Below are 576,716 nucleotides of genomic sequence, written 5' to 3'. Positions count from 1 at the left end.
TTGGTTTGACATCGGTCAGTTTGTATGGCAGCTATACGCTATAGTGGTCCGATCTGAACAATATGTTCGCAGATTGTAGCCTTGCTTTAGAAAATAATATGTGTCAAGTTTCGTGAAGATATCTTGTCAAAGAAAAAAGTTTTTCAAACAAGCTCTAGATTCCGATCGTTCAGTTTGTATGAAAGCTATATGTTATAATTGTCTCATATTGGCTATTCCGACAAATCACCGACTTTTTAAGGAGAAAAGAACGTATGCAAAATTTTAGAACGATATCTCAAATATTGAGAGACTACTCCCAACTTAAATATCCGGTTCAGGGTATAAATATGATACAAGCACAAGATACTGTATATACATATGTATGTATGCATGTAAATGTGTGGCATAATGTTGATGGCGAAAATAAAATAAAATTTTAAAAGTAAGCTTTATGTGGCCAAGCGGTGAGCACACACCAAAACTCACTCAAATATATAAACACACATTTGCCTATAAGCACTTACACATAAGAAAAAATTACTTTAAATTAATTTCGTTTGTGGCAGATGACTTTTGACTGCTTTTTTATTTTTGCTGATATTTTATGTTTCTTCTGCTTCTTCTACTCACTTCTCACCTTCTGCTTCATTTTTATATGCAAGTACATTTATTGTATTGTGTTGATTTTGTTATTGTTTTGGTTGTTGTTGCAGCCTGCTGTCGGCGTGTTTGCGATTCGTTAGGAATAAGTGAATTTGAGCGCTGCCCGCAAGTTATGTTGCCTTTCAATGTGAGTGATTTCGCAGTGGTTTTGCCCAGGCACCCACACATACGTATGTATATGGATTTGCATATGTATGTATGTGTGTGTGTGTGGGGATGAAAAAGATTGCGTGGGTGTTAAAAATGTCAAGAATGCCATAGAGGCAAAATAAACACGCTCAAATTGCTTGGCAGGTCAGTTGGCGCTGCTGATTTGGTATAAGGAAGCTTGGAAGGTTTGGCAGTTTACAAAGACATATTTATGTGTACATACATACATACATATGTATGCATGGTATGTACGAATATGATAATACATGCATCATTTGATTACAGCTTGGTGCGAAATTGTGGAAGGCACAATTTGTTTGTTGATTATTGCTCAGTTTAATACAATACTCGTAGTTTTATAATTTTGGCACTTCCAGATTTTGGTAGCAAAAATTTTGAATTTCGGGATCCCGAAATTTTTCGGGATTAAATGCAATTTTAATTGTGATCGTTTATAATTTTGGCTCTTCCAGATTTTGGTAACAAAAATTTTGAATTTCGGGATCCCGAAATTTTTCGGGATTAAATGCAATTTTAATTGTGATCGTTTATAATTTTGGCTCTTCCAGATTTTGGTAACAAAAATTTTAAATTTCGGGATCCCGAAATTTTTTCGGGATAAGTTGGAATTTTAATTGTGATCGTTTCCATATATCATTTTTAACGTTTTTATATTTCGGGATTCAAAATATAGAATTTCGGGATCCCGGAAAAATTTGCAGATCAAATTTTAAATTTTTTTCAATTTTGATGGAAAAATTGTAATTTCAAATTCGATTTCCTTTGATATTATGGTATTGAAAATTCAGAATTTCGGGATCCCGAAAAATTTTGTAGATCGAAATGTCAATATATAAAAATATATTTTTTTAAAACTTATCTTTACGGTATTTAGAATTCCGGGATCCCGAAAATTTTTAGAGGAATTTCGACTTCCCTCGTATTTTTGAGTTAAATGTCGCTTAGTTTCACACCAGCTGCAATAATTTTACACAACAGTGTACGATTTTACATAAAATAATTGCTTTGCTACTTTTATTTCGCCATGAATTCGTAATGACAAATTGTGTACTTTTTTAATCAACGCAGGAAAGTTGATTGCCGACAAATAAATTCGGTATTTCATTGTGTTTAATTACTAAAAAATGCAAAAATTTCTTTATTACATCATAAATATTTTTAATACAATTTAAAGCAGTATCCTCAGGTGGACTGCGCTCAATAGACAGTAAACACTGAGGTGCTCCCAGTCCATTTAACTTCAGCCCATGGCTAGGCAACAGGGAAGCTGGAGGCAGTCAGAGAGATTTTCGCAGTGACTTCGGAAAATATTTAATCTTTATATTTTGAGTCATAAATGGGTCCATGATACCAGCACGTGGAAACAATGGACGGTTCAAGTTTAGCAATAGTTTAACTTTTGTCGAGGTGACAAAAAGGTTGGCGGTCTTTGAAGCAGAAACTGTCGTTTCTTCTTTTCGCAATTTGATGCCTAGTCGAGATACCAAACGCAGTCAGGTCCTTCTCTACCTGATCTCTCCAACAGAGTGGAGATCTTCCTCTTCTTCCCCCGACGGGTACTGCGTCGAATACTTTCAGAGCTGGAGCGTTATCATCCTTTCGGACGAGATGACCTGGCCAGCATAGCCACTGTCTCCTAACTCGATGACCTATGTCAATGCCTTCGTATAACTCATACAACTCATCGTTCTATCGAATGCGATATTCGCCGTTCTATTGATAAGGATAGGTTAGTTTAGTTTATAAACTTAATCCTAGTAGGGATTTTACTTGGACAGCTTAGAACACTGATCCTAAAATTTCTATGTAATATGTCATAAGGTCCTTACAAATCGACAAAGCGCTTTAAGCCTGTCACAAATTTATTGAGGCGGCTAATATCAGTTTTAGTTATGTATTCAAGTTCGCCGAAGGTAAGACTACCAGTTTGTTCCGCCTTAGTCTTGCAAAGGCTGGATAATGGAGCTAGACATTTTCTAGTGAGAACCGCTACTATTGCGGCAAGATGAACTTTAAGGGCAAGGTCTCCTTCGTTCTACTCTGCATTCTACTCGCAGTCGCACAGCAGCTGGTCGCCAACCAAGGCCTGCAAAGTATACACGAGATCCATTGGTGCAATGCTAGAACTCAATATGCCAATGGAGATCCAATCTGGTCCCTCTCCAATGTAAGCGAGGCAAGGATTCCCCTCTGGCTAACAAATCGGCTGATGATTAAGTTGCATGATGCTATTTCTGGTGGAGACAGAAACTCTTTAACCTCTCCGTACTTCCACCAATCGGTGAAAAAGCTCACTGCACCGCTTCTCCTCCGACTCCTTCCTACTCATATGGTTATCTCTCGTTGGTATGTGAGCAGAAAAATGCCTCCACAATATTACATATGAACTTTCGATACCTGAGCAGAAAAAAATCCATTTTTTGAAATTCACAAGTGGATACAACCCCCCGAAGGAAGAGGCTTTAGAGAAGTATTAGAAAGTTACGACTGTTAATATTACGAGAGATTTTAGATGGTTGCGTCTATATTAAACTCTCAAAAATTACACTTCATAAAATTACCGAATATTATGTCGGAACCCACACTCACATAACGACATCTCCGAAGAACACACACGCAGCTCGCAAACTGCTAAGCTTACCTTTTAATACGCATTTTAATTATTAATCTCGTAATACAGGTATTTATAAATTAACCAAGCTGCTAGTTCAGTAACCGGAATGTAACCGCAAAGGGACACACACACACACCCATGTATACACATGAGAACAGGGAACTCTCCATCTTGTGAGGCACTTAAAAGTTGAGGACGGACGCATGGCAGTTTGGCTGACTGTTTGGTCTAGTTTGACAAACGCATGTGTGTCTTTAATAATTTCTACATACATACATATGTATGTATCCGTGTGTGTGGGTAAGTCCGACTGCTCTCGCTTTTGAAAGATTTTCTAGGAAATCCTTGCGTTCGTGTTTGTTTGCATGTAATTTGTCGGCATTTATGTAAATATGTTTGTATAAACATTAAACATATAAGAACCCACATTAGATATTCGCCACAATATGCCTGACTTAATAATAATCAAATTTATATGCATCGTTATGTCTTTTAAAGGATACTATAAACGCAGACAGACAAGATGACGAGACGCACGCTCGCTGCCATTGAATAAAATGCATTATAGCATGACAGTAAAGATATAAAAGAGTTAAAAATAAACAAAATGTTTGGAAATGTGTGTAGATTCGGCTTTGAAGCGAAATAAGGAGAAGTGACTTTCGGGATCCCGAAAATACGGGACTGCATTTTCGGGATTCCATCTGCTTGGTGTGTAGTTTTGTTTTTAAGCAAAATTACGATAATTGGCTCATTTTGGTTCGGGATCCCGAAAATACGGTACTATATTTTTGAGATTCCACTATTTAGAGATTATTAAAAAAAATACATTTTAGTAAAAAAATATAAAGTTAAAAATAATAAAATGTACAAAAAGATGTATAGTACGATTCTCAAGCAAAGTTATGACAACTGGTTTCGGTTTCGGAAAGTATGGGACTATATTTTCGGGATTCCGCTATATACAAACATGGTTTGTGGTTTCTAAACAAAATTACGCCTATTGGGTTTCGGGATCCCGAAAATACGGGACTACATTTTCGGGATTCCACTATTTAGAGATTATTATATAAAGATAATACATTTTAGTAAAAAAGTAAAAAAATTAAAAATAAGAAAAAAGTAGTATGATTTTCAAGCAAAATTACGACAATTGGTTTTCGGGATCCCGAAAGTACGGGGCTATATTTTCGAGACTCGACTATAAATAAACATGGTTTAGGTTTCAAGCAAAACTACGACAATTGGCTTTCGAGATCCCGAAAATATGGCTCCACTGTGTAAACACATTGTCATCCGTTTTCAAGCAAAATTATGACAGTTAGTTTTCGGGATCCCGAAAATGCGGGGCTATATTCTCTGAATTCCACTATTTACATACATATATTATTTTAGTTTTCAGGCAAAATTATGAACACTGGCTTTCGGGATCCCGAAAATACGGGACTACATTTTCGGTATTGCACATGTACACACATGACGACTTTGGTTTTGAAGCAAAATTGTGATAACTAACTTTCGGAATCCCGAAAAACGGGACTAAACTTTCGGGATTTCGATACTTTGTATTTGTTTTCATCATCTATCACACATTATTCCTTAAATTTTACTACAAATTTCACCTAAATTTCATAAAACCACAAAAATTTCTATTTTCACTTTAACAACTTCAACACACATACATATGTACATACAAATAATTAAAAGTGAATGTATTGACATTTGTTGCTTGGATTTTAAGATTCTCCCCAGTCACACAGCTCTCCAACCGCCTCGACAGGCTAATTTCGAACATTGCTACTCTCAGTTGATGTTTTCTAGTTTGTGGGCGTGTGTGTTTTGTGTGCGGTCGGCGGACACATTAAAAAGCCAAAGGTTACTCTCTGGGGAAATATTTTAAACTCCAGCAGCAGCAGGAGCGCAAATAGTCAAGCAAATGTGCTATACATCCACATAAATAAATCTAAATATGTATGAAACGCATATGGCTTGTAGGGAGTGTAGGTGTGTGCACATGCACACTTACATATATGCCATTTATTTGTAACTGTTACTTATGCGGCAGACACGTACTCACTACTGTCATTATAGTAGTTAGCTGCTGATGGCTTGTCAGCCGAGAAACCCTGTCACTCAGTCTATTACTCATACTGCTTTGCATGTTTGTATGTATGTATTTCTGTGTGTAGGAAAATTTTGTGTCACAAAGCCGAAAATGAATCAAAATTTTGCCAAAAATAATTAATCTTATATGCAGAAGTATGTGTATTTATTTTAAGGATCATCCGTTAATGCATTCCACTTTATCACTTAGTTTCCTCTCATAAATGAGTTTATAGTTGGTAATTACATATGTACATATATGTAAGTGCTTACTCTTATGCAGATAATTATGTTAAAAACTCTTCTTCTCAGTTACTAATTTTATTTTCCAACAAAATTACTAAAAGGATCTATTAATTTCATTTGCTTTTGTTGAAGGCTTTGAGTAGTTGGATGAAGATCTTACTTTTCATATGAAAATGATACCATATGAGCTCCCTGCGAGAGTATACCTCCAAGTAGTACTCTCCCGAGCGACAGATATGAAACTCTTAATTACAATAATCTTGAACAAACAAGTACCTTGGACTTTTGTCTCACCAAAAACGTGACATTCAATAGAGACTCCATAATCCTACTGGAGCTCATTTCAGACCACTCTGCGTTCTACCTAAAGCACACAAATCGCTCCATAGTTTCTCTTCGGTTTGACACCTAAATCGACTTCCTACATTTAAAGTTATTTCTAGAAACTCACTTCCATCCCAAACCAACTCCGTAGCTAATATTGATATGACTGTCGCTGTCTGACTGAGGAAATCCAAAGTCCGGTCAGATTCGCGACCTCCTTCAAAGAAGCTACCTCTTGACCAAACATCCTTTTATCCGTGCATCATCGAGCACAGACATCCCCAACTACATACGTCAAGCCTTAAATTACATCGAAAGGAAAACGAGCACTCTTCACCATTTATCGTTATGTCAACCCAACCTACGGAAAATTATCACGGACCAAAACGCGGCTGATATTGGTTTTGTGTACGCCACCCTTTCTATTAACTACAGCATATTTGCCCTCAGCAAATTGATCCCTACCACCCTGGTAGATACTGGTTATACAGACTCGTCATCAAATCAGAGGCAATCTTATTTTTCCCGACGAGTTGTTTTTAAATATGTAGGTTCCCCATCAACTGGAGCCGTTCCGCGAAATACGAGTACCTCGGAGTTGTCTTTGACAGGCGGCTGACCTAGAGAAAGTAAATCGCCGCAGGCAAAGCCAACGACGCCTTCAGCTCATCTTTTTCGCCAACCCACGAGTTTCCACAAGCACCAAAAACGTGCATTCAATGTCATCATCAAAAGCATATGCTTTCACGCATTCGTATTTGGAGCTCTGCATCGCCTCGACAAATGTCGAAGCTTTCTGGCACATACATTCATCTATTAAGATCAGCACTAAACTTCCCTTGGTACTTATGTTAGAAATTCGCGGTTTCTTGTAGAAATACATCTCGCCTCCATCCAATCGGCAGCATCCTCCTACACTGCTAATTTTCGTGGGGTCAAACCCTTCAGACTATGTGAAACAAAACCAACGGAGTCCATTAATAGAAGCCAAAAAATCCGACTGTAATTCTGATAATCTCTTGCAAGCGCTGAAAGGACTTGCATTTGGTGTTGAGGGCTCAAGACACCTAATAGAAGATCAAATCGAAATCCGCTCTCATGGATGTTAAATTAAACTTTTTTATACCGTTCACTATCTCAATCACCTGGAAGCTGATCTGTAAGCATTGCTTAGAAAACCAGCTCATTAAGTGCTTAACACATTAGACCACCTCTGACTTTACCTTTCAGGAAAAGGTTGGTGACAGCCATAGCTATCGTCAGAAAGTGATAAATGACTTTTCTTCTTCTTTACTGGCGTAGACACCGCTTACGCGATTATAGCCGAGTCAACAACAGCCCGAGGCTGTTTGTTGGTTTTCATTGGGGGTGTTTTTTTACGTGGCGGGTCCCAAACCCAGCGCACAACCATAAGTAGGGGATATTTCGCCTTCTCACTTTAGCTCGCCTTCAAACGGATGTTCTTAGGCTACCCAGAGGATACTTGGTCAAGGACCGGAAGTCGTGAGCTGCTTGAATCATATGTAAAAGAATCGTTTCTGGCCACTCCCAAGTGAATGGCGATCAGAGAACCTTCCTCACTTGCGTGAACTTCTACACATGACTCCATCCTCCTAAATAAATGACTCTTGGTGCAAGGGAAATAACTCGGACCTATCAGGTAAACCTACAAAACAACTACAGTACCGTCTTAGCAGTTTCAAGTTGTCGACTAACTTTCGGAATTGTACCAAAAATTAAAAATTAATTGTAAGGCCGCAGTTCGAGAGGCTTGAAACTGTAACTGTAACCCTGTAACTATCTCATTTTGTGTCGTATGCTCTTTTTAAGAAAATCCACCAGTTCAAAAGGCATTCAACATCATCAGCTTGAATACTCGTATCAGGTAGAAATATGTAAATTGTCGCGAGCCAATCTCCAATTTCAATCAATCAAGTAAACCCATTGAACCACACCGTACGTCTACCAATTTCTTTTAGCTTCAACACATAACGCGTACCGCCAAATCTATGCAGCAACGTCTAGCAACACCAAGACTCGGCTTATCCTTAGCAAGCCTTTAAATCGAATGCAAATGTCATTGGAAATTAACATTATTTTTGAGTGTCAAATTCAATTTGTGGAAACTTACATTTCAAAATTGGGGCGACAACGGGCACAACCACTGCGATTGCCAAATTCGGCAGCCGCCAAGTTTCGTGCAACAAAAAGCCACACCATCGAAATTTGTATACTCGTACTCGCTACAGGTGCAGACCATAGTTCAAGGTATGTGCCGATATGTATGCGGCATCAAAGGAACTCTCCAGCGGTTGGACGGGGTTAACTATGATTTGAATGACTGCTTGGCATTTCGCTTGTTTGTTACCCTTTCAACGCGCATTTTCAGCAATTCAACAGCACTTTTCAGCAGGTGCGAAACCCTGCCTAAGCGCTATTGCTTTCATTATTTGACGCGCCATTTTCGCCTACGTCACGTGTCATGTCACTCTTCAGAAGCTGCGTTGAAAATTTAAATTACACGCTTTCGCTGCGCCTAAACCACAACGATTTCAAATGCGACGCTGTGCGATAAAGTACTCGTCGGTGGAAACGGCGGCTGAGGGAGTTGCGACGGGTTAAGCTGATGGCTGTGTTGACGAAACTAGCATGAGATTGGAGTTTTGTACGACAACGAAGGTGTCGGTATTCCCATTTTGATGTTTGCGGCTAAGTAGCGCGCGTTAACGAGTTACTGACAGCGACGACGACGGCGACGAGCACGACGGCGGTGGATTTAAGGAATTTAGTACAAATCGAAAGTGCTAAGTACCCAATGATATCTTATCTGCGGCGTCAAAAGGAACTCGTGCCTGGAAGTCTTAAACAGCGGCATGTGACGAGCGCGGCAGCGTGGAGAGGCGGTGAAGCCATTGGAGCACAGCTCAACGAACGAAAGAAGGTGGAGCAGCAGGATTTTTATTAATATTTTTTGTGCTTCACAAGTTGGAAACTTGAAAGACAAATGTGTCAAGTGTGAAAAAATAATAAATAAATGAGCGAAAGAAGTAAAAATAATACAGAGTTATACGAGGTCGGTGGAAGCGTCGGGCGGTGTTGGAAAAAACTGTGCAAAAGGGAAGTAAACTGTCATTGTTTACACATTTGTTGTGTTGTCAGCGAGTGTTAAAGCGTTGCGAAAGAATTTTTCCCATTAATCAGACGCATAATTTTCGTTGACTTCGCAACAAATGCTCGTTTACACATTTACTCCGTAGAAGCTTGCACATTTTTCGAGTCGTCACGCGCACTGTGGGTCGTTTTGTTAAGACTTGGGAAGAGAGTTCATTTCATGACTCTAAAGAAGTTCGGTCAGAAGACTAAAATGAACGCGGAAGAAACTGCGAGGTAATTTAGAGAGAAGGAGGTCAGCCTTTCCTCAATTTACTCCCATTGGAGTTGAGTCGAGTTTTTTACGTGGCGGGTCCCAAACTCAGCGTACAATCCTGACTAGGGATGGTTCGCCTTTTCACTTTGGTTCATCTTCAAACGGATTTTCTTGGGTACCCAGAGGATACTTGGCTTAATACCGAAAATAGTGAGCTAATTGAGCCATATGTCAAAGAATCGCTTCTGACCACTACCAAGTGAATGACGCAGAATCAGAAAACTTTCCTCACTTGTGTGAACTTCTACACATGACTCCATTCTCCAACTGACTTCCATCAGCATCCAAAAATTGACACACAGTGTGCGGTTTATTGAGCCTCTCACTGATTGTTACTTAAAGATTTTTAGCTTTTTAATATTTTGCTTTCTTTTATTTATTTGCCACGAATGATATTTGACCATATTTAGTCGCGACGACTGGTGTTTGACAACCGATCGATTCATCTAGATTGGACCGCGCCAAAGACGTTCAAGACGCGAGGAGAACAAATCTAAGAACGTGCATTGGACCAACAGCAGGCGCAGCCACAGCCAGCAAGTGACGAGACTTACAACCGCCAGCTATGGAGTCTGCAACCTGTAGCTTCCCGTCGCCTGTTGCAGTCAGCGCCGCCTTCGCCACCGCCAATCGTTAACCAGTTTTAGTTATGATATTTACTTTGCTGCCATCAACATGGTTTGAGCCAAACGTTAATTATGCCAGACACGTGCAACTTGCGACTGCGACTCCAATAAAGTGATTTATTTTTTTCATTACCTCATTCGCTTGATTCGCTCAACTACACAGGAGTATTAAGCGAACCGCTCCGTTGGTTCGTTGGTCAGTTCGGCCGTGGGCTTGTGGTCCGTTTGTGTGCACTTCCAATCTGCGTCCGCTTTAGGTAGTGCACTGGTGCCATGTAGACATAGAGACATTTAATGAATATGGCGTTGCTGAGCTACGTGTGTTGTTAGTACAAATCTTTCTCAGTTTATTTGTTGTAAAAATTTGTTAGAATCGTACTAATTAGACTTAGTGGATATAGTGTAAAGTTTATGGGCAACTTTCGAAATGGCAGTGGCTTTGGTGACATACATACATATACGCTTATATGAGGTTTTATGTGGGTAGTGTTGTTTATATTATTCAACATATAAAAGTTCTACGTTGAATTTTAAAAAGTACGGGTAAAAATTATATAACTAACGAGAATTCTGAATACTGGTTGGAAATTATAAGTTCTTTCTTGTATAAGAATCACTTCTGACTGAGCTCAGGCCACCAAGGGCTACAGTTTGGCGAACTGTAGATGGCTTAAGTAAATAGGTTAGCTGTGAATATCCAATAAACAACCAATAACCAAGGGTGACAGGCAAGGAGGGTTCGGCTTTGAAGATCTGAAACATTCTATGAATCTCCGGTGAGGAGGTTAATAGGTGCTACCTCGAAATAATCGTTAATAACCTCTAAGGAGCAATCATTACATAAAATTGCCAATTGCTAAGCTCAGCCGAGGTCACATTTGGCAGATAGTGATCATAACCTACAAATTCGTATATTAGCTGTGAATGACAAATAAGCAGTCCCCACCAAGGGCACAACACAAACGGCGAACCATGGAAGCAAGCTACAAAGTAGGACCATGGTTTTGACAAACGATTTGGGGGCGTAAATACAGGGTAGGCCATTTAAAGTTGACCCATTTGTTTCTAAAAAAAAAGAACAAAAGAAAACAATGTTTTTTGTTCATTTCAAAAATAATTTATTTTGGTCCAAGGGGATTTGTTTCAGCTAATATTTAAAAATTAGATCGCGATGCACTCTTTTTTCGACATTTTCCATGACTTTGACCAATGTTTCGGATGATATGGCGGCTGTTTCACGTCGAATGTTGGCTTTCAGTTGAGCTAAGGTCTTTGGCTTATTAGCGTATACCTTGGATTTCAAATAACCCCACAAATAAAAGTCTGGTGGCGTCAAATCTGGTGATCTCGGTGGCCAGTCAACATCACCATTTTTCGATATCAATCGCCCGGGGAAAAATGGTCGCAATAAATTGATTGTTGGTCGAGCTGTATGGCATGTAGCCCCGTCCTGTTGAAACCAGAAGTTATCCATGTCATTTTCGCGAATAATGGGTATCACAAAATCCGTTATCATGGCTCGATAACGCTCACCATTGACTGTTGTCGTGGCTCCATCATCGTCTTCGAAAAAATACGGTCCGATGATCATATTCGCGCAAACACCGCACCAAACTGTTACTTTTTGGTCGTAAAGAGGCTGTTCTTCAATTAATTGAGGATTTTCGGTGGCATAAAATCGGCAATTTTGCTTGTTTACGCCTCCATTCAACGAGAAATGTGCCTCGTCTGACATGATGAGTTTTCGCCAAAAGTCAAGTTCGTTTTCAGCCATATTTTGAATATAAAGCTGAACAATTTCAGCGCGTTCTTTTGGAGTGTACTGTTCCATGGTATAAATTGTCTTCGAATGACGCTTCTAACGCGGTATGACATTAGCCGATTTGTCAGCGCTGTTAAAAGTTACAGCGTTGCCAGATGGGTCAACTTTAAATGGCCTACCCTGTATAAGTTGACGGCTCCGGTATTTTGGTACCTCGGTATACAAGTGACATCTTGTAGAAGTGGCCTGCAGGGTGATGTCATAAGCACCGCTGTCCCGTAAAAACCTCTGGCATGTCTTGAGGTACGTTTGGTGCTACGTCGCTATCAGGTTGGAGATAAAGGCTCAGTTGATTAAATCCTGGTTAGTGCAATGGTTCTGGCTCTAAACACGAATTTCCATAAGGTTTCGTGTCAAGGATCATGTGGCCTCCCTGCAAATACACAGATAATCACAAAGACCAAAAATACAACTGCACGTTCGAACGAAGATAGCGGGTTGAAGTCGGAAAGGAAACGAGAAAGCAATGTAAACTGTTTGTACGGAAAAAATCGTTTTCTCTATGCCAGAATCGACGGATACGAACAGACAAACAATAAATAGAACTCCAGCTACCGAACGAATCGCGTGAAACGGACACAACTCCCATGAGCTCTGTGACATTACCGCTAACCTGTGGCGGAGCTAAGCAAAGGCAAAAGGAGACAGTAGGAGCATGTACCGAAACACTGCATATTGATGTTTAGGCGCTAGTAAAAGCCCTTTCTAAATGGACTGTACCTAGCTCAGTAGAGCCGGAGTCAAAAAAGGAGTCCAGGATCCAGTAATACTACATACATCCCTCTGAATCTACCACTGACATATGTATATCATGTTGTAAGAAGGAAACAGGAAACAAAATGCAGAGCGAACTCTAGACAACACCCCGACGTACAAAACGACGACAAAAGATGAGCTTCAGAAGCAAAAACGCGCCAACAGAGCCGAAGTACGGCCAGCTGCAGTGCTAATTCAACCCGGCAGAATGTCGTGGTTATGCTAAGGTACCTCTAAATATACGACAACGCGTCATGGCGGACACTAGAGAACTTACAGACTTTCAATAGCTTTCAAGAAAGCTTAAACACTTTACCTCATCAATATTGACACATTGTCTTCCTAAACGATGTTAACTTAAAAATTGAGACTCAATGGAAACTGGAAAATTTTCATGTATCTTTTGGATCATACAGAAAATAACTGTCAGGTTTGATATACAATCATTTCGAATTATTTTGTGCCCGAAACAAGAAAAAACATTAACTTCGGCTGCACCGAAGCTATAATACCCTTCAGAGTTTTTGAGATATTGATTTGAAATTTTTCAGGCATCCTTTTCTCCCCAAGAAGCTGCTCAGTAGTCAGAAGCGCCGATCTCGGACCACTACAGGATATAGCTGTCATACAAACTGAACGATCGGATTCAAATGCTTGTATGGAAAACTATTTCTTTTGACGAGCTATCTTCAAGAAATTTTGCATGGGCTATTATGTAAAGTAGTAGTGTAAACTCCGAAGAAATTGTTCAGATCGGACCACTATAGCGTACAGCTGCCATACAAACTGACCGATCGAAATCAAGTTCTGGTATGGGAAAATTTTTCATTTGAAGAGATATCTTCAAGAAATTTGATACAGATTATTGTCCATAACTAGACTACGTTCTCCGAAAATATTGTTCAGATTGGATCATTAAAGCATATAGCTGCCATACAAACTGAGCGATCAAGATCAAGATAAAGCCCTTTTTGTCCTACTTTATAGTTTAAGAAAGCCACCTGTGAAGAATATTACAGCTTCGATCCAGCCAGCACTTTCTCAATAACTCATGCTTCCAAAACCTCCCTTTAAACTAAGTACTCCAACAAATTTTAATCTAATTTGTATTAAACATACCCTAAATCACTCTAAAATGTCAGTCGCCGTAGATGAATGTCTCATTCGATGGCGCTTATGCCGAGTTAAATATACAAATAAATTATACACTAATTTATATGTTAAGCCATTAATAATGGAGAGCGTCCGCGTGCCATCAACACATGCATATGCAAGTATGCTTAATCCTCGAGGAATTCAATTGGCTCATTGTCGGCATGCGTGAGTGTGTCCAAGCATTCCCGAATATATTAGCATTAAGTGCTCGCATTTTTATGCCTCCCCGCCGTTGAGCCGGAGCTTGTTAGCCGCTGGAGACATACAAAAAGGCGCGCGTGAAGTAAACGCGTCGAATGGCAGCGCGGCGACATGGTTGCGACACCGTGTCCCCGTGCCTCGGCGTGACGTGTTGTTGCCACAGTGTCACATTAATAACACATTTACTAAATTAATTAGATCTTTTATAGCGAACAATGTTCGTGTTAATTTCAACGAATTAAATGATAACATCTTATGGCTCACACATCGGCGAATTCGTAGCGAGTGGACAGCAGTGAGGCGCTAACGTGCGTAACTAAATGGACGTACCTGCGGCGCTAATAAGCCGAGGTGAAGTTTTGGTCTGGGACACAGTGCGCCTTTAGGGTATTATTACTAAGTCTAAGTAACGGTTGTTTTTTATAAGAATATTTGAGAGAACCGACATTATTTTAGTAAATTTCTAGAAAAAGTGTCTTTGAGAGAAGTCAACTAGTCTAAAGTTTTTTCAGCAATTTGTTTTTCTCGAACCAAGCCTTCGAGAAAAATCCGTTAGCGGTAAACAACTTCTCAAATTTATAAGTAAATTATTCATAAACAAGATCTAACTCTGAAAGATGGCTCCAACCTTCTAGAGCTCTTTGGTCCTATAAATATAATGACGAGCTGAATCGATTCAGCCATATCCGTCTGTCCGATCGTCTCGGAATGACTGGATTTCCGATAATGATGTGGAGAGGGTGGGATATCTAGGGTTCAGGAGGCTTCTAGATGATAGGGTCAGGTGTTCTAACGGTCGAGTGATTTATGAGTATATTCGGGACGTTGGGTTTATTGGAGGACAGGATACATGTAATTGAATGCCTGATCTTGGTGGATCTTAATGGTATGGAGATGGACGTTTAGATGTTAGCGGTGTGATCTCTACTAGTCGAACAGTTAGGATCGTTTGCGCATGAATTGTTTAGGCGGCGAAGGCGTTTAATTGAGAATTATAAGTACCTTCTTGTGTGAATAAAGTGTGCGTGTCCAGGTCAACAGTCCAGTCCAGCAGTATGTGAGCTCAACTGATAGTAGTTTCGGCAGAGACTTAATTCTGGTACCACACAGAGCAGGAGCCCTTAGAATTTAATACAACCTGTTCATGCGAACTGTACTTTGGGATTATTATAGTGGTTGTGGTTAAAACCCGAAAGCCGGAAGAACTGACAATCAGACTTGTCTGTTGAGTGTAGAGTTGCATTGCAACCGGGTGTCGGACTTAAAGTACGGCAGAGGTTTTAGATGGTCCTCGAACCCTACCAAGGTGGTTAGTGTGTCCATTCCATACCGCCAGTTGGTACTGAAAATGCCAAGCAATTTCAGAGCGCTGATCAAAGCGTTGTTTTCATCCACTGTGCTTTTGAGTGCTGTGGGGTAAGGCTATCGTCAGCAGGTACCCACGTTAAATACACCTGACGTTGTCCGATCGCATATCCGATCCGTTATCTGTTTATCCGTTTGTATATCAGCGAACTACTCGTGCATCCTTCAATTTTCAGATATTGTTAACGAAGTTTTTTTGCTTCAAATTTTTTAGCCTTCTTTGGCTTATAAGAACTCTCCGGCCTCTCTCCGCCATTGACGAAGGAAGGCTTCAGTCTATTATAACGCTCTCTAAACTTCTTTAATCACTTAAGATCCGGTTCCGCTTTGAAGTACGACGAGCTGAATCGATTTAGACATATCCGTCTGACCGACCGTGAGCTCTCCGGCCTCTTTCTACGATAGACGAAGGTAGGCTTCAGTCCCTCTAAACTTCTTAGGTCCCATAAAATCCGGTTCCGCCTGCCATTAAGCGCCACCTTACCTATTTACTTTCTTTCCGCCCATTCATCAGCTGGAGAATGAATTGTTTTCCTTAGAGCTGTTGACATAATAGGCGCTGATGTGTTTTTGTATTTTTATATTTGGTATTCAACGACTGTTTTGTGACTTTTTTACAGTCACTTATAAAAGTTGTTGCATTTGTTGTTTTTATGCGGCATGGTCGAGCACTTCAACAGCGTGTTGTTGTATTTGCGCTCATCACTTGAACGAATTAGTTTGACACCTTGGCGCATAGCGCGATACTACGAGTACAACGGCGCTAGCGACATAACAGTTACATAAATTACTAACTTTCATTTGCATAATTTCAATGCAATGCAACGCTGCATATGTACAAGCATTTATTTTGAGTTTTTTTTTTTCTCAACCATGTGCAGCAACAAACAGACGGCGGACACATCTTTATCGGCGGTGAGCGGTGAAACGCTTGATTATAAACCGAACTTATAACACTCGCTCGCGTACACGCCCTGCTCATTTAGCGCCAACACCCAGTTAACACACACACTTACACATGTTTATATGTATGTATGTATGTATGTATATCCATAGTGGCGAGTCGGTCGCATATCGAGCGTTTATCAGCGCTTCTCTAAATGTTGCATATATTTCAACTTTCGCTCCTGCCTTGTCACTCTTTTAACTACTGTTATTGTTGTTGTCCTCTCAAATCTTGCCTCATTATTTGAACAGTTGTTCCTTTAGTGTTGGTAATTTATTTCATTTGTCCTTTTTTCGCCCCTCTTCTTCGTTAGATGTCGTAATTTTACTCGTTTGCAACCCCTCGCGTTATAAACGAACGACAAAAAGGGTTAAAGCGGGACCCCTTCACAGTGTTGGCTATGTGTAATAAATGCCGTTAAGGTCCAACTGCAAGTGTTTTTTTTCATTATTTTTCTGTTTTAAAATATTAATTTGTAAGAAGGTGGTCATATGTGTTGTTTGTTGCCATTATTTTACAACAAACCCCTTGATTTTATGACGTTTACGTGTATAAATATTAGATGAGGCAAAGTAGAGAGCGCCTCACTGGGATGAAGGGGTTTATGACATGTATATTTTCATGTATGGAGAAGAACATTTAAAGGCACTTACAATTTTGTTGTTTTTTTCTAATAAATTATTATTTTTTAAACCAAATATGTGTTGTCTTCAGCAGAGTCCTAAGCAAGGTTTCTCGAAACTCCAAGCGTTTATAATAACTCAGTCCTCTTACGAAAATTAACTTCGTTTCTCTCGATCAGTTTCACAAAATATCTTTAAAAACTAATACCTCTCGTTCTGCGGACTAAAAGCAAACACAGTTGCTTTGACGGCACAAATTTGAAACTACAACGGCGACTTTGTACTCCCTTCATGCAGAGAATCGAGCACCCAGGCACTTCAAGCTTCGGATGGACCCCTCGCAGTCTTTTCCCATTGAGTAGGCAGAAATTTAGAGGTTGAAGAGCTTAAATTGGACCAGCAAGCGTCATTATATGTATTTTCTTAGAGTTTCTCGCGTCTCGCTTCCCTCTTCAAATCTCGGTAACTATCACATCCCGCACGTGTTGTGATCGATCGTAACGTTGCGAGGTAGGCAGTCTGTTTTCTCTCCACTGCGGTACGGCACTCCTCATCGTACCAGCTGTTCTTTTGCCTTTCTCGAAAACCAATGGTTTCGTTTGCAGCTGTACGTAAGGCGCTTAAAATACCGGCATAGAGCAGGAGTGCAAGTCGAGTAGAAAATCGTTCGGCTGTCGGCAGCTTTTCGAAGTCGTATCATCCTTGTGTTTATTGACGTGCTTTTTTGTTACACAGAGGCGAGTGCGTATTTTGGCTGCAACAGGATAGAGGCCCGAGTCGATGTTACGACCTCGGAGCGTACGCATGTATAAAAGACTGAAGACGTGTCTTCCGTCACAACATGATCGATCTGGTTGGTGGCTTTTCGATCCGGAGACAGTCAGGTAACTTGATTAATTTTCTTATACTGAAATCTAGTAGATAACCATATTTCGGGCCTCGGCGAAGTCAATCAGCTTCAACCCATTTGGGGATGTTTCCTCGTGGAGGCTGAATGTATCGAGCGTTGTGCCAAGATACCTTCTTTGCCCACACTGGAGTTAAAGTCGCTAAGCACTATTTTGACATCGTGACGGGGGCAGATCTTCAAGTGCTCATACAAGGCATTAATGGTTACATCGTCCTTTTCTTCCGTCGGGGCGTGGATTAACTTCGCCTTGATGTGAATTGTGGCTAGACGTTTATCCACCGGGGTCAATGCCAGAACTCGGACACGGAGTCTTTCTCTCACCACGAATCCCACCCCGAATTTGCGTTCATTTATATGGCCACTGTAATAAATGCCACAAGGGCCTATTCGCCTCAGTCCTTGCCCATTCATCGCATTTTTTGGACGGCGGTGACGTCAGTATTCGCTCTAACAAGGGCATCAACCAGCTGGACAACGGTACCTTCCTAATTAAGGAACCGCACATTCCAGGTACATGCCTTCAAACATAATCCTTAACACGTTTGCGGGGTCACTTTTACGAGGCTGTTGCTTTCTTTTCATTGGGTATGTCCCAAACTCAGCGCACAACCCAGAGCAGGTGATACTTCGCCTTATCACTTTAGCTCGCCTTCAAGCTGATGTTCTTTTTTGGCTACCCAGAGGTTACTTGCTCTAAGACCGGAAGTCGTGAGCTTCTTGAGGCATATGTGAAAGAATCGTTTCAGGCCACCCCAAGTGAATAGCAGTTAGAGAACTTTCGTGAACTTCTACACATGGTTCCATCCTGTTTGAGTTCACTGGAGGTCGAAAGGTCCACTGTCAGAACGCAAGAAGGTATCAGAAAACCGACTCGCTCACGGATTATGATCGTATCGAAGGCTATAAGAAGTTTAAAACTTACCAATGCAAAGTGAAGACTTCGTTGAAACGAAAATAAAGAAGTTCACACAAAAAAATAATAATAAAACTCACCTAAATGGGCAAATAAGATAATTAATTTTATCATTTGTGGCCGAAGCTTGCAGAAAAAACACAAAGGAGCTTACATTTTAGGTTACTCGACACATACCAATACATATCAATTTCATAAATGCCTACACCTCACCAAAAACGTATGCATTTATTTAAGTATTTATTTATATCTATCGGCTGGAGAGCATCACCATCACCAACAGCAGCAGCAGCAACACCGGCGTTGCATCATTACAGTACGAAATCATCATTGTCACCTCCATATCGGCACGAATGCGAGTACTCGCACATACTCGTGCAATGTTGCCGTTTATGTTGTGAGTATGTTGTTGGCATGTCGCAAGTAATGTTTACAGGTATGTTGCACTTCGTTTTTTTTTGTTCTTATTGGTGCTTACTTCGACTTACACTTTAACAACAAGTCGTTCATCATTCGCGGATGACAAGTGATCAGTATTGGACGGCCGAAGCACAAATGGATGGAAAGTGTTTGGGAGACCGGGCGGATGGTGGCTGAACGGTTGGAGGTGGATGGTAAGCCAACTGAAGAATGGCAGGACGGAGGACGGAAGGACGGTATGAGGTTGGACGGACCAACAGACGGAAGGTGGATGGTCGGCCGGAGGGGGATAGTTGGACGGAAGGTGGTTGGGTGACTGGTGTTGGATAGACGGGCGGAAGGTGGTTGTGTGACTGGAGTTGGGACACTGGAGTTAGATGGACGAACGAACTGAGGTAGAGAGTCCAAAAACTTGTGGGAAAGACGGTTGAAAGGTGGAAATAGTGTTGATGTGAGAACGGACGGATGGTTTGTGTAGATATCGTCGGTCGGACGTTCACTAGTTTAACACCAGCTGTGACGTGTTCGCCTTCCATGCTTCCAAACAAGCTTCCGTGCGCTTTTAACACGATGTCTTGCTTCGATAACGACACTTTTTATGCACTACAATCACTTCTTTTCGCAGTTGTGGTTCGGTCCAACAAATAACTTTACTCATATCTGATCATGATTGTGTTCCACACAGTACAAGATGTGCGAGGCAGTGAGAGGCAAGCAAGCAAAGTGGCGAGTAAGTAACTAAGATCCCCCTCTTCCGTCTCACGTCATGTCTTCGCGCGAAGTATGAAATGATAGTGCTGATGGTGTCTCATTGTTGTGGCATGTGTTGTTGTTGGCGTCGTGTCAGCTTCTTCACTCCTTAATTTCATTTATCGTCACGTCAGCTCATCAGTTATTTCACATTTCATTTCAATTCGCTTCTTTTTGTTTTTGTAGCGCAGGCACTTTAGCAATCTGATCAATATTTATTAGTAATTATAAATGCTTCTTACATTATCGGCTACAAATTAAGATTTTCACAATTGATAAGCAAACTGGAGGTGAAATTCTGTTACCAATACGAGTGAAAATGTCTAGCGGCCAACATACCGACGTATCGTAGTTGGATGGGATGTGGATGTGTGAAGTCTTGTGACAGCTTTGTGAGGTTATGAGTGTACAATTTTATTTGTTTGTCAGTTTTGTGCTGTTTTTATTTGACACATGTGATATTGGTGATAAGCAGTATGGCACGCAGTTGGAATTTGAACTAATCTTGATCGCTAATAGTTGAAATTTTTGAGGAAGAAGTATCGGTGTGACTTGATATTGAGATTTTGGGAACTCATAGTCGATAGGCATTCTATTTTATAGAAAAAAAGCATTGGCGTTACTTGGAATTTTTCTAGAAATTTCTCCGATCTGCTATTGAGCATTTTGTAATGGCCTCAGGGATAGCTCCTCAAGTCTTACTATGTACTATACCGGCGCTCGTAGAGCCATAAACTCGTATCCACAGAACATCCGTTGTTCAAAACTTAATCAAGCATCTTATTCGACACATGATGTTAGTGTTGATAGATATTGAAAGACGCTCGAGAGTGGAAAAATCAAAGCAGGCATAATTCGTAAAAATCGGGAGACTGACCTCAGAGGAATAGGCAGTACTATAGTGTTGATAAATACTGAGAGACTCTGGAAAATGAACGAATTAAATGAACCTTAGCTAATTCTGAAAAATCGGTAGACTGGCCTCAAAGAAATCGCCCCATTATAGGTAAAATTAATCAGTTAAAACCTATACCTCAAAAATGAGTGAAGGCGCAGTTTTCGCAGGGACGAAACTTGCTACCTATTCTCGTCTATAACGCCAATAAACTAAACCAAGCTAAAAGGAACTTCAGGTTTTTGATATATACTAAGTTATCACTATTTGAAGACAAGGTGTGATGTGTGATATATAAAAATCAAGCTTTCTAACTCTTAAACCGAATGACTCTCAGAGTCTTTCGAGCAAATTTATAAATCTTCGGGGAGTTTGGCTAACCACCTATGCAGCAAACAAAAGCTATCAACTAGTCATCCTGGAAGATGTTGTTACTCCAAAGACATTTTTGTTAACCTTTTTTTGAGATCAATGGCGCTTATGGTTACATTTAGTCAATTCCACAACCTTTATTTATATTTAGCGAAGTAAACAACCTTTTTGTTCATTTTATGGGGTCAATGACCCCTTTATTTACATTTTATTGGAACCAATAACTTTTTATTTTCATTATGAAGTCAATGAGCCTCATATTTTACCGAGATCAATGACCAATGGCCACTGTGTTTAGCCCTTCCCGGAACGTACCCGGATTTTCAGCCGCCCAAGTACTATCATACCGGTAGCATTCCCCAAAATTACTTCAGGAATGTTTTCTGTCGCTACAACAACACATCTTTGTTTACTTTTTTACGGTCAATGACACTTTTGTTTACATTTAGCCAAGTCTACAACCTCTGATTTCATTTTATGGGGTCAATGACACGTTTGTATATTGTTCAGATTCTGCTGCTATAGTTTATAGTTTTTCTATTGTTCAGATTCTACTACTATAGTTTATATATGCCATATAATCTGCTCAGATCGGATCACAGTTTGTATGCCAGCTTTATAGTATTGTGGTACTATATGGGCGATTCGACAAATAAGCAGCTTCCTGAGGAGAAAAAGAGATTTGGAAGATTTCGTATCGATATCTCAGAGACTGAGGAACTAATTTGTGTGTATACAGACATGGCTAAATCGACTCAACGCGTCATGGAGATCGTTTATATATTATATATATATTTTATGGGGTCTCCGACGTCTCTTCTAGCTGATCTGGGAAAAATGAAGGATCCAAAAAACCAGATTTTATAGAATTTCCGTTTACAGCTATATATGTATGTCTATATAGTATAGTATTCATACATATGCATATACTTATAATCATTTTAGTACATACATACATACAAGTGCGGATGATCCTTCATTTTCCATGAGTTCTTCAAATATTTTGATGTCAAATAATTTACGCCAATCAAATTTTTATACAAAAGCAAAATATTTATATTGTTATTAATTCATTGTATGAAAATATATTTTTGTATGCGTCTATATGGGGAAAAAGCAAAAACAAATGCGAATTATAAGCTAAAACTATTGGGAGTAGAATCCCCGAAGGGCATAAGTAATAAAAGGCTGCACAGTTCAAAGGAATCAAGGCTGGTGGTCGAACATAATTAGATTTTGACATTCGCTCAGTGCCAGAGATGGAAAATACACATGTAAATACATAAATAAAAGATGACAAATATTCAAACTAAAGAAAATATGAAAGTGTTTAGTCATGCGTTCGAAATATTTGTGGAAATATTATGAGAAAAATATTAGAATAACAGAAAAGATGCTAACCTACGCTGCACTAGAGCTATAATACCCTACACGGGTGAAATTTTTGTAGCGTAAAAGGGAATAAAAAGATCCTGAGACCCATTCTGATGAGAAAGGTAACAGGAGACGTAAAGTGAATGAAATACGATAATAATGTGCCAAAAAGATCATGTTCCATGGTCCGTGGTGAAGCTCAACAAATGGTCGCAAAGCCAGGATTGACACCTCGAAAGGTTAGGCTGAGTGTTTGGTGGGATTGGATAGGAATCAGTCACTATGAGCAGCTCCAGCCTGGTCAAGTGATTGATTCTACATTTTACTGTCAATAACTAAAGAGATTGAAACAAGCAATCGAAAAAAACGGTTAGAACTGATCAACAGGAAGGTCTTCCATCAGATCAACGCTAGACCACACACATCTTTGATGACTCGACGGAAACTGGTAGAGCTTGGCTGGAAAGTTGTGATGCATACACCATAGAGCCCTGATCTTGCACCAACGGACTACCATTTGTGTCGGTCAAAGCAGAACTCCCTTAATGGAGTAAAGTTGGTTTTAAGAGAAGCCAGTGAAAATTACTTGTCGCAGTTTTTCACTGAGAACCCAGAAAAGTTTTACCCTGATGGAATAATGTCTCTAGCGAAAAAGTGGCAAAAAGTTATACATATTTGATTCATTAAAAAATTTATTTTGAATATAAAAAAAATAAGTTGAAGTTTGATTAGAAATACGAAAAAACTTTTTCGACTACCCAATATTTGTCTAAGAATGTAAGTACTTATATTAAACCTTCTTGCTCTTCTCGTAATCACTGAAAGAGCCGACCATACCCGATTTAGAACTCTCAACCAAAAACAAAAACAAAAAAAAAACACTGAATATTCATTTCAAAACTGTCATAATACTAGTAGCTGAGCAAACTGCTTTTTTCGCCTTAATTTTTTTCGATCTTTGTTGCTGCTGCTATTGTTGTTGTTGCTGCAATTGTTCGCGCAAGCCTCAAAGCGCAATTATTATTGCATTTATTGATTAATGACTGCGCCGTTGATGCTTGACGTTTGACATTTGTCGTTGTTTGTAGTTTTTCCAATGAAAAACAGAGAGAAGAGTGAGCACAGAAACAATAGCAATAACAACAAAAGAGCAGAAAATCAAAGAAAAAACTAGAAAACGGTAGTTTTTCTAACAACAACTATAAACTGCTGTATTTGTCATGATAATGGCAGACACACACATACATGTACACTGGTAGAGCATTTGTTTGTTGTTGATAGTGTATTTGTTGTTTTTGTTGCTGTAAATTGTGGAAATGACTCTTTGTTTGTGACAAAAGTAAAAATTGCAAGCGACTAAGCGGAATATGCTGTCGTAAAGCACACACATACATATATAAATGCTTGAGTGTGTGTATGAATGTATGTGTGTGTGGACATATAAACATTGAATTAAATAGTGTGGCAACACAACAATGCCGCACAATTTGTAATTTGCTACCAATACAGCATGTCTGCTATACGATATATGACACATGTACTTACATACATATGTATGTATGTACGTATTTTTGTTTGTATGTATGTGTGTATTAGTTACCGCTACACTTTGCAACATCTGTGGCAACAATAATTTCTAATTCGTTGCATTGTTTGCAGCACTGCATAATGACTATGGCTTGATGGCTGGTTAACAAGTGTGTTATTACACGTACAACAACAACCAAATACAACAACCAATGAAGAGGTGTTACAGCAACCACCCCCAAGCAACACTGCTAACTATACACATACATATATGAACATAAGTACATTCAACCAAAATTCTTTACGCGTAATCCTACACCCGTTCGCCTTAGCAGGTCCCGTTATATGCCTACTGCAGTTAACGGTTTAGTTTTCAAATGAGCACTTGAATATTTTTTAATTGTTTGGGTGGCGACTGATGCGCGGTAGCATTGGTTGCGCGCATAGCACACGTGACACCCTTGAGCTTGTTGTTGTATACATTGTTGTTGCATAATTTTTGTTTATTTAGTACGAGTTCTTTTCGCCTCGCAGGCGGTTGATGTTACTTCTGTTGCTTTGGTTGCGCCACCAAATTCACTTGCTTGTGGCCTTCAATGCGCTGATTTTTCTCAGCATCAATGCATGCAGAGTTGCAATTTACACAAAAAGAGAGTAAATATCGTTTAATTTAATTATCCGCAACACGTGTTGCCGCTGGCTAGAAACAGTAAATCCTTTACAGCCAACGCTGTGGGAACAATGAGCAACTTGCTGCTACAAAAACTATTTGTACAAAATCCGGCATACACTTGCTTTTGTTGTTATTAGATTGTTTGAAAATTGCAATTGAAAGCGTGTGTAAGTGCATAAGTGAAACGTTTAAAGTTTCAAGTTAATCGGCTTATACGAAAGTTTGAACAAAATCACTTGGTCTGGCTGACCATGGCCGGTTTGGATAGTAGCGAAAACGTGGGAATGAAATATTTTATATAAATAGTTATCTAAATTTTAGCGAATGAAGTGCTTCCGATGTAAATTACAATTTTTTAAAATCCCGAAATTTCGGGATTATAATTTCGGGATCCCGAAATGAACACATAAAAATTACTTTAGGTAAGTCTTGTTTTAAAATTATTTAAAATTTTTATTTTCGACTTCGAATTTTCGGGATCCCGAAACTCGAAACCCCAAAATTTTTAATTTTATTGGTAGATTTATAATGTTTAAAGAAAAATAAATTTTTCAAAGTAAATTAAAAATTTTTCAAATCCCGAAATTTCGGTATTATGCATTCGTCATGTCGAAATTTTAAATTTGATTTTAAATAAGTTTTTTAGTATAAAAAAAATTATGCAAATTACAAAACGTTAAAAATGAAAAAATATTTTCAGTTTCCTCAAATGTTAGAGTTTTTAATTATTTAATCTAGTGTTTAGTTGTTTGGTCAAAAACCACTCAGAATTAATTTCGAAACCACAAAATTTTTAAATTCCATACCTATATAAAATTTGGAAAATAATAGATCTTCCGATGTAAATTACAATTTTTTAAAATCCCGAAATTTCGGGATTATAATTTCGGGATCCCGAAATAAAAAATTTAAAAATTAAATTTAAATAAGTCTTGATTAAAAATGATTAAAAATACTTATTTTCGATTTCAAGTATTAGGAATCCCGAAAATTTTGTCAATTCCTTCAACGCTAAACAATTTAATTACATTTGTCCAAAATTTAATTTGAAAGAATACATATGTTTCAACGTTAGTACATATGTATTAAGCATTTATTCAAAGTTTTTTTTGACAGAAAGATTTGAAACTCAGTTCGAAACACCGAAATTTGAAAATTAAATGTTCTCAAATTTAGCGAATAAAGTTCCTTTATTGCAAACTACAAATTTTTAAAATCCCGAAATTTCGGGATTATGTATTCGGAACCCCGAAATCTAATTAAAATTGGTTCTAGAATTGATTTCAAAAACTCTTACTTTATTGGCATGAAAAATATTTGTTTCCTACTTCGGGTTTTCGGGATCTCGAAGTTCGAAACCACGGTATTATAAAATTTTATATCTACATACATATGTATATGTAATTTTAAAAATAATAAATGTTTCAATACATGTTACAAGTTTTTAAAATCCCGAAATTTCGGGATTATGTTTTCGGGATCCCGAGATTAAAACACAAAAATTATTTCAAATACGTTTTTTTTTATTGGCTAAAAACATTTTTTCTACTTCACGTTTTTTGTGATTTCGAAATTTTTGTCACATATTTTCAAGAGTAAAAAAACTCTTGGAACCCCAGTGACGATATATGTATGTAGCTTCACTGACACTGCCCTCTCTAGAGTAGATTGATCATCGTTATAAAAATATATTATATTCTAACCTATGTATGAACACTCAACCCATTCCCACAGCAATCGCATCTACTTTCTCTCTCCCACACCGCTTCTCTCTTCATTCTCCCTTCAAATTACTTCTTTATAGGTATGTATGTATGTATGTAGCTCAACTTGCTTGCTTAATCGCGAAATAACGGTAATTCCTGTTTAAAGTAGCGCCTAATTAATTTATGACTACCCAGCATTAGTAACTACTCAATATGCATAATTAAACACAAATTACAAATTCAAAATCGCTTTTCATAACCGCTCACGGTTTACAGTGTTGACATCGATTCGCCTGCTAACTGTAATTAGATTGAATTTTTAATTTTTATAGCTCTGCGGCTAACCGCAAGCACTCAAGGCGATGTCCTTTCAAAAGCCTTATTATTTTAATGTTCACATTTAGAAGCCGTCAAAGTGGCCACTGGGAATACTAACTCCTTCTATGCTCCTTTCGTCCACCTCGAACTCCGAAAATTATGCTATCTTATGCTGATTTCGCCGAAATGTATGCTTTTCTTCAGAGCGGGTTTTTCTTTCTCAGCTTGTTTTTTGCATATTTTTATCTGTATATTCCCCAAAGCCTCATTTACTTGCTTCAAGGTTATTTCCTTATTAGTTAAACATTAATTGCAACAAGTGCCAAAAAGTATTTCGCTTCAACCCTTCAACGACATATTATTTTACGCATTCAACGCATAATTAAGGAGATTAGAAATGGTACTTTAAATACAATGGAACGGGACTGTTGCTTGGATGACTAGGCGAATGAACCGAAGGTGTCATTTTAATGCCATTTGAGGTGAAGAAATATGAAAATAAAAGGCGTTTGCGGAACTATGGCGGATTAAGAGTGAAAGAGAGAATTTGGGAGTTTGCAGGAGATGTGGACTGAGAATACTTAACCTAAGGGAACTGATTAAACGAAGTTTCACAAAAACCTGTATCCGGTATTTTATAAGAATCTTAGTTAGAACGCCGCTTCGGAGCTCTTTTAAACTCACATTTTTACAGCCTGCCTTATAAAGGAACATTTTGGACTAGCTACAGACACCTATAGTTCTATGGATTTTTTCAGATCATCTGTGGTGCTTTCGAGTTCTGGACCTTAAGAAATAAGTACTATCACTAAGAATGGAACTCAGAGGGTTCAAAAATCTTTATTATGCCCAGTTATAAATACCCAATCAGCATTGTGACACAAGGTTTCGAAGCTGTATCCGAGACCTTTGAACTAGTTGAAATCCATTTCTAGCTGACTCCAGAGAGTAGTAAAAAAACAAAACGAATACAAAATACCTCTGACCTGACATATGCTTCCAATCGGATGAATTGAGTCTTCAAGTATAATTTGTAAGACGCTTGAAGCTATTCCAAATGAGGTCATGTACTTCTTGACAAGTTTTAAGCGCACAGTTAGCGAACTCAGAGCCATTATAGCCGCTTGGCTATCGGAGTAAATGCACACTTCTCTAAAGAAAGCTGCACTTCGAAGCATTACATCCACTAGTACCTCGATGGCAGTCCGGCAGAAGATTCCATTACCTACTTTCCATCTTAACTTCGATATATCTATGAAAAAGCTCACTGCACCCCTTCTCCAAAGGCTTCGCCCGCCCACAAGTCCTTCGCATGTCTGTTAACTGAGAAAGAACCTTCATGAGAAGGTTCTGCGATGCTGTGATCTAAATTTTCGAATTATTATTCGATAAACATACATCTAATGGAAAACAGTTTTTTCTCGAAAGGTGGCAACTCTGTCAGTTCATCAGCATCGCTTTGGATAATATTTAAAATTATAAAATAAAAATAATATTTATTAGGGGACCATATTGTAATATTTCTAGTAGTAGTATAGTAATTTTGAACTTAAGAATATCAAAAATTTTAAATTTTCAAAAAAGCGGCAGCACGGCTGATTTGATTTTTTCTCGTTCAATAAACAAACTAAATTTAATATGATTTAAGAATAATTTTCAACAACTTTTTGGCATTTGAATAATTTTTCAAAAAGGTGGCAACACTAATATAATTTTTCTTTTACTAATTTTAAATGTTCAAACATTTTAATAATTTAATTTAATTTAATTTTAATTTAATAATTAATAATTTAAATATACCAATTATAAGCTAATTTTCAACTCATGAACTTAAGAAATTTAAATTTTCAAAAAAGTGGCAGCACGGTTGAATTAATATTTCAGTTCAACAGACTAACTGAATAAATGTTTATGTTGTTAGAATAATTTTCAACCACTTTTTGACAATTTAATTTAAAAAATTTCAAAAAGGTGGCAACACTAATATACCTTTCGTGTTTTTTTATATTAAAAAATCTGCAGCGTTTTTAAAACACAAGTTTCAAGAATAATTTTCAACGTTTTTTGCCATTTTAATTAAATATTTTTCGAAAAGGTGGCATCACCAATATATGTTTTATGTTTTTTTAAGTCTATAGCCAGTTTTCAGAATAATTTTCAATGACTTTTGGCAACAAAACAGCTCCAACTCTAAGCTTTATGACTTTAGTACACTGTTATGCAAATTTTAGATATATTTTGTAGACTTTTTTTCTCTCGCAGAAGCTGCTATCAATTGCTCTGATGTTTCGAATTATTTATTTAATTTTTTTTTTGCCATTATAACACGAACTTTTTTCCCTTGGACGAGCTATTATCTTTAAAACTTGTCGAAGAAGATACATAGCCGAAGAGCATTAAAATTAACATATAAATAGGCAAGTTGTGTGGCACAAATCCGAAGAGGTTTCTCAGTCAAACCATCAACTAAAGCGCGCGGTACACAGCCAACTCACACACTCCCTCGCCTCAGCCCCCACTTCACTCACATGACTGCAATGAGAACCCGCATTCAAAACACCCACGGGTGCAATAAAAGCTCATACAAGAACAGTTCCATTTCCACACACACACACACACCGCACCCGCATATGTTTAATACATCCTACATGCAGCCATACTGCCATTATAACGGCAAGTGAAATTTATTTAGAATTGGCAATGCATTAAATACCGTTACTCTTGTCGGAAGTACCGTTGTTTACAACAACATCCGATTAAAAATTATGCAATCGCATTAAGAAACACACACACGCATACAGCCGAGCGCCGAGAAGGTAGAGAAGTGGTGTGTTACGCTAGAAAATCTGAGGTCGGGCTTATGGAAAATGAGTGTGGAGATAACTACCGGAATGGCGTTGCGTAATAAGTGAATGCTCATCAACACTTAATATTTGGTTGCCAAATGGGCGTATGAGTATGAGAGGCGTGGGCGGAGTGGGAAGCGTATACAGCAAAAGTGTTTTGGAGTGAGAGTTAGCGGGGTCAGAAGTCATGTTGTCTATTGTTGGTAATTTTGCAACCCCGTTATAAATTGGCAATTTTCCATTGACACACAGCGTTGCTTCTCAGTTGACGTGGCAGATAACGGCGGTTGTGGGTCATAGTCTTGATGTTGAGCGGTAGACGGCAGTCTGTATTTAAATTGAAGCTCGGTGGCGGTGCTTGGTGCCTGGTGAGCGATTAAGCTTGTTACGTTGATGTTTTACTTGGCAATCGCAGGCGGCTGGAGATTTACTTAAGCAACGGGAATACACGCCTTCTTACTTAAGTACATATACATAAATATTTAAATTTAAGATTGCTAACAAGACGTTGAGAAATTTCTCAATTAAATATTGCTTTATATGCTTCTTGCACTTGCTTAAGTAAAATAATCCACGAGCTGTAGAAGTGAGGCTCAGCTCAATGATCTAACATACGAGTTTACGACTTCAGTTTATTTTGGTTTTCTGGAGCTGTATAAGTATGTTGGTGAAGGAACATTGCCTGAAATGCAAGAAATCGTCGTCTCTGCGCGAAGCTCCTTTGCTGGTTAGGACTTTAGCCACCATCTTCCTCAAATTTCATACGAGTATGAATATTTTCGGCTAGAAAAGTTCATGTTGGAGAAGGACCATCTTTTGGATGTCAAAAATAATCGTCTCTGCGCGAAGTTCATTTGGTGGTTGAGACTTAAGCTACCATCTTCCACAAATTCCAAACAAGCACGAATATTTTCGGCTGGAAAAGCTGAAGTTGGCGAAGGAACGTCACCGGGAATGCCAGAAATCGTCGTCTTCGCACAAAGCCCGCTTGGTGGTTGAGACCTTGGGCACCATCTTCCGTAAATTCCATAACAGTATGATTATTTTCGGCTGAAAAAGCTCATGTTGGAGAAGGAACATCATTTGGAATGCCGGATGTCGTCGTCTCTGCGCGAAGCTCGTTTACCGGTTGAGACTTTAGGCATCATGTTCCACAAATTCCATACGAGTAGGAATATTTTTGGCTGGAATAGTCTATCTGAGTGGATTTCGGGCACATCCTTCCAATACTCAAAGTGCTTGCTTTTCTTAGTAGCTAACACAGAAAGCAATTTCTATACCCCTTTCTCTGCTCCTAAGCTCATCTCTATTTATATTCTCTTCTATTGTTGGATTCTGTTTTCTTTCTGAACTGTCAATTTGCATTTATGCTTTACTTTGTGGCAATGGTTTTGGAGTTGCTCGGTTTATATGCCGAAGTGTCCATTTTAAATTAACATTTGGTCATTGCAAATGCAACAGTGACTGACTGACTGACCGAATGCAACGTTAGATGTTTTATGTTGTAGTGATGTGATATGGTGTAGGCATTTTAAAATTTGTTTTGAATGCAAGTACATATATGAATATGTACTCGTATGTGTATCTGAGGACGATGTACATAGCTTGCTGGTGGAAGGAAAGTTCCTGAACACCATTTACGAGCTGACCCCGGGGTATCCAAATCTGGTTACCAAGTGGGCAGAGATAAATGGAGTAGTTATAAATCCAAAGAAAACTGAGCTATACTTACCAGAATATAGAAAATCTCTGAGGTTATTCAGCCCTCCTTGGGAGGCTCTTTTCTTTACTTACTTGGGGCTTATCCTTAATAGGATGCTGTCATGAAAGTCAAATGTCGAAAAGAGAGTGAAAAATAAGTATATCGGTCGCTTTATAAATTATTATATTGTAGAGGGTCAATTTGGAATAGATGGGGTCTCTCACCAGAAGTAGTGTTCTGGCTCTATAAAATCGGTGTGAACCAATAATGTTTTCTGAGGTGGTTGTCTAGTGGAAAGAGCTCAGAAAAACTACTCCAGCTAAGCAACTGTAGCGTGTTCAAAGAACGGTCCTCATTAGCATCTGTGGTACATTAAGAACAACCTCAACAATGGCACTTAAAGCCATTCTACACATTGCACCTTTAGACATAGCTGGTTTATGCTCGGTGGTGATGACTACTATTAGACTAGCTAGAGGAAGCTGGATATATGAGGGGCCCCGGGCAACACCTCACTGAAATTCTTTACAACCTAGATCACAGCATCGCAAAACCTTGTCCTGGAGGTTCTTTTTCAGCTCACAGACATGCGAGGGACTTGTGGGCAGGCGAAGAATTTGAAAAAAGAGGTGCAGTGCGGTATTTCATAGATGGATCGAAATTAAGCGGGAAAGTATGAGGTGGAGTCTTCTGTCGGAAGCTCACTATCAACTCTACCTTTAGACTGCCAGACCAAGACTTGTGGGCGGTGGAAGGGTTAAAGTAGGAGGAGGTAAGGAGTTAAGATTGAAAGTAGGAGGCGGATTTTTCTGTCGGGAGCTCCATCAACTCCAGCTTCAGACTGCCAGACCACTGCAGTGACTTCAAATCGGAGGTGACTGTCATCGATGTACTGTTCCGAACTACAGCTTTTTTCAGAGAGATGTGCTTTCACTCCGATAGCTGAACGCCTTTATTGGCTCTGAGTTCGCTGACTGTGCGTTCAACAGTAGTCAAGAAGTGCATGACTTCTTTAGCAGAGCAGAGTTATAGCGGAATCGCCAGAAACTGCAAAGCCGATGAGCTTGCTGAGGACGCACCCCTTCCCCAATTTCATCTTCTTGAGAGCGAGTTGGTTTTTCGATGGCTTCTTACATTCTGGAGTTGAATCTATGGACCTTCCGTGGGCTCAGCAAGCGCTGGTCAACAACCAGAACTTGTGCTACTGAGAGATCCTTCTGGCTTAGATGGAACCGTTAGAGGTCCCACGAAATCCTGGCTGTTACCAAAGCTAATCTCATTGCGGCTTATTATTCCGTCGGACGCTCCTTGCCAAGCTGTATGGAGGAAATCTTGTCTCTTCCGCCTCTATTGTCCGGGTTTTGCTAAACTTAGACGAACAATTTTCGGTATACACACCTTTGGCGAACCGAGCAAAGTCTTTGGGATTAAAATTAACAGGCTTAAAAAATTTGTGGTAACCTCAAGAGGTTTATCCGATCTATGAAAATCTGGCGATCCACTTTTAGGAGTTTATGAGTAACACTAAGAACAAATATCAGTCCAAGTGCGATCCATCGATTTTGGATCAACCCCACGAACTAACTTAACCTAATCACTTTTTCAAGTAACGATAATTTTTATACTTTCAAAAATTAATTATTAAAATCTACGAAATGGCAACTCTCTGGCTACATCAACCCTTACTAATTTGAGTCGTGTAACCCAATTATCAGCACAAATTACTCGCACTTTAACCCTTTATTGACGGCACGCATATCAATAAGTAATAATTTCTATATTCAGAAAAGGTATGGGTAAGTGTATAGAATGTACATATGTATATATAAAAGTATGTATGAGTATATGAAACTGAGTATATTATGTCTGTAATTATGTATATATGTGTGCGAACACCAACAAACATACAGCAAATATGCGGTGCAAGGTCTGTGTGAGTAACAATTTAAGTGAACAAGTGTCTCTGCAGTGTTGCTGTTGCAATTGCTCTTGTTGTTGTTGTTGCACGATGCATTAGGCAAATATCTGCGACATGCCAAACTCTGTCTAACAGCCGCCTGCGAAATGCATTTCGTATTCTGACATCCTGACTGCAGAATGCCAAATCAAAAAGACGCATACAAACATACAATGGTGAATGAAAGAGTGAGAGAGAGAGAGAGAGCTAACAAGCATTTGTGTGTGTGTGTGTGTGCGTTTTGATGCAATTGCTTCATTGTGCGGCAGTGAGAAACCATCATGACGTATTTTGCATAATTGATGACAAATTGAAATCGTGTTTATCTGTATTGCCTAATGCCCAACGCCCGGGCATCTCTCTCTCGCTCTCCCTACAGTGTTTCCCCCTACAGCAATGCAATCAAGCACTCAAAGTGGCAGCAATGCAGTCAGTTTGCAATTGCTCCAACTTCTTGTACATTCTGCACCATACACCGGGGGCTTGCTGTAATCGTTTAGTTGGAGTAGCACAGACTCCACCACAGTAACAACAATAACAAGCAGTGGCTGTAAACAATTTGAACTAATGCAAATTGACTTGACTGCTCGAAGTCGACCATTGAATGCGAGTATATGCTATAAATACATTTTAATAAGTGTGAATTTGAATCGAATGCAACGAAATTGTGTTACGTAACAAAATACCGTCACGATTGATGTTACCATAGTCTTATCATAATTTAGCTGCAGATGTTTAAATATGTTCTTTAGATTTCTAAGTTTGGATTTTTAAAAGAATAAAATGTATAGTGTTGCCACCTATTTAAAAAAAATTTATTTTGTGTTAAGTAAAAAATATAAGTTAAGCAATATATGAGTTTTAAACTGAAAAAGATTAAAAATGTTTTTATTTTATAATGTTTTTTTTATGAGGGATTGCCACCTGTTTAAATTATAATTTTTGTCAAGTACAAAATAAGCTAAACAATATATGGGTGCAAAACTGATAGGATTTGGAAATGCTTTTTTTTAATATGTTTTTCAACGTTGCCACGTGTTTAAAACTTTAACTTTTTTTTAGTTAAAAAAATTATAAGCTAAAAATATGTAAATATATGGGAATAAAACTGAAAAGTTTAAAAATGCTTTTATTTTGAAATATTTATTTTGCTAAGTTGCCACATGTTTACAAATTTTATTTTTTTAAGTAAAAACAAAAGTATAAGATAAACAAAATTTTCCCATTAAACTGGTAAGTGTTAATAATGTTTACAAAATTTTTTTTTGTGCGGAGTTGCCACATGTTTACAAATTTTATTTTTTTTATAAAATGTGTAACAAAAAATATTTATTATAATGTATTTATAAAATTAAAGAAGTTAAAAATAACATTTATTGAAAACATTTTTGGGAAAGATTGCCACCTGTTTAAAATTACTTAACCCATTAAATAAATAAAATTTTTGAAAATTTGTAAAATTGGCAATAAAAAAAAACAACTTAAGAGAATTTCTCTCGTATAACTATTTTTAATGAGGTTGCCGCCTGTTTAAAAATTGTAATTTTGAATTAATAAATTCAGTTCTAACGATATTTGAGATATACTATACCTACATATTTTGTACATTGAAATATTTTTAATATCATAAGCAGTTTATAGTCTTTCGTTTCATTTCTCATGTCCTCATTTATTTTTTCTTCCACTCTCCCGTTCTCACCTCAATACGTCTACTTCTCATTTTCCACTCATTCGAACGCTTTCGATTGATTACCATTTAATGCGCATTAATTTACGCCCAGCGGTGGCATGTGATTTGCTGCCATCATATGGATTTAGTCTACACACACTTTTTGGTGTATCGTAAATCAGGCTCCGACATCATAAATTCACCAGTTGACCACAAATGAGTACTGAGCTAATTCAACTCTAAATTGTAGATACACTCGTCTCATTGGTTTAAAGATTTGTGGCCGCTAATTTCAATTGATCCCTTGGGTCTTTAAAGTGATCGGAAATCAAAATTAGACGGTATGGGTCTAACATTATTGAAGTAAAGTGAGTAATTGCCGGCTGTTTTTGTATATGTAATACATAAACGAGAAAAGAGTAATCGACTTTAGGAGAATGTTAGCAGAATCGAGCTTCGAAAACCACTTTAACATAATACTAAAAGATAGGTGGGCTTAACTAGTCCATGTGGAAAATTATTAGAAATATTACCAATGATCAGAATGATGAACTGAATCGATTTGGCTATATCCGTCTGTCTTCCCGTCTATTTGTTTGTAAACACACGAACTAGACCCTCAGTTTTTGAGGTATTGATCTGAAATTTTGCATACGTGCTTCTCTTCTAAAGAAGCTGCTCGTTCGATGAAACTGCCAAGTCCTTTGACGGAAAACTCTTTTTATTTGACGGCGACACAACTAACATCAAACCAACTTGGTGGATTTTGAGTGGCAAAACTCAACTTTTTTAGATATTGACGAATTTGTTTAAAACTTGTTACTCGAGTTTGGGATCGCTTCTCGAAATCCATTGCAGGATAACTCTTGCCAACAGTTCCTACTTTGGACTGAGTAGGCAATTGAGAAGTAAAGTCCTCTCTCTACGAACAAAGACAGAGGCATGGACGATGACATCAGAATGAGTCGGCGTTACGAGTTTTCGAGAGAAAGTTCTTTTGCGCTTTGCAATGATTCGCCATTTGTAAGGACCTTATGACCTATTATATAGAAATTTTAGGATCAGTGTTCTAAGCTGTCCAAGTAAAATCCCTAGATCAAGTTTTTAAACTAAACTAACCTATCCTTATCAATAGAACGGCGAATATCGCATTCGATGGAACGATGGGCTGTACGTGTTATACGAAGACATTGACATAGTTCAGCGAATTAAGAGACAGCGGCTATGCTGGCTAGATCATGTTGTCCGAATGGATGAAAACACTCCAGCTCTGAGAGTACATACACAGAGAAAGAGGAAGCCCTTAGTTACACTAGGAATCTTCAACAGAGATTTTGAAAAGCCAAAATTCGAATATGATGGACGGAAAATTAAAAATTTTTTGGCTTAGCTTGAAGTTTTCAACGCGGGGTTTTCGGAGTCATTGACTATTGTTTTAAGTGACGAAGAGAACTGACAGAAAATAGACTCGTATGTAGAATAGGTACTACGAATAAAAAAAAGAGGCGAGGTGCACGCAGAATCTCATACCACAGAGAATTCGAGTCAATATAAGTTGAGCTAAATAGCTTAATACTAGCACCAAGTCGTAGACATCCGCGCACGCAGGGAGAGTAAAAACTGGCCTGCAATAGGTCCATTTTGGAAACCTTGCGCTGAAGTACAGCGAAAGCGGTCCCGGGACAAGAGAAAAACCCATAGTAGAAGATGGAAGTTTTTAGTGGGTACACCCCTTACGTCGGAAGACGATTCCTTTATGGTGCAAAGACATTTTAAACCCTCCTTACGGTCTAAAACTAAAAAAAAAACAAATGATATATGCTAGTAGAAATGCTTCCGAAAAGAAGGAAGAAGCCAACAAAAGGAAGTCGTAGGCCGAAGAATGCGCCGATATGGGCTTCGATCTCTTCGAGTAAACAGCACAACTCTAAAGTGGATTATAACTTCAATGCATATTTCCTGCCTACTTACATGTGGTTGGCCGAATTCTTGTATTTTTTTTTTTATTTTTTTCATAAATATTTGAAAAGGTCACCCGCTGCGGCTGTGCCACGGTGTCCCACAAAAGTCACACCCACTTAGTCGCTAGTCAAGTACATTTGAGTGTGTGTGTGTCATACTTCAGTGACAACTATTAAGCAGGACTCGGCTTCTTTGGCTACTTGCGCCTTAGCACGCCCCTGGGAAATCAGACGCTGACAAAATGATGCTTTCGTACCACATTTTATTTTATTTTTTTTGTTTTTGCTTTTGTTGTTTTTTTATGCCCGATGACTTGCTGTCGGCTTTTGAGTGCGCGCCTACAAAGTTGTTGCTTAATTAGTTGATTGTTTGTCCTTTTTATAGACTTTATTGGTAGTTGGAACCGCGTGGGTGCCCTGTGCCTCTGTGTGGGTGTGTGTGTTGAATATGCAAATTGTTGACGAAAGCGCGTAAATATTTTAAATATTTACGAGCATTGTGTGACGTTATGAATGCTTTTGTGTTGCTATTGTTGTTGTACGGTTTTAAATTTTTTATCTTCTTTTTTTGTTGTAGATTTTTTATTATTTTTAATATTTCAACACTCAATGGCAAGTTTTTTGCTTCATTGATTTTTTTGCTGTTTTTTCAATATTTTTGGTTTTGTTGTTTTTTGTTGTTGTTTTTAACTTTTTTGTCGTTTTACACTTTTTTGTTGTTGTTTTTTTGGTGTTTTTGTTGTTGTTTTTAACTTTTTTGTCGTTTTACACTTTTTTGTTGTTGTTTTTTTTATTTATTTTTTGTTGTTATTTATATTTATGCTCTTACTTTGCATGAATTCGTTTTAAACTTTTTATTTGTTTACTTAAATGTGATTTTCCCTTGCGCCTAGGCTCATATGCATGTGCGTGTGTGTGTGTGCGTTCGCTCACTTTTGAACATAACAGATTTCTTAATTTAATTAACCCGACAACACCAACGCCCAGGCAGCAAGTTGCCACAGCGCAGGACACTCGTCGCTGAATATGAATATTTATGCATGTGTGTATGAGTTGTTGTTGTTGTGACTGCATGTTCTCTGCCAGATTAAAAACATGTTCAGGCCAGCTGTGCTAAATGAGCTCCAGCCGAAATTCGTAGCTACATAAGTATGTATGGAGGAATAAATTCTCGATGCCTGCTACCAAATTGCGATTTGGTATAAATTTTTGGGTTTTTAGCATTTTTTGGAGCCTTTTTTTTGTTTACCCTGAATAGGGGTCTGATGGTATATAGACGAACTAGTCGAGACAGTTTTTGAGATATCGATCTGAAATTTTGTACTTATTATTTTCTCCTTAAGAAGCTGCTCATTTGTCGGAACCGTCGATATCGGATCACTATAGCATATAGCTGCCATACAAACTGAACGATCAGAATCAAGTGCTTGTATGGAAAACTTTTTTACTAGACAAGATATCTTCAGGAAATTTTTCACAGAGGATGACTCAGAGAAAAACTACAATCTCTGGTTATAATATTTTAAATCGGAATACTATAGCATATAGCTGCCATACAAACTAACTAATCCAAATCCAGTTCTTGTACGAAAAAAATTTTTATTTGACAAGATATCTTCACCAAATTTGGCATGAAATATTTTCCAAAGAGAGGCTACAAACTCCGAAGAAATCGTTCAGATCGAGCCGCTATAACATATAGCTGCCCTACAAATTGAATGAACAAAATCAAATAAAGATATTTTTATACCATTTATGCTATAAGAAATAGGGTATTATATACACATTGCAACCAAAGTTAACGGTTTTTATTGTTTATTTTGTCAAATTTTCTTCCGTACGAGCCGAAGCCTCGAACCATAGAGTTTATTCAATGCCTGCAAGTGCCTGAGTATGTGAAGCCAGTTATGATATGTGTGTGTTTTTGTTGTTGTTGTTGCAAGTGTTCGTGCGTAATGCATTTGCAGGCTTAATCGGCATGAATTATGCCGCCAGGCACATGAACCAGCACTGACCGGTCGCTGTTTGCCGTATTTAAGTGAATATATGTACATATATTTCTACATACCTGTGTATGTGTGTGTGAAAATTTGACTTACATGGCAAAAGTTCTGTCGTAAAATGCAAAAATTTTCGCACAAAATTTAATTGACCCAACGGACGACGAGCGAGCAAGCGGACGCAGGACGGTAAAATGGACGGAGAACAGGAGATTAAGGCGATGCATATGTGTGTATGTATGTGTATGTATATGATACACTTATGTACCATACTATATATGTATATAACTATGACAAAATCGTCCTACATATTTGTGTGTATGTACATATGTATGTGTGCGTGCCGCCCATTTGGGGCGCCACCAGCAGCGCGCAAATTTATGAAAGATGCGGTAAGCCAGCGAACGACCCACGAACAGGTGAATAGTGGCGCCACACACACTCACACACATACGCTCTCACTCACTTATTTATTTTTATGCATTCACTCACCTGCATTTCGGCGCGTCGCCATGACACATTTGCAATTCCTTGTTGTTATTGTTGCTGTTGTTTTTGTTGTTGTTGCAGCTGCCTCTTGTGGCGCTCATTGCAGGCTTTTAAGCTTTTACGCTGCCATTTCAGTTGAATTTTATGCATTTTTATTTCAACTCTTCTGCGTTTGCCCTGCCACTACTTTTCGTTGTTGTTCATGTGTGTGTGTGCGTGCGTTGGTTTTTTGCTGTTTTTGCACTTTGTTTTCCCCATTTTATTTGCTGTTTACTCACCTGGGACGCCGCATTAAATAATTACCACAAATGGGTTTGGCGATAATTTTGTCACACAAATTAATAATTGCAAGCGGCATAACGGCTGATACGACTGCACGCACACATGCGCACGCGCACACACATACACAAAAACAGACTGGCAATGCCTGCAAATAGTAAAAGTGGTAAATGAAATGCATATCTGCATCATTTATCGGAATTTTTCATTACATTTCACCGTTATTGATATCGTGTGTAACTGTTGTTGTAGGCGCATAGAAGCGCGCCTCACTGACTTACTGTGGTTAAGCTTTATGTTTTTACTTGGCTACCTCATTAAGTGCATGAAAATGCAATGCGTTTATTATTAAAGTGTGCGCGATGGCAAGATTTAATGAAATTAATTGCTTTTAAATGGTTTAAAGGCGATTTTACAACGACCGTAGGCATACGAGAGCTAAGAGTAGAATTGATAAATTATGAATTTTTTGAATTTTCACAGCAAAATTTTAAGTGTTTAATTCTTTAAAGTCACTGAATCAGTTACTTTGTATGGCAGCTATGTGATATAGTAATCCGATCTAAAAACTATATTGGGAGATTATTTCTTTGCTTACAGCAAAAATATGTGCCAAATTTTATGAAAATATCTTGTCAAATAAAAAGGTTTTCCATACAAGGACTTGATTTTGATCGGTTACTTTGTATGACAGCTATATGCTATAGTGATCCGATCCGAAAAATATACTCGGATATTAATGAGCTGTCTTTAAAATTAATCCGTGCCAAATTTGGAGAAGAAAAACGTTCAAATAAAAAAGTTTTCCTTACAAGGCCTTGAATTGAATCAGTTGCTTTGTATGGCAGCTATAAGATATAGTGGTCCGATCTAAAAATTATATTGGGGGATTATTTTTTTGCCTGTAACAAAAATATGTGCCAAATTTGGTGAAGATATCGTGTCAAATAAAAAAGTTTTTCATACAAAGACTTGATTTGGATCGGTTACTTTGTATGACAGCTATATGCTATAGTGATCTGATCCAAAAAATGTACTCGGATATTAATGAGTTGTCTTTAAAAATAATCCGTACAAAATTTGGGGAAGAAACACGTTGAAATGAAAAAGTTTTCCATACAAGAACTTGTTTTTGATATACCAGTTTCTAAGGCAGCTATATGCTATAGTCAACCTATCTGAACAATATCTTCTAAGATTATGGGGTTGACTGAGGCAATAAACTAAACCAAATTTCACTAAGATATCTTGTCAAATAAAAAAGTTTGCTTACAAGGACTACAATTTAGCCGAAGAATTTGTACGGCAGCTTTATGCTAACTGGTCTAAAAAGTTACCGAAGTGAGCAGGTGGCAAATGCTTCAAGACAAACAAAGAAAAAGCGAATATTTGCATATCAAAAGTGTAATCAACACCTTTAACAACACAACAGCAACAACAATAAGCACAGCAAATGTCCAAAACAAATGAGTTTATTATGCCACACATGGCAATAACAACAAGAAGAACAACAGATAAGCAAACAAACTGACCCCACTGACAATAAGAGCAATAACAACAACACAAAAGCGCAAATGGAGCAAACGAGCAGGCGAGCGACATCCATTTGCTTACCGTCATGCAGGCAGTGTTGTTTGCATTACATGTATATACTATATACATACATATGTGTGTGTGTATACATATGCAAATGTTGTAAAACTCGTTCGACCGGTTGGCCGGCCATTTGGCGCTATTGAAAGCCTCATTAGACATCACTCATACGCATGCATGGCAATACGTGGCATGTTTATGCATGTATATGTATGTGTGTGAGAGATATTTGCATATGAGCGCCAATATAATGTACTCCAGCCATTGCGCCAAAAAGAGCGAGAAAAAAATAAAGCCTTTGTGGCACACACCTCATTTTCATGGACAAGCTGGCGGCAACTGGCGTGGTGGCGGTTGCCATTTTTAGTGAGTTACCTTCATTATGCCGTTATGCCGTTGAAAAGTCACAAAAAAGGGTTATGCCTAAATTCAACGCCATCATAATCAGCTATGAGGTCAACTAAGCAACCCAACCTGCTGGTTACAAACACTAACTGTTTATCCGGCACACACACACACAAACATTAGTTATGCCGTGTTGTTGTTGTTGTTGGGCCAGCTAACACACCGTGAGCTAAGTAGTGTGTAAATCTTTTGGGATGGTTTTATACATTTTAATGCCAGAAGGCGTGAAAATTTTTCATTTGGGTTAATTTGCCATGCAAATTGTTGAGTGTGTGTGTGTGTGTGGGTCACATATACTTACTTTATATACAAGATAATATTTATGTGAGCATATGCGTTTGTTATGCCACATATATGGCGTTAGCCATTAAAATGGTAGCCATCATTCAAACACATGCACACATATTTATGGTGTGCTTTTAGGCGCTTTGACGTTGCTCATTAGTATTCGTTAACCAGAAATGGGTGTAGCCATAATTTAATGCACTGCGAGTTAAATATTACTGTGTGTAAGCATATTAGGAGTTGTTGCGCAGACTGTGCATACAAGTTTAAGCTTCCCACATTTAATTAAGATGGAAGAGCAGCTAATGGTGTTAATTTCGATGTGATAAATTTAAGAAAATTTAACAGGTTTGTGCTAAATGTTTTTTCTAATGCCAATTAAGGAATGTTTAAGCTGATATAAATCACAAAAATTATTTAAAATAAGGTATAAATATATGTTAATTACTGCATTTACAATTTTTAGTTAGGAAAAGTGTTCTATTGGACCAAGGTAGAGAATTTTTGAAAAAAAAATAAACATTGTAAATTGAAATTTATCGGAAACGAAAGATAAAACAACAAACAGTAAAGGAAAAATTACTAACGGACGTGCTGAGATCGAGAAAAGGCAGGAGGGAAGGGCTTGGCGGCACTTTTAAGCATTAAAAATGGTTTAACTCGTTTTCCGGCAACCCTACGAACCCTATAGAAAAAAGTTATATGGCAACATTATAGGTAATGAAAAGATCTTTAACTCTTGCTTATATACTTTTTTCACATAACCTCAAAATGTATGACAAAAATGCAAATAAACAAATTTTTGGGCTTTTATTTTTGACTTATATAAAGAAAAAATTTTTGTTTCCAGAAATTTGGTAGACTCTTATCTTTGAAATGTCGAAACTCAAAAGGATTTCAAATTTTTTTACCGCTAAAAATCAAATATTCTGCAATTAAATGTTCCGATTAAGCAAAAGATAATAGCACTTGACTGATGCCGTGTTGATTCGCCAAATATTTTATTTTATAGGAAGTTTGGTGACAACTGACAGCCGACAAGTGATAGTGTGAAATAATATTTTTTAAACACTCTATATAATTATGTATGAAAATCAGCTTACACTCCTAAGAAAAGTCAGTTAAAAAGTTATGAATTTTTAATTTTTATAGTTTTTGACAAATGACAGCTGACCGACAAATGACAAGGACCGCTTGAAAATCAAATATTCTACAAATATTTCGATTAAGCCACTAATAACACTTAACTGATGCCGCGTTGATTTGCCAAATATTTTATTTTATAGGAAGTTTGTTGACAACTGACAGCTGACAAGTGACAGTGTGAAATTTTATTATAGTATACTCAACATGATTATACATGAAAATCATTCTGTTGTACTAAGAAATAAGAGTTAAAAATTTATGTATTTTATTTTTTAGATTTTATGACAAATGACAGCTGACAAGTGACAGTTTAGAAAATTAAATGGTCTACAAAAATTTTGATAAACATTTAGTTAAGCAAACACTATGTTGTACAAGTTTTGAGGTAAAGTAACCTTTAGTTAAAGTGATATTTAGCTAACTAAAAGTTTTTATTATTTACCTGATAAAATACAATGAGTGAGAGTATAATAATCAATTTCTTAAGGAAATTGTAAAGTCACCTTTAGTTAAAGCGGTCTGTAGCTAACTGGAAGATTTATTTATTTTCCCATAAAATAAAATGAGTAAGAGTATAAAAAACTATTTCTCAACTGAAAAGTAAAGTGACATTTAATTAAAGTGATCTTTAGTTAAAGTGATCTTTAGCTTACTGCAAGATTTTTTTATTTATATGATAAAATAAAATAAATAGACGTGTAAAAAACAATTTCTCTACAGTAAGGTAAAGTGATCTTTAGTTAAAGTTAACTTTAGTTAAACTGGCCTTTAGTTAATCGGAAGATTTGTTTAAAGTTACCTCCAACTTTTTTTTTCGAATGTGCCCCCAATCCATTGGCTCCTCTGTAAAAACTCCCGTGCTTCAAATGATGTTCATCAGTAAGTAAAGTTTTATCTGTGCAATCTCCGAGACGTCGTCAAGAAACCAACGCCCGATGTGATTGTCTACTTATATGGGCTCTACATAGAAGTTGGTTAATAGTCTCCTCTTCTTCGAGCTCCTGACAGCTTCTGCAATAGTCGCTATGTATATGGAGTTCCTAGTCTACTGGCATGTCTACCCATTAGACAGTTAGTTAGTACTACTACTAGAGTTCCATATCACTCCATAACAATTTTAGTGGACGGCATGTGCGGCTCATATTCCATTCCCGCCACTTTTGTCTGCTTGCTGAGCAAATCAGGGTTTGCTTCCACTGAGACTCAGCCATATTTGTAATATATTTGTCGATTAAATCTCTGCAAGTAGCCAAAGGCATATAAATTCCCTCTTTTTCAGAGTTTAATTGTGGGGATTTGCCTCGCGGGAGGGTGATCATTTCATTAAACCTTGCCAGGTTGTACCCAAACCCCAGAAGTAGCTTAGCATAGCGCATTTCTCCTGCCTGCTGCCAATGCCGTTCACTCCCCACTCTGTTCTCCGAACGGAGCTATTAATCTATAGTGTGGGACCCCATCGCAATGCATGGTTCCGGCTCTATCTTCCTGGACGCTGCAGTGCGTTATAGTTCGTTGGCCAGCTCATTGCCCGCTACCCTTTTATGCCCCAGCACGCAGATTAGGTGTAAACCGCTGCATGCTGATAGGCGTTTCAGCCCTCCTATACACTCGCCAGCTCCATAAGTGACAATATGCCTTACGAACCCAAGCAGAATATTTTCGATTTTGGTATATTTTTCAAGTTACTTAACCTATTAAGAATGCTAATCTCATTTCCGTTAGTGATTTCTGTTAATAAAATTGTTTTGTAGAATTGCTCTATGCTTTGCGGACAAAGGAAAAAATACTAACTCGTTTCTTTGAGATTACCTCAACCATTTAAAGAGCATTTCTGCCAAAATTAAGGGGCTCAAATCAAAAAAAAAGTATGACAAGACTGTTACTAAATATTAATTTTAATCTTAAAAATAATATTTGTATAAAAACTTTTAAAGTAAAAGTAAAACTTTTCTTCAACTTAACAATTGTCTCCTTTATATATATTTTTAAATAAAAACTCCTCTTCCACAACTTAAATAGATTCATGCCACATTCGCAAATGAAAATAGTGATTACAAAACTTTAATCGTCCAACTATTGCCAAAAGCAGCGGATTCACACAGCCCACAAACCCTCACTCAACCTACCAACCAAACCTGTCAGCTTGTCTCCTAGCGCTACACCAGCGAAACACAATGGAATGGAACACCCAGTCCAGCGCACTTTGCTTGCAACATACAACTTCCAGTTCGCAAGTCCGCGCACCAACAACGAACTCCCCAAAGGCTCCACCCAACTGGCAGACGCCTCACAGCGCGGCCATTGCGCAGCTGCAAACTCCAACGAGTGAGTATGTGTGGCGCTGTGTGTCTGTGTCAGCCAGTTAGGCTGCCACCCACCGCACGAAGGCGGAGCCACACTAAGTGAGCCCGACAGCAAGTGGATGCTTGCTTCTCTTTTTCGTCCAGCGACGAAGTGTGTTGGCCGTTTTCCTTGGACCGCACATACAAACAGATATTTCGCCTATAAGAAGTCGCCTACCAACTACAAAGTGGCTGCAACTAAAACTACGTGTGGCGCTTAAGCACCTCAGCTTGTGTTTGTGTGTGGCGAGTGTTTGCCGTGTGACCTCACTCACTGGTGTATGCTCCAAGAAATTGTGCAAAAAAGTGGAATAAAGCAAATATGGCGTTTCCATTGAATTAATTTCTTTTCGAATTACTTTTTGAAAATTTTTATTGCATTGCGTTTTAATGTTTATTTCACTGTCATTCGCTTAATTGCGCTGTGCCATAAGAAACTTTTCATACATAAAATATTATTTCGTTCATACATTTGTAGTCTTAATGATTATACATACTCGACGTATGTATACCGTTATGGTCATTAGTTGTAAGAGATTGTAGGAGCAACTTTTTGCCTTAATAAATAATTAAGTGAGTTTTTGTATTGATAACTCCGCATAATAATTAAAATTTTTTTTGTTGGGTCGTTTACTATATAATTTAAACATTGTGTAAAATATTTTATGAAAATATAAAGGGACCATTTCGAGGTTCCCTCGAACACAGAAACTTCAAAATTAATGTGAAATGTTTATTAGCATTCGAAAGAACACTCTTTGGGATTTATTTTTTGAAGCGACTATGTCACAGATGGTTTATCCGTTGAGTCCAATTTTCGATGTCTCGTTCAAGCATTTTGACAGGTACGAGGGCTGCTATATATATTTTTGGCCTAATAATGAAAATAGGAATATTTATCAACGAAAATGATTTTATGGTTTTTCAAAATATTCTCCATCACGATTTATACACTTTTGTATGCGCTCAAACCAATTTTAGAAGCACTCTTTCCACTCCGATTGAGACACCTCCAAAACATGGTTTTTGAATGCTTCAACAGCATCTTCTGGCGACGAAAATCGTTGACCACGCATTATTTTCTTGATGTGTGGGAATAAAAAGAAGTCATTGGGTGCCAAGTCAGGGCTGTACGGCGGATGACCCATCAATTCGACGTTTTGGCCGGCAAAAAGGCGCTGGTTTGAGCCGATGTATGAGAGCTCGCATTGTCATGGTGCACAATGATTCGTCTTCTCTTGTTCGTTTTTCGAATTTCTCCGAAGACTTCAGGCAAACAAATCGTGGTGTACCACTCAGAATTGACTGTCCTACGTTGCTCAAGCGGAACAGTCGCCACATAACCAGTTTTGCCGAAGAAACAGGCGACCATTTGCTTCGAAGTGGTTCTTCCACGAACAACTTTCGTTGGATTTGGCTCGTCTTGGAAGACCCACACGGTCGATTGCTGTTTTGTTTCGGGCTCATAGGCATAGATCCATGATTCGTCACCCGTGACGATCTTATAAACGTCTTTTGAAGCACCGCGATTTCTTACATCAATCCACTCGAGCCTTTTTTTGAGCGATTGTCAAATTGTGAGGTATCCAACGAGAACAAACCTTTTTTACGGCCACAGGTGTTCATGCAATATCGAATGTATGCTGGTGGGAGACATGCAGAGGCATGCCTCTATCTGAAGGTATGTTACAGGACATTTCACGTACGGCATCGATGTTTTCTGGCACAACGGCTGTTTTTGGACGACCTTCACGGAATTCGTCTTTGAGCGAGCGTCGGCCACGATTGAATTCGTTGTACCAGTTTTTCACAGTGCTATAGGATGGTGCTTCATAGCCATACAAAGATTTCAGTTCATCGATGCACTCTTGTCGTGATAATCCACGTCGAAAGTTGTGAAAAATGATCGCACGAAAATGTTCACGAGTTAATTCCACTTTTTGGCCGAGATGAATTTTTTAATTCCCTGTAAATAAAACAATTCACGATTAAATGACAAAACGTTCTGAGTGATGTTATGCTAAAAAATGTCAAACTTTCCAATGGAAATGTCAGATTGCACCTGGCAACACTTAGTGTTGCCTAGGCCAGAAATATATATAGCAGCCCTCGACGATATGCATCGTTCAATGACTTTATTTTCTCCATATCGACTTCAAAAGATCTTCCAGGACGTGGTATATCCTCAAGATAGAAATTGCCGGGATGAAATTTTGCAAACCAATTTTGGCATTGGCGTTCGGTCAACACATCTTCTCCGTAGACATCTTCTTACGCTTTTGAAATATGACAAAAATTCTGTTTTCCACCTTCTATAAGGCACTGAACAGAAAGTAATCCAATTAAATGCTTCAATTTCCCATCTTTCTGTCCTCGAGCTTTACGTTGAATGTTTTCAGTACCGAAGGATTTCATGAAATATTCTCCAGATTGTTCAAAAATTACCATTTGAAACGCCTTCATGAAACTTATTGTCCATTCCTCGGAGTTAATATTTGATTTTCGGAAACCAAGTCTGTTAAATAGTAAAGCAAGCCGACATTGGTTCGAATCACTCGCATATTCTCTTGTTTAAAGGATAGGTTCGATTCAGTGGCGGTTCCTCAAGATAAAAATATCACTTCTAATAAACTTACACAGTCCTTTGTGAAACTATAAAAAAAGCTCATGTAATCAGATGTAATAAGTCGTCAAAGTGTTTTGAAGCCAATACAAATCGTTAAGGAACATTATTTCTAGTTTTACCATCTCAACGGAATATCTAAAAGTGTGAACTCCCAAGTTTTTAAGTTTCAATTTTCCAAAAGCGGGTCAGTCAAAAAGGAATAATTGTTTTTATCTCATCTTTCTCTTTGGAAAAAGAATGCATCGGCTTGCAGCAAGATTGGATACTGATAGGTCAATAACCAGTAAAAACCCCTATAACAACGAAATGCCTTGCTTTACTGAGAACGCAAAGCTCAGTGCACTCATTCTGTCATCTTATAGCCGGTTTAGCGTTTGAGAGTGATTCTTAGATCCCTATCATTTACATATATAGAATTTCGGAAAAAAACTCTATTCAGCATTAGGAAGTATTCTCATTTTATTGATAATGATAGAGGAATAAAATTCATGGATTAAGACAGGTAAATAGGCTGTTCTTCATGAGGCCATGAATAAGGCTGCTTGGACTGCTAGAGATGTTGTTTGTGAGTCCCAGAACACCTAACCACGGATCAAAAAGACGGTGCGGCTATTATCTACACCAATAATATCTACTCCAGCCGATTCGCCGGGTTCGTAAAAAGTATGACAACCAAGATCGTTCAACGTTATTCCAGCAAGAGCTCATTGAGGGTTCCCCTCAGAACACCCTCCTGTAACCTTCGCCTTGAAAAAGCGCACTGCGGCTCTTCTCCAGCGTCTCCGGTAGCTTCCTCGGCACAGAACAAAAATGCTTCTATTTAAAAAACAAAAAGCATTTGAAAAGCGAATGAGCCTAGATACGAGTATATGGCGTTGGCAAAAAAAAATTAAATTACCTTTCTGACTACATTAATAAAAAGAATTCTTCTATATTCGTACATTGTGATTAAATTTAATGCACCCGTTAGCAATCCAATTTGCACTTTATATAAAACTGACATTTGCTAAAACATAAATGACGCAATCATTTTTAAAGGGTACAACACGACAAGCGAGCCAGCGGAAGCAGACAGAGCTCCAATATATTTGCACCTAGCCACGCATGTGAGAAAGGATAAACTTGTCACTGACCTTAACTTACTACACATGGGTTACAAATAGGTTTGGTTCGCATATGGATTGGATATATAATCCACACAATCCACCAACTTCGAGGTAAAAGGAATTGAGTGCTTGCAAGACGAAAACCATTATTTTAAAAATTAATATTCGCACACAAACTGTTTGGCACATTACGAAAACATGAAGTGTTCTCAAGACAACTCAACTGTCGACTGTCAAAGGAATGTGGCATACAACCAACAGCACATACAAACGAGTACCAGTCGAGACCTATGTACGTATGGCAGCATATAGAATCACAGAGGCCGTTCGTGGCCATAACTGAACTTGTACTACCAATGGCCGTCCGCCGCCAGGCGCCAGCCGTAAACAGGACATGTGTAAGCGCTGTCTGTGTGTGGGTAGTTAATGGCGGGTGGTGAGGTCATAAAAAGTGTCACTTTGGCAGCGGTCGCACAAACTTAACGGTGCAATTGGGGGTCGAGCAAAAGCGCCGCACAAAATAAAAATACCAACAACAACGAAGCGAAGATATGGCATAACTTAATCGGAAGTCAGTCGTCTAAAGAAGTCAAATGTTGTGACGGCCGCTTCCTGCGGCTGCTTCTACTCGTGTTAAGCACGCTTTGTAGCGACATCGACTAGGCGATTAAATATTAATGCCAAGGTGTGTTGACTCCGTCCTCACAGCCGCCGTCAGGCTTAAATAATTTTGTGGCTATGAATTTTTAACTTCAAATGTTGTGGGCACAGGCAGACGCTGTGACACTAGTGCGGCCGTGTAACCCACACTGGTGTGCCTTCAACATTTGTGTGTGGACCGTGACTTTGCGCTAAACATCATTTTTTATCCGCCGTCGCCTTTTCGAAACCGATTGAAATTGAAGTGCATAAAAGCGGCTAAAATTTGGTGTTTATGCCTTTTGAACAGCCGTTGTGGCGATGGCGTTATCAAGGCGGCTGGAGGCAGGAGCTTGCCTTAAAGTCCTTTTGAAGTTTAAAGCTTGCAGTTCATCAATTGGCTTGAATTTATATTGAAAATCCACGAAAGATGTTTAAAGCCTAAATGGTTCCTCGAAATCTCCAACTTCCACGTCTTCAGAGCTTCGTTTTTTTATTCGACACGTATGCGCTACTTGTTGTCTACCGAATGCTACCGAATCTTGCGTCAAATAAATTGAGGAAATCACCTTTAAGTTCGCAAAATATCACTACTCTCAAGATAACCTTCAGGAAGGAAGACGGTCAATCAATGTTTTTCGTCCATTTAAAGTCCTCCTTCCTCGGAAGCCAGTTTCTTCGTTTAATTTTTAAGTTCGCAAACTGTTCCTACTATCAATATAATCTTCGAGGAGGAAGTCGGTCAATCAATGCTTTATGTCGGTGCAGAGTTCATTTTTTTTCGGAATCCGGTTTCATCGTGGGTAGACCCATAGAAGTTGCGTAATCACCTTAAGTTCACAAAATGTCTCTACTACAATATAACCTTCAGGGAGGAAGGTGGTCAGTCGATTCTTTATGTCGATACAGAGCTCATTCTTCTTCGACAGCCAGTTTCATCATGGGTAGATTCGTAGAACTAGCGAAATCATCTTTAAGTTCTCAAAATGTCAAGATAACATTCAAGGTTTCCTTAGTTCTGGAACTAAAAAGTAAACTATGTTAGTTGGTCCTCCATTCTGGAGATTCATCGTGTCTTTAATTTATTCAGTTCTCTAAACTTTTAAATTTAGTCTTGGGTTCTATGCTTCTTCTTCCTTATCTGTATCTTTAATTTATTCTGTATAGGAACGCTTGGCTCTCGATACTTGACCACTGTGTTCAAATTGATGTTCAACGCTATCAAAGATCTGAGCTTTCCAAACCATTATTGACGTTCAACGCTTTCATAGGTCAGAGCTTTTCGGTTCTTTACTCAGAACCGTCTTTCATCTGATGTGGTTCCAGGCCCTCTTACGCAGATGTCGCTAGAAAACTTTTTATAAGTAGGTCCGCTCAACTACATTCATGAACTTCTGTTTGGACTGCCAATTATTGATTCATCTTCCGCACACCCTGACGGATTTTGAAAACTCTAACCAGAAAGATCTTTACTCAGAACTGACTTATATCGGATGTGGTTACGGATCTTCTTACGCGGATTCCGATAGAAAACTTCTAATAAGTAAATCTACTTAACCACATATAGTACATGACCTTCTGTGTAGACTGCCAACTATTGAACCATCGTCTGACGGCTGTCACGGCTTTTGAAAACTCAAGCCACTTCAGTTAACCATTAGAAAAGTTGGACCTAAGTCTTAGACGGATACCTGAGGAGTCTTCCACGTTGTGTCAGTATCAGCTGTAAAGCATATTAAAGCCTTCACTTCATTTTGCCGCAAATTTAAGAGCAGAGCCTTTTGCTTAAACCAACCATATCATTTTCGGCCAGCTGTCACGTTTGACATTTCTACACACAAACAGGGAAAAAGGCAAAACACGAAACAACAAACAAACTTAATTTCAAGCATCAATTGGACATTTGGCAAATTTGACGATCAATAGTCATTCCGACACAACTCTGATTAGATGCCTTTCGAACCCTTTCGGCTTGGCGTGGCCATAAATGTGATTGTAAATGTGGACACCTCTGGGTGTTTGCTAACGCCAATCACCTATAAAACCGTTTTGGACAGCTTGCGGACTGGCCGATGCGATTGCCTACCGGAGTTTGTGCGGAGTAGCGCACTTCGTACAAACCAATTCAATTACGAAATTGGAAATAACGGTCATAACAGAGTAAATAAAAATGGCAGAACAGCAAATAAAATCTGTACGAAATGTCAGGTGGGAGTGGAGAACGGAATTTGAACGGAATTTCCGGCGTTTATCGCTTGACATTTGGTCACAGTGTGTCGCTGGCAGGTGCGTATGTATGGGAAGGGTGGCGAGTGGTTGGAGCGCTTGTGGTCAACACACCGTTAGGTGGTAAAATGTGCGTTCTGAGGTGAGCGGAAGGGTTGTTGGCGCTTGTTGCGGTCAATTTTATTGGGTTTTGGTGTGTTGAGTGTGTGTGTGTGTGGGTTCATTTATTTGGACGCGGATATGTTTATCTTTGGTGATATGTTTGATTAAGAACCACAAATTGGCACACTTTCTAACCAATAGACAGCCAATCAAGCGTTGCGAAAAATTTGTTTTTATTTGCGCTTTTATGTTGGGCAATTTTAACGGTATATGTGACTCATTACATGGGATGAATGCAGTAAAAGTAAGGGCATTAAAGTGTTGCATGAAATTAAGAGGGATAAAACTATTTTGTGGAAATTTTGAATATTTTATAGAAATATAATACATACATACATATGTATGTTGCAAAAATTAGTTGGAAAATACATACATAATATGTAGTTTGAATGTAAAATATTTTATTTTATTGAATTTTAACTCAAAAACTTTAAAAAATATTTTTTGATTTCATTTAAAAATATATTGAAATGAGTACAGTTCATTATCATGAAAAATTTTCTGCATACGAAAAAAATTTAAATATTGCCTACATTTAGGCGCATTGTTAAACATTTTTTGAAATTTGTTTCAACTTTTACTTCCAGCTTTTCGAAAAAGTATACTTTATTACCATGAGAAAAATTTGGCATATGAGAACAAATATTTCCAATCATAGCCCACATTTAGGCGCTTTGCTAATAAAATTTGAAATTTGTGTCTATTTTTACTTACAGCTTTTCGAGAAAGTATAGTTCATTTACTTGAGAAAAATTTTGTTTACCGAAAAAATATTGCCAAGCATTGCCTACATTTCAGCGCATTTTGAAATTTGTTTCGACTCTTAGTTTCAGCGTTTTGAAAAAGTATAGTTAATTACTAAAAAAATTTATTTCCTTTACTCCCATTTTGGAAAAGGGGGGAAAATTGCGTTGACTGAAAAAAAGAGTCAAGCATTGCCTACATTTAGGCGCTTTGATAAAAAATTTTGGCAAGTTGTAACTTTTTTTACTCTACCTTTCAGCATTTCGAGCAAATATAGTTCATTTACTTCGGAAAAAATTTGAATACCGAAAATATATTGCCAATGATTGCCTACATTTAAGGGCCTCATTAAAAATTGTTTGGAATTTGTATCTCTTTTTGCTCCCAGCGAGCAAGTATAGTTTAGTTACTTGGGGAAAATTTTGTAAATTGAAAAAAAAAAAATGTCAAACAATGCCTACATTTTGGCGCATACTGAACAAATTATATGAAAGTTTTTCCGCCTCTCAAATGTTTTCAGTAGGGAAAATAAGAGTCTGAGGAGCCTGAAATCTTTGGCCGCGACGTGGGAACCCTTACTGGCCTTTAGAATCAACATAACTATGACTCGCTTCCAGGCCCCTATATTATAGCCCAGTCTTATGCTGTATGAAAGCATTTCAACACTGCATTCTTGACTGTTCTGCGTTTGCCAGATCAAGGTTTAAACACTTGGGAGCTCATAATTTCTGACATCCCACTGAACTGGTGGGAATAAAAACAAAACAGTTGACACTGCATCAAAAAAATCAACCTTCAAAGATTCGTATGCTAAGTTCAGAGTACCAAAGACGGTGAACGCAATGAACACTCAACAGAGGTTGTTATCGACGAAAATATCAAGAAAGTTCACAAAAAAACTTTTGGATGACCATAAAGTCAAGTTGCTCAGGATGCCAGGCACTCTAAAGATATCAACTGAATGTCTATATCATATTATTCACGTGTATTTAGGTATGAGAAAGCTTTGTGCAAAGTGGGTATCGCGCGAGCGTACTTTTGACCAGAAGCAACGACGAGTTGATGATTCGGTGCAACTTTTGGAGATGTTTCCGCGTAATGAAAGCGAGTTTTTGCCTCGATATGTGACAATAGGTGACACATGACTCCATTTTTTCAATTCGTAATCCAGTGGACAGTCCTCCGAGTGGACTGCAGACGATGAACCCGTTCCAAAGCGTGGAAAAACTCAACACACGGCTTAGGTAAGGTTATTGGGTCTGTACTTTGGAATGCGCATGAAATAATTGTTGTTGACTACCTTCAAACAGGAAGCACAATCAACAACGACTATTACATTACATTATTATAGTCGTTTAAAGGACGAAATCGACGAAAAACTGCCACACTTGGAGAAAAAGAAAGTGCTGTTTCACCAAGGCAATGGAAAAAAAAACATGAGTGTGGTTTCGAATTGCTTCTGCATACACCGTTTTTTTCATACCAAGCTCCCAGTGACTATTTTCTGTTCTCAGATCTCAAAAGAATGCTCGCTGGAAAAAACTGTTCGTCGATTGAATAGGTGATCGCTGAAACTGAGGCCAATTTTGAAGGAAGGGACAAATCTTACTACAAGAATTGGTATCGAAAAGTGAGAAGTTCGCTATAATCAGTGTATGACCCTTAAAAGGTATAGTATGTTGAATAAAACAACGAATATTGCCAAAAAAAAATTATATTTTATTATGGTAGGCCGAGGGCTTTTCAATTGACCTGTTAGTACACCGAGAAAGTCAAACAAAACTTATAGAATTCAAAAATATTAGTATGCCAACAAAGGATTAGGCTAATCAATACACCAAACAAACATGTTCGAAATGTAAATATGTGTATATATAAGAAGCTGTGTGTGTAGGTAATTTCAAAAAAAGCTGTTGTTTACCTTTTGTTTTAACTGAGTTATGTGTTTTACTCAATTTCGAAGTTAATCTATGGAAAATATTTCGGTGTACCGCTGTGCTTTTGTTGTACAACCATTTTTTTTTTTTGTTTTTGGAAAATTTTGCACACCTCAATGGGTTTGCGTAAACAATAAAAGTGGAATGAAGCGAGGACGCCAGCAGCCAGCATCCAGCATTGCCTAAAATACACATACACACATATACGTATGTATGCATATATGTGTACAATAAAGTACACTCAATATCAATCCGCATAATTGACTTTGACACACTGAAATGAAATATAATGAAGTGAAATAAATTGGAATGGCATGAAAATGAAATGATGATGCTTAGTTGCACTTGCCACACATATATATACATATTCATATATATATATATACATACACACATATGTGTATATAGTCATCTAGAAATTCATAAGGAATAATGAAAATCATTCAATTTTAATTACAAACCGCAAAGGCGAGCAAAAAATCAAATCAACTTGTAATTAACGTTGCTGGCGGAAGGAAGAAGTTGAGCCGAAACGAGCAGACGGTTGATTGTGCTGCGTAGGCGGAGGCGGAGAAGGAGGAGGCGGAGTATATGAAGACCGAGATTACAATAATGATTGTTTGGCAGCAAAATGATTGCTACTCTCGCCTTTGCAGCGGTGTGTGGGGAGTGTCGATGCGGCTGCTGGATTGCCGTGGAGGTATCATAACAATTTTCACGCTTATAGAAATTGTGCTCGTAGTGTAATTTCGCAGAAAACTTTTTCGCCACGGTTAGGTTTGTAAGTGTGCTAAAATAAAGAGTCAGAGATTCATGCACACATTCACACGCATAAGACCCAGTTGGGAAGTTGTTAGTTTGGGGAGTTAAATACATTAATTGACCACACCAAACTAGATTTTTAATGCAAATAAGTTTTTGTTTTAATTTAAAAATACGTGATTTTTTCCAAGATTACAATTTATTTTTTTACTTTGCAATTTTAAATAGATGGCAACTCTGTTTTAAAATATGTCTACATTAACTTTTTACTTCTCGCTTAACTTTTATCAACAGTTGCCAGCTCTAATACAAAATATGTCAAAATAACATTTCAAAAAGTTGGCAACTCTGTTTAAAAATGTGCATAAATTAAAATTTTACTTTTATGAAATGTGGCAAATGTCTGTTACGAAATATGTCTAAATTAACTTTTAATTTCCTGTTTTACTTTTATGAATATATGGCAGCTCTGTTAAAAAATATGGCTACATCTACTTCTTCTCACTTAACTTTTATCAACAGTTGGCAGCTCTAATACAAAATATGTCAAAATAACATTTCAAAAAGTTGGCAACTCTGTTTAAAAATGTGCCAAAATTAAAATTTTGCTTCTGTGAAATGTGGCAAATGTCTGTTACGAAATATGTCTAAATTAACTTTTAATTTCCTGTTTTACTTTTATGAATATATGGCAGCTCTGTTAAAAAATATGGCTAAATTGACTTTTAACTTTATTAGTAGCTGGCAACTCTGTTTCAAAATATGTCTACATTAACTTTTTACTTCTTACTTTACTTTTATGAATATGTGGCAGCTCTGTTGCAAAATATGTAGTAATTAGCATTTTACTTTACTTTTCTGAATGTGTGGGAACTCTGCTTCAAAATTTTTCCAAATTAACTTGTTACTTTACTTGTATCAATAGTTGGCAATTCTGTTTCAAAATATGTTTAAATTAAGATTTTACTTTACTTTTTCCAAAAGATGGCAACTCTGTTTCGAAATATGACAAAATTAACCCTTTACTTTTATGAGTTGCCATACTCTGTTTCATAAAACGTCTAAATTAAAATTTCACTTCACATTTTAATTGTCTGAAAATGTGGCAACTATGTTAAAAAAATTCCAAATTAACTTTTTTTACTTTATTTAAATCACTGGCAACTCTGATGGCCAAATTATGGGAATTTTTAATTTTTTTTCATTTAATATCTCATGAGTTACATTTAGATCTGTATCCCAAGCAACGCTTTCAAAACAAGACATAACCTTAAAAATTCTTCTCTTCTGCTCCAAAAACAAGAGTGTGGCGCTAATACAATGTACACTCAGAAAAAAACAGATTTGCGTTAGATGCTCAGTAAAGACCAACCTGTTACTCCTTGCTTCTCATTGAAACCACGCTAAACAAGTCTATAAACTTCCTAAACCTGGTGAGGTCATGTCATTCTAGAAAGAAAATTGTCTGAGTCATACATACACATTTAATAATATTAGAAACTTTCGACACTCCACCCTCTAAACATCCGTACACCGTCTAGCCAGAGAGGTGATGAAATCGGATACAATTTTCCCATAGTAGAAACATCTGACACTCCAACCTCAAGAGAACAGAATACCGAATAGCTGTCTATAAAAAATTAAATAAATGGTTAGACGACATGAGAACGTAATCCAATGAACGAGAGTTGAGGTGAGATTCGATACAATTCCTGTCGGGTCCGGAGCTTCCCAGTTGGGCCGTTGCTCTGCATCAATGCATATAATATCAATAAATTGTTGGATCGGAGAGCTCCTAACCTTTCCAGATACCGTTTTTCTCTCTACAGCCCTCGTCTAATCTCTTGTCTCCTTATTTGCTCATCCGAAAACTCTATGACATAACAGTAGTATTATTTTGAGATTTTTTGAGATCTATAAACTATATTGTAAAAATGTTGTTCCAGATACTGAAGCCATACTAAAACATTAGTTGTCTGATGTTATCATGATGTCAGTTTAATCAACTAAAGGCAGAGGCTGTCAGGAAAATTTAGGAAATAAAGCATTTAGGAAAGGGTAACAAGGTCAATGAAAAGTCTTTGTCAGCAGCTTAGAAAGTCATGCGAAGATGAAAGCTGATCCTCAGCTTTAAATCAAAGAGAGTTCATCGAGCCAACCTAAGCGACGCAAACTTGGTACCTTTCGAAATGAGCTTGGCACTTGACTCGACTGTCAACGTTCAATCTGAGGAAACTGAATCTAAGTTTGATTAGAAGACACTAAGAGAACTTGAGTCTTATTAAGTTGCTTCAGTTTTCAAGCCACGACCAACATAACACTTTCTTCTACACAAATTTTTCTTGACGGATTCCATGCACAAGCTTTTCGTGGAGAAATATTCCGAATTGAAATGAATATTTCCCACAGGGTCACAGTTTGCCGCGTGTGTGCAAGTTACTCCTTAGTGTTTGCACTCTTTCGCACTTTTCTAGTTGTTCATTTGTTCGGCAATACGCCGTGTCTCCCGCCCCTCACCCCGATTGGCTGCTTACTGCCACTGCTGCTTATTAAAAGAAACGACTCTGACTATGCGAAGAAATAATAAACTCAAACCGCTATTATTATTACACGAGCCGCACTGATACCAACCACATCCATACACACATCCATGTACCAGGCACATTAGTGTTATATGAGCGCGATTGGAATTGGTATGGAAAGTGTATACGTGTGTGTGGCTGAAAGAAATTTCCCCAAGGAACCAGAGACGTCTTTTATTGTGGCAAGAATATAGATGTACCAAATAGAAATTGGAAGCGTCGCAATGCAGTGTTGCAAGGTGTCGGTTGGCAGTGGGTGGCGGGTGGCGAACTGAGATGCTATGTGCTTGCTGGCATCATAAACTTGGCTTAACCTCGTAGTGCTGTTGAATTATAGCAAGTTTAGTTGGAGCAAAATTTATGCTAAGAAAAATGCCAAAAATAATTGCTCTTTGCGGCAAAGGCAATTGGGGGAAGACTTAACCGAATGATGAATTAATCATGCAGCCAACAATAAAAACCTAAAAACCCTTTTTTCGACTTCGTCAAAGCCGACCACGTACCGGAATTATGCCAGACAAATGCTAAACAAATTGAATTAAAACTTTTACACGCTGACAACTTTTGGACAAGCCGCGCTGCGTTCAGCAAAAAGTGCGTTAGGTGTGGGTGTACGTGTTCTTTTCTTGACTCGCTAAGTTGGCCGAGGTAAGAAAAGTGTTGTGAAAAGCATAATAATGCAATAAAATCGGCGAAAGTGCCTTTGCCAGAGCCAAGCAATTTTCACGCATTTTCCACTTTTTCTCACTTTTAAAATTTTAAAATTTTTTTTTTTGATTTTTTAAATTTTTTGTCGGTTTTTTCCGACTTATTTCTCTCCTTCCTTTTTTTATTTTATTTCATTTAGCACATCTTTTGCTTGTTATTAAATTATTTACTGCCCTTCGTAGTAAAATTACAATCTGTACGACAAGTCAACAAAATTATGAACACGCAGTGTTGCTTTTGCGTTTTTTCTCTTTCTTTTTTTTCTGTCGCTCTCGGCAGCTTGGCCAATCCGTCGCGTTTTGTGTGTAAATAAAATGTGCATAAGACAAAGTTTTTTCGGCGGCGCCAAGTTGGACCGCACGCAGTTGAAACGGCAAAAATTAACTAATAAAAAAATAAAAAAAATAATAAAAAAAAGTAAAAATAAAAAAAATTGTTGTGGCATCCATCTCGTGGGAAATGTGAAACAGTAAATGAAAATAAATGAAATTTTGTAAGTTGGAATTTTTTCGGTTTGATTCTCTTCGCACATAAACTCGTGTATTTACGCTTTGATTCGCCAAACAGTCGCCAGCTCGTTAATACTCGCAAGCAATCGCCCATATTTTGCCGACCGCTTGGCCACCACGTTCTTCGGCTGACGTTCAAGGTTAGCTTTAATTGAAGAAGCATTTAAAAAAGGTTTTCTTACAATGCTAACGAAAATCGGTGGAAAACACTTGCTTTAATTGAAAAAGGCGTGGAATTAGATTTTGAATTGGGGTAGAATATTCAAATCTCGCTTTAACTAATTTAACTAAATGCTCAGAAATGATTTTTAACAGCTAACGTTGGCTGTCAGGCTCTCAAACGAAGGTGCAAGCCACAAAGAGCTGTTCTCAGGGGGAGTTGGGGAGTTTTTGAGACCAGTTTGGGTACTAGGACAGAAGCGGAATCGCAAGCTGATGAGTTGGAAAGAAAGTACACCTCAGTGTTACTATCGTTTAGGTGGCAGGCGAACAGCTGTTCCCAAGAGAAGTTTGGAAGTTTTTGAGACTAGTTTGGGTACCAGACATAGCGGAATCGCAAACTTATGAGTTTTCAAGAAAGAAGCCCTTAGTCTGACAGGTGGATTGTTGTTTTTGTATCGAATTCATCTTTAGGTACGCCCAGAAAACGGTCTATTTCGACGGGGTAGGATCATAGAGATAGGAGTGTTAGATGAGTAGGCTTCGTTGGGCATGCAACGAGATGATTAGTATCATGCGAGGTCTTATTACATGCTGAGCATATATTTGGTATATTGTGTACCATTCTGGATATGTAAAACCTGCTACAGTATCCAAAACAAAATAGCGTAAGGATCACACTAGCTTCACGTGGCATCTTTTCGTCTAGAATGTTTGACTTCAAGTACGTCATTCACTGAGAGCGAGTCGGTGAAGAGTTAATGGCTTAACTGTGAATGGCGAGCAGTGCGTGTTTGCGGTCAGAAAACGGGTTATCGCACCACTGCCCTCTTGAAGGTTACTATTAGATAGCTCGGCCTGCCAAAGGCTTGGTGAACACTGGTAAACTATACGTACCTTGGCGGTCGGCAGATCTTTCTGAGCTAAAGTAAATCCCAAGGGAACCAGCGCGCACTTCGCCCTCAGCAAGACCAAACTTTCCCAATTATAGGTTTTATAACTGGATATTATTCAATTGGTGTCCACGCGGTAAGATAATTGATCTTACAGGATGCCGGTTAGATGGAGGGGGATTGAAACGTCTCAATACATTCTGCTTGATTTCCCGTGATTTAAGATATCAAAGGCAAAACAACTTGAATGAGTTGTACCAGGGGCTTCATCCACACTTAAAATCCAATTATTTTCGTACATCTCCAGAAAGGACTGATCATAATCATAATCAGTCCATATGCGATCAGGCGATAAAGCCTGTTACCGAACCTAATCGTTTGCAAGAGATGAAACTGAAAGCCTAAAGAATGGTTAAGGTTGCGTCTGTAGCAAAAGGGGGTAAAGAGCTCTCATGTCGGTCCCACGAATTTCAAGCCCATTACCCTATCCTCTTATCTGTTGAAAAAATTGGAGAAACTCATGGATCTGTACAGTAGGAGTAGAATACCAAGGGGTATACTGTTAATGCCTCAGCATGCCTACATCAAAAGCAGGTCGGTCGACACTGCTTTGATAAATGCAGTGTCATGGCTGGATGGAGCCCTTATCCACAAAAAATTTTCTGTAGGCACCTTTCTCGACATCGAGCGCCCCTTCAACGATGTGCGGCCGAAGAAATGATTCAAAACCTCAAAAAATTTGAGGTGTAATCGAACCCGAAGCATCTCATATATAGTCTTCTTTGCGACAGAACGATTGTAGCGGACTGGGGTAGTGCTAAGACGTCCCGAAAGGTTAATAGAGGAACTACGCGGGGTGTGATTCTTTACCCATTGCTTTGGATTTTGATGATTAACGACCTACTTAAAGAACTCGAGGAACGAGACTGTTGGGTGATAGCCTATGGTGATCATGTTGTTTTTATGGGTAATGGAAAATTCCTAAACCGAGCTAATCGAAGGATTCCTTAACGTGGTATCCAACTAGACGAATTCCTAGGTGATATAAGATCTCAAACGGCCAAGCTACTTCTTCATCAGACGCGTTTAGGTGCCTTGAGCAAAGTTCATTTTGTTGCAGTCGTAGGAGTTCTTAGTGGACACAGTCCAATCAGCATTCATGCGGTAAAGCTAAGAATCTTGGCAGATGCTGATTGTCAAAATTGTGTGGAGGAAGGTGTGGTTGAAACTTCATTTACCTATGATAAGCCCGAAGACGTAGAAGATACTGGCATTAGTCGTCTCAACAAATTTTAACCGGCTCAAGCCGCTTTGTCGATTTGTAAAGATCTTATGGACCAGTATATAGGAGATTTTGGGTACTACAACGGACCAGAGTTCTAAGTTGTCTAAATGAGATCGCTGTTGGTATCGACAACGTATCCTAATCTAACCTAACCTACCAAGAGATGAGATGAGGCTTCGTCCTATGTGCTATTCGGACTATAATTACTTCTTCTCTTGTTTCTATTACTTCTTTGACTACATCAGTTCTACTAAAACATCGCCGGATGCAAGACTCGAAACTATACGATCCACCTTAAAATATTCTCACCATATTCTATAACTACAATCCAATTGACTACTTAAGTAAAACAATGTCTTTAAACTCTCAGAAAATCTCACCACTCCTCAAACATTATGTACTTAAAAACTCTACTCAACCTCAATTGTAATCATTCATATCAATTTCAAGCTGGTTTGCACGAAATCCGTCGACAAACCGACAAAGAACCGCTAAACGACAAGGACATTGGTATTTACTCAAACGAGTTGCTTTCACCCCCACTCCGCGCCACAGCAAGTAAGCGGAAACCCAAGCCGTCATTTTTAATAAATTCCAATTTTTATGGATTACATAATTTGTAACCGAAGTCAGAACTCAAAAAAAAAAAAAAAAAAAAAAAACATAAGACAAGCCCGAACAGCAGCGGAAGCATTTGCGGCACTGCTGTGATTGAAAGCTTTTGAATAGCTCGGCGGCGTTGCTCAATGAAGGCAATAAAATTGAGTGCTTACTTAAGTAGCGCCCGAGAAGAAAGAAACCGAAAAGTACGCATAAAATAACCGAACAATAAGATGAATGCCACAAATAACCAAGGAATGGCATTTGAATGGATTTAACCCACTCTCTCTCACTCCTGCCTCAAGCTGCCTCGCACTCACCACCAGCACTTTTGATGCCGGCCCACAGGTACCGGCGCTCCATCTTCATCTTCATTCGCATTTACATTATCATCATTATCCACTATTATTGAAAGTATCAATAATGTGGCAACTGTGACAATGCAACAACACAAACACACACACAAGAGCGCACAACAAAGACTCTGTTTGCCCAACCAAGCAAAGCTGTAAATTTATCGAAGCTTCTTCAATCAGTTGACAATGCAGTATTTTATTCCTAGCTCAAGCAGTAGAAAGCGGAGTCGAAGAAATAGACGCGGGCCGCAGTTGGGGGGTAAGCACGAGTGTTTGCCTCAAATGGAATGCAAAGTGTTATGCCTGCGCGAGCTTCGCTCTAAAGCATATTGACAAAGTGTTATGGGAATTCAAATCATCTCAACAGGGTTTAGCTCTTAAACCTTTTCTTCGTCGCCGCACACACTGTGAAGGCTTACGAGTGCTCATTTGAAGTGAATTGGCAGCTAAAAACGGAATTTCTGTTTGAAAATTGAAAAATGCGACAAAATGGAATTTTTGGTGAAATTCACAAATTTACGAATTTAAACTCAACCAGTTGGGGGTGAGGCATTGTGGGGGTGGCGCTAAGTAGCTGCCGCAAATGAGGTGGTAATGATGGTAATCTTTCATATTTTCCGTTTTAGGAATAAGTATGTAAAAATTATATTTTTTGATAAAAAAAAATCAGTAAAAGATTTGTGAATCAAACAATCAAAGAGAAGGACAGAAAGCCGTTGCCACGACAGTCGGATCTACGTAACCGGAACATAACCGAAATGTAACCGAAACTTAATTGAAACATAACCGGCTTATATCGGGTTTTTATCCTGTTAACTCGGCAGCATTCTTCTAAATTACTTCAGGGATGCACATGGGTTTCGAGTCGAAGCAACTTTTCGCTGGCGCATCATCTTCCATGCGGACGACATGGCTTAACCAACGCATTCGTTGGATTTGTTTTGCGGTTAACTATATCCTTGTCGCCGTAGAGCTCATTCAGTTTCTTATTCAATCTGCATCGATATTCAGCGCTCACGCGGATGCCTCCAAAGATCTTGAGAAGAAGAGTTCTCTCGAATGCTTTAAGTGCTTTCTGTTGGTCATCTTCCATGTTTCTGTGTCCTATTATGGGATGGTAATAATGAGAGACTTATGGGGCGTAATTTTTGTTCGTTGAGAGAGAGATCTGCTTCTCAGGAGTCTGGCGATCCCGAAATTGCACCTCTTTTCAAGATTTTATCTGCACTTGATCTCTAGGCTTACATTATTGGAGGAATTTATGCTAGTTCCGAGATATACCCGTAAAATGTCCTTAACTTTTTCAACATCAAAGCGGTCAATAGTGACGTAGATTAACAGACACAAGGAATCCTTGTGTGTGGTCTCTTTCGCTTCGTTTTCCAAACAGAAAAAGGCTGCGCCGGTGGCTCTATTTTTAAGGGCTACGACGTGAATATAATTCTCGCCCGGTACCAAACGATTTGGAGATCTCCTTCCTGATTTTTACGGTGTACAACATCATTCTGCATAATACCAAATTTAATTATGGCATCCAATAGCCAGCTTCTCTCAGTGCTGTTGAAAGGGTTCTCAAATCGTCAAAAAGGTCATGGGTATAGATCCATTTGTCCAAGATCTTATTCAGGATTTGACGTATTCTGAAAATCTGGTCTGTGGAGGATTTGCCAGGTCTAAAGCCACACTGATAAGGTTCAATTAATTTAGTTACAATCGACTTAAGTCTTCCACACAATACTGGCGAAAGAAACTTATACGCAATGTCAAGAAGCCTGATTCCGCGCTAATTATCAGATTGTGGGATTTCCCTTTTTGCGGATACTGCAGAGTATACTCATATTGTAATCATTGGACACGTATTCATCAGACGGTCGCCGGCTCAGCCAGTAATACATCGGCGTCTAGGTCTTTGTTGTTCTTAAGTCGCCAGAGCTCTCTTTTCACCTCGACGTGGTCGATTGGCGGCACTAAAATGTTGTCGCGGTAGACTATTGGTGCGGTTTCTTCTTCATACGTAGATGTTTTCGCTTTTTAGCTCTTTCGAGGAGTGTTCCTTCGAAATATCGAATGTACTCTGGGTATCTGTTATCAGATTTCCATTCTTTACATGAAACTATTTGTATGCTGCCTTAACTACTGACGAAATTTTCAGGCCGAATTCCTGTTAGCCGGCAACTCAAACTCTTTGCGATGACGTCTTTAGGGCTCTCTCTTCTATTTGCTGAAAATACATATATTTCCCCTCTTTTTTATCAGAAAAAATGTTTATTTAAATTAAATTTTGAAATTTCCACACATGCACATACATATGTTCACAGCAGCTTGTTTCTGATGATGCATTTTCCTCGCAAAACTGTCAGCTTTCACCCAAAAAAGCTAATTTATTTATGGCAGCCTTTTAGGGACTCACGCATTTAAGTATAAAGTGCACAGGCAGATATGTAAACATATGTGTGTGTATCTACGCTTATGTATTGGTGACAATAATTTGGGGAAGCTGCAAGTGTCTCCTGCGAATGCCCAACTCAAGCCACTCAACGGCAGTGTGACTTTGTTTTAAAATGCTATCGCGAAAGGACATCTTCCCGAGTACAGCCAAAAATGACCTTATTGAGTGACCTTTTTTTGGTCAACTCTTGGTCTATTTATAAAAGTTAAACAAACATTATCTTGCCGTTGGAAGCGGAGCTGCAAGCGAACAAGTTGAATGCAAACAAATATGCCACTGAGAATGTGTTTGAGTGTGTGTGTTTTCATGTGTCGTAACCCTTTTTGCCTTCTAAAATACACATATGTATATCTACTTATATGCGCTTAAGTCAGCCCCTGCACTCACGAGCACACACATACATACATGTCTACCATACACACACACACAGAAACACTTGCTTGCAGCCTCTTTGTCACATATGTCCTTTTTTAGCTCATTGCCCCACCCGCCAACCCTCATTTGGTTTTTAATGTGTTTATTTTTTATTAGTTTCGTTGTTGTTTTTGTTGCTATTGTTGTGTGGTTTGGGTTTTTGTACTCGGTGACCGCAAGATAACACCAGTCCAAGTGACAGCGCACAGAAGACGGTTGCACAAATAAAAATAAACAAAAGCTCACCAAACAAGCCAGGATATCTATATAAATATGCATGTGCGTGTGTGCATAAGTATATATGTATGTGCATATGTGTGTGTTTGCTCTTTATAATGTTGCTGACCAACAGGTTTGGCTCTACCGCACCCACAAGCTTGGTCAGATTTTGGTAACTAATAAATTACGTATTAGCGGCAAGGATCATGATAATTTACGACAGGACTAAAGGTAAAGATACACATTATTTTCCTGTTATTTTTTTTTTTTGGTATTTGTTTTGAAAAACAAAAGCAAAATATTAAAAACGGGTAATGAAGGACACTTTTATGTACACACATATGCTTTAATACAAACGAAATGGTTTTAAATGAGTGGCATCCTGCTGTAAGGACTACCTACTGATATACTTACATATTTATGTGTAATGATTTTATGTGAATTTTAATTGCAAATAAAAGATTTTATTGCGTTTTTCTAACTAAGAAACCCGAAAATTTTGTTTAACTGTATTGACATCGTCGACCTTAACAATACAGCCGTCAGCGCAGCCTTTTCCATTCTAAAAAAGGAAGGTTGGTCTTGCGGTGAACGAGGGCAGAACGAAATTCCTGGAGGCCATATGCAAAGGTTCCTCATGTCTTGGGAACTACGTCACTGTTGGGAGCTATACATTTGAAAAACTTATGGACTTAATGGATCTCAAGCGCAGAATAACTCTTGTCACAGCTGCTATTTTGGGTTCGGCAGACTACTGAGAAGCAGATGCCGTTATGATCTCGCTGAAGGACTCTCTTTAAGTCTCTCACTATTCCCGTTCTGTTATTTGGCCCAGAAACAGAGACGATGATGACCCGAGATGACAAAGCACTTGAAGCATTCGGGAGAACTGTTCTTCTCAAGATCTTTGGAGCGGTCCGCGTAAGCGATGAATATCAAAGAAGACGAAACCGCGAACTGTATGAGCCCGCGAACTATATGAGCGAAATGGATATGATTAAGCGCATAAAAATACAACAAAAGAGCTGGTTGGCTCAGATCCAACTGCTGTGCTATCAATGCCATTGAATTTATCGAACTTTTGACCCAAAAGTATAAAATTTTAAACCATTCGTCTGCAATATTCAACTCAAGAATGATCAGCAGCTACGAAAATATTCGCTCAAATAATAATTTTCCATTCTCTTTGACTTTTAGTTTAACGAAATAAAATGTCTAACTTCGTGTAAGTACACTTAAGCGCTTTAAACATTAAAATGTAATGTATTACAAGCCACTCACAAACGATTTCCATGTAAAAAAACAGTTACCCACGCCGTTATTCGCCATTTGTGCGTTTAAGAGGCAGAAAAATCCATAATTTATTCATAAAGAAATTATCGCTAATTCAATCGCAGCGAGCGATATTAGATATGAAAGCATTGTGTAGCATACATTTAGGGGCAGGTGCATGCATATGGACATACTGTTATGTGTATTATATTCAAAAAAGCAGCCTTACTCTATTGCGCATTCATAACTGATGGAATTTGCATATGTTTGTTGTTGATTTTTGCTTATTGCAGTAATGGCTGTGATATTCCTGCACACACACACATGCATACATACCATACACCATGTCACCCACATATGCAGATATATTCATTTAAAAGCGCTCACGTTTGTATTTAATGCCATTTTCGCTGTACTCCAGCACTTTCACAGGTACTTAGTACTTTAGCTGGCATTCTCAAGAGGCCACACCGTCCTTCCCGCCAACGACGCCACCGCCGCTGCCACCAAAGCCAGCAACAGAGCAAACATTTATCTTACTTTCGTGCATTTACATGTGAGACGCGCTGTTTAAATAGGCATTAAGCAAAGCTAAAACTAAAATGAACGAAAAAAACGACGACAACAACAAAGAAGAAATGAAAGCGGCGGCATTTTGAATTTTCAAATACATGGCGAGTGGAAAAAAATTGAAAAAAATGTGCCGTTACCCCTCATAAGGCACTTCCGGACGCACGCATTGCAGCTTCAAGCTCAGCAGGTGGAGTGGAAGTGAAACAAAACCAGCAAATATATAAATCGTTGTTAAACATAGTAAATGACAAAGGCGCGCTTGTAAATTTGCGCTGAGCATAAAGCAAGAAAGCAACAACAGCAACAAAAAACTAAGAGCCGCACATACATGAATACAGTTCGCGAAAAATGTGATATAAATGAAAGGCATTAGTGGCTGAAGGTTGTGATGTAATGCAATAATGCGCTTTACATTTCGGAATTGTGGATTTTAAAATTTCGGGATTGTGAAATTTTTCGGTACCTAAAAATATATAATTTTTTTAAACTTAAACTTTGAACTTTTTTCGGGATCCGTATGTTCCAATTTCGGGATCCCGAAAAATATTTTTTTTTTAATATTTTTATTTTTTTTTTATTTTTTTATAAAACTTTACAAAAAATCGTGAGTGTTTGTTGTGCAGCACAATTATGGATTTTAAATTATCGGGATCATGAATTTGAAATTTTCAACATTGTGAAATTTTTCAGAACATTAGAAAAATCACCTTTTTGTAATATTGATATAAACAAATATTTGAAAAAAATATCTTAGTGCAGCGCAAAAATAGATTTTAAATTTTCGGGATTATGTATTTAAGTTTTCGGGATTGGAAAATTTTTTTGCACGTTTGAAAAAATCAACTTTTTGCAATATTTATATAATCAAACATTTGTTAATAAAATGGAGCCAAAAACAGCCAATTGCAATAATACAGTAATTACTAAAATCGTAGAATTTGGAAGAATAAGAATCCCGAACGAAAACTAGTACCACTAGTTAGTTATATATAGTTATATCACAGAAATGCTATTTTAAATTAAAATTGTTTCCGGGATTCGTAATTTGAAGTGTAAGTTGAGATTTCGGGATCCCGAAAAATTTCTATAGTCTAAAACCAAATAAAATCTTGAATTAGGGTATATTTATCTAACATAATGTTTAGTAGAATAAAATAAATCCAAATAATACACGAAAATTTAGGCATAAATGAAATTTCGGGATCCCGAAAAACAGGGGTACCCACGATTTCTGAACATTATCTAACTATCAACTTGAAACTAGGAAGGTAATTTTTATGTAAAAATTTATAAGAAAATTAAAAATTAGCTTTACAATCAATAAATATGAAAATTCTTAACTTTAGTTTCCAAAAAAAAAAATTACGCAGTCACGAAATTCGGGATCCCGAATGCCAAAACTTTATGCTTAACACATTTTACATGCAAATAATATAAACAATTCAAAGCTACGTTTACGAAAAAAATTTGTACTCAGTCCCGAAACTCGGGATCCCGAATACTTAAACTCGATTATCTACATACTTGAAAACCTGTAAATACTGAAACTTCACGCCCACTTTACGTTCAACTGAACTCCTCAAACACATACACACCAACACATAAACTGACAAACTCTCTTGCTGCCCTGACATTTTAGCTGGGATTTCGGCAAAGTCAACAATTTATAATAATAAAAAAACAAATTCAATCGTAAACAATGCAATCAAAAATTCATTCAAACGTAGCATTAACGCTTTGCACCCGCGTAAATTTGCCAATGCGACTACAAGCACGCAAATTGTGCGAAGTGCCTGTCAGAAGTTGTGAGTGGAGTGGGGGACAGAACTGCGGGCGGAGGCACAAGCATAGCGGTTTTGTAACGAAGTGGGCGGAGGCTATGCTACACCTGTTTGTAGATGGCATTGTTTTGCGGCATCAGGCACGCGTACACATGCACAAACATGCCTAAACACGCACACACACACACACAAATAAAGACATATCGCAGGCAGCACGTACCGCAGAATGTGAATTTTTAATTTTCAATATTTCTCGGTTAATTTTTTTTACCGCCGCTACTCAACCACACACCTCTCGTCTAACGTGAGAAACTCATGGCAATTCATAAAAAGTGCAAGTGCCACTTCCACGCGCTCACTTATTCAATGAGCTATCATTTTTTATAGAGACACAACGTGACACACATACACACACTAATATAGTGGCATATAGAAGTATGTAGACAATTCGTTTGTAGAATAAATTTTGATGCACCCTCATATCCTTAGCTTTTTCTTACTCTCACACACATCTTTTCCACGTGTGTTGGCGCGCGCGGAGCTTAAAATAAATGCGCCCGCCAAAGCGTTTCGCTGTAATGCAATAAATTTAATTTGCACAACAAAATAATAGCAACAAAGTCATTATTTACTTACTCTTTGTCAGGTAAGTCAGGCTCCCAGCGCCGAAGATTGCAAGGCGGAGCGACCAACGAAGCATGAGCGCAGACACTTTGACTGCTGTAAAATTGAAGGCGATACAATTCAGAGCGCACACAAAATGAACTCTGCAAAGATTTATGCTTGGGGTAGATATAAAGTCACAACAATTCATAAGAGATTCAGAAAAGAAGGAGAGCGAAATCTAATGCTAAGCTCAATACTTCGTATTTCCGGTTACCCACCTTTTAAAACGAACTTAAACGAGAATATTTCCGGATTTTCGAAAAGATGCTTCGCTTGTTACAGTTCATTGAGTACGGATCAGAGAAAAAATTTTAGAAAGGGGGCCTAACAATTCCCTTAAGTCGAAAATGGGTTAGTTAGATGGCTGATCTCTCAACTTTACAGAGACCTTTGAGAAGCCATACTAAAAACTCCTGTAGTTGGATATTAGCTATCGGCAAAGCCCCCTGAACCTATCACAAATTTACTACAGTATTTTATATATATTTTTGCTATTTCACTTGGTTGTCTAAGAGCATGAGATCTAAGTTGTTTTTTTTTCTTTGTTCTGTCAAAAGCGGAATATTCGAGGAGAAAGTGTTGAGATGTTTCTATCTCATCTTCTTCCAAACAACTTTCATCCGGTAATAGGTTGAATTTTACTGCATGAATGCCGATGGGACAGTAACCACTGCACCTTTTCCGTTTTACCTCGGGCCAGAAGGATCGTGCGACTACACAGCCGATAGTTGTTGACCGACGCTTGCTGACTTGCTGAAATCCAGCGGTCCAGTAACAAACTATATGCAGCCAATGGAACTTCTGTCCGTTTCCATTCCGCAGTTATTGAGACTGTGCTAGCAAACTCATCAGTCATACAGTTTCCTGCAATACCGCTTTGGCCAGACCCCCAAACTAATCTAATCGCCAGACATTCATTCACTAACCTTGAGTGGCCAGTCAGCGTACTCAAGACTAATATTGCTGTGCCACTATCGTAGCAAATTTTTTTGAAAATCCATCATACTCCTTTCTTAAATCGTTTATACGGTAGGCCGGAAAGAGCTCTCATGTCAATGCCTAGGATTTCACTAGCCTATCAGCCAATCCTTGTTTCTTTTAAAAACGTCCGAGAGACTCATGGATCCATACATTAGAAGCAGTGTACGGAGGGATAAACTGTTAAGGGCTCAGTATGCCTACATTAATGTTAGGTCGGTCGAGACTGCTTTGCGAGATCGAGTGTCGTGGCTTGAGGGAGCCCTTATGCACAATGAATTTGCTGTAGGAACCTTTCTTGACATCAAAGGGTCCTTCAATATTGTGCGGTCGGAGTCGGTGGTTACAGTAACCTGTCTCTGTAATTCGTCAGCTTCACTACTTAATTGTATATGAAAGGTCCTATGATGTTGATTATCAGGGTACAATAGGAATCTGAAAACCAAGCCAAGATCACATCTTGGTTAAAACTAACTACTTTAAGTTCAACTGCGTGCAAAAATATATGAATTGCAATATAGAACTTTTCGAACCTAAAACTGCCAACCAAGAATTAATTCGACAATAATGCTATGAAACTTGGATAATACTGCTTAGCACCGTAAACTTCAAAAGATATACCTATGTACACTATTTCAATAGTCCAAAAAAATTTCATAAGCTATGAGATAAGAATGCTTCTTCGTGAATTTTAGAATGATATTTTTGGACCTCTTGTAGGTTAACAGGCTGTGGAAAAAGAATAAAAAAGAAGGATTCCTAAGTAATTCTAATTTCAAGATGAAATCTTTGGAACACTCAAAGGTTAACAAGGCGTCGTAGAAGAAGAAAAACAAAGTTCATATTTCCAAGTATCCTTCTTCGGCTAAGTTTAAGATGACATCTTTGAACACTCGATGGTTAACAAGGAGTCTAAAAAGAACGAGGGAAAAGTTTAGTTCCCTAAGTTTCCTTCTATGCTTAGTTTTAAGATGATATTTTTGGACCTTTCGAAGGTTACCACGAAGCTCTAATGGGTGATGTGATATGTGTGGCCGAACTTTAGCAAAAATTCAAGCTTCTCGGCTCAGAATTGATTGATTTTTTTGAGATTCCTACACTAGACTAAGTGGCGTCCAGCCTTTATATATACAATACTTGAATATTTCTGTCATTTTATTCTCCACGCGTCTTTCCGCCCACGTCAACATTTCTAGACACTTTTATAATTTATTTATTTTTTGTTATTTTTTGCTTAAGACTTTGCTTTGAGTGATGCGTTGATTTTTGCCCTCACCCACTAATCCCGTGGGACTAATTCAGCAGCTCATACGTGTACGTCATATGTATATCTATGAATATTTCATTTATTTATTTTTTATACATTTTTATCTGTCTTGCACAAACTCCACCCACTGACCACCGAACCACACAGTTGATTATCCTGCAAATTATTGTTGTGAAAGCACAAATACGAGTATTATGTACACTCGCTCGCATTTTGCAAAAATAAACACGCTTTGATTATGTGTGTGTTAGTGAGCTTATTTAAATTAGGATTGACATGTGGGGCATTTGTATTTGAACTCGTATCTCAGCATCGGCAGGACACACTTAAGTTGCCGGATATGTGAGGATGCGAGTAGATTAGCAGACTTCGTGCGGCCACTTTGCATTCTTACGCTAGACGGCAAAGCGAGAGAGCGGCAGAATGTGTGTGATATTGTTTTGGTCGGCAAGGAAAAAGGACCTTTTTGAAAATATTAATTTTCTGCTCCCTTGCACATGTCTTTTGCTTTGTATACGCGTAGAGTAGTATGCAGATTGCCACATTTCGAATTGGACATTATGGCCAAGCAATTATAGATTGCTTATGTTCTGTAGAGCGTAGAGTAGTGTGGGTCAAAGGAGCACATTAGATTCACTTCTGTTCTCCGACAAATCTTCTGAAAGCTACATCCAACGCTTTTCATGTATTTATTTTTGATTAACTCTAACGCTGCGAGCTCTTGCAAGGAAAAAGGCGAGTAATTATGTCTACATTTTGGAGTCTTTAAGTATTGGCAAAGAATTCGGTTGCTGAGTAAGCCAGCGTTATACTTGTACACAGAAAATACCAACACACCAACACTGCGCTCAGCTAAAGAGCAACTCTTGGCTCTCTTCCTTGTGTAAAAATGTTCCCTTGAGCCGTGCTACTACATCTTAGAAAGAAGTGTCGACCGGCATGTTTTTGATGTGAGCACACCGGGCTCTTAATAGTGTAGTCCTCGGTATTCTAGTTCTAATGTACAGATCCATGAGTCTCTCCGACGTTTTCAAAAGAAACGAGGATTAGCTGATAGGCTAGCGAAATTTTTGGCAACGACATGAGAAGCCTACGAAACACTGCCTAATCTAAAGATCTTTAAAAATAATAACTATTTCTGGGCAGCTGGCGGCCGGCAACTGTAAGACACCTTGACTAACTGCAGCAGTTGCGCTGGTCTGATGACATCAGGGCCTGATGATTTGAAATATTTAAAGAAGAAGGTTGGTAGACTTTCAAAAAATCTGGTATGATAGTAGGATATCAATATTAGCCTTGAGTACGCTGACTGTGCACTCAATACTTGTGAAGGAGTGTCTGGTGATTAAACTGTTTTGGGTGTCTGACCACAGCCATATTGTGGGAAATTGTAAGACTAATGATGGGAAAGGGTGAAACCCCATTGGTTTCATAAAGTTTGCTACAGGACCACTGGATTTCAGCTGACTACCCGCAATCAAACATTCGACAATATTCTCTTAACACAAAATAAAATCATCTCTGAAGAAGCATGAAAGAGAGGCTAATAATTCAGATATTCGAGAAAATCACTCAAATGAGCACCTTTAAACCCATTTATAACAACAAAATTGCAGACTATAAAAGAATATCTCGATAGAGTTTGGTTAAGAGTTAGTACCACCGTTTAGAAGATGCTAATAAAAGCTCTCACGAACACAATGGAATAATCAAATGCAGTAAGATCAGCTAATGATGCTCAAATACAACTCAAAATCTTCCCAGAAGAGCTTCGGATATATCTTAAAGATACCTATTTTCGCCATTTCAGCTACTCTCTCTTGTCCTACAATATTCTTAAGACCCTAAACCACAGTTTAGAAAGTTGAAGGGAAGATACAACGACTAACGTTGTTAGTACTCATGAGAATGCTATCATACTTGGCTCTGTTAATGAACTTGGGCTAAATCGGCAATAAGACCGTGGAAAGGAGACCCATGAGGAAGTAAACACAACGTTTTGATTCCTCTTTAGAGAAAAATTAACAAATGGCTCTGTGGTCGAGAGTTCCAACAACGAAATCAGAAGCGGTTTCCTTCTGTAGCAATCCATGCTTCAAACTGAATGATTACAATTCAGTATTTCAGACAGAAATTGTACACATAACACAAGGTGGCTCTGCCCTAACCAACAAGTCCATAAGCATTCTAGTGGATAGCCAGGCGACAGTTAAGGCTATCCGTAGTGCCAATACCAAGTCTCCCTCCGCTAGGTTAAGCAAGCAAGCAATAACGAAATTGTCAGTGAGTAGCTCAGTTAACAACATCTGGATCCCCGGTCATATAGGAATAGAAGAAAATGGAAAGGCAGATGAAGACACAACTCCTCTATACTGCGCCAGGCCTTTCACCTCCTTCAAGTGTTATTTGAAGCGATGGAACCTAGAGGAACATCCCAGGTTTTGCAACACAAGCAACTTAAAGTTACTTTAGAGTAGTGTTGATGGTGGACAGACCAGAAAAATCCTACTTCTCTGCAAAAGCGAGCTTAGTATTTTTGTAGGAGTCAACACAGAGCACCTACCCTTGAGATCCCACCTTTACAGAATGGGAAAAGTGGAGTCCTCAGAGTTGAGAGCATCTATGCGAATGTCCAGTCTTCAGCCGTGTGAGACAAGACAAATTATCAATTTTTTTCGGTCAAGGACTGTCAACTGGGCAGAATTCTGCCGCTACAACAGCAACACACATATTTCACAGCTCCCAATGCTCTTACTTAAGAAACTTAAGGGCAGCTGGGGTGGAAAAAATCAGGTTTTCTGGACCAGTACTATACTCTTGTACAACCCCCAAAGGTGTTGAAGTGACCCATGCCCTGAGCATACTTAAATTATAGAGAGAACACTTCTTCAGCCTGCTGAATGGCAGTGAAATCCTAACACCAGGAGATAGTGAACTCGATTCTCCAATCGATAACTATGGAGCAGCAGTTCCATTACCCGACCATGCAAAAGTTTAAATATCAATTACACGTCTGAGGAACAACAAAGCGGAGCCGATGGATTGCCGGTCGAGCTATTCAAATATGGCGGCGAAGAAGTGATAAAGAGGAACGATAACAAGGAAATAGATTTCAGACAGGGCGACTACCTTTCCTGTGGCTTCTTCAATCTACTCTTGGAGAAAAAAATTTGAGCTGCAGAACTAGAAAAGGTACCATCTTCCATAAGAGTATACAGCTGTTGATATTGATATCATTGGCCCCAACCGCGCCGTTAGTTCCGCTTTCTCTAGAAGTGATAAGGGAGCGAAGCAAATGGGTCTGGTAGTGAACGAGGGCAAGACGAAATATCCCCTATCGTCAACCAAACAGTCGTCGTTTTGGCTACCACTTCACTGTTGACAGTCATAGCTTTGAAGTCGTAGATAATTTCGTCCATCTTGGAACCAGTATTATCACCAATAACAATGTCAGCCCAGAAATTCAACGAAGTATAACTCTTGCCAACAGGTGATACCTCGGACTGAGTAGGCAATTGAGAAGTAGAGTCCTCCTGTCTTGCATTAACGCTTCAAGCAAAATCTACCGTGTTCGCTCGCCAAAAATTACCTTTTTTGTGTTGCACTTTTTTTCTCTTTCCTTTTTTATCTGCCCTTTTTGCAAAGTTCATAAACAAATAACATTAAAACTTCAACGCGTCTATCACACACACCCACACACCTAATAACTGAGCGCTTTATTACTCCTTTAGAGCGCACTTGAAGCCGTTTGACTGCATTTAAAAATCCCCAAATGGCGAAACGTGCGACCATTACCATAATTTTTAATGCGAATATATGTCTTCATTTGGCGGCTATTGGCGACAAGCGAATAGACATTTTCGCAAATAAAAACATATAAAGTGAAAAAAAATTCATAAATTTCCAGAAAAAAACACACACAGTTTCTTGCAGAAAGCACTTTGGGCGCAAGGAAAAGTGTTAAAAGGGGTTTCATAACAACAACAACAACCGAAACAAAATAAAAATAAAATATTATATTTGTACTTTATAATGGCTTTCGGTCCTTGCGCCACCCACAAGCCGATCCACAAACACACACACACACTCGCTCACTGCAAGGAAGGAAGGCAGGAAGCAACAGGAAGTCAAAGCGCAAAACAACATTTCCGCTTGATATTATTGAAAATACTTTGTTGTAGTTGTAATTCAATATTTCTTGTATATCGTCTCCCGCAAAATTATAGAAATAACAAAAAATACCCCGATTCGTGTATGCCTTACTATAATCGAATGATAATTCAATATAAGCAATGAAGTTATTGTTTCTTCGGCAAAAAGCATTATAAGACAACAACAAAGCAAAGTTATGCTAAGGAGTTACGCCGCCGCTAACTCCGCATCTTTGGCAGAGGGTAGTCTACTTTACGGCTACAATGCTTGCTGCGACCCGCATGTATAGCATACATTCGTATGTGGAAATGCATGCATAATCATAACAAATGTTTGTCCTGGGATTTGTAATCATGCATTTGTTAGCATGTAGTTTCAATCTCTTGTTCTTTCACATCTACTGCTTCTTCTTCACCGGCTACCTCTTTCCCTGCAGCTTCCAGCGCGCCACCGTTATTGCTTGCGGAGTTACCTGTAGTTCTTGCTTGCGGCCGTGTCCTTTGGCCATACACCGGCCTTTCGCCACCTCTGCACTGCATTCCACTGACGGTCATGGATTCACAGTGTGCTTGAATCGCTTTTACCGCTACCATTTGTTGGTTCTGCTTTGCGCGTCTTAAAATATTTAAATGTTTGTACTGCTTTTAGCGGGTTCAGAAGGGTAAATGAGTTGTATTGAGGGTGTACATTGTAAAAATTGTAACAAAGACATGAAAAACGTCAACTTCGGTTACAATGAAATTATATATGAACTTTCTTCGGAGATTGTACGTTGGTTGGTTGGTTGAAAAGAGGGGCGCGTAAGCACAAGACTGCAGGTGGAAGCACTTAAGCCATCGTTAGTCCATTGTACTCCCGGTAGGTAACCCAATCAAGCTTTATCCAGCAACTCAGTGGATTTCGTAAAAAAACCTTATACTTTTCCAAACCAGCTGTCTAATGTCTCTTATCCTCGAGCATTGAGAGCCGTGAAATATGTCCTACGCCTGAAAGCTGGGCATTCGCCTCGATGTTCCAGCGTTTCATTCGTCCGTCCAATTCTTCTTAACTTCGAGCATTGAAAGCCGTGAGTTTGTCCCGTATCATACGTCTAAAAGCTAGGCATTCGCATAAATATTGTTCCAGCGTCTAGTCATCCTCCGCGCATGCACTGCATTCCGCCGAATCTACATCTCCTATTTTCTGAAAGTGGAATCTTAAGAGTAGGTGCCCTGTGATGATCCTTGCAATGTTACTAAGCTCCCTTTTGCTTAAAAGTAGGAACTCTTTGGTCTGTCCACAACTAACACTACCCCAAAGTGACTTTATGTTATGACAACGTAGGGCATATTGCTTGTGTTCCAAGACTTGAGGTGTTCCTTCAGGAAGCATTGCTTTAAATAAACATTCAATCAGCTGAATGATCTGAGGCAGTTTAGGAGAGTTGTTTCTCCAGCTTTCCGAACGGATTATTTCCTTACGTTCCTATAAGATCGATAACCCAGATGATATTTACCTACATAGAGTCTGCTAGATTTCGTAATTTAAGTGGTACATTTTCGATAATGCCATCCACCATACATTAGTATGGGACGGATGACACTTACATGTAGAGCCAACAGACCATATGGGGTCGTAAACCTCACTTTGGGACAATTTCTCTTCTGACTGGAGTTCTAGATTCAAAGTGCCTTGGAAGCCGGGTTCGTTTTGGACCAGCTTAAAGGTTTTTCGTAGTTTTAAATCCAGGTTTAAATTCGTTTCAGCTCATTAGAATGAGGTAATAGAATATTATTACAGACGGTCATAAAGTTAAAGTCTTCTCGACAAGCAGAAAGGATGTTAAGCGATAGTTGAAAGGAACCCAGGGACCCAGATGCTAAGTTTACTTATATTAAAATAAATCGTGAGGCTTTCTAGTTCAATAAATATCTATTGCTTAAGATAATCTCAGTTAAAATGCAGACTGGTCAGTAGTATACATATATAAAAAAGATTTGACCCTGTTGGAATATTCAAATTGCGGCTCCTTAGGTTACGAAAGTCCTGTTAAAAGAAACAAATTATTAAACGTTTAAGTACCTTGACGCTAGCCTTAAGTGGAAAATGGGATTTGGGACTATTTGCTTTCCTAAGCATTCGTCCAGAGATTGAGAAGCTTGAGCTGAGTTCCAGTCCATTAGATGGAACACTATACCTACCACTACAGTTGTATCAAATAACAAATTCAGAAAAAAAGTATTTTTCAAAATCCTAACTAACGAACGCGGTTGTTTATCCGGCCAAGGACTGTCAGCTCGGCAGCAGTTTACTTCAAATTTACTTCAGGAATGTTTTCTGCCGCTACAACGACAACAACAATGTCCAAGCAACCGGGGAAAACACTCGGATTATTAACTTATCAAAACCTTCACTTCAGTAACTCTAAAAACCTTCCAAAGCTCAATTTTGTCTCTCCTGCACTCGCTACTTCAAGTTTTTCAGATAAAAGTAAGTCCCATCTCAATTTTTTCCAGTGTATCCACATGCAATATGCAACAATTTCGCATTTATATTTATGAACAGTCACATGTATATGTCTGTACGTGTGCATATGGCATATATGTGGCGCACTAATTCAATTTGCATAAGTGCATAAATAATTCAGACCTCTCTACATTGCTACAACAAAGGCAAACAGCGGCGTTGATGCTGTCAATTATGCAAGACAACCGCTTGCGAAGCTGCGCACAAACGCATATAGCTGTATTTAGTAGTGTTTGCAATTCTATATACCGTTAGAAGTGCTTAATAAGTGACCTTAAGCAATGCTAATGCGTTCGATTGCTACATTGCGCCTATAAGTAGGCTAGAAGTTGAAGAGGTTGCTCATAAATGCATTGTGCACACGGCTTAAAGCATCACTTGCGTTATTTTGTTGTATTTTGTTGTGCAGATTTACTAATAAAGCCATGTGCTGCTCATTTGGCTGATTAGAAACGTGTTCGGGAAGCAAAATCACGACGTTTTATCTTTTTCTGCTGCTGGAGTACACACTTATGCGGAACGGAAGTGAAAATCAGCGCAACCCACACACTAGTGCATGAGTGTGTGTGTGTAAAGAATAATTAGGTGAGTTGTTGTTGGTAGTTTGTTTTTGTTGTTTGCTAGTTTTTTTTGTTGTTGTGTTGTACTGTGATTTTTTTTTTGCGCCGCAACTCGCAGATTAATTACGCTTTCAGCATAAAATTGGGCAAAGCGCCGAGCAGCAAATTAAATGTGGCCCACACGAAGCGCATAAAAACCAACAAGAGCTACAACAACAACTAACCTCAGCTCGTAATCAACTAAATTAATAGTGAAAGCAGACGTTGAATCTACATAACCTGAACTCTTAGTAGTTAAAATGAAAGGATAACGGTATTTTGCATGCAGTTGAGTGGCAACATTGCCGCCAACAAGAAATATGTGTTTAACGGTGAAAAGTTGGCGACTTTAGCCAACAAGTTCAAAGCGTTTAATTATAATAATTAAAACTTTCCTGACAGGCGTAGGCGAAATGTCACGTTCACAAGACGCCTTAAAGTATGCTATGAAAAGTAAGCGTATAAGCTGTTTGCAGTGGATTTTGCAAGATTTGCTTGTGAAATGTAAATAAATTCATATAGAGACTAACAAATGCAAAGTAGACTTCAGCGAGATCCATGATAACGGTCACAAGCACACACACGTATATATAAATTTCATATATATGTGAAAGCAAAGCACACTGACTTGGAATATATGGCGCTTGCTTAGCTTTACCGCATAAATATGTTGGCTTTACACTTGCCTGACACATTGCTTCCAGCGGCATCTTCATTTTTGACCCGTCTCATGCGTAGCTACACAAATACATACTTACATATTAAAAATAATATGCAAAGTGCGGGAACCTGTTGAGATTTTATCAATTCCCTAAGCAAATAACATATTCACATATTGTTGCGTAGTTGTTGTTAATATTATTGTTGTTGCTGTTACCCAACTAACGGATGAGCGCTCTAACACACACATACACACACGCACACATCGAAGTTGGCCCTTCACACCACTTAGTGCGAGTAACGGAAATGCGGTGTGGGCAGCAAACCAAAACCAACCAAACCGCTTCTCACCGCTCCGAATTTGAGGCTGCAACATCTTATGATTTATTATCGCCACAGCCAAAGTCATTTGTTGTTTCACCAAATAAAATAACAGAAATTATATATGAAAGCTACGAGCGTATGGGTAGGCAGCTTTTGTGGGAAATCGGGGAAGCGGACGTGGTAGCTGACGCTGGTGGTAATAAAAGTGGCTGCCTTATGAATTGTTGAAATTAAGTCGAGCATGCTTTATAACCACAGGCAGTTGCAACAAAAATATTGGTTTAGCTACTTTACAGTTACTTATTCAGACTGAAACCGATATGTGTGTGTGTGTGTGTTTCTTGTTTTTGTAAAACATTTCAATTTCCATATCCATTAATTAAGTGGGACAAGCGAACATAGGCAGAGTCACATAGTTATTAAAAAGATACAATAAATATAACAGTACAAAAAAATATTTTTTCTCGTTATATAAACGAGCAAATACGTTAACTGCGGCTGTACCGCTGAGTTGCACCCTTTAAAGTTGAAGTTATTATAACAAAAAATAATATAAAACCATCTTCAGCTCGATTTCGATCGTTCAGTTTGTATGCCAGCTATATGCTATAGTAGTCCGGTCTGTACAATTTCTTCGGAGTATGTACCGTTGCCTTTGAGAGCGTTTAACGGGCTGCGGTCACCAGCATGTGAGCTGCACTAAAATCCACTCCAACCATGGCACTTAACGTCATCATACGCATATTGCCCGTAGACATCGTCAGAAGGTGCATGCCTTCTATCACACTCAGAGGATCTGGGTTCCTAAAATACCACGTGTTTGAACACTCAAGAATCCGCACTCACATTGACTTCTGGCAACAGAATTCTGGCGGTTCCTTCTTTGCCCATATATCGGCGAGGGAGTTGTGGGTGGTCAGAAGCCGTCAGAGGAGAGGGGCAGTGAGCTTCTTTACGGATGGGTCAAAGCTGGTGAAGGGGTTTGTCGTCAGAAGCTATCTATCAACTCCAGCATCAGACTTCCTGGCTTTTGCAGTGTTTTCCAGACTGAGGTGGCAGCAATTAAGAAAGAAGATTTACTACACCGGAGTGCAGCCTCCTTCAGAGAAATGACCATCCACTAGCCTAGAACCGCTCCCATATACTCCTATGTTCTACTACTAGATATCTGGACTTCGCGATAGCTTGATCAGCGCTAGACCACACCACCATCGGTACATGCGCTGTCGCAAAAGTCTTTTGGCCCTTGATCGATCGCGAGAGATGTAGTGATCTTTTTATCTTCAGTAAGGCTAGCATCTACCTAGTTGTGGGGCTTTTAACAAGCCATTGCCCAATTGGCGTTCAAGATATAACCAACACATTCGTTATATCTAAATCCATGCCCTTGTTGAGTTCATACAGTTCGTGGTTTCAAAGATCTTAAGAAGAACAGTTCCCTCGTATGTTCCAAGTGCTTTGTCATCTATGGTCATCATCGTCTCTGTTTCGGCGCAGTATAAAAGAACGGGAATAATGAAAAACATAAAGAGCGCAATTTTCGTTCGACGAGAAATGAATCTGCTAGTCAGTAGTCCTCCAGTCCCAAAACATCAAAAGCTGTTATGCCCTATAATCTTAGATTTTATGCTGAGATTTTGTGAAATGTATAGCTGCCAACAATTACGTAGTTCCCAAGATACGAGGAACCTTTGCATATAGTCTCCAGGTATTTTGTCTTATTCTCGTACACCACTAGACCAACCTCTTTCGCTTCCTTTTCTAGATTGGAAAGAACTGCGCTGAAGGCTTTGTTGTTAAGGTTTACGATATCAATATCATCTTCGAACCCTAATAGCATTGTACTTTTAGATCATACAGTGTCACTGCCGTTCGGCAGTTACCAACATTGTACTGTAAAAGATGAGAGTGTCTGCCTGCCCCTGTCTAAAACCTCATCCGGCTCGGGGAGGTCTTTCCCGATTCTGAGGGAGCTGATTGTTGTACTCAACTATCTGTCATCTCCCTGCTCCCTAACTAACACACCATTTTCGGTATAGCGGCACAAATTTCTGAATTTTTATGGGACCATAAAAGACGTGGATGTAAATCAGGGCGACAACAAAGTTTAAACTGTATAAAGAGAACTTTTTTTCTGGCAAATAGACTCCTTCGAGCTTCAAGAACCGCAAACCCTCAACACTCCATTTTTTCTCCTCAAATCTATTTACTCACTTGCAATGGCAATGTGTGCAACCAGTAGCTGGCAGGACACGCCCAGTTTTTGCCACCTCAATGCTCTCGCCTAATTGTGTTGATCCATTTGTGGTATTGAGCGTGTTGCTCTTATTGTTTTTGCTCAACGCTGAAGATTAAGACTGTGGTTTGGTGCACGGTGGAATAAATATGGAAATTAAGTTAAGAAAATACATGGAAGAGATTTCTTTGTGGAATTTTTCAATCAACAACGCGCTGAGTTATTTTAAGGATTATTTTAGGCATATATTTGAGACAATGTGCGGAAGTTATAGAACAAAAACAGGCGGTTATGTTGAAAACATGTGTTTTATACAAATTTTTTTCTCACTTTCGGCTTGGAGCTCTCAGTTTTAGAACTTTGGGTTTCTTAAATAAGGAAAAAAAGTTGTACCAATTTAATTATGATCAACTTTTATGCGAAAAAGCGCGATTGCTTGAAAATTTATCACTGTGTTTGTACCACCGACCCACTGTGGCACTGTCTGCATGAATTTCCAACATGAACTCCAAAGCTTTTTAGATAATTAAAAGATGAATAAACCTGACACAACGCGACAGAAGCAATCTTTTAGAAATGTAACGCGACGAACGCGGTCAGGCGTACAAACAGTGTTTCATGCATATAAAGTAGGATGAAAGAAGTGAGCCGAATAAAAGTGCAACCACATTTAACACTTTTGCCATTTTATTTATGCTTTTATATATGAAAAAATTGTACAAAAGTCATATATAAGAGATGTGCTTTTTGTGAAAAATATGTATGTATATATGTCTACAATACTTCTTCTAGCGCAGATAAGTCGGAGAAAGTCTGACAAAATACGAAAATTTGAAAAAGCTTGAGGGAAATAAATCTAAAATGTAGGAACTATATATTTTCTCTTTTACGAAAAATTTCTACACAAAAGCGGTTATTTACGCCTCGATATTCAATTTGTAGATTCCACCTGTCATCTCTACACAACGCTCATCATTTTTAGTTATTACACGCATTAATAATTGCAATCACTGAATTGTTGCAAGGACAACGCTGGACGAAACACAGCTGAGTTCGGGTAATTAAAGTACGTGCAGAGCTTACTAAATACACACACACACACACACACATTTGTCAGAGTAAACCCTTTAGCCTGAGTCACATTTTTGCCATACATCATTATGAGTTACTTAAATTGTAGTAGCTAGTGATTAGGGAGGCTGAAGACACGTGCAGTCCTTAGCGCCTGGTCTCAACAGCTGAACAGTCTAATTTGTACTTGTTGGCGCTGCGACTTGCTAACTCTTCATTCACTTGCGTAAATCTACAAATGTTTATGGGCATATAAAGGAAAACTCACCAGCTGGGTTGAGTTGGAGCAAACTCGTGTTATGGGGTATGCTGCTAGTGTTGCCAAAACTGACATACATACAGTGACGAGGCAAGCCAATTGTGAACAGATTGTGTAGCTAACACTCGAACCGCCACTAGTAATTAACAAGATTGTCCCAATGGGATTACACAATGAACAACAATGAGTGAAGAGTACAGAGCGTGAAAACTTGGAAGGAGTTCAAGCAGTCGGTGCTTTTATGACCGATAAATGTTAGAGAAAATAAGTTTGTTAAAGAATAGCTACATGTTATGAAAGAATACTAAACTTTTACATTTTTTCATAACAAGTTGGATCTTCACTCATTAAATAACTAATAGCTTTGTAAATTTAGCAAACAATTGAGGTTAGAAAACAAATAACAAGAAATTATAAGAAAAAATTACCAGAAATTAAAAAAAAAAAAACAATTATTATAAACATTTTTTTTAACATAAAAATATTAAAAAAACACTCACCAGCTTTGCTCACATTATCTGCAAAATTAAAAACATTGATTAAAAAATTTTTTGAATATGAATAAAAGAACACTCACCACTCATTTATAAGTATTTGAAATCAAGTAGCTTAATCACTCCGATGGCCAAAGAAAAATTCATTATTTTGCAAACGGGCATTTTCAAAACACAATACTTATATAATAATTTACATCACTTCTCCCCACCCACGTCCACTTTTTTTTGTAAAAGCATTGCAAATATAACATGTGTACATTTTATATTAATAGCGGTAAGCGTAAACTACATTATTCCTAGGAAATCTTGACATGTATACAAATATCTTAGCAATATGACCGCAACTTCATTAACAAAATGTAAATAATTTTAAACTGCCGGAATTTAATTTGTTGCTTATATTTCGAAGAAAATATTATTCAGTATAGAAATATGAAACAATATGCCCAATAAATGCATTCTTTCATAACAAAATCTACTATTTTATGTAAACATAAGCGCTCATATTGGTTGTCGTTTGTCTTAAGTTTCCTTAAAACAATATCTTTGCAATATTTAACTAACGGAGCCGATATTTTGTATATTTTTAACAGAAAATCATAACTAGAATTGTATTTAGAAACAATAATATTAATGCCTGCAGTATATAATAAGTAATTCAGTAGTTTATAAAATATGCGACAGCTCTTAGTGCCCACACCACTGAACTTTGCTTTATATTATTATATTTTTCACAATTTTCAACTGCCGGAGCTTATTTTTTACACGTTTTCTACAGATTATTAACATTATAAATGCATTATTAAAGAATATTTTCAATTGCTGTATTATTTCATATGATATTAAACAATTTGCAAAACTGCTTTGCGCCGGCCCATAGCGCTCGCAACAAATTTAAGTGCCGGAGTTAATTTTTTGCTTACTATATACAAAAATCGATCTCTAAATTTCTTTTATTAGGATAAAAAATCCTTTGCAAGCTTTTTAAATAAGAAATTTCACATTTTATACGAGCTGACTAGCTGCGGCACACACGTACGCCATATTTGCTTTGCACATCCAAGTTAAACAAACAGCTGTGTTTGTTTTGTTTTATATTGTTAATTAAGTACAACTACTGCACATTACACTGTTATATATATTGTTTATATGTTTATTTAATACTATATTCAGTGTTTAAAACGATTGCTGAATTTTACACGCGCGAAAACGGAAGCTATAATAAAACGATAGTTATTAAGGCGGATATTTAGCTAGACACAGGATGCCACATATGAATATAAATATTTTCAAAATGTCAAAAAAACGAGTTGTTTTAATTTTTACATTAATTTCCTGATAAATTATAAAAAAAAAACAATATTACAGTAAAATTATTGTATTATACTTGCTTTTTTATGAATATTTATATAATAACATAATATATTTATTTTATTTTAGCCTATCTAATAATTTTTTCAAGTTAGTTCTAAAATAACTATTTTACAGAAAATAACAAATATAGCTTATTTTGTTAAATAACTATATTATAATATTAATAAATAATTAATGTGATGAGAATAACTAATGTATAAACTCAAAAAATATATATTAAGACTAAAACTTGTTTCCATTTAATTACTTTTTATATTCAATGCAATTAAATTTAAATATATATATTTGAATTTTACATTATCTACTTTTTCAATTACTTAAGCGCCTCTTGTAAATGTTTACAAAAAACACGGCCCTGAATCTACTACTATAAATAAAATTACACCATTTTAAACATATGTGTCACCCTATGCCCAGCTAAACTTCCGCCTCTACAACAACCGTTTCGTATTAATTTCCGCAGGCACAAATTGAAATTTGTTAAAAAAGTGAATTTATTCATAAAACATAAAGACAATTATAACAGCTGTTGTTTAAATAAAGTATTAGCGTGATAAATGTTATAGACATAAGGTAAAAGTCATCAGCTGACAGCTATTTGTGTACTGACTGCCTTGGCCAGTTCTCTAGTGCAAAATAATGTAAAATAATAATTTTATTATTTAAAACCCTTTGATTGTGATTTTTTGTAAATAATACAATTACAGTTAGCATCTTCTATTATAAATAAGAAAAATACTTGCTCCGGCGGGCAACATTAAGTGTATTTGATTGATGTTGCCGCGGCAGTAGAAGGTTGCAAGCCGGCGGTAAAAAATGGGGAAATTTATGATTAATTCAATTTTTTTCAATTTTTTTCAATTTTTTTAGCAATATTCGCGCTAAGTTTTATTGAAATAGTAAAATCTAATAATCGGGCAATAAGTTGTATAAGTTTTGGTAAGTAAAATAGAATGAGAAACGTTCGAATTTGAAATCAATTTTTTTCTATCTTTGCAGTGAATTTAATTAAATGGAAAAATAGTGAATAAGTGGTGTATTATATTAAATGTCATTGCGAGCACAATGTGCAACATAAATGTTTTTTGACGCTTCCCAGGTAAGTGCTTATTCGAACAAATAATACAGAAACACAGTCTGGCTTGCCCTTGCGAATCAGAATCGCATGGAAGTACCATAAAAATAAATATTATATTGTAAGTTTTTACATGCAAACACAGTGTTTCTGAAATAAAACAAGTAAATTTTGGTCTGCAACTTAAATATTTATCCGTAAATATTGGTGCTTACCTCTGGATATGTGTTTATATTACATCGCAAATATGCCAATAGACCGCTAGTTGCTATTAAAGTCAAACACAAGTAAAAACTTGAAGTTCATGTGCTATCGATGCGCTTCTCCAAGTATAACAAACTTTCTAATTTACAAGTTATTAGATTTTGCGCAGCTAAATTGCTGCGGGAATTGTGCGGTGGAAAGTTTGGCGACTGTCAGGAGTTGTATGCACACATGCAGAGCGCTCTCTAAACATATGTATATGTATGTACATATATCTATTTCCAAGATTTTCTAAACACATACATCTTATACACTTATCAGCTGTATAGCAAACTTATTAAGTAAATTTTGCCTTAAGTCAAAATGCTGCAGGCAATGTAGTTGAACTTACTTGGTGGTGGGCGGTTCATCACTCATATTCAATAAATTCATAAAATATATGTAACGGGTGATTTTTTTTGAGGTTAGGATTTTCATGCATTAGTATTTGACAGATCACGTGGGATTTCAGACATGGTGTCAAAGAGAAAGATGCTCAGTATGCTTTGACATTTCATCATGAATAGACTTACTAACGAGCAACGCTTGCAAATCATTGAATTTTATTACCAAAATCAGTGTTCGGTTCGAAATGTGTTTCGCGCGCGTGTTTTGTTCAGCGATGAGGCTCATTTCTGGTTGAATGGCTACGTAAATAAGCAAAATTGCCGCATTTGGGGTGAAGAGCAACCAGAAGCCGTTCAAGAACTGCCCATGCATCCCGAAAAATGCACTGTTTGGTGTGGTTTGTACGCTGGTGGAATCATTGGACCGTATTTTTTCAAAGATGCTGTTGGACGCAACGTTACGGTGAATGGCGATCGCTATCGTTCGATGCTAACAAACTTTTTGTTGCCAAAAATGGAAGAACTGAACTTGGTTGACATGTGGTTTCAACAAGATGGCGCTACATGCCACACAGCTCGCGATTCTATGGCCATTTTGAGGGAAAACTTCGGACAACAATTCATCTCAAGAAATGGACCCGTAAGTTGGCCACCAAGATCATGCGATTTAACGCCTTTAGACTATTTTTTATGGGGCTACGTCAAGTCTAAAGTCTACAGAAATAAGCCAGCAACTATTCCAGCTTTGGAAGACAACATTTCCGAAGAAATTCGGGCTATTCCGGCCGAAATGCTCGAAAAAGTTGCCCAAAATTGGACTTTCCGAATGGACCACCTAAGACGCAGCCGCGGTCAACATTTAAATGAAATTATCTTCAAAAAGTAAACGTCATGAACCAATCTAACGTTTCAAATAAAGAACCGATGAGATTTTGCAAATTTTATGCGTTTTTTTTTTAAAAAAAGTTATCAAGCTCTTAAAAAATCACCCTTTATAACAAACTTTCTAATTTACAAGTTATTAGATTTTGCGCAGCTAAATTGCTGCGGGAATTGTGCGGTGGAAAGTTTGGCGACTGTCAAGACATTTATTTATACATACATGCAGAGCGCTCTCTAAACATATGTATATGTACATATATAACTATTTACACACACATCTCATGCAGTTATCAGCTGTATAGCAAACTTATTAAGTAAATTTTGCCTTAAGTCAAAATGCTGCAGGCAATGTAGTTGAACTTACTTGGTGGTGGGCGGTTCATCACTCATATTCAATAAATTCATAAAATATATATGCCTGGATATTCTATGATGTCTATCTACATACAGAGGCAAATGCCTTTAAATATGCTAGGATATCAGCAGCGGCTAATTTAATTATCTTTGAACGTGTGTAGTCGTGTGCATAAGTGAGTAGTTTGCAAACTATTAAATTGTGGTACTTTTGGCATTTTAGGTTATGTTTAGGTAGAGTTGTTTTTGCATAAACTTTTGCAAGAAGTATTTACCATAAATTTCACCGGTTTGTTCTTTAGAAGTGCGTGTAATATAGCTACATAGAAGCTTTTTTCACCCAGTACGTGGGATCGAGTTTTATATTTATTTTTGAAATGCATGTTTTGCTCCCTGCATACTCAGTAAGCGGTAAATTCTTGTGTAATCAAACTTTTTATACTGTTGCAAGTGGTAAGGCCCAAAGGCTGTGATATATTTTCAGGTGTTGATAAAAATTTGTATTTTAAAATGTGGCAAATGAACTGAAATTGCATAATTCGACGAAGTTGCGAATCTTTGGCAGCTTAGTACTTTATATTGTGTGGTAAATTAAAGAAAAATACATGATACGACGGTTTATTCTAATCTAAATATTTACTTTGAGTTCATTTTTAGGTGAAAAACTCCTCACCTCAAACAAAAACAGCAACCCGAGTCAATTGACCCCTTTGTTTACCTTTATCTAAGACAAAAACCTAAGGTCAATAAACCTTTATAAGATAATTTAACCTTTTATTTACCTTTTAACGACAGTAATCCGAGGTTAACAACTTATTGGTGAAGTCCATGACTTTTTGATTACATTTAGTGAGGTAAACGCCACTTTTGTTTACATTTAGCAAAGGCAACAACCCATTGTTTACATTTAGCGAGTATAATAACTTTATTTCAATGATCTTTTGTGAGGTCAATGACCCTTTTTTTACATTTAATAAGCTTAATGAATCTTAGTGAGCTCAGTTATCCTTTTGTTTACATATAACAAAATCAATAACCCATTTTTTACATTTAGCGACCGAAATAACTGGATTAGAATGATCTTATGTGAGATCAAAGATCCTCTTGTTAACATTTAATGAGGTCAATCACCCTTATAGAAGTCAATTACCATTTTGTTTACAATTAGCAAAGACAACAACCATTTGTTTATATTTTGCGAGGACAAACCCCAGATATCAATGAGTTGTAAAATCATATTAACTTAGATTAACTTAATTTATGAGGTTTAAAATCATACTAACTTAGTTTTATTACTAATCTTGAAGCAAAGTCCGAGATATTATCTATCCTGCACTGAAAAAATCGTTACATGAAGAATTATGCTACATTCAGGTAGTACAAAAATAATATACATATGTATGTATGTATATACTCACATTTCAGTGTGTAGTACTTACATATATATTTTTTTTTTTTTTACTTCTTTCACCTTTAAATTGACATTGAACCCGGCAGTGAGCGCTGCTTACCTTTGTTGTTCGGCAGACCGGAAGTGTTTAAAAATGTATGTTGATATCATTTTAAATGGAATGCATCTTTCACTCTGTTGAACTCTTTGGGTACGCTAACTCATAAAATTACGTAATTACTGAAATACAAACGAAAGAGAGTACTTCCGTTTATTTGAAATACAAACTAATATTTTTTTCGTATACATTTTTTTATATAACTCAAAAGCTGCCATATATTTTCTCAGAAAAAGTTTTCTGCAGGAAATTTATTTTCAATAATGTTGCCCGTAATGCTGCCACCTTCTCAGAACTCATATGACAATTTAATTATAAATATATATGATATTACTGCTTAACATGAAATTGATCTCCATATTAAAGCCTTATTGGGTATTCCCAATTCACAACTCCCGCGCGTCTCTCGTATATAAGTCACCAGTTCCTTTTGCTCTCCCACTTACATTTGATAATTTTAGCTTTTTTTTCACTTTTTACTTCCTTTTTTCCACCAATATGCAATCGGATAGCAAATTAGTTGCAATAATTCGAAACGGCCTGAAAAAAATACGCAAAAAAGCGGTATAAACGAGCTGTCGAAATCAAATGTCAGAAGTCAAGATGTTGGCTACCGAATATCAAGACGAACGCCACTCCGGCATGGGAAGGCATTAGCGATTGGCTGTGTGTTAGAGTGAGAGTACTTGAAGTTATGGCTCCCAGGAGGGCAATTGCTTTGACCAGAAATTAAAAACGGATACTCGCTATAATGTATAACGAGTAGAGTGAAAAGCCAAGCATCGAGTACACAGCGTGATTGTGCGTATTGAAAGAGGGTGGGTGGAAAACAGGAAGTATTTTTTTAAGAAATGCTTAACTAACGGTAAATTTGTGTAGAGGCTGAAATGAGACACACCACGAGCAATAATAAGTATAAGCAGCTGTTTGCCGATGAAAGAACTAACAGCTAAAAAAACGATATGCGTATAGGTATATACTCAGCTTCTGCTGCAAATAATCGAAACAAACGAATGAGATTTGCCGACGACGATTTTGTGTTGAAATTCTATCAAAATTCATTGGTGGCCCGCACAGAAATTCCTAGCACGTTTATGACAGTCAGTCTTAATGTGAAAATCATTTTCCTTGAGCTCAGCTGGCAGTGCTTGTCGTGGGCTTAAGCGCGGGCGGAGCAATGCAGCTAAACTTTCGGCCTCTCATTGGTGTTTAGGCTTGACAGCAGCCCTAAAAATTACCAGCACACAATTGAACACATTTTTTCCTAATTTTCTCAGTTTTTTCATCTTTTTTACTTCGTTTACTTGGTTTTGTATACCCTGTACAGGGTATATTGAGATTGCCAGTAGTTTGAGAGATATTGTTCTGAAACTTTGCACACGTCCTTTTCTTCTAAAGAAGCTGCAAATTTGTCGGAACCAACGATATCGGACCACTATAACATATAGCCGTCATACAAACTTAACGTGCGAATAAGGATCTTGTATGGAGAAGTTTTTTATTTGATGAGATATCTTCACAAAACTTGGTATGTACTATTCTCAAAGGCAATAATGCAATCTCTGAAGAAATTGTTTAGATCGGACCACGGTAACGTATAGCTGCCGTACAAACTTGTCTATCAAAATCCAGTCCTTGTATGGACAACTTTTTTATTTGACGAGATATCTTCACGAAATTCAACATAGTTTATTTTTCAAAGCAACGGTACAATCTTCCAAGAAATGGATCACATCGGATCACTATAGCATATAGCTGCCATACAAACAGACCGATACAAATCAAGTTAAAGACCATTTTATACCCCTTTTCGCTATAAAAAACGCACCTGTGTGGGGTATTATAGCTTCGGTGCAGCCGAAGTTAACGTTGTTTCTTTTTATTAATTTTTTTTTTGTAACTTTGTTCTATTTCATTTTCATTTTTGCAACTGTTAAAAAGTTTGGCCCAACATTAATCATTTCGCTCGGCATGTCGCTAGGCACATATGAAGGTGGACAGTGGTTGTGCGGTTACAAATTTTCCGGATTAGCCACAAGCCTTCGTACAACATGTTGTAACTACAGCTTTGCCATATTTTACCTCCCTTCAGCACCAACTCCCTTCCGCGTGCTTTGCTCATGTTTGTATTGCCGTCTTTTTGTGCTTGTCCCGTCGGCGGATACGTGTTGAAATTAAGCAGTTTTTATAAATTTGAAAAAAAATGTCTACAAAAATTCACACTTTTGCCCTTTATTTTTTTTTTTTGGATTTTTTTTTGCACAACACAAATTTCCTTGGAGATTACTGCAATAAACGCATTTTTCTTCGTCGTCTATATTGACGTGTCTCTATTGTTTTTGTTGTATTTAGCTGTAGTGTTGCTAGTAGGTTGGTTTTGTTAAGGCCATCAGACATTTTGTGGTGAGGTATTTACAACTGACAGCCAACAGGGGGATTGGCACACACACACACCGGCATGCACATGTCCACCTAGAAGCACCACAAAGCATCGCATACTCTGCATGCAGGACCTCAACAGTGCATGTGTGTGTGCGTATAATATTTTTAGGCATGAAAAATGTTAAAAAGTGGACATCATCAGCCGAATTTATTGTTCCAGCAACTACTCAGCTGAGGTGCAAAGTTCAGTTTTCGCAAAAACGAAAAGTTTTGAAAGCTTCTCTAGTAAAGTTGATTTGTGTTGAACATATTTTATATTAAAAGTTGGAAACTTTTAAATGCTATGTCGGTTTCCGAAAAATTTTAACAACAAATAAAAGCAAGAAACAAAATTTTTAAATTTTTTTATATGCCTTATATTTTTTTTATTAAAAGGAAAAAAATTAAATCTTGAAAAATATTTTTTTTTTATTACTACCAACTTTAATTTTATTTTAATAAATTTTTTTTCTTACTTATTTGGCACCAAATAGAGCTACCAAGTGTAGCCAGGTCCTTCTCCATCTGGTCTTTTCAACGGAGTAGAGGTCTTCCGCTTCCTCTGCTTCCCCCAACCTGTACTGCTTCGAATACTCCCAGAGCTGGAGTGTTTTCATCTATTCGGACGACATGACCAGCCAGCGAAGCCGCTGAACTATGTACATACTTCTATGTCGTCGTATTTCTCGTACAGCTCATCGTTCCATCGGCTGCGTTATTCGCCGTAGGCAATGCGCAGAGGACCATAAATCTTCCGCAGGACCTTTCTCTCGAAAACTCGCAACGTCGACTCATCAGTTGTTGTCAGCGTCCAAACTCTGCACCATATAGCAGGATGGGAATAATGAGTGACTTATAGAGTTTGGTTTTTGTTCGTCGAGAGAGGACTTTGCTTGTCAATTGCCTACTCAGTCCGAAGTAGCCCCTGTTGGCAAGAGTTATCCTTTGTTGGATTTCCAGGCTGACATTGTTGGTGGTGTTTACGCTGGTTCCAAGATAGACCAAATTATCTACGACTTCGACAAAAAATATTTCGTCTTGCCCTCGATCACTACTAGTCATATTTGCTTCGCTTCTTTGTCCAACTTGGAGAAAGGAAAACTAACGGCGTGGTTATTATGACCAATGATATCGATGTCATCGGCGTACGCCAGCAATTGTACACTCTTATAGAAGATTGTACCTTCTCTATTATTTCTCCAAGAGTAGATTGGAGAAATCGTCTTGTCTGAAACCTCGGAGAAATCCTTCCCGATCCTGACGAAGCTTTTGGATTTGCTCAACGTCAGTTACCACAGCCTTGCCCGTTGAAGCCCAGGCACTTGAAGACAGTGAGGTTTTCCACAGGTCCTTTCCTCTTTGCGTAGCTCCCCTCGTAATATATGGGAACGCATAGTGAAGAACGATTCCGGTTGTCGCTGTTTTTTTCACTGGGATATCGGACAGCTTATTTCTATTTAAATTACCTGAATTGCCGCTGGACCATCACTGGGAATGACTATTCGTTCCCCAGGTTAGTTCTTCTTTAGAATGATCTCTGCTCACCTGTTAATGGAGTACATAGACTTCAGTTTGAAAAGTGCAGAAAAACCTGCCCATGGGTACCGACAGTTTGGTACGTGGTCCCACTTTATCAGCCTAATTTTCATATGCCGTTTTCGAGCCGTCTGTTTACCATGGCATTGTACTTCTCAAGCGTGAAGTGCTCCCAACAAAAACAACCCTAATTTTCAATCAAAACTGCTGTCTCCGTGTCGTTTTTATTTCATTTAACTCTCGTTTTATAGTTTCAGCTTTTTAAATTAAATAAAAAACTTAACTTTTGGTTTCGTGAATTTTAATCAGACTTTCTTAATACTAAGTTTAATAATTATTAACAGCTTTGAGTAGATTTTACTAAAATTAACAACTTATGCTTAATATCATACAATAACAACATAGAACTCGACTTAACACTACAAAATGCAACTAAATAAATTCAACAAAGCTTAATCAAGCACAGCCAAGTTCGCTCAACTCGCACATTTATAGTCAGGGTTCTTCTCCGCATTATTACTATGCTTCTCATTCTCGTTTGTGATCTTCGTATGCAAGAATTCCAACTCCTTCGGATCAATAACTAAAGCACGTTTCGGTGAGTTCCAGTCTTGTAGCGTTGAATCTGATAAAAATACGTAGAGCACACCACAGCCAATCAACATGCCCGCGCAGAGCAGAAACACATTACGCCAAGCCTCGATGGTTTGCTGTCGGAGAAATTAAACCATATAATGAACAAGAACACAAAAAAATGGCACGCAATAGGAACTTACATTGCCCAACGTCATAATGCCCACAAGATAGGATGATATGAAACCTGGCAGCACGGCAATCGAGCCACTAATACCCATAACTATACCCGCATAGTTGGGAGACATGTCGACAATGGCGGCTAGAGGACCCGATGAAACGGCGCCGTGGAACATTAAAGATAGCGTGAGGAAAACAATCGCTGCCATCGCATTATAGCCAAACCAAGCCAGACACAAGACCATAATGCCATTCACAATTAAACCTAAGAGAACGTAAATCAATTATTTTTGATTGGAAATCATGCAACGTTGCACTTACATATCGCTGTTGCCAATTTTCGCAAGTTCGTACGCTTGATCTTATCCGTACGCAACAAATAGTCAGCAAGCATGGAGAAGGCTAAAGCGAAGAGCATGCGCATTAAATGTGGAAAGCCGGAGAGCCAACCGGTCTGCAAAGCATATAAGAAGAAAATCGTGTAATGACAAAATTACAACACAAAACAAAGATATGTAAATGACGCACCGCGCGTATGTTCCAATGATGTATAACACGAAAGTATGTTGGCGCCTGTGTCATTATCGTGAATAGACCCCAAATGCCGCCCCACTGTGCGATCACATTCATCCAGACAGCGCGTGATGTGAGTATACGCCGCCATGGTGTCGGACCCAAATTGGCATGATGCACCGAAGTGCCCAATGACTTCTCAATGTAACGTTGTTCCGAGCTATTGATACGCGGATGCTCCGCTGGTGTGTTGTAGACAAAGTAAAGCCAACAACACCACCATATAGTGCCAATGACGCCACACATCAGATATACCCACTCCCATGAGGTCCAATGCATAACATAACCAAATAAGGGATAGAATGCAGCGACACCTACCGAACTGCCCAAATAAGCGGTGACGAATTTGCTACGCTCATTCGGCGGTATCCATTTGCCGGTCATGTGATGCATAGCTGGCCATGATAAACCCTTTGGTGGAAGTGTTTCAAAGTCTTATTATTATCATTGTTTTATTAAATAAAGCTTGCATTTAACTTACAGTTACTAGTCCTTGTAGTATACGCAACCATAAAAGCACCTGATAATTCCAATAGGCGGCTAATGGTATGACGAAACAGATCCAACAGCCGACTGCATTCGATAAACCGAAAACCAATTTCGTGCCATACTTTTTAGCCAAAATACCACCAGGAATTTGCGTGAGCCAATGTAACCAATAAAACGAGCCTAAAACCAAACCCTGCTGATACTCATTCCAACCGAAACCATCCGCTTCGTAGTGGATCTATGTGTGTGAAGTAATAAAAAAAAGTTGATAAGGGTATTAGTGAGGTTATGAGCTTGGTAAACAAAAATAAAATGTGTAAATAAACGGTTCGTTTATATAAACTTCTTTGTAGCGTGTTCAAACAAAAATACTGTTATAAAATACGGTGCGTGTCAAATGCTTCAAGATTTTAAGTGTCTAAAACAAGCACTTTGTAAGCGCGTGTGGATTATTTAGGTGCATTCTTCTGTCTATTTGGTAATCTAATCTCTGTATGTTTACTAAAATAGTATTTACTTAAAGATAAATGATCACTAGATAATTTCGAAAAATAGAAATTGTCAAATGTTTATTGTTTTTGCATTTTTTCAAGTGAAAGTCAACGTTAAGAATTCTCAACAAGCTTATTAAATATTTATTTTAAGAAAATGTGGGTTTTCTTTTCAACTGCATGATATTATAATCGCCATTGTTGTAGTTTCCTCAAAGCTAGAGAGAATAATGTCGATTCCAACGAGTTTAAGGCTGCTTGCTTTTTCTGGCAATCTTGCTCATATAACAAATCAATTGAAGAGTCGCCGGTCTACCATTGTAAAACGCATTTTTTTACCAAAGTTTGTTTTTTTTTATTAAAAAGAGTTCCCTTCAAGGGTAATACACTGATTATACCGACTCTCCAACTTTTCGATATCAATTTTGAAGTACGATTTGTCCTTTGCTTCAAAATAGGCCTCAGTTTCGGCGTTAATCTTTTCATTCAATGAAAATTTTTCCTCAGCGAGCATTATTTTGGGATCTGAGAACAAGAAATAGCCGCTGGGGAACAGGTCTGGAGAAAACGGTGGATGCGGAGCAATTCGAAACCCAATTTATAGTTTCTGGCCATGGCTTTCACTGACTTGTTACATGGTGAGGTTGGTAAAAAACACTTTCTTCTTATTCAAATGCGGCCGTTTTCCCGCGATTTTGTCCTTTCTTTTTCAAGGTAGTCAAAAAAAAGTCCAACCTTAGTGTTGCAATCTGGCAACTCACGACACTATCGTACAATTTGACATTTTTGATGTTATACCTTCTCAGAACGTTCTGAGACACGAGTGCTCTTTGTGTTGTTTACAGTAACTTAAAATATTCATCTTGACAAAACGTGAAACTAAATCGTGATTTAATTTGATTAAGTCAGCTACATCGATAAACTTAATACAATTTAAGCAAAGAAGCTCCACCAATGACCTGTGATTATCGAGGGTATGATGAATCTTACCGAGATCGTAGATCACTCCCAAACGAATTTCGTGAAAGTCGCACAAAATCATTTGTTGTTCCGTAAACTATTGATATTACTGATATTGCAAGATCTTCATATGACATAGTGAGATTTTTATCTCGCGTAAAACTTCTGGTTTAGTAGCCGTTCACCATTTGACTCAAAAAACTATACAGTAACACTATCTTGGCTCCAATATTTTGTGGATGTTGACGATTTGTGCCAATGTTTGAAGGTCAGTGCTTAGGTGACGGTCGCACCGCGATGTGATTTAACTGTCATAATGTAATCTCGCGGGAAGCTGGCTCTATTAAAGAAAAGCAGGCACGGTGCCTGGTCAGTGCTTATGTAAAGCTCGCACCGCGAAGTGATGTGATTTAACAGTTGTCTGTTAGCTGTGATGTGATTTAACACCCATAATGCAATCTCGCGGGAAGCTGACTGTAGGCTGGCTATATAAAAGAAAAGCAGGCACCGTGCCTGGTCAGTGCTTAGGTGACACTCGCACCGCGAAGTAATGTGATATAACAGTTGACTGTTAGCTGTGATGTGATTTAACGGCCATAATGTAATCTCGCGGGAAGCTGGCTGTTAGCTGTGATGTGATTTAACTGTCATAATGTAATCTCAGGGGAAGCTGGCTGTTGACTGTGATGTGATTTAACAGTCATAATGCAAACTCGCGGGAAGCTGGCTCTATAAAAGCAAAGCAGGCACGGTGCCTGGTCAGTGCTTAGGTGACACTCGAACCGCGAAGTGATGTGATTTAACAGTCATAATGTAATCTCGCAGGAAGCTGACTGTTACCTGTGATGTGACTTAACAGTCATAATGCAATCTCGCGGGAAGCTGACTGTAGGCTGGCTATATAAAAGAAAAGCAGGCACCGTGCCTGGTCAGTGCTTAGGTGACACTCGCACCTAACATATGACTCTAACAGTGATGTGATTTAACAGTCATAATGTAACCTTTCTCGTAATGTAACCTTCCTTTTTCGCTATTTAGATACTTGTTTTACTCTGCTAAGCCCATCGTCTTCCCACAATCATACTAAATATGTTTAAAATCGAAATACATACCATAGAAAACGCCGCCTCTGGCAAAAAAAAAATATGTTTTCCAAAATAATTAATGGTTATTGTTCGCTTAACAGCCAGTTTAGACCGAGGAAAGCTCTTGTAGCATTTAAAAAACCTAATAACCAACCCTCAAGCAGCAAGCTTAAGTAGAAAAAACTTTCCAGTCCGCCAATTGGATCCACCCACACATCTAAGTATTCATCATGCTTTAATTCCTTAATTTTATGAATGTTTTCATATGAATTTTATTTAGATAACCCAACAAAACGATAAATAAAGAGTTGTATAAAATATGAGTAGCAGTTTAAGTACTTCAAGTAGTACGTAATTGTGAAACCTGCTTACCGCTATGCTCTGCTGATAAGAAAATACTAAAGAAAGTCTAATACTTTTAGTAATGTGTATTAAAATAGTTTATTTTAAGGTGCGATAAAACCGACAAGTTAAACAATACGATGTCTACAAATATTGTACCCTAAACAGGGTAATTAAGTTAGCCACGAAGTTTGTAACATGCAGAAAGAAACGTCGGTGAGCCTATAAAGCTTATACATACATACCATGTTATGTGTTAAATGATCAGCGTGGCGATCGTAGTCGAGCCCGTCAGGTTCAATGGTCGTCTGTTTGTCTGTATATACGAGGAATAGGCGCTCAGAGATTTGAAATAACGATCTGAAATTTCGAACACATTTTCTGTCGAAAAGACTGCTCATTTTTCGGAAACGTCGATATCGGACCACTAAAAATTGTAGCTGCCATACAAACTGAGCGATCAAACCCAAGTTCTTGTATGGACAACTTGTATATTTGACTAGATATCTTCACGAAATTCGGCATAGATTATTGTCCAAGGCAGTACTATAATCTTAAAAAAACTTATTCAGATCGGGCTACTATAACATATAGCTGCCGTACAAACTGTGCCGATCAAAGTCACGATAAAGATCTTTTAGCCCCTTTTAAGCTATAAGAAATCCACCTGTAAGTAGTATTATCGCTTCAGTGCAGTCGAAGTGCTTTGTTGTTTCATAATCATTTCTAATTAAAGAACAGTTATATCATAAATTTTAAATACTGTCACTTATATTGTTACGATTCCTTCAGAAAACAAGTCTTTTAATTTATATCAATTGTAAATTATTTAAAGCGCATTTTGGCTCACTACGGGGGGGTTGAGGAAAAATAGGCTTAGAATGTATACAGCCTTTTAATAGACAGTGTAAATATCAATTAGACATCTATTGTCTTTCGATGCATAATTGTGCGCTTTCGAATACATTTATACTAGATTAACAACAAAAATAATCGCATTGAAAACGGTATTCTTCAATTACACAGCTGTATGAAATTTGCCGTTATAATCGCTGTTTTCGAATTACAATAATATTTGCGCTACACAAACAGATTATTGAAAATGAAACGATTACCAAACAATGGTAGTTCATTAGACTGAATGCTCTAATTTCAATGAGTTCGTTCAATTCTAAAGATTGCTCTCTTTCGCTCTTCGTTTCTCGTTGAAAATTTCCAATTTATATTCGAAACTGAAGTGCGCAGATCGACATTATCTTACTAAGTTAGCAATCGCTTCACTCTTTGGGCTCTTGAAATGTTCCAAGATGATCCGACGTTTTCGAGCCAAATTTTGTTCAACGGTGAGCCCCATTTCTGGCTCAATGGGTATGTAAACAAGGAAAATTGCCGCATTTGAGACGAAGAGCAAACTGAAGAGATTCAAGAGCTGCCATTTCATGCAGAAAAAAAAGGGCTTGGTCTGAAGTCTATGCGGACAATCCCTCTTCGATTCAAGTCTTGAAGCAAACCATCGCGCATGTCATACGCCAGCCACCAGTCGATATGACCGAAAGAGTCATCGATAATTGGACTGAATGGATGGATCATCCAACATTTGAAAGAGATAATCTTCAAAAAATAAAAGGCAAAGGATGTTCTTTTGAATGATAATACCTGTAAACATTCCTCAAGTAGTAAACCTCAAAATGGATCACCCTATACTTTTGTCATTTAATTTATGATTCTATACTAGTCTTCAATCACTAAGTAATTAAATCGGTAAAACGCATTATTTTCTGGCTTTGTATAACCAATTAACAGTTAATTTTAGTTACTGATAAGGAAGTATTTATTTTGGACGCCTAACTGCGTGTGCTGTTTGAAGTAGGCGCTCAAGTACTGGATGATGTCAATGGTTATAATGAAATTCCCTTTTGTTTGTTTTGACCACGTTCACGTTCACATCGTTTGCATTTTTTGATTAGAGATTGATCACTTGGCAGCAACTAATAATACGTGTGCAATCTCTTACAACGCGTCGATAAAAATAATCAAGTAATTTGACGATTAGTATACGCGGTCGTGCGAGTATGATTACATTTTGAGATTAATCAATACTTATATTTTGTGATACTGAAAAGTATGACCTTTTGACCTTTGGTTTCCAACACTGTTTGTTTTTTGGACAGCCTGGATCATTTGGACGACGCAAAAACTATCTAACTGGTTACATGAGACTTTCGCTAAGGGAGATCCCATAATGTAATTAACTGTCATAAGAGCTGAGATCAGAATTAAATAAAGTTACAGGTAGGTGGTGCTAAATTCTAGGCCAAAGAGCTAAGGACATGACGGAGCTTGAGAGGTGATTTGAAAAAATCATAAATGTGTGAAAGTCTAGGTGATCCTCACGCTGAGTGACAGTCTTGAATTGCTAGGCGATCGAGATGCTGCAGACAAAAACTCGTTTGAGTTGAGAAAACGAAGCTCTGTTATGGAACTGAGCTGCAAATTAGACTAAGTAGCTCAAAATGAGCTGCAGAGATAAATAGAGAAGGTAAAATCTTCTATAAGGGAGTACGTTGTCCTCAACAACCCTACCGTTAATTCCACTTACTCCAGACTGCATAAGAAAGCGAAGGGTATGGGTCTAGTTGTGAACGAGGACAAGACGAAATATCTTTTGTCAGCAAACAAACAGTCACCGCATTCGCGATTTGGCTCACTAGTCACCGTTGACTTCGAAGTCGTAGATAATTTCGTCTATCTTAGAACAAGCATTAACGCCAGCAACAATACCTTGGACTGAGTAGGCAATTGATGAGGAAAGTCCTCTCAAGACAAACAATTCTACAAGTCACTCATTATCCCCGTCCTGATATATGGTGCACAGGCATGGACGATGATGACTACTTCTGATAAGTCGGCGTTACGAGTTTTCGAGAGAAAGGTTCTGCGAAAAATTAATGGTGCAAATGGATGAAAACACTGCAGCTCTGAGAGTATTCGACACAGTACCCGCCGAAGGAAGCAGATGAAGACAAAAACCTCCACTCCGTTGCAAAGACCTGGGGGAGGAGGACCTAGCTACACTTGGAACCCCCAATTGGTGTCAAACAGCGTAAAGGAAGAACACTTTAGTGTTGAGCTGTTTAGTCGAAGAGACCGAAACCCATGTCGTCGTTTTCCGCGGACTCTGACTCCACCTTTTTGGCTTCTTCCTTCTTTTCGGCAGCAGCGGCAGCACCAGCAGCTGGAGCAGAGGCAGCAGCAGCAGCAACAAACTTGCTGGGGTCCTTGATGCGTAAGCGGTGTTTAGGCCAGTAAAGAAGAACAAGCTGAAAATGTCACCTACATAGCTGATGCCTCACTCAAACAGAGCGCCAAAAAGCGCGTCTATGTATCAGAAAACTTTACACCTGCGCTTGCCGCCCGCCAGTTACCGGCATCTATAGTTTTTGCGGCTATAAAAAGATTTCTCATAGAAATTCTACAGAAAATTGAAGGCATCTCGGAATCACCATAGAAAATGTGGGAGAAAATTAACATAATATAAAATAATATAGAACAAAATGTAACTTCAAAGAGGCACTTGGCCAAATGCCATAATCTCAAATTTATATTTATACACTCACGCATACATTTACACAGCATTAAAAAAATTTGTTGGTATTACGTTTGCTTCTCTGTCAATTCAACGCACCTTTTTGCACTATTTCATAACTTTTTTTTTGCGCTGAATTAGCAATTCAAACTTACCCCCAATGAATTGAGAAACTGCTTCTCCCACGAATAGCGCGGCTCTTTCACCAACGCTGACACTGACACTTCGGTGCTGTGATTAGACGCGATCGCTGCTACACTATTGCTAGTGATGTTCGCGTGAATACTGTTGGTGTTGTTGTTATTGACGAATGCGCTTTGTGTGAAATTCGTTAAGAGCGGCGCTTGTGTGGTGAATGTGGGCGCTAATAACGGTTTTTTGGCTATCATTTCCACAATTGTTATATTTAGATTGATGCGAATCATGTAATTCACCGCGAAACCGATGAAAACCAAATACCAGAGCACTGTGCGCGCTTGAACTGCAATGAGAGAGAGAGAGATAGAGAGGGCGTAAGGGAGACGGTTAGAAATTCTGAATGAGGGGTGAAAATGTATATGTAGGTAAATCGAAATATATTTTTTATGAGAAAAAATTAACGAAAAAAAGAATTAAAATTGAAATATTTGTTAGACTTTAAATTTTATAAAAAAAAATAATAATTTTAAAAATTATATAAATCAAAAAAATGTTACTTTAAATTTAATTTTTGTTTGGGATTGCAAAGAAAAATAAAAAATTGGAAATTAATTTTTTTTGATGTTTATTTTTCATAATTTTTAACGAAAACTCAATTTTTAATTAAAAATAATAATTTATTAAATTTAGCTTGTTCCAATATTTATAGGAAAAAATAATAATTAGAAAAATTAGCTAAAATTAAATTTTTGTAAATAATTTTTTTAATTGGAAATAAATTTTTTTTATTTTAATTTTTCCTACTTTTGAATGAAAAGTAAATTTTTTAATAAACATAAAATTAATTAGACGAATTTATTTTATTCAAATTTTTATACAATTAATTTTTGATGGGGTTATAAAAAATAAAAAAATTTAATTTTATTAATTTTAAAAAAATTAAATTACTATTAATTATTTTTTTGTTTTAATTTTTTTTAATGAATATTTAAATTAAAAAAAAAAACAATAAAATAATTACACAAATATATTACTTTAAATTATATTTTATTTATTTTTTTTTATTTGGAAATTTAAAAGTTAAACTGGACTTCGAGCCGTGAGTAGTCGTAAGAGCTACACCTAGACGCTCACTTTCGAATGAGCCAATCCTCTGAAGAAGTGCTCCTCAGAGGGCGTCAGGAAGGCGATACAGCCTTCTTAGATCTTCCGAACGACGGTCAACTCACATACCCCTTAAATTCGTTCAAAGCATTTAATTCCTCAAGACCTAGGTCTTTCCAAGACTCTGAGGCGGATAAGGGTGGCGTTCAATCCGGAGGCCGGAAAAAACTTTCATGCCAATGCCACAGATTTCAGGGCTGTCAGCCTCTCTTCGCTTTCGTTAAAGACGCTGAAGAGGTTTATGGACCTGCACATCACTGACAGCTTACCGAATAACATGTTATTAGGGCCTCAGCATTCCTGTAGCAAAGGCAGATCTGTAGACACTGCTCTAAATGCCGTTGTGACATGACTGGAGTGAGCCCTCATATATAAGGAATGTGTTGGAGACATTTCTCGACATTAAGGGAGCATTCAATAATATTCGGCTGGAAGCGGTTCTGTGATGTATTTGTCAGGTGGAGGCACTCGGTAAATCCACAATCACTAAACAGCTGGAGCATGTTCAACGAGCGGCTCTCATTGGCAACAGCTGTGCACCCACTTATAATACAAAATGTCCATAGAAACACTAACTACTAACAAGGTTTACATGACCGCAATGATAAACGTCCAAGTTGATTTATTGGTGGTCTCACCTATTTACCTAACCTAGCCTAACAGGTTAATTGAAAAGTCTCATGGATGGCGCTACTAGAATTAAATCCTTATGCTTTTTAGTTGGCCCTAACCTTCAAATGGAGTCTATTTGAAAGCTGTTGGATCATTAGATTGAAAATTATATGGTTTGGTAGTGAAACAACTTTTGCTATTGTGAAAAAATAGCTAAAAAATAAACGTATACTTCATTTTATTCACGAATATTTGGGTATGGAGGAAGCTCTGTGCAAAGTGCGTAACGCGCAAGCTCACTTTTGATCAAAAAACAACGACAAGTTGAGGATTCGGAACAGTGTTTGGATATGTTCAAGCGTAAAAAAGCCTTGTATTTTGGGTTGCACATGGAATAATTTTTATTGACTGCCTTGAAAAAGGAAGGACCATCAACAGCGACTATTTCCCATTTGAAGAAAAAGAAAGTGCTGTTTCACCAAGTCAGAGAGAGCGATGGCAAAGATCCTTGGCCTGAGCTTTGAATTGCTTCCTCATCTACTATATGCTTCAGATTTGGTCGTTAGCGACTATTTCCTTGTTCCTAGATTTCAAAAGAATGCTCCCAAGGAAGAAATTTTCATCGAAACAATACGTGATCGCCGACACTGAGGCATATACTATAAAATGGTACTGAAAAGTGATGGGGTCGCTATAATCAGCGTATAACCCTTGAACAAAAAATGCTTTTCTATTGTAGGCAGAGAACTTTTAAATTGATCTGTTACTTCTTATACAGTACAATACATTATTTTTTAGAAAAAAAAATATTATGAATTTATTTTTTTTTGTCATTAATGAAAATCAAGAAAAATTATAGAATGTCAAAATTTCATGTGTGCATTCAAGTATAAAAATTTAATTAATAACACATTTCAACATAGATTATTTATCTATAAAACTGCAACCGCATTATTTGAATACTATAATTAATTTTAATTGTCGCCAAGAAACAGTGTACGAGTATTACTCCGCATTCTATAATTTATTTATGCATATAAATAGCTAATATATATATTTTTTCTACATATATATTTATTAGTTTATGTAATGCTGCCAATCAATAAACTGCTCTCGAGGTTTTTGAAATTTTTATCGCTCTGAATATATGTATACATACATACATGTATACTCCTATATCGATTATCAAACAGTAGTTACATACATACATATGTATGTATGTGCATAAAAATACAAAAATATTAGTATTGCGACTAGTCGACAAGTATGAATGAACTCTATGCTAAGCGGCGGCGTTGTAAGTCATTGCCTAGGCCGGCAGCAATGCGTGCGATCAATCAGCGAGCGCGCCAACAGCCGGTCAACAGCTGATTCTAGGAATAAATGCGAATATTTATTTGCATTTGCGCTGAATTTGTAACAAGTTGCTGTAAATTATTTTTTTTTTTCGAATTTCGGTGTTCATAATTTTTTATTTTTCCAAAATGTTGTCTGTTTTCAATTCGTAAAAAACTGAAACTTGTTTGAGCATTGCTTGGAAAAGTCACATAATTAATTACAGTTGTAAAGTTGCTAAAAGAAATAGCAGAAATGATTTGTGTAAAATTTTAATCAAGCCTTTGCACGTGGCAATTCGCTTGAATTTCGGATTAAAAAATTATAGGAAAATTAATGAAGGCATTTCAAATGAAGTGTGTGCTTTTAAGATAAAAAGTAAATCAAACAACCTAAATGAAGCGTTAAGTCGCTGCCAAGTTAGGCAGAGGACTGGACTTGTGGATAATACTCGATTTGAAGTATGTATTTGCATTGTAGTAAATGAAATTTATATTTCTTTTGATGCTAAAAAGTTAAAGAAAATGTATTCACAGTCAAAAACGCAAGATTTTTTTCAAAAAAAGTTACTAAATTAAACTAATTAAAAAAAATTTAAAAAAATATAGACCACTTTAAGGATTATTGTTTTTAAAAATTTAAAAGAGTCTAACTTAATTAAAAAATGTTTAACATAAAAAATTAAATACATACATATTTTTAAAATAAATTATATCTTTAAATTTTATGTTGCTTTTTAATTCCGTTTAGAAAATAAAAAATAAATTAAAAAAATGCTATATTCTTTTAAATTCCTTTTAAAAATATTATTTTGAGTTGATTTTTGTTTAACAGTTAAACTTTAAATGTATTTTTCATTTAAAATTTGACACAACATATTTTTTTTTCAATTTTGTGAAAAGTATTAGAATTAAAAAAAATTAAAATCCTTTTTTTGTTTATGCTTTTTTGTAAATAAATGTTTCTTAAAAAAATTTCTTATAAATAAAACAATTAATCTGCACAAAATAAATATTTTTAATTTCGTAAAAAATTTTAAAAACAAAATATCTCTTTCGAAAATACTCCTTTGTGATGATTTCACTTCAAACTTTGCTAAAGGAATTTTTGTTTAAATTTTGTTATTAAAATAAAAAAAAAATTATAAATAAAAAAATGTAACTGCGCAAAACAAATATTTTTAATTTCGTAAAAAACATAAATAAAAAAATAACTATTTCTTTAATAAATATTATTTTGCCTTGATTTTTGTTAATTTTAAAAGTTTTGTTCAAAATAATTTTTTTTCAATTTTGTAAAAAATATTCAAAAACAAAAAGCAAAAATATTCTTTTATGTTTTCTTATAAATTAAAAAAAAAATCTTATAAATAAAAAAAATAAAAATAAAAAAATAACATATCCTTCTAAAATATAATTTTTTCTTAATAATAAAGTAATAATAATAATAAATAAAAAAAAATCTTATAAAAAAAATTAAAAGTAAAAAAATAACATCTCCTTTTAAAAATATTCTTTTTTCTTTATAATAAAATTTTCACTTAAATTTTTCTAAAACAAAAAACTATTTCTTTTAAAAATATTATAAAAAAAAAATTAAGAAAATGTTGCATATCTGCATAAAAAAATATTTTTGATTTCGGAACAAATTAGAAAAAACAAATAACAATTTCCTTTGAATTTTTTTTTTTAATTTTTCCAAAAAATATATTATAAATAAAAGAACTATCTGCTCAAAAAAATTATTTTCAATTTCATTAAAATTAAAAAAAAATAAAATTCTCCATTAAAAAATATTGTTGTGTCGATTTTTGCTTAACAGTGAAATTTCAAATACATATGAACATACATTTTATAAGTCTTCTTTATATTTTGCACAAAACTATTATTTTCGATTTCTTTAAAAAACGCAATTTTAAAAAATAAAAAAAAGTTGTGAAAAAGAATTTAGAATAAAAAATATATGTATGTATGTGTATATGTGCATCACTTGTTTCATGCTTGTTTGAGTAAACATTAATTTATTTTCACTTGAAATATTAGTTTTTATTCATTAAAATTTTTTTCCAAACATTTCCAAATTTTTATATTAAATTTTTTGAAATTCTTATTTTTTCAAAAAATACATTTTTTATCAAAACAATTTTTTTTAAGATAAGCAATTTTTTAATTTTTGTGACATAAATACAGCACTAATTCTTAAATTACACTAATTAAATTCCTAAAAAAGTGTGAAAAACTTTGAATACTTTAATTTTTCTTTTTAATTATATTTTTCACTATAAATTTTTTTTTTCAAATATTTCCACATTTGTCTTTAAAATTTTTTCAAATATTAAAAAAAAAATAATAATTGAAAATATTTAAAAAATTTTAATTTTTGTAACACTAGCCTTAATTTTTAAATTCGACACACAACATTCTTGAAATAAAGAAATACTTTAATTAACAAAACTTTTCAAAAATTATATTTTTATATTTTTCACTTAAAACTTTTTTCAAATATTTCAAAATTTTTAAAATTCAACTCACAAAATTCTTGAAATAAAGAAATACTTTAATTAACAAAACTTTTCAAAAATTATATTTTTATATTTTTCACTTAAAAGTTTTTTCAAATATTTCAAAAATATTAAAAACTTAATTAAATACTTTTTTTCAAATATTGTATATTAAACTTTATTTTAATTTTTAAAAAATTATATTTTTCATTATAATTTTTCTTTAATCTTGCCAAATTTTTAATTTTGTAACATGAAATCAGCAACATTTTTTTAAGTTCAGTCAATTTTTAATTACCTTCCACCATTTTTACGCTTTTTTTCCAAAAAAATTTCCACCAAAATATCACTTATAAGCCAAACAGCTGCGCGCACAAAAATTTGATGTTCTTAATGCTAACAGGTGCGACTACCGTGTGTGCTTCTGCGCACTTCCGCAACGCGCCTACTACAAGTGCGTTGAGTGCAGTGACTGTAAGAGATCACCACAAACGAGGGGCGATCAATAAACCCGAAAAACGAACACTAGACAAGGAAGTCCAAACGCTGGCACGCGTCTCCACTACTGACTAAGTGTGGATGGGTGTGGATGTGTGGGGAAGCCTTTTCAAAACATTGCAACCGCCGAACGCAACACACGCATCTTCACACACACTGCAAAAACACAGAAAACGCTTTGTTATGCATACGAGACGAACGGAAACGCGCTAAACGATCAGGTTGCACACGCGAAGCGCCAATAATCCGCAAAAAAGTGGAGAATTTAAGTCGACGCTTGTATTGAATAATCGCGCTGCGTTGTGCCGCGACAGTGTCATTTACGAACGTTACGAATCGGTTGACGATCACGTCTTGCCACTGAGAAGTGTGCAAGTAGAATGAGGAAAATCCTAAACGTCTAATAATACATATCTCAAAGTTAGTGAGCCTCTGAGCTAGCCGAGGAAAGAATTTAAGTAAGCTACAACCACAGGCGCAGCACACGTTACATATTATTTATTGCTCGCCACTCGGCGACATTCAAATTATTCTGATAAAAACACACAATACATATAAACAAGGCTATATTTAACGATATATCTATGTATATGTATACATAAGTTTGTATGTATGTGCGTTCTGAGGTGGGTGCCACAGCTTATAGGCACCCACACTAGCAGCTTACACTAACTAACTACAGCGCGTATGCCGCCGATCTTGCCATACTGTCTCTAATACATGCTGCTAATCAGCCGCCAACAACAGGTGCAACAACAAATGATCTACGTTCGCTTCGAAATAAGTCGCAGCTCTCGGGACTCTTATCAAATGTGGTTTTAGTTTTAGTTTTAGCTACATTCATACTTATGATAAATTGTATGCACTCTCTCACATGTTCTCTCACGCTCTTTCTCTCTCTCTCTCTCTCTGTATCCAGCACACCTTTTCAACCTGTAAATATCCTATCATTCAAGTGAGTGCGTAAAAATTTTCCACTCCCCTCCTCCAATCTGGCGCTCAAGCAACAAAATGCTACAACTACACGCTAACGGTTTATCTGCCTACCCCGCATGTCCCACCCTTTAACTCATACTACTCATTTTGCACACAATCTCTTGTTGCGATCTTCAGCGGCAAACGTAAACAGCTGTAATCACGCTTATCACAACGTCAGCGGCTTCTTCTTCCACCTCAACGATGCTTGGATACGATCATTATACAATGTATGCATGTGTGTATGCGTGTTGACAAAGCTAATCCAGCAGCGATTGTGGCACGCAGAGGTAGCATGCCTTTGAGCGTGAATTACGATATGCATTTAGCGCTTAAAAGCATCACAAAGCAGCGTGGATCACAACAAGAAGCAGCTGATTGGATGTGCTCTGTGTGTGTGTGTGTGTGAGTATGTGTGTGCGAGTGGCTTTGAGACAAAGCGTTTATTTTTCCAAGTGATAAGATTAGCAAAATATGGTAAGGCATAAAAACAAAGGTGTCTATAATCCTCCTCAATGGTAAATAGAACTTTGCTCATACGAGAAACGTAAACAGGCCGTTTCGGACAAATACCCGTACTTAACGCAGAAACAGTTGTAACCCGACAAACTATAGTACATGACTTATAAAGTTTTGTATTAAAAGCACATACATATATGTATTTGAAAAAGCTCCGAGTAACATCTCGTTCTTCTCAAAACAGACAAATCTTCGGTCCACAATTTCTTATGACAATTTCATTACCCGTCCAGAAAACCTCACGATTCAATACTTATCTAACACAAACTTAAAGAAAAATAATATAAAATGAAAGCTCTGAGGCTTCTGAAGATTGCACTGATCGCAACTTTGAATACCACTTCTCGGTAGTGCTGTCAATTAAATTTATTGCCACGCTTGGGAAAAATGTTCGTCATAAAATCTTGTGACGTCTTAAAACGAAAAAGAGCTCGCAGTCGGTATTACTTGCGATCTCAAAGTACTAAAAGTGAAACAAAGCAGAGTGCGCTGAGATTTAGTTGTTATATTTCGTATAGACAAGACAGGGGTTTCCAAGATACAATTCATTCTATACAAAAAATAAAATGCGAAGGTGCGAAGAACTCCGGCAATCCTTACCCTTAGGTTAAGTTAGATTAGATTAGATTAAACGAACGCACCTATCATAAATTTGCTTAGGTGTGTTATTTCTATTACCGCTATTTCAACTGATTGTCTAAATGTATGAAAACCGAGGTAACCTCCAAACAGCTGATGCAATTGGTATCCAATAAAATGTTCACTCTTATTATATGAATCCTGATCGCACAGTGTCCAGTCAGAACTCCTGCAACCACTGGGCCAGAAAGACGTTGCGACTGCACCGCCTGCTGATTTGGTGTGAAGCCCAACAGTTCATTGAACCAGTGGAAGCTAAAAGAGTTGGTATCCGATAAAATGTTCAATCTTACTGCATAAATCCCGATCGAACAGTGTACCGTCATAACTCCTACAACCATTGAAAGATGGAATTTGCTAAGAGTGAAGAGTTTCTTAGATCCCCTGTGTCGGGCCAGAAATATCTTGGGATTTCACCGGTTACTGATTTGGTGTGAGGCTCAACTGTAAGTCAAAAGAAGCCAAAGGAGCTCCTGTCCGTGATCACTCCATTGTTATTAAGACTGAAGTGCCTGTCTTAGCAAATTCATCAAATCCCTCGATGCTAGAGATAAGGAGTCTAGGCAGCACTTGCTGATTTGGTGTGAAGCCCCACAGTCCAGTAAGCCACTGAAAGCCAAAGGAGCTCCTATCCGTGCTATTCCACCGTTATTGAGACTAAAGCGTCTGTCCTAGCAAACTCAACGGTCTTACAGTTTCCTGCGATACCGCTGTTGCCAGGTACAGAAACCAGTCTAATCATGAAATAAAAATAACTCGATGATAGAGATAAGAAGTCTAGACAATCTTTCACTAGTCATGAGCGCACAGTCAGCGAACTCAAGGCTTATGTCGCCACCCATTTAACGGAGTGGATAGCCACCATCCTGAAGGAGGGAGGAGGTTCGGAGCAGTACATCTACTGCTACCTTTATGGCATCCCCTCCGCTTGGAAGACGCTGCAGTGGTCAGGAAACCTAAAACCAGAGTTTTTGTAAGGTTCCCAACCGTGTACTCCTCCATCAACCCTCATCTCAAACTATGATCCATTCGTAAAAAAGCTCATCGTCCCTCTCCTCCAGTAAGTTCTTCCCTCCCAAGCCGCCCTCGAAGATAAGAGACAGAGAGGAGGCAAGCAAGGTTATATTCAGCGAATTAGTAATCCAACTATTTTGGAATGAAATCTAAGTGAGCGAGGTTTCCAGAATGCCCAAGCTCGCTGTCATCTTAGTACGCAGATTCTCTAAATCTAAGAGCAGTTTTCCGGTGCTATATGCAGCAAGACAATTAGGGCCATAGTTAAACTATTCTTTAATATTTTACGGATTGTTCAAATAATCAAGTATTTACTGTACTACTAGTAAAATTTCCACTTAAGTTGATAATCCAAAGTAGTTCTAACACTCATTAGAAACACCAAACACCACCGCGAGCTCATGCGTTTTGCTGCTGATTTCTGCAAACTTTTTTTTTATATATCCATTAGTCAGCAGGATTCTGCGAGGCCCACGTATACTGCTCATATTTTGCACAGCAGTGTATAGTATTTTATGTGTATTCATTTAACTGCAATGACACTCAAATTTAAATAAGCAATTATTTAAGTAGCCCTTGTTGGACAGCCCTCATAACTGCCTGGAGGCCCAACGTTGAACTAGAGTTGCTGATTGATGGACCAACAATAGCAACAACTACGCGTACAGCATTCATTGATTCATTCATTGATAACTAGTTTTTATTGTGTTTATGCATTTTTAAGGGAAATTTTATATTTAATGATTGGTTTTACACGCGGAGCCGACAGCTGTAAGCTCGTTCATTGCCTTAGCCGAAATGATGCAATAACGAGATATATCATTGTATATGTTTTCTATACTCGTATTCTTCTCTTTGATTGATCGCAATTGATTTTCGCCGCACCCACTAAAATAATCAAGTTTTCTTCGATTTTCGCAGTAATACATATAACGCTCCATATGCTTCTTTCCGAGTCGGGCGATCTCTTATATAACGGTAATTTTAAAAAGCAAATAAAATTGTCGTTGAAATTTATTTTTCGAACACTCTTTTTTTCATTTCAAATCATGCTTGTCTCATGCGTGTTTCTTTAAAACGAAGAAACAAAGGAAGGTTTACAGGCTTGAACTTTGAGCCGGACTTAACTAATTGACTCCAAATTGGATTCATACGCCAAAAGAACAGTCCTGACCGTATAATATCCGGGACAATTCCAGCTACGTTGAAACGAATGTTTTAGGATTGACGACCCAAAACTTCTCCTTCTCGATTGTGGGATTCGGCGAACGATGGAAATGTCAGGAAAGATATCTTTGGAATGTCAAAGAGCATAAAGGCAAGGAAAGTAAAGGAGTCAAGAGGAAAGGGAATGAAGGGAAAGGAAAGGAAAGTAAAGGAAAGGCAAGCAGAGGAAAGGAAAGGAAAAGAAAGGAAAGGAAAAGAAAGGAAAGTTAAGGAGCGAAGAGGAAAGGAATTGAAAAGAATGAAAGAAAGGAAAGGAGAGGTAAATTTAATAAAAAGAAAGGAAATGAAATGAAAGGAAAGGATGCTTCCTTGCACCCGAGTGACAACAAATTTAAGCAGTAGTTCCATCTACAAATTTATTAATTATGGCTACCAGGGGCTCGCGAAACCAGTGGAATTTTTAACACACAGGGACGTTAATGGCTGATGGAAGGAGCCTCGGAATCTATTACGCAGCGCTGGATCTCCGGCGACCTTTCAAGCTGCTGAAATAGTAATAGTAGGTCCATAGCAAAGCACCATAAAAAGCACTAATCTCACAATGCTAGCTGCCGGAAAGCGACTGCATACATATTATGTTCCAGGCTACAAGGACGTTCCTGAAATAAACGAAATAGCTGATGAGATAGCCAATTCTTACATTCATTTGACTACCAAACCAGTACAGCAGTTAAAAACCATACACAACGAAATTTCCAAAGGGCTGACCGACAGATCAGAGTGTGATGGACTGCTTTGAAGGCATGCAGGATCACTAAGATCATGTCCAAGGGCGCGGGGGGAAAACTGTCAAACGATACACAACGAAATTTCCAAAGGGCTGACCGACAGATCAGAGTGTGATGGACTGCTTTGAAGGCATGCAGGATCACTAAGATCATGTCCAAGGGCGCGGAAGAAAAGTCTCTAACTTTTCACACGGTCTCGAAAAGATTACCAGACGATTGTTGGCCTAGTCAGAGGTCACAACTTACTGGCATCACATGCGAGCAATATGGGCATGATTATAAAGTGAAAGTAGGCGTGAGAGAGACGCTTGAAAATCGCCTCTACTTATAACCGGCATTAGCCAGAACTCAACTTAGATAACTAGGAGCTTCGCAGTTCAAGGGGGCTAGATGAAGGATCAAATTAAATATCAACTCTCTTTTAAGCCACAGAAAAGCGTTGACGTCTCATAAGCTTCATCTTGTATTAATAATGAACCTACATATGGCATTACAAAGGACCTGCATTTCCTAAGACTTACGAATCTAAACGGGGTTAGATCACCGAAATAACAGCCCTTGGTCGGGTAAATTCCAGGTCAATTCCGGTAAGTAGAACCGACTGTTGTAGGAATTGACCGTTAGATGACGTCGACGACAACTTGGCTAATCCTTACCATCTTAACGGGAACTAAGTACCCGCTAGAACAACAACCTGTATTTACCTCGTCAGTCGGATTTACGTAACCGGAAGGGCCCCGAGTTTTTTATCCTAACCTAAAATATGTATTCTGTTCAGAGTATAATTATGTTAACATTTCGTGTATATCTTCCTTTTCCGATTGATGCCGTACGATTGCATAATAAAAACATTCTTAGTAAATAGATTTAATTATTGCGCATCATGTGCTATTAAACGATTATTTATATTTTATTGCATAATGAAATATTTATCAACAAGCAAGCCCAGCTGTATTTCTACACCAGCCTTAATAAATGAAAATTTAGCACCCAATTAATAATAATATTTACATGCAAATAATGCAAAACAAATTAATAATAACAATTATACTAAGGAATTTAAATGTTATGTTATTTGTTATTGCAATTTATTTTCAAATTTCCCACAACTAAAAAATAATGGAATGTAGAAAAAAATGGTTACGTAACTTCAAAGAAATCAAGTTAAAAGTGCGCATGTATTTTTGCGCATAAATCATTTGTTGTATTTTTAGTTTAGTTAATTGTACTATAAGACTAATTCATAACTAGTTCTAGTCTAAACGCTTGCCGTTGCACCCCCAATTATAGTATTTACCCACTCAAGCACGTTAATTATATACATTTGGCTCGTAAAAATGACAATTTTACTGGCAAAACAACAAAAAATCATTTTGCATAACAAAACAAAAAAGTAACACAAATGTCAAGCAAAATGACAAATCCCATCACAGCGACGCTTTGTTGAGTGCGTTTATCCTCAGCATATCAATCAAACGGTTATTGCTTATGTGTATGCAAGCGCATACTGGGCACGTGTAGCCAAACACACACCTAGTTGAATTAAAATTATAAAAAAAGAAACCGCTAATAATAATAATTATATGTGGAACTAGAGTGGTGAAGTAGAAGAATGCATATAAATCAAACGCCGATTTCATTACAAATATTAACAATTATATTGTATTACTCATATATTATTTATGTGTATGTATAAGTGATTTCGAGTTATTTTTATTTTTGTGTTTTTTTTTTTTCTTTGCTGTTTCATTATTTTATACTAATATTTTATGTTAGTAAATAATATATGTACATATATAGAAATTGTGTGCGTCGTTAGCAAGCTGCAAACGGGTGCGGCGCAGTTTATATTTCGTGCTGTGCAACCGCTACGGACGTCGGCGCTGCGTGCACACGTCCTTCCCAGGCTGCTTCCCACAAACGGCTCAGCATTCACCCGACATTCTCATACGCCATGGCTGGCCGTTCGCTGCTCATAGCGCTGGCGGTGGCCGTTGCGCCGAATATGGTGGGCGGATGATGTTGTTGCGTTTGCTGTTGATGTGGATTGTGTTGCGGCTGCTGCTGCTGCTGTTGCTGCTGGTGGGGATTGTGTGCATGGTGTTGTTGCGCCGACGGTTGTTCGTTGCGTATTTGTGGCAATGGAAACATAATGCCATGTGCCATTTGTGGATGATGTAGATGCTGTTCACTGGTGGGTGGTGCCGGCGCCTGTTGATGGCTATTATGTTGTTGATGACTACCCTCGACATGTTTGCGCTGCTCATTTTGTTGATGCACCTTTTCGGCGCCCTCGTCGTATTTCTTTTGCAATTGGAATAGCGTATGTGGCAATTGTTGTTGTGCGTGTAGCGCTACGGCCGAAGCCGATACGCGTTCGACTTGTGATTGTGGCGATGCTTCTTTCTCACTTTTCTCGTACTTCTTTTGCAGCTGATACATGCTGTGCGTTATTTGCGCGTGCTGTGACAATTGTATTTTGTCATTTGTGGTGGTCGTACTTTGTTTGCTCGTTGACGACGCTGTCGATTGTGTATGTGTTTGTGATTGGGATTTATCCTGTTTCGCCGGTGGTTTCTTCTGGTATTTTTTGAGCACCTGTATGAGTTCGCCCTTGACATCGAGTCGTATCTCTTCGGGCACACGTTTGATCTCCTCGTAGAGTGAGAGCAAGAAAAGCTTATCGGGATCACGATTCTTACGTTTTTTGCTTTTTTTTGGAAAAGCGTCTTGCATGAATTGCAAGAGTTTCTCCTCAAATGCAGATTCTCGTTGCATGGCGGCTGCAGCATGCTGTTGGCGTCGCAGCAGATGCGAGTGCAGGCCGCCGTGGAATGCCTGCAGGTGTGGCATCGAATTGTGTTGTTGGGATGAACTACTGCCGGATACGTGGTCACCGTTGTGCGACTGCATGCCAACGCCTGGGGTTTGAAATGCGCCACCATGCGTATCTGTGTGATTCGAGGAACCAGGTGCATCATTCGTTTCGGCATCATTGTTAGCATGATCCTGTTGTTGCTGCTGTTGCTGTTGTTGCTGTTGTGCGGCATGTTGCTGCTCCTTTTGATGTTGCATATGCTGTTGCTGACCGTTGGATACTGCAGCAGCGCTCAAAATGGCATCGCAAAAATGTTCCGGCACATAATCAAAGCCGGACATAAAGTTCTCCGGCTTCAACTCGCCGTTCATTTCCTCGTAAAAGTATTCAGTGCCAACAATGTCGATAATGTCGTTATCTTCTTGGTTGAGCTCGATTCCCGGAGGCGGTGACCCGCCTGCCAATTGGCAGCGTTTCAATTCGGCAAGTTTCTTACGCGTGGTCAAACGCATATCACGCCAACACTGTTGATAGGTTTAAGAGATTCGCGAATAACAAAAACAAAATTTGAAGTTTAATTATGCCGTTATATTATACAGATAGAATGTATTATCATTTTTAACTGTTATCACAACAACTCACCTTCTTCCATTGTATAATAGTCTTCTTCGGTCCAATTGTGTTTAGCGCCGCCTGTATCTTTTCCCAGTACCACTCCTTCTCCTTTTTCCCCTCCATGTACTTGGTTTCACGCAACAGTGTGATAAGCATCTTTTTCTGCGGTTTCGTTACACGATCCTTGAATAAAATATTGAAAACCTTGAAATTAAGAAACGAAAAAAGGCGAGAACTGGATATTTCACACGAAAATACTTCTTCGATCAACAGTACAAAGTAATTATCGTTTTATTTACAATAAATCTATGCATACATACGAACATAACATAAGACTTCATAATAATCTAGAGCTATGTATAGCGCTATTATTGGTACGTACAATAGTAGCTAAGTACCTCAGCAGCCATTGGGTTAAATTGTCAGACGTCACCCGGCAAACTTCTCACACTACGGTTTATTTACTGTGTCACACTAAATGAATACATTATGCACACTTGGAGTAGTATGCGGCAATGGTAGACCTTTTCCATTTGCAGAAACCTGGCGCTCCACTGCTATACATACATGATCCGTGCTGGTTATTAACATTTTATTTTTTTTTTTTTGCTGATTTTTTCACCCAACACACAATCTGTGATTTTTATGGACTTTTCGCAGACACCTAGTATTTGGCGACAGGTACCGACCGCCGAACAATCAGTGGTCTATTGTTACTTAGCTCACAGTAATAGAATTTAGTTAAGATTCTATTTGCCACACACACTTACCATTTTTATTCGTTGCAAATAATAATCAAATATATTTTTCGCTAAAGTTTATTTTCTGCTGCACGTATTTAGCGATATATTTCACTTGATTCACCGTCGTGTTGACAATCGACAGTCAATCGTCGTTGCCGTCGACGTTCGTCGTTTTCATTTTCATATATGTCTGTCGTGTGTGTCATACTGTATTTGTTGCTGGTTTGCCAACGCTCTGCTCACGAACCGTCCGTCTTCCATGGTGGCTGACTGCGCTGTCGATATACACAATCAGCAATCGATAACAATTTCGACATCATAATGTGACGCAAGTGAGTGTTACCAGCACCGCATCATTACGTGCAATGTTTGATGTAGGATTGAAAGCGAAATTAATAAATTTGTAAAGAAATATATGTTATTAACATTACTTTGATTTACAATATAAACATGTTGCTGTTCATAACCGTCGTAAAGTCGCTGGTCAATGGTATTTGCTTTGTAAACAAATATTTCAATATTTCATTTAGCTTCAACCTCAAACCAAAGTAATTCACATTGACAGCTATTCACCTGCGTTTATCGATTTCGATAAATAGGAAATAAAATAATTGTAAACATCCGCTGTTTAAATTTATTGGTTTTATTTTTTGTGTAATTTTCAGCTATTTTCAACTTTGTCATTGATTATCCATGTAATCCACTCCAAATAAGGTACTATAGCTGTATAGATACTGGGTACACCTGTTACACCACAAGTTAGTCCATGCGATACAATACCACATATGTAAGGAACATCATTCACTTTGCATATTAAAGGTCCACCGCTATCTCCCTGCAATAAAAGGCATTAAATACATATCTACGCCCGTAATTAAACTTTTAAACGAAACAATATATACTGCTTACATACCTGACAAGTATCTTGGTTATCACCCAATGCACAGAGTGTAGTTTCATCATGTGGTGGTGCCAATATTCTGCCCAAAATATCGCTACACTCTTGTTTTGTAATTATTTTGACCTCACCTTCAATCAGATTGTTTTGTAATTCCCCAGCATATTGTGTTGCACCATAGCCTACAATCTGGCAGGAAACTGCAGCGTGAAGTGCGATGTACAGAAGTAATAAGTTAAATGCAGACATACATATATGAATGTTATGCAAAAAAGTATTTTTGTCACGAAACACTCACCACCGCTCAAATTTTTCATATCAGGCAACGGTAAGATGCCAAAGGCATGTTTGATTAAATTCAGCTCCGGTTCATATGACTTCTTCAAGCGTGCCAAGGCAATATCATTTTGAATATTTGTACTGTCAAGTCCAATGACAACAGAAGCGCAAACAATGTTTGTACACATGTACATTCATAATTAAGAAAACAATTTAAGTGTATATTAAAATTTAGCAAATGGAAATACCTACGGCTGATAGTAAATAAACTTAACACGTTCGATGGCGTAGCGACTGTTATTCTGATTGGCGCTGGAGAGGTTTTCATGACCGATAACGGCTGATATGCGCGCTAATTTTCTTTTGTGTGAGGAAATTGTTATTTTTTAAATGTTTACGAAAAATATATATATATGTTTAGTTAATTACTTGCGCAAAAAACAATGTGCTGCAGTCACGAACCACCAATGATTCAACATAGCGCCACCACAGAAATGTCGAAATTCTTCAACGCCCCGTGAATTAATGGGCTTATACAATTCTTGTATGGAAATCATATACGGATACTTAGGTGCTGCTAAAATTTTCAATTCAAAACTTCAAAACATAAATCATGTCAACAAATTACCTAACCTTAACTAAATTTAAAACTTACCATTTCCTGGATTATAAATTACTTTGCCACCAACAATAGGTGTTGCATAAATATACTCCACAAAACTAAGTAATAGAAACGCCACGCTATTAATATTCAACAACCGCATTCTAGACGAGTGTATATAACACTACTGAGACCCCATTGCAAGCTGACCAGGTCGTTTTGGTATGTTGGATACAAAGAAAGTTCTAAGTTATAAGAAACTCCACGTCAAACTCACAAGCTGTGCAAATAAAAATTCTGTCAACATTTGAGTGTAATATAAAAAACAATACTTATTTGAATCGAAATTATCGCAGTGTACGCGCCATTTCGTCTGAACATAGTGTACAACGCAAAAACAATAAATATTTTACATTTTTAGTGCTTTCAACACAATTAGAATACATTAAAGTTGAGTGAAGCTATGAACTGTTAATGATAATTGGAAAATATAAAGGGTTGTTGTAAAACAAAAGAGATCATTTGTGTATTTTTTGAAGTGGTACACTTAATATATAAATTAACCAACAAACAGCAATGCCTAACATTTCACTTTCAGGCACACACCTGAGCTTAAAACTCACATTTGTTATTTTAATACCAAAAGTGTTTATTTTTTCATTTCTTTAGCGTGTGTGATTTGTTAATAAATTCTTAATATATAATGTAACATAAACATGCAAAACGCTGCTGTGTTGGCACAGGCATTTCACTTACGTCCGCGTTGCGTCAACTTCGCATTGACCGTGCGCGTAACAGCAGATACGCCCTCTTCGAATTTGGTGCGGAACAGCACATTTGCATTGTTAAACATGCCATCCTTTAGCGAGACAATAATGAATTGTGAGCCGGTAAAATGCGCCTTCAACATGTTGCCGATATTTTGTGTATGCGACATATCCAACGCTGCGTCCACCTCGTCGAGTATATATAGCGGTGCGGGTGAAAATTTTAGCATAGCCAAGACTAGCGATAACGCAACCAACGAGCGTTGACCGCCGGAGAGTTCGCTGAGCGACTCCTTCCATACGCCATTGAAACCCACATTTATCTCCAAACCGAACAGTTGACCTGCCTGTTTGACGGGATTGAGACGTGCTTGCGCACCCTGCAGCAATGTGCTGAATATGCTGCTGAAATTCTCATCGACAACCTTCCAGGCTTTTTCAACTTTCTCACGTTTCTTTTCATCCATCTTACAAATGATGTGTTTTATCTTTTCTTTGTCCTGCTCAACGATCTTTTTTCGACGCATTGTCTCCTGATACTGCTCCTCTTCGCGATCTAACAGTATCATAGCGCGCAGATTTATATGTCGCTCCATTTTATCTTTTTGTTCGCGCATAACGCTCAATTTATGCCCCGCTTCAATTGGGTCTTCTTTGGAGTAGTCATATCTGGTGTTCTTCGTGCCGAAAAATTCACGATCCTCCAATATCCAAGGATACTTCTCCTCGAGCGTTTCGATTTTGCGAAATGAGTCCTTGCTATCGTTGCGCACCTTATTGACCTCATTCTCCTTTTTCTTAATTTCCAATGTCATATCTTGATTGGTTTTAGCCAATTTTTCTTTTTTAACCAACAATTGTTTTAGCTCTCTATTCTGCGAATTGATTTTATCTTTTTGCTCTTTGATGCGTTGCTTCAATTCTGCTACCACCTTTGTGATGTTCGTACTGCCAGCACGTAGTTCTTCCAGATTCGTTTTTAGTTTCTCAATACTCTGAACCATAGCGTCACGCTGCTCGGTGGTCTTTTTAATACTTTTATGTAACTCCTCAATTTCCAATTGTAATGTTTCGAATTCTTGTTCGCGTTTTTTCCAATTGTTGCGCGACTCCTCGGATTTCTTCTTTGCCACTTTCATGTCCTCGGACGCCTTTTTTAGCTCGCGCTCGCGAAAACCTTTAGCATCGGCTAGCTTTGCCTCAATATCCTTGATTTTGTTGCGTGCTGTCTTTTGCGTTTCACGTGCCTTGACAAGATCGCCTTCGAGTGTTTCGATTTGCAGCTGCAATGCCTTCATTTCCTCTTGATGCTGCTGGAATGTGCTCTGCGCCAAACGCTGCTTGCAGGCGTTCAACTCGTGCTGGCGCAGCTCCAGTTGTTCCTTGAGGCGATTGTAGTTACGTGCTGCTTCTGTTGTGATGCTGGATGATGAAAAGGAATAATTTCTAATTGCTACAACAAGAATTAAAATAACAAAAAAACAGTTACCGTAATTTTTGCTCAATATTATGTAACTCCTTTTTGCGCGCGGCAATGTCTCTTTCCAATCTTTTGATTTCCGACAATTCTGCCAACACATTGCTGCCTTTCGGACGTGAGCCACCAGAAAGCGTACCCTGCGGATCAACCACATCGCCTTCCAAAGTTACCGAACGGGAATGAATGTTGCGATGATAAGTGACCTTCAACAAAAACATATTAATTAATCAGAAAATAATAGTTATAAAAAAAAAAATAATTAAATAAATATAATTAAATAAAATTCAAAAACAATTAAAAAAAAAAAAACAATTAAAAAAAAATAAAAAAAAAATAAAAAATTTAAAAATAAAATAAGTAAGCAAAACATAAATAACCAAAAAATAAAAAACAGCAATTATTTGTCAAATAAATAATTAGAATTAAAATAAAATTAAAAAAAAAATTTAAATAAATGAATTAAAAAAAAATAAATACATAAAAATATAAAAGAAAAAATTAAAAAAAAAACAATAAAAAAAAAAATTAAAAAAAAAAAAAAAAAAAATAAATAAAAAATTAAAAAAAAAAATTAAAAAACCAAAAAAAAAATTTAAATAATTAAAATATATAAATAACGAAAAAAACAGCAATTATATTTCAAATAAAGACAATGTCTTACCTGTTTCGCTATATCCAAATCGCGACACACCAAGGTATGACCAAAAACAAATTTCATTACCGGATCAAAGTAACGATCATATTCGATTAACGACAAAGCCGACTGCACATTCTCCTTACCCACCTAAAAGTAACATGGAAACATAAAAAAAATTGCCAACAGTAAAATTAAAAATTATTTTACTTACCAAGCTTTGTGCGAAATCAACAACGCTCTGATCGATCGGATGTGAAGTGATCTTGTTAAGTGGTATGATGGTGACACGATGTTGCAATTGTCCTTTCTGCAGTATTTTCTTACTCGTTATGTCATCATCCGCCACATAACTGTATAACTATAATTGACAGCTTATTAATAAATATATCACTAAATTACGCATGAAGAGCACTTACGCTGCCACCGGCCGTCATCATTAAGGCGAGATTATTCTTTTCATCGCGCACATTAAAAAGTTTGCCGACCATACCGCGCATTTTAGTGCGATCGAAATTTGGTTCAGGATCGCGATATTGCAATTCATAGCGATAAGCATTGCGTCGATCCAGTTGATGATTTAAATCGCGTATCTCCTTCTGTAGCACATTTTTACGCTCCTGCAAAGCCTCGTAGCTGCCATCCTCATAATCAATGGCTTGCATTTTTGCGCTGAGTCCAGCTATTTCACTTTCAAGTTTATCGCATAGTTCTTGATCCTTGGCATAGAGTGTATCCTTAGACTGTTTGTCGTTCTCACGTTGTTTGAGCACATTGCGGCAGTGTGTTAATTCCATGCTGGACGTTTTAAGTGTTGTCTCTGCCTGGCTGAGTTGTTGTTTCGCATCTGAAAAAAAAAAACAGTAAACCAAATTATTATTATCCCCCGACAATGTAAAATATACAATCAACTTACTTATTAGTTGATCCTGCAGTGAGCATGACTGACCATCATCGTCCACCGACAAACCTTTTGTCACAGCTTCAAATTTTTTCTGTGCCGCATCGTAGGCTTGCGCATCGCGCTCATCAGCTTCTTTAAGGCTTTGAAAAAGATCGTGCACCTTTGACATTTGTGTTTCCTTCTGTTTTAGCGCTTTCTCATCATCGGTAATATTTTTCTCCAAAGCGCGTAATTTTTTTTGCTCTTGATCGATACTAGTTTGCGCTGATTTCAAACTACCCGCCATTTTACCTTCTTCCACGACCTGTTTCGTAAGTTCTTCTTCCACTTCCTTCAGTGCACCACCACAATCATTATCAATTTGTGCTTGCACTTCTTTGGATTTTTCGTCAATGTTTTCTATTTCAGCATTATTATCTTTGATAGTCGTTTTACATGTTTCGATGCGATTATTTATTTTTTCAATATTTTCTTCAATAGAACGTAACGCCTCTTTCTGTTTCAGATATCGATAAGATATATGTATGCGTGTCAAATATTCTATGTCACGGCAAATTTTTTGAAATTCCAAATATGCTGCACGTTCCTGCCGCAACTTTTCCAATTTCGGTTCGACCTCCTCTTGTAGTAGTGTATTTGTTTCACGTACTTTGGCATCCTTCTTCTCAATTAGCTTGGTGGTTGCCTCACGCTTTGTCTCATACATACTAGTACCTGCAGCCTCTTCAATCATTGATAATATTTCTTGTGGCTTCATATTCAACACCTTGGTTATACGTCCTTGCATAATTAAAAAGTTCGGGTTATTAACATTCAATTGCACTGAGCAAAAGAAATCCGACACTTTTTTATTCTGCACGAGTTTACCATTGATTAGGTATTTATTTTTACCGCCAACAACAATTTGACGCGTAACTGAGATTTCACGACACTTTTCATAGCCCAGTGGACATTGATTTGGATCGGAATTGTCGAAAATTAATGTAACGGTAGCCTTTGTAACACCCGCCTGACCACTTTTATATACAAGATCTTGCAGCGATGCAGCACGCACCTGTGTTTGAAAGTTTTTATAACTTTAACAAAATCGCTAAATAAATGCTAGGAAAATAATATATACCTGTCCCAAATTCATTATACCAAGTACAAAACATATTGAATCTAATATGTTTGACTTGCCTGTACCGTTCAAGCCGGTAATCGCTGTAAACTCGCTGTCAAAACCATGAATTTCCGTGCGTCGTCCGTATGACTTGAAACCATCTATAATAACAGATTTAATGTACATCCTAACACTTCTATACTTCCAGTTGTATGAATATCGTAATCTGTAAAATGTAAGGAAATGAATAATGCCCAACAACGAATTTCAACCAAACAATTAGCGCGCGTCTTCGGCGCGCTGTGCATAAACAAGCGCTTTACTCACTTTAGTGGCCAATTGTGTTGCAGCTTATCCGTAGATAATTTTTAAACAATTTAACAACTTAAAACTTCACAGTTTAGCATGCAATATTAAAATTATTATTGAAATTTTATTTCCCAAACAACAAGACAGCAACACAAATAAAAACCTTTCTCGTTTTACTCTTCCTCTTCTTACAAACAACCGTTGGCTGTGTTGCCACTTTTATTTTATTTTAAAATTGAAATGAAAAATTAAAATAATTAATTGTATATTTTCACAATTTTCAACATATCCGCCATTTTTTTAAGCAATTTTGTTGGTTTTTTTCTAAATAAATAACATACTATTATAATATATAGTACGACAATATCAATTGAAAGCAATTAAAATTTTAAATTGAGTGCCGCGTTCATAGTAGTATGGCAGTTCGAAATCTATTACTTTAACGAATAGGGTTGTCAAAATTTATAATTAGCACAAAAAAATTAAACATTTTTGGAATAAAAATCATTTTTTAAAGCATTTATTGGAATCATGGCTGGATGACAACTCGTCCTTGCCGCCACAAGAAGCGGTTGCTGTCAATAAAAATTAAAAAAAATCTGTACATTCCTTCGCAAAAACATCTATTTTTAATGCACTCGCATACAATATGCACCGACATATTTAAAATACACAACTTAATTAAAAAAAAACAGACTTCTCTTCTTTTTCAAATAAAAAATTTATTTTCTCTTTTTATAAGTGTCCACCAATAAAGCCTTAGAATATAACTAAATGCATATCGTAATAAATACTTAACGATATGATTTTTGGTAGCGAGCACGGGCACCTGGACCACCGAATTTCTTTGGCTCGCAACGACGTGGATCACCGACCAACAGAGTTCTGTCGTATTGGATGAGGATATCCTTGATTTCCTTCTTGGAGGCTTCATCAACGTCTGAAATACACAACAAACAAAAGATTATAATAAAAATCAACGTATATTTTTAATAAAATTAAAACTAAATTTTAAATTTCATTGTAACTCTAGCATCACTCACATATGTTTTATTTGGACTATTATGTGATTGGTATTTGCCTGAATCTTTAATTTACCGTGTTTTCATCTTTCGAGAGTAATTTCGTGTTACAACCGAAAATCTGGTATTAACCGGCATAAAATATTGAACATAATATGATAGCTAACTTTAAATTTGTTTGTAAATCTAGCATCACTCACAAACGCCTTAATTGGACTATTATGTGATTGGTATTTGCCTGAATCTTTAATTTACCGTGTTTTCATCTTTCGAGAGTAATTTCGTGTTACAACCGAAAATCTGGTATTAACCGGCATAAAATATTGAACATAATATGATAGCTAACTTTAAATTTGTTTGTAAATCTAGCATCACTCACAAACGCCTTAATTGGACTATTATGTGATTGGTATTTGCCTGAATCTTTAATTTACCGTGTTTTCATCTTTCGAGAGTAATTTCATGTTACAACCGAAAATCTGGTATTAACCGGCACTAGTATTTAACTCCATTAGAATGTATTCGTTTAATGTTCTCAAAATTTCCATAATTGTTGTGTATATCGAGCATCACTCACTCCTGCTATTAAAGTAGGATTGATTGGTATTTGCTTGATAAGTTACTATCCCGTGTTTTCATCTTTCGAGAGGAAAGTTATGTTCCAACCGAAAATCTGGTATTAACCGGGGTTATTACTTCATGCTCTTTAACTAATTAAAATATGTATTTTATGCTTACATTTCTGGTAGAAAGCGATCAGCGCCTTGGAGATAGCTTGACGGATGGCATAAATTTGGGCCACATGACCACCACCGCTAACACGTACACGGATGTCTACGCCAGCGAATTTTTCCTGAAAATTTTCACTTACGTTAATATAAAATGCATAGTCATAAATTTATCTCTTTGAAGAGAATATTTTCAGTTAAGAAACTTGTTTCATTATATTCAATTTCGGGATAAGTAAGTCTCATCACAAAGCTGCGCTATGCGAAATTACTGGATAAACAACTCACCTTGCCCAACAGCAAAAGTGGTTCTTGCAATTTGTATTGCAAAACTTTGGGTTCAATTTGTTCCAAAGGACGGCCATTGACCCTCAAGAGACCATGTCCACGCTTGCAGTAAGCAACAGCGGTGGCGGTTTTCTGCAATTAAAAATGTTAAATTAATTTTTCATATCCCATTTAAGATTCAATGCACGTGTATGCCACGGGCTTTTCAGTTCACGATTTGCAAATTAATGCTTACCTTGCGTCCGAAAACTTGCACGGCGTGCACGGGCTCTCTGCGCTGTAATTAACAAAAAAAAGTGAAAATTATTTAAAAAGCCATTATATATTAAATAATTTAAGTAAACCTACTTTTTGCTGCATCTTTGCTCAAGCAACTTTGTGAAAAGACCGGAAAAGGCCATTGCGCCATTGAACTGTAATTTAACGAAACAAAATGTCAAATTCTTCGTTCAATGCAGCAGCGCACTCTTAAGTGATATTTTGAAAATTAAAGAAATAAATAATTTAAAATAGTAATGAAATAATAATGTGGAAAGCCAAATTATACATATGTATGATTCTCAAAAATTTGTGTTTCGTTTATATTTATATGTGTTAATTGCATTTTGTTGCAATATTTTATTTTGTAATTTTATTGACTGTTCAAATCTATATTTATTCTTGCAACTTTGTAGCACCCGGTATCTAGAATAGCTGTCATTCATGTAGTCAAAAGATTTGGTTTTGTGTAGTCAAAAAAATTTAGTGCTGAGATTTTTTAATTTCTTGATTAATTTTAATGTAATTATAAGTTTTTGAGTGCATTAATTAAAAAGGAAAATTATTTGCTGCATTTCGCCAAAATAATTGAGAAGCTTGAAAATGTCGAGTGGACGCGAGGAAGGAGAAATCGATTCAGAGGAAGATGGTCTGCGAAAACGCATACATGAGCTTGAAAATGAAAATGCTGAATATGAAAAGATTAAACGAATTTCCGAAAGTTTTGGAGATAAATATGGTACGTAGATGACCCTATCAAAAGGATTTATGTTTTCTATTCTTAAGATATGCATTACAATATAAAGACCCCATAGCTTCTAGCTATGTATGTATGCATAGATGTATGTAGAGCAACATGTAGATACATATGGATTGTGGCTCGCTTGCTTAGTTCTCAGTAAAAATGGACAAGGTTAATATTAAGCGATATCAGGCGCTTATCAGTTTAGTCTTATTGATGAATGTACTATACACATCTCACAGATGTGCTATTTATTGTATAACTAAACCTATTGTAATCTCAAAAATCCATAAAATTTATATATCAAACACAATCTTTGCCATATTTACATATTTTGTTTTATTTTTAAATTATGTTATGTGTGCCTTCAGGTAACATGTATAGACTGAATGAATTTAATGACTGGGAAGCTGTACAACGTGCTGGTCAAGTGCCCACCGATGCCTCCTCAATTTCATCCGATGAATTTCCCTATCCAAAAAAGAAAAAACATAAACGAAATAAAAAAGGTAAATGCAAAATGCATGCGCGACGTGCAATGCAGCGCAGTCATCGTTGTACGCATCAGCGGCACAAGCACAGTAAAAGACATCAACGGAAAGAACGTTTCTACAATTCTTACAATGAAAATCGTGCTATTGAAACAATATCTCTGGATACCACCGATAATAGTGAATATGAGAAGGATAACTACTCCATAGCTACCATGGATATTGAAAGTACAGATGAAAATGATGGTGACATAACATTACCATTAAGTCGTGAGGAACTCCGTTTGGCACTGGGACGTGGTTCAACGGAAAGGAAAAATAACCTCTGCTCATTAAAAGAACGTTTGCAACCGGATAAATTTATTTCATTAGACAACATGGAAAAGGTACAAATATTGGAAGAATCCGCAGCGAATTCGAACGACGCCGAAAATGTTGTAGAAATCAACAGTGATAATTCCATTTCAATTGAAGAGCAAGAACTGCGTTTAATTGCGCTAAGATCTGCGATAATGCGTAAACATGCGACACGTAAAAAACGTAACGCCGAGATTGCCTATTCGCCAACCGATTTTGATGACCTGTTGGTTGAACCCGTCAGTTCAGTCGATACGGATATTGAGGAATTAGAAGGTGATATGGAAATAAGTCCAGCTAGTTCACCACGCCTGCAACTCAGTCCCATACAGTGTGACGAAGAACAAAATAGTAATTGCAGTTTGGATACTGTGGATAATCAAGCGGATAATAAACCTGTAGATATGGAATTAGCAAGTAGTGAAAGCGAACAGGAAGACAATAGTAAGAATATAATCAACACGGATATGTCTTATGCACAAATGCACGATATACCGCTACCAGCTGGTCTACCAATGGATAGCGGCGTCAGTTTGCCCATGGCATACGATTATACAAGTCACGGCAATCACACAATGTCCTACGATATGTATATGCCGGCGTTGCATTACAGCACGCCACTGGAGTTGCCAACGCCACTGTTGCCAATGTCTGCGTTAGCAGGTACAACCCAGCCACCGGGTACATATGACGTGACTTCGCAAGATTTCAATAACAGTGATGAAGTCACGTGTGTTAAGGATGAGCTTGCCATTGAACCTGAAAGGGGTAGCCTGTCACCCAAATCATCAACAATGGAGATTATACAGCAAGAAGACACACAAGAACCAGCGGAGGATTGTAGTGATGAAGAAGAGGCGGAAGCTTTGCGCGCCTTATTGCTATCTCAGCGACAAATGGCGAAAACCACAAAATCGAATGGTTTGATACAAATACGCAAACAATCGCCAACGCATGCGCAAAAAACAAATGAAGATGACAAAAATGCTGAAAGTATCCTAAAAGCTAATGCTAAGCCCACACCTACAGAGTCGATTTTGAAAGAAGCTGTACGCCGTTTAAAAGTTAAAACTTTTGCAAATATTGAGAATACGCATGCGCAGGATTACCATGCGGAGTCTGATACGCATGCGCCACGTTTGACGATAAAAGCTTTTGCGCGTTGCAAAGACATTGACGAAGAAGCATTTGCACATGCGCAACCACCTCATATAGCTGAGAATGCAACAACAGCTTTTAAGGTACAATCAACGAATTTCCATAATGCATTTAGTAATAACGAAGAGAGCAGTACAGAGAGCTTACAATGCAAGAGCACTCCCGAAATTTTGGGCTCACAAACGAATTCGCACGAAAATGTCGCACCAGTTGCACCCACCAAGCGGCGGTTGGACAATATGCACGATGCAGAACAGAATATAACCGTAAAAGAGCTGTCAAAGATTGCTGACAGCCTACACTCATCAGAGGACAGTAATGGTTTGCCGTTGCAACAAAGCCGAAAAACACATCACACTTATGAACCACAAGCCAAGAAACAGAAAAAGACTATGGAAGAGGCAAATCATGCGCCTGCCACAGATTTGAAGGATTTTCAAGGCGAAATGCATACAAAAGAGATTAGTACACAAGAAGGCGATCCCAATAGCAGTGGTGAAAAGGAGAACAAAGAGGTATCCAGCGCAACGAAGAACAATAACGAAAATGCGAAGCCAACTGTCAAGCTAGTTGCCAAAACTGTGAAGGTGCTACCGAAAAACAAAGTCAATGCTACACTCACGACGGCCAAGAACGTAACAGCGCCGCCGAAAATAAGCGTAGCACCACCGTCGAAGGTCATAAAGCCACTAGCGCAACATTTGAAAATTGTTAAGCCCAACAAGGTCATCAATAAAAACCTGGAAGTACAGCAGCGCACACAAAAAGCGGATAATCTCAGCGTTCCGAAAAAGCCTGACGCCAGCAGCCAGCCATCGCGCATACTAACACCCACCACGCTGCCGAATATTAAGGTGAAAAAACTCATCATACGTGTAGGTGACACGGATTCCTCCTCGGAGGACGAAGAGATTATACGCAACCAAACTTTGGAACGTTGCATTGGGCTGGCGACCGCGCGCACCAACACACCCGATTCGCTGACTAATGTGCTGAATGAGAATATCTACGGCGGCAAAGCGTGTAGCACGCCAACGGAAATGGCAAACGCGCAAACTAATGATGACCTCTCCAATGCATCTTCCGCTAAAGACAATACCGTTGGCGAAGCCTTCGAAAAGAAATTGGAGAATTTCCTCAAAAACATACGCTCCAAAACGCTGCAGACAGACGTACACGCTGAGCATGCGCATGCGCGTGTGCGTAAGCTTAGCAGCAGCAGCGGTGCGCAAACGCGCACACCCACGGTGCGTATGCGCAGAGAAGCAGCGCTTTTGATATGCTTTCTAATATCATTTTACCCTGAACAGTGTATTTTAAGTTTCCCTCGAGTAATCCCTATAAGTAATCAGCATAAAAAGATAGGTCGATTATGTGAAAAAGGACCCCGACATATCCAACATATGTGCTGCGTGCAAAGAGTCTCCGCAACTGGCCACCTCTTTGCATGCTCCCCCAAAACCCCATTCATCTGACACCCTTTTCGTTTTAGTCCGAACCCGTCGAAACAGCACGTTTCTTGGGCCTCCCGTTAGATGACGTCGATGACAACTTAGATAATCCTTTCCATCCTAACGGGGAATAGAAACAACAACGGGGAAGTAAAACAACAACAACAACAACATCAATCGATTAAGCTATATCCGTCTGAACCCCCTCAGTTCTTGAGAAATTGTACGGATATTGTGTACACGTCTGCTTCTTGTTAAAAAGCACCGAATCCGACTTCACTCTCACACACTTCACCGTTCGGTTGTTTTTGTAGAAACCACGCATGTCATCACCAGCTTGAAGTAAAGCCGTCTCTTAGGATTATCAGTACCACATTACTGTTGTTGTTGCTGAAGCCTCAGAAAACATTCCCGAAGTAATTTAGAGGAAAGTTGCTGAATTAACAGTCGTTGATCGGATAAAAATCCGGGTCTGTTCCGGTTACTTGGACCCGACTATCATGGGGGGGCCGGCCGAATTTCGGATGCGTCTAATTTCCGTTAGGCACTGAACTCCATTCACAATGGAGCTATTAACAATTTCATTGACTCCCTCCCAGTGAATGGCGTTCTTGGAGTCCAAACACCACCTAGCTCGAGTTGCTACGTGGAACAAGAGTAACCATAGTGCAACGACATTCTGGGTGTTGTAGCAGATTAAAATTCTACTTATCCAGAACTTATCCGCATGACACTAATCACTTCTTTGGAACTTCCCTCCCCTTACGGTCCGAACTGTTGGCTTGAAAAGGGATTTGGCGCAGGGGTCGCAGGACAACGCACAAAACTATTCATACCTATGGGTAGGTTACCGAGCATATTCTAAGCTGTGGTATTTGCTATAAGTCGGTGTATAGAGTAAAACCTAAGCGATAGCCAAGCGACACTCAAAGCGGTCTCTGACGAGTTAAAATCGCTATTGGTGCAGGAGTGTACATAACTACTGAGTGTATAGAACCACACTAATGGGTGTTTACAACCTCAAAAGGTTTAAATATGTGTTCAATCTCCCAAGGGAAAAACTCAGGATACTTGTCGCCTTCAACACTGGCCAATGCAAGCTCAAGAAGCACTTATTTAACATGGGCCTAGCTTCTTGTGCAAATTGCCGGTTCGGCGACTAAGAGTTTGAAACACCCGAAAATCTTCTACAAATGGACTGCACAGCAGTCTGTAAGCGCAGCATTAAGGCCCTTGGATCCATGTTTCCAAATAGAGATCACATCACCTCAATAGCACCTAGCAATATATTGGAACTTTTCAATTTACTGGGGCTAGTTGAGACGTTGGGACCTAGGAGAGGGCACAATGGACCCTAGGCCACGGTGCAATCCTCACTTACTTATCTAATCTAATAGTCCGAACCCGTAGTTTCCTACCGTTAAGTGATTTCTATCAAAGTTAACAGGGTCTGGATAATCGTTACAACAAAAACCAAACTACTATAGCTGTGAAGGGTATTACAGCTTCGGTGCAGCCGAAGTTAACCTTTTTTGTTATTATCTTATTTTTTTACATTTCCTTTTGGTAGGCCGTACGCAGTCTTCCCATCGCCTCGCAACAGGAATACAAACGGTTAGTGCATCGTATGAAGATACTGGAAAGGCAAAAGCAATTGAAGAAAATGCAAAAGAACCTAATTGAGGATGCGGAAAAGTATACGAAAACCAAACACGACAATGCAAAGAATAATGTGCGAAACTCCGACGATGCAAAGGCGCACAACAGCGCCTGCGCTAATGTCGAAACTACCAACAGCGCCACACAGACTTGCAGTGAAGCGCCCAGCACAGTTGCTGAAAAGTCCATAGAAATACATTCCGAAAAATCCACGCCGAACAAAAGTTTAACCGTCACGCAGACGCCACCAACCGAAACACCGCCTGAAAACCAACAGGCATTAACGGATAAGCTACGCTCCTGGGAAACTATTTACACCAGCATTAGGTAACATTGAGTCTATGTAATATTTTTTTTTTGTGTCTGCAATTAATGCACTTGCTGCTCATGCTTCTAGTAATAACATCATAAGCAGGCTGGACAAATCGCTGCAGCTGGTGAATGAAGCTAAGTCGGCAAAAATCGCCAAATTGCGTCATGAGCAGCGGCTGAAGGAGTTGCGTCACGAAATGGAACAGACGCAACGGAAAATGAAAGAAGAACAAGTGAAAATAACACGCATACACCCACAAATATGCGCCAGCAACGAATTGATTGCGAAGTTGAAGCAGAAACGCGCCAAGGTGCTGGAAATGGCTGTGAAGTTAGGCAAGAGTGTTAAAGGCGATGATTATAGGTATTATAACAATTCGTTTGCAATGTTACTTACTACGCTGACATACCGTTCATACTACATACGATACTTAGTACCATATTGACATTGTATAGTGGTGTGGATATTTAAGTGCATGCGCTGTTTTCTCGCTACATTACTTTATTTTTATATGCATTCTGGCAATATTTTACACACAGAGTAAAATTTGCTCTCCTGTTTGTCTGTAACCTCAATGAAATGTGAGGTTAGTTTTCATTGAGTATAGTAGAAGAAGATGTGAGGTTATGTATGTATATATAATCATCCAATATAAAACTCAAGCTACTAGAAAAATATGAACACAAGTGCCCTTACAACAATAATATACCAAAATAAACTCTAGCATAAACTATACCTCAAAAGGGGCAAAAAAGCTACAAGTTTGTACTGAGATGTCTGAGTAAAGCTTAGTAAAATAGTTATACCTTGCATATTGTAGTTCCAGACCAAAATCGGCTGCAATCGTTCGATAATTTGTCATAGCCCTCATATATTGAGTATAGCTTTTATTCTTCTTTTTGATTGTTTATTTATTTCAATTTTATTTTTTGCATTATATATTTTTTATTTGCACTTTTTCGCACTTCTTTTTTTTAATAATTTATTTAAACTATAAATAATTTGTTTACTTTTCGTTTTTAGTTTGTTTTTGTAATTTTTTGTTTATAGATTATTATTATTTTTTAAAATTTATTTTTTTTTTATTTGTTTATTTTATTTTTTAATTTATTATTATATATTTTTTTTAATTTATTATATATATTTTTTTTTTTAATTTTCTTGGATTATTTTTGACTTATTTGTATTTTTTGATTATTTTTCAATATTTTTTTTTTATTTTTGATTATTATTTTTATTATTCTTTGAGCTTTTTGTTATTATTTTTATTTATTTTGATTTTTTTTCACTTATTCTTATTTTTTTTGATATTTTTATAATTATTGCATTTTATTTTTTTTACAAATGTGTTTTCTTACTAATTTTACAACTTTAATTTCTTTTATTGATTTATTTTTACTTTATTTTATGTGTTATATACATATTTACATTTTTGCTTTCTTTTTCAACTTATTTCAAATTTTCAGAGCTTTTTGAAATGAAATTTCATATGTATATATTTTTGTCATTCATTGTACTATATATCATTAATTATATTTTATTATTTATTTTTTTTTTATCTTTTTTGTTAGATTATTTTGTTTTGGTTTTTTTATTATTACTTTATTTATTGAATTTTTTTTTCAAATTTAGTTTATTTTTATGTATTTTTTGTTTAATTCAAAAATTGTCAAATTTTTTTTTATTATTTTCCTTTTTTATTTCTTTTTCTTTTCCTTTTTATTTTATTTTTTATTTATTTTTAATTCTTGTTTTTTTACATTTTAGTTAAAAAAAATAAATTTTTTATCTTTTTTTTATTATTTGGACTTATTCCTTTATTAGATATTGTTTTTACTTATTCCTAATTTTTATTTATATATTCCTATTCTGAAATCAAAATTTTATAATAAGTTTCTTATTTTAAGCTTTTTAATATTTTTTTATTAAAACAATCTATTTTTTATAGTTTTTATTTTTTTATATATTTTTTGTACTGTTTTTATTTTTTAATATATTTATCACATTTTTTTAATTTTCTAAAATCATTAAATCATTTTTTTTTTATTTTTTAATATTTTTGTTTTTAATTTATTTTTATTAATATTTTAAATTTAATTTTATTTAATATTTCTTTTATTTTTATTTTGTTTAATTTTTTTAGCTTTTTATAATTTTTTTTTATATTGTAATATTTTTTTATACGTATAAACATTTTTTTTGCGATAATTTTTATTTTATTTTTTTAGTAATTTTTCTGTTTTAATATTTTTTTTTTATTTTTTAATAATTTTTTTAATTTTATTTATTTTTTTTTTATAATTTTATTTAATTTTTTCTTTATAATTTTATTTATTTTTTTTTTAATAATTTTATTTATTTTTTTTTTATAATTTTATTTAATTTTTTCTTTATAATTTTATTTATTTTTTTTTTAATAATTTTTTTATATTTTTATATGACCTTATATAGCGTAGATTGGCAGTTGTATTGCTATGAAGATTATATGAGAATTTACTTTGACCCATTACATGTTCGCCATATCCATCCATACTTGTTATTTTCCAAATTCTGCTTAGAATAAATAAGAAGTATTAATTTTTCACAAATCCCCACTAATTGCTTGCTTTTATTCCTCTGTAGATTAAATAATGATTTGAAAAATGAAATAGCGCATAAAACAAAAGGATTGGCCACGCATATAAAACTTGTTAATTCAATCAGATATAGTGATCTAGATGTATTAGACAAAATGCCGGCAGCCAAATCGCCGGAAAATAGCGCAAAAAATACGAATGCTGTGAATGCGCCACAAAATCAAAACGCCTGTGATAAACTGGTCTCAAAGCAACTGCCACTAACGGACCACAACAAGAGCAAAGCGTGTGAAGCGCATGAAAGTGCTGTGATAATATTGCCAACGCACGCAGCCAGCGAGACAAGAGCCGATGCCGTAGCCGAAGCACAGGTTGACAAGCAAAGCAACGCCCAGGAAGCGATCGAAAGCTGTGATAAGCAGTGTGTAGTGGAGCCAGCGCCCAGCCTGGAAGCCGCTGCCACATGCATTGAGAAGGCGTTGGTGAAGGAAGAGCAGCCGGCACCGTGCGCGAGCGGCAAAGAAGTGCGTGCCTATTGTCTTGAAGAACTCTCTTACAAATTAGTAGCTTTTATCATGCAATACAATATTACATTAACATACATACATACGAGTATATGCATAAATTGTAGTATCTACAAAGCTATATACAAATTCTTTTATAATAACACAATTATTGAGTATGTTTAGGTGCTGGACGAGGACTGCGCGCCGACGGAAGAGAGCACGGCAACGCTGAAGACGGAAGTGGAGTTGCAGCAGGGATGCACACTGCGTGATTACGTGTCACCGCTGCAGCACTTGCGCAGCGAAAGTGGGTGGGTATTAAGCGTGCGTTTGTAAGCAACTCAATTTACTTACTTTTCATATATATTCTCCATAAAATATTCATGACTTAATTAATTACTTACAATTGAATGTGCTGTTCTGTATATATTGCATAAATTGCGTCATCATCTAGCGTTGTATTGACTTTGCAGAAAATGGAACCCGAACGACATTATCTGTCCGTACGAGTTGATGGGTCAATGCGAGGACAAGGACTGCAGTTATAAGCATTTGAAAATGTGCGCATAGAAAAAAAGAAATGTCGCTATAAATGCTCGCAGCTGGTGCAGGCGAACCGCAAGTGTACGTAAAATGTAGATAATATTTCGCAAAACAAAATAAAACAACAAGTTTAACAAAATAAAGGAGTACTCCGAATAGAAGTTGCCTCATAGGTAAGTTAAACCACTCAATTTAGAATTATACACAGATCGTGTAGCGCGTCCACTTGATACTTATCTATACCACTTGCATAATTTTCTATTGAAATTACATGTTTTTGTTGTGATAAAAGCATTTTCAATAATTTTTCATTTATTATTTGAGTTGGTGGTGTGGTGAAAAGTTTTTGCTAGAAATGCAGCACAAAGGTCGGTTGAAACTAAGGCGCGCATTTGCGCAGAAATCTTAAAATTAATTAAGAAAATGTAATATAATAAAAATAAATATTATTTTTTTTTTATTTTAAAAAATTGTTAGCGGTCAACATATTCATCACGAATTTTTATATTTTCAATTAGAAGGTGCCATATTGTTTTTACGCATAAGGTTAGTGCAACTAATGGAGCCTTTGCTGTATTTTAGCAAGCTTGCCACATATTTTTTTCTTTTTGATTTTTGTAAAAATTAAAAATAAATTTAAGATATAATAAAAAAAAATATTGTTTTATAACGTTGTTATAAGAAAAATTGTTTACAAAGTGAAATAAATACATAAGTGCTATATAAAAAATAAAATTCTTTGTCTTTTATTTAATTGGCTGGGTTTACTAATTACTACTAGTACTACTTGTTACTACTAGTACTTTTTACTGTGACTACTACTACTTTTTACTATTACTACTACTTTTTACTATTACTACTACTACTACTGCTTACTACTACTACCAGTTACTACTATGTAGCCTACACTCTAATGAGGACTTTAACCAGCTGGGCAGCGGCACCTTCCCTATTAAGGAACCGGATCATGCCTTCAAATCGTAATCCTTAATCCATTAAAAGATGGGTATCTCATCCGAGGCTGTCGATTAGTTTTCATTAGTAGTGATTTTTACGTGGCGGGTCCCAATCCCAGCGCACAACCTTGTGGAGCGGTTTGTGTTTCGCTTTCTTACTTCAGCTCGCCTTCAAATGTTCTTTGCCTATCCAGAGGATACTTGGTCTAGGACCGGAAGTCGCGAGCTGCTTGAGCCACATGTAAAGGAGTCGTTTATGGCCACTCCCAAATGAATGGCAATCAGAAAACTTTCCTCACTTCTACACATGACCCCATCCTACATTACTAATACTATTGCTACTCCTTGCTACTACTATTTACTTTACTTAACCGGATGGGCCCCTGTTTTTTTCTCCGGACAAGAGCTGTCTACTCGGCAGAACTCTGCCGCTACAACAACAACAACTTTATCCCTCCTAGAAACATCAGGAACGACCTCTTCTTGATGACGTCGACGACATTAAACAGTATGCCGACCAGGCTTCTGACGCAACTCACTTCAGACAAGCATTGACGAATGGCGTATTTGCAGTCAAACCACCACCAATTGCAGATGACGAGCTCGATTCCACGAAATTTAGTGCTGCGTGAAACAAGAGTGACCACAAGGCAACTTCGTTCCTGATATTGTGGCAGGTTAAACTCCAACTTATGCAGAATCGATTCCGGATATACATATGTCCAGCATGAAATGAATTCCCGCATGTCTCTAACCACCTCTTTTCATGCACAGCAAACCACACTCATCTAACACCCCTCTTCCTATTATGCGAACCCCTCAAAACAGCACGTATCCTGGGTTTACCTTTTGATGACTTCGATGACAATCAACCGGAACCTTACCACCCAAGCGGGAATTAGATAACCGCTACAACAACAAATACTTGCCCATACCGGATATAAACCGGGTCAATTCTGGTGTCGTTGAACCGGCTGTTGTAGGCATCGGCCTACCGATCCAAAGAGGGTTAGATCGCTTAGTGGTAGTTAGTTTAGCTAAGGACGTCCGTCTGCCTGTATATACGGTAACTAGTTCCTCAGGTTTTGAGATATCGATCTGAAATTTTGGTTACATCCTTTTCTCCCCAAGATGCCCAAACTAAATACCAAAATCGCCTTCCGTCTACCAGACTACTGTTGTGTCTTCCAATCCAGACGGCTTTGAAATCACTAAAGACCCTTAGGGTTTCATCAAAGTTAGTGATCTCTTCGTAGATCTAGCATTCTATTACATGATAAACCTGCGAAGCAGATAAACTAAACAGAATAGGCACTACCCTACAATTAGACTACGGGAAGGAGGAAATTGTATACCTTTGGTTACTTGCACAGATCTAATCATCAAATATGTTATAATAGCTGAGTATTGGAAATAAAAGCAATGATATAAGAACTCAAATAGGAGTACTAACAGGCTGATTTTCTCTCACGGTGTTGATTTAAAAAAAGGTTGATGGTCCTAAATTGGACTTTGTTGAATGACAACATTATTATTATTATTATTGACCAACCACCCTTCGGTAATTAGTAGGAGGTACAAAAGCTCAGCATTCACCTGATTACCCAATGAACTGTGTAAAGCCAAGCAAAGGTGGGGTTTCAATTAAATCAAAAGAAGGACATGACTTAACGTGGCCTTTACGCAACTAATTGGATTGATTTGTTGCACTAAGCGCAACAACAATAACATAAAAGCTGAAGCGCTAGCACGTTTTAGAGGCCGTATTTGGAAAACGTGCGGATTGTCGCATGTAATGTACAATCATACACACTTACATGTGTATGTACTTGCACCTGTACATTCAGTTTAAGGTGAGTTCGGATATTAACAGTGTATTCAAAGATTATACAGCAGAAGAGAAAGTATTCCAATAAATTACGGAGTTGTTGAAGTTTCCAAATCCATTGACCCTTTTGTTTATATTTAGCCAAGTCCACAACCTTTGTTTACATATTGGGGGTCAATGACCCTTTTCTTTACATTATGAGGTCAATGACCCTTTAGTTTACGTTTAGCCAAGATACAAACCTTTGTTTACAGTTTAGGGCCAACGACCCTTTAGCTTACGTTTACCCAAGATACAAACCTTTGTTTACATTTTGGGGTTAGAAAGGTCAATGACCCTTTTATTTACATTTTATCGGGTCAATTACCTTTTTGTCTACATTTAGCGAAGTCCACAACCCTTGTTTACATTTAGCCAAGACACACACTTGTGTTTATATTTTGGGGTTAATGACACTTTTCTTTACATCTTGACTTTACATTTGTTGGGGTCATTGACCCTTTGTTTACATTTAGCCAAGTCTACAACCTTTGTGAGTAAAGCAACGCAAAAATCTTCGAATAAAGTGTCTACTTCCCTTGCTGCAAATTTTGCACCCGTTTAAGGCATAACAATGTATTTTATTTTGATCATATAGTGAGTTCGTCCAAGGTGATCTCACATACAGTTCATTGATCTCCGCTGTTATACAACATTTTAGCACCTGCATACCTATATATTATATATAAGTATGTTTATATATTCAAGCATGCATTTCTTTATAAATATAGTATATACATATATAAATATACATAGTACCGTGGTACATGTAGTCTAGTCTATTGTGGTTTTATAACATTTTGTAAGTCACTGTGCCAGGAAAGTATGCACTAAAATAAAACGATGTTTGAATAAAAACCTGTAGCAAATTAGCCACATGCAATATAGACATTGTACAATTGATAATACGTATTTTCCGACTCTGTTGCATCGGCGTATGCAGCATGTGACACCCTCTTATGACAGTGCTGCAAACACGAATAGACTCTTATACATACATACGTACATGGATGCTTGGGGAGACTATCACAAGTATCCGCATGTAGTACGTGACATTCTACCAATCACTCCAATAATATATGCATCCCTGAATATTTGGTACGAGGTGTGTTCGGTGAACAACTAAAAATATAACATAAAACAAGACAAACGTAAACTTCGGTTGCAACGAAGCTACAGGGTTTGTCCGCAAAGTAAAGTCGACTCAGTCGATTATCATAACAATTCTTTAAAAGCTTTCAAAATAGTCCCTTTCTGCGCCGATGCTTCGCTGCCAGCGCAATTGCCAAGCATTGAATGCCGTACGGAAGGCATTCTCCCGAATAGATATGAAAGCTGAGATGCATGCTGCTTGAATCCTGTCTGTCGTCTCAAAATGTTCGATTTGCCTTTCATCGGCCTTTTCAGACAAGAAAACAAAAAAAAAGTCCAAAAAAATTGGCGTTGACGGTTTGTCCAGGAGGAATAAATTCATGGTGGACGATGCCTTTGATGTTAAAAAAGGCAGTAAGCATTGTTTTCACTTTGGATTTGCACATTCTTCCGGTCTTCATCAGCTCCTCCAGAAAGGCCTGGTGCCACCGAAACACACCACTTTTTGCTAAATCAACATCTAGTTAAGATTTACCGAGTTTCAGAATTTATCTCAACAAAAGTTGAAGCACTAGTTCGGGTATATACCTCCTCACCAATCTGATCATTGATATACCAAAACAAAAATTTTTGACAAAATTCTTTTTTTTTATTCAACATAGTTCCCTTCAAGGGTGATATATTGATTTTGTAGTACGATTTGTCCTTTGCTTTAAAATAGACTTCAGTTTCGGCGATTATCTCTTCATTCGCCGAACATTTTTTTTCCAGCGAGCATTCTTTTGAGATCTGAGAACAGGAAATCATCGACTACTATGGCCAGATCTGCAGGATACGGTGGATGTGGAAGCAATTCACGATCAAGAGTAATAAAAAAACACTGATCTTTGTTAAAACAAGAGTTTATTGAACAACCTTCGTAGTTTGGAAAATCTTTGCTTTCTTGAAATAATTTAACAGCTGTTTATACGCTCTTAGACAAACTGAGCCGCTGAAACACGGCACTTTGTTAATGAATCAATTGCTCTTAAATAAACAATGACAGTGTGCTCTTAAAAGCGACGAGCGTGGAAATCGCGGAAGAGCACGTACTTGAGAACAAAAATCAGCGGCAATTTAGTCACCTTGCCTTTATAATGTATGTGTGTGTGTGGTAGTATCTCAGAGATACGATTACACACATATCGACCGACGCTGATGCTCGTATGGAGAAGTGCGGAAATATTGTCGGCATACAAGTACAAGTTTTATCGCTCCTCGTTGCCTATTTTATGCCAACCATACATACAGTATGTGCCAATACTACTCCAATTTTCATGTTTGTGTGGTGTTTTCCTGCTTTTTTTAATTTGTTTATTATGTGTTGTTATTATTTTTATTTTTGCATTTCGGTTTCGCTGACTTTCTATCGGAGAGGCTATAGCCTGCTGGCGCGCTAGCTGTTTTGTTGGTTGTTGCAATCGGAAAACGTTCAATCGTTACGCGGTTTTCAAGCAATACAGTCGTGTGAGCGGCATACACAAGTCGCAGGTGTACTATATACCACCTACATATTAAATAAAAGCTTTTTTTATGCTAATCAAAAATTAGCAAAGTATTTTCAAAATATATTCAGACTATTTTTAAAATAAAAAAATTCACAGTTATACGAAATAAACATACAAGCTATTGAACTCGTCGAAGCTGCAGAAAAAAAATTAGCAAAGCAAGAAATATAAATATTTTTACTAGTAAATTTCTTAAATGCGTGCCTTGCCGTATGCCTTGCATGCAAATAAATATAAAGTTAAAATAAATATATAAAGAACGCAAAAGGCCAAAATAAATACGAATTTTTCGCTTTTTTGAGACGTGCAAGAAGACAATAAAAAACTGGTCTGTCTGTTGTGCGCGCAACTACATAAGTTAAATACATACAAACGTCTACTTAAAATCCAGTTTGTATGTCCGTGTACAATATATGTAAACACACCGCACATACATATGAGTGTTGAAAGACGGTAGAATTCACGCAAATTGCACGTGAACAAACGGCGAGCAACCAAGTTAAGAAAAACAAAGCTAAAAGTGTCACAAATCGTTTCATAAAACTGTAAAATAAAAAAATCGAAACAAAAAACATTATTCCAAAGTGAAAGGCTGGCTGCTGCAACATTAACTGCCACTGCAACGCATAGTAGGCGAATACAGTCATCAAAATGTGGTGCATTGTCAACCTGCCGAACGGCACACAATTAGCGGTCAAATGGGATACGAAGGCAATCGGCCAGGAGTGCCTCGAAAAGGTGTGTGTTCTCATAAATACTATGCTTTATGCTTTCATTCTTTACCTACCACACTTATACTTTATTATGTATGTAAGTATGTATATAAATACACACCCATCAAAACATTTCATTATTTTTTGGGTTTATTGCATTTTCTTTGTTGCTTCGTTTATTGTTTTCCGTATTATGTTGCACCGCATATCGGTTTTTGCAATGACCTACGCAACAAACGTTTGCCGCATGCATTGACGTAAAACCGCAGCGGCGGCATTAAGTTAAAACATGTAGCGCTTTTAAGTATATGTATATTCATGCATGTATGTATGTATGTATGTACATATATACTATAACACAGCGGTATACATATATAAATGTTTAAAAATTCTTAGCTTTTTAAATTTATTTAATTAAAATATATTCTTGCTTTCCACAAATGGCTTAGAAAAAATTATGCATTTGTAAAAACATGCCTTTACACGGCGAAAATGATCGATAACTATGTATATATGTATATTGAATCGATTATTGTCTGTTCTAGTGTACGGCTGTTGTCAAATGCATAAATATTAATTTTTAGTACATTTGTATTTGAAAATGCAGGGAAATTAAAAGCAGGACTTTAATGTGAAGTGTTTAAAGTATTAAGTTATTAAAATTAAAAAGAAAATAAATGTGGTTGTCACATACTTAGCTGCAATTGTTCAATAAGTGAGCCTTAAGTGTCATAATCTGCAAAAAGATATTTTGTGATATTTGATGAGTTCTGTTGGCTTAACCTGAAATGTGTTTCTAGACAAATATAACAATTTTTTGAGTGTCGCTGGTGAAAAATATTGTAGTTATTTGCTTATATAATGATGATATAATTTATTAGAACTAATACTTAAAGTAGTTAAATGTTAAACAAAAACGAAAACCGGTTGGAACCGCCGTATGGAAAACTTTTTTATTTGACAAGATACATTCAGGCAATTCGCCACAGATTATTTGCCAAGTTAACGTTATAACCTCCGAAAAAATTGTACAAATCGCAACACTATAGCATATAGCTACCATACAAACTGAACGTTCAAAATCAAGATAAAGATGCTTTAGCGCTATAGTAAGTGCAGCTGTAAAAGCTGTATTATTGCTTTGGTGCAGTCGTAGTCAACGTTTTTTTTTTTGTTTTGTCGTGACTTTATTTTTCACTTCATGAAAGACAAAGTGCAATCTTTAGTTTCCATTTCATTACGACGACAACTGTTTAAAGTTCAAATCGAAAATTTCGAAAAACATCAATAAAAAAATAAGTATTTGTATAAGTATGTACATACATGTAATCTTTGCATACACCTGTAAGTAAATATTTTTATAGGTTTATTTACCTATTTAGTAGTGCTTATCATTTTTATATTGTTTCGCTGCGGCTTAGTATAGAATTGTTTTCGAATGCATGGAAAATAAACAACACTTTGATAAGCTATACCAATTTATAAATAAACAATAAAGTCTTAATAAGCAAAAATATACGTATCTATGCATATATGTACGCCGGCTTAGCATTCATAAGCTGAAATATTTTATTTTGTTTAATAAATATGACTAATCCAATATGATTAATCATATAACGCTCATTTATATGATACATAATGCATACTCACTGTGATTTTTGGACTACCTAGCAGTGGCAATTATGATTTGTTTTATATACATACATACATACGTACATTTATGTAGTATAATCCCAACAGAAGAGTAAGCTTTGTTGTCTTTTCTTAGTCTATTTAATCCCAAATTGTGAGTAAGTTTTGTTGTAGACATTTCAAAGAATGTTCTCTTTTCTCGGATTTAAGGCTGAAAATGTTACTGAATAGCGCTTTCGAGTGCACGCAAACTTTTTCCAAAGAGTAATCCCATTAAAAGTTCATAGCTAGTAGTCTGAAAGCATTGACCCTTCATACTTGCAATTTCATTATTTTTTTTTTACTGTTGACTTTAATTGCTTTGCTGCAAAAAAATATATTAAAATGATTATTATGGTTTTACTTTTTTCTTAATATCGTCTGAGTATAAAAAAGATAATATTAAAAACACTTAAAAAAAAAAAAAAAAAAAAAACAAAAAAAAAAAAAAAGAAATGAAAACACTAAGAGCTTTTTCTTATTCCATTTTCGGTTTGTATAATAATTTGCTTTTCCGTAATTCGCACATATGATTCAACAATTAACTATTAATATATTTGTTTTCTGTAACTTTAATCTTTGGCATAAATACTTGTTAATCCATGAACCGCATACAAATCAAGTCTAATGAGTTGAGCTCAAAGTATACACTTTAGTTCCAAGTTCACAATTAATCAAACAAATGAAGTAGATCGATTAAGTACGCGCTTACGCATTGCTTGAAATCGTCTCGCGATACCGGATACACCTGCTAATAAATGAAAAACTATCAAAGTTCGTACGCTTAGTGCTGCCTATTATATAAGTCAATATGGATGGCCAGTGTAAGCAACTAGTAAAACATTTGCTTCATGAATCTGGCAACACATTATTTGTACTTCTTGTACGTAAATAACAATTTATTTAAGACGAAATTTAACGGACGAAATTTCATAACCTCTATTTTTAACATTCTTGCGCACAATTTTGTGTTTCTTTGCATATTTCGTAAAAGCCTATAAATCTTAGCGAGCAATATCATTTTTGCAACACATTTCTGTACATTGACTTCAAACTGCTTCGCGTGCCTCGCTTATCAGTCAAGCGAATGCAGCGTACGGGTGCATTTGATAGCTCAAAAAATGAAAATAAGTCATATTTCTGTCATAAAACGACTGAAGCGCCAATACACGCGGGTAGTTAACACCTTTAACGTTCAAAAAAAAATATTAGCAATATACATACATATATTTGCATTTAAATATTTAAATTTAAAAACTGCGCAGTACACTCTACATTTGCAATTAATATCGGTACGGACAGTATGGGTACATATTTTATGATTGTACAAAAAATTATGTTAATTAACTTAACTGCCATATTTGGTTAAGTAAACGCTTCGCCTGTCGTATGTTGTTATGAGTTTATTGAACGCCACAAAAAGTGCTCGTATTATTATCATACGCACCCGTAACGAAAACAAATACTCGTATATTATATTATATGAGTATATAACGCTAATAAAGCCATATAAGCTGCAACAACACGCAACTGCACCCTCCGCACGTTTTGTAAAATTTTTACTTACGAATACTCAACCATTTTGATTTAAAAACACCCTTAACAGGGTATATAAGTTTGTCACGAAGTTTGTAACACGCTGAAGGGTCTGAAATTTTGCATACGCCTTTTTCTCCTCGAAAAAATGTCAGAATCGGTGATATCGAACCATAATATCGTATAGCTGTCATAAAAAATTTCAGATCAAAATCGAGTTCTTGTATGGAAAACTTTTTTATTCGGCAGTATATCTTCATGCAATTTGGTTGGGGTTATTGTTTAAAGCAACGTTACAATCTGCGAACAAATTGTTCAGATCGGACCCTTATAGCATATAGCTGTCATACAAACAGGTCTATCAAAATCGAGTCCTTGTATAGAAAACTTTTTTGTTTGGCAAGATATCTTCACGAAATTTAGCATGCTATAATTTCCGAATATATTGCTCAGATCGGACCACTATAGCATATAGCTGCCATACAAACAGACCGATCAAAGTCAAGTTAAAAATCTTTATATACACTTTCATGCTATAAGAAATGCACCTATGAAGGGTATTATAGCTTCAGCAGCCGAAGTTAACGTTTTTTATTATTTTTTTGCGTCAAGTATCTTATTAATTCATCATTAAATAAGTCTTCTAAAGTTCACTTCAAACTATTTGACAACTGATAAACTGATAACACTTATACTCCGTCTGGCAAAATTATAAAATTACTTGGTTATTGACTGCTTTTAAGCCTAAGAAACTGTTTCACAATATTACTTCACGTAGACCATGCTATTCTTATCTATTTTGTTTTTCATTTTTACTTTTTTTGGCTGTCAACACAGCGAGTGGGTAATTAACTTGGTTTATACACTTCACATACAAATACATACATACAAATAAATATTATTTACTTGGCATAAAGGCCGTAAGCCAGTTTATTTTCACCTACACTGGGCAGGTACTCAACGATAACCGATTCGACTTTGTACTCTCCACTGATTGCTCAAGTAGGTTGTGTTGTTATCACGCTAATGATAGCAAAAATGTCAATTACCCAGCAATATATGCACGTTCGTACATTTGCTAACTACTTATTGCGTCGATTATGTGTCCGAAAACTTTCAAAACAACAGCATTAATCATTTTTAACGGATAAATCAACGCTTAATTAAGTCAATTATCGAACTAAGAAGCAATAAAATCCAAGCAAAAATAAGAGTTAATATATGCTCATAAATTTTTGAAATACAGCGTTCTAGATTACAGTTTTATTGACTGTTTTTCACACAAATTTCGTTAATCATCGCACATTTAATAACACACATTTACTCATTTACTTCGCTTAATAACGCAGTATTATTGAAATGCGTGGTAGTAAACGAGTTTTCTGCGAAACCAATCTGCAATTAACTTAGCCAACACTGACTAGGCGCTTAATTGCGGCGTATATTCACTTAAGCAGTTAGTAGTTTCCTTATCACTTTCGGTAACTCAGCAGTAAAACAATAATTGGACACCTGCGTCTTTCGTAATACATTAATCCATGTTGAATTAGACAGTTATGAATGCTTGTGATTCACAGTACGAAAGTATACACGAATTACGGTTGTTTTTGGAATGCACTTTGCACTGCAGTTTTATTGAATGGCAAACTCGTATTTCATTCGTATTTATTTTGGAGTTTGTGACTAGGAAACTTTAAGCGGATGTAAAAGAATTATTTAAAAATGAAAGTTAATGCCATGGAGGGTCTTAATGTTGGTTTATTATTATTTTTTAATATTTACTATGTAACACTGGTACTAAAATATAAATAAAACTTATCGATATCTTGTATCATTATTTTACTGATCACTTAAGAGTTATATATTTCAGTTTTTACGATTTTATTTCTTTTTTAAAATATTTTTATTTTAAATAACGAAAATATTATACTAATTTTGTATATTTCTTGTATGGTTTCAAAACAAATCAACAATATTCATTTCTCTTTAAATTTAATAATAAATTAAAAAAATATACAAATATAATTTTAATTTAATTTTTAATCTTTTTACTAGTTTTTTTTTATTTCTGAAACATTTTTTGAACATTATACATTTTTTTAATTATCTCTAAATTTTTTTGTATAATTTTATATTAATTAACTTATATTAAAAATATACAAATATAATTTTAATTTAATTTTAAATATTTGTATTAATTTTTATTTTTTTAAACTTTTTTTTTTAATATTTCTAAATTGTTTTTATATAATTTTTCGTTGAATTATATTATATTTAAAAAATACAAATATTTTAATTTTATTTTTAATACGTTTTAGTTTTTAATTTTTTTTTTAATATTTTTGTATTTTATGTTAGAAAAATTCATTGCTATTGTGTTGTTATGTAAAACCACATTTTTTGTTTATACTTTTGTATATGCTAACAGAAATAATACCAAGGTTTACAAAGTGCTGATTTTCAAAATATTTGCATTAAGTAAATCAACAATCTAAAATTACACAACTTGACTTTTGCAACGTATGTAAATTTCAAAATCTTTATACTTTTTATATTAATATGTATGCCTGAATATGTGAAGTATTTCATGGACTCTTACGTCAATGCGTTGATGCCTACATCGATTAAATGTGTTATCGATCAATTGCGTTATTTCTAAAGGGCAAACGGTGCTTTGACTTATGTATGACAATTTTTATTACAAGAAAAAAAAATTAAATAATAATAAAATAAATATTATTATATATGTTTTAAAAGCCATAAAAAAATATAATAAAATTAAAAATATATTAAAAACATATTTAGCCATATTTTGCTCTAATCCTTTGCAGAAAATCACTTACACTTACTTACTAATTATTTAATCATTACTTTGCATACATTTTTACTCAGCTTATATTTATCAAACCTAACACTTTTTCACACATACATTATTTTCTAACTTTTTTTTTGCAAAAAACGTGACTTAAACCATGTGCGTTTATTTAATGGGAGTGTACTAACGCCCTTGCGAGATTACTGCCTGTGTGATTACTGTAATCATAGTTTTGCCGGTCAAATGGGATTGCTCTCATTAGTTTATTGTTAAGCGCTAAGCAAAAATATAACAAAAAATTAAGCTGATAAGCGCCAGGAAAGCAAATAGAAATGAGAAAATAATAAAATAACAAGCAACGGTTGCTAATTGTTGATTAACACTTATTTTTTTTTTAATTTGTTGCTTTTTTCTACATTTATGTGAAGCATTTTTTATGGTCAGCAATGATTATTGGCGATAACATCAACGTGCCCCCAAAAAACTACGTCAATCAGCATACAATAAGTATGTCATTCTGTTAACATAAAATACGATTACATTGTGCAATACCGCTGACCCGACACAGTAAGAAATGTGTGTAAACATGTGAAAATTGCAATAATGAAAATACTATACAAAAAGTTGTAAAAAATGCTTGCAATTGATGTGTAGGTGTCGAAGGTGTTTGACAGTCATAAAAAAGGTGGTTTTTAACGATATTGACATATTTTCAATACAATATGAAACAAACTGGTTTCATTGTGCAATACTCAGATACAAATATTTGTCGAAGTTCTTGCTAATTTAATGAAAATAGCTGGATATAAGTATAAATATATTTAGAACAGGTTTCAAGTCCACAAAGTTGGCTGCATGAGTCCAACAAAGACTAACTAAAACTTTACCTTTTTTCAAAATATGTTCTGCTTAAATTTAGGTTAGGTGAGCTGTGGGTTCATACATGCAGTTATCTGCCTCGACAGTCTCAGCGGCATAATTACACAATCGCCGTTGTGATCACATGCCAACATAGCAACATTTGCCACTTTTATTATGAGCGGGTAAAGTCCAATTGCCGCAATATGACTCAACTGTTTAAGCTTTAATAAGCGTGTGTTGTGTGCTTGAGCAGTCGGTAATGCTGTTCTACAGACTTCCTAAAGAAATGTGGTATAATCGTTTAAGTGTGTGACTAACATTGTAAATCAAGCGTGTTAATCTTATCTAAGTAAGCGAACTCTAACCTCTTTTTAATTGATTTTGCTGATAAAACTGGCGTTTCAAGGCTATGAGTGGCATTTTCGATTGAAGTTTACCTACTCATTTATCGAAACCGTCGATATCAGATCACTATAGAATATAGCTGGCATACAAACTAACCGTTGAAAAGATTATTTTATAGAGATTTTTACAATATTCAAAATATTTTCGGCGAAAATTACATTCGTTTGCAAATAAGTAATTAATTTTTTTTTTCATATAACAATATTATTTTTATTGTAAAATTGTATTTTGCGGCCTTAGAGATTTTCTTTTTATTTTTTCACTTAAATTACGGTGCAAAATTAGCAATGCAAATGTAAAAATACATTTCACGTAAAAACTGCATATTTTTAAATGTCTGTGCCTGTAAACTTACATTATTACGCGCAAGTCCAGACGATTTTTCACTTGTAACAAAAGAAAAAAAAACATGAAAAAACCTTAAAATTTACATATGCAAATTAAGTATAAATAAAACATAATTGACTTGCAATAAAAAATGTACATATTAAACCTGCATGTAATGCATTGCGCTGTGCTCAGTTACAGCCAACATTAAACAATTATGGCCCATTTAATATTCATAAGCCCTTACACTTACCGTAATACCTTGTTAGACCCGCTGATCGTGCACATGTACTCAATAAAATTGCAAGACACACGGCAACTGTTTGCACGCCATGGAAGCACTCGTCAACCGCGTGCTACAATTACAATACAATCTCGAGATGTGTATGACACATTTGGTTATTAGCACAGCCGAAGATACATATTATATACATACATACATAAAAGTATGTTTGTATGTGGACATGCGCTGCTTTGTGTAGTCTGCCATTCAGGCCGTTGTGGCGACAACCTCGTTGCCGCAGGAATTCGTCTATAGGCAAGTGATGAATGTAAATTATAAACTTTGCACACATGCGATTTCACACGCTCATAGCTATTTTAAAACTTATAATATAAATATACATATGTATAACTAAATACTTACATACATACATATGTATAATATATACTAATGTTAACGTTCAAACAATTCAGAAGTGCTTATTTGTGCATTTTTTTGTTGCTGCTCTTTTTTTTTGATTATCCTACAAGTTGCTATAAAAATAGCGCGTCATCGACGCGCCTCGAGGCACACTTGAAATAATTCACTTTTCAAAGAATATAGTACATATTTCGTGCGCACGAAGAAAAACACAACCAAAGCAAGAAAAAAACTTTAAACTCAAAAAAAAAATGAAAAGGAAAGTAAAATAAAAAAAGGTTAAAAATAAGTAGAAAATTCCTGCTGCTGAATCAAGTATACATGTTTAAATATAAAAAAATGGCAGGTGTCTCATCGCATATACATATGTATGCAATTATATAATTAGATAAAGCCTTGCAACTGCTCATCAACAACGTGCAGCACCACTCCATGAATTAGTAACAGTTACGACTGCATACTCATGGAAATCCCATTAGAATTATTTGAAAACCCAACGGCAGGGTTGCCAACATTTTACTAATTAGTACTAATTTCCCAGGTGGATAACACAGTTGTCTTACCGTTTTCATTATTTAATAAACACATTTCTGGCTTAAGGCGGCACAATAATTATTTATTAATTACCTCCTCCTTCCTTCTAAACATTTTTTAACACCTTTTACCTAACAGATTTATCACATGTGTTATTTTTCCTTAAATATGTATACTAAGCATATACAAATAATTAATTTTTCGAAAAAATTACTATTTTATAAATAAACAGGTGCTCAATGGCAATTTAAAATGACATTAGAGTGTTTATCGATAACTTTCAATTTCAATTACGTGATTTTAATGTGTTTGCTAAATGGTGGGCTAAATATACATATGTATATTGGAGAATTTCTTGTCAGTTTTGTTTTTGTGTTAAGCTTTTGTATATGTTTTTATTTTCATATTTTTTTAATACATGAACACCTTTAGTAAAAGTATTATTAAATAAATTAAAATATATACATATGTATGTATTTTTTTAAATTTTGTTATATAGAAGTTTATAGTTTAATTTTATTTAATTTTTACATTTATTAAATATATGCATACTTTTCCAATTTTTTTAATAAAAAATATTTTTTTTATTGCTTTAATTTTATTTAATTTTTTTTATAAATTTTTATAAAAAATAATTTTTTACATAAAAAAAAAATTATAAAAACATTATTTCAATATTACATTAAGTTTTTTTTTTATTATTTTATACATATTTATTTACTAATTAAGTGACGTATGCCATAGTTCATTGCTTGCGCTCAATTTTGCCTTCAAGCTTGCATAAATACCTACATACATACATATGTGTGTACATGTTAACTTCTAAGCGCTTTACAATTAACCTATGATAAAAAGTATGGTTTTTTTGCTCTATTTTCTTTCTTTGCATCTAACTTATTTAATAAAATGCACTTTGCGCTGTTATTATATGCGGAACCAAGGCCTTAGCGTGCATTAATTCAATTGTAATAAAAACGAAACATATTTTAAAGCAGGAAAAGAATGCAAATAATGACAATTTAGCAAACTAATGAAAACACGCCCAACAAACACACAAACGCACAAACAAATTTTCTACTTACCTTCATAAATTAGTTAATGACAACAAACAATGTTTAATTACATTCATTTATTTAGGTATTTGTTTGCTTATTTCATTTATTTTTTGCTCGCTACGCTTCTATTCCAAATTAACGGCAACACTGCATGAGCAACTCATTAACACGCGGCGGCATGAGTACGCGCACACGGCAACGAACAAGCAGCCAACCGACCAACAAAAAACTACAAAAAACAACAACAAAAACTGCGTTCAGTTGAGTTCATATGTGAATGGGTCCAAAGTCCAATTTTCGTTTGGGTCGGGTTCCAAAGTCCAATTTTACCATTCACACACAGCATGCTTTCATTCGTGTACGGGCGTGTGTATGTTTGTGCAATGGATATATTAATATATATACATGTATTGTGTGTGTGCACTTGTAGGTGTGCTTGTGCGTTTCGGTATGTGTTACACTTCATTTCTGTTTTGTTCACGAAATTCTCTTTATTAAACAATTTTTTTGCGCTCACCTAATTGCTGTTATCGTTGTTGTTACTGTTGTTGTTGCTAGTGAAACAAGTACAAAAAAAGCTAAGTTCGTTCTCTTGCAAACTAACAAACTAAATGAAGAAGCAGCAACAGCAACAACAGCTAAAAGATACGAGATCGTGTCGTCCGCAAACACAATAACAAAATATATATACAAATATATATCTCAGCTATGATCTTTCGCCAGCGATAAATACAGCAAACGCGCTCTTGCCTACTTTTCTGCGCTACACTCACGTATACTTCATACGCAACAGCGCTTCGTATCTCTTAAGTGAAGTTGCAAACACTAAATACTCTCTGCTAGCCATAAGAGTACACAGCGCTCCTATAAGGGAGTCACTTTTTGGGTTTTTTCGCAGCTTTTTCCCCCCAAGTATCTGTGCGCACATCTGTTTTCAAGTTGCTTTCAGCGCTCCAGTGCTCGTGTACGCCGTCTCGTACACATACTCGCAAGCACGTGTACACATATAGACAGACTTTTAAAGCTAAATTTTGACAATAAATGTCTGTTGACTTCAGTTATTTGCGCCCACATGGCTGCCATACACTTGACGAGTTGGCTGGCTGACAGTTTGGTGGGTTGGTGAGTTGGCCACTAATCGCTCTCTGCAGCGCTAATTCAAAATGCAAATAGGTCTGAAAGAGTTGCAAAAGTTTTAAACAATAATACCAAACTGTACGATGTTAGGTTAGCGAAAATGTGTAGCAGAGTATAGCAAAAAGCAGAAAAATGTGCTGGAAGTGCGCAAAAAGGCAGACATTGGAGCTAAATATAAAATAAAATACAAATAAGCAAGTTTGGAAGGCTCCATCTGAAGCCTGAAATACAAAAATGAAATGTATAAACAAAGTTTTGCTTATGAAGACAATAAGAATACACAAATGCGCAGAATATCTCACCTGGAATCTTTGTAGTTAGTTATTTTTTCGCACGTACTCATATACATTCATACTCTTACACACATTTCACATACTGATTTAGTATTTATGTTTACCCAGCCAGATAACAATGATTTATAAAAAAAATATTTCTTACGACTATGTGAGAAAAATCCAAAATGCCCATATGTGCTTAATAATTGAAATTTATTTTTGCAAAAAAGTAGAACAAACAATATGTACTTATATTTTTATCACACACATTGTAGAGCAGTGATAATTATTTATAAAGAAGTTTGTTTAGGCACAATAACAATAACGTACATGCACACGCCTTACCTTGCCTGCGGTTTATTTTCGTGCTCGTCTTGTTGTTGGTTGATGTCATCGCATATTGCGCTTTACTTTGTTTGCCGAAGTAATTAACAGTTGTCTTTGCTTGAAGTCTTGAGGGCGAAGAAATGTAAGCAAAACGTACCTAAATTTGATAAAAAAAGAGCTATAAATATACTGTACAAGCTGCAAAACCAGGTTGAAGCTAGGCGAATATCGCAAAAATATTATTTTATAAATTTGTGGTTAGGCGAGGCTAGAAGATAAGAGATGAGAGGGAGAAGTGATATACATACATACATATATAAAATATGTTTTTGACACTATCATAAAATTAATATATTTTTGTGAACTCTAACCTCTGGTAATGTGTTTATAGCGGTTTTATTTCATAAGTAAAAAAATTTGACAGCATATTTGATAGTCACCATGATATTTGTAGCAGAGACAATTACATGCAAAAATATGAAAGTGTTAATGAAAGTACAAATATGTTAATTACCCAATTAAAACTCTACTTAAAAATAGTTTAAAAAGTATATGACCACTTTAGACACACCCCAGTAAAAAATTGTAATTTCTCAGCATTTCGTTGCTGTTTTCTTCGTAACCAAAAAAGGTAAACATCTTAAATGTCGTTAGGTTAGTAGAGCTGCGACAATTGAGGACAGGGTGATTGCGGTGAAAAGCTTTAAAAACCATGAAAAATCAAATATTTTTATAAAATACTTTAGTTTATTGAATTAAATTGAATATATGTTCATAAACACACAAATTTTGGTTGATTTAATTTTTTCTTATTTAAAATTATACAAAAGCTGACAATGCAAAACTTTTCTGGGTAAATTTGTAGATATTTTATATACGATTTTTTAAACAGATTTCAACAAAAAATACATAAAATGAAAACATAGTAATACAATTTGTTGTACATGGCGTATGAGTAACATGCGTAAGGTATTAAGTAGCAAAAAGCTCAATCCATAAGCTTTAAAAGCTGCGGCTGTGGTTTTATTAAAAGCTTGTTCCTATTTAAGCTGCATTTTATTAGAAGTTGTAGTGAAAAAATACATTCGAGCTTTTGCGCAGCATGGCGTATGCGTAACTTTCTGTATAAATTTTTTTAAGCATAAAATTTAAAATATATAAATGATTGAAAATAACAAATTTTAATGGAAAACAAAATTTTATTATTTATATATTTTTAAGAAAATTTTAATAATATTAATTTCTGAACATTTCTTTACATTCTATACACATTCCAAAATTTTAAGCAATAAATGCAAACTCACGTCAACAATACTAACCTCACTTTTTTTTGTATGCACTTACAGGTCTGCAAGGCACTCGACATTGTCTGTGAAATGGAATATTTCGGCCTCGAATACTGGACACCTGGACAGGAGGAGTCGCGCACACGCCAATGGATCAATCTGCGCAATCGCCTGTCGTGCGACAACAGCAGCAGCAGCATACACTTAATGCTCGCGCTGCGTGTCAAGTTCTGGGTACCCGTACATTGTTTGCTCCAAGAGAGCGTACGCAATATTTTCTACATGCAAGCGCGTTCCGATCTATTGGAGCAGCGCCTGCATGCACGTGACTGGAATAATGCGGCCAAATTGGCAGCGCTGCTGTGTCAAGCTGATGGCTTACGCTTCAATCCGCTCGCGCTGAAGGCCAAATGTCCCACGCAAATGCGTCGCCGTAGCGCTGGTGATGTTCAACACCAACAATGCCAACACAAAGAGCGCAAAGACAAAGAACATGTGTTGTCGTTTAAGAAGCGACGCCTCTCCAAACAAAAGTCCACCGAAAACATACATAATTCACATCTGGCCGCCGCTGTCTCCGATGAGGCTCTAACGACATTGAGTGCGAGCATGAAATGTGCCAACGCATTGTCACAAATGGCAACACAGGCGTGCGATAGTGACTCGGGTGTAGACAAAGCCGCCGCGATATCATCATCACCGCTTTATGTTTATCAAAATTATATAGTATATCCAGCGTCGGTCGATGGTGTTGACGCCGATATGCCGGAAGATTACTACAATCGCATTGCTGTGGAGCATGGCAAGTTGGCGACACTTAAAATGACAACGAAGTCGGCAAAGTATTGGCTGTTGAAGCAAATTCAGGATCTCGAAGGTTACGGCGAGGAGCTGTTCAGCGGCGTGACGGCACACGAGAATTCGGTGCGTTGCGATGTGTCGGTTGGTACAAATGCGATCACGACCTGCGTGGGAGACGAAAAGAATGTGTAAGTATTTTTACGCTGAGTTAGTTTCGGTTATATTCGGGTAGTCTGAAAAATTTATATTAAAAATATTTTTTTGTTAAAATTTTTTTGAGTTGATTAATTTTCTAATTTTTCTATTTTGTTCAAAAATTTATTTTTAATTTTTTTCAACAAATCTTCGTTTTTCCACCATTTTAGACATACATTGACCATTTTTTAATTTTTTTTTTTAATTTTACAATTTTTTTTAATATTTTTCTTAAATTTATATTTTTTATTTAAATTTAATATATATTTTTTTTAATTTTTTCTAATATTTTTCTTTAATTTTTTTTATTTTAATTGTATTTAATATTTTTTTTTATTATAATACATTTTTTTTTTTAATTTTTTCTAATATTTTTCTTTAATTTTTTTTATTTTAATTTAATATATTTTTTGTCCAAAACCATATTTTTCAACTTTTTTCCACACATTTTATTTATTGTCAATTTCCTTTCTTCTCTCTCTTGTAGCATCCCGTTCAGCGCAATCGCCTCTGCGAAATCATTCCGACGCACTTTCAAATTGGAATACGTCGGCGATTGCAATGATCGTCGTGAGCTCGAAATCAAATTGCCAAAACACTCGATGGCCGCTGGCGTCTACCGTTCCATAACGGAGCGACACGCCTTCTATGTCTGTGATAAAGTACGCGGTGTGGTAACCAATCAATTTACGCGCGATCTCAAGGGTACAATCGCTTCGATGTTCAAAGAAGACACGGAGCTGGGCAAACGATATGTCTTCGATATTCAACGCACCTGTCGCGAAGTGCACGATCAGGCGCGTCGTATACTACACGAAAAGGGCATTGAAGCCTTGAATAGCACAACAAGTGGCAATGAAGATCTCTTTGAAAATATGCTTAGCGGCGCCACCAAAACACTGAGCGCGAGTACACTGCAACCGGCTGATGAAGCGGCTACGCAGCTGCATATCGATGACATCAGCGCTGTCACCGATAAATTGGACATGGCGTTGCGCGAGAAAGAGAAACGCGATGCGGCAATAGCACGTTGCGTGGAGACGCGTATCTCCGAAGCGATGACCTGTAAAATTTGCATGGATCGCGAAATCAATACAATGTTCAATCCCTGCTCACATGTGACCACCTGTGCGGAATGTGCGGCGAGGTAAGTTCAAAAGTGCACAAAATGACTAAAGTACAGCATTTCAATTAATTTTCATGTTTTCTCGTTTTACAGATGTATACACTGCCCCAGTTGTCGTGTAAAAGTGACGAGCACTACGCGCATATACCTGCCCCCCGAACTGCGTGTGAGCGTCGCCACGCCAATCGCCACCACCAGCTGTGTCGCTGCACATTAGTGGAAATATTTCCGTTACATTTCTCTTGATCGAATCGCGTTCGTAAAATGGACTTTGTTTGCAGTATAAAAATAGAAAGGAAAAAACTCGAAACTGTGCTAAACGCGTCAATGACGGGGTTTTAAGCTTAGACTGTATTCTCTAAATATAAATTTATTGAGTGTCGTCATGCCAAACCATAAATATTTATAAGTGAACCTAAAGTAATTATTTAACTGTTATTATTATTTTTTTTTTGTTTTTGTAGTACATACATACATATATGCAATTGTTACTAATTTCACTGTTAAGTTAAAAATAGTTTTACACATTGTACTGTAAGTAATTAAGACTTCGAATTATTTTAAGTTAGTTTGTTGCCAATGCATTCATATTTTATTAAAAAAAAAGTATTCTTAAACAAATTTGTGTTAACTAAATGTGTGCTTAAAAGCCGTACATTAAAAAAAGTATTGAAACCCTTAAACGACAAGATTGTTACAACAAAATGTGAAAAAATTATAAATATAAAAGAAAAAATTAAAAAAAAACTATTTATGTCATAAAAAATATAAAAAATTTGCAATATTTGCACTTTTAAATTTAAAAACAAAAAAATATTTCTATATGTATGTTTTTCCAACAGCATTTAATAATAATTACACAAAAATATTATTATAATTCGAATTTTCAAAAATATGCGCCATTTCGAAGCTTTTCGATGTATTTTTTATTTTTATTATACATATATTATGTTCTAAAGCATTTTAACTATTGACTAAGAATTTTGGAAATAATGAAAATGTTTAAAAATATATATATTGTCGTGCCTTTGTTGTATTTTCTCCCATATTTGTTATAATTTTAAATTAAAACATTTAATAACTTTTTAAATTTTAATATTTTATATGTTAATTCTGTGAAAGTCGAAAAAAATTTAAAACACAATAGTGCATAAAATAAAAAAAAATAATAAAAACAAAAAATTATTTGTATTAAAACAAAACAAAGTCTATTATTTTCAAGTTAAATAGCAATATATGGAATATAAAGATAACCAAATAGTCAAATAAACGGTATTTCGCGCTATGAAACTTATAACTGTGATAATAAGCTATATCAAGCGAGTTCTGACGCTTCCATATCTGTATATAGACAGAACAGACCCGGATTTTGCTCCGTTGAAAACTGTCAAGTTGGTAGCATTTCCCAAAACTATTTAATACAATTTTTTAACAGACTTCAATAATAACAACTGTTAGGCAGCTTGTTTTGTTTCTGTTTATTTTACATACATATGTGTTGACAGCAGAAGAAGGTGAAGGCAATCTAACATTAGAACATAATAAAAAAATTATATTACTCGTTACATCGGCTTTCCAATTTTTCCGCTTACCCAATGTGGCAGCATTGATAACCAAAAATTTCTCAAAAAGTTAAATCAACGCAAAGTTAGAAAAATCCCATGTGGCAACACTTTTGCTAACCAATCGGAAAAAATGCTACAAATGTCAGACAATAGCAAACAATTGGTTGACAGTAATGTTCAAAATGGACGCAATATCTTTGTGTTCCCATTCTCAGATCGCGTGAGCAGCAGTGATAAGTTTTTGCAATTTACTTTTCCTAATAAAAAAGTGGAGTGTGAAAACTGAAAAAATGCCAATGAATTTAAATTTGTGATATACTACAAGTAAATGGGACGAAAGTGGATAATAATCCAAGGGTTTTCGTCAAATTTCGTCCATGTAGTGAAGAAACAGTCAATACAAATCAACTAAAACTGTCTGATGGAATTTTGTAATACACCAATTGCGAGTTTTCTTTGTGACCTCACTTTTTGCGTTTCGGCGTTCGTGTGCGTTTAGCGTACTTTAGCAGTGCCGTATTGTGCTGTCGTAGATTGCCAAAACGATGTTTGTAGCAACATTTTCTTTGCAAGTGTTATTAAAACAAAAACTGCTATAGAAATTCTCCAGCAACAGCAGTCGAAAAGTTAGTTAAAGCAGCCAGAAGTCAGCAGTTGATGGACGTTTGTTTGTATGTACGTCAATCCTAAACGAGCTACCGATTGGCTAGCTGGATACGAAAAACCGAAAAACGCAGTGGCAGAAAGAAAACAAGACTAAAAAAGAAAGAAGGTTGTATAAACGAGCGGAAATTGTGCTAGTGACAATTTGGCAGTTTTTTTTGTTTTACGCCAGCTTTTATATACCATATTATTTTTTTGGTTGGAAATTATAATGGTTTAGTTAAATAATGCAATACGTAGAAGTGCAAATTTGTTTCCACGTATTGCCAACTTGTGAATGAAGACTCTAACACAATACAGTGTTAATTATGAAGTACGATTTTTGTGTAACGCAAGTATGTATAATTTATTGTAGAAAGAGATAAAAGTTTATACAACAAAAAATGTATAAATTTGCAGTAAAAGTACTGAAAAAATACAAAGAAACAGATTTTGAAAGTGCCTACAAACAAGGACAAATTTTTATTCCTTTGAAAAACAAATAAAGTGATAAAAGCGGATTATCGGTTAGCGTTCTGTCCGCTAAAACTAGTTTATTATTACAAAAAAATATACGCCTTTACGATTTTAAATTTCATTTACTGTCTAAACGCTTTGAATTATATGCATTGTCATCATTTGTCTACACGATCCCAAAAGTACAACGACGCATACTTGCTGAAGCTTAGGTAAATATTTGATATAATAAATTTGGAAACATTTACAATTATTTGTGTAAAATTCCTTTCAGTTATATATTATGGAAAAAGGGAAAGTACATGTGAAAAACGAGCATCGTGGTGTGCCTGCACAAACACAACAACAACAATTAACGCCAAAAATTGCTGAAGGCCATCCCACAACGTCACTATCACCCGAATTGAAATCTGCGCCCTTTATGGGAATGCACCATAACTTAGAACATCCACCACAAACAGTCTACTATCATCCACAACGTCCTACATCGAAAACAAATACAACAAATATTTCGGAATGTGATACTATCGGCAATTCCGCTAACGATGGTGTATTCCCTTTATGTTATGTTTGTGGCGGTAATGGCGGTTGCGAATCTCTACGCGTACGTCCTAATCAGGATTGTCCCACTGAACCGTATTTTCCATTTTTGGAACGACATGAACCGCCCAACGGTGTACCAAAGCTTACGTCTACACAAACCTATGTAATCGCTTGTATGCTATGTTATCGATCCCTGCGAGAGCAATGGGACTCGTACGAACGCAAAAAGAAGCCACACTTACAGCGTTTATATCATATGAAACGTGTTGATGGGAAAAGTTACATTGGCGCCGACATACAAACACAAGGTGAATACGCTGCACAGATGCTTGGTCTCAGTGCTGAACATTTACAACATGGTAATTTGCAAGAAGATTACGCCTATTTAAGTGGTGTGTCGCGAACACCAAATCGCGTCGATTACGAACGTCCAACGAATGTGACGAATCAATATTATCCTTTACAACCAAACGAACCGTCATCGTCATTACATTATGCTCAAACAAATAGTACGCCTAGCTCAACGGCACAACAATACTGTGATTATTATAATCGAAACTTTAACGCTACCTTGAATGGCCAAATGACGCCACAACCAAAAGAAAAGCAAATTGGCACCACGCAGTTACCTAAGAGTGTGGCACATATGAATGAAGAGCCCGCCGCGGTTGAGAGTCGTAAACCTGTCGGCAGTGGTTCACCATATGACACGTTAAATATAAAATCGTCCTCATTTGCTCATCATAAATTTAAATTAGGTCAGATTTCGTGTATGAATTCAGCTTCAGCTCGTAATGAACTAAACTCCTCAAATGATACACAAAAAGCTCTACACACAAATTCGGACAGTAAACATCAACAAATTCAGCAACAACAACAACAACAACAACAGCGACAAGATCGTATCAGTCCGCAATACGAATATGGTATCGCAGCTGGTGGTGTTGGTGGTAATCACTCGAATGCCGCGTCAATGGCTGATGTTGTTGACGATGCAAGTGGTGCTGCCTTAGATTTGCGTAACTCATCAAATAACATCTGTGAACCATACATGTTGTCATGCGGTACTTCACGCCAAATGTTTCGAAATGCCTCACCTAGCAATAATGCCACCAACCAAGTCGATGTCGGCATACTTGACTTGTCAATGCCAGACAAGAATTCATTAACTGAAGTTTGTTATGTTTGCGGTGATGAACAGCGACGTGGCAGTCTCATCGAACTGAGCACTGTACGTTCGAAGGATGGGAAGGGTCGTCATCATCCATACTTTCCGATTTTCAATGAACAAATACCGCGCCCGCCGCGCTCACGTCCCAAAGATCCACGTGGCATGATACAAGCCTGTCAATTATGCTATGAACATCTTATACAACAGTGGAATAATTACCAGGTAAGTGTTAGCTGCTAGTATCTAGCCCTTTTATATGAATTTTATATTTTATAGCGGCAATTAGCATGCACAAATGCATTTATTATAAATAAATATGTATAAAAGTAAAAAGTAAATATGCATAAATAGTTATAAAGTTAAAAAAGTTATAAAATTAAATAATCTATAATAAATGTAAGTCTAGATTACACTTTTTATTGCATACACGTGCAAAATGTTAAGAAAATGTAATATGCTAACAGCTAGCAATTACATGACGTTGCATTAATGTCATGCAGAGAATTTGAGAGCAATGAAGCTTTTCTAAGAGCATGACACAGCCTCACGGAGAGCGGATTTGAGTGAGAGACGACATTTACCGTTAGTCTACTACAAAAAACTTTCAGCATCACTTGCTCTGATTACACACATTCAATATCAAACAATTATTTGTTTAGTAAACTAGGTAAAGCATGGCTGGCTGGGTATTTCCGATATACTTATGTATATGTATATTCCAAATATTATATATTTTCAGCATGCAACGAGACTCCGCTTGACTCTAACCACCTCTTTGCATGCCCAGCTAACCTTACCCAGCTGAAAACCCGCCCCCTATGGTCCGAACCCGTCGAAACAGCATGTTGCACGGGCCTACCGTTGGTTGACCTCGATGAAAACTTATGTGAACCTTACTACTCTAACCGGGACTAGAACCTTTACGGCAAAAACTATTTTTATTGTACTATTATTGAGGTACAATTTCGAAAATCGTTCATGCCTTCCGTATATCGTTCTTTTACTATTTTTACTAGCTTATTTATGCAGCCTGACCTACAATTGAGAGATAATTTTCATGGAGCTCTTATTACTTAGGATTAGATAGGTTCTTGATCTAATAAAGTCTAATAACTTCTTGCTGTTGTTGGAATTGGATGTTGTTGTAAGAATTGAATGTTGTTGGTGTTGTTGTAGCAGCAGAAAAAGCAGCAATGCTGAAAGAATTTTGAAAAATGCTGCCGAATTGACAGTCTTTAGCCGGATAAAAATTCGAATACGGTCCAGTTACGTAGCCCGGACCCGACCCGACCCGATCCGACTATCGTGGCAACGTTACTCTATTATACTGACCCAGCGATTGGGTACTTTTTTGAATATGGTCTTGAAGTCCTAAGAAAATTACTAAGATATTATAAACGAAACAGTTTTTAACAATGTCGCTTAACCCACACTAGAACTTTTGTATCTACATCTGATATAATAGCTTGTTGTGTAACATATTTCCTAATAACATGTTTTAAAACATAAAACAAAAAACAACTCGTCGTCTTTATCTTTCACGTTTTACCCTTAACAGTTAAGTCAATAAAAAATTAATTTTATTTACAAGCAGTGGAGCCATTTAAAAAAAACACCCGAACGATTAAAAATAAAAAAAAGCAAACAAGGAGGCCCACCAACAATTTATACAGCGATTGTTATTTTTGTGAACGCTGACTTATTTTTATACCCAATTTTATAACCACTTTGAATGTCTGGTTATGTTTACTTTATTTGTAAATATATGATGCCGTGTCGCTGCGGCGTCGTCATCGTCGTCGTCGTCACCGTCGCCGTTGTCGCAGAGTCTCATATTGAGCCGTATGATTTTTAATATTAACTATTGTGTTATGTAGTACAACAACATTTTCGATTACATTTAGTGATATGATCGTAAGTTGACTGTTGTTTCTATTTACGTTACAATACTATGCCAACGCCAGTCGACTTGGGATCCTAATTAAGTCCACCACATTTATACACCGTCAATTCCCACTGTTATCAGTTTTCCAATGTGTGGATTTTGGCTTCGAATTGCTCTCGCTCCGCCACACACACCCAGTCGCGAACGAAGCGCGCTTCTACACGTTTCAACGCAAGCGCTGCGGCGTCAGTATCGTCGCCGTCATCAAGCGTCGTGTCAGTGCAAGTGCCAGTGCGGATGGATTTGCCGCCGCTCCAAGTGTGTTAGTAGCAGCTTGACGGCATTTGAAACTGGACAAACAATTGCATTTATTCCGAAGTTTTTGTTTTTCTAGTTTTTTTGTGATTTTAAAAATATGTACAAATATGTACATAACTAGATATGTATGTAGTACATATGTAAGTGTGTGCGTAACGGCAACGGCTACTGTGCGTGAGTAATTAGATCACAAATGTCAGATAAGAAAGATAATAAAAGCCAATTTCATAATTCAAGTGCCAAAAAAGAATATTTTTGTCGTTGTTGTTGTTGGTTGTTGGTATTTAGAGAAATCCAAAAAAGTATGAAAAATAATTATAAATGTAACCGCGTGTAAGCAGTGTTTCCGGCTTATGCATAAAATAAGTGCAACTATTTCCATATATGTACATATGTATGTATGTACATATGTTTGTTCATACATATGTCGTGCGCTTATCAGCATTTGAAAATTTATAAATCACTTGGCGCTCTATAATAATTACTTTGTGCGCTAAATACGAAATACTTGTACTATTCGAAGTAACGGTGCGCGGCTGTGGGTGTTGAGTATAGAGTTTGTTTTCTCTGCCAATTACGCCGCTGGAAAAATTATACACGTTATTCATACAATTGTTTAGTACATACTTAAAAGTGCTCTTAACCTTTTCCCCTCTTGGCCTCTTCAATTACTTAACTAAATACTACAACGTTGCATGCATAACGGCATAGATAATGATTCGCAGTTCCGCGAAAACTACATATATTATAAATACTAGCGCCGCGTATGTGTGTTTGTGTGCGAAGCTATAAAGTTTTGTTTTTGACCCCTAAATCAATGCAAATTCGCCACCAGTGTTTATTGCGTTCGGCAATGTCAGATTGTAGTGATAATAAAGTTGCGATCGATTTCGCTGTTGCAACAAACGCGTCCGACACGATGATAAAACTTCGCGAAACGGACGCAGCGGCGTTGTGTAGGCGGAAGGAGCAGAAATTGTTGGAAAATGATAACTGGAAGGATTATAAAAAATTAAAAACTTACCTAATACTTAAAGATAAGATGATTGAGAAGGTAAATACCACAAATAATATAATAGCAATGTCAATAGGAAACATATAAACGTATAGATATGTAAATATATTTACACATGTGTATGCATGTTTTATAAAAATACAATAAAACAGCAGGTAATAAATTAAATTATGCACTCAAAGTAAATAAAAAAATTAAAATAATTAAAATGTGCGCAATGATTTGATTAAAAAAAATACTTTATGAAAATATTCCATGCAAGTACATGATTGTGATCAGTTTGTATGGCAGCTAAAGGGTGATCCATTTCGAGGTTGCCTACTTTTTTAAAGAAAACACGCAAAAACTTCAAGTATTGGGTAGTCGAAAAAGCATTTTCGCATTTCTAATCAAACTTCAACTTATTTTTTTTTATATTTATGATAATAAATAAATATGTACCATTTTGGTCGACCACTTTTTGCCATTTTTCTGCTAGAGACATTATTCCATTAGTGTAAATCGAAATTTCCGGAACGAAAGCCAGCGAACCATTGTTTTGCTACACGAACTGATACAGCATCGTCTCCGTACCAGTATCACTTCACAAATTTCATTGGTGGCTTGCGAAGCATTCTTTCCTTTTTATACAAAAATTTAAAAATATAGCGAATTTCTTCATTATTTTCACTCATTTTTGAACAGCTGTAACTTTTTTCAACTTCCCCGAATTTAAATCTTTTTTTGGTTAAATGAAGCTTAAAGTCTCACCTTTCCAACACTATATGGTATGACACAATGTGATTGGTAGCACTGGAGATATACGACTGCAACGACATCTATTGACAAAATACGAAAATACTTTTTCGACTACCCAATATAATAAGGAGTATTTGTTATCATTCGAAAGATCATTCTTCGACATTTATTTTTTGAAGATTATCTCTTTCAAATCTTGGCCGTGGCTACGTTTCAGATGGTCCATACATTGAGTCCAATTTTCATTGACTCGTTCGAACATTTCGACTGGTAACTGGCGAATGACACGCGTGATGTTTTGCTTCAAGGCCTCAATTGAAGCCGGATTGTCCACATAGACTTTAGACTTTACAAATCCCACAGAAAAAAGTCAAACGGTGTGGTATCACACGATTTTGGTGCCTAATTGACCGGCCCAAAATACGAATAGTATGTTTTGGGTCCCTCTCCTGTTGAAATTGCCAAATTGAAAGCAAATTCCATTCTGCATATGAGAATATGGCTTCACACCATGAGGTGTCTGACACCACACCTTGGGAAACAGCCCCAAACCATTATATTACTGTTAAGGGATTTGAAGGACTTAATTGTGTAGCGGATGTACATTTTTGGGTAAAATAATCCCTGAAGGCTAAAATAAAACCCTTCAGGCATATCTCTAACGTATGTTACTTTTCAGGCGTATCTAATTTTTATAATACGTTACTGAATAATATATTATATATATTTATAAACAGGGTATATTAAGTTTGGAATTGGAAATCTTTAGAGTAACCAAGTTTGTCTCTCTGTTTATATGCAATCCTAGTCCCACAGTTTTTGAGATATCGATCTGAAATTTTGCGCACACCCTTTTCTTCTCAGCAAGATACTGCCGGAACCGTCCATATCGAACCATTACAGCATATAGCTGCCACTGATTGATCAAAATCAAGTCCTTGTATGGAAAACTTTTTTGTTCGACACGATATCTTGCCGAAATTTGGCATAAATTATTGTCTGAGGCAACGACACAATCTGTGAAGAAATGGTGATCAGATCGGTCTCTTATAGCATGTAACTGCCATACGAACTGAAATTCTTGTGTGGAAAACTTTTGTTTCCATACGAAATTATTTGAACTTTATAAATGACATTCAAAAAGTATCCTAATTGAAATTCATACCTGCGTTTTCGTTTTTTTGCCTAAATTTTTTATTATCTATTTTTAAGGACCTTTTGACGCTTATTATCCTAAAATAAATTAAATTCTAAAATATAGATTTTTAAATTAAATTGAGTAGTTTATAGTCATTACTCTCTCTCAAAAGTAATTTCATCCTTCAGTGGGAAGTTTATAGTTATTATATAATAGTGATTTCATTCGAAGCTTATTTGTCCATGACAGTCATTTTCTTTTCTTAAATATTCGTACGAAGGTTGTTTTAAAAAGTAAACAAAAACTTACGCCGAGAAATTATTGTATTTGTTATAAAAAGCTAAATATTTAATTTTATTATTAAAATTGTTATTATTTGCTCGTTAATTAATAAAAATTGTTATTATTTGCTCGTTAATTTTGTTGAAGTGTAAACTATTTTTATTATCTAAAATATATTTTATGTGTATATATGGACGCAGGTGGAAATTGTTTTAAAAGCAATAATGTAAATTAAAATTATTCACATATTACACGCTGATTTACTGTATAAATAAATATATATTTATATATATATTTTTTTAGACTACACAAACACCTGAAAATGAACGCTCCTATACGTTACGTAAGAAACCTACATCCGTCACAGAACGCACCACATTCGTTTGTTACACCTGTGGCGGTGACACGCCCTCCTCACGTTTGCGGCTCGTTTATTGCTGTCCAAATGCAGAGCGCGAACCCTACTACCCTTTCATAAAAACGATGAAAGCTTTCAAAAATGCTAGTCCCATCAGTCCACAGGGTGAGTAGTATGATTTAATTTGTAAAAAAATTAAAAAAAATATATATATATAATTTTTCTTTAAAATTACCTAAGGTATGGTGCAAATATGTTCCTCATGCTATGAAAAGCATTTATATTTGGCTGAAGGTGGTAACAACACTACAATGGCGGCGGCTACCTCTACCGGCCGTATATCGGGTGGACCCGCTGACAATAATGCGGCCGCTGGTAGCGGTGCTGGTGCAATTTACAGCGTAGATGGTGACGCAAACCTCAGCAACAACAATGTGATCGCAACAAGCGCTGAGGGTGCAGGACGTTACACACCCTCCGAGAAGTCGTTGGCCAACTCGGATTCGACAAGTAATGTGAAATTTAAGGTGAGCTAAGTTCAAAACAAAGATATCGAAAAAAATCGTACATGTATTTGATTTATGACCACGATATGTGTGTTGAGTGGTGCTTATCAATTTTTCCGCCAGTCGCCGCAAGTCCTCAAATTTCTGTGCTACAAATTAATGCATGTGTGTTTGCGTGTGTGCGAATGTGTTTATCATACATGTTTGAGTGCTTATACTTAGAGTGTTATTAACGTGTCTTATAATAAGTGGGTAAAATATTTTTTACCCTACTACAAAATATTTGCTCTAATAGGCCCACGAACTGTGTGCATAACAGCATTTTTTCATACATATTCAAACAAACAAACATATTTACTCAAGTGTACTACATATTAGTACAAATAATATTCCTACATACTCAATAAATATATATGTATAAATATATGATACGCATTTAAAAAAATACGTGCGGCATCAATGCGATTAACAGGCACTTATATTTATTTTTTGTGTGATAACGTCGAATGTCAATAAAGGTGCCCACTCCATGTAACAGAGGCTATCATTCGGTGGCAATAAAACAGTCACCTTTTGCCTTATCAGGCCAAGCAACCAATTCACTATACATATAGAAGTCAGCAAGTCAACGAGTCAGCGAGCGTCAGCAGCATGCATTGTACTCATATATTGTACACGCTGTCGCGCTCTAATGAATGCAAAATGATTTAAAGATTAAACAGAAGTAGACTACAACAGGAGAACATGTAGCAAAGAAAATACAAAAAATAAAACTTTAACATGGAAGTTATAATACCCTACTCCAGTGTATTTATTATACCATAAAAGGGTATAAAAAGCTCTTTATCTTGATTTCGATCGATCAGTTTGTATGGCGGCTTTATGCTATAGTGGTCCGATGTGAGCAATATGTTCGCAGATGGTAGCGCTGACTTGAAAAATAATGTATACCAAATTTTGTGAGGATATCTTGTGAATTCGAACAATTTTTGATACAAACACTTGAATCCCATCGATCAATTTGTGTGGCGGCTGTTTGGAATAGTGGTACGATTCGGAAAATTTCTTCGAAGATTGTAGGGTTGTCTTAGACAATACTTCATGCCAAACGTCGTGCAGATATCCTGTCAAAAAAAAAAGGTTTTCATATAAGTACTTGATTTTGATACTTCAGTTTGTATGGCGATTTATGCTATAAATAGCCCGATATCCACAATCTCGACAAATGAGCTGTTTATTAGAGAGAAAAGAGCCTAAGCCGAATTTCAAGTCGATATCTCAAAAACTAAACCTACAGATAGGCAGACAAACATGGCTCAGCTCCTCACACTGATCATTTATATATTATATGTATATTTTTTTATGATCTCAAATGTAAAAGTAGTGTTACAAACTTCCTGGCAATCGTAATATACCTTGCTCAGGGTATAAATATGCGGCTAGTAATCAGGCCGCTACATGAGCAGACAGACAGCCAGTAGTGGCTGTTACAAAAATTCCGCTATTATGGGAAAAATACTAAATGTGTGACAATCTATGTATGAAAATGCTGTTATACTACGTCTATAACAATGTCTATAAGCTTAGTAAAAAAAATTATTGCGATGATTGCGATTTTTTCGCGCTGAAGGCCGTTCGTTGGCTAACTTGACGCATTGCAGTATGTATGTGTGTGTGTGTTGTTTCGTGGTAGACGTCAGTTGAGTAAGAGCGTGTTCAATACTCAAGTGAAGCATTTCACTTCAAAGTTCTCAAGTTTTGCTTTTGCGATAATTAAACACTGCTTTTATTATTAGATTTGAATTGGCTTTGGCCGAACCACCTCAATATCATTCTAATGACAATTGTCTGCCTGACGCACGCTATATGACTGCGGCTTTTGTATTTGCAAACATTTATTGAGAATATTTCATTATCAATAGCACCGAATAATATGTCAACATGTGAACAAATTCAAGTCAACAAATGTCACTGATAAGATAATAAGCCTACACATTTTTTTTACTATGCTCGTATAGTATTTATTGTATTCGTAATGAGCTTGCAAATAAATTTAGCTATAAAAAGTAGTGAGCTTATAATACGCCTAGGAAATTAAATGAAATGGCATGTGTGTGTATATACATACATATGTATGTGTGGATTATTTATTATAGCATTTACTGGTTTCGCCCAATAAGCATTGTGCTAGATAATGGCTTGAGTAGGCAAAAGAGATTAAATTAAATAAATATAATTTAGGGTAGCGTAAAAATATTGGGAGATTGTAGCGTTCCTTAGACAATAACCATTGCCAATCTTCGTGAAGATACCATATCAAATAAAAAAGATTTCCATACAAAGTCTTGATTTTAACCGGTCAGTTTGTATGACAGCTATATGTTACAGTGGTCCAATTTGAACAATATGTTCGAAGATTGGAGCACTGCCTTTGAGAATGATTTATGCCAATTTCCGTGAAGATATCTTATGAAATAAACAAGTTTTTCATACAAGGACTTGATTTTCTTTGATCAGTTTATATGGCAACTATACGTTATATTGGCCCGATCTAGAAAATTTCTTTGGCTATTGTAGCCTTGTCTTGGGCAATTATCCATGCCAAATTCCGTGAAGATATCTTATGAAATAAAAAGGTTTTCCATACAAGGACTTGATTTTGATTGATCAGTTTATATGGCAGTTATATGCTATAGTGGTCCCACCAATACAATTTGTTCGCAGATTGTAGCACTGCCTTGGGCAATTATCCATGCCAAATTCCGTGAAGATATCTTATGAAATAAAAAGGTTTTCCATACAAGGACTTGATTTTGATTGATCAGTTTATATGGCAGTTATATGCTATAGTGGTCCGATCAAAACAATTTATTCGCAGATTGTAGCACTGCCTTTGACAATAATTCATGTCAAATTCCATGAAGATATCTTATGAAATAAAAAAGTTTTCCATACTAGGACTTGATTTTGATCCGTCAGTTTGTATGGCAGCTATATCCTATAGTAGTCGAATATCGACAGTATCAACATTTGAGCAGCATCTTAGAGATAAATGGACATGTGCAAAATTTCAGACCGATATCTCAAAATCTTAGTAATATTCCAGTATTCGAAATGTAAATCAAATTGTATAAAAAATCTTATACTTCGAAAAAATTAGCAGCGTTCTCTATTGGTATTTTTAAACGCTTTACAATTCAATAGCGCATTAAAAATAACACAGAATGGCATATCCCAAAATAATTTTAGATTTCTTCGATATTACTTTTGTACCAGCCCTTAGTGCTTACTGGGTTTATAGCGCAAGAATCAATCACTGTGTATTCTTCATGGTCAAATTTGTGAAATTATATTGGTATCTAAACTAGTTTGAGTCAGCTTAATTGAAATGTGCTATTTAGTGTATGAAATTATTTTAAAATATTTTTTTTTTATTGCAGTCCATTTATTGCTTATACATACTAAACTGCGATAACCCTAGCAGGAAGCGTGATTAATTACTGCGTCTTTCTTGCTTAAGGTTAAATTTAACTGCGGCGGCGTAATCTAGCAGACCACAAAAGCAGATTAAATTTAGTGACGAAAATAAATGTTGACCCTGCAAGCACGATGACATCAATATGTGCTGTGTGCCAGCAATAAAAATATATTCGAAAGTGAATTATGATTTTATAATAAATAATAAGCTAGAAAACCATTACTTTCGACTGCACTTCGTCGTCATACCCTTCACAGGTAGATTGTTTATAATATAAAAGCGTATAAAATCGAATTTCGTGAAGATTTCTTGTCAAATAAAAAAGCTTTTCCTACCAAAACTTAAATTTTAACGTTCAGTTTGTATGGCAGCTACATGCTAAAGTGGTTCGATCTAAACAATTTTTTTCAACGATTTTAGCGCTGTCTTGGATAATAATCTATGACAAATTTCGTGAACATATCTTGTCACATAATTATGGTTTCCATACAAAGACTTTATTTAGATCGATCAGTTTGTATGGCAGCTATATGGTATAGTGGTTCGTTCTGGAAAATTTCTTCGGATATTGAACCATTGTCTTGGGCAATTATCCATGCCAAATTTCGTAAAAATATCTAGTCAAATAAAAAAATTGTTCATATAAGTTCGTGATTTTAATCCATTAGTTTGTATGACAGCTATATTTTATATTGGTTCGATCCAGAAAATTTCTTCGGATATTGTAGCTCTGTCTTGGATTATGATCCTTGCCAAATTCCATGAAGATATATTGTCAAATAAAAAAGGTTTCCTTACAAGGACTTAACTTTCTTTGGTCAGTCTGTATGGCAGCTTAATGCTATAGTGGTCCGATCTGAAGAATATATTCGGAGATTTTAGTGCTGCGTTTGCGAATAATCTATATTAAATTTCGTGTATAAATCTTGTCAAATAAAAAAGTTTTCCATACCGAACGTAATTTTGATTGCCAACTTTATATGGCGCTATAAGCTATAATGGTCCGATATCGGCAATTTCGTCAAATAAGCGGTCTTTTGGGCAGAAAAGGTCGTGTACAAAATTTCACCTTGTTAAAGGTATATAAAGCGAACCAACAAATGTCCAACACGCTTGAGATAACATTCACTCCAGCTACCTCTGCATGTTTAAAACTTGTGCCATATGTACACCGCTTTCGAGGAATTAGTTAAAACCAGTAAGCAGCAGTGACTTTCTTTGATATCTAATCACCACGAGAATGCTTAAGTAAACGCTTTTCAATTGCGGCAATTACCCCGGTGTGCATGTGCTCTTGTGTGTTTGCAAGTGTGTGTGTGTGTGTGTGGGTGTTGACTTTGTGACATTTGCCGGTTTATACCGCTATGTTAGTACATAAATACATTAGCTAAGTAAATAAAAATATAAATATAAAAAATTGCGTGCGTATATTCTAGATTATAAAGCACTGCTTGTGACAAAGCAGCAGAATATATTTATTCATAAAATTTTATCTTTAGTATGGATTTGAAAAGTGGCAGTGTAAACCTATTTTTTGATTTATAGCTTTTTTATTCTGTTATTTAAACTTTTGACTGTCGGTGTGTAATATTTTGATTATTTGCTTATACATATGTACATGTATATGTAAATACATGCTGTAGCTTTGGTTTCTTTTAATGTATTAAAATTTGCATTTATGTTTGTATGTCGTACTATGTCTTAGCTATTGTCCGGTAAATGTAGTAATGTAGGTGCCTGCCAACTATTTCACTTCCTTTCCAGCCATACGAACCGATTTCAAATAGTTCTCCATCCACACAGCGCGATTTCAAATTTGCACGACAGGGTGATTCGCGTCCCAATTCGCCGACATCTTCATCTCAGGGCCCTGGCGAGAGTGAGCGTGGACAATATCCGTAAGTTTGCACACATGTAGCTTGGTATTATTTATATAAAACAGTTTAAAGCATGGTATAAATGTAAGAAATATTGTACAAGAAATTTTGAAAAATTGAATTTTAATTACGAAACTTAAAAAACTCATACAAGAAATTTTGGAAAAAAAACAGAAGTTTATATATTTTTTTTTGTTAAAATGTTAGCTTATGCAATTTGAAATGGAAGAATGTAAGAAATATTGTACAAGAAATTTTGAAAAAAATATTTGAAAAATTGAATTTTAATTACGAAACTTAAAAAACTCATACAAGAAATTTTGGAAAAAAAACAGAATTTTATATATATTTTTTTTATTAAAATATTAGCTTATACGATTTGAAACAGTTGTAAAACACGAAAAAATGCGCTAGTTTAGTTTTTTTGAATTTTTTTTTTTTAAATTATGAAAAGTTTTGTAATCGCTATCGTTTCTTATTTTGTCATGCTCTCGAGTGGAATTTCCGAAATGCTTTAAATTTCTAATTTTACACTTTAATAACGCAGAAAATTAAATTTTATTAAAATCACTAATGGTTTATATTCGAAAAAAAAATATATAAAATATTTAAAATTGCATTTATAATATATTCCTATTTGCTGAAAAGAAAAAATATAAAAATATTTTATTAAATTTTCTTACTGATAAAAATTAAAAAAAAATAAAAGAATTATACAATTTTCTTACTTCCCACAGTTGTTACATTTGCAAAACGCTTTGCGCCGCCAATAAAATGGAGTGGTTATCCACCAGCGCTGAACACATGAATTCGCATGCCATGCATTTTCCCTGCTTACGCGGCAGCAGCAATAATGGTCGTGATAATGTCAGTCTGAGTGGCAATGGCAACACTGCCAATAATAATGATAATAATAATCGTGTGCTTGCCTGTAAGGATTGTGTGAATTATTTGGCACGCCAGTGGGAGACAATGGATGCTGAGCGCGTACCATTGGAGCATCGAAGGTACAACTCAAATACTTACATGCCTATACATACATTTTCATATATCTTTATATATTTATAACTACAGATATAATATACCTTCGCCGATGATCACTTCGAGCTCACCAAATGGCTCCCGTCATGGTGGCCTAACCATAACTACACCACCGTCTACGCCTTCCGTGTCTTCAACACCTGCCAGTACATCGATTTATTGTTTTCTATGTGGCTTGCATTCGGATTTGACATTGGCGCGGGTGTTGTATGCGAGCAAAGAGGTAAGTTTTGTAAATTTTTTTGTAGGATTATATTTTGGTTTTAGGCAAGAAGTAAAGCAAAATTAATATTTTTTTAGTTTGCTGTCTGCCATTCCATATTATTATAACTATTTCGAACTTAGTTTATTAGTCGTCTGACACACATTTTTTCGGTTGTCAAGTAAATACAGTTACTTCATACGTTTCAGTAAGTTTTTGCAATACATTTATTTATTTTTTTTTCGAATACATATAACTTTATTTGGGCGAATTTCATAATTTCTTAAAATACCTAAACTTTACCGCAACCTCTTGGTATTTTTAAAACCACATCTAATCTAAAGAATTTGCAATAAATTTGGCTCCTGATTTTTAGCTTAATTTATTTTTTATATATTATGTTTTTTATCATCTGTTTTGTTGCTAAAATTCAGAGCGTTTTAGCAACATTTTCGTAATGTATTTGAAAAAAAAAAAAATGCTTTGAGGTCTTGGTCGACTACAATTCTATTCGTTCTATACACAGTACTATATAATATACCATATATAATATTTTTCTTTTCGTACTCAAATTCGTGTTGTTATTGTATCAAAATATATTCGAAAACTAACTATATTTGAAAAAAAAAACAAGAAAAAACGTTAACTTCGTTTACACTAATTAGCTTTGATCAGCCAGTTTGTTTGGCAGCTAAAAGATATAGTGGTCCTATTTGAACAGTTTCTTCGAAGATTTCATCATTGCCTTTGACAATAATCCATGCCAAATTTCTTTAAGATACCTCGCAAAATAAAAAAGATTTCCGTACAACGATTAGATTCCGATCGTTCAGTTTGATTCGATCTAAACAATTTCCATGGAGATTACACCATTGTCTTAAGCAATAAGCCATGCTAAATTTTCTGAAGATATGTATGTATCTCGTCAAAATAAATAGTTTCCCATACAAGCACTTGATTTCGATCGATCAGTTTGTATGACAGCTGTATTATGCAGTTCTTGGTGAGAAAAGGACGGATGTAAAACTTCTGAACGATATCTCAAAAACTGAGAGACTGGTTTGCATATATACAGACGAATAGGCGGACAAACAGACAGACATGGATAAATGGTCCCAGCTAGCCACGCTGATCATCGTGGCTAACTTAATATACCCTGTTCAGGGTATAATTGTATTTAAATGTCAACGTTGAAGAGTTCTTCGAGCTTGGTACTACTTATTAATGCAATATATAAAAGCACCCAAATATTTTTAAACATAAATAAATATTCGTATATTTGAACATATTTTTTTAACCTTTTGTTTTTTATTTTTTTGTTTTGTTGTTAAAAAAAAAATATTTTGAAATATTAATATTTTTTTAAATTGTTTTAAATCGTTAAAAATTTTTGTTTATGGATATATTTTTAATTTTCTGTTTTTATTGCATTTTTTAATATTTAAAAATTTTTGTATTATATTTTTTATTTAATTTTTTTAATATTTTCGATTTTAACTTTACTTAATTTTTTAGCATCTTTAATTTTATAATAAATATTCGTATATTTGAAAATATTTTTTTTTTGTAAATTTTTCGTTTTTTATTTTTTTGTTTTGTTGTTAAAAAAAATGTTTAAATATTAATATTTTTTTTTAAATTTTTTTAAATCCCAAATTTTTTTTATTTTGTTATGTATGTATGTATATATGTTTCTAATTGTCTCTTTTTAGTTTATTTTTTAATATTTTCAATTTTTTATATTGATTTTTACTTAATTTTTGAACATACATACATATTTATTTTCTAATATTTTTAATTGCTTTCTTTTTATTTTGTTTTCTAATATTTTTAAATTTTTTTAGTTTCATTTTTATTTTTTTATTTTTTAATTTTTATAGTTTTTAGTTTTATATTTTTTATATTTTTTAATATATTTAATTTTAATTTTTTAAAATCTTTATTGTTTTATGTATTTATATATTTTTTCTCTTCTTTTTATGTTGTTTTCTAATATTTTAAAATTTTTCATTTTTATTTAATTTTTTATTTTTTTTTTAATTTTTATGGTTTTTAGTTTTATATTTTTTATATTTTTTTTTTTTTTCTTTTTTATTTTTTATTTTTTTTATTTTTTATTTTTTTTTTTATTTAATTTTTTATTTTTTTTTTAATTTTTATTTGGCATTCACTTTTTATTTTGTTGTGAAATGGCATATAAAAATGATAAATTTACATAAAATCTGCTAGGGAAGTTTTTGATATTACATAGGGTCCATGATAAACCCTGTTCAGTGAAAGAAAAAGATATAATAATAATAATAAAAGTAAATAAAAAGATAAACAATAATTTATTGCATTTCTAAGTTTATCTTTTCAAGTGTTCAACATCTCACTTCACTTTTTATTTACAATAATATTAACATTTTATTTTACACGCTACGTTTTTTATTTGTTGCAGGGCTCACGACCATATTTCCCCCATCTCCTCAAACACAACTCGCTGCCAAATGCTGAACAATTGCGCAAGGATTACTCAGCGCTCGTTTGCACATTCTGCTACCACTCCATGTTGAATCAGTGGCGCAAGTAAGTGTGTGTGTGTGTACATATGTGTAGTGTACTCATTAAAAGTACACTTCATACATATTTTTGCTTTCTTTTTTTCCGCACACAATTTACTTAAGATAACAGTTATTATTTTTATTATTATTATTGTTATTGTTACTCGGTACAACTTTTGCAGGTATGAAGCACAGACACCAGCTATAGCACCAACCGAACGCAAATACAATTGGCATGATTATATTTGTCATTTATGCGGCATTACGACATACCGAAAACGTGTACGCGCACTACCGGTTAATGAGTTTCCATTCGTGAAAAATCGCAAAAATGGCGATGGGCTTTTGTTGGAGAACGGCGAATATGCTGTGGTTTGTTTGGATTGCTACGAAAGCCTTAGGTAAATATAGCATTACCATATACCATTTTTTATTGCTTTGTCATATTGCCTACTACATTTACTACCAATTTGCAAACCGAACTTTAAGCAAACAATTTGCTCGCATACCAAATACAATGTAAATACCGTACACTCAACGCAATTACTAAGCCATAATGCACTGTAAGAACGTACATGCGATACAGTTACACACAGCAAATTATACAAATAAATTGAAAAGCAAAAAGAAATGTAAATGTATGTGTAACTAATTTTCGCTTTTGTTTACAGAAATAATTTATATTTATTGCACTCGAATGTACTTGCATATGAAATCGTTTGGAGCCTTTAATTTATTAGCTCTTCTACATTTACATTTATATTGCATATATTTAAAAAAAAGAAAATAACGAAAAAAAAACAGAAAAAAAATCATATATTGTACAATTTGCATTAGTCGCTGATTTTGATTTGTTGCTTGGCCTATTATCCTTAATATTTTCACGCATTAAATTTGCTACTTTTGCTTAAGCACTAGTATATAGCATTTCCTTGCCATATATGCACACACATACATATATACATAGCGTTTATTAGAAATTGCATTAAATGATTTGAACCGCCTGCATCCTGCACACATACATACATAAAGCAAAAAGCATAAGAACATTGCATGTACGCAAATGTCAATTTCAGACAACAAGCTTCGCATCATGATCGTTTTGGTGTACCGATTTCTAGGCGTGGATACAACTGGGTGCCACAACCACCACCGCCTGAGGACAGTCCGGATGTTGCTGTAGCGCGTTTGCCATGTGGAGAGCGTTCCGATCGATTTGTGAGTATTGTTTACCGTTATCATTCGTTGTATATAAAATTTATATTGTATACAAGATATTCGATTTAAATTTTGTTGTTCGAAAAAAATTTTCGAAGTTTAATTATTTAGTAAATAATATCGATTTTGTATTAAAATTAGTCTAAAATAAGTGAGAAATGTTATATTTTGTATGCATGATTTTCAAATTTGATATTTTTGAAAACGCTAGTTTTATATACTTTTTCAAACAACATTCCAAATTAAGATAATTTTTAGCATTTCGTGCTTTACACTTTGTAATTTGTAAGCTTTTGTTCTAAAACGTGTAATAAACGCATTTCAAGTACTAAGTACTATTTTTTTTGTTTTTAACTTACATACTAAATGAAATACATACATATGTATGTACATACTACACATATGAATATGTCACAATTTTACGTGCCGAAAACAATTTAAACATGATTTTGTCTAAAAATATTGTTCGATATATATTTTTTGACATATGAACATTTTTTTGTATTCGAATTTTTTTATGTTCGAATTTTTTTTATATTCGAAATATTTTCGAACATTAAATTTTCGTAGAAATGTAATTGTAAATTACAGTTTTTTTTGAATAAAAGTAAATTAAAACAATTGATTAAAGTTCGATATTCTAAAAATGTCTCACTTTGTTCGAAGTATGTATTTTAAAACTTATTTTTCTTCTGAAAAATATATGTATATGGCGTCATTTTAAAAAATAAATTTATTCTAAAAAAATATATGTGACGCTAATTTAAGCTGTTCGATTTAATTTTTGATGTTCGAATTTTTGTTTTCGCAGTTTAATTTTATGTGAAAATTGAAAAATTTAATTTCGAAATGAATACATATGTTCAACAATGTTTATAATAGGCATTTTATGAAATATATTAGAAAATTGGGAAAGGAAATCTAGTACCAATGCCTATTTTTCGAAATGAAAATTTAATATTTAAAATTTCGAAAAATTTCGAACTAATGCATAATACGTAAATACATTCGAAATGTTCGATTTTTTTTTATTATTACTTTTTTTTTTGTTTAGTTAACCGTTAACACACAGTAAATTTGTCTTAAATACTGAAGCATTGAATAGCCAGAATTCGATCTTTCTTGCTTTAATACTTCATTTTAACTCGCGTTTCTTACTCACGTTTTTTTCATATTGTATATATTTTTTGTTTTGCTGAGTGATTGATTATACTTGAAATTGTTCCTATTTTTATTATTTTTACACGTGTGCGTGATAAAGTTATGAAGATAAGAACGAACAAGTGTCAGTATATACTATGTACATATATGCAACATATGTAAAGGGTGATTTTTTAAGAGCTTGATAACTTTTAAAAAAAAAAAAAAACGCATAAAATTTGCAAAATCTCATCGGTTCTTTATTTGAAACGTTAGATTGGTTCATGACATTTACTTTTTGAAGATAATTTCATTTAAATGTTGACCGCGGCTGCGTCTTAGGTGGTCCATTCGGAAAGTCCAATTTTGGGCAACTTTTTCGAGCATTTCGGCCGGAATAGCCCGAATTTCTTCGGAAATGTTGTCTTCCAAAGCTGGAATAGTTGCTGGCTTATTTCTGTAGACTTTAGACTTGACGTAGCCCCACAAAAAATAGTCTAAAGGCGTTAAATCGCATGATCTTGGTGGCCAACTTACGGGTCCATTTCTTGAGATGAATTGTTGTCCGAAGTTTTCCCTCAAAATGGCCATAGAATCGCGAGCTGTGTGGCATGTAGCGCCATCTTGTTGAAACCACATGTCAACCAAGTTCAGTTCTTCCATTTTTGGCAACAAAAAGTTTGTTAGCATCGAACGATAGCGATCGCCATTCACCGTAACGTTGCGTCCAACAGCATCTTTGAAAAATACGGTCCAATGATTCCACCAGCGTACAAACCACACCAAACAGTGATTTTTTCGGGATGCATGGGCAGTTCTTGAACGGCTTCTGGTTGCTCTTCACCCCAAATGCGGCAATTTTGCTTATTTACGTAGCCATTCAACCAGAAATGAGCCTCATCGCTGAACAAAACACGCGCGCGAAACACATTTCGAACCGAACACTGATTTTGGTAATAAAATTCAATGATTTGCAAGCGTTGCTCGTTAGTAAGTCTATTCATGATGAAATGTCAAAGCATACTGAGCATCTTTCTCTTTGACACCATGTCTGAAATCCCACGTGATCTGTCAAATACTAATGCATGAAAATCCTAACCTCAAAAAAATCACCCGTTACATACATATGTGCTTTACAGCTTGTAATATTATCTCCGTTATATTTCTAGTGTCGCAATAAAATTACTTAATTCACTAAATAATCTAAATTGCTCACTAAATTAAGGCGATAAGGGCAAAATTATATATACATACATGTATATTATATATGTATAATGAGCTTAACTATTTACAATATTTCTAAATGACTTAGGTCTGGTCAGGTAAAAGTGTTGCTTACACTTTCATATGTCGTAAAATCAATGAGTTTATCACTCGAAATAAATATGAAGATTAGTTTGAAGAGGATACTATACATTACTAAATAGTTTTTGACCGCTATTCAGTTATTTAAGCACAGCTTACACAAGCACTCGTCTGTTAGGTACGATTACTTAATATGACATTTTTTTGTAATAGTATTTTATGTTCGAAAAATTCGAATTAAAAATTTTAATGCCTCAAAAAAACTAAATGTTTGAATATTATTTTTGTGCACTTTGTATTTTTTTAAATATTAAATATTAATTTTACTATATTCGAAAAATTCGAAATGAAGATATAAAAATTAAAAAACTGGAAACAAAATAATAATAATCTACCAATTGTTTGATGTTCGAATTTTTTTTTATTCAATAGTATTTTGCTATGTTCGAAAAAAAAAACGAATTAAATTTTTATTGTCCCAAAAGGGAGAATAAAATGCTTGAATATTAGTTTTGTTCCCTTTTAAAGTTTTTTTTATTTGGGAGTATTTTGCTATGTACATACATATATATGTATGTATGTACATATGTATGTTCGAAAAAATTCCAATTGAAATTTTCAAAATTTTAGGAACTGGAAACAATAAAAACAAAAACCTTTATTGGTCAGCTAATTGATATTCGAATTTTTCTATTCATTAATATTTTGCTATGTTCGAAAAAAAATTAAACAAAATTTTAAAATTTTCACAAAATTGGAAACAAAATACAAAACAAGTAGTTAAATGTCAGCTGTTTGATGCTTGAAATTTTTCTTATTCAATAGTATTTTGCTATCTTCGAAAAAACTCGAAATAAAAATTAATTCAAATTTTAATGTTCAAAAAGTCAGCAGAAAATATTTCAATATTATGTTTGTTTTTTTCCTACAGCCCATCAACACCACCCTCAGATCCATATCTAACAAGAAGATCGCATCACCGAAGCAAGGCGAAAAAACTAAAGATGGTAAGTCAAAGAAAACCCATGACTATATATTATATGGTGTATACATACCAACAAATAAACGAATACAGGATTAAACATAGTACTGAAATCCGATACTCGAAAAGGTCATTTGCGTACGCTTAAGTAAATCAAAAGTTCAAACATTTTTCAATCAGCGAACAATTCGCTTCATTTAACATCTGTTTATTTGGGGAAGCCGTTGCAATACAACTACCCTAAAGTGTTCGATATACACATGTGCAAAACTAATATCTAGGGTTTAAATTTCGAACATGATTCTTTTTCTCCTCGACTGCCGTTATTCAATTGGCTGGAAGTGTTTATGGCCACATTTAAATAGTACGCACCGGCTTCGAAAGCTATATGCCTTCTACATTTAGTTACATATTATTAATACTTAACTGGTATTATGTGTTATTATTTAGTTGCGGCTATTTGTCATATGAAGAAGGAGAAAAAGAAAAAAGTTTCGCCAATAGGCGGACGAGTTGCCAGGAAAGCTCGAATTATAACTTCTTTTTGTAAATAAAATCTATTGAAGGTCTCGAAAATATGTATGTGGTAGAAAATATAGACAATTTAAAATCTAAGCCTTACGAGACACATCAGAAATGAACCGAGCTAATTTCGAAAATTTAAAAGCTTTCGAGCTTTTATACAGAGAAGAGGATCACTTTTTCAAAATGTCTTCTGTGGCTATGAGTAAAGTAATTTTTCTGAAATGATTCGATTATACATTCTGACAGCAGTTTTTAGTGGCTTATCGAACTTCTGGACCAAATATATTGACTTTATCTACTTTTAGCTTAAGCGACTCGAAAATATTTTATTTTCGTTACATCATTTTCGTCGTTCTCTTAAGTCGATGCTAATGTTTATTTGTTCTCATGCATGAGTGGCGAACAATTTAGTTTGATTTGGAGCTACGGACTACGGAGGGTCCCACGAACCTCAGTTTATTGAACAAAATCGAATCCTTGTAGGAAAACCCTTTTTATTTGGCGAGATATCTTGATGAAATTTGGCATGACTTATTGTCTAAGGCAATGGTGCAATCTGCGAAGAAATTATTCTGATCGCATCACTGTAGCATATAGCCGCCATACAAAATGAACGATCGGAATTAAGTCCTTGTATGAAAGTCTGTTGTATTTGACGTGATATCTTAACGAAATTTGGTAAAGCTTATTTTCTAAGCAACGTTACAACATATGAAGAACTTTTCTAGATCGAACGACTGTAGCATATAGCTGTCATACAAACTGATTGCTTAAAATCAAGTTCGTTGCAACCGAATTTGACTTTTTTTCTTGTTTCATATACAAAATAATGTTTAGCTCGCCTCTTAAATTCTTTGCTATAATACAATATATGTATTTCGCACATATTTTCAACTTTTCTTTATTGCATTGGCAACTCTGCTCCAGCAAATTACTGGCATTACCGTCTCACCCCCAACTACTGTACGGTCAAATGGTGCGAGTACTAACTAAGTGCCAGTATATGCAAATCTTAAGTAATTTTAACTCGGAGCAAATCGCAATGCATACCTGCTAACTTTGCTGTGACTACAAGTGCATACATACGTACCTACGTCCCTATAGTACATTGTATGAACGCCTGCCAGTATTATTTACACTTCACCCACACCAAAACGCTCCGCAAACTTTGTTGTATTTTTTTTTCGTTACTCATTTTATTATTTTCCGCCCAACCCCACACACTTAAATACTCGAACAAGCTCAGCAATTTTCGCACTGGTACTCTTTGTGGCATAAAAACCACAATGGCAGACTGTTACGAATGCGAGAAGTCAGTCGTGTGTCCACTGAAGGATATTGGTTTGATTTTATTGCGGCCATCAGTTTCGTATTTCATCCACATGCATGGCTATTTACATGTGTGTGTGCACCACGTATGTGTGTGTAGTGTATCTAAATGCTACTAGTAGATACATGTACTCCACTTCACCTCGAGGTACACAGAGGCCAAGTGCAGTTCTTGTCGACGCAGTTGTCATTGTTGGCGTTGTAGTTGCAGCCAGTGTAGTTGATGTGCACTTCGTTGTTGTAGCGTGCCTGTGTCTGTGTGTATGTGTTTGTGTACGTGTAGGGGTGCATACTATAAGTTATACCACCTTATGTACCGTTGATACATTTTTTTTTACACTTTCTCGAATTCGGTAGCATGGGGATGCATTTACATTGCTGCAGCCACACGGCTTCAATTTTCGGGCACTTGCTCTCTATTGACTTTAGCGTTGGGCTCGTTTGGGCGCTTGGCGCTCCAGAGCGCGCACAAAGCCTGTGGATGTGTGTGTGTGTGTGTGTGGGTGAGCATTTTGTCTTCGCTTGGTGTAACCAATGTGTAGTGCTCGTGGTCTTTGCGTATGCCACCCACTCCACATTTGTTTCCACATTTAAAGATTATACATTAATCTTTAATAATCACATTTAGAAAGCTCATTATTAACAAATTTTGACGTGACACTCTTATTTACTTCTACCAATACCTAGTGTGTGGCTCTCAATGCATTCGCTGTGGCTTGCTTCATTTGTGGGGTTGTTGTATTGTTGCTATTATATCTTCAGTTAAGCGCTCAGCTCAACTGAGAAGTACTGTTTCCGTTACGTGTACTCGGAGAATTCGCTATGCTCTAGTATCGTGTCTCTAGCATCTGCATCATACATCTCGTTGCGCTAGAGGAGAGCGAGAAGAGCTGACATTTGGTGGTTTACTCGAAAGAAATGTAATACAACCCTCGGGTGTAGAACTCACCCTCTATTATGGCCGCTATATGTGTGATACAGCTACAGTGCCTACTTAAATGTTGTGCTTGAGCGCTAATTTTATAAAAAACAAAATTTTTTGTATGAGATTAGTGGTGTTAGTTGTTATGAGAGGCAGAAGGTAGGCTCACATAACATTTATTTAAATTAAAGTTTATAAAAATATAATAAACACTTCCATAAAATATAAAAGTTTTTTAAACTTTCTAACTTGGTTTTTATAGTGTTCGGAAAACTCCCATAAAAAGCTTAATGCTAGTTTCGAAACTCTAAAAACGAGCTTAGCACATTATAGCTGAATTTTTATTATGGTAGTTTTCTCGTTCCATCTTTTTTTTATCGTATAATTATAATGCCGATAAAAGCTCTAAGCTCTGTTAAGCCTAACCTGCCATACAAGTTATATACCATACACTTTCCAAATAAAGTAATGAAATCTCTTAAGTAAAATTAACAGTTAAAGCTTTGAAAATAAGCTTAACTTTCGTTTCTGATATTCATTTTGAACAAATAATGAAAGCTCTTAAGTACACTTTATGTAAACTTGATCATAACCATCTTAGCATTTTAAAGCCCAATTTTTATAATGATAGTTCTGTTATATATATATAAAACGAGACTATATTTTTCTTATTTTGCCGTTAAATGGCAATGCCAATAAAAGCTCGAAGCTCTAGTAGGCCAGACTTAGCTCATGCAAGTTCTACAAGCTTGCAAAATAAGCTTAACTTTCGTTTCTGATATTCATTTTGAACAAATAATGAAAGCTCTTAAGTAAACTCAACAGTTAGAGATCATAACGATCTTAGCATTTTATAGCCGAACTTTTATGATCATAGTTTTGTTGTTTCGTTATACATTTTTCTTTCTTTTTGCCTTTTAATTGTTGTGCCAGGGTAGCTCATGCAAGTTCTATAAGCTTTCAAAATAAACTTAACTCTAGTATTTTTGTTTCTGATATTTCTTTATTGGCGTAGAAACAGCTTACGCGGTTATAGCTGATATTTAATTTAAACAAATAATAAAAGCTCTAGTGATAAGCTAATGAAAGCTCTATTAGTATTTTTGTCACAAAAGGCTCTAAAACTTTGTCAACAACTTTAATTCCTGTAATCATCTGTTTTCAATATTATTGAAATTGAAGCAATAATGAAAGCTCCATTAGTAAGCCTAACGGTTAAAGATTATATTTTTTTCATAAAAAAGCTCTAAGCTACCGCAATAAATTTTATTCACATGATACAGATCTGTTTTCAGGATAATTTAGTAAAGAATTTTTTAAAAGCTCTAATAAAAAGCTTAAAAGCTAAAACTATGATAGTAATTTTGTATACAATTTTTACATATGCTTTTTTGGTGTTATGCTGTATTACCCATGAAACTTTTAAGCTCTGTTAAGCTATGCTAGCTACTTAGTTTTACTCTTATAACCTCGTGTGTGATATTCGATTTGATAAACTCATGAAAGCTCTTAAATATGAAACAGTTTCAATTGTAGTAAGATGTCCCAGCCAATGAAAGCTGTAAAGCTTTTTTTTATAAAGTGAATAATTGGCAGCTTAATTTTGTAAACCTGTAAAAGCTTTTACAATAAGCTTAACTCTGGCAGCTTTTTATGCATTATATTCTTCAGTCGATAAAATCTGTAAAAGCTCAATAAAATTGGGAGCTTATTTTTTCAATAGTCGGAATCAGCGATATTCGCCCATTAAAGCGTATAACCGCTGTACAAACTGAATGAGCAAAATTTTAAAACAAACTCTTGAATGGTTAACTTTTTTAGCCGTACAATTTTTGAACAATTTTTTCGGGTCGGACTTTTATAGCTGTGATATGCTGTCATACAAACTAAACGACCGAAATCAAGTTTTTTCGTGGAATTTTTTTAATGTTACTTTAGCCTCGATGCAACGAAAGTTAACGTCTTTTCTTGCTTACTGTTAAATTATTTGTCTAGGAAAAGCTCTAAGCTCTGATAAATTGAATTAGTTGAAAAAAGCTCTTTTCAAAACAAAAAAAAAATATTTTTGGAGCATTTTTCCCATCCACTGTTATAAGAATCACTAAAGTGGGAGTACGAAAACGCTTTGCTATTATTATACACACGCGCGTCAGCAATAAAAACGGCAGCGACGTCAACATCACAGCAGCAGCAGCTGCAGCGTTTATGATGAGGATGTTATCCTGCTGTTCCGGTGTCGCTTTAATACCGTTTATGCTTATTACCAACTCAAAGCTATAGCTGTGTCGCATAAATATATCTCTCTGTGTATGTGTGTGTGTGCGCTTGTATGAACGTGTGCGTTTTTGTGTGCGAGTGAGTAAGTCAAGCATCACATCACACACCGATAAACAGTAACTAAGAAAGAATTTGTGAAGATATGCAACACTTCCTGTTACACCAACGCACACACTCACACACACACACACATGCAATATGAACAAGCAGCGCCATTCATACAGTTCAATGGTTAGACTGAGCCAGCAACTTCCGTTCTGACAGCTCGTCCTTTACAATGCTAGCAGCCAGCATTTGTGTGTGTGTGTGTGTGTGTGTGTTTACTCTTGCGACGCGCATTCCTGCCGCATGTCTTCTTCTACGCTTGTCATTTATACAAGCAAGCAGTTAGACTCACCTGACAGTCAAACTGTGTGTCAGTCTGTCAGCCAGGCATACTGACAACCAGTCAAACTGCCGGAGTATGCGTGCCTCTTCGGGATTAACTTAACTTTGCTCTCGCATCTTTCTATTTGCCACTGCGTCCTGCCATGTCCTGCACTGTTGCAGCCGTCGTTGTCGTCGCTAACGTCGGCGTCGTCATCTCCTCGTTCAGTGGATTGGTTATAAGTGATTCCTCGAAAACGCTCACTGGTGCGAGTGTGCTGTGCGAGCACCAGGTTGCCAAGCTGAGCGCACAGACAGTTCAACTTCGAACAGCGAGCGTGACGGTGGTCTCTATATTATTAGTGTGTGGTGCAGAAAAGGTCTATGTTGCGTCGGGTCGTACATGGGTTGTAGTGTCGGTACGTTGCTTCGTCGTCGTGGCAGTGTCGCTTATTTGCTTAGTGCTCATTGACAGCGTTTGGTGAGTGTAGTGCCGCCGCCGCCGCTCCGTGTGTATATGTGTGTGTGTTGCTGCCGAGTTGTGTTCAAGTGTTGTTCGTAGGTTGATGATGGTGCGAGTGTAGTCGTATCGGTGACGATGACTATGACGACGGTGACGGTAACGGGAACGGGCACGATTGGTATATGCTTGGTCTCGACGCTGGTGTCACTCACTTACTGCCACATTGTTTGTATTTGAACTGTAACTGTTATTGTTGTTGCTGTTTTTGTGAATGTATACCCCATGCATGCTACCACACACACACACACACATTTACCTAGAGCGTTGCATATAAGTGTGTGCCACTGCACAGCAATGTGTATGGATTGCGTTTTGGTATTAATGCCTGAGAACATTTACGGCTGTCTACAAATGCTCTTGCATATACCACACATAACCCTGTATATGTGTGTGTGTTTATGTGTGCGTGCACTTGTGGTTGGGATATGAAATTCTTAGGGACGCACGACGACGCATCCAACCTCCGTACTCCGGCATAGCGCGAATGTTCAGAAATTTCACTTCAGTTCTTTCGTATACTTTGACGACGTGTCTTTGTCATAACCAACGACGGAAGACTGCACATTTCCATCATATCACATAGCGCTTTTGTTGTTGTTGTTCAACATACATACATACCCATATAAGATGTTGTATGGTGAACGCCTGACAAGTACCTAACGCACTCACACTACCTGAGTCAGCAACTCGAAAACTCCGAGCAGCGAGCATACTCAAAAGACTATATACAACAACAACAACTAGTACAATAAATATTAGCAACAGCAGCCAACATCAACCGTGGCAGTATCACTAGCTGTAGCTGCTGCTATAGAAGTAGAAAAAGTAGTAGAAGAAGCAGCAGCAGGAGCAGCAGCAGCAACAGAAGAGCGCTCGAGCAATCAAAGCAGGGACTTAGGCACTAAGGCAGTACTAAGTGGGTATTGCTTGGATAAGCAGCAGCTTTTACACTGAAACGCGCCAAATAAATATACGAGCGACAACGACTGAGCAATACAAAAACAAAAGTAACGGGGCAGCGAAAGCAACAAAAAAAAAAAAACAAAAACGAGTAAAGGAAAATGCATGAAAAAAAGCCACGCAAATGCCATACAAATACACAAAAGCGATTTAGCGGATTAACTTAAAGTAAATGAGTGTGCGAGTGTGGTTTTATTGCCGGCGTTAAGGCTCTACATGAGGTTTGTGTATGGAACAAAGTGATTATTGTAGCGTTTAGCGCAACGAATGCTGCGTCCGTCTCGTCCTTTTTTCGCACACGCCGACCGACCCCCGCCCCTCGCTCAACACATTCACATGGATTTTCGGTTGGTGTTTTCTTTTCACGTCTTCTTTTTTTCGGTGTGTTTGTGCTATTATTTGTGTATTGATTATGGCAACGTCGCTGCTCTGAAGAAAATTCGAAATTTTCGATTTTGCACGCAAAATCTGCTGGTTTGAAATGTGTGTGTTTGTGCAGAAAAAATACTTGGTTTGCATGGCAAAAGCAAAAGTGTGTGAGAAAGTTGTTGAAATTCGTTGAAAATTGCTGGAAAATTGTTAAAAATATTTGAAAATTCGTTAAAATAGTTGAAAATTCGTTAAAATAGTTGAAAATTCGTTAAAATAGTTGAAAATTGTTAAAAAACATTATTGAAATTCGTTACGGTTGATTCTTTAAAATGGTTAAAAATTCTTAAAATTGTAAAAAATTCTTAAAAATGGTTGAAAGTTGTTAAAAATGGTTGAAAATGATTGAAAAATGTTGGAAATGTTTAAAAATAGTTGAATATTTTCAAAAATGTTTGAAAATAGCAAAAAATTGTGCAGTTAAAGTCATTAATGAAATCATATTTGCAGCCAAACGTTTGAGAAAAAGTTTTCGAAAGTGTTTGAAAGTTTTTGAAGTGTGAAATATGTTTTATGCCTTTGATGTGCACTTTGTACTTAATAATAATATATGAGAGCAGCTAAATCACATAATAAATTATAAGTTTAAGCTTTATTAGATCTTTTTAAATACAATTAAAAGAACTATAACCTCAAAAACCTGTCCAAATATGAACGAAATCACAACTTAAACCCAAATAAAGTTGAAAATTGTTTAATTTGTAGAAAATTATGCACAGAAAAGTAACGAAATACTCAGCTAAAGTAATATTTTTTTTAAATAACAATTAAAATAATATAAATAAATAATAATTAAATAATTTTTCTTAAGTAACATAAATTTGAAAATATAATATTACATAATAATTCAAAATATAATGAATATAACTTAAAGTTTTCCTTTGATAGTGCTGAAAATCACAAGTGATATATTATTATATTATATTTATATATAACACGTTAAAATATAGTACATACAAATGAAGAATACAGCAGCTTGCTGTGCAATTTAAAAAAAAAAAGTGTGATAGTGTACATAAAACACTAAAAAAAAAACATTTAAAAATTTGAGTTCATTTGAAAACAATTTTTGGTAAAAAAGTATATTTAGGGTATTCACAAGTCTCATAAAGTTTTAAGTTATTACGATTCGAAAACATAGCATTGAAAATTGTAAATGAGTACTAATTTTTTTATGAAATCCAACAACAATTTTTTAAACAAGTGTAAAAATTTATACTTTTACGATTTTACAATGCTTTACGACGGGTTGTGAGTACCCCATTGTAAAAAAAATGTTAATTTAAAAATTAAAAATTTTAATAATTTAAAAATTAAAAAAAAAAATAAATAATTTAAAACAATTTAATAATTTAAAAAAAATTAAAAATTAAAAAAAATTTAAAATTTTTAATAATTCAAAAAAAAAATTAAATAATTTAAAAAAAAATTCAAATAATTAGGGTACTCACAACTTGTCATATCGCATCGTAAAATAAAATTTTTGTTGGATTACGTACAAAAATGAGTTTACGCAATTACAATTCCCAGCGCTATGTTTTCGGTTCGTTATAACTTATTACTTTATGTTAATTTAATATGTTTCTTGTTTCGGCAACACATTTAGTCATATTGTACACTGCAACTTTGGGCGGAATATAATACAAAAGCTACTCATAAAGCCGTTTCGTCTTTTCCTGTCCGCAACAAGTAGAATATAGTTGATCAATTTCTCAATTTGTTTTCATAAGTTTTCTCTAATTAGCAGTGTCAACAAAATTTTACTGCTTTCAATCATGTTTCTTTGGATATATATTGAATACGGATTTTCTGTGGGTAAATATCTTCAGTGACTTAAAGATATCATATGGTCATAATTTAGTCGAAGCAAACCGTTTAGACCTTTCAAGTTTATTTGAAGTGCGGGCCCACATAACCAATATTGCTTTAATTTATAATATTATAGATATGTACAATTTTCACGTAACGCTTTCTCTATAGAAAATTTGTTAAAACCTCTTATAGCCTCCTATAAAGTCGAACACAGTAACTCCATCCGAGTTTACTTGCACTGGATTGTGTTTCCTTTTTATCAACGAACTTTTAAAATTGTTCCGGAAGTTTGTAAGGCCTGCGTTAGACTGACTTTACACTTTATAAGGACTGTGTTGGACTATCTTTAGGCCGGCAAAACCTTCTATAAGGCAGAGACGACCGAATATAGCTTAATAACTTTAAATAGTAGTACCCATTGCACTACTTTTGAAACGTGAGCCCGAACCAACTATCCAACGTTTATCGCGAAACAGTAGTGGATCATCTCGCTGATTTTTTCGATCACTCAGAAGAAATAACTCTCATTAATCGATACTATTTTCAGCTCATATTTGCAATAAATGCTAACAAACTCCTATAACCACATAAGAGGTGTCAATAAAGAAGTTTAAAACTCCCGACCAGATCTTTTTTTTAACCTTTTTCCTTTAATTTTTCTTCACCTAAAAAAAAAATTTCCTTTTAATTTTTCTTGACTTAAAAAACTTTTTTCATTTGATTTTTCTTGTCTTAAGAATACTAATTAGGTACAAATTCTTCTCTCTTCTTTGAAAACATCAACACTGTAATAATAAAAATTCGACAAAAATCCGTGGATAATTTAATATTTAATTATTTTTCATTCAACTGATTTTTGTCTGTAGTTCTACTATGATTTATAGAAAAAATTAATGATATATTTTTTCATTCTACCTATTTTTGTCTGCAATTCTCATATGATTTATAGAATTTTTTATATAAATAAATGACTCAAAATTCTTAGCGTTAAACAAATACAAAAAAAGTGCGAAAAGTGTTAATAAATGTGCCAGATAAGTGTGTAAATGTTAAAAAAGATCCGAAAATTCCGATAATTTACTCAACACGCTCGGCACTTGAGCAATTTTTCAGCTGAAAATTGATACCCCGAAAAATGCATTGTCTCTGCAACCATAATTGCTCACGAATTTTCTTTTTGAGTCAGTGCGTGCTAGGAGCAGCGCCCATACGCTCCACGGGACAGCAATAAATATATATGTATGTATGTATATAAACACATACACGCACAGGCACATGTATTGAACTGTGCGAAAACCAACTTTTTGACGTGTGTACCTTGCAACATCCTTCGTGAGGCGCGCGCTGCAAATTGTGGACACACAAAAAAAAACAACAAAAACAAAAAAATAAGAAAACTATAAGCAAGAACGAGAGCGCAGAGCCGAGAGTGCTATTTTTTATTGCTATACGTAAATATATTTACATACCTAGTGATACAAGTGAGCACGAGTACACTTTTTAGCGAATATTTTTTTGTTTTTGTGTTTGTTGTTTTTTTTTTGTCGCTGCGAACTCGCAAATGCCAACAAGTTTAAGTGTGCAGTTCAAGAAACAAAACGTAACACGACTAACACTAATAACAACAATTTTAGTGACAGCTAACAACAACAACAACAATAATAAGCAAAAGCAGCACCACAATAACAACAAAAACAGTGGCAAAGTGTGACAGCGGCAACGGCAACGGCAACGGCAGTCAAACATGAAAAGTGCAAAATACACAATATGCCGCTGCGGGGAAAAAGGGATCAGAGTTCATGCTCGAACTCTTTAAGCAAGAACTACACAAACACTACTAACAACAACGAGAACAATAACGAAATGCAAGCGTGTAACGCAATCAGTAGCTGACACTCCCATTTCATATCAGCTACCATGCACAACACTGCGCGCTGACAAAAGAACAGCAACAACAACAACAAGAATCACAACAACAACAACAACTAAAATGTACCCCCAGTGCGCCTATGCACGGTGACCGCATACAGCGTAGCGGCATGTCGTTATCCTTGCGTTTTATTGCGGTTGGCGTATGAGTGCTTTTGTTGCTTCACGGCATACGCGCGTGTGTGTGAGTGTGAGTGCTGCTGTGTGCGTGAAGTGTTAACAAAAGTCTTTCAACCCCGCTATGATTGCTGTCTGCCCCTGTGCTGCTGCTACTATTAAACGCACCCCTACTCTGTTGTTTGCTTTCATACGACGCATAACTGTGTATGTGCGTGTGTGTGCAATTGTTTCCGCTATTGTTTACATTTTGTATGAGTGTGTGTGTGTTTTTTGATTGTTTTCGTGGACAATACTGTGGTTACGTGTTTTCTATTTAGTGTTTTTTTGTTTTTTTTTTCATTGTTATTGTTGTTGTTGTATTTGCCCAACGGCTAAACACAACTAACAACACTATTAATATACAGTTTAGTGTGCTACGCGACACCGCCGCCACCGTTGATGAGCAATCACATGCAACTTATAAAATGTGTTAAGCGTAAAAACAGACAGACGTGTATTGAAACGTGTATCCGTGAAAGGCATCAAGCGAAGACGAGCCTCTTCCGTCAAGAGCCACTCACACACATACATAACTACCACAACATTAAAAATAATACAGTGTGTTAAGTTTAAAAAGACGGCAGTGTAAATTGTTTTAAATATAACAAATAAATAACGGTAACTTAAAAACAAAAATAACAATAAATAATTGTTGTACATTGCGCGCTCTTGGAGAGCAGCGCTCGCGCGCCGGCGTTCACACGTTCAGCGTTCGCTCGTTTTTCTTACGCTCCCACGCCGCTCACATTACGACGCTCTCGCCTGTGCATTTTGTCGTGTGTTTGTCTGTGTGTCGGTAATATAATAAATGATGGAATGGCTACCGAGAGGATTGCCCAGCATCCATGCACCAATACCGATTTGTGGTGAGTTGTTGGTAATGTTATCTATCTATCATCCGTACCGTACTCGACCCTATGTATATGTACATATGCATATGTACATACATATGTATGTATATGTTTGTTTGTACATATGTACGTACGAGTTTTTAATTGAAATTCAATCAAATTCAAAATTTCATAACATATTCATTTTTGTTTGCCCTCAACATGCATTCTGCGCACATTTGCCGTGGCATCTTATTTGCCATGCCTGCGCACATACACGCTCACATATGTACATATATTTCTTCCGATGTGCATATGTGCGTTTGTAATGCAAATAGCCGTAGGTAATTGTTTTAGAAATATTTCTGAATTGCACTAAATCAATTTTTGCGAATTACTTTTACCTCAAATTTATATTATTATTTAATTTCATTAGAAATTGTGTTTCTTTTTCGATTTTTTTTTTGCCACAGATCTGTTTTGTAAATTCGATATGCCCATTAAATTTTATATTTATTTGATTTGGCTATAAAGGTAAACCAAAATTGTGCAATATTGAAAATAATATTATAATAAAGGGGTTACATGGGTTGCCTCGGCTAAATAACAGTTTTTTACACAACAATTTTTTTTTTCATATAAAAAATTAAATATTTTATTAGATTTTTTTATTGTTACAAACATACACTATTAACAAAAACATTCTGAAATTGTTGGAAAAAATATATTTTAAACTCGCTCATTGTGACGCCATTTCCGGTGACTCGAAAAAAAGATGCACCCGCGTTGGTAGGATAACTCCTTGCAGTATCATCTAAATTGAAAAAATACGTGTTTTAGTTGAAACCTTAACTTAGAACTTGAACGAAGAAAGAGAATGAAAATTGGATTTTTAGCAGACATACTTACAAAAAAAATAAATAAAATTTCAGTGAAAATTTCGCTACATTTTTTTTCAAATAGTTGTAATCGAAAAAAATCTTTCATCCAAGTCTTTAAGAATTTTATCTCAAAGACCTGTGTAAAGTTTCATAAAGATCGTTTGTGTAGTTCTCGAGAAATCTTGCCAACCGACTTCAAAAACACAGTTTCGAAAAAAATGCGTTTAAAGACGCCTAGCTAGCCTCGAACGCACAAGTTCTCAAGACTGTATCTCCGATACTATTACTTGGATCAACTTGAAAATTAGAACAATATCCTAACGGTGTAGTAGAATTTAATACGACAATAAAAAAATCAATCATTCGAAATCCGTAAACGCATGTAAACTTTTAAGAACATTATATGATTAAGCAACTGTATGTTGAGTTTTTTCCGCATAATTTTTTAATAAGGCATTTATTTAAAAATTCCAATATTTTTAAGTAAAACCATTACTGTCAATTTTTTTTTTTTTTTGCTTTGTAAGGTCGGACTTAAGTTTCTTGAGATGGTTTAGATTTAGACCACACCGAGAACAGTGCTAAATTGTCATAAAACCACTGTTTTGTGCGTTGAGCAATGGGTTGGCGTAGTGTACAAGTACCTGGGATCCAGCTTTTTTTTTGTTTTGGGCGCTTACATAACTTTTCCACCGGAACACATTCTGTTTATAGAGGTCTCCTACTTTGTTAAAAAAAAAAACACAGAAACTTCACATTTCATAGGGAATGTTTATTATCATTCGAAAGAACATTACTTGACATTCATTTTTTAAAATTACCTGTCTCAAATGTGGGTCGCGGCTACGTCTCAGATGGTTTATATGTTCAGTTCAATTTTCGATGACTTGTTCGAACATTTTGACTTGTAACTGGCGAATGACACGGGATTGTCCGCATAGACTTCACATATGTATCATTTCAGGGAAAAGTCGGAACGGTGTGATATCACACAATTTTGGTGGTCAATCGAGCGACCCAAAGCGTGAAATTGTCTGTTCACCGAAGTTTTCTCTCAATAAATCCATTGATTGATGCGATGTGTGGAAAGTGGCGCCGTCTTGTTGAAACCAAATGTCGTCGAGATCACGAGCTTCAATTTCATTTTTGAAGAAATATGAACAGATGATTTTACCGGCCCACAAACAACCGAACCATTGTTTTTTTTTTTTTTTTTAGAATGAAATGGTAGTTATCAGATCTCTTCAAGTTGCTCTTCGTCCCAAATGTGGCAATTTACTTGTTTACTTAACCATTGAGTCCGAAATGAGCCTCATCGCTGAACAAAATTTGTCTCGAAAATGTTGGATCTTCCTTAAACGTTTCAAGAACCCATTAAGCGAAGCGTTATCGCTTGGGAAGGTCGAGCGGCTATAGTTCTTGCGCAAGCTATATTTTGTAGCGTACAATTTAATATTTCGACGTTCCAGACGTTAGTTCGAGTTGCTGCGAACGGTGCCGAATCGACTCTCCGCGGTCTTCGTATACACTTTCAGATACGGCTGCTATACATATTTTCTTCACAGCGTGCTGGACGTGGTCTATTCGGTCGAATAAAAAAAATAAAAATAAAAAGTTTAGAAAGCATCTCATAAAATACAAAACGAGATAAATTTGATGAATTTTACTATTATATTTGTATAAAAATTGAAGACGCAAAAGTTTTTTAGGCGCCCTAAGACGATGGCATCGAGGCCATGAAAACGAAAACGATTTATTAAAGCGGAAAGTTTTATTTTCTTCAAACATATTTATAATAAATATGACCTACCACTAAAACAACACCCTTTATATAAAATATTCACTCAATAAATGCTTAATTTTAAGAAAAACTCGCATTTTAATAAAAAAAAATGTCTTATTTCTCTTGCAGTTCCTCCAAAGAGTGGCCAAAAGCGCCCAGCAACAAGTCCAGCACCACCCATCCCATCGCCACATCATATACAATCGCCCTCCACCACACCCGGTGCTGGCAATAGCAGCGGTGGCAATGCGGCGGCACAAATGACGTCCAATTCGGCGCTGTTGAATCATGTTATGCCACCAAATCAATTGAGTGGCTTGCAAGCAGCCACTTTGCAACAGCAACAACAACAACATCAGGCACATCAACAGGCGGTCGCGGCAGCAGCAGCAGCCGCACAAGCGCAACAGCAACAAATAGTTGGCGTACCGGGTGCGCTGAATGCGGCACAAGCGAGCGCACGCGGACCCTTCGCTTCGGCATTGCGCAACTTGGCTAAGCAAGCCGACATCAAAGAGGAGGACGATATCAATGTGCGCGTCGATCGCAACGAGCGCTCAGTACCGCTAAGTGCGGGTAGTGGTGGTGGTGGTGTAGTTGGTGGCGGCGGTGCGGTCGGTGTGGCCGCTGCAGTAAGTGTTGCCAATACCAATGTGGTGAATGTGTCCAATACGACACGCGCATCAATGTCAAATGAACGATTGCCACCAACCGGTGGTGGCAGTGGTGGTGGGCAAATCAGTGGTGTGGACGAACGTTTAATGGCCAAAAAGCGTACTGGCTCGTCGCCGCAACCAGGCGAGAAGATCGCACGCATGTCTTCGCAACAGTCGGTGCAAATGCAACCTGAGTTATTGGCGCGTAGCGGATTCCAACCATACCGATCGGATGAGCGCCTGATACATCCGGCCGGCGCTTTTCCCTTGGATGCCTATGCCACCTTCGCAGGTTTGCCAACGATGCCGCCAGGTGAGTGTGCGCGCGCGCTCTTTGCCTTGTATAATAACTCTAGCATAATTTACTCTCTTTTGTAGGGCCGTTCTTGAGTCCAGCTGGTCTGCCTTACTCCGATCAATTGTACTTAGATCAACGCTTTCAAATGCTACGTGCCGCCGGTTCTCACCACACACATCCACATGCCCTCTATCCACCAATGGCTTCGCCCTATGCATCTCATTTATATTCGATGATACCGGGCGCAGCGCTTGGTTTGGGCTCCGCCTTGCATGAACGTATGAAATTGGAGGAGGAACATCGTGCGCGTATCGCCAGAGAAGAGGAACGCGAACGGGAAATACAGCGGGAAAAGGAACAGCGTGAGCGCGAACGTGAGCAAAGGGAACGCGAGCAACGTGAAAAAGAGCAACGAGAACGCGAACAACGCGAAAAAGAGCAACGTGAGAAGGAACAAAAAGAAAAAGAAGCACGTGACCGTGAGTTACGTGAAAAAGAGCGGGAGGCCAGAGAACGCGAAAGGCAAATATTATCTGCTTCGCATCATTATACAAGTCAGTTATATTCGCCATTGGGACGCAATTTACTCGGACCAATGATGCCACACTTGGGTTTGGGTTTGCGTGCACCGCCCGGTGCATTACACAGCCTGCCGCCAATGTCCGCCTATCATGCGGCGAGCCAACGTCAGAGTCCACACTCTGCAATGGGCCTCAATCTCGGTTTGCCCGGTTTGGGTAGTGTACCATCGCTATCGCATGGTCCTGGTGGCTTACCGCATCATTTACAACAATCTGCATTGGGACTGGCACACCCAAGTGCTGCTGGCTTAACGCATCCCGGCTTTCCTGGTGCCGCTTTGGGCTTGTCACACCACGGTATAAATCTAACACATCCACATATCTCACCACACCATCCGGCAATGGTGCCCAGTCATCAGATTTCACCACACTCATCATCGATAGCCTCGACCTCGACCACTACCACATCGCCACACAATCTGAATTTGAGTATGCAAAGCAATGCGGGTGCCAGCATGAAGGTATCAGTGCCCAGTAGTGTTTCACAAACGTCCGTATCGGGTTTGCAGTCCTCCACTAGCATGACACAAGCCACTTCAACGTTGTCCTCACACATTCCGCAAATGAGCAACTCACTTTACCACTCGCATCACTCTAGTCAGCATCTAACCAGCGCTGGACTGGCGCCCACATCTGCTCATCAACAGCCGCCGACCTCAATGCCGCTTTCGCTAACTAGTAATTCGGGTCGCAGCCATTCGGCATCGCCCATCACAATGAAAGCAACGCCGCAATTGTCAAATAACAATCCCGGTATGCATAATCAAAACGGTGGACGTTCCGCCAGCAGTCCACATGCTTCACGTCAGCTGGCTATGAGCCAAACGCAACATCAGCAAAATGCAGGAGTTCACGACAAGCAAAATACTTTGGCGCCGAGTGCACTCGAGCCGGCCACACTAGATCTGACCGGTTCGAATTCCAATTCCAGCGTGCAAGTGTCATCCGTAGCCAGCAGTGGCGGCGGTCATAATACACACCCGAATGAACTGAACGGTACCGGTGGCGTTGAAGCGGCTAGCATTGGGGAACGCAAAGATAACGCTGCAGCGATAGCGAAGAATCTCTCGCTCAATGTAAGCACCACCGATAAGAGAAGTCCATCGACATCGCCCACAGTTGCCGCCAAAGATAATGCTGCCGCATACAATATGAGCGTGGTCAACAACGCAGAAGATTCAACGCGACAATGCAGTCCCAACATCGCGATGTCCACCTCAGCAGAGCCGCATACATCCATATCGCCGCCGACGAAACCAACAATCGGTGGTGATTCCATAGGTGGTGCCGGCCATGGAGCAGGTGCAGGTGCAGGTTCAGGTAATTACAACAATAATTCCAAAGTTACGGCCGTACCGTCAGACAACAATGTCAAGCCAACAAGCGATCCCTCGACCAGTGTATTTGCATCCAACAACACACAAAGTGTACCGCCCAACGATACAGTGCTGCCGGCGGTAGGCGCCACAGATGTGCAGTCGACAGCAACGCCGACCAACACCAACACCAACAACAGCAGCACCAGTAACCACCCTCACATCACCTCGCCTACAACTACCACACCCGATGCGTGCGCCAGTGTAGGCGGTGTGACCTCCACGACTGGTGGCAGCACCTCGCCGCCTGTGGTGAGCAGCAGCACGAATATTGTCAACAACAAAACACAAAAGAAGAGCAATTGCGATGAAACGGTGTCCAGTGCGACGCCAACAACTACCACAGCCGCGATCGAGGTGAATGGCGGTGGCGCTGCTGCTGGTGGCGGTCGGTGATGCTGTGCTGCCGCGTGTCTGTTCGCCCAACGGCACCAACAACAAAAGCAACAACTGCACGGGAGTGCGTACGCCAAACACTATACTTATGCGCTCGTATAAATATTTCGTAACTGTAATTACTTTAGCACACTTAAGGTTAAGCCAAGCTTCATGCCATGTACCCCTTAATGGAGATCACCGTCTGCTCATTTTTGCGTTTCTAGTTTGAGTCACTTTATTTTGCAACTTTTCGTTTACGCAAATCTCCGAATTATTTTATTCTTACGAATTCTCTTTGCTATCTATCTATTGGACTAACGATATACTTACACTTTTATGTTAAAGCAACAAAAATATATCGGGATTTTGCCTTAAATATATGTGTATTTGAATTTATGTGTATAGTGTAATTTTCAGTTCATTTTTAATATTATTATTAAATTTTCATTTCATTTCAATTTTAGTTTAGTTGCTTAAGTAATATACATACATAATTACTACGTTGGATTCGAATTAAGGTTTTCATAGATGGTAGGAAAACAACTTGCTAACACAACATAAACAATAAAAAATACAACAAAAACAAATAATAATACCAATAACATTGCAAAGTAAGCAATTTCGAAATTACAATTATTTTTTGAATTTATGAAATAAACTTTTGCAATCCAAATTCTACTGTGTTTCAACTATTCTACTACTTATGCGTGTGTGTATATGTATGATTTCGTTTACAATGTGTTTGTCTTCATTTTGTTAATAGGTGTTTTATAAAAGAAGTATATTTTTGTTAGTTTTTTAATATAATTTTTTTTTATTTAAAACGATTTAATTTTTTTTTAATTAGTTTTTTTTTTTAATTTTTTTTACGGTTTCATTCATTTTTAATATTTCTTTAACATCTAATTGTAAAAAAAATTATTTTTGATTAATTTTTTTTTGCAAAGGGCTTACCTTCAGTTTCTTATTAAGTGATTTATTAAAAAAATAATCTTGATTTGAAAATTGTTTGAAATAATTTTTATATTTAAAAATTTTATTTTTATATTAATAATATATGTATATACATATTGTTTTTTGAAAATATTTTTATATTTTTTTTTATCGTTTTTAATATTTTTGAAACTTTTTTTGTTTCTTTGAAACAATTTTTTTGAAACTGTTTTTTTTTTTTAATTTTTGGGAACTGCTTTTTTGTTTAATTTCTTTAACTATTTTTTGATTTTAATTTTTTTAACTTTTTTTAATTTTAATTTCTTTTTAACTATTTTTTAATTTAGCACGTTGAGGACGGCGTGACCCACCGGTGGGTCTGTCTTTGATTCAGAACTATTTTTTTTAATAAAATAAATAATATGTTGGTATCAAAACAAATTTTTAAATATATTTTGTAATAATTGTGAGTTTTTTTTAACATTTTAAACAAAGTGGTGGTTTATTTTCACAAAACTGCGCCGTCCTCAACGTGTTAAATTATATTTATTATATATTTTTTTTTGTTTTTTTTGAGACTTTTTTTAATTTTTGAAACTATTTTTTAATTTTAAATTTTTTAACTATTTTTTATTATAATTGTTTTTAACTTTTTTTATTATAAGTTCTTTTCAACCATGTTTTAATTATTTTTTTATATATTTTTGAAACTATTTTTTTTATCTTTTTGGAAAATATTTTTTGTTTTCTTTGTTTTTTGGCAAATTTTAATTTACTTCCCGTCATTAAATATTTGAACATATTTTTGTATAGTGATTCTTGGAAAGAAAATATTCTTTAACTTCCTCAATATTGTTGAATTTTATCGATGAGAAATTAATATCGACATTTTTTAAATTTATCGACGGAAGAATATCGATATTTTTTGATTAATCTATGTAAAAATAATATTGAAATTTTTTAAAAATAGCGATTTTCGAAAATGTTTCCAAACATATACTTGAACTTTAAAGAATTGTTATACAACATATATAGTATATTTATTTTTCGAAGCATAGTTTTTCTGAAATAATTTTCCAAAAAGTTATTATTTTTATCAAATTATGTTGAAAGTAATATGTACTTAACAAAATTTGTTTTATAATAGTAACTCTATTACAAAATGTATAAAATTTGTATATTCCTCCAAAAATTACTTCTTCTAAACTTTTAAAAAACAATTTTTTAATAATATTTTTAATTTTTTTCAAATATATTTTTAATTATACATATTTCCTTCAAAAATTACCTTTTCTAAAATTTTGAAAACTATTTTTGTTAAATATATATATATTTTTTTGATTTTTTTAAATATACATACATATTTCCTTCAAAAATTACCTTTTCATAACTTTTGAAAAACATCTTTTAATCATATTTTATATGTACATATATTAAAATTTTTTAAATATATCTTTAAAAATTTTTGGAATATATTTCAAATTTGTTTTGGAATTTTTTTTTTATAATTTTTTTTGTAAATATTTTTTTTTTATTTTTTTTGTAAATATTTTTTTTATAATTTTTTTTGTAAATATTTTTTTTTTATTTTTTTTTTAATATTTTTTGTAAATATTTTTTTTTTTATTTTTTTTTAGAAAATATTTTATTTTTTTTTTTATAAAATATTTTTTTTTTTTTGTAAATATTTTTTGTAATTTTTTTTTTAATATTTTTTGATATATGTATATGTATATATATTTTTTTAATATACATATATATTCAACGCAATTATTTTTTAAAATTATTTTTTAAATTCAATTTAAAAAAATATATACATATCTTAAATATTTTTTGTTTTTTTATAATATTTTATTTTTAATTTTATTAAAAATTTTTTTTGTAAAGAAATATCTTTCTCAAATTGATGGATTCAAAAATCGTCACTATTAGTTTTGTTCATAATTTTGTAAAATTATGTTCATTTAACTTTATTATTATTGTAGAGCAGATTCTATAACCTACTTTTAATTACTCTGCTAAGAGCTTATATTCGCATGGAAAAGATTTTAGAACAACTAAAAGAAAGGATATTAAAATAATTGCGCAATTTTCACAGTTCTTTTGATGCTGAAGCAGTGTGTGTAACGGCTACAGTGGAGTTTAAACTGAAAAAAAACATGGTCTACTATTAATCAGATCATTCTCAAGACGGCGCTTTGCTACACTCCCCAACAAATTTACATAATCCAATTGTTTTTCACCCCCTCATTTGATTTAGCTCATTACTGAAGCCATAACATTCCAGATGTGATACAAACCGCGGTCACACATCCGCTGAGCGCGCTCGTCTGCAGCAATCGCAGCACACCCGAAGAGACGGCCAGTGCATCGGCTTCATGACATCAATTCTTCAATGCGGCCAACAAGTAACTACTGAAAAACATGAACGATTATGGCATGTATCTGCTGGCCGAGCATGCGGCCTACAATGAGAAGAAGCGCTTCATCGATAACTTTCTCATCAAGTGAGCGCTGAGATGCTGAGGCAGTGAGCAACACACGGGGCACAACTGTTTGCGCGAAACTGTAAATTTGAAAACGCTAAGCGCATTGCATTGAAAATAAAAAGTATAAATAAAAAAATTCAAAATATGTAAAAAAAATAATAAAATACCGAACGAGTTAGGCAAATTTTGAAATTGCTATTAAAAAAAAATATTTAAAAAAAATTAAAATTAAAACAAGTAAAATTATGAAAATAAAATAAGTAATATGTAATACATAAATATTGTGATTTTGGAGAGTACGAATTGGTTAATAACAGAACTGAAATTTTTAGGCAAATCGAATAAGTCTGGAAACGAGTTACAAAAACAAAACAAAAGCAGCGCGATATGAATATTTTTTGAAATTTAAACTTTACGTAAGCGTGTTAGTTGCAATTGTCCCCAAAGCAAATAATAATGAAAGCATGACATTTTATGGTTATGAACATACATACATACATATGTACATTGTAGTTATTTCACTGAAGTTATGAAAATATATTAAAAGCAAAATAATTGAAAAAAAAGATTATATATATATGTACTATATGTATTTATTGTATCTATTGTACGAATAACACCGCGTCTTCAACTTAGCTAAGCCCAGCCCAGCGCCGCATTACGCGCGCGCAACACTCCTAACAAAAACAAAAGTAATAAAAACAAAAAAAGAAAAATTTAATCAAAATGAGAAGCGCGTGTAATTTTATCATACTGTAATTATTAGATACTATGTATGTATGTATTTGTGTGTGTGTGTGTATAATTTTTATTGCGCATAAACTGTAATATATTAATATACATAATTAAAACCGAAATAGAGTTTTTCGTCTAATGCAACGTGAATTATGCCATAATCCAATATTATTAAAGCAAAAAGTACACACACAACAAAAACAAAAAAAAGAGTTTGTAAAACAAAATGTAATTAAAAAAAAAAAACTAAAACCAACAACAAATTGATAATTATTGATGTTAGAATTTCTTAATTGTACACCGTTTCGATAAGCTACTGTGAATTACCAACAAAATATACAACAAAAAATGCATTAACATTAAATAAAATAACTACAAAACAAACAAAAAAAAAACTAAAACAAAAAATATGTGCAAAAATAAGTTGTCGTAAGCAGATATCGCATGAATACTAAGGCAAAAAACTAACAACAATACACAATTTTAATATTGCTTTTTTCCACACATTTTGAATTGTTAAGAAAAAAACATATTTTTGAATGCTGGTTTAAATAGATTTCGGTAATGTGGAAAGTTGAAAGCAGTCGGACACACAGAGTTGCAAAAGGAAACAAGTTCCTAAAAGAAGAAAATTATCCTCAATTAATTACAGTTAAGATTTGTTTTTAAATATATGTATATTATAAATATTTTTTTTTTATATATTTTTTTATTTAATATTTTTTTAAATATAATAATATTATTATATTTTTTCTAATACTTTTTTATTATATTTTTATTTTTTTAATATTATTTTATTTTTTTTTTTAATTTAATTTCAATTATAAAATTTCAAAAATATAATATACTTGTACTTAAATTATATTTTTTCAATACAATTTCCATTAAAAATTCTTGAAGAATTCTGTAAACACTCAAGGGGGTTCTACTGAAATACCATTACAGAGTCTTCGCTATAGAGTTGTCTATGTCTGAAACTATCTGTGTCCTCAAATATCAACTTTAATTATTTATAAAATATTCGAAACAGTCAAAAAAAAAGGAAAAATTTTGCATTTTGTGAAAACATTTTTTCAAACTTTTCCGTTGTTTCTGATATTACGACAATGTTCTAGATTGATAATTTTTTCTTGTGGTTTCCGATTGCTAAGAGGGCTGAAATCGTAAGTATGGTTACGAGCCAATGTTTTGAGACCCCCTTGTATCAGCTATTAAATTTTGGACCTTTTTAAATTTTCCCAGTATTTTTGTAAAATTAATAAATAAGTATAAGAAATATTAATGCTGTTTTTACGACTTCAAATTATCTGAAATTCAGTCCTTTGTACTAGAATACCCCCTTAAATAATTAAGTTAAAGAATATAATTTTATTTTAAGATTTATTTATCTAAAAAAAACTTAAATAACAATGCTTACTTTTTTCAATATTTTTGAAAACTTTTTTTTTTGTTTAAGTCAATATTCAGTTTAACTTGTGAAATTCGTCAAAAATTGTTCCAACTCTGCCTACTTTTATATGTATATGTATGTACATAAATTGGATTTTTCTTTCTTTCTTAAAATACTAAGTATGACTAAAAAATTTGTTTAAAAATTATTATTTATTAAAAAAAAATTCAAATTAAAAATTCTTAGTTTTTTTATAATTAATAATTCTTTCTGTTTTCAATATTTTTTTTATTGAAAATTTTTCTTTCGAATTTTGATTTTAAAACGTTATGTACAATTAACAAATTTCCTTAAAATTGAATTAAAAAAAATTGTAATAATTATTCATTCTTAATTTTTTCAATTTTTTTTTGCAAATTTTTTCTTTAAAATTTTGATTCTGAACTTAAAAAAATTTAATAAGTTTATATAATTGTTGTAGTCACTGATATTTTTTTAATATTATTTAATTTATTTATTACTTTATTATTATTCTGTTTACTAATTTTTTTTCGGTTTTTTTTTAGTTTTTTATACATACATATATTTATATTATATTTTAATAATTAAATTTTGATTTTTCTTTTGCTTTTATAATAATTATTTTTGTTTTTTGGATAAATGTTCATTCATTATTTTTTTTTATATATTTTTAAGTTAAAATACATATGTATTAATTTATTTTTTTTTTAATTTTTTATTTACTTATTTAATATTTTTGTTATATATTTTTTTATTTTTGTTTTATTTATTTTTTATGTATATTTTTATATTATTGGAATAAATTTTCTTAGCAGCAACGATACATTACCGAACTCGGCCAGCAATTTTGTTGTTTTTGTTAAAAATAATTCATAAACAGCCTAGTCTATACGTTGTTTTGTATTATTTCAAATCCAAAGAAAACAAATTAATGTCAGAACACAGAAGCTTGCTCACAAGCATTACGTGAAATTTGCCATAAAAGCATTGCATTTTTTTTTTAATTTTCTTGATTGCCAACAATTATTGTACTTAATTTTTATTAACGCAAAAAAACAACAAGAAATTCGAAAAATCTCGAGCAATCTGTGATATGGGGAAAAATTAAACAAAAAAAAGATAACTAAAAAAGAAAATCTTATGTAACAAAGTTTCGGAAAATTATAATGAAAAATATAAGTTTTTTATACTAAGTTTAAATGATAAATATATATCGCATTGTATTTGTATTTGTATTTGTATGTATGTATTATAGATATTTAACTTCCTAACGAAAAGAATATCAAATAGTTTAGTTTATTTTAAGCACAGTAGAAAATTATAGTTTTTCAAAGCTTTACTATTGCCAAAAACAAAGTAACAAACAATTACAAAAAAACAACAAAAAATTATTTGCGTACAAATAATTAAGAAACTACCAAAACATTACACACAAAAATACTTTGCATATGGAAACTTGAGTATCCGAATTACAACAACAGTTGCGTACAAAAACAAAATAAGTAAATGAAACAAAAAAAATGCTTTGAAAAAAAACTGCGAGAGGTGCAAAATGTGTAGTCTAAATTTCGATATATGTATGTATGTACATGCGGACCATATTTTTTATGTTTTTTGTGAAGTTTTGTTTTGTAACATGAAAACAGTTTTCTAATGTTTTATTCAATTTGTTTCATATTATATATTTTTTTATAACTTTCCTCTTATTTTAGTTTTCGGAATAATTTTCTCATCTTGAAGAAATTATTTTTTTTATAATTTTTATATTTTTTTGTACATTTTTTAATAATTTTTATTTCTAATTTATTTTTTTTATATGTTGTACATTTTTTAATATATTATACTATATTTTTAAATTATTTTTTACCGCAAATTTCTCATTTTTCCATTTTTTTTTTATTATATATTTTTTTAAGATTTTTTTTTATGTATTTTTTATTATTTCAATTTATATTATTATTAATTATTACATAATTATCTTAATAATAATACCATAAATTTTTTTATGACCATCACTTTGTTATTTTTGGAAAACATTTTCGCTTTTTGTCTATATGTCTTTATTTACGTTTTTACTTTCAATATTTTTAAATTTTTTATATGAATATTTATTTGCAATATTTAATTTTCTTTTGCGTATAAATTTTTGATATGATTTTTTTTGTAATAAAAAATAGTTTTCCTTAGTTATACAATAATTTTTAATTTTTTTATATTCGTATAAATACATATACATATATATTAATATTTTAATATTCTGTTTTCTTAAAATTTTCAACTTTTTGAATTGTCATACATTTTTGATTAAATAATTTATGCATATTATTAATTTTTGAGTAATTTTTCTTTTTATGTTATTTTTTTTATATTTAATTTAATTTTTTTGTTATTTTTTTATTTTATTTTATTTTTTCTCTTATTTATTTATTTTTATTTTTAATATTTTTTAAATTTAACTTTTTTTATAATTTTTTATTTAAAATAATTCCACAACCTCACCTCTCCACCTACACTAATTCACACATTTCTCAAACAATAAATCGAATAAAATCTATACGTTTATAATAAATAACAATCAAATAGCAGTAATGCAAATTCTGTAAGAAAAAATTGTGCTGTAAGTTCCAACAAAGTATGCATTGTTCATATGTCAAAATACAATTACATGTACATACGTACGTACAAGCAAGCATGCCATGGCGCTTGTCTGTATGTATTACATAGAACCAAATAAAATTTAACTAGTGGTAGAAATCTATTATTTGAAAAGTAAAAACTTCCATACATAAATTCTCAGAAAAAAAATTTAATAAGAAGCTTTTTCTTCGCAAGAAATAAATGAACTAAAAGGAGGTAAGTGTTAAATATTATATTATTTTATTTGTAGTCATTACTTTTATTTAAGAAGCAATTCATAATTCCATAAACAAAGGTAGCACACGCATCACCTTCCAACTGCGCCAAATGGTGCGGCGGATATCATTTCCATTGCCTACCCAAAGGCGCCGGATATTACGGCAGTGCTAGCATGCGTGCAAATTGAGTTGTCTACTTCTGGGGGCCGGATGACGAAAGTACAAACTGGCTGCCTACACTTGCTGCTTATTCTGCGCGCCTGGTGCATTTGGCGAAATTGTAAGGCGTCACCAAAATCTCCAATTAGGGTGGTCGGGCGGTTTTTTGCAGCGGAGCGCATTTTTTTAGTATCCTAGAAAAAGTACACTGAGTGTGAATGAATTTTCTAAATATTTTTTTAAAAACATTAAAATTATTTTTTTATAAATCTTTCTTATTTTTATTCAAATAAATATTTTTAAATACATTTTTTATTTAATACATTTTTTTTAAATACATTTCTATTAAATAATTTTTTTGAATAACTTTCAATAATTTATATTAATTTTTTTCCGATTTTTTTAAATAAATTTTTTCTTTAATTTTATTTTTAAAAATATTTTTTTAGTAACTCTTTTATTGTTTTTTTTTCCTTTAAATTTTTCCTTTTCATAAAAATTCATTTTAATAATGCTTTTTTATAAAATTGTATATTAATCATTATTCCGGTAAGACTTTCGAACCGGAAGTATGGTACCGTTACTTTACTTCCGGCCGAGGGCGTGTTTCCATTTCCGGTCCGTGCGTATGTCCCGCTTTCGTGTTCCCAATTTCGCCCCTTTGCGTATGCTACACCATCCACCACGAAAATTTCTAGCGCCGCTGCCGCCGTCTCTGCCGCCGCTGCAGGAAAAATTGATTTTAATTTGGTGCCAAAATCTCAGATTTCTACCAGGCGACCAGGAGCATGCAGTAAGCAGCCGCCGATTACAAGCGAATACAAAAATGCTTATAACTTCTAAACCACTGGTCATAGAGAAAATATAAAAATGCAGAAATTTGCAGAATCGCATGGGGCATGTTTTTATTAAAGAAATTTTAAATTTGGATTTACACAGAAATTTAGAAAACCAAAAATGTGTCCCAAATCGTCGGTTTTTAAGGACAAAATCGTTAAAATTATTCTTTCTCCTAAGTGAGGGTGATGAAATGGGGTGTGGGAAGATTTCCATTTATTTCGCTATTTATTTCGTGTCCAAAACTTTTAAATTCGAACATTTTATCCAGTTTTAGGTGATACGTACAACCGTTAGGTGAACAAAACTATATTACTCTGTGGAACTGGTTACAAGAGTATAAAAATTATTTAATGAAATTTGTATTTTTTTTTATCAAATTAAAACAAAAATGATTTCATGAAATATTTTTAATAATTTTTTACTATGAAATTTTTTTTAACAACAATTTGTTTAATACACATTATACAATGTAGTTTTTAATTAATTTTTTTCGAAATTATTGTTTTTTTCATGTATGTGTTATATATTTTAATAAAATATTTTTCTAATTATTTTGAATATTTTTTATAATAAATTTTTTCAATAATTTTTTATTAACAATTTCTTTTTTTTATATTTTTTTTTTTGATAAATTTATTTTATTATAATATTTTTTTTGAAATAAAATTTTTATTTATTAATTTTTGTTTGTATATTTTATTTAGTAACAATATTAGTAATTTACATATAACAACTTTTTGTTTTAGACTTAATGACAGTTTTTTTATATATGTATACTTGTAGACATTATAAAATATATTATTGCATTTGTGCAAGGCAAAATGTTTAAAATTTGCTGTAACAATATTGTCGTTTCTACAAAGCACTACAAATTTGTTTATAATTCTATAAAAGCTCTTTGGGTAAAATTTGAATTGTAATTGCAATTGCCACTTTTGACTTGAAATTGTTCTTGCTCTTATTATAGCATTCTTCAAGCTGACTCCTGCGCTTGCCTATACTCGAACACACTGCCGCGTTCGGTTAAATGATGTTTTTCCGCATGTGATATCACTTTGCCACCAATAGCTGGCACATTCGGCACGCCATAACCGCCACCGCCGGGAGTTTTCAGCAGAAATATGTCCTAAAATTCACGAAGCAAATAGAATTTGCGAATAAAATATTAAAATTACAAAGTAAGAAAAAAATAACTTACGCCTGCCTCCACATCGATGCAAGTTTTGGCGCCCAACGAGATGACGCGTCCATCGGGTTTGCGCAACAAATTCAAGCCGCGCTTAGCTGGCAGACCACCCGCCAAGCCGTAGGGTTGCAGCGTGCGACGCTCCGTTAATATTGACAACGTGACTGGTTTGCGGAAGAGCAATTCGCGTTCAACACCCTCACCACCGTGGAATTGGCCGGCACCACCAGACTGATCCGTACGCAAGCAGAAGCGTTTCAAGATGATGGGATAACGTAATTCCATTATCTCCGCATCGGTGATGCGCGTGTTCGTCATATGTGTGTGCACACCATCGGCGCCATGCCAAGTTGGACCAGCGCCCGCGCCGCCCGCCACCGTCTCATAGTAGCCCCACTCCTCATCGCCAATGGTGACATTGTTCATGCAGCCACATGAGGCGGCGCACACGTTGAAGGTCTTCAGCACGGTGTCGACGATGCGCTGTGAGGTCAGCACATTGCCACCGACCACAGCTGCGCCCTCGGAGGGATCCAAAATGGAGTTCTTCGGCACAATCACTTTGATGGGCGCCAAGCAGCCCTGATTTAGCGGCACATCGTGGCCGACCATGCAACGCAGACAGTAGATGAGCGCGGAGAGCGTAATGGCGCGCGGTGCATTGCAATTGCCCCATACCTCCGCGCCGGAACCGGTGAAGTCACAAATAGCATTGCCTTGCACGGGATCGATTTCGACGCGCAGCTTAATTGGAGAACCGTCATCCATAAACTCCACCCCCTCCAAAGTGGTGGTGCCATTGCGCTGCAAGACATTTTGTGCGATTTCCTTGAGCATATCGCGCACTGCGACTTCGGCGTTTTGCTGTATGTAATTCATGTAGGCCTGTACCACGTCCAAGCCATAGCTATCGATGAGCTCCGACACGAGTTGTATGCCTTTGTGGTTGGCGGCGATTTGCGCTTTCAGATCGGAAATGTTATCGGGTAGATTGCGTGTGCCGGTGGCGCCCTTGGCGCCGGTTGGTGTGGTGAGACGTTCCACGATATGTTTCTCTTGGAACACGCCACCTTCGACAATCAGGAAAGACTTAAAGGCGGCACCCTCCTGTGCCAGCGACGTGGAGTGCGGTGGCATAGAGCCGGGTGTGATGCCACCGATGTCGGCGTGATGGCCACGTGAGGCGACAAAGAAAACTGGTTTCGGTTGATCGCTAAAAGGTGGAAAGGGAGAGTGTGATGAAAACGTTATAAGTACAATTTTGTTGCAATAAAATGATTTTTGACTCACCGATAGAATACCGGCGTGATGACGGTGAAATCGGGCAGATGCGAACCGCCCGCTTGTGGATGATTGGACAATATAACATCGCCGTTCTTTAGGCTATCGCCGCGCACGCGCAACTGATATTGCACCGTCTCCTGCATGGCGCCCAAGTGGACGGGTATGTGTGGCGCATTGCTCACGAGGCCACCGTCGGGGCCAAAGAGCGCGCATGAAAAGTCGAGGCGCTCTTTGATGTTGGTCGAAATCGATGTGCGTTGTAGCACCCTTTAAACATTAACAGCAAAAAATTTCAAAAGTTTGCTATAAAATATACTTTAACACAGGCTTACCTGCCCATCTGCTCGGCTATGCTCATGAAGCGATGACTGAAGATGCTCAGCTGTATGGCGTCGAGCTTGCAGTCGACAACTGTGCGATTAGAGGAGCAAATATTTATAACCAGATCGCCGTGCTGCGTCACCTCTGCCACACAATCGGGTTCTACTAGTATGGTGGACAGTTGATCAATCAAAATTGCTGGTCCATTGATTTTACTGCCCGCCAACAAGCTCGCGGTTAAGTAGATCGGTGACTCGTGTGCGCCTTGCTCGAAGAAAATGCGTGTAAATCCTTGTGGCTTTGGTGTCACCAACGCCGCTTTCTTGATTTCCAACTCAGGTGGCGTATTGTTCTTACCCAAGCCGCGCACGCGTATATCATCCACAACAATTGCGCGATTTTGCAGCACGAAACCGAACTCGGTGCGATAGCGTTGCAGGAATGTGGCAATGAAATCACCATAAGACGCTAGCAATGCGTCTTCTTTACGACTTGTGGTGGCTGGCGCGCACATCAGGGCGCAATCGGTGCCATCGTATCTTAAATGTAAGAATGGCTCCAATTCGAGTTTGCTATAACCTTGTGACTGTAAACTGCTGGCGCACTGTGCGGACAATGCGTCTAAGCGCGTCTTCAAGAACGCGGCATTTTCTGCAGAGAACGCCAGACCACAAGGTTCTTGTGTCTCCTGCACAACATCGGCCAACGCCATGCCGTAGGCAGAAAGTACGCCGGCGTACTTGTGCACAAGCACCTTTTGATTGAGAGCAGTAAGAAATTTTCATTAAATAATAACGCTTAGCGCGCAAATATTATATTTATTTACCTTGCTGATGCCCAACTCACGCGCGATGGAGCAAGCGTGTTGACCGCCTGCGCCACCAAAGCATGCCAACACATGTTGTGACGTGTCTAGGCCACGCGCTTGTGTTAGCGCCCTGATGGGACGGCACATAGCCTCGTTGGCGACGCGTATAAAGCCCAAAGCAACATCCTCCACACTCAATTGCTTCGAGTCACCGCCACTTTTCAGGTGCTCATTAATCAGCGCGCGCATTTCGTCGAATTTCGCTTTGGTTATTGCGTAGTCGAGCGCTTCATTTTCTTTGGGACCGAAAATTTTTGGAAAATATTCCGGCAATAAACGACCCAATATCAGATTCGCATCTGTGACGGTGAGTGGACCACCTTTTTTATAACACGCTGGTCCAGGATGCGCACCAGCCGATTCAGGGCCGACTACGAAAAGACCAGAACGAAAGAAAAGCATTGAACCGCCACCGGCCGCCACCGTATTAATATCTAATTGTGGCGCTTGTATGGTAACACCGGCCGTTGTGCTCTCAATCACATGCTCATAACTGCCAGCATAGCGTGAGACATCGGTCGATGTGCCGCCCATATCGAAACCTATTAGTGGCGCGTTCGTTTCTCGTGCGCCCGTCATTGCGTATCCGACTACACCGCCAGCGGGACCGGAGAGAATGGCGCGCGCACCGCGAAAGTTCTCCATGCGCACCAAACCGCCATCCGATTGCATGAAAAGCACATCAACACCAGCCAATTCTTTGTCGAAGCCAGATTTGAAACTGCAAGATGTGGATGCTAAATAGTTTCACTTATCTAATTTGAAATTATCTACTCTGATAATGTAGGATATGCAGCATAACAATTTACACAATGTGTTTATATGACATTTGTCTAGTCATTAACTGTCTTAGTTGTCTTATCAAGCACAATTTTATTACCTGTTAAGATAACGTTCTACGTGCGGTGTTAAATATGCCTCGGCGCAGGCTGTGTAACCGCGCGCCACTAAGCGTCGCATTGGCATAGCTTGATGCGAGAGCGTGATGTGCGTAAATCCAAGCTCCTCCGCTATTGCGCCAACTTGCAGTTCATGTACGGGGCACGCAAAGCTATGAGCCAACACCACCGCCACGCTCGTAATGCCCTCGTCGCGCACCTGCTGTAGTGCTGCACGCACAGTCGCCACATCGACGGGCTGCATTTCTAAATATTTTGCGCCCGAAGTGCCTTCAAGCAGCGGCCAAGTGTGTTCTATGTGAAACGAATGTAGTTTAGTTAAATGCAGTCATGCTTGCATAACGTCAAACTTTACCTAATTGACAGCGATTTGCCTGCTCTGGCACAATACGACAATCAATTTCCACTACGGTTTTATATAAATTGGACGGTTTACGTATATTGAGGTCGAATATTTTTGGACGCGCTTGATTGCCAATATATAACAAATCGCGGAAGCCCTCATTCACCACAAGCGCCACAGGATCACCTTTTCGTTCCAGCAATGCATTGGTGGCGACAGTTGTTCCCATACGCACCCAACCGATCTGACTAGTATCCACAAGTCCCTCCGCCGTTACGTCATGACCAGTTTGCTAAAGGCGGATTTATGCAAGAAAAATAAATATAATTCATTTCTGTTTTCCACTTGTTGAAATAAGTTGCTAAATTGCTTGCTACCTCTTTTAGTATGCGTCTTATACCCTCCCGCGGCGCATCACTATATCGGCTGGGATCCTCTGATAACAGCTTCAAAGTACGCACTTTTCCATTTGGACAGATGCAAATTACATCGGTGAAGGTACCACCGCGATCAATTGCAAAACAATATTTTCCATTCGTCAATTCAGCCATTATTAACACTTGTTCTTTACAATTTAGTATGTGTGGAATTTTATTATTTCAAAACGTATGTAAGTATATGTATGTATTGGAGCAAATGCGTCCACTCTACTTGAATGCTAACTGGATTCTGAGTTTTAAAATAGCTATGCATACGCTTATAAATCGTAAATGATTAACAAACGATAACAAAAAGCAAATACGGATCAAATGAAGATATTTTCAACACCTGAACTCAAAGCACAATAATACAATTAGAATTTTTCAAAACAAATAATATTTTGATAACAACTATTCAGCTGGGTGATAGCAGCAATGAGCGTTGCCACGCGTTGACAGCAGCATTTATACCGGCCACAGTTCGATAGACGTCTACTCAAATACTTATCGATAAATAGTCATGTAAACAGCTGTACGATTGTGAAATACTGTGAGTGGAGTAGAATAAACAAGTTTAGCTTAGAAGCTTAGCTAGAAATTTGTTTATTTATGAAATTCGTCGCTTATCATAAGATGTGTGTGTGAAGCTTTGTTTATTGTCATACTTGATATAAGCGCAGCTCTCAATTAAGCGCGTGATAGTTTTATCAATTCATTGTCAACAGGTGTGCCTTTTATTACTCTTACAATATATGTATTTACATATAAACGTATGAATATACATACATATGCACCTAACTATGCTTAAACAATCGTATAATGAGTAGGGACGTACGTATGCATATACATACATATGTATGTGTGTACATATGTGTATGTATGCTTATCATAGGTAATGGTGCTAATACGAGGAAAGTACCATATACACATGCATATGTACATATGTACATATGTATGTATGAGATGTTTTCAGCATGATGCCGATTATTACAGATAGCTGTTTTACATTTTTGTTACACCCAGAAGAAGGCGTCGGATACCCTATAAAAGAAAAATATACACAAATGATGAGTATGACGAGCAGAGCCGATTTAGCCATGCGAACTGGGTCCTCAGTTTCTGAGATAGCAATCTGACAATTGCATAAGACCCAAGAAGTTGCTCATTTGTCGGAATTGCCGATATTGGACAACTATATCATATAGCTGCCATACAAACTGAACAATCGGAATCAGGTGCTTGTATGGAAAACTTTCATTTGACGAGATATAATATTCAAATTAGGCATAGGTTTTTATCCAAGGCAATAGTGCAATCTCCGATCGTCCAGATGTGGTCCGATATAACATACCTAGATGCCATACAAATTAACCAAACAAAATCTAGTTGTATGATTTTTTTTTTTATTGTGATATGTTGTTGTAGCGGTAAAATTCTGCCGAATTGACAGTCCTTGGCTGTATAAAAAAATCCGGGTCCGTTTCGGTTACGTTCCGACTGTCGTGGGAACGGATTTGGGAACTTAGTATATTCTAGCTTCGGTGTAATCGCAGTAACGGTTTTCCTTGTTTTTAACTAAAAACATCAAAAATGCTCAGCTGATACTGGTTATCATATGGCATACTCAAAACTTAATACAGTTATGTACAAATGTACTTACCTGCTTCCAACTCTACACACACACGCCCACTTTCTAATAAAAAACACGTTCGATTTTGTTTTAGGCGCACGAAATAGTTTGAAGTTTTATTGCATTGCCTTTCGTGTTGTTGTTGGTGTTGGCCGTGTGCATGTATGTAAATATGTATGCAGGCGTCCGTCTGCTGTTTGAGTTTGTCGAGTTCAGCGTCAACACACTGTTTCGTATTGTTTTTGTATGTATGTGTGTGTTGCTTTTTAAATTTATTTTTAATTCATAATTTAAATATGCTTCATATCAGTTAATACTTATCGTTTGCTCTGCTTGCTTGGAATATATTCTTATCTTTTTTTGTTGTTGCGGTACAATTAGTCGATAAACCTCAGCCAAGTGTTTTATTTGTTGCTTTTATTTTTGTTTTTTCTTTTGTATTGCCGTTTTACTAACCAAACCTTTGTTGTTGTTTTTTTTTTTAATTTTATATTTGTTTTTTTTTTTTTTTGAAATTCAACACCTGTTAGCTTTTCACATTGAAACATGCAGTAATCAATATTTGTGGTACAACAGTTAATTATTCGTAATTGCTTTATAAGTATATATGCTTAATTTGTATTTATTTCTTTTTAAATCGTTTTCTTTTAATATATTTGTATATGTATATTATTCATTTTTTGTTTTGTTTTTGGAATTATTTACTTAAAATGCATTTAGTATCGCTGCTAACATTTAGTTAAGTGTATATATAAATTTAATCAATTCTTAATTAATTAATTTAATTTAATTAATTTCGTGTTTTGCATTAAATTATTTATTTCTTTAATTCTGTTTAATTGCTGATTTAATTTCACATTTAAAAACATTTTGATTCCATTGTTTATTCGTTTCCTCTTGGTTTACTCTTAAAGCGCTTGCTGTTTTGCAACAATATATGTATGTACATACATACATATACATATATGAGTTAACGCTTCAATTCTTCGTTAATTAACAATAATTATTATTTATGTGTAAATTACATTGACTTTAATGTTTTTGTATATATTATTTAATAATCAATAAATTAAGTTTATTGTAATGTGTGGTTGTTGTTAAATGTATGCAGCAGCACGTGTTTGCATGTGTAGTGTCATAAAAATTGAGTAAATTTTATGGCGCATTAAAAGTGCCGTTATTAATTTAATAGAAAGTGATGATATACAAATACAAACACAATAATAGCGGCCATACACAGGCACACATGTGCGTTCGATCGGTATGTGTAAACATGCGGTTTACTCGTGTATGGGCTTGTTCGCGTACCGATCCATGTTCGCGAAAATGTTTGATTTTTTACGATCGGTGCGCGAGCATGTTTATCGTGTATGGCGTTGTGAGCGCACAAAATCTCATTTCTCTCGTGTCGCCGAGCAGTGAAGATCGCGGACAATTGCAAGTGTTAAGGGGAGAGACTGCTTTAGAGGATTTTTTTGAGGATTTTTTTGGGAGGGAAAGAAATAATTGATTCAAGCGAAATTTCTAGGCTTTATAGTTATATATTTGAACATCTTTCACAAATTTTTTGAATACGAAATCTTTGATATTCTGCCTTTAGGAAGCAATCACCCGATGCATCTCGCATATGCATTTATCAGGAAAAAAAAAATTCAAAGAGATTCATGTTTTTTAATAACTTATCTTCTACTTAAACTAAGAGAATTCCAAATAAAATTTACTTTATTTTTTTAAAAATATGTTCAAACTTGACTTTTCCTAGTTTTTTTTTAGTTTAAATAGAAGACAATTTTATGCCAAAGATAATAAACTTTGCCCAATTCCAACTTTGCCCGCCAATTAAAATAATCGTAAAAATAAAAAACCGAGAGATCGCGCTTTTCGCTTTTTGCCCAAGCGCTCATATACTTGTATGAATCTGTCTGACGCTCGGACACTATTTCCCTTCTAGCTTCGACAATATTTCGAGTTCCAATCTATAACTTTGTTTGTTGTTAGATAATTTTTAAAGAGATTTAAGCGATTGTTTGAATCTTCTAAAGCAGGCTCTCCCCTTAATAAAGATTTCGTATCTGAATTTATTGATCTTATAAAAAATTAATTGGCAATTTGGCAAACGAAAAGTGATAAATATAAAAATAAAATTGAGAAAAATAAAAGTTGGAATAACTTATTAACGAAATACAAAGAAATAGATAAAAGTGCTACATTAGAAATAAAATCGAAGAAATGTTCCGCTTGCCTGTCGCACATGTTAACTGTGTGAAGAACGAACGCAAAATGGATTTGTGTGTCGTGTATGGGCAAACGAATTCACACAGATCGAACGCACAAGTGTGCCTGTGTATGGCCGCTATAATAAACAGCAAGCTATTTGCAACCGCTAGAAATATACTATTTATGCATTTTTTATTACTCACGCATGGTTGCATTTTACTTGCACAACATAATATAATAACATTGAAAGAATATTTTTTAATTAAATAAAAATAAATATTAAAAAAAAAAAATAATAAAAAATAAAAAACTAAATAAAAAGTGAAAAATATAATATAAAAATGAATTATTATTAAAACATACAAAAAAAAAATTTAGAAAAATCATAAGCATATAATTTTGTAAAAATAAAAATTAGAAATGTTTAATTAAAAGCCAAAAAAAACTAAAAATAAAAATATAATAATAAAATTAAAAACTAAATAAAAAGTAATTTTAAAAAAGGCAATAATAAATTTTTAAAATATCCGCTAAAAAAAGAAAAAAAAATTTTATATTAATAAAAATGATTTTATATTTTATTCGTTTTAAATATTTTGTATATATGTGAAAGTTTTATAAAAGAATAAAAATGTATAAATTAAAGCAATAAAATATTTAAAAATAATTAAAACAACATAAAAAATAAAATCTAAATAAAAGGTTAAAAAAATATTATTAGAAAAAGAGAAATAAAATTTTATTATTAAAATATACGACAAAAAAATTTAAACAAAAAATAAAAAAAAAATCATAAAAATTAAAATAATAATAATAAAAAAATAATAAAAAAAATAATAGCAAAATAATTTTATAAAAATATTATATGCATGCCTAATAAAAATGTTTAATTAAAAACAATAAAAAATATAAATAGTGCACTTAATAATACTTTGTTTGTGCAGTTTAAAGTTATAATTACAAGCATGTACGTATGTATTTAAGAGTAAATGAAGCGTCTTTTTCTTATTTCATTTAGGCTTTCGCTTAAATATTGCGTTTGGCGCATTTATTGTTGGTGCTTTAGTTTGCTTGTAAATATGTACTTTATATATGTATATATTTTCCCAATATTTGCGTTTGTTTTACAATCGCATACTTAAATTGCAGCATGCAATACATATATATATTGTACTTATATTTATACGCATCTACATATGTATGTGAGTATGTAGCGCCTTTATAAAATAAAGTTTGTGAAAGCGACAAGTTGAGCGATGTTCTGCGCGAAAAAGTTTAAGAAGTTTATTATTTTAACTATTTTATATTTTATTTATAATTTTTATTATGTTTTTTATTAATATTTTGTTTAAATTTTTTTGTTTTTTTTATTTATTTAAAATGCATTTGTACTTATTCTTATTATTACTGCGACTTTCTTTTATTTATTTTAGTTTAATTTTTATTTAATTATTCCATTAGTTTTATATGTTTGTTTTATAATTTATATTATTATAAATTTTGAATTTTTATTTTATTTTTTTTAAATGTATTAACACACTAGTTTTATATATTATTTTTAAGGTTTTAGTATTTAGTACTTCATAACTTTTTTATTTTATTTATTAATTTTTTTACATTTATTTATTTATATTTTATTATTACAACAATTTTTGATTTTATTATGATTTTAAATGATTGAAGCTTAATCGTAAACGAAATAAACTCGTTTTAAAGTAAAAAAAAAAAAAGTTTTTTTTTGACTGACATTTACGGGAAAATATGCGAAAAACTAATTATAAATTTGAAAGCGCCTTTATTTCAACTGTGACTACAATCCTGTTTATTTATACTTATTCCCATTATTAATAACAGTTATTTAATTATTTTAAAATGATTACTATTAACCTTCGTCAAGGTGGTATATAATGCATTATAAAAAAGGTTGAAAAAAAAAAATTTTTTGAAAAATAATTAAATTAATATTTGAATTAATTTGTTTCTCTAATTTTTGAATTAATTTCTTTAATTTATAAATTTTTAATTCTAATTTTTGGTTTGAAAAATTAAATTTTGAAATTAAAAATAAATTATTTAATTTTGATACCAAAAAAAATATTTAAAAGGTCGCAAGCTGGTTTTAGGTCGGTTTTATTTAAAAAATTTTTGACTTAAACATTATTTTATCAAATTTTAATTCTGATTTTTGGCTTAAAAAATTAAATTTCCAATTTTTAATTGTCGAAAATAATTTAAAAATACGAAACCCTTTTTAAGTCGTTTTTATTTATTTTAAATAGTTTTTTTATTTTATTTTTATTAATTTTCTTATACTTATTTATTTTTTACATATTTTTTAATTTTTTTATAGTATTTTTTCAAATTCAAAATTCTTTATTAAATTTCATTATTTTGTTATTAACTTTTATGCCTTTTCCTCCTACTTCAATGCAGTTACAGTTAGCGTGATTAATAATATTTTTAAATTTTTTAGTTTTATAAAATATATTGTTTTTTTTTATTTTTTATTTTTTTTTTATTATTTATTTATTTTTTATTTTTTTATGGTATTTTTATATTTACTAAAATTTACTATTATTCATTAAATTCCATTTTAATTTTTATTATTTGCTTTTATGCATTTACTGCCACTTCAAGGTAGTCAGTGTGAATAATAGCCAGTAAATCGTTAGCCTTTCGGTGCTTCCCTTTGCATTGCTTTGAAACCATTGCCATGGGCGGCTAAGGACGCGCTGCACTCCCACTCACGGAAGCAATGCCTCAAAATCATCGCTCAACTTTGTTGTATATATGCATATTGTATGTCTGTTTGTATGTTTGTATGTTTGTATTTAGTCTGCGTATATTGCATGCACGTACACTACTAATACAAATACTTATACATACATATATATATATCTATTTATACTAATTATTTATAATTACTTTTAGTACACACATTCATAGCAACATGGAAACTAATTGCGTTTTCAAGTCTAAAATCGTAAAAAATTATGTTAATACAATATAAATATATAATATTTCTTTAAAAATTTGTAATGTTTTAAAGTAATGCTTTAAAGTAATTTCGTTTGCTGTTTATGTCTCACATTAAAGTTCTTCTCACATTAAATTGTAATGTTGTTTAAATCTTAATTTAATTTCCCATGTTTATTATTAACTATATTTAAGTAATACTTTAGCTTTTAAATGTTTTTATATATATATATAAGTTGTTTGTGTTTTTTTTGTTATTAAATTTTATTTTTAATTCATTCATAATGTGAATATGTAGAATAAAACAATTTTTGCGATGTCAAGATATTTTTTTATATCAATTTCATTAATTTTAAGACTTCGCTTATATTTTGCTTTGCTTAATGTATAGTATATATATATATTTAATAATTGTTTTTCTGCTTTGATTTTAGTAATATAGTTTAAGTGTTTAGTTTTTATGTGTAAATAAAATATATTGCGTTTTTAAGTTTTTTGTTTTTGTTTTTGCTTTGTTTTTGTTTTCAAAGTTACTTGTCGTGTACACTTATGTTGCCAGTTAGTCCCTAAAGATGTGTTTCTTCATAATACTCGTAATGTGTCGTTAATTTCAACATTCCGATAAGTTTAGGTATAATTGTATAAATATCTGTATAATTAATTTATTTGCTTTTTTTATTTTATTTTTATTTTTATTTTAATTTTTTACTTTATTTTTAATTTAACAGTTCATGTTTTGTTTTTGTATTTTCTTGCTTTAAGTTTAATTTATATTTGCGTTGGGCGAGTTTTGGTTTTTAAATATATATTTATATATTTATATATATATATTATATATTAAATATTAATCTTGTATTTTGTGATTTCTTAATTGTAATACATTGGTGTGTAGGTGGAGGCGGGCTCAATAAGGATCAACTTTTTTTATTTCAAAATACCTTGTCTTTTGTGTGTGTGAATTAGACTTAGACTCCTTGTGCGAGACTTTCCTTAGGAAATGTTAGCATCGACTGATCCATAGGTTGCGATGACAATATAAATGGGGAGGTAAGCATCTGTAAGGGACTGAGAGCGTAGAAGAGTGATTTTACGGTTTGCTGCATAACTATAATATATGATACTGACACTATAATTATATTCATCAAACAAACACTCGTCATACTCGCGACTTGGCTTCCACGTCACTATTGACAGCCATTATGTTATACGGTTGTGCAGAGACATAACCGATATCAACACCTGATGAATGGGCTGTACAAGTTGTCGAGAGAAAGAGGAAGTTTAAGGTTACCCTTGGTAGTAAGAGTGAGTGGAACGACACCACTCTTGAGCAAATGCTAAGGGATAGCACACTGAGGTGGTACACTGATGGCTCGAAGACATCGGAAGGAATAGGTGCGGGTATCGCGGGTCCGCGTACCAAGCTCGCCATTCCGATGGGGAACTTTCCGAGCATTTCTCTTTCCTCTTACGAAATCAAATCGCTACTAGTGCAAGAGTGTAGAAGAAGGCTTGACAACCTAGCCGAAAAGAACCAGGTACACCTTATCTGGGTGCCTGGTCACAGGGGAATAGCCGGCAATCAACTGGCTGACGAGCTTGCCCGCTCCGCAGCCTCCACTGCCATGGTGGGGCCCGAACCATTCACTGGAGTGGGTCCCCATACGGTGAAGGAACTGCTCCGCAAAGAGGAAAGAGCGTGCAGGGAGGCACACTGGCAGCGAGCGCACGGGATGCGTCATGCCAAACTGTTAGTGGGGGGGTATAACCAAAAGAGGTGGGGGGGGTATAACCAACCTCCCAAGAAACAAACTCAGGCTCCTGGTCGCATTCTACACCGGCCACTGCAAGCTAAGAAGGCATTTATCAAACATGGGCCTCTCAACTTGCGCAAACTGCCGGTTCTGCGACAGTGAGCCTGAAACCCCGGAGCACCTGCTATTCGACTGCAACGCAGTCTGTAGGCGCAGGTCAAAGGCCCTCGGATCCATGTTTCCGGATAGGGATCACACTGCCTCGCTAGCACCCAGTAGGATATTGGACTTCATCAATATGCTGGGGCTAAGCGAGCCTTTGTGAGCTAGGTGAGGGCACAATAGACCCGTGGCCGCAGTGTATGTCTCAATCAACAATCTATCTATCTAAGATTTTGCGGAAAATTTTCGGTCCTTTGCGCATTGTCACCGCAGTACAAGATATACGACGACATTGACATAGTTCATCGAATTAAGAGACAGTGGTTACGCTGGCTAGATCATGCTGTCCGAATGAATGAAAACACTCCAGCTCTGAGAGTATTCGACGCAGTACCCAGTTCGCTGTTTGGCGCCACTGGAGCGCTACACTAACGGAAAACGCTATCGACAACTCATCAAAATGAAGTAAGCAGTTGCCGAAAAACGCCCGGAATTTGGCAATAATTTTTCATCATGATAAAGCTCGGCCTATTGTTGCAAGGTTGCTTAAAAACTTTTGGGAAAACAGCAGCTCGGAAGCTTTGCTTTAACCATCTTATAATCCGGACCTTGGCCCTTCTAACTATCATTTGTTCTGGTCGATGTGGAACGTATTCACTGGAATATGGCTCAGACGTGTATCCAAAATTAGCTTGATTCATTCTTGGCCGCAAGGAGGCGCAGGATGGGGAGTCTTCTGCCAGGATCTATAGGCTTTGCGAGAGGAACCTTTGGTCAGCAACCGGTTGTGGAGTTGCGAAAGCGTTCTGGCCAAGGGTGGAACGTAAAATGTATATTGAACCGCTAGCAAGAGTCACATTGACACTGAGGCTTTGAGACTAAAAATATTGACGACATGTGACGGCCTTTTTGATCCAAACCTAGGAGTTCTAGTCGTCACAACGGGCAAGTGTCTCCAACAGTCCAAGTGAGAATTTCGTGATTTGACGAGAAACCAGCCTATTTACCTAAACTAACCTATTGTTGATAAAACTAACAGAATTCGACCACAAAAGGTTAGTTAGTCACTGAACTTATCCCTTTTTCTTAATTTATCTGTATTTTATGCCGCCAAGTGCTGTTTTTCGGCGATCTAACTTTGTTTGGACTATACGAATTTATTAAAAAAAAACCAATGTATATACTCACTCAGCAAATCGGGCCGCTGTGGCTGCTGCAATCGGATTTCGTACCGCATGCAAAGCCTGCGAGTTCTTGGCTCTGGCTAGTAAAGTCATTACAGTGCGTTTAGTTGGATTCATGCTAGAACGTGGTACACCCAATAGTGGCCGCTTGCGGGCCAAGCCACCCGCTGAAAAACAGAGAGAAACAGCGAAAAAGGGAGAGATTAAAAGGGAGTGTACATGAAATCGAAATATTAAGTCAATACTGTAATCACAAACGTCGCCACAACAAAACTCACCAATATTGATTGCCTTGACGCTGCGCAACGCCGGATGCAGCAACGCACCAGTGGGTGGATCCAACAAACCCAATGTGGCTGCCATGGGCGCTTCAGCCTCCGTTGGCAATGCTATGCCGCTGGCTGGGTTGGGCTGTTGTGTTGCCGTATGCAAATCAGTCACCGTAGGCACACCAGCGGCCGTCGGTGCGGCTGGCTTCAATATATTACCAATACTGGCTGCGGTCAATTGGTGTTGTAATGCAACCGACATAGCTGCTGGGTGTACTAGTGGGAAGGAATTCACTTTAATTGCCAAATTATTGTGGTTACTCGCTCAAGTATATTTGTATATATAAGCATGTGTGTGTACATGAAATGACTTACTAGCTGTTGCTGTGCTGCCGGCACTCGCTTTCTGACAGAGACCATCGGTGTTGGTCGGCAAGAGACTGGTGTGATGATGAGTTGCTACTGTGGCGACGGGCGTGTTGGGGCCACGAGCCGACGTTGGTGGTGGTTGGTGTAGTAAATGATGTAAATTGCGTTGTTGTTGTTGCTGTTGTTGGTGTTGATGCAGTTGTTGTTGCTGCTGTTCATTGCTTAAACTCACCTGTTGTGCCTCGTTCTTATCCAGTGTATTGCATTCCATACCATTCGGTTCCAGCTCGAGCTTCTCATCATTCGATGTATCCATATCGGTGACACCACCGCGATTGGGACTGTGCTGATCGTCGGTGTAGGTCAGCGAAGTAGAGGAACTCAACGCTTGCATTTCCCACATTTGCTCTTGTCGTATGTCGTCGTGATAGTCCTAGAAATTTATATAAATAAAGGGTTAAGTATAAGGGACTGGAAATAGAATTCCCTTAAGCTGCGCCTTCAGCTCCTTCAAGGGTTCTTTGATAATAGAGGAACAGCTCAGGTCTTGGATCACTAGTAACACAGGGCATACCAAAAAGCTACTTGGGAGTAATGTTGATGGCCAGACCAAAAAATTTCTACCTCTAAGCAAAAATGGGTTTAGTAATATTGTAGGGATCATCACAGCGCTTCTGTCTTTAAGACCTGCCTTCACAAAATTGGAAAGTTTCCGCCCTCACAAAACTGGAAAAGTGGTTTCGGCGGAATGCAGAACATAAGCGAAGGATGATGAAGCGGTGGAACATAATATTTGCGAATGCCCAGTCTTTAGCCGGTATACATTCCACGACTCCCAATGCTCCAAAATAAGGGACATTGGACAGCAGGGTGGAAAAGTTAGGTAATTTAACAAATCCACTGAAGTACTGGATAAGGCTTAATTTGGTTACCAGGGAGCCCAATGGGACTAATGATGGCCTGAGAACGGCCGCATGCGGTCTGGTGCTCTTCAGGCTACCTTTTCTACCAACAATATCGGACTTGGTTCAAAAATGTCTTAGCAATGTCTAATGGAATCAGGTTTTGAAGAGGTCTTCTATTAAAACCGGGTCCCAAAAAATATTTCTTTACAACAATTTCTTACTACAATCACTTTTTTAACCCTAAAGACTGGGTACTACCTTACAAAATCTATATTTAAAATAATTTCTCACTACAATCACTTTTAGGTATTTCGGTATTTCACTAACCGAAACTTTCTATTCTCGTTCAGCGAATCAAATTTCTACATCCAAGCATACTGTTGGACTAAAGTTTACGAAACAAAATCTATACCACTGTACTTACCGGCACCAAGAACCTTCGCACTTCGGCTAGCGCATATGCTATGCGTGCATGCGCTTCTGCGGGCGCTGCAAATGTGGAAATTTCTACGTGCAAATCTTCAAAGAGATGGGCATAACGACTGTCGCCACTGGCACGCAACTCCTCCTCCTTTTTACGATCACGCATCGAGCCACGACCTAATACAGCCATTTTACACATTGTCTCCTCTTGAAGACGCTTCATAGAATTGCCCTTGGGACCCAAGAGTTTGCCAACGAAATTGAACTATAATAAAATTGAAAAAAAAAAGTTCAAACAAAACTTGATTTTTTGTCTCATAACGGTTGTTGTTGCTGTTGTTCTACCTTTGGATGATCGCGCACCGGTACCGCGACCTTTACTGCCACTTTAACTGGTCGATCCCGTGTTATATCCAGCATTTTTAATTTTTCTAAAAGATATATACAAAAAATTATTCAATATTATACTTGAGAACTATTAAGGTAAATCTATAGTTTCAAGTTATTAATGCTATATGACATTTGAACTACTTTCAGCAACTATTCGAGCTCCATAATGTAAATTTTAGGTCGACGTGGTCTTATCTTATACCCCAATAGGGCTTCCACGAACAAAAATTGTTCAATTTGTTTAACAACAAAGCATAAGCTTTAGCTGACAAATTTTCTAAATATTTGACTTACCCATGCTTTTTGAAGAACGATCCTCTAAGGCGCTCATATTAGATTTTGAAACAAGCTCCATATTGTTTGACAACGTAATGTATCTGAATAAAAGAAAGTAAGAAAAAGCTTAGTGAAAATTACAATAAAAAAAAATAGAGAAAAACTCAATCACGATTTTAGGTGTGTGTCTTTGATAATTTTTTCCATAATACGCCTAATTGTAGAACTCACTCTCTTTGTTAAGAATGTGCCTTTGATAAAAATTTTTTTATGTTGTATAAATTTGCGCCTAAGTGTAGGCAACATTATTACTAGTCAACGAAAAATATGTTAAAAATGAGCCTAATTGTAGGCAACCGTATAAAATTACAACCGTTTACTCCATAAGAACACCGAAAAGTCGAAAGGTGCACTTCGACGAAAGCTTTCAACTCACACATACAGTTTTACAGCATTATTTTATTTGAAAGTATGCAGAAAATGAGTTCTTTTTTATTTTTATTAAATTTGCAAATTTTCTCAAATCGCCTGCTCACTTGATCAATTAAAAACTTTTCGTGTCATTTCAGCAAAATAAACTCCAAAAATAGCTGCCCAGGTAAATAAGAATTTCCCCAGCTTAATTTTAAACAAAATTGAATTAAGTCACCTAACATTACACATACATACATATAGTAACATAATACCGTGCTCGTGCGCCTAAATGTACATTAGGGTGATCCAAATCAACTGTAAATAATTATGTTTTTTTTTAGATTTTTGTTTAATGAAATAGCGGCACATAATTTATAGTATTTTAAGAACTTTTTGTTGAAAAAAAGTAAATTTACAGTTTTTCTCTAGTTATTTCTTTCAGAAACCTCATTTTATGTATTCACATAATTTTGCATCTGTAGACATACATAGCTATTAAGTACTCGGCTGCAAGGGAAGCTATTAGACTCCGATTATATCAGAAGCCCTGGCAGGGACACATTGAAATTCTCCACTGCTGCGTTTTCATTCCTTCAAACCTGGATTACTGACGCGCAGAAACTTTTTCTGAAAATTCCTTCACGGCTCATACATCAGCGAGGGTATTGTGGGAGGGGTGACGCCGTTGGAGAAGGGTTGCAGTAAGCTGTTTCATGAATAGAATAGAATAAAGTTAAGAGGGAAAGTTGGCGGTAGGGTCTTTTGTCGGAACCTCTCCATCTACTCTAGTTTCGGACTATTAGACCGCCATTAAGGCAAAAGTATATACCGCTCCGGAATGCAGTTTCCTTCAGAGAGTTGTGCACTCATTCTGACAGCCAAGCGATTATACTGGCTTTGAACTCGCTGACTGTGGACTTAAAGCTATTCAAAGAGTGAATGACCTTATTAGCAATAGCTCAAAGCTATTCAAAGAGTGAATGACCTTATTAGCAATAGCTCAAAGCTAGTCAAGGGGTGCATTGACCCATTAACAATAACTTCAAACTTCTTCCATATTAGACTCGTATGTGTGCCTGGTCATAGCGGAAACGCTGGAAACTGCAAAGCTGGCTGAGCTGGCTAAGGAGGGCTCCCTTTCCTCAATTTCATTCGATTGGAGTCAAGTCGGTTCTCCGATGTCTGATTGCGTTCTGGCGTTGGACTTTTGGACCTCCAGTGAGCTCTGTGAGCATTTGTCAACAACCAAAACTTGTGCCACTGCGAGATCCTTCTGGCCCAGAGTGAACTGTCAGAAGTTATGCGGACTACTGGCTCTTAGCAAAGTCAGTCTCGGCACTATTATGATATTAATTAATGTCTTCTGACTGGACACAATCCAATAGGTTTACATGCAGTGCGACCATATATTCTGTAGATGGTTCTTTGCCAAAGCTGTATGGAGGAAAGCGAGGTGGAATCATCTGTCACTTCTTTTCGGTTCCCAGCTTTTGTCAGACAGAGATTGAAATATTTCGTTAGACATACCTTTGGGAACCTGGCGAAGCGATTACCAGCTTAATAAATTTGTGGTAAGCACAAACGATAAGAATCTGGTGATCAATCTTTTAGAAATATATGGGTAACACAAAGGAGTAATTTCTGTCCAACCTAATCTATCCAGAGCGCCCAATGCTTGCTTGCCTGTTTTATTGCCTTTATCTACTTTTCTTTGCTTATTTCTGTGAGCAAAAAATGCCGTTAAGTATATGCCAAAAGAATGCGTAGAAAAGAGCTTTACCTGCCATACACGTTAATCGATCAAATTCTCATTTTTGTAAGGAACACTTTTTTATTTGACGAGATATCTTTACGAAATTTGACATAGACTATTCTCAAAGGAAGCATTACAAACGTCGAACAAATTGTTTACATCGGACCACTAAAGGCTAAAGCTGCCATATAACTGACCTATCCAAATCAATAAAAATATTGGGTAGTCGAAAAAGTCTTTTCGTATTTCTAATCAAACTTCAACTTATTTTTTTTATCTATAATGAACAATAGTGAACAAAAAAGTAACATTTTGGTTGACCCCTTTTCGCCATTTTTCCGCTAGAAGCGTTACTCAGTGTATAAATTTCCTCAGTGTAAATATTTCCCATCGAAACAATGTGATTGGTAACACTGGAGATATACGACTGCAACGGCACCTATTGACAAAATACGAAAATACTTTTTCGACTACCCAATATATTTTTATAAACTCATAAAAGATTCAATATCCAGTTAAAATTCTTCTGTGAAATTTTTGCCGTTATAAAACCCACAGTTATTAACATTAGTGTGGGATGTTTTGAAAATTTTAAATTTGGAATTAATGTTTTTCCTTTTAGAAATTTTGATCCTATAATCCACACCGAAAACTCACTAAAAATAATTGATATATAAAAAGTTGGCATGTACATAGAACCAAAATAAATAAACTTTTATACATATGTATGTATGTACATACCTAGCCCCAAACTTAGTCGCTGAACCATAAAGCACTTCAAAGTGGTAGGTGTCAATTCTCTAAGGACTCTTCATTACAATTTAACTGCTAAAATGTTTCTCACCTCCCATCAGCATATATATTTGTATATACATATACATACATATCATATATATGGATGTACAAGACAAGGTCGCAGGGAATAGCAAATTGCTTTCCACTTTATAATAATCACAGCACAGCCTACACACATTCATACTTAGAACAACACACATACTTAGAACCACACACTTACATACTGGTAAGGTAATGACTCAAATATTTAACGCAACACTTAACGGCACATAGAGCTGTGAGTACGCTTGTATTTATGTATGTGTTAGGCAATACACTTATAGATAATTAAAAAATGAATAAATTAATAGAGTCATAAATATTTATTTTCATATTTCGAAATGTATACACAAACACATGCATGCATACAAAAACAACATGACATAAATGTATGTAAGTATGTATTTGTGGATATGTTTGCATGTGTATTTGCTTAGCGCAGAGTGCTGATAAATTCGCAATTAAAAGCACTGAACAAGTTAATAGAGCACATAAAACCAACTGCTTATTATTTATCTATGCAAGTGGGCCAAAGTAAATATGCGCCCACACATACATACATACATACATACATAGTTATGTATATGAATGTGTGGGTGTGTTATATGCGCGCTGTAGGCGAATAAGCGTATAGGCGCAAAGACTCACGTACATACATACATACATATATACATATGTATTATTGGCGATACCCGCACTTACTACGGGCAAAATTGTCACGCACACACGCGCATTTCATGCAACTAGTGCGCTTTCCGCTTAAGGGATTTAATAATTTCAATTTATTTTGCACATTACTGCACGTAATTAGGCTCTTGAATAATGAGATAAACGTGAAATATTGATATTTACACCAGAAACCAAATATGTCAACTGTAAAATTGTGTGGCCACATGCGCACAACAACATACAAATGCATATGCCAATAATTATTTGAAATTTTCAATATTTACCGTTAGTCGCTGGGTAAATATATGTTGGCCTTAACTATTTTGGCAAAAATAATATTGAAATTAAGAATTTATTAATTTTTAGTGGCAGCATATGTTGAATAAAATTACACTATTCAACAAGGCTGAAGGAAAAATTAGCGACTGATATGCTCAGCGGTCTGTGGGGTATTTGAGGTGTTTGATTACGAAAATTTTTCATCATGCACAGCTATTTTTGTCATTTTAGTAAATAATGGTGGACTATGACACCAAAAATCCTACTTTTTTATAAAAAATGAGTCTATAATTTTAGAAATTAATCTAGCTGCAGCAAAGAATTATAATACTCGTAGGACTGAATTTCAAAGTGCATGTTGAAAAAGTCTGTGGCAAGACATGTACAGTGACAGTGGCCCAGTTAGGAATAATGGCTAACATTGATGGCCTTAGCCAATGTAAGGGAGCCCTACTAGCTAAAGTCAGTCAGTCAACAGTGAAGTACGGGGCTCCTCTATGGAGGATATCACTGCGCCAAAAAAACAATTGCCAATAAAGCAAAGGCAGTATCCGGGTTATGCGCCAGCATCTGATCTTATGCCGACGGATTTAATGGTCTCAGAATTAGGTAGAGTATATCAAAAGTCTAAAGCTATGAATAGACGTCTAACGGCTGACGAGCGAAAAAATGAGAGGCAAGCGAGCTTCGAAGAGTGGCAAAGACAATGGCAACGCATAGGCACATTAAGAACGTACAAGGTTGGATTTAGAGACAACACGGAGAGACAGACTTTTATCTGACGCAATTCTTGACGGGTCATGGCTGTTTCAGGGAATACCTACAGAAGTTCAACAACGTTAACGACAAAAAATGTTAATTTTGCAGTAGTGCAGATGAAAACACCGAGCAAATATTTTTTTCCTGCCCGAGTTATGTATTGGAAAGAACTACAATGGAACAAGAAATAAACCAAAGTATAATTGCTGTAACGAAATTACGTTGTTGTTGCTTTAGCGCCAGGAAACGTTACCGTAGTAATTTCGAGAAATTGTCCCGGATTGACAGTCCTTGGCCGGATAAAAATCAAGGTCAATTCCGGTTACTTAGACCCAACTGTCGCGGGAACGGATCAAAATCACGTCACCCCGATAGACTAGCGGTATTTTTTGAAATTCAGTACTGGATATTACCACTTAAGGGGGCTATACCAGTGTGACATTTTCAAAAAAAAAAAAAATTTTTTTTGTTTAGCTTTTCCGACAGTTTATATTTCCAAAAATATCCTGTGAAATCGGCAAGGTCGTACCTTGAATAGTTTTTGGATGGCACCGTTCTAAAGAGCGACCGCTTGGAGGTGCAAACCAATATATTATATAATATGAAAAAGAAACTTTAAACGCGTTTTTCTCGAAACGATAGTTTTCAAAATTAACAGATCGACTTCAAATTAAAACTGAGTATTGTTGAATACATTTACTACACAATGACTTACGATCTTTTTGATTGGTTGAAAATTGTCAATTTGGCATTAAAAAACGACCAGTTTTTACCTAAAAAAAATGATTTTTTTTTTTCAAAATTACGCCATTTTGTTAAGTTTTGATATTTTTCAAAGATCGTATGTCATTGTGTGGGAAATATCTTTTAGTTTAATAAACTTTTTGAATTTTTTTGTTTCAGCAACGCATTCGGCCGAAATCATATCAGCCGTTGGAGCACCTTTTTTTTGACATCTCCGATGACAGCAAATAACTCGGTTATTTTTCAATATTTTTGTAAAAAAAAAACTTAAAATATGGCTGAAAATGTACCTTATTACATTCAAAGAAGTTGGAAACATTGAATCGAGTACTTTCTTTTAAAAAAAATCGTCTAATTTTGCATGCGTTACACTGATATAGCCCCTTAAGTCAACACGCACGCCACAAAAATGATAAGGGTAAGGAAATAAGTTTATAAATGCTACATTATTGCCTATATTATTTGGATTAACCACTTGTTTTTAAAACGTTCCGATTATACACATTAATATGTAGCGCTTTCGCCCATACTTTGTCCTTCCTTATTTGTTCCGTTTGTACGAGTATAAATTTCTGTCCGAAGTTTGAATTGCAAAGACAAACGAAAAGTTAGCTCCCCACTTTTTAGTTTCCCATGCAAACAAATGCATATTTAAATAAGGAAATATATACTTGTCCACATACATATGTATATACCAGGCGTTCTCCTATATTTTTGCATTAATATTAAAGTGTAAACGGCAATAAAATATGGATATATATGTTGATAGAAAAACAACATAAAATTGTTACTTAATCTTTCTTTCACTTCGCCACCTCCGATGTACTCGGACTCGCATTGCCTTTTCATGTTTTAGTTTTTGTTGTTGTTGTATTTTTCTGTTGCCTTACAAATCAAATATTACTCAAAGCACTCGCTTTCATTTGCACCTCATTAAACTTTAAGTACACTGCAATGTCCTTACTTCCTGCTTATTGCAGAACTTCCTTGAATTTTCTATTGTACAGGGTGCAGACCCACAAACGCAAACGCAAACACACACACACATTCACTTGTCTATACAAATACAAAGAAGCAAATGTAAGTACGTAAGCACTCGTTGAAAGCAAACATTTCGATTGCAGACAATAAACCAACAGACATGCACACAAATATTCATACATTCATACATACATAGCTCGACATAAAGTCAGTGTTGCTTGTAGGTGTGATTCTACACAGGTGAAAATATTCAAACACATGTACATATGTATGTGTGGGTATGTAGGTGCAAGTAAGTTAATCTTGTGTGTTGTATAAATGTTGAAAAATAAGATTTCACTTGCCAAAAACACGCTCAATTGGCTGCCTCATGCAAGTGAAAGTAATGAAAGCAAATTAAAACAATGAACAGAGTCTTGCATTGCGATAAATTCTACAGTAATTATATTGAAGTACTTGGAATCACGTATGTGAATGTAGTTATATAAAGTTAAATTCTTACTTCGTACGAAATTGTGCAATCAAGAGGAAATTTTATTTAAAATAAGAAAAAGTGTTAACTTCCCTTGCACGGAAGTTGTAATACCTATCGCAAATACAATAGATTTCTTAGAAGAAATTCATTTCGAAAGGCCATTTTTTATGGCAGCTACATGCTATAGTGACCCGATCTTTGGAGATGCTTTGTTGCCTTGGATAATAATCTATGAAATAAGTCGTGTTAACATTTTGCCCAATGAAAAAGTTTTCCATACAAGCATTGGTTTCGATCGTTTAGTTTATATGGCAGGTATATTCTACAGTGGTCTAACATCGGCCGTTCCAACAAACGAGTAGGTTCTTGGTCGATATCTCAAAAACTAATGTGATCATACATTATGCTGATCATTTACATACTACTGTGCCCAAAAAATAAGGAGGATGAATTTAAACTCCGCGCGTCGAAGGATTTGGTCAGTCACATTTATGTCAAATTTCATGCAAAAATTTTCATTAGTGTTTGAGATACGTGTCGTTTTGTGAGCTGCTAAAAGTGAGTTTTTCGTTTTTTGAGATGTCGAAATTTGTTGAGCAAAGAATTTGCCTTAAATTTTGTTTACGGGTTTATCATTTTTTTGCTGCGGATACGTCGAGAATGGTGCAGAAAGCCTTTGGTGATGAGGCTATGTCTAAAAAAAATATTTACAAGTGGTATAGTAAGTTCCAAGCCGGCCGTGAACGTGTAGAAGACGAAGAGCGTCCAGGGCGATCATCAACCTCAACCGACGAAGCTCACGTTCAACAAATCAAAGATTTGGTGTTGAAAAACCTTCGATTAACAATTAGAGACCTTGTTGATGAAGTTGGCATATCGAAAGGCTCAGCCAATAACATTTTGAAGGATGTTTTGGGCCTCAAGCGCGTCAAATCTCGACTGGTAGCGAAAACATTGGATTTTTTTGAAAAAAAATCGTGATCATTTCGCCAAAAAATCAATTCATATCGTTCCGCAACCACCGTATTCACCTGATCTGGCGCCGTGCGACTTCTGGCTGTTAACCAAGCTCAAAAGACCGCTCCGGGGACACCGTTTTTATACGACAGAGAATATTCAAGCCGCGGCGAAGACGGAACTGAAGGCCATCCCGGAAAGTGACTACAACCAGAGTTTCTAAGATGGGAAAAACCGATGGCATAAGTGCATTGTATCGGGAGGGGATTACTTTGAAGGGGATGAAATTGAATTGTATTTAAATTTCCTGGGTAAATAATATGTATTACAAAAAAATGTATTTTGTTAAGCTGGTAGGACTGTCCTTATTTACTATGCCAAATAAGAGCGATATCTGCCAACCAGTTGGTTGACAGCATTTTCTTAAGTCGGCGCAACTCGATAGTGGGTTGCTACTTTTACAATGGATAAAAATATCGAACAACGAATTTGTCTCAAATTTTTTATTTCTCACCAAATTTCGTGTGCGGAATCGTTGTGAACACGGTGATTCAGTTTTATTAAAAACACAAGCCTACAAGTGGCACAAAGCCTTCAATGACGGTCGAGAGATCGTTGAAGACATGTCTCGTTCTGGACGACCTTCGACCCCTTCAACTGATGAAAATATTAAAAAAGTGAAGAATATGGTGGTTGAAAATCGTCAGGCAAGTGTTAGAGAGATGGCAAGAGAGCTCGACATTTATTGCGAGTCCCTTCGAATGATTTTGGTGGATACACTTATATTGGGCATAAAACATGTTCTTGCTAGACTCGTCCCGATAAACATGAATTTTTCACAAAAAGAGTACCGTAAATAGGTCTCTTTGGATATGTTTGATCCTGCGAGTTGCGATCCCAGATTCATGGAGAGCATTATAACTACCAATGCATTTGTTTATAAGTGTAACATACAAACATGCCAACAATTAGCGGGAAAGAAGAAGAGGAGAGAAGCGGAGAAGAAAAAAAACGAGGCGAAAAAACGCCACACCAGAAGTTCTCAAAAATCAAGGTGATGCTCATTGTTTTTTTCGATATTCGTGATTTGATGCATCATGAATTTGTTGCGGAGGGACAGACGGTCAATAAGGAGTTCTATTTGGCAGTATTGATGGTTTTGCGTGACATTCGTCGAAAACGACCGGTATTGTGGAAGAACAATTCATGGATTTTACACGATGATAATGCATCGAACGCTGCCAAGAACGCAATGAATACCATCGATTAACCACCGTATACACCAGATTTTGCTCCGTGTGTTTTTTTCTTGTTCTTTAAATGAAATGGCCGCTCCATGGAACAACGTTTTCAGTCGATCGAGGAGATAAAACAAAATTCGCTGAAGGAGCTGAAGGCCATCTCAAAAAGTGTTTATGAAAATTGTTTCGAAGACTGGAAAAATCTTTAGCATGCATAAGTGTATTACATTTGGTGGGGATTTCTTTGAGAGCGACAAAAAAATGTATGAATAATTGAATATTTTGCGTTTTATCTATAATTTTCGTAAACTTTTTGTCACAACGTATATATGTTATATTGTCTTTGATAATTCCTTTACGGTGTTACAAACATCGTGATAAACTCACTAACATATTATACCTTAAGCCAGCAAGAAGCGTGGCGTAAATTCGATTAAAAATGTGCTTAATATGAAACCTCTTGTAACAACTATAGGTACTGGTATCCAAATATTCGGTACGTATGGGCTTGAACAGTTTTTGTTGGATTTGCACAATTTTTGGCCATAAGGGCAACACTTTAACCCGTTATATTTATTTGTACCCTCGAAAGGAAGGAGATGTAATTCAAAATTGTGTTATATGGGAAGTAGGCGTGGCAGCGGTCCGAGTAAGACCATCCACGAACTCGTAATTTTTATTTTTTCTCGTCATAGTCGGACCGGCCGCATACGAGGCTTGCACGGACCGATGGACGTTCGGATGGAAAGAGAGACAGTCGGACGGATGGACCAATGGACGGACGGACAGACAGTCACCCGGATTTCAACTTTTCCAGTCATCGTGATCATTTATATATGTACATTGACATAAATAACCATACATATATCTATCTCGCTTAGTTTTAGGTGACAAGTAAAACCGTTAGGTGAACAAACCTATTTTACTCTGGAGAAATATGTTGCAAGAGTATAAAAAATTACAAATTTTAAACCAAAAAAAAAATTCTGTAGCAAAAATCGATTGAACGCATAGTCTTTGTTAAAAATAATCATTTTCAATAAAAAAAAATTTTATTTATTTATTTATAAAAGCTTATACAATGTTAATAAAAAAAAAATAATATTTTGGACCATATGCTGAAAAAAATTTAAATTTAATAAAAAAAAAGAAAAATATATAAACAAAAATATTTTTTTTTTCAATCCAAAAAAAAAACAAAAAAAATGATTTTCCACAAATATGCTGAAAAGAAATTTATCAAAAAAAAAAAAAAATAAAAAAAATATTTTGAACCATATGCTGAAAAAAATTTAAATTTATTAAAAAAAAAAATAAGAATAAAAAAAATATTTTTTTCAATCCAAAAAAATTATTTTCCACAAATATGCTGAAAAAAGTTCATATTTAATAAAAAAAAATATTTAAAAAATTAAATTAAGCAATAACAATTAAATTTTAATAACAGAAATTAAACGCTTAAGTACTCAGCCTATTACCATACATATGTATGTACATACTCATGCTGCACAACCATACACGCCACATTTTATTGGACACACATACACACTGTCACTGGCAAAAGCAGCACAAAAGCCTTTTTCAGTAATTTTTTTTATTACACTAAAGCTTGTCGTAAATGATTTTGTAGCGTTTTATTAATTCCTCCCAGTGGTGCGGCAGCCTTTGTTTTGCGCTTGTTAAACACACGATGACATAGGCACTTGAAGATAAATTATGTATAGCTTAAGTGTTAAGCTTGTTATGCTGCTGCTTTTGTGCTAAATTGTTTGTTTGTTTGTTTACTTATTGGCGCAACAAAGCAGTCTAAATACACGCACACGCACATACATACAACAACCATACATTTATATATATATGACATACAAACTGAACGATATACATATACGTGTATATGTATGTATATATAAGTAAGCATAAATGCAACCTTTTTCGAACGCGGAGCGCCCACACGCCGACTTAAGCGCTCGCAAAGCTACACTACTCACTGTTTATTGTTATTTTATTATGATTATTATTTTTGCAGCAGTAAAATTTTGCGCTCTTGCCAGCCTAAACGAATGCGCAGCAATGTACAATGGGTTTGTATGCCTGTGTTTGTGTGTGTGTGTGTGTATGCAAGCTGGTGCGGACCCTGGCAAAACCACAATGGTTTTGTATACATATTTAATTTACTTATTTCCGCAATTTCTGCCGCGTGCTTTTGTCATTACTGCTTACGCTGTTTTTGTTATTATTTTTGTTGTTGTCATTGTTGTTGTTACCAAAGCACATAAAACTTGTCAATTAAATCGGCATTGTGTAGTCATTAAGTTGAGCGCTCAAGTTGTCTTTGCATTTTTTCTTGCCAATCCTGTGTTTTTTTTTTCTTCTTTGCATTGCATACTTCAAGGCGCACCACAGCATTGCTGCTGCTGTCGTTGATTTGTTTGGCTTGGCGCTTGTGCCTTTTTATGCTTTATGTCTCACTTAGTCGTGGCTTTGTTGTTATTACACTACTTGTGGTTGTTATTGTTATTGTTTTTGCAGCAGGTTTGTTTTTTGCCTTGCACATGCTCTGCTTGCTCCTGCGCTCGTACGCTTTGTATGCAAACAACTTGTATAACCCATTGCCTTTTCACGTCGCCTTTCAGGCACAAAAGCGCGCAAGCACAGTAACATACATACATGAATATTTATATACACACACACAAATATTTATACACACACAGGCATACAAATGTGTGGTATGCATGCCAGTTGTGCGCCTGTCTGTAGGCAACATACAAATTCATTCATTCATGAGTTGGAATTTCAACTTAACACTTGGCTGCGCCGCTCTTGGCGAAATGCAGTCACCGCCTGCTGCCTACTGCCTCCTGGCTGCTGTTTTCCTGTGTCTTCTTCGCCTTTCACTGCCAACTTTGTCAACGTAAGACCATTTTGCAGCACTCAGTCTCCGTTTTTATTAATCATATTTTATTTTTGCTTTTTTGTTTGTCTCTCTTTTATAGTTTGTATATCTTGTTGTTGTTGTTGGTGTTTTGCAACTTCAAGTAGTGGTTTCAACGCAGCGCAGCACCCATAAATCACGCATCAGTTGTAGTCGTTGTCAGTCCCCCGTCGTACTCCCCTCCCACCTGTTTGGTATGCGTGTACATGGCCAATGTGGCACGCTGTCACTCAGTCAACCGCCCACTCACTCGCTCGCACATCGTTCGACTCGCTCACACGCGCCGTGTCACTGTGTCGAAATTTTGCTGAGTGTGTGTGTGTGTGGGTGTATTTGTGTAGCGCTAAGGTAACTTCTTCACTTTGTGTGAACTTTTTCGCGTAAATTACTACTTTCATCATTGATGTACATAAATATTTTCATAATTTTTTCTAATTTGCGCTTTAGTACACCGCCGCTCACGCTACGTGCCAATTTCGCGAAATTTTTAGAGCACTTTTTTAATTTGCCTCAATTTCCGTTATTCTCATTTTACAATTTTCACCGTATTATTTTCACCTTTGCTGCACCTATGTTGTTGTTCTTGTTGTATTCGCTTGCTTGCTGCTGCTATAATTGTATTTTCGCTTGTTAATTGTTGTTGTTGTATTATTTTTGTAAGTAAAATTTTGTTGTTGCTTTTTCTGCAAGTGAATTTTTGTTGTTGTTTTATTTTTGCAAGAAAATTTTGGTTGTTGCTTTTTAATATTTGTTGTTGTTTTATTATTGCAAACACATTGTTGTTGTTGCTTTATTTTTGCAAGTACATTGTTGTTGTTGTTGTTTTATTTTCGCTTATTAATTTTGGCTATTTACGCTAACTGCTTTATTCTTGTTGCTTTATTTTTGTTTATTTATTTGTTGTTTTTGTTTTTGCTACACTCTCGCTACCTTTGTTACTTGTTGTGTTTGCTTCACTCCACTTTTGCTAGTGTTGCTAATAAATTTCTTGCTGTTGTTGTTGCATGCTACAACTATTTTTTTTTTGTTTTTTTTTTTCTTGCTCACCAAACATGAATTTCTTTGAACACTGCTCTGCTAGCTGACTCAGCTGACACTCCGCTTGGCACGGCGCTTCGTTAGCTTCCTTTCGTTTGTCGCGAGCAACTGAATTCGTTGCTCTGCCAGCATCGCCATTTAAGATACAATATTTGCGTCCTCTTGCGTGCGCGCTGTTTCCTGCCACATTGCTGTTGTTGTTGTCGTTGAGCTTTCAAGCTCTCCTCACTCTTGCTCGGGGTGGTTCTAAGAGTTTTTCTAATCTGTGCCATCGTAGTTTGCTACTCTTCGGAGTCGCAGCGTCAAATTGCATATTGTTGCCTGTGTTGTTGTGTCGTAATACTGGGAACAGCCACTGCTTACAGTTAGCTCTGTGCTGGCAGCACCTGTGTTTGCTGCCAAAGCACGCATGTGTGTGTGTTCGTTTGTCGCACACGCGAGTGGAAGGTTAGTCGTGCTATGTGCGCGCTCTTTCGGCCTGTATACACGTGTATGAGTGTGTGTGCATGTGTGTGTGTGTTTGAGCGATGCTCTGATGCATTGCTGATGCAATGCAGCTGTTGATTGAAGAAACAGTGGAAAAACAACAAAGACGCTGCAAATGACGGATAATGCGTTTTCTTTCTTTACAAAGAAAGCAAGCGCAAGAATCGCCGCCAGTGGCAGCTAAGTTGATTTATTTTGTCAATCGTCAAATGCCAGATAATTTCGAAATCCTTTTGTGCAATATTGTTGCTCATTTTAAGCCTAGTTTATAACGCAGCTGAAATAGCTGGCGAACTTGGATCAAAATCTCATTGGAAAAGTAAAAGAACATAACAAAAATGAAATGAAAGATAGTCTAATGACGATTTGTGTTCAGAAAAATGGATGAAACGGGAGTTCGGTGGTTGCGTTTTTTAGTGCAAAAACAATTTATTTCGATTTCCGCCGCTCGCAGGAATTCGGACTGACGTAAGGAACGACTGGGCTTCGACGTTTTGAGCCAAATATTGTTCAGCGATGAGGCCCATATCTGGCTCAATAGGTATGTGAACAAGCAAAATTTCCGCATTTGGAACGAGCAGCAACCTGAAGAGACTCAAGTGCTGCCATTTCATCTAGAAAAATACAAAGGTTTGGGGTGGTTTCTGGTGCAATCATCGGCCCGAATATCTTTAAAAATGATGCCGGTAAGAACGTAATCGTCAATGGCGACCGTGATCGCGTCATGATCAGCGACTATTTGACGCCTGAAATTGAAGCACGTGATTTCGGCGACATTTGGTTTCAACAAGATGGTGCCTCTTCCCACACATCGCATCAATCAATGGATTTATTGAGAGAACACTTTGGTGGAACGGTCGTTTGGCCACCAAGATCTTGTGATATCACGCCGTTAAACTCTTTCCTGTGGGGAGACGTACGTAGGCTGCTATATATATATCTCTGACGTAGGCAACACTAAGTGTTGCCAGGTGCAATCTGACATTTCCATTGGAAAGTTTGACATTTTTTAGCATAATATCACTCAGAACGTTTTGTCATTTAATCGTGAATTGTTTTATTTGCAGGGAATTAAAAAATTCATCTCGGCCAAAAAATGGAATTAACTCGTGAACATTTTCGTGCGATCATTTTTCACAACTTTCGACGTGGATTATCACGACAAGAGTGCATCGATGAACTAAAATCTTTGTATGGCTATGAAGCACCATCCTATAGCACTGTGAAAAACTGGTACAATCAATTCAATCGTGGCCGATGCTCGCTTAAAGACGAATTCCGTGAAGGTTGTTCAAAAACAGCCGTTGTGCCAGAAAACACCGATGCCGTACGTGAACTGATAATGCAAGACCGTCATGTAACATACCTTCAGATAGAGGCATGTCTATGCATTGCTCCCACCAGCATACATTCGATATTGCATGAACACCTGGCCGTAAAAAAGGTCATTGGATCCCGAAAAATTTGACAATCGCTCCAGAAAAGGCTCGTGTGGATTGGTGTAAAGAAATGCTGAAAAAATACGATCGCGGTGCTTCAAAAGACGTTTATAAGATCGTCACAGGTGACGAATCATGGATCTATGCGTATGAGCCCGAAACAAAACAGCAATCGACCGTGTGGGTCTTCGAAGACGAGCCAAATCCAACGAAAAAAAAACAAAAACAGCCCTCGTATGAAAGGAGAGATACCTTAAGGAAATTTGACAGAACAGCGGTGCAATCTCCGAAGAAATCATTCAGATCGAGTCACTATGGGATATAGCTGTTATACAAACTAAAAGAATCAAGTGCTTACTTGCAAAACTTTTTTATTTGACGAGGTGTCTGCTTGTTTAAGGCAAAATGTCATTCCCCGAAAAAATGATCCCATCGGATCTGTATAACATCTACTCTTAGTTTCCATTTAAATTGACCGATTAAAATCAAGATAAAGATCTTTTTAAGGCATAAAGCGGTGTACTATGCCATAAAAAATGCACATGCGAAGGGTATTAAAGCTTCGTCGAGGCCGAAATTTACTTTTTTTCGTATTTTGATAATCAGTTGAGCTTGTAATTGTTGTCGGTTTTTATAATGAATGGCTATGAATGCTCTGTTGACAAATGTGGATCATGCTTGGTTAATATTCACATCGGCTTAGCCACTGCGATTGTTACCTTTTAACATTAGACGGTGAATAAATTAAGCACAGCACGCGGATACGCCTGGAATCCGTATTTAAGAATTACACTCCTATAAAGATACTTATGAAAACTGCTGCCATAATTACAAATTATACCCTACGCACAGCGCTGCAAGCTAATCTCGACCTAACCTTTAATCACGTGCTCATGCCTGTGGGTACACCTAATCAAATGAAAGTCAACCGAAAAGGATGTACTAAGATGCCAGCCATTACTCATAGCTATATGGGCGTTTATGTGTATACATGTATGTATGCATGTGGGTAAACAAATGTCGGTTGTGTCAGTTGGTGGTTACACTGCAGACATTATTATGGATGTTTATTTGACTGTAATGCTGGCATTTAAACAAATATTAGATGATTTATAATATGCTCAAAAACAGCTGTCTGTACAGCTCTATTAATGTGAGCAGGCATGTGGTGCACCTACACACAAATACACACATAAACTGCAGTTGTACGGCGCCGGAAAGTAGGCGAAGAGTTAAGCAAACTTGTACTTTGAGCTCCGAACCACTCGAAGCTCCACTCGAGAAAAGGGTTACATTTGAAGAAGACAAGGCAATCCACACTGACAGACTAACCGTTGTCAGCTTTGTCAAATGCACACAAACATACATACATACAGTCGCGCGCGCGCGGACACGCATACTAAAACGGTATGCAAATAGGTTATGTTTTGTGTTTGACAGTCAGCCCAAATTGTGCGTTTAATGTATTTTTCTGTCCGCGTGTTTGTGTGTGGGTGCCCATGTTATACATACACACATTAGGCTGTGACGATGCCAGGGCGCACAAGCTTATCGAAGGAGTTAGTCAGTTAGTTGTCGAACGATAGGTAGAAAAATCAATTAGTTAAAAAGCTTTCTTAAGGGTGTGTCATTGGGTTCTGGCGAATCAAAAAAAAAAATAATTTGGAGAAACTTACTATGATTGTGGTACAGAAAGGGCTGGATCAGATGTCGTACTACCCGTGTCGAGGATCAATCTAGCTGGTCTCGAACGGAGCTTATGGATACCTGGCGCCCTCCGTAATAAGATAGCCTTACTTATGTAGCGGGACTACTATCACCTACACCGTGGGTCCAAAATAACAAACACAAAAAAGATTTAAAGCAGTCCGGATCTCCTGCAAAAAAAACCGGAGTGAAGTAGATATTCCCAGAATAGAGTAGCGTTTGGAACGACTTCGACGGGAGCGAAACTCGGTTTAGGCGCAAAGGTTATCACCAGCAAGGGAGTTGAAGCTAAGACTGGCTCAAGAAAAGCACAACGCTAGCGGCAGCCGGTACCAAATCCTGTTGCCAAAGCGGCCTTGCCAAGCAGCAAAGGAAGGGAAATGTCAAAAGTGTTGATGCGGAGTCTGCCAGGGAATCCCAGGATATGACCAGCTTTTACCACGAAAGACCTGGCAAAGGTATAGTATTCAAAGTATTGTAAAGTCCGTTACCACGACCGTCTGGTCTACGTAACCGAAACGGACCCGGATTTTTATCCGGCCAAGAACTGTCAACTCGGCATAATTCTGCCGCTACAATAACAACAACAGCAAAGGAAAAGTATGCGGCGAAGCGACATGCAGATTACCTGTTGATAAAGGTGCCATGTTAGCTGAAGAGGCTAAACTGTCAGCCAAAAGATCGAAGACCGAATCACTTGCTGATGTGGTCCGAAACCGCATTATCATTGGTGTGCTGTATGAGGTAAATCCTAATGAAAAAATTCCCAGAGCCAATGGAAATGTGTGCAACTGACGATGGAAATGCTATTAAGTAATCCGGATCCGCCATCATATGCACGGAAGACATCAGTGTAATGGGCTCCGAAAGCTTTGAACGATTTTCTACAAACGGTGAGTAAAATTTCTCCGAAACGGCTAGCGTGACCTATGTGAAATGGGCTTCTTAGATATATAATACTAGTCAGGTAATGATCGAAGATCGGACCGAATTAACATCTGCGATTCTTTGCTGAAACGAAATGAAATCGAACCATTTCTGAAGTCTGTGAAAATTACTTGTCGAAGTTTTTCGCCGAGAAACCAGAAAAGTTTCACACTGATGGAATAATGTCTCTAGAGAAAAAATGTCAAAAAATGGTCGGCCAAAATGATATATATTAGGTTCATTAAAGTTTATTATAAATATAAAAAAATAAGTTGAAGTTTGATTATAAATACTAAAAGACTTTTTCGACTACCCAATATATATGCCATATCGTAAAATTTCAAGTTTCCGCTCTCAAATATAAAAAATATATAACCATTTTATAACCAAAACTCTAATTCTGTTTCAATATAAGATGTTTCTATTATATCATTTTTCCCTCGCTTATACACTTATGAAAAGTGATATTATGCTATTTTGCATTTTAAGTGACGTTATGTTATAATATAAATAATATTTGTTTAAAAATTTATTTTTCTCCAAAATCAACCAATAAGACAAAACATTAATTTCCTAACAATTATTGGGTAGTCGAAAAAGTCTTTTCGTATTTTTTAATAGATGTCGTTGCATATCTACCAATCACATAAAAAAAATAAGTTGAAGTTTGATTATAAATACGAAAAGATTTTTTCGACTACCCAATATTTCGAAATAAATATAAAATACTGCCTTTCTCCAACACAACGTACCCTAATAGGCATTAATGTCGGCCTATATGTATAAGTGTATAAATATTTTCATGCATATTAACGGTAATCTGTGTTCATTGATGTGAGAAAAAACAATTAATCACAAGGATTTGTACAAAAACACTGCATAAACCCCACGAAAGCAACAAAAATATATATAAAAAAGCAAAAAAAAAGAAAAATTACAACAACAACACGCTGTCAAAGCCATGCAACCAATGTCTTCATCGTTGTAATGCGCGTATCAAGCGTGCCTTATGCCAGCTTATTGACACTCGTTTACACTACAACACACAACAAACACACCCGCGAGCCACATATACTTCGTAACCCACGAGCTTTCTATATATGTGTGCATACTTCCCTTTCCCAGTGTGTTAATTTTTGGCGCTTTTGTGCTTATCGTTGATTTTAAAACGCTTTAAGGCATAAAATGAGTTAAGAAAACTTTTTCTACAAAAAATCTGCCTTTCCATCTAGATGCGTTGCGAAATAGAGTAAATCAAATTTTCGACTTTTAATCAAAATCTTAATTATACTTTCACACAAAATTAAAATCGAGTTAGTTGCATGTGTGTAGATAATATATACCATAAATGTATATATGCATGTGTGTGCGTGCTGTAAGTTCAACCTGCACAAAAGTGTCAACTCAGTTTTCTAACCACAAATAAATTTTCAACTCTTCAGCACATAAATATATTAGTTGTATGAGTACATACATACACATGTGTACAAAGGATAACACTAACAGTTAACACACACACATACATATATGCATACATACATATACGCTTATATAATAGCAAAGCCATACTCGTAGCTAGGAAGCTGAAGCTGGCAAGTTGGCTGTCATCTTTCGTCACAGAGCGCAGAAACAATGAACGGATTAAGAACAAATGTTAGCATTTTGGCGTATAATGGCATACAATCAGCCAGCCGACAACAAAACATTTATGTCTATATGCATATAGTTGAGCATTGTTTATATAACCGCTCTTGTATGTGCACACATATGCATATGTGTGTTTGTTTGCCTGGATTTATATATGGATTTGTGGGATTTTTTTGCACAATACACGCTGACATAAGCTATTGTTTCTTTAATGGCAAAATTAGATGCGTTTACTTTAATAGCTATATGTAATACGTATATATGTATATACATATGCATATCTACACATACTAGTATGCATATAGTATATTGTGTAACCCAGTGTGTTAATCTTACGTGCTCTTGTTTGCTTAAGGTATTGCGAAAGCGAAAAGTTAAAGCTTAAAAGATTTTTTAGACACATAAATCAACATGCACCTAGGCACACACCCACATATCTGCTTACAAACATACCAACCTAAAATATTTATATACATAACTGCCCTACAGAGCATTAGACTAACTTTTAAGAACCTATTTTCTTTCAGTTGATGTCGCAAGTCATTTTGATATCAACTTGTTTAGTTTTTAGGTATAACTAACCTAGGCATATGAATAGGAAATAGGAACTAGTGAAATCCTAAGGAGTTACGTGGGCTTGAAATTTCAATTTCTTTAATAAAATTTTTTTTTAATTTTTTTATTTATTTTTTGTCTAGAATATGAATAGAATGTTGCTCCTTCATATGATCAAAAGTTGTAAATTAATTGATTAATTATTTGAAAAAAGGTGAAAATACATATGCATTATCGGTCGTCAGAAACCACTTGAATTTTTCTAAATTCTTAACACTTTACAATATTTAATTTCAAAAATTTCCTTAACAAACGGAAATATTAAGTTCTTTATTGATTTCTAAAAATATTATAAATTGTAAAATCATTACAAATTTTCTAATTTTATGTTCTCCAACAGAAAACCGAAAATCAAATAATAAGAGGGCGATGGTCTCATTTGTCGAAGAAAAACATCGTACCGGCGCGCATTGCCCCTATGGACCAAATCAGTTATTTGACAATTAAGGGTACCAACAAATTGTAAGCTGTCAATAACTAGGTATGGAAGAGTGCTGCCATTATCGTAGAATCTTATAATATTGCTGAAACAGCGTTCATTGCTGTCCTCAAACCAAACCTCTAAATGAAACTACTTAACTATATCTGTTATGCTTTTTGTGGAAAACAGTACAATATTTGGTACCCGATGGGTTCCAAGTATTATGTGTCGGTTTTGTGATAGAATTGAACATTCACAGAGAAAAAAGAAAACAGCCATATAAACCAAATTTTGTGAAGATATCTCGTCAAATATAAAAGATTCCGATCATCGTTCAGTTGTCCGATATCGGCGATTCTGACAACTGAGCAGCTGCTTGGGCAGAGAAGGACGTGTGGAAATTTTCAGCTCGATATCTCAAAAACTGAGGGACTATCTGACGTTTATACAGGCAGACAGAAGGGCAAAAGGAGAGACAGCCAGACAAAGCTTAATCTACCCAACTCAAAATGCTGATCTTTGAGGTATATGTTTTATAAGATCTAAAACATGTTCTTCTGGTGTTATAAAATTCCAGGCAAACTTTATATACCCTATTCAAGATGTAAAATATTTATATTATTTATTCACGTTAGTTGAAACTGGATACGAATCTAGGTGATGTCTTTTATAACTTTAAAGTGTTTTAAAAGCTTAATGAAGGATACCAAAAGAGCATATATGTAATTACTACCAACCTATTCCAGATATACATATATTCTTCCCTACTGGGTTTGTTGAGTGTTCAAACACCTGGGCAATTTAAAATATGAGTTTAAATTTATTTTGTTATTGATTTTTATATATTGACCAACTTTTGGCAAACATTTTTCATTAAAGGCAAATTAATGTGGAAAGCAAACGTTTATTGAAGAAAGAAAGATAAGTTAGCAGAACGTAGCGACAACTTTCAACATCATTAAGCAGAGAACAACAACAGAAAAATGTTGGGAACCGGACAAGCTGTCGTAAAAAAGGAGGATATAAATTTGAAACTCCTAAGTACATACATACTCGTATATGTATGTATGTATGTGCTTGGATATAGTATGTAAACACTTTTGTCTCCTTCCATCAAATTGACAGATTGGCAACGATTAAGAGCACCTGGCTTGGTCAAAACATAACACAAGACGGCAGAAGAAAATGAAAACAGAATATATGTAAGTACTTTGAGGAGCTGGGACTTTAAAGGCTCCTCTTCACTGATTCGCTGATTCTTCAAAAAGCTTTTTATTTATAATTGAGACGTAGAGAGTGTCGACGAGTGTATTTCACCATATCACTTAAAATTGATGTATAAAATCAGTAAAAGGTGTGTTTCGCACAACATGAGATGGTATAGGACGAACCCAAACAGAAGGAGAGCCAGGACTTAAAGGATTTGGAACACTAAAAAGAACTGAAAACCTTAAACTACTTCAACTTTACAGTGTACCTCAAAATAGACTAGCGTGGATCACATCTTACTTAGCGATCTGTAATCGATCGTTCTCAGAAATAATGTATACAATTTTGAATGGTAAATAGGGATCTAAGAAAGTCGATGAACCGCTCTACTGTTCGAAGACATGTCAAACAATATTTTTTTTTGTACAGGAAAAAGGAAGTGGTCTCAATAGATTAATTGATGATGCATGGAGTGCCACTAATTACCGTACAGCACACTTTGAAGTTTTTCATATCGTCTTCCGTACAAAATGGGATGATATCGGATGATCTCGTTCAGAAGAAGAGCCATGACCTAAAGAAACTAATAAAAAGCTAGCAGATGGCTTCATAAGGTTGCAGAATATAATTTTTCTTGACGATCTGTTTTATGGAGAAAACCCGGTATCGTACGTAAAGTCTATTGACTCGGCAAAATTCTTTACAAGTGTCATTTCATCGCGACTACTGTTTCAGCCTCGAAACGATAGCATCAGAAATGAATGAATTAAAGGATTGCTCAAGAGACTTAAAACCAAAATAAAGCTTTGCAGCAACGTTTTTTAATGCGAAAAAATTAATTCTCCACTAAACGAGAATCATAACACTATTGCGCATCTCCGAAGAATTTTCTCAGATCGGATCACTATAGCATATAGTTGCCATACAAACTGGCCAATCAAAAACAAGTGCTTCTAAGAAACCTTTGGTATTGCTGAAGGGTATTATAGCTTCGTTGCAACTGAAGTTAGTGTTTTTTCTTGATTACTCTTTATTTGGAATTCATGTATTCTAATTTTTCTTAAGAAAGCGTTGCAACATCAACAACAAAATTGACCTTGATTCTATTTTATTGTCCATATAAAATCAGCAACTTTTTAAAGCTGTCGCCGCACTAGGTGATGCTAAAATACAACTTTGCTTAAAAATAAAACAAAAATTTCAACTCATTCAAAAAACGCTATACACTCGTATGGAATACTTTTGCATATTGACAATAATTTTCCGATAGCAATTGAGCGTCAACCTATTGAACTACTGTTTAAATGCCATTTTGAATTGACTTTAAAAACATTTTTATTTATTACTTATTTTCGTACAGCACTTTATACAATTGTTTATTTCAGGCCAACAATTTTATTCGTTACAAAAACTTTGCGCTCTATTAAATATTCAATAGCATCAAAGAATTCTCGTAAATGTTGATTCGAAATTGTGCTCGTACAAAAATTCGGTCAGCCAGTCTTTTGTTAGCAACATTGTGGCGAAAATATTTCAATGCTACAATGTGCATGAGCAGACACAAACACAGCCAAAAATGCGCACCTACATACATATATATATATATACGTCCATACAAACATACAGAGAAACATAAAAGTACAACAACAAATGGCTGAGCGAATAAATTCAAGATGGATGGTGGTTGGCAAGTTATTTTTTCGGCTTTATGTACATATATACTATGTGTGTATACATGTTTGTATATTTATGCGTGTACTTGTATATACCCGAAATGGTGTTGATGGCGCAAGTTTGCGGTTTTAATAAACCGCAACTGAAAAGCAAAAATCTATTTGAATTCATTTTTGTTTGGAATGAGTGTAATTAAAAACGTAATTATTTTAAGTGGAACTAGTTATTAACTAATTAATTGTGAAATAGTTGAAATTTTATACGCAACCGTTTTGATAATTGAATTTTGAATATTTTATGGCCTCGCGTGTATTAGATAATGGCATTAATTGCGCTTTGTATCCGCTTGCAACAAGTTGCTCGAAGGATTTGCAAACTTTTTCTACATAATTGAGGCCGAAGTCTAACCTCGATTCAGTTTAGCGATATATATGTATATACATTCTGAAAAAAAAGTAAGTAAGTAGTCGGAAATTTACCCGACTTTTCCTCCTCGAAACACTTTTCATAAGCACTTTTTGGGATGACTTTCAGCTCCTTCAGCGAACTTTTTTTATCTCTTCAATAGACTGAAAATGGGTTCCACGGAGTAGCAATTTCAGTTTGAGGATGCAAACCTATAAAATATAAATTGTAGACAATAATTTCCAAAGTTTTAATAGTCCTTACTCGCTTGAAATACTTCTCGCTCAAAGTAAATCGGAACAGAAACAGCGAGCACTTCGCTCTCAACAAGCTTAACCTTTCCTTAATTGCAGGGGCTATAACTGAACACTTTCTTATTAGTGTCCACGTGACAAGATTAAAATCTTACCGAATGACAGTTGAAAAAGTTGTTTGGAGGAAGACGAAGTGGAAACATTTCAACCCACCTTTGCTCACCTGAGCTGACAGGAATATAACTTAAACATCTAAGCAGATTCGCAATGGTACACGATGCTTTTTCGATGATCAAAATCCAATGACTGGAGTTCTTGTTCTGGTTTCACAAAATATTGTTCACAATCATGATCGCACTTGTCCTATCTTGAGATCAGACATATAACTTAAGGGTTGACATGGGTTTCCTCAAGCAATGAAGCCGATTTGTGCGATGAGTGAAATTATTCAACAAAGAAGTTCCATTAAATTTTGTGTGCGGAATCAAATTTCTGGTGCCAAAACGTTTCAGAATGTTGGAAAACGCTTTCGGTGAAATTTTTTAGTCTCGAGCAAGTATTTTTATTTGATACAAATTGTTCAGAGATAATCGAGCACACGACTGACGATCAACACGTGAATAAAATAAAGGAATTGGTGCTTATAAATCAACGATTAACAGTCAGAGATCTTTCTGCCATTGTTGGAAGAATCAGTGAAAACCATTTTAAAAGGCCTAAGGAAAGTGAAAGCATGATTGGTTCCAAAATCATTCAATTTTATGGAAAAACAGCGTCACGTTAATGTCTGTGGAACAATGCTTTCCGACTACCAGGATGTCATGAAACGTATTATTACTGGCGATTAGTCATGGATCTATGCTTATGAACCGGAAACAGACGATCAATAGACCGAATATCGTGGCAAAGGAGAGCCGAAACCGAAAAAACCACAGGTCAAAAATCAAGGTTCACAGTTTTCTTCGATTAGCGTGGTATTCGCCTGATTTAGCTCAGTGTGACTTCTGACTACGAGTAGTCAGCAAATTCAAACGACCGCTCCGGGGAAACCGTATTGAATCAATTGAAGATATTAAACGCGAAACGCTACGAAGCTATTCCGCAAATTGACTTTAACCAAACAAATTTATTCAATTCAACACTAAAATCAACTTCTATAAAAAATATCACTTTCTGATTGATTGAAAGAGAGATAGCGGCAGATAGAGCGAAAGCAGAGATATCGAAATCTATCATCAATCAATTTCAAGTATTTTGTCAGCTGTCAGCTGTCAGTTGAAGTACTCGCTTTGCTATACAGTAATTAAACCGCATTTGCAGTGATTGTTTCTGCATTTTGTTCATCTTCTTTTATGCGTTTGTCGTAAATGCTCTTTACAACATGCCTTATTTGCATTATTTTTTTATCTTTTAATTACTTTTTATGCATTTCATCCGCATTTTCGCATATTTCTTTACCATTCATTTCTTCTGCCACCCGACTGAGGTCAACAAGCTTTGCAAATTGCCATGCAAACGAAACCACAGATCATGCAGAAGACAATGCTTCGTAGTTTTTGCTCTTCTTCTTCGATATAAAGTTATGAAAGTCAAAGGCCATAAACTTAATAGCAACAAATATAAATATTTTTTCTACTTAATTCATAATGTTGTTTTTGATTGGCATTACAATTAGTTAAACGCTTCTTTTACAAACGCTTGGTTTGTCCTTTACGGCATTTGCATGGTCTAGAAAGCGATTTCGGTTTTGGGCCGGATGACGGCGTGGTTTCTTTGAAGATATTTGGTTATTTTATTTTATTAGAAATATTTTTTTATTAAGTTTACCCGATTAAGGCCTAGAAAATAGTGATTCCATGAAAAGGTAGTGATTTAAAACACATAATTTCCATGGTGAATTTCACAGATCATAGATTTACTTTACTGTAAATACTTATATAGATATGTAGTTACAGATAACTCCGCCAATTAGCCGGTCCCAAGACCAAGGAGGAGGGTTAAATGAGACACCCCGATTGGCTTCTAGTTTACGACTGGGGAAAGAGGAGAAAGAAGCGAACAACACCCTCTAAAAGCCCCATTCAATAATACTCCAGGTGGCACCTACTCAAGTGGTAACCCACGTACCGCTTTGGCTGTGGCTGTGTCACTGATTCTGAAGGACCCTCCTCAATCACAGACGAACGAAAGAGTTCGCCAAATACCATTTCGATATGATCTGTTCAGAAGACTGGAAAACGCTCCTAGGCCGAAAGACGCACAGCTCACAAACAGCGATTACTGGCTGTTGGGCCCAGCCCTCAAGACAAGAAAAAGCCTTCCTCAAAAATATGAAACCCCCGGAGTCAGGTAAGGGTCTCCGAACTCCTGAGGTTACTAACTAGCGATATATCACGCCACTTGCAAGGGACTGACTGAGCGGAACAGTAAAATACCATCAGTTGCAGATACCGAGAAGAAGAAAATTACCAGTGACGAGGTAGAAGGGAAAATGAAGTCCTACGCGGTGACCCGTCTATGTGACTAGGCTATAATCAACACTGGCAGAAACGGAGGCAGCATGTCGGCGGAGCAACAGCCCTTATTTGAAGCGGCATTCAGCAATGGTCTAATGGAGTTAATCCTGCTGTCCATCACGAACAGGTCGACGTTAAAAATCGACATAGTTCGCTTCGAAAGCAGAGAATTCCAGTTGGCAATCAATACGTGGAAGACATTACAGCTATCCGCTTCATGGTCAAGAGTCTTCCGAAGCTAAGGGATAACTCCAAACTGCATTTTGTTGGAACGAAGAGGTCTTCATTTCAGGTAGTTTGGCTGTGATGTCCATGGAGTCGATTCTGTTGGAGATATTCCTTCAGTAAATTGGTTCTCATTAGTGTCTTTGGGAAAGAGCTTTCTACGCTACTTCTTTCACAATAAAAAATTGAGATATTAGTAGTAATATCAGATGTTTTCACAAGATTTTTTTACCCCAAATTCTGAATTGCTTTCTTAAGTTTATGTGAGATCATAGAAGGTTTTGGTAGACCTTATTTTTTACTATTAAAAAAATTCACCAATAAAATAGTTACATTTTCGCTTGTAAGCGCCGTTAGCTGTACTTAAAGGAAATGTATAGAAAAGCTCACAAAATACCACGCACGAAAGCTCAAGAAAGTTATAAAATAATTTCTTAAAAATATGCTAGCTCAAAGCTGTTACGCCACAAAATATGCAAAATAGCGTAGTACTTGACAGTAATGTTGGAAATTGTGCATACTTTTAGGATGATGGAAGATTTGCAAGTCTTGCGAGAAGAGCTAGGACTATGCGAGATTAACTTTTCCACGTCATTTACAGTACTTAGCCTTCAGCTCAACGCGCGCATACACGGGCAAACGCATGTCAGAGACCAGACACGAATATATACACACACCTACATACGAGTACATATATATAAAACTACCGCCGACAACAACAATTCCACTTAACAATAAATTGTCTGCGAACAAGTGAGTGCAAATATTGGATTATGCATTTCCGATGATGCTACAAATGTATGTAAGCATACACATATATGTATGTATATGTGTATGTAAGTATGTATGTATGTGTGTATTAACTTTAAGTAAGTGGAAAAAAATGAGAATTTATTGAACTTTATTTCAACTGCTGTTTAGCACCTGATTCACTGCGGCGCTCAAGATGTAAGTGTAAATAAGTATGCGTTTGTATGTGTGTGTGTGTGTTCACTTCAGTAACTGTTTGTCAGTAAGTGCCGGCAACCGTTCGATCACACCACGTTGACTGTGGATGAATTCAAGCGTAGCCGTAGACATCGTCATCACACACTTGCACACGCATTCGCCTCCACTAACGCTGCTTCCAAGCAACTTAACTCACTGCCACGCTAACCACCGCAAGCTAGACACCTCGTACCTACGCTGACGCATGTCGGGCGTTATCTACCTCGACTACAGCGAGTACTACAAGTAGTTATCTCCGTCCACCCAATGCTATCTTATTCAATTTCATTTCACTCTTTGGTTGTTGCCACAGCTAAGACTACGGTTGCACGAGTCGGAGTATGAGTGTGTCAATTCCCAATTGGATAGCACTGTTGCCGCAATCTAAATCTGAAATGTACGAGTGCGCGATTCCAATGCCGCCTGTAGGATTTGTACGAGGTTGATTAGATAACTCAGTTCTTTAACTGCAATCAATGAAATTTTTTGGACATTGATAAGAACTTGTAAGATTTTGCCAGCAAAATTGTACTCAAATGACTGTAGAAGTACACTAGTACCTACCACCAGTTCCTCTTCGTTAGTCCTCTTCGTTAGAGAAGATATTTCAAACAATAAAACAATAATTTGTACAACGTGGGCAAAACGTTTTTCTAAGGACGGTTCTTCCTCGAAGGTAAAGCTACTTTTAGACGTGTGGACAGTCGTTCTAATACTTGTAGAATCCTTCACTTGTAGAATAATATCAAGACGAAGAACATAAAAGCCAAGGCCAAGGCCCTTATCCATTTCACCTATCAAATATTCTCAATTAAGCTTAAATAGTGGTATTTTTTTTATTGATATCAGCTCTTTCGATGCGGATCTCAGCTGCTAGGGTATCTGCTGATGTCTCTTTTGAAGCAATATGTAATCGAAGGATTTGTCTAAAGAAATGCTGAGACTATGAAGGAACAATTCCTAACTTAATTTGGCTTCTGCATATCTTACTTCTTTTACTTTAAAAATAATGCAATAAATGAATTCCTATACAATCGAGTTAAAATCTTTACATTTCGAGGCAATATAGTTCAAAGAATTTGAAATAGCTATGTCCTAAATACCGAATTTTCAATATTATGGTACGAAATGTGGAAGAGGTGATAACAGAAGTAAAATTAAGCCACCTGAAACAAATACTTTGTACCAAAAGACGTCGATATGAAAACCATGAACTCGGACCAATGAACTCGTCATACAAAATTGCTTAAGCGATTACTGCATCAACATAAGACGCGGGGTTGATCCAAATCGACGGATCTCACGTGGACATATATTCGACCTTTCTGTTTCGCATAAACTCTTAAAATTGGATCACTAGATCCTCAAAAACGAGACGAGAAAAAATTTATTAAGACGGTTAATATCAATCTTAGCTACTTCACTAGGTTCTCCAAAGGTGTGTCTACCTCGCCTCCCTCCATACAACTTTGACAAACGCCAGTATATCCACTTGGCTATCGGAGTGAATGCATACCACTCTGAAGGAAGCTGTATTTCGAAGTAATACATTTACTGCTACCTTGATGGCAGCCACCGCCGCTCTAGCTGCTTAGATACTGTAATTTTTTCAAACGGCCTTCAGCAGACAGAGGCTCCTTAAAACACTATAGGTTTAAACACGATTTCACATAGGGAGAACACCACTTTTGGTGAGAGGCCCCACCTGTTCCCAATGGTTTCTCTACAACACTATAAGGCGACAGATACCTTTCTTACTCGATGTTTGGCTTCCATGGGAACTTGCTATCAAGGTAATAAGCACTTTAGAAAAATTGATCTTTCACTTTAAAAAGGCGACCAGGAAGAATTTCAGAACTATGTCTTCATTAACATTATATCTTCTGAAAAAAAAATTGAGGTTAAAATGTAAATACTCGTATTTGACAGTAGTCTTTTGATTTACGTGACTTGTCCCAAACCCAGCAAACAACCCTGGAGAGGGGATGTTTCACCTTATCATTTTAGCTCGCCTTCAAACGGATGTTTTTTGGCTACCAGAGGATGATTGGTCTAGGACCACAAAATCGTGATCTGCTTGAGACATATGTAAAATAATCGTTTCTGGCCACTCCCAAATGAATTGCGCTTAGAGAACTTGATGAGTTATATGACGACATTGACATAGTTCGGCAATTAAGCTGACTAGGTCATGTCGTCCGAATGGATGAAAATGCCCCAGCTGTGAACATATGTAGTACCTGCCGGGGGAAGCAGAGTAATGTGAAGACCGCCACGCCCTTGGAGAGATCAGGTGGAGAAGCACCTAGTTGCACTTGGTATATCGAATTGGCACCAAATTACGAAAAGCTTATCAAACTACCCTCGTATTTATAGTATTAGTGTCGACGGTGACTTTCGCTATAAGATGGATGGCAACTTATTGTAATTTATAGCTGTTCGAAAGCAGTACTTACTCGCCTCGTACCTACTAAAACTATATACATACATACATACATACATACATACATAAATTTACGAGTGTGACTACGAATTCGAGTACGTGGCGCGTACATTTTGACATTTTAGCAAAGGCGAGAAGGCAACTGCCGTTACTGCTGCGGATGCTGCTGCTCCTACGACGACGAATACGTGTACGCTGTGTGAGTGGTTGGACGACATAGATGGACGAGCTGCAGCGTGGATTTGAAAGTTTTTTGACGCTAACAACAGAGAAGCTAAATCGTGGCGCTGCATTACGAGACGACGACGCGACGCGACGGGTGGCGGCTCAATGCGAGAAGGAAATTATTTATATGGCCACACAAAATTGAGGTGGATGAGCTTTTATTTACACGCCGCATTACATATGCACTCGTATACATTGTGTCATTGGCAAATTGCGAAGAAAAATCAAAAAGGGGGTAAAAATGACGCACACACACGCGCACACACACACAGACACAAGCACATAAATAAGTAAGGGCGTTAAGTGAAAATTGCATTTGATTTGTTAATGCCATTTCGCTAAATTAAATTCTTCCCTCAGTTGTGCGTTTTTGCTTTTTTGCGAATTTACAACAAAAAAAAATCTCTTAATTGAGCGACCTTTTTTGCAGGCATAAATCAAAAATTCCCAACACGCTTCATTGCAGCCTTTCATGTTGGCGTTACGGATTCAATTTAACGAAAATATGTTTTATAATAGCGCAAATATCGATACTTAAATGCAGGGAAGGAGGGCCGTAAAGCACTAACATGTTGAACATATGCACGAATATACATCCGTGTTTGAGGTGTGTTTGTGTGCCTTGATTTTGTAGCAAATTTTCATGCTATGAATTATGTGAATTAATCCCCAGTGGATTGACCTTTCAAATATGTTGGCTATAATTCTATTTTTCCTGTGTTTTATTCATTACATTTTTGTTTTTCTTTTTTTGCTTTTGTTTTTGCAAAATAAGTGCTTTGTCTCTTAGAGAATTGCCTGGCAAAAAGTAGCTGTGAAATAACACCTAAGGGAAATCTGTTTCACGATTTTATCACTGCAAATATATCAACGGATTCATTAATAAATCAAAAGTTTAATTAATTTTTTACACACTTTTTGGAAAAATAATATTATTACAACCCTAAAACTATGCTGTAACCCTCTCTTTCTATTGTTTTTTTATGATAGTATGAATAATCTGAGATTATTAAAGAACAAAAGGTTATGTTCCAACTTTAGCACGAAACGGAACTGCCTTCATGCCGCTATGTCTGAATTAAGTATCCAACAAAACTAATATGGCTGTGTAAATTCACGTTAAGCAACTCATAAACTCATCGGGAAAGACCTCTCCGAGCCGTTCGATACCAAACGAGATTTCGGACAAGACGACTCCTTATCGTGCGGCTTCTTTAATCTACTGCTTAGAGAAAATAATTCGGCTGCCGAGCTTAATCGAGAAGGTACCATATAAGAGTGTACAGCTGCTAGCGTACGCCGAAGGTATTGATATCATTGGCCTCAACGTCCGCGTTCTTTTTTCTCCAGACTGAATAATGCAGCGAAGCAAATGGATTTTATAGTGATGATAATTTCGTATATCTTGGAACCAGCATTAACGCTAACAACTCATACTCGAAATCAAACTCTGAATAATTCTTGCCAATAGGTGCTATATCGGACAGAGTAGATAATCGAGAAGTAGAGTCTTCTCACGACAAACAAAGACCAAATTCTACAAGTCACTCGTCATCCTCGTCCTACTACTCGTATATAATCCAGAGGCACGGACGATGACAACATCTGATGAGCCGACGTTACGAATTTTCGAGCGGTCCTGCGAGAGATTTATGGTTCTTTATCTATTGACAACGGCAAATACCGTAGTCGATAGAACGATGAGCTGCACGAGATATACGACGACATTGACATAGTTCAGCGAATTAAGAGGCAGCGGCTACACCGACTAGGTCACTAGGAAGAATAAGACCTTCACTCCGTTGGAAAGACTAGGTGGAGAAGGACCTGGCTACACTTGGAATCTTATAAATAGTAGATGATACGAAGCCAAACCCACAAAAAACATGGGAAAACCCTTCCGATCGTCAATCCTGACTGGGATCACCGCCATTCGCTGGACGTTACCGTAAATGACCCGTTTTTTATCATCAGCATTAGCACGTTTCAGAAAAGGATCGATTTTGTTGCGATTCGCAGATGGTTATTCAATCCATGGGATTTCTTTTCTGCGTTTACTCATGTGGCACTCATTAATCAAGAACCTATCCAACCTGCTTTAAATGATTTAGCGCCTGAACAATGAAAACAGTGACGATCGGACTCGGCGGTATTATCCATCCTATAGGCGGTGCATCTTTGACATCAAAATTACCAGAACGGAACCATATCTAGCGTGTAACCAAAGTAGCGAGACTTTTTTCAATAGCATTTCCTTGACAGATCACGCAGGAGTCTTGTCAAGTTGTCTGGGTATTTTTGTTGAGTATTGTTTGGCATTTCTTGCCTGGACAAGGTTTACAAATCGTTTAATAACTTTATTACGAAACCTCACGTTCTGCATTTCGCAGGCTTCGCTTACTTATGGTCAACAGAATCGGCCTACTGTGCGTACTATTCGCAATACCATCATCCACCTTGAAACCCAGCATTCATTATTGGATAATATTTGGCCGAATAGACCACCGTCCAGCACGCAGTGAAGAAAATATAGCAGCCGTAGCTGAGAGTGTACACGAAGACCGCGTAGTGTCGATTCATCGCTCGACTTTTCCAAACGACATCGCTTCGCTCTAAAGGCTCTTGAAAAGTTCTAAGAAGATCCGACGTTTTGAAACAAATTTTTTCAGTAAAGGGGCTCATTTCTGGCTCAATGGGTATATAAACAAGCAAAGCTGTCGAATTTGGGACAAAGAGCAACCTGAAGAGATTCAAGTGCTGTCATTACATCCAGAAAAAACTCGTGACTAAATTTAAGTTATCAAATTATTTTCATAAGAATATCAATATTGTCCATCGCTTTTTCTGATAAATAAACTGCATTGAATAAATGCTTTATTTTGCGTAACGAAACCTTGGCATTCCATAAACTACTTTTCATAGCTGTTTTTTGCAAACCCAGCCGTTGCGCAGCCACAAAAATTTTTATGCCTCATAATGCAGCCACAATTTTGAGGCCAAGATGACGAAAATAAAATGCGAAAAAAGTAATTTGCCATGATTTTAAAGGTGTCAACGGTGCGATGCCTATATATAATGCCATATATGTATGTATATATGTCAGAATTGGTGCAACCCAAACAAAAACATAGCAAACGCAGTAATGTGTGTAAGTGCGCAAGTGTGCGTGTTAAAGGTTGTGCAATTTACCTCTGAAAGGATATGGGTTACAACTATGACCTTAAAAGCATATTTGTTGCCATTATAGGTGTGGTTGTTGTTGTGATTTTTTTTTGTTTGTTTGTTACACTCTAGCCACGTTATCGCAACCAACAACTTACCCATTATATTGCCATTACTAGCATGAATCACCACCACCACCCCCAACAACCTCACTGCGATATGTGCCATCCGGTGTTATAGCGGCGGCGGCGGCAGCATCTGTAGTACCGTTAACAGTACGAACGCAGCAGACACAAGACTGCCAGCTGTTGTTTTCCATGTTGTCCTTGTACGCTCATGCAAGCAACAACAACAAGCACAGATGGGTAAACATACACACATACATGTAATTATATACATACACATATGTGTGTGTATGTGTATAAAATGTGCCCCTTCCACCGACCCACATCAAATTCCAGTAATAACGCACTAAAATGTGTACTAAAGGTAAAAGCAGTCAGCGTTAAGAAATCTTTAAGAATATTTTCCACTTCGATGGAAATATTTGAGCTCATTTTGTGTTACCCACGTACATATCTGCATGTATGTACGTATGTATATGTGTTATTAGATATAAAACTATACAAGCGTATAAGAAATATTTTCATAATAAACTCCTGCATAACATAAAACCAGAAACAAGCGTTAATTTCGGCTGCACCGAAGCAATGACACCCATATTTTGATCGATTAGTTTGTATGACAACTATATCCCATAGAGGTCCGATCTAAACAATATTTTCGGAGGTTGTCTCATTATACTGGGTAATGATCCATGCCAAATTTCGTGAAGATATCTCGTCAAACAAAAAGGTTTTCCATACACGGACTAAATTTATATCGGTCAGTTTGTATGGCAACTATATCTTATAGAGGTCCGATCTAAACAATATTTTCGGAAGTTGTATCATTATATTGGGTAATATTCTCTGCCAAATTTCTTGAAGATATCTTGTAAACACAAAAAGTTTTCCATACACGGACTTAATTTTGATCGATCAGTTTATATGGCAACTGTATGCTATAGACGTTCGATATCGTCGACTCCGACAAAAAAACAGTTTCTTGGAGCGAAAAGGAATTATGCTAAATTTCAGACGAATATCTCAGTAACTGAGGGATTAATTCAGATATACTATACAGAAAGAAGAACATGGCTAAATCTACTCAGCTCGGGGTTCTCGAAGTTCACTTCTGGCTACTACAAACTTCGTTTCCAATCAATAAATCCTGTTCAGGGTATAAATATATATTTTCGAGCTTAGAGGTAGTTGGGACGCTACCGTTACCGTTTTCCTAGCGTTACAACACTGACGCATAATATGCAGTAAGTGACAATGCCTTTGTGGCGCTCAAATTATAGTACAGCTTTATACATTTTTTCTCCAGCCTCTTTATTATTATTTTCGCTCCTCTTTATATCTGTTTTTGTTTTCTTGTTTTTTGCTGATTTTATTGCCCTGCTCTCCTTCGCACATTTCGTAAATACGATTTTTCTAATACCAACAATGGGATGCCATGTGTTTTTTGCTCTTGTTTTTCTTGCAATAAAATTTAAGCGCCTCATAAATTTTACAATCGTCTTTGCTTTACACGCATTCTCTTTGTGAGCATCGAAATTCGCTTGGTTGGCTAAGTAAAATCCTTTGTTATGAGTAAATTTTTGCGCAAAAGTCAAAAGGGCTTGCTTTCGTGGAGTTAAAATAGCAATTGAGAGGTCAAAGGAATGCCTATGCGATGTTTTTTTTTTTTGCTCTGTCTTTCAATCCACCTTGATTCGTCACGAAGCCACGCAGGCAGGAGCGGAGCAATAAGCTTGAGGGTATTGGCAACTTTGATTCAATGAACGGATACATACTTATGTATGTTAATCGCAAACACATGTATGTATATAGACCGCTTGAAAACTAGAAAAACAGTGTTAGTGCATTAGGGTGTGTAAAAATGAGCTCTGTATCCGAATGAGAGGGAAAAATATTTTTTACCCTCAGCTAAGTATAGTTGAAGTGTGTTGCCATGTATGTAAAAGGGACCTCGTTAGCTGCTCTAAGTTTTGTAGTAAGCTGACTGTACGCTCAAAACTAGTCAAGGGGTGCAAATCCCATTAGCAACAGTTTCAAGTTTCTTCTATATAAGACTTGTATGGGTACCCGACCACAGTGGAATCGCATTTCATCCGATTGAAAGCGAGACGGTTATGTAATGTCCTATTGCGTTCTAGCTCTGAATCTATGGACCTCCAGTGATCTCGGCAGGCGCTGATCAATTACCAGAACTTGTGCGACTGCGAGATCTTTCTGGTCAAAAGTAAGCCGTAAGAGGTCCAGCAAACTACTTGCGCTTAGCAAAATAAATCTCGTCGCTATTGTGAGTGCTCTGACTGGACACTGTCCAATAAGTACACATGCGGTCGGACTACATATTTTGCTGGGCGATCGTTGCCAAAGATGCATGGAAGAAGGCGCGGTGGAATCATCTTGTAATTTTCGTCACTATTAGAGGACTTTAACCAAACAGAAATTTAAAAAATCTCTTTAGTCATATGTACTTTGGAAAACCTATGGAAATAACTGGCATTGATTTTAACCTTTACTGGCGTAGACACCGCTTACGCGATTATAGTAATTTTAACCACCTTAAAAAATTTGTGATAAGCTCAAAACGCTTCACCGATCCATGAGGTTTTGTACCTTAAGGCGTTGTTTGGTAACACAAAGTACAAATATTTGTCCAATTTAGATCCATCGATTTTGGATCAACTCTACGATCTAACCTAACCTAATCTTTGTGGTTTATGTCTTCAACATACCTATAACAATCATAAGAAAACAAAATACTGGTGTTACGAACTATATACAAGACATTACACTAGAAACTTGAAACTGTAGGAAGTGACAGATTCCGCATAAAAAGCTTTGAACGTTCCATTTACCAGCCACATCTTCCGGATGTATAAGAGGTAGACTTCTCCGTCTCTCCTTAATCTTTTTTGTGCCTAACAGAGCCCTTAAACCTCTCATGGTGGTAGTGGACCGAGATTTCGACAAACCATATAGCGTTGGAACTTTTAGGTCCAAGCTGGATATAAATTAATCACGATTTTGTTCCAGACTTATTCGATCCTAACCGAAAAATAAATTTGAAAGTGATAAAGATTAACTTGTAGATGCGTATAAATAAGAATCTAGTATTTATACGCATCTACAAGTTTTAAGACTCGTGCAAAATGCTAATCGATAAAATGACAAAAAAGCCTAGATAGATTTGTAAGACCTTTTAGAGTTCTATCTGCACCATAGTGGATAATATGTTCGCCCGTTACAGTAAAACTTAAAATGAGAATTCGAATTCCGACCAAGTTTAAGAACGGAGTCTTCAGAACTGAAGTTACCAGGTAGATATAAAAAATATACAGACAAGGGATCCACTTTCGATTGGGACCGCAAGCGCCCTTAAATATGTACTTTGAAAACATTTATCAAAGGAGCCACCCTAATAGTATATGTTTGCCATAACTTCGTAGATAAAGGTATGAAATGAAAATTAAGCTGCTAAAGGCGTGAGATCTAACACGGCTTGTCGAAAAAAGTAGACAAAGGTTAAGCAAGTTTAATCCAAAACACACAAAGTCTTATAAAATCTTTAAGAAGCACTTCCCGACACAGTAAAGTATTCTACACACACACAAATGAAGTGATTGGCTTATAGTCGCATATACTCCCCCTCTCCCACTCTGCTGCGCAAGCACGTTTACTCCTTCCTGATTGACCCGTCGTAAAATTAAATTTTTTGCAATTTAACATAAAAATAAATAAGCAATAAAATAGCATATCCTTTATGGTGCAAGCTTACAGGGAATGCAAGGAATGTATGTATATGTATGAGTACATACATTTATATATATACATAGATATATGAATATAGAAAAAAAGATATGAACATGTTTGCAATATTTGTTTTATGGGTACTAAAGTAGATAATTGCGAAAGAAAGTGCATGCCGAATGGATGAAGATACACACATACAAGAAGATGAACACATACAAACATACATAAATGTATCGTTATTTGTCAATCAATTCAAATTTTATGTGGTATTCTAGAATGTACTTTAATTTCCGTTATAGCTTTAAAATCACAATTAAAGATTTTTCGAAATAATATATAAGTACTTTTCAAAGAGCGCACACTTTAGTAGAATGGGTTGAGGTGCGTCTTCCTGCGACTGACGAAAGCTTAGAAATCTGAACAAATATGTAAGGAAAGAGCAATCAACACTCGGTCCTCAATGTTCAAATCTTCAAATGAATTTGATTAAATCTTACTACTTTATTTACACCTAAAAAAAATAATTATTCTCAATTTTCTGGATTTATATTTGGTTCAATTCGTCGACAGTTGTAAAATAGAGATACTTGTGCTAATAAGATCTGGAAGAAATTTACTTATTTCTATGAACAGTCACCATAGAAACCAAAATCTCTTATAAAATTAAAAAAAAGAGCGGTTATCCTAACCTTAAGATTCACTGAAGACAAAGTCGAGCCAAGAAATACGAAGTAACGGATAATCCAAGTAGAGGTACTTTTTTCAATAACCTTTTTTTGACAGATCACGCGTGAATCATGGTCAAGCTCTCATGTTATATTTGTTCAGTATTGTTTGACATTTCATCATGGAAAGACATACGCTTGAACAACGTTTACAAATCGTTCAACTTCTTTCACGTTCTGTAAAAAATGTGTTTTGGGATGCGCTTCGCTCAACTTATGGTCAACGTAATGGGCCTACTGAGCGTACTATTCTCAACACCATCACCCAACTTGAGACCCAGCATTCATTACTGGACAATATTCGACCGAAAAGACCGCACGCATTGAAAGAAATATAGCAGCCGTAGCTGAGAGTGTACCCGAAGACCGTGGAAATGCGATTCAGCGCCGGTCGCGGCAACTCGGATTGACTTATAGAAAGACTTGGCTCATCTTACGTCGATATCTTAAATTGAAAGCATACAAGATACAACTAGTGCAAGAACTGACGCCACTCGACCTTTCCAAGTGACATCGCTTCGATCCATGGGCTCTTGAAAAGTTCCAAGAAGAGACGACGTTTTAGGAACAAATTTTGTTCAGCGATGGGGCTTTTTTCTGGCTGAATGAGTATGGAAACAAGCAAAATTTCCGCATTTGGGACGAAGAGCAACCTAAGGAGATTCAAGAGCTGTTATTTCATCCAGAAAATAACAACAGTTTGCAGAGGTTTGTGGGCCTGTGGAATCAGCGGTTCATATTTCTTCAAAAAAGATGCCGATAAGAACGTAGCCGAATCAAGTCTTTGAGCAAAACATCACGCTTGCCATTCGCCAGTTACTAGCCGAAATGCTTGAACGAGTCATCGAACAATGGACTCAACGGTTGAAAACTTCAAAAAATAAATGCCAAAGAATGCTCTTTTGAATGATAATAAACAATTTCCATCAAATTTGAAGTTTCTATGTTTTTTCTTTAAAAAAATAAGGAACTTCGAAATTAGTTACTACCTGAAATGCACCTATGAAGGGTATTATAACCAAAGTTAATGCTTTTTTGTTAAACCACAAAATGTTTGAATAAAATCCATAGTATTAAGCACAATGTTAACCACATTCTTTACCGACCGAAAGTCCCAACGCGACGTAACCTTTTTAAAGTTTAATGACAACCCTACTTAATTTCTTTCTTCCTTATTGCCCAACTTAAGTTGTGTTCTATAATATTTAACATCTCAACCCTTTTGACACATAAATATTAAGTAAAACATAGCAAAATTAACAGTGCCCGTATCAAATGCAAATTTTACGCGACTTTCGAAACTCTAGCAATCCAACAAACGCCTCCGCCTCCACCTCCAAGCTACGCAAGCTGAAACCAAGAAGTGTGAAACTACGATAAACAATATTGGAAAGAAAGCAAGTAATTTCGTTAGCCACTAACAACACAGCCGCCATTTGTAATAAAATACCGACGAAAAGGCAAAAAAAGAGGTGGAAGGAAAAGTGGAGAGGCAAAGCGAAAAAGGCTGAAAAATCGCTGCCAAAAAACACGACGCTTGTTGGCGGCGGACGAGATGTTAATTTGTATGTGATTTACATGCCCACGATAGCTATTGGGGGCAAATGAATCGAATTTAATGCATGGTACGTGACCCACAGACCACAAACCGCCGCTGCGTGTTCTTGTGCTTATAGTTGTAGTTACAGTTATGTGCGATATGTACGATATATGTGTGTGTGTGTGTGCGAGCTGGTATTGATGGCCCTTTAGTTGTTCCATCAGGTGGTTTATTTATTATGTATTAAAATAGTGTCTGCATGCGGTCAAAGGTGATTGCCAGTCGAAAAGGCACACACACACACAAACGCGCTAGCTAAAAACAAAAAAAATATACAAAAGTACACCATATTATATATGCGCCAACTTACAAATAGGCACTCGTACTGTTTTTACATAATTAAGTTCGTCACTTAATTAAAATGTGTAGTAGGCAAGTTTTTGTAAGTATGCGTGCCTATGTGTACAACTGTGTGGTGTTTCAGTTTGCTAGACTGCCTCTATGTACGTATGCACGTGTCGTAAAGTGTAGACCTTTAAGTGGTTTGTTTTCAGGCACGCATGTTTCCATTTTATTCTCGTTCGTTCATTTTTCCAATTTGTTATTGCTTTGCGCATGCAAATTGCCCACACAAACACACTCATACATATACACAAATGTACTCGTACATAGCGCCAGTAGAGGCAAATTGAAAAAAGGAAAATTTGTGAAAAAACCACGTACTTGTATGCGTGTGTGTGTGTGCTTATAGCCGAGTAGTGGTAGTGATGCGGACATTTCGGTCGTCGAATATTTACGTTAGCCTTTTGCTATGCAAACACAAAGGAGCCAAAAGGAGGTCCTACAAATGCGCCAACATGCATACAAAAGCGACGTGTACACGTGTATAAATGTACATATGTATGTGCGTTTGTTTGTGTATAGTTTTGTGCCTCTCTGCCGCTTACGCCTATATGTATGCCATTATTTGTGGGTAAAAGTGAAAAATTTCATTACAACTGTGCTGCGCTAACATTTTCGTGGCAATTTAAACGCATACTACACTGCCTAACTGCCGGCTGGTAAACATTCTTCACTAATATTTATATATACACGCGTATATTCAAGTTGACACCGGTTGTGCGCGACTATCTCACCGTTTAAATAGTAATACATTATTACTACGAAAATATTTAAAGATTTAAGTTGTTGCCAATGCGCGATATTCCAGCGCATGCGAATAAAAATTTAAAGTGACTTAAAATTTATTTTAACGTTTAAAAAATTGTGCTGCTATGAAATATTTCATAATAAACTCTTAAAACTTGCATTTCTTATAACATAAGGGGATGTAAAAATATATTTCTATGGTTTTTGTTCCGTTGGTTCGTATGGCAGCTATATGCTTTAGTGGTCGTATCTGAATAACTTGTTGGGAGATTGTAGCATTATATGTCGCATTGATACATACCGAATTTCGTAGAGATATCTCGACAAATAAAAAAGTTTTCTATACAAGAAGTTGGTTCAGATTGTTCAGTTTGTATAGCAGCTATCTGCTATAATTGTGCTATCTGAAAAATTTGTTGAGATATTGTAACATTGCCTATGGCAATAATACATACCGAATTTCATGAAGATATCTCGATAAATAAAATAGTTTTCCAAATAAGTAAGAGCTTGATACCGATAATTGAGCAGCTTCAAAGAATGTGTACAAAAATTCAGATCGATATTGATAAGGTATGCAATTTCTTTACGTTAAAGCTGTCTAACCCTTTCCTAATTAATTATTGAATAACAAGAAAGCTTATAGTATTATATGGATATATATTATAGGATCATAATATAGGAGTAGGATGGGTTCTTTAACTACGAAATTTCATAATTATAACAGTATTTAAATTGGAAAAAGTTCTACAATTTATAACCATTTTTTTCATTTCCATAACTTTTTTACAATTTCATACTAAAAATCGAAATTTATGTGTCTCATAACCTCTCCCCTAGTTTACTTCAAAAATAAATGCAGTTGCCAGTCGCCAAAAACTCTACATAACGTGCAAACTGTGTCTTTCTCTTCTTGTTTTACTATAAAATTCATTGTGTAATATTTTTGCACACAGCATTTAGTTATTTATGTATACATATATCGGTGATGTGAATAGAAATAGTTCTGCCAATATTCATCAATATTCACATATCATTTATACAAAAATCCACTGTTTATTCGTGGAATAGAGAATACTGGTTAAGCCTAGTTTATTTACTAGAATAATTAATAACTATTTTTGGCAAGGTAGTGGAATACAATGAAAGATTAGCATATTGTTAACGAATTTAGGAAATATGAAAAATAACACAAACAAAAAATTTAAAAACTTGAAACAGGTTGCTTTACTTCCCAAAAAGTATTACCTACATATGTAAGTACCCATAAGGTTTGATTTAGTAGCGAAAAAGTACATTTAAATACCGAAAACGGATATTTAGTATCAAAAAATTATATTTTAGTAAAGAAAAATTTAGCTTAGTATCGAAAAAGTATACTGTAGTACCGAAAAATTTAGCTTGGTACTGAAAAGGTATGCTTTAGTAGCAAAAAAACTTACTTTAATACCGAAAAAGTATATTTTGGTACCGAAAAAATATATTTTAGTACCGAAAAATTATATTAGTACTGAAAAAGTATACATTAGTGTAAAATTATACTAATGTGTACTTAGTGGTGGAAAAAAAGTTTTAGTACCGAAAAAGTATACTTTAGCACCCCAAAGGTTTGATATAGAATTTAAAAATGAAAATTGTTTAGTGCAAAAAAATTATTTTAGCACCAAAAATATATATTTAAGCACCTCAAAATTTTACTTAGTACCGAAAAAGTATAGCTTAGTACCGAAAAAGTAGTATTTAATAGCGAAAAAATATACTTTAGTACCGAAAAAGTATACTTTTGTATCTAAAAATCTTACTTTAGTATCGAAAACGTATACCTTAGCACCCAAAATGTTTGATATAGAAGAATCAAAAGAGTAAATTTAAGTACCGAAAAAGTTAATTTTTATACCGAAAAAATACATTTTAGTTCTGAAAAAGTACGTTTTGATACCAAAAAAATATATTTTAGTACAGAAAAATTATATCAGTACCGAAAAAGTACACCTTAGTACCACAAAAATTTACTTAACACAAAAGTTTACTAGAAAAAGGAAAAATAAATAAATTTATTAAAAATTTTAGTAGAAATTTCCACAAAAATGGGCATATTGTTAACGAATTTGGGTAATTTGAAAAATACCACGTGCATAAAATTTAAAATTATGGGAAAAAAGTATCGCAAAATTTGTTACACAATAGCAAAATTATATATATTGTTATATTTAATATATGTGTTTTGTTTTTATTCCTTTTCTATATAATATTTTATTTATGCGGCAACATAATGCATTTTTACTTGAAAATACATTTTTTATAACGCTAATTCCCTTACAGGTTTTAGAATATAGTACATGCAAATGTGCGTATTTTTGGGTTATGCTTGCCGCTTAAAGCGTTTCAGAGATTAAAAAATTGCATGCAAAATCGAAAATCACAAACAGATACACCAACAGTTGATTGTAAACGTGTGTGTGTGTGTGGGCGCAAGCGCCTTTATATATGCTTCCGTTATAGCTTTCAGACATGTGTTCGTATTTGTTTACTCCCGCAACATTTCTTACTAAAGGCTTAATAGTTTTGTAGGAATAACGGTTGTTTGATAAAACACTAAAAATAGCAGAAATGTTATCAGAATCTGAAAATTTGCTATAGTACCGAAAAGATTTATTTTAGTACCGAAAAAGTAAATTTTAGTACCGAAAAGTTCAATTTAGTACCGAAAAAAATATTTTTTAGTGTTGAAAGAGCTGAAATGAATTATAATTTGAAACAGAAAAAGTATGCTTTAATACCCAAAAAATATACTTAAGTACCGAACCGCAACCACTAGATGAAGTACCGAAAAATATACCTCAGTACAGAAAATGTTCGCTATAGTACCGAAAAGACTTATTTTAGTACCCAATTTAGTACCGAAAAAATATTTTTTAATATTGAAAGAACTGAAATAAATTATACTTAGACACAAAAAAGTCTGTTTTAGTACCAAAAAATATACTTAGGCACTGAAAATGTACATTAAGTTACCGAAAAAGTATTTTTTAGTACTAAAAGAACCAAAAATGTATACCTTAAGCCGAAAAAGTTTACTTTAGAACCCAAAATGTTTGCTTTCATACCGAACAAGTTTGTTTTTGTAACGAATACTTTACTTTAGGACAAAAGAAGCATATTTTATTGCCCAAAAGGTTTGATTTTGTACCGAAAAAGTATATTTTATTACCCAGAAGGTTTAATTTTGTACCGAAAAACTATATTTTAGTACCGCAAAAACATATTTGAGTGCAGAAAAGTTATATCAGCAGCGAAAAAGTATACTGTAGTACCGAAAAATTTTACTTAGTACCGAAAAAGTTTACATTGTACCGAAAAAATTTACTTAGTACCGAAATAGTTTACTTCAAAAATCAAAAATAAATATTTAACACACATTTTGATAGGTATTTCCAAAACTTTCCCTCACTCGATATGCTTAAAATGTGGGACATCCTCTCCAGTGCGGTTTAGCTGCCCACACTTAACCTACCTTAATCTGTATCTGTATATGTAAGCGTATGTAAGTGCGCTAACTTTTCTTTTCGCGCATGGATTTACATACAAATGCAACCGTGTGTGCACTTTAACGAATTTTCGTTGTACACAACTTTTACGGCGCCGCCAGCCCTACAACAACAAGTGCAAAAACCATACCAAACAGCAAAAAACAAGAAAAAAAACTACAAAAAACCTGAGAAAACCTCTAACAAAAATTTGGAAATATAAAATAAAAACAGCCAGGGCAACATCACGTCATGCCACAGCGCTATACAACTATTTTTGCGCCCGAAAAAAAACTAAATTTTAAATGCACACGAAAAAATGTGCAATGCTGCACTTTTGCTTGCTGCTGTTGTTGCCTTTATTATTGTTGCAACAGCATTGCTTGCCGCCGCAGCTGGTTGCCACACTTTTCTCTAATGCATACCTAGGCAGGGCATAGCAAAGCGCCACTATTGATTCTAGGCGCAATGTATATATGTACATTTGTGTGTGTGTGTGTGCAATAGCAATAAAATAAAAATAAATGCAACCGAAATTCTTTATTTAAATATAACGAAAAAGGCGAAACGAAATTTATAACCGCAGCAACATGCTTTAAAGTGCTTTCAAATATAGTTGGAGCTTCGCGCGACCTTAGTGGCATTACAGAAATTAAAAAAAATAATAATATTTTTAAAAATAAAAGTTTGTATATATGTATTCTTGTATAGATATATAGAAATATGAATATATCTACATATGCATGTATATTTCAACACTTAGAGCTTTCTTATCCCCTGGCGATACTTGCTTACACCTGCAATTTATGATACCTCTACGCATGCACATACACACACATACATACGCACACCTCCGTTACGCCAGCAACACTGCATAATTTCTTAATGGCCTGTGCGGTGTCCACCGCTTGGCTCTAGTACGCATACAAAGACACAGTTTCTGCAAAAGTCGAAGGAACACACACACACACACACATACACAAATATTAAGGCACACAGGCCGCTCGTCCATCTTGCATTCTTCGCTTCTATTCTTCGAAATATTTTATGCTTTGCAACTTAAGCAGTCAACAACACAACATCTGCTGAGGCGGAAGGTTCCACATCCGCACTGGTGTGCCAAGTAAATGCACGGTACAGTGGCATACAACCGCATGTGCTGGTATGAATGTGTGTTTACAGTGATTCACAAAATTATGCTCAGCTAAGATTGGTCTTTGTTGTTACTAGAATAATCACATAATAAACAACAATTTGGTGAATTATGCTCTCTAAAGACCAATTGGCTCGAACCGATACCGCTGTAATGTGATTCAAACCTAAAACAGACTGGATCTTCTGATTTTAAAGCATTGGAAACAATTGAGGCTCTTTGATGGGTATGAACGCACTGGTAACAGGCTCACGAGCTTCACTGACGCTTTATTGCTCTTGATAATAATTATTGTGGTTGGTATGAATGAACTAGATGGTCTTGATTTTAGAGCTTTGGAAACAATTGAGAGTCTTTGAAGGGATTGAAACAAAAAAAGTTCGGGGAGCCACATCTGGGCGTTGGGCGGCTTCGGAAGTGTCGGGATGACGGCCTTGGTTTGGTAGCTGTTCATAAGAAAGGTGATGTGAGCCGGAGCAAATTTCAATCGGCTGCATTGCCTCCTTGGACCCAATGGACCCTTCGTTTGAATCTCTTGAGGACTTCCACGTGAAACTTGGCGATGACGGTTTGTCCAGGAGGAACAAATTCATGGTGGACGATGCGTTTAATGTCAAAAAAGATAATGAGCATCGTTTTCACTTTGGATTTGCTCATTCTTCTCTTCTTTGGGCGAGAAGACGACGGTGTGTTCCACTCGGAAGATTGCTTCTTTGCCTCGGGATCATACCCAAGGATCATATCAAACGTTTCTGTCGCAGATTTACCAAGTGTCAGACAGAATTTAATCGCGACCCTCTGCTCTAACAAATGCTGCATTTTCGGCTTGCACCACTGACAGAAAAACGTCGAGCGAAAATGTTTGTTCTGACTCTCCAAGTGCTCAGAGACAACTGACCAGCCGCACGTTCGTTAGCTAGGTCCTATTACTTTCCGTAAAAACTCTCTATATAGATTAGGAATACATTAGAAATAGAGGTAAGTGTGGCTTACTTTTCGGAAAGATCTCAAAACGGTAAGCAGTCTATTCTACATATGGTAAATTAGGTATAAAAATAATGTTCGCAATTTTAAAATGATCGATAAAGTAGTCCTGAAGTTATGAAGGGCTCCAACGTGAGTCTGGTATACAAATACTGATAGCTTCGTCAATTTTGATTCTCTCTGTTCAAAATTATTGAAACATTATGCATTCTCCCCTCCCTTAAAAAGCATGATTCCACCGATACCTGCCGGCTTGACAATTTTTGGCCGGATAAAAATTCGAATCCGTTACGGTTACGTAGACTCGACTGCCATAGGAATGGCAGTTGGATTAGATAATGATCTCTGATCAAAACAATTTGCTGAGTCACTATGCTCACATAGCCATACATATGTACATATGTATGTATGTCGGTACACCGATGAACTGCCAAAGAAACGTAAACGTTACGACGGACGAATCAAACCAAGCAAAAATTGCATAAAAAGCAAAAACACAATGACCCAAAGCGGGCCGTACGGTGCATTACTGTAACGCAAAGGAGGCAATGAGCGGCAACAACAGCGCTAAGGAGCATTGTAGTTAAGTGGGGTGTGTCGGCTCACTTCCTGATGCGCTTTGTCAAATTGCAGCGTTTTTCTCGCAAATAATTTCTTTCCGCTTTTGGTTGCGCTCCGGCTGTTTTTCCGTTGTTTGCTTGCCGTTTTTTTCAACGCTTTTGTCGGTTTTTTGTTTTTATTGTATTTTTTTCCTTCTCTTTCATTGTTGCTGTTTTGTTGTTGCACTTATTTCGTCACTTTCCTCGCATGTCATCAAGTAATGTTTGCGTCATTGTTGCGCGGGCATTTGTGTGATTTAGTATTTATACATATAGACATACATACATATATAGTAAATGTGCGTATGTGTGTATTTATTTGAACAATTAATATGTAGGGAAAAGGCGAAAATGTGGCATTTACGAAAATTGCGTTGTTGTATTACGAAAATCCTTAGCAAACATACATAGAACATTTACCAAACCTCTTCTTAGCCAGTAGCTTTGTGTATATGTATTGTTTTTGGTGTTGTGGCATGTGGTATGGTATGAATGTGTGCGCGCAGAAAAGCGCTTATCCAGGAAAATGCGAATTGTTTAGGAACTAACTGCGTGGCTAAGCAGCTTGTTCGTTGGAATGTATTATGGAATGCAGATGAACGCGATGACCCTGAAGGAAATTAATAGCAATATCTTCTTCTTTATTGGCAGAGATTACAACAACGCGTCAGTCGTCATCATCATCCTCTTCGCAACTTGGCCAATTAGTGATTACAAGTGTAGCCAGGTCCCTCAACACCTGATATTTCCAATGGAGTGGAGGTATTCTTCTTCCTCTGATTCCACCGGCGCGTTTTCTTCCATACGGACGACATGACTTAACCAGTGTAGCTGTCGTATTTCTCGTACAGCTCACCGTTTCATTGACTGCGGTGTTCGCCGTTGCCAATGCGCAAAGGACCATAAATTTTCCACAGAACCTTTCTCTCGAAAGCTCGTAACGCCGACTCATCAGATGTTGTCAACGTACCTGCCTCAGCACCATATAACAGGACGGGAATGATGAGTGACTTGTAGAATTTGGTCTTTGTTCGTCGAAAGAGGACTTTACTTCTGAATTGCTTACTCAGTCCGAAGTGGCACCTGTTGGCAAGAGTTATTCTGCGTTGGATTTCGAGGCTGACATTGTTATTAATTTGTCCCATGATAGAAAATTTATTTCTCTTTCAATTATAAATTTCTCTCAACATCATCTTATTATATTCTGAGTTTGCAATATTCTCTTCAATTGACTAATATCCCGCATTTGCAACCTTAGGTTAGTGCTGATCCCTCGGCAAAAGGCTCTGAATTTATCAAAAATATTCTTAGATGTTTCATTTCAATATCCGCTATTATACCAAGAATTCTAAAAATATGAGATTCAAGGCAAAAGCGGAACATTCGAGGAAGAAGTATTCAGATGTTTCTATCTCATCTTCTTTCAAACAGCTAATATAGCTGGCATTCGATAAATTCTTTAATCCAACTGCATGAATCCCATACGGACAGTGTACGGTTAGGACTCTTACAACCATTGAAAGGTAAACCTTGCTGAGAGCGAAGAGTTTCATAGACCTCTAACAATTTAGACTGGGCCAGAGGACCTTGTTAGTTGACCAAAGCTTGTTGAGCTGGTCCAGTAGTAAACAACGTTTCCACCCGTTCCCACACCACAGTTATTGAGACTGAAGTACTTTCTCAAACTAGAGCTGTTAATGTAGTCATCCATATTTGTGACCTTAAGTTTGTTTATTCAATTCTCTTTGAATCAAAAAAGCAAGGCTTGAACTAATCCACATTATTTGGACTCTGCACCAACGGATCGTTTATCGTTTGAAAAAATGAATTTCTAAGGTTAGGCGTGGTGAAATAAGCACCGAAGACAGCGACGGTGAACGCAGTGGACGCCTTAAAAAAGCTGTTAACGAAGAAGACATCGAAAAAGTCTACAAAATAATTTTCGACGACCGTAAAGGGAAGTTGCTCGAGATAGCAGACATTCTAAAGTTATCAATGAAATGCGTACATCATATCATTCACGAATATTTGGGTATGAGAAAGCTCTATGCAAAGTGGGTTCCACAAGAGCTCACTTTTGACGAAAAGCGTTGATGACTCGGAGCAATATATGGAGATGCTTGAGCGTCATAGACCCGAGTTTTTACAACGATATGTGAAAATGTATGGAACATGGCTCCATGATTTCACTCCGAAGTCCAGTCGACAGTCATCCAAGTGGACTGCAAACAATGAACTCGCTCCAAAACGCAACAGTCGGCTAACAAGGTGTCTGTATTTTGGGATACGTATGGGATAATTTTTATTTACTACCTTGAGTAAGGAAGGGCTGTCCACAGCGACTATTACTTAGCGTTATTGGATCATTTGAAGAACGAAACCGCCAAAATACGGCCGCATTTGAAGAAAAAGAACGTGCTGTTTCACCAAAAAATGCAAGTCGGTAAAAACGAAAAAATTAAAATCCATGAATTGGACTTCGAATTGGCTCCGCATCCACCTTATTCTTCAGACCTAACCCCTTGCGACTATTTTCTGTTCTCAGTTCTCAAAAGAAAGCCCGCTGGGAAGTAATTGTCGTCGAATGAACAGGTGATCGCCGAAACTGAGGCATATTTTGAAAAAAAGAAAGCTACAAAGGTGCTACAAAAAATGGTATCGAAAAGTTGTGGGTCGCTATACCCTTGAAGGGAACTATTTATGTTGAATAAAAAAACAAATTTTGCCAAAAAAAATGTGTTTTACTATGGTAGGCCTGGAGCTTTTCAGTTTAGCTGTTAAAAACTTGTGAATAAAAGGAAATATTTCAGCTTTTTATGATCTACCAAAGTTTTTGATGGTAGCAGTTAGAAACGACTCTAAACTTTGTCCCAACGACACAGTAATGAAGAATTTCGCAAATTTATGAGAAAAAAACGATTCCTAACCTCAAAAACATATGACTATCTATAGAAAGAGAGCAGTGTTCTCTTTTAAATTTGTAGATTAATAACTAACCTAATTGTGGACTATTATAATGAAAATCACAAATCACACTACCAATTGGGTTTTCGCATTTGCAGCCACACACACACATACAAACACGTGCAACTATTAAGATACATGCGATGGCGACGTATTTAAACCAAGGTATATAAATGCATATATACTTAACTATACACACACACACACACACTAATATTTGCTACAACTGTCTGCTGCCGTGACAATATTGTATATAAGCGCGTATGTATGTGTGTGTTGATTGTGTTGCACTTGATGGTGACCCACTTTTGGGCCAACAACAATGATTTTGTTAAAATTACACCTACACACTGGCGCACACATCCACACATAAAGTACATGTAAGTGCATGTATACAAGCCAATACAATAGATAGTGAATTATATACTATATACACATACAAATATATAAATGTATGTATATGTGTATGTGAGTGAGTGCATGTTAAGCTCAAATAACTGTAGGCAAAGGTTATGTTATCGAAATGAGGTAATTTTGTGCACCTAAAGCAATTGTGAATATCAACACATACACGCATACACACACACACACAAACAATCTTTGTACACATTGGTAGCGCTGTTTTGCTGGCAGTTAAATAGCATTTAATCTCACCTCACTCTTGCCACACGGCAATGCACCTACGCCACACCACCCTAACCACCCACACCGCCAGCAACCGCATTTTGATTATCTGCTGTGGCTGTGCTGTCAAAACTGTCATGGAAAACGTATCGAAATGTGAATGCGATGCAAATCATTCGAAATGAAAAGGGAATGACGCCTAAAAGGTGTAAGTGTAGGTGTAGCTTTTCATGCCGATACATGCATAATCGTTTGTATTACGTATGTATGAGGGCATGCATAGTTTTGTTGCACGTGCTTTAGCAGCTTATACGAATACTATTTCAAATGGGAATATGGAACTAAGGACATACTATATGTATATGTATTAAATTACCTACTAGACATAGTAGGCTGGTGAGGCTCGATTTATGAAGCCGTTTTCCAGGATTTAGCTCCGGATCCCCAGAAAAGCTTATGAGAATATTAAACAAAAATTAAGGGTCCAAAAGTTTGTTTTACCGTACTCCCGCAACATGTATGGAATTACGGTTTTCAACCAAATAGCATTTTGGTAGAAGTTTTGAAACTCGGTTTTATGGTTTTCAACCCAACAAAAAAGTTCCGGCAAATGTTGTCGAGAAACACCACAAGCTGCGCCAACTACTGTGAGATAAGCCTGTCAACATCGCATATATGCTTCTATCGAGCTCAGTGTGTGAAAGATTAAAGCCCAACGTCAACAAACTGATTGATCATCAACAACAAATCTTGGAAAAGACTTGAGAAAATAGGTTCGACACACACCGCCTCTTCATCGATTTCAAAGCTGCTTTTGACAACACGAAAAGGTCCTACCTGCAAAACTAATACGGCTGTGTGAACTGGCGTTGAGCAAAACCAAAAGCTCGGTCAGGATCGAGAAGAGCCTCTCCGATCCGTTCGATACCAAACGAGGTATCAGAAAAGGCGACTTCCTTCTGAGCGATTTCTTCGATCGACTCTTGGAGAAAAGTATTCGAACTGCAGAGCTTATCTGTGGAGCCGTGGAAATGGACCTGGCTACACTTTGAATCGACAATTGGCACGAAACAGAGAAAACAAATAACGACTAGCGTGCTATTGTATACTCGGCCATAACCGCGTAAGCGGTGTCTATGCCAATAATGAAGAAGTGTAGTAAAACTTCAAATTTTTTTGGTATTATCGTTTCCAATTCAATAGAAAATGAAAACATGTTTGAGCTCGAAACTGTATGGGACTAGTGTTGAGAGTCCCTCGCCAAGCCATTTCAAAGCGACTAAATGCACTGGGAATGATTCAGAAACAGGGAATTTGGGTTCGTTATGATTTGAAACCAAGGGACGTTGATCATCCATCTTCATCTGTAAACATTTGGTCCTAAGGAAAAAAGGAGGGGGGTTCTTTATCGAATCGTAACGGGTGATGAAAAGGGTATTCGTTACAGCAATCCAAAGAAAATAAGTTAATGTGAAAGTTATGGTGTGTATTTGGTGAAAGCAGACTGGAGCTCCAAAAACCAAACGAAACCAGCAATTGAGCCAACCACTGGGCAAAAACACCAGGAGAGACATGAAATGTGTGTGTCCAGTGACAACCTCACGTTGCCAAACTCGTTAAACCCTACCAGTAAACGGTAAAATGGGTAGTCCTCCCTCAGGCACCAGATTCCCTAGATATTACACCGTTCCATTATTAATTGTTCACTCACAAGACGATGCATTTCCAAATACTTTGAGAAATGTTGCCAAGACGACAGAGTTTCGTCCAGTTACGTGGACCTGGTTGCCATGAGAACGAAATTAACTTTATCGACCCACTAAGTCCTCTATGCCGCAAGGGTTTAATAAAAGCGTAGAAATAGTTTCTCATTGGTTTATTGATAACCAGAACTATTAGATTTCTGTTTCTTTTGTTGTATGAAACATGCCAGACAAATATGTAGAAAATTTTCCTTTCGTGTTGGTGGCGTATGCATGTGATGTGTGTTTACATTAGTAGAGATTTACTTCATAATAATGTTTTTGATAATTATTTTTTGTAGTTAATACAATCCCAGAAAAGTACCGAAAAAATCCGGATGCCGAATGTACCATAAATAAAACCCGCAAATTTGATTTTACATATTACTTTTTATAATTAAAGAAAATCTCGAAAAATCCCGAAAAGTTCGGGATCCCGAATTCCCATAAACAAATCCCGAAAATTTCATGCACAAAAGCGCAAACTGTTTAATATCTTATATATTTAAATAATATAAGACATGTATTTACTTGCATAAATACATACTTATGTACAAACAAGGAAATTCGCGTTTACCTTTATATTTAGCTTTTCAATCACTCGATCATCTTCAGCTATCTGCAACCTACCCCACTACCACCAATCTTTCACACAATCACCATCACCACAAGGGTACATATGTATGTGCTCCTCGCATGCTACTCTTACATCTGGTTTAGCCTACAACCCTTCCTTCACAAGTTCTTTCTTTCGCTTGTTTGTCTGTCTACACACAGCGCGCATACAAAATATTTACTCTGATTCTCGTAAATACCGCAACGTGGTGCAGTCAATCAACGGTAACAATTTACCTATTCAAACATTTAAACACACCACACTCGTGCATAAAGACTCGCCTATGACATGTTACGGCATATTGTATTGGTATTGGTACTGTGACTGGTATTGGGTATTGGTATTGGTTCATCAACAGCCTTTATTGAATACGTGATGCTCGCTGTATTGCCTATAAACTTTTCGATATCAATATTTGGCAGCTCAGCTTGTGCCATAGAGACATTACCGGTATTGCCTACGCACACACGAACAGATTTACACGACGAGTTTGTAGCATACACATGGCCGGGCATTAACATATTTACATATGGTATATACATATTCATGAGTCTCTGCATTTATTTGCATGTTTGCGAAAGCCAATTTTTCATTCAAAACACTTACTTAACGAGGCTTTTTATTCATTATTCAAGCAGATAAGGCAACCGACGACGTGATTTATGGACAATGAATTTGTATTGTATGTTGCGAATGTTATCTGTATACATACATAGGCATTGTTAATTTACACGCCCCATGATGCACTGATTGCTTTGTAGCGGAAGAAGATTAAGGATTAAATTTACCTACAATGAGGTATGTGTCGTCAAAAGGGCAGTTCGGCAAGTTTCTACCACGAAGTAAAATGATAGATGCCGAAAATGTTGAATTCCCAATTTATGGTCGCGGTTTGGTAAGCGAAAGAACTTTTAATCAACACAAAGTACAAGATCTATAATTATTAGGCTATCTCTCGGTGGATTAGAATATCCATCTATACAAAACGTCATTAATTCTTTAGCACACAATACCAAAGCTTTACATAAAATTCTATTAGAAATAAGCTAGTAATAAATTTCATTAACCTTTAGAAGGTCTTCCTAATATAATCGTATGAAATCCTAATTGGGCTCAACAGCTTATGGCGGCTACGCTGGCAAGATCATGTCGCCCGAATGGCCGAAAACACTCCAGCTCTGAAAGTATTCGATGCAGTGGACGAGGACGACGAAGACCTCCACTCCGTTGGAGAGATCAGGTGGAGAAGGACTTGGCTGCACTTGTCTACCCCAATAAAGAAGAAGATGAATTGGACTCACCGGAAAGACTGAAAACATTGTTGAAGCTCATGCTTATTTCTTTAGTGCACCTCCCTTTAAGCAAATATACTATGCTGTCTTTGTGAGATTGTATACCAAATCATAAACGAACATAATCTTGCACTACCGAGATCCTCAATAGCACTTTCTCATTATAGTAGAGTCTGTGTGAGAGCACTGCTCCGAATTTCTCACCCGTTACATTTCCCAACAATATCTGGGGAAATGTTTTAGGCTTTTACAACAGGTTAGGTTAGGTTAGGTCGTAGGCTTCATCCTATCGGTGGATCTTACTTGAACAGCTGTGAACGTTGCCACAAAAACTACCTACTAACTAAACAAAAACTTATAAAAATTGATCTTCAGAACCTCATAAATCGAGCTTGTCACAAATCCATACCAATCCAAGATTTTCTAAGTCTCCCAAAGCTGCATAATAGAGGAGAAGAATGTGACAAGATGATTCCACCCCGTTTTCCCCCATGCAGCTTTGACAAAAGGCATTTAACAAGTATTTTACCGGACTACGTGAGAATCTATTGGACAGATTAACTTTGGTAAGAGCAATTAGCCACACAAGTTCTTATTGTTGATCAGTCCTTGCCGAAGACGCAAGAGGAAAACTTTAACGATTCTTTCGCGATCAAAAAGACCTTGTGACCGCACAAGTTTTGATTGTTGGCAGTTACCGAAGACGCAAGCAGTCAATTCTTACAGTTCATTCTTGGTCAGAACGATCTCTTGACCGCACAAGTTCTGGTTGTTGACCAGTCCTTGCCGAAGACGCAAGAGAACAATTCTTACGGTTCGTTCTGTGTCAGAGAAATCTCGCAGCCGTTCAGATTGTTGACCAGTCCTTGCCGAAGATGCAATTCTGGGCCAGAAGGAACTCGTAACTGTTCAGGTTATTGACTAGCGCTTCCCACAGACGCAAGAGGGCAGCGTTATACCGACTTTCCCTCAATGGAATGAAATTATGGTAAGAGTGTCATTCTTAGCAAGGTTATCGTCTTTGCAGTTTAGATGATTCCGCTATATACTGCTACAACAACAATAGCATGTTACGTTTACTTCTCACTTACAACCATTTTTAAGGCCAACAGAAATTTTAACTGATTGAGTTTTCAAGTAACGGAGGCTTGTTTTCAATATTCTCAAAAATTTTTGAATTAAATATTAATTGATCCATAACCACACCTGCTCTATCCGAATTTGAGTTTTGAAAAATAGACTTTGTCGCTTTGACAAAGTAATCAATCATAACCTAACCTAACCTAACCACAAAAATATATACAAGTTCATGATTTTCAATTTTACAATAAAATTCATATTTAATAAACAAATATTTGTTTAATTGCGACAAAGTTTTGACACATAAGTTATGAGACTAAAAAACATGCAGGTATACTGAAATTTTATATAAAATATAAAATAATTTCCAAACATTTCTTCTCTTTTATTTTAAATCAAAACCATATTTTCTTAACCACATTTACATATTTTTGTTATTTGTAAGATTCCAAAGAGCACTTAACTGAAACAACAAGCAATAGCAATTTTTATTTGCATAATAAATTATTCATGTGTACAAATTTATTATTTTTATACAAATATTTCGACGATATCTCAGCAAGCATTTCACAAAATTAATTGAACATAAAAGCCAATTATACAGTAAAAACAAGAATACCGCAATATACGAGGACAGGTCGACAAGTCTAGCACCTTGTACTTGCAGTTTTATCTTTAAATGCAGCACTGCTCTTAGTTGATAATTAAGGTTATGTTCGATTAGACAGTTGTACTCTGGGAGAGATGTATGGGAGTAAAGTGAGAAAAAGTAAGAATATAAAAATATAAAGAAACCGATGACAAAATCCAACCTTTAAATCAACACAACGAAAACCACAATTAAAATCCGTCAATGGATTCAGGGTCACAATTCAGTACCGAGCAAAATTTCGAAGCCTACTGAAAATCGGACAACAAAGTTCAACTGACAATAATTTAAAAAATCGCCTACAAAAGGAATCGAAAAACAAACAATATTAGACCTAAACCAATACAGGTAGTTAGGTTTCGTTTTAACTGAGAATATGATCCGGATTTTCACAAACTTTGCTTGCTCTTCAATATACTAAGCGTCCTGAGTTCCACATTCGGCAACCAATATTTGTCGGTGTCGTTATTCAGCCCTCAAGGTAGCCGAGCTTCCGAGCGCTACCACTAACCTATCTATCAGTCTCGAGCACTGCATCGCGCAACCTTTTCGTGGTGGCGTCTTCTCTGTTCACATATCTGCTATGGAGCCATTTGAGAAAAGTTGCATTGAGCTTCTTCACTAATGGATTGAAGTTAAGTGGGAGGTAGGAGGTGGAGTTAACCTAGACCACTGCATCGCGAACCTTTTCGTGGCGGTTCCTTCACTGTTCACACACCTGCGATGGCGGAGCGAAAAGGAGAAAAGGTTCAGTGAGCTTTCTCACGGTTGGATTGCAGTTAATAGGGAGGGTAGCAGGTGGAGTCTTTTATCTGGAGCTCTCCAATAACTTTAGTTACAGGCTAACAGACTACTGTGGTCTCCTTAAAGCAGAGTTGATTGCCGTCAAGGTACCGGTAGTTATAATGCTCTGCAGTGCCTCCTTCAGAAAAGTGTGTTTTCACGCTGAAAGCTGCACATTAGCAACAGCTTTAAGTTTTTTCCATTTTAGACTTGTATAGGTGCCTGGTCACAGCGAAATCGCCAGAAACAATGAAACCGATAAGCTTGATGGGAAAGGCACCTTTACCAAAATTTCTTCCGATTGGAAACGAGTGGGTTGTCCGATGTATGGACCTCTAATGAGCTTGGCAGGCACTGGTCTACAACAAGAACTTGCGCAACTGTGAAATATCTCAGTAGACACAGGCCATTTCGTGAAATAACACGTTCACCAAACTTGGTTTTTAATAAATTGGTTATGACATTAGCTATGTGCTTTATGACGACATCCTGTTGGAACCACATTTGGCCCAAGTCCATATCATCCAATTCGGGCCAAAAATATTCGGTTATCAATAAGCGGTAGCGATTCTCATTCCCAGTAACCTGCCGGTCTTGATCATCACGGGAGAAGCACGGCCCAATTACGCTGCCGGCCCATAAACCGCACCAAACCGTGATTTTTTCCAGAAGCATTGGTGACTCATGGAGTACGTGTGGATTGCTGTCTGACAAATAACGCATATTTTGCTTATTGACGATACCATTCAGCCAGAAATGAGCCTCAACGCTGAGGATGAAATTTCGATAAAAACCCGGATCATTTTCAAGTTATTGCTCAGCCCAATTCACGAACATACATATGTACAACGATTCTGCTGATCAAGTGGTTTCAGTTGGCGACCCGTACTGAAGAGAAATGCCAAAAGAGCGGGGAAAAATATGACGTCGTTTGCCTATCGATCAACTTTTGTAGCGTCCCTTTCGAAAACCCGTTATATATGAAATAATCTTTTTATAACCTAAACAGGATATATTGAGTTTTTCACGAAGTTTTTAACACCCAGAAGTTAACGTCGGAGACTCCATAATATCTATATAAAAGTATGTATATACGAGTATAAATGAATAGCATGACTAGCTAGGTCGATTTAGTCGTGCTGTTTGTCTGTCTAGAGCCTCAGTTTTTCAGATATCAATCTGAAATTTTGCAGACGTCTTTTCCTCCATTAGAAGTGGCTTATTCGTCGGAATCAAAGTGCACGAACGGAATCAAGTGCTTGTATGGACAACGTTTTCATTTGACGAGACATCATCCCTGAGACAACAATGCAGAAGTTGTTCAGATGGAATCACTATAGCATATTGGTGCCATATAAACTTCACGATTGGGATCAAGTGCTTGTAAAAAACCTTTTTGTTTGTGATTTGTGAAGGGTATTACATAAGCTAGCGCTTTTTCTTGTATTTTTATTCCAAAAAAATCATTTACCTATCAAACCGCTGCTGTAATTTGGAAGAATGCATATAACTATGTATATTAAATTGCTTGTCTTATTAACTGTAAACATAACTCACTCTTGTAGATAAGTGTATTTTTTATTTTCTTAAATTTGCATGTCTGTTAAATCAGTTGCACGAAGTTGTTTTTTGTTTTGCAAATACATTTCAACATTAATGCGACTATATGTGGATATATACATGTGAATATGTGAGTTTGTACATATGTATGTATGTATGTGTATATGCGCTTGGCTGCCGTAAGTGTGCTTGTCGTTAAGTGGATACTTCATAGTTGGCTATCTACCTATTCAGCATATGCTAAGAGCAAGCGGCGGTCGGTGAATCAGCTTTTGCCCACTACGCAACCAATCAGGCACAACCACACACACGCACGAGACAATGTGTGAGCAGCACATACACACTGTTGCCTACATTGTTTTCAACCGCAACAGAGTAGATATACTATACATATTTATGGAATATGCATATACATATGCATTCATACAACCATATGCATATGTATGTATACACTTGGGCAAGGTAAGCACATACTCATTTGCGTTTGTTTGTAAGTGTTTCTGGTAATTATGGCGATGACACGCTAACGCTGATGACAAAGTGCAGGTGGAAGGACGTGACAAATGACAGACAAAAATGCTAAGAACTTTCGTTGTTGCCATTGTTGCTGCAGAAGTGAACCAGAAGAACAACAAACAGCCACAACAACGGCAACAACAGCAACAATTTAGCAAACGAACGACAACAAACAAGAGCTTCCGGTTGTGCAACGCAGGACATGTGATGTGCTCATACTTGGCCACACTGGCATGCAGACATGCACATAAGCACCTACGCGCATACAGCGGCAGCTACGATACACGCATATGCCTGCATGTAAGTGTATATATTTATGTGCGTGTTGAAGGCAACATAACAGAAACGTTAAATTGCACGAAATAAAAACGCTGCATACTTTTAGGTGTATAAACAGGGAAATAATGAAAATTTGCGTTGACACATATACCGTTATGCATTTTGTATATAGAAATGTGCGCGGGTTTTATGTGCATTCGTTAGCGTTTACATATCTACAATTTTAATGGAAAAATAACTATGCACTTTTATTTTATTGTGATCAATATAGGCAGATATATATACATTGTGACAAAAAAGTAGCCGGAAATTATAAATAAAATGCAAAATAAATTTAAAAAATTCAGCTTTATCGGGATGAGTCGAGGAAGAACGACCAAAATGTCCACCAAAATCATTCTAACGGACTCGCGAGAGATGTAGAGCTCGGTTGCCATTTCTCGAACACTTGCCTGACGATTTTGAAACACCATGTCTTTCAACTTTTTAATATTTTCATCAGTTGAAGAGGTCGAACGTCATCCAGGCATGTCTTCTCGACCGTCTTTGAAGGCTTTGTACCTTCTGTACAAACCGTCAACGCCAAGTTTTACGTGGATCCGACAAAAGATCGCAAATACATTTTTTTTAAATATCATTTACCCGAAGAATTTAATTCAATTTCCGGGTGCTTTTTTGTTACAATGTATATTATTGGCCACACGATTTTTTCACTCCAAGCCATTGATTACACTTCCATACACACATACGTATATACAAATTTATATCATCTATTAATTTGAATATACGAGGGCGCTATTTTATATTCAAGGCCTGGAAGCGTGGTACTCTTTACTGCAAGTTTTTAAATACTAATTTGTCAATTAATAAATTTTTAGTATTTATACACATTTTGAATGAAATTCTGACATTCAGGTCTGAACTATCTATACCAAAAACCAACAACAACAATCGAATTTTTTTTACAGATGAATTCAGGTAATATTCAAAGGACTAATGAAATTTTTGTATTTTGAGAAAATTACGAATTCCGAAGTTCAAAGTAACTTAAAGAATCGAAATTATTATCCGAAATGTTAGTCCAATCGGAGAAGTTCTCCTCACCGACTTTAAAAATAGCGTTAACATAACTTTTTCTTCAAAGTTTTTCACAATTTACTTAAAAAATCGGATCAGATGTACATATCCATCCTTTACATTTTTTAAAACTTTCACTTTTTTTCGTCCAATAAGCGAAATCAAAAACCCACCCACGTATATCTCTGCACACGAAGCACATACATACATATGTATGTTTGTATTTTTGTGCGTCACATTTACCGCTAATGAGTTTAAAATTTCAATTTATCGACAAATTTAAAAGTAAATAAAAAACAACAAATAAACCTTCTTTCATGTGAAGCAATGTCAATCAAGAGGAGTTTAACAATACTTTCGCTGGGTAACGAGCTTTATTCTGTGAAGGAATAAATTAAACAAACACGTTAAGTTCGTGACTATTACGCAGTGCATCATTAGTTCAAATCACATGCAGTAGATTTTTATGCCCTGAGGAGTATACTTATACCTGTATTAAGTTCGCCACGAGTTTTGAAACAACCCTAAATAAACGTAGAAGACACTACAAAGTAATCGATTTAGCTATGAGAAGCTAAAATATCAACTGAAAATTTTTGTCACGTTCTTTTCTCTCCAAAAAGCTGATCATTTGTCGGAACTGCGTATGTTGCGTCACCATAGACTGTAGCTGCCATACAAACTGATCGATCAAATTCGAGTCCTTGTATGGAAAACTTTTTTATTTGAGAAAATATTTTCACGAAATTTGGCATAAATTATTCTCCAAAGCAGCGCTATAATTTCTGAACAATTTGTTCAGATCGACCCATTATAACATATAGCTGCCATACAAACTGATCGACCCATCTCAAGTCCTTGTATGGAAAACTTTTTTATTTGACAAAATATTTTCACGAAATTTGGCATAAATTATTCTTCAAAGAAGCACCACAATCTCTGAAGATATTGTTCAGATCGGACAACTGTAACATATAGCTGCCATACAAACTGAACGATCAAACTCAAGTTCTTCTATGGAAAACTTTTTAATTTGACAAAATATTTTCACGAAATTCGACATAAATTATTCTTCAAAGCAGCACCACAATCTCTGAAGATATTGTTCAGATCGGACAACTGTAACATATAGCTGCCATACAAACTGAACGATCAAACTCAAGTTCTTCTATGGAAAACTTTTTAATTTGACAAAATATTTTCACGAAATTCGACACAGCTTATTCTATAAAGCAGTGCTACCATCTCTGAAGAAATTGTTCAGATCGGCCCACTATAGTATATAGCTGCCATACAAACTGAACGATCTAACTCGAGTCGATGAATGGGAAACTTTTTTATTTGACAAGCTGTCTCCACGAGATTTGGCATATAATTTTGTTCAAAGCAACGCTGCAATCTCTGAAGAGATTGTTCAGATCGGACTACTATAGCATATAGCGGCTAAACGAGCTGACCGATCAAAAGCAAGATAGAGATCATTTTATGCACTTCAATACTATAAGGAATGCAACTATGAAGGATATTATTTTTGTATTATTTAAAATATAAAACCATAAATATAAAACAATAACGTTTTACTTTGTAATATTTGTCCTTTTCTACTGCCAAAAGTTTCTGTGTTACTTCCATCCCATCCCTCCGCTACAATTTTTACTATTCTCCGCAAACAAATTACAAAATCATTCACTTTGCTTCATTTCTACCACTCTCCGAACATTTTGACCCCGCTATTAATTATGTTTCCCCCACCAGGAAAGCGCATATTTCCCATTGTAAAAAAATTAATTTGTCTTCTATCATTACTCATTCTTATTTTAAAATCCAGGAAGTCGAAATAAATCCAATTGAATGTCAATCATTTTTTCACAACTTTGGCGCAACTAAAAGCCTCTAAGCAATCAAAACAACATTAATGATAGCGCTTTTTTATCGCTCAGAACTTGAGCATAATTTATGCCGTTCTTCGCTTTGTGCTTTATTCACTTAACGGCATAGTTAAGCGGCTGAGAGCCCCTGTCATGCTGAACTTTACAGAGTCGCAATTACAAAATTCCAAGCATTAAAGTGTCATCGATGCATATACAAACACACAAACCTATATATGTATGTATGCATAATCGCTCACTAATAAAGATGTAAAATAATGTGCTGACAACAGTTAAAAGCCAAACGATTCGCCACTAAAGCGCATGTTGAAATACCATTGACTCATCATGAATATTTAAATTATCGTTTGGTATACATATACATAAATGCACACGTGTGTGTGTGAAATTTGTTGTCAGCGTAGCAGCATTATAACTGTAAATTACTAAAGCTTTTGGTGAAGACGATGAGAGCCGACAATTCGATATGCTATTATAGCGGGTGTCAATTGCAAATTTCATAAGTACGAGCGTATTGGAAAAATGTGACCTTTTCCTTTCTTACTTTCTCTTTTTTATACCCTAAACAGGGTATATTAAGTTTGACATGTAAGACCGTTGCGAACTAGTCTCTCTTTTTGAGATACCGGTCTGAAATTTTGCACATGTACTTATTGTATATATATATATTATATGTACCTCCAAAGAAATTTCTCACTTGTCAAAAGGGATGATATCGGATCAATGTAGCATATAAATTGATCAATCTGAATCAAGTCCTTGTATGAACAACTTTTTTTTATTTTGCAAGATATCTTCACGAAAATTGGTACATATTATTTTTCAAGGCTAGGTCACAATCTCCGATGATATTATTTGAATCGGACCACTATAGCTTATAGTTGCCATACAAATTGATCGATCGAAATCAAGTCCTTGTATGGAAAACTTTTTTATTTTACAAGATATCTTTAAGAAATTTGGTATATATTATTTTTCAAGGCTAGGTCACAATCTCCGAAGAAATTGTATAGATCGGATGTCTATAGCATATAGTTGCCATACAAATTGTGCGTTCTAAATTAAGTCCTTGTATGGAAAACTTTTTTATTTTACGAGATATCTTAAGGAAATTTGGCATGGTTTATTTTTCGAGACAATTCTTCAATCTCCGAAGAAATAGTTCAGATCGAGCAACTATAGCCTAATCAATTTAATTTTTCTTTCCCTTTATGCTATAAGAAATGCAAGTGTGAAGGGTATTTTAGCCTTTGTGCAGCTGAATTTAACGGTATTTGTTATTGTTTTTGTAATTTTTATTTGTTGTTATTATTGTTGAGTAATTGCAATGAGCGGGTGGCAAAGCGAAATGCAAGAAAGTCAAGCTGTTTCAACATTATTGGAAGTCACATATTTAAAACGTTTGCAAATGTACTATATATGTATGTGTTGCATATACAAATGTATTGGTTTATGCCACAAGAGTGTGTTTCACTTGTGGCCCACACATACACACATATATAAACAACAAATTTCAACCGCAGCGCGGCAGCCAGCGCGCTCTAGCGCCGCTTCTGCTACTATCTAACACAATTCGGCCAAATGCACAAGCAGTGACAAGCGCACACACATATGCACACATTTTTCAATCATTGGTGCTTGCGCTTAGGTATGTGTGTGTGCAGCTTAGCGCCACCTGCCAATTTAACCTTTGGTTAGCGGTGTTCCTTCTGTGCCCATTGTTGTTGCGCTTTATTATTGTTTTTTGCATTTTTCTTTCAACTTGTTGTTATTGTTGCGCCCTTCGACATTTACCAATTTTTCAAAAAACACTCGCTTGCACTCAGTCACTGTCACTCTCGCTCGCTCTCACTTGCTTTCTCACTCATACGCACATTCACTAGCGCATACCTTCCTTTTTCCATCTCTTTCTAGCCGCTCTTATCGCACATAACGGTAATTTGCTTGGGTAACCCTTACGCTCCAGAAAAGCCATAAATTAAGCTTTCAATGCAGTTACTCATACGCCAGCGTGAGCTTACGCTTGTAGGCGAATGTGCAACTGTATACAACCACAACACCAGCAACAACAATACCAACAGCAAATAGAGAATACTGGGAACAGTTTTAGGTAAACGCATTGGCAATTTAATTTAAACGCACGACAAGAACGTGTATGTAGGTGAGTGTGTGTGTTTTTTATTTTCATTTTACGATTGCAGCTGGAGATGTGATTACATATGCAGTGCCATAGTCACTTATAAAATTACACAAATACATATATGGTCCCATTGGAGAATGACGGAATTCAGTGGCAGGTAAACCCGCGCTATATTTTCCTATTTATTACAACTATTTATTTTACTGCTGCGCTAGCTAAGTTCAGGGCTACCATTCATTTCATGAAATCCTCTGGCGGCGCCGGGGAATGCGTAGGGATAGTAGATTCTTTTCTATTTGCAATGCATGAGCGTTACTAATAATTGGGTCAGCTTGCCACAGTGGAAAGTGCTTGCTACTCCACAAAAGGGTACAAGTGTAGGGTACTCATGTTGGCTGTTATTATGTGCGCGGGACGGGGGTCAAACGGTAAAACAAATATCCTTGGATGAACTTGAAGAAGTTCAACTTAAGAGATTCAAAGCTGAGTGGCATACTAAAGCTGATTATATTAGAGTTTAGTACATAATAAATAATAGCCGCCAGACCACCTGTGTGCGCTCCCTACTCTCAACACACAGCAAATTATTTTTTAATACCCTGAAGAAGGTATTTTAAGTTTGCCACAAAGTTTGTAATGTAGGTAGGAAATGTCGGAGACTCTAAAAGTATATAGTATTAACCTACGCCTTTGGCCTGGTTAAGCATAAACGGTCCCAGGTCTTGATGGTTTGAGTGGAGAGTTGTGCAAAGGCTTGTGGAAGTTCATTACGGAATACCTGGAGGCCATTTATAATAAGTGCGTCTGGGAGAGGTACTTTCCACGCGAGTGGAAAAGTGCTAGGGTTATTCTCCTCCTGAACTCCTCTGATAGGATCAAGAGCGATCCTAGTTCTTATCGTGGCATCATTCTTTCCAGTATTTGGGAAAGTGTTGAAAAGAATTATGGTGAAACGGCTTCTAGCTCCTGAAGCGGGGTTCAGTATGTTGTTAGAGCGAACGTCAACAAGTATGTCCTTGGCATAGGTGCACCACCTGTTGACCTGATTGTCACACAGCGTGCTGTTGCATTCAGGTTAAGAAGAAGCTTAAATGTGTCATTGCTGGGAATGACTGGATTTCTGGTGACATTCAGGACGTTGGGTTTGTTGAGGGTAACCCAGACTTCATATTTTTTCTGGTAGTCTGGGTTTTCTGCTTACGGGGCATGAGCCTTTGAATGCATTTTTGCATCGAAGGGACCTATCTGATAGTTCGAGTTGTTTTTTTGGGGTGGGGGTAGAGGACAGGGTGCATATAATTGCAGAATACCCAATGTACTCGAACATTAGTGATCTGGATAGTATAGGGATTAACCGCACTGATGGACGTTTAGATGTTAGCGGTGTGTTCTCCACTAGTCGGAATTGTTTAGGCTGCCAAGGCGTTTAGCTGAGAATTAGGGTTAGCTTCTTGTGTGAATGGTGAGTTCGTGTAATGTGCATATGGGGTCCAACCCCTGATCAACAGTACAGAGCAGTATGGAAGCTGAAACTGGTACATAATAGTTACGGCTTCGAAGTCTGACCGGAGACTGAATGCGTGTAACACGGAGAGCAGGAGCTCAAGAAGTTCGCTGCAACCTGCTCATACGGACTGGCCGCACGGGGAGTATCGTGATGATTGTGGTTAAAACTCTAATTCGAGAAGAACTGGCACTTTATAAGTTGAATGTGTAGTTGTATTGCAACCGGGTACCGGACCCAAAGTACGACAGAGGTTTTAGATGGGCCTCGAACCCTACCAAGGTGATTAGTGTGTTCATTCCACTCTTCCTGGCATTTTCAGGGCACTGATCAACGCATTGATTTAATACGCTGTGCTTTTAAGCGGCGTGAGGTAGGCTGTCGTCAGCAGGTACCCACGTTAAACACAGCAGCCGTTGTCTGTATGACCGTCTGTATATATCGATCTGAAATCACACAAACTTTCTTTTCTGTCCCCAAGTGAATCGCATGAACAAATTTGCTTTCACTTAAATAGGTGTGTGACTTCGATAAAATTCTTACAATAACCCTAAATGTAGGCAACACTTTTTTTTCAAAAATTAATAACGGAATAGCAAAGTGTGGCCTATATTTAATAGCGGTAGAAATAGCAATAGCAAGCATGACACAATTTAGACGTAAAAGCAGCTTTTAAACAGATTAGAATTCACTGTCTTTGGCGATATGGTGATTTACATTGTATACATATGTATACAGCAGCTGTGCTGATTTTTTGCGGCCATGGACAATTTTTAAATGCATACATATGAGCGCACAAACACAGGTATGGTAGGAAATACCCAGCATTTTAAAGTAGTGGTGGTACGAGTGCTCAGACACCATTGAAACTTGTGGCGATTATTTGCTGCACGCATAAGCCAAGCACCGCACAGGATATTATGTGGAGAAAATGAAAGAAATCAAGCATTTTGCATTGTTTAATATACAGACATTTAAAGCCGTCATCATTATGCACGTGCAATAAACCTTGCAATGCATGTAACTGTGTGCAAATGTAACTGTTAACTAAGATATAGTTGTTTATTTGCTTGTATTGGTGTGCATTCAAGACTATGGTACTAACCAGCGCCTTTGTGAAGTTAAAGGAAATGAGAAAATATGAAATTCTTCACACGCGTATAAACAGAAGACGTATATATGCACATTAGGGTCTCTCGTTCGGGTGCCCAAATTTATTTTTCATTTTTTGCCGTAAAAGAACTAAAACTATCCATAGTAAACAAACGCTTTCTTTTCAGTTTAAACAGTGCCTAAATCATGTTCCTTTTTCTCTGTGTATAGCTTGGGATTTTTAAATATACTGTATTAAGTGGCTATATACAGTTCGAATTTAAAAAAAAAAAATCGTTTTTTTATTTTATTTTCTTAATGTCCATATATTTAAGAATACACACAGAAAATTTCATATCGCTCCGGTGAATATTTTCGAAGTTACACACAAATTTGAAAAGGCGTTTCAGAGTGCTTGGAATCTCACCGATAAAAATTTTTTGCTATGAACAATTTAAGCACGAAATTTTAACCTATAATCGACTCTTTTTAGAAACCGCTATTTTGTCAAAACAATTTATTTTGCTTCTTCATCCAAATAATTACTAGATTTAACATTACTTTAACGAAATCTGTGTTTTTAATTTCAGAGGATCCAGTTCAGAGACATAGTGATCAACGCAAAGCATCATTTTTGAGAGGAGGTCCCAGAGATCAGCTGTAGTTTCTTTCCAAATAAATATTTTTACTAATAGTAAGTCTTAAAATACAGTTAAAAGATACCATAATATGTGTATAAATTTTTGGGTCAATAAATTTAAAAGTTTTCTCAGAAAAAATGCTGGAAAATTCGCTTTTTTTCGGCATTTTAAATGTACATCTGTATATAACCCTTTAAGCAGGTAAAGCTAAACCTTTAAAAATAATATATTCGAATACAAAATGTACCGCTCTACAAAAAAGGTCCTGTTGGTTTTCTTCGTAATTCATAAATTCCTTGAAAGTTATACGCAGTTAAAAGTTATGCAGCAAATGTACTGAGCATTCACACAAGTGTCTTACAAACTATCTGTTGCTCATACCACATGGTGTACTATATGAAGCCAGTACATTTAACGCATAACTTTAACTGCTTATAACTTTTAAAGGAATGTGTTTATTGAAAAAAACCAACAAATACTTTTTTGTAGGGCGCAAGTTTTTGTATTAGCATAACCCTTTTTTACAGTGTGGGGTTACTTCTTTTGGAGATAAAAAGATTAATGCAAAAGAACAAAAATTCCTATGTTAAATACATATATGGAGAAAAGTAAAATAATGTATACAGCGTTAAATCGAAAATAAAGAGTTGTATTAAATATTTTTTTTTAATTTTTTTTGCAAAATAAAAAATCAACTTAGTAAAAAACTGACACCTTAATGTATACATATACGCATGCATGTATGTACTTGCGTATAGAAACCAGCATTTTTCCGCTTAAACGTTGCATTTAATCATATTTATATATGTATGTGTGTGCGTCCATGCAAAAGAACTTCAACGTGAGCACAATAAGTGGAAAGTTGCCAGCTTAGAATACTAATTACACACGACTCCTCCAAACACTTCAGCAATTGTTGCCCTGTCATTAGGGAGCGCATTAGCACAAATACACAAGACATTTTTGTCATATAAACATACAGCTGTATGTATGTATATGTATTATAGTTATGGTGTTGTATTTGTAGGTTAGTTTGTTTAAAGCAACTCAAAAGAACACAGCTGTGAAATGTCAGCTGCTTTAATGGTTGGAACAAGGAGTTGACAAGGAAAATCAAAGTTTTATTTAGAAAACCATAGTGAGCCTCAGGGTTCCTAGCAACTGTAATCACGTTATAGTTTCAGTTAAGACACGGTTATATGTATATATTTGCTTTTTATGTACTCAAGTTCTACTGATCCCTAGTAATGCCAGATGGAAGTTCTCAGGTTTCTTACTTCTAGGTGAACTGTTCGTTGTTGTAGCGGAAAAAGTCTGCCCAGTTGACAGTCTTTGGACGGATAAAAATCCGGGTCCGTTCCGGTTACGGAGACCCGACTGTCGTGGGAATGAGCGTATTCGTCATATAGGATGTCAATACGTTTTGCAAACTGTAAGAGCGATTTGATATCTAAGTCTGATACTTCGTAGCTCCTAGATATTAAGAACGATTTCTAGATAGTGCTGGACAGAGGCTTAGGAGATGTTCCAGCATTTATCTCAAGCCTACTTCTCGGCACTTTCGGAATGTATCGTCATTATTTATGCACATCCGACTCAAACATTATGCCAGTAGGTTGTGACCTGTCAAGAGGTCAACAACTGTCCAGCAGTCCTTTCGAGACTGTGCGAATAGAAAGCATGCGAGTTTTCCTACGCGGCTCTTGCACATAATCTTGGCGACCATACATGTACTTAGGGCATTCCATCTCGACCCGATTCGCCTGTTAGACCTATCCAGCTCTCCACCTCAGGTGGCGAAGGACTTGGCTGCACTTGGTATCTCGTATTAGCACCCAATTGCGAAAAACAGAAACGACTGACGCGCTGTTTTTAACTCGGCTATATCCGCGTAAACAAAATCTACACCATTAAAGAAGAAAAATCCCGTGGCTATATTGATATTCTTTATGTCGTTCCCTGATTTATTAGCTATCTCAGCCGCTTTTTTCAAAGACTTTCACCTGGCAGTTACTGCAGTATTCCGGAAGCTTGAAGCGTGTTCTGAGATCCAGCTCCGAATCATCAATCGCCTCCTAGATTTGCAATTTTTGAGCCGTTTGTATAGATGTTGTAAGTTTCGCCGGTGAGTCGCATGCTCCTGCGCCATCCGCCCTTTTATAATGTGATCTAGAACCTTCTGTCCAAATAAAGCGGAGGTTATATGGTTCCACTTATTGTGCCATGTCCGAAGATCGATATTTACATAAATCGGATTTTGATTGCTACCGAAACCAACTGAGCTCAAGAAAATGTAAAGAAAATCGGGCATGAACATTATATATTTATATATATATATATATATATGTATCTAACTCTTCATAGCAGTATCAATACTCTTGCAGTTTAACTATCACAAAATTCCAGTCCAATATCCGGGCACCCTTTCCACCCGCATTTAATTTTACTATGAAGCTATCCTATCTACAACCTATCACTCGCCGCCATACGTTGCCGTAAGAAGCCCGCATTTCCTTTTAATCTCGCCAACCAAAGTGCCAATAATCTTTATTTCAGCATAAAAGTGGCCCTCAGCTTGGCTAGTTTAATCAACATTTATTCAAGAAAGGCCTTCCGGCGTTGCTTGCCATCGTTGGTGCATTAAACAAAGGGCGCACACTCAGACACCGTCGTTTATTCTTCATTTTCTTTTATTTGTTTAAATATAAAATAAATAAATACCACAAAGTGAAATGATATTTTTTTACTATTTGTGCTGCTGAAACCTGCGACCTGGCAGTCATGTGCTTGCTGTATGTGCATACATACAATATATTTCTAGGTATGTGGATGCGCTGGTCCACTATGGTTCAAATGGCACGCTTGACAGATGCCATCGGTTCAAGCAGACAGTTGGTTAGTTCATTCATATGCAGAAATGCAAATGCAGTCTGCATTGAGCTATGAGCTATTGACGGTCGGACGGTTAAGCGTTTAAATGCGGGCGAGTGCGTGCGTACGAGCGGCTGTCAGCAGAACTGCCTGTCAGTCTGGCTGCCTGCCTGCCTGTCTGCTTGGCGGCGTGTCAGTCGCACAGTCATTATGCAAATGCACAGCGACTTCGGGTGAGCTGAACTGGGTGAGAAAGTGTAATGAAATGAAATCAAATAAAAAAGTTTTTCCATTTATGAAGATGAGACGCTTAAACGTTCGCCAGAGACATGTGCTATTTTGCTGGTGAATATGGCGCTCTGCACTCGCTGTATATGAACTTAGGTGAATGCATATGGCACTAGACATACAGACAAACAACATATTCGCATTTTACGAACTATTTACCGGAAATTAATATTATTTTTTATACGCACTTTTGCAGATATTACACTTTATGAAGCTCAAGAAATGTGTAGAGATTAGAGAAAAATTAGCTGGGCATGGCAGTTTCACAAACTAATTTCGTTTTATGGTTAATCAAGTGACACTGCAACGTTTTCTAGAATACTGCGCATATAATGGCTGCGTGAGTGACTTCAAGGCGCGAAATTCGTTGATGATCAATTTGAGTAGTAAAAATTGCTTAATCAACTGTTCAGAAATCCCGTTAGCGACATTCGGAAATTAATCCACTTAAAAAATTTTATGACCGAAACAGATGGCCGAAACCAACAACCGCGACAAAGTATAAGTAACATAATTCTGAGCTTAGAACCAAATTCCTAATCTATTTGATCGAGTATAATCGTAGCTTTCCAACTAAGAAGCTATATCCAACTTCCAATGCTATCACCCATGGGTATGTTGTTAGCAATATTTGGAATAAACTCTTTCCAACAAAATAAGAACATGATCCTAAGCCCTAATCCATTTGCACCTACTTCTAGACAGACTTTAAACAGACTTTGAAGCTGGCGACTCTTAATCCACCCACCCATTGCGACGATATGCTCTGCCACATACGTTGTTTTTGATATTCTTAATTGTAATTGCTTTTTTATCCCACCAAGCGCTGTGAACTCAGATGCATTTCTCCAAACTTCAGGAATGTTTTATGAGCCTATATCAACAACATCAGCATAAGCTATATGAGAGTCCTAGAATAAAATAGAATAGAATAGAAATAAATTGAGGTATGCCTCGCGACATAAGGTCTATTGTTCCATCCCTGTGTCACAACGAATCCCATAGACCTAGCACACTGATATTCATTTCAGTATTCTAATTAGTGCAATTGAGGCGATATGATCCGTATTCCGATACATAGAACCAAGGATATTTATGCTGTGTTTACAGACTTCAGTGCAGTCTACTAACAGGTACTCGGGAGTTTTCGAAGAATCGGAAGTTAATACAAGAGGCTACACCAATGTTGAATAGGTGTCTCTTGAGCCTACAGTGCCGAGTGTAAAATGCCACAAGTAGCTGGAATTTATTCCTGAGGAAGTTGAGTACACTTTTAAACCTAGTGAGGTTGTAACCACCCATTATCAATTCTTGCATAACTTTCCTTGCCCAACCACTTCTAATTGCGGAGCCGCTTCTTTATAACGGAACGTTCCGGTTCTTCCGCCATGGAGACAGCTGGGCAGCGGACAAGCTCGTCAGCCAGTTGATTTCCGTATGACCAGACAAAGAGATGAGGTGCGCTTGGTTGTGAATTGATTGGGTATTCAGTAGTACTATACACTTATGCAATAATAGCGATTTAATCTGGTAAGCTGAGATCGCCTTAAAAGCCGCTTGACTCTCGCTGTGTATGGCGATACTTTCATTGCGATAGTTGTGTTAGCGGTTTATCTCCACACGCCGACTAAAGCAAAGACTTCTGCTGGGGAAATACTCGGTAATCGTCCCATTGGTATGGAAAGTTTGGTACGCGACGCCTGATCCAATGGCTTCCACCGTGAACTTACTCTATTCAATCTTACTGCCGAGCGTAATTTTCAACCTCCTTAAGAAGTTTACTCTTTTGGTTTACCCTTTTCGTCATCAAAATGGCACAGCAGCTAATTAAGCCCGAAATACCAAGGGCAGCTCTTCTACCTGCCCTTTTGGTTGTGCTGATATGAGCATACCTTCCTTCTTATAGGAAGGAACCTCTATTCGTCAAAACATAACTTAGTTCATACACCCTCTGATAAGAAATAACATCATGCCCATAATGTACTTGTAGAGTACAAAATTGTCTCGCAAATTCACATATGAATGTAAGTGTAATACTAAGAATGGTTGCACTTATCTATCACTAGGTCCGTCCTCTCAAACCTTTCGTATGCGGGATGCCCACCCATTACAAATTATGTATGAGTCACGATGAATCCGGGAAGCATCGGTAACACAGACTTGCTGGATTAACGTTCTGACGACGGGTCTACGTAAGCTATTTGGGCTCCGACTGTAAAATCTTCTGCTGGTGAATGTTTTGGAGTTTGTTTATGGTTGTCAAATTCCTAGAATATCAAAGACTATATCACAAAGGCCCATACGATTCGTTATGAACACTGATAACCCTTAGCCAGGTAGTATTCTTTTATGCCTTTTCCACGTGCGACGCGAAAATAATAGGATGACCTGACTAATTATAACTGTCAAGATCTCTACACTCACGCAAACAAACCTTACCCCAATAATAATTTAATAATAAAGTGGGTGAGAACCCTTTGAAGTCATTGTAATTAAATTTTATGAAATTCACGCCTCGTGGCTAAAACTAAGCCTAATCAAATGCTTCTACTAATTTCATTGACGAGCCTTCATTTGTGCCGTTTTGCTCATACAAAACACTATATTCCGAAAGTCACTTGACGTTGCATTTGATATGGTGTCAAATTAATGCCATTAATCGCAATTTGCATATATTAGGCTAATATGTGTGCATAAATTATAATGATGTGCAATAAAACGGAAAACTTAATATTTGCCAAGCCACGAAGATGTAATGAGGACGTCAGCGGAAGTGTTGTCGTGTTTATTAAAAGGCGCAAATGTGCTCGTGTGCGTATATAGTGCAGATATATGTACATATGTATGTATATACGTATAGTGGTAGTGCCATTAAGGCGTTCAAACATTTTGAAAATCCCGAAATTTCGAGATTTGAAAATTCGGGATTAAATTTTTGAAGTATGATATTGTTATTGTTGTTGTATTATGTACAGATTTTGGACTATTAATCCCGAAATTTCGGGATCCCGACGAATTAAATGTTAATTAAATTTTTGAAGACTGATGCTGTTAGCAAATAAATCAAGTATTACGCAGATTCCGGACTTCCAATCTCGAAATTTCGGGATTGGTAGTTCCGGGATCCCGAAAATTTTTCGATTTTTAATTTTAAAGATTTTTAAAGTATAATGTTGTAGTTGTTGTTGTACTATGTGCATATAAGCACATAAATCAAGTTCTTGCTACGCAGATCTACTAGACTAGATAAACTACCAAAGCTTTCATACTGACTCTTCAGAAATTGTAATAAATAAATGTCCACAACAGTTATCTAAAATACCATTATCAGACTCGATTAATTGTTTGCGAAGTGAGAACATTATGTATTTTATTAAAATGCTTTTTTATTCAGATGTTTCCAAACCTTATCATAACTTCAATTAGCAAAGACTAAAACCACTTTTAACGATATACTCCACTTAGCAAAGTGTAAAACCCCTTTAACGACCTAGAAGACAGCATTGACGCATAACATAATCTAGACAATTTTAAAGGGCAGACCCAGTTTGACAGAATGAAATAAGACGATTTTCGGAAATTGAAAAAAATAACTGCTATATCAGATGTTTTCACATTTCATAGGTATATTTATAAGTTTGTTAAGAATTTTTGACGAAAAAACTATTTTTTTGAATTTTTTTAAATTTTCGTCGTTTTTGGCCTGGTAAATCATTGTGTGGAAAACTATATACAAAGCATGTAGAAAAAAATTGAAATGTGTGCTGTTTTGAGAAAACCGTTTTCAAAAATGGAGCTGATTGAAGGGAGCGGTTACATTTTAGTAGGCTGCCACTTCCAAACTATATCGATAACTATATCGATTTCAAATCTTAGTATATCCTATCGAAATACGAGAGAAACAATCGATTTTATTTTTAATTTCACAACTTAAATTTCACCTTAAAAAACGTTTCACTTGCTAGATAAATATTATTATAGTTTTGTCTCGTAAAAGACTTCTTCAAACAATTTGAGGGCATACGATGCCTACTGTTCTGACCAGCGACTTTCAAGCATACACTTCTGTACCAGATAATGTCAAATATTCAGTCATAGAATTGACTATAAGGTTGATTTAAGTATACTCGAAGCTTTGACCACTGACAGCAGTGTACGAGAGAGGTCCAAAAATGTAAGGACTTAGTTGCATGAATGTTTTTATACGGCATATGGCTGATTTTTAAAATGCATCCCCGAGCGTTTGTCGCGATTGTCTCAAGAAAACAAGAAAGCTTTTAGGAAGGATATACGCATCAACTTTGAGAAGCTTAAAAAACGTTAAAGGAGTGTTCTAGTGTAGAAGTAAAAAAATCAAATTTTTGTAAATGTACTACATATTTTCAAAGTTTTACTATTTAAAAATATATTTACAAGAGGCATTTTAAAAATTCAAACTATTTTCGGAGATATACATATGTATATAGGTATTATATCGGATATATAAAAAGGTATTTCTCCAAACTTTGTTTTTCAAAACGATAGTCACGATTTTTCAGGTTCTACTGGACCGAAAAATTCTTCTGGATTTTTCAAAATTCAAATTATTTTAGGAGATATATGTAGGTATTATATCGGTTATTATATCTGTTATTATATCGGATATATAGGAATATATTTAACCAAACTTTGTTTTTCAAAACGATAGTCACGATTTTTCAGGTTCTACTGGAAATTTTCAGAGAGCCTTCTTTACGACACTTCAAAAGCTCCCTAAAATGCTAGTCTATCCTCCTTAATATATTTTTTACAAAGTTTTTTTTTTATTCCTTTTTTTTGTACGACACTATATGTCTGTCCACAATCTTATTGGCTTTCATATCGGTGCTTCTTAAGTGCGCCTGCGGTTTCGATTGCCCTAATAAGACTCAAAACCAAATTGAATTCTCCAAGTGGCAAAGCTGACTTATAGACACACATACAAACTTACGTCTGCATATGTATTGTACATACATTAGAGGCTATGCACATATGCTGGCAGTTATACTAGCAGCAAATGTATGTTAATGTCTGCATGGTAAAATCATGCATAAAAAATTAACTATTTATATAAGGATGCAGTGCACGATGGTACAGTACAGAAAGGCAGAAACTTCGGAGACGATATTGTGCTTTTGTTGTTATTACTTGTGTTGCTGCTGTTGTTGGTGTTTGTGTTTGTAGCAATGCAAGTTAATTTACAAGTTAATTAGTTTTGTGATTAAATACATACAAATGTGTATGTAAGTATACATAAATAAAACTATATGTAGACATACATAGACATACACACATACTTATGTCCGTATATAGGGAAAACCAACCTGCATATATCATCATCATCTTTGAAGATTGCTAACACTTTCTGTCTGCAGACACACATACAAGTATGCATTTATTTTAATGCATGGCATATGGAAAATACATATCAGTGTGTGTGCGTTTCTGTGTGCCCGTGTTGAAAGTAAGAGCTTGCGCGTCTGTGACCCGTATGTCTTCAGGTTTTATAATTAAATTTTCAACACCTTTTTGAAGCTTCGTTTTAGCTCAAATTTCACGCACACGCATACACATATATGTATATACATTTACATACACACATACATTCGTTTATACTTGATATCTCCTGCAACGCCGTCAACTTCCACTCGCGCCCATACCAAACCCAGTACACCAGCACTGTTCCCATTGCCAATACCGTTAGTCGACAGGTCGACACTCAGCTGCTTTGAATTTTCTTATTGTTTCATTATTAATAGCTCAAGTGCTGAACTTTTGCATTGCATTATACCAACACAGAGCTGTAGCTCTGTGTGTGTGTGTGAATGTGGGTGTATTTTATATGCAGACGCTTTATTGAGCCCACTTTGTTGTCGTGTCGTTGCCAGCTCCCTCGCCAGTCGGTGTGCCATCGAGCCACCACGTCAGCGAGCCAGCAAGCTCTACGCCTTCATAACTTTTCTAATAATTTTTCGCTTCACACAACCAAGTTTGCAGTCGTCGTTGTGAGTATTTGTGCGAAATTTTTCGGTTTGGCAGATACCTATGGAACCTTGAAGCAGCTGTGGATGAAAAGTTTACATTGTTGTACTTAAGTGTGCCTACTTTATTCGAGAGAAGACACACTTATGTGGCACACTTTAGTCGCAACTTTTCGTTGATTTTTTGGCTTTTTGTATTTAAGTATTTGAAAATAAGCGAAATTAGTTAAAGGCCTTAATAAGTGTGAACGTAAGAGATATAATAATTTGTAAAATTTATAATTTATAATGAAAGTGTATAACGGTTAATGTTTTTTTGAAATTTTTATCGAATAAGTTTTGTGGCGCGCATAGAGTGTGGTTTGCTAAGTGAGAGAGGCAGGTTAGGTAGTACGTATTATGTAGAGATCACAGCCAATGCGAGCTGACGAAATGACTCGGGTGAGAGAACCACTATTATGAGAGCTAACTCTAAAAAATTAGAGTCTCAAAGTGTTGCTGGGCTGTCGAACCATGTACGAAAGATCGAGAGTAAAAAAATATAATTCAAGCTATTGTACTGATTACCGGATTGATTGGCATCGGAACTAAATATTTACTCACGACAAACTCTACAGTTGGATCTACGTTTGTACCCTCCTGAATCGCATTTATATCATAAATGTATACATGGCTTGGAATATAAATAAATACGTTATACAACAAAAACAACAATGGATTCCTAAAGGAATCTATAAAAGAAAAGCAGGAGCCGTGCCTCTTCAGTGCTTAGGTGACCATTGCACCTCAATATGATGGGATTTAAAAGGCATGAAGTGACCTCACAGGAAGCTGGCTGCCAACTGACGCTATGAGTGAAAGATAGCACCGCGCCTGGCCAGTGCTTAGGTGACTGTCGCATCACGATGTGATATGATTAAAGAGCCATGAAGTGATCACTCGGAAGCTGGCCGCTCTTTGTTTCCATTATATGAAGTCAAGGACCCTTTTGTTTACAAATTACCCAGGTCAATGACCCCTTTGTTTATATTTTATGAGGTCATTAATCCTTTTGTTTACATTTATCCAAGTCAACAAACTTTGTGTACATTGTCAGTGAGCCTTTTGTTTACATTTTGTGGGGTCAATGACATTTACATTTTATGATGTCATTGACCACAACCTTTGTTTACATTTAGCCGAGTCAATAAATTTGTTTACATTTGGGGTCAGTGACAATTTTGTTTACTTTAGAAGGTCAATGACCGCTTTGTTTACATTTTATGAGGTTATTGAACCTTTTTTACATCTAGCCAAGTCTACAACCTTTGTTTACATTTAGCGCAGTCAGCAAACTTTTGTCCTTTTGGGGTCAGTGAACCTTTTGTTTACATTTTATGAGTCAATGACCCTTCTATTTACATCTTACCGAGATCAATGACCACTTTCTTTACATTTTGAAAGCAATGACTCCCATTGTAAATTGTTGAGATCGGACTGTTAGAGCATATAACTAACTAACAAACTGACCGATCGAAAACCAGTTTCTGTATTTTTCATCATTAATTTTTCGGAAAAAAATATTTTATCTTAAAATAGTATCATTTATATTAAAAAAATTATATATATATGGAATCAGGGAAGCAGAAAACCTCACTTTTGCCGTCTTTAGTATAGCTTTAACTATATATTATAACCGAACTCAAAAATATATGCTTATGGTGGGTAAGAAAATATTTCTAACTGAATATATAGCTATAAAATTGGAGTACTTACCAGCGAGTAGATATAGAAATGTTGTGTTTTTGAACTGCTGTTGTGCTGGTCAATCTAAATACGTCCGATGCCATAACAATTATTATATTTTTACACCATTCCAGCACCTGTTACTTCTATTGGCAACACATTCAAAACTTTTTGTGTCATAACATCGAAATAAAGAGATCTTTACATATGTTTTTGCAAGTATTAACCTTAAAAAAAAAGAATATACATATATATAAATATATATTAATATACATATAAAATAATGAATAAATTTTCGAAATAAAAAAATTAGGTTAAGTAACAAAAACTATGTATAATTAATTAAAGAATTAATAAGAAAAAACATTAACTAGACTGTATGTAATCAAAAACACAGTAATTGAAAATTTTCGAAATTAATAAAAAATTAAGGTTACGTAACCAAACATAGAGCCAAAATTGTGGAAATAAAAAAATTTGGGTTCCATTAAGGCACAATTCATAAAAAAATGTCGAAAGTAGAAATTGTGTTAAATTACGTTAATCTGGTCTGCCTTGTGAGCCACCACTAACTTATATTCTATAAATATTTCCAAAGCTCCAAATTCTTAAAATTGTATTTGATTCACTATTTAAGCTTGCGAACAGTGTCTACTTAACTAAAAATAAAGTACATTATATTATATATTCAGGATTAAATCGAAGTATGTATGAATGTATCTATATACATATGGACACGAGCACACTAAGTAGGAGCACTTAAATTATCCAAAAGCGCAACCAAATCTCCACTCTTGCGTATCTTATTAAATTCTGATAAAGGTTCAACTCACCCACACCCACAACCGTAATACTAGCCATTTGTTATTTATTTCCACCGCACCGTTGGACTCAATCAGTTGGTCGACTTTGGTTTTTCTCGGCTCAGATTTATGCTTTCATGCTTGAAATACTTTGCGCTTTAGCAATTACATATCGTCTTAACTAACCAAACTTGCGATGCAAATGATGTGTGCATAATATATTTTTGGGAATTTATTTGGCTTTATTTTGGTTCCTTTTCGTTTTGTTTTGTGCTTTGTTTCTTTAATTTTTTTGCCAATGGTTAATAGCAGTATTCCGCCTGAACCTAAAATGCCCACACATTATTTTGCCCGCTTCATTTGGTGTGCTGAGTTGCGAGCAAAAGGTGAAATAAATTCAAATTACAGTCACACATACATATGCACATATTTCTATACATACAAACACACATACATAAATCTTCGATATTACATTGCTCAAAATATGTACTACATACATATATAAATGTATGCTTATGCCTCTGCTAGTTGCTTATCGGAGTCTCTGCGCTCTTTTTTAGTGAGCACATGGTTGACTTATGAGCTTTCTTGATCCGATTCCGAAGACTAATTAATTTATGGGCGGCGTTTTCATGGTAGAAATACGCTAAACGCTGTTTTCTCAATTACCTTAAAGAAAGTAAGAGTATTGGGGTAGTTAACCAGAGATTAACTGGTTGGTAACCAGATATTGGAAAAACGGTCTTAAGAGAGTAAACATTGCTTATCGAAGTTTTCTCAATTACCTTAAAGAAAGTAGGAGTATTGGGGTAGTTAACCAGAAATTAACTGGTTGCTAACCAAACATTGAAAAAACGAGAGATAGCAGCTATTAAGAATAAGTGGTAGGTGTGAACCGATTTCGGCCTTTTCAGACAAGAACACAAAATCCGGGGGAGTCACATCTGGGCTGTAGGGCAGCTGCGGAAGCATTGAGATGCCGGCCTTGGTTAGGTAGCTGTTCACAAGAAAGGCAGTATGAGCCGAGGCGTTATCGTGATGCAACTTTCAATCGACTGCGATGTCTTGTCGAACCCGATTGACCCTTCGTTTGAGTCTCTTCAGGATTTCCACGTAAAACTTGGTGTTGACGGTTTTTCCAGAAAGAACAAATTCATGGTGGACGATCCCTTGATGTCAAAAAAGGCAATGAGCATCGTTTTCACTTTGAATTTGCTCATTCTTCCGGTCTTCTTCAGCGACCTCTTCCCGGCTCTCCAAAAAGACATGGTGCCTGGTGATACATTCTTGTGTCACGGTGTTTGTTGCCAAACTGCTCCGAAACGTCTTGGCCGATCTTGTTGAAATTTAGTGCGCATAACGGATAAGTCTGAGATTGGCCTACATATATTTTTCATAACCCTCAATGTTATTTTGACAATCAGCATAAAAAATAATCACAATTCTAAAACAACTGAGCAAATGAGGAGCTTGGATTTTCAACTTTATTCGTGAAATATAATTTATTTTTATTTTATTTTATTCTAATATTATGGCGAACCCATCAACTGCATAGGCATTCATGTAATCGAATAAGAGTCACACTGTTCTCACCGTCATTTAGTTAGCTCTCAGAAATCGATGATACGGTTGAAAATGCGGTCTGCTTGTAGCAAGAAACAAACAAATTTAAGAGAGTTTCAAATTTGATAGCATCTTCCCAAACTTAATTAGTAATCACACAAGCCACTAACAACTTTACCTCAAACCCAACATTGAGTTAGCTCTGCGTTGGATCATTCTTTTCCTTCTCAACGGCAAAATCAACTCGAATATGGGACGCATGAAAGCAAAATAAATTACTTCGGCAACAGATATGAAACTAAATCCCATAAACAAGCCCATAATGCCGCCAGTATTAGCTTTGGTCGAAAAATGAATAATAATAGTCATGATTTTTTTTAGGAAGCCTTTTAGATTTCAATAAAATAATAAAAGAGCGCAAAAATACTCACATAGAAACTCTGTAAAGCCGACATAGACATTTTTCAGATCACCATGGAATACAGATTCGCGATAGAAGAAATGCACCACCGCAACATTCTTGTTAATATATTCCATTGACATATTCTTTAGTATACTTGGTGGGGTCAGATAGTTGTAAGCACGTAAAGGTGTCGAAGTAGCATCGGCTTTATAGCTCAAATCAAAGCAAGCGGGTAAACAGCACTTACGACAACTACTGCCACCGTCACCCTTCATCCACTTATTTTCGGCTAAGCTGGTGCAATTTGTTTGTTGCACATTGCATATAGTTGCATTTTCAAAAAGCAACGGTAAATTGAACGGTACACACTTGCATTGTTCATAGATATATTTCACTTGGCATTCACTCTCGCAATTGCGTCGCGAATAATGTGCGAAATAGAGTAAATTCTCCTCGCCATTAAAAAGGCACTGGCGATCATTACTGCGTAAATTGCGTACGGTGGCGGTGGCTTCGGTACTAATAACATCGATACGCAAACGAGTCTCGAAACCTAAAGGCAAAATGAGCGCGGTCTCTCTGATTGTGGTCGCTTCGATTGCATTGTGCATGCCGATCTGGATTAGAGGAATGAAAAGGAATAGAGAGAGAAAGAGAGAGAGAGAAAGCAACAAAAATAGAAAGAGATATGGAAAAATAATAATAAAACAAGAGAGCGATGTATAAAAATAAAGAGAGAGATAGAAGGAGAGAGAGCGAGTGTGCGAAAAAGAGACAAATACAAAAATAAAACCAAAGTATTTTACAAACCTTTAAGAAATTGTATTTAATATAAATATTATTGCTACTGACTCACCTTAAAACCAGGTCCATTGGTTGTTGAGCAATAATAATTATCTATTTCGGCATCTAATATCAGCGTTAGACCCATTGAGACACCCGTTCCAGATGCTGCACGTGGATAGTAATTTTTTGGTAAAATTTTGGGATAACCACTTTCCGGATTCCAATCGATTGGTATAACATTATCGGCACGTTCATAGTCGCTAATTATTTTGTTGGTGCTGCAATGATGGAAAGAGAGTGAAAAATATATAAAAATATTCATAAGATAACCTTTGACGGCATTTAAAAACCACTTACTTGCCCTTGAATAGAAAATCAGGATGTAAAACGTTGAAAACGCAGCAAAGACCCTCGTCGGTCATAATTTCATGAAATAGATCTGAACAGTTTTGTACAGAGGAACCAATCGAACAAGAGAGTAGCATACGGGAGCATGGTTGTGCGTGCTGGAAAATTATGAAAAGTAAAATTAATGAGCTGATAATGAGAAAGTATGGGGAGTACTGTAAAATCGGTGAATTTTTTTCCAAATATTTCCTCGGAATTATATTTATTTAAGGCATACCTCAAATCTATTATTTACCAATCAAGTATTCGCAATTCGTAAGCTCGATCATTATTGAATTATATATTATCATCTAATTTCTGAGTAATATTAAGCTCACCTCATGTAAAAATGTTGAAAATGTCAAATTGTTAGACTTAAAATTTGGTGACTCCATTAATTCTTCATCTATTATTGATCCCATATTGCATAGTAGTTTTAACAAGACACCCTCGCTGGAATCACTGTAAAAAAATGGAAATACAAACATAAAGTAAGACTCTTCATAGCACTGCTCAGCTCCGTTGAGATCTTAAATTAAAGTAAAACGAAGTCTTTTGATTAAATTGTTATTGTTAACTGTAACCAAATAAGAAGGATGGAGTTATGTGTCGAAGTTCATACAATTGAGGAAAGTTCTCTGAGCGCCATTCACTTGGGACTGGCCAGAAACGATTCTTTTACATATGACTCAAGCAGCTCACGACTTACGGTCTTAGTTCAAGTATTCTCTGGGTAGCCAAAAACATTCGTTTGAAGAGATATACATAGTAAGAAGGCGAAACATCGCTTCCCAGCGTTGTGTGCTGAGTTAGGGACCCGCCACGTAAAAAACATTCCCAATAAAAAGAAGATCCCCGCAGAACAAATACGGATGTGTAAACTGACGTTCAGCAATATCAAAAGCTTCGTCAGAATCGGGAAGGAACTCTCCAAGCCGTTCGATACAAAACGAGATTTCAGACAAGGCGACTCCCTATAATGCGACTTCTTTAATCTACTTCGAGTTGTACGGAAGAATTGAGAAGATGCAATATTCTATAAGACTGTGCAGCTGTTAGTTCTACTTTCTCCAGACTGAATAAGGAAACGAAGCAAATGGATCTGATGGTGAACAAGGGCAAGACGAAATATCTTCTGTCATGAAAAAAACAGTCGTCGCACTCGCGACTTGGCTCCCACGTCACTGTGAACAGTCATAACTTCGAAGTCGTAGATAATTTTATCTAGCAACAGACTGAGTAGGCAATTGAGAAGTAAAGTCCTCGACAAACAAAGACCAAACTCTATAAGTCACTCATCACCCCCGAACGAAGAAGAACGGCTGGTGCGTTGTTATAAACTCGGATATAACCGCATAAGAGGTGTCTACGCCAATAATGATATCTTCTTCTTTAGAATTTTAGAAAGGTTGGTAAGAAAAAATGCTGTGGGAGTGATCTTAATCTTCGAAGATCTGACGCTTCAATATTTCCAAGTTCTCGACAGCGTCAAAATATGGGTCTTCACTACTCCAATTTGAAATATTTTTTAGTGTCGCATGATTTTAATCGTATCTACTTACGTTGTATAATTCGCCACACGACTCGCCATCACCTGATTCATATTACAAACAGTTATAGCTGGAAATGGTGTACTCAATATGGACGTGGGATGTGGACTTATGCCAATAATTACGGGTGTGCTAATCCATTTGGCATACACATTCGCAATTAGATTGGCCGTTACTATGATGGCCGCAAGAAAGGCGCACAAAAAGAAGGACCTGTGAAGAAGAACCGAAAATCAAAATAAATATATAGTTTTCGTTTCATTTCATCAAAATCAAACACTTACTTCTCCCAAATGGTGATGCTATCATCAGCCAGATATTTCAAGCCATGCAATGTGGTCTCCTTAAGAAACTTCTTCACATTGCCTCTGCAATAAGTTTTCACAATTTTTTTGGTTTCTTGAGTATTTGCCATTTAACTCCGAAAGTTTTGCTTGCGTGACGAATGTTCTTAATCAAATTAACTAATTTATCGAAGGCAGTCGTATAAATACACAGATTAATAGGCTGGTTGTGTGGGCAAATGTGCTGCAGACATATGACATTACCACGAGGATACTCATTTACAATGTGGGACGGCCGACGGAACGTCGTCGTTGATGTAATTAAACACTTAGGTAATGAGTTATTCTTCGTTTTTGACCTATGCAAAGTGATATTTAATTTGGCGACGGTCACTAACCGAGTAATTTGTGTGCGTGACTAATGTTCGATAAATCGTGTGTTCGGCTCATTACATGCATCAAAAGCAGTCGGGTCTAACAAATCAGAAGCCTTCGAGCAGTGGTAGATAACTGATAAAAGCAATTACTTAGATCCAATAGCGTATTCCAATAAAAAATACTCGTATATACAGTGGCGGACAAAAGTCTACATACACCCCCTGTTTTCTTCGATGTGAGAGTGCAAAAACTTTTTAGAAAAATGTGTTGATACAGTTTTATTCTAATCTTCTTTCTAATAACAACAAACTTAAAAAATCCGTTAATTAATATAAAACTACAAATTTATGGAATAAAAACTCAAATATTGTGTTGACAAAAGTCTACATACAGTACAAAAATAGCTTAGTTCAGTGCGAAAAACTTTACAAAATGCTAGTTATTAAGACGTTTTAGTATTTAGTTGGGTCCCCATTGGCATCTATAACTGCTTGAAGACACCGTGGCATTGATTCTGCTAAATTTGTCAACGCTGCAGATGTAATGCTGTTCCAAGGTCCCAATATGCGCTCTTAGAGTATAGCAGAGCTAGAAACTTGGTGCTTTCTAATTCTACGCTCCAAAATCTCCTAGACATGTTCAATAATATTCATATTTAGACTTTGAAGTGGTGTATTTAATTGCCTTGGAGTATAATAAAGCAACCAGTCCTTAACAATTTGCGCCGCATGCATCGGATCGTTATCTTGTTGAAATATCCGACTGGAACCGAGTTCTAAATTATCCACCAAAGGCTTCAAATTATGTTCCAACAGAGACTTCTACTTATAACCGTCCATTTCACCTTCAATAAAGTCCGAATTTCTAACTCCAGAGGCCGCAACAGCTCCCCAAACCATTACGCTGCCGCCACCGAGCTTCACAATTGATACTACGTTCTTCGGTTCAAGCGTGGCGTTAGTTTTCCTTCAAATTTTAGCCCTTTCTTCACTACCAAAAAGGGTGAATTTAGAATCATCTGTAAATGAAACTTTTTTCCAAAAATCCATTTCCTTTTCTTTGTGTTTTTTGGCGAACTTTAAACGAAGTTTCCGATTTTTTCAGAAATAAACGGTTTCTTCCGTGGTGTACTACTGTGGAATCCGTTATCGTTTAGAGTTTTTTTTTATTGTTCTTGGTTGGATACTCATTCGTGACGCACTTACTATGCGTTCGGCTATATTTGGAGCATTTACTTTTGGATTTTGGTCTACTTCGTTGAGAATCAGGCTGACGTCTCTACGAGATTGTTTTTTTGGGCGTCCACTGCGCGGTTTATTTTCGTTGGAACCATTATTTTTAAAGTTTTTTAGAATTGTCTGTACTGTTGCTCGACTCAAGTTTAAAATTTTAGAAATTTCACCACATGATTTTTTTTCTTTTCTTTCTTTTATCACCAAATTTTTTACATCAATTGATATTTCATTTCGCGGAGTTATTATAGCTATTGGAATGTTTAAACCACAACTAAATTCAATAAATATCAAACAATAAACATATTGAAATAAAAGAAAAAGGCTAACGTTACCTTACTGTTAATATTACAATGTACAAAGTATGAGATTTGAACTGTATGTAGACTTTTGTCAAAGCAATTTTTGAGTTTTTCTTCCATAAATTTGTTGTTTTATGTTAAATAATGAATTTTTTTAGTTAATTGTTATTATAATAAATATTAGAATAAAACTGTATTAATACATTTTTCTAAAAACTTTTTGTACTCTCATATCAATGGAAATAGGAGGTGTATGTAGACTTTTGTCCGCCACTGTATATATATCCAATATATATCGGATGTATTTTTATTTGAGAAGATTCTCCGAAAATTTGAAATCGAACAGTCTAATACTTTCCAAAATGTAATGTAATCGACTCCCAAAACTTTAAACGAGTTTTTCACGAAGCACTGTTCTCAGAGTCCGTGAGGCCCGTTCTTCAAAACCGAACGATTTGAATTTTTCACACGACCTCCTTCGATACATTTTAAAAATTTTTTAAGAAAAATGTGGTTTTTATAACATACAAGTGGATATAACGCCTTAAGAAATTTGTTTTCCTGGTACCGCAACAGCACTTCACATCACAAATTGAAGAAGCTCGACCAAAGTGATATCAGTATTTTGGCGTCATTGTATAAGGGTTAATATCAAGTGTTTTTTGTTTAAAAACTTGTATCACATGGTAAACCAAATAAGAAATGTTTAGCGCAATTTTAAAAAACTAATGTAGTTGTTTTACAGACCAAGGATGTTTACAGACGTACAGATTATAGGGCGTTTGACTATATACTCGTACAGATAACGCTAATCTACCTTAGATATTAAGACAAACTTCTACTTTCGATTATATTATTGTGATCTATTATAGATCATCTCTGAAGAGTCAAAACTTCTTTATAGCAAAAGTACACCCGGAGAAATAGCAGAACCTCTCATTTTGATACTTAGCTCTCTGAAACAGCCAAAAGCTAGCAAAAAGCTAGCAAAAAGCAACAGCTATTCAGGATAAGACCAGTCTGTAGACTGGGTGCAGATTTTACAACACATTAACACTTTTAATGCGGTACAAGTACTTTCTTTAGAAAGAGTACCTTGAGAAGTGAATAACTACCAAGCGCCTGCCTAAATACTAGAAAAGCTGGTAAGTGACAGATTTCGAAGAATAATTTCATGAAAAACGTATTTTTTATTGATGTTAGAACTCGTACTTTCCAACACCAGTTGTATAGCAGCCACTCTCCAACCCACATTACTTCCGACAATCGTGACAATCCCACAAATAAAGACTTTTCTAATTTGCAATAATTTTTTTATTTATCCAAATCCATTAAAAGACAGAGAAGTACTTCTTTAAAACCATGTCCTGTTTAGTATCGTTGTATCGTTAACTTTTGGCCACACTTAGCTTACGAGCCCGATGCAGGAGCAGCAGTTGTGGTTGTGGTTGTGGTGAATGGACATAACGGTGAACGTAGGGCACAAAGCAATAAAATTAGCGTCGATTCTGCAGACGGAACGCTGACCAGTAGCAAAGTGGAGATCAGCAATAGCGAAACAAGCAACATAGATGACTGCATGTTTGATTGTTTTTTTATAAACTTTTAACGTCGCCTAAATACCGAATACTGTCAATTTAGACTGCTGGTTGCAATAGCCTGTTAAGTACTGAGAATGTCTATGAAAATATTACTGATATTTATACCCCGAGATGGGTATGATTTTGCGAGACTAGTTAGATCGAAACAGGGCCATACAATAAGTGAGTATATAAAACTATTTGCGTCGAACATTTTATTGATACAGATGCTTCGAAAGACAAGATAAGTTGTCAATATTTGCAAAATGGCATTTGTTGCATTTTTTCTCTTTATGTTACGTTAGCAAATATGTTTGTTTACTCTGGTTACGTCTTGACTCGGACGAATCAAGACATTAGTTGGCAAATATGCGAGGAAATTAAAATGAGAAATTAAAAAAAATTAAAATTTGTTAGGAAATAGCAGTTGGTAAATATTAAAAGTATTATCTAACGACAAACACGATCAGTCCCAAGATTGTCGGTTCACTGTAGCCAAAACGGTGTGGTATTTACATAAATATATTCACCAAGGATCCATGACGGGTACATACCCTTTATTGCTTGGATTTTTTTACTATAATCATCCTTCCGCTCACTAGGTGGCGCTGAGCCATTATTATTCATCAATTTTGATGGACAGAATTTACTTTTTTATATATTAATAATAATTATAATTAGAATAAGAAAAGTGCGAAAAATTATATTTATAAATATATGTATGTATAATGTATTTCCATATCATATAGCACATAATTATGAATAACGTTGGAATTGATTTCTTAAACGACTATTTTCTTAATACTTTCTAAAAAAATTCAACGGTTTACATTAACATTTTATCAATATAACGAACACCTAAAAACAAAACATAAAACAAAATAATTAAATTAAAAAAATAATAATAAAATTAAAATAAAAAATAAAAAAATTAAAATAAAAAAAAACAAAAAAAGGAATAAAATCCAGTCATTTCCTTTTAAATACATACAGTATATATATATACAATAATATAAACTTTATAAAATTATATCTTTAGTTATAACTAGAAAAGTCATGATATCATTAAGAGAAAAAAATATAACACGTAGTAGGAATTAAATTGAAATACCGAATATATTGATTTCAAAGCGCTATAAAAAAAATTTAAAACATTAAAAAAATATAAAATGCTTTCTTTTAAAAAATATGAACAAACAATTATTTTTTATTTAAAAAAAATCTAAAAAAAATCTAAAAAAAAAATAAAAACAAAAATTTATAAATATATAAAATTTATAAACAAATAAAATGCAAAATAAAAATAACAATAGTTATGAAAAAAAAATTTAAAAACATAAAATTAAACAAAAAATAAAAAATCAGTTATAAAAAAAATAAAAACAAATTATAAAAAATTTGAAAACAAATTATAAAAAATAATAAACAAATTATAAAAAATAAGAAAACCTTAATAATAAACTGTAGTTTAAAGAAATATAAAAGAATAAAATTTTGTTTATAAAGTTATGACAAACAAAAAAATTTTAAAATTTAGAAGAAATAAAAAATATGAAAAAAAATTATTTAAAAAGTATGAACAGACAATTTATTTCAAAAATTTATGAGGAAAATAATAAAAAAGAAGTTACAAAAATATAAAATATGTAAACAAATGTAATATATAATAAAATAATACTTATGAGAAAACTAAAAACATATGTACGTATGTACATATGTACATATATATAAAAAAATAAATTAAAAACGAATATGTACATATGTATATAAAAAATAAAAAAAAAATATTATAAAAAAAAAACTAGTAAAAAAATATATATAAATATAATAATAAATATTACAATAAAAAAATTAAAAAAACGAATTATAAAAAATAATAATAAAAAAATATAAAAAAGATAAGAAAACCTTAATAAAAAACTTTAGTTTAATGAAATATTAAAGAAAAAATTTTAATTAAAGAATTATGAAAAACAAAAAATATAATTTTTAAAAATATTTTAATAAAAGATATAAAAAAACATTAAGAAAATATATGTATATTAAAAAAATATTATTAAATTAAAAAAAATATTTAAAAAAAATAAAAAAGTTTTTATTTAATTCAGTTTCGTGGAATTCGCAGATATTTAAATAAATCATACCGATTTCAAAGCATTCCTTCAACTGAATTTCCACATACTATTGTAATCACAAATTATAGATGACTTTATTTTAATTAAAACTTAAGTAAGAAACAGCTAAGTTCGGGTACAGGCGAACATGACGTACAATCGCAATTAGTAAAGTTGAGAATTAGTAATTCAAAAGGATACAACATTTATTGGCCGACATATCATTATATTGAGGTATGATTACATAGAGAAGGGGTGGACAAATTTTACACATTTTTGACACGTAACCACATTATGCTTAAATAAATCTATACACTTAACTTCATGAAAATTTAGCACAAATAGACAGACATATGTATATGAAGTAAAGGCAGACGGAAGAACGAAAATAATTATGCTGGATATATGTAGGTTGAGGTCTTAAATGCCAAACAAATAGCGCAACATATTGCGAGAGTATAAAAGAGCGGCAATTTGAGCTATCAACGACGAAGCTATGTTTCAACTAAGTATGTATAATAATTGAAAAATATGTTTATTCTAAAATATAAGTATATATGAATCTATATCAGGAATTAATAGCAAGAAATGTAACTTAACTTATGCCACCTTCACTTTTCGTATAACCGATTTGCATTCGTCATTGCGAAATACGCGATGATAGGTCGTTATTTTGCCCAAAGTGGATATGAAATCATCATCGTGCGTAATTATGATCAACATAAAATTCGATTGCATGCGTCGTTCGTCTACAATGCGATTCAATGCCTCACACAATGATAATATATTATTACGATCCAAATTGGTGGTCGGCTCATCCAGCGCCAATACACCGCAATTGCTGCTAAACGTTTCGGCCAATGCCATGCGTATAATTAACGATGCCAATACACGTTGACCGGCACTACAACGGCCGCGCATCTCAATCTCGGAGCCATTCTTCGATTGCATCACACGATAATTGTAGTTGCGGCGCCGATCGGCATTCGCATTCAGATCTACCTCATCGGTTTGTATTTGTATGTAGTCGATGTCGTTGCCACGATAAATTAGACGCCAATACTCACGTATCAGTTTATTAATGCGTTCCATTTTTTCAGCATGAAATTGCATAAGCGACCACTCCAAACTGATGCGACTCTCACCCAATTCCTTAATCGCTTGTTTGGACATGCCGACTTCGTAGTTGGCGCGGCGATAATTTTCAAGTGAATTCTTATATTTTGGCTCATTTATTTCACCTTCCAATTTTTTAATTTGACTTTTAACTTCGCCAATTTTACCAATCAATTCGCCCCTACGCTCGGTGCCTGTAATAAGTATTTTTTTTTTTTTTTAATTATGTGTAAAAATAAAATCAGCGTTTGCGGTTAATGCTTGTACCCTTGTCACGTTGTTTTATCAATGTATTCTTCTCCACTGATAGCTTAGGGAAATCCATTTTTCCCAATTGTTTGGTAATAGCTTGAACCCGCACGTCTATGCTCGCCTTTTTATCTTGCAATATCTTCAATTCACGGTTATCTTTCAGATCACGTTCGAGCGTTTCTTGCTGCAAGCATTCCGTTTTGACCGTTTCGAGTTCATTTGTGGTTTTGGAAATTTCAGCAGACTAAAACCGAAATATTATATTTCAAAGTAGAGAAATTTCTTTAGTAAAAATATAAATAAAATAAATGTTTTTTTAATGTTTACTATAATATAAGATAATTATAATATTGCATGCAGGGTTGCAAATAATGCATAAAAAATCATTCAAATTATATTTAATTTATTATCGAATTTATTAATTTTTTTATTGTTGAATTAATAATTTTTTTCTTTGATTGGTGAAAAAATTAATTAAAAAGCACAATTTCTAAACACCAATAAAAATATAATACCAAATACCGAATTAAAAATTTAAAATCTAATTACTAATCCAAAATTTTTCAAATAAAAAAATCCCTAATTTTATAATACATTATTTATTTTACATTTATGTATGTATATATTTTTTAATATTCATACCTTCTTTTCAATTTGCGCTTTGCACGTCTTTAAAGATTCCTTCAATTCTGCGATTTCAGCAACAAGATTTAACATTTGAAATTCAAGAACTTCGCTATTCAAACTGAAAAAAATATTAAAAAGAATTAAAAAAAAAAAAAGTTTCACAAAAAATATTTGGCTACTCACCGCTCTATTTCATGTTCCATTTTCTTATAGGCATTCAATTCGGTTTGCATTTTCGCCACACGCTTACGCGAAGCCTCCAAAAGGCGATTTTTCTCTGCAACTAAAGAATTCAGCTTTTGCTTCAGTGTTGGCAATTTAGTTCTTAATAGTTTTATTTCGGCAGTTTTGCTTTCAATTAAATTTTTTAACTCTGTCTGACGCTCCTGCAGCTGGGCTAACGATTGTTGGCCTTCTTGTAATTTTAAGCGTTCATCTTGGTAACTGTTGGTTGCAGAGATAGATTTTCACTATTTTGAAAATTTTTAATGCTTTTGTACTTACGCGTTCTTCTGTTCTTGCATCTTATTCAAAGCATTTACGATTTTCTCTAAATTTGCCTGTTTCTCCTCTAGCGTATGGCGCTCGGTATCCAGTTCTTCAGACACACCCGCTTTAATCATTTGCAACTCTTCTATATTGACATCGGATTCAAAATCAGCAGGTAGTTTTGTCTGAAATATTTTGAAGAATTAAAATACATATGTATATTCGCGACTTTTCTTTTTTCTGGGTTTTTTTCGTTTTATTTTATTTTTTTATTTCAATATTTTTAAACGTTTTAAGAGATGTTTATAGTTCGAAAGGGTATAGAAACTTCGAAGTTAATGTTTTTTTTTTTTGATTTTTAGTTTTTTTTTTTAATTTGTTATTTTTTTTTTACTTCCATATTTTTATACGTTTTAAGAGATTTTTTTATAATATGAAAGGGTATTGTAAGTTCGAAGTTAATGTTTTTTCTTATTTTTTGATATTTTTTTTAAATTTATTTATATACATATATTTTTTTAATTTTTATTAGATTTTTTAATTTTTTTTAGTTTTTTAATTTTTTTATTTATTTTTTTTTATTTTTTTTTTATTTTTTTTTATATTTTTTTTTAATTTTCTGTTTAATTTTTTTTTTATTTATTTTTTTTAATATTTTCTTTTTTCATTTTTTTAATTTTTCAGTATATAAATTTCTTTTTATTTACAATACTCATTTTCGTTTCTTAAACATTTCATTTCTAAAAATATTAAAAATAACATTTCTAGTACTCACATTCAATTGAGCAATGTCATTTTTCAGCCGCGTAACCTCTTTCATAGCCTCATCCAGCAGTGAAACATCGCCCATCATTGAATCAGCCAACTCTAGTGAACTTGTCGGCTCAGCTAGGAGCATTTGTAGTGATTCGTGTTCTTCTACACATTTCGCTAATTTCTCTTCTATGGTAGTGAGTTCTTTCTTCTTCTTCGGTATGTCTGCTTCCAGTTTAGCCACAGTTTCTACGACGGATTTTATATGCAATAGATTTTCATATTTTTTCTGTTCTGCTTTCAAAAGCTTTTCTGTGCGTTTTATATTCTCTGGCAAACGGTTAATCTCATCAGATAATTCCATCGTAATATCGGAAGCCTTCAAGCATAAAAACAAAAATATATTTAAACTAAAATATTTTCAAACAATGCTCAATTATATGGACATGCCTCATTATCAGTCATATCTTTATGACATAGCGGGCAACACGGCTCCTCTGTGACCTTTTCTATGTATCTGCAATAGCGTGAAACAAATATTTTGTATAAAAAAATATGTATATATAAAAGTAGCAACAACAAAACATTACTTACTTTTTATACATGGCCTCGGCAGATAGTAAGGCCCCATGTTCCAATTGATATTTCGCCATGGCAGCTTTGCTCTTCGCTAGCGTATCCTCGTATGTTGCAGCATGGCATGCTTCGTAAACCTTCTCTTTTGACTCTTCCAGTTCTTTTTCTAATTTCAATAATTCTGCTTTAAGGTTTTTACGTTTTATCTCACATGACTGCTGCTCCAATTGTAATTTATTGGATTTCCCATTTAGCTCCTTAATATTATCACGTAGTTTTTCGCTGCACAATTGCATTGCGCGCTTGTAATTGAACTCCACAGGGCGACTGAGAAGTTTCTTAAAGTTTTCTGCATGTTTACCTTTTACACGCTTTACGTCCAGCTCTTTCTTTTCCAACTCTTTTTGTTTCAACGTAATTTCAGCCGTTAACTTGGACATCATGTTCAATTTGGTTAGACGCTCATCTAATTCACGAAATTGCTCTTGCAATTTTAAAATTCTCGCTTTGTTTTCAGCTATGTCAGCGCGCATGGTTTCCTGATTGCATTTACTATTCATTTCATCCATCATCTTCATAAGGCGTTCAATATTTTCGGATAAAATTTTTATACGCCGCGCTGAGGTCTCTATTTCCGCAATCTCTTTGGTAATGGTTGTCAATTCCTTTTCATTGAGTGTTTTCTGTTTTTCATGTGCGACAATGCCTTCTTCCACTTTAGTGAGTTCCACGCGCTGCGTATCTATTTCTCGTTGCCTTTCACTATCATCTTTATCCGTTTGCGCCACACTCTCCGATATACTGCACTCTTTATTCAGCAATGAGTTTTCGATTTTTTCCAATACACCAGGCACACTTTCGGGTTGAAATTCCAAATCCTCAGTCAGTGTAATGCCTAATTGTTGACAAAGTGTTTTTAACTGTTCGGCACGTTTCGAAATGCATTCTTGTTCTTTTTGCCTTTGTTGCATCAGTAGTATGCGTCTTTTATCCAAATCAGTAAAGTTTTTTTGTAGCGTTTTTTCTTCTTGCCTCAAAGTGTCCACCTTTTTGTCAAGCACATTGCGATGTTGACGTTTTTCAAGCATTTTTTGACCAAAATCACTAATTTCTTGCTCTAGTTCTTCACGGCTACCTTCATATGGCACTTTTATATTGCTGCTTAAAGCCAATATTTGCTCCTGACAGTTCTTTTGTCTGCATTAAATATATTTATGTTGTGACAAAGTAGGTTTACTATTTTTATTTGTACTCACTCGGTTTCGATTTCGACCTTTTTCGCTTGATGCTTGCCCACTTCATATTCGACGTTACGTATCTCCGCTAAGCGTGCATCGATTGGCTTCATTTCATCGTCACAACGTTGGCACTCTAGCTCTATAGCTGCACACTTCTCTTGTGCCTTCTTCAAAGTTAGCGACTTATCATCCATTTCTTGCTTTAAATGCACAAGTAGGCCTAAGTTCGCTTCTATTGTATATATTCAAGCAAAGAAGTAAAATGTTTAATATCATCATGGCTAGCACAACAAATAGCTTAGAAAATTATTGCATTTCATACCTTTAACTTTTAAGTTTTCAGCTTCTTCTTTGCGCATTTTTATTATACGTTCGATTGTTTTATTAAATTCAGTTATACCGAATATGGCATCGAATTTATCTTTCAACTTTTTTGACTCGTCCAATGGCCAACTTGAATTCTCTTGATGACAAAACAACACATTATTGATTATAGCTTTAGACACACCTGTAAAAACAAATATTATTTGTAAGCAAAGCGATTTCCGACAAATGCAACAAATTACCCATAAACTGACACATAGCCACATCGACATCAACACAACGCTTACTAATAGAATGTGTAGCGCTTCCACCGGCTTTACCATCTATATAGTTCATAGTCGCATCTAGCGTTTCAAATGAATATTTACCACGTTTGTTGGATATTTTCATAGAGCGACAAACGGATATGCGTTTTCCTTGCAAATTACTAACTTCCAATTTGATTTGGCCCAAAGTTCCAGCTTGATTGAATATTTTTGGATCATGTACAAAACTGCGACCGTGGTCACCACCAGGCGGCACTTCACCAGTGAGCCCATATTTAAGGCACTCTATTATTGTGGTCTTGCCGCAACCATTTTCACCGAGTATCAGTGTAACCGGCGAAGAAAATGTTATAGTCTAGGAAAATTGTAATATACGGATAACAAATACTTTAAACAAGGTTATTATAAGAGAGCAGCTGTATGCGACCAAGTGGCGCGCACATCTTATATATTTTAGACAAATTTTCCACAAATGCAGTTCTTACCTGAACATCCTCCGAATTGGAACCAAAACTACGTATACCTTGTATGGATAATTTTTCAATAGTGGACATTTTTATAGAGGCGCAAAATTTCACAACAATTCAAAAACAAATCACAACAAAATAAAATGCAAAATTTCGACGTTTTGCCGGGTACGTATAGTAAGGTGACCAGGTGATTCTGCTTAAGCTTGTTTGAAAGTTATTGTAGCTTTATTTATATAGATCAGTTTTTTGACTTCAGACAAATAAATAAACATTTTTAAATTGCATACATATTGCAAATAGTTTTATAAAAATTTCTGAATGTGGAGCGTAAATATAATTTGTATATGACAAACCAAATTCGCAACTTTTAAATCATTGTGAATGAAATGTTTTGCGTTTTGTGAAAGGATTTGTTCACAGTAAATTTAAAAATATTGTACATGGTCGTGAAAAAGTTACCGGAAGCATGTATTCAATATCCGCTGAAATGCAAACGTTGCAGACGAGCTTCAAAATTATTAAAATCATTCAAAATTAAGTGTTTATTTTGACGATAAAAATATTATTAATGTTAATTAAAAATATAAGTGGAAAGTTGCTGTAAATTATTTATGCTTTAATTGCACATAACCTCCAAATGGCAGTCTAAAGAATCAAGCACTTACCGATTTTCAGCCATTAGTTGAACTACCAAGAATTAATATTGTTTAAATTAGTGGTATGTGACGTTATTGCACGTTGCAATAATTATCCAATTAATGGTTTCTTACCGTCTTGAGCATGTTTTCTGCTATGTGTGTATATTTTTTATTTTGAGTTTTAATTTCCAGTTTTAATTCAACGATTATTCATACATGAGATTATCATTTGTTATTATAAATACTTATAATTCTAGTTCAATTTGAAATAGTTAGTCCTCTTCATTTAAATCAATTATTTATATATTTATTATTATATTTCTTTACAGAGGCATTCTCATAAAGGTATTTATATATATATGTTTATGTATGTATGTATGTAAATAAACATGGCAATTCGCCAAATTTACGCACTCAAAAAAGTTAGCTTCCCTTATTTATATACAAACACATTAATGGTTTGCACACCTTTTGACACAACTTTTTTCGAACAGCATGTTGAGGCATAAATTTGTATGCTTTCTTTTTTTCAATATTTGTATTAATTTTTTAGCTTTATTTGTAAGCCAATTGCCACGTGTTGTTATTATTTTACTTATGCTTTGTTTATAAACTTGAATAAATATGTATAATAAACGAATAAAAATCATATTCATTTTAAATAAACATAACAAATTTCAAAGTTAATTAATATAAGTATGTATGTATGTATATATGTATATTAAAAAATATAGTACGTTTAAAGCCGTAATACAGCAATAACGATAATAAAAATTACAGTTTTTTTTTTTTTTTTCAAAAAATATTTATGTATGCTGAATCGCATTGCTGCTTAAATGATATGCCACAAGGGTATAATTTCGATTTTTATTTACTTGTAATAACGCTCAGTTATTTTTGTCTATTGATTTTGTTTACCAATTATTTCTCCTTAACAACTTGCAGCATATCACTTTTAAAGGAACGCAAACCAAAGCGGAAATGCAGAATATCAATTCATAATGTAATAATAACATGTATTGTAGAATATTTGCATAGTGAGATTATTAACACTCTTCAAGAGTTTCATAAAATATTATTAATATTATGTTATATTTTCAGCCGCAACGCGTATTATGACAATCGTTATGAAAATGTGTAGAGTTCTTTGAATTTAATGTTATAAAAACAAGGTTATACGCTTTCAACAAACTCAAAAAATATATATGTGTATGATGTATGTATATATTATGAAAGTATATGTTAAGGCTACGCATAAATATCTATATTAGGTCAAATACGGTACAATTGAATTTCTACAATATGTACACACCAAACTTTTTATAACCATGAAAGTGTATGTATAGATGGATGTTCGTATGTAAGTTATACATAAATGTCAAGAATGTGTATGCGTGTGTATTTATGTATTGTATAATAATATATGTATAACTACGCCTATGTAACGCAACCAGTACACTAGTTAACAAATGAAACATTGGTCAGCCGTAATGCTAACATTATAAGGGGTAAACAATATGTCTATGCATATGCATAATTACATACATAGGAAATATGGAAAACGAAGCAACAAAAAATAAACTTTTCGAAATCCATTTAATGGCTATGTCATCCCATTATTTTTTTACAAACTGATACGGCGGCAATGACGAACGGTATCGTAAATTATTTACGTTATTCGATGGTATGCCACTATTTATGGCTGAACCACGCCCACTATAATTTGATGTATTTGGCATCATACCCGATGGTGAGGCATTGACAATTGCTTGTGGTGGCATTGTCGAGTGCATTAAGTTTGAACGTTGGGCAGCTGTAAAATATTAAATATATACATACATAAATGTGCGGCAAAAAAAACATTTATTAAATACATATTATCGAGTATAAAAGCCATTATTTTCACCTGGCACATAAGGTTTTGGTTGGTGATAATTGTTGTTATGCGAACGATAATAAACAGTCTCATCATTATAATGGTAATTAAATTGCTGTTGATATTTAGGCCTAAAAAAAGAAACGGTGTTAACAACTTTTTGTAATTTTTCGTTATTATATATAATTTTATGTGGGCATTTAAAAAAATAAAATAAAATAAATAAATAAAAGTAAAAGGCTGTTATTCAATGATTTATCACCTATACAGGCCGCTGCTCCCAGCTGAACCACCTGACCGATGATTTGAATTATTGTTGTTGCCACCAACTGAATGAGCATTATTTTGTTGTTGTTGCTGCTGCTGTTGTTGGCGTGTTGTGATTTTCTTAGCAGCTTCAGGATCTTCCATTAACTCACGAAATTGTTCTTGTCGTATGTCATCGTGTTTATCTGGTATTAAATAACGTCGAATTTCTGCTAAAGCATAGGCAATACGTGCATATGCTTCAGCTGGTGGGGCAACCGTTGACACTTCGACATGTAACGGTAAATTAAGATGAGCATATTTGGCATCAGCTGAGTTACGCAACTCCTCTTCGCGTACTCGATCTTTCATTGAAAAACGTCCAAGTATAACAATTTTGCATTGTGTTTCCTCTTGCAGCCGTCGCAATGAGTTTCCTTTTGGTCCAAGCAATTTCCCAACGTAATTAAACTAGAAAGGCAATAATCAAAAATAATTATATGAATATTATAAAGAGCTATATAAAAAATGTTTAACAAACCTTTTTATCTTTTATGGGAACATGCACCTTTTGTGACAGTCTAATAGTCCTTTGCTGATAAACGTCTGCATATTGCTCACGCGTAGGTATGCGGCCATTAAGCTGAATGCGTTCCAATGCTGTAGAAAAGTATTTGTATTCAACAATATATTAATTTAACATCCTTCTTATGCTGGCTTATCTATAGTTACCTTCATCGATCAGCTTTACTGCTAAAGGAAAGTGATTTTCCATACGTGCTCGCTCAGCTAATAATTCTTGCATATACTTTTGTGCAGTCTCGTTTAACCGCGGTGTGTTCTTAATATTTTCTGGACCTAACTCGTGTTCATGATTTCCATTACTATAGTCGCCAACTTCAGCACCGCTGGCGCCTCCAACACGCATGCCATTTTCCGCCATACCGTTGCTACCCCTCTAAATCGTTTACAATATTTTCACAATATAACTTCAATACAGCTACTTTACGCTTAGGCCTGGATTAGTTCATTTACAGAAATTGTAGTTTGCTAGCTATTAAATTCACTTATTTAACATAAATAGTAATATTTTAAAAAAAGACAACGGCATATATGCTGCAAGGCAGACTGAATACCTGTCAAGTCTTTCATTAATTTTCCTCCCCTTGAAACGGCGAATAATTTTGACATTTTCCATATCATTCGCCGCAAAACCAGAGATGCCAAAATTTATTGCAACCGAAGTGCAGGCGGAAATGCATTGTTTTCAGATAATCTGATTTTAATAAATGATTTAAAATAAATACTTTTACAAACACTCGTCGGATATATAATAAAAGTAATTATTTAAAAAATCAATTCAGTAAATATTAACAATGATTCAATTATAGATAATAACCAAATATACTTTATTTCAATACTCTTGCTACTTATGTAAAAGCAACCATGCATTTTAAAGTTCGTACTCAGAGTTGCCTTTTCGACGTAATCGGTCACTTGGCAACACTTTTTCAGTCTCCATCTTTTTTCGCAAAGAAAAAATCTAAGCTTGTGAAAATTTGACAAAAGCGGAAAAGTGCATAGTTCTTAAAATATAATTCTTGTGTAGCAAAAACAGATCAATTAATAAAAATGCCAAGAGATTATGATCGGGATTACAATGACGATACCACAGATTACAAAAGGAAAAGGCGCACAGACGATGAAGCCGGCGGTGGAAGTAATACGGGAGCTGGTAGTAGCGGTGACATGGATGGGCATGGACGCGGACAAGATCATGGACAAGCAATGCAATCTCATGACGCACCACCGTTAAACGAAAAAACAAACTCTTATCTAGAGCAATGTGAACAAGAAAAGAAAACGCTTGCCAAAGATCACACTGTTTGTAAGCGATTAATAGACGACGGTGAGTACGTACATACATAAGTATGTGTACAGTAGGTGGTGGCAGTGACAATATATGTATATCTATTTTATATATGTAAATATTCTTAAAACCGTTTTTATTTTCAGAAATTGAGAAAATTTTAGTTAGTGGACGCATACCAAAGCCGGAAATTTACGCAAACGTATATAGCGAAAAACCAATACGTGTTGCACAGAAAGTATTATTCCCCATTAAGGAATATCCGAAATTTAATTTTGTTGGAAAAATTCTGGGACCAAAAGGCAATACTTTGCGCCAACTACAAGAAGAAACATTTTGCAAAATGGTCGTTATGGGCCGTAATTCTATGCGCGACCACGCTAAAGAGGAGGAATTGCGAAACTCTGGAAATCCAAAGTACGCACATCTTAGTCGTGATTTACATGTGGAAATTTCAACGGTAGCACCACCTTCAGAAGCTTATCATCGTTTGGCATATGCTTTGGCTGAAATTCGAAAGTTTATGATACCAGATGCCAATGACGATATACGCATGGAACAAATGCGTGAAATGGACGGCAAAGAGCGTATGTACAAAAAAACTCATTACTCGAAATCATACGGTGAGCATGCTGTCTATAGCTGTCGGTGAGTTTATGTAAAAATCTGATCTCTGATTTTATTTTTAATATGTACAAATTAAAGATATAATAATTTGTTCTATTGTTAGAATTTAGGTACGTTGAAAAGTGAAAAACGCTTGAACCTGTGTTTATAATAACATTTCTGTATTCATGAATTTTTTCTCCCTTTGGTGTATTTTTATAACGCAAATACTAAATGATTTATAAATTATCATATATTACAGTACGCCGCCACCACCTGCATTTGAAAAATCATCGAAGCCGAAGGTGTACTCGATTCTAGAGAAAGCACGTTATGTTATGGAAGATCCAGGTTATGGTCTAGTAAAATCTCACAGGTATGAAAATAACATAATTATAAAGAAACATTTTTTTATACTCCAAAAATTTGTGTAGATCACGTGATCATGAATTGTACGAGCATCATGGTGAATATGATCGCTATACGCCACCGCCACCATCGAAACATTCAAGTACCCATCATGCACCATATGAAAGTGGTTCGTATGAGCGTGACTACCGTCGCGAATATCATCCGCACTCATCCTCTTACACTGCTGCTTATCCAGGTAAGTCGCGAACCAAATGCATACCTATTTAAATTAAATCGAAAAATTACACGTTTTAATGAAAGTAAAAAAACGTATATATATTTACAATAAAGTGATTAATTATCACAAACAATCTTCGTTAAAACACTATTTTAAACGCGTAATATACATGTTAAAAAATACCGTAGCTAATTCATATAATACCAACATGATGTCTTGTTAATTACAAACTACGTGAAACAAAAGAACGAATTTAAATAAAGTGTAATTAAAGTAACTCAGGACAAAGTAAAATGCGGAACTAACTATAAATGAAATGAAATGTATTTAATACATGAAAACGTACAAAAAAATAAAATAAGTATTTTTTTTAAACAAATATAAAGAACTTAAAAATCTCACTAAAATTTTCAACTCTTTACATATTTTTAATAAAAAAATTTACCAAAACAAACTCAAAGTAATGCAAAAATATAACCAAAATACAACTTATCAGAAAAGTTTTTGTTCCAAATTTAAATGTCATAAGTTATTTAAATTCGTTGTACCTATGTCAAATTATAATAAATGAAATTAAGAAAGGAAACCAAAGGAAGTTGGAGTTACAAAACAATATAAACATAGTAGCTAAAAAAATTAATTTAACCAGCCTTTAAATACAATATTTCAAATGCTTCAAAACACATAGATATAACAAAAACACACAAAATTCTCTCCAAATTAGCTAAACCAAGCAACGGTCGATCTTCATCGTCATACCGACCTGCAACATCGGGATCGCACTCTTCCTCACACTACGAAGCAGGATCTCGCTCACGCGGAGAAAGCGTACGTTATCGTTCGGCACCATATCCGAAATTACGTTAAAAATGCAAATATAAAAAGTATTTTACACGTCAAGAGAACAACACTTTTCAAAATGAATTAGAAAACCAACCGTATTGCAACAAAAAGAGAAAAACAGAAACAACAATAACAATATGTGTTAGTTTAATATATTAAATATCAAATATATAAATAAACAACAAAGAAAAAACACAAGTATGCATATATAAAATATAGACGTACAGAGGTAGAAAATATATTTGGAAGTAAACAAATAAACAGCATAATGGTATTTAATTGTTAATATCAAATTTTACAATTATTCGCAAAAGAATTAAAGTATCGCGTATACAAAAATTTTAAGCAAAGCAACAATGAAAAATCATATAAGGAACAAATTTAATCTTTAATTAAAATGTCATTAGTGTACATTTTACAAAATGCAAACGTACGTTATCATAGCAAAAAAAAATAAAAATTTTAATTGTGACAAACAAACAACAAAAATTAAAACAAATAATATAGACTTGTCAAACTCATTTAAATAATACCAATCATCGACAACTTTGGAAATTATGATTTAATTAAAAAATAATGATGATGATAATAGAAATAAGAAATACAGGAAACTATTCAGAATGTGTGTGCAGTGTTAACATTGGAACGTAAGTATTTGCCGCAGCCAATTTAAATCGCAACTATTAATAGTTTTAATGATTGTACAACATAATAACAACAAGAAATAATAAAGACCAAACTTAATTAAAAATGCGAATGTTAGAATACAGAAAGAAACATATTATTTTAAGTATTACACTAAAAATTCAATAATAAATGACAAAAAACACATAACACGTTAGTTGGTTTTTATTTAAAATTTCAAGATATGTGGTAAGTCGCTTTAAGTTATGATATTTTTATATAGTATTTTGTTGCTGTTAACCAGAAGTAAACAAAAGATTAAATGAAATTATATATAATTCACTTGGACGATAATTTGAGGTAAACCTGAATTCGGTGAAAAGTAAATAAATCGCAGATCTACCACGTGATGTACTGGTACCATTGAAGATATATATCATAAATATATATTAATATGCAAGGATATATTTATATGATTAATTTGTAAGACAACAAAAATTAAGCCATTAGCTTTCATTTTTCACTAAATTTGTTAATAATCGCAAGACTAAAGCTTAATATATTTTTAACTAAAATTAACACCACTTATACAGCGTTAATGAAGTACTAGATACTAAAAATTCATGGCGCCATCTAAGAACATCAGGCTGTCCACTGAAGAAATTGCCAAGTCTACATCACGTTTCTGCACTGTTTTTTTCTTCGACTGTGTTGTGTATGAGAAGGCCTCTCGCGCCAACGATTCTATAAAAAGTTCTGTTGATCGTGTCACAACAAATACGGCTTCGGTCGACGCAATATTCATGTCGGGATCTAATTTCATTAAATTCCTGATACGTGTTAGTGGCAACTGAAATAGCCGCGCTTCTGGTCCACTATTTTCACTGGTGGAATTCGCCTTTTCTGAGTATTAGAAAACGTATAAAAACTTAGATATGAAATTAAAGCAGGTAGCTACTATTTACCGACGGTAGCCGCTTGTGCTATATCGGCACTTTCTGTTTCGATTTCTTTGACTTCAGCCACAATTTCGGATTCTTCATCCACAATTTCCAACTGCTCCTCCTTATCATCTTGTTTGTCTAGAATTTCCTCGGAAAATTCGGCACTAAATAATTCCTCACTAGCCATTTTTTGAAACCGCGCAAAACTTTTAATAGCTATCAGCTGATTGATAAGTAAATAAAATGTTTTTAGAGTTACCATTATCACGAAAAAATTTGTTTTTATTGATTGGCGTCTGGAATTCAAGATTATTTTTTAAATAATAATTAATAAATTTTAATAGCACGCAATAACATCTAATAAGAGAAATTAACTTTAAATTTTTTGGAATTTGTAGTATGTAGTATGAAACTGCGGTAAGTGGTATTGTTATTGTATCTATTCACAATAGCACATTTTTTAAATATAAAGAAACACGACATTTTCAAATAGCATATTCGTATATCAATCGAAATTCTAACAATATACCACAATTTTATACAAAATAAAAAAAATATATTTCAAAAAATCAACAAATTAAACACGTCCAAACATGTCACTGACATGTGTATACCAAATTTTGTTTACTGAATTTTACGTAGCCAAAGAATCAGTTTTAGAAATAAGTTTACGAAACATTTTCAAATAAATTTAATTGTTGTATGCACTCGAAATTACTCGTATATACGAATACATTGTGACCGTGTAACACCTGTACAAATTTTTTATCTCATTCACAATGGCATGGATTGGTGAACCCCAGAAAACTCACCAACATTTGTAGTCCTTCTTGCGAATTTTGAATACATTCATCAGTTTGCTCATTGTTGGTTGATTGTTGGAAAAATCGAAGCGGTGAATCGGAATCGGAAAGTCGTCGGACGTTGCATTTTCCGACAATTAAAAGTTATTATTTTTTGTTAAAGGTAATAAACATTATAGGAAAGATTATAATGTGTGTATATTAAGTGTATAAACGAAGTGCAACAGCAATTGCATAAAATAATAAGACGCGAATAATAGTTGGTGGGGGAAATTGCATTGCATCTTGCTGATGTCTGCAGTTGCATGCATAGAAAAATATTTGTGAATGCTAGTGGTGTGCGAAAGTGCTGACGAATGCGGTTACTTGGTATTCATTCATAATTTGGATAATGAGTGGTTTTTGTTTAATTTATGGTGCTAAATTAAAAAGAACGCATAAGTCTTAATTAAAAATGAGTTAAAGCGACTATTATTGAAACTTTATATTATTCCAAATTGTATTCGCATATATATGCAATTAAAAGTGTAAAGCGATTTAACGGTCCGGTTTTTTGCATCACTTGTCGGCAATTGCAGTTGCATGCATAGCAGAAAGATTGATAGGCTAGTGTAAAATGCACTTTATTTTTTCTATATACCGAAGGTGAAAGTGATAAAAATTTTGTGGAAAAGATACAGAAGTTTAATAATTAAGCAACGCATTAAAATTAAACTCTTAATTTATCTAAATACGTGAATAAAAAACACCGGAAATAGCAAAGCAAATATAAAACTCGACATTTTTCTTTGTTGTTTCATTAAATTTAAACACGCATACATACATATGTATGTAAATACTATATGCAGATAGGACACAAAATAATTGGTTTTTATTTTATATATATATGCTTGAATTTTTCTATATATATTTCAGATTTACTTTCGTATTAGGTTTCCCCTTCACTTGGCTGATTGTGTCGTAGTTGCTGTTCCGTTTATTAACGTTTCGTGAATTGATAACTGCTTTTGGGTGCTGCTCTCCACACATTGTTGTGTGTGCAGCGTGAACATTTGTTGTTGTGCGGTTGCAAGATGACTGACGTCTACGACGGCAACGGTGACTACGCAACATACAACGATGATGAGGACTATGGCAAGCAACGCAAAGGCGGTTGTGTGCCGGGAGTAGATCCTCATAATGGTGATAGCTCAAATCATGATCTACACCACCATGTTGGCGGAGTTGTTGGCAGCGGTGGTGGAGGCGGTGTCGTCGGTGGTGGGATGGGAATGATGGGAGGCGGAGGTGAAGGTGGTCAATTGAACGATAAGGCGAACGAATACATTCGCGATTGCATGGCGGAGAAAAATCGTATGGATAGAAAGTTTCCAATTGCCGAAAAATTAATGGACTGTGGTGAGTTTTAGCGGTAGCATCAATTTTATGAAAAATTAAAGTAAAGTTTAAAATTGTTTTATGAACAGAAAGGGCAGAAAACTTTTTTGTTTAATATGTGTACATACATACATATGTACATATAAAATGCATATGTATGTATTTAGGATAAAAATATATCAGAAACTACTTCGAAAAAGAAAAGAGGGTTAAATAGCAATATAAAACAAAAAGTAACTTCTTTTTATTGATTTATGTATTTATTTTTTATATGTAATAAAGTTCGCCGCTGTGTTTAAAAATCAATCAAGTACTATGTTTCTTATAAAATAAATATAAGATTTATACAATAACATTTATTTTTATTTTTTTAGAAATCGAAAAAGTCCAATCGATGGGTCGCATACCACCACGCGAACAAAAATATGCAGATATTTATAGAGAAAAACCTCTTCGTGTTTCTCAAAAGGTTTTGGTGCCAATTCGGGAACATCCCAAGGTAAATTGATAGAGTTTATTTTAACTACGACTCAATATACTTTAAACTGACTTGTTTGTAGTTCAACTTTGTTGGAAAATTATTGGGACCAAAAGGAAATTCTTTGCGCCGGTTGCAAGAGGAGACACTTTGCAAAATGACCGTACTAGGACGCAATTCAATGCGTGATCGCGCGAAGGAAGAAGAATTGCGTTCGTCAAAAGACCCGAAATATGCACATTTAAATAGTGATTTACATGTGGAAATCTCTACAATCGCTCCACCGGCAGAAGCTTATGCACGTATCGCCTACGCAATGGCCGAGCTACGCAAGTACTTAATACCTGATAGTAACGACGTTATACGACAAGAGCAACTAAGAGAGTTAATGGACAATACAGGCATTTCAGACGATGTCACTAAGTCAGCTTATAAGAAAATACCGCATCAACCGCCTACTAGTAATCTTGCTGGCGGTGGTGTTGGAAGTACTGGTGGCGGTTGTGGCACCGGCGGTGTTTTAGGTGGTGCTGGCGGTACGATGGGAGCAGGAGCTGGTGGTACCAATATGTCAATGGGTAAAGGGGCGCCACATCATGCATACAGGTGGGCATTGCTTTCTCTTTCTTATTAACAAATTTAAACAAACTTGATTTCAACAGAACCCCACAATCCACGCAAAATTTGCAATTTAATAAAAACACGGTAGCACCTAAGCAAAAGGTTTTGTCCATATTAGAGAAGGCTCGAACTGCCATGGAAGAAACATATGGGTAAGATTTCTTTCACATGCTGCTTTTTATGAATTATGTATTAATATTATATTGTATGTATATTTTTTAAAGACGCGGCTACGAAGATCCGATCTCATATGAACAGCCCTCTTACGATGCTTACCCCTATGGCCATGGGCCGAATACTCATGCACATACCGGGCATGTGCCAAGTAATACCGGCATAGGCTCTGCAAATATGGCACCGCGTGGACCCTATGATGTTACCGATTATGAAACTGATTACAATAGAAGAGACTATTATCCCAATTCGTCGAATTTCGGAGGTTCGTTGTATGCAAATAACGTTTACTATCCAAATCCAATAAATTATGATTAACAATTTGAATTGTAAAATTTATTCAAATTATATATAACGAATAAAATTATTATAATTTTATACTTATTCCTTACACAAACATACAAATTGTTTTTTCTTTTGCAGGTGGCGGAGCTTCGACTATGCATTCAAATCACAACACTGGCATAAACCCGAATCATAATCGAAGCCACGTTAATAGGTGAAATTCGTTCGCCAAACTACACACAAATGCAAGTATTGTTGCGTCGCACATTACCACAGCAGCTACAGCAGTCACCACAAATAACACCTCCCCAACCGCCAGAGTCGGACAGTGTATCAATAACATTAGCAACAATTATTACAACAATAACAACATTAATAATAATAAAACCACCGTTATATCCACACAACCCCTTTTTAGTAATAGTCTACAAAATTCGGCGCTTACAAACCAACAAAACTCAATTGGGCAAAATGTTGGCGGCGGTGGGGCTAATAATGTTGCAAAGCATATAAATACGGTAACTGGCTTAGGGCCCACAATGCAACAGCAATTTAATACGAATGCGAAAAATAACCACACACAACTGTTGTCACAACAGCAGCAGCAACAACAACAACAGCTGTCAGCAAATACGCTACAACAAACGCCGCAGCAGCAACGGCATCAACAAACCCACCCACCGCCACCACGTCAATCACACTCTTACCCTTACAACAACAACAACAATAATAATAATAGCAGCAATAATATTAATCTTAACATAAGCAATGTTGCGCCCAATATGTCCGGCAACAATATATCGAAATCACAACAACAACAACAACAAACTTATACAACAATCACGTCAACACAACATCTTAACGGCGCACTAACGACAACAGCGAGCGCTACACAGAAGTCGCTCACACAGCCACTACATAAACAGCAACAACAACAGCAGCACCATACAACGGCTCTGGCCAACAATAATAGTAAAATTGTTGGCCCAACTATGTCAGCGACTAATATGTTCTTTGTAAGGTATTAGAAATTATCAGTTATGTATACATACATACATATTTCAATATGGTTAGTGTTTTCTAGAAAAAAAGTTTTTTGCGGCATTTGCATTTTCTAAAAACTCTATTTTCTGAGACATTTATCATATAATCATACATTATCAACCCGAGATATCTTAAGTCATCTAAATACTTGTTTTTTTCTATATATTATAGGCCAACAAATCCAGCACCACCACAACCATTACACATTGGTGAATTGCAACCGTTTGTGCCGGTGCAGCTCTTTTAAATTTTACACAGCTCAGCTACATATGTCTGCAAGGAAAGCGAAAAAAGAAAAGAAGCAGAAGAAATAAAATGCTTCTGAGGCAACGGCAACACAGGAAAACATAGAAAAGCATAATTTATCTTTACATTTATAAAAAAAAAATTGCTTTCATTGTGTTGCTAAAAAAAAAAAACAAATGTGTCGAAAAACTTACATACAGACAAACTTGCATTAATTTACAGAAAACAGAAAATGTTCCAGTGATTAACAATGTGAAATTCCGCATTGCAGTGAACAGCGATTTAAATAAGTAATAACAAGTAAATATAGATTTCTATGTTTAAATCAACGAAATAGGGAAAAGAACGACAAAAACAAAAACACAAAACGAAACAAAAATAATCTAAAACATGATATAAAAGTAAAATACAAACATGACGTTAAATCAAGCCCACTTACATACATAAACACATACATACAATGTATTTACATACAAACATTTACATATATGCCTGTGGGCTAATGTTTAAGACGCATATTATTTATAAAAGTAAGCTCTTATCTAAAAAAAATTATATTTATATATTTATATTCTTAATGAAACTAATAGCAAGAAAATACAATAGGATAAACATTTAAACAAAGCGAAACAAAAAGAAAAGCTAATGGCAAATACCAGAAAGGCTAAACTTATCGATAAAGTAGAGCGCTTACAAAGGGAGTAGAATCAAAGATGACATGAAACATGCAAACAGAATTACTTTCAACAATTTTACAAAAAAAAGAAAACAGAAAAACAAATACGAAAGAAAATAATAAATATTGAAATTAATTAACAAAACCATATAAATTTATAATAATAATAACCAGTAATTGTATGTGTTAAAAGCCTATTTATTACATATTTTAAGCTCAAATTGCAAATTAGTAGCTAAAAGTATAATACTATAATGGCACTAAAATTGAAACATTTAAAATATAAACAATTTACATTAAATCGAACATGGCTAATACTAAAAGAACATGAACGGCACATAAAATTACAGAATTTAAGCAGACAAACACATATAAAAACGCATACATACATATGTATGTAAATGTAATGAACGAAACTGAATATTGATTTGGAGACAAATGCGGTACAATATGTTATAATGAACAAATTTATGCGTTGACTATTTTAAATTTATTTTTAAATTTTTTTATGTGTTTTTGTTATTATTTTCTTTTGTTAGAGACACATACGGAATAATATGTTATAAAGACCAAGCTTACGCTTTACCTATTTTTTAAATTTATTTTTGTTATTTTTTTATGTGTTTTTGTTATTATTTTTTGGTTTTGTTTTTTAACTTATTTTATTTTTATTTTTTTAATTTGTTATATATAATTTTTTAATTAATAATTTATTTATTATTTATACTCTTTTTTTGTATTATTGTTTTTTATTACAGTAATATTAATAATTTAATATTGTTATAACATTAATAAATACAAAAAATGTATCTATTTTTATTGTTTTTATTTTTATTTTATTTATTCTTTTTATTATACTATTTTTTATTTTAGTATTTTTATTTTATTTCTTATTTACATTTTACAATTTTTTTCGTTTTTAATTTTTATTTCAAGTTTTATAGTTTTTTTTCGTAATTCGTGTTATATTTTTTTGTAATATGTGCGTCAAAAAATGTAAATTAAAAAATTGACAAATTTTCGCAAAGCCGCAAAAAAATTTTATTTACTTTTTTGTAAACACAAACTAAAAATTCAAAAAGAAATTTGAATTCAAAAATAGTATTTATCATTGTGAAAATTGTTATTTTAATAATTTCATAAAAAAAAAAAAACTTAAAAGTGAAAACTCAGACAATTGTAGCGCACCCTAATAACTAAAAGACATTGAAAACTTTTGTGTATATTTTAAAGAATAGTAATCCATTTCTAAAAAACAGCGAAAATTTAAAAATATTAGATCAATAAAATGTTTTATTATTAATATATTTTTACAATATTTAAAATTCAATGAAAATGCCAATACGAATTTGCTCTGAAAAATATTTTTTTTTTGCAATTTTCTTTAATATTTAAATAAGGAATTCAACACAATATGAATTTTAGTTAATTTTCATAATTAAAAAATAAATTCATATTTGAAATTATCGCTGTAACAACAATAAAAAAAATTTCTTATGCGTTTAAAATGAAAAAATAAACCTATATTGTATTCTACAACTTTTTAATAAATGATTTTTTCGGAAAGCAAATGTAGAATTGAAAAAGAATCATGATTACTTTTATAATTGCTAATGAATGCAAATATTGTTGGAAACAATAAAAAAAAAAAATACACACACATCTACACATTTAATAATATACTTATACAATACATACATATAATTTGTAACTAAATCTTAATAAATCATAAAGTTATTAATTAATATTATACTTACAAGCAAAAATAAAAAAATAAGAAAAAATATATATTATTGTAACACATATACAATTAAAACATAACATGCTGATAAAGTACATAAAAGTAAACCAAGCAATCGTTAAATCGATCTTGAAATATATGAATAAAAGTTATACATATACATATACACATACATATATAGAATGGAAAATAATAACAATACTTAAAATCGCTATATCGATTGAAAGAAAAAATAAGAAGAAAAAACTAAATATTACTTACAATAATTGCAGCAGTCAGTGTATAGTAACAAAAAAAAAGAGAAATTTCTGCACATATGTATGTAGCATGCGCAGCATAACGCTGCCGGCATAAGTCTTGTGTGTTCTATCTTTTCGGATGGCGTTTATAATGGATCCCCCTCGTCGAATGGCGACTACTTCTTTGAAAATGTGCTGCTCTGTGCAATTAATAATAAATATTACCCTTCAAATGAAAATAAATAAATAAATGGCATACAATAAAATATAAAAAGATACGCATTAATAAATACAAAAAATATATTGGAAGTGTTGTTTGTGTATTTATTGTAATGGACTGTGAGTAAGTGATAATAAACATTTTAAAGTAGTTAGAGAGTTTTGATAAGTAGTAAGTAGTTTTATGAAATTACAGCGAAATAAGTAATATAATACTAAGTATTTAATAATAACGAATACTATAGTGTTAACATCATTGTTATTTCCTCCATTTTCCTACCATATTATTGCAAATTGATTTTCATTATGTGTTGGCAATCTTGCTAAAAAATTATTATTTGACAGCTCTACCAGCTGTTTAAAGATGCTAATTGCGAGTTGTGTGTTGTACATATAATTTTAAGCATAATTCCAGTTTGGCAGCTATTACTAGTAAATAATCACGAAAAAATAATTATTGCCGATCCGAAACACATATAAACAATTTGTGCCTTGTTTAATTTAACATTTACTATGTGCAACTTATGACCTCATCGTAATATACACGTACAAACAAATTTCTAACAACTAAACGCAAAATCTCAAATTTTTAAAGATACGCCTACAATTCGCCAGCAACAATCCAGCATTTTATTATGAATGTACGCGGCAATAGCGAGAATTGTGTGGAGGAGCCTGTTGCACCAGAATGGCTTTCTAAATTGGAGAGTCGACGTGAAAATTTACAACGCGCCACCAAGCTGAGTCATGAAGTCGGCGCTGGTGCCCCCTGCGGTGAATGCGGTGACAAATGTCCTGGCTTGGACTTACATTTTTGGCGTAAAGTATGTCGCAATTGTAAGTGTCGCAAGGATCAACACAAATGTGTTGATGACGATTTATCATCGTGGGCACAGTTTGAGATTTTGGGACAAATATGTTCAAAACCAGCTTGTAAGTATGCAAATACGTTTGCTTTATTCTTTTATACATTTTTTTGTGCTGGCGTGTACATTTAAATATGTGTTTTATTTCTAAACAGTTCATGACTTTTTTGTTAGCACTGTAACGGCTAAGATTAGTATATTTCAATATACATATATACATACATCCCATTGATATCTTGCACACAATGCCAACGATGATCTCATAATTATTTTCTATTTCCCACACAGTTATTAAAATTAAAGCGCTCGCCAGCCAACCCGTTCAAGTCGATTGGGTGCCACCGAATACAATGCCAGATGTTATTTCCGACTATATGGAGAAATTGGGCGCCGCCAAGGTACCAATTGCGGGCAGTGATGCGGCACAAAAGCGTAAACAACAATTGGAATTTCAAGTACCGCCACATGATTTGAACGCCGCACTGTGCGACAATCTAACGGATGCCGAAGCCGCTCAACTACAACAATATGTTGTAAAGATACGTGAAAATTGTGTTGGGCAGGGTGTTGTAGTACGCATTGGCAACATGGGCATTGGTTTTGTTGAGTATATAACACCGCAACAACAACAAGACCAACAGCATATGCTAACCGGTATTGATGCTTACAATATGCCAATGCATATGGAACAAGCACCATTTAATGCTGCCTTAATTAACGATACAAATGATTTATCCTTTCACTCACCGTTACCGGTCAAAAATGTTGCAAATGCGCGTTTTAGTGCACAAATGCGTCAAGAAACCCCAGCACGTAAACTGAAATTCGGCACTTTATGCAATTTGGCAAATAATTGTGGTCTACCGGTAAATGTCGATTATGAGCGTGATGCTGTATTTGCACAAATCCTACATGCCGATCCGCTCAAGCAGGCATTGGAGAACAAAAGTATGGGTTTACCCACAAGTCAAGCCATAATCATTTCACAAGCACAAATGTTGCCAGATTTTATGAATGCCTCCATTTTGGGTCCAGCTACCAAACAAAAACTCAAAGATATTGGTGTGAACGTTAAAGCGGTGCAAAGTGCCTTATTGAACAGTCCATTTTATGATGCACTCTACGATACGCTCAAGCAAAATGATATCAAATTTGATGAATGTCGCGTTTTGGCACCCATACAAGCGCTTCGAGAAGAATTGCTGGTAAATAAACCAGTGGCAGAAGAGTTGAGTAGTTTCGTAACGCAATTGCCAAACAGCGCGGCCATAATGTATACAAGTCCTTCGGAGAATAGCTTGGGCAAGGGCGGACTTAGTGGTTCCAATAGCAACGATTCTGGTTTTGGTTCGAAAGCCTCAACACCGGTGGGTGGCGCTGACATGCTAACTGGCGCAGGCTTGCCAAGTGCCTTCCAACAAATGCGGCTGACAAATAAAGGTTTTTTTTATAAAAGTTTAACTATTACAAAACACCTAGGTATTTAATGCATTATAATTTCAGAACCACTACCACCAGCGCCAATAGTGAATTGCCGTGACTGCGCCAAACCTATACCATTAGGGGAAGTCGCTGTGAAGGCCGAACGCGCTGGTAAGGAAATAGCCTGGCACCCGGAGTGTTTCAAATGTTACACGTGCCGTGAATTATTAGCGGATTTGGTGTATTTCTTTCACGGTGGTCAAGTATATTGTGGTCGTGATTTAGCTATAAATTTGAAGATACCGCGTTGCAAAGCTTGCGATGAATTAATATTCACAAAGGAGTATACAGCTGCCGAAGGTGCCACCTTTCATATTAAACATTTTTGTTGCTATCATTGCGATACACCGTTAGCCGGGCAACAATATATACCCGATGAGAAGACCAATATGCCGTTATGTCTGAAATGTTACAATGAATTCTTTGCGGCGACTTGTCAACGTTGCAATCGTCAAATCGAGCCCACGGATCAGGGCGTCGCTTGGGGTGATGTGCATTGGCACAGTGTCTGCTTCATTTGTGCTGGTGTTGATTGTGGCAAATCACTAATTGGTGGACGTTTTTGCGTAAAACAGAAAATGCCTTTTTGTAGCCCAACATGCGTGCGAAGTATTATATAAGATATTTTTATATATGTATATAAGTATACATGCGTATATATTTATACAACTTAGCATTTAACTATAAAAAAAAAGTATTCAGTACATGACGAACAATTACAATTCCTATTTAAAATGTATTTTACACATACATTCATACATATAAATATTTTTCCATATTGTATTTTTTATATGTACGCCAGTTTTTATATGCACATTATAAGGTGCCACGAAATATACATATACACAATTTTTACTGTCAGCTTAAATATTGCGGGTTCAATGAAGTTCTTATTTTTTTTTAGTTTTTATTTATTTTTTATTATTGTTTTTAATTTACTTTTTTATTCACTATTATTTTTTAATTAATTCGTTATTTTAAAATAAAGCATTTGTTTTTTTTAAATTAATTTTTTATTTTTTTTTAATTAATTTTTTATTTTTTTTTATTAATTTTTTATTTTTTTAATAAATTTTTTATTTTTTTAAATAATTTTTTAATTAATTTTCTATTTTTTTTTAATTAATTATTTATAATTTTTAAATTGATTTTTTATTTATTTTTGTTTTCTTTTTAATTTAGTCTTTTCTTAAATATTTTATTTTTTTATTTATTTTTTATATAAATATATATATTTGTTAATTTTTTGCAAGATAAACAAAAATCCTTATACAAATTTCGTAAATTTTGCTGGTTATTCGCTACAAAATGATACACCGCCTAAAAGTATGCTACCCTGTCTTCTTCATAGTTTTAAGCATAGTCAAACAAACTAGAATTCCTGTGAGAGACACACAACTTTTAGTGCTTGTTTTTCTTGTTGTTGCGCATTCTCTATAAACATCGAACTCATTCCCAAAACAGTCCACTCTGTGGTCAGCGGTATCCAGTCTTTATGCGATCAAAGCCATTTCAATCCTGCTTAGTAAAGACGTCAACAATATTTTTTTTTTTTTAATTTTCAAATTTATAAGTAAAACACAGTGGCGTATACTTCAGTTATTCATCGAGAGCGTTTATTTTAGAGCTTTTTAAATACATTTGTTTTAAAAAAATATTTTATAAGCGAAAAAATCACATAATTTCCAGTATTATGCCGTTCTTATCATACATACACATACGTACATACATACATATATACACGCATACAAAACATACGCACATTTCTCACACTCGTATCTATGTACATAAGTACGCATGCGCAATGCCATTTTCGTTGCAAGACGCCGTGTTTATTTTCTACCGCTTCTACGCCATCAGACAGCACAAATGAACTTGCGATGTTGTTGTTGTGGAACTACAATATTTTAGGATTTCTAATTGTTACATATTCAGGTCGTGAAATCAACATTATGCTTGTTGTTATTTATTTTTAGTAGTAGTCATCCAAGGCGTACCAGCTGTGGTGAAAATCGCCATAAACATGCATACATACATATGCGTTTATTTATATGTATAAGTAGCCGCTGCGCGCTGGTCATTCGCTTGGTAGTAAATTTGAACTTAACTAATAGTTACATACATACATATGAATATAGGTATGCATGGTAATATGTAGCTAAAGTGTAGTTTTTAGTTAATTTAATTAATTAAGTTTTCACTTTTTTTCTTAGTTAACATATCTAGTGAACATATAATATATTCTTTTGCTCCAAATTAAATTTCATTAAAAAATACAATTACTAAAAGCTAATTCGTTATATACGAGTATGTACAGATAACGCAAGTCTCCATACGTATTACATAGTGTTATTGTTGTTTCATGATTTTTTTGTTTTGTATTATTTATATGTTCTATTATTAAATTTTACTTGTTTCATTTAGATTTCCGATATAATACTTCAGTTACTTCAGTACTTTTTACAAAAGAACTCCTATGCAGCACAATGAGAAGGATCCCACTTACATGCTTACAAACATTTCGTGCAGCCTATAACAATACACACATATGCATGGATATACATATATGTATAATATGCATATACATATGTATGTATGTATATAGTGTTGTTTCGTGATCATATTACATCTTTGTATGTATTTATGCACTATTTATATATGTATATCTATATGTATGTATTATCCTTATGTTATGTATAAAGCGCAGTTAACCGAGAGTTACACGAAAAAATAATCAAAAAATTTCAATTAAAAAAAAAGATTAAAAATAAAATTCAAAAGCACACTAACAACTATCACAGAACATATTTATGTGTATATATATGTATGTATGTACGTATGCCAGTGCGTCACAGGAGTTCGCGATTTAGCAGCAGCGTGCAAAGTGTGGTAGTAGGCAGAACAGCAAGTGAGGGAAATTGCGCTGGAGAGCAGGTGCTAAGTGCAACACTACTCCCATGTGTGTGTGTGGGTCAACTGCCTGTTGACAAAGCAACATACGAAGCAATCAACCATATGTTCGTCTCTGTATACCTTTAGGTATACATATGTATATGCAATTGTTAAGCAGTCGCTGACAGTCTTGGTACGTTCAAAATGAAAAGTAAAAGAACACAAAAAAAAAATAAATATGCCAGTTATTGAATTTTAGCAGAGCAACATGTGCCTGCCGCTGTTTGGTCCTCTTCTGTGAACGCATGCTGTGCCTGCAGGTTTGTTCGTGTGACAGTAAGTATTTGAAAAGTTGCACAGTATAATTCCCCTCAAAAAAAAAATAATAAATAATATTGTGCATTATTTTTAAGCCATATGAAATACATGAACAACAAACACTTTGTTCAAACTGTTTACAAAGGTGTGGTGAGCTTACACTAATGAGAAATTATATACAGATTCATAAAAAAAAAAATAAAAATTGCAGTCAATTCCAAGTAATGGTTCCCACGTATATGCGTACATATGTATATATGAATTTCAGGTATGTAATTTGAAAACGTCCGTAGTCTCTGCATCATGCCAGTCTTTGTTCGGGACACTATTAAAGGGCAGAGTTTTAACAATGCAATGAGTTTTCGAGGCGGAAAACTCAAAAGGCGCTTATGCGAATATCTTTTGAGAGCCTACATTTAGGCACAGATACAACAAAGAAATATTGCCAACATAGATAACAACAACGTATAGTCGAGCTGCGAGGTTTCAGGTTTGCTACGGGCATACACACATTTCATGTATATATATTTAAATTGTCCTGCACGTTTAACATGCTCATCACTCTCTGCTGCTACCAATTGTTCGGCTCACTGTGTAAATATTTCCTTCATTGCTTTTCCCCTTTTACCCATTACATTGCGGCTGATTTGATAACATTTTAAAAACATATTGTATTCTTTTCAACCCCAGTCTGCTTATTTGGCGCTGTTTTGCTTTGCAACCCTTCCATTGTGCTGTTTTTGATCACGTCCTCGCTCAACGTGGATCTATGTCAACTTAACTATTTCTATCCTAACACTGCCATCGTCAACAGTTTGTGTAAATGCCGCGCGTATAGTATAATTCTGCAATGCGTTCAGGCAGTGTGCTGTAGAGATTGACCACAAAATCCATCGGTAAACGCGTCCATGCCGCACGTATACGAAATATGAGATCGTCCTTACGCGAAAATTTGCGTCCACCATCGTAGACTTCACGTATCAGCCAACCCCAGATATTCTCCATAATGTTAACGTCGTGCGCTATAGTTGGCCAACGTTGCATTTTGATGCCTTCGGCATCGAGCATTTCTTGTGTTGTCGGCGTCATATTGGCCGTCCAATTGTGATCTTGCAGTATAAAATCTGGATTACCACCTAATTTGGTAATGATATTCGGTCGTTCGCGCAATATGGTCTCAATATATGTTTGTGGTCTTTGTTTCGCCGTCGACACCTCCATGTGAATTGGACCACCGGCGGTGATTAACATATATATGTAAACGGAATTGCCACGCGGCCGTTGCGAAAGCGTTTGTTCGTAATTACGTAAATCATGAAAGTAACTGGAGAAGCCATCCGGTCCATCTAAATTGAATTTACGCTCATCCTGGAAGACCACACGTCGCCAATGCTCTTCACCCCACACAATATGCGAATTTGCGAAGTTTAAACGTTCAGTTTGATGATACTGCGACAACACTGGTTCTATTTTGATTTTTTTAGAATTAACTGCCGAGCTGCCGGCTGCTGATGTGCCGCTGCGCATCTGTGCACCCACCGCTCCGGCTTTGGCACTATCCACCGCATTGTTGGCATGTCCATTAGCGGCTGATGAGCGACTAGAGTTGGTGGCATTAGATTGCTGTGTTGGCGCATGACTGGAGGCTGTGCCGCCACCCGTACTCGAACTGGCCGCTGAGAAATTTGAATTCTGATTTAGTGCATGTATGGGAAGCGTACGATTATGATTATAGTTCTGTTGGTTGTGCTGTGCACTTTTGAATTTATGATTGGCCGCACCCGTGTTGGCTAATGTATTTGATACAGCTGATGTATTAGTATTATGAAGGTTGCTTTGCTGATAGTAAGGATGGTGGTGATGATAGGTCATATGCTGCTGATGTATAGTGGGCTGTTTGAGTTGTAGCTGCTTTAGTCGATGCTGTGATTGAACCAGTAATTGCTGATGCGCTTGTGCGTTAGTGTGGGTTGTTGCCGATGTTGCTAATGTTGTGGTGTCCTGTGTTGGTGTGATTGTTGTTGGTGCGATATTATGTAGTTGTAGTTGCTGTTGTTGTTGTTGTTGTTGGATTTGTGTTAGTTGTTGCTGCTGTTGTTGTTGATAAGACTGCGCTGTCACTGCTGTTGCGTGATGTTGCAATTGCAAATGGGCTTGCGTTATCGCTCCTGTGTTTGTTGTTGGTACTGTTGTTGCCGTGACTGTTGGCGCAGTTCCGCAGTAATTGTCTGTGTGTTTGAGGTAGTGTTGTAGGGCCATCAGAGGTTAGGCAGGCGCTTACTAGCCGCCACTGCAAACTCTTTTAATTGCTTTTGGAAAATGTTATCGATTTTTTTATAATTTATGCCAACAATAATCAGAAAAGTAAAGATTGCTGTGCTTCAGTGAGTTGTATTATTGTGGTAGAAATGCAGCTGGCACTTTATTCTCACTATGTATTAATGAAGCTGGTTATTATTGTTAGCGGTGCTTCAAGAAATTCATCACAGACTGTGGCCAAATAAATGAAAGTTCATCAATCGATTTTCATGTGATATTGTTTTAACAAACATACATGAGAAAAACTATTAGAACGTATTATTTCTATATGTTTTAGGTATATTCCTGCCGATGCGCAGTTTCAATTACGAATGTCGTTAATTTATATTAATTAGATTGTAATTTTAAAAATTACCTTATCTAAATGGATTATTTTAGTACTAGAAGTAATGTTTTATGATTCTGATAAACTTTTCTTATTATTCCATTAACACTGTATACTTATAATTTATGTATATTTATTTCATGCCGTGTTTAAAGTTGTTTATGTAGAATCTGTAAATAAAAACAAACACATTTTAAAACACAAAAACATATAAATTTTTTAAGATTGAGTTAATAAATAGTTTCCTCTTCTTCTGCAATTGATTTTAACTTAATTTACTGCACGATGCCAAGCTTCTTTAAAAGAGGTTTACTGCACTTTACATATAAATTTGTATGTACATAGTAATGTCCGTCGAATATTTTCACATATATTTGTACGTTTTTATTGTCCTATTTAATCAAAGGCGATAGAGTTTTTATTATTTTGTGACTAAAATAAAAAAAATAACACTTCATTAACGGTTTATATTAAATTAATTGTTGGTAGAACACACGGATTAATATTTTAACAGCTTGTCCATTTTGCTTGACGCAAAAGAAAAATTTCAAACCCGAACAACTGTCGCATTAATTGTTGGTGACATATTACATATTGCCATATGTACAAACATATGCATCATGGTACACCTTGCGATACTGATATCAATGCTACCGTAGATGGAAGCAGCAATGTATGCAACATCAACAGCACATTCGGGTAGATATACATACATATATTGGCAAGCAATGGTCGACAGTATAATGCGCTATACAGTTTTGAAAGCTCAGAAAAATAAAGTTATAACATCTTAATACCACTATTAATGTTTACATTATGCATTTCGTCTATATTATTGTTTTTGAAAAATTAAACAATCTAAAAGCACACACAAACACATCAAAGAATTCCACTTGAAGAGCTTTCGAAATAATGAAGACTTTCAGTGTTCTTCATTTAAACTGATGGCCGATGTTTATTTAGTTTACACTGTAAATACATACAGATGTGAATCAACGCACAAATTAACGTGAATACACTGTATATACATATGTAGATATATACAGAAATGATAAAGCAAAGCAAGCAAGCTACGTGCGTTTGCGTTCAAATCCTATCTATATACACGCACTTTGTACATATTTATACCGAAAACCAGTCGATATTGTGAATATGTACATAAATCGTGACGAAACGAAAATTTTGCTCTCGGGAATTCGCTGGATGCGAACCATTAAATTTTTCTTTATTCCAAATTCATATGTATATTCTTAAACACTCAATTCATTATTTTTATAATTTCCATGCATATACTCTAAATTATATTTACAAAATTCAATGAAAATAACACAGTGAAATCACTTTAGATCACGCACAATAGCACATTTGAGTGAAAAATTTACTTCCGTAACCCCAAATCACACTATCAAGCTTCGTCATCTGCACTTTGCACACACTTTTTTCACGTACCTTTATTTAGATCGTGTTTGCTGTATAAGAAAAACAGATATAATTTGGTTCCATTTTTTGGCTTTATTAATTGCGATGCGTTAATAAAAATGGAAACCATGCATATCCGATGCAGCAGCAGCAAACACACAAGTAGACGGGCAGACAGGGCGAGCCAATGACAAAATCTGACTTTACGCAAGCTATCCGTATTTACAGCTGTCAGTTCAGATTCACATGGTTGTATGAAATGTCAATTTAAAATACAACGGTCTTAAGAGCCGCCTTAATGCAAAATTGTTATTACTAACTTTTATAATTTTCCTGTGTACAAAAAATTCTTTATTTTACTTAACAATTACATTTTATTATTTTAGGGACGCCCTGTACTTTCTATTGAGAATGGCGAATGAGGGTTTCTTTGCTAATTATGGTATTGACCATACATTTTAATTTCCGCAAATAAGTTAAATATTTCTAAATGAAAATTCTTTTCATATCATTTTGTGACTATAAAAAATACTACTACTGCTACAACACTAAAATCCATGAGTTTTTTCAAAAGTCTTTGCGTTATGCTGTATTAAGTTTGTATCAAAATTAATACTAACGTTTAATCACATAATATGCAAGCAGATCTTAAAAGATATATTGTATATTTTTGTGCAGTGTCCTGCAACGCGGTTTAATAAAATGAATACGTAAATAGCTGAAGTGTTTGTTTTAGACCATACCATCCTTACACACATTAATCAGTTGGATTTTGGATAACTATCAATATGAAATCCTTATCTGGAGCAACCATAATTTCGTGTTTCTTAGAACGTACACGCAGGAAAGTGAGATCATTGGATGGGTCTAAATCCCGCACAACACTACGTGCTTTGTCAGATAACTGACTCATGAGTCCGGCGTACTGCACTGTGGTCGTGTTGTCCAATGTCGACTTGACTGGAATACCTAATAAAATAGTCTAATTAGTAAAATCCGTATGTAATATTGTAGTCAAATTACCTTCATTATTGACAACAATGGTACCGACAACACCCTTGTGTGACTGAATACGTTTCAAAGTTTCCTCAACCTCTTGCGACTACAATATATAATTATATAGATTAGATTATATTATAAGCTTTGTATTAAATACTTTTATTTACCATATTTGCTGGTATTTATTATTGAAACTTGAAAAATTTGCTGACTTTTCACCTGAATCAGTGGACGACAACCAGAATGAAAATCAATGTTGTCATCGATCAAGCAGAAAACACAAGTGGGGTTGCATTTAACAATAAATTAAAAGTACTTTTAATAAAAAGCATAGTTGCCAGGGTGGCGTATTTGTTTAGATATCTCTTGACTATTTTGATTTTCACTATCCAATGGGCAAAATCAACATTAAATTAAACTAGAGATTTGAATAGTATTTGTTGTTATACACAAGCTTTAATACATTGGATTTATATGCACAAATGCTTAAAATAAAATTTTACTTTCCACTTACTTAGAAACATTTTTTTTTTATTGAAACTCAGTAACCAATTTCAAGCATTTTAATTTAACTATTCGAATTGTCTATGATAGACTGACTATAAACATACTATATATATTTTTTTTTTTGATAATTTACTAATTTTCAATGTTGGTAAGTTTTTATTCAAAATACTGCTTATCATCAAGCTTTAACTGGTATTTATTTTCAACAGTCAATTCAATTGGAGAACGTTGTACGCAGGAATGCCGAAAACACAGAACGTATCATGAGAAACGCCATTGGCTATGTGGTGTCGAATAATGCGTTAGGAACTGTAGTACAATCTACATTCGATAACAGCACTTCTGGTGGTATAACTAAATTGATTAGTGGAGTACTAGTACCAACAGCTCGCAGCGCTGTGCGGGACTTGGACTCCACCAATGATTTGGCCTTTCTTCGCATTGCCACACGAAAATTTGAATATTTAGTCGCACCGGAAAAGGAATTCACAATTGTTGTGATGCAATAAAACTACATCGTTATTTAACCATCAATATATATTTTTTGTGTAATTTGGTTTTGTAAAATTTGGAATAACATTTCATAACTGTATTCTATCCTGCGCATTTTGTACGACCATCACAGTAATTTTTCCATCTGGCGTTATAAGTACCTCATTGGCTTTCGTGCGCACACGTAGCATTAATAACTCATCTTTCGGATCAATCTTTTGTAAGCCCAATTGTACTTTCTCCTTCAATATTTCATACAGGCCAGCAAACTCAATAGCCATTTGTTTCTCCATGGTTGTCTTGACGGGATTGCCATTTTTGTTCAATATTATTATATCCACTATATCGGGTTTTTCTTCTATTAGCCGGAAAACCTCCTCCACATATGAGCGTGTACGTTTACTCTATAAATAAAGGCATCAACTTGTGTTGTATACGAAGACTTATATGTTACCTGCTGTTGATCTGCTTGCATATTTATTGCAGCTTTATAATTATTTACTATAAAAATATTTTCAAAATTTGAAAGATGTCACACAACCATTGCTTACTTTATGAATTCCTTGAATGCAGGTTGGTCTCCATAGTACTTTCTGCAGTTGAATATAGGTCAATAGGTAAAACTAGGATGTCCTGCCATAGTAACAAGCTACGTGAATGAATATCATGTTAAGTTTAATAATAATGAGTTTATGTTAAATACAAAAAAAAAAAGCTCAATACAACTGTTTGGTGTACGCTCCGTGACGTATACTATTCAGTTAATATTATAATTTTACAAAATTTTTCAAAATGTTTTTATAAGTAAAAATATGACTGTTGTTTAATTATTTTTAAAAAATTAAATCACAGCTATTATAAAAAGTTATCGATATTTTGAGGTTGTTAATTAGATATCAATTTTGAAAGAATAACCGTAATTTTTTTACGTTTCGGATATAAATAATAATAATAAACGATGTTTTATTTTTAATATACATATTTGGATGTAATTTGAAAATCAACGTTATTGACTAATATATATTTTTGATACAATGAAAATCTGAAATGCAGCTTATGTATAGAAATAATTTTTTGAAATATATGTATTTTATTTAATTGGAAATCATTTATAGTAATGCAAAAAATTATATATAAAAAATTATAAATTAATAATTTTTAGGAGACGTTTTTACATACATTCCAATGCATCACTGTTTTATACAGTCGATGGCATGTTCATAGTTATATCGCGCTTTCATTGTAGTCAAGTTGAATGATTTGAGGTGTGGGCTGAAAGTTTTGTTGCTTTAAATATTATTTATCAAATAATTTGGAACGCATATTTATCAAATCAAATCAAATACATTAAGCTGGAAAGAGATAAAAGTGAAGATATGTGAATTAAATAAGAGGCTGTGAAAAGAATGCAGTGAAGTGAAATGAAAACTATTTCGTGCCGCAGTAAAATACCATTGGTGATAGAAAATTGCAGAAAGGTAAGCAGCATAATAACGATGGATAGCATCGCTATGAAAGTGGTCCAGTGGAGTGCAAAATATAGTCAAGATAACAGTTGGACAGTTATAAATACGCTTTACCATTCTACTCGTGCTGGAAAATAATTAAAAATCGATACGTATGTTTGAAATATGTACGCTTCAATGAAAAAATTATTAAGTTTTAGCTGGTATGTTGGTTAAAAGAAGTACACAAGAGCGCGATATACGCCTCATAATTAGTCCATCGTCCGCAAAACCTCATTCATAAAGCAAAAACTCTACCTACCGGTCTGCGAAAAGGGATACTGCAACTGCGCATGATTAGATTTTCTGCTACTACCATACTACCTACACCATACAAGTATGATACTGCTATTGACAGCAACTGCAAAGTAATTTGGTGTATCATAATCTTTTGAAGACAGAAATCAGTGTGCACACTGCTCCAGTTGAGTTAATTTTCAATGGATTAAGAGTAATTGGTAATCGGAATTAATGATTGTGATGTGCGGTTTGTGGGTCAGAAATTTATACCGTCTGTTTGAATTAAAAATTCAATTTAAAGTAAAAGTTTTGTGCAGCAGATATTCTTAATGGAACAAGTGAAAATCTAAATACTTATAGAAACTACAAATTCATAAAGCTTGAAATATATTTATTAAATTTAAATATTTGTATTAAAAACATCAATTGCTCACTGTATGACAATGGTGGCGTGCACAGTTAAACGAACATATTTAGCGAAAAAATAGAAAAAAAGAGATTATAAAAAAATTATCATTAAATCCGAAATACCAGAATTATTTTAAGCCGATGACGCTTACCTATTTGTTTTGCATAAACACCTGACAAGTTGAGCTCGACAGCTATTAAGAAGCTGGCAAACGTGTAGCAAAACGCGTAAACTGGAAATTTCATCGGGAATTTTTGTATTAAATTATATTAATTACATTTAGTAACAATAATTATAGGTACTCTCGTTTATCACTCGTTAGAATGTCAAATTAAGAAAGAAAAATGAAATAATAATCCGCTAGCGATTAAAGGGCATACAATCAGCGGAGCGCGTTGCATAGCATCGTTTTGGATAGCAGCGCTGCGCATCACAACAGCCTCACAGAGAGATCTCTGTTTGTAAACAGTTCGGTTTGCCATTGTCGCCGTAATTAGAGGAAATGATGTCACCAAGCTATTTTGACTTCTCGCCCATACTAAACACTCCCCTCGCCATTATATTGTGATTTTGCAATTTTTCGGCTGATCAATATTTTGTTTTTGTATTAAGCGCAAACGTGTGTTGAAATTTTGCTGCTTTTTTTGTATTTTAAATTTTTTGTGTGATGAATAATTTTGGACACACGGCACAACAACACATCCCAAATATATGAAGTTTTGAAATCAGCGTACGCCTACATGCCAACTACTGGCACATGAAGATGTATGCATAGTGCAATGAATGTTCCACCTATGAAATTTAACAAATTTAGAAGAGTGGGTAGATGATAAAGACGAAAGTAATAAATGTACATTTGTACGTCAGAAGCTTTTGACTGGCGCCTTCTGGGAAGCTTCTATATTAGGAAATAGTTTTTAATTGTTATTTAGTAATATTATTTCCGAATTATCTACATAAGGCATATGTAATGATTGACAGTTTTATTTAAATATACATATTTGTATGTTTATCTGTGTATTACAAAATTGTCCCTATTCTCCGTAGTTTAATCTTGCTGAATTGGTATGTATACCAACCTATCTGTATCAATGTTTTACATTCAACTGCGAGGCCTTTATTTTTCCATGAATAATATTTGTAATTGTCTATTTTCTAATGCAATTTACACATTTATAAATGTCACAAATCAATATTTGTCCACGGACATATTGCTGCATTTGAATATCAGTGGGTGAATGTTGTAGCATTCGAACAGTTTTAAGGCTGCACTCATTGGCATTCTTCAGTAAAACAATGCATATATGTATGTACATATTTATTTAATATGTAACAAATGTACACGTCTATGTGTGTATATAATTTTATAGGTTAAATATAGTAGCAGTCTTATTATGCCCTGAACAAAGTATACTGAGTTTGCCATGAAGTTACTAAAACCTGGAGAGAACTGTCGGATACCCTATAAAGTTTTAGTTTTGCACATGCCCTTTTCTGCACAAGAAGCTGTTCATTTCTCGGCACTGCTGATATCGGACCATTCGAGCGTATATAAAGATCTTTTTATGTTATAAAAAATTAACGTCAAGGGTATAACCATATAACTTCGGTGCGGGTGAAGTTAATGTTTTTTCTTGTTTTATTTGTGCTACAATCAAATTACTTCGACTTTATATTAGATTTAAATAATACATTTGATTTTCTTAATGTATTTTCAGTATTCGCTCCACATAAAAGGAAACGCAGCAGAAATTTAGTAAAAAATATTTTTTCCATAAAAGCCTTATACTTTGCAACGCCTGAAATGGAACTGGAATCGAGTATAGCTATTCTGCAGGATTTACGTTTGCAGACATTTGATTCAATACGTTTTGCTTCGTACCGCACCGCCTCAAAATTGCGTTATATACAAAAGTCGACAAATCTACACTTGGTCGATATATGGAATGTAATTGAGGCATTCCGTGAGAATGGTTTGAATACATTGGAGCCACAAAGCGAAGTGAGCGTGGCACGATTAGAGACGCTTGTTTCATCACTCTATCATAACCTCAATAAACGTCTTCCAACGGCCCAGCAAGTTCCCGTTGATTCGAAGGCCGGCCTCTTGCTCAATTGGCTGTTAGCAGCGTATACAAGGTGAGTGGCAAAGTAAGTCCTCATGTTCTTTTTTAACCAGTTTTTAATTTTTTAGCGATAATTCTGGCAAAATTCGCGTTTTCTCAATTAAGGTGGCATTGGCGACTATGTGCTCCGGAAAATTGGTGGATAAATTGAGATGTAAGAAAAAAAATATTAAATATTATTTATTATTTAATGTTACTGAAAATATTATAACAGACAACTTTTTGTACGTCCTTCATATTTTTGCGTATTTTTTTAGCTTTTATTTTCTTTTAATCAACACTAATTTGATATAATTTACTCTATATACTCGTACACTAATTATTTGCAATCATCTCTTTGCAGATATTTTTTCGCAAATATCTGATGGCGCTGGTCAATTAGTACCTTGGAAATTGGGCGAATTTCTACGTGAAGTGTTGGCTTTGCCTGCGGCTGTTTATGAATCTCCTACATTCCATTATAAAGACGGCTTGGAGGAGGAAATATTTCCAGCTGAGAATAAGGTCACAGTGAATGATTTCATGGCAACACTTATGTCTGAACCGGGTCCATCGTGCCTTGTTTGGTTGCCGTTGTTGCATCGTTTGGCCACTGTTGAGACAATTGTACATCCGACTATCTGTTCGGTATGTCACAAGGAGAACTTTACGGGATTTCGTTATCGTTGTCAGCGGTGCCACGCCTACCAATTATGTCAAGAGTGTTTTTGGCACGGCAAGACATCACTGAATCATCAGAATGATCACGAAGTCAAAGAATATTCGAGTTATAAATCGCCCAGTAAACAGATCGGCCATTCGTTGCGCAAGAGCTTCCGATGTGTGCCCGAGAAGACGACACAAGTGTTGCCACGATTCCCCGAACATCCCGAAAAGACTTTGAATCTCTCGCATATTGTACCGCCATCACCCCTACCATCACACAATGGTTTCACGGATCCGCCACTACTGCATGGCGGTGTGCCCGGTGGCGCACATAGTGGTGGCCTGTTGTATGATCGCTCCAGTACGTTAGATTCACGTGCCACTGGACGCAGTCTCGACAGTGCCACCGGTGCTAGCATGTCACGCATGGCCACCGCTTCGGCCAATGATGAGGAGCATCGTTTAATTGCACGCTATGCCGCACGTCTTGCCCAGGAAAATCGTGCTGTAAGTTGGAAACTTTTAAATCACCTATTTTTTTTCTATAATAACTAATTTTTTTACTTCACTTAATTGCAGCCGGTCAATGCTGGTAACGTTGATAGCGCCAGTAGTATCGGTTCGGATAATTCGCGTGCGCAACGCGAACTAATCGCTCAACTGGAATCCAAAAATAAGGAGATAATGCGTGAAATAGCCAGACTTCGTCGTCAGCAAGAAGTTGAGCAAATCACACCAGAAAATCCGGCGCTTATAAATGAGCTACGTGCATTGCGTCAACGCAAGGGTGAGCTGGAAGGTCATTTGGGCGCATTGCAGGACTCGCGTCGTCAACTAATGGAACAGTTGGAAGGACTCATGCGTATGCTAAAGAATCAGCAAACAACCTCACCTCGCTCCACACCCAATTCCAGTCCACGTTCGGGCAAATCACCACCCATGCCCGGTGGCATAGGTGCTGTAAATGCAATTGTTGGCGGTGCTAATTCACTTAATATTGCTGCAATGCATTCGCAACAAGGCCAAGCACCGGCACATTCTTTAATTGGTATGGCAGGCGCCGGTGGTGGCGGTGGCGGCCGCCCAACGCAGCAACAATTGCTGCAGGCACAACAGACTGGCGCATTACAAGGCTCACAACAACAACAGTCATTCAATACAAGTCAACTGGAACAATTGAATCAAATAAGCAATGAAGTGCGTTCAGCATTTACAGGCAACACAAGCTCAAGTAAGTGCACATACAATAATGCAAACGTATTGCGATAAGATATTTGTTATGCTATTATCCATGGTTGGCGTTTAAAAAAGGCCGCAAAATATAAAAAAAGGCTGGTACTTCATAAAAAAGCGATTTTTGGGAATTAAAAAAAAATATATCTAAGCGAATTTTAAGTTTTATGTATGCATATATATGTAATTTAAGGGTACACTGTAAAAAGTTTTAAGAAAAAAGTAAATAATTTTTGACAATATTCAATCTCAGACGGCGCTAAAAGATGATCCTCTATTTTTGCAGTGATTTCGGCATTCTTCGTCAGTGAAATCTGAAAAAAATGCTCACCAGAAGATATTTTCCGTAAAATGACCTAAACTTTACCATTTTTCTCTTACAAAATTCAATTCCAAAATTGCCTTTTACCATTTTCAATAAAACAAAAACCACGTTTCTTTGGCGGAATTAACAAAATAATTAGTTTACAAAAACTAACGATATTCCATTATTTATAAAGTGGAAGCACAATAATAACAGAAAAATACCGCTATAATAGTGTTACTTGAACTCAAACTCGGAGTTGCATATGTTTTTTCCACGGAATTTTAGAGTTGAAATCAAAATGGTATTCTTATTTTTTTTTATGGATGAAATTCTTTTGTTTAAAAACGTTAGTTAAAAGTAAAAATACCAAATTTTAATAATTTCATATTCAATCGACGGTCTGCTAAGGTTATTGGTAAAATATATCAACTTTTTCTAAACTAATGTATTAGTTGCATATGTTATGGCCACCACTGTATGTACATATATGCTTCATTATGCCAGTCTATGTGATGTACGCCAGTTGTTGTTCGATTTGTCACTCTTTAAAGTGAACGAAAACACATTCGGTACCTCGATGTTCATACTTGTACGAGTCTACATCTTTACTTTAATCACTAGAATTTCTTAAACCACTTTATACTAAATTCATAGCACACAGTACTCGTTTAGTAAATGTTATACATTTTTATGTCTTATTGTCACCTTATCTGTATATTTTTTGCGCATACATATGTCTGTATGTGCGCACACGACTATCGCATCCGACCAATGGCGCCTAGCAGCCTTCATGCTTAATCCCATGGCTGAGATAAATGACGCTGCTGATAATATAACATCGGCACTTTCGAATTTGGTAAACGATTTAAATGCAGGTAAATGTCATCTACAGCCGCATATCTACAAATACATAATACAGATAGAGTTCAATACCTTCCCACTGGCATTGCACTTGTAGGCGGGCAAATGTAAACAAGTCATCATCAGTAATTGATTAACTGCGATTTCTGCTTCACCGTTATTCGGCTAATTTGTCACCTTATCAGCGCTGACATCGACACTATACCACACTCCGCATTTATTTGTGTCAACATGCTAGTTCGCCAAAGCTACTCATTTAATTTGCTTCACGCTCCTATCGAATTCGCATAACTTTGTATGCTAAAGAAAAAAAGAAAATATAATTTCTGCGCTTTCAGTGTTAAAACGAGTTGCACACTCTTTCAGGACCAACTGCGTTACCCACACAACCTCGCTTTATTATGCCGCTCGGTAAGTTTTGTAGTTCGGTTTAGTAAGCTTTTGGCATAATAAATTTGGTTGTTGCTTTGTTAAAATGCTACAACATACATATGTATAATACTGTCTCGTATTCGAATTATGTCAATATTAAGGAAACTATAAAAATATACATAAATCTTTAATTCGTATAAAATCGTTGCACAGTGGTGCAAAATGATAAACAAGAAATACAATTTTTTTCATTTAATATTTTAAATTAAATTCGTAACAGTAAATTCAGTTCTACAAGGTTCAGTTGTGTCGGTCGATCAGCCTTCATACCCACGACAACAACCATAGTTAATCAGTATGTATATCCGGCAAAGGATTGACAACTCGGCAGCCTACTCTAAATTATTTTGTTTTTCGCTGCTAAATTGACAACAATTAGTCTACCACATTCTGGGTAATTTCCTAACCTCAAACTCTTCATATCTGGCTCATCTGAAAGGGTTATATCCACTTGATAGTTAGAAAAAACGCGTTTGTTTTATATTTTTTTTTTTATAAATTTTTATTATAAGTCGATTGGTCCATCCGTATCGGAGAAATTTTTCTCACCGACTCTGGAAACAGAGTTTCGAGAAAAATGCGTTTAAAATGTTGGGAGCCCCTAATTAAAAAAATCTCTGAAACAATATCCCCGTAACTATTTTCTGGATCCACTTAAAATTTCTGGAAATATTCTGAAATACAGGGTCTGTCACCGAAAGACCACTTCTTGCTAAACCAACACGTCAAGCGTCTCTGTCGCAGAGTTACCGAGCTTTACACAGAATTTAATCGCGTCTTCTGCTCTAACGAACGCTATATTTTCGTCTTGCACCATCCACAGAAAATGTTTGTCCTGACTCTCTAGGTACTCTGAGATAATTGACCAGCCACTCGTTCGTTAGTTAGGAACGCCCTCTACCGAATCCTACCAGTCCAGTCTTACAAACCTAACCTTTAATGAATACATTAAATACAAATATTGTAAGAAATAATAAAATAAGCTTTAAGAAATGCGCCCGAAAGTGAGCATATGAGACCACTACCCTCGAAAAATTGATCCACTGTGCAACAAGTAGGAAGAATAGCTATGCATTCATACAAAAATTTATAAATTTCATCAATACTAAACTCAGTGCATACGCAATCGTTAAAGGCAAAAAGATGAAAACATCAATTCTTAGCATATTCACCAAATCAACTTTTCCTATGCTCTCAACTTTATTTTAGACTACTTTCCTAATAGACGACGTAAAAAGCATTGCAATTGTAAAAATACAAATAACGACTTATAACTTCTTCCATTCTTTACCTAACCTTTTACCGAACTAACTACTGCAAATAAACTAAAAAAAAAAACACACACATATACAAACACATGCGAATTCAAACGTGTCTTCGCCTGCCATTTATTGGCGTATTTGTGCCAAACTTTTCCATAAACAATTTGCAAACTAAAAACAAATAAAAATACAAAAACAAATCAACGAAAAACAGATATGCGTCACGTTGTGGGTGGTGAATCAACACCAATCGATGAAGTGTTGACTGGCGCGTCAACAACGGCGCCGAACGATAACGCAGATGTTGATGAGGAGGAGCGTCGCCTCTTTGAGAATGTCTTCCAAACCGATGAAGAGTACAAATGGTTGGACGATTGCGAACGCCGTACGCGCAGTCAGCGTGTTATGTGCTACAAACATTATCCCGACTTTTTAATTGACGATGAGCAAGCCGGCTTCCCGGCGCTACACGAAATCGGCGAGACAATCGATGAAATGCAACTAATTATGCATGCGTTAATTATGAAATATAGTATGAGCTTGTGAAGTGTTCCCTTGGCACTGCTAAGAAGGGTTTGTTTTTAAAGGTAAAGTGTGTAGAGAATGGCCAGCTGATAGTTAAGCCGTAATGAAATTTAGAAAATATTATTACTTCAATTATATTATTATACCGTGTTTGTACGTACGATCTCATCTATCCATCATCGAAGTAAAGTTTAGGGAGCGATTTTAATTAGTACTATCGTTTTAAATTCCTTAGCAAACAATTTCTGTTTATACTTTTTTTCTCCGATTATTAATATTTTTATATTTTATATTTATTTTTATGTATACATTTGTATATACATAAATGATCAGTCTGACGCGCTGAGTCAATTAAGCATTGTTCATCGGTCTACATACACGCCTGCTTTTCTTTTATAGGGCCAGCTAACAGCAGCTTCTCGCGAGATTACATTATCACTGTTAAATCACTGTCACCCAAGCATGATTTTCTTTTATAGGGCCAGCTAACAGCAGCTTCTCGCGAGATTACATTATCACTGTTAAATCACTGTCACCCAAGCACTGACCAGGCACCGTGCCTGCTTTTCTTTTATAGAGCCAGCTAACAGCCAGCTATCCGTGAGTTTACATTATCACTGTTAAATCACTGTCACCCGAGCACTGACCAGGCACCGTGCCTGCTTTTCTTATATAGAGCCAACAGCCAGCTTCCTGCGAGATTACATTCTGACTGTTAAATCACTGTCACCCAAGCACTGACCAGGCACCGTGCCTGCTTTTCTTTTATAGAGCCAGCTAACAGCCAGCTTCCCGCGAGATTACATTCTGACTGTTAAATCACTGTCACCCAAGCACTGACCAGGCACCGTGCCTGCTTTTCTTTTATAGAGCCAGCTTCCCGCGAGTTTACATTCTGACTGTTAAATCACTGTCACCCAAGCACTGACCAGGCACCGTGCCTGCTTTTCTTTTATAGTGCCAGCGTCCCGCGAGATTACATTATCTCTGTTAAATCACTGTCACCCAAGCACTGACCAGGCACCGTGCCTGCTTTTCTTTTATAGAGCCAGCTAACAGCCAGCTTCCCGTGAGTTTACATTATCACTATTAAATCCCTGTCACCCAAGCACTGATCAGGCACCGTGCCTGCTTTTCTTTTATAGAGCCAGTTAACAGCCAACTTCCCACGAGTTTACATTATCTCTGTTAAATCACTGTCACCCAAGCACTGACCAGGCACCGTACCTGCTTTCCTTTTATAGAGCCAGCTAACAGCCAGCTTCCCGCGAGTTTTCATTCTGACTGATAAATCACTGTCACCCAAGCACTAACCAGGCACCGTTTCTGCTTTTCTTTTATAGTGCCAGCTAACAGCTAGCTTCCCGCGAGATTACATTCTGACTGTTAAATCACTGTCACCCAAGCACTGATCAGGCACCGTGCCTGCTTTTCTTTTATAGAGCCAGCTAACAGCTAGCTTCCCGCGAGATTACATTCTGACTGTTAAATCACTGTCACCCAAGCACTGATCAGGCACCGTGCCTGCTTTTCTTTTATAGAGCCAGCTAACAGCCAGCTTCCCGTGAGTTTACATTATCACTGTTAAATCACTGTGCCTGCTTTTCTTTTATAGAGCCAGTTAACAGCCAACTTCCCACGAGTTTACATTATCACTGTTAAATCACTGTCACCCAAGCACTGACTAGGCACTGCGCCTGCTTTTCTTTTATAGAGGCAGCTAACAGGCAGCGTCCCGCGAGATTACATTATCACTATTAAATCCCTGTCACCCAAGCACTGATCAGGCACCGTGCCTGCTTTTCTTTTATAGAGCCAGTTAACAGCCAACTTCCCACGAGTTTACATTATCACTGTTAAATCACTGTCACCCAAGCACTGACTAGGCACTGCGCCTGCTTTTCTTTTATAGAGGCAGCTAACAGGCAGCGTCCCGCGAGATTACATTAGAACTGTTAAATCACATCATATGTTACTCATGCGCAGTGTATTTCGAGGATCAAAAGCTATTGTGCTACTAATGTGATCGCACAGCAATGAGTACTCACTGTTATGCTTAAAATTATCGCATTTTGGGGATTTTTAGGTTAAGTCGTAATTTTAGTATTATAAGAGTTAGTATTAACCACACTGATTTGTGCGTTTTCGCTCAGAAAATATTATGCCTTTTGTAAGATCTCTGAATATAAATTATGTCACAAAAGCTCATAGTAGTCATGGCTATAAACAAATAAGTCGTTAGATATATTTTTGATAAAATAAATTCGCATATTATTTACTGACATACATACATTTGTACATAAAATATATAATCATTGAAATTTCGACAAATTATGGGTATGCTTTGTTGATACTTAAACCGTCGAAACGGACAAAAAAATTTTTTTTTTATTGCTAATACTTTAGAAAACTAGAAAGGCTATCTAGCTTTAAATTTGTTTACGACGTTTCAATATTTAATACACTCTTTTACACTCCATTTTAAATGCGATTTTACAGACTTTGATGAATCGCAGACTTATAGCAATGAATGGAACGTCAAGGTAAAGCATTGTCAATGTAAATTAAAAAAAAATCATAAATATTCACAATAACCAAGCCAAACAAGTGCATATATGTATATTAAACAATGTTAAAGTAAACCATGTTTAGTCCCCCCTACCATACTAGTTGCAGTCCTGTTGTTCTTCTTTCACCCATTTCTGCTCACAACTCGTAAACAAAACCTAAAAAATGTCTTAGAGGCGTTTCAGATAGCCGCTTAATTGAGTCAATTAGCACTTTATTGCGAAATATTGTTTTATTGTTTCGAAAACTATTTGGCTAAATTAACTGTCTGCCTGAAGCTCCTTTCGAATTATCGAAATAAACTCAATATTCATACTCGAACTTTTTTTAAATTGTTCAACTAAGCCACAGCCATATTCATTTAAGTATTGTATTTATTGTAAATTTATGAAACGAAAATTATATGAAATTATAGTCTAAGCCCTTCATTAAGCCTTCCGTATGTAGTTAACGCATTAATTGTAAATACGCTCATTAGTGTATATAAATAATCGAAAAATTGCTATTGTTGCTATTGTTGTATGTGATTGTTTCCAAAAATGCTAAACCTTAATATTTATTGCTGCTTTTTCTCACTCTCTTCCAGACAAATGCGAGTAATCACTGGCAGGAACAGTTTGCCCAATGGCGTTTACAATTTCAAAATGACTAAAAGCCAACCAAGGAATACCAAGAATATAATAATAGTGACGGCGGCGGCGTTTACGTTTACATTTTTTTACTAAGATTTATTTAAACAACAATCAAGTCTTTACAACTACTTACAAAGGAGGAAAAGTTAAATAAAATACTATAAAATGCCGAAATAAAATTATATACATAAATGCTACATTATATTTACGTGAGGGAACTATTTATTTACTTTAATTTAACTATAAATGTGCGAACTTGAATTTGATTTTAGTATGCTTTTTTGAATGTTATATTTAAAGGTTTTTTTTTGTCTCTTGTTTGTTTGATAAACGAATGCTAACTTAATTGCAAGTGGTAACAAAATGTACTTACATATAACTTATAATTCTAATAATTGAGAAGTAAAAAAAGCAAAAAACTAAATACTTGTATTAAATTAAGTCAAGCTAAAATAAAGACTCATAAAGAAATACTACAACTGCATATGTGTATGATGAAAATATAGTAAAAAAGCAACAAAAAAAACTAAACAAATTGATATTCTAAATTTAAAGCTTGTATTAATTTTAATTAAGCAAATTTGCAATGAATTTTAAGCGTTAAAGAATGCAAATTTGTATGGTGGACATTTTCAAAGACTAAAATAGTGGAGATCTGCCTGAAAATATTTTTGCTTTTTGTTATTGTTGGTGGCTAATACTATACACGTTTATAAGGGTTATTGTTTTATTTTTTTTATACGTATGTTGGTGTAAAATTGTATGTATTTGCAACATTATGCTACAAAGGAAGACGAGTTTTTGTCGAAAAAGTCTTTTCGTATTTCCAATCAAACTTCAACTCATTTTATTTTGCATAAATTGAAAAATATTTATATATAAGTTAAACCAGTGTAACAAAAATTAAATGAAATTATCAAGCTATTTACTATTTTATTGTTATGCTGTTTGTTTATTAAATTTGTATTTAAAAATTAGTAGTTTTTGCGGAAATTTAAAACTGTTTACAAGCGTAGCTATGCAAACATTTCGTTAAAAATATTATAAAATAAAAATTCAATTAATTTTAATACAAAAATAAATTTCACATTTAAATGCGCCTAAAAGTGTGCTTGTAAATTTTTGACTTTTGTATTTTTGGTTGATTGTTTTAATAATACAGTGTGCAAAACAGCAAATATTTTTGCTCAAAATTAAATAAAATGTTAATAATGTGTGGGTTTGAAATTAAATTGTTTAAGTTTTAATTTTATTTTTTTTTTATTTATTTTATATATTCTTTTTATTTAATTTTTTATTATTATTTTATGTACTTTTTTATTTTTTATATCGTATTATTTTTTTGTTTGATTTTAATATTATTTTTAGTTATTGTTTATCTTTTTAGTTTTTATTTTTCTTTTGTAATAATATTACAAATTATTTTTTATATTTTTGTCTATCCATTTTTCCTTTTTTAATATTTTTTTTTGTAATATTTAAAAAAGAAATATTATTTAAAAATTTTTTAACATTTAATTTTTATTTTATTATTATTTTTTTCTACTTATTTTATTTCGTCTTTTCTTTTTATTTAATTAATTTATTTTTTATGTACAATTTTATCCTTTTATATTTTTTTATTTTTATATCATATTAATTTTTATCGTTTTTATATTATTTTTATTTATTGTATATATTTGTACTGGCTTAATTTTATTTATTAATCTTTTTTGTTTGTAAAATTTTAAATTCCTCTTTAATATTTAATTTTGCTTAAACTTTATTATTTTTATATACATATCTTCTTTCTAATGTTTTATTTTTATATATTAACTTTTTTAATATTTTTAAACTTACTCTTTTGTATTTTTTATATACTTTGAAATGCATTTTTTGATACATACATATATGTACATAAGTTTTTTTAATTTTAATATTTTATTGTTTTTCTTTTTATTTAATTTATTTTTTATTATTTTTTTTATTTATTACATCATTTTAATTTTTATATATGTATATTTCTTGATTTCAGATTTCATACTCGTCTTATATAGAAAGTTTATATATAAAACACTGTATGTATACTATATGTGTTTTATATAATATATGACATAGCCTAAAAGGCATTTTAAAGTAATTTTACGAAATATTTGGTTAACAGTAAATATAAAAACATTGCTAATTTTTTTTTTATTATCTTTATTAAAGCTTTAATTCCATTCTTGCCAATTTGATTTAAAAGCAAAAGTGCAGATAGGCATTTGCTGAAATTGTGTAAATAATTCTTTTAACTGAACGCGCTTATAAAAAATACAGTCACCAACATGTTTCAGGCAAATCTGAGTTAATCATTCAATGCGCCTGCGCAGCGCGATGAGACACATACACACTAACACATACAAATGTATTAATATTGTAGCTACCAAAGTTTGCAGTCTACACGGGTCCAAGAGAAAACTTAAAAATTTGTACTTAAAATATGAAACAAACAGGAATAATTATTATATATATAAATATAGACTTTTATGGTGTGTAGTATATGCGGGTTCAATATTACAATATTTTACGGCTAATGCTCGTTAAAACAAAAATGGTAAATCAAACGATGAAAAATAAACACTAAAGTTGAAATTTTTAAAAGCGTTATAACTACATACATACATACATACATACTACACATAAACTTACATACGTACATACTTATTAAATTTGTGAGCATACAAACAAAACATATACATACATACATAAAAATTACGTGCTTATATACAAATACATATGTATATGCATGTACATATATAGTATATATAGCACAATAATCCAGTTTTACAAATTAATAAAAATAAAAGAATACGTAAATGCAAGGGATAAATTAACAACTTTGCATTTGTAAGCGAAAAATAAAAATTAACACGTTTTTGTTTTCATTAATCTTTGAAATGCAAAAGGATGTGGGTGAGTAAACTACCAATTACGCATAAAAAATCAGATATCTTTGTCGCTTGCACGAACAGATGGCCGGACGGATCGTCACCTGGATTTCAAATTTTCTCGTCATCATTATCATTTATCTATACTAACATTATAACGAGAGGACAGTTGATTGTTTGTTTGAATTTGCTCCGAAACTACTTGACGGATTTGAAATTTGGATTACACCATTATGAAGCTACGCTCTCTCCAGTGAACACATTTTTTTTTTTTGGTTAAATGAATGAATGACCTTTCCAACACCATATATACTATTGACAAAATACGAAGAGGCCTTTTCGACTACCCAATATATCGTATACATAGAAATTTGATAAATAAAACGTTATTTTGTTTTGTGTGGTGTTTTTCCAACCATTTATTATATATTAAATATTTGCAGTGAATAAATTTCATTAATTTAACACATTTGTATAAATACGAATATAAAAATATAACGGTATTGATTTTACAAAAATTAAATATAATTTTCAAAGCAAATGAAATATGATTACTTTTTATTTTTGATCTTTACTTGATTTATTCGATTTAACAGTCTGACAACAGTGGAATATAATATAATAATTGATCATTTAGCTCATAATAAGGCACGTGCCTTTTGACAACATTTACTCTTTTTAATTTTTAACATTTTACTAATACAATTTGATCAATCAACAATATCATAAGCATGCTTACGCGTTATATACCAATAATCAATATTATTCGATTAACTGAGTGCATTTTGTGCGCCACTACTGTACATAGATACAAACATTTTGCTTTTTTACTTTTAACATTAATATTTAGTGCTCAACATGTTATCGCGTGCAACGTTAATACATTTAGACAACAAAGACCTCGAATTCTTTGTAGGCGAGCTCCTCGCCGCCATATGGAATGTAGCAACATCCGTGCGATGGCTGTACTTTGCCCACCGTGATTGTGCCGTCGTGTGTGGCGCGACCGATGAACAGTGGTTCACCTTCGGCAGTTTCGCCGGCAGGGAAAGCGTTCGGAGGAATGTTGCCGTCATGTACGGGCAACCATTGGCCACCGCTCGAGCAGAGTACCTCGTAGTCAGCATGTCCGTGTTCGCCGCCACCCCATGCAACATAGGCGACACCATGTGATGGATGCAATTTGCCGGGAATGAGGTCGCTCTCGTGACGGGCACGTGCAATGTACAATTGTTCGGCGCCATCAAAACCACCCTCGACAGCAGATGGTGGAACGGTGCCATTGGAAGCGGGTACCCAGCAGCCTGGGCCGCTGCCGCATGGTGGAGCAAAGCCTAAAGCTGGAGCGCTAGCCGGTTGAGCTTCTGTGGTGTTAGAAGAGGGAAAATAATGAGAAAAAACATACATTACTCTAAATGTTTTTTATTTTACCATCGATGATCCAGGAGCCGCTAGCACCCCAACCAGTGCACACGCCCACAAAGTTAACCGGGAACAAATCTTGTGCATCGTACGACAGGAAAGCCGCTGCCTCACCCTCACGACCAACAGTGATGACATTATCGTACCAACGCACCCAGAAACCGCGGAATTCACCAGCTTCCAAAATACCAGGTGTATGCACTTCTGCAACATCGGGCTTTTGGCGATTCTTTCTGATTACCGATTTGGTATTCTCCCAACCGCCAATGAAGACCTCATACATGGGATCTGCTTCCACGGGTGCTGCGGTCAATGCCAAATGGGCATCATGTGCTGCACGCACTTTGAATGTGAATACACCGCCGGAGACGGGATGGAATTGGTATTCCAATTTATCGGGAGTGGTGATTTCTGTAAAAAGTTTAAGTAAGAAGAGTATAATTAATTGCTCGGCATATGATTTGATTATTAATTGGCTCAGGAACTTATATTGAAGGTGTAAAAATTTTGTTTTTTTTTTGGAAGCCCTGGTCAAATTGGTTTCACTCAATTCAATTTGGCTCAAGACTGATTCCTATTTTAACTGTTCATTTAATAAAATAAACAATAAAGAACTTACATACATAGATATAAGGTGTACTAATATTTCTAGATGGCCCAATAGCCTGCATAATATTCTTATGAAACAAAAGTTTAGTCCTTGCAGCAAGTTTCAGTTTAAATAATTAAATCTTATCAGACTGGGAACGAGCCGGTGTTGCCCAGTCCTTTTGCGTTCTGACACTAGATCTACGAATCTCTCGCGAGCTTAGTTATTTAGCCTTTTTCAGTAATTCAGTACATGACCAAATGTGAAATCCTAGGACCATTAAATTACGTGGTAACTTGGGAGTACCGGACATCACAACCGCCCGGAACATCAGACAAGACGCCGACCGGACTTCGGACGCAATTAACTTCCGACAGGTATAGACCGCCATTCACAATGGAGCTATCAACACCTTCACGGACTCCATTCCAGTGAATGGCGTTCTTTGAGTCAAATTACCACTTATTGCAGACAAAGAGCTCGAGTTGCCGCGAAAAACCTTGCGCAGCTTCGTTCTGGATATTGTAGCAGGTTAAACTCCTACTTGTCCAGAATAGACCCCAACATATTCATCATATGAACGGCGTGCAATGAGTCTCCGCATTACACCGGCCACCTCTTTGCATGCCCCGCCAACCCCACTCATCTGACACCCTTTTCCCTTTAGTTCGATCCCGTCGAAGCAGCACGTTTCTTGGGCTTCTCGTTAGACGATGTCGACGACAACTTAAATAATCCTTACCATTCTAACGGGGACTAGATAACTGATAAAACAACAACAACATCACAACCCGTACAGCCCGCAGTTTCCAAACATCCAATTGGGATAATTCGTGACAGATGAGTCAAAGAAAATACTATAACACAACAACATGATTTATTATATTTTTTACAGAAATTGTTGTATAAAGTCGTAACATACCAAATGGAATAGGGTTAAAAAGTAGTAAATACAAATATATGCCACATTTATACTTGTAGTACATATTTATGTCTGTATGACATCATTTCAAAGCGAAGCTTGTACAAAAAATTTCTGACTAGATTCTTCTAGGTGATAATTGTGTTCTTCTACTTTTTTATTTTTATTTTTTTTTTTTTAATGGGAGACTATTCAGTCGCACAAAAATTTTATTGTTAAAGCCCGAGTTTTCTGCATGCTCGTGCAAAAGCACAAATTTTTTTATAAATGTGTAAGCATGAACTAGGTTATACCTGCTTGTGTATGTATATATGTACGTACATATTTCTATACATGGACTGTGCTAATTGCACATATAATGGGGGTATGATAAATAAAAAAAGAAAGCAAAATAAAAATCTGTTTGGTTGCTAATTAATGCGAGTATTCTTCCAAGTAGTCACATTTCTTTCCACTCTATTTGGAACACATGTACATTTTTTTATTTTTTATTTTTAATTTCTTTATTTCTTTATTTTTTATTTTCTAATTTTTGTTATTCTTCTTTAATACAATCGCTGACTTGTTTTTCTATTGTTTTTTGTTTTTGCAAAAATATTGTGTTTAGTTTGACAAACAAACAACAGTCGCCGCTATGGACACCGGCCACCTACTACACTTTGCTCAAATTAAGCCATAAACTTAGAGTCTACAATGTTTTTTTTTTGTGCTAGATGAACGTAGTGAGGTCATTATTATTTCGCGCTGTATACCTAATACATGACTTATGTATTTGATATATGTTTATATGTATATACATAGGTATATATGTATGTACGCAAATGGCATACTAATGATTATAAACTTATAATGACTGTTTTAATGTTTTCGAATGACGTTATGATTCGAAGCTCAGTCAGGCGCTTTAATTATAAAATTACTGGTTTCAGGCACCTATTTATATACATACATATGTATGTATGTACACACTATCTCGTAAATAATGACGTGTTTCATTATAAATAAATAAATGCAAAACAATATGCAAATTTATATGTAAGTATGTGACGCTCCAAGTTTGCTATTATTGTAGCCACAAATAAATATGTTAGCATGTTTGTAAGTCCGCCAAAAGCTGAGAATTTATTTTTTCGTAAACAATCAAAAATACATGTACATATGTATACATTCCAATGCGTAAATTGCCAAGCAAGTTTTATAAATTACTGTTTTTTTGTTGGTTTATTATTTTTTTATAATTGTTAAGTAATTATTAAAGCTTTGCACATACATACAAGTATATGTATATTTATAGAACATAATTTCTTTTTTTTTTGAATTTTGGTGAAATGCAACAAAAATGGTATTTTTTTTTTCTTTTTTGCTTTAAAATTCTAAAAAAAATTATACAACAAAACCTTACTTTTCTAAAAAAAAAAAAATGAATTAATTTTTTTCAAAAATTTCAAAATCATAATATTAGTTTATTTCTTTTTTTTTTGGTTTTTGCCTTAAAAACTTTAAAAGGCCTTTAAAAAACTATTAAAAAATGTCTAAAAAAATTGTATTATTATCTAATTTACATTCTTTGAAAACGTATAATATACATGTCCAACTAGCTTCCAGAATTCAAGAGTTTATCGAAGAATGCATATTTATACCCCGAACAGGGTATAACTATTACGTTAACCACGAAGTTTGTAGCAATCAGAAGCAAACGTCAGCAGAAACACCACTTATAACGTGTATAAGTATATACATATGTAAATAATGGGCGTGACAAGTTGCATCGATTTAGCCATGTCTATCTATCTGTCCGTCCGCACATACCCAAACTGGGCTCTCAGCCTTTATGATATCGATCTGAAATTTCCTCATTTCCTTTTTTTCTTAAAAAGCTGAACATTTGTCGGAACATTGACGGTTGGTCGGACCACTATAGCATATAGCTGTCATACAAACTGATCGATTACAATCAAGAGAAGGTTCTTAAAATACCCTTTATGCTTTTTGGTACAGTCGAAATTGTATTTATTAGATAAAATAATAAATTTTACAAGTTTATTATTGACATAACTCAAATCAAAGCAGCTCGATAATGGAGAAAATAGTCACACCAGTGATAGATACATATGTATGTATGTATATATGTACATATAGTAGATATCAAGTTCATGCACCTCCGATACTAATAAATAGCATTAATATGCTAATAAAATTATTAGTGCCGACTCAGTCTATACCTTCACCCTAACCAATTGATACAATGATTCATATGTATGTTTGCCTCGGACTTATGGTTATAGCCGGGTGTGAATTATAGGCAGTACAAATGAAATGAAAAAAATTCTAGACTTATTTTTAAGAAAGTCGGATAGATACAGCTTATATACTTCATCCGCAGATAAGGCATGAGTAATATGCATAAACATGTATGTATGTATGTATGTACATATATTAAATACATTTTGATTAAAAATTAAACAATAAATTATATTATTTTTATTGTAATCTCGGCAGGCTTAAGAATATAGGCGAGAAAATATATACATATATTATATATTAAATTACTATATGTATGTAAATCATAAACCGCATTTTTAAGCCCAATTTCGATTTTTATTATTTTATAAAATAATATTTTTTCTCATATTTGAAATATTATCATTTAATTATAATGAAATATAGGATTACTTATAAATATAATAGGAGTACATCACAATATAAAATACAAAGTTATGTTTTTTAACAAAAACAAGAAATGTATTCATTTATTTTTTATCCACGAATTGTTCATTTTATCTTTTTATGCATTTTAAGATTTTTAGTAAAACTCAGTAAACGAAAAAATGTATTACTGTACGTCTATAATACTAAAGTATTGAATAAAACAATAAAAAAAAAATTATTTTTGTTATCGACTTATTGAAATTGTATTGCCAATGAGTTTGCCTATGTAGCTGTAGTTCATACAAAAAAAAAATTGTTCTAATAACAAAGCACTAATTATTTTTAACACATGCAATCGATAAAAATTCCTAATTAAAATGTATCTAATTAGGAATTTTTTAATAAAATATGCGCATTTTGTATTCATATTTAAAAAAAATAACTTGTTTGAAAAATTTATGCTAATGAAAACCATCAAGAACTCAAAGTAAAAGTATCAAAAACGAAAAAGAACGTCGAGAAAGTATGTGTATGAACATTAGCATATACTTACATACATATTTACTTGAATATGCGTTGTTATTTTTGGAGCCAATTCAAAAGTATATATGTACATACATACATATACATATGCATATACTAAGATTTCTTTATACCTAAGCATACTGCTATACCTATTGTATATGTACAGTTATTACTTGGATTTTGTTATTGAATATTATATTTATGTGTATAATAGATAGATATAAATGCATATCTTCTGACTTTCAAAGATGACAGCGACCGCGAACAACACGTAGCAATTTTATTGAAAGCTGGGCGGCAGCTGTTTTTAGTTATTTTTTGTTACTTTTTATTTTGTTTTTCTTTTTGTTTTTTCTCTTTTTCTAGTTTGTTGCTTATTGACCGGCGCAAGCAAAACAAGTATCAAAAGATTTGTATTTATATACATATGTACATACTTGTATGTCGAAAAAAGATTGTTTTTTACATATATATAACTTATAGGACACTCCTAGTACAATAATTGTCTCCTAAGCTTTACCTCTATTTCTTACACAGCCTCATGCACATCTACATACATATGTATGTGCAAATATGTACCATATACATATGTATGTATGTATATGTATGCGTTAATAAAGTATGACATAATTTACACAAAACTAACAAATCAATACGTAATTTTCAATTACAACAAATAAGTTGACTAGTTCATTATCTCGCATCTCGACGTGGGGCCGTAAACTGGTGGCTTATAAAACAAGGTTAATAGAAACAAATGTGGATCAACCCAAGAATAAATATCTCTTCATATTTCTACATTTTCAGAATCCCCACGTTTCTAGGATAACTGGTGCGAGCTGCTGCTCGCTACAAATTGTTAGAAATATGAGCAGAAGCACACCCAAGAATTGTTAAAGTGTAAGGCCCACCTACTCATTAAAAACCTATAAAGTAAATTTAATTTCAATTACATACCTATATTGAACACCGAACCTTTAAATTGTTGCAACTGAGTCAACGTCTATAATTCAAACGAGTAAATAGATACATATGTATGTACATATGTATGTATGTGTGTCAAGTGAATTTGCAACGTATGGCACTAGTTCATTTTCTCTATGTCCACTATTCAGTTATTTTGCTTTCTACTAACTTTCTTTTTTACAATACATGCTCCAATTCTTATATCGTCTCACACCTCCACCCCACAAAACTGCAAGAATTCAACACTTACCAGGCATTTTTATGTTCTAACTTTTGTTTTTGCACTAATAATATAAATAAGATGCTAAAGTCGTATATTTGGTATTTTTAATGTTCTGCTAATCCACTTGCGCACTCGACGAGATTCAAGCTGAAACTGAAGCTAACAATTGCTTGGGAGCTTTTAGTTGGCAATTTACGATTGATCGTCGGGCTCACTTTTTACTCGTAAGAATTTTTCATTCGTTATACTCGTATTTGCATATATTGTATATAAAGAGTGACTAATACATTAAGTGGCCATAACAAGATGCTATGCGTTGTTTTTGTAATCAGAATAAATAAATGTTTGGTGATTTTGAGTTCGTTAGAAAGCATTGGTGTCAAAGCTGGTGATATGGTTACCAAGAGAGAAATCTAAAATGCCAAAAAATATGAAGACGTAGTCAATTTTTCATTGATTTTAACAATTTGAGATTTTTTAGTCATATAAAAATGTTTTTGGCTGAAGGAAGTATTAATTTTGCTCAAGGGCTTACACTTCTCTAAAAAGAAAACATAAAGAAATTGTATATTACATTAGATTTCACTTAAAAAAAAAACCGTAATTTACAGCTAAACCCAAAATATGGCAACCCTATTGGTGGCATTGTTGCTCTTCTTATATATACATATGTAAATATGTGCGTGTAAGTGCTGATGGAAGCCGGTATTTGTGATGTTGTTGCTGTTGGTGTTATGCTTCCGTTGCCGGCTTTGGTGTTGTTTGTATACATACACATGTATGTTTGCATGCTTCGTGTGTAACGCGTATGAAGGTAGTAGTTGGCCGACCCTCTGTGAGAACTGCAACTGATGTCATCGCTCAGTTTGTTTGATGTAGCTATCCGTGAGCCGTAATTATTTTGTCCTCTTCTGATTTTATGACGTTCATTAATTTTTTGTTTTCTTATATTGCAGCAAAGTCATAAAAACTTTTTAGTACATCTGGTAACTCTGTTTGTTACAGGTACAGTTGATAGTTGTATGGTTTGAGTTATGATTTGAGGTAACCAAGATGTTGACATACATACATACATATGTACCTACATTACTAGTGACAGAATTATTATTTTTATAATACACTAAATGTCTTAACAATGCTTAAATTCAAGGACGCTGAGTCATTTTATGCTTTACCAACGATGATGCAGAGTAAAACTAGTCAGCATCAGACGAGCGTAACCTTTCAATGGTAAGATAATTTAATTACATACACTGTAAACCTTACTTAATAAAACGGCTTGCAAGTGGAAGAGGCGTTTTTACATCATATACCAATCGTCCTGCCAGCTTTATTGCAGAAAGCATTTTATGAGTTGCCGGAAGGCGATGACGTCACAGGAAGTAAAAATAAACAATTATGACAAATGGCGCCAGCGTTGTTGTCGTCAGATCATTACAGGTTTTGTAAAACTTTTCATCAAAATTCTTTTTTATTTAATATTATGTATACCAACCGTAACATTAAATAAATTTATTTTAAATTAAATTAGTAAATACTATTATAATTATTTCTTTAAAAAGTTAAAATTAACTGGTCACCTCAATCTCTGTATCCTCTCAACCCATTAGACGGTTTACTGAATTACATTGTTTTTGCAATTGCCACCATGCACGGTCATTCATTTTGTTTGTAAACAAAAACCATGGCTTCTCATTTGCGTATGCGCGCGCATATGTAAACAAAACGTTTATCCGTCATTGCACAGTGCTACCAAATTCAGTCCAGCCAACAACTAAAGCTTTCACTGTTCGCTAAAATGCACACTGACGCACAGAATTTGCCACATTTGTTTAGTTGGTCACCTGCCGCAGCTGCAACAGCTCAACAATTTGCCTCATAGTGAATCCGTACAAGTAACTTATTAAGACTGAAGTTTATAAATTCAAATATAGTTAAGTGAAAAATATTATAAAATAACCATTATTTAATGTAAAAGCTGTGATAGCTGCATTTTAGTGCAAGTGCAGCGTTAAATATCCAAGATTTTTGTTGCGAGTCTTGATATGCAGCCATTACAAAATTGGAAACGATGAGCGCTACTGAACTAACTAATTGACCATTTGCTTTCCCATAGACCACTGCAGATATGTTGTAAGTATTGTACTGACTTCAGCTGCACTCACGCTAATTAGTTAAGTGTTGCATTTTCTGGTAATTTAATTAATTTAATATGTGTATGTGCAATTCAATGTTTAATACGTAGCATAATCGGCGCAATACGCGGTACTCGTTTGCTTAAGCCACCCGCCATTTGAAGGCGTGTGTTAAGCTTTTCCGGCGAGCTTTTTTACACAGAATAACACAGGGTGTCAAAAATACTTTTGTTTATATCAATTTGTATTTGCTTGAATGTATGTGTGGATATAACAATCTGTTTATATTTCAATACAGTCATATATATTTAGTCAATATATTTATGTGAATCGAGGGGCGTGTACTTTAAACAATGTTGCCTTTACATAAGCTTGGGGCACAAAAAAATGAAAAACTTTTACAAAAATGTCCTTTTACTTCGCACCAAATATGATCCGGAATTACCGAAAAAAATAAATTTTCATGTATCTAATTGCAAATCCTCAATATCGCCTTTAAAATAGGCTCCTGTGCCAATAAAAGCATATCAACGCTTAATTCAATGTTCCATACACTTGTTATATAGTAAGCCTTTGCTAAAATGGCTTTTATATTTATATCATGGTATCATTATGACAATTTTCCATCACTGTTTCTTTAACTTTTTCGATGTTATCTTCATTAACAGAGAATTCACGACCTTCACTGAATGCTTAATGACACTCAAATTTAATGGAGAAAATCGGCAGGCAAACTTTTCTCGTGATAAAAAATTTGACAATCTTGGAAACATTTTTTCGTCAATTCTTTTTTTACGCAGTTCAAACGGACTAGTCCATGTCAAATTTGATCAGGTTGGTAGTTTTCGGCTATAACCGTGTAAGCAGTATCAACGCCATTAAAGAAGCCAGTTTTAATAATATGCCAATATTTTCTCTGACTGTTTTTAAAATAAAAAAAAATAAATATTTTTTAAAAAACATGCTTTCATAACTTTAAAAAATTTAATGATTTCGAAGATTTTGAAATAAAGCTTGATTTGATTTTAGGACATACATAATATTACATTACATAATAATTTTCGTATTATTACTCTATTCTTTAATTAATCATATACATATGTATGTACATACATATATTGTTAAACAATTATTTTGTGCAGTGTATACTTTTTGCTTACTGTCCATTTTTTCACTGTAAGCGCATTTTTATTTGCTTTTGCTGCGAATGCGTGTAAGACATTCATGTATAAGTGTATGGGAGGGACGAGCCCCCATCTTTGATACTTGTGCATACGATATTTTGTATATGTGTGTGTGCGCTCATATACGTGAATTTAAAGACCCACGCATACAAATACTTTATGTACATTCATATTATATATACATGTATATATATTTTAATAAATTCATTTGTATGCTCAAGTGAAAAAAAGAAATAAATAAAAATATTTATAGGTTATAAAAAAATATATTTTAAACAATATTGACTTAGCTGTTTTTTAGCATTGGAAAATTTATCCACTCAACTATTGTTTTTCTCCTTCTATTAACGAAAAACAAATAAATTCTCCCGCATTGTTATGTGCCGATCACTCAAAGTATGGGCCACACACCGAGTTATATAGACGCAATGCAGGCACGCATTCGTCAAGCAATAGCAAATAAGTGCATTGGACGCTGCTTCGTTTTTTATTCGTGCATCGTCATCATGATACCCATATACTTTCAAATGGTATGGAATTAAATATGATTCCAGTTACACACAAACGTTTATCTTTATATAATAAATAAATATGTACATATGTTTAGGCCGTCATGCTTTCAAACATGTGCTCGTATTTACAAATATGTGTATTAGTATGTACGCATAATTTGTTTGCTCTCTGCGTAAAAAGTCAACGTATTCGCTAAGATACCGGTTCTCTAAAGGTCAAAATTGTATATAATTCCTTTTCAGTATTGTCGCTCACACTCAATTCATTTCCTTCATATACATATGTATGTTTGTATTTGTGTGTACATTTGTTTTTATGCTTGTAGCTTGCGTGCTCTCTGAATCTTTATTTAATCTGTTGGCTCGACTAACACGGATTAAATCAATGGCATTTGCGAATACGTTGACTTCTTAATTGACTAAGTGAGATATCATATCAAAATATAATACATACATATGTATGTATGTATATAGTTATGGAAGAAGCTGCCTGCAGAAGACATATAGGAATATTATATGTATGTTTCTGTGCTACTGTAGAAGCATACGCATATGTCTTCACACATGCACAGGAGTCAAGCACTCAAATCCGGTCAACAAGTTGCCGGCAGTCAAGCATTATGAGTAAATTACAATTTCCGCTAAATATTTACGCGCTCCTATTAAAAACGACACCACAACAGCAAGCGACAGTGATCTCGGTGTAGGTAATTTGCATCAATTTAAAAGATTTTTATTAAATTAAAGTACATAGCCGTGCACACAGGTATATATAGACATTAGTGTATATGTATATATACATATGTATATATATTTAGAAAAAATCTTTGATATTAAAGCATTTCCTGCAACTCTCAATACAAAGACACTAATTTTCGCAGTTTAAGATAATATCTTTGTTTTTCAACTTTTTTTCAATAACATATTTTTGTTTTTATTTCATTTGCCATCGTTACTAATGTTTTAGTGTTTATGAACTGACTGTTATTTGCGACATAAATGTGTGAATAAGCTTTAATAGAATGTATTAGACGCTCTTTGCGAACTTACTAATTCGACATATCCAGCTGGTATAAGCACTAGCTGGCTATATGTGTATGTATGTGTTACTCATATATTTACACGTTTGCGTTAATCGCACTCATTAATATCTATGATTTTCTTTGTAATTGAGTACATATGTTGACGTGTCTTTATTAGTGACTCTCCGCTTCTATGCTCAATCGCACTCCGAGTGTTAAGTGCAAGGAGCCCAATAAGAAAATTTAATCAAACATTTTTTGATAAAATATGACAAGTATTTTTTATATGGCTGCATAAATATACAATTTACAAATCGTCATTTCCTTCAGTTTCTATCGAAATTTGCATTCCTCGCAAAAGTTTAGCTAAATGTTAGGTTTTTCTTCAACTTTTATTGTGAAATAACAGTTTTCACTTTAAATGGCCGCTAAAAATTTTTAAATAAAAAAACATAATCAGAGAGCGATGGGTGAAGATTTGATTATAATTTGATAAGTTTTTCTTGGTTTTTTATTTTCGGATAATTTTCATCCGAGTTATGGTAAGCACCGCAAAGTGTTTTTCTCTCAAGACATACTGGGAGAAGCTCTGATATAACATTGTTATATGAAATGCTGAAATGTGTAAATAAAATGCCTTCTATCTATAAAAACTGCAATTCGAATTTCGAAGAGAAAAAACTATATTTCTACAGCCTACATGTACATACATATGTCAAATTTGGGTCAAATCACCTGAACGCGTCCTCATTTTCTTACTGGTACGTACAGAACGGTGCGTGATTTCTCACTGAAACACTAAAAACACTAATCGTTCGATATGCAATTTGCTCACCTATACATCCATCAACATATCGTCACCTAAAATGCAAAATAACGTATCATCAAAAAATTCGAAATTGAGTATTTTATTGATTACGATTCACTACTTCGAATTACATTCATATTATGACATTTGTCCACCATTTTCAGGTTCTACGCTTAAATATAAACCAGTTTTAACCAATATTAATTTTTTTCACTCTTGTTCCATTTTATTTCGTGTTTCATTCACGCCACTGTAAATTTTCGAAAATGTTGTTACGTTATTTTGCATTTTAGGTGACGATATGCTCTCTCGCTGCATGCGGTGGAGACCTCAATCACTCGCAGAGAATGGATATCACAAAAGTTAATGGCATTGTGTTCACATGGATTCCTGTGCATGTGTAGTAGTAAACGTCAAAGAGTTGATAAAGTCTCGCTAAAAACGTATGTATAAATATATGTTTGCTACAGTTACATCGCAGCGATCGCAACGGATCTTAACCAGTGGTCAAACAGTTGTTGAAGAAATATAAGCGTTGAATTGACGTGTCGTTAAATTGGCAAAAGGAAAAGGAAAACATTGTGAGATAAACTAAAGCAAAAGGAGAAGTGCTTACGCAAAACTCCTTGCAGACGTCACACTACTGCCGCCGTTATTTGCCTATATAGGTTGAAAAAGTACAATAAACGAGTGTGTTTCACTTTGCCACAAAGCAGGTATTAACAGTGCGAGTGTTAAACTTTGAAATTGTTACAATTTTAATATAATTATATTGGCATAAACATAATGACAGTTTAGTGATTTTGGCTTTCTCCTTTTTTGCTTAATTTTGCAGTTCAAACAATTAGTGTGAATTTGTTAAACAAAAACTCGGCGTTAGCCTTGCGTAGATTGCCGTTATTTTATAAAAGTGAACGGATCAGTTACTTTAGCCACAAACGCAAACGTAACCAGCTGAATCAATTGAACATGAAGAACGAAGGGTAAGTGTTTTTAAAAATTTGCCTTAAAAATGTAAACTCTTACGTACACACGGTTATATATGTTTTCATAAATGAACAGTGTAATGAATTGTGTTATTGTGCTAAAATATACAATAATTGCATAATTATATTATTGTATACGCTTGAACTTAGCTCGTGTTTACCTCAAAGTCACACAAAGTACATACCAACTCGTAGCGCTAAGTTAGCAACAGTTTCACATTGTTGTTATTTGTATTTTTGTAAATTAAAATTTATATATCAGACGTCTGTTTTTTGCAGAAAATGAAAATTTGCAAATTCATATTAACCTCAAAATGGTATGTGGTAGAAAGAGTAAAGAATGAATAAAACGTGAAAAGCGAAATATATGTACCTGGTCATATGAGTATATTGAAACAGATACATATGTACATACATACGTAAATAAGTATCTATGTACAGTGGCTGCAATTAAAAAACGGACCGAAATTTTCTAAAGGAAATAGTAATTATGTTCATAGGTGGTGTTTTAAGTTTTAATTAAACTGTTTAAAATAATTAATGAACTCAGAAATGCATGCAGAATTTTTGGAAATTTAATTTTTGTGCATGAATAAAGTCAAAATAAAAAATTGTAACGAATATGATCGTTACAAACAGGATTACGAATTTTTCAGTAAAATAATTTTGGATTAAAAACTAGATTTTAAATTTTTATGTGCAATTTTGAAATTTAATTTTACAATTTTAGTGCCGATTTTGAAATTAGATATAAATTCTAAAACAATTTCTGATAATCGTTATAAGCAGGTTTGCGACTTTTTTAGTACAAAACTTATGGATTAAAAATTACATTCTAAATTTTTAATAAAAATAAAAAAATAATTTTACAATTTTTAATAAAAATAAAAAAAAAATTACAATTTTAGTGCCCTTTTGGGAATTAAATATAAATTCTAGCACAACTTCTGCTTTAATTTTTAATTATTAAGTACGGAACAACATTTTTTTATGGTCGAACCATATATTTAAAACTAAGAATTTCGGTTTTTTCAACATATGTACATTTATTTCATTCCGTTTTTTAGTTTTTTAGAAATTCAAAAAATATTTTTAATTTAAAATGTTTAGGATTACAAAAAAATGCTTTGCTCCAAAGTTTAATTATATTTTTTTATGCAGTATTTGCAACCCTGCTTATGATATGGCCAACTATTTGGCTAAATAGTCAGTTGAAATCTCTGCTCGAATCAGCAAGCGTACTATTTTTAATATCTAATTTAGCTTTTCTTCATGATATATTTTTAAAAATTATATATTTTGTTAGACATGCATTTTTTTCATAGTTGAAATTCAGAGGTTATGTGTGAATTCGTTTTTCTAATCGACTGTATGTATAGTCAAACAGGTTACAGCTACGAAGTGTTATTGTTTACTGTGATCACCCGACTTTACTGCAAATTGAACTTTGAAATTAAACTTAAATCTTAGCCTTGAATATATTTTATTTATGCGTAGTCTATTTTGGAGAATATTTGCAGCTATATTGCACTTCACAGGTGTATTTCCTGAAACCACATACATATACCCTTTTATATATTTATTTTGATATTGATCAGCCAGTTTGAATGGTAGATGACTGTTAGATGCTATAGTTGTCCGATCAGAACAAATGTTATAAATATCTTGCCTTCCACTGAAATATATCTGATTCTATTGAAAATTACGAAGAAGTGCCATCCTTTAGACAAATATAAATAATTTGTCTAGGTTATATCCATAGACAAAAACCGGTACTAGAAAAACAATAACACCTCTTATTATTACCATTAGCATAAAATATATCAAATTAATCCGAAACCTAAAAATAACGTTAAAAATACCTAATCCACTCAATTTCCCTAATTTATTACTTAAACTTTACTTATGTATAACATTCGGCCGATTTTTTATAAGTGCCACCGTATGTACTTCCATCCACACATACGTATATTTTCGCGAGAAAGCACTCACGTTCACAAATATAACAACAATCACTACAACAGCTGTTGTGTGATATCTCACACGCTCTCACGAGTGATATAAACGGGTTCTTTCGCCTATTTAGCCTTTTATTGTACATGGGAATGCCATTACTGATATTGGGTTGTATGAATCAAGCAACAACTACAAATACAAGGTCCACGTTTGTTAACACACCTCCAAATTGTGTGGCGTATACAGTTTATGCTCGTGTTTATTTTATTATCGACGACGACGACGACGCTTAAACCGCTAGATAACAAACGTGCATTTCACAATTGATTTGCCGTATTATGGTAGACAATCATATTTATACTTGTACATATGTATGTATGTATCGGCACAACCATTATTTAGGTGAGCATACATATATTTGCTATATGTATGTAAGGAAAATGTGTTTGAACGAAGCGACTTCTTTCAATTTTTTGCTAACGATGACGCATTGATCGTTTTGTTTTGCTTTGCTGTTGCTGTTCGTCAGTGTGAGTGCTGTGGATATGCACAAATGCACGCACACCAGCGCAAAGATCACCTTGGAAGGTCAAAATGACTTGTGTAAGCAAGTACTTAAAAATTGTCGGAAAAGTCTCGAGAGTGTCTGAAGTAACAATAATCCTAAAATTAAATTGTTCATTAAAAAAATTCAATAAAAATGCAAATAGTTGGATTGAGCTAACGCTAATTCTATACACGTGCACATATACATATGTACATACATATTGTTGCGATTACGAGTACGAGTACTTAATGAGCTTAATACAAAATAATCTAGGTAGGTGTTAACAAATTGAAAATATTTAGTTAAATGTATTAAATTATTAAATGTATAAGCCTATCTAAATTATTCAATGTAAATCCCATTTGATCTTTAAGTTAAAATTGATTGTGTGCGATAACGTTCTAATTCAAGTTTTTATTTATTGTTTATTATCTTACTGGTATTATAGTTGAAATGTGATATTTTTTTGTAATGATTTAAGAGAGTGTCGACAAATAGCTGCAGAACATTTTGTAGAACACATTCTTGGCAAAAAATAGTTTGAATTCCTCGGTTTGCTGGTTAAAGTTATGCGTCTATTGGATAGTATTTATATGTTAAAGACGCATTCACACTATTTATGAATTATTGAACTGACAAAATTGATATTTCTAGAAGTATTTTTTACGAAAAAACAAATCAGTGATATCACGAAATCATTGAAACAAGTCAGTATGTGAGCACTTGTTAACTTCTCGACAAACATTTCCGATTTTTTCTGATTCTCAAAAGTTAGCGTTCTTCTCATTGATAAAACCATGGATATGATAACGTGATTCTGTACGAAGGAAAATTTCTTCGATCTTTTGAAAAATACCATATGAGCCATATACAATGCTTTTATACCCTAAACAGGGTAACATTAAATTCATATAAAGTTCACCACGTAGTTTATAACACCCAAAAGAAAACGTCGGAGATCCTATAAAGTATATACATTAAATGATCCGAGTGATGATGTAAGACGATTAAGAAATGTGCATCAGTCTGTCAGCGTTCGTTTATATACATATATAACACGTGAACTAATTCCTGAGTTTTTCATATATCGATTTGAAGTTTTGCACACGTCCATTCCTCAGCAAAAAGCTGCTCATTTGTCGGAACTGCCGATACATGATCACTATAAGATACAGCTGCCATACAAACTGATCGATGAAATTGATCTCCTTCTAAGGAAAACTTTTTCGATCAAAATCAAGATCAAGATATTGCTATATTTTATGCTAGAAGAAATCCATTTGTGATGGATAGCTTTAGTGCAGTCGAATTTTTGGTTTTTTCTCTTTGTTTTTTTTTTTTGTTATTTTTTTTTTTGTTTTTTATAAAAGCACTATATGCATAACCCTGTATTTGTATAGAAGTCATTAAGCAGGCATTGACTTTTTCGAAGAAATCATCATAAACCACGAAATGTTCTTCAGAATTTATCTTTTTATCGTGGTTAAAATTATAGGTATTTCGTAAGAACACAAATTCATGAAAAATAGATAAAAAATTAATTTGTTTTTTCTTTGCTAAATAATTATACATACGAGTTATAATGAATTTTATTATATGTGATTTGCTTATAAATGGTATTTAAGATAATACTTTCTGCAAATGAATTGCATTGTTATGTTTCGCATATTTTTAAAAAGCTTCAATATTTTTAATATAATATGAGACTTAGGAAGTAAATATATACAGACTTCATTTGCTTCTTGGAGTTATTTTATGAGTATGATAATTTAAAAAGCTGTTAAAGATATTGTTCATATATAAGTTTCTATGTACATACATATGTGCCGCCATTTTGTCAAATGAGACATTTATAGACGAGCCCACTTGACTTCAGAGCGACTTATCTATTTTGTAATGGTATCAGTATTATACTATAATGCCATAATATTTGTCCACATAACAGTTTTTATAAAGCACACTTAAGTATTCTTACTATTTATTGTCACTTTAGAGAGACCAGACGCGTTTGGTTATAAAAACGAATGTACAAATATACATACATATAATATCTATCTAAATGCACACATACAAGTACACAGTATGTAGTTAGGCAAAATTTTTTGCATCGACAGCAGCAAATGAATATTGCCATTGGAAGTCGTACAAGTGTTGAGATAACAAGCTATAGTCATACATGCATTAAGGCATACACACATAAAAACTGTACATATTTACACGCAATTTTCTTGAAATATATGTGTGTAAGTGTTTGAATGGGTGAGTGTGTGTGTTTTACGGTCAAATGCATGTGTGTGTTTTCTCGTTGGTTGCTGTTGTTTGTGTGCGTGCTTTGCCTACAGCCTAAAAATAGGCAACAGCTTGTGTTAGCTTAACTGCACTTGCGCTTCAAACTGTACGCTGCTGGTTTTTTCATGAATGCTTCATTAAATTAATAAAATAATGCAATAATTTGAAAAAAATAATAACTTTGTTACAAAATGATAAAAATCGAATTTTCTGAAATCTGATTTTCTTTATAATATAATAAATGCAAATGTGCCAATGTTATGAATTTATGAAATATAATGATAAATTTAAGTTCATTTTGTTTCATTAAAAAAATATTAAAATTTTTAAAAATGATTTTTTTAATAGTGAAAAAACAAAATAATTAAATTTACGTATATTTCGTGTTATAAATAATTTGATTCTTTTCCAAATCAATCAAATATAACGAATAAAATAACGTTGTGTTCTTTTTATAATATTGTATTAAAAAAAAAAACAATATAAAAAATTTAAAAATTAATTTTTTTAATATTAAAAGTTATTACCTTTTAAATAATGAAAACAAAATAATTGAGCTTACGTACATATATTTCGTTTCATAAAAAATTAATTATTTTTTATTTAAATAATCACAAGAAAATATTTAAAATTACGTTTATTTCTTATTATTAAAAAAAAAATAATTGTTTTCTAAATCAAAATATTATAATTTCAATTGCGTATATTCATATATCTCGTTTTATTTAAAAAAAAATTAATTGTTTTCCAAATCAATCAAAAAAATTTTGAATAAAATGACGTATTCTTTGTTTTTAAAGTAGAAATAATAATAATAGGTTTTTATAATTTAATTAAAACAACAATAAAAATGTGTAAATTTTGTTAAAATAGAGATTTTCAAATATTTGTATTATTTTTTGCGCGTATTAAAACCTAAATAATAACAGTAAATAACGAATGGTTATTTTTAATACTTGATACACTGAAACTAAAGGATCTAACTTTCATATTAACTTAAGCGGAGAGCATATCAAAAGAGAGCACTCATGTGAGGCCAAACATAATATTAATACAAAACAAGAACATAGTTAACTTCGGCTGCACCTGCTACTATACGCTTCATAAAAACAAAACATTCCTTACGAGATCCCGATTTTGATCGGGATCAGTTGCTCCACTTTGCAACCAGCCTAAGGTTGCTTCCACTGCAATATATACCATTTATATAATACAAACCTGCTCTTAATTGTTGTATTTATTTCAAAATTAATTACATTTATTCTACTTAGCAGGTACAACTACAGATAAAACACATAAAAACACTAACAATTAACACAGCACCTTATAAGCAGCAAATGAGTACATTAAGACATACATACATAAATAATTATTTGTAATATTAGATTGAAAATTTCTATAAAACCGCAGGGTGTGACATGCAACACCTGACAGCAATCTGGTAGCTTATATTTCATACGTATGTATGTATGTATATATGTATTGCCATTTCTGCTTTATTTCCTCTGCACTGAACACGTCGGCGCTAGTAAAAAAAAGCCCCTCTACTAGCGCACAGTTCATAGCTTGCAAACCTCAAGTTCATTTGAAACGAGCCCCCTTTCTATTATACTCGTTCGCTTGTACGCAGTTTGAATAATGAACATGTAGAATAGAATATGTGTTTGTATGTATGTACATATGTACTTGCATAGATATTTAGGTGTATGATTTATTTATGCAAATTAGCTAATATTAGCGCTTTAGTAAGTTCAAAAACGTGTTTAAATGAATATTTATATAGATATGTATGTATGTACATATGTACCTATGTACGTTTATATTATTTTAATTCCGCTAATATGCTAAACAGTGCTGAAAGTCAAGTTTTAACTAAAGAATTAATTATAATTAAAGAAATGTTAGTACATCTGCGCAAATACAATCTTAGTTAGCGTTTAGTTTATTAGGTACTTTAGGGTAGGGAGAAAATATTTGAGGTTGTATATTTTTTTAAAACCAAAGCAGTTTTTGGGAATTAAAAAAAAACTACTGGATCAAATGTTCTGAAATTTTAAGGGTATAATGGGTAGTCGAAAAAGTATTTCGTATTTTGTCTATAGATGTCGTTGCAGTCGTACATATATCTCCAGTGCTACCAATCACAATGTACCAAATAGTGTTGGAAAGCCGAGATTTTAAGCTTCATTTAACAAAAAAAAAAATAAATTCGGGGAAGTTGAAAAAAGTTACAGCTGTTCAAAAATGAGTGAAAATAATGAAGAAATTCGTTATATTTTGAAATTTTTGTATAAAAAGGGGAAGAATGACACGCGTTTTTAGACTTCTTCGTTGCCGACTAATCAGATGTTACCATCGTCCATGCCTCTGCGCCATATAGTAGAACGGGGATGATGAGTAACTTGTAGAATTTGATCTTGGTTCGTTGAGAGCGGAATTTACTTCTCAATTGCCTGCTCAGTCTGAAGTAGCACCTCTTGCAAGAGTTATTCTGCGTTGGATCTCGAGGCTGACATTGTTTTCGGTGTTAATGCTGGTTCCAAGATAGACAATCTGTTACGAAAGCAAAAAAAAAAAAAAAAAATGACAAAAGGATGAAGTTTAAATAAAATTGAAATAAAAATCAATTTGTGATCAGATCGAAACTCTGGTGGGTTCATTGTACGTAGAACATGTAGAAAAATTTGATAGTGATCGGATCATTTGTCTCCGGGAAGTCACTCTAAAAATTTCAAAAATCCTCCTTTGAAGAAAACGAGTTGAAAGATAAACTGATGTAACAGATTGAGCCGAGCGATATATTCACAAGGCTTTAACTCAGAAACCATTTCAGATATCGATTTTGAACTATAGTATGTTACTTTTAAAGGTGTAACTTATCGATAAATGAAAATATCGATTTTTTTTAATTTAACACTAAGTGTGCTCTTTAAGTATTTTGTATTATACAAGTATATGCATATGTACATATCGTCACTAAAAATGCAAAATAACGTAACATCACTTTTCATAAGTTTAGAGGTGAAGGACAAACAATATATGGTAATAGAAACCACTCATATTGAAACAAAATTTGGATTTTGGTTACATCTGAGAGCAGAAGCTCGTTAGTAGAATCGTAGTTAAGTAATAAAAAAACTCAATTTCGATTTTCTTGATGATACGTTATTTTGCATTTCAGGTGACGATATGTAAGTATTTAACTTCCAGAACATATCAAAATTTATTTTTTGCAAATACGTGATTAAAATACAAAATTAGGCAGCAACAATATTCAAAAGGTACTTCCTACAACAGGTGATCAACAAAAATAAACATAAAAAATATTTAAAAAAAGTTCTCAAAACCACATTTTTGAAGTTCCGCGTAAATTTCCTGGAAAATTTAGTGCAAGTGCTTCCCAAAATTTAATGTTTATGCTTTTTACAATCTACCAACGCCAAATATACATACATATATGTATATACAACACACAATGCATATATACAAATATATGTAATAATATATTTATAAGTACTCATATGATGCCATTTATTTAATAATTCATTAAACGACTCTCATTGGCTTCACAGCTAAGCACAGCTCCAGCTCAAGGTTATGTGACCATTCTCGCTTTGTTTATCTTTTGTTGTTGTGATTATAAAAGAAAACTCGTATTTTTTTATTATTCTTTTATCAATTAAAAAAAATAGAAACATTTAAAATATTCTTGCAGAACACGATTATTTATGAGCGCCAACATCGACTCTGCACGAGACAAAAATTAATGCAGACTTTTATGAAACCACTTATACGAGTATAAATGGTCATACATACATACATACACATATGTATGCTACATGTAAGCTTAGCACATGCATTATCACACCATTTCCCATATGAAACTCATGACGCAGTTGCACACGTGAATGCACACACCGATGAATGGCAAAAGGCAAATAATATTACCGTAATTAATGCATGGCATAAAGTTGCCAGTAGGAAAAATTGAACGTGTACCATTTAATTTTGACTTGTTACTAATTGATGGGTTGTACTACTACTTAATACTTAACGTTCCAAACAGAGTTTTTCTTCTTTACTGGCGTAGAAACTGCTTACGAGATTATAGCCCAGTTAACTACAGCGCGCTAGTCGTTTCTTTTTTTCGCAACGTGGCGCAAATTGGAAATGCCAAGCAAAACCAGGTCCTTCTTCACCGACTCATCAGATGTGGTCATCGTCCATGCTTTTGCACCATGTAGCAGGACGGGAAAAATGAGTGACTTATAGAGTTTGGTTTTTGTTCGTCGAGAGAGGACTTTACTTCCCAATTGCCTACTCAGTCCAAAGTAGCACCTGTTTGTAAGGGTTATTCTGCTGTTGGACTGGATTTCGAGGCGGACATTGTTGTTGCTGTTAATGTTGGTTCCAAGATAGACGAAATTATCTACAACTTCGAAGTTATGACTGTCAACAGTGGCGTGGGAGCCTAGTCGCGAGTGCGACGACTGTATGTCTGATGACAGGAGATATGTCATCTGGCCCTCGTTCACTGCCAGACCCATCTGCTTCGATTCTTTATCCAGTTTGGAGAAAGCGGAACTAACAATGATATCAATATCAGCGGTATACGCCAGCAGCTGTAAACTCTTATAGAAGATTGTACCTGCTCGATTAAGTTCTGCAGCTAGAATTATTTTCTCCAGGAGCATATTGAAGAAGTCGCACGAAAGGGAGTCACCTTGTCTGAAACCTCGTTTGGTATCGAACGGCTCGGAGAGGTCCTTCCCGGTTTTGGAGCTTTTGGTATTGCTCAACTCAGTTATTAGTTTTGGGGGGATACCAAATTCAGACATCGTGTCATAAAGGCAGCTCATTTTTGTGCAGCTTTGATATCGGCCAAGAGGTGGTGTATGTCGATTCTATTCTCGAGAGTATTTTCCAAGATTTTGCGCATGTTGAATATCTGATCGGTTGTTGATTTGCGAGGTCTAAAGCCACACTGATAAGGTCCAATCAGTTTGTTGACAATGGGTTTTAATCTTTCACACAATACGCTCCATAGAACCTTATATGAGATGTTTAGGAGACTTATTTCACGGTAGTTGGCGCAGATTTTGGGGTCTCCCTTTTTGTGGATTGGGCAGAGCACACTTTAATTCCAAAGGTTGCGCATGTTTTTTTTTACAAAGAAGCTGATGCATGCTCCTTATCAGTTCGTCGCCGCCGTGTTTGAATAGCTCGGCGGGCAATCCATCGAGAGACAGAGTTTGTCGAAATAATACTCTTCGGGCAAATAAAATATGTTTTTGCTTATATGACCTTGTGCGTTTACTCCTTTGCTGCTCCTTAATATTTGCATTTTTAATTCAAACTCAGAAGCTCGCTTCGTTTTTGCGACTCATCATTAAAAATCCCTTCTCGCGTATGAACACACTTTCCTCCTGACTTTGCATACCATATTTCCATCATTTCCATTATAATTTGTTGTCCTGCAAATTACGCTTTAATGTCACCGCCTGCAATTAGCAATCAAATGAGATGTCAAATTATTAATTAATACGACAAAAAAGGAAAAACTGCAAGAAATATGCAAAGCCAACCGGATCGCAGTCATTTCGTGCATAGCGTGATCGGTTTATTTGAGTTGCACAAACACATATCGTGACATTATAACCAGAAATATTAGATGCAAAACGACGATAGCGCTATATACATATTTATCCAGCTGCTAAGAAATGTTCAGACCTTGAATAAGAGTGTGTGGAACTTAAGTAATTTTCTTTTTTTTCAGTCTGTCTGTAGATTGTCATTTTGCATTTAGCAATGCAATTATTAGTTGTAACATGTAACAAATGAATTGTGCATTGTATTAGCTGCTAAAAGCATGTTTCCCAGTATATAAATATGCACAATTTCTTTCACACAATAAACTAAATTACTTTAACAAACATCATAAAAGCCAAATGTACAGCCCTGACTCGTTAGAATGTTGTAAGTTAAATCTGGCAAGGTTCTTTATTCGAATACAGATTATTTCGTTTTAATAACTTGGTGAGAGTTAAGCGATTGACGGAAAAACAACATTTTGATACGAACCGTTATGATACTACGAGAGTGTTGAACGAACATTTTTGAAGCCGATAGATTACTGCTTTGAGGTTTACTCTACGTTTGCTCCGAAGTATTAATTACACAGTTTAATGTGGACAGAGACTAAATTTGTCTTTTTTCCGGTACACTTTAATTCTTCAAAAACTACGGAATGCTTAAAATACAAAGTCATCAGTCATCATGGCGCTATTACGATCGCCAAGCAAAATTTGGCTCGAAAATGTGGGATCTTTTTGGAATTTTAGATCGTTCAAGAGCCCATAGAGGGAAGCGATGTCGCTTGGGAAAATCGAGCGGCTTCAGTTCTTGCACAAGCTTTATTTTGTACTCTTTCATTTTAAGACCTCGACCTAAAACGCGCCAAGTCGTTCCATACGTAGGTCCGACTTACTGCGAACAGCGCCGAATCGACTCGCCACGGTCTTCGTGTACATTCTCAGCTACGGCTGCAATAATTTCTTCACTGCGTGCTGCAGGTGGCCTATACGGTCGAATATTATCCAATAATGAATGTTGAATGCTGAGTCTCAAGATGGAGCGAATATTACGCTCAGTAGGTCAAGCGAAGTGCGCGAAACACATTTTTTATAGAAAGTGAATTTTCGTAATAAAGTTGAACGATTTTTAAACGTAAAGGCGTAAGTCTTTTCATTATGAAATGCCAAACAATACTGAACAAAAAAAAATATGACGACAAACGCGTGATCTGTCAAAAAATTTGAAAAAATTCTAATCTATCTCCACACAAAAAAATACAATATTTGCACAAATATACATACATGTACTTATTCGTAGGAATATTATACTTCCAAATTTTCAACATACTTTCTTCGCTTCGCTAAACACGTATTAATTTGCATGATCTATTGCAAGTAAAATAACAAAAATATCTCAGAAAATTCTCTGTTGTATAACAATTAGGCGCAAAGAAAAAGTTAATGAACATTTCGCTTAAAAAAGTTTAAAAAATTAAATAATTAAAGAAAAAACAATGAAGAAGGTTATTTTAGCTGCACCGAAGCTGTAATATATCCTGCACAGGTGCTCTTTTTACGGCAAAAAGATCTTTATCTTGATTTTGATCGATCAGTTTGAATTACAACTATTTGCTATAGTAATCCGATCTGAACATTGTTTTCGGAGATTTAAGCGCTGCCTTGGAAAACAATTGGTGCCAAATTTCGTGAAGATACCTTGTCTAATAAAAGAGGTTTCCAAACAATGACTTGATTTTGATCGATCAGTTTTGAATGACAGCTTTAAGCAGCTTCTTTGGCAGATAAGGACGTGTGTATAATTATAGACCGACATCTCAAAAACTGAGATACTAGTTCGCTTACATACGAAGGCCGGACTAATATGGCTTAAATCATTGCTAAGGAAAAGTGAGGTTAGACGATTAGTTCATCAAGCTGATCACATCCATATTTTATAGGGTCTCCGACATTTCCATCCGTGTACTACAAACTTCGTGGCAAACTTATTTAACATATTAGCAGCCTAACCTCACTTTTCTTTAACAATGATGTACTGATATTAGAAAGAACTTAAAAGGTTATTGTAAGCATTTTTTTACTATGCTCTTATACGAATTAAAGGTATACCGTTATTTTATTTTTAAATAGTTTGAAGCTTTCATTAGGTATTTTTCAGCTTTTTCATATTTTCTGTAGTAACTAACTAAAATTTTTCGATTTTTAAATACTTTTTTATATCACAGAATTTTCTTGAGTATTTTACAAATCTTGATGTCAAATAACATTGATTAATATTAAATAACATTCATGTTTTTAAATTAAATTAACTGTTAAGAATTTGTTTATGTAAGCTTTCTGAAACACTCCAGATATCAATGTCACACTTGACGTTTTATCGGCAATTCTTGGTATATTGCGCGCTTACTTTCCGTTATCTTTGTATTACTGTGCTCTGAAAGTGCTTATATACTCCTAATATTAGTTTAGCAATTATATATAATATTATGATGTCATAGATGTACTACTTGACTGTAATATAATATTAAATTGACATTTCATTATGAATTTTAATGGAAAAGTAAATTTTTACACTACGTTAAGTAAATAAATATGTATGTATGTATGTATGTATAGAAGTACTCATAATAGTTATAATTGGCATAAACATGATTATGGAAGACACGTCTAATAACTAACATATGACGCTTCCTCTTCGGTGGGGTATAGATGATTCACAGAATCCAATGCTATTGGCAACTGACAGATATGCTTTATAAAGGGACTTTTTGGATTAGTAAGCCTTACTGAAGAATGCTGGTTATACATTATGCGACCCTATAATGTGTAACCAGCATTCTTATCATGCTTATGAATGTTTTTCACAAAAGACTCAACTTTAGCGTCACATTGTCCTTGTGCTTATTAACACACGTCCTTGTATATTTTATCATCGCAAAACGTATCAATTGTTTGTCAATTGCCTTGAAAGTTCAAAAAATAAGTAAATTTGCTTACACTCCTACGTTTTGACGACATTACGCTGGAGTGCCTCTCATATGAAATGTGCTCTTGGCCAGAATTTGAGCGGAAATTCACAAGTGCCTGCGTTTAAGGGCTTTGAAGATTTCCACTAAATATTGTTTGCAAATTTAAATGCAAATTGATTAGAGAACTTTCTGAAGTTATTCTGATCGACTAATTTTTAAAATTTGCATGAAAAAGTCACAAAGTGTATATCAAATCTTTAGAGGGCCAATTGAATTGTAAATTTCATATAAAATATCATTTCATTTGGAGCTTTAAATGAATGTTATATTTTTACGTGTTTACCGTATATATTTTGAAAGCCCTGGTTCTAAAAACTTTTATAAGCTACTGTTTGTCTTCGAAATCAGTTATTTGATATGAATACAAATTTGTAGAATTCAAGAAAGGAAGTTTAAAAAAAGTGCTCGAAAAATTGGACTAACCACCGTCGAAAGCTTTTTTATGCTTGTTCTCCAAATACAGTTTTGCCAAAATTAAATACTCTTGACTTGAAGACAAACATTTTTCTCAGCTGTTTTGAGCTTTTTCTTCAAATTAAAATTAATTACCCCGAAAGCTTTTTTGTGCTTTCTCTTCAAATACAGATTAGACGAAATTCAATACTTTTTACTTGAAGGCAAACATTTTTTTCAGTTAAATTTTAAAATTAAAGAAAGTAAGTGTAAAAGAGTTCGCAAAAAATTGAACTAACCACCGTTGAAAGCATCGAAAGCTTTTTTGTGATTGCTCTTCAAATACAGATTAGCCGAAATTATACAATATAATATTATAGAAATACTCCGGAATATGAAAACTTTGAATAAAGTTTTTTAGAAAGAAAACCGGAAAGTTGTAGCTTTTACATGACTAAAAGCTCTAGGAACAAAAATATGAAATTTAAGTTAGGAAGGAATCTAATCTAATTTAAATTATAAAACTAAAAATGAAAGTTTGAAGAGCGCGCAAAAATTTGACGAATCAGCATCAAAAGTACAGAAAGCTTTTGGGATACATAAGCTTCTCTTCAAATACAGTTTCAATTAATTAAAGAACTCGTGATTAGAAAATCTTGAATTTTACTTCCTTTTCAGTATTTTTATTCTCATCAGTCAAGAACTGTGTAAATTAAAGCACTGAATATAATTGCTCATGATTAGAAAAGCTTTTAATAAAGCTCCACTGTTCCTTTTTACACTTTTGCATTCAAGTACTGTATAAATGAGTTTATATTGACATCAAATGTTTATGGAAGCTTGTTTTCTGAGCACTCTCTTCTCACTTCACATATGAATAAAATTAAGCAGTTTACTTAAAAATTAGCCACTGTGCAAAGATAACATTTCACATTTATTTTGTTGTAAATATTTCAAAAACAAATGCAAAAAAAAACAAAAATGATTTAATAAGTGTTCGGAAATAAAACAAAAGTATTAATTAATATAGAACATAGACTATAACGCAAAGTTAAAGCAAACGCAGAGAGAGCACAAAATATCATTATCAGAAACGTAGGAGAGTTTTGTGTTTTCAGAATGTATGAAAAATTTACACAAACAAATCTTAAGAGTTAGTGAGCGATTATTGTCAATTTTATGAAATATAAACAAATACAATAAAATACTTATGGCTGTAGTACTTGTTCTTTACTTACATACATATGTACATACATACGTACATGCATAGTTAAATATTTCCCAGGCATGGGCGATCGACCGAGCAACATTTGCATTGTATTTTAAAAATGTATACGGTAACTTCAGATCAGTTCGACATTTGATTTCGACCGGTAAACAACAAATAGACAGACAAATAAAAATGTAGAAATACAATTTTCACAAAATAATTAAATAATTGTTGCACTGATAATCAAAATGAAATAAATCTATGATTAACAAAAAAAATTAAAATCGCGCGCACACACACATATGTATGTATGTATTTGTAATTAATTACTGCGTGAATGCGTTAATCACAGGAATAATCAGTCAACGTACGCAAGTGATAATAAGAGTCCGAGCCGATCATTCGCAATTAACCGTTTCACCGTTTTAGGAGTTCGCGCAAAAAAGTGATAAACGCGTGCATCGCTAGTGCAACTCTGTTTGCAAACTTGTAAATTAATGAAATAAGTGTGGTCATAGTGCGCGAAGGGCTCATTGGCTGTGTGTAGGAATTAGAAAGCGTTGCCACAGTCCTTGATGAATGTTTATTATTATATTAGCAGTGTGTGTGTTCTAACCGCACTTAATTGCGGTGTGAATCGATCTTTTTATGTTCAACTATTTGAAGTAGGGGGTTCACTTGACTGCATTTTTTTTCTAGGATTTTTATTTTATCTGAAAACGTGACTTAAATATACGGTATATGTAAATATAGAAAAATTTATAAAATTGATTTTCTAAAACCTCATGAATATTTTCTATATGAAAGTTATACTTTTAGCTTCACATATGTATATTTTTCACACAAAAATTAAATAAAAATCGTTTTTGTAAATGAAATATTTTTAATAAAAAATTAATTCTTACATATATACAAAATAATATAATATATTTTTTTCGTTACTCAAATATTTTTTTACAAACAATTTTAAAAAATCCTCTTTTTAAATAAAATACTTTTAATAAAAAAAATAATAAAATAAATAAAAATTCTTATTTTAAATAAAATATTTTTAATAAAAAAAAATAAAATATATATACAAAATAATAGAAATTTTTTTTTAACTTTCCCAGTATTTTTTTCATTAAGAAATTAAAAAAAATCGTATTTTAAATAAAATATTTTTAATGCAATTAAAGCAGGTATATTATAGAATAATATTAAATATATTTTATATATTTTCACGAATATTTTTTCACTTACAACATAAAAAAAATGCTAAAAATGCCTTGAATCACAAGTTTATGTGTATTTCAATTTTTTTTAATACCTACCTCTAAATAATTAAAGTAATTAAAATACAATTAGTACTGTTAAGAATATTTTCTTATTAGAATTTCTTAACTTTTTATTTTCCGCTTTCTCAATATTGCGAGTATATACTCGTACAATCTTCGGTGCTACAGAAATATAAGGAAGTACAAAAATTGTGTGCAATATTTATCTGTTCTGACGTAGGCGCAAACATTTACGTTACAAATTAACGAAACATTTAGTTTCAACAGTATTGTATTTTTACATGTGAACCTCTAAAGTCTCACAACTCGAAATCGCGATTTTTCAGTGGGTGCAAGTTAATGCAAAAGCAAATAATCCAAAATAATTGCACCTTTAGTAGACGTCAAAAGATGTGTGCTACATGAAGCGAGCATTTTTTAATCACTTACAAATATCTGATTTGAGTGGTTTAAAAGTTATTGCTGAATACTAGCTTCATAAACTCTAGTACTCAGTCGTACACTTAACTTTAGTACTGTTTGAAATACAATGAGAATCACTGGAGTGCATTGCTCACAAACAAATTGTGAAATTATTTGAAGCAATTAAAGGTTATGTATGTAAAGTTAATTTCTAATAAATTTGTATGAGTATATTTCGTAAATAGCCTAAATGGTTAATAACAAACTCTGATTTAACTACATCTATATTATTTGAAATATTAAAAGATATTTGTTTAGACTATATTGGGTGGATACTTTTTTTAATTAATAATTGGGGTGCATGTCATCTGATCTGCACTTAAATTGATTTAATTTCAAATGAAATATGATTATAAGCTGAAAACCACCAGCAAAGCTACGACTTGAAAACTGTAAAGCGAATCGTCGCTACTCGTATTTACTGGCAGTACTCATACTTTTCATCTTAAATAGCCTGAAACTTACAGCAACGTGCCGTTATAGATTTACAAAGCATTAATTAGCAAATAGTAAAATTCAAATCAATTAATTGCGCTTATGATAAAACAATTTCATTTTAAGATTCAACCGCTAATACTCAATTGCACATATGCATTTATTTATGGCAAGCTACAAAAATGTCATTATTCATATAAAAGATTTATTAGTTATAGTATTAGTGCTCAGTATCAACTTTCATTTTTTTTTATATTCATTAGCTAAGGCAAAGTACATATTGAAATTAGAAATATGTATGCAATTATAAATATATATGTTTAATTGTATTATATTAGTAATTGCAATTTAGATCTTCTACTCTAAATCAACTTCTCTACCATATAGCAGCTTCATTTCATATCCAGTTAATGCAAATTCGTGCATATCATATAAATATTTTATAAAAAATCCTTTCAATTTCGCTTACATATCTGTTTCATAATTAACAGGTTGCTGCATTAAATTTCTACACTTCTTGATCGACTTCTATTTAAATAAAAAATTTAAAAAATGAATTCCGAAACATGTTTGTACTGTTTTTGTAATGAATAAGCAACCAACTTTCTAAATAAATGTATTTACAAATAGCCATTATAAATGCTATATTAACTGTATGCTACCCTTGGAAGAACTTAAAAGCTGTCTTTGCAAAAACAGGGAGTGGCGAGCGACACACGCCCTTATAGTAATTAATATACTTGTATCATTATTAAATTACTTTTCTTGTTTCTTCTAAGTGTATATTTATTCTATATCTATTGACAAGCGAGTAGAGCTTAATCATAGCGAGCAATGACGAATCGAAGAGGGCCATTCGTTTCTCAAAGGCTTGTTACACGACCAGAAAATAACGTCCAATACTCATGAGATGACGTTCCTTCCTGAAAATTATTTGTAAAACGTACTAAGAATTTAACTTGAAGCACATGACTTTCGCATTGCCTTCCACACAGAATGTTTCCTACAACTTATTGTGGATTTTTACAAACTCGACAAAGACCAGAAAAACCAACCCTCTGTGCGTTAATGACGCAGTCAAAACTCCGTGCTCTATACACTTTGCGTCTATCATGCTGGATAATCTTAAATTAATTTCCTTTAATTATTTTATGTAATAATGTTTAATTGTTTTAAACAACAAATGCTTTTTATACATACATACTCACATACAACAACTAATTAGTATATTTGTAATATACGAGTTAAACACTTTCCACCACTTTTACAATCATAAAAACAGTTTACGAGTCTGTGATTCTCGTCAATTAAACCAAATAGTCATATAATATTATGGCTATATGAGAATAGGGCGTGTGTGCCTCCTCCTCCTATACTCATTAGGATTTATTTTGTTATTTAAACTCGCGCGAGATATGTTATCAGTATCTGTGAAATGACTTGCTTTGTCATTAAAGAATAGTAAATATATGCCATTAAAATTGTGCTATTATGCGAATACTCTTTTCGGCACACTTTTAAACGTCAGCTATGTGTACTTAATTTTATCTTAATTCTAGCGTAATGCATGGATTTAGAATTAACTCGATTGCATTATGATATATATTTATTAGTTTAATTTTACTTTTATTAATATTACTTAATACTTATCATCACTTATACTTATCCACTTGCAAGGCAGATAATAGGCGTTTTTCTGGAGTGGCATTTTATTTAATTAATAACAAAAAATGATGTATCTTATAAGATTATGATTGAATCAGTGATTGATTTCGAAAAAAAATAAAAATAAATTATCTTGATCACGTAGCGGATCTCCAGGAACAGCTCTGAAAACAGCTGACTGACGGTCAGGAATATTTTTCTACTTAGCATTATGTCAAATTAAAAAAAAAAATATACAGAAAATTTGGATTTTTGACAAAATGGCGTCTTCTAAAAATTCATTTTTATTGAAAGTTAAAAAATTACACTTCAAAGTGTCTTAAAAAATCGAAATCTGTTTTTATTATTTTATCAAAAATCTTATTGCTTCGATTATTACCTGTCCAATACATACTCGTATTTAAGAATGTTGTGTGAAATTTGCAAATGAATTGGTCCTTTTCAGAAAACAGCGTTTCGAGATAAACGTGTTAAGATTTGATTTTGGAAAACGATTACACCATGTGAAAAAATTCATACAAACAAGCTTATATCCGAAATTTTCTTTTACATATCCGTTAAACCAGGCGCGGTAAATAAGCTTATCGCATGGCCAAACTGCAATTTTTCAGCAATAATTTAACGCTAAGTGGCAATTGACCATTCAGTTAGTCTACTATGGGGTCTACAAAAACAAAACACACATTCATTATTAACGCTATAAAATTATAACTTTCTTATCGCTTTAATAATCTTAGTATTCTATGCATAAATTAAATCATTGCTCTTTTACGATAACAAACTACTTGTTATTCTTGTAGGCAGCCAGGAAATGTTGTTGAAATTATTAAGATTATATTGAACTTTGACTGCAAAACACACATATCTATGTATGTAAACCTTTAAAAATGCGGATAAGATAAGATTACTCAATTTTTGCCATTATTCTACTCCTTTGATGTGTTTGAAGCTCTTAAAAATACTTCAGCAATATATAACCTCATTAATGACTGCTTTAAAGAGTTATCAGCAAATCCCCTGCTGTCAAAAAACAGGTAGTATACATATATTACGCTATATGTAAGAATATGTTTTTTTATAATGGCAATTATAAATTTTCTCTCTTTTGCCTTGTTTATCAGTAAATGAAAGAATTTAGAAATGAAAGCCATTTTATAACAGGAAACTTGATTGCACCCCCAACAATTTATTAGAGATCACAAAAAATATTTATTTTTTTAAATGATTTATTAAATGGTTTTTCAAACATCATTTCCTCTGACCATAAACTCTGCACTAGCTATCACATTTATCAAATCCATACGATTATCGATTACATCGACTAAAAATAAAACAATTTATGATAAAAAAAATTCCAAATGCAAATTTCATTCAATGTTGTCGATGTAAGCACATCCGATATGTACGCTAACCTGTTATTTAGTGTCCCTTTCTCCACGGTTCCCTTAGTTTGATGTTCCTTTCTTGATTATTTACTTGAGATTCGAAGTCTCATGTTGATATTTTTATTTTTTTGTTTGGCATACATTTTATTAATAATAAATGCGTTCATAATGCAGACAAACGTAACGGAAAATTATTCAATTTAATTTACGTATATAAATATTTACTTACTTACATACGTTCATACTTGCAATAACCTCGCTACACGTGTCATACAAAAACGGACAATATACGCATGTACTCTGTAAGGCATTCTGCAGAGAAACGTTGCTGAAAATAAAAATTTAAAAAAATGTTTAACATAAAAAAACTTTCCTTACGAGGACTTTATTTTGATCGGTCAGTTTTTGTAGCAGCTCTATGCTATAATAGTCCGAATAGAACAATATACTATATAACAAAATAGCTGGTTGGCATTTGACCTATAAAAGAAAATCAGGCACGGCGCCTCGGTGACTGTTTAGGTGACTGTCACGCCGTGATGTGGTGTGATCTAACAGTCATGAGGTGACCTCACAGTAATCTGACTGTTAGATGGCTCTATAAAAGAAACGCAGGCACCGTGCCGTGATGTGCTGTGATTTAACAGTGGTGAGGTGATCTCACAGTAATCTGACTGTTAGCTGGCTGCCAGCTGGCTCTATATAAGAAACGCAGGCACCGTGCCTGGCCAGTGCTTAGGTGACTGTCGCGCCGTCAAGTGGTGCGATTTAACAGACATGCGGTGACTTCACGGTAGCTGCCTGTTAGCTAGCTGCCAGCTGGCTCTATAAAAGAAACGCAGGAACCGTGCCTGGCCAGTGCTTAGGTGATTAGGTGATCTCACAGTAATCTGACTGTTAGCTGGCTGCCAGCTGGCTATATTAAAGAAACGCAGGCACCGTGCCTGACCAGTGCTTAGGTGACTGTCGCGCCGTCAAGTGATGCGATTTAACAGTCATGAGGTGACCTCAGGGTAAGCTGGCTGTTAGCTGGCTGCCAGCTGGCTATATTAAAGAAACGCAGGCACCGTGCCTGACCAGTGCTTAGGTGACTGTCGCGCCCTGATGAGGTGCGATTTAACAGACATGCGGTGACTTCACGGTAGCTGCCTGTTAGCTAGCTGCCAGCTGGCTCTATAAAAGAAACGCAGGAACCGTGCCTGGCCAGTGCTTAGGTGATTAGGTGATTTAACAGTCATGAGGTGACCTCACAGTAATCTGACTGTTAGCTGGCTGCCAGCCGTCAAGTGATGCGATTTAACAGTCATGAGGTGACCTCAGGGTAAGCTGGCTGTTACCTCGATGTTAGCTGGCTGCCAGCCGGCTCTATAAAAGAAATGCAGCCACCGAGCCTGGCCAGTGCTTAAGTCGCTGCCGCGCCCTGATGAGGTGTGATTTAAAAGTCATGATGTGACCTCGCGGTAAGCTGGCTCTATCAAACAATTTTTCAGAGTACCAAGCAAAAAAAAAAACAGTCGTTTTATTGCATCACCCTAATATACATGCATTTGTATTTTTACACACATACAAAGCTTGTACGACGAATTAGTCAACTAAAAAAACCAAAGCAAATTTAATTAGATTAATTTATTTAATGCAATTATCTCAGTCAATGCATTCTCCAATATACAAATATTTGCTTTTTACGTCGTTGAATTAGTTAAAAGTGCTTAAATGTATACTAACGCTGCATATACCAGAGTTTGAAACGTGAAACGTGCCCAGATGTGCTTACATATATAAATATATCCTAAGTATGTATGTATGCGTGTATGTGATATGGATAATGATACGTCAACTTTAATGTTAATATGTATGATTAATTCAACCACTTGCGGCATGATCAATGACGTAAGAGGCTTCCAAAAAACTGCGTCTGATTTGTAAGAATGATATTTTAAGATAGAATTAAAAGCAAATGTATATATGTAATGCACATGTGTACGATAACACGATTCCTCACTGTTCAATTATTAATCAAGTTATATATTTAATTTATGACTTTTTTTCTTTTTTTCCTCCCCAAAATTACATTTATAGCACCACCGAAGATGCCCAATTGTAAGTACAAATCAATCATTTTTAGAAGTTTTCGCCTGAAACTCGAAGCGGTGAACGAATGAGGTGTGCAGCTAGGTTTCATAAAAAATAATTATATAATACAAGGAATAACAAAAATGACAAGCTAGATACAAAAAAAAAATTTAAAAAAATACCAAAATAAAAATTTTAAAATACAAAAGAAAATTAAAAAAATTAAAAAAAATACAAAAAGAAATTCAAAAACAAAACACAAAAAATACAAAAAAAAAAAAATAAAAAGTACAAAAAAGAAATAACAAAAAAAATGCAAATATATGCGGAATTTGCATTAGCACATATAGTTATTTCTAAAGCCTTCAAAAAATAATTACAACACTTACAACGGTGTATTAAAGAAATAGATAAATAGCTTTGACAATAATTGGAATTGTAAAGGAAAAATTACGACTTAATGGTGTCAAGTGCTTGAAATCACAGACAAAGAAATTTTCCCATATATTATATGCATACACTAGTAGCATTGCTGTTATCAGCGCCTAACCGGCCTAGTTAAAGAACCACCCGCCTATTTGCACGGTCAGCCCAAACGCAACCCATCCAAAGTGCTAAAGATAACACAGTTACATATTATAAATAAATAAAACGCGCAAATTCATGCAAAAATTACAATTTTATACAAACACATTACATGTAATCAAATTACACTGTTGTACATAAGTTTCGATCCAACAGTGAATTTACATCATTAAAAAGAATAAATGCAATTCATGACTTAGGGTTCTCAGCTAAGTTGCCCAGCATCTCGTTTGCAGCCTCTACTTGACATATTTGCAAAAAAATATCTGTCTTTGAGTACGAGTCTTGCATTTATCCTTTTCATAACCAAAACATTAACTAAAATTATCCATATGTGATATTGAAATCTTCTGTTATCTCTCTGACGCCAACGTAACCATTTTTAAGTACTGTTTCTTTAATTTCATCGATTTTTGATCGATTCGGTTTGCGCGCGCAGTTCAAATAGAACAGTCTGAGTCAAAGTTGATCAGAGTTCAAAATCAAATATTTTTTTAATCATATTATATATTTATTTTGAATAAAACCATTTTGTGGGCATGGCAATGAGAGTATATACTATTTCCTACTTGCATACATACTTTTTCTAAGGAGTGTATCGACAATTAATTCATAAATTTCACCCAAAAGCTGTATCATGATCCCGACAAATTGCATAACCACTCGCACTCTAATTATAAGAAAAAAAAAGCAAGAATCGGACACCTACGTACGCTTTGATGCATATATTTATCAGTATTTTTTTACATACATGTATGTAAGTATGTGTGAGTGTCAATAAAAATTGTTGAATATTTCATAGTTGTCGTTTAACGAAAATAGTCGCCACAATTACTTCCTGAGGCGAACTCAAATTAAACGTAACGCCACAAGTCACAACAGAAATAAGTTCATACATACACTTATACATATGTACATACATCATATAAACGTAAAAAAGTCCAAATTTATGCGCACACTCGTGTGACGAATAACGGTACTTTCACAATTACCGATAAAATTCACTAGTGATCAGTTTAAAAATAGAAAAGTACGCTGAGCCCACCACACACAGCTTGACGAAACATTAATAAACCTATAAACGCAGACATACACACATATGCTATTTATATATGTGTGACAAATTCTTGTTGAACATGGACTTACATATGATTTTAGACGAGAATGAAAGTACGCTGTAGGAAATTCGACGTCTTAAGTGTAGCTTAAAAATGTGGTAATTTGAAAAATTTCGATTATTTCTTGCGTTTCTTGATTTTCTTCACTAAAAAGCTTACAAAAGTGAAAAAAATAGAAATAATAAATGATAATGTTAAAAACAGCTTCGTAACAGCTAAGTAAGGGTAAGAACGTAGTAAAGCAGCAGGCAAAAGGCCGAATATCAAGGCTCCCAAAAATGTTAACATATATAAGTACAGAGCCTATAGATTTCACTTTTCAAAGAAGCTCTTTCCAAAAACAGAAAGGAGAATTGTTACAGAGAGGCTTCCCAGAAACATCGAAATCTTTTTCTTATGTATGTCAAGGGCTTTTTCAAAACCGAAAGAAAGTTAATTTTAAAACATATTAGAAAATTTGTTCTAAAAAATATTTTTAAAAAATTGTTTAACAAAATACATATTTAAAAATATATTTCTTTTGATATTTAAAAATCACATTTAACAAATTTTTGAAAATTACTTTGAAAAAAAATATTTCAAAATTATTTCTAAAAAAAATACAAAATATTTTTAACGATATATTAATTAATTTTAATAAAATATATAAACATTACTTAAAAAATATATTTCAAATTTTTTTTAACAAAATATTTAAAAAGAAATCTATCAAAATATAGTATTTCAAAATTGTTTCTAACAAGTGTTTGAAGATTACATTTAAATAAATACAGAAACGACATCGAGGCCGATTTTAATTAAATATTTAAAAATTATTTCTACAAAAAAATAAAAAAATCACTTCTAACAAATTTTCGAAAATTACTTTTAAATAAATATAAAAAAGTTATTTAAAACAAAATATTTAAAAATTATTTCTAACAAAATACTAAAACATTGTTTAAACAAGTATTTAAATTTACTTTTAACAAAATATTTGAAAAATTCTTTAATTTGTTTTTAATTCCTTTTAATACAAATATTTAAACATTTTTTCCAATAGAATTTTTAAAAATTATTTCTGCCCTTTTTAAAAAAAATTTCATGCCGTGCCCTATAGGGTAGCGATAACCTTAACTTTCATTCACACTAAAATGTGGTCTTCAATTTTCGCAAACCAATACCAATACACGTTACATTTCGTATATGTATCCTCGTGTATGCTATGCCACAAGTACTTTAGTTATACCGATTATATATGTATATTCGCGAGTACACTTGCTGCCTTGATCCACAAATAAATAGTTCAGAAACGCTTTAGAATGGATCATTCACAAGTTAGCCCTCACTTCCGTCATTTGCGGCGTTGCTAGCGGAAGTCTCCAACTTGTTGTAAAAACTGTATCGTTACACACACGAGTACGAGTAACGAGTATAAACGAGCATAATATCCGCGTCCGCCAGCTGGCATACTAAATATTAATTTGTCTTTACAACAATAAGACGTGCGATAATATTCAATAAATACATACATATGTGTGTGTGTGAAGACAGAAATATTTACGTGTAATTGAAATAAAATATAAATTTTGTGTTCAAATTATAAAATCTGTGCATGGAAAAGGAAATATACGAAAAAATGATTTAATGAAGCGTCGTTTATGCATTCCTTTTCATACAGAAAAATTAAAAAAAAAAAAAACAAAAAAAATATAAAAAATAAGTATATTTAAACGTGTAAAATTATTCAATATACAATTATCACTTCCTTAGCAGTATTTCGCAACTCCGACAAAAAAGTATAGCACAGAAAACATTAAAAGGAAATCGAAGTCGAAACCGTTTCGAGTCGAATTTAAATTACAATAAAAAAGGAAGAAAAAAAGTTATTAAAAAAATAAGTAATCAAACCAAAAGTATTATTTTCGTAAATCTACAGTTAAATGAACCACGTTCTACTACATTGCTTACATAATTAAGCATATTTATTAAAAGTATTATTAAATTAAACTTAAAAAGGCAAAATGTTTGCGTTGAAGAGCGTTGTAAGCACGCGTTTTATGTCCCTTGGCGCGCTTGTTATTCTAAATCTATGCGTGCGCGTGAGCTTTGGGCATACGATCCCTAGCAATGCGATACAGAAACGACTCTACGAAGCCGTTGGGCCGGAAACTTGGTAAGTGAAGAACTATATAAAAAAAAATTATATAAAACTCGTGAAAAATGCGTTAAAATAAAAGTAAAGTAAAGAAGTAAAAAGGCTAAGCGTTTGTGAATAGAATCCGAAACTTGCCAACAGAATAACAATATACAGTTTCTGAATACCAGAAAACATTGAATATTATTTTAAATTGTCCTGAATTGCATTCTGTACTCAATTTTGAAGTTCTACAAATTTTTATTACCTACAACTTAGACATTTAATTTTTTTTTTTTTTGCTTAGCATTTTTTGTTTTGCGAAAATCGTGCCTCTACCATTACAACTCAGTCGTTCTCCCCATAACTTTCACTTCCCAATCGCTCATAAATAAAGTTTCCTGCCATTTTTGTTAGATTATTTTACTTTTCCAATAATTATTGCTTTTTTTATTATTTTTTTTTTGTTTTGTCTTCAAAAATTATCAACCCTGGTCTATAATAAGTGTTCATATCATTATTAGAAAAAGTTTCGTAACTTTGTGTACCCTTGAATCTTCTTCGAAATTTCAAGTGAAACTCATTCACACTACCGAAAATAACAAATCTTTGCTTTTACTTCCAAAAAGCTTAATATTAAGGGGTTACATGGGTTTCCTCGGGTAAAAAACTGCCTTTTTTCAAAAAAATTTTTCTCATATAAAAAATTAAATATTATATTGGAATTTTTTATTGTTACAAAAATACACTTTTAGCAAAAAAATTCTGAAATTTTTGAAAAAAAAATATATTTTAAACTCGGCCATTGCGACGCCATTTCAGGTGACCCTTCGGAAAAAAGATTCGCCCGCGTTGGCAGGATAACTTCTTATAGGATCATCTAAAGGGAAAAAATACGTGTTTTAGTTAAAACCTAAACTTAGAACTTGGATCAAGTTAAAGTCAAAACTAAAAATTTGATTTTTGGCAGACATTTTTACAAAAAAATGAAAATTTCGCGACATTTTTTTCAAATACATAGTTCTAATCGAAAAAAAAACCATACGTCCAAGTTTTTAAGAAGTTTATCTCAAAAACCTGTGTCAAATTCCATTAAGATCGATTGAATAGTTCTCGAGAAATCTTGCCAACCAACTTCAAAAACACAATTTCGAAAAAACGCGTTTAAAGACGGCCCACTAAGCCCAGCTAGCCTCGAGAGAACAAGTTCTCAAGGCTGTATCTCCGAAACTATTACTCGGATCAACTTGAAAATTTAGAGCAATATTCTAGAGGTATTGTAGAATTTAATAAGACAATAAAAAAATTGATTTTTTTTTAAACCCCTGAACCCATGTAACCTCTTAAAACGAGTAGACATTGAACCCATCAGAATTTAAAATTTAATTTTGTGATCCAACTCATCGTTTTATATACTAATATCAACTAAACAGTTCTTAGTATTTTTTTCTGTCAAACACATCATATTTAACGTTAGCGCATGCGGTTACCGTTCCGATATCAAAAAAAAAAAAAAACAAAAGGAAATGAGCTGTTTATTATACATAAAGTGTAAATGATATTTATGTAAGATTCTGTTCTTAAATTTCATACACTTTTCGTGGTAAGACTTTTCAGCTAAAATGGCGTCACTTTCATTTGCCCACGAAAGACAGCTGAAGTGTATAAAATCAAAATGTTAAAAATTAATTCAACTTCTTGGTCTCAGACAATTGTTTACAAACCAACAAAATCATTTTTGGTCGACCAATATATGCATGTGTAGAAAGGTATAAGCCATCGAAGGTATAGTCCTGGCTTAGCACTTAGTGTTCTACTTTTACCTTTTACTTCACACTTTCAAGAACAAGCTATGTGTTCAAAGATGGCAGAAAGAGCATTTGATGCACTAGATGCCTAAATTTCGATCACTTTCTGGCAATTGAAAATAAAATTTTTACCATCCATTTTTTAATCATTTGTTTAGCGATTAATAATAAAATTTAACATCCATTTTTTTGTAATTTATTTATTTATGTTTGAAGAGTACACAAAACTCATTTCAAAAATATATATATTTTTTTCATTAAAAACTTCATTTTATTTTCTTTCGTTAAAGTAGAAGGGGGAAAAAGATCGTGTTCTCGTCGCCAATATTTTTACCCTTATGGTCATCTGAAAAAAAAACGATGATGAATTCTTATTTAGTAGTCGATCTCTCAAGAAACTGCAAAACTGAAAAAAATCATAAAATGCCGGTTGCTCTAAAATAAAGTTAGATTTTTTCACTAATGCTTTGACTTTATTGAATTTTTTAAAAATATTACATATTTTAGTTTTTTATTTTTGCTGCTTTATGTGCTAGAGAGATATTTGAAGAATGTTCATGCCGTATTTCAAGTAAATTGGCGAATTAGAGGTAGAGATAATGTGGCAATTGCATCGAAAAAAGTAGTTAAAAAAAAAAGTTTTACGTAAAGTGAACTATTGTTCCAATCGCCGCGACACTATAACTTCGGAAATAATTGAATTGTAATTTTTAAAAATTCGTTTCCAACACTATATGGTATGACACAATGTGATTGGTAGCACTGGAGAAATACGATTGCAACGACATCTATTGACAAAATACGAAAGGACTTTTTCGACTACCCAATATTTCTGAATATCTAAAGTATCAAATTATAAAAAAATTGAAATTTTTTCAATTTTCTAGACTAGAATACCGCTTTAAAAAATTTTTGAAATAGTTGCATAATAAGTGCGCTCTTGGTATGGAATTTCATTAAAGTAACTTCAAATGCGCAAAATACCAGCAATTCCTGGCTTAAATTCAAAAACTGTACGTGTCTTTTTGTGTTAGTTAATTTATGAATTTTTTTCAGAAAGCTGCTTCTTGCTGCACATGAAAGCATCAAAAAATGCATGTGACACTAGCGCAACATTTCAAGGTGAAATTTCAAAGTTGAAAACTCGCCATAATTTGCAGTGAAATTATCGCTGTCAGCTCTAAATGAGCAAGCATTAAATTGAATGAAAGTGCAATTTAAATGTGTGACATACATATGTATCTACCGGCATAGCTATATAGAAGATATAAAATGTGTAGGCGCGCTTGGGAAAAACATCATAAAAATAGATTTTTAGTTGACGTTAGTTAAAAAGTGTTATTAAATAAGTCTTACACTTAAAAACACAAATAAGTTATTTATCGGCATTTTAAAGCGCTTTTCTTTCTGGGTAATAAAATACTAATTTTTAACGCAAAGTTATATTGTAAAATTCAATTAAAGTGTAAATAAAATACTGATTTTTAAAGCAAAATTTTACCGTAACAATTTATTAAAGTTAACATTTAATGGTAATTTGCTCGTTATTTTCAACAATAAAAATATCGAAGTTTATTGCCATAGATTTTAAAATCGTTGAAGACACCTCTAACTTAGAGGAGAAGCATAGTTGTGCGAATAGAATCACGAAAAGTCATTGTATAACGCGCTCAAAGTAAAGCTTAGAACTTGTCAAAAAAGATATCGACGTGCATCGTCCATCTCTTCAATAGCGCCATAAAAGACGAAAGACTTGTATTACCCGCAAAACTAATAAAATGCTTTGGTATTACTCTTACATAGCATCGGCTTTCACAGTATTATGAGGTGATTTCGAAATTGCAAGTTTTAAAAAATATTTGATGGTCCTTCTTACAACCATATAAGGTTTGTCCGGAAAGTAATAGGATTGAGTCGGTTTAAAAAAAAAAATTATTGCCTTGAGAGCCGAGGTGCATGCTGCTTGGATCCCTTTCATCAGCCTTTTCAGGCAAGAAAACAAAAAAAGTCCGAGGCCACATCTGGACTAAAGGTCGGCTACGGAAGCATTGGGAAACCGACCTTGGCTAGGTAGCTGTTCACAAAAAAGGTGGTGTGTGCCGAGACGTTGTCGTGGTGCAACTTTCAATCGGCTGTGATGTCTTGTTGGACGTAAAACTTGGCGGTTTGTCCAGGAGGAGCAAATTCATTGTGGGCGATGCCTTTGATGTTAAAAAAGACAAAGAGCGTCATTTTCATTTTGGATTTGCTCATTCTTCCGGTCTTCATCAGCGACCTCTTCCCGGTCCTCCAAAAAAGCCTGGTGTCAACAAAAAACACACCACTTCTTGCTAAAGCGGCATCTGGCTAAGCCTGCTTGATCATGTCAAACGTCTCTGTCGCAGATTTACCGAGTTTAACTCAGAATTTAATCGCGTACCTCTGCTCTAACGAACGCTGCATTTTCGGCTTGCACCACTCGCAGACCTTCCATTAGTTCAATCGAAAAAGCTTTTTTTTTTATAGAACTCGGCAGTTGACTTCGGTGCCAGCATCCGAAAAACCAGCAAAGCAGGGATCAGTATAGAACGGATACAACTGTTGGCCCATAGTAAGGTCTTAACCTGTAGACAGAAAAAATCGCTGATGAATAGTAATTTAACAGTAAAGTACTAACTTAGAACCTTGTGCCTATTACCTAATACCTAATACTTTTCGGTTTCACGCACTTTGAATTCAATGCAAACCTTTACGAAACTTAAGTCACAAATTGAAAGTATCACTCAGACGTAAAATATTAAGAAAACTTACACTGTATTTTTATACGAGTGACACCGAAGAGTCGAAGATATTTATACAACCGACATTGGTGCAGAGCCTAGCTGCATGATGCTTTCCTTTTGCCGGGTCTTCACACACATTTGCTTGAAAATTTATATTTGGTTAAAATGGTTAATGTATCCGTTTTTATTTCTCGCTAGCCAAATCTATTGTCATGGGCCGCTGCTGCACACCGTACAAATGGCACAACTTTACCAGGACTCTAAAACGTTTGTCGACATGAAGCTGAAAAATCGACCGGAAAAAACTATGGAGGAGTTCAACGCGTTCATGCTTAAGTACAACGACACACCAACCGAGGCGGAGATACGGGATTTCGTTGATGTAAGTGGAGATACATATACTTACACACATACCTATAAAGATTTGAAATCTCTTTAACAATAGTTACTCTACATTTTACTTTGTTTCCTTCTTTTAGACACATTTCGAGGAGCGGGGTAAAGAATTTGAAACTTGGGTACCGAATGACTGGAAGGAAAATCCTGAATTCTTGAACGCCATCAACGATCCAGATCTCAAACAATGGGGCTCCGATTTGAATGGTATTTGGAAGGAGTTGGGCCGCAAAATGATCGAAGACGTGCACAAGAATCCAGAATACTATTCGATAATACCTGTTGATAATCCAGTTATAGTGCCAGGTGGTCGTTTCATTGAATTTTACTATTGGGATTCTTATTGGATTATACGCGGTCTATTGTATTCGGAGATGTACGATACGGCACGTGGCATGATCGAAAACTTTTTATCCATTGTACAGCGATTCGGCTACATACCGAACGGTGGTCGTGTTTACTACTCGGGACGTTCACAGCCACCATTCTTAACAGCTATGGTTAAGGCTTATGTTGACTTCAAGAAAGATTACAGTTTTGCTTTGGAAGCTTTGGATACTTTGGAACATGAATTTGAATATTGGATGAATAATCACACCGTGCAGGCGAAGGGTTATGATGTTGCCATCTATACAGATGCCTCCACTGGTCCACGACCGGAGTCCTACCGTGAAGATATTAAAACATCGGAAGATTTCCGCACCGACGAGGATAAGGAACAAATCTACACCGAATTGAAAGCCGGCGCTGAATCCGGCATGGACTTCAGTTCACGTTGGTTCGTCGATGAAAATGGCACAAATGATGGTGGTCTTAAGAATTTAAAGACACGCTCAATTGTGCCCGTCGATCTTAATGCGTTACTCTATATGAATGCGAAAATAATTGCGGAATTTCATGACAAAGCAGGAAACACAGCGAAATCCGCTGAATATGAAGCGAAGGCTGCAAGGATATTAGAGGTTAGTATATTGAAGTATTAGGAAACGTTGGTGAGATCACAGTCCTTCTGTATATGCAAGAATAATAGCCAGAACGCTATATTAGAAGAAAGGGCTGGATTTTCCGAGACAATTTGAAATCTACTTCCGATGTAGTGGGTTTACGACTCTCCCAATATCAATCTGCTGAGATGAAATAGATCAAAGTTCAAATACCTTTCGTGAGCTGTTGTTGTAGCAACAGAGAACATTCCTGAAGTAATTTCAAGGAATGCTACCTAGTTGATAGTTCTTGACTGGGTAAAAATACAGATCCTTTTCAGTTACTTAGAACCAACTGGACCGTTATATATTATACTAAATATAATTAAGTGCTGAAACGAAAATCGCAACTAGTCGTACAAAAAACCAACTGGGAACCAAAATTATAATTTTTTTCTTTTTCAATTTATTCTTTCAAGGCTATCCAAGCTGTACACTGGAATGAAGAAGCCGGTGTTTGGCTGGACTACGATATGATAAATCAGAAACCACGTAATTACTTTGTACCCACCAATTTGTCACCACTCTATACGGGCGCATTTAATAAATCCGACTCAGAGAGAATCTCGGCATCTGTGCTAAAATACATTGACGATTTAAAATTGGACAGCTACCCCGGTGGTGTGCCGAATACGCTCGCGCATACCGGTGAACAATGGGACTTCCCTAATGTTTGGCCACCAATGCAATATATACTCATTAGAGGTTTGGAGAACTTGGGCACGCCTGAGGCAAAGAAACTGTCAGAACGATGGGGACATCGCTGGGTGAAATCGAACTTCGAGGCATACAAACAGACACAGACGATGTTTGAAAAGGTTTGCAGCAATTGAAAAGTCTTTTAAAAATTTCAGAATATTGATTTTTTGTTTTTGTTTTTTTTTTTCTCTAACTTTTGTCTTAACAGTACGATGCGTTACGCTTTGGTGGCCATGGCGGTGGCGGAGAGTACGATGTGCAGAAAGGTTTTGGCTGGAGCAATGGCGTAATTATTGAGTTCCTCACAAAATATGGTGGCGACTTGTCCCTATCGAATAGTGCGGTATCAACAGGTGACGATGCGTTTAAAAAATAGAGAAACTAAATTCACTTAAAAAATAGCAGAATATAAAAAAAAATCGCGACTCATTACAGTTCATTTGTCTTTGTTGTTGTTATTGTCTCACAGCATATTGCTAAACTATATAAATATATACCTATATATATATTATATAATTAGAGAATATTCATCTAAGATTGCATTGTAATTGTACAATAAAGAAAATAGATAAACAAATTATTAAAAATTATAAATAAAATTGAAAATTTGTTTCATTAAAGCGTTAGGACATACACACATACATGTATACATATGTAAACACACATAATAAATATTAAATGTGCATTTATTCATACCACAAATGTTCTCATACATAGCCGCCCTTTCATCGTGCACTCCGCGAAGTTTGAAAAAATCGGTCATTCATACATATGTATGTGTATATGTGAAATAAATGTATATAAAATAAATGTTATATTTTTATTGAAAGTCTTCTTCTTATTCACCATTGCACATAATCTACTTTTTATTTAGAAGTTATTAGAAAAAAAAGCAGTTTTTAAATACATGAGACAAAATATGAAACAGTTCTAAAGGAAATAAAATTATTTTATTACTTTTAATTTTTTTATAGATATAAATTATAACAATTTAACATATTTTTGAAATTTTTTGTCCGGTTAGTAAGTGTTATAGTTAATTATTTAAGTTAAAGATAAATATCGTTCAAAAAAATCATAATTATTTCAAGAAATTAAAAAGTATAACTTTTTTTCAATTTTAATTAATAATAAAATTAAGTATTTAGTAAATATTAAGCATATTTTATATTTTTATTAATTACTGTTTCTTTTAATTTTTGTTTTATTAAAAAGTAAAACGGGAGTAAAAAAAATAAGTTTATTACGCTATAAATATATATTTATTATCATTTTTAACAATTAAAACAAAAAATATTAAAAAATATAATTTCTTTCAAAATAAACATTTTAAATTAAAAAATAGTCATAGTACATGAAATTAATCATATATATAATAGATTTATTTAAAAATAACAATTATTTATTATTTTATTATTATTATTTTAATTCTATTTAAATTTTAACTCCATTAAATTATTTAATGAATTGAAAAAAATAATTAAAATAAAAAATTTAATAATTGTTTTTATTATTTTTTTTTTTATTAAAAATTTTTATCAAATTATTACTTCGATTTTGCTTTAGAAATAAACTAAAAATAAAATTTAATGAAAAACTAAATTATTAAAGTATATTTATATAATTTTTGAACGACAAAAAAATTTAAATACTATTTAAATTTTAACTCCATTAAATTTATGTAATAAATTTAAAAATTTTGTTTTATTTAATATTTGTTTCTGTTTTTTTTTTATTTACAATTTTTATTAAAATGTTATTTCAATTTTGATTTAGAAATAAACTTAAAGTAAAAACAAAATATATAAATTTTATTGAAAAAAAAAAATTATTATGACCCAAAAATATATACATTTTACAAAAATGTATGTATGATATAAAAATTTTTCTTTATTATAAAATAAAAATATATACATATTTTAAAGTACTATGTATATATTATTTTTAATCAATTAAAAAAATTATATATCATTTTAAATTCTTATTAAATTTTCAATCCATTAAATAAAATATTAATATATTTTTTTTTATTAAAATATTTTTTTTATTAAGTAATTGTTTTGTTTCGAGTTTTGTTTGGCTTTTTTGTGCTAAAATAAGAAATAAAATAGAAGTAAAAACAAATAAATTTGAACTAAAAGGCACTCAACTTGTTATGACTTAAAAAATGCATATTTGTTATGATTTTTTATCAAATAAAATTAAATTTTTAAATAATAAACTTAAAAAAAAAATGTGTAATATATTTTTTTATTATTATTTTGTTATTATATTATATATTTTTGTTTTTTTCCTGCGGGTGAGGGGTTGGAAAATGCGTTCCCTCCTCTAAGGAACATTATTATTATTATTATTATTATTATTATTATTATTATTATTATTATTATTATTATTATTATTATTATTATTATTATTATTATTATTATTATTATTATTATTATTATTATTATTGTCATTATTAGTATTATTATTATCATTATATGAATTTAAAAATGTATTTTTTAAATAACCTTTTAAATAAAAAAGTAGACATCAATTTTCCCTCCCGCCATTAAATTAACATTTCTTAATAAAAATGAAAATACATATTTTAACAAAATCGAAAGAATATTTTCAATTTAGTTTAGTTCTAGATTGAAGTATACAATTATTTCAAAGAAAAAAATAAATTAAAAAAATCAATAAATTTAATATTTTTTAAACGAGAAATTTTTTTTATTCCAGTTTTTATTTATTTATTTATATATTACCACAATTAGTAGAAATAATAGCAATGTTTATAATTTTAAAGTATTATGTATTTATTAAAAATTGACAAATAAATTATTGAAAAAATTAACCTCAAACTACTTACATATGTATACTAACTGATTTGACATGGAATGATATAAAACTATATTGTCCGTATTTCAACACAAATTTTCATTATCACACTTGACACTTGTTGTACATAAGCCTCGTCATGATGACTTTCAGTGCCTTCAGCGAATTTAGTTTTTCGCCTTCGGCTCGTTTTTGGGGCGCCATATACTAAATTGTCAACATAATTATTCTTTTCCCTGTTAAAAATCCCTAAATATGTAAACAAACGCTGTCAAACAGATACTAAAGAGTTGCGCAATGAACCAATCCGTGTCAAATTTGATCACATTTGGTGTACCAAGTGTAAAGAAAGTGAGTCCCTATAAACCAAATCTCAAACAGGAATAGAGCTCAAAAACTTTAACTTCCTCCAGACTGGAGGGCGTACCTTTAATTGTAGCAGTTAGCAAATTATGCATCGGTTCGTCCGTTTGTATATACGCGAACTACAACAAACCAAGAAATTTTCCAAATCGGACTACTATACCGATATAAAGGGTGATTTTTTAAGAGCTTGATAACTTTTTTTAAAAAAAAAACGCATAAAATTTGCAAAATCTCATCGGTTCTTTATTTGAAACGTTAGATTGGTTCATGACATTTACTTTTTGAAGATAATTTCATTTAAATGTTGACCGCGGCTGCGTCTTAGGTGGTCCATTCGGAAAGTCCAATTTTGGGCAACTTTTTCGAGCATTTCGGCCGGAATAGCCCGAATTTCTTCGGAAATGTTGTCTTCCAAAGCTGGAATAGTTGCTGGCTTATTTCTGTAGACTTTAGACTTGACGTAGCCCCACAAAAAATAGTCTAAAGGCGTTAAATCGCATGATCTTGGTGGCCAACTTACGGGTCCATTTCTTGAGATGAATTGTTGTCCGAAGTTTTCCCTCAAAATGGCCATAGAATCGCGAGCTGTGTGGCATGTAGCGCCATCTTGTTGAAACCACATGTCAACCAAGTTCAGTTCTTCCATTTTTGGCAACAAAAAGTTTGTTAGCATCGAACGATAGCGATCGCCATTCACCGTAACGTTGCGTCCAACAGCATCTTTCAAAAAATACGGTCCAATGATTCCACCAGCGTACAAACCACACCAAACAGTGCATTTTTCGGGATGCATGGGCAGTTCTTGAACGGCTTCTGGTTGCTCTTCACCCCAAATGCGGCAATTTTGCTTATTTACGTAGCCATTCAACCAGAAATGAGCCTCATCGCTGAACAAAATTTGTCGATAAAACACATTTCGAACCGAACACTGATTTTGGTAATAAAATTCAATGATTTGCAAGCGTTGCTCGTTAGTAAGTCTATTCATGATGAAATGTCAAAGCATACTGAGCATCTTTCTCTTTGACACCATGTCTGAAATCCCACGTGATCTGTCAAATACTAATGCATGAAAATCCTAACCTCAAAAAAATCACCCGTTACATACATATGTAACTATATCATCAGTTGCCATAGAAACTAGAAACACCGAATGATCAAAACCAAGTTTAGTCTGGAAACTTCTTTATTTGTAACTGGTATCTCAGCTTCGTTTTCTATCACCTTTTTATTTTTATTTTTTTACTTTTACAGCAATTACTTGTTAAAGTTTTTATATTTTTAATACTGCTTAACCATTTTCACAACATTACTCGCTGTAAATACACAAATAATTAAATATTCAACACATTTTTTCTTTTATGTTGTATTCTAAGTTATCTTCATTAGTGCAATTAAAAAATAATAATTATTTTTATTAAAATATATTTTTTAAATAAAAATAATAATAACTTTCATTACAAAATAAGATTTACATGTTTAATTAAAAAAAATTAGTAATAATAAAATCTTTTATTGAAAAAAAAGTTCACTTGAAAAAATTAATATATACGCCAATAACCACATAACTATGTACTATATATATTTTACACTACTTGTTCACCACAATCAAAATGTATTCTTTTGCAGTTTCGAAAAATACAGTTTTCAGTTTGACTGTTGCGCTGCTGATTTCGGTGTTTGGCACAATGCTGGGTAGATCGTTGTGGTGAGGTAGGTCCTTAAAATTTATTAAGAATATATTGCAGAGATGCGAATTAAATTAAAATTTATTTGCAGAATTCAATTTAAGTCATCTGACACATTTTAAAGGCAGATAAAGACGAGATTGTACATGACCATGACTTGCTTCGTTACTTACACACAACCACACAGAACATTGCGTACAATGCCTTATGTATTTTTCCAGTGACTTGTATTAATTTATACTACATTTACATAGAATCTAAATTTATTTTAAGTTTTATTTCAACTTGCACGTTACACTAATTACGCTCTTACACATTTTATTTTAATCTATTTATTATAATTTTATTGTTCTTTTTTGCTTTGCTTTTAATAAAATATATTTATGTATATTGTTGGCAATAGTTCATTAGCTAGCACACTTGATGATGTACCTTTTGCAAGAAGCAAATACAGAAAACAAAATTTACATATTCAAATCTTACTCATTTTATGAGTGATGCTATGACTGGATATGATTGCTTTCTTTTTTTTTTTTAAATTCAACAAACATACATACATATAACTATCATCTGATATCGAAGTATGCACAGGAGCATCAACCAACATGAACAGATAATATTCTCAATATTTCGATTTTTTTTAACAAAAATATCATTATTTTTCTACAAAATTTTAAACCCTAAAGGAAAATATGTTTTTTTTTTTTTTGTTTTTTCGAGACAACAAACTGTCAGACTATCTAAATGATTTTCAATATCAGTATGTAAGAATGTAGTACCAAGTACTTAAAAGTAAATAAAAGCGAATTAGTATGTAGTTGCTCAATTAGCGGATAGTGGTTCTTGACTAAAGTAGGGCGCCGTATTTGGTTTTAACAGTGTATGGCAAATATCACAGACACGTACGATCTTTTTGCGCGGGCCCGACGGCACTGTCTTCGTCAGACATTTTTCACAGTAGATGTGTCCACAATGGCGACAATGAATTTTACGCACAGTTACTGTGAAATAGGTGCTGCATGTGGGACAATTATCGACGTCTTCATCCTCTTGCCAGCGCACTTCCGTATCAGATTTGCGCAGCTTTTCCAAGGACATCTGCAAAAAGGATTTTGAAACAGTTGAATGGACAAAGATTATAGACACGAAAAAACTAAAAACTAATTGAAAAAAATTTTAATTAAAAAATAAAAATAAATAAAATAAATAAAAAATAAAATCAAATAAAAATAAAATCAAATAAAATAAATAAAATAAAAAATAAAATATAATAAAAATAAATAAAAAAATAATAAAATTTAAATATTTAAAATAAAAAGTATTAAAAAATATTCTTCTTTAATGGCGTAGACACCGCTTACGCGATTTTAGCAGAGATTAAAAAATTTTATAAACAAAAAATTACTAAAAATAACTCATAGAAAAAAAAACTATAAACCCATAATAATAAGAATTATTTTTATAAAAAAAAAATAAATAAATGCGCATTTCTTACCTGCAAATTTTGTGATAACTTTACAAAATCTTTCTGCACTTGCTCGCTGGTTGCCAAATCATCTTGGAGAATTTTGATTTTTGTCTTATAATCTGCATTCATTTTAGTTAGCTTTTCCTGCAATTTTCAAACAAAATCGAAAAAATTATTATATAGCTCAAAAAGTCAGTCGGAAAATGACATTTACAATGGTATCCTGCAATTCGATGATTTCAACGCGAAACTTTGATATTTGCCTGTTCAGCTCCGTTTCCTTACGTTCCAGTGTAGACTTGGCCGTTTCATAGGTTTGAATTGTTACCAGATGTTCGGTTAAGCGATCCCTACAAAATAATTATAACGTTTTTTTATGTTTTATGGAAAACTAAATATATAAAATTTCGCTATTTTCTCAACAAAATTTACCAAAAATTATTACAGCATACACATTTAATATAATTAAATTAATTTAAATATATTTTAATAAACAAAAAGTATTTAGAAAAAATATATATATGACTTTTATTAATATGATCAAATATACGGACAACTAAAAGATTTAAAACAAAAATAAATACATGCAACTTTTAAAGCCTGCCCACTTACTGCCACGATTTGTTGTCGGTTTGCATCTTCTTCTTGTATGCCAATCGCTCATTATTACTTTTTTCCAATTGATCGCGCAAAATTTGTATTTCATCCAGCGAGGTTACACATTTTTTGCGTTCAAATTCACTACTAACTCGCGCTTGTATAAGATCGTTTTGCTGTTGCAATATTAATTCTTGTAACTCCTCAACTGTGTTGGGCAAATTAATCTCTTGGCTCTCGATTTCCTCAGAAGATGCTAAATAACGACCGGAAAGAAAATCGTTATCTGCCTGCAAGGTTTCCAGTTGTTTGTTGACGCGCTCGCGTTCGTCTCTGACACGTTGCAGTTGTCGCATAACTTCTTCCTTGGTGTCGAGAAACTTTTGCTGCAATTCTAGCAACTGCTCTTCGTTTGATTTTACTTGCTCGCGCAATTTTTGTACTTCTGTTTTGTGAGCTTCACGTCGCTCTTGCCATTGATCTTCCAGGTCTTTACGCAAAGCAGCTTCCTTTTGTAAGTCTTCACGGGAGGCGGCAATTGCTTTTTGCATAGCATTGATTGTGTTTTGATCTTCGGCGCTTTTCGCCAGCGATTCTTGAAGTTGCTTTTCGAATTGCAAGCAGGCATCACAGGATATAGTGTTGATATCTATGGAAGTGGATTTGTTAATAGATATATCATCTTTTGGCGTTCCATTTTCTTGCGCTGTAGCATTAGTTAATGCGCTGCTTTCTTGATTTCTTAATTTGTCATCTGTTTCACGTAGTTTTTCCTTCAATGCTTCCATTTCCTCTTGCAACTGTACCACAATTGAACGTAAAACTTCGGCATCTTCTTGCGCCTAAATTTATGTAATATGATATAATCTACATTTTTAATTAACTATGATTAGAACAACAATGTACAATACTTACGTAGTCTTTTTTACCACTTTTAGACTTGCTACTTTCATCAATACTCTCTGGCTGACTAAAATTGTTTGCTATTACACTACCCGTCGAGTCGCCGCCCAGTTTTCTTAAAGTCTTTTTTACGTGACTCAGCATTTGTTGAGGAGCCAAGCTAGTAGTTTCTACAGGTTGTTGCTGTACATGATCGCGGAACTCACGATTTTCTTGCCAAAGCTTGTTATTTTCTTCTTTCATGCGCTCTAACTCAGCCTTTAAAATTGTTGACTCTTCAATTGTATCTAAATTAAGGAAAATTTTAAAACGACTTTATTATTAAATAAATAATTCTAAAGCACCTTGCACCAGTTGCTGCAATGACGAAATTTCTTCCTGCGCCTTAAGCTCTTTTAAACGTAACTCATTTTCCGACTTTAAATCAGCGACCACGAATTGAGACTTCATCTCGTCCAGTTCCCGTTGCAATTTTTTACGATCCGCATGGCATTTATTGAGTTCCGTCTCCTTCTGTAAGTAGAGTTCTTTCATTTTTGCTCTTTGTGAGTTAAATTCATTTTGTATTTTCCTTTTCTCCTCTTGTAGATTATCGACAAGCTGTTGCAAATTTTCTGAGGAGTCAACATTTAAAAACAATCAATATATACCTTTGCATGAAAATACAATTTAGTGAGGAATAACATTATTACCGTCATTTCCTGCTGTCGCCAAATCCATGGGATCAGGTGCACTAGTTTCCTTTCCTTCCATTTTAAAACGATCTTAGCATGATTTATTCAATTAATTTTTTCACTTTAACCAATATTATAAATTTTCTTCTTCTTACCACTCTTTCAATCAGAATAGAGTAGTGATACCAATATTACTAAAAAATCATGTTTGAGTCTATTTACAAATACCATGATATCACGATAACTAAAAAAAACTAATTCTTTGTATTGTTAGAAAAATACTTTTTAATTGTTTGTTTTCCTCTTAAAACAATTAAATATGTGTTCGTCAATTTTATGGATAGATTCATAAATAATACTTGGCAACTCCCGCTACGTAACTCAATTCTTCTTTGTTTATTATTATTCTAGCCATTTGGATATTTTTTCACATTTTGTTTTCTTCGTTTCTTTCCTTTTGCTTTATCACGCTGGACACATGCGTTTTACGGTCAATTCGTAATAAAATATTATTCTTTAGATTGCTACTACGTTTCCTCAATTTGAAAATATTAAAGCACAATGGTAAGAACATATCATATTTTTGGAGTTGAATTCATGTAATTATTCCTATCTCACAGGGTAAGAGCAAGAAAGCTTTCATCGATCGCAAAAATGCTGTGACCTTTCATTTGGTGCACAGAAGTCAACATGACCCTCTGGTAGCCGATGATACTGCGCCTCAACGTGTGTTGGTGGAAGCGACTCCGCAGAACCAAACTAAAACCGCAGCCCCAGAAAATACTACTAAACGCCGTGAAGAACAACAGAAGTTTGGTATATTTTTTGATGATGATTATGATTATCTACAACATTTAAAAAAGCCGGAGCAGGAAGTGGTTTGGGAGTATGTTGAAAACCCAAATCATGCACGCAAACGAATTGAAGAGGGCGCAGTAACTACCGCTCCAAAATTGGAATTGCCAAGTTCAGTATTTGCTTCTGAATTTGAGGAGGATGAAGGTATGTTAAACAGAGCGGCCACCGTTTCTGGACCACGACCAGATTGGGACCCAGATGTAGTTGCTGCATTAGATGAAGATTTTGATTTTGATAATGAGGATAACTTGTTGGATGATGATTTTGTTGTGAAAGCGATGGCAGAAGGCGAAGATGATGATGAAGAAGGTGAATATGAGGATGATGATAATGAAGATGAATCATCTTCTAATATGGAGGAAGATGATGATCAAGATTTTGATTCCGACGATTTGAAAGAAAGTGATGAAGAGGAGGATGATCAAGAATTAATGGATCGACTTGGACCATTATTGCGTGAACGTCGTTTTAACGATGAGGAAACTAAATCGCGATTCACAGAGTATTCTATGTCCTCAAGCGTTATTAGGCGCAACGAACAATTGTCATTATTAGATGATCGATTTGAGCATTTTTATGCTACATACGATGATCCAGAATTAGGAGATCTAGCCTGTGAAGAAATTGAAGGAGATTGGGATCAGAAGCATCGAGTTTTGATGCAATGCTACAGAGAACACAAACGCGGCAAAAGAGTGGAACCGTACAAAAAGGAATGGGATCGTGAACGGGTTGAAAAATATCGTAATATTGTTGATGGTGAAGAGGATCCAAATGAGGAATTGGTTGAAGTAGAAATGAGAGATGATAAACAGAAAAAATGGGATTGTGAATCTGTGCTCTCAACATATTCAAATATTTATAATCACCCAAAACTCATTGCAGAGCCCACACGTAGAAGTCGTCGGAGTAGTAAAGCTGAATCAAATGATGGCCCAAATAAAATTGAGATTGATCCAAAAACGGGAATGCCGTTAAATGTTTTGAGAAATGGCGATAATAACCAACTTACTGAGAAAGCTTTAGCAAAACTTGAAAATGGAGCGATTTCGTCGGGCGGTCCAAAATCACTGTGCAACAAGTCTTTAATATCTACCTTAAGTGTATTATCCCTTCGGCCTAAAGATGAAACACCTGAAGAGAAGCGGGAACGCAAACGACTTTTAAAAGAATATAGGTTAGAACGGCGGATCGAAAAGAAGGCAAACACAGAGGCCTTTAAAGAAGAAAAGAAACGCCAAACTCACGTTAAAATCAATCAAAAATCTAATCAGCAAGGCAGTAAAATTGTGTAACTTATATATATTAAATGCTATAAACCGTTGTATAAAAAATTAATTTGGTCAATAAAAATGCAAATAATAGTTTATTAATAAATATATAATCTTTTTTTATACTAATTTGGCAAGGCACTGAAATAATAATATCAGTTAATTTTATCAAACAAATTTTTGTTTCCATAGTAGTTTTCAGATATATTCTGAAATTCGAAATTCGGTACTTCTGAAAATGTATTATTTATTTTCGTTTTCAGTCACAGATATGATGCAAAACGTACTACACGGAAAGTTTTTCGCAAAGGAACCCTGTCAAAAAGTATTGAGTCGAGAAGAACATGAACATGGAAAAGTCAGTTTCGCATCAATGAAGTTAAATTGTGTTCCAATTGTTAAAATTTCGGCATTTTAATTTTAAAAAACATTGTATATAATTTTTATAAGAATTTATTGCATAATGTACGGGTTTATACGAAATAATATTGTGCAGTTAATTGTAGATCGAAAAAAGTGAAAAGATATGCATAAGCAGAAACTTGCAATGCAATAACTATGCCATTGCATTGGTGTGAGAAAGAGATGGGTCGAATTGGCCAGTGATGCAAGTGCGGCCAATAAGTATAAGAAAAAAGGAGTTGGTTCTATGAGTGTCAGCTGGGTCTGACAAAACGAATGAAAACAGGAAAATTTGCTTTTGTTTGTTAGTTTGTCTTTAATTCTTCCGCTGTCTACTTTATGCAAATTTTATGAAAAACTGAATTAATGATCGTGAAAAGAAGAAAAGAAATCTAATTGTGGCACATTTAAATGACTTTAGATTAAAGGAATCGTAGAAAAAATGAAAATAACCATTAAATTGTTGACCATATAAACATGAAAATATGTATGAAAAAAATAGTTGCAAAGACATTCCAGCAATTGAAAAAAGAACAGTGAAGAGAGCGTTCTGATAAATAGGGGAAGTGATAGATAAAGAAACGCGAAAAAAGGAAAACTGATGAAAATGAATTGAATAGTAATGGGATACAAAGGAAAAACGAAATCAAAGAACGGGAACGAATAAACGACGCACGACTTTATCCATCCACCACTATACACGGGTAGGAAGAAAAGTGATGCGATAAATCTGAGATCTATAGAAGAAATGTGCTTCAGAGGCTATAGAAAAATTGCAGAAAAAACGAAACGCAACAATTTTGAATATAAACTCGAGTTAATCTCGATTCAAAAGAATTGTAATCCTCATTTTTGTGACCAAAAGTTGGCTTTTCAAGGGTCAAAATGAGTCCACAGGTCAGGTAAGTCTGAATTTTAATTAATATATAAATGTATATTGCGTACCCGCATAATAGGGCTGATTTGTTGTGCATACATATGCACATATAAGCATTTGATTAAAATAATTATTCGCTAAACATGTACAATTAAACACCAGAATATCGCTCAGAAAAAATATTGTAAACAGAGATTTGTACTTTTGCTTATTCTAAAGAAAAGTGATGAAAAGCAAAAGCCAAGCTTATTATTTTTGTAAATAAATAGTGCTAAACTAATATTACAGTGTTGAAGAATATGCGCATAACAAATAAAAAGTTTTTATTTCTCTCCTAACCAACATTTCTCAATGGAAAAATTACCGATTTAATCCGTATGAACGATTTAAAAAGAGATGGTTAGGGCGTTTATTTATGTATGTATGTATAGAAGTGGAATCGGTATTATAGTGCTCGAACGTATTTTCGTAATTTGTAAGATATCTTTCGTTACATAAATTTATTTTCTAAATAATCTCCGCTGAATGACAGTTAGAAGTAATACTACTTTGTCTATAATTGTATAATTGTGTAAACAATTACAAATTTTATATTTGATTTATGGTTATAACGATATTTATACATATTTTTAACTTTCTATAATTCCAGAAAGATTGCTTTTATTATTTGTTCTAATATTTGGTTTCTTATTACTAATACTAGATTTCGTTGTAACGGAGAATTAATCGGATAAGCTCCTGATCCACCCAAATTTGCTAAGAGTATGAGAACGACCTTATTGGGTACATCAATAACTTATCGCCCAACAACATCCCAACAATATAAAATCTCATTGACTATGGAATCGCATTTACCTTCTGTACGGCAGAAAATAAATGCTGATCCTATGGCAGAAAAAACGGAACACGTTAATCTACTAAGTGAGGAGGAGGAAAAGGATCCCCTAGCATTAGATACTGCTATCGAACAACAGAGCTCGCGAAGTAAGCTAACAAGTAGCGCAAAGCACAGCCACAGTTTACGGTAAATTTTTTTATTGTACATTTTATTTACATTTCATACATGACTATGTGCCACAATATATGAATATGTTCTATATGTATTCTTTCCATCTCACACAGACGTCATGTTCCTCGTATCATTGTTAAACCCATACCACCTGAGAAAAAGGTTACAGTTACGGCGACAACAACGTTAAGTAGCAACGTTGCAACGTCAACACCAACTGCAACTGCGAATACTGTGATTAATACCACCGGTGGAAAGAACACAACACCTAGCCCTTCAAGTCGTGCCAGTAGTAGTCGACGTGCACAACAGCAAGCTAAAGCAGCAGCTGCCGCTGCTGCTGCCGCTGCGACTGCCACCGCTACAGGATCCGCAGCTATAATTACGCCGGTAACAGCCATTACTCAAGCGTCCACTATGCGTGAGGTGTTAGCATCTATACCAGGGTTCAGTCTTAAACCTCGTAGACGGTCTTCCAAGAAAATCTCCACTGCTGCACAAATCGAGCAAACAAAGGATGGAAAAATTGACCTCGAAACACCCGACTCAATATTAGCTTCGACCAATTTGAGAGACTTACTCAATAAACAGACCTTTTCTATGCTGCCACCTTTATATCAGTATAACCTCATACAGTTGTTACCAAGCGTAGATCGCGAGGCTATCGAAATAGAACGCAAGAACAATGCCGATTCCACCGTAACCATGGAGGCTATAAAATTGGGTCCATCCAGTTTAAACAATGAGTTCTTTTCACGTGCCTGCTTGGAGTGGCGTGAACGACTAGCAGAAGGTGAATTCACGCCCGAAAATCAAATGAAAATGAAAACTGAAGCCGAGAGAGAAAAAAATAAATTGGATCCCTGGAAACTGAAACATTTTGAACCGATATGGGGTGAAAAATCCTACAATCGCGCCAGCAGTACTAGTAGCAATAGCAGCAATATAAGTTATAGTAGTGGAAAAAGCAGTGATAGTTATACTAATCTAATAGATGAGCGATTAGAATTCAAATTGGAGAGTAAAGGTGGCCTGGTTGCCACCATTGTGAAGACATCTACGAAATCAGCAACAGCAGCAGCGTCAACAGCCACATCATTAGCGGCGACAACTTCAGCAACTTCTACAACGACAACAACAGTGACATCTGCAACAAGTGCTGACAGCACAGAGAACACAACCTCATCATCTGTAGACATTAAAGAGGAAGGCGAAGAATTTATTGACGAATCGATTGCCAGTACGAATGTGAACTCAATAAAAAGTGAGCAGGAACTACAACTTGACGAGTTGAGACAGCAAGAACAAACAGGATCTTCTACAACCGATTATGAAAAACAGACTGATATAAATTGCGATGTGGTGAGTGTATTGTTGGTTAAAAGAAATGTATTTTTTATTAATTGTAAAATTTCTAATTATTTTATCTGTTTGAAATAAATACACTAGGATAATATTGGCTGCACAGATTCATCGTCAACCTTTGATCTATTGCGTAGCGATTCTAGTGGGATACAGACCGAAACGCCCGTCGAAGAGTCTAAAATATCTTTAGCAATTGCTGCTTTGGAACATGAAAGACAGCTGATTGAGTGTGGGAGCAGCGGCAATATACGAAAACGTTCGGAGTCGGACATAACATATGAAAATCGTACACAAAGTAAGCAAATGAAAATGGACCACCAAACAGAGCAGCAGCTTCAGCTACAACCTGAATATGATATAACTGACGCAGCGACCAGTATAGAACAAGTAGTTAGTCATGCCATTAAAGATGAGCTTAAAGTGACACTCTCGCCATCCGTGTCATCAGCTACTTCTAGCTCACAAGAAATGAGTGGTAGTACTAGTTTAACTACCAGTTCATCCGCAACAAAAATGCCCACCAACGATAGTTTTTTGTACAACAGCAATTTCTACAACACAGAATTTGACCAGCAAGCCAATGCGGCGTTACTGCTTAAGGAAACATTGATGTCCACAGTGGGTAGTGAAAAGACTGCTGCTGGCAATAATATAAACGATAACAGCATGAAAGCGTCGAACTTCCTAGAAAACCCAGAGACATCGTTTGCAGCAGCTATTACGTCTGTGGCAAATAGTACCTGTAACAGTATTGCAACACTTTTGTCGGGAACTTCAACGTTTGTGAATGTGAATGCCGTCTTACCGGCAGTGTCGCCAGCGCCGAGCCTTAGCAGCGGTATAACATTGCAATCATTCCCAACGCAAGGCAAACAATTGCATGGGTGTTCAATAATTTCAATAGAAGATGGGGAGGACGATGATGAAGAGCTCATCGAACAAAAGTTCGCTGACGCACAAAATTATGTTTTAGAATCTGGCGAAGTTAGTACAGACAGCAGTGCAGGTAAGTAATCATATTTGTTTTTTTTTTTTTTTTATTTTTTTTTTTAAGTAAATATTCGTCAATTAATTTTAGGCAATATTCTCATTTTTTATTTAAATATATTCTTGGTGGTACACATCTAATTGTATAAATTATAATTTATAGGTACAAACAGTGCTTTACTTACGCCCGGTGATGTCGCTAATATAAAGGAGAAAAAATTCATTTTCTGTGATTCTGTTGATCAAGGTAATTACTTAAAATTTACCATACTATCTGATCAAATTTGACTCGGACCGACAAAAAACACATATATGATTAAAAGCTCTGCTCTCTAAATTGAGCACTTATTATTCTGAAATCTTCACTACTATTTGTCGTTATTACAACTAGATATGATATAAGTGTGTAGTATTTGCCAATAGAGTGTTTATTATGATGAGCTAGCTAAGAAATTAAATATTTTTAACTTGAGATGGTCACGCCTTACTATCCATATAATTGTACTTATAAATACTAACGTTACCCTGTTCTGTATTCTCCGTCATAGGCACAACAACTCAAACTTGTGACAATCTCTTTGAAAATAAGCAAGATATTGGCAGTTGTATCTCATCAGTAGCCACATCATCGGCCTCCTCGTCAATGACTTCGGCACCGACGACTAGTGGCGATGTGATGTATGCAGCAGCGGCGCAACTGCCACTCGCCGCTCCGCTAACACTCGAACAAAAACAACAACAAATCATATTGTCTTTGGCCGAGAAAAGTGGCGAGGATTTGTTCCATCACGTGCAACACGATTGGAACTTCGGCGGCATAAAATTACAACAGCCCGCAGATGCAACGTCGAGCAGTTTTAACGGTGTGATACAAACGCATCAAGGCGTTATAAAAGTGAAAAATATGAATACGTTATCAGTGGAAGATGCACCTATGCCAAGCGTGGATGTAACTCAAGATGACGAAGTTGTCGAGTCTATGGCTGTTGGTGGTGAAGAAGATACGATTCCAGCTCAGGCGGCAATAGTTAATTGTCATGCTGTGGGTGTCATCGGTGAAGGCGTTGAAACTGGTGAAGTTGAAGGTGATATTCGGACGGAGGATGTGGAAGATGATGATGAAGCGGAAGAAGAGGATGAGGACGACGATGATGATGACGCTGATGATAATGATGCTGTACGTGATATAGTTGATGAATTGCAACAACAACATAGACAACTGCTTAAAGATCAGCAACAGCAGCAACAACAACAACAACTGCAACACCAACAACAATTAGAGGATCAACAAGAATTGCGGGAACCCGAAAATCAGGAACATCGTGGCCATTTAACCTACGAACATTCCGACTATGAGGTAAGCAAAATATATAGCATAACCTTGCACGATTTTAATTGCAATTATTTCATTGTTACAGTTGGATTCGGATATGATTTGCGATGTACAAATATCAGCTAACGATATGGAAGTCTCCAGCACGGTTATAACCAACAGCAATTCCGACGACAGTGTTAACGAATTGCATATGGGTGGTAGTGGCAACAGTCGTCTAGATGGTAATGGTGTTGGCAATGTGACAATACAATTGAGCGCTCACTCGCCGGCGACCATCGGTCATTTGCACCAGCAGCAGCAACAACAATCACAGCACCAACAATCACAACAGCCAACAACGGAGAGACAAAACACGCCACAGCGGCAAATTCTTCTTGATACCAATGGGCAAATTATAGGGAATTTCCTTGTACAACATCAACAACAACAGCAGCAGCAACAGCATCTCGAACATCAACAGCAACTATTGCATCATGCCACGCAACAGTTTACCTTTCAGGCAGCACAACCACAACAACAGCAGCAACAACAGCAAACACCAACTATAACGCTATCGACACAGCAGCAGCAACAACAACATGCACAAAAATCGCATCATACCCTGTCGACAATACGAAAAGCGATCGAGTTGAGCACGAATGGCCAACACTATCTGTCACCGGGTGGTATAACGGCTCAACAGCATATCGGCCAACAATTAGTGCTGCAGCAACAAGCGCCACAGCAAAGGCACTTTTTGACACAGCCCCAAGTTCCTACGGTGTCGGCAGCAAATAATTGCAATATGGTGACTGCTAGCCCGAATCAACATCAGCAACAGCAGCAGCAACATCAAATACATGTGCAACAACAGTTGCAGCGCTTCCAGCAGCAGCAGCAGCAACAACAACAGCCACCAACACCTATGCCCGCCTTTCAATCTTTAGCCGCACAAGCGCAGGCCAATCCAACAAAATATATTTCGAAGCCAATGAATCTTATAACAATGTCTCGCGGCACTAATGCGGGGACCGTTGCCGGTACAAATGCAAGCATCGCCTCTGTCGCCATACCGCCTGGGTCAGCTGTCAGTACGTATCCGCCTTTTAGCAGCGCCATCGCGAACTCGGTACGCAACGCAGCGGAACTGATTGTAAACTCTACGCCTAATATTAGTAATGTTAGCACATCGAATGTCGGCGTTACAAATACAAATGCCATAAAAGGCCTAACACCAGCTGGCATACCAACTACAATTGCACAGCAACGACCAGCGAGTAAATTACCAACCGGCGGTAAAGGACGTAAAACCGTAAATAAACTGCCACCAGGAGCGGTCAATTTAGAACGCAGCTATCAAATTTGTCAAGCCGTTATACAAAACAGTCCAAATCGTGAGAACTTAAAAGCACAATTACGACCGCCATCAGCTATACTAAATCAGCATCAACAACAACCGCAGCAACAGTTGACGCAGAGTAATATAGCAACGACAATGACGCTACAGGGCACTGTACCAGCTCCATCGGTGGCAGCGTCAACGGCCGCTATATCGGTGGCCACCTCGTCTCCAGCTGCAACCTGCGGTTCGTCATCCCCAAACTTTATCAAACAAGAGGACCTAACAAGCATTCCTGCAAATATAATGGGCGTTGGACGTCCTGGCGTATATAAGGTATTCCTATCATCTGATCAAAAATGACTCGACCTGACTAAAAAATACTCATTTTCACAAATTTTATTGCAATATTTTTCGCCTTCAAAATAGGCTCCTAAGGCAATAGAATCATGAAAAGGTTCAACTATTTTTCGTACACTTTTGGTCATAGCACCAACAAACAAACAATTTCTTGCCCTAAATCAAAAACCACCTTGTAAGAGAACGACCTCATCAATGAGAACATCCACGCTCCCTCCAGGTCTGAATGACATGGGTTGGAAAGTAATCTCTCCGACGTTTCGAAATTGCATCGAAATGGTTGTCTGGATGATTCGGACCATTAGAGTCTACCTCTTGACTTGACCCATATGCTTCCGGTCAAGGAACATAACAAACTCTTCTAATTTTCTAAACAGTTTCTGTCGCAGTTATCGCAGAAAACACCTTCTCCGACTCCCTCTCAATGAATGACATATGTAGAGTTAAATCACAACCCGTTGCAGACGAGGAGCTCGAGTTGGTCTAGAGTGACCCTTGCGCAACTTCGTTCAGTAAATTTCATCTAAACTTCTACATATCCAGACTTGTCCCAAACATACTAAATATATGTCCAGCTTGCAATGAGTCTCTGCATGACACTAACCATCTCTTTGCATGCCCAGCGAACCACACTGATCTAATAGCCTTTTTTCTCTGGTCGGACCCCTCGAAACATAACATTTCCTTGGCCTACCATTGGATGACTTCGGTGGCCACCATCCCGAACCTAACCACCCAAGAGGGACTACAACAACAACAAACAATTTCATTAATTTTTTTACTTACCTGTTTTTATTTTCTTATTAGCTCTTTTTAACTTTGTTCTTACTAACTTTTTTCTTATTAATTGCAGGTAATCGGGCCACGTATGGGATTTCCACGTAAAAAGTATGTTCAAAGAAAACCTTCGCCCACCCTTATAAGACATCTTTTCACACCGCAAACGGCCAACGCGCTGCACACCAACGTAACGTCAAATCCACGCTTGCAACAGCAATTAACAGCAGCAGCTGCCGTGCAACAACAACAGCAGCCACACGATTTACATCAAAATAGTAATGGCGGTGGACAATATGTGTTGGTGCATCGAGCGAATGTCGGAGCAGCTGATAATCAGGCACCAAGAGCATCTAGCGCACCTCCTGTACCACAAACGACACAGGTTCGTTAGTGTGCAGAAATTTCTTTAATTGCCCCAAATATGCATATATTTGAAGTAGATACCTTATTGCTTCTTATAGAGTCAACTGCACAATATGAATGGAATACCGATAACAGGACGCGGGCGTCCTGCCTCCGTCGATATTGACGCCTCAAATGCAATGCTTGACCACAATATGCACAATCAATTGCATCATCAACAACAACAACAACAAATAAATCCTATCAAAACAACTGCAGCGACTGGTATAATGCGACGAAATTTCACGGCCGGTATGTACATACATAAATAAATATGTAGGTACTTAGTACATAAATACCAGTATATAAAATATATTTTTTATTATTACATAAAATTATAAGCGTTTGAATAAATATTTATTCATATGTTTACAAGATTGCATCAGACACAAAAATGAAACAAGAAAACTAAAAATACATAAAAACGAAAAAAAGAAATGTAGGCACCATGTCTAGCCAGTGCTTAGGTGATTCTCACGTCTCGATGTGATGTGATTTAAATGGTCATAAGGTGACCTCACGGTAAGCTGGCTCTATAAAAGAAAAGCAGGCACTGTGCCTGGTCAGTGCTTAGTTGACTGTCGCGCCGTGAAGTGATGCGATTTAACAGTCAAAATCTAATCTCGCGGAAAGCTGGCTCTATAAAAGAAAAGCAGGCGCGGTGCCTAGTCAGTGCTTAGTTGACTGTCGCGCCGTGAAGTGATGCGATTTAACAGTCAAAATCTAATCTCGCGGGAAGTTGGCTGTTAGCTGGCTCTATAAAAGAAAAGCAGGTGCAGTGCCTGGTCGGTGCTTAGTTGACTGTCGCGCCGTGAAGTGATGCGATTTAACAGTCAAAATCTAATCTCGCGGAAAGCTGGCTCTATAAAAGAAAAGCAAACGCGGTGCCTGGTCAGTGCATAGTTGACTGTCGCGCCGTGAAGTGATGCGATTTAACAGTCAAAATCTAATCTCGCGGAAAGCTGGCTGTTAGCTGGCTCTATAAAAGAAAAGCAGTCTCGGTGCCTGGTCAATGCTTAGTTGACTGTCGCGCCGTGAAGTGATGCGATTTAACAGTCATAATCTAATCTCGCGGAAAGCTGGCTGTTAGCTGGCTCTATAAAATAAAAGCAGGCGCGGTGCCTAGTCAGTGCTTAGGTGACTGCCGCGCCGTGAAGTGATGCGATTTAACAGTCATAATCTAATCTCGCGAGAAGCTGGCTGTTAGCTGGCTCTATAAAAGAAAAGCAGGCACAGTGGCTTGCAGTGCTTAGGTGACTGTCGCGCCGTGAAGTGATACGATTTAACAGTCATAATCTAATCTCGCGAGAAGCTGGCTGTTAGCTGGCTCTATAAAAGAAAAGCAGGCACAGTGGCTTGCAGTGCTTAGGTGACTGTCGCGCCGTGAAGTGATGCGATTTAACAGTCATAATCTAATCTGGCTGTTAGCTGGCTCTATAAAAGAAAAGCAGGCTCGGTGCCTGGCCAGTGCTTAGGTGACTGTCGCGCCGTGAAGTGATGCGATTTAACAGTCATAATCTAATCTCGCGGAAAGCTGGCTGTTAGCTGGCTCTATAAAAGGAAAACTGGAGCGGTGCCTAGTCAGTGCTTAGGTGACTGTCGCGCCGTGAAGTGATGCGATTTAACAGTCATAATCTCATCTCGTGGAAAGCCCGCTGTTTGCTGGCTCTATAAAAGAAAAGCAGGCTCGGTGTCTGGTCAGTACTTAGTTGACTGTCGCGTCGTAAAGTGATGCGATTTAACAATCATAAACTTATCTCGCGGGAAGCTGGCTCTATAAAAGAAAAGCAGGCACGGTGCCTGGTCGGTGCTTAGGTGACGCTAGCAGCGCGATGTGATGTGATTTAAGTCATAATGTAATCTCGCGGGAAGCTGGCTGTTAGCTGGCTCTATAAAATAAAAGCAGGCGCGGTGCCTGGTCAGTGCTTAGGTGACTGTCGCGCCGTGAAGTGATGCGATTTAACAGTCATAATCTAATCTCGCGGAAAGCTGGCTGTTAGCTGGCTCTATAAAAGAAAAGCAGGCACCGTGGCTTGCAGTGCTCAGGTGACTGTCGCGCCGTGAAGTGATACGATTTAACAGTCATAATCTAATCTCGCGAGAAGCTGGCTGTTAGCTGGCTCTATAAAAGAAAAGCAGGCACGGTGTCTGGTCAGTGCTTAGTTGACTGTCGCGTCGTAAAGTGATGCGATTTAACAGTCATAGTCTAATCTCGTGGGAAGCTGGCTGTTAGCTGGCTCTATGAAAGGAAAGCAGGCGCAGTGCCTTGCAGTGCTCAGGTGACGTTCACGCCTTGACGTGATGTGATTTAAAAGTCATGAGGTGACCACACGGGAGACTGGCTGTCAGTTGGCTCTATAAAGGAACTGCTTTTCTTGCTTGGCCAGTGCTTAGGTGACTGTAACGTCGCGATGTGTCACGAGGTGATCTCTACTTTCGTTAACTTTCAATTCGATTAAAGGTTCTTTACAGTGTGATCATTCATTCATTTGTATAGTAGCAACACGCTATAGTGATCTGATCGAAACGATTTCTTCGGAAATTACATTATTGCTTTGAACAAGAACCCATATCAAATTTAATGAACATATTTCACCAAAATCGAAAAATTCGTATTAAAATATTTGTTGTATAAAAACTTTTCAATTTCTTGCAAGTTATGTAAATAAGTTATTTGATAAAAAAAATTTATATTTCAGGCAATATAACCTATCTAGACAGTTTGAGTGGAGCAGGAGCAGCTATTGCCGATGGTAATTACATAGTGACCGCAACCAATGCTGGCACACTGGATTCTGAACTAAGCAAAGCTGTTGCTGTGGCCGCCGCAGCAGCTGGTGGTGGGGGCGGTGCGGCAGGCGCTGGCAGCGGCGGCAGTGGGCATATCACACGTACTGAAGCGGATAATTGTGCCTGTTCTTTGAATGCAATGGTTATTTGTCAGCAATGTGGCGCATTCTGTCATGACGATTGTATGAGTGCGTCGAAGGTGTGCGTCTCCTGTGTGATCAGATGAGATAATGAAGTCTCTGTAATAACCTTTTAGGCCTTGCGCACATGTAGTGAAAGTATTTGTGGTTCTGCACTAAATAAAATACAACAATAGTTATACATATATATAGCATATATATATATATATTAATACTTGATTAGATATACATAATTACATATACATAGATATATTTACACCAATATATCCACTTAAACACGAATTCTGAATTCTGCAAAACAAAAACAAACTCAACCAAAACAATACAAAAACATAAATTAACAGCTGGTAAATGCATAAATATCTAAATATACAAAAACAGAAATAAGTTCTGCTATATAATATGCTTTATGCAACTACATATATATACATGCCGAACTATGAGAATCGCTGCCGTTCAGTTTGAACAAGCGTTGTGAATTTTTGTATATTATAGCGAAGAGTAGTCAGAAGAAGAGATGTGTTATAAAATGTTTTAATATTTTTATTACGGCAATTTTTTTTCCTTTTTTAATTAGTTTACTGTTGGTCCAGCGCCCAACGGCGGGAGTTTGCCTCATTCTCTCACAATAAATACACCGTTTGAAAAACAAAAGCAACGTTTATTTCTGTCCCTACTTTCGCTATAATATGCAGGTAATTACAACGAATTCAAGTTATGCCTTTAATGCTGAGACGATAATTACATCAATTTCATTATAATTATTATTATTTTTTTGGTATATATGTATTTACAAGCGTATTTCATAAAAACCACATCCAAAGCGTTAAATATGCTAGCAAAAAGTTTTTGAAAGAAAATTAACTTAAAAATTTACTGTACAAACGACAAGCCGCGTTAAAACCGACGAAAATGTTGTTCATTGTTGCAGTATCAAGTATTGTGAAACGCTAATTTAACAATGCATATTGGTATACAATTAGACGCAACACAATTTAAGATAATTAAGCGAACTTTTGTGAGAATTTTTGCATAATTTGATTGTGAGATCCTTGGAAAGACTTCAAAATATTATATATAAATATATATATATATACATAAATACAATTAATATAGTACTACTATTTTTTTATTGCATAACATACAAGTTTTTAATGAGAAGCCCAGTTTCATTCACCACTTATTTTAGGCATATTATTAATATTTTTATGTTATCATACACAATAATGAGGTTTAAGGCCGCTAAGTATACATATGTACATAAAAACTGCGAGTGTATAATTAAAGGTAGACATTTTTCACACATCCTAAACACACACACTTGCCCAACGCGAAATTCTCACCATCAATATATTTATTCTCATTGAATACTTCTAAATATGCATAATATTGCATGTGTGTTTTTTACGAAAATATTTATGTATTTTGAAATTGCAAAAATTTCGAAAATTGTTTTCTTCTTTTCGTTATAGTTTGTATTACTTATTACTAATTAATTGCAGTAAGCGTTATGTATATGTAACCTGTAAGAAAATTGTGTATGTATATTTTTCAATAAACATACATAACTAAATGATGAATGATAATCTATATACCTATGTAATAAATATTTTGTATATATTTATTAAAATTCGAATATTTTAGGTTCGTTGCTCTATTAATTGTAATATAAGCTATTATATATAAATACACGCAACCACACAAACATATATAAACACTTATATATATATATATATGTAGAAGGTTAAAATTAAGTAACATGTTCACAATTGGTTCCAACTGTCCCCTGAGAGCATACATACAAACCTTTAGATATTAACAAGAAACTTAATTACGTCTAAATACGGCTGAACGGTACATAATAATATGTATGTATATTTAAATGAGTGCCAGCCAACTTTATCGTATACACATAAGAAAATACACCAATTTAGTTTTTGTTAACACTGCTTGGTGATACTTGTATGTTTGTTAGGTCGCAGGCAGACGCTGGAACCCCGTGTAAGCCCATATTCTGTAAATAATATTTTATAAGTCGCCCCAATACTGACAAATTACAAAATTACATAACAAATAAACAGACATAAATACATACTACATACATTAATATTAACATTAATGCATACATACATAATTACACGCATACACTACTCGTACTGTATTTTAAACTAAAGTAAATGAATAAAGAGAGATCCGTTGATACAGAAAATAGAATTAAAAACTACATACAAGAATAAATACATAATTTTGCTCCTAGACGCACGTATCGCAAAATATCCAATAAATATTATAAAAAAAAACAAATACAAGTTTAATTATAGTGTTTCTTTTGGAATAACTGTAATGGGAGATAATTGCACATAGCCGTTGATTTGAGATGAGTCGAAGTAAACTTGTGCGTCTGCCTATGTATACATACCCGAACGAGTAAGTTTTTAAGATAACGTTCCGAAATTTTGCAAAGTTCTTTTCATCCCGATATTGGATCACAATATCATATAGCCACCATAAATAAGTTCTTGCATGAACAACTTTTTCTTTGTAAATATATCTTTACAAAATTTGTCAAAGACTTTTGTCCTCGACAACGTTTAAATATTGGAAGCAATTTTCTATAATGGATTCTATTCTATTTCTTGAATGGAAAATCTATTTATGAAGGGTTTTTAGTTAGTTTCTTTTATTTATTTATTTTTTCCATTGTTTATTTATTTTTTTTTATTTATTTTTTTTTTATTTATTTTTTTTTTATTTATTTTTTTTTTATTATTTTTTTTATCTATTTTTATTTTTTTTATTTATTTTTAATTTATTTTTTGTTTTTATTTTTATTTTTTTATTTTTTATATTTATTTTTTTTTTGTATTACTTTTATATTTCTTTTTTTATTTTTGTTTATTTTTTAAATTTTTTTTACTTATTTATTTTAATTTTGTTTATTCTTTTTTTTATTTATTTCACACCTAAATTAAAAGATATCACAAATTTTGTATGTAATAGCTTTTAGTTTATTTAGCGCTTTCTTAATCTATAAAAAGAATAATATACTAAAATTACAAACACCTTATATGGTATACATATGTATATGAGAATTTTATTAAGTTCAAATGCGAGTTAAATGCGATCAATATATTTGAGAATGCTTTAGAGTTCTTCATGGGTTCTTGCATGTTGGCGTTCTTTTTCTTTGGGATACGCCCAAAAATATGAAGGTAAACCTTTAACATCTCGTTCTCTTTTAACAAATGCACTAAATGACGAAACACAATTGCCGATGAAATGATTTGCCATACCTAATATGGCTAGATCTAGGTGTGGGTCATCATTATATAATTTATGGGCCGTAACATTCATACGCGACAATGCGGTGTTTAATTCCGTTATCATATGATTAGCGTCTGCTGCCACAAATATTGAACGAATCTCATTGGTAGGATTACTTTGCTTAACGCTTTTAATCAAACGTTTGATTTGTCTAATAATAAGCTCTTTAGAAGGCAAGCAAAGATCGAAATATAATGAACCACGCTCATTATTATATCCGAGGCATTGTGGTGAAGCGAATAATTGCTGACTATCTCGTACATGTTCACATGCTCGTACCCAGTCAATACCATTACGGAGGTGAATACCAATAAAAGCACCACGAGGTAAGTTATTTTTAATAAAAGTACGCATCATATCTTCATAAATATTTGACCAACGTAGATAACGATGCAAATCCCTATTCTCTGCTTGTACGGGGAAGCTAGCTGGTGCACCAGTAAATGGTATAACAGGCCATTCTGTAGGCGGATACTTCTCTTGCCATTTTGTTGCCATTGCTCTGTGATGTATGTCGAAGTTAAGAGGACTGTAAAACACAGAATCCACGAAGGATATGTTGTACGTATCCCAAAATGGACCAAAAGGATTTCCATCTTTTGCATGACAGTCGGGTTTCGGAGATTTGTTGGGACTTAGAGTTTTCCTTTCCATGTAGCAAAATGAAATACGTTTATTTTCAGGCCAAATTTTTGGGGCTATATGCATCATAAAATCAGCCATTAGTATAACACGGTGAAATTCTTGTAAAGGCTCCACCTGAAAATATGTGTCGAAAGGAACTTGTGTAGAACGTATTTCACCTTTCCTATATTCAACCCATGGTGGCAAAATTAATGTACGATTAAGAGCTTTGGAGAAAGCTAATGCTCCTAAAAAATGATCGGCTTGGTTACCAAATCGACCTAATAACAGTAAACAAAATAAACATATTTACCAAAACATTGTGAAATCATACAAAAATATATTTTCATACGAACCCATGCAAGGACAATAAGCTAAATAGCCATTGACATCAATTTCGGAAGCATTGCTATATAATAGCAATGTGCAAAATACAATTATTCTCAGTAACACTAGCATTTTACCGGCTTCTTTTTCAATCAATTGGAAAAATGTACAAACAAATTACTCAAAGCAATAAACAAAAAGTAGGTTAGTGCTGGTAAGTGTACAATTTCAAAAGAAACTAGGAAAACGACAGTGTTGTAAAGTTAAGAAAAACTTTGTATTTAGGGCTGTATGTTTATAAATACAATTAAAATTTTATTGTGTAATCATTTTTTTACGCAATTAATTTTATTAATTTATTTCTGAAATTAAGAATTCAAAAATTTCTTTATTTCCCTTTTTTCTGGTTATTATTATTTTTTTTTGGTTTTTTTTTGTACATGTTTATGTTCCCAACAGATGTCTCTGCAGTTTATTTTGCTTCACGTGAAGTTTGTGTAATCGCGCATAGGTAACTTGTAAACCCGTTCCCAGGTAGCTTATTACCATCAATTTGTCAAATGAATTCGAATACGCTTAATCAGAAGTCATTCATACCAACACCACCGGAGAAGGGCAGTTTTCCACTTGATCACGAAAGTATTTGTAAAAAATACTACCTCCTGTACATGAATTGTTTGCGCCGAAACAACGACAACAACTCGCAGTGTCGCCAAGAAGCTAAAGAATACCTTGGTTGTCGCATGCAAAACAATTTGATGGAGCAAACGCAGTGGTCCAAGCTGGGCTTTGAAGACGAGAGTAAAACAAATACCAAGGACAATAACAAAAACAAATTGCAATAAATAAAATTAAATTCCTTAAATATTAAAATACGACTAAAAATATTCAAAGCAACCAAATAGAAGCTATGATGAGACCTCAAAAGAACATACTAATCGGTGTCACGGGAAGTGTGGCGACTATCAAACTACCATTGCTAATTGAAAAAATACAAGAATACGAGAAAGAATACACCATAAATGTGAGTACAAGCATAATTACCAATCAATTAAAATTTTATTGATTTCAATACATGCACAATTCGCAGATTAAAATAGTCCCCACAGAGCACGCTAGACATTTTTTCGAAAGTACGCTTTTGCCTGCAAAGGTAAAAATATTGATTGATGTCGCCGAGTGGTCAATGTGGCAAAGAAGAGGTGATCCTGTATTACATATAGATTTGGGCAAATGGGCAGACATCCTACTAATCGCACCACTCAGCGCAAACACACTGGCCAAAATAGCAACGGTATGATTGTTTATATCTCTCATTGTTTATAAAAATTAATTTACATTCAATATTTCTTATTAGGGTATATGCGATAACCTACTCACTTGTGTGGTACGTGCCTGGGACCTACACAAGCCGTTACTCTTCTGTCCAGCAATGAATACTCGTATGTACGACCATCCTCTGACATATGAACAAATAAGCAAACTTAAGTCTTGGGGATATACCGAAATACCTTGTATATCAAAGATGTTAATGTGCGGAGATACGGGTAATGGGGCAATGGCCGAAGTGTCTACAATCGTTGAACGATTAAAACCCTTTTTAGAAAAATCATAGCTTCCAAGTTTTACACCTATGTGCATACACAATTAGATGTATTTAGATAAGAATTACAAATATTTGGGTACATGCGTACTGCGAAGTGACGTCATTCATTATTGACGAATAATTTCCTGCAAAGCAATACTGTCCAAAAGGAATACACATAAATTTATTTAAGTAGTATACTAAATAAATATATATATATATGTACATATAAATATATCAATTTATAAAGGTTTATATAAATTTATAATGCAACTCATGTGTTTGTGGTTTCAATGATTTTAAATATATGTGCCAGATACAATTTTTATAACCTCGATCGTCTTAAAGGAGAACCCCCCAAAGAATAAACATGGATTGGTTGGTTTTCCTTACCTCGAATTAAATTTATTTAAATCATTTATAAATACAAAAGACCAAAATGTTGTTGTCTGTGGCTGTTAGAAAATGTTGAATTCAGTTAGTGTATTAATTTTTGACTCCGCGCTAAATCGAGTTGTGCTGCTGAAACACTACCCAAACCTTCACGCACCGAACTCAAATTTTCTTTCCAGGCGTACAGAAGGTCGCGTAATTGTTGCCATTGGGTTGCGCCAAATGTACGATGCATGGTTGATGAGATGTGCACTTTGCGATTGGCCTGGTCGAGACGTGCACGCACTAATTTTGTTTTCAGTACTTCAATAACGAATGGTTCAACTTCATCTTCAGTTATTTGTAATTCTTTTGTGAGTGTTTCAAATGACATTTCAGGATTACTTTCTGCCAGTTGCATGAAGGTCAATAAACGCATTTTTTTCATATTCTGCTCATGATTTAAACCTTGAGAAGTAACGAATTCCTTATGATCTTCATAGAATTGTATATACGATGGCAATTTGTCGGATACAAAAATTGACAACAAGTCATGTATTAAATCACCTTCCAAAAAGCGCACCGGTTTAAGGGCTAACAATGGATCCAACAGAAATGTGTTGGGATCAGCTAGTGCTGTCACGATGCATTTCATTGCATCTTCTCGAGCAACACAGGCATTATCTGCTGTGTAAGTGCCAAGCAATTCAATCATAACTTTAGCTGACAACTCCAAGTTAGTATCCTTAGTCACATCGTGTAACAAGCGGTATAGTTTCTGCATTTGCTCACTAGATGGTGGGCAATTAGCAAATTGTGATTTCAGTTGATCAACACCTGTGAAAACTTCCAAAACTTGGTCACTTTGTTTGGCCACTTGAACAAGATGGTAATAAACATGATAGCGCAAAGGTGATGCTGTATCCAAGTTGTTAAATAAACGCCACAAAGACTCTAAGCAAACCTTTGCCAATGGCACATTAGGAGCTTTCGTCATTTTTTCACAGTAAGCTAAAACAATGTTTTCACCGCGGTCGAGTGGAATCTATTAAAAAGAAGAATTTAATACCTATAAATTCTGAATGTATTCTCTAAATAAAAACTTACCGTAATCATTATGGAAACAATACTATTAAGGATGCCATCAATTTGAGAGGGTTCGCCATCTTTGAAACAAACATCGCAAACTCCAATGATCTTATGTAAATCATCTTCAACACCTTTGTTAGATTTTTCGGATGAGATTTCGGCTCCCAGCTTTTTAAAGAATTTTCTCAGTTCTTGCACCTAAAAAGTGAATGCAAATGCTAAAATACCTCGCTGCATTATATACAGAAAACATAACCTCAAAGCCAGGTTGTTTCACACCACAGCCTCTTAATTATGATTTCAAAAGAAATTCTATTTACCTGCTCGTCCAAAGACAAGTCAATAAATACCGGAGGAGAATTCATGTTTATTAAAGTTTCAATATGTGTTCGCAACTGTTTTTCAAAGCCAAAAAAATTTACACCCGCAACACCTATGCGCTACACGTAGCAAAAAGAAACAAGAGAAATGCTTCTTCTTGAGTTTTGCCATTTACACAAATATATTTGTATATATATACTGAGAAAAATTCACAATAGTGTACTCATTCATTAAGTTGACGGCTGCAGATAATTATGAAACGAAATACAATTTCTTGGAAAATACAACAAAAAATAAATTTTCCTTTTCTTTTATTCAAACTCAAAAAATTAAATATGAATGTTTGTGTATACATACTTATTTTTTTATTGATTTACTATGTATAATACAGTTGTATAACTAGCAATTTTATTTAGGACCTTTATGAGGTTTGTGTTTGTAAACTTAAGCTTTTTATTAAGTTCAACTTAATTATTGTTATATCTCCACAATTTTAAAATTGACAGACTCTATTTATTCTGTGGGTCGGCAGGCCAACATGTAAACCGGGTATAATCCTTTGGGAAAGCTCTGCTGTCGCCAAGTTTTTACAATTCGAAATCCTGCACTTTTTATTGCAGTTTCGTATATTTTCAATGGACGTGTTACTGAGGAGTCTTGCTTATCCTCTTCAACTATATTGGACGATGTAACATTCTCCTTAATTATTAAATAACCTTTGTTTGTTAGACCAACACGCATACGATGGAAAAAGTTGAAAAGGTCACTTTCGGTGAGATGGCCCAGGACCCACTGACACCATATCACATCATATTTATTCGCAGCTGGTGTAAATTCTTGAAGACCCATAGTGTATATTTCACCTAAGCGACCGTTATGCTCATTACCCTCTGTGCAATATTCACGTGCTTTTTCTGTAAAACTGGCATCCTGCTCAACAATATCGGTTGTATTAAAACGCGACATTAGTAAATTTTTTGTTATACGCCCAATACCCGCGCCACAATCGAGAGCGTTGTTTTTACCCAAGTCTTTTAAATCTCTTAAAAAACTACTGGAACCTTGGATATCAATTCTATTTAGATATCCTAAACCACCGAGCATGCCGTTCACCGTAGCAGGAACTTCGGACCAATATTTTTGCGCTCTACCATAAAAATCATTTTCGGTTGCATTGTTTTGGTCAGCTTGTGGAGCTAGCAAAGTATCCTTATTGAGCACAGACATTTGTTTTCCTTTATAAACTATGTTATATGAATATTTTTACAAGAATTTAAAATAAAAATACTAGCTCACTACACAACACATTTTTTGGCAGAACCTACGCAGACGTCAAAGTTGCTAACAAAATGCTTCTTCTTGATGAAGTGTCCAGGCAAAGTAATTGTGTTAAAATTTTCAATCTAAAATTGTCGATGATTATATTCGTAAATCTATTCGTATCGAAATAAGTAAAAGGCGACATAAACCAAAAGGTATTTCCTATAATATTAGTAAATTTTGAATAAAAGCAAATTATTGCAGTTCTCGTGAACTTTAAAAGATTATAAAGGATGTGGCAACGTCACAATCAGCACTTTGTCAGCAATTTATATATTCAGCGACATTTGGTCGCCATATTGGCAAAGTAAATTTTCCTGAAAATCGGAGAAGTGAAGTAGACAACGTAGTAGTTGAGTGTTACGTGAAAATAAGTGATTTATAATACAATTGAAAGTAAATTTAAAGCAATAAAATAGTGCTGATTGTATAATTAAGTGACTTCAAGTAAAATTGAAGGTAAGTTTTGACGTATACGTCTTCAAATAAGCTAAATTTTGACGAAAATTTTCCTGTACACATTCACATACACATTTTTTTCTAAACATTTCTCTATAAAATATGGAGATTATGTTTGTTTCTGGTGAAAATATATCGAAATAAGTGCCATGCTTCATTTAAAAAAAGTGCAAAAGTAGATTTAAATATGTGTAAATTTATTTTATGTTAATGAAAGTTTATCATATGTATGAACATATATACATATAGATTAAACATACATATCCACATACGTATGTGAATTTATATATAAATGGTTTAGCGAATATGTACTTCGAGTGATCGCCATCATGGCGTAAATTTTGTACCAAACGTTTGCGAATCGTGTGTTTACGTGTATTAAACGAAACTGTTGTAACGAATGATATGGCTATTGACGTTACCGCAATTATAATAAGAAATATGTACCTTCTGTTGTCATTAAAAAATCAATATGAACGAAAAACTTTTTATTGCATTATTTTTAAACAAGTTTGCAAATACGAATATTTAAAATACGTTGGCTTTAGTTCATGACAATAGTGTTAATTAATTTTTTTATTTTTGAAAGTATACCTATTATATATGTATATAATTTTTAAATTACAATGAAAATGTGTGTATGTACTTGCGCGGACAAAATTAATGTTAATGCTTGAAGAGTGTAAAACATGAAAAATAATTAAAGTCCTTAATTTTCAGGAATTCACTTAGAATGGAAATATCTGTGAAAACTAAAGACGAAAATGAAGCACGTGTGGCAGAGGAATATCTCTCCAGCTTGTCTGATCTTACTTGCAACAGTAAACCCTTAATAAATATGCTAACAATGTTAGCAGAGGAAAATATTGGATGCGCATCAGTTATAGTTAAAGTGGTGGAGCAACACATCGCTAAGGTTAAACATTTTTTTAATGAATTTGAAATAGGTTGAAAAAACTATAACATGGTATATCATGGATGTATCATTTTTCGCCTTAATAACAATTCAAAAAGTGTTAAAAGCTTATGAAATGTCGTTTAACAGGCAAATTTAGGTAGTGTGTCGATAAAGTAATTAAACTGAAAAACCCACAAAACGCTAACTGCTTGGAAACTTCATTTTCTATAGAATGATGTTTATCCAAAAACTTCAAAGATTACTTACCCTTGGAATAATTAAATGTTGTGTTTAATAAATTTGAGTAATTTGTGTTTTCGATTTCAACCACCATGAGGCAAAATCTTGCCTTTAAAAATCAGTGTGGAAGAAGAATTGATTCTTATTTGTAAAAAAAACTTCAAATATTCTAAGTGCTCAAAGTTTATCAAACTGCATAAATTTCCATATAGTATCCTTTACTTTAAAATATTCTTCAGAAAATTACAACGAGCAAGTGTTCGTATAACTTCATTAATTGAAATTTTTGAATATTAAAACGTATAAAGTTTCAGTACGTCATACCTGTTTTGTGGTTATTTACAAATTATAACCAGATTTTATATTTTATCATATTAGCAAAGTTTTTAAAACGTTTTACAAATGTTAGATATTAATACAACAGATTTTTTCGATACTATACAATCTATTTGGTTATGGTTAATCACAATTTATACCAAGTTGAGACTGTAGTGTTCCAGGCCTAAAAGTGTATGGAAATTTACAATACTACAAAATGTGAACATCTATTTAAGCTAGTTTGTAAAGAAAATAAGACTTTGCATGCGTATTTCTGGGAAATAATCCCGAGAAAGTTTTTAAATTAATTTACAGCTTCAGCGGTCCATAAAATCCACCGGATGTGGCAAAAAAGATGATAATATGCATATCAACATAAAAAAATCATTTTAAACCACTAACATATAAACTAAATTTAATAAAACTTCTTTACAAAGATCAGTTATTTTTGAATGTCTTTTATTTCGTGATGCTGTTGTAGCTAAATATATTCATGAATTAATATATAAACTTATAAGATTTGATAAAATGGCGCAATCTGTCAGGGAATGTCGAATATGTTATAAATGTGCTTTTTCCGATATGTTTTAGGTCAAAAATTTTTCGTTAGTTTTATCAAGGTATTTATATTTTAAATAAAAAAAAACGTGTTAGATTTTTTTTTACTTTTGGTTAACGTTCTTTTATCTAATGTTAGGTTTATGACAATAACTTAAATAATTAAATCTGAGTTAATTATAGTGAGTTAAAGGAATTATGATTACAAGTGATTTTAGTCATATTGTCAAAAGAAATAGACACACCTCGGCGCACTGCTGGTGCTGTTTGTCGGTTGGATGCTTATCCCATAGGTGTCAATTAATTGCAGTTTTTTAAATGTATTTTTTCGTTTATTCCCACTGTTCCAATTCTACAGGTGCCGCCAGATATAAAGTTGCCTTTGCTATATTTAATAGATTCTATCGTGAAAAATGTGAAAAGCACTTATATTCATCTCTTCAGTCAATGTATTGTGAACATATTTTGCGATGTATTCGAAAAGGTAAGCATTTAATGCTGGAGAGCTTTAGAGCTGTTGATAACTAATTTAATTTTACCCAATATATTCAAATTTGAACAACAGAATTTCATAATAACTCAAAATTCAAATAAAAAAGTTCTGATTTAATGCACTGTTGTGGTTATTATTATTTTGTTAACCAATATTTTAGTTGTCAACAGTATTTTAGTACTCGAAACTGTTTTGGAGTTTTAAAGATTTTGTTTCATATTTGTATTACAAAGGTTAATGAAAAAATTCGTGAACGTATGTATGCATTACGGTTAACTTGGAATGAGGTTTTTCCATCACAAAAACTATACGCATTGGATGTAAAAGTGAAGCGGATTGACAATAATTGGCCAATCACAGCAAAGCAAGTACCACCGTCCATCCACGTAAATCCAAATTTTCTCAAACCCGTAAGTAAAGAAAATATGTGGTATTGATTAATGTTGTTTAAATGCAATTCCTAAATTTTCTACATATTAAATTTCTAGAATTATGATCTCAAAGTACAAGCCGGTGATGTAGAGGAGATATTACAAGCCAAAACACGAGAACTGTTGGAATTGAAAAAGCGTAAACTCGAATTAGAACTTGAAGCGACCAAAAAGAGCTTGGAAGAACAAGATAAACAGTTGTCGAAAGTAACAAATGGCCTCATGCCACCGGAGGCGGGCACTACAATGGGCGGTTCGCGCATGCCCGGCGTGCCAGCGCAAATAATGCCAGCTGGCATAATGCCACCTGGCTTGATGTCTCAACACCACATGCATCCACGGCCTACACATCCGGCAATTGTGGGTGGTGGAGCGGTGCCACCAGCAGCACTTTTTCATTCAAATTTCAACCAATCCAGATCACAACAACAACCACCGCATATACCAGTTGGTATGATGCCTATGCCGCCTCAGGTAAAAACAGCTACAAACGCATATTGGTCTTATATTTAAATACACATCCTAATAATCAATCCATTTGGTGTAGAATTTCCCGCCTACGAGCACTGGCAACAAACCGAAAGTGCATCCTGTAAATCCCGCATTATTAAACACCATAAGACACCGTGATCCACGTTTGGCACGTCAACAGCAAATACAAGAAGCAACGCCATCAATGCGTGGCTCATCAAAGTCAAACACTTCGTCATCATTGCGTGGCGCCGATGATACAAATAAATCTGACAATAAGTCATCTTCAGCGTCGTCTTCGTATCGCAATGGTAGCAGCAGCAAAAGCAGTCGCGGTGATTCGGGTAGTAATACGAGTACGGAAAGCCGACGAAAAGGCAGCTCATCACGTGATAAGGATAAGGATAAAGATCGTAAACGTAGCGAATCAAAGAGTTCCACATCATCCGGTAGTTCGTGTTCCTCGGAGCGACAGAGAGGTACCTCATCCAGTTCCGCAACTGGAACTACAAGTAGTCGCAGCAGTAAAAAATCAACTAGTAATAAATGTGATAAAGATGCTTTTGAGATTGCGCCACTTTCTACAACATTCAAGCGTAAATCCTCAACCGCATCATTGTCCGGCAACGAGTCAACAACGTCAAAAAAGAAGGAACTAAAACGCAAAACACACAGTACACATACGTCACCAACCAGTAAGAATCGTTCACGCAGTCGTTCGCCAATTGATAAAGCTACCGGTGCTAGCACAACAGTTGGCGTCGGCGGAAGCGGCGCATTTTCGGATCGTGATGATAGACAAATATTTTCAACAAAAAAACTGTCGAAAGCGATCCATTCTGATGCCGAGCACGAGGAGGAGATGCAGAAAAATGCCGCCGCATTAAAAGTAGAAAACAAAAGTAAGAATCGTTTACACTTTCACATTATTTCACAGCTTTTACGAGAAACATGTATTATCAATGTGCCCAAATTAGAGAGACAGTTGGGCGCGTGTGGACTTTGGTTAGATTTGTACAAATATTTGAAGTCTATTACATCAAGCAAAATACTATTATTTTGAGACATTCCAGAAGCTATATTTGGCAATTACCCATTCGTATTTATTGAAATAAATACATGAAATACACTTTGCTTTGTTAGGCATGAAGAGAGATCTTCTTCGCTGTGTAAGCTCAAATTGTTTTGCTTTGGGTTTGGTTTTTGTACCCTTTGGCTGTTGTCTTTTCACGTATTCTACCTAATAATTCGTTATTGTGTGTGTGTGGTATTTTTTTATTTCTACTGCTAAATATCGAATTCAAAGGTCAAATTAAGTAATAGTTTAAGTAGACTTTGAATGTGATAAAATAAATACTTTTTATGAAAAAATACGCTCAACCAAAGTTGTTTTACTCGATTGTTATTTGAAAACGTTCACAAATCAAAAATCGTTCCTATTTCCACCCATGATTCTTATATGCATTTCGGTCGGGTATACTGTGTAGAAGATTGCCAAAATATGCCTATCAAAATTTTATCAGGTTTAATTTACGCCACACGTCCAATCTCTCTTTGAAATTAAAATACTATACAAAAAATAATAATAATTTGTACATTAAGTAATAAGTTAGAAGAATTTCTGAGAAATTAGTAGCTAAAAGTAGCTGTGATACTCATAACATATAAACATATTTAGTTTAATAATGATAGTACTAAACAAACAATGCCAAGTGTACAAACATTTAAAAGAGAAAACTTATATAAAAAAATCATAATAAAGATTCGCAAAATAAGATAAAATCAAGTTCATTGCTTGTATATTAAAAAATAATGTCAAGCAAATTCAAAACGAGTGAAAGCATATTAATACTACTCGCAGCAAGCTGACTTTGTATGTAGTTTTCTAATGTTTACATTTCCACTCAATCCTTATTTACTGCCGAAGGTACATAGACGCATATTTTATCTAATATTATATAAACGCCACCGCCACAACATTATAGAGTGTTTGCACATTTTTTTTCTTAAATTTTTTTTTTTCTAAAAAGTAAGATTTATTAAGTTTTTGAGCAAAACAAAGTAAATTTTTTTGTGTTTTTAGTTTGTAGTGTTCATATTTAGTTTTTAGTAAAAGTAATATTTAGATACAGAACTGAACTAACAAATTTAACTTTTTGTCTCATCAATACTAACTACAACCTCAACAGCTAATTTGCTAAACTTGCAGTCATTTAATAGCACTCAAATTAAAAGTTTGTGAATACTTTTTTTGTGAAACTTTTTTTAAGGAAATAATTTTTCACAAAATACTCAAAACATGTTATGTTAGATGTTTTTGTTTTCGATTCACCACCGTTTAATACAGCTAAAACTGAAGTAATTTTTTGATAACACTGATATTTTGTGGTAAATTAAAAACTGTTATCCGTTATAAATATTGTAATGACTAAATTTGGCTCCTACTGGTTCATTTAAATCACGCGCTAACCGAATTGATAAACGATCCATCTTTCACCATCGATTCATGGCGCTCAAAGTAATATATATATATATATTTTTTAATAATTGAAACTTTTGGGCTGTTAGTGCAATCTCGGGTTATTGCGTTTATAAATTATTTTATAACCCAATAGCGCTGCAACAAGCACTCTATTATTTTTTGTGCGGTGTGTCTCCGTATTTGGCAGAGTTTCTTTTTTAATTTGTATACTCCCGCACCCCTTTCACTTTTTTATTTACATTGATGTTTGCACTCCATATGCGAGCATCAACTGAGCGCGTCCACCAAGACTTTATAACTTGTCCGCTATTTTTAATTTTTTAAAATTGGTTTAAGTAAATGCATTGTTTTTTATTTTATTTTCGTACTGATTTTTTAACGTAATTTGCTAGTCGTATACTTTTATAATGTGAATATTTAATATTGTCCTTGTAAATTTGTGGCAACTGTTTAATATTTTGTAAAAATGCAAATTATAATGATTAATAATAATAATAATAAACCAAAAAATAAAAATATTAATTAAATAAACAAAATAAATAGTAAGCATGAAAACGTAAGAGCAATGAAACAAACGTAAGCATAAAAAACCAATTTTAGATATTAAAATAGTGGCCGACGGATGTTTGGCAATTGCTGCGCAAACGGACATTGACTTAAGGCATTTCCCCTCAATCGCTGCGTACGCGCCACAATTAGAACAGCTCGTAATAGCTTCTGAAGCGGCGAATCTTAAAAATACTATAACTACTACTACAACAACAACATCAGCAAAAGTGTCGTTTAAAATTCAGAAATTGTATAATAAATTAGACAAATCTACAGCGCAACAACCGGCGACTACTGTTGCACTTGACTTCGACGACGAGATGTCAACGACAGTAGCAGCAGCAACAACAGCAGGAGCGGCAAACATAATTAAAGGGAAAGATGGCAACGCAGTAACAACGTTCTTGAAAACTGAAACTTTTTCTAAGCATAAAGTTGATACAGATGATAATAATGATCAAGGTAGTGGTGGTGGTAGTGGTGTTATTAGTGTTAGCGGTAGTGTTAATGCTAAGCGTCACAGTAGCCTTGATACTAAGGAACAGTTAGAAAGCAAGCATAAAGCAGAGCCATTGTCGCCAGATACAATGGAAATTGATAAAGCTGATAGCGATGAGAAGAAACGTGTCTCCACATCAAGAACAGATCTTGAAGAACCATTGGCCAAGAAGATTAAGCAAGCCAAATTCGATGCGTAAGTACTCAAGTACACCCATAAACAATTACGGTCATTTTCGCTGCCTGTCTTACAAATATTTTTTTATTTGTATTTAATTAATTTTAGATTATTTGGAGACGAAGACGTAGATTTGCGTACTTGTATACCACCGCAGATACTAGCCGTACAACAGCTACAACATAAATCACAACAAGATACTAAGTCGCCAACACCGCCACCTCCTCCATTTATAACAGAGGAACAGAATGCGGAAAGTTGGAATAACTTGAAGGTGAGTAAAGACAACGAGAAATCTTAAAGTCATATTGAAGCGTTGTAGTGCCGGTTGAAGGCTTATTAGTCGTATTTTTAAAAACTGTTTTAAAGAGTCAACAAGTTCAATTTGATTTAGTTTGTTTATCTTTTATTGTTTTTAAGACCTCAAAAAATACAAAAGCAACATCATCACCTACGAAGAAAGCATCGACCTTGGATGACGTGCGTGCCAAACTGGCAAAAGCAACTAAATACAGCAAATTTAATAAATCAGGTAAAAGATATATTATATAAAAAATGAGAAATTTTTGTAAAATATTGTTTTTTTTTTTTACAGAAAAGTTAAGTAAGGATATTACCCAGCGTGTTAAACTATCAGAGCCACAATTAAATGATGATTCTCAGGATGCCAACGACGAAAAAATACGTACGATTGTAGCACAGGCACAGGAGCTGTTAGAAACTAACTCCATCAATCAGGATCAATATAAGAATCTTATGCAGAAAGTAATGTCCATCAACGAGACGAGCAAATTGAAGGAGGCAAAGAAACGTGAATCGCTTGAAGGCAGTGCTGCAACAAAATCCAAGCAAATTGAAGAGGACGAGGAAACTGCAGAAGAACAACGCGCCGCAGCGGCACGTGAAGCTGTTCTTAAGAAACGTATACCAAAATTGCGTAGACCTTCAGCCCCTACAAGCGACAATAATGCCAATTCCATGCCTACCACTGAACTAGTCAATAGCAATTCCTCTACAACACGTTCGCCCATTTATGATGAGCGTAGCAATGACAATAGCGATATAGGTCCGTTACAGCGCTCCAAGCCACAAAGGGAGAAACGCTTGAAACCCACGAAATGGGGTGAAAAAGTGGATGGCGTCGCCATTGTAGCTAATATACCGGGCAATCCTAATCCCCCTAAATCATGGACGAAGGGTAATATGATGCGACCACATCCTAATATCGGCGGCTACCGCGGTGGACCACCGCCAAATATGCCCATCATGCATCCGCAAATGCCTTGGCAAATGCAAATGCCGCCTGTTGTTGCGCCCGGTGGGCCGCCGTTTGTGAATTCTGGCCCGATGATACGTAGCAGCGTACCACCGCCTCCACAAGCACCAATGGTGCCGATTATACCATTACCACCTAACATTCCGAAACCGTGCAACTCTATTGATAATCCGCAGGCCGATTTAGTGCGCACCATCACGATTGATGGACTCTCGAAAGAGATACGGATTTACGATCAGGTAGCCATTGTGTTCATGGAATTGGATCAGCCACGTGAAATCGGTTTTCAAGCGGGTCAACGTTCGATCATCATTGATGATGAGCCACCAATAGCGTTGCAATTCAATGATGATTATAAAACGTTCAGCATTAACGGTCAGCCACATCGTTTGCGTTTCGGTTTTCCGTCGCGCGAACTGTACATTGATGATCAGTGGTATGAGATATATTTCGGTGGACCGCCCGTCTCGATACCCTTACAAAATAGAATACATATACTTAAAGCTGAAGGCCCGCCACCACAAGTGAATATCGGTGCGCTGCGTCGAGATTTGGTTGTGGGTAAGATCAATATGATTGTTGATGCACACATTGTCATACCGTTGTTCCTGGATGCGAAACCGCAAAGCTTTAAATTGGGCAATCAAGATCACACTGTACAATTTGCTGATAACCTATTGACAGTTTTGCTGGATGGCGAGCCCGCCAAAGTGGAGTATGGCGGTTTGCCGAAGAGCTACGTACTGGGCGGTAAAAGTTACTTCATACGGTTCGGCGCTTTGCCGCAAGGTTTGAAAGCAGGACAAATCGTAGTTAAGGATATGATTTATGTGAAAACCGAGCCGCCAGCACCGGAACCAATACAAACAATCGCACCAGCAATTCAGGCAATTGATGACCCACTACCTGAGAGTACACAAAAAGATATTGATAATAAGACTGAGCCGGAAAAAGAAAAACAAGAAAATAGTATGGACACATCGGAAAATGATCAATTGGAGGCGTCGTCAACTAAAACACCTGAAAGTGTAGAAGCAACGAGCGCAGTTAGTGAACCAGAAGTGGTTGGTACAGCAGGCAGTGGCAATTCGGCTATACCGATATTCTCTGCCACGGCATTGAATAAAATTAATATCGATGAGCTGTTCCAGAAACTAGTATCCTCTGGTATTTTGGGTGGAGCGGGCAATGTTATAGCATCTAGTAACAAGGATGCCGGAGTTTTGCCCTCAGCTGCCGCGCCTGAAGAGGAGCCACCTCAACCGGTTGCTATACGCCCAATCGACCTGACCAAATCGGAAACAATTAAAACACGCCAATTGGCAATTGTCGATACATTATTCTCTGGTATGCAATGCAGCAGTTGTGGTGTGCGCTTTCCACCCGAACAAACTATCAAATATAGTCAGCATTTAGATTGGCATTTCCGACAGAATCGACGCGAACGAGACCTAACACGGAAGGCACATTCGCGTAAATGGTATTATGATCTAGCCGACTGGGTGCAATATGAGGAAATTGAGGATTTAGAAGAACGTGAAAAGAACTTTTTCGAATCGCAGCAAAATGATGTGGAAGCATCGGACGAGACGTCAAATCAAAAGTGGCTAAATTCACCGGCACCACTTAGTTGTCCGGCTTTACCAGAAGATGTCGATCGTGTCTGCGATATGTGTCAAGAGAAGTTCGAACAATTTTATCACGAGGAAACTGAGGAATGGCATTTGCGCAATGCTATTCGTGTGGAAGATAAAATATATCATCCGTTATGCTACGAAGACTACAAGGTAAAGAAAGAAAAGTTTGTGTTTTACGTTTAAGACTAAAATAAAAATTGGTATATCCAATAGGCTGCACTGAATGCCAAAGATGAAGAAATAGAGGAAAAGGATAAAGACAAGGCTGCAGAGGAAACAAATACAGATGATGATATGATTATCAAAATTGAAGGTGATGACCATAGCGATGGTGAGTGTTTTTTTATATTTCTATGTTTCGTAAAGTACCAGGATATGTTTAGGACAGCCACCAGTATAGAGCAAAATATATTTTTCGTAACTGTAGTTAACCATAAGACATGTTAATTAATATTTGTTTTTTCAGTTGAAGGTGTAAAATCAACTGATAACGCTCCGGAAGACGACGACGATGATGTTATCGTCTTGCCTAATGAGGAACCCTCTGTGACAGAAATTGACGATGACGATGAATATGTACCAGAAAGTGTACCGCCAATCGCAGATAAAGATTCCATTGACATTGACACTGAGAATAACGGCGCAGAATCAGTAGACGCAGATGCGGATGAGGATGCCGCTGGATCAGATGTGGAAATACAAGAGCCGCACATTCCATTCACAGACTTGGATACATATGTGGAAAAGGAACAACCGGATACCGACGAAACTTCACAAATGTCATTCTTTAACGTGAAAATTAAAGAAGAACCAAAGGATGACGATGAGGATGAAGATGACGGTTTTGAGGATGTTGGTACTGTGCTGATACCACCTGATGAAGAGATCTCCATACAGAGCAGTGGTAAGTGCAACATAATAAAATTTACAATAGATTAATTTCATATTTCGTTTTTTACTAATGTAAACTGTATTTTATGATTTACAGAAGAAACACAAACTCAAACGATTGCGTCTTCGACGTCCGGCATGTCGCCTACTGCCGAACGGCCACCCTCCTCACAATCACTTGTTCAAGTCGATACAACGGAATTCGCTGAGGGCACTAGTACAAATACAGTAACCGCAACTCCGATTGATTTGAATACCTCGATTGATGGCAATCTCGGCAGCGAAGATGAACATAATTTATCCACGGTTGGTCCATCACCTGCTATACCATTGGCTAGCTTAGTTAATAAAATTAAAATAAATATAGCTAAGAGTAGTATAACAGCAAATAATAGTAGTACTAGTAATAATAGTAATAGTAATAATGGTGGTAGCGCCTCTGCGACAAGCACAACAAATGCAACGACAGTCAACAACATGCTGATCAGTCCAACCAAAGGCTCAACGGTGTCTGATGCGCATACAACCGATGATAATAAAGATAACCCTAACGGTGCTGGTGGTGAAAATACAACACCATATAGCCATGTATCAGCCATAAGTGTTGTGTCCACAATACCGGTACTATGTGGCGGCGGTACGACTGGCGTACGTACCACTACCTTAGCGCCGGTGGTGTCGAGCAGCAGTAGCAGTATAAAAAATATAGCTGTCAATGCAGAGTCCAATGTAAGTACGATATCTGTCATTGGTAGCTATGGCAGTACATCCTCAGCGCCACGGTATTTCCCTCCGTCAACTACTAGCACGGTTGTGCCGACTGTTTCGAAGCGTCAAACAGCACCACCAAGAACGTCGACGCCACCGCCGCCACAAGAGGAATCGTTAACGTACGAATTGAAACCGGCCTTACAGAATGTCAAACTCACTAAGGCGAAAAAAGTACAATGCGGCATCGAGACATCGGGCCTCTGTTCAGTTATGTAAACGACACGAGCAAAATTTTGGCACATTATTTAGAAACTAAATGGAATGCCTTGAAGGGTTTAACATTTATAAATAGTTTTTCACATTGGAATGTGAATGAGAGAAATTTTACGCTATTGTACATATGCATATACATATGTACAAGTGAATATGAGTGGATATGTGTATTATTCTGTACGTTGTTTGGGGAAATTACATACCAACATTGATGATGGATTGTTATTTTAGTATGAACATTTTAAAACAACAACAACATTAATGTTTTTAGTTTAATTTTTTTTACCTTAATTTTAGAAATGTATTGAAACACTTAATTTTGTTGAATTCAGCGTACTTTTTTTGGTGCGCTTGCGCAAATGAATGTGTGTGCGTGCGTGCATGTGTACAGTTAAGCGTGTGACTTGAGGTCAATGCGTTTACATACACTTTTAAATACATTAAATAGACGCACTCGGTTAAACAGGAGTATATTCAAGCCAACCAGCAATTGCATTCTCACCGCAACACATTTGGAGTATTTATACCAATAAACAGAAAAAATAAAGAACATTTTGTTATTACTTATTTACTTTTTTCACATATGATTTGTAAAATTTTCTTCATGAATAATATAAATAATAAACTGCATTGCCTATAATTATGGAACCACATACGAAACGGACTCTTTATTTTAAAAAATTCACTAGTGAAAAAATTAAGTTGGGATTTAAAGTTTTTGCCACAGGCTGAAATCTATTGCAGAACTGGGAGGTCTTGGATAAATAAGAGTACGTCGGAAGCGTTTGGACCTATTGCCACAGAAGAGTAAATTCAAAAATGTGCATATCTTAAGGAAATAATCAAAAAACTACTGACAGTTTTGATTATGAAAGATCATATCTTAAGTTGCCAAAGTTGTTTGGTAGTTGTGGTCAGCTAAATTTTAGTTACCGTTACCGTTACTGTTTTCTGTGTCTTCTCATAAGAATTTCGATAGCCTAGGTCGAAAGATAAGAGTTTGAGTTCATCGAGCATACGAAGTATTGGCTGTTATTGGGATACTTGTTAACAAGTTTTTTTCAAGTCTGGATGAAACAAACAACTAGCATAAATAAAATCGCTAATGAAGCTATATGATCTATGCGGTTGAACCTCTTAATTCCAGTACTCACATTATCTCCACTATATGATATAACAATATATCTTTGTTACTACTTTTATGAGTAATTTGTTTTTGTTTTATAAGAAAGCAGAGATCAAACATAATACGGTAGAGAGTAGCGGAGAGAAAAAAACAAAAACTGAATTCTCGAAACACATTCATGGTTATAGAATCGATTAATAGTCGATAAGAATCAATTACCCACAGCAAAAGATACCCGCCTAGTCTGCAAGTGTTGAGGTTAATTTAAGTTGTTTTATAAATATTTAATAAATAATGCGAAATTCTACAATACCAACGCACACTCTGAATTTCCCGGAGCAATTAGAGTGTTTTGAATTTTGTAATAGTGATTTTGCATGTAATTTAGTGGCACTTGCTAGTCATAAAAAGATTATATTGGGACTCATAAATTTGCCGGTAAATATTGTAACACATAACATACTAAGTGTTGGAACACTTGCATACGACAGAGTATATGAAATATTTATGTGTTTAGGAAGAATCTGGCTGCTTTGATTGGAAACGTTTGAAGGATTTGTATCACGAAAGCCGTTGTGTTTCATTATGTTTTGCGCAGGAAACTTCAATGGCAGTAGTACCGAAATCGGTGATATTTTGCGCTGCAGGTTCAGATTTTCGTTTGCGTATATTTCGCACAGATTTGCAAAATTCTGACACTGTTCAAATACTCAATGGTAGGTAAGCATGAATATCTCCAAATGTATTAATGTTTAATATACCACATTATTTACGCAGGTCATAGTAATTATATCAATGAGGTTATATGGGATTGTAATGGCGAATTCCTGGCATCAGTTGGCGACGATAACACTTGTCGTATTTGGGATACAAAGTCAAATTTTGAAAATACTATAACATTTCATTTGCAATCAGCTGGCATGTCGGTAAAATGCCACCCGGAGGAACCACGTAAAGTCGTTGTGGCAGAGAAGAGGGGAGTCATACATTTATATAATATCCAATCGCAAGCAGCCATAATATCCGTAGAAGCGCAAAAGTCGCCACTAAAATCAGTGGATTGGTGTCCATTAAATCGAATGTGCATAACAGCGCTTGTAGCGGGCGATATAATATCGTGGGATTTGCGACGACCAACGCCAATCGATATAAAACAAGTACATGAAGATGGTGGACAAATTGTACGCATTGCGCCGAATGCAGAGACTGTGGTAGCAAGTGTTGGACGTCCTGATGTAGCAGTTAAGGTTTTCACCGCAAAATCGCGTATACCCTTAGTTGATGCCACGCTTAAGCTGTATGGTGGTTTGTCTTGGCACCATCGTTTGCCCTATATAGGTGTGGCAACAGATCGTAAATTATGCTTATGGAAGTTGCAAATTAAATAAACTACACATATGTTTGTTGTTTGAAAAATTGAAAGCTTTTTTAATTTTATATAAAATATTTAATTTTTTGTGGCAAATGAGTAGACGGAATAGAATAATAAATGTTTATTTATTGCCGTTAGCTATTGTAGCCAAATATTCCTTGTAACGCAATTCTTGTTGTTGTTGCATTTTAGTCAGCTTTTTTAACACACCTTTGCTTAACTCCTTACCTTCAGCGTCGTGTGTTGGCAAACCCTGAAAGTTAACGAATATACTTATATAAATTTTGTTTTCATTCAAACATAAGTGCATATTAACTTATTTTCATTTAAATATAATTACTTACATTTTCATCAAATTGAGAATATTTCTCTTTTTCATTAAGGAACATCTCTTGTGGGTTAATACGTTTCTGTGCTTCTTTAGCGGCCAACAGTTGGGCAGCAGCTTCCTGTTTTCGTTGTTTTTCAGCTAGACGCTCTGCATCGGCAATTCTTTTCGCTTCACGCTCCCTCAATAATACTTCCCGATCCACCAATTTAACGGCATATTTGCCGTTTTCCTTATCCTCTAGTCGCACACCCAAATTGGGCAGTACATCATCACGTAATTTATCGCACAATTGTAAGATAGCATTTGCTTTTATAGTCTTCGCTTCTTCACGCACATTATTCCGGAATTCGGCTATTGCATCCACATATGGTAGTAAAGTTTTTTCAATGTCCACATTACTATTAATACCTCCGCCCACGGGGAAACCAATACCACCACGTGGTCCGTCAATAGCACCGAATATGTGCAGAATATCAGTAATATATGTAGCAATCCGACGCAGTAAAAGGCAGTTCACGTGATCTTTGTTATCACGTATGTAGACATTGGAAACGGAGACCAAATCACGCAACGCATCTAGGGTGCTGCGCGTATCTACGTTGTCTGTAAACCAAGATCATTTATAGAATAGCCACTAAATTGTGATGTGTTAGTAAACTGTAAGCAATATAGAATATTACCGCATAATGCAGCATGTACTGCATCGCGCGTTGTCTTTAATTTGTCTTGCAGGGAAGCTTCCGCAGTTGTCCATACGCCAAATTGTGCACTTGGGGAACCGCTATCTATATGCCGAGTTAAATCTTTTACATTTAAAAAGAATTCCTAAAAGACATGAATTTGTGTGATTAAAACTATTTTTTTAGCTACGAAAAAGCACTTACATTCATGAATCGTTCATATTGGCATGCCATCTCCATTGTGTTGCTTGAGTAATCGAGCGTATCTTTCCACGAATGTAATAAAAATGCTAATCGCATCTGACATGCAGTATTTTTCTTTAATGCTTCTTTTATCGAAATGAAATTTTTTAATGATTTCGACATTTTACAACCCGAAATGGTTAAATGACCAGTATGCAGAAAGTATTTTACCCATTCGGATTGATCAAAAGCGGCTTCGGATTGAGCTAATTCATTGTCATGATGTGGAAATTTTAAATCGACACCGCCGGTGTGTATATCAAACATTGAACCAAATACGTCCGAAGCCATGGCGGAACATTCTATGTGCCAACCGGGACGACCTCTTCCCCAAGGACTGTCCCACGAAGGTTCACCTGCTTTACTCGCCTTCCAAAGTGCAAAATCGTTGGGTGAACGTTTTTCAGAGAGACGTTCCGCTGTGAGCGACAAGTCTCCTTCACCTTCTTGCAATGACTTCGTATCACCATATGCTTCGGGCACAAGTTTGGCATAGTGATGTTTTTCGCGTTTATCAAAGGCAGTCACATCAAAGTAAACCGAACCGTTTGCATTATAAGCAAGTCCGTTATCGAAAATTTTTTGAATAAATTTGACAATTTGTGGTACGTATTCGGATACACGGGTAAGTACGTCTGGCGGTAATATCTATAATATAAAATAATTAACATAAATAAAATAAATTTTAACTTTCCGAATCTGGGCAAAATACTAACATTTAACGCCGTCATATCTTTGTGATATTCATTCTCCCAGTATCGTGGCAAAGTTTCGAAGATAGCATTATCCGTAACAGTAGAGCCCTCCTTGCGATCCAGCCAATCGGATATGGGATCTTTTGCTTCGGCCAAATACAAGACGCGCGCTTCATCTATCTTTTCTGGATCATTACTGGCTACAGCCATAATAAGCGTTTCCATTGCATCATTCATTTTTATTAACATTCGTTCAAGCATAAGTTTTTTATTAGGGTCTGTCGCTTCTCTACAGATTACATTGAAATTGTCCAATACCTCTTTTTGATCTGCTAATAATACGTCCAAAGATATCGTGGTGGCAAGTTTCACATATCTTTCATAGAGATAGTCTTGTCTTGCACGTTTAATGATCTTATCATCAATATCAGTTATGTTCATCACATAAAAAATATTGTAACCAAAATAGTCCGAAAGTATTCGTCGTAAAATATCGAAAGAAATGTATGACCTAAAATTGAAACGATAGTATTTCAATGATAATTACGGTAGCAAACAACGTATTTATCTCTACTAAGGTATACATATGTATATATAGCGTCTATGTTGGCAGACGTGGCAGTAATTTTCAATTTTAAATTTACCTAGCATGCCCCATGTGCGTTGCATCGTATACTGTTGGACCGCAACTATACCAGGTCACATTATTACCATCCAGTGGGATGAATTCCTCCTTTTGTCTTGTGAAGCTATTGTACAGCCGCAATTTTGGACGGCCCGTAGTTGCTGGGGGCAGCCATTCCGGTTGAGTTCGTTTTGACATAATTAACTTGTACGGTTCAAATTATTATACTTATATTCGTTTGGATCTTTTAAAGAACGCGATTTTCACAAATAGTCGCAACACACTTAATATATATACTCTATTTATCTGTATCATATGTATTATTCACCGATCAAACGACTTTCAACGTGTTACAAGAAATTGCACCAGCCGGAACACATTGACAGATGTTTGCATATGCCTCTAGGAAATCAAAACATTAGATCAGCTGTTATCTATGAATTCGTCTGCAGAAAAACAAGCCCTTGCGTTTAAGAAATTAGAATACCCCAATATCAATTTAATAAATAAAGTAAGCTTATTTTGCAGTTTAAATTAGAAAATTCTTTTATTTTCTTTTGTTCAATGCGATTTTTGTAATGAGAACAATTCAAAATCTGTATCGATTTTAAAAAAGCACCATAACAGTGAACACTCAATAATAACTGAAAACGTTTATGAAACACTTAATGTCAATTTTATTTTCAACATCGCAATTTGTTTCTACCGATTGACGGCAAAGTAAAATCAACTGTTTTAGCTAATTCAAATAGAAGTTTTGATTTGCTTTGCTTCAGACGTTTTCTTTTTGACAGTAATACTATGTTCAGACCGACACCTAATCACACGATTTCGGCTGTTGCATGGATTATCCCACTAATCTTAAAAATTTATCAAGATTTCACCATACAAAAATGACAGTTCCAAATCACTTCATTGAAATGATTTGAAACTGATCCACGCTAAATCTGTCCGTGCGACTCTGATTTTGCGCAATCTACTTGTCAGCACTGGAAAAATACTAGTCAGCACTGGAAATCTGTTACGTTATCACAGCTGATTTAGACACTACAAAGGGAAAAAAATGTAAACAAACAAATTTTTTTAAAGCAATGAATCTAATTTCACCTGAAAATCGATTTAACAAATGAAAAATGCATCCATTATTTCTATTACATGGAAAATATTAAAAAATACGGCTTTTATTTCAAAATACCATATGACAATCTTTTCTTTTTGACAGTAAAGTTCGATGTACGCATTTGTATGAGTACATTACCGTAAAAAGTTTTCAAAGCGAAGCCAAGCAAAAAGTTGGACAACTCTTATATTGTTACACTTTGCCAAGCAAGGATCGTGATTTTTATTAGAGAGGAACACTGAAAGCTAAGTGTTTATTGTGGCATACCCATTGTTTTCTGGGCTTCGTTGTTTTTGTATGAACTTTCACGCAAAGCGAGGAAAGTTGTATGTGTATTGGCTTTAAATCTATTTTGATAAAATAACTGTTATCGATAATTTTCTGCATTATTTTTGCCTCCCCCACTTTTTGTTTATCTGGTTTAACACTTCTCTAATAGGGGTAGTTTTCGGTTTATTCAAAGCATTCGGCTGTATACTTCCGTTTAGGCTAGACGAGTTTTTGTACAACTGGTGGTTTTAAATAAATTTGCAATTTTCTAAATTAAAATTTGTTTTAAATGGGGAAAGTTTTGTGTTTGGGTTATCAAGTATCAAGGGTGCTTTTGGGATGGTTAGGTGCAACACTTTCCATCATCGGAATTATATTGCTTTATTTCTGCCTGGAAAATCCTGATATTTTGGCGAGATGGTTGATGTCTTTAGCGGATGACCAAGCCAAGATCGACTACAAAGAACTACGCAGGGGTAAGTCATATGGTATTTATGCGTGCATGCATACATATGTACACATACGTATATATATAAATGCATAAGTGCATGCTGCATAAGAACCTTTCATCCACACTAATAACTAATCATGAATTTAATTTGTTTGTTTATTGCAGATGTGGTTTGGTCATGCGTGCTGTATATTGTCTTAAGTTTTGTAAATTTGATGACATCCCTTGGTTTAATATTTGGCATCAATAAGGTGAGTTAATAGCATTGTTTTAACATTTCACATACTATTTTATCTCAATGAAGAGTGGCTATAAATCAATGCTCTTAGATTATACATAAAATTCACGGGTTTTTAATATTAGGTATACATACAAACACACTATGTTATACCTTACTTGTATCTATATATATGTATGTATATATTCATTTATGCTTGTATATATGTATGTATTTGCTTATTTCTACACAAAGTCGTATACCTGGCAGTGAACACACGCTCAACGCTTGTAAAACCATAGCTAAGGTATAACATACATACATACATACATGCATATATACATATCTATATAAGTACATGTGTATGCTTCAACACTTAAAGAGTTTACATTCTACTGGTTCATTATATTTAATAATTTTATTTTTGTACAAACCAAAAATCAGTACATTTAAGCATTCGAACAAATCAGTTTAATAACTCGAAATTCACACTTTTAAAACCGGGATAGTAAATAAGAAAAATTAGCTCAATTTTTAATTCTTCCTCAGTTTTTGAGATATCTGTTATTTTGCTCGCCTTCTTTTCTCTTGTATTGAACATTTTTTATTTGACAATTTAAAAGGCAACGCTATAGTCCCCAAATAATTTTTTTCAATCGGATCAGTGTAGCATATACATATGTACATATGTGTATACATATGTATGTAAATTTAAATACAAACATTATATAGATAAGCATTTTTATAAAACCGAACTTAGTACTTCCTTAGTTGTTACAGTTATTTTTTTATTTTTATTTTAGAATAAATAAAAATATTCTTTGAAACTATAAAATAGTCTTAGATACATATATTGAAATTTTAATATATCAAAACAACAAATTTTTAATTTTAATATTTAATATTGTAATTGATTTTATCACATTTCAGTATTGTGTACCGTCCTTGAAGTATCCATTCATACATTTAATAAAAAAACAGGATAAAGTTGTGATATACAAGCTCGCCACAGCTTTGCCGGCCGGAAGTGGCCGTCCATCAAAGACTTTTAATGTGTAAAATGGCACATCCTTCACACATGAAACATACTTATGTATGTACATAGGATGTCGAGGATGTCACTACGGAGCTCAAGTCTACAAACTAAACTAAATTAAATCAATTAAACTCAAACTTAAATATACAAATATTCACTCATATATCTATACATACATAGAAAAATATACTAACGCAATCATGTTCATATCAATCATACATGCATATATACAAACGAACAAATACAAATGTAATATTTACATGTACTTTTCATACAAAAACAATTAAATGTAACAGAAAAACAAAAACAAATGAATCTCACTATTTTCAACACACCAAACAGCTAAATATATTTTATATATGAAATGCATTAGTTTTATAGGCATATACTAGTACATACATATGTATATATATGCTCCAGTTCAGTGTTAGATGTTGGCAACGCGAGCTGCATTGTAAAATGGCGGCTGGAAAACTATTGCAAAACAACAAAACGCCAAACTGTATCGCAAAATAACAACACGTTTTAAATGGACGTATGTTTTAAAATGGGTTTGTATGTATTATATACATGCATTTCCTATTTATTCCACAGGAGAAAAATAAATGAATCAAAAAATGATTATCTCATCCAGGGAAACACTCTACGGCAACTAGGTCGGTGATCACAATACGAATTTTGAAAACCAAAGTTTAATGAACTCTTTCGTAGTTTTTATTAAAAAAAAATAATCAAAATTAATTGTTGTAATTATTCAATGGATATAAGTTAAATAAAGAAATTAACTTTTGTTATTTAAAAATGTAAAAGTATTTTGTGAGTTTGGGAGTTTAAGACTTAGTATATACTGTGGTTTAAGATACTCGAAATGTTGACTATTTACGTGGTGAGTCTATTTTTACAATTTTTTTTTAAGTGGAGCAAGTTGTTCCGGAAAAAGGCCAATGACGAACCGGATTTCAAAACTGAAGAGGTCAAAGCCATAGTTCTACTCTAGAAGTTCGCAAAGATTGCGACTGGAAGAAAATGCCTTTTAGACTTCAAAAACACTAGCTCCTCGTGTATACACAGATAGGCAGACGAACATGAATTAAAAGTAAAAATTTGAATTAAACATTTAATTTGGGAATTTTCAAATCTTGTTTTATAAAGGGTGGGCCATCTAACGTTTTAAATTTGAATTATCTATATTTCGACATTGGAAACGTCAAAAAACCATTCGGAAAGTGACAGATATTCAGTAAAAAGCCTAAAATTTACGAAATGGGTCGCTATTCACTATTCTACAGTTCGCAGATTGGGCAGAAGATCGTTTGACCGAAGATGGTCAATTTTACCGAAAAATCATCTTTTCGGACGAGGCTCATTTCCACCTCGATGGTTACGTTAACAAGCAGAATTGTCGCATTTGGGGCACAGAAAAGCCGCACGTAATCGTCGAGAAGCCAATGCACCCAGTACGAAACACTGTATGGTGTGGATTTTGGTCTGGTGGAATCATCTGCCCATTTTTCTTCGAAAATGAAGAAGGAACCATAACCATCAATGGTGAGCGATATCGCGCAATATTAACCGAATTTTTCTTCAAGCAAATTGAAGAGGAAGACTTGGACAACATTTGATGCCAGCAGGACGGCGCTACTTACCATACAGCAAACGCTGCACTCAATCTTTTACGCCCTATCTTTAATTTTAAAATTTTATATGGCCTACCCTATATTACAAAAACAATTGATTACTAAAATTAAATCAAAATCAACTTGTAATGTTATTGCAAATTTAAATTATTGAATTATATACTACCATTAACATGCGACACTGTGTATGAAACATTCAAATCTGACAATCAGCTGATTGGCTGTAACAGTTCGGCAAACGCCATTGTTCGTTATCTATGGATGTACATTTGTGATATTGGAAACTCCGTTGTTTGAAATCACTTTTCGTTCCATAACAATAAAGCCGCGTTAAATTTAATAATATAATATATTGTTATTCTAATTGGTAATTTTTTGATAACTGCTCAAAATGTTGCAAAAGTATTTTTGTTTTCGTCTGGAGACGGCTGCTATGATCATTGGTTGGTTTGAAACAATTGGTTCAATTTTATCAGTTTTAATATTTGGCTTCTGCTTGGGTTATGTGGATGATATTGTCAAGCAAATTATAAATCAAGCACAAGACAGTGACCAGCTAAATCCTGATGAAGTACATAAAGGTAATTAATGTGTTCCCAATATAAAAATACATCAACGTATGTACTTGTATGAGTGTGTGTATTGTGAAATTACGCATTATCCCGTTTATGTACTCTTTCGCTTATTTTGCAGTTCTCGTTATTGGATTTGTCTTCTTTATCATATTGAGTGCAATAAATCTATTTGCTTCCATTTGCTTGTTATTGGGCACCATCAAGGTAAGTTTGCAATAAGTAAGACATCTCATATCTACATATATATGTACATATATGTATGTAATTATATATTATATGTATAAAAGTGCATAATTGCATATCCAATTAAGGATCTCGATAGAAATAAAGGACGAATTTTTCTCTATAAAAGAAAGAGAAGAATGCAGTTGGTGATATGATCTCATGTACATACATACATATGTATTGAGCTTTACTCTTCAAATTTTTATTTAAACGATTATTCTTTATTTAAACCAATTATCCGCTCGTATTAATATGAAAATTCTTACTTGCTTTAATGCACCAATAAATAACAAAATATTTAATTAAAAATTTCTTTTTTTTATATAACACATTTATCGCTTATCAAGTATAAATAAATAGCATTGTTTGAATATGGCTATATGCACATATGTATGTATGTATATGTGCCATATGTATGTGTGTGTAAAAAGGCAGTTAAATATGCATCATGAAAATGCTCTGTGCGGGGATTTACAAACACTTATTGTAGATTACACGATTGCGCCAATGACTCAGTTCGGGCGTTCCTATACTAAGTAGAATACGCCTCAGAAATTCCCAGTGCGAAATATATTTTAAATGTCAAATGGAAACATCAAAATATCATATTATTACTAATTAAACCAAATTTTACAAAAAAATTCGTCAAAAGTTATAAATATAATTAAATTGGTCTATAGTTTACTAGTAATTCTAGATTTTTATTTTGACTCCTAAATACTAAAACTTGCGCATAAACCCAGCCCCAGCAATCTCATGTTGGGAGAGATAAAGTATTACTTATTCTTGTTATTAATTCCAGTGTAATTATACCTACCAATGTACCATGCGAAGATAAAAAAGACCCCATACACAAATGCTTATGTACATACATACATATCTAAGTATGTATGTATGTTGCGAGATTTTCAAAAATGTAAATAAAGTTGATCTTTAGAGATTACATGCACGAACACGAGAAAAGCGGAGATAAAAAATACAATTGAATTTGAAACAAATTATTAATAATGCAAGTAGTTATTTTTAGAGTTGTCATTTTATATGCACAAACCCGTCGTGTCAACAGTAATGATGCATTTGACGAACGTACGACCCTCAGCTACGTTGTCAAACATATATTTTGCGACTTCTGCTCGACATCGTTTTTGCAAAAGATTCAGGTCTTTTGGTACGAGTATACCATAGAATCGGGACGCTTCGTATACAAAAATTAGCCAAAATGTATTGAGACGATCTAAAAGAGATTTTTTTTATGTTATCTTCGTTAAGGGGTTATACACCTTCTTTGTCGAAGAAAAAAAGGAAAGTTTGGATTTTTTTTTAGGTATGTAGCAATTATTTCATTACACCAATGTTATTATTTTTTGGTAGTACACTTTATTAACAATGTTTGTGCGAAATTTCGTGGAAAAATATCAAATAGTTTTTAGGAGGTAGCTGTTTCCTTAGAGGCCTTTTTTTGACAGAGCCTTGCGGTGACAATTCCCCAGGTCGAACAAGTGAACTGAAACCATAAAAGTAAACAAATTTCATTAGGTTAGTGTCATTCATTGTGCTTGAACGATCGTTTTTATGATTTTTTTGTGCACACGGGAACGTTTTATGCAAAAAATTAACTTTTTGGTCACCAGAAATTTCACCAAAAAATTCATTTCGGCGAAAAAAATGTTTGTGCGTCGATCGTTCAAGCACAGAAAAATTTCATTAGGAACATTTAAAAAAAAAAATTGAAGAAAATCGGTTTAGTAGTTTTCCGTCAATCCATGTCACCGCAAAGTCATTTTTCAAAAAACACCATTTCGAGATATTCGCGTTTAAAGCGAAACCGCTCGGGTTTGGGGCCGCGACGAGACGCGCGGTTAGAAGTGCTGTAACTTTTTTTCTACTGCTCGAATCTCTATGAAAATTTGAGAAAATGTTCTCAAGGAGTTGTTCTTTAAGATAAAGCAATAAAGAAATTTCGATTTTTTGAAATTAAAAAAGGTATATAACCCCTTAACAGAGGTAAAGTCGTCCATTCAAATGAGGCAAGTTTTCGATAACTTCGCGACCTTCACTGAATGCTTTGTGATACTAAAATACTTGTGTTCGGTTAATTATAGACTCCTCAAAACACTTTTTCAATATTTTCAACCATTCCGTAGCGGTTATTCTATATTCTTCGTCCCATTTGAGTGTAACTCGGGAGGTCACATACATAATAACCTCAGCTAAATATAATTACGTGTTTTAAAATATTAGGATTTTATGTATTGTGTCCATTACTATCATAAACTTCTTCTTTAAGTAAATATATTTGTATTATTAACAAAGATATTTTGTTTTTATTTTCAGGAACGACATCTCTTAATACTGCCTTGGTTGTTTAATTCTCTTTTCTCCCTTTTATTCTGCTTTATTTACTACTTTATTCTAATTGACTACATTATATCTGTGCAAATTCCATTTTCATCTGGTTTTGGCTCGATTCTATCAATTTCCCTCAGTTTGGGTAAGTAATGCTGTTAATTACCAATTACCAATTACCAATTATTAATTTTTTTACTTTTTCTAATTTCGTTTTTGTTTCTTTTTTACTCGTTTTAGCTCTAAAACTTTACACTTGGTTGGCGATGTATTCACTTTTCAAAAATATTCGCAATAACCGCGAACAACGAGAACAACTGCTTCGTCCAACTGGCGGCTTATATCCATCGTATACCAATATGTAATATAAATATTAAATACACTTATGTATATCAACATAAATACTGGCGAGGAAAATCTACTTATTTACATACATATATCCGAAGTGTGCTAAATTGGTTAATGTAACCAATATTTAAAAGTATTATACTGGTTATATTTAAGAGAGAGTAATTTAAAATTTACGAACACAGAAATCTACGAGTATATAAATGTATTCATTCGAAACGAAATAAAATACAATTATACATAATAATACATATGTAAAAATATTTAACTGAATTTTTCTTATACATACATATTTTATGTGTATATACGAAAATATAGCTATGAAGTTTCTGGTGGGTTTGGTTTATGGTTGACGACTCCTCTACTTTATTCTATAGTTAAAGAAAAACAATGTATTCGCATATTTGTCTTCCGCTATTTGATTCTATAGCACCAAATTCCCATTAGCTGCACTGGCATTTCGTAATTCTACCCTACTCAATTGTTACATAACTAGTTACGCCCTATATAATATACTGATCAAAATTAGGGCTCGTTATCGAGTTGGTTTGTGAAAATAAGGTTAAGGACATAATTTACCACACGTATATTGACAAAGGTTTCTCTGAGTATTATTGGGTCGAAAAAGTCTTTTCGTATTTCTAATCAAATTTTAACTTATTTTTGTTTTTATATATGTATGTATGTATAACAATAAATAAATAAACAAAAATGTATCATTTTGGTGGACCATTTTTTTTCATTGTAAATTGAAATTTCGAAATTTCCAGTACGGAACAGAGCGAACTGTTGTGCTACAAGAACTGATACAACATCGTCTCCGTAAGCTTCACAAATTTCATTGGCGTGGCATTCTTCGCTTTTTCATACAAAAATTTCTAAATATTGCGAATTTCTTCACTATTTTCACTTTATAAAAGAAAAGCAGGCAGGGTGTCTGGTCAGTGCTTAGGTGACTGTTGCGCCGTGAAGTGATGTGATTTAACAGTCATAATGTAATCTCGCGGAAAGCTGGCTGCCAGCTGTCTCTATATACGAAAAGCAGGCACGGTGCCTGGTCAGTGGTTATGTGATGCTAGCAGAGCGATGTGATGTGATTTAACAGTCATAATGTAATCTCGTGGGAAGCTGGCTGTTAGCTGGCTCTATAAAAGAAATGCAGGCTCGTGCCTGGTCAGTGCTAAGGTGACTGTCGCGCCGTGAAGTGATGTGATTTAACAGTCATAATGTAATCTCGCGGGAAGCTGACTGCCAGCTGTCTCTATATACGAAAAGCAGGCACGGTGCCTGGTCAGTGCTTATGTGATGCTGGCAGAGCGATGTGATGTGAACAGTCATAATGTAATTTCATGGGAAGCTGGCTGCCAGCTGGTTCTATAAAAGAAACGCAGGTACGGTGCCTAGTCAGCGCTTACGTGACTGTCGCGCCGTGAAGTGATGTGACTCAACAGTCCTAATGTTATCTCGCGAAACGCTGGCTGCCAGCTGCCTCTATATAAGAAAAGCAGGCACGGTGCCTGGTCAGTGCTTATGTGACTGTCACGCCGTGAAGTGATGTGATTTAACAGTCATAATGTAATCTCGTGGGAAGCTGGCTCTATAAAAGAAATGCAGGCACGGTGCCTGGTCGGTGCTTAGGTGACGCTAGCAGCGCGATGTGATGTGATTTAAGTCATAATGTAATCTCGCGGGAAGCTGACTGCTCTGAGCTGTCTCTATAAAAGAAAAGCAGGCACGGTGCCTGGTCGGTGCTTAGGTGACGCTAGCAGCGCGATGTGATGTGATTTAAGTCATAATGTAATCTTGCGGGAAGCTGGCTGCCAGCTGGCTCTATAAAAGAAATGCAGGCACGGTGCGTGGTCGGTGCTTAGGTGACGCTAGCAGCGCGATGTGATGTGATTTAACAGTCATAATGTAATCTCGCGGGAAGCTGACTGCCAGCTGTCTCTATATACGAAAAGCAGGCACGGTGCCTGGTCAGTGCTTATGTGATGCTGGCAGAGCGATGTGATGTGATTTAACAGTCATAATGTAATCTCGTGGGAAGCTGGCTCTATAAAAGAAATGCAGGCACGGTGCCTGGTCGGTGCTTAGGTGACGCTAGCAGCGCGATGTGATGTGATTTAAGTCATAATGTAATCTCGCGGGAAGCTGGCTGCCAGCTGGCTCTATATAAGAAAAGCAGGCACGGTGCCTGGTTAGTGCTTAAGTGACGCTAGCAGTGCGATGTGATGTGATGTGAACAGTCATAATGTAATTTCGTGGGAAGCTGGCTGCCAGCTGTCTCTATAAAAGAAATGCAGGCACGGTGCCTGCTCAGTGCTTAGGTGACTGTCGCGCTGTGGAGTGATGTGATTTTACAGTCATATTGTAATCTCGCGTTAAGCTGGCAGTTAGCTTGCTCTATAAAATAAAAGCAGGCACGGCGCCTGGTCAGTGCTTAGTTGACACTCGCAGCGCGAAGTGAAGTGATTTGAAAGCCACGAGTGATTTCAACGGTAGCTGACTGCCAGCTGTCTCCATATACAGACATTGTACTTGGCCAGTGGCATTTAAACTGACCGGTCAAAATTATGATTTAGATCTTATTATTCGCTTTTATGCCATGAAAATTGCAACTATGAAGGGTATTATAGTTTCGGTGCAGTTGAAATTAATGCTTTTTCTTGTTTTATCATATACTTATTTAAATTGATATACATAAACTAAAAACCGAATTAAAATTTTTATTTAAAAAAATTAAAATAGATATAATAGTTGACAAATAATGCGCTACAAAAGAAAACAAATGTAGTTAAGACAGCTAAATAACTAACAATCTAATAGCAGTTACAAAATAAATTATAGACATTTTAAGCTTTGGGGATTTCAAATTCACTGGATGGTCGCAGGACAACTTTACGCGTACGTAAGGAATAAGTGCGTTGGTCATCTAGTGGCTCTGCAATAAAATTCGGACACAAAATTAATTGATATCAAATAAAGCGAATAATTTTTTTAAGTTATTTACCTTCTGTGCTGGTTTGCATACGTTGCTCTTCATCTTCACTAGGCTCATCATCTTCTAAAGTAAACTTGAATTTTTTAACACGCAATTTTTCGCTAAAAATCACACTCTTCGGTTTGCCCTTAGCCGTGCCGGGTGTCTTTAATATAGACTTCCGACCAACATTCACCGCTGGTGGTGATGTCTTGGTAGGTGTAGGAACTTTGGCTAACACATTTGATTCTTTGCTGAGAGCGTTCGAATCGAGGGGTAATTCAATGAAGTTTGGTGTACCACTCCGACGGCGTGATTTATATGCATTTCCGGCTAGAGCGCTACGCAGCAAATCAGTATTGCCAGCTAATGCTCTTTCCATACTATTAATGCTGCGACGCAACTCATTGCCGCATGCCTTAATAGATTTAGGTGATTCTGCTGCGATGCGTGAAAGACGTCTATGCGCAGCTGCAGCAGCAATTACTTTACTATCGGCAGGCAAACTAATAACTGTGGCTGCCGCTGATAGCGATTTGCGATCACGTACAACCACCGAAACACGACGCGGTGTGCTATTGTTGTTCTCAAAACTTGAACCAATTTTCGGTGTGCCACTTTGGGAACGACGTTGTCGTTGACGCGTCGGTGTTAATATCATTGCACCATCTATGTTTGCACCTGGATCAGCTGTAGTTTCTTTGTTTTTACGCATCTCTGCGTGCATTTTGCGTAACATTGCCTGTAAACCACTACTGGCTTTAGCTGTTTTTGCTGGCGCTTTTGGTTTCTTTACTTTATTCAATTTCGGCTTGGGTTTTATTTTGTCTTGTTTGATTTCCTCCACATCGTCGGGATCGGACCAATTATTTGCTTTCCAACGTTTCAAATTTTCGAAACGTTTCTCCACGTTATCAACCTGTAGGCAAACAATTTATTTTTATATACATACATATACATTGTTTTTTATTGATTGAAATCACCTGTAAATTTAGCATAGACCAAAAACCTTCCAAGTCCACATCAGTAATAAGCTTAGTATCTTCGCTACCATCATCAGCAGCGGCCGTACCTTTTGCACCACTTTCACAACGATCAATTAGGCCTTTGAACTGTTGGAACTTTTTACTGGTTAGCAGTTTTGTTTGTCCAATGGTAACATTGATCATGTCCTCTCCACCAGTCTTTTGCAAAAGCGGTAAGTTTTGGCTTTTGTATTTATCCCATTCGTCGCATAATGTATGTAAGCGTTCGATTTCGTTTTGCAGCTGTAGCCGGAAATAACGCACCGCCTCGAGTATTCGGCGGGCTTCAACACTAACCGGTGTAGCAACTAATGATTTGCACGGCGTTTCTGGTTTATTTGCTTCTTCGGTCTTGGTCAATGTCGTGGATAGTAAGGTGTCATCCGCATTTGGAAGGTAAATACTATCCCGCTTTTCGCGTTCCTTACGCGCGCTAACTTTACCACGCGACACCGAAACAAAAGAGCTGATATAGTTTACAGGACGTTCTGCATCAGTTGGAGGAGGAGTTTTCGGCATCAATGTCGTATTGCCTGTCATAATACAAATAAATTAAAGAAAATTTACGTCAAAAAAAAAGTAAAAAAAAAAAAAAAAAAAAAACGTTAACTCCGGCGAAAACATCAACAGGTATAAAACAATTTAATAAGAAAATAATCTTAAAGATTAGTTTTATCATATACAAATAAATATATTGATATGTACCTTTATTATTTGAGTCGTTTGGTTGAGGGTCAACCATTGTTAGTTCCGTCTGATTAGTTGGTATGCTCCCCTTCACTTCGTTTTCTACATCACCTGCATCTGAATCACTTTCTAATTCTGACAACCCAACCGAATAACGTACAAAATTAAATTTACTCTTCTGTCTTTGAATTTGATTTTGAGGCAATATTTTAACAACATTTGGTAGCAGCGCGCGCTTAGCTGAAGTTGAACTGTGCATACGGATATTTTGATTGGATTCTGTTTCTTCTTTATTACTATTAACAACCATTTCGGAATTAACAGGACTTATATTAGGTGCATTGGCACTGTGTGGTGAAAGCGATTTTACACGTGTTGATGTAACAAATGGTTCAAATGGATTGATATTTAGCAAATCTGTTGGTGTTTCCGCAATAGCGAATGCAGCATCCGCGGTACAAATACGCTTACCACCCAGTAATGTTTTACCTTTAATGGTAATTTTGCTAGGGGCTGTTGGACGGTTAAATTTTGAGACCTGCGTACTTTTTGCCTTAAAATTTGTTGCAAGTTTCGCATTGCGATGTTCGTTTACTTGAGCAGTAATTCGTTTGCTTTGCAGTGGGTGTGATTTTCCTATAACTCCAGTATTTCCAACTGTACCGGCATTAGGTAATTTAGCATTCGCTCCAACCTTTATAGGTTGTGCCAGTGGCTTCCTAAATAATGTGCCAGGCGCTTTTACTGGTTGTGGATGCGCAAATTTCATTGCATTATTTAAACGATTTTCAAAAGTCTTCGTAACCTTGTCAGCATTGTTGGCTTTGAACCCAGAAGTCGATTTTATTTGTTCGTTCATAGGTGCCTTTTGACATACATTCGATGTAGATTTTTGTGTGGCAGATGCTTGAGTTGCTACATTGCTAGGGTATGTAAGACCTTTCTTGTTAGGGGCGATTATTGCTGTAGGCTTAGTTACCGCTTTTGTTGTAATTTGAGGAGTTTTCGCAGCTTTCGTGCTACTAGACTTGGTGATTGTAGCAATTTTTATTGATTTTAGCGCCGACGTAGCTGGAGTTGTAGTTGAATTTTTCGTCAAAGTGGAAATTGCCGGAGTTCTACTAACTGCCGACGGCTTTTTGACATCGGCTTTTATGGCATTATCTTGTTTATTTTTTGGCGGTGTTGGCACAGCTGTGTAGAAAGACTTTCGATCATTTTCAATTATCCTTTTAGCTGCTGATGTCTAAAATAGAAATAATTATAATTTACCAATAATGTTTCAAGATAAAAAATTACCATTTTTGATGCAGGATTTTTTAATCCCATAGGAGGTTTAAAAGATTTATGATCCTTTGGTACAAATGTGGCAATTTCTTTGCTTTTCACTTTACTTGTAACTGCTGTAACCGGCTTAATTCCATCACTAAAAGTATTGCCGCCAACTCCACCGCTGGGCACAAATGGTCGTTTTTTCGGTTCCAGTCTTTTCTGCTCTTTTAGTTTGTGTGCCTCTTTCCATTGTATAAATTTCAACAAAAATGCTTCTTGTCGGGTAGACTTTTCAGAATTTTTTTTGCTAGTTGCTACCAATGCTATTCGGGACTTATTGATCTCAGTCTGATCAGTACTTTTCGTCTCATTGCTTTTCGGGGCAGTTAATAGCTCTTCAACAACGTCGACATTCTCTTTATTTTCAAAGCATATTTCATTATTTTCATTCACATATTCCTTACGTACTAATTGGTTTTCCTTTTCTAATGATTTTTTTGGCGTAGGGCTAACATTGAAATTACGTCCGCTTTCAAAGATTTCTCTCCTTTTTTTGGCGCGATTTGCATTTTGCAATTCTCGATTTGTCCGATTGTGTTGCGCCGGACTCATCATGGACGAATTTTCTTTATATAAACTACGGTAGCGATCCATTTTAAAAAATTATTCAACTTTTGACTGAAAATTATATTTAAAGGTGCCAATCACTTTACAAAAATAACTTCACGGACAAACACAAAAGGATACAGTACAAAAATTCAAACGCTTTGGGTATTTTAGACATATCAAACCGAAATTTCCCAATGAGGAAATTTTTAGAGTTGCCAAGTCCAAAAGGCATACTTACAATTAATTTTGAATGCTTCATTATTATTGCCATAAATTAGCGAAATTTCTATTAATTGTATTATATATTATTAATAAAAACAATATAAATAATAAAAAGCCGTAAAGAAAACCTAATTTATTTATTAGAACAGATATGTTGTAGCAAATATTAAGACAACATACATCTACATACTGCGTTCATAGCCTTTGATTATATTTCCATGGAAACGCAATAATCAGCTGATTTGCCATAGCAACATATTTTGAATCTGACATTTAAAAACAACATATAAAAACTAATTTTATGAAATAGAAATGTTAAGAAGTTTAAAAATAGCGAAGAGACTAAATAAGCTGTTCTTATTTGATCGGAAAAACCCAACTTTGACAGCAGCCCATAACACAAGGATTGAATACGATTGTATAGTGATAGGAGGTGGTCATGCCGGTACAGAAGCATGTGCGGCGGCGGCCAGAATGAATGCACGGACTTTGTTGATTACACATAAACTGGAGACAATTGGAGAAATGTCATGTAATCCATCCTTTGGTGGAATCGGAAAGGGACATTTGATGCGCGAAGTCGATGCATTGGATGGATTATGCGCACGTTGTTGTGACGTTTCTGGGGTGCAGTATAAAATTTTAAATCGAAGACGGGGACCTGCTGTCTGGGGACCGCGGGCGCAAATCGATCGTAAACTATATAAGGAAGCTGTACAAAAAGAATTATTCAATATGACAAACTTAGAAATACGTAGCGCAGCAGTGGATGATTTGTTTATAGATGCAGCAGCCGATGGAAATACGCAATATTGCAAAGGTGTAGTATTGCAAGGTGGTGAAATTGTATATAGTCATACTGTCATATTGACCACAGGAACATTTTTGCGAGCAAACATCAACATAGGACTTGAAGTGCGGCCCGCCGGTAGAATAGGCGATGAGCCGGCAATGGCTTTGGGTCAATCACTGGAAACAATAGGATTTCGAATGGGACGTTTAAAAACGGGCACTCCTCCGCGCATTGCTAAAGATTCCATAGATTACGATCGAATAACTCGTCATACAGGTGATAATCCACCTGTACCTTTTTCTTTTTTGAATGATAGAGTTTGGATTGAAGCAGATCAACAATTGCCATGCTACCTAACGCATACTACATTACGTGTTAATGAAATTGTGAGAAAAAACTTGCATGTAAACCGTCATGTGACTGAAGAAATTACAGGTCCCCGGTACTGTCCATCTATCGAGTCAAAAGTGTTACGATTTGGTGAAAAGGAGCATCAAATCTGGCTGGAACCAGAGGGGTTCGAAAGTAAATTAATCTACCCACAGGGACTCTCATGTACGCTGCCATACGAACAACAAGTGGAATTGGTACATAGCATTCAGGGCTTAGAAAAAGCTATAGTGGAGCAACCTGGTTATGGTGTAGAATATGATTTTATTGATCCGCGTGAACTTTTTCCCACGCTGGAAACGAAACGGGTGGAAAATCTGTTCTTTGCCGGTCAAATAAACGGTACTACTGGTTATGAAGAGGCAGCAGCGCAAGGTATAATTGCCGGTGCCAATGCGGCTAGTAAAGCAAAACATGCATACAACGCTGAAACTGAGAACAATAAACTACATAAACTGAAAATTAGTCGAACTGAAGGTTATATTGGCGTGCTCATTGATGATCTAACAACTTTGGGTACTAATGAGCCGTATCGTATGTTTACTAGTCGCGCTGAATTTCGTCTCTCACTACGTCCAGATAATGCAGATATACGTCTAACAGAAAAAGGCTACAACATTGGTGTAGTCAGCGAAAAACGTTTTAAAATTTTTAAAGATACAGAACAAAAACTATATCTTGCCATTGAACAACTGAAATCTCTGCAACAACATTCCAATTATTGGCGACGTAAGCTTGGCATACGTGAGGCAAAAGCTTCCGTAGAAAAAAGCGCATTCGATATGCTTGGCATTCCGGCTGATAATATAACGCTGACACAAATGATAGAACTGCAACCAGAAGTTTTGGGTTGGTTACGACACGAGCGTGTGATATGTGAACGCTTAAAGATCGAAGCGTTGTACGCCTATTTTGTGACTGAACAGCAGCGTGACGTCGAAGATGTACGGCGCGAGGAAGGTTTAGCAATACCAGTTGATATTGACTACTTCGCCAAAACGTTAAGCCTTTCGAATGAGGAACGACAAAAGTTGGCTTTGATACAACCGCAGACTATAGCAGCAGCGAGTCGTATACAGGGTGTGACACCCGCAACTATTGTCCGCCTGCTGAAATATGTAAAACGTGGCCCAGGTGCGCCGCAAGTGATAGATGCATAAAACGAGAGCCATAGGCGAACGAAAACCGAATGCTTGTATATTCTAGCTTATCTAAAATTTAGCACAAATTATATCGTGAAACGAATTAAAAATAAATACAATAGTTCTTTTAAAGTAACTTTTCTGCCATTTAGTATTTTTCTTTGGAAAATTACAAATTCTTTTAAAAGATTTATTTATGCTCATTTGTCGGAACCGCTCATATCGGACCACTATAGTATATAGGTGCCATAAAACGCTACGATCAAAATCAAGTTCTTGTATGGAAAATGTTTTTTATTTGACGAGATATCCTCACGAAATTTTGTAGGGATTATGGTCCAAATCAACAGTGCCATCTGCAAATAAATTTTTCAGATTGATTCTTCTATGGACACTATTTCTTTGTGAAGTATGTCTAGCTTCGATACAATCGTAGTTAATGCTTTTTGTTTTCCTTAAAAATATAAATATTTTAAATAACACAACAACGTTACGATTTATTTGTTTAATTTTTTGCTTTATTATTTGTAATACATTTATGTTTTTAATATTACGGGAATGAAGTAAGTAATCGAAAACGTTTCATTTGCATATTCAACAAAGTAAAGTGCTGACAAATCGTGGCAGAGCGGCTTGAAATAACCAAATAATTACATAAAGTCAATAATAATACAATTTTGTATGCTAGACAAAAGTTATTAAATTACACAAATGGAGGTACATTTTCACTCAAGCGTATTGTGTATGCTATTTAGGTTTGTGAAACTATGTGTATGTATATTTGTATGTCTTTCTAAAAATTCTACGCGATTACGTTTGCTATTTTTTCTCACTACTATTGTACATAATAAATTAACTACTAAACAACGAATCGCTAGAAATAAATTATTGCCACATGCACGAGGCACACATACGTTCTCCATGTTAACCAGGATAACACTTGGTGTACATATATTTGTTCCTTTATATGATTGGTATTAGTTTTTGCTATTTGATTTTGCAATTGCATTTATTAAAGTTAAGTAAGAGAAGAAGAAGACAAATTGCTTTTTTTAATTACACATAATTGATGTTGTTGCAAAGTTAATGGCATAACCTCAAATTATTAATAGTATATTTAAGGCGAAAAGTATAACAAATGGTTAAAGTTTTGGGGAAACCAATTCATTGTGTTTCGTTGTAATTGTTTATTCACTTATATGATATTTTTGTTTTTACTTTTATTTAGTATTTATTTAAGCATTAAGATTATATTTTTGTATTTTATATGATTAGGCATATGAAACAAATCGAGTTATAGTATAAGAAATATGTAGATTTAAATTGAAATATTTTTAATTTTAATTGCACTATATTGAAGAAAATTGCACAAATAACTTGTAATATACTTTATATATTTTTTTATAATATATGTATATACCACATGTATATACAAACTATACGATCTATATTTTTATTTGCACAAAAAATATCAGAGAAGCGAAAAATACTGCCTGTACACTGCTAATGGCAAAGACACTTATATTTGTCTAATTGACCCGCCTTAATTGCACCTTAAATAATCTGGAATATTTTTTAAGTGATCTGCAAGCATATAGTATATATTATATTTTAATTAGCTTGCTGAATTTATTTGTTAATTTGATGGATTTTCAATTGACGATCAGGCAGCAGCTTTAAGAACTGTAAATTTCATTTTGTTTTTAAATTAACACAATTACATGTAAAAACATATAATAAAGCCCTTTTCACATAAACAAATAATTGTCTTTTAATTTTTTTCTTTTAAAATACCAATGCTTCAATTATAGCTAAGAAGGTGTGGAGATTCTTTAATAACAATTAAAACCAAATTACTGGCATATTTTTTAAGATTTCTGGTACTGGAAGACACAAAGAACTATTAATTAAACTAAAAAAGTAAAACACTAAAATAAAACGTATAACTAAAAATTCCAAATATAAATAGTGTTTACTTTATATACTTGTATGCATACAAATGCTGCGCCGACTTAAAGAATTTTCTAAAAATGAAATATTAACGCTATGTACTAATACGTATGTTGTAATTATGATTATCGTGCGGTTCGTAGTTTATAACAACAGGCATTATAGACATATTATTGTACCACTCGCTACCACTTGGTTTATTATTTAGCAAACTTAGCCGCTACTATAGTTCTAGATAACAACGGACCGTCTCTAAGCAATTTTTCTATAACATATTTTGGTCGCAACATATTTTAAAAATTATTAATATTTTCATTTTGTAGCGGTGTTATTCGATTTATATATTTATTATTTGTATAATTTTTTTATTATTGTACTGCAATTTCTAGGTCAATTTAACATTGCTATTTATATGTATATACCGTCTATGTTGTTATATCTTTGCTTGTATTCTGCATTTTACGTAACGCTAAATAAATAGGTATAAATTAAATAAATTTTATGAGTATTTGTGGATTTTCCTTAACATTGCTTTTTTAAACTTATGGAACGTGTGGTGTACATTTTTTTTTTGCTTTGCATAAGTGAACTATTGCACTTTAAATGCTATTATCAGACGTTCCCTTAATAATCATTATTGCCTGCATACGTGTCATTTCCTTCGTCATCGAGCATTTCGAGAAAAGCGCGTGGCACCAGTCCCTTCAATAAGCCCTGCTTGCCATACATGTAATCCGGATTTACAGGTGAACATTCAGTTACGAATATTACCTAAAAAAGAAAAATTAAATAACTATACACACATCTATTACAAAGATTTCACATACCTCGTTAGCATTTAAATTCAATTCGGTGTGATCTTTTGCATCGTAAGCGCATAGCACACGTGCGCGTCGCATTTGGTCAGCATTTAGTGTTGGATCGCCTGGGTTGCGTCTTCTAGCACCGCTTCCAGCAGCCACACCGGCTGCAGCACCACCGCCAGCGTTGCCAATGCCAACGCCAGCATTGAGTCCAATGCCACCAGCGGCACTACCATCATTATCGTTGTATATATCGATTGGTACGTATGGAGTGGGGCCTCCCAAACTAAGCAAAATAATATATGATATAATGAGCACGGCGACATTACGAGGATATTACGAACAACTACATGTAACACTATTATGGGTTAAGTAATTGTCGGTTAAGTATATTAATTGGAAGGAAGTTTAGAGCTATATATAAATATACAAATAATACCTTACAGCTAAGATTAATTTCGCACCTTTTTCAATATACATACATACTATACATTATCGTAAACAACGAATAATTTAATACTATGTTTTGTAATATAATATGAGAACTATTTCATATTCAAGAAATTTTATTTTATATTTAATAAATTTATAATATTTTTTAATTAAACATCTTTGATTAACAATTGAAAAAAACTTTAATTTAATAATTTTATTGCCAAATAAAAATATATGTTTCAAGTAAAATCTGAATTAATTAATTTGTAACTGAAACACTACATTTAAAAGCTGTTAAACACAAATAAGAAATTTTCCGTTTTTAATATTTAATTATGAGGGTATTTGGGATTCAAAATTAAAAAAAAAAAAAATTAGTACGATGTTTATAATTAATTTGTTTTCTTTTAGGTAATTGATTATTTTATTTTCAATACTGTATTTGAATTGGAAATTTAAAAATAATTTTTAATTCAGATTTTCCGGGTTACAAAAAAAAATTTCAATTATTTTTTTAATGTATCATTTGCAACCCTGTTCCTATTTTTTTTTTTCATTTACGATATATGAGACGAATCAGATCAATAAAAAATACAGCTCATTTATTTCTGCATTTAATTTACTTTTAGTTTTTAATAATTTTTCTTCCTCTCCTCTTGTATAACATATACCTTTTGTACTTGAAACCTACTTATGCATTTTATGCGCTTTAATATTAATAACATGTGCATTTTATAAGGATTTGAAAAAAGTATTTTACGCACTTATGTTGAGGTATAAAACCTTTAAATTTATATTATTTATAGTGCATCGTAATACAACAACAACGAGCGTGAATATATTATTTGATTTATTAATTAATTACAATTTTGATTCTAATTTGAGGTTTTGAGTTTTCAAAGTTGTTTTTATCGTACATATGTATGTACATACTTGCAATATGCAAGTAAATATTACTCATTCATATGTTAAACTTTCAATATCGCGATTAGCACAGCGGTAAACTATTCGTTTTATTTAAATTCATAATATTGCTTATATCGAAAAGCACAACCTGACTATGTATATTTTTATATATGCTAAATTACATATATACATATGTATATATTTTCACTCCCTTCTCGTTTAAACTGAAGTTATAGCACTGGTATCAAATTCAATGTCATATTGTTCTAAAATTTGGGTTGTTGCAAACGGATTTGTAGTATTATTTTGATTTTGAGATGTTCCATTAGTATTTTGTTGATGTTCATTAGTGCTAACATTATTATGCTTATTGATATCGACAGTGTGGAAATTATTTAAATCATCATTATCCCTGAATTCATTAACTTCATGTGTTTCGTTACTGTTAAGCGTTGCATGGATATTTGAAAGCATTACGGTGTTGGGAGGCCCATCCACATCTTCGCTGTTTATGCGTAGTCGTGGCTTTGCGGGACGTAGTCTGCAAACCAATTGAGGTTTTGTTTCACTGATTTATTACAAGTTTTATATTAAAGTTCCATTTTACTTAAAATATTATTTAATATAAAATGTATATACATACATATGTACATTAAATTTGAAAATTCAATATACTATACATATTTATTTTTGGCGTGCTTATAAAGAATGATTAAAAACTAAGGTGCGGAAAATGCTATCATACTCTAATTAATAAAACGTGCAAACTTAGAATTAGCTTACTTGACTTACTTGGCCAAATCGCGTTGCAAATTGTTCATCGCATCCATGCAGTGCTTGTAATAACGCACTTGTGTTTCAACAAATGCATGCAAATGTCTTAAATGAGATGCCTGTGAAGTGCTGATGCCCTCAAGTAATACTTTGGTAATCTCTGACTGACGATCGAATTCCGCCTGTGCGACACGCAAGTCACGTTCGGCCTGTATGTATTAATATGAATTTTGAGTGGGTCGGGTATTGTGTAAAATGGTTAACTAATAAAAATAATGTTTACACATTTGTTATCTTTAAGTACCTGCTCAAGCACTGCCTCTGGGGAGACACCATCTTTCTAACAATTCCAAAATAAAGCAGCGTGCAAATATTCATATTTCATTATAAACAATAATATCATGAATATAACGCTTAAATAATAAACGATGCCCTAATTTGTTCAATGAGCCCTAATGATAATCAGTTATTTTATATTTTCTCAAATAACTCCATTTTGATATCTTTATACCCTGAACAGAGTACATTAAGTCTGCCACGAAGTTTCTCTCCGGAGAAATTGTTAAGATCAAACCAATATAGCCATTCTGTACAAACTGCATGATCAAAACCAACCTCGTATGGATAAGTTTTTTTTACCAGATATATTCACTTATGGTTCAAGACAAAGGACCATTTTTCGAAAATCTGTTCGAACAAACTGACGGATCAAAGTCAAGTTTGTGTATGAAAACGTTTGTATTTGCGAAGGGTAATATAGCTTAATAATAATATAGCCGAAGTTAACGTTGGTTTTTCATGCGTTTGGATCACTTTATAGTATTAAAACTTTTTAATATTCTAACTTACCGCCTGTTGTCCTAACATGCTTCTAGCTTTCTTAACCCGATTTTTGCAAGCATCCAAATCAAGTCTAAAATTATTTGTATGGATGAAACAGTACGCATATGTTCATTAATTGCATAGTTTAAGGTTATTGTCAAACTCACCGTTTGGTTTCTAATATACCGCGTTCCTTCGTTATTGTTTTCATTTCACCCTCTAAGAATTTACGCAAGGGTTGAGTGAAACATATGCCGGAGGATGCAATAAAATCTCGTTCGCATTGCCCCAGTTTCTGTTCGGCTTGACCAACTTTTATTAAAGCTTGACCGTATGGTAAATCTTGACCGAAATCTCCACCGGCCTCTATCATACCTAAAGCCAAGTGCTCTAAGTTGCTCAGTCGTTGTGGTTTAGTTTTTTCGATTTTTTCAAAAATAAAATCTTCTATGCGGTTTTGTGGATTGGGTATTAATACTGTCTCGGTATCACGCACAATTTTTTCTGTCCACGTTTTGGTTATATCGGCACGTTCAGCTAGATTCTGGAACTCATTATCGTACTCTGTGCGCTCTGTGGTGCCGAGTTTTTCTTCCGTTAGCTAGTGATAAATAATCGATGCGTTGTGAATGAAGAGGGTAATATTTGCAAACGAAAAAGGAATGAAAACAAAATTATAGTGTCAATAAATGTGAGTACATCGAGGGCTTAATTTGTCAACTCTTAAATTTCATGTATTTTTTTTCGATTCGTGAAATAATCATTCATCGAAACAATGGTGTATTCGAACGGTGTCATAACAAACATAGGATTTGCACCCACCACCCACTGACATAACAGTACACTTAAGGCCGCACGCATATTATTAGACATATTACCTGCACCACTCTGGACAGAGTACTTCCCGCCTCCTTCACCAGATTTTTTACATTGAAATTTGGTAAATTTATATTCATTTTTGCACAATACGGTTTGTGGATGGAAAACGTCTGCGCACTACTTTTATAATTATTTTTGAATATTTTATGATTTCTTTTTAAATTTGTTCTGTTGAATTTGGATTTTCTAGCAAAGATATCCAATAGAGTCCAATAAGAAAATAAAATTTTGGTGATATGCCGAAGGAAACAAATGAAAACACAGAGTTGCAATTTTTATCGTTTGTTATAGAGACTGCATGCGTTTAATTAACTTTTGAATTGAAATCGGTGTAAAATTCATGTTTTTCATTAATACTCATAGTTAATTATTTGAATATAACTATTTTATTTTAAGAAATATACATTTTTGTTTAATTCTACAAATATATTTAATTAATTGTAGAATTCTTCTTTCGATTTACATAAAATAATGTATCGACTTCAACTGTTTGTTTTATCTCCAGCGAGCAGCTGATTACAAATAGTGATTTCTGGCGGCTTTATTTGCACACAACATATCTTTTATAAGCTTAAAATATTTTTGTAAATCTCTAAACAGTTTGCTATCTAAAAATAAAATTACATGGAGGCTTCTCTCAACCAAATGTCAGAAATGAATGTGGCTAATTCAAGAGTAATTATAATTGATCCCTCAACATTTCTCAAAAAGAAAGTAGTGCATTCAACTAATAATCCTCCAAATGGCAAGTACAAATCAACTCCCTTGGAAAAAGAAAGGAAAAGTGTTCCACATGTTCCAACAACTGTGAAATCTTTGGAGGACCCCATACAGAAGCCAACAAAACTGTATTTTCCTTCACTGAGCATTGAACAAAATAGGAAAATACAGGAAATAAGGGACAACCACAGAAAACGAATTCAACTGCAGAATAATCAAACATCTCTAAAACAAAATAAACAAACTGAAAAACCCCCAGTTCAATTTGCCCCTGCTTGCCCGGAAACCACACCACTCACAACGTATATTGAATTGTGAGTATTCTAATATTTTTACTTCTTAAAGTATTAAATATGATTTTTTTTAGCATAAATGAAGCTCTATTTGACGACGAGGAATTGGCGAAAAAGCAACATATACCAGTGTACGATTCTGACGGTAAAGAATTAGAGCTAGAGGAGCAAACACTTGAGTAATAATTTACTTTATTTTTAACTTGCATTATTTGTCTGCTACAAAATATTACATTTTCAGACATGTGCTAGAAAACCCACAAAATAATAGTAGTGCAACATTCACCACAAACGGTGTGCAAACTGAGGAACCGTAAATATAAACAAAAAATTATTAATGTTTATAAACTTTTTAAATTTCATGTTTTACTTTTCACAGAGCGGAAGATCGAATTAATTGTGGATTCGTTAATGTTTCAAAAACTGGCGATGACAAATATTTTAATCTTCGTTGTTTTTATTGCGATGCGGAATTCCCTATATCATTTTGGTCCGAATTTTCAGATCATGTTATTGATACTCATGGTGACCTGGAAAAAGTATATACCGAAAACGACGTGAAATCTGTAAGCGATGTCGAGTCTCTCAACGATGAAACTGATATTTTCAATGAGCATTTTTCTAGTGATGATGTTGAAGTGCATGAAACTTCGGGAAAAAAACTTTTTGTCAATTTAATTGATAAAGATCGTTTAAATTGTCTGACTATAAAACCTGACGTTAAAGAACTATTACCAGAACACTTCGACCATGGTAATGGTTATGATAGTTTCTCTGATGAGGAACCTTATTATATGCCTGCAGAAAATTATGAAGTCTGCTTAGAACACTGTTACGGCAGAATGAGGGTAAGTTGTTGTTTTTGTGTTGTAATTAATATTGCCTAACAGTAATACTAATAAAAATCTGTTTTTACACTTTCAAATATAGGATAAGAATAAATGTAATGCGAAACCTGAGGAAACAATAGATCAGGTAATTAAAAATAATATCTACATAAAAATATTAGATAGTTTCAATTCGCTGTAGTTTTGAAGGTGCTGAGGGGCACCGACTTTGAAAACTTGAGTTGTGGTGAACATGTAAAGTTTTGAAATCGGCAAACTTTTAACTTTTTCACTTTTGCAAAGATCGACTTGAAATTAAGCATAACATTCTTGGGATATTGGGAAAAATATACTATCTACTATCTTAACTAATATTGATTTTACAATTTTGCAGATAAACTTCGAAAATACCTCCCCTGCAATTGTAATGGATTTCTTGGAACATTTAAAAGGATTTCCCAATTTATGGCAAAGCAACAGCGATTTGAATATCAAAAGATATAAAAATGACCTAAAAGATTTGTTGGCAATAATGACGGAAAAGTGGAGTCTTAATTTAAAAAAGAGTGTTTTGTGTAAAAATGTTGAAAATATTAAAGCTTGGTTTATTGGTATGACTGAAGCAAAAGGAGGACGTTCAAATATGAAATTCACAGAAAAATACATCGACTACTATACCAAATGCGCAGAATATATGTCTTGCGACGGCGACGTAAACAAAACAAAGGTGTACTGTGATATATGTAAACAGTTTTGTTATGATGCAGTTGGATTGCAAATTCATAAACATCGTAGGCACAACATGGGTCAACTACCATACGCTTGCAATAAGTGTGATAAGCGATTCGATTATATACATAAATTACGTAAGCATTTACAAAGAAAGCATGTGGTACCTGGATACCTGCTTGAGACTGAGGCCGTTTGCGCCGAATGTGACCAAACATTTACAGATTCACGTGAATATGTAAAGCATTTGGAAATACATCCGAAGGGCAATTGCCATTTTGCTTGCGATGTATGTGGATTTCGTACTAGAACTGCGGGCATTTTGAGACACCACAAACAGCGTCATCAAGAACGTGTAAAAAACGTAGAAAAAATTTATGAATGCGACGAATGTCCATTTCGTTGTACCACCATTAGCCTGTTAAAGCAGCACAAAAGACGCCATCGAGAGCCTACTTATCAATGTGAACTTTGTCCAAAACGATTTCACTTTTCGACCCTTTTAAAAAAGCATATGACCGTTCATAACGGTAGTTATGACTATGTTTGTGAAACATGTGGAAAACTTTTCGTAAGGAAAACATATTTAATGGATCATGTGAAGCATATGCATATGGGTTATGGTCATTGTAAAATTTGCAATCGAGTTTACGGCAAGCATTGCATATTACAAAAACATTTACGCACACAGCATCGACCGTTAATTGGTACAATTGAAGAACTGAATATATGCTTGTCAAGTGGTCCACGTTTAAAATGCAGAAAGTATACATATGTTATAGATCCTGTTACCAACAGGCGTACACTAAAATGCCCGAAATGTGATAAATGTTACAATCAATATGATTCTTTGTACGCACATTTTAAAAAGATCCATGGTGCTACAGTACCTGGTTATACCAGGCGGTTAACTGGAAATCAAAAGTTAATAAAAAATCAAAAGAAAACTTCTGTGAGATCTGTTAGTGTTGCGCTGGCTGATCCAAATGTAGCAGAAACAGCAGCTGCTGTTAACACAATTCTCGAGAGTACCAAAATAAAACATGATAGTCCAATAAGCCAAGATAACGGAATAAGTCATTGTAATGAAATTGATACTACTGATAGCAAAACGGCAATGGAAAGTGACGTTAAAGAGTTCCAGGATGTAACACCAATATCGTCTTTTGAAAAATTTGTTAATAGAATGCATATTGTTAACGATTTTGCTCCCGATACCGCCAATCAACCTGAAACTAATCAAAAAAGGAATCCAGAGGCAACTATAAAAATCGAAAATTGTCTAATGGATTTTGAGTATTTATTAAATAACAGTTCGGCCATAAACTTTTCATAAAAGTTTGTAAATAATTTAATGTTTAAAATAAGATTACTTGGTACGTTTTGTAAATGTATGGGTAAATAATAATTTAAGTAAAGTTAGCACTGAATTTGTATGCTCGTCTTGCCTTTATTGGGCACAAACATGTTTTTAATAAGCAGTGGGTAATAATCAACAGTGCAGGACAACTTTGTTTTAGCTTTTGTAACTCTCACTGTGATGAATATTTTTATTATTAATATAAATGAATTAAAGCTCACTTCATATTTAGTTTAATTAGAAAAGAAATATGTATTTTAAGTTGTGTTGAAATATTTGTGTAATAATTCGTAGTTATACTTGTAAAAGTTTGGAGATTGATGTTGAATAGTGTACTCTGTTCCGGTTCGTGGGTCAATTGTATAGGTATGTATATATTCAAAACCATATTCAAAAAAGCCATATTTAAATATAGCAAAAACGGAATGGTACAACACTGTACCGACAATAAAAATGGCAACTCAACAGTGCAACCAACCGAAACTTCATTTACACGAGTAATGACAAAAACAAAAGCGGCATCACTGTCAGGCCAACCAATGAAAGAGGTCTTCTGAACGGGTGAATGACGAATGTCAACGCAAAGCGTGTAGTAAACGGTGTAATAATAGAAGAAAAAGTGCAAAAATCCCAGTTCAATGCAATAGTGAACAGAAGTAGTGTGAAAATCATTTGAAAATTTATTCAAAAACACTTTCGAATTTATTGAAAGAACATATTTGCAAAGCCTAGCTACAACAAACAAAATAAGCACAAGTTAAGAGTAACGTATTTACAAAAATATTAGTTGTGATAAGCGATCGCGCGTTTTTGTGTATTTGGTGCGTTTTTGTTTTTTCGGACAAAGTTTTGGAATATACGTTCTCTGCTTATGCCCTTGCGATTGTATTTCATTTACTACGTGATGTTAAATATGTGCAAAGTGATGAATTAAAAACTAAGGAATATATTTACTGAGACTCAATTAAGCCCGAGTTGATAGTAATTGTAGTGACCGTATTTTGTGGCGATTGGGCTAACCGTTGGCCACGGATATAGTGACATTCTCGTGGTTCACTCGTCTAAGTTATAATAGTCTCATATTAAACTACTATGTTGTTGACAAAACTTTATTAAGCCTGCTATATACTAGATTTAAAAGCAAAATTGTGAAAAGTTTAAATACTAAATTGCAACTAAACCCCTGAAATGGATTCAAGCACAAATATTGGTGAGTAGGTTGTTCTATTATATCTTCTACCATTTTCGCATTTCAAATTGAATTTTCAATTTAGCTGCTAGTTGGTTAAGCAACACATGCATTAAAAAATATAATTTGAATTTGAAATCAAATATGTAGTAACAAATATATTTATGCTAAGTTAATATTATATTGTTGCTTAGCATCAAGGGATATGGTTTTGTTAAATTCTTATGGCTTTTAACCTACTTAAAGAAATTTTGGAATTGCTGACCAGCTAAAATTGGGGTGGTCTTCAATCAGTTCTGTCAGCCATAGCTATTTAAGAAAGTGTGTATATCAGCAATAACAGTCATGAATATTTCCGTAATAATATTCTCATTTTAATTGCAAATATAGTTATAGATTTATTAGTACATATTTAATATTGGCCATGTTATCAATCTTTGGGAATACTTTAACGTCATTGTATAGTAGATGGACGACAATGCCTCCAAAATCAGAATTTCCCATTCATGGGACATTTTTGAATGAGTGCTGCCAGATAATTTGTTTCTAAATATTTCTCAGAAAATTGAGTTGTCGCTTAGAAAACCATTTTTTTATAACTAATTTGTGCATATACCAGTATGTATGTATAGTGTCTATGTAGGTTGTGAACGAATATTATAATTTTGTTCTAGTACTAGCGAATGATTTTGTGTATTGGGCTGCATATCTAATTGACTAAAACATATTAACTGGCAGTAGCATATTTCTCCCTTATTTATAAAAAGTGAACATGATTTTGAAATTTTATGGGAAACTGGTAAAAATTACGCATTTGTTATCATAACTATAATTAAAAAAAATTCAGCGTATAAAAAAAACAGTTTTATGTCACCTTAAAGTTATGTTTTTAAAATCAGAGTTTGGATTAATGTTTTCAAAATTAAAAACAGTTTTAAATTTTTAATATGTTAATACTGAATATTTATTAAATGACGTTAGGGTATCTTTTTCTGATTGGGTTAGGCGTTATTATTCAATACTGTCATACAGATGGCGCAGTAAAAATTCTTATTTGACATTTACCTCTGGTAGGCCGATTTGGGGTTAGTTTTACGCAATTGACTTTTACACGGGTTATTAGCGGCGTGAAATACTTTTCTTATTTTCTTGCAATATCAAATAAAAACCTTGTGTAAGTAAAAAACTTAATTTTATTAAATCATGAAAAGTATAAACAAATATATTTTTACAGTTAGTACTTTGAGGTATAATTAGCTAAGCAATGTCTGCTTTTGTTGCCGTACGTCAATCCACTGCCTTGAGTTCTGCACTCGCTACTGTGGGCCGTTCTAATGCCACCCGCCGAGCTTTGAGCACTGGACGTTTCATACGTTGCACGAGAGGATCAGCAGTAGCACTTTTGCATTGCCCACAACGTTTACCTTCGCTTGCTGCTGCCAGTTCAACTTTCCAACACTACGTACGTACATATGCCAACGAGAAAAGAGTATTCGAACGTACCAAACCACATTGTAATGTCGGTACAATTGGCCATGTTGATCACGGAAAAACTACCTTGACCGCGGCAATCACCACAGTATTGGCAGATAAAGAATTGGCTGAAAGCAAAAAATACAATGAAATTGATAATGCACCAGAGGAAAAGGCACGCGGAATTACTATTAATGTGGCACATGTTGAATATCAGACAGAGTCCCGGCATTACGGGCACACCGATTGTCCCGGACATGCTGATTACATTAAGAACATGATTACTGGTACAGCACAGATGGATGGTGCTATACTTGTAGTTGCTGCCACTGATGGTGCTATGCCACAAACCCGTGAGCATTTATTATTGGCTAAGCAAATTGGCATCAACCATATTGTAGTATTTATCAATAAAGTTGATGCTGCCGATCAAGAAATGGTAGATTTGGTCGAAATGGAAATTCGTGAACTAATGACTGAGATGGGTTATGATGGTGATAATGTACCAGTTGTAAAAGGTTCAGCATTGTGCGCTTTAGAAGGACGCAATCCGGAAATTGGCTCTGAAGCTATTATGCAGTTGTTAAAAGAAGTTGACAACTTTATTCCAACACCAGCTCGTGAATTGGATAAACCTTTCTTGTTGCCAGTTGAAAATGTTTATTCGATACCCGGTCGTGGTACAGTCGTTACTGGACGTCTGGAACGTGGTGTAGTTAAAAAAGGCAATGACTGTGAATTTGTTGGTTACAATAAAGTTATTAAATCGACAGTAACTGGAGTAGAAATGTTCCATCAAATACTTGATGAAGCACAGGCTGGTGATCAATTGGGCGCGCTAGTACGTGGTGTAAAGCGTGACGATATCAAACGCGGTATGGTTATGTGCAAGCCGGGTTCAGTTAAAGCGCTAGATCAACTAGAAGCTCAAGTGTATATTTTGGCAAAAGAAGAAGGTGGTCGTCACAAACCATTCATGTCCTTCATTCAATTACAAATGTTTTCGCGTACATGGGATTGTGCCGTGCAGGTGCAGATACCCGATAAAGAGATGGTGATGCCTGGTGAGGACACTAAATTAATTTTACGTCTAATTCGTCCCATGGTTTTGGAACAAGGACAGCGCTTCACCCTGCGTGATGGCAATTTAACGCTCGGCACTGGTGTTGTAACAAAAGCACTGCCGCCACTTAGTGAAAATGAACGTTTGTCATTGACGGAGGGCAAGAAGGCGCGTGAGAAGAAGGAGGCTGGCAAGAAATAAACTTTTTAAAATAAAAATGTTTTCTAATTATATTTAGTTTTACATCTGATTACTATAACTGAAAAAGAAACGAATTGATATACAAAAAGTTGTAACTTTTCATCTTTTAATAAAATATGAAAGTATAATCATTATAATTCCATGCATCCAGTTGATTGTTGAATAAAAATCGGAATAAATTAAGAATTGGTTTTTAAATGTTGTTTTTCTGGGATTTAAGTTCTATTTTTAAACTAGATAACTTGACGGTATAATTTCTATTACTTTTATAATTGACAAAATACCTTCACGGTATTTAGCATAACATATTATCCAAAGCAATACTACAAGATCCGAGGCAATTTTTCAGATCGGACTCTTTAGCATAAAGCTGATATACAAACTGAAGGATAAAAATCAAATTCTGTTATGGAAACTAATTTTTTGTTTTTGTGAGAGCATTTTCTCTTGTTTTTAAGCATGAGGACTTGATTTGACGTGCAATAATATGATATATACATACATATGTACATACTTTATGTATAAGTATTTTTACCTACACTTGTCTATCGATAGTTCTAAGCATACAGGTTTATGAAAATTTAAAGATTCCATCATATCTACTCTCATTTACTTTACCTCTCAGATACCCTCAATGATACTGCGCCTATGCCGGAATTGAGCTTTGAAGATCTATTGGACGATTCACCAGTGAAGAAAGCTATTGGTATAGGTGATGATCCTCTAGGGATCGAGGAAGAGCTCAGCTCCATAAAAAGTGATACATTGAATACGCCAGGACCCAAGAAACCACCACACCACACGCAATCAATATCGACACCCATCTCTACAACAACAACAACAAATTCAGCGACGAAAATCGCAACTGACAGTGCTACTAAAGCGACAACAGCGCCAATTGTATTGAATAGCAGAAATATTTTACCAAAATCGGTAACAACCGGCAGTCAACTGGTGAAAATTTCTCCGAAAATCATAGCCGCGGGCACAACAACACTCGTTAAGAGTCCTTCAACGTCGACGGGACCTGTTACTGGTAATACTACAACCGCTACAACCGGAAAACGGGCTATAAAGACACCAAATGGTCAAATAGTTTATATACAGAAGAAGGCAACCGGCACATCGGTTGGCGGAGGTTCACTCATAACTACTGCAACTAACAACACAACGGCTGGAGTTTCAACAAATGCGACAGCTAACAGCAATAAAACCGTTGCTTTCAAACTGTTGCGTACTTCCGCTGGTGGTTTGGTGCCAATAAAAAGCACTGCAACCATGGTAACAGCTGCCACAGGATCAACCACCTCAACAAGCTCAACTGATGCAAAAACTAAGAATACGCTTACATTATCGCCAACTATTGCAAAGCAATTGCAAGGAGCAGCCGGCGTTAAACGTGTCATATCCACAACAGGCGGACAGGTTGTCATCAAAGGCTCACCAACCGCAACAGCAACTGTGGCGGCAACCACCAATGCGTCATCAATGAGCAGGCCAACAACAGCAACGACAACAGCAGCAACCACAACAACTTATCGTTTACAAACGAGCGCTGGCGGCACAAGCAACAGTGGTGCAGCCAATCCAACTAGTGCCAGCAAAGGTTCACTAACGTCTGGGCACAAAATAATCGTACAATCCGCCAATGGCAAGCAAATCTTAGTTTCCAACCAACAATTGATCAAATTGTCGCCGAAGCCACTCTCACTTGGTGCCACCACAAACACAACAGTATCAGCCTCAGGTAACAGTACGGTCACTGGTGCGACTGCAAGCAACACCAGCGCTACACGTCAACTACAGACTATACAGCTACCTGGTAAACAAGTACAATATTTGCGTGTGCTGCCGAAGAGCAATGCTGACAATAGCGGCAATATAGTGTCGTCTGCGACAACAACAACGAGTGGTGCCTCAGCTGTGAGCAGTACGCAAAGCAATAGTTCAACAACCTCGACGTTTAGAATTTTGAATGCCAGCGGTGTGCCGTCCAAGTTCACCGTGGTGCGCCCTAGTCCAACGGGCTCTACGAAACTGATACTAACGCAGTCACCAAAGAAGGAGAGCGGTGTGCCGGTAACATTCTCGCCGATAACTTCAAAAGTGGTAAGTGGTAGTGTTAGGAAGTTGGTGCATACGTATTTATTTGTATTGCAGTTTGTGCGAACTTATTAATTTCACAATATCTAATGTTCGTTTGCAGCAAAAGACCATCGTGACAGTGCCGAATTTACGTGCTTTAGGTGATAGTCAACGCACTCAAAGTGCCACCTCCACCACCAACAGCTCCAATATCATATCATCCACAACTGCGCAGTTAATCAATACCAACGCCGGTCAATCGTTGATCAAAAGCAATGCTAATTCGAGTAACGCTACTTCTGGCACCACAACGCTAATACGTAAACATAAAATCTCCGAAATCAATTCGGAGCTTAAGCGCATAACCACGGTGACAGCTGCCGCTGAGGTAGAGGATGACAGTGTAGACATGGATGCACCGCCTGAGGCGAAAAGACTAGCAACCGGCAGTCATATTTTTATGTTGCCCCATTCAATGTTACGTACCACGGTTGGTGGACAGGTGCGCCAGGTTACATTGCAGTCGAATGCTGGCATAGCTGGAGAGGGTAAAAACGTTGGTGGTCAATCGCCAACGCGAAAAATACCCCAACAACAAATGCAAAGTGTACTCAAGAGCAATAATAATTTTGTGTTATCCGAGCCTTCCGGGCAGAAATCATTATTAATTAATGGTAAAACACAGGCGATGATTGTGCAGCAACAACATAAAACATTGCAACTGAAGCGGCAATATCAGCAACAACAGCAACAGCAACAACAACAAAAAATGATACAACAAAAGAAACTGGAGCAATTAGAACAAAAGAGTGAGAACACAAAGTTACCAATCCTGACGAGAAGTGCTGCAGCGGCCAGTAGCAGCAACAACAACAGCGCCACTAATAGCAACAGCAATCATAATGCTAATAGCGCGTTATTGAATTTTAAAATCAAATTGGAACCTCCGGAAGAGAAACAAGACGGCAGTCCAGTAGATTTGTTGCCGGATGCGGCGAATGGCGGTATACGACGAAAACATTGCAACTGCAGCAAATCACAATGCTTGAAATTGTATTGCGACTGTTTTGCCAACGGTGAATTCTGTCAGGATTGTACGTGCAAAGATTGCTTCAATAATCTACAGTATGAAGATCAACGGCAGCGGGCTATCAAAAATTGTCTGGAGCGAAATCCCAGCGCATTCAAGTGAGTTCATACATTTTCTTTTTATTTTCTGCTAAAGTGCTTCAATTTCCCCTGCATACTTTTCTTTACCACATATACGTTAACATTTTTGAATGCTCATCATAACCTAATTAATCCATTCACCCAGTTGTGCCATTACTTTATTTCGTACTGTACACTTTACATATTATTTATTTTTGAAACCAACAAAAACAAAACAAAAAACAGGAACATATAATATAACGATAAATTACATAAGAAATGAACAGATTCAAGTCAACAAATTAAATAATTTAAAGAAAAAAAAAATTGCTTACAATTCACCAATTAAAAATAAGATTTAAATAAAAAAATGGAAATATTATATAAAATGCCAGAAACAATACACAGTTGCACCAATGCTTACAATGCCCTTTAATGTTGTCTCCCATTTATCCTGTTTCCCATTACCCCTTCCTTGACACCACAATAAATATAATTTTTGTTGTTATTAAGTTTTATGTAAGTATTCAATTTTTTTTTACTACAAAAAACTAAATCAATCGATAATAAAAAAATTAAAGCCATATAATGACATTAGAAATTATAATTTTGTTAAAAAGTACAGTCATATGCCTGTCCTATAATATTGCCTCGCATTCATTTTGTTGCTCTTAACCCTTATAAAATTTTTGTTACACATAACCTCAAAAATACATCATCGGGTGTGAATCTTTTTTTGTTGTTAAGTTAATACATTTAAATTAAAAGCGAACAATTAAATTTCTCTTCTAGCAATAAATATAACATAAAATTAAAAAAAATTAAATGACAGAAAAAATAGATATGTATATTTTTTTAAATATGTATATTTTTTTTTAAGTACAGTTACACAAATTATTTGCATGCCTTTTAATATTGCTTATCACTCGTCTTGTGCCCCTAACACCTTTTTTTACATCTTCATTTGTAGTTAACATAACCTCTAAAATCCATACTTTAGGTGTGATTTTTTGTTGTTGTATACTGTGTTTATGTGCATACTTGCTTGAATTGAAATTTTTGAAATTGTGCTGCTATCAAGTAGGCGCTGCTAAGTTCGAATGCGCATAAATAAAGGATAGCAAAGCGCAGCGCGATAATTATTTTTCGATTTCATTTAGCTTGTTTTGTTTGCGGTGAAAAAATCTTTTCATAATTTATGCAACATCGCTTGTGTTAAATATTTATACGCCACGTAATCACATACATTGTACATAATTCAACGAAATATCAATTTTAACGTATTCTCAGACCAAAAATAACCACCTCACGCGAACAAGGCGACATGCGTCACAACAAAGGCTGTAACTGCAAACGCTCCGGCTGTCTGAAGAACTATTGTGAATGTTATGAGGCGAAAATACCCTGTTCGTCCAATTGCAAATGCGTCGGTAAGTTTTTAAAACACACAATATTTAGCGCTAACTTGTTTACTTTGGTTGTTCACTCAAAAATTACTATTATCATACGCTTATAGGTTGTCGAAATATCGAAGAACGTCCCGATTTGGACATGGATCCGATAGATCCGAAACTTTTAGCAACCATTGCAAGTGTGTCCCTACCAACGGGCAGTCAGAAGCGCACCTACGACAAAACCAACACCAAAACATCTAGTCTCGGCAATGATAAACTCTATAAAGATACTGCTAAAGCTTTAGGTATGGGCAACGATTTGCTTGCGGGACTTGCTGGCGGTAGCAACAGCATTGCTGGCGGCAGTACTTGTAGTGGCAGCAATGGCACTACTGGCGTTGCTGGTACAGCGTCCGAGAAGCAACAATGCAATTTTATTACACAAGAAGTGGTGGATGCCACCATACAATGCATGATTTCGCAGGCGGATGAATGCGAAAAGAATGGCTTACCCGCTTATCAAACCGAAAAGATGGTTATGGAGGAGATGGGACGTTGTTTGGTGGAAATAATCGATTTCTCTATACGCAACACTGACACCAGTTTTACGCAAGATTAAGCAGGCTTCTGGACTTTACCGTTAAATTGTTAATATTCGCAGGCATGCAAATTTGTTTAGGAACATAGCGTGCAGTTGTAACGGCTACTTAGCTTTCTTAATACTATGAACAAACATAACAAAACATATACATATTTATATAATAAAAAAAATATAAACAAACATTTATGCATAAAAACGTTGAAATAAAGTCGTAGCAATCAGCAGCTGCTTTGAATCATGCTTTGTAAATAGTGAATAAAACGCCGATTTCTTCGTTTTTCAAAACCTTCTACTAATCTAACGCATATGCTAAGCGACAAGTAGTGTTTAGCGGGATTGTTCATTAACAATTTTAGTAGTTACATTTATAAATAGCAAAAAGTTACTTAGCATAAGCGATAAATCCTTCGGGCAGCGCATACGGCTCGTGCATGGCGCGTGCATGTTTCATTTAGCATTACTCACGCATATATTCGATCTTTGAGTATTTTCGTTATGGTGGTTAAGCAAATACAGTTTTTCTTTATTTATTTTGCATTAAGTTACAAAGTTTTCCCCACTTTTTGCGCTTATACATTTTTTGTTTTATTTTCGCATGAGTTTTCGGCTTTTTTGAAAAGCTACCAACAGTTTTTCTTCTTTTTTTAAATAAATTTTAATTGTATTTTTTATTTATTCTTAAGTTTAACTTATAACGCTATATATATCTTTTACAACGTTTATTACTAAAATTGTTGTTACGTTTAACTAACAAAAAAAAAGCGAAGAAAGCAAATGTTAGGCGTTCTTTTTTATGGGTAATGCGCGCATATACATATATTTTTTACATATATATTTGTTTATATTTAGTTTACACACCTACTATCTATACGATTTAAAAACACCGTTAACACCAAAAGCTACAGTAAGAAAGATTTATAGATATGTATGTATGTATATACATACATATGCATAGTAAATGAAACAAAAAAAAACACAGCTTTTATGTAACAAATTCAAAATTTGACGTCTCCTCCAAAGGTAAATAATGTAAGTTCAAGACGCAAATGTAGTTATATTAGCTTTTAAGTACTACAATTGTATAACTTGACCCATTGTAAATAAAGGCTAATAAATTTGAAAAATACAATAACAAACATATTTGATTATATACGAGTTATTTAGACATGTGACGAGCGATTTAGATTTAGATATCGATCAGAAATTTTGCACAGGTAATTTTCTTCTCAAGAAGCTGTTCATTTGGCGAATGCGCCGACATCGGATTATTATAAGCTGTAGCTGTCATACAATGTGATCGATGAAACTGAAGTCTTTGTATGGAAAACTTTTTTATTTTAAAATCTCGACAAAATTTGGCATTACTTTTCAATGTCACTTAGATAGAAAAATAATTCACAACGACTCACTTAGCCCCAGCATATTTATAATTTCCAATGTACTGCTAGGTGCTATTAAGGCCATGTGCAGGTCTGTTCAGCCGTTTTAACATCAGTAGCGATTTGATCTCGTACGCAGAGATCGCTTTAAGTGCCTCTTGACTGTCGCTGAGTAAGACGTACGTTGTGATAGTTGGTTTGCTGGTTTATCTCTACTCACCGACTTATAGCAAAGACCTCTGCTTGGAATATGCCAAATTAATGGCTCGTGAGCAGAATCATGCCATTCAGCTTTGCTGGTAAGGCTGATGTTGAACTTCTTAATGAAGTTTACTCCTTTGGTCCCTATGGAATCACACACACATCTTTGATGACTTGGCAAAAACTGGGAGAGCTTGGCTGGAAAGTTTTAATGCATCCCCATATAGCCATGACCTTACACTATCGGACTACTATTTGTTTCGGTTAATGCAGAACTTCTTTAATGGAGTAAAGTTGGCTTCAAGAGAAGCTTGTGAAAATCTCTATAGCATGAGGCTGCCATTCAAACTAACTTATCAAAAAAAAGATAAATGACTTTTTAGACTTGCATGCTATAAGCAATGTATCTGCGAAGGGCATCATAGCTTTGGCTTAGCTGCTAACTCACTGCTGTAATAAAAACGACATTTTTGGTACTTACCGCTGTACTTATTACATAATTAATTATGTCACATTAAATAAAAAGAAGTATTCTTTTGAGTAGGTGTAGCTCGTTTATTCACCAACAACTTGAATTTATTTGTAACTGCAAGTTCTTCGCATCATTTTATAAATTACAATCATAATAATATATGTACCATATACCACATTGTTTTCAATACTGCATGTACTTAAATAGATATTTATGTAACTATAAATGTTTTTTTGTTTTTATTTTCCATCACTTATACGTTACAAGTACCACTTATTTGTATTTATATTTATGTTTATGTTTACATAGGATAAATGTTGCAATTTAGTGTTGTTTTAGTAGTAATATTTTGTATTGTTGTATATTTTTTTAATAATTTTTGTGTATAGTATGTAGCATGTACTTTGTTATGTAATTAATTTTACTTAGTTTACTCTACAAATACGACAAACTGGTTTCTCTCATAGTAATAAATAAATATAATTTGCATGCATGTTTGTTGTTTTTTCGCAGCTCTTTTTGTCACATAACTGCAAGCGTATATTATAATATATATGTATATATTTGTTTTTATTTTTAAAAACTAATTTTTAAGTTGTAATATACAGATAATTATTTAGATTTTTATTTATTTGAATTTTTTTTGTAAGTTTTTCTAATTTGAAAACTGCAATTTTGTTACTTATTATTATTTTTTTCCATGTAGCAAATTTTTTTTCTAACTTTTGACTCTTATGCTCAACGCTAAACTTTTTGAGAACTCGTGTAATACGCATTTATATTTTTATATAATTTTTTTTTAATATTTAATATAGTTTTTGCTAGCGAAAAATGCAATTATGCATACTATTTAATATAAGTTTTGCTGGTATTGTATTTATTTTTTTTCAAAATTTATTTGTTTTTCTTTAAAACATTATTTTTTGTAGGTCACAAAGAGCTTTCAATAATTTTAGTATTTTTTTTTATTTTTATTTAACAATTTATGCCTTTCTAATACTCGTAAATACACTTGTATTTTTATAATTTTTTTTTACATATTTATTAACATTTTTTTATATATGTATTTTTAAATATTTTTGAATATTTTTAAATATTTTTGAATATTTTTAAATATTTTTCGTCTTCTCATACTTTGTTTACGCCCACACACTGCCGTTAATCTAGCACAAAATCTGTTTTGCCACTTTTTTTTATATTTTTTTTTGCATGTATTTGCATATATTGCTAGTTAAAATTATTTTATAATTTATATGCAACTGTACTATATATCTACTTGTCAAAGCATTAATTTAAGTTAAGTTATGTTGAATTTTAAATTTTATACAGTGTTTGACCCCATACCAGCTTTTTATTAGTTGCGTTAAGTAACATTTAATTTAAATTTTAGACAATCAATATTTAATATTTTTGCAGCAGTAAATTTAGTGACATCAATTGATATTTTGGAAACAGTAGTTGTAAGACATTTATTATGTTTTTTTTTTCAATTTAACGAATATATGTATGTATGTTACTGTATGTGGTTATTTAGAAAATGTAGATATTTAGACACAATGACACAAAAACATGCAATTAATATTGTATATTCATTTTTATGCATATTTATTTATATTTTTGCTATTAAAATATGTGTTTATTATATTTTTTTTTAAATAAATTTATTTATAAATATTTTTATAATTATTTATATTTTCATAATTAAATTGTTTTATGCTTTTTTAATTATTATTATTTTTTTTAATTATCGTTTTATTTAATTTTAATTTTAATATTATGCTTTTTTAATTATTATTATTTTTTTTAATTATCGTTTTATTTAATTTTAATTTTAATATTATTTTTTTTTGTAATTTGGTGTTTCATCTACACATTCGTGCCACTTGCACTCCCTTTTTTTTGCTTACATTTTCTCTATCGTGCCGCATTTTCCGCTTTTTCGTCAAATACATTTATTTTTATAGGTTATGTCCATATATAAATGTCGAAATTCAAAGCTGCAACAAGTATTTTTGCCAATATATTGTCTAACTCACACAAAAAGTATGCGTAAACGGTACATTAAACCGTTATATGTATTACTTTCAAAAAATACTAACTTTTGCATATAAGATGTGATAAATACTAAGTTAAATATATTAATTTTCACAATTTTAGTTTTTTTTTATAATAAATGTAAGCTTGATTTTGCCTCTTTTTGAAATATTTCCCATATATAACTTGTAATATGTATATATATTTATAAAATTTTTTTCTTTGCATATAAGCTGTACTTCTCATATGCTTTATGTATATTTAATAACTGTACTACTGCATTACCCTGTACAAAGCTTTTGATTGCAAATTTTGCAACTATTAACTTGAGTTTGTGTGTGAATTGCAGTTATTATTTTTATTATTATTTTTGTTTTTTTGTTTTTAATACTCGTATTTACTGTGTAAACTATTACTTTGCATAGTTTTGTGGGTTTTCTTTTATTTTTCTGCTTTTCAAATTTGAATTTGTATCCCTGCTAACAACTGTTACATTTCCGTTTTGTATAATCAATAAATTGATTGCATCTGGCAATTCTTAGCTGCTTGAAAATTTATATTGCGGTTCGTAGCAGTTTGCTGCAACAAGCATGATTCGTGGATTTTTCTTAGTGTTTGCGGTTATTCATTTTCGTTTATATATTTTTCGCACATGAAAATCTCAAAAAGTACAATAATACATTGAAGAAACAAAAAACACTTCACACACATCTAACTATTTACTACATATTCAATCGCCAAGCATTTCAGCTATGCTTTATGTACATTGCAATTTTTCTCAAATTCGTATAACTGCGTGTATGCTTGTGATTGACTACATAATGTTTGCTTTTTAACTTTCCAACGCTGACGCCGTGTTTGCACAACGTGCCTAATTTATACAGTGCAATTATTTTTTTTAAATTATATTTTTTCAACTATATTTTTTTTCAAAATTCTTTAATTTTACTTTCCAATATGCATATACACACTTATATTTGCTTTTATTCAGTTATAAATATTTTTAAAGTATATTGCAATATTTTGACGGCGTTTAAGCGCACATACATGTTGTTAACGGTAAATGTTTTAACTATATTTATTTATTGCATTTAATACGCATTTGGTTTGCAAACAATAGCTTAAACTCTTTGCCTTATCTACAAATAACCAACATAGTTTTATTATTAAATAGTTTTAGTTCAAATGTGCGCAAAAATTGTTTAACGATTTCAAGTAAATATACTTTGTTGGTGTGCTGAAACAATTATTGAAAAATTGTAAATACAAGTTCGTGAGCAAAAAAATAAATCATTTTAAAAATAATAATTAAAAAAATTTATTTATAAATTGTAAAAAATATATTTCGTATAAAATAAAATAAAATAAAAAAAAAATATTTTATTTTAATATTTTAAATATTTTATTTTAATATTTTAAATATTTTTTTAATTAAATTTTTTTTATTTACCTTTGTTCACTTGTATTATTTTTTTTTTTGTAGATAAAAATATTGAAAAATTGTAAATACAAGTTCGTGAGCAAAAAAATAAATCATTTTAAAAATAATAATTAAAAAAATATATTTACAAATTGTAAAAAATATATTTTGTATAAAATAAAATAAAAAAATATTAAAAAATATATATTTTTGTTAATTAATTTTTTTTTATTTACCTTTGCTTACTTGTATTAAACATTTTTTTGTTTATAAAAACATTTTTATTTACAAAAAACAGAATTAATGAAATAATAATAGAAGAGTGTAATCAAAAACGAATAATAAAAAAATATATTAAATTTTGTTTAAAACTTAACAAATGTTTTATATAAAAATATTTTGAAGTATTTACGGCTTATAAAAGTTTTTATTGAATTGTCAAACATAATTGTTTTTATCGAAAAACATATTTATATTTCCAAAAAAAAAATTAATGAAATGATAAAAAAATCTTTGTATTATTTCAATATTACAAAACTATTTTTTTTTAATCAAAAAGTATATTTATGTCAACAATCTATTTTTATTGAATGAAATTGAAATGAAAAAAAATATTTTTTTTTGATTTTTTTCTTGAATTTCTATATGTTTTTTAATTAAAAAGTATATTGTTAACACTAATATAATTAAAATATAATGATAAATTATTTTTTTTTTATTGAAATGTTTTAATAAAAATACTTTTAATTATTTAAATTTTACAAAACTATTTTTTCTTATATGTTTCTTTTATTAAAAAGTGTATTAATGTTAGCAAGCAATTTGTATTGAATGAAATGATTTAAAAATAATTTTACATTTCAATAGTGCAAACACCTTTTTTTAATTGTAAAATTGCATTTTTGTTAAAAAAACCTTATTTTGTTCAAACTATTTTTTTGAACGGTCGAAAACAAATTATCAAGCGTAAAAAAAACAGGAAATTATAAAAAAAATAATATTAATTTTTTTGTTTTTAATTTCTAAATGTTTGTTTTTTAACTTAAAGACTATTTTTTTGTAAACAAGCAAACTTAGTGAAATTATTTAATAATAATATTTAAATATAATTCTGTTTAACATTTAATTTCCCTAAATTATCGGCAAGTAGATTATTTATACAACTAATAAGCAATTTTTTCAATAATATTAAAGCCTTAGTTTTCACTTGCAATTTTTTAATAATTACTTCAGCTCACTTAATAAATACCGGTTTTACATTCTTTTTTGTAGAACAACGCGTAGAAAGACTTGCAGCCATTCAAGCCTTTCGCGATACACACTAATTATGGGCCAAATGCCGTTAAAATTTCAAACAAAAAAATATTTTTTTTTTACAGATTTTTTTAGTGATATTTGAAGAACCCAGTTCAATTTGAATAATATTTTTGTTAATGTATATGCATGAATTTTAAAGAAAATATATTTTTTCGTAATTTTTGAGTTGGCTTGCTATATTTTCGGTCAGTGCTAGCGCGCCAAGACAAATATGTGAACTTTGTCATGATTTTCATTTTGTCATTTCGTTAATTTAAACTGCGTTCCCAGCATATCACCTATTTCCTGAACAAACAAATATTACAATTTGTGTGCACATAATATATATACTGTAGATAGAAATAAATACGTAATTTATAGTGCGTATGTAGTTGGAGAGTATGTATATGCAAGATTTTTTCTGCTAAAGCTCATAACACTTTCTACTACTATTCTACTACTTTTTTAATATATATATATTTTTTTAATGTGAATATTTAATATAGTTGAATTTTGATAGTTATAAATACATTAAATATTTAGTTTGTTTACGAAAAATATTGGTTATACTATATATCATACTTTTTATATGCTACGAATTCCCTTTTTTGTGTCAGATAACTTGTGTGCTGTTCGCTAATTTTTACAAATATATTTGCTATATACCTTATAATACATAATAGTGCATTAATACAGAGATACTACATAGAAAACGGCTAATTTATTCAATTTACATTACAGTGACGAGTCTGTGAAGCTTTCAAATAGTTTGTGTCAAATTTGCGGCCAGAAATCTCAAATCAGCAATTAAACTCTACGGCTAAACTAGTGCTAATGCACTAGCGTTGACAGTAGTACAAATTTTGCTTGTAGAAAGTTGTGCTTTTATGCTTTTCGAGCATAATTTAGAAGCCACTTAATTTTGGAGTTATGCAAAAATTGCAACCATGGGTCAATTCATTGCATTTCTGACATATTTCCATTTAAGTGAATGTTGGTAGAAAGTTATTCATATTCTATTTCATAAATTGCAGGATTTTTTTAAATACAATTTGATTTTCAAAACGCGCAGTTTGCATTGAAAATTGATTCCATTTTGATATCCTTGCTAATCAAAAATTTCTCCATTTTTCAAATATTATGAATTAGTTAATATATTTTGTTTCAAAATTATTGTGGGAAAAAAGCATTGCAGCGCTTGAAATTTTCAAAAACCATTTAACCTTAAAGGTATTTAAGCAAAACCACCGAAAAGTGCTTTCAAAGACCATGTTTGGTACAAGTAAGCTTTGTTATACACTAATCGCGTTAATTGCTACGAGGATTTTGTGTGCACACGACTTTAGTCTTAGCTTGCTTTAAAAACAAAAAACTTCAGTTTCTCTAAAACACAACAAAAACCATGTCTGCTTTCGGAACTTTGCTAATACTGAAGATTCGAAACTACGGAATTTGTGATTTTAGATTTTCACAAAATTATGTAGTTTATAATTTCGTTTAAGCTAAGCGATAAGCTTTCAACCAATAAAACTGTTTTTTGTAAAGTGCATAATTTTTTTTAGAGCTTAGTTTAAATTTAAGCAATAGTTTCTTGATTTCATCCACTGATTCAACTGCCGAAATTATGTAGACAAGCTTTTTATAAATGAGTGGCATAGTTAGTATATGAACCTTGGTCATTTAGGTTTTAGTAATTCCTTAACCATTTGAGCTTTTAAGCTCTGTGGACATTTAAGCTTTGGGAAAACAGGGTTTTAACCCTTAAATATTTTTCTAGTTTTTACTCACAATTCACGTAATTAATATTTTTTTGTTGCTTTTTTTTACTGGAATTTTAAAGCGAATATGAGAAAAAGATTTTTGGAAAGTGAGGACTGAAAAGATTTCACAGAGCTCTTTTAAACTGTTTTGTAGATTTAAAAACTATAGATTCTTTAAGCTTCTTTAGGCCTGACAAGTTTTCACGCAGCTTTTTTAACTGTTTTGTAAATTTACCTCACTATAGCTTCTTTAATTCATGCATAATGTTTTAATTTTTTGAAATTTTTAATTTCTCAAATGTTTTTCAAAATTTTATGCTTTATACTTCTTGCACACATTTTAGAATTTTGTTTTGTGGTCTAAGCATGATTCAATTATAAAAAATTGTGTCGATACGGAGCGTGCTTCCTTTAACGATGAAGTATTTCAATCCATAATATCAAAATCAGCTGTTTTTTTTTTGTTTTTCTAATGAATTTTCTGTTTACATTTTGTCGACTTTATGTGATTTTCAATCGCTCGTATTCGGCTAACACTCAAAAAACGAATTTTCATTGATTGGATTTTTCGAAAAATCTATTTTTGAATCTGAACAAAAATTCAAAGTAAAACAGCTGATTTTGACTTTGTGGACTCGAAAACACTTTTGACATATTGTTGTTTTTGAGCTATCTACATAACCTTATATGAATGAGTCAGTTATGTACCTTTTTTCTTTGATTCGTGTTTAATATTTTATTTTTTGAAATTTATAATTTCTCAAATGTTTTTCTATAAGCTTACGCTTCATTGCAACACTTTTTGGAATATCGTTTTTGGGTTTAAGCGAATTACATACGCCGCAAATGATTTTAAAAAATTCTCTATAATTTTCGGCTTGTCAAGAAAAATTTTGAGATTTTCTCTATCAGTTAACACGGTTTATAATTTTAATTTTATTATTAATTATTAAATTAATTGGGTTTCATTATAAATTTTAGTCTCAATTAGTATTAAATTTTTTTCAGTGTCAATTACATTTTATGAAATTTTTAACACTCTCTTCTTTTTTTCTTTACAAAATCATTGAAAAAAACCCTTTGGAATTCAAATTAAGCAACATTTTTTTTCACTTCCACAGTGTTGCCTTCGATTTTTCAATAATTTTGTATTTTTAGTACAGCAAATTTTTTTGTAAAATTCTTTCTCAAATGTTCTCGGCATTTTAATTTTCACCTTTTGTAAATAAAAAACAGCTGACTTATTGCAATATTGCCACGCGCGCTCATTTCACCCAGGCAATTTTAAATTATTTTTGGAATTTTCTTAGTTTAAGTTATTAACAAATATGAATCTGTTTGAAATTTCCTCCAAAAAAAATCCTCAAAAAAATCGATTTTTGAAGTCTTTAAAGCAGGCTCCCTCCTTAAATGAGTGCGCTTAGTGTCTAAGGCATTTTAACCTGCTTCGGTATTGAAATATTCATTTTTTCATACTTCCATTTTATAAACTCACCGCTGCCTGTTTAAAAATGCGCCAAATTTTTGTTTTGAATTTGAGCTTAAAGCTAAACAAACTCGTCATGTTATCAACGATCAAATATTAGCTTTTTGGTTAGGAAAGCTTAAACATAAAAAACAAACAGATTTAAAACGCTTTGTTTAACACTTCGAACTTTAGTCTTTAACATTCAATTAAATAACTCCCAAAGCTTTTAAATCTGCTAATCTTTTTTCATTTAAATTCTTTTTAATATCTAAGTATATTTTATATATAGCTCTAACAATTATCAATATTAACTAGCATGCTTATTTTGAATTGATTCAATTAAAGAAGGTTTTCCGATGCGCGAAGCTCCGTTAAAATATTGCTTTACATAAATTTTGACATTTAGTAATGCTTAGATCTTTGAACAATGAACGTAAAACGCTCATAACGGAACTTACACAAACGCGCGCATCGCTGCTACAGTGCCACTTGACATTTCACCCAAATTTGTTTTGCGATTTAATCGTGAAATTTCGAAAAGTCACATCGAATTGAAAGTTTTAAAGAAAAACTACGTTTACGAATTCGATATGCGCAGACACACACACACACACTTAAAAAATAGAATCCAAACGTCTTTCTCGGCCCATTTACATACATGAAACTCTAATGATTTGTGAAAAAAGTATTTTGGCTGTAAATAACGTTAGATTGATTTGATTTTATAAATTTAGAACGATTGCACAACAGCAGCCGCAGCAGCAACGAGCAGCAAGCAGCAGCCAACCAAATAGCCGCAGCAATAATGTTGCTAGTGAAAAAACTTTTAACTAAATTCAACGAGCACTTTCCCAAGTTTGTTTTGAAAAATTACTCGTATATTTTCTTTGCTATTTTGATAGTTTTCCAAGCAAAAGGAAAAAATCCACAAAATTTTTCAAAAAAATTCGTCCTTTAAATTAGCAATGAATTATAATCGTCGCAGGAACATATGTAAGAAAACAATCATTTACTTTTGAAATCATTTCGATTCTCTCATAACTTTTCTCTCATAAAACTTTTGTACTAATATTGCGCGTGCTAACAATTTTTCGGCTCTACAACAAACAACAACGCGTTACAACTTGTAAACAACAATTCTTGCTGCAATTTTACAGTTACTTTGGGCGATTTTCATCAATATCCAAATCCAACACATCAAATTAAAGCGCAACACAATCGACGCCAAAATTCCGATCCCTTCGAACGTGATCCCTTCAAAATTCAATCGTACAATTTCCGTTACGCCGAGCGTCCTTCATACCCATTACCGAATTTGTACAATAATCGCGTGCATTCCACGCCATCAACGTCGAACAACAAACGGTTTGAGACATTCTTCTACAATTATGACTTCACTCCTTCTGTGCATGACAAAGAGAATCCTCCAACAAACAAATTTCGCGAATTTCGTCGACGAAAATTCCTTTTGGATCACCAACCGCAAAATACGACAGCAGCAGGTCAACACGCTGCGACAGCAGATTACCGCGAATCGTCGTCACTGCAACAAACCCATATGCATCAGCAATTGCACCCAATCGCCAATGCAACAGTCTACGCACGTGTCGGTACAAGCGCCAGTCAAACAGCCATTGCGTCGGCCGCTAGGACAGCTGCAGCAGCCACAACAACAGCAAATGCCGCTGGACGTACGAGCCAATCGCGGCTCGGATACGAGCGTTTGCGTGGCGGCAGCATCGATAGCGGCGGCGTCGGCGGCAACAGGGGCGGTCGGCATTACCAAACACTTTGCAGTGCCACAGATTCAAGCAGCATCGGCACAGCCGCCGGACTGCGTTATGGACGTGACAATGTCAGCACCTCGTCGCACATGTCCGGCCAAAACAAGTACGCTCGCAAAGCGAATGCGCGCTCTACTGGGAACCGAGAATATTTACGTGCACTCGCCACAGCCCACATTAACGAGTCGGCCAATCAGCCCAACTACCTTGGTCGGGGGCGTTGCAACAGCCGCACATCACTTGAACGCGGTCGGCGGCCACGTCTTGAAACCATGGGTAGCGGGAGCGGGTTTGCGCAAGGTAACAGCACCGTTGACTCCGGCCACGGCAATGCGAAGACCGCTGGCTCTCGCGAATTGTCAAGCGCAGGAACGTCGCCGTCGAAATATGCTCGACAGCCCATACAGATCGTACACTCAGCTTCCCCGAATCGGGTAACTGCAACGGTGGAGAAGACGGAGGGCGCTTGTTCCGGTTGTCAGATAAATATCAATATAAAAGGTTTGGACTCTACACAATTGGGCGATAATGTCGTTATCAAAATTGAGTCCGATAAGCTGACACCCAGTAAGACAAATACGAAAACCGAACATACGCCCGTCGTGAGTACGTTAAATAATATTTACAACGGTACCGGTTGTATGCAAAGTAATGATATCGCTATCGCAAAGTTGGTGGAAATTAAACGTAATTCCGAAATGAATCATAATCTCGATATTAAGCCGAAAGCAGTTGCACATCAAGCCAGAGCAACAATGCGTAATACTTCATCCTCATCATTTGTAATCGATAAACGTCTCTCTAAGTTTGCAGTGAACTCAACGGATGAACGCGAACAGCGCAAACACAAGCCGCGTAGCTCCTCACATTCCCGCATACCGTTGTCATCGTCAACCGCACGCGCGCTCGGTTTTACCAGTTCCAACACTGTACTACGCAATACGAATAGCACCGAAGTAATTCAACGCGCACCGAGAAGTATCTCCAAAGAACGTATGCCAAGCATGGTTCCGTGGTGTTTAGACACCACACTACGGCATGGATTTTCACACGACGACGACGTTGCGAAACCATTGCCGCCCACACAGCCCGCGCCAGTGATGAAGCCCACAAGACCCTCGTATGATGCAACACTAAACGATGTGCGCAAAATGCGCCGTCAGGCGGTTGTTGCCGCATACAAGCCGTTTTCGCTGCAACGCACGTCCCTGTGCTCATCACTGCGCCCACGCAAGTCGGAAAACTTCAGTGGCGGTAGCAAACCCGGCAGCACAACACCCAGCAATGAGATGAACAAGTTGTTGGAGAAAGCACAACAATGTAAGAAGTCTACTGGCGCTGTTGCGTCCGATTTCCATGCCGAGAGCGCGCAACATCGTCAGTCACATCACTCGCTGCGTGGCGCAAAAGTGAGCAAAAGCACTTTACGCTCCCAATCGAGTTCGCAATTGGAGCTTAGACGTTCGCCCACGATGATTATGCATCGAAGCCGTTCCAGCATACGACAGGTGACACAACCAGCGAGCGACAGTCAGAGTCATGTCACAACACCGCTCAATGTGAATATCAATGTGTTTGCAGACAAATTGAAATTGCTACGTGTTTGAACGAACTGACTGACTGTAGATTTATCAGCAACTGTCTCAAATTAATGAAACTCCAAGAACGATCAAGGACCAAGGACGGCGGTTGAACCTTTGAAATGTGTGGCGTTTGCGTTTGACTTCCTGGGGGAAGTGCAGAAAGACGTTGCGCATTTGAGGCGTTCAATTGCCGACACAATGCCTAGCCACTCTTTGCTCCATAGTCGTCTTACGCGTGTCGGAAAGCTTATCGGCGTCTCAACAACAAAATTAAATAACCGTTAATCATGCAAATGTTCCTGTTATTTTCAAATTTAAAAAGTAACAAAAATTCTAAATTAAATCGAAATTCAAATACTAAGAGCCTCTACTTGGGATTTTGTGGCGAATTTAATGCAATTTATATAAGATGCTAAACGCCAGACATGTTTGTAAACGAATTTATAAGTATACAATGGGCAACATTATATATTTTTATATTTTTTTACAATAACCTTTAAGTTGAAATAATGAAAAGAAAAGGCTTTGCGCTAAACATGGACATAATTAATAAAACAAAATTTTTGATGGTAAACAAGATTTCGACTTTCGTACGTTTTTCGGTTGAATTTCGCTCTCCATATTTTACTCTCTTTTTCTGAGAGGTTTTAAAGTTTTTTTTTATATTTTATAGTTCGACTTCTTTACTGAAATTCATGATTAAACCACAACAATCCGGGTGATTAAATATCGCTGGGCAGACCTTCTCTACTGGGAGTAAGTAAATATTAGTTTTTTGCACTTTGGCGAATAATACGAAATAAAAAATGGAAAGAAAAATACAAAACGCTAATTAATTAAAAACATCGAGAGAGAAATAATGCATACGACTCATACAGAATGTAAGAATTTACTTTACTGTGTTATATAGAAGTAAAAAATTGTTTCACGAGTGCAGACTTTTTATTTTATTTCATGAAATTAACAAATTTATTTAAACAAGCTATTATAATTATTAACTTCACGTCTAAAAAAAATCCATGTAAAGTGAGTCGCTGTCATTTGTCAACTGGCAGCTAACAGGCGTGCTTTTGTCAATGATATAATGGTTTACGTCTCAGCTTTGCATATCATTTTAGCCAAGGCATTTACCAAGTAAGATGCAGAAAGCCGTGGACTCAGCAAAATTAATCGATTTAACAGTTATAAGTTATTTCAAAAGGTATACATATGTATATAAAGTTAAAAGTAATAATCAAATTAGGGACTAAAATAATTGGTGAATTAAATTGCATCAAGTGAAGACTCGCACCGGTTTGTGGAGCTGATGATAATGATTAATAATTAAATTAATTCTGTATGGGCCGTTATGGATTTTTGATTTTCGTTGCAATTAGCAATATTTATAAGTATATAAAATAAATTTTAAAATGGCAAAATTTATATTATATATAAAAAAATATTATTAAATTACAATGAAAAGAAAAAATATTTAACATTTCTATGAGAATTCAACAAAAAAACATATTTGTCACGTTTATTAATTAATTTTTTGACCAAGAATATTTGTAATAATTTTTTTTTTATTTGTAATTTTTCTTTTTTAATAATTCAAACATATGTTTTAAATTTTATTTATCTTTTTATGAGAATTTAACAAAAAAAATAATTATATATAATTATATTGACCAAAAAAAGTATTGAATTATTTTTTGACAAAAAAAGTTTTAATGGGGTTTTAAACAATTATCAGAACCACTTAAAAATATTTTTTTTTTTTTAAATTCAATTTATGTTTTTTTATTATTTTTTTTTTTGCTAAGAAAAAGTATTTAGAAAAAAATTTTATATTATTGAATTATAAAGTAAGAAAAAATTTAAAATTAAATTAAAACACGTTTCAAATATTATATAATTTTCTTAAATTTTTAATATTTAATTAAAGTATATGTATAAAATTTTAAAATTTTTTTTGCGAGTTTTATGAAAAAATAATATATTCCCTGTTTAATAATGTATTTTAATTAATTTTAGTGAATACAAAATATTATTTTTTAATGATTTATATAGAAATAATGTTTTTATAAGTAAAAAAATAATATTTTCTAGGTATAATAATTAATTTTAATTAATTTTTTCAAAACAAAATTTTAAATTTTTTTGGGATATTATTAAAAAAATAGTATTTTCCGTATTTAATAATACGTTTTAATATTTTTTTTTTCCAAAAAATTAATGAATAAAAAATTATTTTTTATTGGTGTCAATTATTAAAAAATGATGAATGAAAAAATAAGCATTTTTTAAATGATTTTTTTTAGTTTCAAAAATTAATAATTTATTGAATTAATTAAAAAAAAAATTGAAAAAAAAATATTTTTTAAATAATTTTTTGTAGTTTAAGAAAGTATTAAATGGAAAAATAATATTTTCCATCTTTAATAAATATTTTATTTTTTGTTAAGATTTTTTGTAGTTTAAAAAAATATTAACTGAAAAATATAATATCTTCCATGTTCAATAATTCTTTTTTATTATTTTTTTTCAAAAGATTTATTTTATTAAAAAATTATGAATGAAAAAAAATTTATGATTTTCTGTAGTTAAAAAAATATTTTTTCATGATTTTTGTCCCAAAAAAAAAATAATTTTTATTGTTAATTGTTTTGTTTTTTTTTTCTAATAATTATAATAACAACAAATCACCAATAATTTTTTTTACTATTATAAAATTCAACTTACGCATTTTTCATAAACTTTTAACATCTATTTATTTTAAACTTTAATTTCTCAAATTTCATTAATTTAAATATAAATCCCACCACTTAAGCAACAAATGGTTATAATTACGTATATTTGTGTTTATAGCTTTAATTTTTTAACATAACCTCACTTTGTTCTTTTTTTGTTAATTTTTGTGGCGCATTGTCAACCAATTGCTTTACATACATATTTTTATATATGTAAATAGCGCTTTAGTGGTATTAACATGTAGTTTTTTTGAATAAAAATCATTTAAATAAACAATTTTCGTTTGCAATTATTGCTTCCTTGTGAAAACTTTCGAAATATATGTTCGTAAAGTTGTATGTACACACATACATATGTACGTATATGCATGTATGATGAATATTTTTATTTTAGGTTTATACTTGCTTAAATAACTGTAGTTATGTATATATAGGTGGGTTGCGATCCGTTTGTCATAGTCATATGTACTGGGAATAATTATGTATGCATATTGATTACAATAATTTTTATAAACGTAAAATGTATGTAGTTTCATTTTTTTTTGGTTTTCTGGGAAGCAATAATTTTTCATATGATTTTTCTGATATTATTGGTTGTATTAAAAATGTACTCAGTTGGTCAATTCAGATTTCCGTAAAACTTGCGTGTTCGATTTACCGCTTACTTTCAAGTCATTGTGTCAAACTTTAGCATACCTTGCCGTTACTTACTCATCGTCGTCATAATTTTGGTATGTGACATAACGTACAGCTGAGCTTTCGCCAGTAATCAATGACTGCGTTGGTGATAGTGTTGAAAAGGAGATAAAGAAAATATTTAAATTTAGTGATAATGCAAATTTAAGTGCTTAAGGTACGTATTTACAAGTGCACAGTGGGACAAAAGCGCGCAAGTGTGCTATTTGGAAAAATATTAAAAAAAATGTTATGTTAATTAAGCAAAAATAATAATATTACATAATAAATTAAAAGTACTTTTAGTAAAAAAAAATTAATTTAATTAAGCTATAATTATAAAAATAATTAATAATAAATTAAAAATTAAAAATAAAAGTATTAGATTTTAATAAAAACGAAACTTTTTTATTGGAAATTTATAAACAAAAATCAAGTTGAGAAGCTTATATTGGATAGTCGAAAAAGACTTTTCGTATTTTGTCAATAAATATGTGGTTAATTAAACAAAAATTATAAATATAATTAATAATAAATTAATACGAAAATTACCTAAAATTATTAGCTTTAAACAAAAACAAAACTTTTTTTGGTTCAAAAGTTTACTTTATTGGAAATTTATAAGCAAAAATCAAGTTGAGAAGCTTACAAATTAAGAAACTAAATTCGAAAAATTAACGTTGCCACTAAATATACATATAATTCCACTAAATTATTTTCTAAAAACCAGGGCGTTTGACATAAAGTAAAGACAAAATGTGCAATTTTCTCTAAATAATAGATTACTAAGTAATAAAAAATCCTAAATTACAAGAAGATTTTGAGGAAAACTAATTATTACGGCTAATTTATTTACTAAATTTAGATGCTAATTTTAACTAATACACAATTTAAAATATAAAATATGCACATAAAAAAACTTATATACATAAACGCACCAAAAACTTGGCGCTAACGCAAGTATTATACACTCTAAGAGGAACGAACTGATTGAAAATATGCAAACAGCAACTAATTCAGTTAGAATATAATTAAACAAATATAATAAAAATTAATCTTGCAACTCAAAGACGTTCGCATTCAAAAGCCTCATTCGTCATGCCGTCATGCATAATGGCTGGACTTTTGGCCGTGGCCGTGAACACGACAGCATTGCCAGCATTCAAATTGCCATTCGCATTCGCATTCACAGCGTTAGACACCGACGCCAGGGCCGGTGGCGGCGCAGACGCGTCAGTATCGGCTTCAGTCTCGGTACCAACCTTTTTCTCCTCCTTAGTCGGTGGATTCTTGAGCAGCGTCAGAAGTGGAGCGTAAATGAAGCACAGAATAGCGATGCCAACTAACATCCATTCGAAACCGATGGTTTTGACCAGAGTACCGCTCAGCGCTGGACCCACGGCAAAACCGACACAGAAAGCAACATCACCCAATGCATAAACACTGCCATAGACGGCCGAATGACGTATGTCGACAAGAAAACCAAGTTCGGGCATCATTGATGAGTCCACCATGCCGATGGCGAAACCCAAGCCGGCATTCGGTAGAATTAGATGTGTAATCGAGGTTGCCATAGGTATCTGCGAATTGCGAACACACAAGAAAATTGAGTAAAAATCAGCAAATATCTAACAAAAGTATTTCACCCACCATTATCAAGCAACAGCCAATGATAATCAGGCCCAAACAGGCGGCAAACCAACGCCCGATCTTGTGACCCAAAGGACCGAAGAGATTTGTGCCAATTAAATAACTGATGGAGGCTGGCAAAAAGGCAACACCTTGCTCCCAACGTGTAGCACCCATATTGTCAACCATCCACAGCGGTAGCGATGGCTCCAACATGGCAATACCCATATTCGCGAATGTAATAGAACCTGGAAAATGTATCAGTGAAGAAAAAGAATTTTGCATAGTCCGCTACAACCTACCAGCAGCGATCAATATATACGGATCGCTGATGAGCGCCTTCAGTGATGGTGGTTCCGTTTCGGCACGTTGTATCGACGGTTGTAACATGAAGAGCTGCAGCAGGCCATCACCCAAAGCCAATGCGGAAAGTATTAAGAATGGTGCGGATTTGCCAACGAATTCGTACATGACACCACCGAATGGCGGTCCGATAAGCACACCCAAAGCCAAGCCGCCCAGCGCTACGCCCATTGCATTACCACGTTCCTTGTCGTCGGTGTAGCGATCAGCTAACATACCCATACCGGAAACGGACGAGCATGAAGAGCCGATACCTTGTAGCGCACGCGCCACAAATAACACCAAATACGAACGTCCAAAAGCGAAGACTAAGCGGATAAAATGAACATTATAAGCCTGATTTGCATTGTCTGGCACAAGACACTATCTAATATCGGCGTGTACTTACTAATTGTCGATATAAACATGATTACGAAGCCGGCAAACATGGGTATGCTGTAACCGATTCTGTGCAAAAGGTGGGATAAATATATTTAGATGAGCAGAATAAGTAAGATTTGAGAAAAGTGTTGAAATAATACAGTGAAAGGCTTTAAAACTCGAGTTGCGCTAATTTCGAGCCTCTCTGTGCATAATGACGGTGGGGTGCGCTGAACCTTACTAAAGTGGCTCACAAGGATTTCAGTACTTACTTATGCGTCAAGGGTCCAACAATCGGGTTGACTAACAATTGTACGAAAGCTTTTGATGCAAATAGGATTCCTACTTCAACGGTCTCGCCCACCAGCTCATTGTGCCGCTCTTCCATCTCTCGCCACATGGTGTAATTGTCTGTGAAAAGCAACAAATATATTAAAATAGTGAGCACTATGTGTAGAGCTAAATCCTTTAGGTTCATCTAAGGCCCAAGAAGTCCAAGTGGTCTAAGGGCGTATCTAATCGCTGTTTCTAATTTTAAAATTTGTTACATTATATGTTGTCTGAACCGGTTTCTGGGTTAATGCTCTAAGAGAGTACTGATAAAACATCTCTGTTGACTTATTGGATAACTAACCCCAAGTTTATGAATATGGTAGGCTAGTTAAATAGGCTGATATTCATGTGACTAAAAATAATCGCACTTGGTCTGCTAGAGACACTTGTCCGTTGTGATGCCCGAGCTGCTAAGTATGGATCAAAAAGACCGTTCTACATATATCTACAAATCGCCTAGAGCCAGCCACAAATTTATTGAGCTGTCTAAACTCTACTCCAGCTAATTCGCCGAATTTGTAAAAAGTGTGGCTAACAAGAGGCTTGAACCTTAGTCTGGTGAAAGCTGGACACTGAAGGAGAAATTGTCTAGCTGTTTGCATCTCATCTTCCGCCTGCAACTTTGACAAGTTGCGTCCCTCAAAATCTTTAGCCTTATTAAGAAATTTCCATTGAAACTGTTTGAATTATTTTTACTGTATGGAAAAATGGAACCAGTTCTATGACTCAACATGAATCACTTCAGTTGGTTGGCTGATCTGATAGGTCAATGCTTTAATTTTCTTTAAAAAAGGTAATTTTCTTGACCTTCCACCATATTAGAAGGTTTTGAGATCAAAAGTTTTCAATTTATACAAAACCTCGCCTGCTAAAACTCGGACAATACAATGAAGTGGAATCCCAGTTCGGTGAACATATTGACATGACTAGAGCAACCAACTTCTGACTCTCTTTAAACAGTCAGGAGGATTTTCACGCTGTCACAGACTACTGGAGGACTTGTACTCTTACGAACTCTGACTAAAGGTGCGCAACCTTGCGAGTACGGGTTTAATCTTGTTTACTGAACGCTTAGGGTTTCATGAAATCTTATTTGCAAACATTATTATATACTTTCATTACCGCCTTACCTTCCGGACTCAGTGTTGATACCTCCATCGTCGGCAGTGGTTCGCCATTCGCGTTGCAGGGCGATTGCGTAGGCGGCGGTGGCGTGTGCGTAGTGAGTGGGGTACGTGGGAAGCTGTCGAGCGGTGCATCGGGATGGCGTATGTCGTACAGGAACTCGGGTATAATAGGAACTGTAAATAGGAAGAGAAGTAGAAAAAGAATTAGAAAAAAGTGTTGAATGTTGACAGGATGTTGTCAATTAAGTTAATATTGCTTGTCTTTGTTGTTGCACGTCTATATTTTAACAATTTACAAACAATTTAGCGTTGCAGCAGAAAAGTTAGTGGAACGTTGATGGCTCTTAATGGGGTTAAAAACAGTTAATGGACGCCGTAAATTGTGTAGACAAGTTGCCAATTAATTGCAGTGCTTTTGCCACTGAGCTTTCAGCGTCTTTGCGTTTTTTTGCAAGCGCTTGAGGTGCCCAAGCCACAGCGTTTGTTGGGTATTGTTTTGCACGTGCGGCCACTTGACGGCCTTGCGTAGACGAAAGCAATTTGAAAGTGTAGAAATTAAATTAGGCCAAGCACAAAGTGGTTGAGGTTGAGGTTGGTGCGCGTTTCTACTATAAGTGCAGTTAATTGCTTTCAGTGATGTTGTGGTAATGCTCTCAAAAAGTTTAAATAACATAGCGGTTACTAAAGCAGTTATTTTCTAACTAGGTTTACAAGTGTAATTTTGTGTAGTAGTAACACTAGCTCTGGTCAATAAGTTTCTGAAATGTTGTAGGATAAGTCTTATCCGAACCCCGGAGAATCCCTAAATGCTTAATCAAAGTTTTCTCCCTTCTCATGGAGGAAATAATTGTTGAGTCCCGAAGGCGGACAGTTCGAGAAGTGGTGCTGAGTTGACAATCCTTGGCCGGTTAAAAATCTGGGTCCGTTCCGGTTACTTAGAAAATAACTAATTTCCAGTTAGCCTGGGAGACAATACCCCGCTCAAGTGATCAAAATATCACTAAATAATTCTATTCAACTGAGGAATTATGCCACATTAACTTCTAATATACAGGAATATGTTACAATATATCTACAATGGCAACACTAACCTCCAAAAGTACTCATAAGTAAGTCGTAGGCTCACTTCAGGAAATAAAAAAACCCACTGACGTGCGCAGACATCAATTGCATTTAAACAGAAAATAAACCACATTTCCGCAAGTTGGTCGTTTAGTCAGCCAGACAACCATTTACACGTTTGTTGGGCCGCTGTCGGCAGCTTTTGCTCGGCGCGTTTGGGGTCGGCGTGGTGTTTGTTGTTCGAAGGGGCGCATTCTATGAACATTGCATTGGCGCCGGAAGTGGATCGTTATGAACTTTTACGAAATTCAATTTGTTATTTAGCAGCTACTCGGCAAGTGCGGCACTTACTCGCCTACCCATGCTCTGGGCCTCTTCGAGCATTTAGCTGGACGTGTTCCGTGCGCCGCTGGCAGAAGTGCACAGACAATTCGCCGTAAATTGCAAAATATACTTGCAACTAAGTGTGCGTATTGTGCGATGCGGATAATTATTGCTCGCGTTGATGATGTGTTTACGCTTTGTTGTTGATGGTGCAATGTGAGTCGCAACCCTTGTAAACCGCTAATCTTCCTTGTAATGTGTTGGCTCGTGCCAAATTGCTTTCGGGTCGGTTGTGTTATTGGTAGAAGACGAGTTTGTAATTGTGTTCCGGTATTTAATAAGGCATGTGGTATTGGCGTCCATAATCCCGAAATTTGGAAAAAATTTAATTTGTTCTTTGATAAAAGTTCATTTGATAATGGAAAATGGTCGAGGTCGTGGTGGACTCACGGTGAGCTGGCGCAAACGGTAGCCAAGCCAGAAATGTAGGTCAGGAAGGCTTTGCTATATTTTTGGTGGGATTGGCATTGAATCGTCTACCATCAGTTGCTCCCCTAGAGCCAAATTCTTAATTCGAACCTGTGCTATCAACAATAGAACAGTCTGCAGAAAATTACCCCCCAAAAGCGGACAGCTTTGGTCAATGAAAGTGAAATTGTGTTCCGTCGGGGCAATGCCAGGCCTCACTCATCAATAGTGACACGCCAGTAGCTTCGGAAGCTTGGTTGGAAGGTTCTTAAGCATAGATTTTATAATACGGTCCCAGCGAATGATTTTGACAATTGATATTTCTGGAATTGCAGACTAATAGGCTGATAGAGCTTATCTTAACTTAGGCTCACTTAAATATAGTTATACGTAGACATGTTATCAAAATTTTCGGGATCCCGAACTTCCACTACATATGTATATACACTGTTAGAAGTGCCACATTACAATGTGGAATGCAAATACATCATCTCCTTCCAGTATTTATTTAGACATTAGATTTAAATCATTACGGGCCCACAATATCGCTTACACATTTACATATGTAATATACGAGTATAAGTTACTTAAGTTGTTAAGTAGGCACTTAAGTACACTTGTTATAGCGGCAATTAAATTCAAATCAAACCTGTATGTATTATGCATGCGATAAACATTTTATTATGAAACCAGAGTTATCTGCATATTATTATACCATATGTCCTTAATCAATCAACAAGAATAGTCAGTTAACTGATATTCAAATTCAATATTATGCAGTAAGTTGTGATGAAAGATTTGAAAGTTATTGCTTCGTAAGAGTATTAAAATATTATCACTAAAACTTACCCAAAACTTAAGTTTCATTAATGGTTATCAGTCATCAGTCGGAGAAAATATATCACAAAGATAATGTACTTCTGCTTACCTCACCATCGGGCTAATGACGATATAATACTGAATCCACGAACCTGATAGTCTTTGACTATAGCTTGGCTTTATTAAGACCTAACCTTTGATGGTCAAGCGGGATTAACAACAGTTACATTTTAACTTGATCTCGAGCTTAAATTAGCCAACTCATTTTAAATAAGAATATTTCGTCATCAGGTTCGATCCGAAAAATTAACATTTACATATTATTAGAAGATCGGGCAAACTCGGAGCAAAATGTTTTCGGAGGGTGATTTCAACCAATCTCCATGCTCCGACCATTGCCTTTCTGTCTCTATTATAAAAAGCGGACTCCATACTGGAAAGCAGCTGATTGGGCTGGATAGCTGGACGTTATTAAACAGCTGAAAAGTTTTGACAGTCGGGCTTTTGTCTATTACTGAGTAAATATATTTTTGGAATACCAAGCTCAGTCAAATTTATTGGACTTTCTGTAGATAGAGAGAACACATTGAAAGCAGGGCTTCGAAAGCACTAAATATAGAACTTTTGCAGAAGAGCTATTGCCCCAAAGTAGAGTTTACGACCTCACATAGTTTATTGACTGACCGCCCAATACTAATGTATAGTGCAGTGGTATGGTGGATGGGATTAACGGGAAAGTGCCGTATTAAACACCTGGAACAGGTGCAACGATCCTGCATGTTGGGGATTATGGGCGCCATGAGATTACCTCCACAAAAGTTCTGGAGGTCAGTGAGGTAAGAGGCAATGCTTACAATCAGCCGGTTCAAGATTTTAGGCCATTGGAAGGCATGGTATCATACACGAACTTAACACGAGTTGGCATTGCGACCATGTAACTGAGACCCATGAGGAACAAAACACGTCGTTTTCATTCCTCAGTAGAGAAGATGGGACCAATGGTTCTGCAATCGGCAGTTCCAACGTTGAAATCTACATATTCACTGACGGATAAATGAATGAAACAGCAACAGGAGCAGGCTTCTTCTCTAATAATCCTTACACAGAAAGCAGCTTCAAACTGAATGACTACGATTCAATCTTTCGGATCGAAATTGTGGGCATAATAGAAGCTACCAAGTATTTTTCTGCTCAAACCTGCAAGTTGTGGATAGCCAGGTGGCAATTAAGGTTATACTCGTATATAGTGACAATATTAACTTTCATTGCGTGAGATTAAGCAAGCAAGCAATAACTAGACTTTTAGTAGGTAACTCGGTTAATATCGTCTGAGTACCCGGTCATATAGAAATAGAAAAAAATGAAAAGGATTGTTTGAAGCAATGAACCTTAGAGGAACATTTCAGGTCTTCAAACACAAGCAACACAGATCATACCACAAACTTACGCAAAGGCTCCAAAAACCCGGCGTAAGTTCCATTTCTTCAACTCCACGTGGGCTCCTTTAATGAGAAAAGTTGGGCAAATGAATCATCGGTGAGGTTGTGTAGTATGCGCTGGAGCTCGCGTGTCAGAGACACTTTTACCACAAAACAAAAAATAACAAACGGTAACATTGCAACAGTTCGGACGGTCGCTAAGGCGTAACAAACATTGTTACGAAACGGCGGAAAGGGAAGGGAAGGAAGGTGCAACCAGACAGGAATAAGCAAGCCGGCAACTTAAACAGATTTGTTTAGTTATTCTACTTGGCGGCAAAGGAGGTGTGTGTTAAGCGTGTGTCGTCTACATTATGTTAACGGAATGTGGGAAATGACGAAGCAGTCGAAGACGAACAGAGCATTTGATGTGTCACAATTTTTATGTTGACGACATTACGAGTTAGTAGTTTGTTTGATGAGTAGAGTCGACCGGCTGCCTGCGACGCTTCATGACTGGCATTTGTGAATGCCCGCAGGACGAACATTTTGTCTTGACATTTGAGCAAATTTAACGATGTCAAAGGAAAGGTGGCACTAGGGCTAGAGTATTGATAAAAATCAAGCTTTTAGTCGTCGCACGGAAGTCAATTTGAGACAAGCTATTTGGAGCACGTTTTTTAACCAAAAAAAAAATAACTAGTAGCACACTGAAGCCTGACGATATACAGTTTGTTGTGTTGTTTAGTTAATGGAGGCTCACATATTCGCGTGGCACAGAACTTATTGAATAAATGAATAATCATTGCATAAATTAAAACTTTCGGTTATGGAAATGCTGAAATCATCAACAATTTGGGAATCCGCCAGTCGGCCGCTTTTTGTGCGCTCAATTTGGCTGGAAGCGCCGAAAACTGGGCGTGCCGGTGCACAACGCCATTTCATACTGGACTACGAGCCAAGACAGCGGCGTATACATTCAAAGTCGGCGGCGAGCATACGCAGAAATAAGGCGCATGGTAAGCATTTACAGTTTTGAACCACGATACAGTGCTGTACAAATTATTAATTACTCGCTTTTGAATTGCGTATAGCCACGTTGCAACATTCACATTCATATGACTTTGTTGGCGAATGGCAGGATCATAATCAGTGCAGATTTGCGGAAGAGCCACAAAGAGATTTATTACTCATTGTGCCAGCCAAAGTAGAGCCACCAGCTGCAGCATCCACACAACAGACACAGCTATTTCAACAAAAACATTCAAACAAAACACTATCCACTCAGGCGGGTCGTAACCAAAAACGCACGACACTTTTTTTTCGCCATCGCCCACCGCGTCACGGTCCACTTCACGAGCTCTACGAGCTGTATTCGCGCCACAGTTCACTACAAGATCTACAATCGACTCTGTCACAAGCGAACTCACATGCGGATGAGCGCCTGGCGGAGCGTGTACTTAATTGGCTCGATTTAGCTGGCAAGCGTATTGACACCACTCAGCAGACTGAAGCTCAGAGAGACATAAGTGAAATGGGAAAGCGACCGAAAAAGCCAACAGCAAAGGCAATAACAACACAGGCTCCACAAACTGCAACAGTTGCTACTACCAGCAACAAGGCGCATACTCTGCGTTTCGCCAACACACAAACTCAGCCACACCCACAATCACAAACCACTACAGCACAATCGTCCTCCAATGCAACACGTTCGCGTAAACAAGTACGCTATGCAAGCGCTGTGCGCTCGGAACAAATCCCAACAGCGAGCCAAACGGATCAAACTCGATCCGCAGATCCCGTCAAACACATCACAATCATCTTCGATCGCGAGGGTGTGCCGGTGCGCTTCAATCGACCGGTACGTAATATAGATTTATGTACCCTAAGCGCTAGTCCGAGCACAGTTCGTCGCATGGCTGGTACTTTGGCTTCCGCACGGCTCTACAACGAAGGTGAGCGTTCTTTTGTACAACCAGCATTGAAAACCGTCTCAGCGAAACAGCGTCGCTCCACTGAGTTGGAGCATGGCGCATATGCCGCGAAGTCAATGCAAAAACGATCCCACGATGCAGGTACCTACGATGCCAAAAAACAACTGCATATTTTTATGCCGAATTTACCGAAGAAGGGCCTCTTAACAGCGGCCGGCACGAATGACAGCGTTTGTGGCAGTGTCGATGATACGGTTAGTGGATTGAGTAATGTATTCAGTGAGCTTTGTAAAATTTAACGTGGCTTAATTAAATGTGTATTTAAAGTGAAATATATATATATATATATTCAATAAAATGCTCAAAAAGTTAAAACTACAACGGTAAATTGAAATATATATGTAAAATACAAAAAGATAGATAAATAAGTATTTTGGTAGCGGTAGTTCCGCAAAAAATACGTACCGTAAAATTTCATTTTCTAGAATCGAATTTGAAAAGTTGTGATGAATGCGGTTCTGAGTCCTAAGTGCTTTTATTAGTTTTGGATATCTCTTGTATCATGAAAAAGAAGGCATGCCTTGCCTATAAAGGCGTTAGATTACCTTCAATGTTAGCCGCTAAACAAAATGACGTTCCGAAGACTTTTCGTAGGGCTCTTATATATTTAGTTGATTGTTGGCTAACCCTCAGGTTCCTTCTAAGTATATAAAGTGCATTCGGCGATTTTTACAATAAGTGAAATAATTCAAGAGAAGTTCCATTTTCCATTGCGGAATCAAATATCTGGTGCCGAAACGTTCAGAATGTTGGAAAAGGTGATATTTTTTGTCGCGAGCAAGAGTTTTTCATTGGTACAAATTACTCAAAGAGAGAGTCGAGAACGCGTTGACGGCGAACCACGTCCAGGACAACCATCAACATCAACTGATGATCAAACGTCACTAAAATAACGTTTGAGAATCAACGATTAACAGTCAGAGGTCTTAATGGCATCGTTGGAATATCGGAAGGATCAGTGAAAACTATTTTCAAAGATTATTTGGTCCCAAAGAAATTGAAAGCCCATTGGTTCGAAAACCCCTCAATTTTTTTGAACAACAGTGTCTGTTAACGTCTGTGAAACAATGCTTTCGAACTGCCAGGATGTTATGAAACGCATTATTACTGGCGATGAGTCTTGAATCTATGCTTTCCATCCGTAAAACGACTTTCAATCGGTCAAAAATTAAGGTTAAGTTTTCTTCGATTATCAAGGTATACCACGATAATGTACCGTTGTGTACTGCATCGATTCTTCGTTAATTTTTTGCCAAATTTTCAACCAATATCGTGCCGCAACCAAAGTATTCGCTTGATTTAGCTCAGTGTGACTTCTAGCTATTCAGCAAACTCAAACCGCTCCGGAGAAACACTTTTGAGTTAATCAAGGGGATTATTTTGAGGGGAAAGACATAGATTTTAAAGAATAAATTAAGAATTTTAAAATTATGAACAAAGTCTTTCTATTTTTTGCTCATAGTATTACTACAGGTTTATGTACTGCCTTATATAAATATGTACAAGTACACGTAGCATATTCCAACAGTCAAGGCTACAGTTGACACTGTGAAATTAGTCAAGAAGCCAAAATGAAATCATGCCAGAACACGTAATGCTGCATTAAGTCAACAAAGTATGACAAAAGTTTACCTGCGGTTATTTTTCGGCTTAAATGCAATTCGGTAAAGTTCGTAACTCCCGCAGAGCGAATATCGTAGAAAGTAATTTGCCTTAGTACGAGTGCATTTTACCGTTGAATCGCAGCAAGACATTGCAAAAATCGTTTGCCATTGAACGGCCATGAACGCGGCACGCCCACCTTTATTTATGCGTACATGTGTCTAGGCTGTGGTAATGGGTTTATAAAAAAGTTAAAGCACTGCATGCCATAATACATACGAGTATATGTAAGTATGCTACTTTTCTATATACTCAGTACATCATTATTTTATTATTATTTCGTCACTTTGTATTCACTCTTGGTTGGCTGGAATGATTGATATCATGTCAAGAGTGAATTAAAATCTTTTATTGTCTTGATAATTACTGCGCAATACCGCAGAAAAAAAGGCTAAAAGGTCAGACATTAGTATACATATGTATGTATGTACATCGAATGCAGTAATATATAGTACATACATTTATAGGGTTATGTGTTCTTATTGCTAAAAACGGGTTAGACGAGCCTTGTGTGTCACCCAAGAGTTTTCCAAATTTTGATAAAGTGGCGCAAGCTTTTTAAGGGGCCAACCGTTAGTACTTTATTATAGAGTCCTGAAGATAAATCCAATTATTCTAAAAGCTTATATGTACATGAGGGTGGATGGCCTCAAGTTTTAGATCCTCTTCAATTATTTTATTGTTGATTGTTTGTTGTTCTGTGGCTTGTGAATAAATAAAGTGATTATATAGCTGATACTTGTATGACCTTCTAGAAGCGGTTGGGACATTCCCTAAAAATCAGGCAAGATATCACTATTCCGATATTTTTACTGGATTTTAAAATAATTTTTGGCGAAGTATTGTGTATATCGGCGGGTGAGAACTATTTATCAGCTATTTATTACCATATCGGGCTAAAAACATTGATGAACCTCGCAAAATTATTCAAAAAAATTTGATTTTGAAAAGCAAAAAAAGTTACAAAATTTGTAAAAAAAAAAATTATTTTCAAAATAAAATGTTTTTAAGAAGAAAAATTTTTGAAAAATGTGTTTAGGAAAAAAATGTTTTTGAAAACAATGTTTCTAATTATTTTTTGAAGTTTCTGAAAACGATAATCTAAATGTCAATTTTCAAAAAAAAAAAAATTAAAAAAAAATATGGTTTTTGAAATAGGTAACCCATGAGAACTACTTATTATCATATCGGGATAAAAACAGGATAAACGTTTCTGAAAACGATAATCTAAATGCCAATTTTTATTAAAAAAAAAATTAAAAAAAAAATAGTTTTTGAAAAAAGGTTTTTGAAAACAATGTTTTTGAAAAACAAAGTCTATCTATCTCATACTTTTTGAAAATAATACTTAAAAAAAAGTTTTTGAAAAACAAAGTCTATCTATCTCATACTTTTAGAAAAAAACTGTTTTTGAAAATTATACTTAAAAAAGTTTTTGAAAATAACAGTTTTTAAAAACGGTAATCTAAAGATCAATTTTTCGTTTTTGAAAATAAGAGTTTTTGAAAACGCTCACATAAAGGTCAATTTTTATTAACTTACTATTACTCATCGTTTCCAAAAACTATTTTTATTATCAAATCTAGTCTAACCTAACTCTATCTAATGATTTTAATGTTTTTGAAAAAAAAAAGTTTTTGAAAATAATGTTTAAAAAAAATTTGGTTTTGAAAATAACAGCTTTTGAAAACGGTAAACGGAAGGTAAACTTTTTTAACTTACATTTTACCGTTTTCAAAAATTTTTTATTTTCAAAAACTATTTTTATTATCAAATCTAGTCTAACATAAACCTATCTACATTGTATACATACATATGTATATGTTTCTGGCAACAAACATAGCTACAAAATATATTGTCCATTATTTTTTCCGTTGTGTACATTTTCAACAGTGTACCCCGAGGCGTATACGTTACCTTAGCGGGCATCAAACCATATATGCAAAATAATATAAATATATTAGTACAGATACACGCATACATATGTTTGTGCATTGTACGTAAACTAATATGTGGGCTGTCGTGTACAAGAAAATATATGAAACTCAAAATCATGACAAAAAGTAGTCTAAGATTTGTGATGAGTATTTAAAGACCCTGCAGGAAATTCTATTAAAATAAGCAAACTATGAATTCGTATATAAACAGTTTGTAACCTTTATATGATTTCTAATAATATTTGGTAAATTTAGCCTGTCATAATATTCAAAAGCTTCACTATCTCACCAAATGTGTAAAAATTAGCTAAATTTGTCTTGAAGAAATTTCATTGAATTTTTTTTATGGTTTATATGCTCTTTATATTTTAAATATTTTATAATAAAACCCGCAAATTTTTTATATAAGCTGCTAATCTGATAGTTTCAACTAGTCAATAACTAGTTAAAATTAGACTATTATGTATACGAGTACTGAAACTTAACATTAGAATGTGTTATCTCAATTAGGGTAGAGGTGCAAACAAATTATTATGAAACGGTCTATATTTAGCACATATATTAAATATTTATAGCTAAGAATAAACATATTGATTTGTTCGCCTATGGCAACACGCTCTCAATGCAGCTGCGAAATTTCAAAAGCCGTCAAAATGTTATAAATAATTGGCATGCAAAGCCGCAACGCCTTGAGGTAGGCAATACAAAACTATGGGTGAAAAAAATATAATTTTAACAAGCAAACTAAAAAAGGTAAATGCAATAAATCCACTGTCGCCACTGACTTTCATATTTTTGTCGTAATTTTGATGGTTGTATGTTTTGTTGTGGGTTTTATTGTTGTAGAAGCAAAGTTTAGTTACATAGTACTTCACTGACGACAATTTAAGCTGGTAGGCAGCGCTTGTTGATTGTTTATTTGGCTGGTAATTAGGGAGTCGGGAGTTAAGTCGTAACTTGTCCCCAGTAATATGTATATTTCGACGGATTAATAAATCATAAAAAAATGACAAAATTACAGTTCATAATTATTTGTTTAAGTAATTGCAAGAAGTACATAAAATCTCAAGCCCCAGAGGTTATTTTTTCAAAATTTTCTTATTATCATAGAATGGAAATCATATTCCTCCCATTTTTTCTTTTGAACGTGCAGCCTTGTACTCGACACAACTGCCACCTGGCAAATTAAACAACGCGACTGTGAGTCACCCATCATTGGCTGTTGAATGCGTGCTGTTGCTCGATTTTCTCCATTATTTTAAGTGCAAAAGTTGGGTGACCTTTTCGAAACTAATTTTGACGGCGCGGAGTATACACACACATACCTACTTACACTGTAAATGCACCCTTGTATACATGGACTCAGGCTTATAAGTCCAATATAGCCTAAATTTAATATGCCAACATATATGTATATGTGCAGATATACAAAGCTACGAATACGTTTTAATATTTCATATGTCAATTGTATGCAGTCGCGAGGGTATACACGTACGACGTTGAAATTATAAGTCGTCGCATATGTTTTCTTCGTGTTTTGGCTTCTTATACCCTGCATAGGGTACATTGAGGTAGCCACGAATTTTGTAATATACAAAAGGAAACGTCGGACACACTATAAAGCATTTATGTATATAAAAAATTAAGGAAGAGCTAAGTTCGGGTATAACCGAATAGTTCATACGCTTGCAACTTGTAGCTTCAGGTACATAAGACCTGTTAGTTATATGGGGTCTAGGGCGAGTTTTCTCCCGATATTATTTAGGTAACTCATATATTGGTTAGGTGAACAAAACTATTATACTTTTTAGCAACATGTTGCAAAAGTATAAAAAGCCAGTGCGGCCAGCTGATGATTGGATCAATCTGTATGTACGTAAACTAATCCCACAGTCTTCGAGATATCAGTATGAGATTTTGCACACATCTTTTTCTCCCCAAGAAGCCGCTTATCTGGCGGAACCACTGATATCGAACCACTATAGCATATAGCTGCCATACAAACTGATTGATCAAAATCAGGTTTTTGTAAGAAAAACTTTTTTGTTTGACAATATATTCTCAAGAAATTTGGCATAAATTATTGCTCACGTCAATGCTGCAATCTCCGAACAAATTATTGAGATCGGACGACTATAACATATAGCTGCCATACAACTGCCCTAACTTACCATACTGACCGATCAAAATGCAGTTGTTTTATAGAATATTTTTTTTATGCTTATTTTTTTTGAATGGTATTATGGCTTCGGCGGCAGCGAAGTTAACGTTTTTTTTTCTTGTTTCTTGCTATTAGCTTATTTTCCTTTTCTTAAAGCACAAACTTCGTCATCAATGAAATGGCAGTTTGTCTCTTCATTGTTGCGCGTCAAACTTAGTTATTGCTTTATTATGCCTTAGTTAGGACTATAATGCATCATACACACACATATACATACATATGTAAGTGTCGTGCGGTATATGTCTGCCACCGCATGACTTGTCCAAAATGCGCAACAAAAGCGCTTATATTTATATAGTTTGAGTTGCATGGAAGGACATTGTCATTATTTGTTGTTTTGTTGTTTTAGTGGATTTCATTTGCAGAACAAATGTGTTGTTTTTAGAAAATTACGGTTTATTCGAGTATTCGCCGTGCCTACGAACGGACGACAATCGTGAAAGCAACGCGAAGTTAAAAAAGTAAACTTATTGAATACAAGTATAACAAAAGTGCCAGCGAACGTCGCTGCTAATAAAGCAACAAATAAATATAATAATTAAAATCAATAAAAACAACAACAAAATTAATCAATAAATAATAATAAAGTGCTAATCGCAGCTAATAAACTAAATATAATAGCAAAGGGAGACGTAGAAAGAGGGAGCGTGCGCGAAATCATGTCGGACGACAGCTTGGAGGATGGTGGTTTGAACAGCGCCACTTCAAGTCCGGAAAAGCGTCGCTCGACGGTACCCGATATTTTACCACATCAACGCAGTTTCGAGCAGCGCTATAGTCACATGATACATAAGCAAATACTGGAGACGGGCGTGAATAAGGAGGCGCTGCAGCGGCAAATCAATGCATATTTCTCATGTGGTGGCGCTGGTAGCAGTGGTGGGGGTGGTGCCAGAAATCGACAGAGCTCCTTGCAGGAAGATATGAATGAAAATGTGGCAGAAGCTGCCGCTGAAGGCGAGAGTCAGGTGCAGGAACCGCAGCGTCGTGTGCAGCGTACAGGGGAGGAGGGTAGAAGGACGTTGGACAAAGCAGAAACTGTGGATATAGCTGAGTTGCAAGGCGCGAAAGTCGCTAGTGATTTGTAAAACGGCTTTGTGGAGTTATTTTTTTATGTTGCAGATAGGGTGAACCATTTGTGTTTTTAATGAAAATAAGTAAGAAGTTAAAAAAATATGGAAATGAAAAAAATAATGGAAATTGAAAATCATTTGTTTTGGCAAGCTATATAATTGAATATAACTATTTAAGGAGCGTATTGGCTTTTTTGATTTAATATTGATTTTGGAATTTTTAAAGCAAAAGTAATATAGATTACATATTATTGAGTATTAGAATTGGAAAAGTGGTCTTATAGCAATATAAAATCTTAAAAAAAAATATTTAATAATTAAAAAAATATTTAAATAAAATATTTAAAAATATTTATTTACTTTAAATTTAAATATTAAAAAAAAGAAAATAAAAAAAATAATTCATTTAACATAATATTGGGTAGTCGAAAAAGTCTTTTCGTATTTTGTTAATAGATGTTGTTGCAGTCGTATACCTCCAGTGCCACCAATCACATTGTGTCATACCATATAGTGTTAGAAAGGTGAGATTTTAACCTTCATTTAACAAAAAAAAAATTAATTCGGGGAAGTTGAAAAAAGTTACAGCTATTCAAAAATGAGTGAAAATAATGAAGAAATTCGCTATATATGCATATAAATTTTTGTATAAAAAAGGAAAGAATATTATGCAAGCCACCAATGAAATTCGTGAAGTTTACGAAGACGATGCTGTAACAGTTCGCGTAGCACACTAGTAGTTCGTTCGTTTCCGTTCTGGAAATTTTGAAATTTCGATTTACACTGATGACAGTTTTACACTGATGGTATAATATTTTTAACGGAAAAGTGGCAAAAAGTGTTCGATAAAAATGGTACATATTTGTGCTTATTAGTATAAAAATAAAAAAAAAAAGTTGAAATTTGATTAGAAATACGAAAAGACATTTTCGACTACCCAACAGTATGAATGCATATAATTTAATTAATTAAGACCTGCACAATGCTTGACTCAGTTAGATATTTTAATCTTTAAAAATTGATTTTAATTGATTGTAGTTATTTCTGATGTCTACTTTTAAGGTTTTTTAAGGTTATTATATAATATGATCTATTGGTATACCAAAAATCTGAAATTGGTACTGTACTTATAGATATATAATACACATATTGGAGTGTGGCTCAATTTTGAAATTTTATGCTAAATAAAGCTTTTATTATAATAATTTTTCGAAATTAAAAAAAACATTGTTTTACTACTTCGGACACAATGTGACTCAGACTTGAACTGACATTTTGAACTATTTGAGTGCTTTTTGTTAGTGCGCTTATTTCTCTCACAGTGGGATTTCACAAAACTCATATTTTTATAGTAATGCAAAAACAAAATCGTACACTCTACTCCACAATTCTCTAAACCGTAAACTCGTAGACACGGAGTGTGTCATTTGACGTAGCCCCACAGGAAATAGTCTAATGGCGTCAAATCGCACGACCGAGGCGGCCAATTGACTGGGCCATTTCGTGAGATAACACGTTCACCAAACGTGGTTTTCAATAAATCGATTATGACATTCACTGTCGGGTCCGGTCCTGCTGGAACCACATATCATCCAATTCGGGCCAAAAATATTCGGTTATCATTGCGCGGTAGCGATTGTCCTTCGCAGTAACATGCCGGTCTTGATCATAACGGCAGAAGTACGGCTTAAGACACCGTCGGCCTATAAACCATAACAAATTGAACTTTTCGATTTGCAATGGTGACTCATGGAATATGTACGAATATACTTTTACAGGAATAAAGAATTTCATTGAGATCCCAAAACGTTTTTGCTTTATTTAAAAAACTTTTGTAGCGCTCTTATTGAAAAACACGCTCTTAAAGATGAGGCCACTAACTCCGAATTTCGGTAGTAAATTTTAATAACTTCGACTCGTTGCTGGATCGTATATCTTTCCATGATGTGATGGCAAACCTTTCGGAAGAGAAATGTCAAAAGAGCGGTGAAAAATATGCCGTCGTTTGCTGTCTCTATCGGTCTACTTTTGTAGCGTCGTTCTGAAAAAACTCGTATAAAGACCCAGAACTTAAAAATACCAGAACGGAATTTGAAGGAGGTTAGGTTAAACTGGCGGGCTGTCACACTATACATAGATCTACAGGTTCTTTGTAATGCCAGATGGAGGTTCAGTTTAATATGTTGAAGTCTTGTAAGACGTTAATGAAATCAACGCTTTTCGCAAAGTGTAATATAGTTGATATCTACTTACGGTACTTCATCTATAGTTGTCGCCTGCACTGTCAATAAGTTGTTATCTGTAAAGAGGTCAACAACCAGCCGGCAGTTTTTTCAGACAGTCTTCTCTTTTCGTGTCCCTCAACATTATCTTTGTGATACTGCCTGTCCTTAAGGCATTCTTCCTCATGCTAAACTGTTTGAACGCGCTTTCGGAAAATGCAAAGTGCAATCTTCTCAGCTATATTGCCCTTGTGTCCGGAACTTGGAGTTTATAGACGAGTTAAAAACCTTATCCTTATGTAGAAAATTGGTTAGATTCTAGAAGTAAAGTGAGTTTCTACTTTCAGCTCTAGTGCCCCGGACCCGGAGTTTAAAGAAGGGTAAAGACCGTTTAGGTTAGATTCCATGGAAGTAAAGTCAATTTCTACTTTCTTCTTTGTTCAAAATATTGGGCTTTCTATGTTATTTGCTTTAATACGATATTCTCTTCGTTAGGGCTCTGTTGGTTGAGGCTGAGAATTTCTAATTTATGTAAATAAAACAGAAGAAAGATTGTATAAATCATAATAGCTAAAGAGTCAGTCCGGTAAGGTGAAAAAATGTAGGCATACTCTCGTTTCTACAACTTATCCAGGTTCCAGAAAATTCTCATTTGTAACAAAACCAACGCCTATGACATAAACGAGTTCCCGCAAATACTGTTAGAGCTAAAAATAAACTAACAGAACGAGAAAGAGTGGGTTCCGGTCTAAAGCAGCATGCTACTTCGGCGCTATAATGCCAAAAGCACTTGTACATAGACAAATCGACAGCAAGGCAAATGAAATCAATTGCAGTCACCACATAATTGGTAGACCAATTACACGAAGCCTCAATTGGTCCTACAAACATGCATACCTACGCAGCACAGTAGCTGCGTTAATCAAACTTGAAGTGATATTTGTCTGCGTTATTAACGTTTCACGCACTTTTGTCGACTCCCCGAGTCAAGCAATCGCATACGCAAGCTGTTGTTGGAGACAGATGAGGGCGCTGAGGCCGTGGACTGAGAAAATCAATTAAACAAATATAAATACGTATGTTTATACACTTGTATGTTAACCGATATAAATATATATATAAATACATTTCCACATAGCACGCTCCCGTATTATAAGGCATGGTGAAGGCATTTCGAACCCTACAAATCCGGTGTTGGCAGTTCATTTGTCGTGACAGTAAATCGAATCGGAAAGTGAAGTGCTTATGTCAAGTGGTTGGACATAATGAAACGGACAGTGCTGTAAGAGCGCTATGGTCAGCTACTTAAGTGTGGACAGCCAGAGAGGGGGGAAAGTGACTATCTGAGAGAGGTGGTGAGAAGTCAGACCAGTGATTTGGACAGTATGCGGGGGCGGTGGCGGCAGTCGATTGTACGAACACTGTTTGCATTTGGCAACACTTGAACGCCTCAATGCCACACAAAGCAAGTGCAGCCAATTCACTGAAAACACCCACACACATACACTCGTACAACAACACAAACTAAGGTTCAACAACAATGGCGTTCGCATTCAAGTGGAATTGATGCATTGAAATCGACATTGGCGACAGGATAATATTATATGAAGGACGGGGCCGAGTTGGTGTGGTTGGAGCGTAGCGAATGGCAGAGAAAATGGCTCAAGTGGCTGGCATTACGAATTCATAGCAAAGTGTTGGGTGCAAAAACGTTTGAAGGTATTTGTGATTTTTTTCTTTGTGCGTAAGCATGTGGGTAAAACGAAAACGCCGCTGACAAAGCAACAAGTGGCTGGAGTTTTGCTAATGCTTTTACAAGCATTTGGCATAGCGGAATTGCTTTCGTGAAAACTTGCGACATTTTTTTTCTATTTTCTGCAAAGAAATGTTTTCTCAAAACTATTTACCGAGCGAAGCAACGCAGAAAAGAACAGGAAACGTGTGTAAAAGTATTTAAATGCGTGGAAAGTGAGTGTGAAGTGATTATTTGCAGCTGGCACAGTGTGTTAAAGTTTAAAGATTTTGAGGGAAAGTATGATATTTTCATTTCTTGTTTGAAAGGTAGATTCATTTGAAGAAGAAATCAGTAAATATTAAATTAATGTAAATTGTAAATTAACTACTCATAAGCGCATTTTGAAATGTCAAAAACTAGGAAATGACATACGAGTATCCAAGACACACACCCAGAAATCTTAGCTGAGTAACTTTTTCATATCACAAGTACGAAGGATGTGTGGTAATGGCTAACCAGAGAAGGAAGCATTTAGAAAAAGAGGAATTTTTGTATTATAAATTTTGCTTAGCCTCAGGTTATGTAAAAATGTTGCCTACTATTAGGCTCATTGTCAAATGACAATACTAAACATATGTATGACCTATTGTAGTCAAACATTTAGAGAGCTACTTAGGGTAACTTTTTCATATTGGAAATACCCTCAGATGTTAGATGTTGGTTAACGAGAGACAGTGTTTGGAAAAAGAAAAGTTTTTGTGATATAAAAGTTGTTTAAGCCAAAGGTAATGTGAAAATGTTGCCTACTATTAGGTGGATTGCAAAATAATCATACTTAGTACGTCATCCAAGTCAAAAACTTGTCTGAAAAGTTGTTTTGAGTCGTAAATATACTCAATTGATTAACATTTTCTGCCAAAAGGCGGAAATTTGCTTCTACTAAACTTCTTACCCTTTGAGCCGTAATACTCACGTTCTCCAGGCTCCCAAGGAAAATCTCACTTTTTATGAAATAATACTTTAAATCAACAAGTATTGAAATGAAAGCTAGAATTTAACTAAAAATGAATAATAATATTTCAATTACTCAGAAGACACTATACCTTCACCACAAACCATAACACAAAAAATATCCTTGTCTATTAAATTGAAGCAACTTGTTGAAACAAGCCACCACAAATACGGAAGTCAATGTCAAAGCCTTCAAAGCAGGCAACACGAAGTGGTAGGATAAAATAAAAGCAAAGAAATCATAAAAAGGAGGAAGAAAGCTATTTTTTTCGTGAGCTCACTAGTGATAAAATAACTTTGAAGTGGCAAAGATCAATGATAGCGGATAGAGGAAGTAAGAAACTAGCGAATAGTTTCTTAACTAGCCGAAAAGTTTCAACGAACGCACCGGTAGAGGAAATGGAAAATGTGCAAATAGTGTTGACTAAGAGAATTAAGGAGTATTTCAATAAATAAAAGCAATCGGAAAAAAAACGGAAGAGAAAAAAGTGAAAACGAAATTTATAAAGTGATAGCAATTTACTACTGAGTAGAGAGCACATTTACCAAGTGAGCTTCCTCCACACATAAATCAAATCACATCCTAAATCAACTTAACGCCGTCTTATGGACCACTAAGTTATGCGATGACCTTACGTTTACACTAAATTTATTCATTTTCACCCGCCAACCTGCATAATAAAGTAATAAATTATGCTCGCATGGATTAAATTAATGGTTAAGCATTTGATGGAGGTACTTCCACTTGGGAGCTACTTGTAACTGGAGGTGATTTTAATCAAGCACTTAAGTCAACAGTTTTTGTGAGCTGAGAAGAAAAGAGAGAATGGTCTAAATGGTGAAGACGGGATGATTGGAACTGTTGATTGTCACTTGGACAGTGATATTTCGTGTGTAATTCATCAAATTCATCTTTCGAAGAAAAAAACCGACACCGATTATATCAATTTAGAATTCCGTTCCCACAACATTCGGGTCTACGTAACCGGAACGGACCCGGATTTTTATTCGGCCAAGGACTGTCAACTCGGTAGATTTCTGCCGCTGCAACGTTTAGAATTACTTGTATGTTATCAAAGTTCTGACTATATTTCCGATAAAGACAAAATAATAAGATGAGAATGGGTGATTTTGACTCCTAGGTCAATGGCTAAGAAGCCGTAGGAAACTTTTGGTGATCAAGAGGAAAGACAGAGAGAGAATTAAAGTTAAATGAACATAGATCCAATCAAAGGCCTGTAGTAAATTGAACAACTAATATAACAACACTTCTTCTCAAGTCACCTAGATATTTGAAATCCTCGATTGTGAAGCAGATATCTCTCTCCCTTTTTCTTTCGACAGAAATATTACACTTCAAAATTCTCTTTTAGTTTCCGTTCTATTATACGGTGCTGAAACGTGAACGTTAAGGAGCCGAGATGGGAAAACACTTGAAGCTCTCGTAAGAACTGTTTTCCGCAATGCCTGTGGGATCGTCCACGTGAGCGATGAGTACCAAAGAATAAGGTACCATGAACTGTATGAGCTCTACAGCTATATGGTTAAAGTGATTCAGCCAGGTCGTACGCATGTGAAAAGCTTTGTCGGTTTGAAATCCACGAATGGACAACGGAAGTAAAGACACTCCAATGGAAAGACCATAGCGACCTGTTTTTACTTGGGATATACAAATGACTTGATATGGCAAATGATAGAGGCAACTGCCTTGGGCGAATACCGCATGGTTCGATGAGCTGTATGAGATATACAACGACATTGACATAGTTCGGCGAATTAAAAGACGCTGGCTAGGTCATGTCATCCGAATGGCTGAAAACACTCCAGCTCTGAAAATTTCCGACGCAGTACTTGTCCGCCGCAGAGGAAAAGGAAGACCTCCAATCCGTTGAAAGGACCAGGTGGAAAAGAACATGGCTACACTTGGATTCTCCAATTGGCATCACATAGCAAAAAGGAAGGAAAAAGAAGAAGAGGAACTACCCTTGGGAATCATCGGATATACATATATGTTTTCTGCAGATTTATACGTGGTCGACAATATTGCAATAATACAGACTTTCAAAACCGAAGTTAATACTTCTACCTCAAACTTTAAATTAAAGGAAGCTATCTTAGGCAGAACTGATATTTAGAAATTAACTTGCATACAATTAAATGGTTATACTTTCTGGACTAAGACTATCGATAATCAAAAGCTGTTATAAGAACAAAAATAGTTAAGAGTTCGACTACTTACAGCACTGCTCTATTTCGGATTTTTCGGATTTTGTTTCATTGTTATCCACCCAATCTTAATTTCAACACTTCTAAAATAAATATATGTAGCAAAAATCAAGTTAATGACTGTGAGCAACCCCATAAATTACGAAGCATTAAAGAATTAATGAGCCACTAAAGGAAATTCCGAAGATAGCACATCCATTATATTAAGTGGTGCGATAATATTATTCCTTTTTTCTTACATATTTTGCGGTAAACCACAACACCTCAGCCAGATAAGGCGCGTCGTATTTTATTCATGACTTGGCAACAACGCGAATGGCAGGTGTGAAAATAAAAGTGAAGTAACGGTAAATGAATAACGGTAAATGGACAACTTCCAGCTGATTGAGCAACGCATTTGATTTGCTTAAATTAACGTGCGCCGACAGACAGCTTGGCGAGAGCAAATAAATAAGTGCGAAATGAATGATGGGAATAAAAAGTAATCATATAAATTGTGTGGCGCTGCATAAATTGGCTAGCTAACTCACACTAAAGACTATCTCTTCTATATATGTACATACATCATATATTGTTACTCACCAACAGTGGTCAACAACATATTATCCAATAACAACGCAATGGCCACAATGATCAAGACGAGTTGTCGTGAGCCGCGCCAGCCGATCATCCAATTCTTGAACGTGGCCCACGAGCCGGCGGCGCGGTAATCCTCCTGTCGACAATGATCCGGCGGTGGTGGTTGCGGTGTCATATAATGTCGTCCTGGTGTCTTGATTGCTGCCGGATCTGTGTGCGAGTTTGGTGTCGGTGTTGGTTGTGCCGTCGCTGTTGTTGTTGTTGCGCCACCGACGCCAAAAATGCCAGCGCCTGCTTCGTTGGCATGCTGTACGCTGTTGTTGTAAATTTTGTTGCTGCCATTCGGTTGTTGTTGTAGCTGCTGTTGCTGCGCTAATCTTTGTTGTTCGCTGCTCCACTGGGGAGTCGGTGTTTGCTTGAAGGGATTCCTGCTGGGTGTGTCGTGCTGGGCCGTGCTGCTGCTTCTGTTGTGCTGTGCGGTTGCGGATGCGTCGTTTAATGTTGTTGTTGCTGTTGCTGCTGTTGCTGGTCCCGCTGCAGATGATGATGCCAAATGACTGGTGATGTGCTGATTGAAGTTTTTTGCTCCATCTCCAGAATCAGTCGATTGCATTGCGCCACCCGCTTGTTACTATGGAAAAATAAGCGGATAACGAAAATGTGCTTGATTAAAAATAACGATTTTGCAGATATTTTTTCAGATTTTTAATGAATTTATAGCTTGAGCTGTAATTAATTTAAACCGATTAGATTTATTTTTCTTTCTGCGAAAGGTAGTGACTAGTAAAAAATGTGTGTTTTGGGAGTTCGTATGGCAAGTGGATGACGAACTCTTCACGGTACTTTATAATTTTTAATATATCTTGCTTCAATGTAAATATTTTAAGATCTTGCAACACAAATCTTGGTTATTGTGGTTTACTGAATTTTCGCTGCTCGAGTTTGTCAACCGAAGCCGAAACCGACGTATTTTAAAGTCACAGGTCCAACAAATTGGCACGTCGTTATGGTCTATGAATTAGATGAGTTCTATAGATCTCTATTTAGATCGTTTCATTGTTTGTTGTTATTCTAACAATTTCTGGAGAGATAAAAATAGTTTCCTTTCTCCTACGCAACAACCAGTTTTCTTGTTTTTTTCTGAGCGGCAATATTCTCATATGCTTTCTAATCTATTTAGGTTATGTTGTCTGAATGTGGCCCCCTTGTGCGAGTTGCTCTTCCTTACCAATAAAGCTTCCTGACATTATATTATTATTATTTTTCTTTCAACTCTTCTACTCAAAACCAAACAAAATTAGCCTCCTTCACTTTCAAATAATAATATTTATGTAATAAATCAAGCATAAAGCATATTGATATTCGCATGTAAATGTAATCAACGCCAGATAAAAGTAGATTACGAGATTAGAGGAGAATTTTTCGCAGAGATATGTGCGTATGTATGTAAGAACAAAAAGAAAAACTCACAAAAATAAAAGCAAAGCAAGGCAATGTAGCAAAAAGCACGACACACAAATCGGATCAAATAAAAGTTAAGTGGCTGATGAATGATTGCTACTTAGTCGACAAGTGCACGAGGGAAGCTAGGTTGCAGGGAAGAGAGGAGAAAGGAAAGCTGTGTTAGGAAAGCAAAAAATATGCATGTGAGGTAGGAGAGAGCGTAAGGAAAAGCGATGGATGGGAGATATGTAATGAAAACTAGGAATGTCGGCTAATAGACAAAAGCTGCTTAGACTTATGGATGAGAGAACGTAGAGTATAATAAAATTACATGTTTATGTAGTTGTGGAAATATGTGCTGATGGTAATCCTACAAGGAGTGTACAGTGATTCTTAAGTAAAAAAAAGAAAGTGATTCTTATTTAAAGAAAAGAAAGCTCGCATTTTCAATCACTTAAGAGAAAGACCTAAACACAGACAAGCCCAACGATTTTTTGGGATAAAAAGTCTACTGAATTAAGAAAACCATACTTTCAGGGTATTTTTATAAACATTAAAAAAAAACACAGAAAAATTTTTCATGAAAAAATGAGCTATTTTTCGAGTTATACGCAACTACAGACGACGTTAAAAAATTACTATCACTCCTGTTAATATTTTCAAAGTTTAACTATTAAAATATATCTACAAGAGTATTTTTCAAAGTTCGAATTATTAACCGATTTACGTAAGATTTTTAGAGAGTGTTTTTTATATATTTGTCTATGTATGGAACTAGCCATATGCCAAAAAAATTGGTGAAAATTTTTTTTTTCCTTTGCCCCAGGCATAGCGACAATATTCAAAAATATATTTTTTTTCTTTTCAGGTTGCTAAGAGTGTTGATGGTAATGTGCCAATTTTTTAATTAACTCAAAAATTATTATTAAAGCAAAAATATTTTTTTTAGAAAATTGTAGAAAAATCGTTTAAATTTTTCTGCTCACCCTACCATTTATAATGATGGAAAAGCTCTAAGCTTTGTAGACCGGGATGAATAATTTTTGGAAAAAAAAAGAAATTCATAACAGATTGTAATCGGCAATGAAAGATACAAATAAACATTAAGGGCAAAATAATCTACCTCCGATTTGAGGTGAAGAAATGGAACAGGATGAATATTGCTGAATTTTTAAGGGTTAGGAATGATTTATCTCAATTTCCGGCGAAACTACGAGTCAAATAGAAAAAAGTTAAGTGGCATGTTGTAGCTAGTAAAAATGTCTATAACTTTTGTATACAGCTTTTTTTTCACATAACCTCAAAATTTATGTGAAAAATTCTCACAACTAATATTTAAATTTTTCATTTTGTTTGAAAGAATACGATCGCGGTGCTTCAAAAGACATTTATGAGATCGTCACAGTGACGAATCATGGATCTATGCGTATGAGCCCGAAACAAAGCAGCAATCGACCGTGTGGGTCTTCCAAGACGAGCCAAATCCAACGAAAAAAAACGTTTTCGTTGAAAAATATGCCTTTTTTCATTATTAAGCCAGAAATATATATAGCAGCCCTCGTAATTTCCTTTAGCTGTGAAAATTCTTGCGTGCAACAGCTTCACTCATTTCATACAACTTTTATTACTTTTGAATATTTCTCAAAAAAATATATATTTTTCAATATTCACTGCAATTATCCCTCACTACAACATTGGCCTGATTTAAAGTCTTCACTTTTTAAAACCTCATCTTCTCAGCTATTGTTCCTCTCCACGTCAATAAATTTATGTATCTGCTGCGCTCATCTCTGTTTGATTGTTTTCAATTTGTTGCCATTTAATTTTGTTAATTATATTATACATTTTGAATATAATTTCGCTCAACACACCGTTTTAATTAGACACCCTTAATTGCTTTTTGAATATGCATTAACAACAACAACATGTTTACGGTTAATGTAGAAAAGTGTGCTTATTTGCAACACGTGCTACTAGATTTAATATCAGTTTACAAGTATTTTATAATAGCGAGCAAACACATGTACATATGTAAATGTAATTGTTACATGCTTTCTTTTAATATATATCAAATATGTATTTATGTATGTAGGAGTATGTATAGCATTGCATACTGCTTTAAGCATACGAAAGCATGTTAAATTGGATCACAGAAACAGCTGCCTTTCTATATTCTTTTCGCTAATTTCTTCCTAATGACATTTTAAAGCCGCTAAAGAAATGAAAATGAGATGAGAATGCAGTTACTGTACATAAAATTATGAACAGTGCTTATAATAGTATCCCTCTCCAGGGTTGTGAGCTGAGTTTGGAACCCGCCAAGTAAGAAAAAACCCACAATGAAAAGATCAAAACAACCTCAGATGAGAGACCCCCCTTTTGATAACAACCACTGCAAACGTGTTATGGATTCCGATTTAAGGGAATGAACCTGGAATGTCTAATCCCTTAATTGGGAAGGTGCCGTGGCTAGTTGAGTAAAGGCTGACATTACCATCCTCCTAGAAGTGCGATGCACGGGTCAAGTACTGAGATGAGTAGGTCTTTGTGGAATTTACTACAGTGGCCATATAAAGGAGCGCAAATTCGGTCTGGCATTCACCCCGGTGTATGAACATCTAGCCACAATCTGCCTCAAAGCGAAGTTCTACAACAAATCGCTAATTTGCGCCCTCGTCATGACGGAAGAGAACAACGATGTGACCAAAGATGTCTTCTATGAGCAGTAGGGGCGCACCTATGAGAGCTGCCCCCGCTATGATGCCAAAATCGTGCTAGGCGACTTTAACGGTAGGGTGAGCAAAGAAGGTATCTTTAGCACAACGGTTGGTAAAGTCAGCCTCCAGGATGAAACATCCCCAAATGAGTTTAGGCTGATCGACTTCGCCGGTATATGGTTATCTCTAATACTAAATTCCAGCATAGGAAAATTCCACAAGCTACCCTGGCTGTCTTCGGATCGAAAAGTCACTCATCGGATCGATCATGTTGTGATAGATGGAAAACACGTCTAAAAACGCACTCAACAAACACAAGGAAGATTCGACGTCCAGAAGTTGCAATCACACCAGACAACCGAACGATTTTCTCCCCGACTTGCCCTTCTGCTCTCTGAGAGCACCCTTCAGCAATCGGCATAAGGGAACTGTGGGACGGCTTTTCCAGCTCCTTACTTACATTGGCTTTCGGAAAAGTCAAGAGAAGAGCTGGTACGATGAGAAGTGCCTTGTCGCAGTAGAGAGAAAACAGACTACCAACCTCGCAACGTTATTTTTTTCTACTTGCTTGCTAAAGACGCCCTAATTTGCTATTTTGTATGATTCCTAAAATTTGAAAATGTTATTCAAAATTTTGTATAGAATTAGAAACAAAGTTTTCTATTGAAATAAATAAAATATAATTGCTGCACGCCAATTTTAGCGGCTTCCAACCATCCTTCGCATCTATCAACTATTCAAGCAAGCAAAAGGAGCCGAGCCATCAGCCAGAAGTCGTCAATTATGACAGCTTTTTGATTTAATTGACAGTGGTTAATTGAATTTATATGAACCAAACTTCTACCAGCAAATGTGTGTGTGTGTGGAAGGCTGTGAGTGCAAAAAACGAAAAGCGTGGTAAATAGAGAAGTGCAACGCATCAGCTTGACAAGTGTCAGAACAGCATACGCACTTCTATTGAAACGCGCCGAAAATAGACGAGCCAACAACTCTGCGCTCAAAGCAAAAACAATTTCAGCGGCAAAGTTTTCCAGTAAAAGCGGTCGTCGTCGTTTGAGGCGCAAATTAAGACTTCTAAGGAAGAAATATACCCCATGAGACGCAAAGCCCGTCCTACACCTCACTTTATATCGTACATATGCAGCGTTTCTTCTGCTGCCCCATTTACCACAATTCTTTTTCATTGAATTTTGCATGCCACTTCCTCGCTTCCATTAACCCCCCGTGCCATCGTGCCAGTCACTCTCAAAGCGTGTGTTCAGTCGACAGTCTAAATGAATTATGAAAATTGAATTTCCTTGGAAAATTTTGTAAATTGTAAATTGCCTAGCTTTTCATTTACTTACTCATTTACTAACAGCCCTTTTGATTGCTGCTGCTGTGTTTATGTGCGTGTGCTCGGAAGCGTTACTTTTTGTTTTTAATTCTTGAACTCATTATTCTACTGATTTTTAGTTTTTCCTGTTGCTCTATAGTATATATGCTTACATACATATTTTCCATGAGCTCGATAGCAATTTGTTTTGAAAAAATTTAGTAACCAAAGTAATAAATATAAGAACTTTTCCAGATAACTAACGATTTTTCTTATTATTTTTATCCTAATTCTTTGAAATTCTTTTATTTTGACTAACACGAGAGAAAACCATCGTCAGAAAGATATCTGTGCCTTCATAGTGTTTTTCCATTTTTTTCAACTTTAAAATCTTTTTAAGAAAACTTGAATAAAGAGTCTTTTATCCTTTGTGGAGTCTAGTCCAAGTTGGAAATCATCATTTTCCTTCTAGTTGAAGTCCCCGAGTTGCTCAATGCGTCGCCTGAGTGATGCATTTAGAATCAATTGAACAGTCGGTAAAACTCATTTAGGTCCAGCAGAAGTATAAAACACTGAGGACGCCAGCAGCTGAAATAACTTGTAAATAAGTGATTGTCGGAAGATACATTAATCCGACATATACTCGTATACGTCTAAAAACCGCTCCGCTACCCCAACAGTTCTTTTCCGCACTAAGTTGCGGCACTGGCAGCAGGAATATACCGCGACAAGCTACTACCAGGAGGTTACAACCTTGCAAGGTTTAGAAATATGATCAATCCCCCGAGACAAATTCTCTCTCCTTGTTGCGCTCTATACAGGGCACTGCAGGCTCAGGAAACACTTGTCCGACGTGGGCATAGTCTCAGCAATTCGCCCAGCAATTTGTAGAAGCAAGCTCAAGGCCCTAGCACCCATCTACGTTGACAGGGATCACGTTCACGTTATTCAGAGTGGTAGACTTGTGTGCCTATATGTGATTTTGGAAAGGGCACTATATACCATAGGTCGCAGTGCAAAACATCAATTATTTTCTATCTACCTACAGTTATCAAGTTCACTACATAATCAGTGTGTAGTCGTGTTTGGGGGCTAGTGCTGGGTTATTCAAATTTTAGGCGGAAATAAGTTATCAATTTGTTTGTGATTGATACCGGCATTATATTTGTCTACGATTGACAGCGAATTACTTTGCAGACTCCTATTGATTTTCTTGAGGTATCCTAATGATCTAGCCATGTCCGTCTGCCCGTCCGTCTACGATTTAGTCGCTCAGCTCTTGAGAATGATCTGAACTTTTCCATCCGTCTTTTTATCAGTAACGACCTGCTCATTTGTCGGAACGACCGATATCGGTATCGGTATTCCACCCTTTTGCGACATCTAGCGGCCAAATAGCTAAAATAAATTGCTCTGTATCTTCGCTTTCATGGGCATCATTAATCACCCGCCTCTCACCACTAGGGGCGTGGCAATCGATCACAAAGCACTTTGCAGTTTTAGAATCAAGTACATATATGGAAAATTTTTCATTTGTAAAGAGTATTATTAACGTTTTTTCTTGTTCTTTGATTGTAAATAAAAAAAAAGATTATTAATACTAAGGATTGGTAGAAAATATTTTCTTTCAAGCTTTGAATCAAACTCAATTAGTAGCGCTCACTTACGTTTAATTGTAGAATTGTAAGCTCCAAAATTGCTCTATTATATGTGTACAACAAACCGCTGGGAATTATAAGTTACACAAACTCACACATACCCGTACATATTTAAAAAATTATTTATTTTTATTAATTTTTAAACATTTCAAACGTAGTTTATTCAAATTTTTTGTATATTACACAGTAAAAAAATAATTTTTAAAAATGTCACTTGCTGTTTATTTATACTATACTCGTATGTTTATTATGATATTTTTTTTATTTTAAGCTATAACACGCGCTGAGCAATTACAAACACTACTATAAAGCTTAATTATGCAAGTAATTAACAAATATTCTTCTCGTGCACTTTTGCTTTTCATCTTTTGTTACTTTTGTCGAGCTGCCATTATTATATGTTGTTGTGCGCAGCTGAGTTACAGTTAATTCATCACTTCCGATTGTGTGACTGAACACAGAAAAACTGACAAATTTATACTTTGAGCGCACTAAGCATAAAAAATAAAGCATACAAAAAAATATGTTTTTTTTATTTACAACTCGCTGAACTTTGATGGAAATTCCACACGAGTTTTACATTCAGCACAATTGAGTCAGATTATTGCATATATTTTTTTTTAACTAAAAATGTCAATATTTTTTTATTCAACAATTTCAATATTTTTTTTAGTAAAAAAATTTCAATATTTTTTTTAATCAAAATTCTCAATATTTTTTTAGATAAAAAATTTCGAAAATTTTTTAACAAAATATTTAAATATTTTTTTTTTAATAAAAAATTTAAATTTTCAAAAAAAAAAATTACGTAATATGTCACCGCGTGAAATGCGCGCCAAAATAACCCGCACAGCTAACGGAAAGCGCTAAGCGTGTTACTCACACTGGTCCAACGTGCTTGAATGCCGACAGACGACTCAGCTCGATGCGCAACAGTCGTTTAGTAAGTCGGCGAAAAAATCATAAGAAATCTTATATCAAATATGCACACAAGGTAAATATGTATGTAGATTTGTAAACACGAGTATATATATGTAAGGGTAGTATGTATGCAAGTCACTAAAAGATTGCATGTTTTGAATAATTTGTCTAAACCGTCGCAGTACCGGAATTCGCATGCCTGCAAGAGAGCAATTTATATCACATACATACATTTGTGTATCGTTAAGTAGATACTTATGTGGATTTGTATATACTCGTACAACACATCTGGACAATATTACGTTTTCTGGACTCACACGTTGTAGCTACAAGTGTTTAGTGCTCGCCTTATTACTCGTATTATTATTATTATTTCGGTGTGCACAAATAGCGCTCTTGCATTTCTATTTACATATCTCGCTTCTTTCAATCATAAAAAAGTCGAAAAATAATAAAAATAACAAGTAAGGAAGCGCTAAGTTCGTGTGTAACCGATGCTATATTCTTGCAACTTGCAGTAATCAAAGCCAGGGAAATACTTAAGGTTTTGAAATGTCAACCAGACAACGGAATCCAAGCAAATATGTATACAGTTGAACGTCCCTAGCAAGAATCGCCATAATCAAAAAAAAAAAAAAAATACCGAGGTGTTTAAGAGTTTGGGTTATGGAAAAGTTCAGCTGTATATACATATGTATATGTATATAGTATAGTATATATTGGGTAGTCGAAAAAATCTTTTCGTATTTTGCCAATAGATGTCCTTATATCTTTCTCACATAGTTTTAGGTGAAATATACAACCATTAGGAGAACAAAACTATTATACTTTCTGGCAACATGCTGCTAGGGTATAAAAGGGTGCGCACTTTGCTTAGAAATTGCACATTATTTACGCTCTTTTCGTAAACAGCTAATTTTTTATGCAAATTTGTATTCAATAAAGGATGTCAACTGTTCAAATATACTTTCTTATATATGTATGTACATACAAGTATATACATATGTACATTTGTGCGAATAAAATACTCGAGTGAAGCAATAGCGTTAAATACATATAACAGTGCGAGCGATCAATTGATTATTGATTGTTGGTGTCAATAAGGACCGAATTTGTTGTTCAAAATAAACACAAAGACATTTTACTACAATAATTATCATATTTTATAGAAAAAAATGCTCCAAATTACAGGTTTACAGTAACTAAAAATATTCATATGAGCCAAAAAATAGAGTTAAATCGCGAACACTTTCGTCCGATTGTTTTTTATAATTTTCGATCACTTAATCTGGGTGGCAAAAGTGCTTCGATAATTGCTTCAAAGCCATGCAATTGTGTATAGATCTTAATGGAGAATGTTTTGAAATACTATAAAGCGATTTTCGATGGTTATTTTAGTTCTCTAATCTTGTAACATATTAGACAATCCTCGTCAAGGAACGCAAAACCAAAGATTCAAATTTCTCAAATTAATGATGGTTTTTTAACTATACTCATACTTATATTAGACCGAAAAGAACTAGTTAGGAGAATAAGTGTCAGCTTAATCTTAGTGCAATTTTAATATACTCTGTTCAGCGTATAAATATTTCATATCATATACTGAATAAGAGCACATCTGAAAGCGTTTTAGATAAAAAAAATTTCCTATAATAAATGACGACATTAAATTTTAAGTACATACATACATTGTAATCCGACTGGAAATTGCCTAATGTACGACAACTAGCGATAACAGGTTCCAAGCAAAACAATAAGAACAAAATAAGAACAAGCAGACAGACAATCGATCAAAAACATTTCATTTTTTTTTTTGGTGTGTATATTCAAATAGCCACTCGTTTATTGATTTGCGGTGAAATTCCCCCAGGCAATTCTTGCATCATCATGATTTTCAACGCATAAATAATATTTGAGCACAATAATTTGACAAGTACATACTATATTTTACGATTTCTCTAAACAATTGCATTAAAAACTCACTTAACAATATACTTAAAACCGCAGAGAAAAAAAATAAAGAACAAGATTTTTTTTTTATTTTATTTTTTTTTACTGCCGTATTACAAATTAAGGCGGCTTGAGTTCAAAGCTTCAACTGAAACGTCATCTAGTGTGCGTGTATGTATGTAAATAGCAGCACACAATGGACTTTATTTAATAAAATTAGGTACGTAGGCGGATAAAAACGTACATAAAAACGTAGAACGTCTTTGGCTGCTGGTAATGTTATGGGGTATTTGTCATAATTTGATAGAAAAAAGAAATATTAGTGTTGAGTTGTTTAGTCGAAGGGACCGAAACCCATGTCGTCGTCTTCCTCGGACTACGACTCCTCCTTTATTAATTGTATAGAGTATACACTCATGCCTCTAAATATATCCATTATAATTTGTATGATTTTCCATTAGTCTATTATTACACGAGGCGACAAAAGTTGCTAATTCTCGGGCGATTCTCTTTTGCTGTCGCCCATTACCTTCACACGAGCAACTTGTGTTGCGCAACTCTGTTCGAGTTTTTTTCTCATTCTCTTTCACTTTACTTTAACCCATTGTCTACTCTTTACTTTAACCCATTGTCGTTTCTTTTTCCTTATGGGTATTTGGGCCACTCTATCACATATATTAATCAGTTCTGACAATTAAGAAATACATTTTATTTATAATTCAAAATTAAAACAAAGATTATATGACAGACTTTCACATACATATGTCACCCTTTTCACTATCGTCTGAATCAATTTGTATGGCTTTCTCCATACATTTCACAATATCTTTAATTAATTCGATTTTTTCGTCATACTCCATTTTCTAAAATAGTTATATTATAACGGGTGATTTTTTTGAGGTTAGGATTTTCATGCATTAGTATTTGACAGATCACGTGGGATTTCAGACATGGTGTCAAAGAGAAAGATGCTCAGTATGCTTTGACATTTCATCATGAATAGACTTACTAACGAGCAACGCTTGCAAATCATTGAATTTTATTACCAAAATCAGTGTTCGGTTCGAAATGTGTTTCGCGCGCGTGTTTTGTTCAGCGATGAGGCTCATTTCTGGTTGAATGGCTACGTAAATAAGCAAAATTGCCGCATTTGGGGTGAAGAGCAACCAGAAGCCGTTCAAGAACTGCCCATGCATCCCGAAAAATGCACTGTTTGGTGTGGTTTGTACGCTGGTGGAATCATTGGACCGTATTTTTTCAAAGATGCTGTTGGACGCAACGTTACGGTGAATGGCGATCGCTATCGTTCGATGCTAACAAACTTTTTGTTGCCAAAAATGGAAGAACTGAACTTGGTTGACATGTGGTTTCAACAAGATGGCGCTACATGCCACACAGCTCGCGATTCTATGGCCATTTTGAGGGAAAACTTCGGACAACAATTCATCTCAAGAAATGGACCCGTAAGTTGGCCACCAAGATCATGCGATTTAACGCCTTTAGACTATTTTTTGTGGGGCTACGTCAAGTCTAAAGTCTACAGAAATAAGCCAGCAACTATTCCAGCTTTGGAAGACAACATTTCCGAAGAAATTCGGGCTATTCCGGCCGAAATGCTCGAAAAAGTTGCCCAAAATTGAACTTTCCGAATGGACCACCTAAGACGCAGCCGCGGTCAACATTTAAATGAAATTATCTTCAAAAAGTAAATGTCATGAACCAATCTAACGTTTCAAATAAAGAACCGATGAGATTGCAAATTTTATGCGTTTTTTTTTTTAAAAAGTTATCAAGCTCTTAAAAAATCACCCTTTATTATGTATATCTGTATACATATTTGCAAATTACTTGCCGAAAGATGAAATTAAATTTTTTAAATATGTTCAAAATATTAATTTCAAAAAATATACTCAAATGCAACTATGTACTACGAAAGAAAGAACACGAATGCCGAAAAACGTCGCAGCGAACTGCTACGAATAAGAACACAAAGCGAGTTGCTGAACACTGGAAACTCGGCGCGATTCTCCTCTCCTCGTCGCCCCCTCGCCTATAAACCAAGAGTTGCCGAAACAAAAGTTGCCGCGTGTAATAAGCGAGTTACTAAACTTTATGTTGCAATTCCAACTCTATATGATATAAATTTCTAGTGTTTATATCAAGCAAAGATGAGATAAACATTTGATAGCGTAAATAATATATGCTGCTGCGATAGATCTCAAATTATAATTATTTGTGAATATTTTATTCTTGCACATGCAGAACTCCGCATTGTCACCAAAAGTGCAAGCGCAGTGTTAGCTCGTTCGTCTGTCGATTATCGATACTTTCACTTTCTTATGTCAGCGGACTCTATTTTAAATTTTCTTTGCTGTTTTTTTTTTCTTTTTTTTTTTTGAAATTTAAAAAAGGTTTAAAGTTACAAAATTTGAATTATCGAATAAAACAACCAAATTTGCGAAATTCTGTTACGGTCACCGAACACTGAAGAATATAGTAAAAGTGTGCTTTATTATTCAGAGAGAAATAAAAAGTGTTGTGCTTGGTCACTGCGGTTAATCCATGGCATTTACTGGCAGAATTTGAAGTGTGTTTTGAATAGAACTGCCGCGAATAGATCACTTAATTTATATACAGTCACTGAATCAAGTTTTAAATACAAAAAAAAATTCTTTATATTTTTAATTTTTTTTTATTAAATCGCTTATATCTCTGAAACAAAGCATTATTAGGACATGATAGTCCAGACATTTTTGCTCCGAAATTTTATTTCCCACAATTTTTCCAAGTTTTAAATACAAAAATTTCATTTAAAATTTGCTATTTTAATTTTTGTTTATTAAATCGCTTTCATCTCTGAAACAATACACTTTTCTGACCCGTTCGTGTAGATCCTTTTTCTCCACAATTTGATTTTATACAACTTTACTTACAAAGTTTTTCGATAAAACCAGCCGCTTTCTGAATTTTTTCAAGAATATGTGAAAAACATAAAAAATCGAAAAGGAAGTGCTTTAAGTCAAAATTAAGGGCAAGTTTTCAGGAAAGCTTTGCTTTCAACATAAAAGAAATAAAAAATAAAATAAAATTTTTACAGAATTTGAAGCTGGTGAAATTTAATCGGAGATATGAGAGTATTTATGACTCAAATTAACTTGCTGAATTAGATAGCCAGCTTATGCCCGTTTAGGGTCTTAGGCGATTGCTAAACCCTTAGTGGGACTGTCTAGGCGATTTACGCTTCCAATTAACTTACTGCTCTGTGACTCTGCTTCTTAAGGGACTACGGTGACACGTTTACACTGCAAAGCGGTTTTTAGGCGATTGCCACGCCCCTAGAAGGACTACCCAGGCGATATGTGTCTCTAATTAACTTGCTGCTATGTGGTTACTTGAGTTAGAGTCGTTATCTCGAGATACTGTTTTCAGATTTGGTGAGAAAAATGTTTCCGAAACGGCTGGACCAATCGACTTGAAATTTTATCTTCTTCTTATTCTTCTTAGATATATTTTTCAGGTAATGATCGAAAGAATATGATCTTTGCTATTTTTTTTTTAAATAAAACATTTTCAGAAATCGACAAAAAATCAAAATTTTGACTAGTCTTTCGAATTCATCTATAGTAATAATACAAATTTTGGGGTTTGGTTTTAGATACTTAGTTTTAAGCAAAAAAATATTCGTCAGCGGCAGAACCTTGTTTTGGGGACTCTCCTGTAGATTGCCTACAGAATCAAGATAGTCCAAAATTTTTCAAAATAAATGGCAGATTCTTTAAATTTCATTAGTCAGACTCAGAATGTACATTATTTTATTTATTTATTAAAATATTATTATTTATTAAATAAAATATCTATAAGAAATTAAAAAACGTCTTTCTGATTTGCAAGTGGCTTTGTAAAAGGTCTCGCAGGATATTTGATATTTTAAAAGTTGATTTATTTGTAGTTTTCTCAACTAAAAAAAAAATAATAATAAACCGCTCAGCAAGGCCGAAATATATTGTTTTTGAAATTATTAATTTCAACACCGATTTCAAGATCTCTCAGTAGTATGATATATGTTCTACTACTAAAAGTTTAAATATATGTAAAACAGTATGTTTGATGAATATACATACCTTTGGCTTGTAAAAAATAATCCCAAGGCTAAAATTTATACACTTCACTTTCAAAGTATACAATTTTAAGAACTTTCAATTTTAGAATATCTCTAAATGCCTACTAAAATTTTGTATTGCCTACAATTTTATTACAATACAATAACTGTTAATGTCACTAAATAATTTTTAAGTTTTTTTTTTTCCATTCAACCTTTTTTCGGCTCAATTATTTTGCAATATCGCGGATTTGTTTATTTGACTGATATGAGACGACCTGTCATAAGTGCCAGCTAATCTCCAACTAAAAGCCCTACAGATTTTCTAAGTACTTAAATAAAATTAAAGTAAATCTTGTATGCAGTGTAAGTAAGTTTGCTCAAGCAAATAAGAGCGCCATTGTTTTCGTTCAAGAATGAAGCGTAAAAAATACCCTGCATAAGAGAGAATTTGTTTGCTGAAGTACTTATTAAAGTATATCAAAAAAATCAATTATTTGTGTATTTTCCAAGGTTAGACTTTAAAAAATTTCCGCTTAAACGGATTCGGAAAAATTCGAGTTATTTTCGGAGATACAGGGGATTTTGTGACGTGGCGTGGTCTAACTACCGCGCGTGCCTCGAATTTTAGAAAATTATAATATTAAATAAATTTGAAAAATTCAAAATGGTCAAAAAGGGAGTGAAATGATATTTTCTCAAGTTGAGGACATTTTATGATTTTTTTTTGGCAAACTTGAAGAAATTCAAATTTTTTTTGCATATTTTCAAAGTTTAAAAATATGCCTTTTAACGGATTTCTAAGAATTCGGTAATATAGCATATTTTGTGAGATGGCCTGGCCTTGTATACATCTCTCTGCCGCGCCTGCCTCGAATTTTAGGAAATGTTAAAATTAAAAAAAAAAACTCGAAAAACTTATATATTGAATTTTCAAAATTTTTTCAATTTCGGTGGTTGGAATCATGTCAACCAGGTAGCACCGATTTTTTGCAGCATCCACTCCAACGGCCTGTAATCCGATGACTTTTTTTATTTTTTTAAATTTTCTTTATATTTTTTAAATGTCAATATCAATCACTTAAAAAATGGATCGTAAAAATGTATTTATTTTTTTAGCTTGAAAAATGCTGAAAATTTGGATTTCCAAACCAAAATATCCCCTTAAATATTTGTAAAATTGGAAATTTTGTAGCATACATTTAGGCGTTGCAACTTTTTATTATTTAATTTTAATTCGTTCAGCAACGTATTTGATCAATTCTCAAACGATAAATACAAGCGAATCTTTTTACTTTTTTCTTGCATTTAATTCATTTGTCCATATGTCATGTAGGGTATTAAATGTTTACAGTGCGTTGCTATTGAATAATTATTGCTATTACTAGTAGTGCAATGATTCGTGCTTCTTCTTTTTTATAAACAATAAATAATTATATATTTCAATACGTCAGTAGTATTTCTATTTCGAATGTTAATTTATTGCTTTTTAATGGCTGCAATCGGCATTTGGTTTGCGCGAATTAAATTTACTCAAGTGCAATTAATTGGCTGCGAAAATTCTTATTCTAAAAAACAGCACTGCATTTTGATGTGAGAGAATCATAAACTAATTGTTCTAAAACTAAGATTTGTAATTAAAGCGGCGGTATAAATAAACTAAAACAAAGTAAATGTTACTTCAAAATTTACTTGTAAGTCAATATATTATTGATATGTTCACAACAAAGTTACAAGCTCTTAATAACAATAATTTGTTATTGTAATGTACAATTAACTTCTATTATTGTCTTTAAATAGTTCGAAGATAACGAATGCTGGAAAGAGATGAAATTATTTGAAAATAGTTTGAAATCTAGCTACAGAATATTATTGGAGGTTTTAAAATATCGATTTGAAATTTTGCGCAGGTCTTTCTCACCCCAAGAAACTGCTTATTTGTAGAAACCAACAATATCGGACCACTCTAGAGTATACGAGTACGTGCTAATACGAACTGGTCCATTAAAATCAACTACTTGTATAGATAACTTTACTAAGTCAGGCATAGATTACTATCCAAGGCAGTGCTACAATATTTGAATAAATTTGTCAATCAATTTGTTAATTTTAGCATATAACGGGTGATCCAAGTAATGGTACTTTTATTAATATTTTTTTTTATGACAGATCACAAGTGAGTTGTGTCAAGCTGTCATGATATTTTTGTTCGGCATTGTTAGGGATTACATCATGGAAAGACTTACGCCTTAACAACATTTACAAATCGTTCAACTTTATTACGAAAATTCACGTTTTGTAAAGAATGTGTTTCACGCGCTTCGCTCAACTTATGGTCAACATAATCGGCCTACTAAGCGTACTATTCGCGACACACCGTCATCCATCTTGAGACCCAGCATTATTATTGGATAATATTCGACTGAATAGACTACATCCGGCACTCAGTAAAGAAAATATATCAAGCGTAGCTGAGAGCATACATGAAGACTGTGAAGAGGTTTCGTTGACGTTCGCAACAACTCGGACGGAGGTATGAAACGATTTGGCAGTCGAGATCTTAAACTGAAAACGCACAAAATATATGTAGTTTTGTGCAAGAACTGAAGCCGATCGACCTTCCCAAGTGCCAGCGCTTCGCTCTATGCGCTCTTGCAAAGTTCCAAGAAGATCTGACGTTTTCGACTCAAATTTTGTTGAGCAATGAGACTCATTTATGGGTCAACGGGTATTTAAATAAGCAAAATTGCCGCATTTGGGTCGAACAGCGATCTGAAGAGATTCAAGGTCTGCCATTTTATTCAGAAAACACAACGGTTTGGTTTGGTTTGTTAACCGGTGGAATCATCGGTCCATATTTCCGTTATCGCGACATGGTAACCGGCTATTTGAAGCCTGAAATCGAAGCTCGTGATCTCGGCAACAAGAGGGCTCCACTTTCTCACATCGCATTAATCAATAGATGTATTGAGCGAACATTTCGGTGCGCAGATAATTTTATGTTTTGCGCCGGTCGATTTCCCACCAAGATCGAGTGATATCTCACCTTTAGACTTTTTCCTGTGGGGATATTTAAAGTCTAAAGTCTTTGCTGACAATCCCGCTTCGATTCAGGCCTTGAACAAAACATAATGCGTGTTATTCGCCAGTTACCAGTTGAAATGTTCGAAGGAGTCAGCGAAAATTGGACTTAGCGGATGGACCATCTGAGACGTAGCCGCGGCCAACATTTATAGAGATAATCTTTAAAAAATAAATGCCAAAGAATATCCTTTCGAATGATAGTAAACATTCCCTATTAAATTTGACGTTTCTGTGTTTTTTCTTTCAAAAAGTTGGGAACCTCGAAATGGATCACACTGTATATGTAGGGTTATGAATTGGATTACATGATAGACATGTGACGGTATTACGAAGAAAGTAAACCATTGACATTTTTATTACTATTATGAATTTATTGTATTTTATTATTTATTGCATTTATGAACTTCTATTATTAAGAAAACAATATGCAAATATTTCTATTACTGAGAAACAATTTTACATTTCATGTAATACCTTAAAAACCAATTAAATACTCACATGACACAAATGTAATAATTTGCATATTTGTAAATCACCAGCAATTGATTTGCCAAGAGGCCGCCTAGAACACTCGCACACGACCGACAATAATTCAAGTAAGATACTGTATGAATTTAAATACCGTTAACTGACAGCACACCGCATAAAATGCGAACATTGCCGCCTATATAGTCTACAAAAGGCTACGAGTCTCTCCTATGATGTACATACATATAACACATACACACACGCACGAGCGCTCATGAACTTGACTCGTAAATGTCGCAAATTTTATTGGCTGCCATTTGTAGGCGCGACAAGTCACTCGCCAGCGAACCAATTAAAATTCATTTACATTTTAATTTTTTCCCGGACATCACTAAGTGAATTATTTTGTAAACAAACGGCATATACATGACACATAACTACGTGTGTATGCATAGGTATGTGTAAATTATTGCTTATTGACTTATTGACCGACAAATCCTTTAGTTGGCAATCACAACAAGAGATTTTCAATTTATTGCTGAATAATACTTAATTAATTCAGATAATCAGTTAAAGCACTTAAAATACAAGCACTGTCATAAAGTTAATGTAATGTTTTTTTTTGATATTTATTAATAGCACAACAACAACAACATGGTAATAAAATAGTTATCTACAGGTTTTTCATCAGTTCCCATGTACTTAGTACTATAATGCAAACATATGCCCTTCTCAGCTTAACGCACGCGACCGATCTTTTGTCCAACAGCGCCTCTCTGACTCTTCGCTACCCTCCCCAACCCCCTATTTTACCGCCGTGCCCATATTTGCCTAATTGATGCTCATTTTTATGGCTTTGCTTCTTGTTGTTTTTTTTATTCTGCTATCATTGTTTGCTTTGTGTGTGAACTTGACCAAGAGGCCGATATAAAATATTTAAGTTATGCAAACAAACACACACACACACACAAACATATGGACATATAGTGCTATTGTATATTTGTTGACCATTTTTATGCTACGCCGCTTTCAATGGCATTGGTAGCGCGCACTCAGCCATGATACTTCAATAAAATATTGACGTGATGGAAGTGATGCTGTACTATTTATTGTGGCAACAACAAAATTAAGCAAAATTGTTGTTGTCTAAGTATTTCTTCCGATTGAAAAGTTGCAAAGAATATTCCTAACTTATTATTTAACTAAATTGGCTGCCATGGGCAACAGTGGGAGTTACACATGCTTATAAATATATATGTATATCATGCAAGCTGTAAACCGGTGGTTACCAGAACACATCCATAAACAACATTAAGAAACAAGGAACAACGGTAACTTTGGCTGCACCGCAGCTATAGAACCCTTGCTTATAAGAACCTGATTGGTCAGTTTGTATGACAGCTATATGCTATAGTGATCTGATCTAAATTATTTCTTCGGAGATTCGCTTAGCTAATAACACATTACAAATTTCTTGAAGATATCTGGTGAAATGAAAAAGTTTTCCATACAAGCACTCGATTCGGATCGTTCAGTTTATATAGTAGTTATATGCTACAGTGATCCATAATTTTTTCGGATATTAGATCGATTAGACCGCCTCTTTTGCTATGCATATATGTTATATATTCAGATGTACGATGGGCTGAGTTGGATACTCCGTTCATTTATATGTGTATATACTCTATAGGGTCTCCGATGTTTCTTTCGAATCCTGGGTGTTACAAACTTAATATATAGTGTGGTGTACTTATTTTATACAGTTCAGGGTATGAAACTACAACTAAGCGAATTTGCCGAAAATATCTTGTCACTTCAAAAGTCTCCCAAAAACCAGTAAATTTGTGGTCAAAAGAGTACTCAGATATTCAATATTAAACACTGCTACATTTTGCCTACAGATATGTCTTAGCATCTTGGCACTATAATCATAAGCACTACTTAATAGCCAGCGTCACGAGACTATCGTTTCAACCAGTGCAGACAAAATCATTCTTTACCTTTTTTCCTTCAATAGTTGTTTGAAGCAATGTGCTTTAGAGGAACATCTCAGGCAACATTGTTGAGGTCATTACAGTACACCTAACTTCAGATTTCACCTTCAGAAAATAAGAAAAGTTGATTCGATGGAATGCAGAGCATGCGCGGAGAACCAAGCCGGCTGAGAAAGGACATATTCCACTGCTTTGAATACTCCAACTTAAGAGTCTTTGGGTATCTTGTTTGGAAAGGAATCAGGTTTTTTGCCAAATCCACTGAGTTGCTAGAGGGTAACGCTTAAATTGGTTACCAACTGGAAGCATAACCAACCCCTCCCTTTTCAACCAACCAACCATTTGTCATGTTGTGACAGGGACGGTGACAAACCTCAACCAAAGCACGGTGAACCCGCAGAGAAATCCCGGACATCTATTCGTGGATGGATAAAAACATGGGAACCAAATACTGAGTGGACATGGATGCTTTAGAAGCTATTAGCTCCAATTCCATCACGCCCTTAGTCTATACTGTCCAACGTGTACATAGTGCATATAAGACCTGAGCACGCATTTTTTCAATGCCCTCATTTTTAAAATGTTAAAAACTTCACTTGGTGATAGTTTTTCGGTGAAAAATTTGACCGCACTCATGTGTCTGTATATTAGCCGTCAGTTAGTCCGTATGTTAGATGAGACTTAGAGTATTTCTTTTTCCCATGAAGTAATACTTAATACGGTGATTCTGTGGGAGAGATATGAGTTCGGAGTATGTTGGGTTTAGCGGACTTCCGCACTTGGGCTTTCGATGCTTCCTTCTGCTATAAAAAATAATAAAAAATAAAAAAAAGACTCTCTTGCCTAATCGAAAGAAATTGCATACATATGTTGGAGATATGAACTCTATAATGTAGAGCTAGGAGGGATAATTATTATAGTGTTTAGAATTGTCATGAATTATTTTTCATTTAAGACTCTTCAGTTATATTTAAAAGCGTTTTCTCATTTCTGCATTATTTCTAAAATAATCTTCCTCCCTAATATTATTTACTCTAAGAATTACCCCAAAATCTTTTTTAGCAACCTGTTGCATCACTATGAGTAATATATTCCCAAAGGCAACTGAAATCAATTGAAGCAACATGCTGCCACCTGCCACCGCAAAAATTCCGTTTTCATTTCAACATTTGAGTTACTCGTCTGCATTCCCCAGAGGCACTTTGTCGCTGAGACATACAGTTAGAAAACAGAGTAACACATTTTCATCTCAACACACATACATACATAAAACTAACGCTGAGCCGCTTTCCACAGTATTTATGCTCGTACTTACCTATTTTGGAATTCGTTTGTGTGTGGCAAGGATGATGACAAGGATAATCGCTGCGTGGCGTCTACTTCGGCTGACCGTGCTTTCGTGGGAATTATGGTTGTGGTTGAACGGTTATTTATGTTGTCTGTCTTATTGCTATTGTTGTTGTTGGCGTTAGGTTACGTGGGTGGAAATGCTTAGCGTTGAATTCCTGTGGGAAAGCAATATAAAGTGATTGTTTTAAGAAGCTCTGTGCAATTAAATAATGCGCTATGGCTTTAAAAGCTGCTTATGCTGGTAATTAATCAGAAATTCGGCATAATATTTAATTTGGGTTTTATTGTTTTGAATGGCGGAATAACTACTGGCCACATTTGGTTACTGGAGATGTTACAAAATTGTCCCATTTATAGCACATAGGAATACTACTATTATGGTTCTCTCTAAATTTCAACTATGTATATCACACATTGACCGATATTTTTGGTAAAAAGTCAACTATAAGTACTGGATTCTTGTACCCAGGGGCTTGAAGTAATGCCTAACGGAGGGCCCGCAGGTCCATATACAAGCTAAAGCAGCCGGAGTTAAGGGTTTAGTACGTAGACGTACTGTTCCGCAAGTTCAGTTAAGTTAGATAATACTAACTAGGCGTGATTCCGTTAGAGGTGCATCCTTAGGGAACAATATGAATCGAGGACGCTGCCTTTCGGCAGTATCTTTTGAAGATTCCCCTTCCGAAACAAAAATAAGGAGCTTGTCCAGTATTGGTTCTATGAACTCTGGGAGGACTTCTAAAAAAGGTGTCTGGTGGTGAGGAACATAAAAGCTTAAAATTGTTTTTTATTCAAAAACCAAAAACAATATATATATATTATTACAAGAGATGAAGACAAGTAATGAGAAGGACTAGTCAAAATTTTGATTTTGTCAAAAATGGCGATTTCATAAAAGAGTCTTTTACTGTGAACAAATTTACACTTCAGAGTGTCTTAAGCAACTGTTACGAAGTTGTTGTTGAATATTTTATTTTTTTGATCATCACATTGAAAATATATCTTAGAAGGTCCTGTGAAAATTTGAAGTTGATCGGTGTAAGCGTTTCGGAGAATTTTCGACCGACACCTACGCTGAAAACAGCGTTTCGGAACAAATGTGTTTAAAGTCTTAGGAACCGATTAAACTAAGTTAAACTATTTGCGGAGTTAACCTCAAACTTTCGAAGAATTTGTATATGCTATAAATACAATATATGCAAATAAGTATTTTTTTTAATTCACATGTGAAAATAACCCCTTAAGAAACTCGTGAAGCATAAAGAAAGTTTCTGTTAGAACTCTCGGGTAATTAACCAGTGAGTTGACGTATAGTTGGCTGTAAGGTTGTATTTCTCATAATCATCTCTAGTGGGTGTTCTTAAATTGCCTGTGTGTAAACTGAACATTCAAAGCTTCTCTATATCTCAAATATTCTATATTGATAGACGGATGACCATGCTCAGTAATTGTAATAGTTTAAGCGATAAATTTGCTTTCATATTTTCAAAAACCAGTTTTTGTTAATGAAAATAAAATTCGCTAAAGCCTACCTTGATTATTTTTGATAAAAAAATATAAATATTAAAGATTATTTCTCCTTTGCTTTAAAAATATTATTGATTAAATCAGATATACATAAGTATATATAATATTTTTTCAATATTGTATATCTCTCACCCAAATCGCAAAGCGAAAAATATAACGCAAATAGCCGCGGGCTATTCAATTTAAATATTCGCGCAGATTGAAAGCAAAGGCCGCTTCATATGGTCTTAACAGGTGGATACGGCTCCGGTATAAAAACATTTGTATGTACATATGTCGAATATGTTATATTATGTAAATAAATGCATGCTATTTATACATATATTTCATACGAAAATATGATATGGCTGAAAACCATAAATATATAATTGGGGTACTCACAACCTGTCGTAAAGCATCGTAAAATCGTAAAATTATAAATTTTTACACTTGTTTAAAAAAATTGTTGTTGGATTTCATACAAAAATGAGTTTACACATTTACAATTTTCAATGCTATGTTTTCGAATCGTTATAACTTACAACTTTATGAGACTTGTGAATTGCACAACTATGTATTAACATATGATTATATGCCATCAACAAGATGTTTCATTTAGCGCTTTAATTAAATGGTAAAAAATCATTGCTTTACTATATGTACATATGTCAATAAATTTCGAAATTTTAAATATGTATTGTCAACTAAAATCTAAAACAACGTATCTTCAAAAAAATCGAAATTGAGTTTTTTATTATTTACGATGCACTACAAATATTATGTAGCATTCAATTTTCTGCTTCCGCTATCAGATACTCGTATAACCAATATATAACCATTTTATAAACAAAACTCAAATTTTGTGTCAATATAAGTGATTTCTATAATATAGTTTTTCCGTCGCCTGTCAACTTATGAAAAGTGATGTTACGTTATTTTGCATTTTAGGTGACGATATATGCTAGATGTAGATATGGCTTTGTTTTGGGTGTCTATATATATATACCAGGTCTATAGTTCTACCACTTCAATTTCTTTGTATTTTTTGCGTTATAAATTTTTGTATATTTGACTGAAAGTTTAACGCTTTCATACTAAAGTTAAATACTTGGTGTAATTGAACTCTAACTATTTATTTTTATACATACTTATACGTACTTAGTCACATATACAAATATTTCAGGTTTGGTTTAAAACGGCACGAACAGGCTTTAATACGAAATTGTTAGAAATTTCTAACTAAAATATTTGCTTTAGTTAGCTCAACATTAATTATAATAGCAATAAAGTAAATAGTGAAATAAATTAGTTTGTTTAGAAAAAATGCTAAATTTGTGAATTTGAAATTTTGCTGTTTTTTGTTTGATGAACTGTGCATTGCAGAAAAAAAATAAATCGAAATTTTAATTCATAAAAATTTTATTTTTAAAATATAGTAAAAATTGTATTAATGTCATATTGCCTTGTCACGATACTTGTTTCTTTGGTTAATTTTAACCCGATAAATCTGGCATTTATAACCAAATTTCTTGTGTGGCATCGTTGCGAATGTTGGAAAAGGCTAACGGTAATTCAGTTTTATCAAAAATATAAGCCCACGAGTGGTACAAAGTCTTCAAAGGCGGTTTGTCGACAATCATCGGAACGTAATGGAAAAAGTGAGCTGAAACCAAAAAACTCACGCCAAAGCTGCTCAAAAATCAAGGTGATGCTCCTTTTTTTTGATATTTGTGGTTTGGTGCATCATGAATTTGTTCTGAAGAGACAGATGGTCAATAAGGAGTTCTATTTGGCTGTATTGAGGCGTTTGCGTGAAAACATCCGTCGTAAACAACCGGGATTGTGGAAGAACAATTCATGGTTTTTGCACGATGTTAAGGTACCATTGCAGCGAGCCACGATTGTGACCGAATTTAAAGCCAAAAACGCAATGAATACCATCGATCAACCACCATATTCACCAGATTTGGATCGAATGTGATTTTTTCTTGTTCTTCAAATTAAAATTGTCGCTCCGTGGAACCCGCATTCTGTCGATGGAAGAGATAAAACAAAAAGATAAAGCTGAGGGCCATCCAAAAGTCTTTTGAGAACTGGAAAATTCATTGGCATAAATTCATTACATCTGGTGGGGATTACTTTGAAGGCGGTTTATTTCAAACTAAGGTAATAACCGATATGAAACAAAATGAGAGGGCCATTTTTTTTGAAGGCTCAGCAGACGGGTATTAAGGGGAGTGAAGAGCGAGCTGAGGAAAGCATCTCTCGAAAATTTAGACATAAATATTAAAGGCGTCTTATCAAATAAAAAGTTGGATAATGTCACCAACAACTAATCGTTTATGGACAAAATGTTGGAATTTGAAAATTTCTTTAATAAAAAAATGCCCTTTGCGACCACGCAAATTTGTAGTGCATCCGCCGCCGTTGCAGAAAAATTGCATTAACTTTGTGCCAAGACCTTAGATACCAGAAATTTAGAAAAATAAAAATTTGTTCCAAATCGCCGATTTTTAAAGAAATTAGACATTTTGATCACATTACTTAGTTAAGGCATTAAAGCATTGTAATTAAAATATTGGTTGTTACAAGAAACAATTGCGCTGCTCGATTTGCTTCATTTCATTTAAAACCTTCAACCAAATCCTTCTTTTGGACAGATTAGTTCTTCATTTGGGTAGCTGAGAATATCTGGAGTAATAATAAAGACTCGATTTTTTTGGAGTTCTTCAGAAAATCTCATAAGAAATTCCTTTACAGCATGCAATTTTTCCCGAATAAATAAAGCCACTCTATAAAAGTGCATAAACGTATTTGATCAAAGAGCCACAAGTGGTTGCTACTGTGTGCTTAGAATGCCCGTAACACAGTTCATTGAAACATTTGAAAAAAAAATAAGCAAAAATTATGGTTGCCATAGTTCAGCACGAAACACCTGGTACGAAAAAAATTATTAATCGACTTTGTTATAATATTATTAAAACATATTTAGTTCCAAAAGCGTTTCACGAAATATTGGAAATTTGTTATCTGGGCATGAGAAATTATATTAGACTAGTGTGGAGGCCTTTGAAAATGGTAAAAAGTGGTTGAAATTCATTGTAGGTTGAAACTCATTGGAAACGAAAAATAAGATGACGAACAACAAAGATAAAACAATTTTTGGGCGATTCGGGAAGAGGAAGGAGAAGTAGAAAAAAATGCCTGCAATCAAGTTTAATCTAATAAAGCGATTCCAAAGTGCTATTAAAATTAGACGCACCAGGATGAGTGCAGACGAAGTTTATTGCTAAATTTATGCTAAAGATCATACGAGCTGTAGCAGAAATTTGAAAATATTTACCGGTGATCTATGGTAGGAAAGTCAAAGGAGAGTGGCATGGTTGAATTTTTAAGGGCAAAAAAGTTTTTTTTTCTCAATTTCCGGCTAAACTATATGTTCTATTAAAAAAAGTTTTATGACAATGTTGTAGATAAAGAAAAGATCTATGAATTTCGTATAGAAATTTTTTTCATTTAATTTTTTTTTTTTTTTTATTTGAATTTTTATTTGTGTTTAGAACATAAGAAGGTGAAATTATGCCAAATTTCGTGGAAAACAAAATTTTTAAAATATTAAATACTTTTTGCTTAAATTTTGTTTAAAATTTACAAAATTAAAGTTATTATGACCATATAAAGAATTTAGCATTTAACTTAACCTTTGAAAACATTTGTTTGAATTATAATTAAAAATAGCTTTCGCTATAATTTTGGCTATAACCACTAAAACTAATAAACAAAAAAAATATTTTTTACTTACTCTAATTTTTGTCGAAAATTTCACATATTTATAACAGCAATTTGTTACTATATATTATTACCGGTCACCATCTACTTGTAAGCGTGCTTTTTAACTAAAAATACTTTCACTTAAAACTTTATGCTCACACTAAAAGTACATATTAATGTTTTTTACGAAATTGTACGTTTATTTATTTTATTTTTTGTTTTTAAGTTCACGTCAACACATCAAAATTGCATTTATTTCCATTTAGCAAAATTACTTGCTTCAGCTATTAAATGTCTTTTATTTTTTGTTTAACACTTTGTAGATATTTGAAAAATAAAAATGTTCTGAAATAAATAAATTATATGTATTTATGCCAGTATATCCACACGGCAGCTGGCAGCTGGAAACACACTTCCATCAGCAACGAGATCTCGTCTCGCACTGACTAAGCAAGTGGCAGATGTCCTGGCAGGATGCTGTTGCCGCTGCCACTGCTGTCGCTGCTGTTGTTGTTCAAACCTACACATATATATATAGACATCTGTTTGTAGTTGTACAAGCAGCCGTAAGGCAGCGCGCCAGCGGACAGGCGCAAAGTCACTCAGCAGCTGAATGCGAGGACAACTATGCATCGCTGCGTTGCAGATTACTTTCCAACTTTTACAGCCTGTTGCTGGCAGAGCAGCAACAGTTGAGTGGAGTTTTCTTTGCTTTGTTATAATATTATTAAAACATATTTAGTTCCAAAAGCGTTTCACGAAATATTGGAAATTTGTTATCTGGGCATGAGAAATTATATTAGACTAGTGTGGAGGCCTTTGAAAATGGTAAAAAGTGGTTGAAATTCATTGTAGGTTGAAACTCATTGGAAACGAAAAATAAAATGACGAACAACAAAGATAAAACAATTTTTGGGCGATTCGGGAAGAGGAAGGAGAAGTAGAAAAAAATGCCTGCAATCAAGTTTAATCTAATAAAGCGATTCCAAAGTGCTATTAAAATTAGACGCACCAGGATGAGTGCAGACGAAGTTTATTGCTAAATTTATGCTAAAGATCATACGAGCTGTAGCAGAAATTTGAAAATATTTACCGGTGATCTATGGTAGGAAAGTCAAAGGAGAGTGGCATGGTTGAATTTTTAAGGGCAAAAAAGTTTTTTTTTCTCAATTTCCGGCTAAACTATATGTTCTATTAAAAAAAGTTTTATGACAATGTTGTAGATAAAGAAAAGATCTATGAATTTCGTATAGAAATTTTTTTCATTTAATTTTTTTTTTTTTTATTTTTAATTTTTTTTTGTGTTTAGAACATAAGAAGGTGAAATTATGCCAAATTTCGTGGAAAACAAAATTTTTAAAATATTAAATACTTTTTGCTTAAATTTTGTTTAAAATTTACAAAATTAAAGTTATTATGACCATATAAAGAATTTAGCATTTAACTTAACCTTTGAAAACATTTGTTTGAATTATAATTAAAAATAGCTTTCGCTATAATTTTGGCTATAACCACTAAAACTAATAAACAAAAAAAATATTTTTTACTTACTCTAATTTTTGTCGAAAATTTCACATATTTATAACAGCAATTTGTTACTATATATTATTACCGGTCACCATCTACTTGTAAGCGTGCTTTTTAACTAAAAATACTTTCACTTAAAACTTTATGCTCACACTAAAAGTACATATTAATGTTTTTTACGAAATTGTACGTTTATTTATTTTATTTTTTGTTTTTAAGTTCACGTCAACACATCAAAATTGCATTTATTTCCATTTAGCAAAATTACTTGCTTCAGCTATTAAATGTCTTTTATTTTTTGTTTAACACTTTGTAGATATTTGAAAAATAAAAATGTTCTGAAATAAATAAATTATATGTATTTATGCCAGTATATCCACACGGCAGCTGGCAGCTGGAAACACACTTCCATCAGCAACGAGATCTCGTCTCGCACTGACTAAGCAAGTGGCAGATGTCCTGGCAGGATGCTGTTGCCGCTGCCACTGCTGTCGCTGCTGTTGTTGTTCAAACCTACACATATATATATAGACATCTGTTTGTAGTTGTACAAGCAGCCGTAAGGCAGCGCGCCAGCGGACAGGCGCAAAGTCACTCAGCAGCTGAATGCGAGGACAACTATGCATCGCTGCGTTGCAGATTACTTTCCAACTTTTACAGCCTGTTGCTGGCAGAGCAGCAACAGTTGAGTGGAGTTTTCTTTGCTTTATGTGCTGTTGTATACATATGTATATACATATGCATGTTTTGGAAGTTTAAGCGTACTAAGGCGAGCACATGTACATATTTAAACATATTTGAATGTATGCGCTCTGAAACACTTGTTGGTCCAATGCAGTGCGAGGCAGAGTAAAAGGAGTTTGTTTCATGCCTAATTGACTCCGCGTGCAATTCTCAGGCTTGAAGTATATGGCGGTGCGCCGATGCGTATGAGTTATGTGAAGTGGGTAATTGCATGCATGTGCTCATGTGTATAGGTGCATGTGTGTGTATGACTATTATATTTAAAAAAAAATGTTGTTTTTTCTTACATGAAGACATACAAAATTGCTTTGAATAGTAATTTTTCATTTTTGGATATAGCGGTAGTAATAAGGAATATGAAAGATACATAATATACATAGTACATAATAAATAGATACTATATTAGTATGCATTTATGGTTGTTTACAGTTTGTGCATTAATACATATATATATTTTTGCGCTTTCTCACTCAAGTAAAGCATACGGTCAAGGCAGTCTTTAGTTTGGGTTTCGTGCTTTTAGAAAGTGTTAAATGTTTGAACTCTAAGAAAAAATGTGAGCTGAGTAGTTTGCATTGTCTTCATTCCCTATTACTTACATACAATTTAATGAAAAAATATTTAACAAATTTAAGAAATAAAAAGAGTATTTTATAATATTAAATATATATTAAAAATAAATGTTTATTAAAAAAACAATTACATTAAACACTTATTTTGGAAGTAGATACAAAAAATATATATAATATATATTATATTTAATTTCACTGCTGCTTTTCATTTTTTTGAATTTTAAGATACCAGTAAATGCCCTACAAAACTACCAGTTTTCCGATTTAACAATATAAATTAATTTTTTTAGTGAGTTATGAAATTCATAAGAAAAAAATTTCGCATTAAAATAATCAAATTTTAACTGATAATATATAAAATTTATTTGTAGAGCATTAAATTTACTAGAGAATCTATAAATCGATATATTTTTGAAGTCGTTGGGAGCGAGATATGCATTTTTCTATCTAGTATTGAGAAAAAAGGGAAAACTGTAAGGCGGAGGATTAGCTAAGCACCTATTTTTCAAAGCACTAAGCGAAAATTTTTTTTTGGTTTTTCACACACCCTAGTGTATATTATTATTTTTTCTTAATACTGTTAGACTTTTAAATTTCTATTTCATTATTTACCATGTTTTCAGTTTAATTTAAATTTTTTTTTCTTTTTATTATTATATTTTTAAATTTCAATTTTATGATTATCAATTTTTTTTAGGATAATTTTTAAAAATGTTGTTTAATTGTTAAAACAGTGGGTTTTTAATATCCTGTTAGAAAAATAACATTTTTTATAAACAAAGTTTGTTAAATTTATATATTTTTATTTCATTTATTTTTATTCTTTAAGTTATATTTTCATTTTATTATTATAATTTTTTTAATTTAGCTGTTAAAAATATTCTGGCTTTCGTCACTATAATTAATATTTATCATAAAAACTGAAAAAAGTCAAATAATTATGATCTCAATAAATTTGATAATGACTGAATGCATGAAAATTCGAGTAAATAAATAAAAATTATTTAAATAATCATAAAAACTGTTTCATTATTGATTCACAAAAAAATAAAATAAATATCATAAAACTTGTTTTCGCCTCTGAATAAAAAAAAAGTAATTTTAACACAACCATTACAAATACATAATAACAATATCTTAGCTTATTAATTCTTCTCATCAATATTTTAGAAAGTAACCAGTCATGATAAAAAATAATTAAAATCAAAAGCAACAAAAAAATTACTTGGCGCTTCTTATTCGTATTTATTTTCTTATTAAAATTTGTATATATTTTTATTGCTATTTTTAATATTTTATTTATTTTATTAATTCTATTTTGTAACTGATACTTTTAATATTTTATTCTTATTTTTTTAATGATTTTTTTATTCCATTTTTTTATTTTTATTATTTTATTTTTCTCATTGCAATTATTATTTTTTATTTTTTTCTATTTTAATTTTTTGTGTCGTAAAAAAACTTATTGTTAATTTTCAATCTTTATTTATTTTTTTAACTTTTTAAATTCTATTTTTATTTTTTTATTGTTATTTTATTTTCATTGTTTGCATCGTTAACAAATTTATTGTTTATTTTCAATCTTTATTTATTTTTAATTGATATTTTTAATATATTTATTTTTTTATTATTTTTTCTTTTTTCTGTATATCGTTAAAAAGTTTTACCAACAAAATATCTCTCCATAGCCAGGGCGTGTTCATAATGCTCGAATGTTAGACGTCAATTTGCTTTATGTTTGTTGGCATATACAAAACTATTCAGAAAATAACAATACAACCGACCGACCGGATTTAGAATAAGTGCCGTGCGCCGCACGTGTTCTAATTGCGATTATGGCGAAAAAATATTTTTGTGTTAAAAGCTATAATGAATTATGTGTATATATGTATGCATCCATTATGCTTAGCAAAAATCAAAAAACTCATGTACACAGGTTCTTAAGTCACATTTATCACTCAGTTGTCACTTCAAATATGGTTGCTATTGTTGCTTACTTCCTTTGACATTTCGAGCAAGAAATCTTTGTCTTATGTTAAACATACACATATATGAATAAGTATTTATGTATGAATAAGTATATATGCACGTGCGCATTCTAAGGCATACTGAAGCAACAGGTAAGCAACTTTTTATCCGCTTCTAACATTTAATTACATGAAAAAAATATTAAAAGCCAAAACCCAATGTGCTGGCTGCGTGCTTGACGCTGTATTGGGGCAATTTGTGTCGCCTTTTTCTATTTTTTTCACATTTCGATATAAGTTTTTCTCACTCGTGTCTGTTTTCTGTGCCAAGTTGAGTAAGTTTGCAGTAGACAGCAGGTAAATGTTGCACTTATATAATTACAGGAATTTAAGAATATTTAATCGTTATTTCAATATTCAAGAAGTGTCGAAAGTTCTACTTCAAAAGATGCTTTCTGATTCAAGACACTATACTAATTTATTAAATTTGAACCATTCTTTCTATTTTTATCTATTTTTGGTGCGATTTTGGAATTAGAGCTCTGTGCAAACTCTTTCAAAATCGCTTCTTTTTCTACTCCTCCGTCTGTCTGCATAAGTATATACATGTATGTGAGTTAGTTCCTCAGTTGTTTAAAATATAGTCCCAAAAATTTTCTTTTTTATTTTATATATTTTTTAAATTGGTTTTTGTATTTTTGTTTTATTTTTTTTAATTTTTTTTTTAGTAAATATAAATACCATTCATTTGAAACACCTTTTATTATAAGTTTGACATTGAATTTTCATCGGAACGTAATTTCATTCACTCAGCTTTCATTAAGACAGTCTTTAATAGCGTTAATATTAAATTTTATCTTAGATTTTATGAATTCTAAAAGCAAAAAGCACCACGCTGATATCGGAAGCGACCACCGGCTTTGACGTTTCGCGCGCACTTGATTCTTGTGTTGTTTCTTCGAAGCGTCGCAACGGGTTTCTTCATAAACTGTTGGCCAAAGCGATCTTTGCCACAAAAACTGGCCAAGCCGGTCTTCTTTAGCAAGCGGCTCGTTATCATGAGTTTTTACATTTTTGGCTATTTATTTAAATGACGTTTAAAAAATATGCCTGAAAGCAAGTTTAATCTAATAAAGCACATTGGGATCATATTAAAATTAGACGCACCAAGGTGAGTCTAGAGGAAGTTTATTGTCTTAATGTATGCTAAATATCGTATGAGTTGTAGCAGAAATTTTAAAATATTTAACGGGTGGTATGTGAGAGAGAAAAAGAAGGAGGGAACGTGGTTGAATTTTTAAGGGTTAAAAAAGGTTAATCTTGATTTTTGGCTAAAATATGTGTAATATAGAAAAAAAGTTATATGGCAGTGCTATAGGTAATGAAAAGATCTCTAACTTTGGTGTACTGAATTTTTTCACATAACCTCAAAATAATTGTAAAAAAGTGATTGAGTTTTTAAGAGTCAAAAAGGGTTTATCTCGAATTCCATCTAAACTATGTGTTTTATAGAAAAAAGCGATTGGAAAGGCTGTAGGAAATGAAGAGATCTAGAACCTTTGTGTACAGACTTTTTTGCATAACTTCAATAATTATATGAAATAGTCAAATATCGATATGTTTAAGTTTTTTTTTCATCTTGTACAAAAATTTTGTTCTTTAACGTATTTTTCCCAAATACACTATATATTATTATTTTTTGCTTCCAATGTCCTTCAACCTATTACGAATTTCTTTTAATTTTTATCATTTTTGAAGACTTCTGCACTAGTCCATTTATTGTGTTCTCTCACATTTTTTAGCTTTTAAAGTAAGAAAATAATAATTATAGAAATAAATGAAATAAAAATATTTTAAAATTCATTACTGAATGGCAACGCTGTATATGAATTTTTCATACTTCTAACTTTTTTTATATCCGTTTTGGTTGATTTTTTTAATATAAATTTCTAAAACTGCAAAAATAAATGTTACCAAATCAAATGTGCCATATAGTCTTATTAGCATTAATTTTTAATTCAAATTCATATGACGTCGAAAAAAAACGAACTCTGTGTGCATTTTATTGCTTTGATTTTAAAAATGAGCATTGTTAAAAAAACTGGCAATTTAGAATTTTTGCACGTATTGAAAATCCACTTTCATTGTCATGAAAAAAATTCGAAGAATTTCTTTCTAGTTCTAGTTAATTCATTTTAATATTCTATATGTATAAACATATAGTTTTTTTGCACGGCTAATAAACTCAATAGTAATCTCAAGTTGTTTCAAAGTTCCTGAACAGAGTATATTAAGTTTGCTACGAAGTACGTAATACCCAGTAGGAACGTCGGAGAACCTATAAAAAATAAAGATATCGATCGGAACATTTGCACATATCGTTTTCTTCCCAAGAAGCTGCTTATTTATCAGAATTGACGATATCAGAGCATTATAGCATACAGCTGCTATACAAACTGAACGATCAAAAACAAGTTCTTATATGGAAAACTTTTTTATTTTATGAGATATCGTGACGAAATTTCGCACGGGTAATTATCAAAGACAGAGCTACAATCTTTGCGTAAATTGGCATATAGCTGTCATACAAACTGAACGATCAAAAACCAGTTAAAGATTATTTTATATCCTTTCAACTATAAGAAATGCACTTGTGTAGGGTATTAGGGCTGCTGGGGTGCAGTCGAAGTAAATGTTGTTACTTGGTTTTAAATTTGCTATATTCTTTGAATTTTTTTCGTTATCAGCAAAACAAGTTTTACTACGAAAGTAAATTGAAGGTATCATACTTGTATGAATAATTATTATAGCATTTGAATAATTTTAGGTGTAGTGTATTTTTGTAATGAAGTGTGTTATACTCTTTCTAGATCTGAATAGCAGAGTAAAAGATGGCATTTAAATACATGTTTGTAGCTTAATACACAATTTGGCTAATTATTGACTGCCTACATGAGCTCTGTGCTCTTAATAAAGTACCGTTACAACAAATTGCAGCCATTTACCGAAGTAATTGCAGAGAACTCTAAGTCTAAGAAAACGCTGCCAAAGAAAATGCAAATCGCAAATGAAGCGAGAAATTGCTGATGTTTAACACCCACGCGGCGACAATAAGCGCGTTTATTAAATTATCGAAATGCTATTATGCTTGTAGAAGTAAATAAATACATACATACATACATACATAAGTATGTGTCTACATACACAGCAATCGTAATAAGCGCTGGTATGCAAAAACGCCTGCGGTTTAAACAATTCTACAGCCGTTCACAGCAACAAATGAAAAGGCTGGCGCATACAAATATGCCGTCCGTCCTATTGCCCTTAAGATCACACCATATCATTAAAAATCCGACCACTTTGCAACTCACTAACTCGATTCAAAACGAGGCAACCTTTTTTGCTGATTTGCTTATCGACAAGTTGGAACAATTGTCACTTCCATGCGCAGTAGCCGCTCACTGGCAGACACACAAACACGCACACACACACTTACACGTTCTTACAATTGCATTTTGTTCGCATTTTTGGTTTATTAATAACTCCAACCCTAAAACACTCCGTAGCCTCGCCTGCAATGCCACGCATATTTTCACATTTTCCATTTCCATTTGAGGATTTCCTCGGCTTTAATAGCGTGGCGCTTTATGACATCTATTTACATATGCACATAGATAAGTATGTGTGTGTATACAATATAAATTTATTTGGTGACTTCGGTAGCAATATATGAAAATTCGTTTAAAATGAGTAGTTCAATATGTACTTCCCAAACTACTCCAAGACTGGTGATAAATGGATATAACTTTCATACCCTGAACAGGGTACATTAAGTTAGCCACGAAGTTTTTAATACGCAGAAACTTATAAAAGATATATATATACATATATATAAATGATCAGCATGATGAACTGAGTCGATTTAGTCATGTCCGTCTGCTTGTATGTATATACACTAGTCCCTCAGTTTTTGAGATATTGAAGATTGTGTTTTCTCAATAGTTTTTTCTCACCAGCAAATTTTATAAGCTTTTCCATTGTTAAATATTTCTTATTAGAACTACTTCCAGTTTAGTTCAGAGCAGGCCAAAACAGTGCCGAAATTAAAAATATTATCTCACAAAATTTGATCGGACCAGTTAAGCACCAAAAGTAACTAGTTATGCGAAAATTTTAATTCATTGCAGTTTTCAGTTTAGTTCAGTGTAACCCAAATCGTGCCGAAATAGAAAATATTCGCTCCAAACAT

The 576,716-nt window shown here is 35.0% G+C and overlaps 49 protein-coding genes across 108 annotated transcripts; 25 read left to right on the top strand and 24 right to left on the bottom strand.

The window, feature by feature from the left end:
• Window positions 1–94,793: 94,793 nt before the first annotated feature.
• LOC105226914 (sialin) lies at window positions 94,794–109,463 on the bottom strand. Its single transcript, XM_049451758.1, has 7 exons — window positions 108,839–109,463; window positions 102,947–103,272; window positions 96,320–96,565; window positions 95,794–96,249; window positions 95,587–95,719; window positions 95,289–95,530; window positions 94,794–95,222 (listed from the first exon to the last, which is right to left on the bottom strand). Exons 1-7 carry the CDS (start codon window positions 108,846–108,848, stop codon window positions 94,989–94,991), a joined length of 1,647 nt encoding a protein of 548 aa, XP_049307715.1. The 5' UTR covers window positions 108,849–109,463; the 3' UTR covers window positions 94,794–94,988.
• Window positions 109,464–115,774: 6,311 nt separating this feature from the next.
• Window positions 115,775–118,650, bottom strand: LOC105226821 (myb-like protein Q). Of its 4 annotated transcripts, none has more exons than XM_049453895.1 (3): window positions 118,344–118,650; window positions 117,601–117,777; window positions 115,775–117,482 (listed from the first exon to the last, which is right to left on the bottom strand). In XM_049453895.1, exons 1-3 carry the CDS (start codon window positions 118,344–118,346, stop codon window positions 116,073–116,075), a joined length of 1,590 nt encoding a protein of 529 aa, XP_049309852.1. In that variant the 5' UTR covers window positions 118,347–118,650; the 3' UTR covers window positions 115,775–116,072. The 4 variants fall into 4 exon arrangements, with proteins under 4 accessions (XP_049309852.1, XP_049309854.1, XP_049309853.1 ...); XM_049453897.1 differs by having other exon boundaries at window positions 117,601–117,756; window positions 118,344–118,646; XM_049453896.1 differs by lacking the exon at window positions 118,344–118,650 and adding an exon at window positions 117,972–118,315 and having other exon boundaries at window positions 117,601–117,756.
• Window positions 118,651–118,936: 286 nt separating this feature from the next.
• Window positions 118,937–120,445, bottom strand: LOC105226819 (hyaluronan-binding protein 2). Of its 3 annotated transcripts, none has more exons than XM_049453899.1 (6): window positions 120,149–120,445; window positions 119,923–120,067; window positions 119,746–119,853; window positions 119,513–119,634; window positions 119,230–119,414; window positions 118,937–119,151 (listed from the first exon to the last, which is right to left on the bottom strand). In XM_049453899.1, exons 1-6 carry the CDS (start codon window positions 120,255–120,257, stop codon window positions 118,978–118,980), a joined length of 843 nt encoding a protein of 280 aa, XP_049309856.1. In that variant the 5' UTR covers window positions 120,258–120,445; the 3' UTR covers window positions 118,937–118,977. The 3 variants fall into 3 exon arrangements, with proteins under 3 accessions (XP_049309856.1, XP_011204182.2, XP_011204184.1); XM_011205880.4 differs by having other exon boundaries at window positions 119,923–120,070; window positions 120,149–120,428; XM_011205882.3 differs by having other exon boundaries at window positions 119,923–120,090; window positions 120,149–120,287.
• A 273-nt stretch (window positions 120,446–120,718) lies between these two features.
• Window positions 120,719–125,481, bottom strand: LOC105226818 (structural maintenance of chromosomes protein 2). The gene is made up of 8 exons (XM_011205879.4): window positions 125,309–125,481; window positions 125,000–125,207; window positions 123,892–124,933; window positions 123,395–123,822; window positions 123,190–123,336; window positions 123,003–123,125; window positions 122,351–122,544; window positions 120,719–122,283 (listed from the first exon to the last, which is right to left on the bottom strand). The coding sequence occupies exons 2-8, from the start codon at window positions 125,165–125,167 to the stop codon at window positions 120,843–120,845; spliced, it is 3,543 nt and encodes a 1,180-aa protein (XP_011204181.2). The 5' UTR covers window positions 125,168–125,207; window positions 125,309–125,481; the 3' UTR covers window positions 120,719–120,842.
• Window positions 125,482–125,987: 506 nt separating this feature from the next.
• Window positions 125,988–127,777, bottom strand: LOC105226817 (40S ribosomal protein S16). The gene is made up of 5 exons (XM_011205878.4): window positions 127,677–127,777; window positions 127,564–127,605; window positions 127,329–127,460; window positions 127,051–127,165; window positions 125,988–126,230 (listed from the first exon to the last, which is right to left on the bottom strand). Exons 1-5 carry the CDS (start codon window positions 127,686–127,688, stop codon window positions 126,085–126,087), a joined length of 447 nt encoding a protein of 148 aa, XP_011204180.1. The 5' UTR covers window positions 127,689–127,777; the 3' UTR covers window positions 125,988–126,084.
• Window positions 127,778–128,019: 242 nt separating this feature from the next.
• LOC105226816 (uncharacterized) lies at window positions 128,020–137,839 on the top strand. Its single transcript, XM_011205877.4, has 7 exons — window positions 128,020–128,325; window positions 128,700–131,581; window positions 133,356–133,771; window positions 133,842–134,120; window positions 136,380–136,857; window positions 137,023–137,150; window positions 137,313–137,839. The coding sequence occupies exons 1-7, from the start codon at window positions 128,190–128,192 to the stop codon at window positions 137,407–137,409; spliced, it is 4,416 nt and encodes a 1,471-aa protein (XP_011204179.2). The 5' UTR covers window positions 128,020–128,189; the 3' UTR covers window positions 137,410–137,839.
• Window positions 137,840–142,749: 4,910 nt separating this feature from the next.
• Window positions 142,750–159,243, top strand: LOC105226815 (E3 ubiquitin-protein ligase MYLIP). The gene is made up of 4 exons (XM_011205876.4): window positions 142,750–143,582; window positions 156,490–157,418; window positions 157,913–158,572; window positions 158,645–159,243. Exons 1-4 carry the CDS (start codon window positions 143,496–143,498, stop codon window positions 158,766–158,768), a joined length of 1,800 nt encoding a protein of 599 aa, XP_011204178.2. The 5' UTR covers window positions 142,750–143,495; the 3' UTR covers window positions 158,769–159,243.
• Window positions 159,244–160,280: 1,037 nt separating this feature from the next.
• LOC105226814 (uncharacterized) lies at window positions 160,281–201,662 on the top strand. 7 transcript variants are annotated; one of them, XM_019990534.3, is made up of 14 exons: window positions 160,281–160,888; window positions 161,135–161,447; window positions 161,510–163,171; window positions 168,629–168,848; window positions 168,924–169,210; window positions 174,432–174,565; window positions 175,282–175,551; window positions 175,619–175,808; window positions 178,228–178,355; window positions 178,513–178,731; window positions 179,407–179,548; window positions 182,925–183,000; window positions 197,830–198,669; window positions 198,735–201,662. In XM_019990534.3, exons 3-14 carry the CDS (start codon window positions 161,519–161,521, stop codon window positions 201,005–201,007), a joined length of 6,432 nt encoding a protein of 2,143 aa, XP_019846093.2. In that variant the 5' UTR covers window positions 160,281–160,888; window positions 161,135–161,447; window positions 161,510–161,518; the 3' UTR covers window positions 201,008–201,662. The 7 variants fall into 7 exon arrangements, with proteins under 7 accessions (XP_019846093.2, XP_011204175.2, XP_011204177.2 ...); XM_011205873.4 differs by having other exon boundaries at window positions 160,281–161,114; window positions 161,179–161,447; XM_049452930.1 differs by having other exon boundaries at window positions 160,288–160,440.
• Window positions 201,663–211,199: 9,537 nt separating this feature from the next.
• On the bottom strand, window positions 211,200–216,172 carry LOC105226813 (5-oxoprolinase). The gene is made up of 8 exons (XM_011205869.4): window positions 215,690–216,172; window positions 215,325–215,604; window positions 214,951–215,263; window positions 214,029–214,791; window positions 213,214–213,956; window positions 212,888–213,148; window positions 211,610–212,810; window positions 211,200–211,537 (listed from the first exon to the last, which is right to left on the bottom strand). The coding sequence occupies exons 1-8, from the start codon at window positions 215,861–215,863 to the stop codon at window positions 211,385–211,387; spliced, it is 3,888 nt and encodes a 1,295-aa protein (XP_011204171.2). The 5' UTR covers window positions 215,864–216,172; the 3' UTR covers window positions 211,200–211,384.
• A 5,953-nt stretch (window positions 216,173–222,125) lies between these two features.
• LOC105226811 (uncharacterized) lies at window positions 222,126–306,743 on the bottom strand. 6 transcript variants are annotated; one of them, XM_049452927.1, is made up of 8 exons: window positions 306,612–306,743; window positions 228,305–228,387; window positions 227,966–228,051; window positions 227,622–227,885; window positions 226,299–226,725; window positions 225,933–226,217; window positions 225,659–225,821; window positions 222,126–223,619 (listed from the first exon to the last, which is right to left on the bottom strand). In XM_049452927.1, the coding sequence occupies exons 2-8, from the start codon at window positions 228,363–228,365 to the stop codon at window positions 223,520–223,522; spliced, it is 1,386 nt and encodes a 461-aa protein (XP_049308884.1). In that variant the 5' UTR covers window positions 228,366–228,387; window positions 306,612–306,743; the 3' UTR covers window positions 222,126–223,519. The 6 variants fall into 6 exon arrangements, with proteins under 6 accessions (XP_049308884.1, XP_011204168.2, XP_029406296.2 ...); XM_011205866.4 differs by lacking the exon at window positions 306,612–306,743 and adding an exon at window positions 241,372–241,482; XM_029550436.2 differs by lacking the exon at window positions 306,612–306,743 and adding an exon at window positions 240,883–241,481.
• Window positions 306,742–315,421, bottom strand: LOC105228481 (pickpocket protein 28). Of its 2 annotated transcripts, XM_049452925.1 has the most exons (8): window positions 312,358–315,421; window positions 312,086–312,286; window positions 310,862–310,985; window positions 310,494–310,642; window positions 310,207–310,414; window positions 309,379–309,967; window positions 309,126–309,285; window positions 308,801–309,026 (listed from the first exon to the last, which is right to left on the bottom strand). In XM_049452925.1, the coding sequence occupies exons 1-8, from the start codon at window positions 312,486–312,488 to the stop codon at window positions 308,984–308,986; spliced, it is 1,605 nt and encodes a 534-aa protein (XP_049308882.1). In that variant the 5' UTR covers window positions 312,489–315,421; the 3' UTR covers window positions 308,801–308,983. The 2 variants fall into 2 exon arrangements, with proteins under 2 accessions (XP_049308883.1, XP_049308882.1); XM_049452926.1 differs by lacking the exons at window positions 308,801–309,026; window positions 309,126–309,285 and adding an exon at window positions 306,742–306,808.
• A 139-nt stretch (window positions 315,422–315,560) lies between these two features.
• Window positions 315,561–315,948, bottom strand: LOC109579675 (uncharacterized). The gene has a single exon (XM_019991065.3). It carries the CDS (start codon window positions 315,848–315,850, stop codon window positions 315,680–315,682), a length of 171 nt encoding a protein of 56 aa, XP_019846624.2. The 5' UTR covers window positions 315,851–315,948; the 3' UTR covers window positions 315,561–315,679.
• A 2,235-nt stretch (window positions 315,949–318,183) lies between these two features.
• LOC105228464 (DNA repair protein RAD50) lies at window positions 318,184–324,255 on the bottom strand. Its single transcript, XM_011208312.4, has 12 exons — window positions 324,090–324,255; window positions 323,581–323,959; window positions 323,337–323,522; window positions 323,033–323,246; window positions 321,795–322,973; window positions 321,651–321,717; window positions 321,223–321,579; window positions 320,463–320,632; window positions 320,142–320,402; window positions 319,974–320,076; window positions 319,347–319,575; window positions 318,184–319,273 (listed from the first exon to the last, which is right to left on the bottom strand). Exons 1-12 carry the CDS (start codon window positions 324,156–324,158, stop codon window positions 318,564–318,566), a joined length of 3,924 nt encoding a protein of 1,307 aa, XP_011206614.2. The 5' UTR covers window positions 324,159–324,255; the 3' UTR covers window positions 318,184–318,563.
• Window positions 324,256–324,997: 742 nt separating this feature from the next.
• Window positions 324,998–327,995, bottom strand: LOC105228463 (KH domain-containing, RNA-binding, signal transduction-associated protein 3). 2 transcript variants are annotated; one of them, XM_011208310.4, is made up of 5 exons: window positions 327,567–327,995; window positions 327,376–327,494; window positions 326,851–327,305; window positions 326,619–326,719; window positions 324,998–326,525 (listed from the first exon to the last, which is right to left on the bottom strand). In XM_011208310.4, exons 1-5 carry the CDS (start codon window positions 327,775–327,777, stop codon window positions 326,329–326,331), a joined length of 1,083 nt encoding a protein of 360 aa, XP_011206612.2. In that variant the 5' UTR covers window positions 327,778–327,995; the 3' UTR covers window positions 324,998–326,328. The 2 variants fall into 2 exon arrangements, with proteins under 2 accessions (XP_011206612.2, XP_011206613.2); XM_011208311.4 differs by having other exon boundaries at window positions 326,385–326,525; window positions 326,587–326,719.
• A 333-nt stretch (window positions 327,996–328,328) lies between these two features.
• On the top strand, window positions 328,329–331,578 carry LOC105228462 (KH domain-containing, RNA-binding, signal transduction-associated protein 2). Its single transcript, XM_011208309.4, has 5 exons — window positions 328,329–328,743; window positions 328,851–329,352; window positions 329,573–329,686; window positions 329,745–329,917; window positions 330,624–331,578. Exons 1-5 carry the CDS (start codon window positions 328,467–328,469, stop codon window positions 330,764–330,766), a joined length of 1,209 nt encoding a protein of 402 aa, XP_011206611.1. The 5' UTR covers window positions 328,329–328,466; the 3' UTR covers window positions 330,767–331,578.
• A 233-nt stretch (window positions 331,579–331,811) lies between these two features.
• LOC105228461 (DNA polymerase epsilon subunit 4) lies at window positions 331,812–332,632 on the bottom strand. Its single transcript, XM_011208308.4, has 2 exons — window positions 332,332–332,632; window positions 331,812–332,269 (listed from the first exon to the last, which is right to left on the bottom strand). Exons 1-2 carry the CDS (start codon window positions 332,570–332,572, stop codon window positions 331,980–331,982), a joined length of 531 nt encoding a protein of 176 aa, XP_011206610.2. The 5' UTR covers window positions 332,573–332,632; the 3' UTR covers window positions 331,812–331,979.
• Window positions 332,633–333,117: 485 nt separating this feature from the next.
• Window positions 333,118–336,325, top strand: LOC105228459 (KH domain-containing, RNA-binding, signal transduction-associated protein 3). 4 transcript variants are annotated; one of them, XM_049453780.1, is made up of 7 exons: window positions 333,118–333,276; window positions 334,029–334,511; window positions 334,865–334,989; window positions 335,051–335,574; window positions 335,631–335,741; window positions 335,814–336,028; window positions 336,187–336,325. In XM_049453780.1, the coding sequence occupies exons 2-7, from the start codon at window positions 334,187–334,189 to the stop codon at window positions 336,264–336,266; spliced, it is 1,380 nt and encodes a 459-aa protein (XP_049309737.1). In that variant the 5' UTR covers window positions 333,118–333,276; window positions 334,029–334,186; the 3' UTR covers window positions 336,267–336,325. The 4 variants fall into 4 exon arrangements, with proteins under 4 accessions (XP_049309737.1, XP_019846649.2, XP_029407030.2 ...); XM_019991090.3 differs by having other exon boundaries at window positions 333,123–333,276; window positions 334,046–334,511; XM_029551170.2 differs by lacking the exon at window positions 333,118–333,276 and adding an exon at window positions 333,632–333,758.
• Window positions 336,267–340,295, top strand: LOC105228460 (probable serine/threonine-protein kinase yakA; the record flags this gene model as incomplete). The annotated part of the gene is made up of 2 exons (XM_011208306.4): window positions 336,267–337,069; window positions 337,264–340,295. Coding segments are annotated over 2 exons (879 nt in total), but the record flags the coding sequence as incomplete, so codon positions are not given.
• Window positions 340,296–340,564: 269 nt separating this feature from the next.
• On the top strand, window positions 340,565–343,443 carry LOC105228458 (testin). Its single transcript, XM_011208304.4, has 3 exons — window positions 340,565–341,146; window positions 341,368–342,519; window positions 342,583–343,443. Exons 1-3 carry the CDS (start codon window positions 340,849–340,851, stop codon window positions 343,179–343,181), a joined length of 2,049 nt encoding a protein of 682 aa, XP_011206606.2. The 5' UTR covers window positions 340,565–340,848; the 3' UTR covers window positions 343,182–343,443.
• Window positions 343,444–344,150: 707 nt separating this feature from the next.
• On the bottom strand, window positions 344,151–350,042 carry LOC105228456 (transposable element Tc3 transposase). Of its 2 annotated transcripts, XM_049453658.1 has the most exons (3): window positions 349,865–350,042; window positions 348,446–348,585; window positions 344,151–348,261 (listed from the first exon to the last, which is right to left on the bottom strand). In XM_049453658.1, exon 3 carries the CDS (start codon window positions 348,028–348,030, stop codon window positions 346,579–346,581), a length of 1,452 nt encoding a protein of 483 aa, XP_049309615.1. In that variant the 5' UTR covers window positions 348,031–348,261; window positions 348,446–348,585; window positions 349,865–350,042; the 3' UTR covers window positions 344,151–346,578. The 2 variants fall into 2 exon arrangements, with proteins under 2 accessions (XP_049309615.1, XP_011206605.2); XM_011208303.4 differs by having other exon boundaries at window positions 344,151–348,585.
• A 436-nt stretch (window positions 350,043–350,478) lies between these two features.
• Window positions 350,479–351,133, bottom strand: LOC105228455 (dynein light chain roadblock-type 2). The gene is made up of 3 exons (XM_011208302.4): window positions 351,001–351,133; window positions 350,858–350,936; window positions 350,479–350,803 (listed from the first exon to the last, which is right to left on the bottom strand). The coding sequence occupies exons 1-3, from the start codon at window positions 351,001–351,003 to the stop codon at window positions 350,592–350,594; spliced, it is 294 nt and encodes a 97-aa protein (XP_011206604.1). The 5' UTR covers window positions 351,004–351,133; the 3' UTR covers window positions 350,479–350,591.
• Window positions 351,119–351,876, top strand: LOC105228453 (dynein light chain roadblock-type 2). Its single transcript, XM_011208299.4, has 2 exons — window positions 351,119–351,488; window positions 351,550–351,876. Exons 1-2 carry the CDS (start codon window positions 351,483–351,485, stop codon window positions 351,847–351,849), a joined length of 306 nt encoding a protein of 101 aa, XP_011206601.1. The 5' UTR covers window positions 351,119–351,482; the 3' UTR covers window positions 351,850–351,876.
• Window positions 351,877–351,921: 45 nt separating this feature from the next.
• On the bottom strand, window positions 351,922–352,753 carry LOC105228454 (dynein light chain roadblock-type 2). Its single transcript, XM_011208300.4, has 2 exons — window positions 352,287–352,753; window positions 351,922–352,236 (listed from the first exon to the last, which is right to left on the bottom strand). Exons 1-2 carry the CDS (start codon window positions 352,305–352,307, stop codon window positions 351,922–351,924), a joined length of 336 nt encoding a protein of 111 aa, XP_011206602.1. The 5' UTR covers window positions 352,308–352,753.
• Window positions 352,754–353,054: 301 nt separating this feature from the next.
• LOC105228452 (dystrobrevin beta) lies at window positions 353,055–365,130 on the top strand. 17 transcript variants are annotated; one of them, XM_029551190.2, is made up of 10 exons: window positions 353,055–353,310; window positions 355,705–356,125; window positions 356,181–356,266; window positions 356,456–357,264; window positions 357,337–357,988; window positions 359,083–359,172; window positions 359,525–359,569; window positions 361,067–361,439; window positions 363,877–363,920; window positions 364,532–364,625. In XM_029551190.2, exons 2-8 carry the CDS (start codon window positions 355,791–355,793, stop codon window positions 361,396–361,398), a joined length of 2,349 nt encoding a protein of 782 aa, XP_029407050.2. In that variant the 5' UTR covers window positions 353,055–353,310; window positions 355,705–355,790; the 3' UTR covers window positions 361,399–361,439; window positions 363,877–363,920; window positions 364,532–364,625. The 17 variants fall into 17 exon arrangements, with proteins under 17 accessions (XP_029407050.2, XP_011206600.2, XP_049309604.1 ...); XM_049453647.1 differs by lacking the exon at window positions 353,055–353,310 and adding an exon at window positions 353,432–353,450; XM_049453645.1 differs by lacking the exon at window positions 353,055–353,310 and adding an exon at window positions 353,484–353,501.
• Window positions 365,131–367,872: 2,742 nt separating this feature from the next.
• LOC105228451 (C3 and PZP-like alpha-2-macroglobulin domain-containing protein 8) lies at window positions 367,873–374,969 on the bottom strand. The gene is made up of 3 exons (XM_011208290.4): window positions 374,810–374,969; window positions 368,918–369,319; window positions 367,873–368,850 (listed from the first exon to the last, which is right to left on the bottom strand). The coding sequence occupies exons 1-3, from the start codon at window positions 374,814–374,816 to the stop codon at window positions 368,372–368,374; spliced, it is 888 nt and encodes a 295-aa protein (XP_011206592.2). The 5' UTR covers window positions 374,817–374,969; the 3' UTR covers window positions 367,873–368,371.
• Window positions 374,970–376,594: 1,625 nt separating this feature from the next.
• On the top strand, window positions 376,595–419,473 carry LOC105228449 (trehalase). Of its 6 annotated transcripts, none has more exons than XM_029551154.2 (9): window positions 376,595–376,915; window positions 381,279–381,426; window positions 403,748–403,768; window positions 412,329–412,512; window positions 412,610–413,488; window positions 413,929–414,327; window positions 414,417–414,561; window positions 419,027–419,110; window positions 419,177–419,473. In XM_029551154.2, exons 2-8 carry the CDS (start codon window positions 381,413–381,415, stop codon window positions 419,107–419,109), a joined length of 1,725 nt encoding a protein of 574 aa, XP_029407014.2. In that variant the 5' UTR covers window positions 376,595–376,915; window positions 381,279–381,412; the 3' UTR covers window position 419,110; window positions 419,177–419,473.
• Window positions 419,474–419,701: 228 nt separating this feature from the next.
• On the bottom strand, window positions 419,702–422,902 carry LOC105228450 (rab GTPase-binding effector protein 1). The gene is made up of 7 exons (XM_011208289.3): window positions 422,746–422,902; window positions 422,398–422,667; window positions 422,066–422,340; window positions 421,166–421,992; window positions 420,768–420,903; window positions 420,581–420,697; window positions 419,702–420,183 (listed from the first exon to the last, which is right to left on the bottom strand). Exons 1-7 carry the CDS (start codon window positions 422,804–422,806, stop codon window positions 419,908–419,910), a joined length of 1,962 nt encoding a protein of 653 aa, XP_011206591.2. The 5' UTR covers window positions 422,807–422,902; the 3' UTR covers window positions 419,702–419,907.
• Window positions 422,903–423,131: 229 nt separating this feature from the next.
• Window positions 423,132–424,969, top strand: LOC105228448 (protein LTV1 homolog). Its single transcript, XM_011208284.4, has 2 exons — window positions 423,132–423,291; window positions 423,348–424,969. Exons 1-2 carry the CDS (start codon window positions 423,289–423,291, stop codon window positions 424,878–424,880), a joined length of 1,536 nt encoding a protein of 511 aa, XP_011206586.2. The 5' UTR covers window positions 423,132–423,288; the 3' UTR covers window positions 424,881–424,969.
• Window positions 424,970–425,177: 208 nt separating this feature from the next.
• On the top strand, window positions 425,178–438,497 carry LOC105228447 (polycomb protein Asx). Of its 2 annotated transcripts, XM_011208282.4 has the most exons (10): window positions 425,178–426,160; window positions 426,839–427,159; window positions 427,258–428,506; window positions 428,594–429,515; window positions 429,660–429,743; window positions 430,045–430,853; window positions 430,915–432,486; window positions 433,364–433,672; window positions 433,752–433,944; window positions 436,392–438,497. In XM_011208282.4, the coding sequence occupies exons 2-10, from the start codon at window positions 426,900–426,902 to the stop codon at window positions 436,706–436,708; spliced, it is 5,715 nt and encodes a 1,904-aa protein (XP_011206584.2). In that variant the 5' UTR covers window positions 425,178–426,160; window positions 426,839–426,899; the 3' UTR covers window positions 436,709–438,497. The 2 variants fall into 2 exon arrangements, with proteins under 2 accessions (XP_011206584.2, XP_011206585.2); XM_011208283.4 differs by lacking the exon at window positions 436,392–438,497 and having other exon boundaries at window positions 433,731–433,890.
• A 1,108-nt stretch (window positions 438,498–439,605) lies between these two features.
• On the bottom strand, window positions 439,606–441,105 carry LOC105228445 (GDP-fucose protein O-fucosyltransferase 1). Its single transcript, XM_011208281.4, has 2 exons — window positions 440,927–441,105; window positions 439,606–440,851 (listed from the first exon to the last, which is right to left on the bottom strand). The coding sequence occupies exons 1-2, from the start codon at window positions 441,027–441,029 to the stop codon at window positions 439,767–439,769; spliced, it is 1,188 nt and encodes a 395-aa protein (XP_011206583.1). The 5' UTR covers window positions 441,030–441,105; the 3' UTR covers window positions 439,606–439,766.
• A 269-nt stretch (window positions 441,106–441,374) lies between these two features.
• LOC109579684 (cytochrome c oxidase assembly protein COX19) lies at window positions 441,375–441,742 on the top strand. Its single transcript, XM_049453642.1, has one exon. It carries the CDS (start codon window positions 441,458–441,460, stop codon window positions 441,740–441,742), a length of 285 nt encoding a protein of 94 aa, XP_049309599.1. The 5' UTR covers window positions 441,375–441,457.
• LOC105228444 (phosphopantothenoylcysteine decarboxylase) lies at window positions 441,694–442,759 on the top strand. Its single transcript, XM_011208280.4, has 3 exons — window positions 441,694–441,921; window positions 441,988–442,191; window positions 442,255–442,759. The coding sequence occupies exons 1-3, from the start codon at window positions 441,808–441,810 to the stop codon at window positions 442,510–442,512; spliced, it is 576 nt and encodes a 191-aa protein (XP_011206582.1). The 5' UTR covers window positions 441,694–441,807; the 3' UTR covers window positions 442,513–442,759.
• A 98-nt stretch (window positions 442,760–442,857) lies between these two features.
• Window positions 442,858–444,423, bottom strand: LOC105228443 (eukaryotic translation initiation factor 3 subunit M). The gene is made up of 3 exons (XM_011208279.4): window positions 444,264–444,423; window positions 443,962–444,141; window positions 442,858–443,899 (listed from the first exon to the last, which is right to left on the bottom strand). Exons 1-3 carry the CDS (start codon window positions 444,306–444,308, stop codon window positions 442,961–442,963), a joined length of 1,164 nt encoding a protein of 387 aa, XP_011206581.1. The 5' UTR covers window positions 444,309–444,423; the 3' UTR covers window positions 442,858–442,960.
• A 135-nt stretch (window positions 444,424–444,558) lies between these two features.
• Window positions 444,559–445,615, bottom strand: LOC105228442 (alpha N-terminal protein methyltransferase 1). Its single transcript, XM_011208278.4, has one exon. It carries the CDS (start codon window positions 445,489–445,491, stop codon window positions 444,778–444,780), a length of 714 nt encoding a protein of 237 aa, XP_011206580.2. The 5' UTR covers window positions 445,492–445,615; the 3' UTR covers window positions 444,559–444,777.
• A 252-nt stretch (window positions 445,616–445,867) lies between these two features.
• LOC105228441 (uncharacterized) lies at window positions 445,868–458,607 on the top strand. 3 transcript variants are annotated; one of them, XM_019991080.3, is made up of 13 exons: window positions 445,868–446,043; window positions 446,764–446,959; window positions 448,416–448,541; window positions 448,784–448,960; window positions 449,039–449,455; window positions 449,529–450,354; window positions 452,535–453,177; window positions 453,268–453,433; window positions 453,580–453,691; window positions 453,755–456,222; window positions 456,286–456,403; window positions 456,539–456,976; window positions 457,061–458,607. In XM_019991080.3, exons 2-13 carry the CDS (start codon window positions 446,777–446,779, stop codon window positions 457,948–457,950), a joined length of 6,564 nt encoding a protein of 2,187 aa, XP_019846639.2. In that variant the 5' UTR covers window positions 445,868–446,043; window positions 446,764–446,776; the 3' UTR covers window positions 457,951–458,607. The 3 variants fall into 3 exon arrangements, with proteins under 3 accessions (XP_019846639.2, XP_011206579.2, XP_011206578.2); XM_011208277.4 differs by having other exon boundaries at window positions 445,869–446,043; window positions 452,760–453,177; XM_011208276.4 differs by having other exon boundaries at window positions 445,869–446,043; window positions 452,748–453,177.
• A 674-nt stretch (window positions 458,608–459,281) lies between these two features.
• LOC105228439 (nucleoporin Nup37) lies at window positions 459,282–460,614 on the top strand. The gene is made up of 3 exons (XM_011208273.4): window positions 459,282–459,511; window positions 459,591–459,789; window positions 459,851–460,614. The coding sequence occupies exons 1-3, from the start codon at window positions 459,368–459,370 to the stop codon at window positions 460,459–460,461; spliced, it is 954 nt and encodes a 317-aa protein (XP_011206575.2). The 5' UTR covers window positions 459,282–459,367; the 3' UTR covers window positions 460,462–460,614.
• On the bottom strand, window positions 460,474–463,405 carry LOC105228440 (cysteine--tRNA ligase, cytoplasmic). Its single transcript, XM_011208275.4, has 6 exons — window positions 463,039–463,405; window positions 462,416–462,905; window positions 461,661–462,347; window positions 461,457–461,601; window positions 460,790–461,379; window positions 460,474–460,698 (listed from the first exon to the last, which is right to left on the bottom strand). The coding sequence occupies exons 1-6, from the start codon at window positions 463,215–463,217 to the stop codon at window positions 460,567–460,569; spliced, it is 2,223 nt and encodes a 740-aa protein (XP_011206577.2). The 5' UTR covers window positions 463,218–463,405; the 3' UTR covers window positions 460,474–460,566.
• Window positions 463,406–464,588: 1,183 nt separating this feature from the next.
• On the top strand, window positions 464,589–466,424 carry LOC105228438 (uncharacterized). Its single transcript, XM_011208271.4, has 3 exons — window positions 464,589–464,885; window positions 465,026–465,111; window positions 466,008–466,424. Exons 1-3 carry the CDS (start codon window positions 464,699–464,701, stop codon window positions 466,134–466,136), a joined length of 402 nt encoding a protein of 133 aa, XP_011206573.1. The 5' UTR covers window positions 464,589–464,698; the 3' UTR covers window positions 466,137–466,424.
• Window positions 466,425–467,995: 1,571 nt separating this feature from the next.
• On the top strand, window positions 467,996–471,507 carry LOC115065713 (uncharacterized). Its single transcript, XM_049453641.1, has 4 exons — window positions 467,996–468,331; window positions 468,444–468,529; window positions 470,885–471,041; window positions 471,137–471,507. The coding sequence occupies exons 1-4, from the start codon at window positions 468,142–468,144 to the stop codon at window positions 471,259–471,261; spliced, it is 558 nt and encodes a 185-aa protein (XP_049309598.1). The 5' UTR covers window positions 467,996–468,141; the 3' UTR covers window positions 471,262–471,507.
• A 2,446-nt stretch (window positions 471,508–473,953) lies between these two features.
• LOC105228437 (guanylate kinase-associated protein mars) lies at window positions 473,954–477,982 on the bottom strand. The gene is made up of 5 exons (XM_011208270.4): window positions 477,236–477,982; window positions 475,955–477,182; window positions 475,208–475,782; window positions 474,255–475,143; window positions 473,954–474,185 (listed from the first exon to the last, which is right to left on the bottom strand). Exons 1-5 carry the CDS (start codon window positions 477,860–477,862, stop codon window positions 474,097–474,099), a joined length of 3,408 nt encoding a protein of 1,135 aa, XP_011206572.2. The 5' UTR covers window positions 477,863–477,982; the 3' UTR covers window positions 473,954–474,096.
• A 297-nt stretch (window positions 477,983–478,279) lies between these two features.
• On the top strand, window positions 478,280–480,500 carry LOC105228436 (protein MTO1 homolog, mitochondrial). The gene has a single exon (XM_011208269.4). It carries the CDS (start codon window positions 478,352–478,354, stop codon window positions 480,380–480,382), a length of 2,031 nt encoding a protein of 676 aa, XP_011206571.2. The 5' UTR covers window positions 478,280–478,351; the 3' UTR covers window positions 480,383–480,500.
• Window positions 480,501–480,854: 354 nt separating this feature from the next.
• LOC105228435 (endophilin-B1) lies at window positions 480,855–487,185 on the bottom strand. 6 transcript variants are annotated; one of them, XM_011208267.4, is made up of 8 exons: window positions 486,933–487,185; window positions 486,222–486,655; window positions 486,082–486,145; window positions 485,537–485,572; window positions 485,251–485,441; window positions 484,875–484,999; window positions 484,684–484,742; window positions 480,855–483,085 (listed from the first exon to the last, which is right to left on the bottom strand). In XM_011208267.4, the coding sequence occupies exons 1-8, from the start codon at window positions 487,008–487,010 to the stop codon at window positions 482,939–482,941; spliced, it is 1,134 nt and encodes a 377-aa protein (XP_011206569.1). In that variant the 5' UTR covers window positions 487,011–487,185; the 3' UTR covers window positions 480,855–482,938. The 6 variants fall into 6 exon arrangements, with proteins under 6 accessions (XP_011206569.1, XP_011206570.1, XP_011206565.2 ...); XM_011208268.4 differs by lacking the exon at window positions 485,537–485,572 and having other exon boundaries at window positions 486,933–487,184; XM_011208263.4 differs by lacking the exons at window positions 484,684–484,742; window positions 484,875–484,999 and adding an exon at window positions 483,142–483,403 and having other exon boundaries at window positions 486,933–487,179.
• A 255-nt stretch (window positions 487,186–487,440) lies between these two features.
• LOC105228434 (uncharacterized) lies at window positions 487,441–491,082 on the top strand. Its single transcript, XM_011208262.4, has 6 exons — window positions 487,441–487,967; window positions 488,021–488,125; window positions 488,188–488,259; window positions 488,326–488,794; window positions 488,877–488,921; window positions 489,168–491,082. The coding sequence occupies exons 1-6, from the start codon at window positions 487,558–487,560 to the stop codon at window positions 490,836–490,838; spliced, it is 2,772 nt and encodes a 923-aa protein (XP_011206564.2). The 5' UTR covers window positions 487,441–487,557; the 3' UTR covers window positions 490,839–491,082.
• Window positions 491,083–491,406: 324 nt separating this feature from the next.
• On the top strand, window positions 491,407–500,971 carry LOC105228433 (protein lin-54 homolog). The gene is made up of 5 exons (XM_011208261.4): window positions 491,407–492,072; window positions 495,414–496,897; window positions 496,995–498,061; window positions 499,313–499,452; window positions 499,539–500,971. Exons 1-5 carry the CDS (start codon window positions 492,051–492,053, stop codon window positions 500,033–500,035), a joined length of 3,210 nt encoding a protein of 1,069 aa, XP_011206563.2. The 5' UTR covers window positions 491,407–492,050; the 3' UTR covers window positions 500,036–500,971.
• LOC105228432 (elongation factor Tu, mitochondrial) lies at window positions 493,075–494,986 on the top strand. The gene is made up of 2 exons (XM_011208260.4): window positions 493,075–493,225; window positions 493,286–494,986. Exon 2 carries the CDS (start codon window positions 493,316–493,318, stop codon window positions 494,786–494,788), a length of 1,473 nt encoding a protein of 490 aa, XP_011206562.2. The 5' UTR covers window positions 493,075–493,225; window positions 493,286–493,315; the 3' UTR covers window positions 494,789–494,986.
• Window positions 500,972–510,901: 9,930 nt separating the features above from the next.
• Window positions 510,902–513,985, top strand: LOC105228431 (uncharacterized). The gene is made up of 2 exons (XM_029551184.2): window positions 510,902–511,040; window positions 511,205–513,985. Exons 1-2 carry the CDS (start codon window positions 511,013–511,015, stop codon window positions 513,436–513,438), a joined length of 2,262 nt encoding a protein of 753 aa, XP_029407044.2. The 5' UTR covers window positions 510,902–511,012; the 3' UTR covers window positions 513,439–513,985.
• A 2,135-nt stretch (window positions 513,986–516,120) lies between these two features.
• LOC105228430 (synaptic vesicular amine transporter) lies at window positions 516,121–573,402 on the bottom strand. Of its 9 annotated transcripts, XM_011208258.4 has the most exons (10): window positions 567,689–568,107; window positions 562,346–562,535; window positions 541,385–542,012; window positions 520,634–520,804; window positions 519,443–519,581; window positions 519,199–519,257; window positions 518,750–519,118; window positions 518,469–518,695; window positions 518,081–518,398; window positions 516,121–516,919 (listed from the first exon to the last, which is right to left on the bottom strand). In XM_011208258.4, the coding sequence occupies exons 3-10, from the start codon at window positions 541,992–541,994 to the stop codon at window positions 516,851–516,853; spliced, it is 1,962 nt and encodes a 653-aa protein (XP_011206560.2). In that variant the 5' UTR covers window positions 541,995–542,012; window positions 562,346–562,535; window positions 567,689–568,107; the 3' UTR covers window positions 516,121–516,850. The 9 variants fall into 9 exon arrangements, with proteins under 9 accessions (XP_011206560.2, XP_049309574.1, XP_049309575.1 ...); XM_049453617.1 differs by lacking the exons at window positions 516,121–516,919; window positions 567,689–568,107 and adding an exon at window positions 573,209–573,402 and having other exon boundaries at window positions 517,650–518,398; XM_049453618.1 differs by lacking the exons at window positions 516,121–516,919; window positions 567,689–568,107 and adding an exon at window positions 569,209–569,628 and having other exon boundaries at window positions 517,650–518,398.
• On the top strand, window positions 521,456–529,377 carry LOC115066326 (uncharacterized). Its single transcript, XM_029551187.2, has 2 exons — window positions 521,456–525,740; window positions 525,816–529,377. Exons 1-2 carry the CDS (start codon window positions 525,551–525,553, stop codon window positions 526,952–526,954), a joined length of 1,329 nt encoding a protein of 442 aa, XP_029407047.2. The 5' UTR covers window positions 521,456–525,550; the 3' UTR covers window positions 526,955–529,377.
• Window positions 532,874–533,693, top strand: LOC105228429 (uncharacterized). The gene has a single exon (XM_011208256.4). It carries the CDS (start codon window positions 533,195–533,197, stop codon window positions 533,621–533,623), a length of 429 nt encoding a protein of 142 aa, XP_011206558.2. The 5' UTR covers window positions 532,874–533,194; the 3' UTR covers window positions 533,624–533,693.
• Window positions 573,403–576,716: the final 3,314 nt, after the last annotated feature.

Source organism: Bactrocera dorsalis, chromosome 3 (genome assembly GCF_023373825.1).
Source record: "Bactrocera dorsalis isolate Fly_Bdor chromosome 3, ASM2337382v1, whole genome shotgun sequence".
In the NCBI taxonomy this organism is placed as follows: Eukaryota; Metazoa; Arthropoda; class Insecta; order Diptera; family Tephritidae; genus Bactrocera; species Bactrocera dorsalis.
The sequence above is the reverse complement of the archived record's forward strand: the minus strand, read 5'-3'. Positions and strand labels throughout refer to the sequence as shown.

What these genes read in the sequence shown, in the direction of transcription:
- LOC105226914 (XM_049451758.1), bottom strand. An exon ending in TACTACAAGGACTAGTAACT is followed by an intron (nt 96,250 to 96,319) that starts GTAAGTTAAATG and finishes CTTCCACCAAAG; the next exon opens with GGTTTATCATGGCCAGCTAT. An exon ending in AAAATTGGCAACAGCGATAT is followed by an intron (nt 95,531 to 95,586) that starts GTAAGTGCAACG and finishes ACGTTCTCTTAG; the next exon opens with GTTTAATTGTGAATGGCATT.
- LOC105226821 (XM_049453895.1), bottom strand. An exon ending in CTATTATACAATGGAAGAAG is followed by an intron (nt 117,483 to 117,600) that starts GTGAGTTGTTGT and finishes ACCTATCAACAG; the next exon opens with TGTTGGCGTGATATGCGTTT.
- LOC105226819 (XM_011205880.4), bottom strand. Translation starts at nt 120,257, where the DNA reads ATGCGGTTGTTGAATATTAATAGCGTGGCGTTTCTATTACTTAGTTTT. An exon ending in AATTTATAATCCAGGAAATG is followed by an intron (nt 120,071 to 120,148) that starts GTAAGTTTTAAA and finishes TGAAAATTTTAG; the next exon opens with CAGCACCTAAGTATCCGTAT. An exon ending in TATGAAAAATTTGAGCGGTG is followed by an intron (nt 119,415 to 119,512) that starts GTGAGTGTTTCG and finishes TTCACGCTGCAG; the next exon opens with TTTCCTGCCAGATTGTAGGC.
- LOC105226818 (XM_011205879.4), bottom strand. Translation starts at nt 125,167, where the DNA reads ATGTACATTAAATCTGTTATTATAGATGGTTTCAAGTCATACGGACGA. An exon ending in ACTGCAGGATCAACTAATAA is followed by an intron (nt 123,823 to 123,891) that starts GTAAGTTGATTG and finishes TTTTTTTTTCAG; the next exon opens with ATGCGAAACAACAACTCAGC. An exon ending in ATTTGGATATAGCGAAACAG is followed by an intron (nt 122,545 to 123,002) that starts GTAAGACATTGT and finishes TTTTTGTTGAAG; the next exon opens with GTCACTTATCATCGCAACAT.
- LOC105226817 (XM_011205878.4), bottom strand. An exon ending in TGCAAGTTTTCGGACGCAAG is followed by an intron (nt 127,461 to 127,563) that starts GTAAGCATTAAT and finishes TTTTAATTGCAG; the next exon opens with AAAACCGCCACCGCTGTTGC. An exon ending in GATCGCTTTCTACCAGAAAT is followed by an intron (nt 126,231 to 127,050) that starts GTAAGCATAAAA and finishes TGTGTATTTCAG; the next exon opens with ACGTTGATGAAGCCTCCAAG.
- LOC105226816 (XM_011205877.4), top strand. Translation starts at nt 128,190, where the DNA reads ATGTCGAGTGGACGCGAGGAAGGAGAAATCGATTCAGAGGAAGATGGT. An exon ending in CGCAAACGCGCACACCCACG is followed by an intron (nt 131,582 to 133,355) that starts GTGCGTATGCGC and finishes TCCTTTTGGTAG; the next exon opens with GCCGTACGCAGTCTTCCCAT. An exon ending in ACTATTTACACCAGCATTAG is followed by an intron (nt 133,772 to 133,841) that starts GTAACATTGAGT and finishes TCATGCTTCTAG; the next exon opens with TAATAACATCATAAGCAGGC.
- LOC105226815 (XM_011205876.4), top strand. Translation starts at nt 143,496, where the DNA reads ATGTGGTGCATTGTCAACCTGCCGAACGGCACACAATTAGCGGTCAAA. An exon ending in GCCAGGAGTGCCTCGAAAAG is followed by an intron (nt 143,583 to 156,489) that starts GTGTGTGTTCTC and finishes ATGCACTTACAG; the next exon opens with GTCTGCAAGGCACTCGACAT. An exon ending in GTGGGAGACGAAAAGAATGT is followed by an intron (nt 157,419 to 157,912) that starts GTAAGTATTTTT and finishes TCTCTCTTGTAG; the next exon opens with CATCCCGTTCAGCGCAATCG.
- LOC105226814 (XM_019990534.3), top strand. Translation starts at nt 161,519, where the DNA reads ATGGAAAAAGGGAAAGTACATGTGAAAAACGAGCATCGTGGTGTGCCT. An exon ending in TGTTGTATGCGAGCAAAGAG is followed by an intron (nt 175,809 to 178,227) that starts GTAAGTTTTGTA and finishes TATTTGTTGCAG; the next exon opens with GGCTCACGACCATATTTCCC. An exon ending in GAGAGCGTTCCGATCGATTT is followed by an intron (nt 179,549 to 182,924) that starts GTGAGTATTGTT and finishes TTTTTCCTACAG; the next exon opens with CCCATCAACACCACCCTCAG.
- LOC105226813 (XM_011205869.4), bottom strand. Translation starts at nt 215,863, where the DNA reads ATGGCTGAATTGACGAATGGAAAATATTGTTTTGCAATTGATCGCGGT. An exon ending in GGCAAATCGCTGTCAATTAG is followed by an intron (nt 215,264 to 215,324) that starts GTAAAGTTTGAC and finishes CGTTTCACATAG; the next exon opens with AACACACTTGGCCGCTGCTT. An exon ending in ATCACGCCGGTATTCTATCG is followed by an intron (nt 212,811 to 212,887) that starts GTGAGTCAAAAA and finishes TCCACCTTTTAG; the next exon opens with CGATCAACCGAAACCAGTTT.
- LOC105226811 (XM_049452927.1), bottom strand. Translation starts at nt 228,365, where the DNA reads ATGGAGCTTGTTTCAAAATCTAATATGAGCGCCTTAGAGGATCGTTCT. An exon ending in CGTCAAGGCAATCAATATTG is followed by an intron (nt 225,822 to 225,932) that starts GTGAGTTTTGTT and finishes TCTGTTTTTCAG; the next exon opens with CGGGTGGCTTGGCCCGCAAG. An exon ending in ACAGCGGCCCGATTTGCTGA is followed by an intron (nt 223,620 to 225,658) that starts GTGAGTATATAC and finishes CTACGCTCTCAG; the next exon opens with TCCCTTACAGATGCTTACCT.
- LOC105228481 (XM_049452925.1), bottom strand. Translation starts at nt 312,488, where the DNA reads ATGGCAAATACTCAAGAAACCAAAAAAATTGTGAAAACTTATTGCAGA. An exon ending in CGTGTGGCGAATTATACAAC is followed by an intron (nt 310,986 to 312,085) that starts GTAAGTAGATAC and finishes ATTTTTTTACAG; the next exon opens with TGATTCCAGCGAGGGTGTCT. An exon ending in AACTCAATGTTGGGTTTGAG is followed by an intron (nt 309,027 to 309,125) that starts GTAAAGTTGTTA and finishes TGCTACAAGCAG; the next exon opens with ACCGCATTTTCAACCGTATC.
- LOC109579675 (XM_019991065.3), bottom strand. Translation starts at nt 315,850, where the DNA reads ATGCAGTCATCTATGTTGCTTGTTTCGCTATTGCTGATCTCCACTTTG.
- LOC105228464 (XM_011208312.4), bottom strand. Translation starts at nt 324,158, where the DNA reads ATGTCCACTATTGAAAAATTATCCATACAAGGTATACGTAGTTTTGGT. An exon ending in GGCTATGTGTCAGTTTATGG is followed by an intron (nt 323,523 to 323,580) that starts GTAATTTGTTGC and finishes TTGTTTTTACAG; the next exon opens with GTGTGTCTAAAGCTATAATC. An exon ending in TGAAAACTTAAAAGTTAAAG is followed by an intron (nt 323,247 to 323,336) that starts GTATGAAATGCA and finishes TATATACAATAG; the next exon opens with AAGCGAACTTAGGCCTACTT.
- LOC105228463 (XM_011208310.4), bottom strand. Translation starts at nt 327,777, where the DNA reads ATGGCGGAAAATGGCATGCGTGTTGGAGGCGCCAGCGGTGCTGAAGTT. An exon ending in AGTAAAGCTGATCGATGAAG is followed by an intron (nt 327,495 to 327,566) that starts GTAACTATAGAT and finishes ACTTTTCTACAG; the next exon opens with CATTGGAACGCATTCAGCTT. An exon ending in GGGAGCAGCGGCCTGTATAG is followed by an intron (nt 326,720 to 326,850) that starts GTGATAAATCAT and finishes TTCTTTTTTTAG; the next exon opens with GCCTAAATATCAACAGCAAT.
- LOC105228462 (XM_011208309.4), top strand. Translation starts at nt 328,467, where the DNA reads ATGCCAAGAGATTATGATCGGGATTACAATGACGATACCACAGATTAC. An exon ending in CATGCTGTCTATAGCTGTCG is followed by an intron (nt 329,353 to 329,572) that starts GTGAGTTTATGT and finishes CATATATTACAG; the next exon opens with TACGCCGCCACCACCTGCAT. An exon ending in TTACACTGCTGCTTATCCAG is followed by an intron (nt 329,918 to 330,623) that starts GTAAGTCGCGAA and finishes TCTCCAAATTAG; the next exon opens with CTAAACCAAGCAACGGTCGA.
- LOC105228461 (XM_011208308.4), bottom strand. Translation starts at nt 332,572, where the DNA reads ATGGTAACTCTAAAAACATTTTATTTACTTATCAATCAGCTGATAGCT. An exon ending in AGCACAAGCGGCTACCGTCG is followed by an intron (nt 332,270 to 332,331) that starts GTAAATAGTAGC and finishes TCTAATACTCAG; the next exon opens with AAAAGGCGAATTCCACCAGT.
- LOC105228459 (XM_049453780.1), top strand. Translation starts at nt 334,187, where the DNA reads ATGACTGACGTCTACGACGGCAACGGTGACTACGCAACATACAACGAT. An exon ending in CAATTCGGGAACATCCCAAG is followed by an intron (nt 334,990 to 335,050) that starts GTAAATTGATAG and finishes ACTTGTTTGTAG; the next exon opens with TTCAACTTTGTTGGAAAATT. An exon ending in GCCATGGAAGAAACATATGG is followed by an intron (nt 335,742 to 335,813) that starts GTAAGATTTCTT and finishes TATTTTTTAAAG; the next exon opens with ACGCGGCTACGAAGATCCGA.
- LOC105228458 (XM_011208304.4), top strand. Translation starts at nt 340,849, where the DNA reads ATGAATGTACGCGGCAATAGCGAGAATTGTGTGGAGGAGCCTGTTGCA. An exon ending in AATATGTTCAAAACCAGCTT is followed by an intron (nt 341,147 to 341,367) that starts GTAAGTATGCAA and finishes TTTCCCACACAG; the next exon opens with TTATTAAAATTAAAGCGCTC. An exon ending in AATGCGGCTGACAAATAAAG is followed by an intron (nt 342,520 to 342,582) that starts GTTTTTTTTATA and finishes TTATAATTTCAG; the next exon opens with AACCACTACCACCAGCGCCA.
- LOC105228456 (XM_011208303.4), bottom strand. Translation starts at nt 348,030, where the DNA reads ATGGCCCTACAACACTACCTCAAACACACAGACAATTACTGCGGAACT.
- LOC105228455 (XM_011208302.4), bottom strand. An exon ending in CATTGTTGTCAATAATGAAG is followed by an intron (nt 350,804 to 350,857) that starts GTAATTTGACTA and finishes CTATTTTATTAG; the next exon opens with GTATTCCAGTCAAGTCGACA.
- LOC105228454 (XM_011208300.4), bottom strand. Translation starts at nt 352,307, where the DNA reads ATGCAAGCAGATCAACAGCAG. An exon ending in TGCAAGCAGATCAACAGCAG is followed by an intron (nt 352,237 to 352,286) that starts GTAACATATAAG and finishes CTTTATTTATAG; the next exon opens with AGTAAACGTACACGCTCATA.
- LOC105228452 (XM_029551190.2), top strand. Translation starts at nt 355,791, where the DNA reads ATGGAACTGGAATCGAGTATAGCTATTCTGCAGGATTTACGTTTGCAG. An exon ending in CTGTTAGCAGCGTATACAAG is followed by an intron (nt 356,126 to 356,180) that starts GTGAGTGGCAAA and finishes TTAATTTTTTAG; the next exon opens with CGATAATTCTGGCAAAATTC. An exon ending in TTGCCCAGGAAAATCGTGCT is followed by an intron (nt 357,265 to 357,336) that starts GTAAGTTGGAAA and finishes ACTTAATTGCAG; the next exon opens with CCGGTCAATGCTGGTAACGT.
- LOC105228451 (XM_011208290.4), bottom strand. An exon ending in CGGCTCCTGGATCATCGATG is followed by an intron (nt 368,851 to 368,917) that starts GTAAAATAAAAA and finishes CTAACACCACAG; the next exon opens with AAGCTCAACCGGCTAGCGCT.
- LOC105228449 (XM_011208286.4), top strand. Translation starts at nt 407,448, where the DNA reads ATGTTTGCGTTGAAGAGCGTTGTAAGCACGCGTTTTATGTCCCTTGGC. An exon ending in GCCGTTGGGCCGGAAACTTG is followed by an intron (nt 407,600 to 412,328) that starts GTAAGTGAAGAA and finishes ATTTCTCGCTAG; the next exon opens with CCAAATCTATTGTCATGGGC. An exon ending in AGGCTGCAAGGATATTAGAG is followed by an intron (nt 413,489 to 413,928) that starts GTTAGTATATTG and finishes TATTCTTTCAAG; the next exon opens with GCTATCCAAGCTGTACACTG.
- LOC105228450 (XM_011208289.3), bottom strand. Translation starts at nt 422,806, where the DNA reads ATGGAAGGAAAGGAAACTAGTGCACCTGATCCCATGGATTTGGCGACA. An exon ending in ATTGCAGCAACTGGTGCAAG is followed by an intron (nt 422,341 to 422,397) that starts GTGCTTTAGAAT and finishes TCCTTAATTTAG; the next exon opens with ATACAATTGAAGAGTCAACA. An exon ending in AGTTATCACAAAATTTGCAG is followed by an intron (nt 420,184 to 420,580) that starts GTAAGAAATGCG and finishes TCCTTTTTGCAG; the next exon opens with ATGTCCTTGGAAAAGCTGCG.
- LOC105228447 (XM_011208282.4), top strand. Translation starts at nt 426,900, where the DNA reads ATGAGAACGACCTTATTGGGTACATCAATAACTTATCGCCCAACAACA. An exon ending in AAGCACAGCCACAGTTTACG is followed by an intron (nt 427,160 to 427,257) that starts GTAAATTTTTTT and finishes CATCTCACACAG; the next exon opens with ACGTCATGTTCCTCGTATCA. An exon ending in CTGTGATTCTGTTGATCAAG is followed by an intron (nt 429,744 to 430,044) that starts GTAATTACTTAA and finishes TCTCCGTCATAG; the next exon opens with GCACAACAACTCAAACTTGT.
- LOC105228445 (XM_011208281.4), bottom strand. Translation starts at nt 441,029, where the DNA reads ATGCTAGTGTTACTGAGAATAATTGTATTTTGCACATTGCTATTATAT. An exon ending in AGCTTATTGTCCTTGCATGG is followed by an intron (nt 440,852 to 440,926) that starts GTTCGTATGAAA and finishes TACTGTTATTAG; the next exon opens with GTCGATTTGGTAACCAAGCC.
- LOC109579684 (XM_049453642.1), top strand. Translation starts at nt 441,458, where the DNA reads ATGAATTCGAATACGCTTAATCAGAAGTCATTCATACCAACACCACCG.
- LOC105228444 (XM_011208280.4), top strand. Translation starts at nt 441,808, where the DNA reads ATGATGAGACCTCAAAAGAACATACTAATCGGTGTCACGGGAAGTGTG. An exon ending in AGAAAGAATACACCATAAAT is followed by an intron (nt 441,922 to 441,987) that starts GTGAGTACAAGC and finishes CACAATTCGCAG; the next exon opens with ATTAAAATAGTCCCCACAGA. An exon ending in CACTGGCCAAAATAGCAACG is followed by an intron (nt 442,192 to 442,254) that starts GTATGATTGTTT and finishes ATTTCTTATTAG; the next exon opens with GGTATATGCGATAACCTACT.
- LOC105228443 (XM_011208279.4), bottom strand. Translation starts at nt 444,308, where the DNA reads ATGAATTCTCCTCCGGTATTTATTGACTTGTCTTTGGACGAGCAG. An exon ending in ACTTGTCTTTGGACGAGCAG is followed by an intron (nt 444,142 to 444,263) that starts GTAAATAGAATT and finishes TTCACTTTTTAG; the next exon opens with GTGCAAGAACTGAGAAAATT. An exon ending in TTGTTTCCATAATGATTACG is followed by an intron (nt 443,900 to 443,961) that starts GTAAGTTTTTAT and finishes TCTTTTTAATAG; the next exon opens with ATTCCACTCGACCGCGGTGA.
- LOC105228442 (XM_011208278.4), bottom strand. Translation starts at nt 445,491, where the DNA reads ATGTCTGTGCTCAATAAGGATACTTTGCTAGCTCCACAAGCTGACCAA.
- LOC105228441 (XM_019991080.3), top strand. Translation starts at nt 446,777, where the DNA reads ATGGAAATATCTGTGAAAACTAAAGACGAAAATGAAGCACGTGTGGCA. An exon ending in AAAGTTGGAATAACTTGAAG is followed by an intron (nt 453,434 to 453,579) that starts GTGAGTAAAGAC and finishes ATTGTTTTTAAG; the next exon opens with ACCTCAAAAAATACAAAAGC. An exon ending in CAGCAAATTTAATAAATCAG is followed by an intron (nt 453,692 to 453,754) that starts GTAAAAGATATA and finishes TTTTTTTTACAG; the next exon opens with AAAAGTTAAGTAAGGATATT.
- LOC105228439 (XM_011208273.4), top strand. Translation starts at nt 459,368, where the DNA reads ATGCGAAATTCTACAATACCAACGCACACTCTGAATTTCCCGGAGCAA. An exon ending in TGGGACTCATAAATTTGCCG is followed by an intron (nt 459,512 to 459,590) that starts GTAAATATTGTA and finishes TTATGTGTTTAG; the next exon opens with GAAGAATCTGGCTGCTTTGA. An exon ending in CACTGTTCAAATACTCAATG is followed by an intron (nt 459,790 to 459,850) that starts GTAGGTAAGCAT and finishes TTATTTACGCAG; the next exon opens with GTCATAGTAATTATATCAAT.
- LOC105228440 (XM_011208275.4), bottom strand. Translation starts at nt 463,217, where the DNA reads ATGTCAAAACGAACTCAACCGGAATGGCTGCCCCCAGCAACTACGGGC. An exon ending in ACGCACATGGGGCATGCTAG is followed by an intron (nt 462,906 to 463,038) that starts GTAAATTTAAAA and finishes TTTCAATTTTAG; the next exon opens with GTCATACATTTCTTTCGATA. An exon ending in AAGATATGACGGCGTTAAAT is followed by an intron (nt 462,348 to 462,415) that starts GTTAGTATTTTG and finishes TTTATATTATAG; the next exon opens with ATATTACCGCCAGACGTACT.
- LOC105228438 (XM_011208271.4), top strand. Translation starts at nt 464,699, where the DNA reads ATGGGGAAAGTTTTGTGTTTGGGTTATCAAGTATCAAGGGTGCTTTTG. An exon ending in CTACAAAGAACTACGCAGGG is followed by an intron (nt 464,886 to 465,025) that starts GTAAGTCATATG and finishes TGTTTATTGCAG; the next exon opens with ATGTGGTTTGGTCATGCGTG. An exon ending in TAATATTTGGCATCAATAAG is followed by an intron (nt 465,112 to 466,007) that starts GTGAGTTAATAG and finishes ATCACATTTCAG; the next exon opens with TATTGTGTACCGTCCTTGAA.
- LOC115065713 (XM_049453641.1), top strand. Translation starts at nt 468,142, where the DNA reads ATGTTGCAAAAGTATTTTTGTTTTCGTCTGGAGACGGCTGCTATGATC. An exon ending in TGTTATTGGGCACCATCAAG is followed by an intron (nt 468,530 to 470,884) that starts GTAAGTTTGCAA and finishes TTTTATTTTCAG; the next exon opens with GAACGACATCTCTTAATACT. An exon ending in ATCAATTTCCCTCAGTTTGG is followed by an intron (nt 471,042 to 471,136) that starts GTAAGTAATGCT and finishes TACTCGTTTTAG; the next exon opens with CTCTAAAACTTTACACTTGG.
- LOC105228437 (XM_011208270.4), bottom strand. Translation starts at nt 477,862, where the DNA reads ATGGATCGCTACCGTAGTTTATATAAAGAAAATTCGTCCATGATGAGT. An exon ending in AAACGACTCAAATAATAAAG is followed by an intron (nt 475,783 to 475,954) that starts GTACATATCAAT and finishes GTATTATGACAG; the next exon opens with GCAATACGACATTGATGCCG. An exon ending in GGTCTATGCTAAATTTACAG is followed by an intron (nt 475,144 to 475,207) that starts GTGATTTCAATC and finishes GTTTGCCTACAG; the next exon opens with GTTGATAACGTGGAGAAACG.
- LOC105228436 (XM_011208269.4), top strand. Translation starts at nt 478,352, where the DNA reads ATGTTAAGAAGTTTAAAAATAGCGAAGAGACTAAATAAGCTGTTCTTA.
- LOC105228435 (XM_011208263.4), bottom strand. Translation starts at nt 487,010, where the DNA reads ATGAATATAAATTTACCAAATTTCAATGTAAAAAATCTGGTGAAGGAG. An exon ending in CTCTGTCCAGAGTGGTGCAG is followed by an intron (nt 486,656 to 486,932) that starts GTAATATGTCTA and finishes ATTTATCACTAG; the next exon opens with CTAACGGAAGAAAAACTCGG. An exon ending in TGAATTTAAATGCTAACGAG is followed by an intron (nt 483,086 to 483,141) that starts GTATGTGAAATC and finishes TTTCTTTTTTAG; the next exon opens with GTAATATTCGTAACTGAATG.
- LOC105228434 (XM_011208262.4), top strand. Translation starts at nt 487,558, where the DNA reads ATGGAGGCTTCTCTCAACCAAATGTCAGAAATGAATGTGGCTAATTCA. An exon ending in CTCACAACGTATATTGAATT is followed by an intron (nt 487,968 to 488,020) that starts GTGAGTATTCTA and finishes GATTTTTTTTAG; the next exon opens with CATAAATGAAGCTCTATTTG. An exon ending in GGTGTGCAAACTGAGGAACC is followed by an intron (nt 488,260 to 488,325) that starts GTAAATATAAAC and finishes TACTTTTCACAG; the next exon opens with AGCGGAAGATCGAATTAATT.
- LOC105228433 (XM_011208261.4), top strand. Translation starts at nt 492,051, where the DNA reads ATGGATTCAAGCACAAATATTG. An exon ending in CGAAATCCCAGCGCATTCAA is followed by an intron (nt 498,062 to 499,312) that starts GTGAGTTCATAC and finishes ACGTATTCTCAG; the next exon opens with ACCAAAAATAACCACCTCAC. An exon ending in GTCCAATTGCAAATGCGTCG is followed by an intron (nt 499,453 to 499,538) that starts GTAAGTTTTTAA and finishes ATACGCTTATAG; the next exon opens with GTTGTCGAAATATCGAAGAA.
- LOC105228432 (XM_011208260.4), top strand. Translation starts at nt 493,316, where the DNA reads ATGTCTGCTTTTGTTGCCGTACGTCAATCCACTGCCTTGAGTTCTGCA.
- LOC105228431 (XM_029551184.2), top strand. Translation starts at nt 511,013, where the DNA reads ATGAATTATAATCGTCGCAGGAACATAT. An exon ending in TAATCGTCGCAGGAACATAT is followed by an intron (nt 511,041 to 511,204) that starts GTAAGAAAACAA and finishes GCAATTTTACAG; the next exon opens with TTACTTTGGGCGATTTTCAT.
- LOC115066326 (XM_029551187.2), top strand. Translation starts at nt 525,551, where the DNA reads ATGGAAATGCTGAAATCATCAACAATTTGGGAATCCGCCAGTCGGCCG. An exon ending in ACGCAGAAATAAGGCGCATG is followed by an intron (nt 525,741 to 525,815) that starts GTAAGCATTTAC and finishes AATTGCGTATAG; the next exon opens with CCACGTTGCAACATTCACAT.
- LOC105228429 (XM_011208256.4), top strand. Translation starts at nt 533,195, where the DNA reads ATGTCGGACGACAGCTTGGAGGATGGTGGTTTGAACAGCGCCACTTCA.
- LOC105228430 (XM_049453617.1), bottom strand. Translation starts at nt 541,994, where the DNA reads ATGCAATCGACTGATTCTGGAGATGGAGCAAAAAACTTCAATCAGCAC. An exon ending in TATGTTGTTGACCACTGTTG is followed by an intron (nt 520,805 to 541,384) that starts GTGAGTAACAAT and finishes TCCTATTTACAG; the next exon opens with TTCCTATTATACCCGAGTTC. An exon ending in TTGGCTGTTGCTTGATAATG is followed by an intron (nt 518,399 to 518,468) that starts GTGGGTGAAATA and finishes CGCAATTCGCAG; the next exon opens with ATACCTATGGCAACCTCGAT.